The sequence below is a fragment of the Felis catus genome, chromosome A2 (genome assembly GCF_018350175.1).
Source record: "Felis catus isolate Fca126 chromosome A2, F.catus_Fca126_mat1.0, whole genome shotgun sequence".
In the NCBI taxonomy this organism is placed as follows: Eukaryota; Metazoa; Chordata; class Mammalia; order Carnivora; family Felidae; genus Felis; species Felis catus.
In genome coordinates, this window is record NC_058369.1 from 96,111,744 (window position 1) to 96,688,459 (window position 576,716).

At 38.5% G+C, this 576,716-nt stretch overlaps 4 protein-coding genes, 4 long non-coding RNA genes, 2 other non-coding genes and 1 pseudogene across 17 annotated transcripts; 5 read left to right on the plus strand and 6 right to left on the minus strand.

Moving 5' to 3' along the window:
- Nucleotides 1-4,474: 4,474 nt before the first annotated feature.
- Nucleotides 4,475-262,475, minus strand: CDK6 (cyclin dependent kinase 6). 2 transcript variants are annotated; one of them, XM_045052382.1, is made up of 8 exons: nt 262,091-262,475; nt 258,638-259,243; nt 192,309-192,444; nt 142,616-142,783; nt 80,676-80,785; nt 25,950-26,000; nt 20,365-20,500; nt 4,475-15,026 (listed from the first exon to the last, which is right to left on the minus strand). In XM_045052382.1, the coding sequence occupies exons 2-8, from the start codon at nt 258,868-258,870 to the stop codon at nt 14,880-14,882; spliced, it is 981 nt and encodes a 326-aa protein (XP_044908317.1). In that variant the 5' UTR covers nt 258,871-259,243; nt 262,091-262,475; the 3' UTR covers nt 4,475-14,879. The 2 variants fall into 2 exon arrangements, with proteins under 2 accessions (XP_044908317.1, XP_003982805.2); XM_003982756.5 differs by lacking the exon at nt 262,091-262,475 and adding an exon at nt 259,356-259,517.
- LOC123383876 lies at nt 48,935-64,698 on the plus strand. The gene is made up of 3 exons (XR_006594210.1): nt 48,935-49,068; nt 49,763-50,035; nt 63,926-64,698. It is a non-coding gene; the product is annotated as an uncharacterized LOC123383876 (long non-coding RNA).
- On the minus strand, nt 219,164-219,268 carry LOC111559620. The gene has a single exon (XR_002740749.1). It is a non-coding gene; the product is annotated as a U6 spliceosomal RNA (small nuclear RNA).
- Nucleotides 260,910-274,557, plus strand: LOC111559499. The gene is made up of 3 exons (XR_002740481.2): nt 260,910-262,176; nt 266,116-266,189; nt 274,499-274,557. It is a non-coding gene; the product is annotated as an uncharacterized LOC111559499 (long non-coding RNA).
- Nucleotides 274,558-274,637: 80 nt separating this feature from the next.
- Nucleotides 274,638-338,480, plus strand: LOC109497454. 2 transcript variants are annotated; one of them, XR_002153663.3, is made up of 5 exons: nt 274,642-274,691; nt 283,850-283,912; nt 287,154-287,211; nt 289,503-290,010; nt 338,131-338,480. It is a non-coding gene; the product is annotated as an uncharacterized LOC109497454 (long non-coding RNA). The 2 variants fall into 2 exon arrangements; XR_006594209.1 differs by lacking the exons at nt 287,154-287,211; nt 289,503-290,010 and having other exon boundaries at nt 274,638-274,691.
- Nucleotides 278,417-278,525, minus strand: LOC111559585. Its single transcript, XR_002740714.1, has one exon. It is a non-coding gene; the product is annotated as a U6 spliceosomal RNA (small nuclear RNA).
- Nucleotides 338,481-367,742: 29,262 nt separating the features above from the next.
- Nucleotides 367,743-375,320, plus strand: LOC101087307 (annotated as a pseudogene).
- Nucleotides 375,321-438,203: 62,883 nt separating this feature from the next.
- On the plus strand, nt 438,204-562,135 carry LOC123383875. The gene is made up of 8 exons (XR_006594208.1): nt 438,204-438,283; nt 439,080-439,191; nt 521,895-521,988; nt 533,437-533,520; nt 538,901-538,964; nt 542,521-542,567; nt 557,579-557,630; nt 559,667-562,135. It is a non-coding gene; the product is annotated as an uncharacterized LOC123383875 (long non-coding RNA).
- Nucleotides 457,213-460,044, minus strand: LOC101087566 (sterile alpha motif domain-containing protein 9). The gene is given in 13 exon segments (XM_023242079.2): nt 457,213-457,455; nt 457,458-457,598; nt 457,601-457,774; nt 457,777-457,925; nt 457,927-458,219; nt 458,221-458,681; nt 458,684-459,148; nt 459,151-459,376; nt 459,379-459,557; nt 459,560-459,645; nt 459,647-459,791; nt 459,794-459,908; nt 459,910-460,044. Coding segments are annotated over 13 exon segments (2,772 nt in total). The 3' UTR covers nt 457,213-457,252.
- Nucleotides 482,341-501,788, minus strand: SAMD9L (sterile alpha motif domain containing 9 like). Of its 2 annotated transcripts, XM_003982747.5 has the most exons (4): nt 501,578-501,788; nt 498,096-498,293; nt 492,600-492,704; nt 482,341-487,437 (listed from the first exon to the last, which is right to left on the minus strand). In XM_003982747.5, the coding sequence occupies exon 4, from the start codon at nt 487,415-487,417 to the stop codon at nt 482,645-482,647; it is 4,773 nt and encodes a 1,590-aa protein (XP_003982796.1). In that variant the 5' UTR covers nt 487,418-487,437; nt 492,600-492,704; nt 498,096-498,293; nt 501,578-501,788; the 3' UTR covers nt 482,341-482,644. The 2 variants fall into 2 exon arrangements, with proteins under 2 accessions (XP_003982796.1, XP_044908309.1); XM_045052374.1 differs by lacking the exon at nt 498,096-498,293.
- On the minus strand, nt 532,793-575,407 carry HEPACAM2 (HEPACAM family member 2). Of its 5 annotated transcripts, XM_045052381.1 has the most exons (11): nt 575,259-575,383; nt 574,796-574,861; nt 570,678-570,683; nt 567,489-567,842; nt 563,667-563,951; nt 552,858-553,154; nt 542,256-542,381; nt 542,142-542,166; nt 542,013-542,050; nt 540,607-540,680; nt 536,751-536,864 (listed from the first exon to the last, which is right to left on the minus strand). In XM_045052381.1, the coding sequence occupies exons 1-11, from the start codon at nt 575,335-575,337 to the stop codon at nt 536,751-536,753; spliced, it is 1,464 nt and encodes a 487-aa protein (XP_044908316.1). In that variant the 5' UTR covers nt 575,338-575,383. The 5 variants fall into 5 exon arrangements, with proteins under 5 accessions (XP_044908312.1, XP_044908314.1, XP_044908316.1 ...); XM_045052377.1 differs by lacking the exons at nt 570,678-570,683; nt 574,796-574,861 and adding an exon at nt 532,793-533,463 and having other exon boundaries at nt 536,755-536,864; nt 575,259-575,407; XM_045052379.1 differs by lacking the exons at nt 570,678-570,683; nt 574,796-574,861 and adding an exon at nt 532,793-533,463 and having other exon boundaries at nt 536,755-536,864; nt 567,489-567,839; nt 575,259-575,387.
- Between the last annotated feature and the right edge of the window lie 1,309 nt (nt 575,408-576,716).

A 576,716-nucleotide genomic window follows, 5' to 3' on the forward strand; every position in this document is an offset into this window, starting at 1 on the left:
AGCTATTTGCAGCTCTGAATTTATAGATAGCACTCACAGATGTAGAAGAGACGGATGCACAGTCTCTTGGTCCCATATCCCCTGGGATGCTATGGTTCCCCAATCTGCTCCATCCAGGAAAGGGGGGATTTGCAGAACAAGTATGATCTCCTGGGGCCCATCCTTGCTGGGAGTTCTTCCCTAGATAGCAGTAAACTAGGCTGACACTTCAAAGGGCAAAAATCAGTGGCAAAGGCCTTTGGGCTTTTTATAAAATGAAATTCTAAGTGAGCACAGTAGAGATAACTAGAGCTCAACCGAAGGATCTTTCTGTGTGCTGCTTTTGAAGAAAATGGTCCAGTCAAACCTGGTTGTTGATGCCCACAGTTTGTGGAAACATATATGAGTGACTTCTTAAACTACAAACTTTCAATTTTATAAAATTATATTTATTTATTTTTGAGAGAGAGTGAGCACAAGTGGGGATGGGGCAAAGAGAGAGAGAGAGAGACCCAGAATCCGAAGCAGGTTCCAGGCTCTTAGCTGTCAGCACAGAGCCTGACACCGGGCTCGAACCTACAAACCGTGAGATCATGACCTGAGCTGAAGTCAGACACTCAACCAACTGAGCCACCCTGGCACCCCAAACTTTCCATTTCTCAATAAAGGCCATATTCTTGACTTTCTGTATGATCCCTCCTGAATATTTCATATAAATTTTTAAAATTTAGATGCAATTCAGGACCTGTTGCACAAAATTAAGGCAAGTCCTACTGAAAGCTCCCAGGGAATTCTGGAGGACTACTTTAAAAATACCTGATATCAACCCATAACCAGTAAAGAAATCTCCCAAAAAACAAGAGTCCACGGCCAGATGGCTTTCCAGGGGAATTCTACCAAATATTTAAAGAAGAGTTAACACCTATTCTCTTGAAGCTGTTCCAAAAAGTAGAAATGGAAGGAAAACTTCTAAACTGTATGAAGCCAGCATTACCTTGATTCCAAAACCAGACAAAGACCCTACTAAAAAAGGAGAACTGTAGACCAATTTCCCTGATGAACATGGGTGCAAAAATCCTCAACAAGATAGTAGCCAACTGGATCCAACAACACATTAAAAACATTATTCACCACAACCAAGTAGGATTTACACCTGGGATGCAGGGCCCGTTCAATATCCACAAAACAGTGTAATACATCACATCAATAAAAGAAAGGACAAGAACCACGTGATCCTCTCAATAGATGCAGAGAAAGCATGTGACAAAATACATCATCCTTTCTTGATAAAAACCCTCAAGTAGGGATAGAAGGATCATACCTTGAGATCATAAAAGCCATGTATGAAAGACCCGCCACTAATATCATCCTCAATGGGGAAAAACAGAGCTTTCCCCCTAAGGTCAGGAACAAGACAGGGCTGTCCACTTTTGCCACTGTTATTCAACATAGTATGGGAAGTCTTAGCCTTTGCAGACAACACAAAGAAATAAAAGGCATCCAAATTGGCCAGGAGGAGGTCAAACTTTCACTCTTTGCAGATGACATGATACTCTATATGGAAAACTCAAAAGATTCCACCAAAAAACTGCTAGAACTGATCCATAATCAGTAAAGTTGCAGGATATAAAATCAATGCACAAAAATCAGTTACATTCCTGTACACCAATAATGAAGGAACAGAAAGAGAAATCAAGGAATCAATCCCATTTACAGTTGCACCAAAACCCATAAAATACCTAGGAATAAATCTAACCAAAGAGGTGAAAAATGTATACACTGAAAACTATAGAAAGCTTATGAAAGAAATAGAAGACACACACAAAAAGGAAAAATATCCCATGCTCCTGGATAGGAAGAACAAATGTGGTTAAAATGTCAATACTACCCAAAGCAGTCTACATATTCCATGCAATACCTATCAAAATAACACCAGCATTCTTCACAGAGCTAGAACAAACAAGCCTAAAATTTGTATGGAACCAGAAAAGACCCCGAATAGCCAAAGCAATCTTGAAAAAGAAAACCAAAGCAGGAGGCATCAACAATCCCGGACTTCAAGCTGTATTACAAAGCTGCAATCATCCAGACAGTATGGTACTGGCACAAAAACAGACACTCAGATAAATAGAACAGAATAGAGAACCCAGAAATGGACCCACAAATGTAGGGCCAACTAGTCTTTGACAAAGCAGGAAAGGATATCCAATGGAACAAAGACAGTCTCTTCAGCAAATGGTGCTGGGAAAAATGGACAGCAACATGCAGAAAAATGAACCTGGACCACTTTCTTACACCATACACAAAAATAAAGTCAAAATGGATGAAAGACCTAAACCTAAGACAGGAAGCCATCAAAATCCTTGAGGAGAAAGCAGGCAAAAACCTCTTTGACCTTGGCCGCAGCAACTTCTTACTCAACACGTCTCCAGAGGCAAGGGAAACAAAAGCAAAAATGAGCTATTGGGACCTCAGCAAAGTAAAATCTTCTGCACAGCAAAGGAAACAATCAGCAAAACTAAAAGGCAAACAACAGAGTGGGAGAAGATATTTGCAAATGACATATCGGATAAAGGGTTAGTATCCAAAATCTATAAAGAACTTATCAAACTCAACACCCAAAAAACAAATAATCCAGTGAAGAAACGGGAAAAAGACATGAATAGACACTTTTCCAAAGACATCCAGATGGCCAACCGACACATGAAAATATGCTCAACGTCACTCATCATCAGGGAAATACAAATCAAAACCACAAGGAGATACCACCTCACACCTGTCAACATGGCTAACATTAACAACTCAGGCAACAACAGATGTTGGCGAGGATGCGGAGAAAGAGGATCTCTTTTGCACTGCTGGTAAGAATGCAAACTGGTGCAGCCACTCTGGAAAACAGTATGGAGGTTCCTCAAAAAATTAAAAATAGAACTACCTTATGACCCAGCAATTACACTACTAGATATGTATCCAAGGTATACAGGTGTGCTGTTTTGAAGAGACACATGCACCCCAATGTCTATAGCAGCAGTATCAACAATAGCCAAAGTATGGAAAGAGCCCAAATGTCCATCGATGGATGGATGGATAAAGAAGATGTGGTATATATATATATATATACATACATACACACACAATGGAGTGTTACTTGGCAATCAAAAAGAATGAAATCTTGCTGTTTGCAACTATGTGGATGGAACTAGAGGATATTATGTTAAGCAAAATTAGTCAGAGAAAGACAAATATCATATGACTTCACATATATGAGGACTTTAAGATACAAAACAGATGATCAGAAGGGAAGGGAAGCAAAAATAATATAAAAACAGGGAGGGGGACAAAACATAAGAGACTCTTAAATATAGAGAGGCGTTGTGGGAAGGGGGATGGGCTAAATGGGTAAGGGGCTTAAGGAATCTATTCCTGAAATCATTGTTGCACCATGTGCTAACTAACTTGGATGCAAATTATTAAAAAAATAAATTATAGAAAAAAACCCCTGATATCATACATGAAGAGGAGAATGAATGAGAAAGCAACACTTCTGATTTGCTGTGTTAATAACTCAGTAGCTGCTTCATCTGTCACTCTGTATATAAGCAGTCGAACAAGAAGAGGCACACATTAACAGAAATTGTCTTCCTCTTTAACACCCTTTGGTGGTTCCAAATTCCTTTATATGGCATATTAAACCCTTCTCGACATCACCTCCAGATTCCTGCATATACCCATCCCCCCTTACTGTTTTCAAACTGTAAGTCGTGGCCTATTAGTGGGGTTATGGGATCAGTTTAGTGAGTTGCCACCAGTATTTTCAGAGTGGAGAATAACAAAATAGAAAAGAGAACATGTGGGGCACCCAGCATCATTTTGTGAAATGTAAGTTTCCAGTACATGTATGTGTGGATCTGTGCACATGTGTGTATAACAGATCATGCTGTGAGATTATAGGTCTTTCTGTAGGTTATGAACCAGATGTTAACAGCCACTGCCCCCAGGGTGGCCTCACCAATCTTCCTGCTCCCTCTTTCATAATTGCATGCCTTTACAAATGCAAAGTATTTCTGTTTGTATGCTTGGCAGACCTTGACTTTTGGTTTTGAGTCCACTCAAGCATCATTTCCAGTGGGAAAACTCTGCTCATCTCCAGATTATCAGCAGTTGGTCATACAAACCTTTTCACATTCCCCATCTGTAAGCTTTGGAAAGGACTGCCATGTCTTACTTTTGAGTTGTCAGAGTTTAGCATGTCAACTAGTAAGAGCTAATTAAACATTTGTTACTGAAACTTTAAGCTCAATGAGCTGCTATTTAGTTTTTAAACACATCTGAAGCCCGAAAAGGAGTCTCTTGTAACAAAAGTTGAAAACATCATGCTAAAATGTGCTATTTAATTATAACTTACTTTACTCACCGTAATTATATTCATTTTAGTTAAGTAAAAAGAAAAATAGCTAGGATAGTAATTCGTCTCCAAGAAAGCAGTCTAAGATTGTTGGGTTTTTTATTATTTTTATTTGCTACCAATATTTTTATTGTAAGAAATACAAAAGGTATGACAAATATACAAACCATTTGCTCTTTTTGCTTCAATTTCGCTTGTGCATAAGTGAGAACAATGAACTGGACAGTGACGTTTCAACACTAATTCTTATAAAACAATGAATTCCATTATCTGACAATAAATACCTAAATTTGCATTCTAGCACCCGGTAAGACATCCAGTTTCCAAAGGATCTGTGATCTGCAACCCTCTGAATTTTCTGACGTGCTACCTTGGCCACAGTAACAGCGTCAGCACTGGCAGTTCTCTCTCTCCAAATAAGTCTCAGAGTACGGCGCATGCTAGAATGGCTGCCTCTGACCTCAGGCAGTCCCGGTCATAAAGCATCTTTTACTTGAGCTACTTAAACAGATTTCTAGTGATGGGGGATTTAATGTAAGTTTTGGTAGTCCTTGGATTACATAGTTTACATGATACAAACAATCTACTTTTCTATTTTCCTCTTCAGGTAGGAATAGTCTAGATAAACTGACCTGTCTTTTCAAACTACCTAAAGGGAAAGAAGCGAGATCATTTAGCTCAGGATGCTATGAAGGGGGTATCTTAACAGATAAGCTTTCTTTCTTTCTTTCACTTTTTCTTTTCTTTCTTTCTTTCTTTCTTTCTTTCTTTCTTTCTTTCTTTCTTTCTTTCTTCTTTTTTTTTTTTTTTTTTTGTTGCCCCAGGAGAGCTTTCTGTATGGAATGGAGGGATGGTTGCTAGAGTGAGAGGGCCTTTCCCATCCTGCCCCTGTCTACACCCACCGCCATTTTTCTTTGGGGGCTAAATTATCTGGTATGTAGAAAGGTCCCTGCTTTCAGAGAGCTGCACCGCACCCACATTTGGGGAGAGCACAGGGTTTCTGTGCTCTGTGAGAAAGGATACCCAGGTGAACCTGACAGGCCAGTGTGGTAACTTTCAACCTTGTGTACAGAGAAAAGAGCAGAAGCAGTATCTAACACCAAGCCATCTGCCAACATTCTTGTAAGACTGTGTTCCAGGCAGTGAATTTCCACACTGCTTCTTTGACCTGCTCAACTCAAAGCACCAAAACAGCATTCTGTAGCAACATGAGCAAACGGAATGAGAGTAATTTTGCACCTTTAAGGAACATGCACCCTTGTAAGTCTGTACCCTGATATCAAAATAGCAGAATGAGTTTCAAGTATGAAGAAATACAGTAAAAGTATGGCCTGTAGATGGATAGAAAACAGCAGCCTGGAATGTGGTTTATAGTCTTGTTTAGTTTTTCTTTGTACCACAGCCAAAACTGAATGCTCTGTAGAGGACTTGGTTTGGAAATCAAGATGCATACAAACATGCTAGAGGGTATCTGTGATTGGTGTTGTGAGCACACTCTGTGCCCAGCCAAAGGTCAAGTAAAAGTGGTGGCCAAGCCTGGGCAGGCACACCTGTGATGTCTAAAGCATCTCTCTTGTCATGTCCCTGATGCCCAGAGAGTGGCCGAAGAGAATAAAGAGCACCATGCAGACAGGCCTGGACGGGTCAGGGGAAGGGAGCAGTGGGAGGGAGGGAGGAAGGATGCAGGGCCTGGGAGGGTATCGGTTATCCTGGGCTGGTTCACACAGCCTAGATTAGTATCGGACGTGCACATGCACACGCACAATCTCTACATCTCCAGAACCGTGACTTTAAACACAGAAACCAACAAGTCAAGTGTCCAAATTAAGATTTTTTCCCTACGTTTAACACATTTTCTGTTATAAGTCCAAAAAAAAAAAAAAAAAAAAAAAAACAAACAAACAAGCCAAAAGAAAAAAGAAAAGAAAAAGCTCACTGGGTATGACAGCTTTGCTGAAAACCTCGAATAAAAGCTTTAACTAGGCCCTATGGGAATGCAAAGACACTATGCTACTACATTTTACAGTGAAAACATGCATTTAGACATCTCTGACATGATAATCCTATAAACCCTCTAGTTCTAATTTCTACGGGAACCGATATTGTGCTTTTCTTAACACCTACTGTTCTTCTATACCAGACACTTGCCAATTAACCTTCAGATCAAAACCTAAAATACCAGAAATGCAACATGCTTCTGAGGTGCTGGGGACTGTCGGTTGTTAAAATCCATTGTTGACTACTGTACATGTAGTCCTTGCTTTTATGACCAGAGTGAATCGCTTCTGTACAAAACCAAGGTGCTTGAAGCACAGAAACTTGAACTTCTCCATCCGACACATTCTGGAAGCCTCAAGGCACAAGCTGACAGTGTACTTCTACAGAAAACTCTCACGCTGTTCTTGCAACAGTACCACCTGTTCCCACTACGGCACACGATACCAGAAGGGCACCAGATATCAGGGGGAAGCTTCTTCTCGAGGCCAGGTAAGAGGAGGCACCACCCAAGCCCCTGTCTCTGCCTGGCCTCTACTCTGATGGCCATCTGGCAGAGTCCCTAAATTAAGGCAGTATCTGATGCTTTGTATCTCAAGTTTTAATTTTTGCTGTATCTTCACACTATACTATACGCATATTTGACAAAAGAAAAGCTACAAAGTCCTCCACTTGAATTCCTTTACATAATGATAAAACACCTAGATACAAAAATACCACACCTACAAACTTAAGTTCTACTAATCATGTTAAAATGCATGCAGCTTATTTCGGGGCTTAGTCTAATTTTAATTTACTTAGCTCCATCAAGACCATGGTAATGAACATTAAATGCAAATCCTAATGCCATCTCCTTTAAGACACACTTTCACAGGACTAGTGTGATTCAGAAATAAATAACATACATGAATAATAACAGAAATAATTTACGCAAATGCAGAACAACTTCAAATAGAAATTCCCCACCTTGTTAAGTGCTGATTCTAGGTGTCGTTGCTGCTATTTATTCCATGTACTAACTAATATATTTATTACTGGTCATAGGAAAACACATGAATACAAAGTTAAGTGAGGAACTCTAATATTCACGTATACATTGTTGCAAACACAGGACCAAGATGACAAGCTATATAATGCACCTGGGGCGGAGGGTGGTTCAAGAAATGTATTACTGCTGGGATTTATTTTAATTATTCAGAGACTTCTAGGTTAAATCAAGAGTTGCTGGTGATCACAGAAATATTGCTAGCTAATACATATTATTGCATCTCAATTACTTAAGAGTAGAAAACTTCAAGTTAAGGGTACAAAGGGTATCTTCAGGACCGTAACCTAAGCATGTCAACAGAATTTGGCCAGAAACCACAGAGCGTTAGAAATTAAATGAACTGTGTGGGGCTCTATGCTTGCTCATTAGTGCTACGGTCACAGTTCTTTATAGCAATATGTACAGTTATGTGCCCCCTTTAAGGAAACCTGTATGTGACAATTCAAACTCCTCAAGTAGAGAAGGGGTTGATTATTTGCTTGACAAAACAATTCACACAAAAGTTTCCTCCAAACAGGAAAATCCCCTACACTACATGAGATAATTTGCTTACATACCTTTAACTATTCGACAAAAACAAAAGAAGAAATCAGAAACGAAAGAGTTAGGAGCTTTTGCCTAAGCAGAAAATAAACACATTTTCAAAACAAAACTCTTCCACGCATTATCTTTTGCCATCGTATATGTAGAATGATAGAAAATAAAAAAATAAAAAATCTTTCCTGTAATTATACATCTTCTCTTTAAAACAAACAAACAAAAAAAAAGCTGAGCTTAGAGCTTGAGAGATGCCTGGTAGACGCTTCATACAGACCAGCATCTCTTTATACCCGAACTTTCGAAGAATTGTGTTGTACTTACTTATGCACAGAAGACACCCGTTTGCTTCTAGGGGCATTCTATTTCCTAAGACGGCAGAACAGGTGCTTCTGAAACAGCAGCAGGGCACATGGACCTCGGACAGTAGCCCTCCGGGTCTGTACGTCGTCTCAGGCACGAACAGGTGAGCGGCGAGCGGGGCCCAGCCAGCTCCGCCCACTGCCTCTCTGCGGCCGAAGGGGCGGAGTGACGGCGCAGCGCTCCCAGAGGGTTTTCAGGTGGGCGTCAAGTGTTCACCGCGAGCAAATAGAGTTCAGACTGGCCCAACTGATAACAGACTCGAGGTTGGAATTCGGCCTTCCATTTAGGGGCTTAAATTGGAATCTACTTCGGTGGGATTCTGAGCAGAGGGACGAGGCTGGGTTCCCGAAGAGCTTTTGACAGCCCCTAGGGTGACAGCCCCATTTTGATTCAGTATGAATTAGTGACACTCGCCTGCCCGCTACTCTGCAGGAAAGTTAGGCAGGCAGGATTGAGTTTCTGCCACTCAGAAGGAATAAACTGCCTTCTGTTATGCCGTGCTAATAAGGAAACTCTGAAAAGTACTAGTTCCTTCCTCCTAAATTTCTGTGACACTTATTGAGGAAAATGATTTCTAAAATTAACTAAAATCATCTGGGGGTAATGCGTCTCTGAGCAGACCTGTGAATTAAAACATAGGAGTGTGTGTGTGTGTGTATGTGTGTGTATATATATATGTGTGTGTGTGTGTGTGTGTATACACACACACACACACACATATATGTAGTTGCCAAAGAATTTCACTAATGGAGAAATTAAAGATTTATGTAAATATATTCCTAGGTTATTATGCTCACATGCTTGGACAGGACTTTTAAAAAATTAGAATTTCTTGTGAATTTACACTTGTGATTACATAAATGTAAAAAAATTACCAGGTCTTTTAGCATTTAAGGGCTGTATTTCAGCATGGCAATTCTTTAGAAAAAAATAGTTTTGTGTACTTACATACTGATGTTACTTCTTTGCTTATCTGATCTTTAAATTAGGATTTAAAATTTTAATCAGTGTTTAAAGACCATCATGGTAGGAAATATGAGAACAGCAGACAGTGGGCATAGGTATTTTTGGCTGAGGCCACTGGAGGAGTTTTACATTCCTAACAAAACTACCCTGCTCACAGATGAGAGTTGCCTTTTAGCTAATAAGCCTGTACATCCTTGTAACTTCTGCACCTATAAAAGTAAGGTAATTAAATACCTTAAAAAAATGCTTCTTGAAAAAATGGATGATTAGGCTCTCTTGATGCACTTAAATGATCAAAATGGGTATATTATCCATTATCAAGAACAACTTCCCTGCAGATCATCATTCAGAACCTAGCTAACAACTAAAATATTTAAGTTATAGAATGTTACGAACACCGTTCATCATCCTGACAAACAAGTGCTAAGCAAGAGTAAAATATGTGCAGAAAAACAAAGTTAGAATGAAGTTTTTAGAAGTACCTCTTTAGCTTTGCTCAGATTTCCCCCTCCCTAGCCCCCACCCCCACCCCCAGCCCCAAAGTGCCACCTTGTGGAAAATACTGGAATAAAAGAAGAAAGCCCATGTCTTAGGACAGTGTGAATTTTAAAATAGAGGTTTCCAAGAAAAATCATCTCACTTTCCTACCATATAACCTTCAAACTGCTGTAACAATATTTAAATAGATGATTGAAAAAAGCCTGTATTAGTTTTCAAGAGGCTCTTGTTTTCTTCTTGACAGCCAGAGCACCAGTATCAAGGAAACATAAATACGTTGATGGAAGTTCATTCATTTATCTCAACTCCCTGGGAATGCTAAGAAACAAAACATTTTGAAGAGCTGATTCATACGTCATTAAAACAAACAAACAAACTGAGGAAAAAAAAAACATTTAAAAAATCAGACCCCTCCTCTTCCTACATTTCTGTTGTTTACAAAGGTCAGAAGATAGAAAAGGCCAAAGGAATATTGTGGCTTATTTTCTGAAAAAGTACAAGTCAGAAATGCTTGAGATATAGGTATGTAACACAACTAGGTTGAAAATTGCATTAATAAGAAATGAAAATGCTATTTTCGTATGCTTTTGAAGAGAACACCACTACTAATTACCTGGGGACTTCTATTGCGTGATAGGCTTTTGCAGTCTCAGTAAGTTTTTCTACTGTGGAAACATGTAGCTATGTTCCATATCATACATCTGAATGTATCAAGTGCATATGATCAAGGATTTGGGTTTTACCAGTTTTCAAAAAATCTTGGTGGCACAGGAAATATGTGCCTTTTTAAAATTTATTATTATTATTATTTACAGTGAACATTCTTAGGCTTGCATAACAAGCGTTAGTTTCACATGGCTGCTTCTTCCCACGAAGTAAGGAGTATGGTAGTTTGCTCAGGTCACCCTTTGAAATGGTAACTGCTTGGAAAGGCTTTTCCATAAAACATGTTTTGGAACGTTATCAACTTCCTAGTTGCCGGATGACTTTAATAGAAATTCTTACAACATATTTGCTAATAAATATTTATCCTTCAAAATATATCTAACTTTGAAACTATCCTTCTTTGAATACCTTCATTTTCTCTAGAATTTCCTCTGTCCATTGTCCATTATTTTATGCCTTTTAAAGATTTAGAAATCATGCTACCATCTTTATTTTTTAAAATAAAGACACTGTTTTTATGTGTCACAATGTAAAACATGCATTCTTTTGAATTCTGTCAATACCTAAGAACTTACAATGTCTCAACATTTACTTTCCAAGGTGAATATTCTATAGTTACTGTACTAACACAATTAAGTAATTACAGCAGCTTATTAACTTTTAATATTACTCTTTCCTAGACCTGACTATTCAACAAAAGCCTGCTTTTGGAAAATGTGAGACACTCTCTTCTGCGCTTATCATAAAAATAGCCAAGTTGTCACTTAAAAGCAATTATTTGGAAAGAAGAATTTTAATATGTTTGTGATATTAGGAAGCTTACATGATTTTAATTTCCATAATGGCATGAGGACTGCCATTACTGACCTTAAGAGGCATATAGTTAAAAGCTCAATTTAAATACATAATTTAAGATTCAAAATATTTGGTACTATTTGGTTGTTTTTTTCCCCCCCCATCAAGATGGACAGTACCGCGTTCTGGAGTCAAGTGATAAATTTCTATTGAGAGGTGTACATTTTCTTTAAGATATTAACATCCCGTGTATTCTGAAATTTTCATTTTTACTTAAAACTAAATGGCTGAGATTCTATTCTTAGGTAAATATTTTGAACTATTTTTATTTTAGTAAGACACCTTGGGCTAAATGAAAAGTATGCCATTCCTAGTGTGTGATTCCTGAGAGAAAATCATGAGAATACAGAGGGATGAAATGGCTCCGACGTCTTGTTTAAAACAGGTTCTCTGTTTCTTGGGTTCTTATCTACTTTCAAGGAGAGACAAAGTGGGAGGTGCCAATGCACTGGGTATTGTGTTTTTAAGTTTGTAAGATTAGGGCTTTATTACCTTTGCCACATGATAGCTTATGATGCTGAAATGGACAGGTTTCTCTCTTATTCTTAAATGGGATTGTTACAACTTCACCATGCACTATGGTTCCCACAATGCCTGGGCCCTAAGAGAAGAATTATCGTATAGAAACTATCAGGCACATTCTAGCACCAGCCCTCAAATGTGAATATAAATGTGATTTTGAATCTGACACCGTATTTTTATTGATATAAGCTGCTTCAGTATATCCCTGGGGCAGTATGACTTTTTTAGCTGACCACTGCTTGGCTTTTGGCAAAGACGTTTGAAACCATATGTCACAGAAGAATAAGCTGTATTCAGTAAATTCCTATGCTGCTATATGCTTCAAAGTGCCCTAATGGGAAGGGTGCTCGTGTGGCATCTGGATTTCAGAACTGGTGAGCCTGGATGTAAAAGACATAAAACGAGGGTAATTACTCAACTGCAAGAACCACACAGATGGAAGAGCTGGGGTCAGAGAGGCCAGATACCCTCTCCTTCTGCCTCTTAGGGGACAATTTGCCAAGCATCTAATGAATCTCATGCCAAAATGTTTGTGCTTTAAGTTTTCTTCATAAACACTACTGAGAAATGAACCAAAAGTATATGCTAGAAATAAAGTGGAGCTCTCTACTTGTTTAGAATTCCCAAGAATGCTGAAAAATTCCAGTTCAGAACGGCTGCATTTTTCTTGAGAGAACTTATGAAAACCTGAAAAAAGCAGAAACTCAACTTATGTTCACTCTAGCCATGGGCACTAACCAGAAAGTGCATGATGAAATCAGTACTTATATTGAATTTTAAAACTGAATTTCTAGGGCCCAGCAAAAAATGTCTTCAAAGGAAAGGCAGAAATCACTTTTCCAGGGGAGACATTGCCCCGACTGCTGTGGATTCATTATATCTCAAGCATTTACAGTGATGACAAAACATAAGCAATATTGTCAACAAGGAAGAAAGCATCAAACATTCTTGTGGCCCATCTTCTCATTCATATCTAGCTTTAGACCAATTTTCCTGCTCTTCAAGTTACTGAATTAGAAAAATGTTAAACAGTATACATATTAAAAAAAGAGTAATTTCCAACCCAAAAAGCTTTCAAGGAGAAAAGTCTTAATTTTTCCCTTGTTCATCATGGTAGTATAGAATATTAAGCTGTGAAGAATTCAGTAAGGCTAGACAATATATAAACATCAACTGGAACATTTTCTACTGAGTGAAGCAATGTTCATTCTTTGACAACCCTAACTCTAAACATAGCCTATCTGTTGCATGTACTCAAAACATGAGTCAGAGAGCAAAGACAGCTAAACTTCCAAAAGGATACTTCATCTCTGTGTCTTCGGGTTACTTGAGCTAACTGAGCACTAACCACACATAAGGCAGAGATGATGACATGAAATATAAAGAACGGTAGAGAAAATGGCGAGAGAAAAAGTAAAGCTGTTCACAATGCCCAGGTCAGGCTGGCTCTGCACGGAGAGGGAGTATGCACAGGCACTAGAAATAAGCACAGCCTGGGAGATGGAGAAAAGATCATTTTATAGGGTAAATATATACGTCTAAAAAAAAATAAAGACATTCTCTCCGATTCTACACGGACATCTAAAAAAATTGTAAAACACTAAGTAACAGTTTAAGGCAATCTATGTGCTGGTGATAGAGAAGAGCCAATCCTCCACTCACTGCCTAGGGAACAACAACAAATGCTGGGTGGGAAGATCACACTGGAGTGAGAGCCTAGGGGACCCTGTTAGGGCTGAAAAATTGGATCCATTAAGCCACAATCTGAATCTAACTATTTACAAAAGGTTCACTGAAAGAAAGCAAGCAGGAGGTGCATGGGAACGGCTTAAACAATCTGTTATTAGTTATGTAATGGTAGTAATATATACTAGAGGCCCTAGGAGATAAGATGGAAACTCTGCAAACAAGGCAGTGCATGGCAGAAAAAGTACAGTGTAATAGGGAAAACTTAAATGGTATTCCTGTCTCATCAGAGAAAGCTATTCTCTGAGCCAAAACAGGAAACAGTTTCTGACAAATTCCTAAAATCAAAAAAAAAAAAAACCACAAAATAAAGTAACAACAGAATCCAAAAAGGAAACATTTCAAATCAGGAAATAAAGACTTTCTCTAACTGTTTTTTTTTTTTTGACCATTTTACCTATTTGAGGTACACTCCCTAAATCTATAGCAAGTAAGAAAAAGCTTATAGGGTGTTTTTCAAAAGAAATAACAAAGCATATAATACAGGTTAAAATGGGCTTACAGTGAGTAATTTTCAGCTTTTATCAAGAGTAAATAGAATGTATGCTTTAAAAAACAGGTCTCTTAAAAGATACTAGCATTTTTTTTTCCTTTTGTTGTGTGTATAAAACTTCAGCTAGATAGTGAATGTTTTACTTCTAACAAATTTACTGTTTTTGGCCATAAAAGAAATTCTGAGGACATAGGTTCAACTGTGTAATTTGAGAAGCCCATTCTGGTAAATCACCTTTAGTCAATAGACACCTGTTATTTATAGGTCACTTTGAGTCTTTAAAATTCAATTATTCTTGTTGTTTACAGAAAGTAACACTTTAAGAAATCAAGAATCTCACGCACACACATACGCACGCATGCATGCACATGCACACGCGCGTGCACACTCTCACTCAAAAGTACCAAAGCAGGCTCAGGCAGCTGCAGAGAGATTACATCATAACTCAGCTGTGCCTGGATTGCTCACTCCACACTGGCAGCATTCAAGATTAGAAAAATGAAATGGCAGCACAATTGGTCAGCAGCTTCTCTTCTGGAATTTTTCCAGGTTCTTGAAACAAACAAACAAACAGACAAACAAACAAACAAACAAACGAATGAACATAAAGCTGCAATCGCTCTTGCATTGATTTCAAAACAGTAAACTAGGCGGTTTCCATGGAGAAGCAGAGCCCGTCCAGACGACGGCAACTAGAAGGTCCCCAGCCAGTGATCCTCAGTGGCTCTGCGGGGCTTACTCAGGGGGGGCCCATCAGCCCCCAGGGGTGTTCTCCCGGTGATCAGCTCAAGATGGCTGTCGGGACCTCAGGCTGTATTCATCTCTGAGCTGTTCTGGCTGGGAGGCAGACGGGAATCCAGATTCTCCTTGCACCTCTCCAGATCATGGAAGTAGGGGTGAGACAGGGCACTGTAGGCAGATATTCTTTTGGCCGGATTAAAGGTTAGGCACTTCTGTGATAAAGAAAAAAAATAATTGACATAAAACATGTCCATTTAAATAATGTGTTTACACAGTTACACATTTGTTCATTGCCATGAATTAAGTGTGTCTAGAATCAGAATGAGTATCTACTTCATGGGACACTAAATAAAATGTAGACAGTAGCCATCTTATATATGTCCTCAATGTATAAACTGCCCTTCAGGAAAAAGCAATAGCTTTTGGGTTGCCTGTGTACTTTTACCTCCCCAGGCTTTCTCTTCTACCTATCCCAGGTCCTTTAAAAGATATTATTAGTATTATCATAGTATGTATATAACTTTATTTAGGTAGTGATTTTTCTTTCTCTAAGTTTAATTATTTTTGAGATAGAGGGAGCACAAGAAGAGGAGGGGCAAACAGAGAGGGGGACAGAGGACTCGAAGCGGGCTCTGTGCTGACAGCAGAGAGCCCGATGAGGGGGCGACCTGAGCCAACGTTGGACGCTTAACTGACTGAGCCACCCAGGAACCCCTAGGTAGTGATTTTTCTAATGCTAGAAAACTTAGTGCTGTAGTCAGAGATGTCACCCTAACTTTTTACTCTTCCCCAAGGTTTGTTGATGAGTCAGGAATGGATCGGAGTTGTCTTGTTTAGGGGTAAGAGGGTAATTACTAAACTACAGTAACAATTTCTGACATATTTTTTTTTTCAACGTTTATTTATTTTTGAGAGACAGAGAGAGACAGAGCATAAGTGGGGGAGGGGCAGAGAGAGAGGGAGACACAGAATCTGAAGCAGGCCCCAGGCTTGGAGCTGTCAGCACAGAGCCCGACACGGGGCTCAAACTCACGAACTGGGAGATCATGACCTGAGCTGAAGTCGGATGCTTAACCAACTGAGCTACCCAGGCGCCCTTGTTTCTGACATATTTCTAATATCAAAAGCAAAACAAAATAACAAGAAAACAAAAAAAGGAAATACATTTTAAAGCAGGAAATAAAGGTTCTCTCTATTAAGGAGGGCAAGTAAGGGCTAAAACCTAGGCCCAACTTACCCTGACCTGCTAGCAAGTTGTGCACTCTGGCCCAGGGCTGAACCATCCAGAGGAAATGATTCCTTCCTCTGGTGCACGTCTAGGTGCCTCATGGGCAGCAGCAATGTCCATTAGGTTCAGCTCTGGTACTAAACTCTATTCCAGGCTGTCAACTCAAGTGTAGGTAGAAGGTGAAAGGGTTGGCGGTGGGGGGAGGGGGAAGGTGAACCTCTGGGGCAGCAATCTCCATTCTCAAACTGACGATTCATTATCAATTAGACAGAATGCTTCCCTAATCTTAGTTCCATTTCCACGCCAACCCCAGGTAATCCTGTTCTTCACATCCTCCTCTTGTCCTTCCACCAAAACCTCCAGAGTGACTAGCAGGTGGTAAGCACTAGTGGAGGATGAGTAAGACCCATCCATTGCCCAGGAACACACAAGTAGGAGAGAAACTCTACCAGCTTCTCCATCTTTGTGATGCAGTGCCCACTTAAGTGAGCTGGGTATCTGACACGTCTATGAATTTCAGTCCTCTATGTAATCTGAAGACTTAACATTATCATGGTTATGCTGACTTCCATTTAATCTGGGTTTTTGCCCTCAAGGACCTCAAAGTCTCCATCAGATCTTGACGATTAGGGACCCTTTAACACTCTGTTGAATGCTACTGACCTAGAAAAACACTCACAAATAGAAAACTCTATATATAATTCCAGGAAAATTTGGGTCCCCTGAAATCTTATTTATTATTTATCCTGAACTCCCCACCAGTCCATGGATGCCAGTTTCTCATAGTGTCTCCTGAAAACCAAAGAGCCAAAGGGCAAGCAGATGAGGGAGCTTGGTGGCAGAACGGTTCTACTGTCCCTAACAGCAATAAACATTGCGAGAAAAGCTTTACATGGGCTGAATTCTGTAAGGACAGAAGAGCAGGGGCAGAACTCTTAAGCCTGGGTTCTCTCTTCCCAGAGTCTAGGAAGGAGAAAATTAGGTAGCGGCATTAGAGAAAGAAGCAGCCAATGTAATCCCTAGGATATAGGAAAGAAGAAAAAAAAATGTTGTAGGAATATGTTCAAGATAGAGAGACATGTCCCTAGAGGACTGTCTCAGAGGAAGCCTGTCCCCACAGCTATCTTGATGGCTTAGAGCTGGGAAGACGGTGGAGAGAAGGAGAAATCCTTAGCCTAATGTGGAAGTGTGTGAGAATCTCCAGTTGGAAGTCTTAATCCTTTATGTTCTACAGAACATAGAAATGGTGGCTAAGTTCTATCATTGCTCTACTTCAACAGAGCAATTTGGATGACTTGAGAATTAATCCAAAATCTTACGTAAGAATATTATTTCTCTAAGAAAATCTAATTTACTTGCCAAATAACTGTCTTATAAAATGAGCTTCTGGGATTTCTATTTAGTCAAGGGTTGAATACTATGATGGACTGGATCATTTTTCAGCACGTATCCTCCTTCTTCCCACCCTTCCTTCATGGGAGGAGTGTTCTTCCCTCTATTAGAGTTGGCCTTGACCACGTAACTTGCTTTGGCCAATGGAATGTGGACAGAAGTAGCAGGGTACCTCTTCCAAGCCTAGGCCTTCAGGGGCATCATGTGTTTCTGCTTGCCCTTCTGGGAGTATCATAACATCTGTTATGAGAAAAACAGGCCTTGGGGAGCCAAAGCCCCTCTTGTTCTGGGCCCTAGAATGAGACACATGGAGAAGACCTGTACTTGACCCATAGGCTGAAGCAGAGCTGTCTATCCATCTGCAGACCCATGAGCAAGAAATAGATGTTTACTGTTGTACGCTAGTGAGATTTCTGGGGGGTTGTTGGTTATGCAGCAAAAGTAGACTAATCCAAGGACCGTCCCCTCCGCCAGCCCCCACAAATATATACCTCAGGCCCTGAAAGCAGTTAGACACAGAAACTCTAAAACTTTTTTTGGCAAGAGAATCAGTACTCGGCCTCTCCAGTTAACCATGATGGAGGGGACAAAACTTGTAAAGATGGGTAGGTTCTGGTTGTTAAAAAATAATTTTTCCTCTGAATGGTCTTATTACTATGCCCAACTTACATATGTATGTGAGAGCATTTATAAATGTCAATGCATATATCCATTCATACATGGCTGAGCATTATACAGTCAGCCTTTATTTCAGATAAAACAAAGGACAATTCTCATAGTGCTAAACTTTTAAATGTTGTATCTTAAATAAAACAACTTCCTAAAATACCCTTCCTTCACTTTCCTTCCTTACTAAATAAATTTCAATAGAGGCAACAAGTCCTGCTTGGATCTCAGCTGCCTATCTGGTACTGAACAGCCTGCTTTCTTTTGCATTATAATAGTTCTACCTTCTGTCCCTCTAGCATGAAACAGTGAGAGCTTTCAGGGGGTTCTAGGCTTTGAAGTCTTGGGCTATCCTTTCCCTGAATGCCCTCGGATTACTATGTTTTGTCCTTAAGTTGCTTCTAGTCCTGAGGTCACTGGATCTGCTTCTTATTCCCTTCCTTTGCTTTTTCTAATCTCTGTTGACACTCCTTGTCCACCCTCTTCCTTCTCTCTTTGGTAGTTTCTTTGTTCCTTTTTCTTCTTTGTTTCCTGCTACTTCTCTAGTCCAGCACTAGTGTGTGGTCTGACTTTGAAAGCCAGCACCACCAGTGGAGACACCGAATGAATGAGCATGTGGCACTGTCTGCTCGCTTTACATTTTAAGTTCCTTTTGGTGATTCCTAATGATGTTGAGAGACTCTGTGTTGTCTTTGGATGTCCCAGTAGCTGAAGAAGTGGAATACTTCACTACTAAAGTTGCTTATCATTGTGACTGACTGTCCAGAATCTTCTTCTAAGAGGAACATTTCACTCAGAGTTCTTGCTGAAAAGGAAAGCCTATGGTGGCCATATTTTATAACACATCATCCCTCCCTCCCTCCTAGCACAGCTGACTGGACCAGAAATGCAGGCCCTAGGCAGCAACCCATATCATGGGTTGGCAAAAAGGTGAGGCGTGTCAGCCACATTCTTCCTTTCAGGAATCTGATGTAGGAAATACTAACAGAGCAAATGTTAGTGGTGGGGGTTAGAGCTGAAAGGATGCATGAGTTAGCTGAAATTCTGATAGTCAGGGGCCAGCCAAAGTTAAGGGGAGCAGACAGCACAACTGAAAAGAAACAATGAAGAGGAGAAAAGGCCTGCAGGGCAGAGAAAAGCAGAGTTGCTAAGAGCAGGTGACGCTCTTAGCAGGACTGGGAGAGCATTTACACTCTGGATGGCTTTTCACTTCCAGGCCACGTGAAACATTCCATCAAACCTCCTTTTCTTAAGGTAATGCAAATACTTGTCTATTAATTGAAACCAAGAAAAAATTTTCCTAAATAGTAGGTGAGCCAGCCAAGTGTGTATATATAGTGAGCTTTTGTATAGGAGAATATTCTCCCTTCTAATAAGAATTTGTTTCAAAGGATGTGGGCCAAAGTTGTCAGTGAGTGTCTTAGAAATAAACGGTGGGGAGGGAAAATGGCTGTCCTTCTCCATAATGTGGCAGTGGAGGGAACCGTAGAGTAAGCATCAGAAAATGAGCCCCCATCAGGTGAAGATGGGACTTAGGGCTTTCCCTGGGAGAATCCGTGGCTCTGCAAACATGCCAATCAATGGCTGTGTCCACACAGAGCTAAGGTATAACATTTCTACCGAGACCTATAGACTCTTAGGTCTATATTTGAAATTTAGAATACACTGACAGAATGGGAGCACTAGCTCCTCCAGGTCTAGGAGTACTTTCTTGGCTAGCTATCATAGGTTGTTATTCAGTAGGTAAAGGAAACACTCATCAGTCACTGGGTTCTGAACACCAAGAGTAGCTCAACAGGTATACTCCTCTACCTACTTTTCTGTCCTCCACGTTAGGGAATTACATACAAGGCCAAATATTACGAGTCTGAATCTTAAGCTGAACACGAGTCCTTATTTTCAGTGAGGTATTTTATATGTGCATGGCACATTTAATACTTATTAGAAGCATATGTCTAGATGAGTTTGAGAGGCTTCAAAGGCTGCATTCAAACGAACATTTAAAGATGGCAGATTGAAAGTTTGTGGATCAGACTCTTTCTCTTTCTCTTTCTATAGGAAATGAAGACATTCCAGAATCAAAAGCCACCAGCTGCTGCAGGTGTGGAAATGAAAGCTGCAGAGAGGTTGTGGCCTTGGCCCTGTGTGGTTGTGGCACATGATGCTGAACTGATGCTGTGCCCACCACCTAGCAGACCACCCAGTGGACAGGGCAAGGCTCTCATCCACCCAGTGCAGACCAACTCTGCACCACATGAACTTACCAGGAGTAGGTCTTTGCCTTGTTCATCAATATCTGTTACGAACTTCTCAATTGGTTGAGGAGATTTTGAGTGAAAAGCCTGTCTGGGAAGGGCGACATCTCTGGGCCAGTCTTCTTCTCCTGGGAGTCCAATTACACTACAAAAGAACCACATGTGAACATAAGCATTAGATGCTATGCTGAAGCTGTTTTCCTACCAAATTCTAGATGATGGTACAGTCTAAGAGGCAAGTATGGGGGACACAGAGCCCAGGAGCCCCTCACTTATATTACTGGCGGGATTCTCATCTCTTTCTGTCCAATTGCAGTATGGTGATCACAGGATGATCTCAGGGGAGAATTGTATAATTCACTGGGAAGAGATAAAAGATTACTCTGGTAGCAGATACCAAATATATAGGATGATGCAGAAATGGAAATTATTATATTACCAGTAAGTCCTGATGTACCGACAGAGTAGAACCTATATGTTCAAAGGAGGCTCATAAGAGCATATAATATTTCCTTTACACCCGAGAATGCTTTTTGTATTCTGATCAAACACTCATACTGACATGCTTTATGATGCTCATCTAACATGATTAACACATAAATTTGGTTGCACTTTTGGTTAAAGAATAATTCTCCAAGCAGTAATTATATACACTAGAATCAGACCAAAAAGAGGCTAAAAAGTACGTTAATCTTGTGCAACTATCAGGCACATGCTATTTTATAATTTAATTTCAAATTAATTGAATTAAATTTAGCTTATATATATTTTATATTACCAAACTATTTTATGGTATTCCAGAGTAAACAATAACGAAAGACAGTATCATTTATGTTTCTGCTGAAAATCATTCTGGAATCAGAAACATGGAGAGTGGATCCAATGATATAGAAACAGCATAGATATTGTGTGTCAACTATACTCAAATGCAAAAAATAAATTAAAAAAAACAGCACAGGCTTTAGAAAAGGTAGACCTAGGTTCAAATTCTGCATCTACCACTTATTGCTAGGTAAGGACAAATTAGTTAGCTTCTTTCTCAGTGTCTTTCTTTACTGACATCGACAATTTAGGGGTGCCTGGGTGGCTCAGTTGGTTTACCGTCCGAGTCTTGATTCCGGCTCAGGTCATTATCTCCTGGTTGTGATACTGAGCCCTGCATCAGGCTTTGCACTAAGTGTGAAGCCTACTTAGGATTCTCTCTCTCCCTCTGCTCCTGCCCTGCTCAAGCACGCATGCTCTCTCTCTCTCTCTCTCTCTCTCTCTCTCTCAAAATAAACAAATAAAAGAAAAAAATGATAATTTACAGCAATAATTTACATAAAGTGCATAGCACAGTGCCTGATAAACAGTACTTGTCAATATCAATACATTACCCATTATTATTATCATGAGAAGAAAATAATGCTATTAATCTAAAATGTGTGGGCAATGCATTGCTATCACGCTAAAAATATGAACTGCTTGAGTCCTACTGATATGTGACTTGAGGTTCTTCAGAAATATTGTCAGTGGCCTTATGCAACTTATACACTATAGAGATGTTATTTAAAGTTTATGTATAGATAGTACGTAGGTTTGAACAAGGGAAGTTAAGGGACACAAGAAATTACATCTCACTTACAGACTCTGATTAACTCCGAACTAAAAGTTATAATTTAGTGGACAGAATATACAGCTTTCAAATTGACCAAACTATTTTTTTTTAAGATTTTATCTTTAAGTAATCTCTACACCCAACGTGGGTTCAAACTTACAATCCTGAGATCAAGAGGCACATGCTCTACTGACCGAGCCAGCCAGGTGCCCCATGACCAAATTACTTTAACTACAGTTAGAGATGGTGCTGGCCTGGGACTGAGGTCCTGAGATATGTTCTCCTGATTGGGTTTCCCAGGTTTTAGGAAGATGTGGTGGTGAAAATCACAGGCTCTCTGTAAGGCTTTGTTCCTCCTTCCCTTATTTCAGCAGAGCCCAGGTCACAGACCTCACCTGGGAAGAGCAAATACCCATACCATAATTGCACCTGTTACTGGGTGTCCGGGGAAAGACACTGTATGCCTGTATCTGTTGGACATGCTGGGAAAGCCATGTTGTTGAGGCAAATAAAGACAGATTCTTGGACATATTTACCAGAACAAATGAATGGAAATGACTTGGGCAACATACAAATTTGCTTAATAGCAAGATCTAGAATAAGAGCAAAGAGAAAAAAGATATCACTATTGATTATTAAAGGACATCAATGTGTGTGTTTGGATAGAATGGAATAGGCAGAGGAAGAAAAAAGAATACTTATTAAAAACTTTAGGGGCGCCTGGGTGGCGCAGTCGGTTAAGCGTCCGACTTCAGCCAGGTCACGATCTCGCGGTCCGTGAGTTCGAGCCCCGCGTCGGGCTCTGGGCTGATGGCTCGGAGCCTGGAGCCTGTTTCCAATTCTGTGTCTCCCTCTCTCTCTGCCCCTCCCCCGTTCATGCTCTGTCTCTCTCTGTCCCAAAAATAAATAAAAAACGTTGAAAAAAAAAAACTTTAAAAATTTTCTTCCTTTTATTTTCAGCTTTTTAGCCATTTGTATATCATTTTTTGCATATCATCACCAATCATCTAGAAATCAGTTATAATAATTCTTAGTAACAATTTAAAATCTTTTTATTTGCAGCTTTGAATATACTTATGTCGAAATAAATCTGGCGATATGGGCAGCTGACTGCCAAAAGCCCTTAAAGAAACAGCGTCTCTGTATGTATGTGTATATGTGGTGTATAATTACATGTATATATACATAGCTACCTATATAAATAACTTTCAAAAGTATTTTTAAATCTATCACCTCCTCTGATCTCATAACGACCTTCTGAGACATGTAGGTCAGTTATTACTTCCTTTTTATAGATGTGGAAACTAAGGACAGGAGTGAAATCAGCTGCCAAAGTCACACACAGTGAGTTCAGCTCACTCGAGTGAACCCAGTTCTCCTTATTCCAAATCCAATATTTTGTTTCCATTTAACTATGACTCTGCTCCTAAAAATGCTCTAAAATGTCACGAGCTAAAAGCATTTAGTTTCACTTTCAAAGTACTTGTTGTTCTTTGAAAGTATAAATGTCTCCAAGTGCAGAAACATTTCTGCCCTTAAGAGAATGTGAATGTGGCTTTCCTCAAAAAAAATTTTTTTTCAGTTTAATATCCAGTATGAACTTTTATGGCCCATATATGAGTGTTGTGAAATTCTGATAGGTCCATTAACAAGTGCTTGCATCAAGTTTCAGTATTTGGACAGCTGAATATAAGCCTTAAAAGTTGACATTTGTACTGGAAAGACTGACAGAGCACAAAACCTATAAATGGCAGTGGGGACAGAAATCATTTCTCAAGTACTTTAGAAATGACACTAGGGTGCAGCATTGTCCCTTTTCTTTATGCCAAAGTAACAAACGCAGAGTAAACAGAACATAATTTCAGCGAAACAACGCCAGGAACCAAGAAGTAATATCTGAAGGCACAATATATATAGAACTTTATGGCTTCTTTTTTGCTGGCAACCTAGGGTCTCAGGCCTTTGCCAAAAGTGGAACTGGCTTTCCACTGGAAGCAAGTCAAACATGGTTGTCAAAGGTTCTTTCGGGTCCATCTCAGTGGCTTCAGATACTAAGGGGCACTAATAGTGCTAACAAGTTTGCAGACCCCAGGGCTGGAGAGAACGCCCCGGTAGTGTCAGTAAGGGAAAGGTGGTGACAGGTTTCAATGTCTGGCAAGCTGGCTTCGGTCAAGATCATTTTTCCTTTAAACAGAGTCACTGGTAGGTCTGACTTTCACAGTTCCTGCTTCAAGTTCCCACTGCACTGCACACAAAATACACAGTGAGGGGGAAGAATAGATGGAGGGCTTATCACTGTATGATCAGAGAAGCTGACATTCAGAAGCAGGGAGAACATGAGTTTTGTCCTGAATCTGTCTACCTTATGGAGTGACAGTAATAGTCACTGTCTACACCGTAGTAGTGGTAGGAGGTGGCGGGGGGGGGGGGGGCGGGGGGCGGGGAGGGGACAGGGAGGAAGAGGAGGAGTGGTAGTCTTGGCAGCTTCCCTGGACCTGGGAAGCCCCCAGGCAATAAAATCAGCAAATATTTTTCAGGCCTTAAGGCCACCGGGTTCTGATTCGGCAGTGGCAATAGCACCAATGGAAGCCTACTGAAGCTTTCTAGTCACTAAAAGACAAAACTCAGGTTCCAGTTTTATTCCAACTGTTTTAAGCAGTCCTGTTTGAGTAGACAGTGTTAAAATATAATTCTTTTCTTTAGGGATACTTTTCATCACTTTTACAGATGGACTGAAAGTATCATAAAAATCTCTGGGATTCCTATAAAATATTATAGACCAATGATCAGGGCTATTTTTGGTTCTAGAATCCCCACTTTTTTCTTACTCCCCCCAATTCTTTTTTTTTTAAGTTTATTTATTTATTTTTGAGAGAGAGAGAGAGACAGAAAGAGAGAGACAGAGAGAGAGGTAGAGAGGGAAAGAGTGAATTGCAAGCAGGCTCTGTACTGTTAGAGCAGAGCCCAATACACGGCTTGAACTCAGAAACAGGGAGATCATGACCTGAGCCAAAATCAAGAGCCAGATGCTTAACTGACTGAGCCATCCAGGCGCCCTATTTCTCCCCCCACCCCCAATTCTGATGGGGCTTGGCACAAGCACATATCCCAAAAGGATGCCATACTTCATGCTTTGTGAGAAAATAAAGCTCCTTCTTAACATTCTAGAAACATGAAAGCATACATACCCCCACATGCATAAACATGTAGACATGAATGGAACTCTGCAAATCATCAACAAGCCAAGTAACAGACAATTAGAACCAAAGAATGTTAAGCACAAGAAAGAATCTTAGAATTTATATCCAAAGTTTCATTACTCAGGTGAAGAAGTTAAGGAACAAAAAGGTTAAACAATTAAGGATGAATTATAATAATAGCTACCATTTTTAAAGTATTCACTATGCACCAGGCACTGTGTAAGCACTTTATGAGGCATTTTAAATGACTTTCTCAAGATTGCATAGTTATTTAGCAACAGATGTAGGGTTAGAATCTAGGATTCTCATTTCCTATTTTGGTGCTCCCAAGAAAAATGGGTTGTGTAGCATACCATCTTTTGCCCAGGAAAACAAAACAATGCAAAACCAATCCGGATAACAAAAGGATACTCAATGGGGACAGGAAGCCCAGTGGGCAAGAATGGGTTACCAGGCTACCAAGCGCCCCACCTCTGACAGTGGACATCTGAAACGGCCCAAGCACACAACACATCTGAAAAGAACTGGAGCTCAGCCAAATGGAGAAGGAGGATTAGCGAAAAGATCCACACGAACAACATACAAGCTGCCAGAACAGAGCCCGGATAGGCTGCATGTCATGATGGGCTCTGCATAAAACAGCATGTCTGCCATGTCCCCACTCACCACACAAATAGTAACACTGTCTGAGGCCGCAGCTTGGGGTAGGAAGGACAAGAGATAAACATTTTATATGAAAGGCACTATAAATGTTTTAATGCTACAGATGCTGATGCAAAATTAGAGTTACTACTTACTCCAAGATTTTTCCAAGTTGATCAACGTCTGAACTTCCACGAAAAAGAGGCCTAGAAGAATAAAGATACACATTAAACAGGATTTTCTCAAGTTACATTTCAATCATATTGGTCATTACCATGGTTTACGCAAAGTAAAATATTCCTTAAGGGTGAGGATGAGGTAAAGAAGTGAGACCTCTTTCCTTTGCTAAATGAAGGTTTTTCTTGCATTTCACTTCATGGTGAGGATCTCTCCTAAGTATCTGGTGGTACCTGACTCCCACGTTTTCTAACCATGGGTATCCTATTTGTACTCATTCCAAAAACAGTGCCACCAGCATATACATTCCTCAGTGTCAAAATCCTACTTAACTTAGTGAAAGGGTGGAACACATCACTGTCCTAGTCTGAACCGAGGGGTCTGTGGGCTTTGAAACTGCTCTTAGTCAGATTCTTTTCTGAGCACCCTTGCCCCACCTCTCTGCTATACAGTACTTCCTCAGGGCTTTCTGTTTCCATTTGTCCTGACGCTGCAGGGAGAAAACCCCTGGACCTATTTTTCTGATTTTCACCTTCCTTTCTCACGTTATAGAAGCCAACCATCACTCTTGGCTTCAGAGGTGACTATGAACACACAGGCCTCAGTGTCTACACTGAGAATTTAACTGGCAATTAAATGAGCTCACTTGGTGACATTTCTGGCATTTTCCCAAGTAGATCAATACCCCTCAAGGGCAAGTACTTCTCTGGTTTGCCCCTAATCTTTGGCCTAATGCTGTACCTGAACAGGTGCTCAGTTAATAAATATTTCATTTAATATATTCCTATGGTACACACATAAATGTTTCTTAACCCCCTGCTCAATGCCTCACAGGTATTTTTCAACAATGTGCTTTAAAAACTATTTTTAGCCTATTACCAGAGACCATACTTTAAAAATGTTATATACAAGTTATAAATATAAGTATTATATATTATTTTATAAAGCCTTAAACCTTTTAAATATTTTTTAGGCATAATAAGTAAACTTGTTATATAGATCATATATAGAGAATCCTGCAAAGTCCTAGCATTTCAGTGGCTAGAAGATATCTTAAAATCCCTCAACCATAGTTTCTATTCAGGTTCTTATTCTTTTTAATTTTTTTCAGGTTCTTATTCTTTAAAAGGGTTATTTGCAAATGCAGCCAAAAATAATTAATTTGTGGCAATGTTTTGGGCTGAACTGTATCCCCTCCAAAATTCATGCTTAAGTCCAACCCCCAGTCAGAGGACTGACTGTATTTGGAGATAGGGTCTTAAAAGAGGTGATTAAGTTAAAATGAGGTCATTAGGGTGAGCCCTAATCCCATCTGACTAGTGTCCTTACAAAAAGAGGAAATTTGGACACACAGGGGCATCAGGGGCATGTGTGCACACAGAGGAATGATTATGTGAGGACCCAGCAGGAAGGCAAGCCAAGGAGAGAGGCCTCAGAAGACGCCAAATCTGCTGACACCTTGATTTTGGACTTCTAGCCTCCAGAATGGTGAGAAAATAAATTTATGTTGTTTAAGCCTCGCAGCCTTTAGTATTTTGTTATGCCAGCCATAGCAAACTAAGATAGGCAACTCCCACATCACTAATGCAGCCATTAGTTCTTTTCTTCGGAAAGAACCAGGGAGACGGCTTTTGAAAGCCATCCAGACAGGTCTTCAAAGAGCAAGTTTTAGAAAAGCCAAACAAGGGGCGCCTGGGTGGCGCAGTCGGTTAAGCGTCCGACTTCAGCCAGGTCACGATCTCGCGGTCCGTGAGTTCGAGCCCCGTGTCAGGCTCTGGGCTGATGGCTCAGAGCCTGGAGCCTGTTTCCGATTCTGTGTCTCCCTCTCTCTCTGCCCCACCCCCATTCGTGCTCTGTCTCTCTCTGTCCCCCCAAAAATAAATAAACGTTGAAAAAAAAAATTAAAAAAAAAAAAAAAAAAAGAAAAGCCAAACAATGGAATCTTAACAGCTGTTATTTCCAGAACACTAATGTTGAATCTGACATAGTGCCATGGGCTCCCCAAACATTATCTCATTTAATTCTCACAAAAATTTCAGGACCAAGGTAGTTATTATTATTATCATCCCTATCTGCTGTTGAGCTAATAGGATTGGAGATGTTTCATGATTTATCTAAGGACAAATAACAAAATGCAGACTTAAAATTCAAAACAGGTCTGCCCTGCCCCAAAGCCTATCTGCTTCATTATTATATTATGATCCATTTATTTTGTTTACTAATGTCCTCCGCACTCATAGACAGTACCTATCGCTGAGGCTGTGGGGTGAAACAGCACAGAGAATATGTGAAGGGCACTTTATAGAGAATGTGGTGTCTCACAAGCAGGTGTCTGCGGGATTCTGTACCCATACTACTCTGCAAGTGTCCAAGTGTCTTTAAATTCTTGCCCTGTTTTAACAAGGAACAAAGCAATCCACCAGACTGACTGAAGTTCTCTATGTTTTCCATAAACTTACTGTCTGATGGCCCTTCTAGTTTTTTTGGATTAAAATTTTAATTTTAATTCTAGTATAGTTAACATACAGTGTTAGGCCCTTCTAGATTTTTAAATTCTTCCCCCCAGTGTAGTCTTTTACAGCTGTTTTGCTCACATCTTAATTGGTACATTATTTTTTTTTTTCCTTTCCAAAGCATAGAACTTGGGTTGCACAGAAACAACACTGCTCCTTATTTTCACACTCATCTGTTTCCTTAATATTAAAGTATGAAATTACAAAACTAAGTGTAACCAGCATTACAAGGTTTGGACGAACACAAATGACCCCTCTTTGTTTAGCAGGTATCTCACATGGCTCGAGTGATGGACATGCCACGTGAGTAGGCCCAGAGGGAACAGAGAGCATGCATTTAATCTGATGAGCTGGTTAGGCAGCTTTGTAAACATGCCAAGCCCCTCACCCTTCATGGAGAAGACTGGTATCCACAGAGGCAAGGGTGAAATTGTCTTTGAGAATCATGGAACTGTTTAAAATCAACTGGCCGTGGCTACTGGGAAATAAACAAAGCAGACTAACTTAAATGGATGTTGTTCCCAGGTAAAAGGAGAAGAGCACCTTTTTCCTGAGAGGGGTACCAAGACCCAAGCCTGAAGCTCAGGGGTAGCAGTGGCTTTTGCCCTTACTGGTTTGGTTTTCAGCTCCCTTTTTTCTTTCTTGGCAATATTTTAACATCTTTGCTAGCTCCCCTGTGCAGTCAAGCAAATGCTTGCTATATTTTATCTTACATTTGCTACATGTTTCAGCAGAGGGCTTTCAAGTCATATAGTGTACCATACTGTGAGAGCCTAAAGTTTTATCTCTATTGGCTGGACTTGGCCCACAAAATGAAATGTGCTTTACATCCTTGAGTTAGAACTGGCCCATTAGTTTGACATCCTTTGATGAGTGCAACAAGCAGAAGGTCTTAATCATAACCACTTTTCTGTGACCTGCTATGGGGAATACTAGAAACTTGGAAGCAACAATTCAGTGTACAGCCCAAAATGACTTTTGCCACACAGGAAGACCTGGCATGTGACTCTGTAGTCTATTAATTTGGCTTTATAAGAGATATGGATTAGCTTGAGTTATACAGAACCACTAAATCCTGACTGCATGCAATTAACTCCTATAAGATAGGTCTCTGGATGCAAAAACAAAGTCACAAGATGATCAAAAGGAGTCACATGAAGTGGGTAACAGACCTACTTAGTTGGTACTGGTAATGATACTCTTAGTTGACCAAAAGGTTGGTCATGAATGTGATCAAACTCTTAGAACCATCCATTCAGTTTTTGACTGAAAATTCTCAAGTTTGAGCTGGTTTTATGACAGAGGATGCGAAGTTCGTCAGGAGCATGGGGAGTTAAGGTGGATTTAGAGGAAAGATGAAACCTTCCATCACGATGAATTCTTGGGGGTGCTATGGTAGAGTATGGAAATGGAAGAATAAGATCATCAAGGACATTATATGATACAATCTGTCTTTAAGGTTCCGTGGTCAAAAGTCTTGGCTGTATCAGGTCTCTGACCTGTGTGCATCAGGCCAGAAGGATTGTATTTTCACTGAGGTTACTTTGAATATTTCTTCCTTCCTCAGTTAAGCTGAATTAAATATCCTTCAATTCATATAATTTATGTCATATCTTAGGTGGACCATTATGGACATAATCTTTGACTATATTCTTTGGTTTAGCGGTGAGGGAGAGTTTAATTCTACTGCCTTGAATAATTTTTATAATTGTACGAATGATTCAGCTAAAACACACAAATACATGAGTCAAACTTGGCTAGTTCTTTATTACCATGACATAGGGCTGAGCTGGAAGGAAGGAAGTAGAGGGTTGAAGGACCAAAATGGGGGAGAGTAAGACACAGAAGACTGAAACACAGACTGAGCTAGAGATGATCAGACAGAGACAATGTGAGGAGGTCCAAAATAACTCTGAACTCTGTCTCTGCCTAGTGCCTAAAAGTCTATCTCTTGTGGAAATCCTAGGGTATATTTATATAGGTCCTTCATGAAAACTGAAGATGAAAGGGGAATATTCTATTATATATCATGAGACAAAGGCTCTTAAAAAGTCATGTTTTTTTTTTTTTTTTTGAGTCACTGTAGGGAGAGGATCCACTAAATTATCCCATAAGCCTCCCAGGTAACATACTTACTAATTCTTTTACACTAATTACTTAAAAGTAAAATTAACAGAAGAGATATTCTGCTGAAAGCAGTAAATCTGAAGTTTGGTGTTATATTTTTTAAAACATTTCTTTATATACACAGTTTTTGGAGGGGTTAACTAGTAAAATGGAAAGATTATGCCTATCAAGAACATTCCCAAATAAAAACTGTGCAATTGTTTTACTGGATTAATATATTAAAAAAATCCCTTTATTATACAGGACTTATTTATTTATTATACTGACCTTACTTAAGGTCAGTAACTTTTATGCACTTTACTATAACAAAAAACTCTGATTTATTAGTTGCTTCAGATCACTTCTCAGTAGTTTAAGCAAAGGTTTGGGTAGTGGCTTGCAAATATTATCCGTTAAAGACCTTTGTTGCATCTACATTTCATGAAACCATTTTTAATTTTATACATTTCTTTTCCCTTCACCTGGCCTATGATCTTCCCTTTTCCTCAGAAGATTTTCTCCACACTCACTTGCTAGGACTATTCACATTCTTTTGCATAAACCTCCTTCTGCCTCTCATGGCTCTCAACCTCTTTTTTATTTCAAATTCCCATCTAACCTACAGAAGACTGTACTGGAAAGCCTTACCATTTCAACCTTTGAGGCCAATTTATTTGACAAGATAAATCATATTTGGGGGGAAACATCTGAAACTGAGTATCGCTATGTTTTGATGAAAGAGAATTTTAGGTTATTTCCAAGTATTTTCTTCAAATATCTTCCTTCACTGTTATACTTGGTAATAGTTAATGCTGATAAGATAAACTCTTTCTGAAAAAAAATTTTAATTTATACATAAAAGCATTTTTTCTAACTAAAAGGGTTGTTGCCAAATATAATGGCAGATTGCATTCGTTTCAAACCACAGCAAACTCAATTTTCTTCTCATATGAGCGTAGGCACTGTCATATCAAAACAAGAATGGTTCTTGGGGTTTTCTTTAGCAAGGATTTTTCCCAAAGTTTTTTTGAATTTGTGAGTTTCAGCCTTAATGCACACCACCTTCAGTCCCCCTCCCCTGACATGTTGATTTTTCAGGACTGGAGAAAGGGCATAGACTTTGATGATGGACTATCTTGGGTGTGAATCCCCACTCAGCCATTTCTGTCTGAATGACCCTAGGAAAGTCACTTAGCCTCTTTGAATCTTATTTGCTTTATCTGTAAAATGTCCAGTTTATAGCAGACCTATAAAATAAATGGCAACTAAACACACATACCTTCTCACACTCACACATGGTAGATAGTTCTCCTGCTCCTTGGCCACTATTATACACAGATGACAAAGTATTTCACATAGTGAACCAGAAAGGAAGAGGACATTTGTCACCACCTGGTGGATGCCCAAATCATATTAAAGCCTAGTAGTTCTTCTGCTAGGGTCATACACCTTTACAACTTTTACACCTTTGTCATCAAGAAAAGAAAGAAAGAATGTCAAATTTTCGGATAAAGTTTGATTAATTTTGAATTGGCAATATAATTTCTTCCTCTGTATGTAGTTTTGGCAACACACTCACGCACCCTATCTTTTAACAATGAAGTGAATTTCCTTGGGTCAAATTACAAAGGGTACCACGTTTCAGATTACGTGCTTTTTTAAACAAACAACTAAAAGAACATATAAATGTCATTCATAAGCTCAATAAACAGTGGAAAACATTTAGAAGTAGGGTATGTTTTCTAGCAGATGAGACATGTATGCTGATAAGTCTGCTATAGAAAGGAAATGATTCACGCATAAAGGAAGATGAAAAGCTTACGTTTGGTTACAATATGTTCATTGTACTAAAAAGATGAGGAAATCATGGATCACTCTATAGAACACCTCTGTAACCTGTATTTGACCTGCAGCTATGCTTTAACTGCTATCTTTCTTGATTAGTAGAGCAATTTTCCATGTTCATAAAATGACCTTTTGAAAAATATTTCCTACTATTTTATACTTGCTCCCATGTTCAGTTTTAGATAGAGCTATTATCTGTTCACTTAAAAATGTTATCACCTTTCAATTACCACCTATTCAAATAACCACCTTAAGCAGAAAACCAATTAATTGATTTACTTTGTAAACACTAATTGAGTGATCACTCACTAAGCACACAGGGCTGCATTAGGTGCTGGGAGAGAATGCTTCCCCCTAAAAATATATTAAATATAAATATTATATAATATATGGTCTTAATGTATACTATACATATACTTAAGTTATATTACACATTTTGATATAAATACATTACAATATAAGTGTATAATATTTACAAGATATATGTATTACACATCACCATAATGATCCTTGCCTTTCTGGGAGACAAGAGATACAAATGCAGGATCATGAATTAAAGATGTTTATCTCATTTTACTGGTGGGAGACAAAAGTTCAAGGCAATCATTTAATCTTTACTAGAATGTTGGAAGGTGGTCTGATTAACTGCTTTTTACAGATGAGAACTAAAGAAACTTATCCAAGGAAACTCTATTCAGTAAGCGGCTAAGTTGGTCTATCTGACTCCAATGAGCAGGAAACAGAAGCTGTGTTTTAGAAAGATTAATATGGCAGAGATTTACTGAGTCACTCAGAGGGGACAGAGACAGAACTAGAGGCGCCAGTGGGGAGGTCAGTGTATGAAAGAGATGACAAGGACCTAAACTAGGTGGACAAGCAAATGGGAAAGGCCACAAAGACATTTAAGGGAAGGTGATCTGAATTTGGTTAAAAAAAAAAAAAAAGGCTCAACAAGACTTGGGAGAAGCAGTGTGGTTTTAAGTTTCCAGTATTAGTAAAATCAAGCTTAATGAAAAAGGTGGGGAGAGGGTGGTGTGGGGAGAAGATTGGAAGGTAATTAATTTTAAATATGTTCCTTTACAATACAAAATAATGCATAAAACAATGCTTTGAAATCTGAGAATGAAAAACATGCAAATGATAGTTTATCACACCTAGGTATATACCCGAGAATACTGGCAATGTATGTGCACACAAACACTTGTACATGAATGCACACAGCAGCATTATTCATAACAGCCCCAAAGTAGAAACAACCCAAATGTTCACCAACCGACAATGGGATAACAGAATGTCAACAGAATGCCGTGGAACCGTACAATGGAGTTTCATTCAGTCATAAAAAGGAATGAAGCACTACTACAACATGAATGACCCTTGAAAACATTATGCTAAGTAAAAGCACCCAGTCACAAAAGACCATGTTTATCATATGATTCCATTTATATAGAAGAGGCAAATCTAGAGAGTCAGAAAGTAGATTAATGGCTGTTTAAGTTTGGGGGGCTTGGGGGAAAATGAGGAGTGCCTGCTAATGGGTATAAAGTTTCTTTCTGGATTGATAAAAATGTTCTAAAATTGGCTGTGGTGATGGTTGCCCAACTCTGTGGATATACTAAACTAAAACCCACTGAATTATACAATTTATATTGGTGAATGGTATGGTATGTGAATTTTATGTCAATAAAGCAGTTTTAAAAAATAGTTAAGGAACTGTATTTCCAAGCAAACATTACAGATTCAGAAGGACAGTAAAAAAACTGATTTAGGCCTAAATATATATATAAAAAAAAAAAGGCTTAAGTACATGGTATTAGAATACAATGACAAACATTTATTTTACCATATATTCGGTCAAGTACCCATTTGAAGACACGTGCTCTGGAAGTTCTGAATAACCTACTAATAAGAATCTGGATTTCCCCAAACATTTGATTTATCAGATTAGAACTAAATAATAAGACAAAAAAAGTCTTTGTACAAAAAGGGCTTACAAAACTACTATCTTTTGCTTTCCTCTGGATGGCAAGATTATGGGTGATTTGTTTTCTGCATTTTTCTAATATTCTTCACTGAGCATTTTATGAGCCCTAATAACTTTTTAAAATCAGAAGAAAAAACCCCCAACACTGTTACTTGCAATACAGTACTAAATGAATGCAATCTGCCCACCTCACTTCTGCATTCCCATGTCTTCTGCTAACCCACTTCTATTACTCGGTTACTTGTTGGTCTCTCCAGCCAAACTGGAAGCTCTCTGCGAACAAGGCCAACCCTTACTTGCTTCTGTATCCAGGGCACATAATTTACTGCTTACTCTGTCCATGACTGGCACTCATTTAATACACAGGAGTGGTTACTGTTCCCTGCACTGAGAAGGCCTTCTCTCCCTTCTTCCCATCAACGTCAGTTCTTCTCATCTCAAAATTCATGCCCTTGGTTCATCTCTGGGAAATTCAAGTGTGAGCATGTGTATTTGCACATATATATATGAATAGATGTGTAGGCATTTAGAGCCAAAACCGATTTGATTTATATTGTTGTATCTGTTTTATGCTTTAACTGGCCTGTGTTACCGTATTACTAGACGGTATCATCCTGCAACTAATGGGTATTTAAAAATGTGAGCTGGCTGACCATTGGTCTCCTACATCTCAAATGTCACCAAAATCACCCGAGAAGCAGCAAGAGGCATGCTGGATAGGAACTTTGCCCTCAGGTGCTTTACTTCACCAGGTAGGCAGGCCAGGGATGGGCTCTTTGGAAGGCAAAGAAAGAGAAGGGATGAAAAGAAGTGTAGCAAAGGCCAAACAGAGTGAAGGATTAAAAAGGGTGTGGAGGGGAAAGAGGCTCTGGAAGGAAACCAGCCCAGAAAGGAAGGGCTGGTGGGAAAGAGCAAGTGAGAAAAAAAAAAAAAAATTAAAAGCCCAAGTAATACAAGGCAAGTACTAGGGCAAAAAGAAGAATCTGAGATGAAGTTCTGTCACTGAGACAGAGACAGATAGGAAAAAACCTCTACCAGGAAAGGGAGGTGCCCCTCACAGGAAAGGCCAGATGAACACAATTTAGAGAGTGTGCTGCCCTATCTGTCCATAGTAGGGGATTTGGAGTCTGGTCATTTCCTTACAAATAAATAGCTGAATTTACTTTTTTCCTTGTTACCAGATGTGAATAATTTATTTCTCCATAGAGGGCTCATATTTTACTGGACTATGTATGAGTAACTTCCTTGAGACAGAGAGAGAGAGAGAGAGAGAGAGAGAGAGAGAGAGAGAGTACATGAGAGAGGCAGAGAGGAAAACCCCACCACTTTTCAACTCAAAATTGAGAATTAAAACTAAACCAGACTTCACCAAACCACTTGAGACTTCTGAAACATTACGAAACTTACAAATTAATACATTTACTGACTTAGTCAATTTTATATATGACTCAAGAAGCCTAAGTGGTCATGAAGATAAAAAAAGATCATTTCTAAGCACTTCAATAAGTATTAATTATCTATTGTTTGCCAGAAATAATCATTGCTTTTAAATACCTATTTAATTACAGAATTATCTTTCTGTTCTTCCAGCACTAGCTTTTCTTGTCTCAGTCAACTTGAGATGCCGTAACAAAACACCACAGGCTGGTATTTCCCATAGTTCTGGAGGCTGTAAATCCTAGACAAAGGTGTCTGGTGAGGACTCTCTCCCCAGTTAGTGGATGGCCACTTGCTTGCTGTGTACTCACTTGCAACAAGCTCCCTTGGTCTCTCTTATAAGGGCACTAATGCCATTATGGGGGACCCACCCTCCTGACCTCATCTAACCCTGAATAATCCCAAAGGCCCTGTGTCCAAATAACATCAAAATTGGAGGTTAAGGCTTCAACATCTTAGTTTGGCGGTAGTGGTGGTAAGACACAAATGTTCAGTCCGTAACACTTCCTTCCTCATATTACTAAATACAATACCCTTCCGACTTTTAAAGTTAGAAAGCTGGACACGTTCTATTCCAATAGGAGCAACAAACATGATTTGTCTCATTCCATGTCTGGGATCCAAGTACTCATTTTACATACTTTCTGGTAAGTTTTCTTGCCAAATTACATGTTCATTACTCTCCCAGTGCCTCCCTTATCTCTTGCTCTCCCTTCATACGGCTCAGGGGAGTTCTTAAGGCAGGGAAGAAATGGCCGTACGTTGAGCATTTTCTACTGGCTGGGTTCCTAGTTGCATTATTACATTTTTGTCCTCACTCTTGCCCTGTAGTCTGACCAAATACTATGTAATACTGCATTTGAAAGAAAGTTTTAGCACAGGGAAAAGAAATCTGAGTCAAACCTAAAAGGAGGTAACTCGCAAGGTGAAGCATTTATATCAGTATTACTAATTACCAGGAAACTGGAGGCAGTCCAGAATGTGTGACCTGTGACGCCTATTAGAAGCACCTCGCGCCTCATGGGCAGTAAGCTTCATTAATAGCCAGACATCTTAGGTTCAGTGCCCTGGGGAAAGCGGTCTTCTGGTCTGTCATATAAACAAACCCAGGGCATGGATCTTTCTCCCATATGGAAACTGTAGCTGTAATACTCACTGTATTTTATGTTGGGCTTGATATTGAGAAACTTTAATGATAACGTTGTTGGAAGATCATTTGGGGCAAGGGTGATGGTGGTTATGTGGAAACACAGAAAAATGATCAGAGATTACCAGGACATCTGGCTGAATCGATGCCATAGATTAATTAGTCAGGCTTTTTATTATTAATTGGGCTAGGGCTTATCAATCACCTTCACTCTGCAGAACTGTGAACTAGAGACCTTCTTCAACCAAACTTGAAACTCATTAGACCCCATCATAAAATCATCTGTCTACAGTCCTAGCCTTTCTTTATACTGTGCCTTCCTAGGAGAGAAAGAAAAGCTGTAATAGGGAGCTAGCCGGTTCATGAATGAGAACCTTAGCACCCATGCTTCTCAGTACTTGGCCATTTGGGTAGAGCACCCCAGGAACAGGGTGACCAACTCACCCACAATGGACCTAGTGTTAGCACTGAAAATCCTGTATCCCAAGAAGCTTTTCTGTTCCAGGCAAATGGGGTGGTTGGTTACACTATCCAGGAAACCCAGAGCAAGAGGGTGTAGAAAAGGAAATTAAAAAAAGAGAGAGAGAAATCTACAAAAAATTTTTTTCATTGTTATTTCTGAGGGCTGTTTGAAAATCAGAGAAACATCTCTCAAAACAGTAAGAATGAAGGTGGCTCAGACAGGTTTCATTCTCTTTTTTTCCTAACAACTGCTATTATGTGATAAGGGACTAGATTATTGGTAAGCTCCCTCCTCCTACCATAATTCAAGATGTTATTACTCTCTTCTAGCAAATGACCTCATAAAGCTATACATAGTTGACCCTTAAGCAACACAGGTTTGAACTGCACGGGCTCACTTGTATGAGGATTTTTTTTTAAACAGTATTGTAAAATTCTCTTATGATTTTCTTAGTCACATTTTCTTTTCCCTAGGTTTCTTGGAAGGATCCAGCATAGAATACATCTAACATATAAAATAAGTGTTTATGTTCTTGGTAAGGCTTCCAGTCAACAGTAGGCTATTAATAGTTAAGTCTGAGGGGAGCCAAAAGTTATATACCTATTTTCAACTGTGCTGGGGAGGGGTTTGGTGCCTTTAACTGTACCAAATACAGTTGTTGTTTAAGGGTCAACTGTATATCTTGCCCAAGGAAAGAGCACTGCCAGTGGCTTTGTCTACAGTATGGTGACCCAGTCTGAGGGAAGTGCAGGATCTAAAGAGGTGACCACCAATACAGACTGGGGTGGAGTTACTCATCTAAGATGACAAGAAGTAATTCATCTTGTTCAACCTCATCGACTGGTAGCAATAGGCTGTGAGCTGGGCTGAGAATAATTCTGAAGTACTGCTTAGGTATGGCAGGAGAGAGGGCGGAGACTAATCAGGAACACATGGAAAATAAACTAGCCATGGGAATCAAGGTGACCCAGGCGAATCAAATTTTTTCTCTCTGATAAACTGACATCAAAGCAATACACAAGGAATAAAAGTTAGCAAATGTAAAAGATAGCCTGTCTAATAATGACATACTCCAAGAGCAAATATTACACATATTAAAGTAACAAAAATGTGGCTTTCCAATCCACTTGTTAAATTTATTCTAGGAATCCATCAGACTTTGTCTTTGACACAATATTTTCGCCGAAGAGAGTCTTACAAGCTCTGTTGTGGGTCTTTTGGTAGGCAGTTCTGACCTCCTTTATGCTCACTTACACATGCTTTCTCTTGCAAACACTGTAATATTGACATCAGCCATCTGTCAGCAAAATGACATAATCCAGGGATGAAGGTTTTTAATGTTGATTTTGGGGGAAAATAATCACTAGAAATTTTCTCAAATAGAAGTGTCTGTTGGTTGAAGTGGCTTATTAAAAAAAAAAAAAAAAGCTCTGCTCAAAAGAGAACCAAAAGTATCACTCGGAGAGTATTACAAATGATCCAAAAATATCCTTAAGTTGGATTCAGTCGTTGGTTAAAAATATTCCAAACAGTGGAAGACTGATTTTCTCATTTTTTCCTTAAAAAAAATCTGCTTAGCATACAGATATGGGTGCTGGCCCTTAAATGTTAGTGATGTCTACATATGACACTAAGATTGAGAAATTAGTGCAGTGATCGGTCAGCAAAAGTTAGCATTTATTCTCTCTGGATAAAATTTTATTGACTCAAGAGCCACCTTAATTTTTTAAAAAGCTTATTTAGGGGCACCTGGGTGGTTCAGTTGGTTCAGTGTTTGCCTCTTGATTTCAGCTCAGGTCATGATATCACAGTTTCGTGAGTTCGAGTGTTGAGTTGGGGTCTGTGCTGAAATGTGGAGCCTGCTTGAAATTCTCCCTCTCTCTGCCCCTCCCTTCCTTGCACTCTGTCTCTCTCTCAAAATAAATAAATAAACTTAAGAAAATAAAAGGCTTATATATTGTGTATATATATATATGTATGTATGTACACACACACACACACACACACACACACACACACACACACACACATTTATTTACTTTTGAGTGAGAGACAGAGCCCAAGCAGGGGATGGGCACAGAAAGGGAGACACAGAATCCAAAGCAAGCTGTCAGCACAGAGCCTGATGCAGGGCTCGAACTCAGGAACCAGGAGATCATGACCTGAGCCAGTCAGACGCCTAACCGACTGAGCCACCCAGGTGTCCCTATTGCATTTATATTTTTAACGATGGGTAGGTACTTTAAAATATATAACCAATATGGGGTGCCTGGGTGGCTCAGTCAGTTAAGCATCTGACTCTTGATCTCAGCTCATGTCTTGATCTCAGTGTTCTGAGTTCAAGCCCTGCCTTGGGTTCCACGCTGGGCAAGTTATTTTGCTGATTATAAAATATATATGCACTGAAGAAAATTTGGAAAATAGAGAAAAGTATGTGGAAGAAAAAAAATCACACAGCATCACTTCAATTATTTTTCTCTTTTTATATACAAATGGATAAGATGGTGTCTCTAAAGATGTCTTCCCTTTCAAACAAACAAAGGATGGTACCATACCCCACAGCAGAATCTGAAATCCAGCTCTGTAGTCCTTGGTTTGAACAAGAACAAAGAGACAAGAAAGTGGTTAGCAGTCATAACAAAGCTGTGACTGAATACAACTCAAGCCTCTATAAAGAGAAGAATCAAGGACATATTCAAGAAAAAAATATTTGCACACATATTTCTACCTATCCTTTTAGATAGAGTTTATATCTTATGACAAGGAGCAGCAGTCATCCTATTCTTTTTTCCTTTCTGAATGCTACAGACAACTGGTATCCTGTATGAATATAATATTCCTATCCAGTACATTTTGGGTAGAATCCAATAATGTGTGATAACTCAACAATTTAGCACAGGAAGCAAAGCCCACAACATTCCTCAGAAATTTCACAGACTATCTAGACAGAACAGACCCATTTGAATGGGATTTTTTCAGTGATATTTGAGGAATGTAATTTTTCAGGGTGTGCACACTGAGTTTGTGACGGATGCAAATTCAGATATGAAAAAAAACACAATTAAATGATTCAGACTCTTGCATTGTGCTTCCACAGACCTTATTTCTGCATGGGTCAAACAAAGGAAAGTTGATGTTTGACAACTGTGGATGACTCATCAGAGGAAGTTCTTACCATATGGATGTGCTTGTTGAAATAAAGCTGGTTAACAAAGCCAGGCTTTTTTCTCCCTGTGGGCCACTGAGGGTTTCATTTTAGGAAATGGAAGTGTCAATGTGGACAAACTGTCCTCAAGTATTTATAGCATAATGTGTAGTTTCCTTAAACTGCCTTTGAACAAAGAATATGTGAATGAAAAATAAGATCTAAATTTCTCTCATTCTCTTGTGTCATCTGAACTGTACTGTTTGCAAAACCTATTTATTAGCATTGTGACATGGGCATAATGTGATAGGAAAATGGTATAGCTACACTGAGGTATGCTATTGGTTTAAGAGTTCTTTATTCATGAAGTCTATTATGCCTTTGTCATATTCATTGCAAACATTTTTTCCAAGATTACCGTATGCTTTTTGAGGTATTTTTATTTCTTGATGAACTAAAGTTTTCAATTTTTATACAAATATTTTTGTGACTTAAAAAAAAAGTTTATTTATTTTTGAGAGAGAGCAAGCGGGGGTGGGGGGCAGAGAGAAAATCCCAAGCAAACTCCATACTTCTCAGTCCAGAGTGATGCAGGGCTCAATCTCAGATGCTTAACCAACTGAGCCACCCAGGCGTCTGTTTCTTTGTGACTTTTTAATGCTTTGAAAGTCTAATCCATTCTAAGGTTGTAAGTATTTCCTGTAGTTTCTTTATCCTTTTATGGTTTCATTTCTAATACTTAAATAAATTATTATTTGCTCCACGCTAAGGAATAGAGACTCTAATTAGATTATCATTCCCCACCCACCCTCCCTAACAAGTTGACTAGTTACCCTATCTTTTTTTTTTTTTTCAACGTTTTTTATTTATTTTTGGGACAGAGAGAGACAGAGCATGAACAGGGGAGGGGCAGAGAGAGAGGGAGACACAGAATCGGAAACAGGCTCCAGGCTCCGAGCCATCAGCCCAGAGCCTGCGCGGGGCTCGAACTCCCGGACCGCGAGATCGTGACCTGGCTGAAGTCGGACGCTTAACCGACTGCGCCACCCAGGCGCCCCTAGTTACCCTATCTTACTTGTTGAACAAGCCAGTCTGTCCTCCAGAATTTGTGAATTTTATAAGTCACATCACTTCCTAAACTGGGGTCTCTATTCAGTTCTATAAATGTCTATCATTTCTTCTGCTGGTACTAAATTGTTTTCATTATTGTAGCTGCATAATGCATTTTAGTGGTTTGCGGTGGAGAGTTTCCCTTCATATGCATGTGTGTGTGTGTGTGTGTGTGTGTGTGTGTGTGTGTGTGTGTGTGTGTATTAATTAATTCTTGGCTATTTTCACGAGTTTAACTCTTCAGATGAATTTTAGAAAATCCCCCTGGGATTCTGATTGAAGTTGCATAAACCCATGAGTTAATTTCAATATTCAATCTTCTTATTCAGGAAGATGTAGCATCTTTCTAACATTTAACTGTTCTCTACATCCATGTAGGTATTTTAGATCTCTCGATCAAGTTTATAGTTTTCTGGATATAGGTCCCACACATTTGTTCACATGAGTCTACATTAAAAAAATTTTTTTTTAATGTTTATTCATTTTTGAAAGACAGAGAGAGAACACAAGCAGGGGTCGGGCAGAGAGAGAGGGGGACACAGAATCTGAAGCAGGCTCCAGGCTCTGAGCTGTCAGCACAGAGCCCGACGTGGGGCTCGAACTCACGAACCGCGAGATCATGACCTGAGCCGAAGTTGGACGCTCAACTGACTGAGCCACCCAGGCGCCCCTGAGTCTACATTTTTAATTTTTACTGGGAATGAAATGGAGCTACCACCAACTCTGAAGACTTGTCACTCTGTTGTCTGAGGTCATAATCCTGACTGTTCTTGAGTCATGGGTTATCTTAGATTTGAAGAGTGGAGGAAGAAGGAAAAGAGGGACATTTTGGGGGGAATGGTTTATATTCATAGTATGAAGACTATAAACCTCCCAGAAAGGCTGTAAAGGTTAAAAAACATGCAACCCAAAGCACCAGGGGTTAGTAAAAAAAAGAGAAATAATGTGCTAATAAGCACTCAGATTGATGACTCACTGCATTGGATCATCCTTGGGAAACCACCTACTAAGCAGAATTAGCAGTTAAGGCGTTATTTTTGGTGCAGGATTCATTGCTACTTCCTCTTGGGGAAAAAAAAACCCCTGTTATATCCTAGCTCCCTAAAACATTTGAAAATGGTCACCCTGGCAGACCAGCCTATCAGGTAACAATGCTATTTCTAGAACAGGGCAGGGGTGTGTGCCCTGTAGAGACTTCTGTAGAACAAGATAGAAGCACTCAGCCATGTGTAATGGAAAGGAGAATAAACCAGGAGACAGAAGACCCAGCTCCTCATGCTGACTCTGTAACTGATTAACAAATCACTGAGTGCAGGCAGGCAGGCCACTTAACCTCTGCTCATCTGTTAAAGGACGGTTATCACAGCTTCTGCCCTACTCTATACCACAGACGTGCTACCAAAATAATAAACTATGTGGATGAAGCAGTTAGAGCCAGTGAGAAGTAAAATTAGCTTCTCAGTGGAAGTAATGCTATCTATCAAACAGCAAATGTAATGAACTTTCATTCCAAAGTTATTCCTTTTTGCTTAATATTGTGTTACCTCCCCCCATTCCTACCCCCTTCGTGGTTTCTTTTTCTCATTGTGTCTCAATGTGGAAAGAAAATGCAATGCTTTTGTTTTGGTCCTATCTCTGAACAAAAATCTCTGAATTTAATTTACCCATGATATTCTGCTAGGCTATTCATAAAGATCACTGACTTAGAAAATTTAAAGATGATGCAGTCAGGAAAATGACAAATATGGGGGGAAATGTGTTTCCTTATTGAGTATCCATGGCAGTAAAGCTCATTAGTTAGATCATTCCCTCTCCCTCTTCAGTACAGTAGTAAATGAAATACACTCCCTCTCTCTGAACACATTAATAAATTATTATTAGAATGTGTATTTCCCCCATTAGTAGTGAGTTTGAACATTTTAATTCTTATATTTATTTATCATTGGTAACACTTCTGTGAATTTCTATTTCTCAGTTCTAACACAGCCATATAAATTTTGCTTAATGAAATGGGGTAAGAATGATAGATAAGACATACTTTGCTAATCCTTACAAGTAACTCTGAAACGTAGTCCTTACTAGCTTTATTTTATGGATGAGGAAGCTGGGGCTCAGGAGAGTTTTGTAACTTAAACAGACACAGTCATGTATGTGGTAAGTGTAGGAGCTGGAATCAATATTGCTAATTCCGACTGCTTCTTGATACTATTTTATCATATATTAAATGCAATCTACCAAAGCACATTGAAAACGTATGTTACCAAACAAATATTAAGGTCAGTCTTTGGCCTCAGCACAGTCTTTGTTTTATTTATGAAAACAAATGAATTTACAAGAATGAGGAGGTTGAGGGCAGAGGATTCTACTTACAATCTGTTCACATTGCATATTCTCTAGGGAGGTAGGAGTCTATCTGCCACGTATTTGACTTTATAAGAGAAGGGTTATCATGGTCAAGAGGCTTTATGCCAGTCATACAAATGAAACATTTAGTTAAGACAAGTACTTTCAGGGGGCACCTGGGTGACTTAGTTGGTTAAGCGTCCAACTCTTGATTTCAGCTCAGGTCGTGATCTCACAGTTTGTAGGTTTGGGCCCCATGTCACCCTCTGGCACTGACAGTGCAGAGCCTGCTTGGGATTCTCTCTCTCCCCCTCTTTCTGCCCCACCCCCCGAAAGAAACAAATAAACATTAAAAAACAAACCCACTTTCAGGTTGTGTTGCTTTAGCATGTAACCAACACACACCTTTGATTACTTCGGGTTTTCATGCTCTGAAGTCTCAAAGACATTTAAATTTTCTTTATGTGGTAACTGAACCGCTCTCCTGTGTGCAGTATCAACTGTGCAGGTGATACTAAGAGAGGATGGTATGGTATATGATATAATTAACAGCATGTTGATTTACCAAAATATACCTTTAGGATATCTTTGATGTTATTATTTTATTAACATGAGTACCGTTCTTTAAATACACGATTTATTTCAAAAGATAAACCTGGCACCTGAGAAGTGGAAGTCTCTGATACCAGGGAAGAGTGTTCAGGCTCAGCTAGGAGTGGCTGAGTTGCATAGCCACACCGACCCCACAGCGCTGTCACAGAACAATGTCCTACTGTCTCAGGTTTCACTGATGCACTCATTTCAGGCTGAACTTTTCTGGTACCTCTTCCCACTTGTTTGGGCGTTTGGCCAATGCTCAGATAGAAGGACGCTTCAGAGAAAATGGGGTTTGCCTCACAGAGTCTTGCTTTTGCAAGGCGTGGGCTCTAACAGACAGACAGAAGGACAACACACCCTGTATGGACCCTCCAGAGCAGGCACGGACTCCAGACCTGCTCTGCCACTGACCAGCTGTGACCCAAGAGAACAACATGAACTCTGTTTCCTTAGTCTACTCCTTTAATGTCCCATCACTCACATACGAAGTTATAATGAAAATGTCCACAAATTAAATACATTTTCCCTACTAATGCTTGAAAAATGTCTTTTGACGCTCAGAGTTAACCAGCTCTTGGATACCAATGGTACAAAGAAAATTACTAACTTCTGCTCATCAAATGTAAGATGCTACCAGTCGCAAATTACATCCTGATTCTAGAAATAATCAAATATGAAAAAAAAATGAACATCTCGGAAACACTGAAATAGGGTAGAATAGCTGATAAAATAGTTATTTTCTCATAGGGAGGTAGTGAAATATTCCAGGTACTGTGTTCAGACTCTCTTCAATATTACTCTGGAACTTGTGTCTTCTGTTGCTTTAGAGATCCATTTAATTTTCCAGTTCACTGAATACAGATTTACTTATAGTTTTTTTTTTCTTTTCAAAGTATTAAAAAAAAATTGGAGCTTTGGTGAAAAAACATGGAGAGCTGCCAGTCTAAAGTTCTTAAAAACAGCAAACAGAAACCTTGATTGCTAAGCACTTCTCAGTTACAACACGCACTTCTTGATAACTGACGAGTGGTAGCAACTTTACTGAATACTTGTCATGGAAAATTCAGTAAAGAGGATTATAGGGTAAACTCTTTTGACACAATTTGGTGACCAGACCTCCAGCTTCCTTTGTGTATTAGTGGACTGAGGAGCATGTTAGGAAGCTGATAAAAATAGCTTCAGTTAAGCTCCAGTCATTCTCTTCCCTCAAGAGAAGCTTTCTTGCTCAGCAGTATTACCAGAGAGCTCGGGTTTGGTACTTAAAGTCTTCCTGTTCTCACTGGAAAATTGGAGTCAGTGCCTGAGTACCACCACCATGCTAGCTTCATGCCCAAAGATCCCATCAGACTGTGCAGGGTTAAGCTGCTTTGTACAATTTCCTTTGTCTCCCCCACCTTTTCTCTAACTTTTTGGTTGTTGTTTCGTTGTTATGGGTAGTGACAGTTTCTGGTTTCTTTCGTTTATCAACGGTTTCCTTTACCACAGCCTCTATTCCTTCTGCTGGAAGCCTGGCACAATTGGAAGCTGGAAGAAAAACCACAACTGAATAGGCTGGCACTTACTTTAACAGTCATTTCCAACCACAGATTAATACTATTACTGGATTTGACTAACGGCTCTCAATCAGCCTAACTGTCATCACTTGAGAACATGAGAGCCAGTGAAGCCAAAAGGGAAAATAGAAGCAAATCCAAATCATGGTGTAGTTCTACTGATTTCTCATCTTTTGAATCCAAAAGTACCTCTCTGGATATCCTCTACTTGGTTCTCCTTAGTGATCTGCCTAATGTGTGGATCAGGACATAATACCCTCCTGCTATAACCAGCTGGAGGCTGAAGTCAGCTGGTAAGGGCTGTCATGGCATAAGAGGGCAAAGTGCTCAGCTGCCCACAGAATGCCTTTGTATCCTTCACCTTGCACTGTCCACCTTTGGAAACTGCACTGGAGGCTGGTGTTCAAGGATGTTAAGCATCCAGCATCAAAGTCCAAGTGAAGGAGGCCCTCTTGGAGGTTCTGTGTTGATAATGGAGGTACCACTCAATGCTAGCCTATCACAGTCAGGAACCTGGTTTTTCTCGTCATCATTTACTTTGACATAGCAGACTCCAGGCCTAGTGCAGGTGATACTAAGAGAGGATGGTATGGTATATGATATAATATATGGTTGGCTCAGCAAAAATCAGAGTCTATCCCACCTTGGAGCTTTCTGCATTAACAGAATTTTCCATTAGATGAGTAAAGGGTTTGGGAAATTGTTAGTAGTCCTCATCTTTTGGTCCTGACAGAATCTATCTACATAGAGAGAGGAGGACTTGACGATTATTATTTTCTAACTGACAACTGTTACGTCCTACTCTGGGTGGTATTTCAAACACATCAATCCCAATCTTTCTCTTTAAAAATGTAGTGAAAGGCATGTGTTTAAGACACCACTGTCATAAATAAAGAATAAAAATCTTTCTGGAGGACAAATTGGTTCCATGCATCAAAGGCTTTAGGTTTGTTAATATTCTTTACCACACTATTTCACTTCCAGGAATTAGTCCCAACGAAACTGTCGTGAAAATGTGGAAAACTTTAGTATCAGAACAGATATCACAGGTATGCTTTAAAAATTCTTGCAAATTTCACTCATTCAATAAATATCTGCTACATGCTTACTATGTGCCCGCGAATGTTTATATATACATAAATGAGATCAGGATATGTATACATATATACATATATATATGTACACACACACACACACACACACACACACACGTTTTAATGTTTATTTTTGAAAGAGAGAGAGCAAGTAGGGAAGGGTCAGAGAGAGAGGGAGACACTGAATCTGAAGCAGGCTCCAGGCTCCAACCTGTTAGCACAGATGATGCGGGGCTAAAACTCACGAACCCGTGAGATCATGACCTGAGCTGAAGTGGATGCCTATCCAATTCAGCCACCCAGCTGCCCCAGGGTCAGGATGTATTTTTGCATGAGAAAAGTAGGTTACAAAAAACCATGAGCTCACTTTTATAAGAAAGTCAAAAGGTTATAGTGCATAGGAAAACAGTCAAAAGACAACTTGCTAAACCATCAGTAACAGTAATCTTTGGGTCACTGGCTTATGGTTTATTTTTCTTTATTCTTCTTTCTCCTTACCTTTGTAAAAGAGAAAGTATTTTATAGAAATCAATTTTGAAATGATGTAAATCTCCTGATCTGTATCAAATGTTCACTCAAAGTTTTAGCATCTGTTGATGATTTTCTAACACTATCATTCCTTTTGTATTTATTAGTTACCATTCTACTGTAAGAAAGAGCTTTTTCTTCTTTTTACCTATTTATGTCAGTATGGACTCATGGATTTTGTTTTATTCAATAAAATAACTCATTATTTTTAATGGGTTATAATTCATTAATATGTAATTATAGTAATATGTAATCATATTTTCATGCTCAAATTGTCTCAGATTTGTCCAGGGGTCTCCTCAAGCCAAATTCCGTGTGCTTTTGACATGTTCCCATTTTTATTATTTTCTTACTTTCTGGTACAGCAAGATGCTCTAGGCTTATCTTATATTCTTTTCTCACATATATATTTATATTTTTAATATTTATTTATTTTTGAGAGAGAGAGAGCGGGGAGGGTCAGAGAGAGAGAGAGAGAGAGAGAGACAGAGAGAGAGAGAGAGAGGAGAATCCTAAGCAGACTTCGTGCTGTCAGCACAGAGCCTGACACAGGGCTTGATCTCACGAACCATGAGATCATGACCTGAGCAGCAACCAAGAGTTGGATGCTCAACTGACTGAACCACCCAGGTACCCCTCTTTAACCATATTTTCAAAACAGTCCTAAAATACCCATGTATTACTTTTGTTAAATGAAGGAACATAATACATACTATTAAAAAAAAACCTTACATAGAATGTAAGATTATTTAAAAAGTACAGATTGCTGACACTGTATGGTTTAGAAATAATTAAACAAATGGGGCTTCTCTCTGAGTTCCAACTGAGATGGCAGAGGGGAGCATCTGCCTTACAAAGCGGTATGAAAGGCAATTATATCCAGTAAAATCATTAAATGTGTAAGTGGCTCTTTTCTTGGTTGAAACCAATAAGGCAACCATGCAACACCAGATACGAAAGGAAATGGTTAAAGTACACTCTGTCCAGTGAATTTGTCATAGCCAAACGTCTCCTTTTCCCCACCCCCTCCTTGCCCCTCCCCGGCTGCTCCCAAAAACTGCATAGAATAGTGAGACAAAATCATTTTCATCTGTGATTGAGTTTCTTCCTGCTGACTGTCTGGAGTTTCCCTATGAGCTGGTGTGAGGCACTGCTTCCTGTGGCTCAGAGAAAGACTCCATGAGGGCCGATGCACGTTGGGAACTGCACCCTCTATTCTGTAAGGCACCGAGGTAAAGAAAACTGGAGCCCCCGTTCCTCCCTTTCAAGGAGTGAGTAGACCCCTCACCAGAAGAGTGCACTGTCTGGTTTCTCTAATCTTATTAGATGGGTTTACTGAAACTCATCGTATGCTCACAGCCTCTTGCCAGATGCCAGGATCAGTTTTAGCCTTTGTGGTGACTGTGGTGGGGTGGAGGGGACACAGGGAGCCCTGCAAAGATTAGTCATTACTTCATTATTGAGTCATTTGGCCATACTGCCCAGTCAGCTGTGACTTAAGTTCATGCTCTGTGCCCTAGGCATGAGGTTCTGTCCCAAATCCTGGCACTCCAGGCCCGAGGCTTTTTGACTAAATTCTTCTAACATCCGATATTACTTGTGACAAGAATCTAGCCCTTATCCTGATCTAGAAACATGACACACCCAGGTGCTTTAACAACATAAACAATAATAACAGTGGCTCGGTTTTACGAAGCATAGGCAATGCAAAACACAGAGCTCAGTGCTTTACATGCACTGTTTCATTTAACCTCAGATCAACCCTAGGTGGGAAGTCTATAATAATACCCTCATGTTACAGTTGAGGAAACTGAGGTCAAGAGATGGTTAATAATGACTCATTACTACCCAGCTAAGAAGTGGTGGAGGCAACATCAGATGCTCCAAAGCCAGTTTGTGGCTGTTTCACTGTATGGTGTCCTTCAGACAGGCCTATGGAACCGTGTGCGGACTTGGGACTTGAGACCCTGCCTGAACAAAAATTTCCAGGTTTCAAAAAGAAAAACGAATGAATGGAAACCATCCTGGTGAGCTTGATGTTGAGACCAAGTAACGTTCTTTGGTTGAACCCAAGAAAAGAGGGGATCCCACGTAACCACGAGTCGGCGGAGAACACGGAGTGCGTTTGCCACCTAGCACTTCAGTAGCTCATTTGTTCCTTCCACGCGTTTGGGGGTCTGTGACAGACTCTTCACCATGGTGAGCGTGGGGACTACAGAAACGACAGGACTGACGTGGGTGGTCCCTGACCTTGTGGGGCTATGGTTTAGGGAGAGAGAAAGGAAAATAATCGTTAGATAAGCAGTGAGTGCTTTGAAGTAAGTAACATGCTCTGGTGGGGAACAACAGAGCAATGAGGGATGGCCACCTAAAGGGGGTGCCATTTAATCTAAAAGATGACACAGAAGAGGCAGAGCCGATGAGGTCTATTCACGTCCCTTTCGTCTGTGAAAGTAGTTGGAATTTTCAGGCACTGTTCAAGAATGCTTTCCTTGGGTTCTGTTAAGGAGGTCAACCACTACACTTCACAATCCATGTGCTTTATCACTAGTGCTTTCTCCCGGTAGTTAAAAATGTCCCAAATTAGATATAAATTGAGATTTTATGCTTCAGCCTAGGACTGTTCTAATTTTTTTTTTTAAGTTTATTTATTTATTTTGAGAGACCGAGAGAGCACGGGAGGGGCAAAGAGAGAGGGAGGGGGAGAGGATCCCAAGCAGGCTCCCTGCTGCCAGCGCAGAGCCCGATGTGGGGCTCGATCTCACAGATCTCACAAACCATGAAATCAGGACCTGAGCCGAAATCAAGAGTCAGATGCCTTAACCAACTGAACCACCCAGGCGCCCCTATTTTTTTTTTTTTAATACGGAAAATCAAATCACTTCAGAATCAGGGATAAGAGAGAAGCTCTTTGTGTTTTGCGGAGTTCATCCAAGTAAGTGTACCATTTGTTTCTTCCCTGTGGAATGGTGATAATCAGTTCTAGGAAAGATGATGAAAGAAAAGAAATGGGTCCGGAGGGTCCTAAGGAAACAAAGCCAAATGTGCTATTCACATATGAGCCCTGAGGGGGACAGGAGAAGGCAAAAGCAGTGAACTGGTTCCAATTTTTTTCCCACCAATGCAGTCTGTGTAGTGGTCAGATACGGCACTCAGAACCAAAGGCTTTTTCATAGTCAGCACTGCGGAGTCCTGACCCAGCCTCTTTGTATTTCTGAAAATGGTTATTTTATCATCTCAAGAGTAGAGATTCTGGAGAGTCGGCTGAAGGCAACAGCACAGAAGACCCAGGCTCCTTCTTTACTAGAATCTGATTGCATTTTCTCTGAGGGAAGGGAAACCCCCTAAAGATATGTGGGACTGGGACTGGAGGCCATTTACAGTTAAGAAGGCAGTATTTTTGATGTTTAGAGGATTCGAATCATGATTACTTTCTTGTGTTCAAAGCCTGTAACAAAATGGTTGTATGCTCTCTACATGGGGCAATTTGATATTCCAAGACCCTCTACTCCCTGGCTTCCAGAAGTCTATTTTTTCTCCATTGTAATACTTCCTCTATACCAAAAATTAACCCTAATGACTAATCTCATCTCAAAGAAAAAGGCTTGTGAAATCTGCTCCTGATGCACAGAGATGCACAGAGTAAGTGCAGAATTACCCATTAAGTAACGTGTACAGTCTGACAAGGCCAACGCTCCTTTCCCAAGGCCTAGTCCCCCCACAAAAAAGAGGGAGGAAAGCCTGTACTCGAATGATCAGAGCAGCCATTTTATTGTGTCACAAATATCCAGGGCCTTGGTTTCTTCCATCACACAGAAGTGACATGGAGCAGCACGTTGTCCTGCTTTGTCTGCCAGTGGAACTTCACACCAACTGACCGAAGCTGTCAGCACCTGGGGCTGCCAGTGTGGGCCTCCAGACCGTGAGGTCATAGGGTCAGATATGTGGCCTGGCGCTGCGCCGGGGCAGGGCTGTGTCTCCAAAGAGGCCAGCAGCCAGCCAGGCAGGGCCCTCTCTGTCACAGCTTGGCCACCTGTCTTCGAGGGAAGAAAATCCTATTTCATGAGGCTTGGCATAGAAAGCAAATTGTCTACCTCCATATCCAAAAGCACTTGAGTGGCAGAAGCAAAAGAGGGGAAAAGCATAGACCCCAAGTGTGGACATAAAAGGGGATCTCTTTGGAGATGAACCTTCTGGTTAATTTGATTTGGATTCCAGGGTGTTTTCACCCAGCTCTGACCAATCTTAAGCTGTGTTTCCTAGGCTTTTAAGAGAATTCTATTAATGAAGTAACACAATGCCAAAGAAATGGCATCACAGGGCTTTGCCCTTTCCTGCTTTTTAAAGGCCATCCAAACCATCATTCCCTAACATACCCATACAGGAAGAAAGAGGAGGCTTATCTTGTTTTTAAACTATTGTGTTACCAGCATTTCAATGGCACAAGAAAGATAAGTAAACGCTTGCAAAATAAGGTCTGATCCAAGCCTCACCTGATCCGCAGTTTCTATCTTGCCGAGTGCACGTGATAATAAGATTTCAAGCTCATTAGAAACTGTAGTTCAATCCAGAAGTGTGCTTCTACAACACAAGGAGGGCTGCTGATTACTTTGCAGTGAAGCCACTGTCACAAACAGGATTTCCTAACGAGGTCTTAGGGCAAGGAAGCATCATTCTAACTTCGGCTCTGCCATCTGGGCGGCCCGCTGCTCCTCCCCTACTGTAAACAGGCAGTTGGAGGGGCCTGGGGAACACTCTTTCCTATTGTTCTTCATGCCTCTCGCTTCCCTTTCATCTCTGGTAATAGCTGGACTTTGTGAGTACACTGGATGATCTTCCAAGTCTTTCCTTTAGAGTTTTTTTTTTTACTTCATGGATACTCCTTAGAAGGGCTCCATCTTTTGGCCTCTCTCATCCCACCTGTATTTGCCCACAGGTGTGGCTTCATCGCTGTGCACCGTTAAACTGACTGGAAAAGGGGTCCTAAATATCGTGTGTGCAGCTCTCACAGTCCAGCAGGGATTGTCCATAAAACACACTATTTCCCAAATTACACCTTCCACTCCAGACAGGCCATGCTTTTCCCAGAACACACTGCTATCCCTGTGGCTTGTCTAATGCAGTTCTTGTTAAAGATCCAATTGACTATCTCCAAGATCCAGCTCAGGACTAACTTCGTGAAGTCTCTATTTTTCTAGTCCAGTTCAGAATGATATGGAGCTTTTCTAAGCTCTTGTAGTATTTAAAACCGGACCACGTAGCTTAGCACTTACATGTGCACAGACTGCGGTCCACTTGCTAATCGTGACATCCTAACACATCAGGTCCATTTTTCTTATTTGTTCATGTAGGTTATAACCTCTTTGAGGTCCTGGCCACCAACCTTGGTATGTATAAGAGAGAAGTGGTCTTTTCTTTTTACTTCTTTGCTATCTTCCATAGTGCCCAGAATAATCTTAACCACCTGGTAGGTTTTTCAGAGAAAAAAACCTATAGGAATCCCTGGTTTTGGTAAAGTTTCGTTTCCTTATGATTCAAGTGGACTGAATATTTAGAAGTGTAAACATTAGAATTACCCAGAGGAAACATGTTAGAACCAGTGTCTACTTAATATGTTTATATCATTTTGATTAGTAAAAGGATATAACATTTCAATATTTAAAATAAGTGTTTTCTGGGAATATTAAGTAAAAACCAAACTTCACTGAAGAAAAATGTGGAGACTGCGTGACTGGGGAGAAATATGGCAAAACTATTTTGAGGAAGGCAAGGAATGAATGACGCACTCGGTCCACTTTATGTCCAAACTACTCAGAATAGGCTGTGAGCCATAGGCTGCATGTTGACTCATTCATGCATTCAATACTTGTTTGCTCAGGGCCTACTTTATGCCATGGGTGTTAGATGTTAGGTATATGGTGGTCAGCATGAGTAGTGAGACAGACGGGTTTTAAACCTGGAAACACTATTATAATAAACATGTATTTGCAAACTGTGGTAAGTGCTACAAAAGAAAAGAACAAGGTGCTATTCCAGTGAAAATACCACAGGATTCTGATTTTATTTTGCATTAGAGAAGACCTCTTTGAGGAAATAACATTTAAGATGAAATCTGAAGGATGAAATGGAGCAGTCAGGAGGTGAATTGGGGGGTGGGCGGGGAATAGTTCAGGCAAGGACTTCAGGAATCACTGCAAGCAGTCCCTTGGAGGCATGGATATAATTGCTGCATCTGCATGGCAAAGCCAATACACGTATGAATCTCAATAGAAAGGATTTGGGGTATTCATGGACTCATTCAACAGATATTTATGGAATGCTATGTGCAAGATACAGTTCTATGCCCTTGGGATATCCAAGTAAACAAAGCAAATGTCCCTTTCCCTGTGGAGTTTATGTTCTGTGACAAGACATAAAGCATTCACTTATGAACTTATATTCATCTAAATACTGCAGGTCTGGCAACAGATCTTGGTACGTATGTGATGAAAGCAGAGGAAAGAATCGTGATGTAAGGGATGGAGGGGACAGCTGTTATAATTCTGCATGGGAACCTTGTGTTTTTGTGCATCTTTTGAGTTAGAGGCACTGGCAGCTTTTGTCCTGGACTAGATTTTCAAGTGAACAGCCTTGGAAGATAGACAGTATCTCCCTCTAGAGCACCAGCAGGTCGGTTTACTCTTCAACATAATAATGTCTCCTGCTGGGGCAAAGGTCAGGTGGACATGCTGCCCATTAGAAGAGTCAGGTTCCCTGGAGTCTGATTGTGTAACACAACCCACTGGCCCTCTTCTCATTTCCCTAAGGGAACTGTGCATACACTGGTACTCTAGCTGCTGCTATTGCTGGTAGTAATAAACTGTCCTTGTCTCTCAGCTAGAAGTCTTGTGTCTTCTGCCAGCCTCCATGAAACTGTGGCAGGCTAATTTGTTAGCTTGCAAGGAGGGTAAAATCTCAGATGCTTCACAGCTCTTGCCATTAGTCAATGGACAGACTGAAGAATGGGGACTTTTTAGTTCAGAAAAGTAAAACCCCAGAGGTAGATAAGGCCAAAGTCTTAAAATCAACCAGAGGAAACATGGTTGTGTTCACCAAACATGAATATCAAAACAAGGGGTAAATCCCTAACATTTAGGAGAGGTAAATTTAGGACAAAAGAGGAATTTCTTCACCTTATAGAATTTACCATCTCAGTAAATGGTGCTGGCTGAAAATATAAATTGTTTTCAAAAGGCCTCACTCAGTTTATGGATAACAGACCTAGAATGCCCAATTCAATATGTATTTGATGACTCAGTCTTGGCCAAGTGCAGGATCATGTCCTTCTGCAACACAAGTCTCAGTATCTCTGTCAGAGAAGGATTATTGGGAAAAATTATTAATCCGACCTCACCAGGGCCATTTTTAATCTACAAAATAAAAATTAAACTCTTCACTGTTTTATTGAAGTCTAATTTAGATACACATACATACAGATATATATTTGAGATGGGTAACTATAAAATCTCCTTTACAGCAAAAATACAGTTCATAAAAATCTTAACCATAAATCAGAAATAATCTTGGTAAAATAACACTCATATTTTAGGGCAGTTTCCTCCCAAACTGGATGTGCAGAATACTTCCAGTAAACTTTAACAGGCATATCTTGACAACAACAACAAAAAAAAAGTTCTGTGGTTAAAGATGTTTGGGGAGCAATGCACTATATATCCTGGAAATTCTAAAATCTACATTAATATTAAGAGCTCTGATGAGTCAGTCCCAAGTAAGGAAACTTTTGTTTAAGCCAGCATTTGTCAGAAGATTGTTTTAGTATTATCCTACTACTTCACAGCATGCCTTATATCACATCTTATGAAACACTATTCTATGAAACAGCAGATAGAGAAATGTCCTTTAAAGGTGTTAAAAAGATAAAGATTTTTATGGTAAGGAATATACCATAATGCCAACATTATCTATAAAGCCTCACTAATTTGAATTGAAGTGGAAAATAACAGTGGACAGGTACAGAAAAGATTTCCTGATTTGGGTAGCTGATACAGGATGTGTAGGATCATCTTAACTTGAGGGGATCCTCAGGATCTTCTGTTTTCTTGGGTCTGAAAAGCCCCAATTTCAGGAATATTTCCATTTTTCCACAAAGCCTAACAATCATAATTATAGCCAACATTTATTGCTGCCAATCAATGTGATAGGTGCTATTTTGAGCACTTTACATTAAATTCTCACAATAAATTAGGAGACAGGTACTCTTATTATCCATTTCCACAGAAAAGGAAACTGAGGCACAGGGAGAGTAAGTAACTGGCTAAGGCTCCACAGCTGGTAAGTGAAAGAGCTGGGATTTAAACCCAGGCAGTCTGGCTCGAGAGTTATTGATCCCTACTTATACTCTACTACATTTGGAATTACAGCATGTATCAGCAAACTTCCATATTACAAGTGCAATTCAGACCACAAAGCAATTCGCCAAACCTTCCAGTTGGGTCAAGAAGCCTTATGTAAGTCGCCTGCAGAGCTCAGGGACCATAAAATTACACCCAGAACACATGCTAACACAACTTGAAAAGTCTGTCAAAGTTTTACAGTTGTGCCAGAAGAAAGAAAATACAAAAGAGACAGCATGTACCCATTGTCAAAACAATCTTCCCCTGGCATGATTTCTTTTCACTGATTTGTTACTACGTACAACATGTACAACATTAACCTTACGTAAAGAAACAAGACACTACTAATATACTCATCCTCTTTTAATCACAGTAATGCTCAAGGCCACTTTGTTGAAATGGTTCATCTCTAAAATATCTTTCTTACAAAAAAATGATATACATGTGTATGCATATTCAGGCATACACCACCGCCCCATGCCCCCCCCCCCCCCCCCCACCGCCCCATGCCCCTAATACTCAATCCTTTGTATGCTCTTAGTTGAGTGCCTACTGCTGGCTGAGTGTACCACTAGGTCCTTTTGGCCTTTGGAACTGGTGCTCCTCACTGTGTAGACATTCTCAGCCAGAAAGCAATTCAACAGCTTTTCTGAATTTAGCAATTCAACAGCTTTTCTGTACTCTGCAATGTTTATAGTTTATTCCACTGGTTTTGTTGCAGTGTTGCCATTCTTTTATATGTTGGCATATTTGTTAATTTTCTATTTGCTGCTGTAACACATCATGATAAGTGTACTGGCTTCAACAACACCCATGATCCACCTCACAGTTCTGTAGATCAAAAGTCTAGGGCTGGCTGGGCTCAGCTGGTTCTCTGCTAGAGTCTTATAAAGCTGAAATTGAAGCACTGGCTGGCTGCAATCCATTCTGGAGGTTCTGGGGTATATACTGCTTCACCTCTCATTCGGGGAGTTGGCTGAATTCAGCTCCACACAGTTGCTGTTCTGAGGTTCCTGCTTCCTTGTTGGCTGTCAAGTGAAGGCCACTTTTAGCTCCAAGGGCCTCCCTCTGGTTCTTAATGTGGCCCCTACGGCTCAGAGGCAGCAACAGTGGGCTGAATCCTTCTCACACTTAGAATCTCTCTGACTTCCCCTTCTGCCCCATCTCTTGCCTCTAGCCTGAGAAAGTTCTCTCTTTTAAAGGACCCCTGTGATTAGATTTGGCCCACCCAGATAATCCAGAATAATCTTCCTATTTTGAAATTCATAACCTTAATTACATCTCCCAAATCCCTTTTGCCATTATAACGAAACAAATTCACAGGGAGTAGGGTACAGACATATTTATGGGCCATTTTGGTACAACTTTTGATGAACGTTTCTGGCCAAGATCGCTAAACAGCAGTGAATGATAACACTAACACTACTTCAAAAACAAAAAACAAAAACAAAAATCCCAAACAAGGGCACATGAGTGGCTCAGTTGGTTAAGTATATGACTCTTGATTTGGCTCAAGTCATGATCTCACTGTTCGCGAGTTCCAGCCCCAAAATGGACTTTGCGCAGACAGCACAGAGCTTGTTTGGTATTGTCTCCCTCTCTGTTTGCCCCCTCTGCTGCTTGCTCTATATATCTCTCTCAAAACAAATAAAAATAAACTTAAAAACAAAACAAAACAAAACAAAGGGAGAATTTCACAGCTTGATGTTAAATTCCAAGTTTTACTCTGCTTCCAGAAGACTTTTTAGGTCCAAGAAATAGGGTAAAGATCAGCAGCCAGTTAGGGACTGGTAGAAGGTCTATGACATAAATTGCATAATGAATTGCCTGAGATCAACAATTGTTCAAATGGGAGCTGGAAGAAATGATGGGCAGAAGCACAGGATGATTTCCAGGAACTTCAAAGAGGGTTACTGCAAATGTATATACCTAGGAGTGCATCTCCATTGACTGAGATAATAGTGAAAAAAAAAACAACAAAAAAAAACCCCATTTTTTTTAACATGGAAGGGCAGGAGCAGGATTCTGGACCAACCCTGGCATGCCAGATGGTGACCCTTTGGGGGATGCAGCAGCATCTAGGCAGCTAGAGTGCTCCGGGCAGTGGCTTTTGTACTAATGGGTATGGAAGTATGCCAGTATTTTAACAATGGGTACGGGATGTAGTGCTATTAACAACCCTAAGATATCCAACAATGTGAATATCATGAGAGATAATTTATAACTTTTCATAAATTATATTGATACAATTATTTTATGAAGCAATTCCATTGATGTTGAACATTTTGATCAATTCCACTTTTTGTATTAATATAATCTTTAAATAGAAAAAGTCAGCGTTCAAGAAAAATGGGAAGATGCCAGAAATTATGATATCAGGAGGAACAAATCATCAACCTGAAAGTTTAACCCAATCTGTCTTTTGTATCACTTCTGCAGTTTTCTTAAGGGTCAATTCAGCTTTCTGTGCCTCCTTAAGGGACTTTAATTTAGCTACTCCATTTCCATCTTCATAACTGTTTATCCCATTTACCTCCCTTTCTATTTCATCTTTAGTGTTTCACTTTGACCTACTCTTCTGTTATTTTTAAAGGTCTTTAGAAACCATTTTTTTTCTACTTATAGGTGGGCTAAAATGAAACATAATTTTAGTCGTATTTAATTAGACTTTTAAATCTGATGGTACTCTCTGCCTGAAGCTTTTTCAGGGGAATTTCTGAAGTCCAATTATAGGGCTAGTCTCATAATAAGGACTATTAATTCATAATGGAATTATTTGCTTTTAAGCTTCATCCAGATCCTGTTGTGAAAAATATACTAACCTAACCACATTCCTATAGGGTCATTAGTATGGCCAGTACAAACAGGTGAGGTCTGCTTAAGTCCCAGTTCTCCTCAGAACGTCTGTGAAAAGTTGGGTGTTCGGTCTGTAGACAGCCAGTCCTTTCAGACTGTGGCCTCCCGTTCTTGATGTGCTAATTTTGGTATCTCTTTCAGTTAGCTCAAATTTGCTCAAATTGTATTAAACAAACAAACAGTAACTAAATCCTTGTACATAGGAACCTTTTCTGTTGCCTTCACCTATTTAAATGTTTTTTAACATTTATTTATTTTTGAGAGACAGAGAGACATAGCAAAAGCAGGAGAAGGGGAGAGAGAGAGAGGGAGACACAGAATCTGAAGCAGGTTCCAGGCTCCGAGCTGTCAGCACAAAGCCTGACACAAGGCTCGAACCCATGAACCGTGAAATCATGACCTGAGCTGAAGTAGGATGCTTAACCAACTAAGACATCCAGGTGCCCCTGCCTTCACTTATTTAAGATAACTCACCTGAGTATAAAGTTCTTTGGCACAGACTCCCCCCGACAAAGCTATCGATTTTTCTCTAATCTCTTGTGCCTTTTAAAGGTTAAATAAAAGAGAAGTTTGAAGCCAGCCCAACTTTTCTACCTTTTTGTATAACTGTCAAATAAATTAGTTTGTTCTTTGTAGGCTTTTCCCTTTCTCCATGCAGTTCAGACATTCGCCAGATGTGCTCTGTGACAGCCTGTGTGGCAGATTCCGTGGGTTGCCTCTCTAGTATCCATTTTTCCCTTTCACCTTGTAAGAGAACTTGATGTTCTTCAGACCACCATCTATCTGGTCAATAGAATCCATTCCTCTGGTCTCAGTCCTTGGTTCAAGTGCAGGCATAGACCATAAGCAGTCCTAAGGATAAATTCTGCACTTTTCTTTGGAGCCCTGGTCCAGAAGAATGTGTTCTTTGTCTGAGTGTCCTGGTGTGCAGGTGTGAAACCTGGAACCGCTATAACCACTTTGCCATGCGGGAAGACAGTCTTCTAAGATGCCAAGACATAGACAAGGGAATCTTAGAGAAATGGAGCTGCAGCCTCTGGATTAAGCCAACCCTGAAGCTCACCTATCTCTGGAATCACCATTCATGTGAACTAATAAATTCCTTATTCTTTAGTTGATCCAAATGGAATTTTCTGTACTCACAGCCCTGAGCACCCAAACTACTAGGGTCTCTTTTTCAATGTCTTCCATCCAAATATTCTGAGACCTTTTAATCCACATACCCAAGTCCTGTCTCTGTTCAGGAACACATTTCTATAATTATGTTTTTGATTACTGCATTTCAAGGTCATCAATTTTTTTTCTTTTTTTAAAATATTTATTTATTTCTGACAGAAAGAGAGAGAGAGAGAGCGAGCGAGAGAGAGAGAGCATGCGCATGTGAGCGAGCAGGAGAGGGGCAGAAAGAGAGGGAGACGCAGAATCTTTAGCAGGCTCCAGGCTCTGAGCTGTCAGCACAGAGCCCAATGCAGGGCTCGGACTCATGAGCTGTGATGTGAGATCATGACCTCAGCTGAAGTCGGATGCTTAACCAACTGAGTCACCTAAGTGCCCCAAGGCCATCAATTTCTTAAACCAGAGTTCCATTCTCTATCCTTCATATTTGTTATTTTCTTACCATTTCAAACCTTTTGTTCTTTTCCTCAGCATTCTGTGACAATGTCTCAATACTGTCCTTTAAATCAATGATTCAATTTCCTTTAGTATTAATTCTACTTCTTACTCCCTCTGACCAGATTTTAATTGTGCCACTGTACTGGGTTTCCTCACAATTCCACATCTCATCCACTTCCCTTTCCATCTTAGTTTGCTATTTTTACATTTCAGAATGTTCAATTTTTGCGGCCTTTGTTTGTTTTGGAGAGTGTGTCTTCTGGTATTCTTTCAATTAGTCTACTAATTTTTAGAAAATTTCTTCTGATTTCACTAATCTTTTCAGTTTTATATCTTTTACTTAGGCTTCTGGATAATGTTACTTCTCTTGATCAGTAGTATTTTTTCAAAAGTCATAACAATTTTATTCTTTTAGTTGGCTTGGTTTTCTCATTCTTCAAAGAGGGTCAATCAATCCAGACAAGTTGTAGGCAACAAAATGTAGACATTACTTTGAATGCATTATGTAAATACTGAGTACTCTCTGAGTAGCTCTTAGATTAATTTAAAAAATGTTTTAAAGTTACATGTTTATTTGATGAGAGAGAGAGAGAGAGAGAGAGAGAGAGAGAGAGAATGCACGAGCAGGTGAGGGTCAGAGAGACAGAATCCCAAGCAGGCTCCATGCTCTCAGCATGGAGCCCAACATGGTGCTCAATCTCGTGAGCTGTGAGATCGTAATCTGAGCCAAAATCCAAAGTCAGATGCTTAAACGACTGAGCCACCCAGGCATCCCAGCTCTTAGCTCCATTTTTAACATCTACCATGTTTCATCTAATATTGCCCTCACGTGTCTACCTCCTAAATATCCCATTCTTCTCAGCTCCCCTGTTCCCTTTTTGCATCTGTTTTTCTGGTATATACACTCATACCTGCAAAAGAAAGAGATACCATGCTGATGGCACAGGGGAGGCAACACACAGTGGAGATCTCAACAGAAACAGTGGTGGGAACAGCTGACCATTTTCTGAATTGGAGTCAACCTGTGTTTCTGAAACAAGGGAAGGAGGGAGAGGAAAAAAGGTCTATCTAACAATTTTTAGGTGCACATAACAAACCCGAGTCACCAAATGGGTATCTATCTATCTATCTATCTATCTATCTATCTATCTATCTATCTATCTATCTATCTTCCTACCTACCGTATCCAGTAGGCTCCAGCCTAGCACAGAGCCCAATGTGGGGCCTGAACTAATGACCCTGAGATCAAGACCTGAGCTGAGATCAAGAGTTGAAGGCTTAATTGACTGAGTCACCAAGGTGCCCCCAAATGGGTTTTTAAATCTAGTTCAGGCTAAATGGGAATTTTTCCAAATAATTCTGATAATTATTTCAGTGCCAGTTTTAATTCTGGTGTCAGAAACTGAGAGAGGGGTAGTAGGTATCATTTTAAACTACAAGCTCTTAACATTTTTTTAAAAAATTTTTTTTCAACGTTTTTTATTTATTTTTGGGACAGAGAGACACAGAGCATGAACGGGGGAGGGGCAGAGAGAGAGGGAGACACAGAATCGGAAACAGGTTCCAGGCTTTGAGCCATCAGCCCAGAGCCCGACGCGGGGCTCGAACTCACGGACCGCGAGATCGTGACCTGGCTGAAGTCGGACGCTTAACCGACTGCGCCACCCAGGCGCCCCCAAGCTCTTAACATTTTTAATGACTTTTGATTGAGGGCTCACAGAGGCACTACAAGAAGCTGTTAATTTGTAATCCTTAAAAAAAGGTGCCAGTTTAGAGAAAAAATGCGAAATGTCCATATATTCAATTCATTCCCATTTTTAATCAGGACTATATACGATTTAACTGTCTTCCAAATTAACTTTACTGCATGCTGATACCTGTAGAATCCAATAGGACTCTGAGCAGCCAAACACAGAGTAACTGGCTTCCAAACTACTTCTGAATATCAAAATATTAGTATGTTATGTGATTATTAAATGGTTGGGCAACATAGCACAAACACATTTGGCAGCCTCCTGATGCTTGATTCTAAGGTTTTGAATCTTCTCCCAGGTTTTGGACTGAGAATGTCCAGCAAACTAGAACTGTGCCAGCGATAAGAAAAGAACTAGCACTATCCAATTCACCTCACAGTAAAATCTAATTTCCAATGGAAACCTGCTTTTTGAATAGTCCCTTGCAATGGTTTAATTAGCAAGTAAATACAGCCCACACGTCTATAGCTGTCTCTGTGTCGCATCTGTCACATATTAAGGTTTTGTGAAATGTGTGTAAGAAAACAAGAAAGGATCTAGAAATAATAAACCAGATTCCTGGTTTTATAAAAGCACATGGGCACACATATGCACATACATGTGTACACATATGTACATGTACACACACACACACACACACACACACACACACACACACACACACCCCTAAAGCAGCTGATCACTCTTAGGCCTATCTCTGAGTAGATTCTATCATTTGAAAATGTAATTGAGCCAGCAAAACAGGAGCAATAAACCAGAAACTCAGTACTACCATGTGTCTATCAGAGAAGGATACAGGGAAGGCTGTGTTAAATGCCCTGTGTCTCCCATGGTTAAACTGGGAATGTGAGGGGAGAGAGTGACACAGGGAGAATGGAAGAAAGAAAGAGAGTGAGTCAGAAGAGGAGGACAGAAGTATGAAGGAGGTAAGAGGAGAAAAGCTGAAAGGAGAAAAATAAGAAAAACTAGGAAACCTCTTTAATTTTTATAAGAAAAATGTCCAATGCTTCTCAGTGAAGCCAAGTTCTGGGTCTTATCAGATGACTAGCTCATCTAGTCACCCTGAGAAGGCCAATGGGAGGCAGAAACTCAGTGTGAAACAATGAAGCATGGGTACCAGATAGACCAGACCACCCCACAGCACTGGGCCACATGGAGTTATGGACAGATTGTCATTACACCCTATCATTTTAGGACAAGACCAAGTAGAATCATTTGTCACATCTTACTATTTGTTCTAATTTGGTGCCTTAATACTGTTCTGTGGAAAACTATTCAGGTATATAGTAAAAGTCTCCCGAATAGAGAGAATTATTGTCTTGTCTAGTAAATATGCAAGATCATTGTAAAGCCACAAATAAAATGTTACATGAAGCTTTGAAGGAATTACCAAGGCCAGACTCGACCCAAATCAGAGGTCCAAACTCCAGCTGAAGTAATTCTGTGAAGGCCTGATACTTTTTATTTTGCAGGGCTGAGAGGCATCTCTTATTCATGGGAGCCAGGGGACAACGAAGACAAGTTTGCCATCAACTGAAGATTAGACTGTTAAGAATTGGCTCTCACTGTATAAAATAGCTACTTTCTCTGCCGCTGTTCTATAATAAGAAGTGGATGGCTTCTGGTCTCAAACCAAATGTTTTTATCCCAAACAATGGCTGAAAGAGGTGACCAGGAAGACCGGAGACTTTATGACCAAGGTAGAACAGAGACTATTAGTGCTAGCAATGCAAGGGCTTCTGAAACAATTCCAGTGAGTAGACTCAGAATGCAAAATCTGAAGTAAATATGCACAGGGTCTGGAAAATAAGAAGACTAAGAAGGAAGGCAATGTGAAGAGAGGGCCACGTTCCAAGTGTTGCCCTGAAGGAAGATCAGAAATCAATACACATTATTCTCCAAGCCTAGGCACTCTGGAGCTCTGCAGAATGACCTTCATGTTGTCTTGTCAACTGGAAAAAAAACTACTCTGCAAAACTGCTGGGGACTTTAATCTTGAGATAATTTTTTTTTTTAAACTGACAAAAGGAGGTTGATTCCTTCCCTATCGCTATACAACTGATAAAAAGGAAACCCACAGTGAATTTTACGGTTGAAGGAGGTCTCTTATGCTTCAAACCAAGCTTAACAGCAGTTTTTATAAAATTACCATATTACTTATATTTCACTCTTAATATTATCTTAAAATTTTTTTTGATGTTTATTTTTGAGAGAGACACAGACAGACAGACAGACAGAGCATGAGTGGGGGAGGGGCAGAGGGAGAGAAGGATACAGAATCTGAAGCAGGCTCCAGGCTCTGGGCTGTCAGCACAGAGCCCGATGTGGGGCTTGAACCCACAGGCTGTGAGGTCGTGACCTGAGCCACTTAGCCAAATGAGCCACCCAGGCGCCCCCCCCCAAATTTTTTTAATGTTTATTTATTTTTGAGAGAGAAAGAGACAGAGACAGAGAGAAATAGAGCACAAGTGGGGAAAAGAGAGAGGGTGACACAGAATCTGAAGCAAGCTTCAGGCTCTGAGCTGTCAGTACAGAGCCCGACATGGGGCTTGAACTAACAGACCACAAGATCATGACCTGAGCCAAAGTCAGACCCTCAACTGACTGAGCCACCCAAGTGCCTCTTAATATTACTCTAAAATGCAGGTAGAGAAGGAAGCCAGGGCTTACATGAGAGTCTGTATCTTGTTTTAGTCTTGACAACCCTTCTTAATCTTTGAGAAACTCAATCCTACCTTCCACCTTAAATTTTAACGAGTTTAATAGAAGCTTTTTGGAGGGCAATTTGGTTTAGCTGGCAGAATTTTAAATATGCATGTTATCTGACCCTGTAATTTCACTTCTGGAATTCACCATACAGAAATACTTGGACAAATGTTCCACAAAATAAGCACAAGGATTTTACTGCAAAATTGTTTGCAAGAAGACTAAAAACAACCCCTAAATGTCCATGAATGGGAAACTAAATTGTGAAATAAATGAACTGACAGTTATTCAGCAGTTTGAAAATGAGCTAGATATCTATGAACTGACATAACCCATTATAATAAAATAGTGAATAAAGCAATGAACAGAAGAGTGTGGTATATAGTGTAAGCCCATCTCTCTGACATAAATTTACAGATGTGCCTGTGTGAGTATGTATATATGCATTTATAAACATACACACTTTTGAATTTGCAATAAAGAAGATCTGGAGGTGTATCCAGGGGATTATTTTGGGGAAGCAGATTTTGGATGAGAGTACAGAAAAGATAATATTCACTTTTTATACTTCTGTACCACTTGGCATTTCTGCAACCATACTATTTTACCTTGTGGTTAAAGATTTTTTCCCTTTTTTTTTTTTAAATTTTTTAGCGCTTGTTTTTGAGAGAGAGAGACGGAGCTTGGGTGGGGGGAGGGGCAGAGAGAGAGGGAGACACAGAATCTGAAGCAGCTCTGAAGACACGGGGCTTGAACCCACTGACTGTAAGCTCATAACCTGAGCCGAAGTTGGACGCTTAACCGACTGAGCCACCCAGGTGCCCCTAAAAATTTTTATTTTCTTTTAAATAAAGCTAGCTGGCATCTACATCTCCTAATTTGTTCCTGCACTCAGCAATTCTTGTTTCTGAAAGTGGTATGTAGAGAGATCACAGAGACGGCGAGGCTCCAGGTGCAAGCAATTTTAAAAGAGGACATAGTGGGGAAGATCTGCTGGTGCTGACGAACCACGTGCAGGTTGGCATCCAAGTGCCACCAAGTCAGGGACAAAGGCCAAGCACCTGCATCAACGTCACTTCTCTTAGTTTTACATATGAGGACCCCAACTTTTACAGCCCAAACTAGAAAAGACACAGGAGACAGAAGAAAAAGGAATCTCACTGAGATTCAATGAGTTTAGGAGAGAAGGGCACTGACTCACTTTTTCTCCTCTTGCCAATAAATGACAGCCTGTTTTTTTCTTTACTTTTCCTTCTATTTGATGGTGTAGATCTGTGCTGTCTAGTATAGTCCAGGTGGCTACTGAGCACTTGACGTGTGGCTCGTCTGAAATGTGAGTGTAAAATACACACTGGAGTCTGAAGACTTATGAGAAAGAATGTAAAATACTCATTCATATTCTTAAATATTCATTACACTGAAATAATATTTTGGATACATTGATTTAAAATAAAATACACTAATAAAACTAATTTTACCTGTTTCTTTCCCCCCCTCTTAACGAGGCTCCTAAAAATTTTGACTTACGCCATGGCTCACGTTGTATTTCTATCGGACAGAGCTGCTTTAGACCTTTTTGGATGGGATATCTATATATTCAAATATTTAGGAAAAGGAAGAGCAGGGTGGAGAGGGAGGAACGAATGCATGCACACACACACTAACCGTTATAATGCTACTCTCTATTATTTGATGTCTCTCTAATATTCAGTGTTGCTTGTTACAATTCAGTGTACCTGTTATAGGTCTTCAGCTGTGAGTTCAAGTTCTGCCAATGACCAGATGTGGATCCTGGGGCTGGTCACTTGGGGAGATTAAACTGCAGAATACATGTCAAGTGCTCAGGACCACATGCAAGGGTATGTAATAAACTCTGTCAGCAAATGTTAGCTATTCCAGACATGGTCAAGGGTTCCAGAAATGACCAAGTCATGCTTTTACCCAGAAGCAAAGAATATCAGAGTTAGAATGAATCTTGGCCATTATCCACTGCTGTGTTTTAAAACTCTTGTCAATCTCAGGAGCCCAATATATAAAAAAGATGAAGTGAGGCTGCTCTGAATAAAACGGAGTGTGGGAGCAAGAAAGGACAGTAGTTCCTGAGCTAGGCAGAGGAGTTTGGATACCATGGCTATTGCGTCTTTTCGTGGCCTCTCCATTTTATTTTATTTTTATTTTTATTTATTTATTTATTTTTTTTTATGAAATTTATTGACAAATTAGTTTCCATACAACACCCAGTGCTCATCCCAAAAGGTGCCCTCCTCAATACCCATCACCCACCCTCTCCTCCCTCCCACCCCCCATCAACCCTCAGTTTGTTCTCAGTTTTTAAGAGTCTCTTATGCTTTGGCTCTCTCCCACTCTAACCTGTTTTTTCTTTTCCTTCCCCTCCCCCATGGGTTCCTGTTAATTTCTCAGGGTCCACATAAGAGTGAAACCATATGGTATCTGTCTTTCTCTGTATGGCTTATTTCACTTAGCATCACACTCTCCAGTTCCATCCACGTTGCTACAACAGTGGCCTCTCCATTTTACAGATAAAGACACTGAACTCCAGGCTGATGGCTTGCCTTTAGTCACAGAGCTGGCAGGGCAGGGCCAAAACAGGGCTAAGTATCTGGTTCCTAAGAAAGAATACGGCTCTGCATCACATCATTACTGTAGCTGTGGTGGACGACGTACGTGTGCAGGAAGAAAGTGGCTGAGAAAAGTGCCAAGAGACAGGTGCACACAGGGTGCTGAGGAGTCATGGAGGTGGGGGGAGTGAGGCAGGTCTCCTTCTGAAGAGGTAGCCTCTAGGTTTAGCTCTGGAAAATGAAAGGGGGCAGGTGAGCACCCAGGTCAAGAGAATCACATGGGTTCTAAGGAGGAAAATCATGATGTGTATTTTAGGGTCAAAAGGTAGGTTGCTTTCACTAACCTGTAAGTTACATCTTGGACAGGAATATGTGCTGAGGCCAGAATAAAGTTGGGGGCTTCTTTAGAAGGTCTTGAGAGCCAAAGATCCTACACCAGTTTTAACAGGTTTTTGTAAAGGGGTGACAATGGAAAGACCGATTTATCCTGAATCCATGAACAGGCAGGAGACAGGAAAGCAGGTTGGCAAGTTAGTGCTTTAGGCCGACTGTCAAGGCCTGAACTGAGGTGACAGAAGTCATGATACAAAGAGCCAAGATCTGATTGACCCTGTGGAGACGGGAACCACAGGGCTTGGAAATATGAGAAGGATGAGGAGGATCCCAAAGTGACTTTGAGGACCCAGCTGGGTAATTGTGAAGATGTTGGTTCCATTAACAGGAAAAGTGATGGCAAGAGGAATTGCTGGTGTGGGGGTCTGGTGAAGGCAAGGTGTCTGTGAGATGGTTGGCAGACAGACAGTCCATCAGGGAACAGGAACGTAGCTCTGGAGCCCATCTGCATCTTATCTAGACAGAAAGTCTTTGGGAACATCTAGGTTTGGAAGAGAAAGATGAAGAAGAGCCGGTAAAGGAGACAAAGGCAGAGGTACCCTGTAGTGTGCTCTTCACCAACAGCAAGGACAGGGAGGGTTAATGGGACAAGTGGTCATGGGATTCAGATGCTGAAGACACCAAGCAAGATGAGGATGGAGAGATGGTTCGTATCAACTCAGAAGGCAGCGGATGCATCGCTAGGAGGATTGTGCAGTCAGAGAAGCCTGGCTTCAGAGCATCTCCTCAGCATTTATTAGTTGTGGGATTGCTGTACTACTTTATCTTCTCAGGCCTCAGTTTTCTTACCTGTAAAGTGGGGGACAACAGTATCTGGTGAAGTTACTCTGAGATGTAAGAAATCATATATTTTAAGGCCCTTGGTATAGTGTTTAGCTCATAGCAAGTTCCTAATAAACATTATCTGTTATTTTTATCACTGGAAGGATTTAGGGAATGGCAAATGGTAAAGAGGTGGAGGCTGCAATGTAGAGACTCTGTTCTTTTTAGAAGTTTGGCCATGAAAGGAAGGAGAAAGACTGAGGGCACAGAAAGGGGCAGTGAGGTCTTTTCTAAGATGGAGCCATGAGAGCTAGTAGACAGGGAGACTCTGGAGCAGAAAATCAGAAGGGATGATGGATGGTGGGGAGAGTCCAGAAGCAGGGTAGGATCAAGAACATAAGTTGAAGGGCTTGTCTTATAAGGAAGAAGAATGCAACCTTCTTGCAAACGGGAGAGAAGAAGGAGAGAGGGCGAGGATAAGGAGAGATTTTTTGGGTTGAAAGAAGGGGCACAGAGGAGCTCACTTTGGATAGCCTCACTCATCTCAATGAAGTGGAGACATGGCTGAATGTTGGGTTGGGACTATGGGAACGGACTGGGTTTAAAGACTAGAGGGGTTCGGAGGGTAAGAAATTGTGCATGGGACCAGGTCTGAGACTATGGATCCAGAGGACAGGAGATGTGGCCACCAAAAGCTCGGATGGCAAGTGTTGGAAAGCTTGTGTGCTCTAGTTGCCCTTGATTCTGTCTGTAAGCCGGGCTTTATTTTAAATGGATGAGGTGTCACATCACTTGGATGATGACGCCTAAGGTGCAGTGCCCATGAGGAGTGAGCAAAGGACACAAGTACATCAGAAGGTCCTGAATGCTTAAGTACAGGCTGGGGGACAGGGAGACAGGGTAAGCTGAGTGATGTGAGCGAAGTCAGTCAGGACCCTCAATCTGCTGTTTCCTTCTACATTCAAAGCACTTCCATTGGAAACAGTTCTTACCTCAGCGTAGCTCTGAAAAAGCTACTATGCTTCAAAAAAGCTTTATGCTTAAAAAAAACCAAAACAAAATCACTGGTCCTGTATGTGACAGGTGATGTAATTAAGATGGGGGAGAGGGAGGAGGAGAGGATGGCAAAAAGGTGATGAGAGAATAATGGCAGAATATTGCCCTCAGGAGCAGATGCCCAAGAACATTCCAGTTCTATTCTGAGGGAAGAGAGCATGGACAGAAAATGCCCTGGAGAAGGAGACTGTGAGGAAAGTTCAGCGAAGTGGGGCAACCTGTGGCTCAGAACAGGGATTCCAAGGGACAGAGTAGAAAGGATGAGCAGAAGTTGCGAGAGCCAGAGAAGGGGGAAGCAGCTGCTTAGAACAGGGATGAGACCAGGGACACCTGGGTGGCTCAGTCGGTTAAGTATCCGACTCGATCTCAGCTCAGGTCATGGTCTCGCGGTTCATGAGTTCAAGCCCCATATGGGGCTCTGCAATGACATTGTGGAGCCTGCTTGGGATTCTCTCTCTTTCCCTCTCTCTCTGCCCCTCCTGCTCGCTCTCTCTCTCTCTCTCTCTCTCTCTCTCTCAAAATAAATAAATAAGCTTAAAAAATAAAAAAGAACAGGGATGAGACCATGGGGAGAAGTCACAGAGCAGTAATTGTCAGTAAAAGGGAAGCAATGACTCGGGCAGTTGGAGGGAAGGGCAGGATGACAGAATGGCAGAAGAATACTATAAAGATAAAATCTAGTTTGCAGAGAAGACCACAGAACAGGCAGACCCAGGGTGCCAGACTCAAGTGGCTGTGGGTTGGGATGCCCAAGTGCCGCAGAGCTGTCCCGACAGGGAAAGGCCACGGCTTAAGGCAGCATCTCGATATACATCGTGAAAACAAATGCATTTTTCAAATTCATGTTAAAGTAAAACACATATTAAGAATAAGAGAAATCAACACTGATTACATTAATGGTGCTCCTTTGTTATTAGAACTACCTTTTATGCATTATTCAACCAAGATCAGTTCTTTTCCTAAGTACCATTGTGGGTATTTCCTTACTCAAGAAAAGGCTTGTTTAAAGTTCTTCCCACTTGGTTGGTTGGTTCTTTAAAGAAAAATAAATACATAAATAAAAGGGCCTAGGAAAGGACCCAAGAAGAGATAAGAAATCTCAAGGTCCAGCTAAGTGCCCTGGTTTCCACACACGTGTTCTGACCTAACCTGAGGTAATGGGTTTCCACTTACAGGTTAGAGCTTGCCTTCTGGTGCCTTGTTATTCAGGTCAGCCCTTAATTAAGGACCACATTTTACTGATGTCACTAAGGAGAGAGCATTCAAATATGGGGAACCACCAACACAGTAACCAATGGGAAAACTGGCAAGGCACTCAGTGACATTTTAAAGACATCTGTTCACAGACCACTCAGCCACAAAAGACAGTTTCACTGTCTGTTTCTCAGCTACTGGGTATTTAATTCATAGAAATCAATGACGACAAGCCTAGAGAGGCCACCATACATGGGATAATATAACCATGAAGCCTTGTTTGTTTCCTTCCAACAGTGACTGTATTTATTATATTCTTCCTAATAGCATTTGGCATTTCTTAGCTAGGCATCAGTAGAGTTGGCAACTGAGAACTTCTAAGAATTACTATCTGCTTACCACAATCTCCATATTCAAAGAACTAGTTTTAGAATTAGTTTTTTTTTTTCAAACGTGCATTTTCTTTTTATGACTTTGCTATAACCTGGAAAACCCCATAACCTTGAAACCACAGACAATAGTTCTGATCAGGATCACAAGATAACCTGGATAGTTAGCAATTGTGAATTTAATTTGCTATGAAGTTAAACATCAATCTATCTCATCCATCCATCCTATCCCATCTCGTCCCATCCTTCAGCCTGGCTAGCTGACCAAATTCCTAACACTGTTTTTTAGTATTAGAAGGTAACTCAATGTGGAGTACAGATGGACTACCCATAGACAAAAAGCTAAAGGAGGATAAAAAAAACTTCAACTCTCAGCCATTTTGTAAAATGCTGCTGTAAGTCATTGGGGCAATTATTAAACCCAGATGATATTGATAGATAGTATTAAAACTCTCTGGCAACTCATTTTTTTTTTTATGAGAGAGAGAGAGCATGCGTGTACAAGTGGGGATGGGCAAAGGGAGAGAATCTTAAGTGGGCTCCATGCATGCTCAGCGTGGAGCCCGACACAGGGCTCGTTCTCAAGACCATGAGATCATGACCTGAGCCGAAAATCAAGTTGGTAACTTAAACGATTAAGCTACACAGGCGTCCCTCTCTGGCAACTCTTAATAATATCACAGAGAATTGGCCAACTTTTCTAAGACAGGAGAGACTGGAAATCAAAGGTATTAAATGCATGGTTTGCTTCTTGACCTTCTAAAATGTCATTGCTGCTACACTGTAATAATGCATAAAACATTCCAGATAAAAATATAACCTAACAGGTGAAACAACAGCAAGGGCAGAAACATGACAGAGTGAAAAAACAATCAAACGTTATACAGTCAGGCAGACTTGGGTTCAAATTTGGCTCTGCCATTTAAGAGCTGTGTGCCCATGGACAATTATTTACTCTCCTTGCAGGAGACTTTGGCCTGTCATCTGGAAACTGGATAATAGTCCTCAGAATGTGGGTTTAGTGAGATAATGTGTGTGAAGGGCCTGGCCCTGTGTCTGTCACATGACAGACAAATGTCACCTCCCTTTGTTTCTTATTTTTCTCCTTAGGTTTTATGGAGAATGGTGAGCCTTCCTAATACATAAATGACTATTCCTCAATAATTTTATTTATTTATTTATTTAAAAAAATTTTTTTTAACGTTTTATTTATTTTTGAGACAGGGAGAGACAGAGCATGAACAGGGGAGGGTCAGAGATAGGGAGACACAGAATCTGAAACAGGCTCCAGGTTCCGAGCTGTCAGCACAGAGCCCGACGCGGGGCTCGAACTCACGGACCGCGAGATCATGACCTGAGCCGGAGTCGGCCGCTTAACCGACTGAGCCACCCAGGCACCCCACAATAATTTTATTTAAACAACTAGGATGTGACCTCTAAATTAGGTTAATCCTGACTTCTGGCCTTCCACTAAGAAATCTCTTTCCCTCTCTGGAAACACTCTTCTCATTATACCTATTCACAGAACCCTATGCTTCTTCATAGCATTTACCTGGCTCTGGCTAATTAACTAATCATGCACGCAATGCCTCTCTTCCCCACTAGAATTTAATTTATCTCTCTAGAAAAGGGTCTTGCATATAGTAGCCACACAGTAAGTTACTTGTAGATTAAATGAAATGCTTGTTAAAAGGTTTCCAACATGTGACATAGACCACTGGTGACATGTGAGAGAGATGATTTTAGGGGTTGAACATGGACTATGTTTCTCAATAATTTTAATGGTTATATATCTATTTGAGTGTGTACTAGGCACATAAATGGTTCTTCAAATCTGTGATTTTATATATTTTTACTCAGGATGAGGCTAACAAAAGTAAATTGTCTAGAAAATATAAAAAAGAACCAACTAGGGGTGCCTGGGTGGCTCAGTTGGTTGAGTGTTTGACTCTTGATTTTGGCTCAGGACACAATCCCAGGGTCATGGGATTGAGCCCCACATTGGGCTCCATGCTGAGTATGGAGCCTGCTTGAAATTCTCCCTCTCTCTCTCTCTCTCTCTCTCTGTCTCTCTCTCTCCCGCCCCCTCCCCTCTGGCCCTCTCCCCTGCATGTGCGCTCTCTCTCTCTCTCAAAATAAAATTAAAAATTAAAAAAAAAAGAGAACCAATCAGAGCTGAAGAATACAATAACTAAAATGAAAAATACACTAGAGGGAATCAACAGCAGGTTAGAGGTTCCCAGAAGAATGGATCAGTGATCTGGAAGACAATATAAGTAGAAATCACCCAACTGAAATAGGAAAAAGGAAAAAAGAATGAAGAAAAAATTGAGGATAATTTAAGAGACCTCTGGGACACTAATATTTGATATTTCGTGGATCCTAGAAGGAGAAGAGAGACAGAAAAGTACAGAAAACCTATTTGAAAAAAAAATGGCTAAAAACTTCCCTAACCTGGTGAAAGAAAAGACATCCAAGTCCAGGAATCACATGGAATCCCAAATAAGATAAACTCAAAGAGATCCACACCAAGACACATTATAATTAAAGTGTCAACAGTTGAAGATAGAGACTCTTAAAAGCAGCAAGAGAGAAACCACTAGTTACAAACATGGGAACCCCCATAAGGCTATCATCTGATTTTTCAGCAGAAACTTTACAGGCCAGAAGGGACTGGTAGGATATATTCAAAGCATTGAAAGGGAAAAATTTATAGCCAGGAATACTCTACCTATCATGGTAATTATTCAGAATAGGAGAGATAGAGAGTTTTGCAGACAAGCAAAAGCTAAAGGAGTTTATCAGCACCAAACTAACCTTACAAGAAATCTTCAAGAGATTTCTTTAAATGGAAAAGAGGGGTGACTGGGTGGCTCAGTAGGTCGAGCATCCTACTCTTGATTTCATCTCAGGTCAGGATCCCAGGGTTGTGGGATTCAGCCCTGCAGTGGACGGCTCTGCACTGAGTGTGGAGCCTGCTTAAGATTTTCTCTTTCCCTCTGCCTCTCGCCCCTGCTTGCACACTCTCTACAAAATAAAAAAAAGGGGGTGGTGCACCTGGGTGGCTCAGTTGGTTAAGTGGCTAACTCTTGATTTCGGCAGAGGTTATGATCTCACAGTTTGTGAGATCAAGCCCCACCTCAGGCTTTGTGTTGACTATGCACAGCCCAGATGGGATTCTCTCTCTTTCTCTGCCCCTCCCATTTGCATGAGCACATCTGCATGCACTCCCTCTCTCAAAAATAAACTTAAAAAAATTTTTTTCTTAAATGGAGAAGAAAATGCCATGACTAGAAAGGAGAAAATTATGAAAGAAAAAAAAAATCTCACCGGTAAAGGTAAATTTATAGTAAAGGTAGTAGATTATCTACCACATAGCTAGTATGACGGTTAAAAGGAAAAAATAGTAGAATCATCTAGACCTATGATAATCAGTCAAGGAATACACAAAATAGTATATAATATAGTGTCAAAAACATAAAACATGGATGGAAGGGAGTAAAAATGTAGTGGTTTTAGCATGTGTGTGAAAATAGGAAACAATCCACCTAAAATAGACTGCTATATGTATATATAGAATATTATATATGAACCTCATGGTAACCACAAACCAAATACCTCTGACAGACATGCAAAAATAAAGAGAAAGAAATACAAAACATAACACTGAGGAGAGTCACCAAGTCACAAGGGAAGAGAAAAAAATTAGAAGGAACAGAGAACTATAAAAAGAACCTGAAAACAATCAATAAAACGGCAATAAGTACATATCCATCAATAAATACTCTAAAAGTAAATGGACTAAATGCTCCAATAGAAAGGCAGAGTGGCTGAATGGATTAAAAAAAAAAAAAAAACAAGACCTATCTATATGTCGACTATAAGAGACTCATTTCAGATCTAAAGACACACAGACTGAAAATGAAGGGATGTAAAAAGATATTCCAGGCAAATTGGAATGAAAAGAAAGCTAAAGTAGCAATATTCGTATCAGAAAAAAACAGGCTTTAAAACAAAGACTGTAACAAGAGACAAAGAAAAACATTATATAATCATAAAGGGATCAGTCCAATAAGAAGATATAACACATATATGTACACACCCAACATGGGGCACCTAAACATATAAAGCAAATATTAGCAAATATAAAGGGAGAAACTGACAGTTACACAGTAATAGCAGGGGACTACTTTAACACTTCACTTTACACCAATGGATAGATCATTTAGACAGAAAATCAATAAGGAAACATTAGCCTAAATGACATCTTACAGCAGATGAACTGAACAGATATTTACAGAACATAACATCCAAAAGCAACAGAATTTACATTCTTTTCAAGTGTACATGAACATTATCCAGGATAGATCACATGTTAAGACATAAAACAAGTCTTAATAAATGTAAGGATTAAAATCATATATGGTGTCTTTCAAAGCACAATGGTATGAAACTAAAAATCAGTTACAAGAAGAAAACTAGAAAAACCACAAACATATGGAGACTAAACAACATGTTACTAAACAACTTAGGTTGTTTAGGGTCAATGAAAAAATCAAAGAGGAAATCAAATGAAATGTAAAGACAACAGTCCAAAATCTATGAGACACAGCAAAAGCAGTTCCAAGACCGAATTTTACAGTGATACAGGTCTACCTCAAGAAACAGGAAAAATCTCAAATAAGCAATTTAACTTTACACCTAAAGGAATAGAAGAACAAACCTAAAGTTAGCAGAAGAAAGATAATAATAAAGAGAGGAGAAATGAATGCAATATAGGCAAATCTTGGAGATACCATGGCTTTAGTTCCGGACCACCATAATAAAATATTAGTAAAGTGATCCAAATGAATTTTTTGGTTTCCCAGTGCATAAAAAAGTTATGTTTAACATTACCCTCTTGTCTATTAAGAATGCAATAGCATTATGTCTAAAAACACAATGAATATACATGAATTAGAAATACTTTATTGCTAATAAATGTTAATCATCATCTGAGTTTTCAGTGAGTCCTAATCACAGATCATCATAACAAATATGATAATAATTAAAATGCTTGAAATATTACAAGAATTACCAAAATGTAACACAGAGACATGAAGTAAGCAAATGCTGTTGGAAAAATGGTGCTGACAGACTTGTTTGGGGCAGGACACAAACCTTAATTTGTTAAAAAAAAAAAAAGAAAAGAAAAGCATCTGCAAAGCACAATAAAATGAGGTATGCCTGGAGTTAATAATACATAACAACTTCGTATGGTGACAGAAAGGATCTAGATTTAATGTGGCGATTGATTTGTAATGTATACGAATGTTGAATCACTATGTTGTACACCTGAAACTAACATAATATTGTATGTCAATTATACTCCAATTTAAAAAAAAGGTAAATTGTTTAGGTTAAAAAATTAAGTAAGTATAGTTGTTCCGAGGATATGGCAAAAATCATGAAAGTGTTAAAAAAGATGACAAAATTTGGGAAATACTGCCATAATAACAAGTAGGAACCCAGAGTGGACACATGCCAGGATTCTCTGATTTAGAGTTAGCCTAAGGTAATGAGGGAGTCTACTTTCAGAATCTATGGCTTGTAAATTCTCAGCTGGACACTGCAATAGGTGTGTCAAGATGGACTCAGGAATCAAGACAGAATCAGGACCAGCTGGGGACTGGACCACAGAACTCATCTGACATAAGTAAGAAGCAGGCACAATCAGATTATCTTGGTATTATCATAGGAAATACCAAACAAGAACAGAGTAGGAACAAAGGTCAGATCCTACGGCCATATTCAAGGTCAAAGCCAAAGCAGGAACTACTTAGGAGACAGGGCACCCACCCTGTGAATGGTGTATACTAAGCCTGGATTCATTCTCCTTCGTCCACATGGGCCTGGATTCTGATATTGCTTCCTCCTTCAGGCAGTTAAGTCTCAATTTACTACCTCTATGCAAGGCTCCAAGAGACAGAGTACTTTCTTTTGTGCACATCTAAAAAGCCAACGGGTCTCTACTCATCATCTCACTTTCCTAGTAAACTGAAGCAGACTGTTGCTGCCATCATGAAAGCAGCGTTTCCCTAAGCCTCCAACATTGAGTCCCCCTTCCCAGACTCCATGCTGGGGTGAAGAGACGGGTATCCCTGTCATGTTGGATTGGAAGAGAGAATGAGTTTTTCCGTAGAAAAAAATGTTATAAATGGAAAATAGGTTTTGATGAATTAGTAGAAATAATGTTTCATATATATCCCAGGTTATATAGGATTCTGCAAGCTAGACTGGGAACCAATTAGCAATTATGTCACCACTTCAGTGGGAAAATGCTTTAATGCTATAAAATGAAAATTCAGGTTACAACCGTTGCATAGGTAGCAACTAGCTTAGAAATACAGCAAATTCCTTACTAGTGAATGCTTAACACTACATATCTTAAATTTTATCTTTCTTTTAACATCTTTCAGAAAAATAATGGTTTTATCATCAATAGTGGCTGGTATTCAAGTCTTGTACTATTGAAAAAAAAACCGATCAGGGGTGCCTAGCCGGCTCAGTTGGTTAAGTGTCCAACTCGTTTTTTGTTTTTGTTTTTGTTTTGTTTTTAAATCTTTATTCACTTTTGAGAGAGAGACAGAGTGTGAGCGGGGGAGGGGCAGAGAGAGAGGGAGACACAGGCTGCAGGCTCTGAGCTGTCAGCACAGACCCCGGCACAGGGCTCGACTCAAGAACGGAGAAATCATGACCTGAGCCAAAGTCGGACCCTTAACCACCTGAGCCACCCAGGTGCCCCTAAGCATCCAACTCTTGATCTCAGGTCCGGTCTTGATCTCAGGGTTGTGAGTTCAAGTCCAATACTGGGCTCCACACTGGGCACGAAGCCTACTTAAAAGCAAACAGTCCCCCCAAAACAAAAACCCTGCATGAAGCCTATTTAAAAACAAATAGTCCCTCCAAAACAAAACCCCCAAAACTGATCACTCTCCCCCTTATTACAAAAGCAGGATCAATCTTTATATCTGAGGACAATTCCGGACATATCAATGTAATTTTAACGGACATTTCTCTAATCAGCTCTTAGGTGAACGAAGTTATTTATGGGATGAACTAGAATGCCTGCTTGTCTCCCACCTTGCCATACTGACAGTAAATTATTTCCTGTTCTGACCATAATGCTTTAACCCAATGTTTTCTATACTTGTCTGATGAAAAGAATTACATGAGGTACTTTTAAAAACAAGAATGCCTGGCCCCAGCCTAGTAATGAATCAGAATCTCTAAGAGAGAGGTCTGGGAATTGCACATCTACATTGCTCATCCCTGGTGATCTTGTCATCCAACCCCGTGGTTCTTACCCTGGAGGGTGAATTAGACTCGCCAGGAGGGCTGGTGAAAACACAAGTTGCTGAGCCCCAGCCCAAGAGCCTCTGATCCAGTGGGCTGGGGTAGGGATGGGGGGAGCTGGGAATTTGCATTTCTACCAAGGTCCTTAGTGATGCTGATGCCATAGGTCCAAGGACTACACTTCCAAACCACTTATTTAGCTTGTTTGGTAAACATTGCAGCTGAATTCAATATTACTTATTTTCTTCCTTCCTTGGTAGAAAAACAACATTAGATTAAAACTCACAAGACTTCATTTGGAATAATACCCTTGCTACTTTTTAGCTGCTTGATGTTAGACAAATAAATTTATCACTGCATCTCAATTATCTTTAATTAATTAGTTTATTTATTTATTTAGAGAGCATGTGCTCAGGAGAGGGCCAGAGAGAGAGAATCCCAAGCAGGCTTTGGGCTGTCAGGGCAGGCTCTGGGCTGTCAGGGTAAAGCCCAAGGTGGGGCTCGATCTCACGAACCAAGAGATCATGACCTGAGCCAAAATCAAGAGTCAGCCGCTTAACGCACTGAGCCACCCAGGTGCCTCTCAGTTATCTTTGATAAGGAAGCATAAAAAGGTAACAGAAGGGAAGAAGTTTGGTCCTGTACTTGGCATACAGTAGGCCTGCATCAAACATCTATGTACTTTGATTTTTTTGGCATGATCCCTTCCTGTGAGCAATATACAAAAATGCTGAACTCTAAAAATAGGTCCCCAAATTTATTACATGCACTAAAACTTCATTTGGTTAAAACAGAAGAAGAGTCAAGCACTTCTCTTCCTTGTGAGCTACCATGTAGCCAACACTCTGAACATAACATGCGCAACGGGAATATACTCAGCTTCCCAACTCAGGTTTCCCAGGGACATAGGGAAATGAAAATAGAAAACAAGGAGTCATTAGATTATGATTAGGTTCTCTGCTTAATCTTGATTTGCTGAATTTTGTGCCTGGGAATGGATTATTTTCCCGGCAAATCTTTGTTGTATTGTTTGGCTACTTGTTGTGACCTGAAAATCAAATGAATCATAGACTCTCAGGATCAGAGGGCTCTGGAGGTCATCTAGCCCATCCACCCACTCCACGAATGCCACTGCAAACACTTCCAATGTGTGGTGGTCCAGTTTCTTCTTGAATACCCAGTGACGATACACCACTTTCAGTGACCCCAATCGTCTCTTCAGAGGACTGCCTAACATTAGATTTTCCCACTTCTGTGCAAAAGTCTTTATTTCTGTAATTTCTGTATCTTTGGTCCTTGTTTTGCTCTCTGTGGTGCCTGGGTATGTCTAATCTCTCCTCCATCTGACAGCATTTTCAGTATTCTGAAGCAGTGCTGACATCTTCTTTGCCTATTCCTTTTCAATCTGAACATTCTGTTTAAGCAACTATTCTCACCATCAAAATTTCCATACATTTAACAGCCTTGGTCCTTCTCCTGTGTACAAAGTCCACCGTGAGGATATTTTTACGTCCTATCATCATCAACAAAAATAAGTCAGAAGAACAGTGGCATGTTACTTTCCAAACAGAGTTTCTGAGAGCTGGAAGCTGGAGTCATACAAAAGTACACCGTAAGGACTTACACCGTTTAAGTACACCGTAGAGACAGCATCTCCAGGACAGGCTTTGACATGGTACCCGAAGCAGGTGGATCTGGACCTAGCATGAGCTTACTTGCAACAGAAATGCTATGCTGTCACTTAAATTACTGAAGACCAAAAAGCCTCTTTCTAAGGAAGACAGAGGGAAACAAAAGGCATCTCTTACTTTCTACGAAACATTTCTGCAAATATGCAGCCAACACTCCAGAGGTCCACGGGGGTGGCGTAGCTGGACTGAAGCAAGACTTCTGGAGCTCTGTACCACAGCGTGACGACCTGCAACGGCAAACAGATCTGAGCGTTACTGAGGAAGATGGCTGTTGCTTAAACTTCTCATCCTGGCTGGTTTAATGCCAAGAGCCAGTTCAGAAAGAGCTCTTAGCCATCATATGGGGACGCTGAGATAGAAGCAATAAACAACTAGGACTCATTACTGACAGGTCAGGAAATGACATCATCCCCACAACCTGGGTTCCCACCTCAGGCTTGGGTGTTTCTTACTAGGATGGTAAAATAACTGAATTTCAGAAAGCAAAGCAAAGACTTAAAAAAACACGAATCTCAAAATTGTTCTTTTTGTTAAGGGGCTTAAAAAAACAATACATGGAAAATAAGTGTAGGCAATGATTCTAGCTCAATTCCTGGGTCAGCAGTATTGGGAAATCAGAAGATGAGTCCAGTGGTTGCTGGATGTTGACCTTGAAGTATAAAGAGCACCCAGGACAAGTCAAAACTACTCGTATCATGAGACTGTGCAAAATCAAAATAAACCCCCTTCAATGCCGCTCTTTTCAGAAAACAAATAAAAAACAACTTAAGACAGAATGTGTAACTGAATTGTTTATACTATGTATAAACAATTTTTTGTTTGCTTTTTTACTATGTAAAAAAGCCATCCAGAGTACCAGATTCCTAAATAGGAAGAATCTCCTTTAATACAGAGTAGTGTACAGTAACAGGTGAAACAAACACAACTGTAACTACTTCTGCAAGGCTGGGAGGTAAGGAAACAGATGTATAGGCTTCAGCCTTATACTGTATAAATACTGTATACAGGGGGCGCCTGGGTGGCGCAGTCGGTTAAGCGTCCGACTTCAGCCAGGTCATGATCTCGCGGTCCGTGAGTTCGAGCCCCGCGTCAGGCTCTGGGCTGATGGCTCAGAGCCTGGAGCCTGTTTCGGATTCTGTGTCTCCCTCTCTCTCTGCCCCTCCCCCGTTCATGCTCTGTCTCTCTCTGTCGCAAAAATAAATAAACGTTGAAAAAAAAATACTGTATACAGTATATAGGAGTTCAAGTGCTTCTCTTTTGGGGAGAGCAGATATTCTATGAATGCCTGAAATAAAGTAATATTCTTTACCGTCAGATAAGGAATTCAAGACATAAACCTATTACATAAGCATTTTGTATTATTCAGATTCCTTTTATCCTTACTTATTGTTTTGTTTAATTGTACTTTTGTTGACATCTATCTAAACTTCCTAAAAGCCTCCTTTATGTACTTTGATGCTATAGTACTTGGTGCATGAAGAATGCAGTAGCAATTCTCCAAAACACGACAGCCATCTATTTCCTTCTTTCCTGTGGGCACATGCTGCTCCTCCTATCAAGGGATGGAGTTAAATTCACCTTCCATTGAGGAGTTGGCCTCAGTGATCTGGTCAACTCAACTAACAGAATATATCTGAGGCTACCAAAACTAGGTCAGCAGAAGCCTGGTAGTCGGGGCCTTTTTGAATGCTTACCCTTGAGACACTTCCTCTGGAGCCCAGGTGCCATGCAGTGAGAAGCCCACAAAGATGTTCCAGTGTAGAGCCCCAGCTAAGCTCTTGGCTGAAAGCCATGCGAGTGAGCCGTCTTGGACATTCCAGTTGGACTGATCCCCCAGACAACTGTGGCCCACCCCCGCCAATGTCAAAGTGAGCAGAACTGCCTAGCTGAGTCCAGTCAACTCACAGGATTAGAAGTGATAATAAAATGACTGTTGTTTTAAGTTTGGGGGGGTGGCGGATTATACAGCCATATCTTACTGGAACAAGATTCTTGATCGGTTCCTCCTCTTCCTCTCATTTAACAGGTTTTCCTTTGAATTCACACAAGAGGTCAAATTTTGTATAAGGGATATCTGGTTGATATCTAATGGAGGGATGGTGGTGATGTAATAGAAATTAAAAAAAGGAAGCAGATGGGGTGCCTCGGTGGCTCAGTTGGTTAAGTGTCTGACTTTTGATTTTAGCTTAGGTCATGATCTCGTAGTTAAGGAGATCAAGCCCTGCATTGAGGTCTGTGCTGATAGCGTGGAGCCTGCTTGGGATACTCTACCTCCCTCTCTCTCTCTTCTCCACTAATGTGTGTGCTTTCTCTGTCTCTCAAAATAAAATTAATAAACTTTAAAAAAAGGAAGCAAACAAACCTACAATACCATATAGTGTTACTCAGTTATCATTGGCTCTGCTCTATCTTTCCAGCAGTATATCCCATAGCATCTCCATAATCCTTACAGGCTGGTCACATACTAGACCACGTCACTGGGTTTCAACCCTGACTGTGCATCAGAATCATCCATGGGGATTTTAGAAAAACATAGATGTCTGGGCCTTATCTCTCTGTCACTGAATTAGGTCTCCATGGTGGGGTCCTTGGAGTTCTTCTCTCTCTCTCTCTCTCTTTTTTTTTAACAAAGTTCTTCAGGTAATACTGATCCTTGGCTAGGTCTGAGCACCACTCAATTATATAGACATTTCCTCCAGCTCCTGCCTCCATGCTTTAGTTGATACTGTTCTGGTCTGGGAAGCATTTCTTGTCTCCACATGTGGAAATTCTATTTATCTTACAAAGCCTGCCTCTGATGCCATCACCTCCCTGAACCCAGTGCCACCTGAAAATCACACCTTGTAACATAGTTCATAATACGGTTTGTTTCAGAGGGCATGGACCCGATTTTATCCATGGTTACATCTGTAAATACCCATCATAATACTGCTCGCATAACAACTGGGGTTTAACAAATACCTAATTAATGATTTAAGGCAATCATTGCTAGAAGATAATCGGGCAAAATTCAATCACCAGTCATTCCTGAGAAAGAAGGCACTTACTCCATTTGCTAAGAAGAGCATCCAATTCTGGGCTCTAGTTTTTACTTGCATAAATTATTTCTGCTTTATCAATATTTCCCTGCTTCTCTGGTACACTGCAAACAAAAGTGTGGGTGTAAATGGCCCATAAAGTTTCTTCCGCTAGTCGTTTATAAACATAGTGTACAGGCACACACCCACCTTCTCACTTCCATTTGAAATAAAGTCTAGCATCATATGGAATGAAAATTTTAATCTGAATATTGCATTATTTTAAGCTGTTCTAAAGAGGCTCTGATTTCTGACTGATTACCCATCCCAAAACTCTTTAGTAGGACTGTTTTCACTTGTAGTACTTTAATCAGTGTACCTATCGTGATCATCAAATCAATGTGTAGACAGTTAAAATAACTATACTGATATGTTTAGAAAGTTCCTTTCTATTCCTTTTAAAAATTAGTTACCACTCAAAATGGATAATGAATTTTTATGAAATATCTTTAAATGTCTATTAATAATGACCACGTGATCATTCTCCTTCATTCTATGAGTGGTATATTAATCACACTAACAGATATCCTAATATTGTACCATCCTTGCCTTTTTGGAGTAAATCGCTCCCAATCATGATATATTATTCTTTTCATAGACCCTTAGATTCTATCTGTTAATATTTATTTAGAATATTAACTTATATTCATAAGTGAGATTGATCTACAGTTTTATTTTTTGGGTTAATTTTTCATGTTTTGATATTAGAAATGTGCAAGGTTTCTATCCTCTGTATTCTGGAATATTATAAGCAACAACAGAATGATCAGTCTCTTAAAAGGACTCACTCATAAAACCATCTGGGTCAGGATCTTTGTTAGCAGTTACGTATTTAACAATCTTTTGAATTTCTTCTTAAGTCTGTTTAGATTTCAGTCTCTTTTTGAGTCAATTTTGGTAATGATAAAGGATTTCCCCATGAAAACCCTTAATCTGGATTTTAAAATGTATTGGCTTAAATCTGTACATAATATTTCTTATAATTATTGTAATGTCATTTGTTTCCTCGGTTTTCTGAGAAAGAGAAAATCGAATTTTCTTTCTTAATGTTGTGTAATTTTGTTTTTTCTTCATATCAAGTTTTCCAGGAGCTTAAGTTGTATTATTTATTAAAAACAACTGACATAGAGCTTTATTTCCCTTTTGGGGGAATAACTGTTTTATTTTATACTTTATTGACTTCCACTTTTATCTTTATAAATTTCCTCATCCTAGTTTCTTTGTTTGCCTTTATCTGTCTGTCGAAACTTGACTTATTTTCAATTCTAAATAATGATAGAAGATTTACTTATATATTTTTAAGTGGACTTTTCTCATTTTCGTTCCTTAAATAATATATAATTTAACTTTAATTTTCTCTTTAATCCAAGAATAAACTACTTTGAAGAATACATTATGTAGAAAAGTGTTTTAGGGGCGCCCGGGTGGCTCAGTTGGTTAAGTGTCCAACTCTTGGTTTTGGCTCAGATCATGATCTCAGTTTCATGAGTTTGAGTCCGAGTCAGACTCTGTGCTGCCGGTGAGAAGCCTGCTTGGGATCCCTCCTCTCTCCTTCTATCTCTGCCCCTCACCTGCTTACTCTCTCTGTCTCTCTCAAGATAAATAAATAAACTCAAAAAAATGTTTTAAAATTTCCATATGGCCAAGTTATTTATCTCTCTTTTTAAAAAATGCTTATTTTTGAGAGAGAGTACACATGCTTGAGTGAGTGGGGGAGGGGCAGAGAGAGAGAAAGACAGAAGATCTGAAGCAGGGGCTGTCAGTGCAGAGCCCACGGGGCTCGAACTCAAGAACCGCTGTGACCTCAGTTGAAGTCAGACTCTCAACCTACTGGGTGCCCCTATGGTTATTTTTTAATTGTTGGAATCTCAGGTTTACAAATCCATGGTCAGAGAATGTAACCTGTACAATTTCTACTTGAAAGAATTTATTATTGCTTTCTGAAGGACTATGTGCATACCTGGATTTTGTATCATGGGGTATCAGAAGAGCAATTCTCTTAAGTCTGAGGTTCTTTATTAATAAGACTTTGTCTCATACAGATCCTTATATTTTTCTATACTTTGTCAAACTCTGGAAGAGAATTGAGTTTTTGTTTTTTTTCCCCCAGAATCTCCTTGTATTTCTAAGGGATTCTGCCCTATACACATTGGCCTTATATTCTGGTAAATAAAATTTATGACAACAAAAATATTATTAGGATAATAATAATTTAGCTGATGGTAGACATAAGATATAAAATAAATACATAAATCTTAATAAGTCAGTTACAAAATACAATGTAAAAAGTATCCTATTCACAATAGTAACAAAAACACACTGAAGAATTAAAAAAAAAGAAAAATCTATATAAATAAAATGATATACTATTGTTGAAGAACTTAAAAACTAAATAAATGATGAGACAGACCCTGACTAGGATGGGGAAAAAGTCATACTATAAAAAAAATTGTCATTCCTATATTAACATGGAAGTTTAAGGCAATGCAATGATTTGTGGGAGGAATTTAACTTTGACAATACAGGGCCTCTGGCAGAATAATGCTTAAAAAAGAGCTAAAACTAGTTTTGAGAAATACGGGTGAGGAGAATTTGTAAATATATTCTAAGGTATGGAAATGAAAACAGTGGGTGCTAACAGGTTAAAAAAAAGAATGAAGTCCAGAAAGAGACTGATCTATTTATGGAGTTTAACACTCTTATTAGAGGTGCTGAATTTCATCTTAGTTAGAAAATATACTTCAACATTTGAAATCAAGACAACTGGCCATCCATTTGGAAGAAAGTAAGCTTGATCCCTACTTTACACCATGTATAAGGAGAAATGGTATATACATAGAACACCTAAAAAGTAGAGCTAGAAAAATGTATTAGAAGAAAACAGAAGAGAGGGGTGCCTGGGTGGCTCAGTTGGTTAAGCATCTGACTCTCGATCTCGGCTCAAGTCGTGATCTCGTGGTTTGTTGAGTTTGAGCCCCACATCAGGATCCACACTGTCAGTGCAGAGCCTGCTTGGGATTCTCTCTCACCCTCTCTCTGTCCCTCCCCTGCTTGCGTATGTTCTCTCTCTCTCAGAGCAAATAAACTTAAAAAAAAAAAGAAAGAAAACAGAAGAGGACCTTAGGATATGGAGGACTTCTTCAGCATGAAGAGAAATATAGAACCTTGAGATGAAGATTCACATATCCAGCTATTTCAAGCTGAAATTCTCGTTGTCAAACAGTATAAAATAAAGGCAAAAGGCAAATAACAACCTGGATTAAAACATCTAAAACAAATTACATAAATAAACAATACAACAGAAAAATGGATAAAGAATATAAAAAGACAATTCACAAGAAGAAACACACTATCAAAGACTACTTAATTTCATAAAAAAAAATAAGGAAGGAATAAAGAAAGCCATCACAATAAAGGGGTATTATTTTTGCCTGATTAGTGGAAATGCATTCCAGGTTGGCTGTGGTATGGGAAAACGGTTTCAAACTAAATTGGCACACCCTTTTTAGAGGACAATCTGATAGTATTTATAAAAGGAATAGTGCCCATGTTGCTGAACCAGAGTTCTACCTGCAGGAGTTTATCCAAAATATTAGTCTAGTATACAAAGAGGTATTCACAAGGATGTTTACCTCACAAAGTGTCCAATAGGGGAATATTATTCAGTTATCACGACATCAAAAAAGATGAGCTAGTTTTCATTTCCACTCATTTGTGCTACCACAGATAGATGTCCATGATATACTGTTAAGTGAATAAGTAAGTTTTGGAAGAGTGTGAAATATATTGCAATAATTTTTTTTTTTTTTTTTTTTTTGGAGAGAGAGAGAGAGAAAGAGAGCAAGTGAAGAAGAGGGGCAGAGGGAGAGAGGGAATCTCAAGCAGGTTCCATGCTTGGTGTGGAGCCTGACATGGGGCTCGATCTCATGACCTTGGGACCATGACCTGAGCCAAAATCAAGAGGTGATGCCCAACTGACTGACCACCCTCCCCCGGCTCTCCTTCTCATTTTTATTAACAGATTATATGTAGTAATACAATAATCATATACATATATAGCATGTCTGCTAGGACTCTATACATGGACACCAAGCCTTTTTTTTTTTAATTAAAAAATTTTTTTTATTTATTTTGAGAGAGAGAGAGAGAGTGCACGAGTTGGGGTGGGGGGCAGAAAGCGAGAGGGAGAGAGAGAATCCCAAGCAGTGCAGAGCCTGATGCAGGACTCAAACTCACAAACCGCCAGATCATGACCTGAGCACAAATCCAGAGTTAGACGCTTAACTGACTGAGCCACCCAGGTGCCCCTGAACAGCAAGCTTTAAATGAACAGTTGCTATGAAAATATGGCAGTCCAGGAGATGGAACGTGGAAAGGAAAAAGGGGCCGGAGGATGATTTCAGAAGTACAAAGTCAGTCAGCTGCTGTTAGTAGGCACATTTGGTAGCTAAGAAAACTGAATTTCAGAGACCCTAAGTCATTTGGCCAGAATCATGGAGCAGAGATGCTGAAGAGCTGGGATTCTCACCAGGACCATCTGCTTCCAACTCTGTGCTCCTTCCTCAATATCCAACACAGGAAACATCCATAAATCAACAGGCGAGCATACAGGTTGTAATTAAACAACCAAGAGGGAAAGATTTTAAATTCACTTTGAGATATTTCAATGTGAACTCTTAAAAGAGTTTTACAGATCTCAAAACCTCAGCTATCCTTTGGGGTTAAATGATTTCCTTAAAAATAAGGTTTAAGAAAAAGATTTCAAAATTCAGTTTTGAACAACAGTGCTGTGTATGGTATGACATCTATTTGTCAAATTCCTATTTAATAACTTCAATAAAAAAGATTAAAAAATCTCTTTGGCATTTCTAAGATTTTTGGTTGGTCTATGTGTAAATCATTGTAAGAAAATGGGAGGAGTCAGAATTATTAATTAGGTGTCTGCTTATACTCTATCAGCGTTTGTCTAAAGAGACATCTTTTCGGTTTCGTCTGTGTGGAATTCAAGAGGCTTGGATTCCAAAAGAAAGTATTAATTGACTTTTCATTTCCAGTTAATTCTCTAAAAAAAAAATAATAAACCCAACAATGCTCAAGGCCTTCATTTAAAAATAACAAATTACTACCTTTTGCAATAGGTATAAATCTAATAGTTGTTCCCTAGTTTATGTAATATTATCTCATATATCAGCAGTGTCCCAGTTTTAATTCGCTAATTTATCTGGAGAATATTCCATATTCTCTGATCCAGAGTCTCTCAGTCCTCACTTAGGTCACTGTTATCTAAAATATCTCAAATGATGATAATTTCTACAACTTCATGGGATTGAAAATATGTAAATTCAAAGTTTTTTAGAATAGACTAACAATTTTTCCTGACAGTAAAATATACATTCTATTTGCTTTGGAATTATCACACTTCTATACTTCTAAAGTTTTCTGATGGAAGACTGCCTAACTTAAAACCAATTTGTCACACGCAAGCAGATTTATTAATTTTTACCTCAAAGCTTTTTAAGGAATGGACAAAACTGAAAAAACATGTTTCAAGATTTTAGGGCATGAAGTGAGGAATGTTCTCAACAATGTAATCAATTCTACCTGAGACTTCATAATTCTAAATATTCTTAAATACAAAATATAATGGTGAGTTTAAACTTAAAAACATGTAGAGGGAATCAACGAATGCAATGTATAAAGATCAACATTTAGAAATCTATGACAAAGGTAGCCTCTAATGATAACAATGCAATTGTCTATTAAGCAAAGACAACAATACGAACTATGGGACAGAGTTTGGTGGCTGGAGCCAGCTGGAACCAAAGCAAATGCGATGTTTATTATAATCATTACATGTATTAACAGCCTCTAGAGGTGCTGAATGGATTTGGCAACAGGAGGGGGAGCGGAAGACGGCAGGGTGGGAGAGGAGTTCAAGGATATTTACTCAAGTGGATGTATCTATTTAAACTGCTTTGATCTCTACCCACAATTTTTTTGAACAAGTTCAATAACAGTGTAAGATAAAGTAGAGCCCAAGCCAATTCAGACTCAAAATACATCAGAGTAAACCACTCTTCCTTAATATTCGATTTAACAGTCTTTTTTATTCATGATCCTTTCACCAAGATCCTGAAAAAACTTTGTAGATTATCTGAACCACCCTTATTGCACGGCTACATGCACGAAGAGCAGAAAAGCACGTCATGAACACTCTGCTGGTCATCTTCCTTCTGCCTCTCAGATGGTCTCTGCCCTGGGGGGCGGGGGTGGATCTGTACCTACCACATGCCCTCCAGCTTCTTCCTGGGCTTAGCCACTGGGAAGCCTAGGCAGGAGTTCAGGGAAAGGAAGGGAGAAACCTGAGGTGAGTCTTTAACACCCTGATTGCTTCCCATTAAGGTTGTCTAGAGCTGGCTGTGCAGCCATTACAAACTCTCTCCATCCTGGGCTCTACCCATTCCGGGAACTGCTCGCCCCCTTCCCGTCAAGCTTGGGAATGGTAACAGCTTGGCTGCAACTGAGATCAAAGTTCCAGCACCATCCACTGCACTTCCTCTAAACCACCTTTGTAGATCCGGTCTCTGTAAACAAACCTTTCTTGAATTATCTTATTGTGAGTGTGCCATCTATTTCCCGGTGGGACCTTGACTAACACATTGGATTTGCAGATGAAGAAACGAACATGGCTGGCAAAGTCTTACCCAAGTTTCATTTTAATTTCTGTCAACAAGGGCATTTAGACTAAAATCATCTGTAAGATGACTTCTGTTCGGATTCTAAGAGTCCCTAAATAATGCGGCAATGTTCATGAAGCTTTAAAAAATGTAGATACTGTACAGACCCAAGAATTCTTTGGACTTCCTTGCCTGTACTTTGGTTTGGTAATTACTTAAGGAGGGTATCAGTATGGTGATATTCTCCTTCTGGGGTCCACTTCAACATCACATCTAAAATGTAAAGTTAGATAAGGATTTCTGAGGAATATGGATACGATCCTTGGAAGAACTCAATCCTTACAGTGCCAAAATGAAGGCTTTCTAAGCCATGCTCTAAGCTGTTTATTGGCTTCAAACCAATATAAAACTCTCTAGCATGTATGGTTTTTTCCTTTCACAAAACTACTATGGTTTTGCAAAGCAAAAATCAAAATTAGTGGCAATTTCACTGACTTTTCATAAAGGGTCTCAAAATTCAGTTCTTTAAAGTTACACATTTAAATAAAGAATATCATATTCAGGGATGCCTGTGTGGCTCAGTTGGTTAAGTGTCCGACTCTTGATTTTGGCTCAGATCATGATCTCATAGTTTTGGGATCGAGCCCTACATCGGGCTCCGCACTGACAGCGTAGAGCCTGCTTGTGATTCTCTCTCTCCCTCTCTGCCCCTATTCTGCTCATGTTCTCTCTCTCAAAATAAATAAATACACTTAAAAAAAATAGAGTAGCATAATCAGAATTCTAATTCTGCCAAGCCAGTTAAATGGAAGCTATTAAGAATTAAATACCAATCCTGGACTTCAAGCTACATTACCGAGCTGTAATCATCAAGACAGTATGGTACTGGCACAAGAACAGACACGCAGATCAATGGAACAGAATAGAGAACCCAGAAATGGACCCACAAACGTACGGCCAACTAATCTTTGACAAAGCAGGAAAGAATATCCAATGGAATAAAGACAGTCTCTTCAGCAAATGGTGCTGGGAAAACCAGATGGCGACATGCAGAAAAATAAACCTGGACTGCTTTCTCACACGCTACACAAAAAAACCCTCAAAATGGATGAAAGACCAAAACGTAAGACAGGAAGCCACCAAAATCCTCGAGGAGAAAACAGGCAAAAAACTCTTTGACCTTGGCTGCAACAACTTCTTACTCAACATGTCTCCAGAGGCAAGGGAAACAAAAGCAAAAATGAACTATTGGGACCTCATCAAAACAAAAAGCTTCTGTACAGTGAAGGAAACAATCAGCAAAACTAAAGGGCAACCGACAGGATGGGAGAAGATATTTGCAAACGACCTATCAGATAAAGGGTTAGTATCCAAAATCTATATAGAACTTACCAAACTCAACACCCAAAAAACAAAGAATCCAGTGAAGAAACTGGCAAAAGACATGCATAGACACTTCTCCAAAGAAGATATCCAGATGGCCAACCGACAATGAAAAAATGTTCAACATCACTCATCATCCAGGAAATACAAATCAAAACCACAATGAGATACCACCCCTCACCTGTCAGAATGGCTAACATGAACAACTCCGGCAACAACAGATGTTGACGAGGAAGCAGAGAAAGAAGATCTCTTTTGTACTGCTGGTGGGAATGCAAACTGGTGCAGCCACTCTGGAAAACAGTATGGAGGTTTCTTGGAAAATTAAAAGCAGAACTACCCTACAACCCAGCAATTGCACTACTAGGTATTTATCCAAGGGATACAGGGATGCTGTTTCTTTTTTTTTTAATTTTTTTTTCAACGTTTATTTTTGGGACAGAGAGAGACAGAGCATGAACGGGGGAGGGGCAGAGAGAGAGGGAGACACAGAATCCGAAACAGGCTCCAGGCTCTGAGCCATCAGCCCAGAGCCCGACATGGGGCTCGAACTCACGGACCGAGAGATCGTGACCTGGCTGAAGTCGGATGCTTAACCGACTGCGCCACCCAGGCGCCCCTGGGATGCTGTTTCAAAGGGACACATGCACCCGAATGTTTATAGCAGCACTATCAACAATAGGCAAAGTATGGAAAGAGCCCCAATGTCCACTGATGGATGAATGGATAAAGAAGATGTGATACACACACACACACACACACACACACACACACACACAGTGGAGTATTACTGGGAAATCAAAAAGAATGAAATCTGCCGTTAGCAACTATGTGGATGGAACTAGAGGGCATTGTACTAAGCAAAATTAGTCAGAGAAAGACAAATATCATATGACTTTACTCATGAGGAATTTAAGATAAAAAACAGATGAACACAAGGGAATGGAAACAAAAAGAATATAAAAACAGGGAGGAGGACAAAACATAAGAGACTCTTCAACATGGAGTAACAAACAGAGGGTTACTGGAGGGGTTGTGGGAGGGGGGATGGGCTAAATGGGCTAAATGGGTAAGAGGCATTAAGAAATCTACTCCTGAAATCATTGTTGCACTATATGCTAACTCACTTGGATGTAAATTTAAAAAAATAAATAAAAATTAAAAAAAAATAAATACCAATAAAAGTTAACACACAAAGTACTTTGCAACAAATCACTGAGTCATTTCAAATAGACTCAGTTATAATCTAAGGGCCAGAATAAGATGTTTTGACAGATGAGACGACAAAAAATGAGATTCTCAACACAGCACTGCGCCAACAACAAACGATCTTGGCCTCTGCTCTGACATATCCATTATCAGCAGCAAGGCTGTCTATCCTTCCTAGGACCTACAGTTGTCCTGGTTCACAAATGGAGCCACTGGCTCCATCTAGATGTGATTTCCAACCACCTGGCCATTGCTTGTGGTTCTCTTTGTGGGATATTCTTTCCGTCAGTCTCTGCAGGTCTGAATCTTCACATATCACTTCCTCCATGAAGCCTTTCCTGGTCTCCCAACTGGAAATGATTGCTCTCTCCTGAGCTTCCACCGAATTTCTACAGCACTTGAACCTTCTATTTTCCATTACGGTCATTCAATTTATTGGTCACAGTGTATACACAGGGTCATGCCTGAAAGGTGTTCAGTAATTATCTGATGACTGGATACATAAATGAAGCACAGGGAACCTTAGTAGCAGTGCTGATGGTGGATGGAGGCACTCTGCCAGACTGGAGAATATGGGGACAATAACATTTAATAAAAACTTAGTACTTTTGAATAATCATGAATCTTTAAAAAAGAAACTGGATTTTTGGAGTGAGGTGAGGCTGAACCCAATGTGATTCAGAGGATTTGTAAGGAGATTCGGAGGGTAATGACACCGGGAAACAGAACTGAGATGAGTATTCCCTCCAAGTGGAGATGGAAGGAATCTTCCCTGACTCAGTAGTCAAGGGCCTGTGTACTGTGTTCAAGGGGCGATGATAATGACCCCACTGAAGGATGAAGGGAGGTCGAGTTCAGGGATCCAGGCTTCTGACCTTTCATGATACCAGCGGCATTTACCATCTCTTTCTGAGCCGTATACCTCTCTCTCATTCTGCTAATATTTTAGCATATCAACCTAAAAAAGATAATCTCCAGACATCAGGCCTTAAAGGCCCAAGTGAACTTCAGTTCAGTTCATCACGTTAGCGCCCACTCTTAGAGAGGCACCCTGTCAGTCCTGGACAGGATGGTCACAAATTAGGAAAGCAGCAAGTCAAATGGGTTGGCTGAAAAACAATGGAGGTGGGGGGTGGGCTGTAGTGATTTAAATGCATAATGTTAAGAGTCCTGTCCTGCTGTCCCTCCTACTTGGAGGTCTCTTCCCCTACCAGTCCCTTAAGTAGTTGTTTTCTTTAAGGCTAAGATCCTCAGGCAGTTACTATTCTTATGTGATGTACACAACCTCTGGGGAACATCATATGTGGATGCCCTCTAGCGCCACCCTGTAGCAAGAACTCCATAGACCCATGTATCCGACTCTCTCCTGGACGTAACCATGCAGTACTCATACACGTATTTCAATTTCAAAACGCATGCACTGTTGTTCCTCTGAAATTTGTTTCTCCTCTTAGATTCCCTGTGTCTGCAAGCAAAATCACCAGCTACCCACATTCCTCACTCAGCTTCACTATCAGTGAGGTCACCAGATTCTGACAATTCCATTGTGAACCTGTCCTCTCCTGATGGTCCCAAACTTCCTTTGGGCTTTTTTCCTACCAGTCTGCCTCCTTCCACTCTGTCCTCTCTACTGCATCTGAAGCCATGCTTACAACACTTTTGCTTAAAATCCATCCATTCTTCAGAGCTTTTAGGAACAAGTTCAAGTCCAGTTTACCCACAGTGCCCTTATGATCTGGCTTTCACCTGCTCTCTGGTTTTATTTCCTGCTCCTCCTTGACACGAATGCTTTCCTCAAGCTGCTCAGATGCTTTATGTGTCATGCCTCATGGCCTTGCCGTATGCTGAGACCTTTCTCGGGAATGTCTTCTCACAATATCATTCTTATTTCTTGTGAACCCTGCCCTGGCTAGTCCTTCCCAATTCCATGTAACCCCAGCACTTATCACACTATATCCCGTTCACTGTGTACTTACTGCCTACTAGACCCAAAGCCAGCCCTTTGAGGGCAGACATCATTCCCATGTGGACTTTACACCCACACCACCTCAGAGTGCTGTGTATAGCAGGCACAAAACAAATGTATATTCCAAAAAATGTATGGGGAGCCAGAAGACAGCAGAATAGAGGGTTATAGAGTTAGGAGAGATAACCCAGGGCAGGATGCAGGGCTTCCGATATAGCATAAATACACAAACCACAATCATGTCCCCATCCCTATACCAGGTATTCTGAGAGTCCACCATCTTTAGTTATCACAGGACTTTTTAATAAAGTTGAAGACCGTTTTATTTTTGTAAAACAAAGTTTTAAAATGTCCAAAGGGCATGTTTTCCTTCAGGCTGTATTGTTTAAATTTCATCTTGAACTTGTGAAACTTAAAAATAGTTACCACTTGCTAAATGTCTATTACGTTTCAAGTAACAAACTTACTCTCTTTTTAGAAGTGCAGTATGGTGTAGTTTTGATTTTGACACTAAACAATCACATGCTTGATCTCTCTGCCTTCACCATAGAAACCAAGCAAATATTTGTAGACATTCCTTCAACCTTCACAGATAAGTAGAAATGAAAATTATTCTGAGCACAGGATATGGCAGGCTGCAGAACTCATCATTTCCTTTCAAAAGTTGTTCTAACTCTTAAGAAAATCTATATGCTCTGGGAGGCAATATCATCACTCAGATTTGTAAGAGTATTCAAAATGGACTTTTTATCATGAAAACAGTCAAATGTCTCTGAAGTCCATGCCTCCCTTGAAAACCTACCAAACGAGCACTGGCAAGTTACATGGTTAGTGCAAGTGACCAGGGAAATGGAAAAGCATGGTTTAAAAAAATGTTTTAATGTTTATCTTTGAGAGATGGGAGTGGGGAAGGGGCAGAAAGTAAGGGAGACAGAGAACCAAAGCAGGTTCTGTGTTGTCAGCACAGAGCCTGATGTGGGGCTCGAACTCAAGAACCACGAGATCATGACCTGAGCCGAAATCAAGAGTCGGACGCTTAACCGACTGAACCATCCAGGCACCTCTGGGAGAGCAGTTTTAAGATTAAGTTCAGCTTTAAACATTCTTCAACATCTTAAAACTCAGTGGGCACTGCCTTCCTTAAACAAGAAGGATTTGGAGATCTTCAGCTGGAAGGAGCTAAAAAAGGCACAGGTTCATTCTTCAGTACCCACTGCCCCCATAGTTTTAGCTACCCATCTCCATCCATAAAGGTTCACAAAAATGCATGCTGGAAAAGAAAACCAGCTACGGAATTTCCAACTGACCTGGGCTACCAGAAAAGAACTACCAAAGATTCTGGAGCTCCCACTATATTTTGTGCTTTTGGCTATTAAAGGCAAGAATTAAAACATGCTTCTGAAGACTAGGACGTTTCACGTAGTGCATTTAGCAAGATTACAACTGCAAACAGAAAAGAAGAAGGACATAACCGAGAGAAGCACTTAGATTGCAGCACTAGGAACAGGGTAGTTAGACAGAAGGAAGTTATTTTCTGACAAGACTGTTAAATGTCAGATGGATTATTGTGGGATTTTGTGATCTTTCCTCTAAATACTTTTTATTTGCATCCTACCTAGGGGCAAAGAAGTGGGCTAGGGAAGGAGGGAAAGATGTAAAGTACTATGCTGGATTGACTTCATCTGTTACCTTCTATAATCTTCAGTTTAATGATATGAAGGCAGTATCAATGAATCTATCTTTAAAGATAAGGAAGTTGAAACTCAAGTTAAGTAACCTGTCCAGGACCAATTAGCTAGTAAATACAAGGATTTGAAGTAGGGCTTAGCCGACTCAGGTCCATTCTCATTGAGCAGACTGAATGACCTCGGGTCTTTTTTTGTGTGTTTGTTTGCCTTAAGCCTAATTATACTTTTTAAAAGTCTGTATTTCCAAAACAATCATTTCCGTAGCAGGGTAGGTTTAACAGAAAAGCGGACAAGAACAAAAGAAACAGTTTTCCTGGCATGATGGTATCCCAAAGGATTTCATCAAGATGGCTACCACTTAAGGCATCAAGGTCATGGATGTGTAAATAAATGGCTGGGGCTTGGGTGGAGGGCAGGGAAAGTCTCCCTACCCACATGCTCTGCACAGGGATCTGGGTCTGGTGCTGTGTGCACAGGCGTGTTTCTGATGACAAATGTTTCATGGGTGTCCTCTCAGAACACTCCTTCCCTGGCGACCACAACAATGTCCTTCCTCCCAAACTTGTTCTCCTTTTGTATTCCCTATCTCGGCAAATGACAGCACCATCTAACCAGTTCCCCAAGCCAGGCTCTTCCTCAAACTTACCCCTCACCCATTTATGCCGCCCCAATGTGAAGAGGGTGCTTTCTTACCTCCAGAAAAAGCAGAAAGCACATTGGACTACAGTTGTGGAAACAGGAAAATGGAAAATACAGTTTGGAGAACCTCCATTTTAAAACGTTCCCGAGTAAGAGAAAAAAATCACCATCACTGGGCACAAGAAATTTTCAGGTTTGAAGACTCTGCAATTGTATGGATGTGATGACATCACTCTGGGTTTTACCATCTGATTTCAAAGTTATTAAAAACAGGAAAGGTCACGTGTAAATATATGTCCTCCCTCTTTATTTTCCTCTTCTTTCTTTTATAAATTTTATTCTTTTAATGTTTTGTTATTTGATTTAATTTCTCCTTTCTTTTATAAAACACCTTCCTACACTCCTAGGATTTTTGATATTTTTGTATCTTCTATGAGCAGAGGGGAAGTTTGAAAAGCACTTTACAAGAATACAGTGCTCTTCATTAAATAGGTAATTATAAAACATAAGTTCATTTGCTTGTGATGAGCTGCAATACTTGTCTTAAAACTGTCTCAGTTTCTAGGAAGAACCACACGAATACCAAGGACTTTACAGAGTACTTCTAGGTACATCCGTTATTAGGAGAAATACATGTGTGAACATAAAAACCAGCGGAAGGCTTCTCACCTAAGCTTGGGGGCTCATGCTGCACGTATGTTCGGGGCAATGTGGTTGCTGCATGCAAACGTTACTTGAAAGGAAAAGTAACCCTCCAGTTTGGGTAAAACTTAGCTTTTAGTTCAGAACGAATTCAAAGAAATACTGCTTTTCCACTTACAAACATTTCAAAGAATGTTGCTGCTTTCTAGAAACCTGTGGCAGGTAGCTTCTTTTATCCTTGAAACTGCCAGGATTTTGAAATGGTCTAAGAAGTGATCACAATGATATCAAAGAAAACCTGTAGATTATATGAAATATTTTAACTGTTCTTTAGTAATTGAAAAGTAGTCTTAAATCATCATTGCAGATGGTTAATATATGAAGGGCTCTGATTTATGGCAAAAATAAAAGCAGGGCCTAGTGATCCTTCTGGGCTTCCAGAGAGAGGTTCTGAGCTAGGGAGAGGGTCCCTGCTCTACACTTCCATAGCACACATCTCTTATAACCCCTGATGATGTGTGGTGTGACCACAAGAATCGACTTCTAGCTCTATCACCCCCACAAGATTGAATGACAGGGACTGGGATGTAATTATCTTTGGATCTCCAAATCTTGGCACAGTGCCTGGCACACATCAAGCATTCAATGACTATTTGATAACTGTATGACTAAGAAGTTCAAATTTGTTCCCAACCTACAAAATCAAAATAAAAGCAGAAGCGAAAAAAATCTGTCCATCGTTGAATTATTCCAAAGGTACAAAAGGTGTTCCAGACTTATACATCATACCTTAGAGGAAACTTCTTGTAAACAGCAAACAAGTTTTAGCTACCTGTTGGCATAGTTAGACAGACATTATCTACCTACCTACCTACCTTACTGCTTGAAGAATCATTCATTCATTTACTTATATTAAGGTGTACACGAACGTTAAAGTGTACAAAGTATTTTTACATGTGTACACACTTAAGTAATTACCACTCCGACCAAAGGTACAGAATATTTTTATCACCACAGAAGGCTCTTTTGTGCCTTTCCTACTCAATACCAGAAATCTGGAATCACTATTCTAACTTACATCACCATGGATTCATGTTGCTGGTTCTTGAACTTCATATGAAAGGAATCATGCAATATGCATCTGATTTCTTCTGCTCAACCTAATATGTAAATTATCCATGTTGTTGTGCATATCAGTAGTTTTTCCCTTTCAATGGTCTGTAGTATTCCATTGTGTCAACATGCCAGAATTTTATTTACCCATTTTTGTTTTCTGTTAATAGGTGTTTTTAGTTTTTGGGGATGGTGAATGAACATTCTGCCATAAATATTTTTGTGTGTGTCTCTTGTTGGATATAAGCACTAATTTCTCTTGGGTATATATATCTCTACAGCTACCTGTCTATCTATCTATGAGAAAAAAACAAAGGGAGTAGGCATATGTGTGGCAGATACTACAAAAGAGTTTTCCCAAGTAGTTAAGCCATTCTCTAGTCCCATTAGGAATGTAGGACACTTCCAATTTGCCACCACTTGATATTCCCAACCATTCAAGTTAGGTGTAGTGGCACCTCGTATACTTCAGACTAACCAATTTATAAGAATATATAAGGTTCTAAAACTGAAAATATAGTCTGGATTTATTAAAGCACTAATTAGGTTCTCTTTGTCATGACAGAATAAATAACGATATTTATCATTTGTGTATAGATGCGTGACTCAATAGTTTAAGATAATTTTTTAAATGTTATGTTTCTCTTTTCACTTTTGCCCCTGCTACATCTCACTTTTAGCAAATTCCCAACCCGTTAAGCATCTGTTTGTTCTTCTCCTGAGGTAGAGAAACTATATATTTACACAGAGTTCTTAGACAATCTGCACATTGAACAGGGAAACTAAGTTGGAAAGTATTTTGAAGGGTCTGTGCCAAGATTCTAAGTTAAAATATTAATAACGTAAAAGTTTTCAAAGCTGTTGGATGGTAGTTTTTACTAGATTTCCTCTATGGACAAAATTCAGACATATCAGTATAAACTATCAGACATATCAGACATATCAGTATAAACTAAATTACAGAACCGTACTGGTCAGAATATAGTCCCGTGGCTTAGTTAAGAGGCAAACCCTATGCTATTGGCCCCTGTTGCCTCGTTTCCTTCCCAACAGGTCATGCAGTCACGTTTCCATCTGTGGTGAGCCTATGTTCACATTCACCCAGGCATGCAATTAAATAACTTTTTTGATGTTTATTTATTTTTGAGAGAGACAGAGACAGAATGTGAGTGGGCTAGGGGCAGAGAGAGAGGGAGACACAGAATCCAAAGCAGGCTCCAAGCTCTGAGCTGTCAGCACAGAGCCCAACGTGGGGCTCGAACTCATGAGCTGTGAGATCATGACCTGAGCTGAAGTCAGACGCTTGACCAACTGAACCACCCAGGCGCCCCTGCCCAGGCATGAAATGTAAACATGGTGAACCACAGCAACTATTTCAGGGGCGGGGTAGTCTATAGGACAATAATTGGTGTACATGTGGCACCATTTTCCCTTGTTTAGAAACTCTGAATGACTATAGAAATTATTTTCTTCACTTAGTGGATAAACATTTGCAGACTGCTATTTGGTGGCTGGCCCTCACTGTGAATGAATGAACCATGGTTTGTGCCCTGATGGGGCTCACAGACTGACTGACTGCAGAAGTGTAGTGGGAAAAGATGGGAAGGAATACTCTGACTCAGCCCTGAAAGTTACGTTTATTGAGGTGAACAGAAGAATCTGGGAGATTCTACATTTAACTTCGAAAAGAAACAGATACAAAACAATCCATTAGTATTTTCTATTAATAAAGACATTTTCAGTAAGAGACAAATATTGCTAGTATCTTGGAGAAGATGTGGGAGGAAGCTATTTTGTTATACCATTAAGTCCTCACTGTCTACACACTTGTTTCCCAAAGGGAGTTTAGAGGATAATAATGCCCAGAGATGTTTCATGAAAACCAGTTCTAAATCTTTTGGGAATATGCTGAATTCACTTCTGAAATTCACATTTTTACCCTGACATATTAAAGGCTCTGAGAAGTTCTACAGTCGAAACAGAAACCTATTTAACATTTCCCATGTATTGTCCATGGAATGATTCCCCTCCCTTGCCCTCCCCCCATGCAACACCTATAGAGTTAGATTTCCCTGGAAAATGCTCTGAAAAGCAATAGTCTATGACAATGTCCAGGATTAAGAGCACAAATAATCCAAAATAAAATTTGGAGTGTAATGCATGCAAGCAACTTCACATTCTAAACTAACATCCTGAAAAATAAGAGCTGGTATATCTTGCTTTAAGTAAGCCACATTTATGAAAATATGGTTTTGCATTGAAAATGAAAGGATAAAATGTAAATAAGAGTTGCAAAGGTACCCCCCCCCCCAGGGCTACGGTATAACCATTATAATATCTTTTATCACTATAAAATATTATAGATGTAGATGGTGAAGGAGTCTTGCTATGTCTGTATTAACTATATTCTTTGTGTTAGTACAGATGTGCTCACATTTAGGAAGTGGCTGTTCTGAATACATACTTCATTTACTTTCAATCACCCCTTTATGGTAAAAGTAGAATGCAGGAAAAATTCTGGTTACTTAAGCTTTCTGTCTATGTGCACTTCATTTGGGAAGAAGTTTATTGTAGTGTAATGTTGAAGTTAACCAACATTTACTGGGCAACCTACCATGAAAGAGATTGAGACTATAAAGACAAATAATAGACAATGCCTGTTCTGGAGGAGTTCATAGTCTAGTGAGGCGAATATAAAAAGAAATAACTGTAACACAGTGTGGTTGGAACTATAATAAGGCACGGAGAAAGTGCCATGGAAACACAGATGACTTCATTAAAGAGAATGGGTGATTTATTGCTCCTACAATAAAGCACACACAATCTGTCTGTATACAATAAAAATATGACTGCAATCAAGAAATTAATAAATATTTATTGAGCACCTATTATATACTATAAATCTGTGTGCCAGACTTTCTCCAATGTCAAATTACTACTAGTCTCATAGAATTTCATATTGTTCTCAAAAGGAATGTAAAATATTTCTCAGATTCTCGGGCAATTTTATATCCAGAATTAGAGGGAGCCAAGCTAAAGTTTAATTTTACACTTTGGAAAAACTCTAAAGCAAAGAACATCATATGCAAGCAATTCCGGGGATGTGTAATCATTTCGCAGTTAGAGCCAGCAGAGGGAGTAAATCTCGTCGAAGAAAAGCTTCAGGTATATATGGAGATATTTAAGACTTCAGATGTAAAGAAAAAGCTTTGACATAAAAGAAAACCAGAGTGCAGAGACACATATTTCTCTGCATAGACAAATAATTTATATTTTTAAAATTCCTGAAACATAATGCAAGAGAGTAACAAGCAATTACTGAATAACTGAAGGCTGTCATCTTATTGCTCCAATGAGACCTACAGAACTAAACGTATGAATTTTCCCAGTTGAAAGTGACAGCAATCACAAATTTCCGTAAAACACAACCAGCAGCAAAATCTAACTAATTGGCATTAGTAGGAAGGAGCTTCAATCGTGCGTTCACTGATTAGCGAGAGCTGTCTGCAGAGTGCCAGTTTCACTTCAAAGATAAGCCCATATATACCATTAACAGTACATTTCTGCCTCAATTTCTAACACTGAGAAGCTGCTACCTTATGAAGAGAACGGACGCTTTCACCATGGCACTCCCAAATCATTTGCGACCGTTACAACAAATTCATTTCAAAACAGAGCTACACAGGACTAAGCCTTTCCATGGTCTTCCTCATGAGGAGTATTGTGACAAAAAAGTTTTATTAATGAAAACCAGGCATTTTTAGCCACTTTCACCCCTGGTATATCCATAATATTTTATCATCATTGCCCTTTACAGGGCACCTCTTGTACCTTTTTCTCACATTTGATTCACCCACCAAACCACAAACTTCTCCAGAGTATTCCATGTCTCCTAACACTGCATACTCCCAGTACTGAATCAGCACCTCATGCCTTGCACAGAGGTGATGTGCAGTCAGTGTTTGCCGAGAATGACTAAAAGGAGCTTTACCAAGTTCTAGCCGGAGTGCCTGTCTTGCTCAGTCCCAAACTCTTTTTTTTTGTAGGATGTATTTTCTCCATTCTCTTGCTTGCATGAGAATTAACAACATACATAGATCGGAGATACTGGTTTTTCGTACCCAGGTTAATGGAAAGGGACACACGCAAAGGGAAAAATGTGGGCACCGGGTTTGACATCTGGTGACAGGCTGGGTTCCCAGGAGGAGCCTTGATGCTCTAGGTTACTCTGATCAGCATTCCCTCCTATTCCATCTGGTCCAGTCTTGTATGTGGCCAGTTCTTTCAATTTAGCCCTGCTACCCAGCAGCAAAGTTGGCAGATATGCTCCATACTGTATTTTCTTCTTGATCAGCTTTGCAGAGAATTCATGAGGGACCAACTCTTAGGTTTATTTTCCATTGTACTCTTACTAATTCATTCTAATGAATGATTTTTTTTTAAATTGAAAACAATTTTTTTTAACATTTATTTATTCTTGAGAGACAGAGAGAGACAGAGTGTGAGCAGGGGAGGGGCACAGAAAGAGGGAGACAAAGAATCTGAAGCAGGCTCCAGGCTCTGAGCTCTCAGCACAGAGCCTGACGTGGGGCTCAAACCCACGAACTGCAAGATCATGACCTGAGCCTAAGTTGGATGCTTAACTGACTAAGCCACGCAGGCGCCCATGAATGAATTTTTCTAATTCATTCATGTTCAAAACTTTATTTGCTCTCGTCTCCTGATTTATATAGGTATTTCTCCAATTTATCATTATGTTTCTATGTTTCATAATAAGGATATATAGCATTTGTCTTTAAAAAACAATACTACTCAATAGATGCTTGTTGAAAAGAATCCCTTTTCTTTAATGATCCTTGGATTGAAGGCTTTTACCTTTATATTCAATCCTTCTTATCTAGTCATAAAAGCATTCGGTGCTCTCAGCCTTCATGCATGGCTTTGGTTATATTGTCAGCTTTGATGTAGAGTTCAATGTTAAAATGTGAAGTTACTCTCACTTCAGAACAAGTTAAATAGGCTAGAGAAGGAGAAGATTCTACAGAAATTGTGAGAAACTTATCAGTGAAATTGAGGTGTGACAAGCTGATGAGTGGAACCAAATGCCTTGGGAACAAGTAAAGACCAAGACTTCATGTTGCCGCCTGCTTAGTGTACGTAACATCTGCTCATAATCACTTATGCCAACTTCTTCCTGCTGAGATACACCCATGGTGCAAATATCAGACATTCACCAATCTCATTTTTGGTCATCAGTGAACTCGTACAATCCAGCGGGTACAAGACTGCATGGAATAAAGGAAAGAAAGAGTCCTGCACTGACATCTGGAGACCTGGGTTTTACTCTCAGATATACCACCAAATAACTTCTGTGAATTATCTTGCAAAAAAAAAAAGTAATTTTATACCATTGGGCCCCAGTTTCCCCGACTATAAAATCAAGGAGTCACATTAGATTATTTTTAAAGTCCTTTCAACCCTAGAATCCTAAAATCAAGAATAAAAAATTTCTACACACTCAGTGACACTATTTGGACAATGTACTATGTACCTATTCATCCAGGTCAATGATGCTGTTCAGAGAAACTCTACATTTAAGAAATGGAACTGTGATCAAGATGAAAATTTAAAGGGCATGAATTAGTGCCCAATAACAGTTTTTGATCCCATAAAGCAAAACTGGAATTCCAGAAGAGACTGTAAAGAACCTTAACAAGTCATTACATGGAAAGGCAAAAGGCAAAGGCATATATCTCTTATCCTGTGGTTATACGCCAGAGAGCAGTCATGTCTGTGTGTCTGTGTAATACGGTAGGGGCTGCTGTCTGTCCTGTATTCTTTTCAGAATCTGGTGTCATTATTCAAATAGGAATGTATAGTGCCTGGCTGTACTTTAGGTAGGCAAGCATCCAAACTTGTTAAAAAATATGCTCGTAATAGCCATTTCAGAAGAAAGGGGTAAGATTTTATATGTCTGCCTGTGAAGTACAGTCCCTTCTAAAAAAAAGGCCATGACGAGAAAGAACGGTATAGCGTGTAATTTTTCTGCCCCTCCCTACTACATCACATGGATTTATTAAAATGAATTCTCCATTCATTTCTTTAGAAATTACTGAAAAGTTATTGTATTAAGTGACTGAAATTACACGAAATCACTAATAGATGGAAAGATATTAACTCACACACAATATATCATTGAGTTCAGGAGGGAGAAATTTAAGCTACACATAGTATCTCTGGAAATTTCATTCTGTTTTCATGCAACTCAGTCAATGAAGGTTGACTTCTTATGATAAGTTGCATGGACAAGAGACTTCTGAAGAATCAGGTATAAATGGAAGCATAAATCTATGAAACATCTTGGTTTCTTATTTATTTATTTACTTATAAATAAGTAAATACTTATTTACTATATTATTTATTTATTTATTTATTACTTTTTTAAAAATCTTCATTTATATTTGAAAGAGAGAGAGAGAGAAGGCCAGTGGGGGCAGGAAGAGAGAGAGGGAGACACAGATCCAAAGCAAGCTCCAAGCTCCTAGCTGTCAGCTAGAGCCTGACGCGGGGTTTGAACTCATGGACTCTGAGATCATGACCCGAGCCAAAGTCGGACGCTTAACCAACTGAGCCATCCAGGCACCCCCATCTTGGTTTCTTTTAAACATTATCAGGCAATTGTGGTCCTAGGACTAAGACAACTGTATTTAAGTTTTAAAGGACTTCCACAACTTTTTGTTGGTGATTAAAGAACTCTGAGCTTAAAAAAAGAAAAAGAAGAAACAATGCTCAAGGTAATAAGCGCTTTCATGTTACCAGTTCTCATATCCAAGGGCACTGGACCAAGCTAAAGGACAAAGAGATAAGGGCAATATTGCTAGTTAGGAACAAATGGCAGATAAAAGAGCTCTTCTGGGTTCTGATTAAGTGACAGCATTCTACACATTCTTTTGACTTGAGAAAGTCAGACTAGGAGAGCAGCAGCTCAGTTACATGTGAAGCACTGCTAAATAAGCGTATCTATATGCTTCCACATTCCAGAACAGGATTCCTCCTCTTTCACGGAACAGAAACATGTTCTCTGTGCTCCACAGCAATAATGCGCCTTTGCTTCAGCTTCCATAAAAAAGCATAAATGTATATGCTATATGCTGAAAGCACAGAGAAGTTTTGTGCTGTGGGACGTGGTGGCTGGGAGCCAATGTTTACAATCCCCTGGGTGGGAAAGGCAGGGTGAAAGGCTCAGGACGGCAGGCTTTAAAAGTCTTTGCTGTTGCCGCCAGTGACCTTCGCCTCTGTTTTCAAAGCAGCTCTCAGGTTAACCCCTTGATTTCTGTGTGCGCTGGTGCTGCACAAAGGAAATACCTTTCTTTGAAGGACACCTCTCTCACGCACATCGGTTTCTGATTTCAGTCGGGGCAGCTCAGAAACACTGGATTGAGAAGCATGTATTCAATCTGCTATCGGACCCACGGGCATGTCAGGGGTATTGGATCTAGATTTCGATGTGTGCTGTGTTCTACAAAGTGAAAGTTTCCAGCTTCAGGCAATGGACTCAAGCTCAAAACCAGGGGACTGTGAAACATGAGCATATTCGGTCTCCAGGGGAGAAGGAAGCATCCAATTTATGCAGAAATGCTCTTTTCCCAGCTAGCCAATGAGAGGCCAGGCTACGAGAGGGGGGCTTCCTATAGGGATCTCCGGACTGCAAGAATGGTGCTTAAAATTAGGGACAGGCGAAATTGCTAACAGCCCAACTTAAAAAGCAGCGGAACAGAAAAAGCCAATTGTAGAAATGAAAAGGGAGTTTTCCAGCTCTTAAGTTAAAGCTGACCACATTTGCCTTATGATTATAGTTGCTGTTACTGTTTTGGTGAGGGAGAATTAATCATCTTTTATTCCTAATGCTAAGAAGTAAAGATCCTATAAAAAATCTATATATGTGCATGTTTTATTAGAGCCTTTATTAAATGACTCAAAAGATGTGATGCAGCAGTAATATTATTTAAGGCCTCAAAATGTTTTCAGGGTGTAACATTTACTTTGGGGAAAAAAACTGGTCTGATGTCAAGCACTCGTGTCTATTTTAACAAACGCTCTGGCCTATGAGAAGTTTTGTGGATTTAACAATGTTTGGGACCTATACGTTGATCACCATTAATACTGGCATCCCTTTACTGAAGGGACAGGGCATGGAGTTCTGGGTTATGGAAATGAATCATGCAGTCCTAATATTCTAAGTCTACAAAACCGTGACACAGGTTTAAGGCTAAGGGTTAAGACTTCTGGAGATGCAAATGACTAACAGCAAACACCAGTGCAACTGATACGCACCAAAGTAATTAAAATAAACCTTATGAAAATCATTTAATCAAATATGAAAGAGTAGTAAGGGAGGATTTTCTCTCAACATTTGGAGATGAAGTCACGGCCTTTGTACTACCAGGCAGCTGCCTCTAACATCATAAAGTATGCGTATCCTGTAGAGATCCATTCCCAGAAGAATGGCACTATTTGAGAAGACTATTTTTCAGTTTTCCTGAATAAGTGGGTCTTAATAAGTTATTAAAATTTCGGCTTCACCAAGAATATTTAAGAATAATCAAAACCGCTGTCCCTGTTCTCATTACAGACCAAACAACGTGTTCCTTGCCGTCACTGTAAAAGTCAATGGTGATTAAGCACACATATTCCAGGTAAATGCAGACACCGACGAGAAATAATGTTTCATGAATCTAAAAGAAATCCCAGAGCTCTACCACAGAGAAGATGTAATAATGACAGCTAAAATTTACTATGAGTTCTCCACAGTGAAATGCCTGCCATTTCAGTAAAGACTGCACAAATTTTATGTCATCTAAATCCCGTAATAACTTGTGAGTTAGGTACCACATTTTCTACCTGTATTCTAGGTCAGAAACTGATGTTCAGAACACGCTACTAACTGTATTAAAGCCCTACAGCTGGCCACGTGTTGGGGCTAGGACCAAACCCAGTGTAATTCCGGGGCTGCAGGTGTAGCTTTGAGGCCTGAGAGCCACACGCGCAGACAGATCGTGACTGCTGCAGAAGCCCCCAGCAGAAGCCCCCAGCGGACATACTACATGGCTCTGACAGCGGGATACATGTTATGATTATTATTATTGGGGACCCCAAGGCTTACCAATCTATCGAGAGGAGAGCTGTGTGCAGTTGGAGAGTTTTCATTTTATTACTGAATTAAAACAGTACCATGATCTCGCACAGAGGTCACAAAATTGTAATACTTGATTTCGGCAACAGATTTGCTAATATTTATACATTACCTTTACATTTTAAATGGAACCTAAAAGTAGCAAGTGGGATTATCCTTATCACGAATTTTCATGTTTTACAAACAGGTCGGGGAATGTTTTATTTGCAGGCTACAAAATCTCATCACTCTCATCACTCCCAGTGTGGACCTGCTAGTCCTATCCCAAGATTTTAAGACACTGTTTCCTAGTGGTCTCCATAAAAGAATATGGTCTTTAAACACACACACACACACACACACACACACACACACACACACACACAAAACCTCGTGAAATCAAAGAAAATAATTGTTGCCATCTTTTATACAGTAATGACATATCACTTAAAAAAGGTTTTCAACTTAAGACTTGGTTTTTGAAGCAGCTCCTAAATAACTAAGAGCAAAACAGTCAACCATGAACTTTAATTATTGCAATATAATTATTAGGAACAACTAGTTACAACGGAGCTTCTCCACACACTGTATAAAGTTAAAACTGTACAAATGAAGCCAAAATATGCACAGCTAAAAGGAATGTTACAGGGGGGCCTCTCTTAGTGAACAAAGCAAGCTCAGTTTGGCTCTTTTTCCCTCGCGCTACCACATCCGCACATCGTTAGTTGGAAAATTCCTGATATATGCTGTAATTTTTTGTGCTTTTTTTTCCCCCCAGTACGCTTGGGGCTTTAATGTCCAGATGCCATTTTCCCCCTTATCTGTCCCTGTTTGGTGCTCTGCCAACTATGGTCAACAATTAATACAGCCGTAGAAAAAATACAGTACACTCCCTGGCAACTGGTACAGCCTCGCAGGAAATACCAAATAAAAACTTGATTATGTATTGTTTAACCATTTTGTTTGCCTGTAGGCCACCCCGTTGTCGGTGTAATTCAGACTAGCATGCTTCATCTGGACGGTCTGTGCACTGCACCATTGTTCCCAGGGTCTGTCACGCACAATCACTGGCTTCAGCCTGTGGTCCTCTAAATGAAAGGAGCAGATTTGTGGCAGCTTTCCAACCTGCATTCCTTTTAATTAGTCAACTTGTGGCCCAATGTTATAATAGATAAGTAACCTCTTAATATTCATGTAATTAATTAATTTTTTTCTCATTCAGTTATAAGCCTTTGCGTGGGGAAAAAAAAAAAAAGCTCTTTCCTACATGGGCTCTGATTTATGGAATAAGCATGTTACTACTACAAAGAGCATTGGAGGCCATGTTTCAATGATTCTCCACAAGCAAGGACAGTTCCAGAAACCGCCATATGCCCACACCTATATTTTAAGCATATTATTCTTGCAGTTAAAATAGTAACTGAAATTCTTCTGATGTGTAAATTTGATACGCAAGATCAATAATCTTGCTAACTTTAACTGGGCTGGGAAGCATTCCTTCCATTTTAACTGATAAACTACCTTACCACGCTTATGCTTGTTTAAGGTCCCTTGCAAAGCAGGGCTGACATGTAAAGTGGCCAGTAGTTCACAAAGTGCCAGGAAATCTGTCTGCTCTAGATCTCGATTAAATCAATAATTGAGCTGCTGATGCTCCTAGCTATGAGCACATGATGAACCCTTTAAAAGATAAGTTGTGTCCTGTAAATTAATATTGTTCACTGCTAACAGAAATAAAAATGGCTTTTGTAAAAAGCTCAATATTTAAGTTCTTTCAACTATTTAAGTTTCTCAATTAAACCAAACTCTCCTTAAAGGCAATAACAACATTTTTACTTCTGTTATGTCCTCAGAAAACACGGTGGGTGAAATACACATACATCTGTACTACTCCCACATACTTTTAGTATCACTTCTCATGTTTATGCAACATTTACAACACACTTCAATGATTCATTCAGGCAGTCATTCATACACATAAGAATGTGCCTGTTATGTGGTGATGGCAGGATCCCAGTTATAAAGATGATGTGAAGATGACTGAAGATAGGGTATCTGCACTCAAAAGTTCACAGCTGAGCAGGAGATGCATACGTGTAACTACCAATTGCATAAACTCCTGTGCCTGGTAGAGATACATGATTTAAGAGGCTGGGTTCAAATCCTGGATCCTCTTTTATGAGCTGTATCACCTTGGCCAAATATCACAGCCTCTCCATGCTTCTGTTTCATCATCTGCAAAATGGAGAACCATAGTACCCACACTTCATAGGACAACTGGAGAATTATATGATGTACGGTCCATGAAGTACTTTGCAGGTGCCTGGCTCTATAAATTTTGGTTATCAGCAAATATGTATGTCAACTCCTCAGAGAAGGGCAGGGTATACACTGGTAGAGGCCTCAGAGAGGAGGTGTAAAGGCATGAATGGCAAAGGGAGAAGATTGAGCACAAAGTTGAGGAACTTGATCATATGGACCAGATGACAAAGGACCAGATGACAGAGCCTAGACTTTATCCTGAGGGGAAAGGAGGCACTGAAGAGTTTTATGCAGGAATGTATTCACATTTGCATTTTATTTACTTATTTTTAACATTCTTTAAAAAGTTTATTTATTTTGAGAGAGAGAGTATGTTGTGTATGTGCACATGAGCAGGGGAGGGACACAGAAGAAGGGAGAGAAAGAAAGAATCCCAAAGAGGTTCCGTTGTCAGCACTGAGCCCGATGTTGGACTCCAACTCATAAACCATGAGATCATGACCTGAGCCAAAACCAAGAGTTAGCCGCCTAACCGACCGAGCCACCCAGGTGCCCCTATGTTTGCATTTTAGAATGAACATTCTAGTAACTGTGTTGGATGAAGCTAGAGGTGACCCTTGAGGCAGGGAACTCAATCAAAAGGCTGTGATGGGGGCACCTGGATGGCTCAGTCAGTTAAGCATCTTACTTTGGCTCAGGTCATGATCTCACAGTTCGTGTGTTCGAGCCCCACATAGGGGTCTATGCTGACAGCTCGGAGCCTGGAGCCTGCTTTGGATTCTGTGCCTTCCCCTCTCTCTGCCCCTACCCTGCTTGCACTCCATCTCTCTCTCTCTCAAAAATAAATAAACACTGAAAAAAATTAAAAAAAAAAAGGCCGTGATGATCTAGGAGCACTGGGAAGAGGACCTACAGACCTATAGCTGTGAGAAGAGCAGAAGCAAGAGAAATAATTTTAAATGAGTCAAATGAAGCAGAAGGGGAGAGAAAAGAAACATAGGATAAGCGCCCCAGGTTTCTGGCCTGGTGACAGGGTGGATGCTGGGGTCATCAGCCTGAATGGGGGATCCAGAAGGAGAATGACAGGCAGGCTTTCTGCTTGTGATGACATACAAGTTGAATTTCTGGGTCTGGGGCTCAAGGGAGAGGGTCTTGAAGGAGAGAGAGCACACCTAGGCCAGAACCGATGGGGACAACAGAGGAGTGTTTATTTATTTTTGAGAGAGAGAGATGGAGTGCGAGCAGGGTAGGGGCAGAGAGAGGGGAAGGCAGAGGTGTTAGACAGATAGGAAGAAAAGCAGGAAACGATGGTGTCACAGAAGCCAAGGTGGATGCTTACAAGAAATGAAGAAGAGAGAAGCAGACATGTACCAGCAGATGCTAAGCCAGATGAGAACCTTAGAATATTGACAACAGTAATATGGTGGGAGCAGAAGGCTCTCTGCATGAAACTGAAGGGTTAACGGTATCTAGAGTGAAGGCCACTCCAATGCCACCTGACATAAGGGGGAGTGTGCTCGGGTAGAGGCATGTGGCGGGGGGCAGGGGGGAACGATTGCATTTAAAACAGCTTACTTCTGCAATTACAATAAAGCTCATATGCACACATTGTTGGGGCCTTTCCCGCGGCCTTGGTGTGTGTGAAGGGGCTGTAAGTGAGGGGCTCTGAACTGAAAACCCATTAGGCACAGTAAATACACTTCTGATCATAAAGAGTTCCAGCTGAACTCCGTTTAATAATGAGTAAGGGCAGATTTAAAAAAAAATTCTCTTTTTACACTGCATAAAAATTAATGATACTACTGTTCATTTCACACACGTTGCAAATCTCAGGATGGGCAAGAACATATTTCAAATGCCCTCACTAATCGTTAGGATATTTCCAGTTACGTAATTCAAGCACAAAATGAGTATTCTCAATTCACTAGATTAAAATGTCTCATTTTTATGACATGAATGTGTCATGAAAAGAATATGTAGCATTTGGGTTGCATGTATGCATGTGTGTCACAATACACAATAAAGAGAAACCTCAGAGCCTGGAGCCTGCTTCGGATTCTGTGTCTCCCTCTCTCTCTGACCCTCCCCCGTTCATGCTCTGTCTCTCTCTGTCTCAAAAAGAAATAAACGTTAAAAAAATTTTTTTAAAAGAAATAAACATTAAAAAAAAAACCCATGAATTTAAACACTTCCGGTAGGCCCCCAGGGTAGGAACCCCAACTACCTCCCTGAAACTCAGTCAGCCTTGTCCCCTGTCCCAACCACTTGCTCTGCCTCAGCCATACTGACCTTGCTTTCCTTGGATAGGTCAAACTCCCTCTTGCCTAGAATGCTCTCTCCTGGATCTTAGCATGCTTCTGCCCCTCACTTCTTTTATAAGAGACCTTCTCTGACCACTCTCCCTCTTTAAGATTCCTGGTCTGTCATATCCTATCCCATCACAGTGCCTCATAGAACGTATCACGGTCTACAGTTATATATTAGTTTGTTTACTTGTTTATCTCAATCACTTGCCCCACCAGAGTGAGGAGAGTTTCTATCCGTCTCATCAATGGACACTCTCAGTGCCTGGCCAGCTGAAACCATAGCACAGAACTTCAAGAAATCATGTTAAATAAGAGTAGAAATCTAAAGAAAAGCCCAAGGAGGTAAGTGCAAGGCTGTAATGATTTTATAGCTATTGGGGTGCTCAGATCCCTCCTGTCCCCTTTCTGTTCTTTTACATTCTGCTACTTTCCCATGCCTCCTTACCTTCCTTGCCCCCACCATGTAACCACTATGATAAATTCCATGGTTTCCATTTCCTTGCTGTAAAAAAATGTTGGTTTTATCATACAAGTATGCTTAAAATATAATATTTAGTATTGCTTGTTTCTAGAGTTTATAAATACTTCCTATACTTTGTAACTTTCTTCAATTTGCTTTTTTTTCACTCAGTACCATCTCTAAGATTCACCCATGTTATTGCCTATAGCTACAGCTCATTTTCATTTTCACTGTTGTATAATTCCACTGTGTGAATAAACCAGAGTTGATTTAATCATTCTTTCGTCCATGAACATTGGGGTTGTTTCCATTTTTTTGCTGTTAAGAACAATGCTATTATGAATATACCCGAGTGTGATTCTAGGTGCACACGTGCACAAATTTCTCTAATATATGTAACTAGGCACAGAATTGCAGGGTTTCATGCTATGAGCGTGTTAAACTACACGGTTAATAGCAAATTAGTCTCCTAAGTAGTGTAATACTTTACATTCCTGCCAGGGGAGGATCAAAGTTTTAGGTGTTTCTTGAAAAAGCATAAGTTGGTATTAGGTAAATATTTTAAAAATCCAATCTAACATTCTCTATCTTTTAACTGGTGAGTTCTGTACATTTTACACTTAATGTGATTAACAATTTATTTGGACATATTTACCAATTTATGTACTCACCATTCTTTCTTGCATCTCAGATATTCCTTTTAGGATTAGTTTCCTTCTTTCTGAAGCATGTCCGTTACAAGTTTCTTTAGGGAAAAGTTGATGGTAAACTTTCTTGGTTTTAGTTATCTGAAAATGTCTATCTCATGAGTGTATTCTGTACTTAGAATTCTACATATACATAGGAAGAATAATAAAATATCTGCAACAGTGATGATACTTCCACTACAATGTCCTACAGACACCAAGAGAAGAAGAGTGTAAGAGGTAGTTATTCATCAAGCAATCAACCATCTCCTCGGTTTCTGGTCCACCCTGATGGTGCTAGGCATGCAGGGCCCACATGAGTCATCGTTCCTGATGTCAAGGAGCTTTGAGCAGCATGGCAAAAAAAAAAAAAAAAAAAAAAAAAACAAAAGAAAGAAAGAAAAAGAAAAAAAGAAGGAAGTTACAGGAAACTTAAGCAGAGGGCGAAAGGCTTCATGTAAAGGCGAACTGGGTGGCTTAAGAAGTGCTGCAGGAGTTCAGAGCAGGAAGTGTCTAAAGAGAGCTGGATTCCAGTCAGGTCATGTTCCAGAAGCTTCTGAATTACATTTCCACATAACACTGTTTTTGTGGCCAAACCACACCTTTACCTTGAATCTAAGAAAAGCCAGAGTACATTTTCTTCAGAGACAGTATCATTATTTAATCTGAATCCTGAACTGGGCCTAGGTAAATAAGAGCAATACTAAGACAAATGTTCTTAAAAACTAGACAGTAAGCAACTGTGTAAAATGCCACACACCAAGTCCCTGAATGGCAGGTTGAAGATGCCACTGAAGCATCAGCTTAGGTACCAACTCCTTTTGTGAGTGGGGGGCATTCCTGCAAGGCTTTGTAAAACAAAACAGTTCGGTTATTCAAGGGCTGGGCTGAGAGCCTCAAGAATTTCTTTTAACTAATTTTTCTGAAAGGTTAATAGCTGAAAGAGTTCTTATGGGACACATCTGAAGCAGACTATGGAAAGGAAGTGTACGTTATTTGTGAAATTAATTCCTAATCTGTGTGTGGTTGGTACAACGAGTCACTTATTGACCAGGGAAGAATCTAACGTATTTGGGAAAGGAAACTTTCTGAATATTAACCATGGCGCAACTTAACTCCCAGGAGAAAAGTGATTAACTGGAATACAAAATGGTTTAGTCCAGAAATTAAGATTAAAAAGGCCCATTTTGACGACAGTAAGGAAATAAATTTACTTTCATAATTTAGGAATTGTTACTTTTCAGTCAACTACCTTCCTCTCTCCAGAGATTAAATACAGAACGTGTCCTTCCTGAAAAAAATTTTTTCTTATCTTTCTAGGGTTTGCCTTGTAGGTGGTAAAGAAAAGAGTACCATCATGAAGGTTTGTGCTATAAAGTCAAAACTCAGTTTCTCTTTTCTTACCCTCTATTACTGGATTGAAGCACTGTGTTTCTGGGATTCTGGCGTCCTACACTGAGAGATGGTGCCTGAAAACTGGAGAGTTTATACTGTCCATGAAGCTCATTCACAGTAACATGCTCATCCATTCTCAGTCTTATTAGTGAAAATTTTGCAACTGTTTGGATTTGCATATTCAATTTTTGATATTCAAAGACCAGGAAATGTATACTCTTGGAAAGGATATATTTATTTTTCCTAAACTTCAAAACTGTTTAAAGAATACTTACAGTGGAAAGAAGGGTTCCTCAACGTACTCATTTCAGAAATACTAGAAACAGTCTCCCTTTTGAGAAACACTTAGATAATAATGAAAAAATGAGAGAGTGGTCTTCCTGGGATGTTAGTAACCTGAATCCTAGTATGAGTGGTCCCAAGTAACTAGCCAGTACTAGGAGGGTGATTTAATTAGTTACTCTCATTTCTGTACCTGTCTTCATGTTCAGGTGCAAAGATGAACATTACTAATTACGTAATTCAATTAGAATACTGTATCGAGATCGAGCATTTATTCTTTTCATGTATTAACTATTTAAATCCTATAACAACACTGTAACACAGTTAGAATTATGTCTCCATTTTAACAACTAAAACCCCCAGAAGATAGAGAGGCTATAGAATTTACTTAAGGTCACTCACCTTGTTAAATACCAAGATATACTTCAAATAAAAGGTCTGGACAGAATCTGTCCCCTTAATCAATCTCCTGTCCTGTGTACTGTGTACAGTGCTGTCCTGTATTGCCTCTTTTTTTTTAGTTTTTTTTTTTTCAACGTTTATTTATTTATTTTTTTGGGACAGAGAGAGACAGAGCATGAACGGGGGAGGGGCAGAGAGAGAGGGAGACACAGAATTGGAAACAGGCTCCAGGCCCTGAGCCATCAGCCCAGAGCCCGACGCGGGGCTCGAACTCACGGACCGCGAGATCGTGACCTGGCTGAAGTCGGACGCTTAACCGACTGCGCCACCCAGGCGCCCCTAGTTTTTTAATGTTTATTTATTTTTGAGAGAGAGAGTGTGTGTGAGTGAGGGAAGGGCAGAGAGAGAGGGAGACACGGAATCTGAAGCAGGTTCCAGGCTCCGAGCTGTCAGCACAGAGCCTGATGCGGGGCTCGAACTCACAAACTGTGAGATCATGACCTGAGTCAAAGGTGGACGCTTAACCAACTGAGCCACCCAGGTGCCCCTGTACTGCCTCTTGAATAGAGCAAGATTTTGGGGGGAAAAATCTCTTTGCCTATAGTTGAAAATGGTAGAAGAGAGAAAGGAATATTCCAGGAGTATCTGAATCAATTTAAGACTTCAAAAACAATGTTGCCAAGAAGGAAGAGAAACAAGGCAAGAAATTCTAAAACAGAATCAATGGAGTCACTGTTTAAAGAAAAGAAAGAACTTATTCTCTTGGGAGGGTGTGAACTATTTATTCAACAATACCTGACGAGATATAAAACACACACACACACACACACACACACACACACACACCCCAATGCATTATTAGAAAGAACACCAGGCATATACAATGTTTTAAATTCTGATGTTTTTCTTCCTACACTTCTCCAACTTAACAACATCTGGACCCCCAAAAAATGACATTGAGAAATGGCCACTATCAAGTGTATGCCATTTGGGGGAGAGAGGTAGGCACATGATGCTGACAGTGAAATTAAAAAAAAAATTTTTTTTAATCCTCAAATTCAACAGACTCTTACTGGAATCCTATCCAATATCTAATTTCTAAACTTGATACTCCTTAGGAATAGTAAAGGAAGAAAGACGAAAGAAAGTAAGAAGCCCCAGGTGCAGAACAATTTAACAAAGGGTTGACAAAATATTTTATACCTTTATTTACGGACATCTTTCTTTCAAACTCCACTTTGGCTTTCTGACTTTGAAAACTGAAAAACAACTCCATGTTACCATTTTTTAAAAAAATGGACAAGCTGAACTAAGAGGATGGAGACAGGGATAAAGCAAGACCACACAAATTTGTTTATAATGAGCATGTATTACTTTGTGGACATAAACGTCTGAAAAGCACATCATCATTACCAATTACTATTTTGTGAGCACAATATACGTGATGCCCGGTTTCTTCCCTCAAGGTGCTTGTTCTCTAATGAAAAGAGTAAACTGTGGCATTTTGTGGCTGTTTACATTACCGAACCCTCATTAGGGCTTAGTCATATAATGACCACATGTGAAGTATATAATTTGCCAACTTTAGCAAAACCTGCATTATGGGAATGAAAAAGGAGAAACAGACAAGTGGTTAATTAGAACATAACCATGGTATAGGGTCTTTAGGCCTAATAAGCTAAAGTCCTGATGAAAAGACATATTTTTAGAAAACGGTTATATTTGTAAATGGAAAAAAAAGTTAATTTTACGACTGATTATCTTAACTATAATTGGGATAAACATTAAACCATTAGTAAATTTGTGATTCACACAACTACTAGTGAGATGCCTTATGCAGACTCTTTGTTATACAATCTATTTTGAATGGACACATTCATTATACTAAGAAAAATTACTATATATATTTATACAACTGCCAGTAAAAACAGTGTTGATTACATCAATAGTTACCACTATGTCCTGAGCATGTGTCTACATTACTATCACAACAGCGTAATATGAAGAGAATTATGACCACAGATACTTGCTGGATTTAGAGAAATAAACTATTTCTTGTTTTTTTATAAGGTAAATTCATATCAGACTTTGGCATGTAATGGGTTTCCCTCCTTTTCACTGTATCTACATTTAAATATGTCCAGTTTCTATCTCTTCTTTCCTGCCTGAATCCAGACCCTCATGCTATATCTCTCTCAAAACAGCCTCCACACTGCTCCTCCTGCCAGCAATTTCTTAATTTACGCCAAACCCTCCTTATCAATCCATTCATCACGTTGCATTAGAGTGATCTTTTTGGGGAAAAAAAAGTCAGAAAATAAAGAGTCTGATCATATTCTCCCAAGACACCATGCTCATCCACTCACATACTTCTGGCTTGTGAGCATGCTCTGCCATTTCCCAATTCTGTATCTAGACACCACATTTCTCCTGTGTCTGCCAGGCAGACTCTTCATTCTTGTAGACCTGGCTCAATAGTCACCTCTCCTGTGAAGCATTCCCCTACCTCTCAGGTGTAACGATGCTTGCCTCCTGACTCATTCGGTGTATTTGGCTAGATAGGAGATGTAGTAGAGGTGACTTCAGACTCATATACGCACATACGTTTTAAAAAATAGTTAGTATTACTTTAAAAACATAAATTAGGGGTGCCTGGGTGGTTCAGTCGGTTAAGCGTCCCACCTCGACTCAGGTCATGATCTCATGGTTCGTGAGTTTGAGCCCCGCTTCTGGCTCTGTGCTGATGGCTTGAAGCCTGGAGGCTGCTTCAGATTCTGTGTCTCCCTCTCTCTCTGCCCCTTCCCTGCTCACGCTCTCTCTCAAAAATAAATAAACATTAAAAAATTTTTTTAAACATAAATTAATACATTCATTGAATATAAACATTAATATATTAATATTTTTAAGAATAATATGTAAGTGAAAGTAAAATCTTTTAGAAAGTAATTAGTTCAACAAAATAATTCTTGCTGCTTCGTTGTTCTAAAAACCATCATCCTTAGCTTCTGATACACCTAACTGAATTTCATGTGAAGATATTAACCTGCAGATTATTTGTAGACTACTAATGCTCCCTAAATGTATGTGAATTACTGTTACTAAAGAATCCAAGCAATCATAGTCCTGGTGAGGATGCTAAGCATTCATTCTTTGCCTAATTAACATTCTCATAAAATTCTAAAGCTTTCTGCTTTTAACATATGTGAAACACTCAGGAAAAAGGCACTGTACTTCATAAAATATTTTATTAGAGATCACTGAATATATCTGTGTACCTCTGAAAGGAACCAACAGTACAAGTTTCTATATATACAGTGGCCCCGCTGCCTTGGGGAGTTTTCTAGATCAATGAAAGCCTGTCTTTGCTAGTTGTCTACTAACAGCCGTTCCCCCCTCTTCCTGGTGAACATAACCTGATTTTCTTTGGGTAGCTAGCAGTATGCTTCTCAGCAGTGTGACTGGTCTATGAACAGGTAGATGATCCAGTTATGGGAGATGAAACTAAGTGAGAGTCTGAAAACAGCCTTTGGAAAAGATTGTCTTCTCTGATCAAAAGGGCAGTGAATGCCTTCTGGCCCCTGCTTCTGCACTGGCTGCTTAGACTACCGTTGTAGGAGGAAGGTGACGCTTGAGGCTGCAGCAGTCATCGTGAGACCATGAAAGAAAACATAATTCACTGAGAAGGGAAGAATGGACTTTTCTTAATTTGGTTATAGGAATCAAAGTGCACTAATTGAAGAATTATTAATTGCCAGACTTCTTTAGGTAAGATTTAAAAATTATTATTCTTCAAGACACTTTTGATGGAGTATTCTGTACTTGTAACCAAATGAAATGCTGACATAAACGGATCCAGAAAAGACTCTGAGGATGCTAGCTTTGGTGGTCACTAGTCATATACGAAAGGAAAATGAAGCAGGATCCCCTGGGGCAGGGACTGACATTTTTGTCATATGATGTTTCTGTTGCTCACAGCATATCAGGTGGAGATGTAAAGTGAAGGGAAGAATTTGTCTCCCCAAAACATGTCACTTTGTCTAAATCAATCAAACACATGTTACTTTGAGCTAAAGCAATCAAAACCCAGCAGATTCAGAAAAAGCTCTTTACCTTCCCCTCAAACTGCCTGAATTTACATCGGAGAAGGAGCCTACAACAGGAAGAGAATTATTACCAGAGATACCTTTTTAAGTAAGAAACTTATCTGCATAACAAGACCACCTTTGCTTTGTAAACATCTCCTCTGCCTTCCTGTGAATGGCGTTCCTCTTTGTATCCCAGAACCCCTCCCCTCTCTTTCCTTAGTGCAGGGTAAGGATAGAAGCCTCAATTACCTGGCTGCCTTTTGGTTGTCAAATATATATTTAAATGTTTATTTATTTTGAGAGCGAGACTGGGGGGGGGAGGGAAGGAGCAGTGAGAGAGAGAGAGAGAGAGAGAGAGAGAGAGAGAGAGAGAATTCCAAGCGGACTCCACACTGTCAGTGCAGAGCCCGACAGGGGCTTGATCACATTAACTCGACTTGAGCCGAGATCAAGAGTTGGACGCTTAACCAACTGAGCCACCAGGGCCCCCCTGGTTGTCATACTTTTATGCGGCTCCTTTATGTACAAAATTTGTTTTTCTCCTGTTTATCTTTTTTTCTTAAGTTTATTTATCTATTTTGAGAGCAAGAGAGAGAGAATGTGAATGGGGAAGGGGCAGAGAGCGAGGGAGAGAATCCCAAGCAGGCTCTGTGTTGTCAGCGTGGAGTCTGACTCCAGACTCGAACCCACAAACGGCAAGATTATGACCAGAGGTGAAACCTAGAGTTGGATGCTTAACCAACTGAGCCACTCAGGAAGGCGCCCCTCTCCTGTTTATCTGTCTTATATATCAATTTAATTATGAGACCAACCAAAGAACCTAGAAGGGAAGAAGGGAAAAATTTTCAGCCCTTAGAGTTGGCAACTGTGAAGGGACCTTCACTGTCTGAACACTGCTGGCTCTGGGGCTGTTGCAGCCAAGAAACCCTCGAGACCAGCAGAAGATAAGAATTCTTTACCACGTCAGTCTCCCGGAACTCTGCCTGCAGGGTCTGATGGAGGCATGGGTGGTGAGAGCCCTTTTCTTTTTCTCAGTTTAGATTAACAAGGTAAAATATTTGAATGAACTTGTTCTTTGGATATAGCGACTCTGGCAAAAATTTGTTAGAGGAGTACCTGTTTTCCATTGATCCTTTTACTCCCAGAGATAGCCACTGTTTTTGTCTTTTATGTTTGTCGTAAGGAAGAAGACAACAGGATACAACACAGGCAGGGTCCTATAAGCCCACTGTTCAAGCAGGCCTCACATGCTGAGTTCGTGTTCTTAACAGACCAGCATCTGTTTAGACAAACTTTACTGTGATTTAATAGCACATAAGGTAAAGGCTTTCCTAATGGGAGCAACCACAGAAACTGGAGGGCACAGGTTGAGCACTTAACAGCTGATAGAACACTAGCCACCCAACTCCAAGATCCCATGTTAGGGTAAGTTTAGCTGGAGCTGGTTAGTCAGAATCACAGGTAACAACCTGGGCTTCCAACGGCATCTCTGTCCGACTATGCCAGCTCTCAGGAAAGTCTGTCGTAAGGTGTCCTTAAGGGGCCTGTGCTGTCTTAACCTTTATGGTCTCATTCTGGATCTTGGGAGGGCTTCATCTTTTGTAGTCTCCTTTGGGTTGCCTCCTGTGTCCACAATTAAGCCTTAAGGAGGCTTACTGCTTTGAGAGTTGCTATTTAGATTAACCTAAGATCTGGGGAACCTGGGTGGCTCAGTTGGTTAAGCATCAGACTTTGGTCCTGGTCATGATCTCCCGGTCCGTGAGTTCGAGCTCCACACCAGGCTCTGTGCTGACAGCTCGGAGCCTGGAGCCTGCTTCAGATTCTGTGTCTCCCTCTCTCTCTGCCCCTCCCCTGTTCATGCTCTGCCTCTCTCTGTCTCAAAAATAAATAAACATTAAAAAATTTATATTAACCTAAGATCTTACTCGTCATTGGTCAGATAATGGATCCTCTGACTTGCCTACATTTTAAAAGCATTTTTTTTTTTTTTTGGACAGCTCTCATCCTGAACAATTGATTTATTGGTACCTATAGAAAGACCACGGTGAGAAGTGAATACAAAGGAGTATTATGGGTAGTTGTAGGGACTCCCTTAATAAGATGGAAAAACAAAAATTAAAATCCACATCTAACGTAAAGTCCCCTTCTCTATCTTCTTATACAGGCCCTTATCACCAACTCCCTCTCCCTGACACTCCAGAAGATCTTTTGGGGGGGCCGCTGGGTGGCTCAGCTGGTTAAGTGTCTGACTTTAGCACAGGTCACGATCTCACGGTCTGTGGGTTCGAGCCCTGCATCGGGCTCTCTGCTGACAGCTCAGAGCCTGGAGCCTGCTTCAGATTGTGTCTTCCTCTCTGTCTTCCCCTCCTCCACTCCTACTCTGTCTCTCTCAAAAATAAACATTAAAAAAATTTAAAAAAAAAAAAGATCTTTTAGATCTCTTGGCCCTGATCTAAACACCCCCTCTCAAAATCCAGCCCCACTGCTTCAGCCAATTCCCTTGGATCCCCAAACTCCTCCAACTTCCACAGAAAATCCCTCAAACATCCAGCTACCTATTTGACTTCTTTTCTTTACAAGATTTACAGAAAACACTCCAGCCTTCTCTTTAGACCTGGGGTATACAGGTTATTCATGCAAATAAAAAAGGCAGGAAATAAATTCAGCATAAGCACCAGGGATGGGTGGTAGGGCTCAAGATTCCTCCTCCTTTCCAGAGCTCAGTAATCTGACTGTCAGCTTTGGGTCTTCCTATGCAACATCCTTTGTAAATATACCCTGTACCTTCACTTCAAATAATTCATGTCTGCTGGAAAGGAGTAGATCTTCTAAATTATGAATTCCTTTCACCTCTCCTTTCAGAAGAGCCTACCAAATTCACAGAGGAATTGGAAAGATTCCTGGCCATTCACAACCCTACTCACAGGAGCCTCAATTGACTGCTAAGGGGTGTTCTTGTCACCCACGATTACACTGTAGGTATCAGACATGCCAGATGGCCTCCTAGGGACCCCCCCCCCCCCCACTCCTCGACACCCTTCACAGAGGAAATAGATTACCAGAATTTCTCCCAGGCCCTCCTACAATGATCAGGGAAATGGATCAGCCAAGGCCAATGTTCAGGGGCTGACAGAACCAACAGTGAAGACCCTTCCCCCTAAAGTGAATTGATCCAACGTTGAACTGTGAACTTAGAAAGGTGGTCTTTGTTAAATACGTTAGATAGACTTTTTATTTTTTTAAGTTTATTTATTTATTTTGAGAGAGTGCATGTGCATGTGAGTGGGAGAGGGGCAAAGAGAGGAAGAGAGAGAATTCCAAGCAGGCTCTGCACTGTCAATGCAGAGCCCAATGTGGGTCTCAAATTTACCAACCCTGAGATCATGACCTGAGCCGAAACCAAGAGTCGGAAGCTTAATTGACTGAGCCACCCAGGCACCCTAAGTTTTTAAAGGCATACTGCATTAAACCCTGAAGTTCTAGAAATCTTTTCATTTCTTAGTTGGAAATCTTCCTCATATAAAGTTTTTTTTTTTTAATGTTTATTTGTGAAAGAGAGAGAGAGAGAGAGAGAGAGCGAGCATGAGCGGAGGAGGTGTAGAGAGAGAGGGAGACACAGAATCTGAAGCAGGCTCCAGGCTCTGAGCTGTCAGCATAGAGCCCGACGTGGAGCTCCAACTCAGGAACCATGAGATCATGACCTGAGTAGAAGTCGGACACTTAACCAACTGAGCCACCCACGCACCCCAAGAAGCAAGTTTAATTGGATGGGCTGGTCAGTCCCTTGATATTTAGGATACAACCCAGTTTTTTGAGGAATTAGAAATCTCTTGTCTTGCAAAATTTTACAAAACCAGGAATGTGACTCTAGAAACAATTCAAAGCTCACCTATCCTTAGGAATTCCCAAACTTCTTCTGTTCACTCAAAATGCTTGTGGATATTGTACAAGATCAAGACATGAAAAACAGATTGTCTTCGGGTGCCTGGGTGGCTCCGTTGAGTGTCCAAGTCTTGATTTTGGCTCAAGTCATGATCCCAGGGTTGTGGGATTGAGCCCTGCTATTGGGCTCTGCACTAAGCATGGACCCTGTGTAGGATTCTCTCTTTCTTTCTTTCTTTCTTTCTTTCTTTCTTTCTTTCTTTCTTTCTTTCTTTCTCCCTCTCTCTCTCTCCCCCCTCTCCCCTGCTAGTGCGCAGGCTCTTTCTCTTTAAAAACAAAAAAAAACCCCACAAAAAACAATAAAACAGAATTGTCTTGAACTTAAGGAAAGGAAAAATTTTAAAACTTCTGATAAAAAACAAATCTGCCCCTAGATTCCACCTTGGATAAAATTTGGACATTTTTTCTGTGCCTTTTTTTTTTTTTTCCAAAGTTTATTTATTTATTTTGAGAGAGAGACAGAAACAGCATGAGTGGGGAATGGGCAGAGAGAGAGAATCCCAAGCAGGCTCCGCACTGTCAGCACAGAGCCTGATGCAGGGCTTGAACTCATGAATGGTGAGATCAGGACCTGAGCAAAACGTTGGATACTTAACCATTTAACCAAAGGAGCCATCCAGGTGTCCCTCTGTACCTCTGTGTCTCTGTGATGTAGATTTTCTACCTCATCTCCTCTGGGACCTAATAGCCACTCTTTAAAAGGCAAATTTTATGGACATGCTTCTCATTAAAAGAAACAAAAAGGCAGGAGGAGGTCTTTGAAAATTAGGCAAATGAAAAAATCCTGTACATCCTCTCTACAAATATTTGTGAAAAGCTTTAGCCATCTAAGGTAAACGTAATTAATTCCAACTGCCAAAATAAAATTTGAATCCAACTGTTCTTTTATACACTAGTGAGTTTTGTATTGTTGTACCTGACTCATGGCTAAAATTCTAAAACAAAAGCTGTAAGTCTCTGCATCTGCCTATATGTTTATGTTGGTCTATACACACGTGTGTGTGTTATATTGTGTGCTATTTTTCTGTCTCTGAAGGGTATTGCCAAAATTAATATTGCAAAGAGCTTTATTTAACTGGCTTAAAACTAAGCACTTATAAATGAAATATTCTGTAAAGGTCTCAGGAATATAACTGAAACTAACCCAAATGTTTTTCAGGTTCATATGATCTGAAAATATTAGGTAGCAAAGCTAATTTAAGTTCATTGATTTAATTAAAATAGACATGTCTTTAGTATTATCAACACCGAATATAATATAGGTATACAACTTTTATTCTGCCTGAGTTTACTAGTCAAATAAGTTTATGTTAGATCACTCACAAAAATTTGTCAGCAAGAGAAATAGTCTGGAATGACGGCAGACTTTGTTTAATGTCTCATGAAGTTTCTGTGAGTAGTTTAAACAGAATTGTTGGGAGTAAGTGATTTAGACAGATATATGTGGAGTAAGAGTTTTTAGGTGAACTTTCTAACAATAATTACGTTTTCTGGTATGTATGCTTAAAAACAGCTTTCCAAATCTCTTTGTTAACTTGAAACTTTAAAGTTTTGCTAAGTTAAATTAAGTGGTGTGAAGTTCATGAACTGTCTAGATCATCTCCAAATAGACAAAATACTGAACACTAATTTCTGAACATAGATTTTTGGTTTCCTTATTATAGAGAAACTAAAGATAAATTTGGGTTAGTAAACAGTCTTGTTTCATACTGAAAAGACTGCACTATTAAAAAGGAGCACCTGCTTCTAGGAATCATGAAATGTATTCATAAATTTTATTCATAAATTAAAAAAAAACAGTAAGGGAAACCTCTGTATGCAAAGAAAGTAGTATGTGTTTTTGACTAACAAAATGGTATGAGGTATGGAGATTAGTTTGTAGAGGGAAGGAAAGTAAATCTGTCCTAAAATAAAACTGGTTATTTCAGAATGGCAAAGAAGAGAATAAGGGACAGAATGGTATAGAAAGTTGGCAAGAGAGAGAAAGAAAAAGAGGATTTTACCTTGTGCATTCAAGCTGGCGGAAGTTGAACTGTTATAAGAGTTTTTAAAATGAGCTTTAATATCAACAGTATACTTATGTAAAACTAAAACCTAATTTTCTTTCATCTGGACAAAGCTTTTCTGGAGTTATTGGTCTACTCCTCGTAAGAGACTGTGAAGGATTTTTCTTTAACTTTTAAGTATTCTGCCTAGAAAGCAAAGATTCTGTGTCTTATCAAAATAATTTCCTTTGCTTCATTTGTCTGAATTAGATCTTTGATTACTTAGGAAACTGAATGTTCTCAATGTCAAAAGAGCTAAGTTTTGCTAACACCTATGTAACCTTTTGTGCTTGCCTTTGTAATCTTTTATTATCATTTTGGTTAAATAACTAAGTATTGTTTCATAATGATATGTGATCCTTAGTCAAATGTCCAAAACTTTTGATATTTTTGACAAACTTCCCCAAATCAAATTCTAAATGAAGTCTTTTTGACTTTAAACTAACTTTGGAATTTTTCAGAGCAACCCTGGAACATCTCAAAAGATATGTTCTCTCTCTTTATAAAAATATAGAGAGCTATTAAACTAATTAGGTTTAGTTGATATGTTAAATTACATGGGAAGGATTGTTAAATCAAAAGCAATACAGTATATTGTTTGTATAGGTATGTAAGTATTCCAGAAATTGGGTAAAATTCCTAAAATTTTGATAGTTTTTGGGATGTTGTTTTCAGTTATATAATTCTAGTTACTAAGCAAATTTCCTTGTCAACTGCATTATAATGAACTTTCATTAGATCTCTAACCATTTGAGTTTTTTGTAATTTATAGAAAGTTATTGTTTTATTCTGATACTTTTGCAAAAGTGTTTCACATTCAAGGAGATTCATGGAAAGGATTCTGTCGAGCACAGGTTTCAGATAACTTTAAGATCACAAAAGTGAACAGGGTAAGAATTTCCAGAATTAATAAAAAATTACACTCAGGTAGAACAAAAATTAATTCTGGGACTGAATGAACTGAAGAGGGAGATTATAACTTTTATGACATTTTGTTTGAAACACTACTGGTTCTTTAAGGTTTTGTTTTTCCAGATTCGAGGGAACCTTTTCTCTTAAGCTAACTATGACTTACAGCAATTTGGTAAAGTGTACCTTTACGAACAAAGATGAAAGAATTTTTCTCCCTATCTGATCTCTCCAGAATTTGGAAACTCAGTATTCTCATTTTTCATGGCAATATTTATTATGTAGTTATTTGCATAAGTGCAATCAGAATCTGTTCTCTTTGTAACAGAACACAACTGGAAGCACTGGTAGTATCATCAAGGTTTTGACTAGAATGTCAGATTTGAGAACGGACATAGACTCAGATTTGACCAGACAGCTTTAAGGAACGAAGGCTGACTTTGTGGAGCCCCCTGGGAAAAAAATAACTTAATACCTAGGGTTCATTGTTTTTGATAGCCTAACCATATGAGTAAGGAAGGTCACTTCCTGGCAGGTACAGGAACCTCAGAATACTTAGGAATGTGAGAAGAGAGGAATTCACCCAGATCAATAGGTATTGATGGCAATACTTTGTCTGAGGGCAAGACCTTGGCTTGGCTTCCTAGCCTCAAGATGTTTTTGGAAGTTCAATCTGAGATTCCTCATGAAAAGTTCCAAAACAGCAGATTTAAAGACCCTGTATGATCAATTGCTATTCTTGATGCACTTATGTAACTCATCAGGCCGAAGTTACTGAAATGAGACTTAGTTTGCAAACAAATTAGTTTTACCATGATTATCTTTGGTAGAAATGGCAGCAATTTCAGAGAGAAAAATTATGTTTGTACCTTTATAGACATTAGATTTTAGTGCATTGTTTTTGAAGTTTGTTTTCTACCTGTAAACTGGACTGGATCCTGAATTCTTCTAGTTCTCTCCAATATCTGGCTATGCCTCTCCAAACTAATGTTTTCAATTTTCTCTCATCTTTTGAGTTGGAATCACTAAGAACTAAAACTGTCCTTTTTCCTGAAGTCCTACAAACTGAAGCTAGACAACTTAATTTAAACTTCAGAGAAACTGTCACAATAGCTCATGTTAGACAATCTTCTTTGTGCCTGTTGCTGTATGGGCTACTCAAAGTTTCCCAGGAGACCTAATGATACGATCAGAGACATTCCAACTGCAAACCAGGAATATTTATCAGACTGCCACTCCCTGCCCTCACTCCATCTTAAGATGCTTCATGTCTGACATCTAGAAATCTTCCCAACTGGAAGTTCTCAGGGTTGGGTTAATAATTTGCTCTAGCCATTAACTTTTGTTTTCTTTTTGTTTCTATAGAAATGCCTCTCATTAATTACCTGATTGCTTGCACGATGTAGGCCTAACTTTGGGAGCCCAGCTGCACCACCACCTTCTGAAATGAGATAACTGTTTAACTGAAATGACCTCTTCTCAAGACAGACTGGTTTAGTGAGATACGGAGCAATCTATCAACTTAACTTCTGGACCATGACACTTCTTACTTGACATTTCAAAGGTGGGACTGAAGGGCTGCAAAATTTGTCACCCCAAAACATGTCACTTTGGCATGAGGATCGTTTTGAGCTAAAGGCAATCAAAACCCAGTAGATTCAGGAAAAGCTCTTTGTCCTCTCCTCAAATGCCTAAATTTACACTGGAGAGGGAGCCTGAATCAGGAAGAGAGCTATCACCAAAGATACCTTTTTACCTAAGAAACTCATCTGCGTAAGAGTACTTTTTCCTTTCTAAACATCTCCTCTGCCTCCTGTCAATGGTCTTCCTCTCTTTTGTATCCCTGGACCCCTACCCCTTTTCCTTAGCTCAGGATAATTATATACGCTTCAATTCCCTGGTTGCCTTTTGGGTCTCGTATTTTTATCGGGCTTCTGTATACATGAAGTTGGTTTGTTCTTTTTCCTGTTAATCTGTCTTATATATGAATGTAATTATTAGACCAGCCAAAGAACCTAGAAAGGGAGAAGGGAAAATGTTTCCACCCCTTACAGAATGGGAAAGTGGGGCTGAGGTCTGACAGGTGGGAGGGGACATTTCTGCATAGCGATAGGAGTTAAAGCCATAACCCAAGTGAGATCTGAGGATGGACTGAGGTGTGAACGTTTAGGATGTTTTCTTAGTGGGCAGGAGGGGCAGGAAGAGCAGGAAAAGGGGATCACCAAAGACATTCCAAAAAGACAAAGCAGAGTTCAATCATATTCCATTAAGAAGAGAGAAGGAGAACTGAAATCCTTTTGAGGAACAATTTGGCACTATCAGACTCTGAAATGGGCATACCCATTAAACCAATGAAACACCACCACACACCTACCAGAAGGGCCAAGATTCAAAACACTGACACTACCAAATGCTGGTGAGGATGTGGAACAACAGGAAGTCCTGTTCACTGCTGGGGGATAGGAGGAGATGTGATGGGACAGCCACATTAAAAGACAGTTGGCAGTTTCTTATAAACATTTAAAAAGGGGGAAAACGTGCATACTCTTCATCTTTTGTCTTGGTAATGCCATTTCTTGCAACTTACCCTACAAAAAGGTTAGTATTTGGTCAAAAAGATATATGCCCAAGGACGCACACTGCAGCCACACAACAAGAAATCACCGCGAGGTTCATCCTAGGAGACTGGGTGAAAACTGTTAGGCACATTTACATAGTGAAGGTAAGAAAGAGAAAAATAAACAGCCTACAGTGTTAGATATGGAAAAATGCACAAGATACATTAAATCAACAAAAGACCCTGCAGAGACAAACAAAAATAATTGTGTATGTATTGTCTCCACACACCTATGATTGCATACAGATAGAAAAAGGTGTGAAACTTCATTCACCAAACTGTTAACAGTAGCTTTTTAGGGAAGAAACATTATTGAGGAGTTTCCTTCTTTTTTCTTTTTTTATCTATCTGGAATTTTTGAACTTTAAAATAACTGTAGCAATTAAAAAAGAATGTAGACTTAAAAAATGGATTAAGGAAGGATAAGGGTTTAGAGGAGGGTTCTGACTCATGCATACAAATGCCACAAAGACAATGCAGAGGAAATGGCAGAAAATGCCTCTGGATTTGGTGAACTATCTCTACAAATACAGTGGGCCCTCCTTATCTGTGGTTTTGCCTTCTGTGGTTTCAGTTACCTGTGGTCAACCATGGTCTGGAAGCAGACAATTTTTCTGAAGTATTGTCAGAAGGTCAACAGAAGCCTAATGCTACGTCATAGCCATTCACTTCACTTCATCTCACCACAAAGGCATTTTATCACTTCACATCGTCACAAACAAAAAGAAAAAGGGTGAATAGAGTACAATAAACTATTGAGAGAGAAACCATGTTCATGTAACTTCTGTCACAGTATATTATTGTAGTTGTTCTATTTTATTATTAGTTATTGTTAATTTCTTAGCATGCTTAATTCAGACATTTAACTTTATCATAGGTATGTATATATAGGAAAAAACATAGTAAATATGGGGTTTGGCACTATCTGCATTTTCAGACATCCACTGGGGGTCTTAGAAAATATCTTATGTGGATAAGGCAGGGATAACTGTAATGCTAATTCTCCCTCTAAAAAAATGTCTCCCGATATCAAATTTCTAAAAATAAAACTAGAGAGCAAATGGATGCTATAAATATCAGAAGTTTAAAGCAACTGATGAATATAATACTTTTATTAAATATTGGATGACTAATAATGATACTACACTCACAAACTGGGAAAATAAGAGATACAGGAGTGCTGAGTCAAAGGGGCACATGCACCCCAGTATTTACTGCAGCACTATCAAAAATAGCCAAACTATGGAAAGAGCCCAAATGTCTACCAACTGATGAATGGATAAAGAAGACATGTATATATAAACAATGGAATATTACTTGGCAATGGAGAAGAATCAAGTCTTTCCTTTCACAACAACGTGGATGAAACTGGAGGGCATTATGCTAAGTGAAATAAGTCAGTCAGAGAAAGATATATGATTTCACTCATATGTGGAATTTGAGAAACTGAATAGATGATCATAGGGGAAGGGAAGGAAAAAAAGATACAAATAGAGAGGGAGGCAAACCATAAGAGACTCTTAAATACAGAGAACAAAGGGAGGGTTGATGGGGGCAGGGGAATGGGGAAAATGGGTGATAGGCATTGAGGAGGGCACTTGTTAGGAGGAGCACTGGGTATTGTATGTAAGTGACAAATCACGGGAATCTACTCCTGAAAGCCAAGACTACCCTGTATGTTAGCTAAGTTGACAATAAATAAATGAAAAAAAAATTTTTTTGATGGAAAAAAAACTGGGAAAATTTGATGCCTTAAAAACAGGAGCACATAAACTACCAATGAGAAAGAACCTTGAGGGAAAACACAAACTGGATGACATTCTAGGCATGGTACCAGCAACATGCACTTGCATGTGGCATTTCAGACGTACGTCCTAAAATCAAGGAGTCCTTTTAGATATAAAAGTAGAATGACGGATATTCTAGACAAATACTATATTTTGGCTTGCTATAAAATTACTAAAGAAAGTACACACTTGAAGTTTTACTGGCTTCAAATGGATTGATTATTCAATCTTGTCAAAATCTTAAATGCTATGCTACATTTTTAACCTCAACTTGCTAGTAAAAGGCATGAGAGTGGCCAATTTGTGTTTGGGTAAAAGAAGAACATGTGAGTTTCTTTCTTCCTGGACTCAACACTTACACTCACAATGGATCCTTCTGGCTGTTGTTAACTACCTTTGTACATACACCCAGTAAGACACTGGGTGGCCAGACAGAATAAGAAGCTTTACAAAATATGTATAATCCTGATATGGTTGTAAAAATGCAAATGTAAAGTACTTGATTATTTATCTATTTTACACATTAGGGTTTTTTTTTTTTTTAAGTTAACACACTTTTCTTAAAGCTATGTTTTAGAACACAAGATTTGGTTATTACTGTAACTCCATTAAAACATTTTCCCCAATTTAAATTATTACTGATGAATTAGCTGTTTAACATGAAAAATGGCTAGTACTGGAAAAAGCATCATTGAGATCTAGCATACTCTGCTAACACCTAACCAACTAATTACTAGTCATGCATCTGAGGAAAAGAAATCAAGTCTTGGTTTTCCAAAATACCAGGAAAATATGAACACAAGGTTTTTAGCAATGAAAGTGGTCAATGAAACAACTTTGATTTCTGGTGCTGTAATTTCAAAACGGATACTGATACAGATGCAGAAATGTAATACCTTTCAGGGAAGCTGTTTAGGGGAAGCCTCTCTTCCCAAACTCACTCAGTACCCCCAATGCAGCCTCCCTCCACTCCTCTACTCAGAAACCTCTTATTTCATAAGACACACACACACACACACACACACACACTCTCTCTCTCTCTCTCTCTCTCTCTCTCTCTCTCTCTCTCTCTCTTTCTCTCTCCATTCACAGAGCAGTACCATGTACCTGTGTGTTGTTACCCAAGTGCTGAAATGGGCTTATATTAGAGGCAAATCAAATGTGCACAGAGAAGGAATGCCTAGCTTTATGCTACAGAGTGAAGCTGACTTCAAAAAAGGAGATGGCATTTGCATAGAGTCTTAAAGAATGAGCAGGAGTTTGTTAGGCTGAGAAGGGAAAGGCAATTTAAGCAGAGAGAATGTCTAAGGCCCAGAGGCACAAAATCTAATGGCATGTGGTCTCATGCAGGAGGAAAGAGGTCTGGAGTGGCAAGATCACGGGGGTGTGTGGATGGGTTTGGCGTGGCTGAGACAGCAGGGATGGAGAGAAAAGTTAGGAACGGACTGTTGCATTCCAGAGCTCAGAATATTCAGACTTTTTAACCTGCGGGCAATGGGGGAGTCCATGACAATTCTTACTCCTTCATCTCCCCAAGCCTGCTGGCTTCCCACAGTTGGTCCATGCTACGTAGCCACTCCCACGGCTCCTTTCTATAAGCCAGTCTTGTCTTTCCAGGAAAAAGAACATCTGCTTTTTCGGACTGTAGCCCTGATCTTTCATCCACTCCGGAGGAGTGGGATTTTATAGTCATCTAAAGAAATTTTCATGCATACATGTGAAGAGTATCATTTTTGGAATTTCATATTCTTCATAGTATCTTTTCCCATCCTTTAGAGAGTTTTAATTGTAATTTTTGTATCTGCTTTTTCTAAACTAGTAAAAGCTAGTTTTCTGGAACTAGGTTACAGACAGACTTTGGCCCATTTAACAAGGTCAGACTGTTTATTCTTGACAGAATTCTTTCCCACTGTAAAAAGGTACTTTTAAATGCCACATTCCAAGAGCGGTGCCAGTAAGCCACTGAAGCATATTTTCCCACAAGAACTGATACCATGTGCAGTCCCCACCTCACTGAAATCACCCAGCGTTACATAAGGTACAGATAGTATTCAACGTCACTGTGAAATCGATCAACTGAAGTCTCCCAGCAAGTATTTAGAGCTTCCCTACATTTCAAAGCATTGTAACCTTTAAAAAAGTAATTAACCAATATGAAAATGAGAAAGAGGGAAGGGAAGGGTAGCTTTAGAAATTAAAAAAACAAAATTTAAGGTGGAAGAAGAATAGAAACCTTGTACCCAAACCTAGAAGGAGCAGAGATTCTTCTCCTTGATTTTGGGGCTTTTATGGCTGAGTTGTTAAATTTACAGCCCCACTTTTAGATTCTGCCAACCTTCAAAATAAATATATGAGCAGCGCTAAAGTAAATTCTCCTACGCTTTCCCTTGCTTTCTTTTGGATGCTTCGCTGAGACTTGAAGGTAGATTATTCCTCCACAGCCAACTGTAAAGTTTAACATTCAAATTTATGAGGGATTTAAAAATCATCAGTATCCGTACAGATGTCAGGGGCAACGATGTCATTCAAACTCTGTGCTTCAATCCCTTAGAGGAAAGGAAAACAGAAAGCGGGAGCAGTAAGAGGGAACAGCTCAGCAACCCGAAGAGCATCATCTAGAAACTAATTTGGCATATCAGCAATAAGGTCAATGAAATATGAAAGAAAATCCATCATTATAAAGCAATCATATAAAAGTCTGAGCTTCACTTTTGGAAAGACCTGTATACAGATTAACATAAACATGGACCTAATCTCAAGAACCCAAGTAGACTAAATAAAATAACTAAAAGAAAACTACAACGCAGACATATCAACCTTTCCCCATAACGTCATGGTTCCTCCAAAGATCCCAAAAGATCTTAATTTTTAATTAAAACATAGCATGCAGAAAATGTAAGTGCACAAGGTGGGGAGGTGCATGAAAGTTTATGATGTTGAAGAAGTAGGGATGAAGGACAGTGATTATCTGAAGGTTAGCAATGACTGCCCAGACAGACATTCAAAGTGTAAGTGCAAGTGGAACTGTTTTACTTCCTCAGAGCCCAAATTGCTATCAGGGAGTGACGCAGGCAACTGGGAAGATTAGCTGAAAGTTGTGTCTAAACCAACAAAACAAAACAAAACATTTAGATGCTTCATAAACACAAACACAAAACCTTGTAACTGATGATGCAGTGACCCCAGCAGCAACATGGAAAATGCCGAGTTGGAAATTCATTCATTGATTCATTGGTTAAAGCAGGGAACTGGGAAAGAATGTTCAAAGAGTAAGTGAGAAATTTGGTGTTTTTGGATGACAGGGAATATGCGTTTATGTGTACTGGGGTGGTCTCTCAGCAGCAGGACAGAAGGGTAGGTTGGGGCTACACTACAAAAAAATATTTGCATGCCATGCTACTGAGTTGGAATTCATTCTTTAGGCACTGAAGAATCATGAGGATTCATTTCATTCCTTCATCGTGTATTTATCGAGTGCCCACCATGGGCCAGGAAGGTACTGTGGGGAACACTCAAATAGTGTAAGGTTTGGATTCAGGGAATAAAAATGGATACATTAACAGAAGTTCAATAACATATCTCAGAGTAGGCACTTATACCATGAGACCTGCCAAAGTCCAAGCAACATGAAGATACTACCACTTTTCCCTTCCTTATCTGGAAGTAAGTAGCAACATTTGTAAAACACAAGAGAGCTCACATATCCAAAGAATATGTGAAATAGGATGTAAAAATGCAAGTTATAGAAATACTGTTTTATATTCAATTCTAAGGATTTTGTCTTCTACTCCTTTGGATGAACATTAACACACCTGAGTTAGGCAAATATAGGGGAGATGAAATTATCTCATTAAATACAATTTCCTGGACAAGCCCCTAACCAACCAAAGAAGGCACATGCCCATAAAAATGTTAAACAGAACTTTTTCTATCTTCTGGATCCCTGACAAACCCTTTGTCTGCAAAAAACCTTTCTAAAAGCACTCCATCTTGCCAGGCTTAGACAATACTTGGTGTTTACACTCAGACTTGGCCTCAAGTTCTGAGATCTGAATGGCATCACACAGGGTGTCTATAGAAGGTAATATAAAAACCTAGGTGACAAGCAGATCCTGTCTTTATGGTACCTCGAAAGGACACGGTGGCCAAACAGATGTATGGAATCAAAGAACATCCTGTCCTTTCTTCGAGTAAAACACCCGCCAGGCAATAGCATTACAGTTAAACCGTTTTCGTCCAGAACTAATTGGCAACAGTGACCACTTATGAAGAAGCTAGATAGAATTAGGTGAGTCAAATGAAGGACTACCTTTTATAAATGAGGAAAGCAGTCATTCAGTTAACTTCACAAGTATACGTGGTGCAGTTAAATACCCACATGTACACACCCACAGCAGCTTTCTTTACAGTATGGAATACATTATCTTTTTACATGGGAGAAATTCTCACAGTGGTCATCAATGCTTGCCTTCACTACGGAGGCAGAGTTAACCTCTAAGATGGTAACTCAAAATGTTTTATTACCACTGAGAATGTGCAAATGAAAGATCTGGATGGGTTTTCATGTTTGTTTTGGCTCTAGCATTTTCCACGTACCCAGCCCTGGGAATCCTAAAGAAAACGTGTCCTGTTCCCAGCTCTGTGCACTGCCCCATTGTGTTCCACTTCCCTCACTGGTGAAAGTGAAAACGAAACCGGCACAAACACTCCATTGTTAACTATGAAATATGTACTGGCAACTGGAAATTTTCACAAAACAGACCTGGTTGTGTCATGGCAAGGGGATGTCGAGTGGGGAGGGAATTACAGGAGCCTTTCCGGCTTCAGAGGTTTGTCCTGCACTTTCGCTGAGGTGCTGAGGCGACAGGGCTTTGGGTTTTTTCCATTATACTCGATTCATGCTCTTCGTTTGATTTACTCAGTATGCACTGGCAGCATTTGCAGGCTTCTGTGGGAGTAACTCAGCTGCCCAAGCTGAGGCACAAACCTTGCCAGGTCTCCATAGTAAATACAACACGCACGAAGAGGAAACAAGCATAAACAATTTACTTTCTCCTGTAAAAGATGATACTGTTCTCCTATCTCTGGTCCTGCTTCACTGTGTCAGCCTGGCGGTACCCACTTGCTGCTGGAAAGTGAACTACTCCAAGCATCAACAGAGAAAACGAGTGCAGATTGTGTGATGTGCACATCCACGGGGCCTGCATCCAGGCAGGTTCCGACAGGAGACCCTCCAAGCATCTCACATTCTGGCAGGGGTGAGCAGGGAGAGCTTTCCTGACCCCAGCCTGTGAGGGCTCCTGAGACACAGGGCCTGATAGAAGCGTGTTCCTTTCCTTTAGTGCACTTTGGTTTCTAACTATACATCCCTTTGTGTGACTATGTGACGAAGATCTGTCTCCTCATTTTGATGATGGGCTCCAGGAGAGCAAAGACCGTGCCCATTTCTAGTCCCCATCATCTCTGAGGTTCATGGACAATGCTTGGCACGTGGAAAGTCATCAGTAATTATTTGTTGACTGAATGTTACAACTCCATTTCATTACTCTTCTCCCTTAGGCTTACCAAAGGTTTCTGAATCTGCAAGATTCCTTCAGTATTTACCGAATGCTACCAAACTAGGGGGAGAGTAGGGAACCATGTATTGCTGGAGGCCAAGAATGGGTTGTAAGCAATTCTAATTTTTGTAATACTTGTGGTATTAAATAGATGAATGATCATCAGTAAGTTCCACATAAAAACAAAACAAAACAAAACAAAAAAACAAAACCCAGGTGAATTCTTCCAATTTGTAGAGCTGTCAAAGAAAGGTCTTCCCATGTTTATTATTTACTTGTTGTCACTGGTGATTTCTGGAGTGGAAGATGTTTTCAGAACACAAGTGCCTCTTAATAGGACAGATGATATGGAAAAACAGACCTTTGGAGAAGGGGAATATAATTCAGCTTAGTGAGAATGTCATTAAGTCACTAAAAAGACGGAAAACTTGCTTACTCTTCCATTACAGTACAATGTGGATTTTTTTCTCCAAACTATGTGTACTACACACAGGCATTTGGGGGAAAAATGCTAATTGTACCTTTTGTCTAAGGGTTGGATAAAGGCCCTCCAAATATACTGTCCAAATGAGCTGTAAGACTGTTCACTGCAGAGCAGAAACTGGTTTATGGCAGGCCATTCCTGGACTTTATCTCAGCACGTGAAAAGTTAGAGACGGTAAAAGGAACGACCTCATTTTAAGGCGCGGCGGTCTTGTCTCTATCCATGGGCAGATTTCTCGTGACTGTCCTAGGGAGTGACTGGCTCGTTATAACTGTCTGGGTGTTCTGGCAATTACATCTGGATATAAACACATCAACACTGGCATTGCTCTGGATGGCCCTTGACATAGTCTGATGTACAGCGAGTGCAGCACGGCATGTCACTGTTGCAGCTATGCATCTGTGTGATTTTAAGGGGGCGGACACCCACAGGACCGAATCAAGAGAATGCTTGGTGCTTCCTAAGCAACGATACATTTACAAGATGTTCCAGTCTGCACAAGTGCGGCAGAAGTTTTATTCTGAGGTCTGCATAGAAAGTAAGTTAACCAGGAGGTGTTAAGTTCCCTCCCTTTATGCCTCTACCTTGTGTCTAAATGTGGCATGACCTAGTTGTTTTTTAATTACAATGTTAACAAAACTTAAAATACATTTTAGAAAACAGACTATTGGGACACTTGTGGAATCTCTGGATGCCCTTTGCAGACCCAATAATTCCACAGAAAATAGTCTGATGTCCCCTGAAGTACTGGAGCCTATGGTGTGAAGAGGAAGGGAAAGGGGATGGTAGGTAAGAGCCAGAATATAGATGTTAGAATTCCCCAAGCTATTTACAGTCTATCTGGTGAATTCAGACCTAACCTGGCCACAAACGGCCTGCGCAGTGTCAGCTTCCTTACTTCCAAAATGAGATGGTTGATAAAGAGTTCTCCAAACACTGGATCTAACAGCAATGGTGTCACCCTGCATGATGTATGATCCAATTTAGAAAAAAAAATAGTAAAGATTTTGCATCATAGAGATATGAAGACTGCTCCCTCCCTGAGCCACTGCTCACCGTGCTTCATGATTATCATAGTCATCCTCGGGCTAGTGGTGGTGTCCTAGGTTCTGCTTCTCAGACTCCCTGTCAGACCTGCCTGCACAATCACGGATGATCATTGGCTGAGTGGTTGCTCTCCATTTCTCTTTGATCTTGACAGACAAAAATGAGGTGCACCGTACAATGCATCTGACATGGGAAGTACTTAGAAATGGCAAGTTTAAAATGACTCTAAATATAATTTTAGCTAGCCTTGTAGTCATTTTACTGAATAAGCACATAGTCTCAAAACACTTCTGTCACCGAGATCATAGAACCACATGAGTCATGACTCTTGCGTGCATTACTTATGTGCAATGGAAAGAACCTTCCCTTACTCTCTTCGGTTTCCCACACAGGCAATATTTCAAGACAGGTCACAGGAGTTGATTTTCACGGTTTCAGAGAAATTGCTGCTAAAAAGAACCCATGTCAGGTGGCAAGTGTAATGGGCCCTCCCGCTGTTTGCAGACCCAGATCCTTCTTGGACCACAAGGGGTCTCAGGCACATATTTACGGACACTCCAATCCAAACGTCCACACTCTGCCCGTATGACTGCGAACCGTTGCTGTCTGACTTGGGTGAACACACAAGTGGTGCAATCTGCTCTCAGGAGGAAGGACCTGAGGCAAGTCCATGCAGTTCTCTGTCAGTCAGGGAACTCCAATGCCCTGAGCGAGGCAACAGAGGGTCAGGGGTCTCAGGCTCTAGCTGGAATATGCCTTGCACCTTGGAATCCACGCTCCATGAATGGAGGCCTGGCTGGAGAGGGGCCAGTGCAGGCTCCTCTAATGTATGAGAGGGGTGACTGAATGGCTGAGTCAGTTAAGCGTCCGGATCTTGACTTCGGCTCAGATCATGATCTCACGGTTCATGAGTTGGAGCCCCACACGGGGCTCCGCACTGACAGCACGGAGCCTGCTTGGGATTTTCTCTCTCCCTCTCTCTCTGTCTGCCCCTCTTCTGCTTGAATGCTCTTGCTTTCTCTCTCAAAATAAACAAACATAAAGTAAAAATAAAGTATGAGATCCAGGCCAGGGGCCCCTCTTGCCTGAGTCTAAGGTATCCATGGTAGCCATTCACATCTTAATTCTATAACCTTTGAATAAATAGGTATAAACACCGTTTCTCTGTATGGGTACACATGCATGTCTGATTGTATACTGAGCAGCAAGTATTCAATACTCTCTAAAGACATCTGAGTGTCATGCTGGAGGCATCCCTGTGAAGTCAGGCATCTAAAGGACACTTAACCCTCCCCTATCAGATGAAGACAAGCTTCATCATTTTTTATACACCCTAAGTTATGCACCACCTACAGCTACAACTATGGACCAGACTTACAACAATTGTCCTAAATTTCTACCTCTAAGGCTAATTCCTTCAAGGAGCTTACAGCCTGATATATCAGACTCCCAAAATAATTACAAACAAAACAGAAAGCAGTATTATGAAGGACATTAATAAGATGTTACTCTGGAAACACTGAGGGACGAAGGTGGGATTGATTTCTGTATGGAGTACCAGAAGGGGACATTTGAGTCAGGTTTGGAAGATGACTAATAGATAAGCATTTCTCATGGCTGTAAGATGTCAGTTTCGAATCAGTTAACTTGTAATTCCTTTAACATTCCACAGATTAAGTTGATTCCCAGGTCCGGTATGACATAGCCCACTAAAAAATGTGTATTTCCAGGAAGTGGAGTGCAGTCTTTTTCTCTTCAAGAAATTCTAAAAATAAATACCAGTTCAGTCTGAAAAACTGTGCTTCTAAGTCTTTATACATTGCCATTTGTACGTAAATTACATGCATCACGATACTAAGTGGATTTTCCCTAAATCGAAAAAGACAAAACAATGGGAAAAGTTTTAAATGCAGTGACCTTTAGGAATCATAAGCTTTATTACTGGCATGAAATTCCAGCTATCATTCTTGCAAAAAAAGTCAAATCTGTTCACAGTGTCTTTCCTGGTTGCTAGTATTTTTTACTTTATGTCACTATAAGAAATAGAGTATGCAGTACAAACCAGACACTGAAAAATCAGGTATTTACGACTGCCTTTCCCCTTTTCTCTATGAAATAATTTGTCTACATTTTCCTGTCTGAACATATCCACTGTCAGCAAGAATGGAATGTTAATTGATGTTACGCACAAGCTGGGCTATCATTCCTCAAATTTAATAAGCAAAAAAGAAACAAAAACAAAACAAAACCAACTGAGTTTCCTGTTTTTATTTGTGATTCTTTGTGCCCATTTGGGGGTGATCAAAATAAAGCGTCTGTCTCAGTTATGGCTCATCTTTCCCTCAATTAATGTACCTAAGATCAGTTCCTTCCATCTGCTACCTCTGATGACCACAGGGATCACAAAGCCTATTTAAGCTTTTCCTCAGGGACTGCAACTACATTCTAAGGAAGCTCGCAGCCTACCTAACCCTTCCCAGTGAGGAAACACACATACTCAGCATTTCTGCTGTGATTATGTAAGAATACAAGGGCTCCCTTGACCCAGCCCAAAGCTGAGGCGTATCCTTTAAATACCATCTTGTGCCTTGTCTTCTCAAAAGTGATGGGCAAAGAGAAAACAAGTATGATTTCTCTTTTAACAATGGTGACACACTCCAAGGAATCCTCTGTAAAACTTCTGACGGCCCTAGGTAAAGTACACAATGTTGCGAAAGTTGCCAAAGTACCTGGTCTTAAGTGTCCAGGTTGTAGTATCCATATTTTGGAGGTGAGGAAATGGAATACTTTTGTAAACTGAATGTTGTTCTAAGACAAATTATCTCTCTTAGAAAATTTCCAACTCCCCTGCTGTTTATTTCTCAGTTGAGGCATTACTGGAATTTCAGTAAACAATTCTTTGGTAGGCAGAATACCAGCCTCCTTGTGGCCACTGCCATTCCCCAAGTCATTAAGATGACCAAAGATGCTGCCATCCATTTCTCAGCTGTGCCCTCCACCCAGGGCAGTGCTGCCCCTGACTGAGAATCACTTAGAGGCTAAAGATAGACCAGGTGAAAAATAACATACTGACCCAAGAGGATTCCTTTTCTTAAGGCTTAATCTAATGCTTTGAGGGCAATTTTTATAGTGTTCACGGATCCCAAGGGATGCTCAGCATCAAACTCCTATCCCAAATAAGTGGCACAGTAAAGGGACATTCCTTGGCTTTTTGTATCTCTGCATGAATTCACTGTATGTAAAACAGGTCTTTCAAAGGGAAGAGTTACTGGTGCCTACTTCTGGGCTCTTTTTATACTCTGGGTGCAGAATTTCACAAAAATTCATCTCAGAAACAATGAACTAGAAGGAGAAATAGAAGGTAACCGAAGTCAATAGCTTATTATGGTTTTGTGTCTGAATGAGACCAAATAAACAGGATGCCGTAACTGTCATTCTCTGCCAACATAGGGCCTTGGGTTTGCTCTTTGTATTTTGGCTTGGATGAAGGCTTCCCCCAGTGTGGGATGTGGGGTGTGGGGTGTGGGGTGCTGCTTGTTCATGGGCTATCCAAGTTTACTATAAATTTAGTATCTTCACAGCAACACAGCTCCAGAAGAACGCCTTCACACACCTTTGCAGGTACCTAGCTGTTTCTCAAACCAGGTCACTACAGACAGGTCAATGTTCCTGACGCCCTTCTTCCCTAACCCTTGAGCTGTATTTCCCCAGACTTTGCATATGCAGCTCTGGAAATAGTGGTTATGGCAAAAAACATTTGGAAACCTGTAACTGAGTCTTTTCTAGCGGCTACAATGTAACAGACTATTTTTGCAACAGGTCCTATTCATGGCAAGCCCAGCCTGGATATATCTGTAGTTGTAAGCAAAACCCTTTCTTCCTAGCCCTGTTTGTTTGTTTATTTATTTTAATGTTTATTTATTTTTGAGAGAGAGACAGAGCACAGTGGGAGAGAACAGAGAGAGAGAGAGAGGGAGACACAGAATCTGAGGCAGGCTCCAGGCTCTGAGCTGTCAGCACAGAGCCTGACGTGGGGCTCAAACTCATGAACTGTGAGGTCATGACCTGAGCTGAAGTCAGACACTCAACTGACTGAGCCACCCAGGCTCCATTCTGTCCCCCAAGTGACCATGGGCAGTAATAATATTAGGGGCATGGTATGGGGAAGTTCATCATTTAAAAGAGGAAACAAACCTAATGAAAGAATAGCACTTTCTTACTCACCACTGAGGTAAGAGCCATCTGAAAACTGTAGATGCGGGCAAGGCCAAAGTCAGCCAGTTTTATTTGTCCGCTGCTGGTCACCAGAATGTTCTGCGGTTTTAGATCACGATGCACTACTCGGTGAGAATGAAGAAAGTCCAGACCTCGGAGAAGCTGAAACATCATATCCTAAATAAAACAAACAAACAAAAAAGAAAATCAATAAACTGTCACAATAAATTTAACATACTGAATCCTTTGTGTTGGAAGTACTTGACGGGTATTTGCTGAATAAATGAATTCGTCTCCCTTTCCATCTCTCCAGTCCACTATTCTCAAGGTCACTACAAAAAAATTTCACATCAGCCTGTATTTTATTAATGAAAGGAAAATTTAAAAATAGGTTCAGATGGCATAGGAGATATTCTGGAAGATAAATACCAAACTGGTGTCTGTAGTTCATGCTGGGGAGAGGAAGTAGGTGGTGGGAAGGGAGACACTTTTTACTTCATATACTTTTATATGATTTAATTTTTTATTTCAACAATTAAAATCCAGTAAATGGTAATATTAATGGTAATTCCTATTATTTAAACTTTGTTAAACATTTATTTATTATTGAGAGACACAGCATGAGCATGGGAGGGGCAGAGAGAGAGAGAGGGAGCCACAGAATCCGAAGCAGGCTCCAGGCTCCGAGCTGTCAGCACACAGCCCGATGCGGGGCTCGAACTAACCAACCATGAGATATGACCTGAGCTGAAGTCGGACGCTTAACCAACTGAGCCACCCAGGCGCCCCAGTAATTCCTATTATTTTTATAGCACCTAACACTAAGCAGTCACTACAGGTCAACCACCACTCTAAACACTTTCTGTTTAGAAACTCAGTGAACAACGAAACACTGAGGTAAATAATATCATTACCTCATTTTATAGGCCAAGAAACAGGTGTTTGTAATTAGCCCAAAGTAACACCACTATTCAAGAAATAGTGTTGATCAAACTATAGTCTAGAAAAAGTGAGTTCAAATTCAAATTCCCAGTGCACTCCTTTATTAGATCAATGATCAAATGAGCATGTAAAGCCAGGTAAGCCATTTAATCTTGCTGAGCCTCAATTCTCCTGTCTGTAAAATGAGAATGCAACAAAGCCTACTTTCTAGGATCACTGTTTGTAAAGCACTTAACGCAGTGGTAAGCATTCAATAAATGGTAGCTATTACCACTTATGGAATGGAGAATGGGGGATATTCAGAAAAAAAACTAATGTCACATCTTCTTCTAACTTTGGAACCCGTAAATTATAAGATTTAAAACTCAGAAACAGTGTCTGAAAGTAGGAATTTAAGACCCTGAGCATTTGATCCTTGAAATCTTTGACCTACCCCCCATATATCGTGCGAAACAAGGGAGGATGGAATTATTTTGTTCACATAAGGGTTAGAGAAATGGTAAGGCAGTATCATGGGCTTCACAGCTGGCAGGGGCTGCAAGGACACATTTGTTCACTAGCTGGACCATACTTGGTTATTGGGTTATGGTACTGGTTCTTCCTTCAGAGCTGGGGGTTCTGTCTTTACATCCTGGCTTGTTTAAAACCAAAACCTCAATATTCCATAAAACTAAGAGAAAACAGTGCTTACTTTTTAAAAATAATGTAATGAGATTACATGAAGTAATGTATGCAAACAGGGGCAGTGCAGTTCTGGCACATATTAAGCATTCAATGAATGACAGTCATTAAAGTGTCCCATTTCCCAGGGGGAGACAGAGTCACAAACATCCGTAAGAAAATGTGGCCAGTGCCACAAGCTCGGTGAACAAAGGACTAAGCAGTGGTGTGTAATGAATGACAGGTGTACTAGAATCCTTTCTGATGCACCTCAATGGATATTCTGAATGGGCAGGGTTTACCTTCTAAGTTTTCAAGGACAAAACCCTTGCAGAAGACTGCACTGTCGAGGGTCAGTTCTTCAAGACCTGAGAACCACTGCAGGTCACACACCTCTCAATGCACACACTTCCAGTGTGAAAACGAAGTGTGCGATGTTAACAAAAGTCTACTGGGGCAAATCCGTCACTACTGGAAACGTATGCACACGACTTGTAAGCCCTGGAGTTTAAACAGCTTGACTAACCTAAAGTAATGCCATGCTGACTTGTCGCCTATAACTTCTTACATGCTGAACATCAACCACGTAAAACTGCACAAAGAATAAATCTGTTTGGTTCATTTTTTCGTGTTCAAACAGTTTAAGCGGCCAATTAGCAGAATAAAAATTTTGAAATTTGAACTCATTAATAATAAAGCCCATCTAAATTTATAAAAAGGCTGATCCACAGAGTAAAAAAAAATAAAAACAAAAAAACCAACAACACTGAGGAGGGCACCCGTTGGGATGAGCATTGGGTGTTGTATGGAAACCAATCTGACAATAAATTATATTTAATAATAAAAAAAAGTGTGTATTGCTTTTACTTGTGTATTCACTTATATAGGACATACTACATCTTTCTTAATTATTAAACTGGTATATGTTTAATGCAGAAACTTAACAAAATTTTTTACAAATCCAGAGGAAGAATCGAAATTACTCAAAATCCTATCACTCAGAGAACAGAGAAAACTTCACTGTTAAATAATTTTTGTCTTGTCTTTCAAAATTACAGCTATTATTGTATTTGTAGGTATAAATATATATTTACATATTAAATATGTGCTAAATAATGTATAGCACATACAAATAATACTAATATATAAATATATTTATAAATAAAAATGATTATTCTGTACACATTATTTTGTGATTTTTAAAAACATTTAATAATTCATTATGAATGTTTTGCCACTTCAACAAAATTCTTCTGCAATGTATCTTTTTTTAACTCAATATGATTTTTATTTTATTTTTATTTATTTATTTATCTTGATATATGAAATTTATTGTCAAATTGGTTTCCATACAACACCCAGTGCTCATCCCAAAAGATGCCCTCTTCAATGCCCATCACCTACCCTCCCCTCTCTCCCACCCCCCATCAACCCTCAGTTTGTTCTCAGTTTTTAAGAGTCTCTTATGCTTTGGCTCTCTCCCACTCTAACCTCTTCATTTTTATTTTATTTTAAATGTTTATTTATTTATTTTGAGAGAGAGAAAGAGAGAAGAGAGGCAGAGAGAGAGGGGGCGAGAGAGAATCCCAAGCAGGCTCCATGTTGTTAGTGCAGAGCCCTATGTGGGGTTTGATCTCAAGAACTGTGAGATCACGACCTGAGCCAAAATCAAGAGTTGGATGCTTAACCAAATAAGACACCCAGGTGCCCCAATACAATATGACTTTTAATGACTACATGATTTTCCTCCCTGGGATATGCCATAGTAATTACTATTTGGTTTTAGTTGGGTTATTTATTTTTTTTTTAGTTTATTTATTTATTTTGAAAGAGAGAGAGAGAGAGAGAGAGAGAGAGCGCGCGCGCGCCTGAGTGGGGGAGGGGCAAAGAGGGAGAGAGAGAATTCCAAGTAGGCTCTGTGCTGTCAGCACAGAACCTGATGCGGGGCTCCATCTCACCAACTTGAGAGATCATGACCTGAGCTGAAATCAAGAGTCTGACACTTAACTGACTGAGCCACCCAGGTGTCCCAATAGCTGTGTTATTTTGGAACTTATACCCAGAGTTTAGTTCTCCTTCATTTAAACACTAGGGCACAGGAAAGAGACTTGCTCCATTATAACTATTACCACCAGCATAGTTTAAATAGTGCCAACCGGTATAATTACACTAACATTGATTCCATGTAAATGATGCTTACAGATATATGGTAAGTTGGTTTTACATAAGAATTAACATTCTTTAGATTTTATTAGGCTATTTAAAAAATATTTTTGTTGAGCAAACTGGGCTTTCTTTTAAACCTACAATACCCAGCTATAAGAGTTTTTTGAACTATGTGAGCTTTGAATTAAATGATCTGAAAAATTTTGCCCAAGTCTCATGATCTTCAGTAATTCAACTGTAAGGTAGGTTGATACACTTTATAGACTTGTAAGAAGTGTGATTTGGGGACCCTCCTCAACCTTTAACCATCATTCACTGGAACACCTAACCTCAAAGGGAAAATATATGCAGCTATGTTGGGGACTCCAGTCACAAAGAAGAAGATGTGGTCCCAATTCCTGAGAATTATATGAATGAATAAACTGTAACAGTAAACAAGGCAGGAAAAAACACCTTTACTTCAGAATCACAAGAAGTGCTTGGATCAAAGATATTTCAAAGGATTCTCTACTTAAGCTTATTATCTGTTCTATCTCAGTTTATAGTATCGTGAGACATACGTTTAAATTAGCTCCTCAAGATTTTAATCTCAATTAATCTGTTTTATACAAGACGCAAATATTTCACAGTAATCCTGATGATGCAATGCAGTGAGACTACGGATACTGCCAATTAAGGCTCTTTAAGTTAAACACAGGTTTAAAACCTTTTTACGTTTCAGTGCACAATTCTGGTGGAAGAGGTTTAAACATCTAGTCATACTCATGACAGATAAACAGTCACTTGGGGCCATCACTCTGTATCTTTCTGAAACACGTGCCATGGAAGCATGTTTCAACAGGACCCCATCATGGAATGAAGTCTGGCTCCCAGGGACTTTGGGTGGGGTTTTGTCCTTGGCAACCCCCCTAGGAAGATTCCAGACTTTAGTCTGAATACCACAAATCTGTAAAGCCTTGTAATCATTTCTTTTAGGTGTTCTACAAGTTTAATCCTGTTATTTCTTTACAAACAAAACAAACAAGCCAGCTGAAAAGTTACCTCAAGCTTTCCTAATGGGAAAAAGATTTTTCATTGGGTTTTTTTTTTCCCCCAACTACAAAGTATAATTAGTTCCAAAAGATAATGAAAACATCTAATTTATATCATATAGTAAATCACAGAAATGACAGCTTTCAATAGACAATTCTGGGTTTTTGGATAGATCTATGTGATGTAGTCACATCCTCAAGATTTTAGCAACAAAAATGTACATCAATAGTCTAAAAACTAAAAATAAGGGGCACATGGGTGGCTCAGTCGGTTGAGCGTATGACTCTTGATTATGGGTCAGGTCATGATCCCAGGGTGGTGGGATCGAGCCCCATGTTGAGCTCTATGCTGAGTATGGAGCCTGCTTTGGATTCTCTCTCCCTCTTTCCCTCTCAGTTAAGTGTCTGGCTTTGGCTCAGATCATGATCTCACAGTTTGTGAGCTCAAGCTCTGTATCGGGCTCTGTGCTGACAGCTCAGAGCCTGGAGCCTGCTTTGGATTCTGTGTCTCCCTCTCTCTCTTTGCCCCTCCCCTGCTCATGCTCTGTCTCTCTCTCTCTCAAAAATAAATGAATGTTAAAAAAAAAAAAAAAAGAACTAAAAAAAGACATGTACAAGCTATAGTCAATGATAATCATTTTTTTCTCCTTATAATGTGTAAACTACAGTCTTCAAATTTGTTATTCAAGTTTTGATAGAAGTACCTTCCTAATGATTTGTTGTTTCCTACAAAAGCCTCCTATCCAGTTTGTTTCCTATGAAGGATGTTACAGGAGTCTACAGTCTAAAATGGATTACATACAACAAAGGTATCTTAAATTAAACTGACAACATTCTGGTTTAAGGTAGGGGGTTAGCATTAGGAATAGAAATAAAAGATCATGACAGCCTACATAGAAAGGGTGATGGGAAAGCCACAAAGAAAGTAGAGCACTTCGGGGGCGCCTGGGTGGCTCGGTCAGTTAAGCATCCTGATCTCACAGTTCCTGAGTTCAAGTCTTGCATGGGGCTCTGTGCTGACAGTTCAGAGCCTGGAGCCTGAAGCCTAATTTGGATTCTGTGTCTCCCTCTCTCTCTGTCCCTCCCCGGCTTGTGCTCGCTCTCTCTCTCTCTCTCTCTCTCTCTCAAAAAAAATAAATAAAATAAAATAAAAATAAAATAAAATAAGATAAAATAAAATAAAATAAAATAAAAATAAATTAATTATATAAACATTAAAAAAAAAAAAGTAGGGGCGCCTGGGTGGCACAGTCGGTTAAGCGTCCGACTTCAGCCAGGTCACGATCTCGCGGTCCGTGAGTTCGAGCCCCGCATCAGGCTCTGGGCTGATGGCTCAGAGCCTGGAGCCTGTTTCTGATTCTGTGTCTCCCTCTCTCTCTGCCCCTCCCCCGTTCATGCTCTGTCTCTCTCTGTCCCAAAAATAAATAAAAACGTTGAAAAAAAAAAAAAAAGTAGAGCACTTTAATAATAATGACAACAACATGGGCTAGGCCCAGGATCCTTTTTTGTTTATGCTGATTAAGACTATGTATTTTAAAATGCTGGTTTTAAATTTTTTTTAATGTTTATTTATTTTTGAGGAGAGAGAGAGAGAACATGAGCAGGGGAGGGCAGAGAGAGAGAGGGAGACAAAGAATCTGAAATAGGTTCCAGGCTCTGAACTGTCCGCAGAAAGCCTGACGTGGGGCTTGAACTCACGAACCATGAGATCATGACCTGAGCCAAAGTCGGACGCTTAACCAACTGAGCCACCCAGGTGCCCCTATTTTAAAATTCTTAATTGTGGTAAAATACGCATAACATAAAATTTACCAACTTAACCATTTTTGAGTATATAATTCAGTACTAAGTATATTCACCTTGTTGTGCAAGGTTGTGCAATCTCCAGAACTTTTCCATCGTGCAAAACTTAAACTATACCTATTGAACAATTCCCTATTATTCTCTTCTCTCCAGGTCCTGGCAACCACTCTTATACTCTATGAATTTGACTACTGTAGATACCTCATGTAATTGGAATCATACTGTATTTGTATTTTTGTGATTTAGCATAATGTCTTCAAGATTCATCCATGTTGTAGCATATGTCAGAATGTCCTTCTTTTTTAAGGCTGAATAATATTCCATTGTATGTATATTCCACATTTTGCTTATCCATTCATGTGTTGAGGGACATATGGGTGGTTTCCACCTTCTGGTTACGGTTAATAATGCTGCTATGAACACAGGTATACATATATCTCTTTGCAACTTTGCTTTCAATTATTTGGGAGATACACACACACACACACACACACCCAGAAGTGGAATTGCTAGATGCAGTCTCAGGATCTTTTAAAATCACAGTTCTCCTACAAAGTATGGTACAATATTCTACATAAGCAACGGAGTAGTGAATGACAGAGCCATATCTGGATCATTCAGCAGGTCATACACTCACTGGCGATGTCACTCACTCTGATTTCTGTGCTCAAGGAGAATCTGCTGTTGTCACCACATCAAGCTCACTGTACAGTACACACCTTTTACTCTACTTCAAAACTTGACAGAAGCTCCTTCAAGCTTTCACTGATCAATTCACAACGATAACAATGGGCTGCAAAGACTGCTTTATAAACAGATCCCCCCCCTACTTCTTGTTTTGGTCCTCAGGAATACCCAAAGAATGCTTCACCCAAAATCACAAAGGGCAAAACAAATTTTGGAAAAGCAAGAGAGGGGGGTTAAAGCAGGTTCCTTAAAACCTCAGACCACCTGGAAGGATGTAATTGGTGAATTCAAAGCAAGCAATAAGTGGGAGGACCTGGTGGAGATGAGCTGCAAGAGTCATGAGTGAGCTTTGTTTCAGAAAAGGGCAGTCAAGCTGCCTCATATTCCCCGTCACATCACCACTGTGCCCAGTGGGTCAGGGATGGTGGGAATGGGTAACAGAGGGCAACACTGCTCCTCACCAGCTCTTCAGCAGAAACAAAGGCAAGGCCCCTAATTTCAAGTGCTGACTTTCTATTTTTACTGCTTCTAGGCAACTGGATAAAAGCATAATAAAAGTGGCTTTGTATGCCAATTTCATTAATAAAATGTGTATTCTAAAGACAGAATGAAAAGAATCCATATATTATTCATTCCTGGGAGTGATGCTAATGCTGAAGTAAGTAAAGAATCCATTTCAACCAACCAGGAAGAAGAAAATAACTAATTTTCACCAAGCCTGGAAATGTTGGTACTTGAAGGACAATGTAATGACTAAATAAGTGGACAGTTTGAAAGAAGGAATCATTACGTCACCGCAATGGCTATTTTTAACTCACAGTGGAAAGTCATCAGGAATTGAAACTACAAATAGCAATGTTAATTATAACTTTTTCAGAGCAGGATATAAAAATCAGCATTGCATAAATAAGAAAATACAAAGTACAACTGCCTAGGTTTTTGACTAATGACCCAAACGGTTTCTGTTCTATTCACGTTGTTTTGTAATCTTTTTAAAAACATTTAACCACATACTGTGGATATATCCCCATTTCAACACATATTCTTTATAATTTCTTTAAACAATATGCTCTATTGGCTGCATTTGGAAAAATACCTTCTCATCTTTCCCCATTCTCCTTCTCATTTCCCTCTTTTGAGAATTTTCCCCTCCCTTAGTACTTCCCTCCTCTCCAAATGAGGTAATGTATTACAAAAAGTTGGTTTTCTGTTCCACAGAGTGGAGCATATTATTATTTGTTTACAGTAGCAGACATTGTTGGTTGCCAGCCACGAATGATTGGTCCAAGCTAATCACATTCCCATAAATTTGTTGGAAATTGATCTAGGGATAGACATGAGACCTAGTCCTAGCCAGCGAGACGTATGGACAAATCTGCTGTAGAGTTTCAGGAAGTATTTTTCCCTTTTATAAGAGGACCACAGTAGAAAATTCTTGCTGTACTTCCTCCTCACCTCCCAGCCCCCACTCCCTATCCGTGCATCTTACACTAAATGCTGCTGCTTGAGGACCTGAACTTGCAGTTGTAGCAACCATCCTGAAGCACAAAGGGAGACATCATCTGTACGCATAAAATGCCAGAGTGTAAATGAGAGAAAAAGTCTGGGTCTTTATGACATTGCTGAATAGCTGAACAACTTTGAGGTTGCCCACCTCTGGTCTTATAGTTTTAACAGTAATGCCCTTATTTAAAGCTTTTTTTTTTTCTGTTGAGTCTTCCATAATTTGCAGTTGACAATTATTCTAACAAACCAAACTTAACTAAAATTGTATCAACTGAAACCTGTTAAGGTCACTATCTTTCATTCAGAGCCCTCTTTGCCAGTGTGCACTGCCTCTCTCCCCACACCCTGCCCCTGGCCCACCATGGGGCCTGTATCAACATTCTTTTCCTGTTGCCAATTATCACTTCCAGGGGGTTATCTTTTTCTCTCTGAGACTTATTCCTCCTTCCATTTGTTGTCACAACATTTTCTTCTTCATCGCTATCATTTGCTATCAATCCTCCATATTCCTCAGGGACTATGGCTCATCCTCTCTACCCTACACTCACCATTTTCCTGCATGACTTCAACATTATGCAGCTAGGATGCCCTAGCTAGTACCTTAATTTCAGAGACCTTTGACATCATTAACCCCATTCCATTATTTACCATTTATTTCCATGGCTAAAACTAGGAATGTGTTATTACTCAACTCTGACATAAAATATTTTTAATAAAAAAAGTTTAAGTTACTTTAATCACATTTATTTGGATATCAACATGTCACTTAAATTTACATAAGCTTATCAGACAGCATAACTAATTAAATTTGGAGAGCAACTTCTTCACACACCATGTGCTAGGTCTGCCAATTCCCTCATCTCTCTTGTTGGTCATTTTATCTTATCTTCTTTACAAAGCTTAATCCTCAGTTAGCCCAACCACTCTCTCTTTCTTGGCTGTTGTACCAGTGATTCAGACAGCTGTTATGGGGTAGGGGTAGAGCATGATCACGTATGTGTCCCTTATCGATATGAAGTCAGTCTTAAATCCTGATTACCATAGTGCCACCAGGTAGTCTCCCGTGGTCCCCAATAAGCTCTCTTGCTGTCCTTATAGGCCAGTCCGAATGTCTACTGCTGTCTCCCTAACTTACGATCTCCCTTTCTTCTCTTAGCACACTAGCCTATACTCCACTACAGAGAGAAACTCATTCCATCAAGGGGATGCTATTACCTCCCTGTGTCCACCTACAAATTTAAAAGCACTGGCATCTACCCTTCTTCTTTATCTTCTGGTAGGAAAGGTTTCCATCCTTCTACACAGTATTCATCTCCCTCCTTATGCTCTGGATCTCATTCAGTGTAGCTTATTCAAGTACCTCCCCTTGCTCTACTAGCCATTCCCCTACTACACCTGGGACTTCTTCCCTTTCTATTGTCCCTTGACCAATAAACAACCCAAGCGACCCCCTTCTTTTTTTTTAAGTTTGTTTGTTTATTTATTTATTTATTTATTTATTTATTTATTTACGAATGAGTGAGGGAAGGGCAGAGGGGGGGTGTGGGGGGAGACAATCCCAGGAGAGGCAGAGAGAGAATCTTGACACGGGGGCTCGATCCTGTGAACCATGAGATCATGACCTGAGCCGAAATCAAGAGTCAGACTGAGCTACCCAGGTGCCCCCTTTTTCTTTTAAGATTTTATTTTTAAGATCTCTACACCCAACGAGGAGATCGAACTCACAACCCTGAGATCAAGAGTCACATGTTCCATGGATTGAGCCAGCCAGGAGTCCCTCCTCTTCTTTTCTTAGACAAGGATCTTTACACAGCAATGCACATTTTCCTAATTCTCATCCACATCACATCACTACAATGAATGCAGATGCAGCAGCTCTTCCAAGATCACCAATAACCACTTGTTTGCCACAACCAATGGGACATTCCACTCCTCACTTAACCTTGCCATGGCATTTCACACTGGGTCTCGCCCTCCTATTCACTGTTCTCCAAAATAAAAAGATCTTCTATGTTTCTCATTAGAAATGTAATGCATAATTAACATAATAAACATATTTGTTCTGTTAAAAAAGCCAAAACACAAGGAAAAAAAATACCACCCACAATTCTCCCATCCAAAGACAATCATAATCAATTAACACATTGATGGTTCCTTCCATAATTTTTCTGTACATGTATTCTCATATAGAAAGTTATTTTCCTTTTATAAATGGAATACTAGTATATGTGATTTTGTAATTGCCTTTTTCACATAATGTATACTGGACTCTCATTTGCACATCAATGAATACAGGTCTACTGCTCAATTTTTTTTATATTTGTTTTTGTTTTTTTTAATATGAAATTTATTGTCAAATTGGTTTCCATACAACACCCAGTGCTCAACCCAACAGGTGCCCTCCTCAATGCCCATCATCCACTTTCCTCTCCCACCCACCCCCCCATCAACCCTCAGTTTATTCCCAGTTTTTAAGAGTTTCTTATGGTTTGCCTCCTTCCCTCTCTAACTTTTTCCCCCCTTCCCCTCCCCCATGGTCTTCTGTTAAGTTTCTCAGGATCCACATAAGAGTGAAAACATATGGTATCTGTCTTTCTCTGTATGACTTATTTCACTTAGCATAACACTCCTCAGTTCCATCCACGTTGCTACAAAAGGCCAGATTTCATTCTTTCTCATTGCCATGTAGTATTCCATTGTGTATATAAACCACAACTTCTTTATCCATTCGTCTACTGCTCAATTTTTAATGGTCATGTGGTATTCTACTTTTATTTACATACTATCTTTGGCCAGAAGTTTTAATTTATCAAATTACCCACTTTTTAAATTCTACTTTTATCATGTTCTAAATTACTTGAACTTGTTTCTGGACTTTAACTTGTTTGGCTCTGTTTAGGGTACAGGGTATCTCTCTCCTTTAATAATTAAGTATTTAGAATTTGTGTTCATATCTGGTAGGGCAAGTGTCCTCTTTCCATTCTTTATAAAATATTCCTGGATATTCTTACATGTTATTGTTCTCAAACGATTTTAAGATCATTTTGTTAAGTTCTCATATCCTTCCACAAACACCTTTCACTAATTTTTAAGAAATTATAATTTGGGGAGTCTTTTATAATTTTGAATCTTTCCTTTTTGCAACATATTGTGGCTCTCTTTTTATTCAAGTCTTCTTCTGACTCCCTCAGTAAAGTTTTGTCACTTTTTTTCACATAATTCCTACATCTGTGAGACCCCTACTATAGTAGGCTGGTGCTCATCCTTGCTTACATGTACTGTACTGTCTCCCCACTGATCTCATTCCTCAAATCTACCCTTTACTCTCTGGCTAGCTTGATCTTTTTAACATGCAGACCTGATCCCATCAGATTAGTCTTATGCTAGAATGCCCTCAGACAAAGCCCACCTGGCTCTCTGGCCTTGTCTCTTGGAACTCCTGAAGACTTTCTCCATCTTTACCCACTCGCTACCCTATGGCCCCGTCTTCTGAAAGAGGGGCCTGCTTTAGTCACTCTTCCTTCATATATATGAGGCTCCTAGGACACTATATTAACAGGTGTCCGTAAATGTTCAATAACTTTTCACTAAGAAGTGAGACCCAAACTAAACTGGAAATGACTATGCAATCTATAAAAGCCATTGGCTTAAAAAGGACTCACTGATTCTTCCCAGGAAGAAATACTTTAGCAGTGATAAAACTCTAGGGAAATCAGAAAAAGTAGGTTTGGATCATGGGATAGGGATCCAAGAGGAATCACATATAAATCAGTATCCCTACCTATTAGCCAATACAGCATCTTCATATGTGTGTTAAGACTTTTGGTTCATTATTTCATAAATATAATACCCTTATGTCTATAATGAACTTCACTGAAGAATGGAATAAAAACAGTTAAAGATGTTTTCTATCTTACCACCTCTATCCCAAATTCTTTTAGCAGCTGACCATCAAGAGACATGGACTTTAGCACACTGTTCCACAGCTAGAAGTATGGCTATAAGTAAGTCTCTTACCCTCTCTCATCCCTAAGAAAAGCACTCTATAGATCAAATAATTTTCCTTAATACATCACTTAGGTACAGAATTGGACCACGGGCTAAATCTCCCAGCACTTTAATTTCATGCCACCACATCAATGTTTCTCAAAGTGTGGTCTCTTAATCCAGTGCTACTAAATTCCATTTCATCTTGGCCACTGGCTGATTGACTCACCAAGGCCCAATTTTTCTGAACCTCAGTTTTTCATTTATAAAAATCAGGATAAATTCTTCCCTTCCTCCATCACAGAACTGCAAAGAGATATTATTATCATTTTACATTATATATTTGATTTGCTTTTTAAACTGTCAAGTGCTATTGAGCTAGACAATAAATTCCCAGAGAAACAGGAATGTGGGGCATGTTTATACTCTCCATGGAATCCAACAAAGCATCTCACACAGAGAAATCTGTTGATTTTACTTGATTTGATGAATTACTTAACAGTGTATATAGATAGACATGAAGATGAAGTATAATGACTTTTGCTCTTGGCTTTGTGCACAGCAGTTATATAAAACATCCTCACTGATTAAGCTGATTCCTGAGTCGTTAGAGAAAAGGCTACAATCCTCCATTGTGGTTTATCAGTTATTCACTAAGAATTTAAGTGTTTGCCACGTGGAAACACAAAAGAAATCTCTCTTGGAAATGTATATAACCTAAGCAAGCCACCTGCATGTGAGATTCCAAATTTCCATTTAATGATTTAAAAGAAAAAGCACTAAGTTTAGAGCAAAAAGCATTACATCTGAATTTCTAGTCTTACTAGTCATATAGCTTACTAGTCATATACTCTAAGGCAGGTCATTTGCAACCGTTGTGGGCCTTGGTCTTCACAGCTATAAAAATGGAAATAACCTTGGAGACACTTAATAAGATATTATATATTTATATATAATTACATATATTGTAATAATATATAATTACATGTAATAAGTAGAACATGAAATACTGAAGTACTTAAATGGTATAAAGTACATGCATCGTAATGCTACCATTTATACAAAAGAAATATGAAGCCCCTACTATGTGTCAGGCATCATGTAGGTGATGTTACACAGAAACACCTAAGACAGAGACTCGGGGTGCTCTTGTTTTACTGGGGAGAGAAAAGAGAAATCTACCCTACACACTTCAGGTCGGTATATGGCAAGGGCTACAGATGGCATGGGTGCTACCGGCATCGAGTGAGCACTGCGGAGGAAGCTAGCATCCACACTGACCTTGGAGGTTGGGGAATCATCTGCCTGGAAGGCCACACTAGCAGAGGCTTTAGAGAACAAGCGCTCAGGACCAGCAACCACCCCTGCAGAGGGCGCATTGCGAAAGGGGACCACACTGCAAAGGGTTTTACTGCTGGGCCTGTGTAAGGAGAGGATAGATTCTTGTCGTCAGGAAACTAGTGAAAATGTGTAAAAGAATGGTACGTTATTATTGATGCTTTTGCATACAGAATGGATGGGAGGTGCTGTGAGGAGCCTATTCCCCTACTCTGGACATAAGACAGGAGGGTCTGAACTAGAAAGGGAAAGCAAGAGGAAAGTCAATTCACAAGAGAAATGCAATATGTAAATGTCTGTTTTCACAGGTCAACTTTAACAGACCATCTTTTGAGGTTTCACACTGGGTGGCCTTGGGCCTGTTATTTAAGCTCCCCTCCCCTCGCATCAAGCCTTAGTTTCCTCATCTGTAAAACGGGGATAATACTTTCCTCTAGGATGCTTGTGGAGACTAAAACCAGTGTGTGAACCCCCCCGCTTGGGTAACTGGAACTGGAACAGGTTTGGAACTGGTGCCACTAAATCAAGAAGAGGACCCACCATTAGCCATGGCATCTGGCAGAGTTCAGATCCATCTAGTTTTCTCTTGTTAGGACGTGGACAGCCTCCCATCTTCCCAAACAGTGATTATTAAGATCAACAAACACTACTGTGTGCCTATTAGAAGGTACAATCTTTAAAATATTTATTATTTTAATTAAATCAAGTGTTATGTTGCCTGTTCTTTATTTTGCAAGTCTAAAGATGGCTAGCATTTTAGATCTAGATGTATCCTTAGAAATTACGTTATTTACTGAATGCATAATATGTCTCTTTTTGCAAATAACCTAACTTTCTAAAGCGGCTTTAAGTTGCTTTCTACCTTGTATCTAAACTGATTTTTCTATGAGGCGTCCAACTGGTAAGGTTCCCTCAAACTGTCTCATAGGTGCTTTCACGGATAATAACCGTTTACTCAAAGAATGCAATATAACTTTTTACTTAATCAACATATATATTCAGAAACTAATACGGAGGAGGGAAAAACATTACTAATGAACTTTATTACATAATCAACTTTGGTTGCTTTCTGAGCTTAACAAATAAGAACTAGAATTTGTGATATTATTTCCTTATGTTATCCATTAATGCCGAGCTGTGTGCATTCCAATACAGAGAGGGGGAGAGAGGAGCAAACGAGGACTGTGAAAAGAACACTTAGCTTCATTTGGTCAAAAAATGGTCTTTACAAAGGTTTTTATTATAGGTCATAAAACACTGCTTACCACAACGTACCTTTCCTTGAAAAAGAAAAGAAATCCCTACAGTGGCGAGAAGCCGAAAACAACTCACTGAGTGTTCATGCTTCCTTCCCATAAACACATCTGTGCATATTATCTATTTTGGGGAAAGTTGCATGCACAGCTGTTTATGGGGGCTCAACATTTTTTATTCTGTGTTGTTGCACGGACTGAATTTTTAAGCTGATCCTGTTAGGAGAGCAAATGCATCTCCAGGGGGAGAAGAACCATACGCTCCTTACTAATAACTCCTTCAATCTATGGGAAGAAGAGAGGCTCTAGGTGTTCATATCTAGTTAGGAAGAGGATGGAGGCCAAGAGAAAAGGGGATCTTTAAGCTAAATGGAACTGTCACCAAAACAAAAATGAAAATGACATTAAGAACCTAATGTGTATCTTACAAAGAATTCAGCAAGTTACCATTAAAATAGGCAATACAATAGGATTTGTCCAGGAAAAGATGGGCGGCACTATGGCTAGAGAACTTGTTATGAAGGGTATCCAAGTATAGGTACATATATACACTGAGTGCTGCTCTGATTTAAGGCTGTCCCTCCCCAAAACTTCTTGGACCGATTGTGGTCTCAAACCTGCCCTTCCTGCCTTCAAATCTTTTCCTGGCCCATCTGAAACTCCCAGTCAGCATTTCTGATCTTTCTCTTTCGAGGCGCCACAAAATCATCTTTGCATTTCTCCTTACGCTGATCCTCCAATGCCTTACCCTAGTACCTATCTGCCTATCCCTGCTCTTACAACTAAAGCTGCTGAGAGAAAATCACCACCACATCATGGTCTCCACTTTCATCTGGGCTTTCAGTATTACCTTTTCTGGCTCTCTGGTAAGCTCCCTTTTCTGTTGTCCACAATAGTTACACTATCTGTGTTCCCAAGTATGTGCTTTGAAAGTATCTTAAATTCTAAATTCTGCTTTAACTACCTCACCTTATTCGTTTATGGCTCCAACATTTGGTCATATTCTGAGGTATCCCAAGTCATAATGGCAGGTGGGACTGCTCTCTTGAGTTTCAGACATGCAAACTTCAAAGTTTCCTGTTCATGTTTTCTAGAATATTCCACAGCAACTGCAATCTCAATATGACCCCAAAACAACAGTACAGTTTTTTCAGCCCCATCAAAATCTGTTCTTCAGCCTGTTTTATTTTTTACCTTGTAAATGGTACCACTATTCACCCAAATGATCAAGCCAAAATATTACAGACATTTTAGATTCCTTCTCTTCTCCTGACCAAATAGCTAATCAGTCACCAAATCCTGGTAACTACAGTTCCTAAATTACATTTTAAATCAGCCCTTCTTTCCCATCTCCATGGTCCTTGTCAAGTTGCCAGTATCTCTTGCCTGGATGACTGTAATAGTGTTCCAACACAGATAAGCTATCTGTTTTTAGATTTAAGCATTTTTAATCTTTTTTTTCACAGTGTTGACTCAATGACATTTCTAAAATATAAACTCGAATCATACAGAAGTTCTCTACTGTTCACTATAAGACAAAGGTAGAACTTAGTTTGCTACCTGAAGCATATTATGTCTGATCCCTAACCACCTCTGGTTTTATTTCTGGCTTTTTCCATGGTCTGAAGGTGATGAACTCTATTATATCTTGCCCCTTTGTAATGCTGTTCCCTCTGCCTGGGATATTCCCTCCATTGCCTTACTGCCCAACACACACAGCTTATCTGCCTGGCTCTTTCCAATTTATCTTTCAAGACTTACTTTAAATAGACCTTGGCCAAGACCTGGGTAACTCTCTTCACACACCCAGGCTAAGCTAGGCGCCCCCTTCTGTAATCCCACAGCACTCTGAGTATAGTTCTATTACAGAATTTATCCTAATTTAGTGGAATCATGGTATCTCCCTCACTAATTTAGAGATCCTTAATGCTAAGGAAGGAACTGCAAATGGGGGTAGATGAGAAAATAAAGAAGCATCCCAGGCACTTTGCAGACATTATTTCATTTAATTCTCCCAGCAACCCCTTGAGTAAATGCACAGTCATTCATTCTAAAGTTGTGTCACAGGTACTGTGCTACACTAGAGAACAACAGTGCCTGGTCTCATGGAGTTGACAGTGGAGGAGGAGGGGCCAACTCACTTGGTGCTCAGCTGCTCATGCCCGGGGTCTCAGTGAGTAAGTATGAAGGAACTGAACAAACGATGCTTTTAAAATATGCTATGACCTAGCAATTCCACTTTTAGGAATTCATCCTACAGAAGCGACAGCATTAGTTTACAATAAGTCAGTACAAAGAGGATCGATGATATGTTGTTTGAAATAGTAAAAAAATGAAAATACCTAAAATGTCTACCGATAGGAGAAAAGTTCAGTAAATTATGAGTCTACAATGCAAGGGAGAACCTGAGTAATTAGGGAGAACCTGGGTAATTCTGTAAACTAGATAAATCAACAGCAAAAGGCATAAGTAAGCCTTAGAGTAAATACACAGAGCTTGATTCTGGTTTGGTAAAAGAAATGTGTACATGTTCATTAATGCATGTGTGGCTATGTCTGTATCAAGGTGGCTGGATAAAAAAACAGAATACTTCGTTAAATTTGAATTACAGATAAACAACAAATACTTCTCCATATAAATATCTTACATATTGCATAGGACATATTTAAACTAAAAAAGTAGTTGTTGTTTATCTGAAATTCAAATTTAACTGAGTGACTTTATTTTATCTGCTGAATCTGGCAACCCTCTCTGAACACATATAAAAATGTTTGGAAGGAAGTATAGCTACAATTAAAGGTTGTTACCACTGGAGGTGGGGGTAGGAAGGAGAAACAAAAGGAAGAGATTTCTGCTTTTTTATGTCAAGTTTTAAATTGGTAACATTGTGGATGATTTTTACTTTCTGATGTTTTTCTGAGGTTGCCAGTTAAAATTACATATATATTTATTAAAATATATTTTAATATAATCTTATATAATATGACATACAATTTAATACTTAATATAATTTAATATAATTATATATATAAATGTCCCTTTTGCCAACCACATTTTAAAACCAGTAGGCAGCAATCTTTTGAAAATCTAAAAATTAGTAAGTCTCTGATAAAATTTGTGAACCAAGAAAAATCCTACTGCTGCCTAAAAGTTCTAAGTGCAATTCACATTTTAACCTCCACTTCCTGACACAGATCCTACAGAAAAATAGGTACTCAATAAATTTTATACTTTCAATATTTAAAGTAAAAGCTACAAGTGGTTCTAAAAAGACAATAAAATGATCCATTTTACATGATACAAGTAATTATTGGGTTGTTTTTAGACTCTTAACTCAGTTAACTGCTGAAATACTTTAGAATGAAAGCTAAATCAAAAATGCCTTCCTAGAACAACCCCCAACTTTCTTTAGGCTGAGAGTCCAAAGCTGAAAAGTTTGCAGGCAAAATAACCAATGTAGAAACCTTGAAGAAGCACCCATCGCAATAAGACCTGACCTTGCTTTGGGGAGCCTGGGTGGCTCAGTTGGTTAGGCATCAGACTCCTGGTTTCAGCTCAGGTCATGATTCATGGTTCGTGAGTTCGAGCCCCACAACAGGCTCTGCACAGAGAAGAGCCTGCTTAGGATTCTCTCTCTGCCCCTTCCGCATGCTCTCTAAATAAATAAATAAACTTTAAAAAAAAAAAAAAAAAAGATGTGACCTTGCCTTATTTCCAATCCCTGCTTCTTCCCTCCTGTTTGTTGGAATCACCATACATACCCTTTCAAAATGGTTTCTGAAATGTTGTATCCGACCTCCTGGCTGAAAGCAGGCAACTGTCAGCATAGATTTTAAGGTCATTTCAAGCTCTGTCAGATATGACACTTGTTGGCTTGCCAAGAGGTACCAGGTCTGCCAGTGCTTATTGGTGTTTCCTTAATAGCTTATATTCCAATGTGATTTACTTTTATTATATACTACCATACACCTAAAAGGAATATGATATTTATACCCCCCAACACACACACACTCAAACAAACACAATGTATTTATAAAGCAGCACAGTGGGTAAGCCAAAAGAATGGTTTTCATACTTAAAGTTCATAAAACTCTTCTCTTCTGGCATTGTATTTTTGTCATTTTTTGGGCAGTGACATTACACACTGGAAACAGAAAGTTTCTAACATTTAAAAGCCCAGATATGGGATTTTACCATCTGTCACATATACTTAGTTTGTAGCTAAAAATATCTTACTAGATACTTAAAATGTCAAAATAGGCTAAAAAGGCAGTAGGGAAATGTCCTGCCTCCATGTATTTTGAAGTGCTTGGCTAGGAGAGACACAAGTGATGATAAAGTCACATCTGATGCTCTGAGTGGAAAGAGAAGGATCCCATTCAAATTTCAACACACTGGGAGAAGATTTTAGCCCTGCACATATCTGACAGAGGACTTACACGCTCAGTATGTAAAGAACTGCTACAATTCAATCAGAAAAAGACATATAACACAATCTTTAAAAATAGCGAAGATGTGAACAGGAACTTCACCAAATAGGAAATCCAAATGTTCAGGAGCTTATGGAAAGGTGCTCATTACCCTTATTAGTCATCATGGAATTGAAAAGCATAAATAGACACCATTACAATGGCTTAAGTTGACAACAACAAGTGTTGACAAAGACATGGAACAACTGAGCCTCTCATAGTACTGATGGAGAAATACAGAATAGTTTAAACCACGTGGGAAACTGTTTGGCAAAACTGTTGTACACAGAAGAACAAAAACTTCTCTCACAGATATGATGCTGAATGATAAAAGCTTTACACAAAAAAGCACATGCGTTTCTATGAAACAGCCAGTGTAGTAATTACCTCTAGGGAGAGGTTACAGACTGGGAGGGCTCACGAAGAAGTCTTCAGAAATGTTCTCTTTCTGGATCTGGGCTGTGGTTACAACAGTAAAAAACCATCAAGTGGAAGGAATGCTTGAGATGAGTGCACTTCTTTATTATATGTTTCTAATACCTCAGTTAGAAAAAAAACTCCCTGTCTTTCTAATATCCATCCAAATCTGGGAAGTTATCCAGGTCAGTCATACTATTCAGGACCTGTCTGGCAGGCACAGTGTTAGAGGCTTCATGGACGAGGCTCTCAGTTTTCCTTTGGGATCTGTTCATTCTTACTTCTCAGCAGTATAATCACTTGGCCTAATTTCCACCTGTATCCGTTTTCTTCACTGGTAGGTGGGAGGATGACACAGGATGACACATCCTGTTACAATAATCAGGTAACGTGCGTATGTAAGTGCTATGAAAAGCACTATGGGTTATATGGATGTACATATTACTGTTATTTATATGGCATTTGGAAGATTGAAGGTTTCTCCAAATAATGTTAAAGACACTATTTTTTTTAAAGATATAATATTTTTTATCACTGTCATTTCCCTGACAACTCTCAATTTCTTGAAATACAAAACACCAGAGGTTAATTATGAGTAAGATTACAAAGTGTCCAAACCTATTCCTTTCAGCCTACAGTTCACTGCAGTGCCTCAGGGGACGGGCTTATGAGGTTCTGACTGTACCTTTCCTGCTAGACATTGGGCATATCTGTGTATTTCATCGAATCTAAAACACCATCTATTTTAAGACTTACTATTATTTTAATGTATCACTAAAGAAGGAAGATAACTGCCAATGAAACTATGGCACTACTCTTTCTTATATAGAGGGTTTAGTTATACTTAGGAAAAGGGCTCCTTCGACTTCTTCAGGTTTGGGTTTTTATGATGTATCATTCTTTTTTTAAAAATTTTTTTAATGTTTATTTTTGAGAGAGAGAGAGAGAGAGAGAGAGAGAAAGTGGGGGACAGGTAGAGGGAGAAGGAGACACAGAATCCGACGCAGGCTCCAGGATCCAAGCTGTCAGCATAGAGCCCGATGTGGGGCTTGAACTCACAAACGCGAGATCACGATCTGGGCCAAAGTTGGACGCTTAACCAACTGAGCCACCCAGGCGCCCCTGAGGACAATTTCTTATGGAAACTAAGCTAACTCCTAGTGATTATCATATTTTTCTTTATATACATTTAAGCCTTATTTTATCACACAAAACCATGTGAATATATTTGTGTTATAAAAGATGCAAAACTTCAAGAGTAGAAGTTCTACTTGACTACCTATTAGGATTGTCAGATATACATCTGAAACACTTACCACCTATTCTAACCTTAGTGTCTTCCAAAGAGGTAGCCACTATTATCAGTTTGCTGTATACTCTTCCAGACTTGGTTCTGTAATTATATGAGATACATATGTGTTTCAGAAAAATGGAACCAAGTTGTCTTCACAGTTCTAAAACCATCTTTTTTTTCCCTTGACTTCACTCAACACTATGATTTAAACGTAATTCCTTACAGATTTACAACATTCTTTTTAATTGTCACATAGAATTCCATACGGTATTACAGTCAATTTGGCCCTTCCCTTACTGATGAGCCCTTAGGTTATTTCCATTTTTTCCAATATGATTAATGTTCTAGCAAACTTCCTGATTCAAAGCTCCTTTTGCACTAGTGTCAGGGTATCTCTGAAAGGTGAAAATGCTTGGTCACTGAAAATATTCATTTTTAGTTTTAACAGATATTGTCAGATTGCTTCCAAAATCCTGTATCAGTTTAGGGGCGCCTGGGTAGCTAAGCCGGTTAAGTGTCTGACTCTGGATTTCGGCTGAGGTCATGATCTCACAGTTTGTGAGTTCGAGTCCTCCATCGTGCTCTGCGCTGACAGCATGAAGCCTGCTTGGGATTCTCTGTCTCCCACTCTCTCTGCACCTCCTCTCTCTCTCAAAAATAAGTAAACATTAAAAAAAAAACCTGTATAGTTTATATTCCCACCAGCAGTACACCACTGCTACCTTTCTAGTAGAGACCCTGATTATCTCCCTCTCAAACCATTGGAGCAACTTCTCTGATTGAACTCTGGCCGTAAATGCTCCTAAATGAGCACATCACCACCAAATCAATCAATTAAAAACCCTACAATGACAAAGTCAGCCACCCACCCAAAAGCCTGCCGTTATTTCTCTGTGCCCACACGATCAAGTCTGTTTCTCTCTTGTTTAACTGGCCTCTTGTCCTTATCTCTTGGATGTGCCCAGCCTACTGTTCTCTTCCCTCAAGTGGCAAAGGGTCACTCTTGAGTTAAGACTTCCAAGTCCTTGCCTCTTCTGGTTTGTGTCATTCATGCCTTAGAGTGACATCACCAAGGTCCTACCCAAGTGCCTGTTTCTTCGCGAAGCCAGGCTTTATTTTTCCCTCCTCTTAGTTCCTGTAGCACTCATCATTTGTAACACGCACATGGCATCTGCCATATACTGATGCTTTATGTGGTATACTGTGCTTTATGTCTTTCTCTCTATATTTTATTTTTCCTTTCTAGATTTTAAACCTTGTATAAATTGTGTTTATATGATATATTCACATTATTTAGCACCATTGCTTGACATTCTGCTGTACCATGGCTCACAGAATAAATTAGATGCAAAACTGAAATGTATCTCCTTGCTAGACAGGCTTTCCTATTCTCATTTAAACCATCCAATAAAAGGTGCATTTGAGGTACATCAAAGATTATTTTAAAATTTAGCATTTTATTTTTTAAAATGTTTTATTTGTGTGTGTGTGTGTGTGTGTGTGTGTGTGTGTGTGAGAGAGAGAGAGAGAGAGAGAGAGAGAGAGAGAGACAGACACAGACACAGACACAGAAAGAGAGAGAGGACATGGATGGGGAAAGGGCACAGAGAGAGTAAGATAGAGAATCCAAAGTAGGCTCTGTGCCAAGAGGAGCAAGCCCAATGTGGGGCTTGAACTCATGAACCGTGAAATCATGCCCTGAAACAAAGGCAGATGCTTGACCAACTGAGCCACCCAGGTAACCCTAAAACTTAGCATTTTAATTTGGTCAGCTGCCATCAGGAAAACAACTAAAAATTGAGGGAAAATACACAAATGTTAAATATACTATTCTCAGGCCTTCCACCTTTCATAATGGAAAACTTTTTTTAATGTTTATTTTATTTTTGAGAGAGAGAGAGAGAGAGTGAGAGAGAGAGAGAGTGGGGAGAGGGGCAGAGAGACAGGGAGATACAAAATCCTAAGCAGGCTCCAGGCTCCGCAGCTGTCAGCACAGAGCCTGATGCAGGACTGGAACTCAGGCTATGAGATCATGGCCTGAGCTGAAGTCAGATGCTTAACTGCCTGAGCCATCCAGGCTGCCCCACACAATGGAAAACTCTTAAAATCAACTCTCTGAAATCATGATGGCACATTGTGTGCTCTATACTTAGAAATTTCAGAGATAAAGTTTGTAGGATTTAACTTTCCAGAGAATCTGAAGACCTTTTTTATAGTAATTCAGGAGGTAACTGTCATATCAACAGCAAGAAATAAGTGGAAGGAAAAACAAAAAGGCATTTTGTAATCACTGAGGGCCCAAACCAGAAGGAAAAAAGACCATTAGGGACACGAAATAGATGAAGTGATCTTTGTGGGTCATTAACGCCTCCATGCACCATTTTAGACACTTTTGGTAAGCCACTGCCATCACTGGTCAGACCTTGGGTAGTGCTGTGATCATCTGGGGTCTCTACATTTGAAAAATACATGCAGGTAACTAGAAAGTACATAAGCGAACAATCACCATCCTTTGTATGAGTAAGATGCTGGACTCTAAAAATACTGTATACATTTTTAACTAACTGGATTTGTACATTTTAATCCTCGTTTACAGATACAAAACCTAAGGCTCAGAAAATTTCAGTGACTTGCTCAGGTCACACGGCTAGTAACCAGGCCTCTTGTTGCCATGGACTCTTTCTCCATATCAAATAAATAAAATGAAATAAACAGTCTCTCCTGGGCCTTAAGACCTTCAAGTATTGTAGTACTTCCCCAAATCTAGTTGAGACGTTGCTTCCTGAGACTCCATACAAGGCAAAAATATATTACTACTTATACTCCCCTCCCCTACTTCCCCATCCACACCTGTAGAATTAATGAATGTTAATGCAAAGTTTGCAAGGTGATTTGTGCAACTTAAAGTCAACTGATTCTAGCAAGCTACTTGCAGCTGCACACAGCAGTGTTTTTCAGTGAATGGAAGTGATACAAATTCCATAATGTATGTAGTGAAGCAGTAAGAAAGATTTGAAATAAACATGTTTTTAACAAAGGTTAAAAAAAAAAAGTCAGCTGAGAAGTAAAATATATGCCAGTGTCCAAACACCAAACCAGAAATTCTTTGGGGTAGGCATGCTAAATTTTTATTCCTTTAACCACGTGTGCATTTTTGAACCTTTAAGCTTCTACTGCACTCCCTTTTCCCCCTTTACGGACCCACAGGGAACATCTGATACTTGGCAGCGCTTGCCCTGTGAGTTTTCGAAGGCATTCTGCTTTACTTATTTTAGGCATCTCTAGCCCTTTGATGGCACAGTGCTTCACATCCAGAAGATGCACAATTCAATGTATTGAACTGAAAAGCCACGTGTTTATCTGACAGATATCCTTATTTGACAAATACACAAACAGCTGTCCTTAGAAACTACCAGGGAAAGAGAAAGAAATAACTTTTGCATGAGCATTACTAAAATGAAATAAGTATACAGAAATCATTACAACTCTTCATGGACAGAAAGAAGCACATTTGGAATGAGGCTTTACTTGAAGAGAAGAGAATGTTAAGAATGAAAGTTCTAGCAAAGGAAACATTACAGATTCTGAGGTTAGGTCAGTAAAAACAAGGGCAAAGTTCAAACTAACATTGTTTTTAGAAGAATGTGCAAGTTAGTATGGTAACTCATTCAAACCAATAACAAGATGTTTCAGGTTTAGGTCTTTATTATAGCAAATAATTCTATATAAATGAGAACAAAACCACACTTATACAGCCTTTGGAAAGTCCACTGGACTACAATAATAGGACCTGGATTATCGTTCTAGCACTGGTCCTAACTACATACTTTAGGCAGCTCACCCTACTTCTTTGGGACTCATTTCCTTAAATGTACTATGTGGAAACTGGACTACATACATTCAAAGGCATTTTCCAATTTTGAAAATTTTGTATTTCATTAATTTGTGTATAAGTGATATCTTCAAGCCTCTAAAAATGCTGTCCTGAGTAGGTTTAAAATGATTCACCCAGTTTTGTGGACACTTTTAATTTCTAGATCCTACTAGATAAACCTTGTCATCTTCTCAAGATTTCAAGTTGAGTTGGTACTATATAATATTTAGAAAATTAGGGGCACCTGAGTAGCTCGGTTGGTTAAGCATCCGAGTTCAGCTCAGGTCATGATCTCATAGCTCATGAGTTTGAGCCCCCATTGGGCTCTGTGCTGACAGCTCAGAGCCTGGAGCCCAAGATTTTGTGTCTCCCTCGTTCTCTGCCCCTCCCCCACTCATATTCTCTCTCTCGTGCACCCAAAATAAATAAAAACATTTAAAAAAAAAAAAGAAAATTACAAGAAAGTTTAAGATGGGAATGGGCTGGAGGTACACCATTTGTAAAGAGTAACACAGAGTCACAATGACAAAACTGTATTGCAACAAACCATTTCTGAAGAAAAGTAAAACAAAGAAGTGGACTTATGTCACATTGTAGGTGAGCCTTTTTCAACATTCTAGTCATCTTAAGAGGACCTGATGAAACAACTAGAATGCTGACTTTGAAAATCTGTCCTGTTATATTTGCAATGTGAATTTCAAGTGTACTCTAACAGGTTTTTACAAGGTCTGCTTTGGTTCAGTGCAGGTATCACCATATAAAAATTAACGTGGCATAAATTAAGTTTTTCAAAAAAGGACTTAATGATATTTAATGACAGATTTTTTAATGGTTTATTAAAATTATTCCTAAGTTTTAGATTATCAGTAAAACAACTATAAGGCACATTTTCTATAGGGGCACTATATTTTATCCTTATAAAAGTTGCTAGTAAAAATTATAGCCTGGGAGGCCTTCCTATTTTTAACAAAGGAAGTAGACACAGATTGTAATATCTATAAGGCACTAAATAAAGAAATCCCAGGAGTGGTTTCTTCTTTGTTTTTTGTTTTTTTTTTAAGTTTATTTATTTATTTTGAGAGAGAGAGAGAGAGAGAGAGAGCGAGCGCACACGGGGCAGGAGCAGAAAGAGAGAGAGAGAGAGAGAGAGAGAGAGAGAGAGAGAGAGAGAATCCCCAACAGGCTCCACACTGCCAGTGGAGAGCTCAATGTGGGGCTCGATCCCATGAACTGTGATATCATGACCTGAGCTGAAATCAAGAGTCAGTCAGTTAAGTGGCCACCTAGGTGTCACCAGGAGTGGTTGGAAGAACAAGGTAATAATACAATTAATTCCTTTTAAATACAAAAATTCTATTTTCAGTGGTCTCTCACAGTCTTTATTTGTTCTCAAATAAAGGCATAAAATACTAAGTCACACAAGGAAAACTGTTAAGTCTTCAGGTGGTCACAGATCTTGCATTTCAGATGCCAGATTATTACTGATATTTTAAGGAGAAAAGGGATGTTCGGGATAAATTTTTGCCTTGAACTAAACTGGGCTCTAATTCACAATTGTGTTAAAGTTCGCGTGTTGTTCTCCCAGAATTAAAAATAAATAAATAAATAAATAAATAAATAAATAAATAAATAAAAAGGAAGGGGCAGAATCCTCTCATTGGAGAGAAGAGAATTTAAAGATTATCCTAGTGTGGATTCTTTGTGACAAAAAATATGGAAAAAACAACTACCAACAAGTGACAGTTTAGATTTGTGAGGAAACATCATAAAAGTAGTGATCACATAGGTAGTTCTGCTAACTTTTTACAAGATTCTTAACGCTAAAGAAGCAAGCTGTATCTCTGAAAACATGCTATGTATTCCTTAATGGTTTAAAAGTAAATCTGTAGAAATAAAAGCATATTCTCCTTAACTCTGAATCTACTTTTAGAGGTGTTAAAACACGATACATGAAATGAACAGCCAGTATCTACTAAAAAGCTTTTATTTTGGAATCCTATCACTGACACCATGGGGTTTAATAATAATAATATTAATAAAATTAAATGTATCTGTCTTCATTTTGTTTCTGAATTTACTTTATACACTTAGAGGCTTATAATAATTAAATTATGAAAATAAATTGCCTTAATGACCTGGAGGGCATAGAAATACTACAACATTTATGTAAATAGGACTTATTAAATAGCACTCACAAAGATATATAAATTATATTTAATTCTACTATGGTGACTTAGATGAAAACAGTCTAATGGATTGTGCAAGAGTCACAAAAGTAGCTCCTGGCTTTTTACTTGTGTGAACTTGGGCAAGTCATTAATTAGCTGGTTATGCCAGCTACCTCAATCTGTAAAGTGAAGACAGTGCTACTTCTCAACTATATGAGAATGTCACCGGCTCAGCTTTGAGAAGTTTCCCCCAGAATTTAACCTTTTTAAAAAGCCAAATCCAATTAAGATATAAATGTACAGGAAATATTAATTCTCCTTAAATTTGAGGGCTAGATAATGTCTTCCAGTGGCATTATTGAAGATGAACTATTCAACTGTTTGTGAAAACAGTCATGCTTACTGATTCACCAGGCTTGTGTCTACATGAGAGAGAAAGCTGAGGGTAAACAGGGGATAAGTTCTGGGGAAAAGAATGTAATGAGTCATTAGGACTGAAGTGAAATGAAATGCTATACCAAATCCTGTCAAAACTTTAGGACTTAAAATGAGAAACTACTTTTTCCCATGAGAACTCAGTAATTATAATCTTAATGAATGCTAGGAAAGATTTTCAAGTTCTTGGCTGATATGTAAGTGTAAGTGTCTTCAATGAAGTTGGCCATTTTATAAAATATAGCACTATTAATTCCAAAACCCAGAGAATTTTTATGGAATTACATATTATGGACACATGACTACCAAATGGTTCATCATGATTGATGTTATGATTCTGAATACCATGGGAGTTAGTAATCATTCAGTGACTTCCCATGAAATTCAATCCAGTGGGTGTTTGTTTTTTTTTGTTTTTTTTTTTTTGGTCAAATTGGCTCGTCATTGTCCACTAAATTGGCATTTTCTCTGCCATCTTGTTTGCAATAATCTGGTATTCCTCTAGAGTCTGCACAATCTTCAGGTATGGGCTTTAATTAAAGCCTGACATTGTATGACAGATCCTCAAATCAGGCCAAAGAAACACCTTTGAGAAAACAATGCTATTTAAACATAAATGAATATAATTTAGTTTCTGCATGTTTTCCCTTTTAACTGAAATAAAAATCTACTTTATAGTGAATAAATACACTTCTGAACACAAAAATGTGATATTTCTTAGAGTATTAAATTATATGCTTCTATATTCACCTAAGCTCAAACAGCAGTCAATTACTGATTATCCCCTAAAATCAGAGATCAACATGAATAATAGAAAAACACATATACTCTACCCATACAAGACAAGAAGAGATCCCATAGTTAGGGGCTGAACATATATTCATGTGGACTCACATTTACATATACTTTCCTTATTCTCTTTTGCAATCTAATATGTAAAAGATTATGAATACCTAAAGAGGCCAATTTCCCTAAATCTATGTATTATTTTGAAATTAACATTAAAAAATACTCTTAAGTATTACTAGATATACTTAAAACTGGACAGGGAGACCATCTTTTAAAATTGGTATCTATTGCTCCAATAGGGCCAACTTAAAATGGGTACATCAAATTTACAGCCTGACATCATGGCAGAGGTTGACTGTGACTCTTTCTGAATAAAGTCACCTCTACCCCAGATTTTTGGTTCCTTCCTACTCCCTGCTGTCAACAGGGCAGGGGCCCCTTTGTTACTGCTGAGATTGGCTAGGACTCCTGCTGTACTGAGTCAGCCTATGGAATGATAGGAACAGTTCACCTGGGAAGGAGAGACTGGAACTCTGCCTTGGCTTCATTGGAGATTTATACAAGTCCCTCACCTCTCTGGGTTTCTGTTTTTTAATCTATAAAATGAGGGTTTCAGACTAGATGATGCAATAGAATTACAACAGCTCTAACATTCATCATTGACCCTATTCCCAAGCTGTCCTTGGTGATCATGCCATCTCTTATTCCATATAAGAAGTGATGAAGTCCAGATAATATGATGCAGGGTTACTTCTACTCAATTATCCTACTGGTTGCTTCCAGCCCTCACTTAAGATTATGTTAAATGGTGCCAGAATTTTACTCAGTAATGTTAAGAACTCAGTGAAATTCGAAGTATGAGTATTCCCTGCAATATTCTGTCCTTGGTGCAAATCATATAGACAACCATTAATCTGTGTCTCCTACAGCCATCACTGCTGGTCATTTTCAGAACACCCATCTGAACACCATGCCCCCAAGCAAAATGGTACCTTTTCAAAAGAGAAATGTTCCAAGTACACAAATACGAACTCAACATAGTTGGGAGTTATGGGTTCTCTGTTTTTCTCAACCACTTTTAAAGACGAGTTCAGACAAACAAGTTTCAACAAACATAATTTTATATGGGATGACCATCTCATTCACCTATCCTTCCATATTGGAATCAGATTTGCACTAGACAAATTTACCGCAACACAAAGTATGTGCTTACAAAGGTTAGTCAGGGCTCTATCTGGAAAACAGATCAACCATTTCAATCTTTCAAAAATAAAGTAACAGTTCCCAGAAGCCTCTAATTTCTCTTAGACTTTCTTTTCTCATCTTGGATGGCCCTCCTCTAAAACCGGTTCTCATTTCCCAAAGTTCTGGTCTGTGTTGTGAAAGCCGCCATAGCTCTTGATGAAGACGGCTTGACAAAAGTCAGTCAGCAAGATCGATCTCCTTGGAAATGGAAGCTGTCTGGAGCCCACCAATTTTAACGACTTCAGTTTGAAATGAAGAGGAGTTTATTGCCCTCTAGCCCCCTTCCCTGTGGCAGTAAATTACCAACGATTAAAGGGCCAGTTTCCCCTCACCCTCCTTGCCTCCACCACTCTTCTCTGCTCCCAGCAGAAGCATAAAAAACGCTCCCCAAAGGACAAAACCTGCCACCAAGGCAGCAGTGCTGTGGTAATTTCCCAAGGCATTATGATTGATAATGATCAGCAGAGCGTGGGATAATAGCTCCCCTTAATTTACCGGTCCCTTTGAAGGGTTAAAATATGGCAGATGTTGATAGCTGACACTCCTTGCTAACAGGAAAGACACATTGCTGTGGGGCCCACTTCTAGGCTTTCCCTTCCCTGCAGCTGTCTGTGTACAGCTAATTGTATCCACTTGTTTAACCTCGGGGAACGTCTGGAGGGGACCCAGTGCCACAAGGGTACCTTTTTTTTTTTAACGGTCATTTCCTCTCTGGTGTAACTTGCATGACAGTATGTGACAAGCAGAAATTAATGGGGACACTGCTGTGCCAATTCCTCCTGAATTGCTGACACTGGCTACAGGCTGCCTGTTTGCCACCCAGCCAAGACCTCACATGAAACATGGCGAGGGGCCCACAGCTCTATTCACCAACAAGCCAGCTGGTCAGTGATGAGAGGAGCCGAAACAATGTAGGGCGCATAAACCAGGAAGAAAATGCTTTACAAACGGCTTCAAACCAAGGAGGTAGCATTTGCTGGGAGTTCATATGCTGGTTTATTTTCCTGAGTGACAAAGTACAAGACTCTAACGTGCAAAGTACTTTAGATATAAGAAGTATTCCTCGCCCAAGGCTTTCTCAGGTTTAGGGTAGGAACATCATTCGGGCAAAAAGAAGCCACATGAGATTCATCTCCAAGGAGGCTTTTCCAGCAGGCAGCTTCCAGGAAGGCCTAGGAGCCAACAGGGTATCTCTTGCCTCTAGCTAACTACCATGGTGCTGTCCGTTTTAAAAATTCTGTGCATGGGTATCTCTTTCACATGCATCTCTTTCTCACACATACAAGCACACACACAAAAGAATCTCGAGTTCAAGCCCATTATTTGCAACGTTTTACAAGGTTGGGGAATCTGCCCCAACCTTGGCAAGATCCACTTTCTCCTCTCACTATAATCAGAAATCAAACTCTGCTGGTGGTCACTTAAAACGGTGGCGCTGTTATAGATTAGGCCCTGCTGATTTTGGCTCAGACAAACAAATAAAGGCTCATAAATTAAAAACCAAAACCAAAACCAAAAAAAGGCATAGTAGAAAAGTCACCTAACCGTGATCTTGTGTATAACTCAAAAGTCGAGTTTAGGAAGAAAGACAGAAAGTTGTAATAGGAAAATTACACCGGTACGTGTTTATAACAAACTTGGGAAGCCCTAAGGTTATTTCAAAAAGGCACAACAAAGAGGCTCCTCAATTTTGTGTCTGGACAAGGCATAGAGTGAAATTTTGGTGCTCTGAAGTAGTGGATACTCTCATAAAAACAAGAATATATTCAACTCACTTTTTCTCCTATGTAAAAATTTAAAGTGTACTAGATGATGTAAAGATGTAGCTAGTTTTAATCACTGGGTTCTACTCCCAAAACCAATACTACACTTTATGTTAACTAACTTGAATTTAAATAAATAAATTTTTAAAAAAAGATATAGTTTGAGAAAATAAGGAACACTCACAGCAACCAGGGAATTCAGCAAATGAACAATGTGCAGGTTTTGGTCTAAGTTAGGCCTCTTGGTTTTTGCGGGGGGGCGGGGGGGGGGCGGGGAAGGGGGAGAATGTAATTGCACAGTGTTACCAGGTTGACCCTGTGGAATAAAGTGGACATGTGTTTCCACTTCCGAGAGGACTTCTCAAAGCCAACATTAGAGCGATGGCCTCAGGATGGTCACTCTTTGGCTACAAAGAGTTAGTTAGGTATGGGGACAGGCATTCTATCTTTCCACCAACAAATGGAAACAACAAAATTCTCCAACTCACCCTGAAAAGAAGCACAAGACCAGAGAGAGAATGAAATAGTATGCATGCCCTCCCTCCACCAAATAACAGATGGGTGGTTATTTCTGCAAATATAATCTGTGAGAGATCTACTGAATTTATTAGGAAAGGCTTAACATGTTTCTAACTCTCAATTGGACTATAGGCCTGGAAAAAACACAAAGAAAGAAATTATGGAAACAGAAATGCTAATTTCTTAAACACATTCCTGAAATATGTTATATAATATATTATATTAACACTACACTGAGTCTTTTTAAAATAGTCACTGCCAAGGGAAACCTGGGTGGCTCAGTTGATTGAGCGTTTTGACTCTTGATTTTGGCTCAGGTCATGATTCCAGGTCGTGGGATCAAGCCCCATGTTGAATTCTGTGCTGAGCCTACTTAAGAGTCACTTGCTCCCTCTCCCTTTGCCCCTCCCCCTTGCTCGTGCACATAGGCGTGGTCTCTAAAAAATTTTTTTTTAATTAAAATAAAAAAAATGGGGCATCTGGGTGGCTCTGTTGGTTAAGCATCTGACTTCGGCTCTGGTCATGATCTCACAGTTCGTGGGTTTGAGCCCCCCGTCGGCCTCTGTACTGACAGCTCAGAGCCTGAAGCCTACTTCAGATTCTGTGTCTCCCTCTCTGTGTCCCTCCCCTGCTCATGTTTTGTCTCTCAAAAATAAAAAATAAATGTTAAAAAATAAAAAATAATAAAAGTAAATAAATAAAAAAATTAAAATAAAATTGTCACTTTCAGCATAGTCTTTAAGGATCCCTGCTTTCTGATCACAAAGTAATATTTTAATGACAGTTCAAACATTCAAAATCCAAAGGATGCTGAGAACAAACTGTCTAAATAATAGGTCTGTATGGCCAAGACCAATGTGGAAACATCAATAGACAGGAATCCCACTCAACTTCAGACATTCCCTGTTATGGGACAACTGGGTGGTGCAAATTGGAATCTCTCAGAATTTATTCTGCAAATATTTCTGAAGACCCAAGCAGGCAAAATCCTGAGCCTAAAGTATGATGCCCACAGGTTTCTCAGCGGCTGTGCAACCTCCCACCAAAGGCTCTGCCAAGAGGGGTGCTATGGGGGTGCTTTTTACCTCGTTTCTCATTAACTAAAATATTATTTGCATTTATGAATTTAGCTCCAACTTACATTTCTGAGCTCCCAAGTTTTTCCAGATATAAATATCTAACTCAACAATGCCAGAAGGAGTAAAAGAATTCTACATGTGTAATTTCACCACAGAGATACATTTTAGAAATGCATATTTTTCAGTTAAATAGGAGATACCTGTACTTATTAAAATAGCCTTTCTCAGCTCAATTGCCACACCGTAGCAGTCACAAAGCTGCACAACTTATTAAAGGCTGTCTGACTGCACACAGGTTTGATTTGTGAGTTAGGGAGCTACGAATCGTACTTAAAAGGCAATCCAGCAAGCAGCTGGATATAACATTTCCAGGCTTCCCAGTCCTTCTGGATGCTTCGTTAGGCCTCTTATCAGAACAAGAAGAATAGAGATCTCTGTTATGGCTTTCCTGTGGCAAGTAAAAGACAAGGCGATGATTTTCCAGTCCATTTCCCCTGGCAACATGCTCATCAATCACCAGAGGCTAGGACTTTGTTATTTTGGCTGCAGGAAAGAAAGCTCAGTGGTTTCTGTCCGGGTGAAATGAGACTCTCTCCTATGTGATGCTTTACGTTATTATCTAGGGTGTGTTGCCTTCCATCTTAAGAGTATTTGGTTTAATGGCCTAGGGCTCACAGCGCTAAGTTGGAACACAGCAAATGTCACCTATTGTACAAATGATTCGGTCTGGAATAAAAGCTATTCTGAAGAGCTTGTTTGGTAATGCCAGTTTTCTAAATCCAACAAGGGGACTACCAAAGCTGCAGGTATTATCTTTCTGTAAACGATATATCCTTAATGATTTTTCATTTACTATCTCCCAGTGTGGTCTATTTTCATCTTCCTATGTTCAAAAGGAGCGCAGTAGGAAGGGACGACAGACTTTTAAGGAAAGCCCACCCCCCCAAAAAAGTTTAGAAAATACTAAAGAGACATCCAAATTCCATCTGGTGTCACCTTTCTCCCTTTTCCCCCTCCTTTAACTTTGAAGAAATATAGGCTGTCTTGAATAGATAGAGGAGTTATTTGTTATTTTAAGGGCAATTACATGTTGCAAAGACAACTGTTAGCACTGAGTCCCATATTCAGTATCTTACTTCAGGAAAAACTGCAAAGACATCAGATAGCCCTACATTAAACTAATTTTGCAAATAGGTTAATATCTTACCTGTTCGTGGTAATCTCCCTGTATAGGCAATCCAGAGTTTGAAAGAAGTGTTCTTTTTTTTTTTCTTTTTTTTAGCAGGTAGACAATAACACAAAGTCTGAAAAAACCTTTGCTTCACTATATAATGTAATTGTTATGAACTCATTTTAACACGACTAACAGTTGATTTTAAGTAAAAAATAGTGAAAACATTTAATGTGCATTAAAGACACACCTATGCCTTCCACTGTAGCAAATATGGCCTGTAAGTTTATTCTATAGGGTTTACTACTCACCAGTAGTTACTTCCATTTATAATCAAGTGAAATTCCTCCATAGCCCAATTACACTATTTAATGGTAAAATGACAATAAGATTAAAGGAGATAATAACAATGGTGTCAGTAAGTCTTACATTTACCATTTTATCAGTATCAGCATCAATAAGCATGTACTAAATTTTTTTTATGTAAACACTGATTATTTTATGAAATCTGTCTTACTGTGTTGCTTAACAGCAAAGGAAACGATACTATGTTGTTAATACTCATGTTGGGATATAAAGAAAAGATTCAGATGTAAGAACTTTCAACGTCTCTGTCATAGAGTGTATTCCCCATAAAAATGAATGTTAAAACATGCTTTTGTCAGATTATAAGAATATTAGAGGTTAAATCATATGAAATTCCTATTTCTGTAGGGCAAAAGCAGTCGACTGCTCACTTCAGACCATAAATGTAAACAACCCGTAATATCTCAACAGAGATACACACTATTATTAGTATTTTAGTAGATTTCCTTCTAGTTGTCTATACGTGTACTTGACATGGATTTCAAAATTAAGATCATATCATATAAACAGTTTGGAGCTTGTCTCGTTTTAGGCAATTATTCTTAAAAATATGATTTTTTAACATAAATAATTCTGTTAGATAGATGTTCATAATTTATTTAATCATAGTACATTCTGATTTTACTGTGTATTTCTCTGATTATCTGTAAGGCTGAATATTTCCCCTACCTATCGTTCAGCCATCCTGTGTATATGTATTTCTTTTGTGTGTGTGTGTGTGTGTGTGTGTGTGTGTATTTCTTTGTGACTTCTGTTCATATCTTACCCATATCTAAATTGGGTAATTTTCTTATTGGATTATAAAAGCTTTTTATATTTTAAGGACACCAAACCTATGTCATATTTTTGTAAATACTTAATTTGCCTTTTAATTTAATGTATTTATTTAAATTTAAAACTTTTATAGTCTAATCTATGAATTGTTTCCTTTGTGATAATGTCCACAGTGTTTTGCTTAGAAAACTCTACTCCTGGATCTGGTATTTGCTTATGTATTATTCTATTCATTAAAAAATTAATAGCGACTCCCTATACACACATGCCTTTTGAAACTATAAAGTGTTTAGACTTTATACAAAACCATAAAAGAGGGCACTTGCTTGGTATCTGAAGCTGAAAGTGCTGTCTTCAGCCTCCTAACCAGCACTAAATGTTACTAAATCAGGCCTGTTTCTAGCAAAATTTACAAGCAAACTCAGCTGTCTCTTTTCTAAGGAAAATTTCCTGCTGTACAAAGGGTTACCTCTGAACAGTATCTCCATTATTTCACCCATGACTCCATTCCTAATTTTCTGTTTTCTGGCAGCTGCTCTCTGACTTACAAATAATGCGTGTCTTTGTTTAGAGTTCCTTAAAAAAACTGTATATTCTAAATGTGGAAGAAAGCTCAATTTATTTTACTTTGAAACCTGAGAAATCAATAACATGAACCATATGTTAATTATGGAACTTAGTGATAAATAAAGTAAGAAGGTCCTGAGAAACCGTGGTGGTGAAAGTGACGGTAGAATTGAAACAGAAAAGGAAAGAAGTCCTTTCTCTCGGTGTGTGATGCTTTCATAAATCTCTCTGCTTGGGACGATACCAAAATGCAACTCTTTTCTTAATTCACTCTAATGTAATTTATATTTCACTTTCTTCCCAGTTCTTAAGTGTTTTCAATCAAGGCCTTACAGCAATGATGAGATGCATATCAAGGGCCATTAGTACAGTAGCCACATTTAGAACAGATGATATTAAAGATAAAACTTAACTAGTATTTTTGCCCTTCTATGTCAGTTATTGGCATTCATATAGTTTTTCACTGAAGACATGAATCAACCAATCTTTAATATCTGGATGAAGTGTTAACTTAGGTTTACAAGATAAACTGCCGTGATTGGGGTAATACTCATAATGGGGGAATAAGAGCATTTCAGATATTTATATTCAACATAATCACATGCTTTTTAAAGAGCTACCATTGGGGGTTTATCGAGGGTTATAAATTTCTCCTTTTTCCTGGGGACCTATTCAATTAATTTTTCTCTTGTTACCACCAACTTATTTCTTCCTCTTCTTGTTCCCCATCTTGCTGACAGGAATATATTTTCATAGGAGGGGGCAGAGGGAGGCAAGGCCCTTGCCTACAGCCTTTACACCAAATCAGTCTCCACAAACACTTCAGGTCTTCAGCTATGGGTGATGTGAATTCCTCAGTTCCAGATTTGAACATTAAAAAGTGACATATAAGTGAAATTAAAATGGCAACAAGGAGCACTTCAAGTGTTCGTTTCATACAAACCGTATCCAAAGAATATCTTAAACTGGGGATAACTATTTCCAGATCAATCAATATCTGATTGCTCAATGAAGACTTAATTACCCTTTAATGTCGCAGTTCCCAAACTTAAATCATAATGCAATTTCCTATGCCCTGTGGTCCCCAATTTCCTGCTTTGTTGTTTTAGCTTTCCAATCTAAAAGTGGTATGACTATACTAGAATAGAATGATAAATATTTCTTTGGTTTTGTCCAAGAAAGGAAAAATGAACAAGTATGGTTAGGGACAGCAGAGAGCAGTTGTAAATATAAAAAACAAAGCTAGTAGCTTATATTTGTTAAAAGCTTAGAGTGACAGTTGGGAGAAATTCTGAGCGCTCATTGCTTCTAATACATGGGCTTCCAAGATAGTACGTGAACACTGTGCTTCTGGCACTGGTGTCACTGTTAAAAAGTTATCATCCACCTAACTTTCACATGGCTTTGGTTCCTTGTCTATAAAACAGAGTTTGGAATTCTGTACCAGGGACGCTTGCAAGTCCAGTAATTGTTCACTAATTTAAGACCACAGAGAACTGTGAAAACATAAGTGAAATGAAACAAAAAGCATCTTTCAAGGTCAAATCATGATGTGTCATTAACATTTTTTTTTTTAAAGAGTTAAGATTTCAGGCTGGCTTAAGAGCTTCTAGTTAGAATTCTCATATATTCCTAATTGTCTTCTCTTTAATGTATATTAGTGAGTTAGCATTTGTCAATAGGACATCTTAAGGAATAAAACCTCGGTTTTGAAACAGGTGTTGTGGGGGTGTTTGGGTGGCTCAGGTGGTTAAGAGTCCAACTTCGGCTCAGGTCATGATCTCATGGTTTGTGAGTTTGAGCCCTGCGTCGGGCTCTGCACTGACAACATGGAGCCTGCTTGGGATTCCCTCTCTCTCTCTCTCTCTCTCTCTCTCTCTCTCTCTCTCTCTGCCCCTCCCCTACTTGTTCTCTCTCTCAAAATAAATAAATAAACTTAAAAAAAAATAAAACTAGTGTTGTGTGTATGGGTGACTTTAGTTAAAATGCCACACCTGACTTCACCTGGACTTAGATCTGAACCTTCTGGTGGCTGGGGTTACCCATGCACATCAAGCAAATACTCTAGAGGTTTGAGTCATCTCAGAATGTCCTCCATTCCCCATTCCAGTACTGACCTATGTCACACTGTAGGAGTGTATTTTTTAAACTGTATAGTTGTCCCTAAGCATCACCAGAGGGTACTTGTTAGAAACTCTCTCCCGAGATTAGGTTGGGGAATTGGTTAGGGCAGGACTATTGTTTTATTTATTTATTTTTAACGTTTTATGTATTTTTGAGACAGGGAGAGACAGAGCATGAACAGGGGAGGGTCAGAGAGAGGGAGACACAGAATCTGAAACAGGCTCCAGGCTCTGAGTTGTCAGCACAGAGCCCAATGCGGGGCTCAACCCACGGAGCACGAGATCATGACCTGAGCCAAAGTCAGCCGCTTAACCAACTGAGCCACCCAGGCGCCCCAGGACTATTGTTTTAAATGAGCACCCTGGGACAGTGGTTCTGTAGGTGATTCATGACCACACTTGGAGACATGGAGCATCATGCTTACCTAATGCCATTAACCCTTTATTAGATGGAACTTATATTTTTCAAAATTTGTTGGGTTTAGTGTATTTTTCAGGCATCTAAATTAGGCTTACCATTGTATGGTACTAGCCAGAGTTTTTAGATAGTAGATTTATACTTGATTATTTCTAATATTCAAGGAATTATCTTTCACTTCCTAAGATTTCAAGTGTCACAGGATCCAGATGCTTGGCATTAGGCCCTGATTTAGATAGGTAAGTCCAAATTCAGGTCAAACTCTCCTTATTTGATATTCCATTGAAGTAAATCTTTTTGGAGAATTTTGTTCTTTCAGAATGATGGGGAGGAAGAGAAAGAGCAGAATGACAGAATCATAACGATATTTCATACACTGGAGATATTTGATTCTTATGACTGCCCCTCTATATGGGGCTTTCAAGTTTTCATGACAGAAGTGCTTGTGAAAGCACTTATTCATTCAACAAATATTTACTAGAGCCAAAATGAGTTCTTTAAGTGCAGTGAGAGGACTGATTAGTCCTTTCCACCTCGCTTAGGAATGAGAAATAAAATACCACCTTAGATAACTCATGGATTCCTTTTATACAGGCCTTTCACTAATTTAAAAATAAAGCAATTGTAAATTGTTAGCAAATGCTCTAGAAGAATGGTACTTTCTTTTTTTAATTAAAAAAATTTTTTTGAACATTTATTCATTTTTTGAGAGACAGAAAGATACACAGTGCGAGCGGGGGAAAGACAAGAGAGACAGGGAGACTCAGAATCTGAAGCAGTCTCCAGGCTCTGAGCTATCAGCACAGAGCATGACATGGGGCTCAAACTCATGAACTGCGAGATCATGACCTGAGTTGAAGTCAGACGCTTAACCGACTGGGTCACCCGGGCACCCCAAAGAATGGTACTTTCTTAACTTCCAAACTCCATAATGCATATGAGTATCTGAGATTTCTGGATAAGAATGATACAAATCCAAATGAATAAGAATAGGAGAGTATTTTTAATTAGATTTTTAAAAGTAACTCTTCAAAGTTGCTACTTTTTCCAGTGGGGATGGGGAAGAACTTTTGCACACAGTGCTGAGGATATCTTTATGGAAAGCTTATCTTCAAATTAAAAAAAATGCGTAACTATTGAATTATCTTTTAGATATATATCCCTGGGAGACGAGAATAGGGTTGAGGATTCATAGCATCAATCATTGTCTTCATTTGACTTCGTTTCCCAGCTTTCACATAAAACATATTTAACAGAATCCAACATTGAAAGAGGATAATATCTGGAATTTTGTTAAGTCAGTACTATATGAACAGAGAAAATGCTTTATAGTTCTAGTGGAGATCAGTTATTGGCTTTAGACTATGTGTAAACCAAGCCGATAAAGCAAATCGTTAGTTACAATATGGATAATCCCAATGTTGCTCCCCACCATAAATAGCTGAATGTGAAAGCAAAAGTGGATGTGTGGAGATAGGACATATCACATCAGCTTATTTTTCTATACATGTGTGTATGCATATTTACTTATAAAATCTATCCTTGAGGAAGTACAATTTACGCACTTACACAGCAGGAATACTGATTCCTACATTTCAGAATTAGAGGGTTGATAAGGTAAACACCGGAGTATAGTTACCAACTTGTGTTTACTGGGTATCCCTTATATTCTAGACAGTAGAATACTGTACTAGTACTGGCGGGTACTGGGGATAAGTACAATAAACCAGAGTCCTGACTTCAAAGCTTTTACCTTCTAGTTGAGAAAGATAAACACCCATAAAAAAATGAATGACATAATTTCAGTTAAGTGTTATGAAGAAGATAAAACAGGACAATGTGGGAGGGAGAGGCGTGGAACATTCCAAACAGCATGAACAGTCAGTACATACACTGAGCTGGAAGGATGGGGGAAGAACAGAAAGAAAGCAGGTGTGGCTAAAGAACAGTGAACCAGGAGTAGGTGGAGGCAGATTGGAATTTGGCAGGTGTAGAAAGAAAGAGCCCTAGATTATGTAGGACTTTTATTCTACAGGTCATAGGAAACCACTGGACAAAAGTTTTCAGTAGGGGAGTAACACTTTGATTCATGTGCTAGTAAAGTCCCTCTGGTTCTTATACAGAAGATGGTCTATATAGTAGGCAGGATTAGAAGACAGCGTGTTGAGTTAGGAAGCTGGTTTGATGGGTTTGACTAGAGCTTTAGCAATAAAGATACTGAAAACTAGTTGGACCAGGGACATCTTTTGGGGATAAAGCCAAAAGTACGTGGATGAAGATTAGATTGGATTAAATGAAGATTGTGAAGGAAAGCAAGAAGTTAAGAATAATGCCTAGGTTTGGGGTTCAAATAATGAGGCAGATGGGGAAGGCTTCAATTGGGAAGAGAATTCTTGGGCAATCTTTTGGTGATGAGATATCAAATGGCTGACTGACTATAATGTATTTAGGGCTCGAGGGAGAGGTCAGGCTACAGGATATGTGATATCTGAAGTCTGGGCTGAGTGACATCACCTAACCAGAAAGTATAGACAGTGAAGAAAAGAGGGCTGAGGGAGAAGCCTTGAATGTTCCAACATTTAGAGGAAGAGAGCCAGAAAAAAGACTATAACCAGGGAGCTTAGGCACATACTAAATTTAGATGAGGAATATCCCTCTTCTATGCACAGCATCACTTTGCTATGTGTCACCATGGTGATACAGACTGGGTATACACTGCCTGCAACTTTTTAATGGGCTCTATAAACAGATTCAATGCCTAAGGTGAAGAAGCATTTTCTAAAGACATTCCAACTTACCTGTTATTAGTTTGATCAAAGTGTCACATGCTTACTTTAGTGAGTCAGTATTATTTATTTTACTGAGTCAGTCTTACAGTACCTTTATAAAGACACTAGCTTTTTTTTTTTAACCCCTATTTCCTGTTAGGCAAAAAAAAAAAAAAAAAAAAAAAAAAAATCCAAACCACTAAATAATTCTGTTATAGTCTGTTATTACATAGTTTTAGATAATCATGTATTTGCATAATTCTGTCCTTTTTCTTCTGATATTTTCAGCTACTACAGGGCTTGGGAAATTGCCTAAGCATTTGGTCCTGGGAGAGTCCTCAAAATCTAGATTATCTAAGTATGTTCTCTCTGAAGAAGTATTGAAAGTTACCACACACTTACAGCTCTTACACTCCACATTTCCCCCTAAATTTGGGCAAAACTCAGTGTTGACTCACTTCCTTCTGATGATCTCTCATACTGGAGTCAATGGCCAACTGTGGTGCCACTCTGCTACTCCACTTGGACTGGCTGCTTAACTCTTTCTGAGAGCAATAGTGCTGCTGTTCCTCTTAAGAATATCCCAAATTCTGTGTGTGTGTGTGTGTGTGTGTGTGTGTGTGTGTGTGTGTGTAGGGGGAGCACATACATATGTAAGGGTGTGGTTTGTGTGGAGAAAGCATTTCTTTTGAGTCAAAAGACTATATTCAAAGCTGACTTTCTACAGGAAAAAAACCCCAAAACTATAATCTAGGTTATATTTCTGATGAAAGTCCAGATGCCTGTTGTTTAAAAAAAAAAAAAAAAAAAGAAAAGAATGCCTCCATGTACCATGGTTAATATATTATGAATGATGCACTTTTTATAAGGCATAAGGGTCTAGAATGTGTTTACATTGATTAGATGAAACATGGTAATAGCCAGTCCTGTAAAATACTACATCAGTGTGGAAGGATAGTGGAACTAAAATGAAAGACTCCTAGGGCTCAGACTGGAAAGAGCCCAAAGCCAGGGACAGAAGAGGGGGTGGGGGCAGAGCTATGCAGAACCCAGGAAAGCTAAGTGTGGGAGTCAGGGTGTGGGTGACAGTGGGAGTGGTGGGGACAGTGGGTGGTGGGGGGATAGGGGCAGAGGGAAAGAGTATAGGGAACATAAGATATTGAGTACTAAGAAGAAAATTAACTGTCTGAGAAACAGCACTGGAGAGCCATGAGCCCTGAGCAATCCAACTGTACTACAGGAATGAACTATTTAAACTTAAATTGCTGTAAGTTGAGGCCCATCCTAGAGTAAAAATCAACACCAGCATGACCGGCCTTTGAGGTCCTTTGCAGAAGAACTAGTCTTACGATGACATTCTGCTTTGCTTATTAAAATTAATTTTATTAAACAGTCCTCTCAGGCATCTTTCACATATGCATTTTCTTTTAAAATTATTTCATGTTAGTACAAAAAGCAGCATTAAACACTAGGACAGATGTGTGTGTGTGCATGTGTGTTTTAAAAAACATGGTCTATTCAATTAGTCCAGCCATGATATTAGATGGAAAAAAAAATGTCCTTCCAGGATCCTTATCGTTATTGTGGAGTATGTGTTCTTTGAATTTCTTGCCTTGTTTTTGGGATCACCTTATTATGCAACATCTGCTCTGAATTTCAAATGTGATAAACAGAGTATGAGTGTCGGTGGCAGATGGCTAATGACCAGCAGCGACAGGGCATTCAAGCCTGCCTTGTTTTCTGAGAAGCGATATTTTCATGTTAATTTGCTCTGTGTCCTGCAAAGATGAGACAAATCACCTGCTCATAATTCAGGCAAAGTGGAGACCACCAGGAGCTGAGAGGGGTGATGGCTTGATTCCTTTAGGGGTGAGAGGAGAGAAGGGTCTGGGAGACTTTCCTCATCTGCAGTTGGAGGGGGACCCATCAGTCACTTTGCATTATGTCAGATGGAGAAAGATGAATTGGCCCTGGGCATCCCGTACTGACACCAGAGCCACTGTTTACTGCAAGCAGATATTATTCATGAAAACAGAGATTTCCCAGAGGCACAAAACAGGTGCTATTAAGAGTGCGTGTCAGTCTCTGAAGTCTGGGTTTTGTAAAATAAACCTAATAGTATATTTTATCTCTTAGTGAAAAGATTACAACCAACAGAAATCTGTAAGAAACATTCAATTGAAGATAAAATGAAATCTAATTCAAAGAGAAAATGACCCACACAGACACATAAACCTTGAGCTTTTTGGCCTTCTCAAGCCCTATAGAATTCATTTATCATAGAAATACATAAATAAAATGTAATTTTTTACTCCAAGATTGAGTCATACAAAGGGGCCATATGGTCTTCAGCTAAAAGAACCTCATTTTATTTTGGAGAGGCAACTGATCTTTTCTGACTAATCTTTCAGTGCCTCGAATTTATACTTGTGAAATTATATTGCCAATTTCATCAGATATGTTACATGCACAGAATGTCCAAACAATGATACTAAGTTCTTAAAGAGTTTATAAGATGTTGAGAAGCCAGGTCATACACTAGGAAATATATTGTACTATTATAGTTAAGCCTATGTACCAAGTTCAGTAAAAGAGGGCATTCCATTTTATGTGTGTGTGTGTGTGTGTGTGTGTGTGTGTGTGTGTGTGTGTGTGTATGGTTTTTGTTTTGTTTTTTGAGAGAGAGAGAGTGCTCATGAGCTGGGGAGAGAGACAAAGGGAAAGAGAAAGAGAATCTTAAGGAGGCTCCATGCTCAGCACAGAGCCCAATGTGGAGCTCAGTCTCAAGACCCTAGGATCATGACCTGAGCTGAAACCAAGAGTTGGGTACTCAACTTACTGAGCCACCCAGGCGCCCTAAGGGCATTCCATTTTAAAGGCTTCATAAAGCAGATTTTACCTGGAACAAGAGAGGGATTTTATTTACAGCTTCTTTCTGATCCCCTCTCAGAGTGGCAGATAAAGGCATAAAAAGAGGGGGAAAAAATCTGGAAGCCCTTTTTTCTCATAAAGCTCTCATAAATGAAAAGTGCTATATAAGCACAGAAACTCTAAATGTATCATGAACCCTAAAAAAAAAAAAAGGACAATCAATAAGGTATCAATTATTGACTGGTAAATTTAAGCAGCAAACCCAAGAAGACAATACCAAATCTCATATAAAAATAAAGATGGCACTAAATTCCTCCATAATAAAGTAAATCAAAAGGTAACATTCTCAAGTAGAAATAGGAAAACAAAATACGGCAATGGTTAAGTCTATGAAGCAAAATGTGATTATTTGTTGATTTCTGGGCGCAGCAGTCAGCAGGCTCCTCTATACAAATGTCATTATCAACATGAATGGATGTACCTTAGAAAATCAAGAAGAGATGATAAAGACGTCAAGATGAAGTATGCATAGGATGTATGTATGCATTTATTTATTTTTTTTAGAATAAGATACACTTTAAAATGTTGGAAAGAACCACTAATGATTTTATTTTGTTCTCATGAGCCTCTCAATGGCAACTTTCAGTTCAGGCCTGTACCCTTCACCTACTTTGCCAAAGTCTCACATGACCACCACACAATAATTGCAGGCTTATCCCAGTGAGTTCACCCAACCACCAACCTTCACAAATACTTAGGACTTCAGGGATGCTTTTCTGGCTTTTATATTTTTTAATAACAAATGGTATTTAAATGCACTTGAAAAATTATCGGGATGCCTGGGTGGCTCCATCGGTTAAGCATCTGACTCCTGATTTCGGCTCAGGTCATGATCTCACAGTTTGTGAGTTTGAACCCCATGTTGGGCTCTGTGCTGACAGCACACAGAGCCTGCTTGGGATTCTGTCTCCTTCTCTCTTCTCTGCTCCTCCCCCACCTTGTGGGCTCTCTCTCTCTCGAAATAAATAATAAAACATAAAAAAGAAAAATTAGGTGATCTAATTAAAGCAGGTCAAATAAGCCCATCATGGGTTCTTTTCTAACAAACATGTTGATAAAAATAGCACTGAACAAAAAGATTTTACCTCTATAATATCTAGTCAAAGACCATGGAGCATTCCAGTTTTAACCAAGTACTGTTTACCTACTGCAATTTATGTCCTTAGCAGGCACTAGAATATCCTGAACTTGTGAATAACAGGTAAACAGTGCCACAGAAAACAGAGTGGGGTAGTTGAGGAAAGTTCCCTTAGCCTAAACGATCTTATGTGAGGTCTTTTCTTGATTTTCTGTTTTATATCTATTTCATGTTAAGATTTTATGCATATTTATAGTTTACAATCTGGCATGTTCTGACACTTGCAAGCCAATGTCAATACTGGTATCTATGATTATTGAAGAAGATTCTAGAAAATATTTTGGTTTCATAATACACAGAATCAGCTATATACTGTGTTCATTCACAAGTGTGTGTGTGTGTGTGTGTGTGTGTGTGTGTTTACTTGAAAACATTCCCTAAACTATTGAAATAACCACAGAAAATGGGTATCACATGCTTCTGGGTGCACTTTATCTCTTCTCTTATAGTATAAGGTCCTTGAGAGTAGCTTCATGACTAATTCACTTTTGTGTTCCCCAAATGCTAGCACAAAACTGTCCATAAATATTCAATAAATATTTGTAGCAGCATATTCAGAAAAACTCTTATTTTTTTTTTTTTAAATTTTTTTTCAACGTTTATTTATTTTTGGGACAGAGAGAGACAGAGCACGAACGGGGGAGGAGCAGAGAGAGAGGGAGACACAGAATCGGAAACAGGCTCCAGGCTCTGAGCCATCAGCCCAGAGCCTGACGCGGGGCTCGAACTCACGGACCGCGAGATCGTGACCTGGCTGAAGTCGGACGCTTAACCGACTGCGCCACCCAGGCGCCCCTGGAAAAACTCTTATTACAACAAACATTCCACATAAGAATCCAACTGTGTTCCCAATAGATTTTTCAGAACAATAATATTCTCTTGATCTAGTTATCTAGTTATTGAGACTTCCTATAAATAAGCCTAGACAGTAATGAAATATTTCTATTCTCTGGCTGTGCCTTTCCAAAATTCATTTAACCAGAACCCCAACTCAGAACCTCTTACTCAGCAGATGTTTACCCTGCACACCAACTCTTAAAAAGAAGTCAATCACAAAAACAAAAGTACACATCTTTACTAAAAATAATTTTATATCATTTGTATATCTGGCCTAAAATTATACAATTGATAGTTTTATAATGCTTCTAAGTGATTACTTGTGTTTTAAATAATGGCCTTAAAAGATCACTCACACTCAAATTATTAAAAAAAAAACATTCTAATAATTGATAAGGAAGAAAAGCAGATCAGCATAGCATAGTTCAGAAAATTTTCAAAAGCTAAAGATGAAGACAAAAAGTCTTTTGACTAGCCTTTAAGTTAGCAAAAATGTTCAATTAACCATTGCCATACACATTAACCGACTGAAATATTTCATAATTTACTATGATAGCATGGATAGATCATTAACCACAAAACAGTTCAATTTGTCAAAACCTTCTGGTAACAAGCATTATTTCCCTCTCCCCTTCCTGCCTCCCATCTTCCCCCATCAACCTTGGCTCAAATACTCCCCAAACTCCTTTCCTCTCCTCTCCTCACTTTGGTGGCCACCTTTCTGCCTGTTCCTCATCTTATCCTTACCTGCCTCTGCACCCCACCCTTAAGAATTCCCTCAGGGGCGCCCTCCAGGTCAGTGGGTTAAGCATCTGACTGCAGCTCAGGTCATGATCTCACAGTTCATGAGTTCGAGCCCCAGCACTCGCTGCTGTCAGCACAGAGCCCACTTCAGATTCTCTGTCCTCCTCTCTCTCTGCCCCTCCCCCACCTGCTCTCTCTCAAAAATAAATAAACATTAAAAAAAATAATAATAATTCCCCCTAACCCACTTTGTTTCTACTCCTACCTGATCAAACCATAGTTTAGCGCATCAGTCTGGTTTATCAACCACTTTAACTACATGATACTGTAGCAAACAGTTCCACTTAGTGGAAATCCTCCTCTAATGCCAGGAGGATTTAATGTGAAGCTCAAATCACCTATGCAGGTGGTAATGTATGATATAATATATACATATATGGTTATCTTGTTTTGCTGCTTAAAAAAATTGACTCCCCCTTCAAACTAATTTTGAACTTAGAACTAACTGCATCAGAAGAAGCTGATGGTTATTTTGACAGTATAAGTTTAAGCTGTTGGAAGTCACTTAAAAATAATTTTGAAATAATCACATCTAAAGAAAGGTTGTCAATGTGTCTTATTTATTGAGTACTTATGTGTATAAATCATTGTGTAGGGACTGTCAGGATACAAAGATGAATGAATAGTTAAAATATGGATACAAATACAATTAAAAGTAGAAAATATAACAAAGAAGAGGAGATGTGTAGAACTAGTGCTGTTTGACAAATAAGGTTACATCCACCTGTGAAAGTTGGACAAACGCTATCTGGGGTGAGCCAGATACTTAAGCACATGGTTATTGATGGGGAGTAAAGAAATGGCACTGAGCAGGAGGACCACACAGGTAGGAAATGATGAACCACACTAAGAGTCTATTTTGGAAGAACATATCGTCCATGAAAAGGGGCTACGCCCTGCATGCTAAACATGGGGTTTTAGACAAACTTACAAAGGAGAGAACTGAAGCCACAAAACTGGAATAGAAGTCCAGAGGAAAGAGGGGTGCATGTATGGAGGAGAAGAGGACCAAGAACAGATAAGTAGGGACACCTGCATTTAAAGGGCCTTTAAGTCCTTGAAACTGCTCAGGAAGAAATGAGAGCACTACTGAGCATTATATTCTTTTATGAAAGGCAGATGGGAACATAAACTCTTTATCAATCTAAAACCAAAGAAATAAATCATTCAATATGTCAAAGTTCTAAATGTGTCAGTATCTGACAACACCAACTGGCTATTACTGAAACACAAGAGAAACTATTTCCAGCTATTCCCTACTATCTAAAACAATGCTGAATTCCAGAATTCATTTCTCAACAATGAATGATTAGGTAAAGAGTCTGTTTAGTGAAGTCACCTAACTCACATAAACAGAAGGGTCTTTCATGAAGACCTGCACACGATGTGCATAGATCTAAAAGATCTACTGGAAAGTTCCATTAGGCAGAACAGAAGTATGACCAACAAAACTTTCTAAGTAGGTTTTCCATTAGACTTCAAGGAAGAAAGGATGTCTGGTCAATACAGCACATGTAGCCTGCTGACCTGTAACGAGTCTTAAATCACTCCTAAATCCCAAGGGTTTAGGACAGTACTTGGCACTTAGGCTTCCTATAAACGTTTTATAAATGAGAAAGAAAAATGGAGAAAGGAGGGCCTAAAAGCCAGTATTTCAGATTTACATAGTATAAGTTACATCCTGTAGTCAGTATACAATTATAATATGCAATGTGCTCATGTGTGAAGTTTCAAATTACATTCCTCAGAGTCTGTGAATCATCAGAAAAAGACTGAGCTACATTTACAACACTATACCTTCTAAGGTTATGGCCAGATAATGTATATTTAAATATTTTTCAATAATTTTAATATGTATAAAAACTAAAACAGTTTTTTCACAGAACCCTAAAAATAATGAATTAGAATATATCTCATTATATGAACATCTTGGTTGATATATTTAACTATATATTGAGTTCCAAAAGCTCTAATTCTGGCAATTTTTTTTTAACGTTTATTTATTTTTGAGACAGAGAGAGACAGAGCATGAAGAAGGGAGGGGCAGAGAGAGATAGAATCTGAAACAGGCTCCAGGCTCTGAGCTGTCAGCACAGAGCCCCGACGTGGGGCTCGAACTCAAAGACCGTGAGATCATGACCTGAGCCGAAGTCGGACGCTTAACCGACCAAGCCACCCAGGCGCCCCTGGCATTTTTTTAAAGTAAGCTTAATGCTCAATGTGGGCTTTGAACTCACTACTCCAAGATCAAGAGTCATATTCTCTACTGACTGAGCCAGTTGGGTGCCCTCCTGGCAATTTTCATATGGAAGGAATATGACTGCTTAATAGGCTATAATAGTGTGACTATTTAATCAAACAGACAGATGATTCTTGGTACCTTTATGGTTTCAGTGGGCACTCCAGGCTCCGGGACTTTATCCAAATAAGTGGTCAGGTCTTGATCAACATGTTCAAACACTAATGTTAGTTTGGTTTCTCTGTCTGTTCGTGACACTGTGCATACATCAAACAACCTAAAAGAAAAAAGAAAGATATTAAGTAGGTAGCAATAAGCAAAGAAGTAACATATTCTGCAACTCAATCGCACAACAGGTTTAAAAAAAAAGGCGGGGAGGGGGCGGGGGGCAGCGTTTATCATTTCTTCAAATAATATGTAAGGATGCCTAATGGGATCTGATACTTTAATTGAAATATGAAATTTAGGAGAGAAACACTTCATTAAGTGATGACAAAATCCACAGCGGCAAAGAGAAAACAACATGACTAGAGCATAGGAATGTCTGCCTGGAGAGTTTCCTTAGTTAAGACCTTACGTAGTACTTGCCAATAGAGATAGTTTAAAAAACTGCAGCCTAGGAAAAATATGGTTCTTCTTAGCTCACAGTTCAAGAATTATTAAAGAGACAGATTAAGTATTCTTTGGAGATGTTGCACTCTGCGATGAAGATTTTCCTGGAATTTAAGGTGTTACAATCATGCCTGTGAAAATAAGGATGATGAAATATGGTTTATTTCTAAGAGAGCCTTCTCATCTTGGGGAATCAAATCATTTCCCTGGAAAGGGCATAAATCCTTGGTTTAAAAATTTCAAATATCACACTAATCAAAACTGAAATTTTAACTTTTGTTTTTTTTTTGGAGAGAGGAGGTATTTTAAACAGCATTAGTAAACTACATCATCATTAAATGATACAGATGAACAAACATTATAATTAAGTCTGGATGGGCAAATCTGGTATCTTCCATAAAATTCTACAACTAATTTAAAATTTAAGTTTTAAAAGCAAAGCCCTTGGTAGTCAAAAGCATTTTTAAGCCCAGGGACAAATTTTTCTTTACTTTCAACCACGCATAACACACTATCCGACACATGAGATGCTCACCACATGCTTGAATAATTAAACAAACCACCTGTAAACAAGCTGTAAATTTGACAAGAATGTAATATAAATACTAAGAAAAGGCTAACAAAATGCTATACATAGTCTTCTCACTTTTAAAGACGGAATAAACACGCCCTTCAAAGAAACTAACTATAAATGTGCATATAACCCATTACTAAAACGCCGGGTTGACTCTCAATTATCTACTTTGCATCCTACCTCTTGAATTTTTAATGCATGCCACCCTACTGCATTTCTGGGCTGAACAGGTCCTTCACAATATTTGGTACTTCTCTGTGAATCTACACTAAACTTTAAAATAAACTAAAGAACAATATAATGAAGTTGAATCTGGTGGGATGAACACAACCATCACCAACCACACTTACTTCACAGTCAGATCTGCACTACTTTTTAATTATACGCAATTTGGGATGAGTTCTATGACTCCACTAAAATCAGTTAAGATCAACTGAATTTCTTCTCACATTTATCTACTTTTAAGTATTCTGATTTCTAAGTTTTAGTCACCTACTTCACGTGATTTTTTTTGTTTTCTTGAAATTCTAGTCTTCTTAAAGTCACTGATGCGACTTATTCTAAAAAATTATTCCGATTAAGTAAAAACTCCTAATAAATTTATTAAAGATAAGGCCATTAATCATATGAGTGTCATACTATGACCAATATACTTGCTATCATGAATGAATCCGACACCTGGGAAGTTTATCAAAACAACCCTTTCCGTTTGGTAATGTGAGGCAACTACCATTTATTCATAGGTTCCTTTGAACCATCTTCTCTCCATTAATCCCACATACTTTTCCAGCTTTACTTTTTCCTTCCTTTTGAAGAAGAAAAAGAAGCTTCTTTCTATATGTTTTCTATTTTTTTTCTTTTTTAAAAAATGCTTACTTATTTATTTTGAGAGAGAGAGAGAGAGAGAGAGAGAGAGAGAGAGAGAGAGAGAGAGAACACGAGCTCCTGACCAGGGGGAGGGGAGGGAGGGGGTGGCGCAAAGACAGTCCCAAGCAGGCTCAGCCCTGTCAGTGCAGAGCCCAATTTGGGGCTCAATCTCATGAACTGTAGATCATGACTTGAGCTAAGATCGAGAGTCGGACGCTCAACTGACTGAGCCACCCAGGCACCCCTGCTTCTATTTTTGTAATACAATAAAACCACAGTGATGTACTAAATTCAAACACAAACATGGGAACTGCACCACTATAGCTGTGCTCCTTAAACATCACTTTAAAAATGCTTTCCACTATAATGAATGCATTTCCTTCATGAAAAAAAAAATACATTGTTTATCACTGCCTCAGGTCAACACTGATCTTAGTAAGTCCAGTTCTTACTGTGCTTATAATCTGTAATTGACAGGGACATAACTGGAGAATAAAACGATCATAAAACACTGCTGAACCAAAGATCACCCGCTTCCAAACCGTTGTTAGTTACCTAACAGCCGCGGCAGTATGTTATGTTGCTTCATTTTACTGAAACCATGTTTTCAAACACTCTTCGTATGACACAATTCAAGAATAACATCTAACCCACCCAACTTATTTTCCTCAATGTTGTATCACTCTCTTCAAGATATAAAGACTCACTGATGGCACCTGCAGTGATTGGGACTCCACATGTGAGAGCTAGGCAAAGGTGAAATCATGGAAGCCACTGCCAACTGCTGTAAATCATAAGCCATGGAGAAAAGGCACTAATTTTAATTGGCAATTGGTAAAATGTGGAATGTTAAAGAGACACATGTGACACTGCATAGTATTTACCATTCTTGTATAAATTTTAATGTATCTTCTTAACGTATTCTCGACTAGGTAAAGAATGGTGTTAGGTAAGAAGGCTCATGCTGGTTCAAGGAGATAAATTCTTTTTATTTCTTAAGGTGCTATTATTTTTTGGGTGGGGGCACTTTCTGAAATCAACTTTTAGAACCTTATTTTATAAGTGGAGATCGCATTTTTCATTTTGTACTAACATTTCTTCCCTAGAGTTTCTTTCTTTCTCTTTTTCTTTCTTTCTTTCTTTCTTTCTTTCTTTCTTTCTTTCTTTCTTTCTTTCTTTCTTTCTTTCTTTCTTTCTCTTTTCTTTTTCCTTCCTTCCTTCCTTCCTTCCTTCCTTCCTTCCTTCCTTCCTTCCTTCCTTCCTTCCTTCCTTCCTCCTTTCTTTCTTTTTCTCTCTCTCTCCCTCTCTTTCTTTCTTTAGAGGGCAAGGTAGAGGGGCAGAGGGAGAGAGAGAATTCCAAGTAGGCTCCAGGATCAGCACAGAGCCCAATGTGGAGCTTGATGCCACAACCCTGGGATTGTGACCTGAGCAGAACACTCAGGGGTGCCCGGGTGGCTCAGTCTGTTGTATCCCACTCTTGACTTCGGCTCAGGTCATGACTGTGAGTTTGAGCACAGGATCAGGCTCTGTGCTTATAGTGTGGAACCTGCTTGGGATTTTCTCTCTCCTCTCTCTGCACCTCTCTCTCAAAATAAATACATTTAAAATAAAAAAAGAAAAGAGTCAGAAGCATTCAACCAACTGAGCCACCTAGGCACCCCTTCTCTAGAGATACAATTCGGCCATTTGTATCTTCAAAGCAAAAAATCATCAAAATACAAGATTAGCATAGCACATTAACATCCTACTGATAATGGTTACATATGCATATTTTTTATTGGTTTCCAAACCACGGGGAATTTATGTAACCAAGGCTCTCCAAGCTTTTATTATTTGTATGCAACTTCAGAGACAACCAGTTTATCAATTTATAATGTAATGGTCATGATCAGGGTAAATGATACCTTTCCAGTGAATAAATATATGCCAGTCATTGCTGGGGAAATTTAGGTCTCTTTTATGCCCCAAATACAACTATCTAATTATCTAGAGAATCAAATTAAAATGCAGTATTCAGAAGGTAGCCCATATAATGGGTATAATCTAGATGATCTTAGCCTAAATTTATTCTTTGTGCTTCAATAAAGTACAGTGACTCCAGACACATTTTTCCACAGATGCAATTATTTCTTTTCCTTGGTCAGTGCAGAAATAGAATAATTTGTACTTCGGAAAGTACCTTTATCTGTTTACCCATGAAGAAAGCTTCCTTTTATTTGCCTTTGTCTTGTTTTGAATATATAATACACGGCTTACAAAATTTTCTAATGGCTACATTTCAGCTTATATTTCATCAGGTAACATTTGAGAGGATATTTTTATTTTGCAGGTTAGTACTATAAATTTTCACTGTTGGCCAAGTCAATGGTAGTGGATAGTTTTCTTATAGAGCATGATTCTAAATACAATGAGTAGATGCCTGCTAGCTCTAATCAACAGGTTGTACCTCCTGTCCTTTTCCCCTATATTTGAGAACCACATACTACTTACTGTCCGTGGCCTCAGGAAACAGACCACGCAGAATTACTGGAAAGAAAAGAAATATAGCATCAAATTGGTCCTTACTTCCCACCCCTCCCAAGAGGCCAAAACATTTCAGTGGCTAAGTTTTCACGTTTTTCTTAACTAGAATGAAACATGGGTTTTAGGAGAGTAACTAATTTAGTCGAAGGGAGAAAGTGACAAAAGTTACTGATTTAGTTGAAAGGAGAAAGCAACAAGTAACACAGTATCTTCAAAAAGTATAACAATTTTGTAAAGAGTATGTATTAATGTTGCATAGGCTTAAACTCAGGAAAAACACAGGTCAGTCCATTATCTACAAATTCTTCATCTTGGCGGCCAAGAGGTCTTCTGAGCTTTCACCAGAATCTCCCACAGTCACCTCAGGTACAGAATCTCCTTACTTTTCAGGAATTGTATATGCCACTGTAATTCCTTCAGGTAAGTCAGGAACTGGACCTGAAGAATTTCCTCTTCTGAAACCTCAGATACCAACTCAATACCTCACTCACTGTCTTCATGTATTGTCTCTCCCTCTTCTTGAACAACCTCCTGTTTGGGCAGTGCTGCTACCCTTTTCTTTTATCCTCCTGCTGCTTTCAGCAATTTCTTCTTTTTTAAAAATACTTTTAAAATGTATTTTATGGGGGCGCCTGGGTGGTGCAGTCGGTTGAGCGTCAGACTTCAGCCAGGTCACGATCTCGCGGTCCGTGAGTTCGAGCCCCGCGTCAGGCTCTGGGCTGATGGCTCAGAGCCTGGAGCCTGTTTCCGATTCTGTGTCTCCCTCTCTCTCTGCCCCTCCCCCGTTCATGCTCTGTCTCTCTCTGTCCCAAAAATAAATAAAAACGTTAAAAAAATTAAAAAAATGTATTTTATGTATGTATGTATGTATGTATTTATGAGAGAGACAGAGAGAGCATGAGTGAGCAAGGGGCAGAGAGAGAGAGAGTGGGAGAGAAAGAATCCCACCAGGTGCAGAGAGAGAGAGAGAGAGAGAGAGAGAGAGAGAGAGGGAGAGAGAGAGGGAGAGTGCAGAGCCTGGATTGGGGCTCCAGCTCACCTGAAGTGGGGCTTGAACTCACAAACCGTGAGATCATGACCTGAGCCAAAGTCGGATGCTTAACCGACTGAGCCAACCAGGCGCCCCGAGGATTTTCACTTTTAGGAAAAAAGGAGAAAAGTGAAAATAGCATTCAATATTTGTTTTGTAGTGAGCCTTTACAGAGACAGCATGCACCCCAAACAGTGAGAGGTGGCACCCCCAACCTCCGTCCTCACAACTATACTCAGCCTCTAGGCATCAAGCCACCATAGCTTTGAATTTTTCTGAGAGCATCTGTGCTTTTTCTCGATTTATTCTGTGCACCCATGAGCAAGATGTGTCCCATAGTATCAGAAAAGCCGAGGAGAGGTTATTTTTTGGGTCTGGGAACACTCAAAAAATTTTCCATATAAATTAATGGTAATTGCTTCTTCACTTTACACCACTTCAGCCTACAGAAGGTTTCATAGGAACAGTCTACTTCCAAATAGCAGGAAAAGCCTGTATTCATCTTAGGAATTTTAGAACATAATATTTATGATGCTTTTTGTCTACAATGACTCCCTCTGGAATTACCCCAAATCAAATAAATAATAGTCACTGTGGTGGGCAATAAAGAGAACATAGATGTTTTAATATAACAAATAAGTCTCACATAAAGCAACTGAGCTAAACAAGAACTGAAATCCCTGGTATTTGGCAGGAGGTTAACAATCTGTAATATATTTATATAAATCAATGAGGAATGTGGCCGGGCTGCCTATAACCCCTACACTTGCAAAACAAAAGAGCCAGACAGGTCTGAACATTTGAACATAAACACTGGAAAATAACGTCAACTGTATGATTTCTTGTGTTGACCAACATCTTAAGACTTTCTAGAACGTTTTTTTTTTTTTTTGCTATTCAGTAAACTGACAAAAATACCATTTCAACTATTACATGCTGTAGTTCCATAAGAGAAATATATTCACACTGTGCTGAATATGAGCAAAATATCTCAGATGACTTTTAGAGGAAATGAAAACTACCATTCAATATGTATCCATTAGAGCTGTGCTTAATGTGATCCAAGCGAATATTCAAAAAGTAGAAGTGAAAAGTGGTTCTCGGCATTTACCAAATTTTTGAATCCAGTTTAGCTATGCAAAAGGCAATCCAAAAAAGGCAGATAGGTCATTACCATTTCACAATTAAGTCAGCCAAAGCCCCTAACTATCCCATAAAGTAAGTTCTCTCCCAGTCTCTATTGTCCTGACCCCTCAGCTGCAGGGCAGAGAGCAAGCACTGCGGTCCCAGCACAGCTCTCAGCCTTCCAGCTGTCCTAGTGATGTAATTATCTCATAACAAAATATCTCCGTGAATTAACTCTGCATCCTACCCATTGTAATTCTTAATGACTGCTTCCTGTTCATGTTTTCCATTTAACTTGCTATTCTGGATCTACTGCATAGGCAAGTTGCCTTCATCTAATGGATGGGATTACATCCAATAGGTTTGGGATTTCCAAAGATTACAATTTACAAAGGTCTCCCAAACAACATGCTTTGTAAACACAAGCCCTGCCTTTCTGTTGTGGTTATAATAAAAGGGAAATCTGCATTATTTGCTGTGATTAAACTTTGACCTGTCACAGGAAGTTCTAGGAGGATTTTTTTTTCCTGTCACTTTTTTTTTTTCATACTCTTGAATGTTTGGACATCAAATAGTTCAAGAGCTGAGAGATGTCTGGCACAGCTGCCTAAGGGCCCTAAACAAAATTTTTTTGAACTACAGCCAGTCTTTGGAATTGAGAAGTATTCTTTTTTATCTCCTTTTCTCTATTGTCCATGAAGCACACTCTGTGCCTATAGCTTCTTGCATGGACCCAATTTATGTTCACGCATCCCACTTGCCCTACACTACTGGATCCTTGCCAGGGTGTTCTCCTTTTGCTCATTAAATATGGACTGTGTGTGCACTTGTTCTAAACCAACACTGAATGGTGTAACTCCAGAGGTATTTGCCACCAACAATAATCAGCATGCTTCCAGAAGGAGCTTGCCATTTCAGCAGCATCCATAAACATTTATGAGTACCTACCACGTGCAGGTGCGGTACTAAGTTTTAGAGACTACAAAACATCTAAGATGGGTACTGTCTGTAAGAGCCTTACTATCTAGCCAGGGGAGAGAAGACTGACATATAAAATCATAAATAATGACGCATGGCTGTGTATTAATTCCAAATAAATTCTATAAATATAACATGAAACTTTATATATCACATCAAAGCAAATTCTTTCTACGTGCTATTACAGTAGACATCTGTGATGTCTGCCTTTCCAACACCTATTACCTCTTCTATAAACCATATCCTCATTTTTTTGAGGAACCACTCCTACTCAGGCAATATGGTTTTGGGGGGATGAGTGCAGCATGGCATGTAAACCTACCCTGGACAAAGAGAGTGATAATGATTGATTCAGGGATGGACAGGACCGTGTGAATCAGTCCCAGGACTTTAACTGTAACTTCTGGGAGGGTAGAACTCTCTTTATCTGAGATTACCAAACCGGCAACATATAAGCCCGCAGCTGCCGATGCCTGTCATTGCCACCACTTTAGTGAGCATACCATAGGATAGAGCCAGCAGGGAAAAGAGCCAGAGCAGAGAAATGACAGGCAAGAGACTTTGGTTAAGTACTGGCCCTACCTGTGCCTGATATACCCTTGGATTTATTAGTTATGTTAGTAACATTGGGTTGGGCTTTTATTACTAGCAAAAACAAAGGAACAAAAAAACACAACAACAACAGAAAACAAAAACAGCCTTAAGACATTTATACATATCTTAGAAGGGTTAAATGATTCTGAAACATCAACATCTGACCTCAAATATGTCTTATATATTAGACAAAATGAATTAAGGTCAAGCATATAAACAATAGTAGTTTCCTCTAGGTGACTGCACCAGTCCTGACTTGCTGGGAGAAAATTTACCTTAAATGGTCCCTCCATGAGCATGTCCACTGGGCTGCACTGGGCAGCCCCAGAACAGACTAGTTCATCTCTCCCAAGGAACCATGCGACTTCCTTTCAGGATTCCCATTTGAGGCTCCTGGTCTGACTACAGAAACATTTTGTGGAGAAAAAGCAGAGAAAGGCAGAAGACACAGGGATAAGTTCATCGCAAATAGGAATATGTAACCTAGAACAGGAAAGGACTCAGTGGGGTAAGAGGAAATGAGGAGGCAAGGAGAAGTATTTAAAAATAACACAAAGTTTAATTTAAAGGCTGAATCCAATGCTCAGAGATATGTTCTCCTGGAACCCTCAATTAAGCAACCCCACCACCTATTGCTGAAAAGGGGACATGCACAGTAAAGTGGACCCTTGCACAATGCAGAGTTTTTAGGGGTGCTGACCTCCCTGCAGTCAAAAATCCATGTGTAACTTTTGATTCCCCCAAAACTTAACTTCCAATAGTCTACTGTTCACCGGAGGCCTCACTGAGAACACAAACAGCTGATTAACACATATTTTCTATGTTATATGTATTACATACTGTATTTTTAAAATAAAGTAAGCTAAAGAAAATGTAATTTAAAAAAATCATAAGGAAGAGAAGATACATTTACAGTACTATATCAGAAAAAAAAATCTGCATACAAGTGGGTGTGCGCATTCAAACCCGTGTTATTCAAGGGTCAACTGAAATGTCAAATTGTAATTCTAAAGCAGGGAAATCTCTTTGTATTCATGTTGTTAAGTTTAAAGTTACCATAACCTGACAAGTGAATGCAAAGTCAACCTCTTTTATTTATGAAATCACTTGATTCTTTACAGCATAAAATGTGTTCATAAGAAAGTTTTGTGGTTCATCATCTTCCTGTTCATCCTCAGAGTTTCTACTAATCTGGTTTCAGCGTCTATCTATATATGTGTGGCCATCTGGATCTATGAGTTAATATCTTTGCGTGCATTAATCAGAAAATGTTTTACAAGCTAAATGGGAATCCCCCAAATTGGGCAAGTTTACAAGATATGACTTGCACTACAGTAAATATTTAAAACAGAGCAAACAGTAAAACCTGTATATATGGAAACACACTACTACCATATGATAGCACAAGACAGCACAAAATTGGTATACTATTAGCTAGGCCCCAAATAAGCTTTCTGGATGTCCTAATGGGAATATGGGGTGCCTGTATACTACTGTGTTCATATTCAAGATGAATTCCTGAAATGGACATTAAACAATAGAATTTAAACTTCTTTCACAGTCAGTCCTACAGCAAGCACTTCTTACCCAACCGTTCTTTCAACTGTTAATGCATTTTGTCTCAATGAAAGGCAGAGAGAATGAGGTAGCAGCATCACTCTGTTATGCCAACTATATGCTATTATGGGAAAAAGGAAACGCTACTTTAGCGCTAAAACAAATGAGGAAATCATAAAAACATATCTGTTCTCTTAGAGGGCAGAGGATGGTAGCAGAGGCAAATATGCGATAAGTGTATTTTAAGTCACCATGCGAGTCAATCTACCCAGAATCAAGAGAGAGAAAACAGGGATAGCTAGACAATACTGAGCTGATACTTCTGCTGAGTCCAGTTCCAATACAAAATAGTTGTTTTGTAAGTTCCAAAAACCATAAAGCCAACTCCATAGAAAGAAGAAACCTGCAAATTGAGAAAATCAGGGACTACTACATATTGATTAGAATAAACCCCATTCAGCAACCCCAGCTATAGCGCAGGAATGAGATCCTACACTTTTACCTGTTGAGGTCTCCCCCAAGACTCAATTACCTCACTTTTAGCCTTTTTCTTACGTACCACCTGGCTTCAATCAGCCACCTGACATACATGGATAGATATGCTGGTCAAAATAAGGGCCTGACAAGAGAGAATGGATTAAGAGACCTCAAAAACTGTGGCATTTGGTGTGAAGGTGGGGTTCAGGGGCCCCCAAGTCTTAAACCCTACTGGGAGGTCAGAGGTTGCAGACTACAAACTAAAAACAGGCTTAAACTGTGTGCCTCTCCACACTTGTGTTTATCCTGTTCTTTTAATTCTCCACGACACCCAGAATGGTACCCAATACCTCATCTAACACACAGCAGGTGTTTAATAATGTTTACTGAATGAACTAAAGTTTTCAGAATTGTCACTCAGGGAAAAGTCAGCAGTAAAAGAAAAGGGGATCCTCAGAGACATCACTAGGAAATAAAGCATGGCACTCTGAGTAAGCCACATCTTGTAACTGGTGGTAAATGAGGACACACACTAATAAGTTGCATTTATTCCTTAACACTGTTAGTTTGCTCCCTATCTACTGTGTAATTCTACGTATTTAGAATTCTTTAGTCTTCACAACAACTCTATGAAATGGTGCTCATTTTATGAATAAAGAAACAGATGTATATAAACAAATGTTCACGGCAGCATCATCCATAATAGCTAAAGTAGAAACAACGGAAGTGTCCATCAACTAATGAATGGATAAACAGAATGTGGTATATCCATGTAATGGAATATTATTTGATAATAAAAAGGAATGAAGTAGAGATACATGGTGTGATATGGATAAATCTTGAGTAGGCAGATCCATAGGGACAGCAAGTAGATTAGTGGCTGCCTGGGGCTGGAAGTTGGTAGGGCAGGGAGAGGTGGAAAGGAATAGAAAATGACCACTGGGTTTCTTTTTAAGGTGATAAAATGGTCTAAAATTAGATCATGGTGATGGTTGCACAACTCAGTAAATACACTAAAACCCCCCGAATTGTTTATACAGATAAATTTGATGGTATGTAAAGTATATCTCAATAAAATTGCTTAAAAACAAAAGGAGAAAAGAAATAGCCAGAGAGAGGTTTAGTACTTTGCCTAAAGCACACTACAGTAAGTGGTGGAGACAGGATCCGAAGTCAGGCTATCTGCTTCCAGAGTCTGATTTCCTAACCAATCCTGCCTCTGTATGTAGGGCAGCATTTGGGTCAGAGACCTCTCCACGGCAAAGGAGACACACTGGCTGGCAGGAGCCGTGGTAATGCCAATCCACAAATGTCTCTGGTAAACTTGGATATAGCAGTATATGCTTTACATGCTGGGCTGAAAAAAAAATGTTCAGAAAATTCACAGAAAAAATAAAGCTGAAGACTACTGATCCTCCCTAGGCCCCCTTACTAGTTAGAAAAATGACACACTTCAGTTCACCCTACAGGGCTTGAAAAAGATATTCTGATCTCAAAAATATAAGAGTTAAATGATATTTTTGAAAGCAAAGTCAACAGCTCTGGCTTGAGTCAGAAAGAGTGCTGGATTCTGGAAAACTTTCAACATTCAGTTCTGTCTCCATTTCTGACCTGTAAAAGCCCTGTTCTCCAGCTTTGGGCCTCTCTTGAGGAAAAACGACGAATCAGCCAAAACTAGGCAGCTGTCTGTGCTGAAGACTGTCTGCTGGGTCTTAGAAGAAAACTAACCAAACTTTACCTACACCGTAAGCCAAAAATCTTTCATAATCACATCCTTATGAGGTGAGTAAATTTATCCCAGCACTAATTCAGGTACTTAGGATTAGGTTCTTATCTAATAAAACAACTACTGAAATTAGTTCCTTTTAAGGAAACATAAATGACTGTAAACATATGAGAAAATGTTAAACTATGGTAATAACTTAAAGAAACATAAATGAAAACATTAGCGATATACTGTTTAAGCCCCTCAAATTGGGTAACAAATTTTTATAAGATAAAATGGAATAGCATCTGTGAGTGTTTGTGAAATGGACCCACATCACTGTGGGAGTACAAATTGGTAAAACAAACAAACAAATTAAAAAAAAAAAAACCTTTCTGGAGAGACAGATACACAAATTGATAGAGGATTCAAATTCATATTTATTGAACATGGAAAGGCATTCATAATATATTATTAAAAGAAAATGCAGGTTTCAAAAGAGTATGTACAGCATGATTCCATATATATAAACAAAATGGTATAAAGATAAACCAAGAATGGCACCTGGGAGGCTCAGTCGGTTAAGCGTCTAACTCTTGATTTTGGCTCAGGTCATGATCTCCTGGTTCGTGAATTTAAGCCTCACATCTGGCTCCGTAATGACCGTGCGGAGCCTGCTTGGGATTCCCTCTCTCTCAATCTCTCAAAATAAAATAAAATAAAAAAGATGAATCAAGATGCTAACAGTGTTATCTCTTGGTGATAAGATTACAGAATTGCTTTTTCTGTTATTTGCCTACCTAGACTTTCTATAATGAGAACTTAAACAGTTTTTAATAAGAAAAAAAAAATCCCCATTTCAAAAAAAAGAATTATAAAAGCTTCTTTTCTCATTTAAGTTTTCTTCCTTCCATCACTCATATACTTTTCTTCAATCTGCTCCTGAGTTACTGAGAAAATCCCAATCCTCAATCCTGAAACCACAGTTTTAAAAATTAAGTATGTTAACAACTTACGGTCTTAAATTTGTTCTAGGAAAAAAAATGTGTATGCATTACTGCTTCACTGAAGGTATGTGATTTTAATCTTTCTCCAATATGGAGTAACTCCGTAAAGAATGTGGGAAAAATAAAATTACCTTTCTGATGCCTGGCTAATTGTCAGGTCAAAATTAACAGAATTACCATGAAATATAAGAGAAACAATGACAGCTCACGAATTCTTCAAGTTACTTTAATGTTTGCCATACAAGACAAGGTAGAATCATGGAATTTTGAAAGTATGGGGAGCTTTAAAGATTATCTGGCTTTGTACTTTTATCTTATAGATAAGGAGACACAGGTCAACAGAATGCAGAATGGCAAAACTAACTAAAGAAATAAGATACCTGGGTCTCATGAATAAGAATTCTGTGCCCTTTCTAATATAATAAAGTATAAGCAACCACAATAACGAACACATGTTTTTTAAAAGTCATTATAAAAATTAACATCTAACATCTTACCTTTTAAAATTAGATCTATTCAAGCAAAATTTCCAAGAACTACTGTGTTAAGAATTCAGAAAGGTTCTATAAATATATTTTAAGAACACCATCAGGAAACTATATTAAAAGATAAGAAAAACAGAACATAGTTGGAAAAGTTGAAAGAACTGTTATCTCTATCAACTGCCAAACTCAGGCATCTGAAATTAGGCTGTTTTGTTCACATGTAAAAATGTAGAATACTAAGTTATGATGTAGGATGCCTACATAGTTTTATTTTAGAGTTTGATCTTTGTTCTAGGAATATTTCACATAATAAGGTGAATATTTCATGGCACTGAAAGCAAGACATTCATAATATATTAATGAAAGAAAATGCAGGTTTCAAAAGAGTATATGCACTGACTGCATGCAGCCTGCTTGGGATTCTCGCTCTCTCTCTCTCTCTCTCTTTCTCCCCTCCCCACTTTCACTCTCTTTGTCTCTCTCAAAACAAATAAACTTAACAAAAAAAGCTTAAAAAAAATACGGGTGCCTGGGTGGCTCTGTCAGTTGAGCGTCAGACTTGGGCTCAGGTCATGATCTCATGGTTTGTGGGTTCCAGCCCTGCGTCGGGCTCTGTGCGGACAGCTCAGAGCCTGGAGCCTTTTTCAGATTCTGTGTCTCCCTCTCTCTCTGCCCCTCCCCTGCTCATGCTCTGTCTCTGTCTCTCAAAAAATAAATAAATGTTCAAAAAAATTAAAAAAAAAAAAACAACTAAAGGAGATAAGAATGTGGAAGTGTGGCTGCAACTACATGTCCCCCAAAGAAGAATTTTTCTTTTGCAAAGAACCGTAAGAACAACTCATACTGGGATTCTATCAGGTGACTGGGTGTTCCACATAAGTGAATATTTTCGATACCTGATTCCTACCCATCTCAAGCCCTCACACTACTTTTAAAAACTAAAGTTTTGCGGCGCCTGGGTGGCACAGTCGGTTAAGTGGTTCAGTGTCCAACTCTTGGTCTAGGCTCAGGTCATGATCTCACAGTTCTTGAGTTCAAGCCCCGCATCAGGCTCTGTGCTGATGGCATGGAGACTGCTTGGGATTCTGTCTCTCTGCTCTGCCCCTCTCCCGCGTGTGCACATACTTACTATCTCTCAAAATAAGTAAATAAACTTAAAAAAAAATTTTTTTTAATTAAAGTTTTTAATGGAATTCTCTATAGCATGCACTGAATATTTTCTTGACTTTTTAATTTTTTTTTTAACGTTTATTTATTTTTGAGACAGAGAGAGACAGAGCATGAACAGGGGAGGGGCAGAGAGAGGGGGAGACACAGAATCGGAAACAGGCTCCAGGCTCTGAGCTGTCAGCACAGAGCCCGACGCAGGGCTCGAACTCACGGACCATGAGATCATGACCTGAGCCGAAGTCAGACGCTTAACCGACCAAGCCATCCAGGCGCCCCTACTTTTTAAGCACACTATACTGATTGTGTTCTACTGATGGATAATTCATGATCATTATTGTTATTATGAAATGACAATAATTTAATTCAGCATTATTATTATGATCCTTTATTTGAGTGCTTTCTAGGCACATAAACATAAGGCAAGGCAATCCATACTGAGACAGTACAAATAGAACTTTCAAAAAGCAAAAAAGGAATCTGGAAAGCAGCAAGAGATAAGCTACTCACCACCTACAAAGGAAACTCAGTAGGATTAATAGCCCATGTCTCATCCAAAGACTGGAGGGCAGAAGGCAGTGGATGACAAATATAAAGTGCTGAAGGAAAAAACTGTTAAACGAGAATTCTATATCCAGAGAAACTATGCTTCAAAGATGAAGGTAAACTCCAGGCATGCTCAGCTAAACAAAAGCTGCAGGAGTATGTGGCCAGGAGACCTGCCCTAGAAGAAATGCTACAGGGAGTCCATCAGGTTGAAATGAAAGGGCACAAGAGAGTAACTCAAAGCCACATGAATCAAATAAGAACACTGGCAAGGGTAATTAACTACACACATAAACATAAAGAAAACCAGTAATATTGTATTTTGGTTTGGAACTTTTTTTTTTCCTAATATGATTGAAAAGACAAATGCATATGGCAACAATTATAAATCTATGATAATGGCCATACAATATATAAAGATGAAGTGCATAACAATCATAGCATGAAAGGGGATAGAGCTGTACAGGAAAAAAGCTTTCAATACTATAAAAGCTAAGTTAGTATTATTTCAAACTAGACTGTTTCAAGTTTAAGATGTTAATTGTAATTCCCAATGTCACCACTAAGAAATGCTTTGTTTTCAAACTATCTTCATGATCTGAGAAATATTTTCTTGAATCCCCTCTCTGACCTATCATTTATGAGCCCCTAGAGTAAAGCGTGGGACTTTACACATGCAAACTCACTGAATTCTTTCAATATCTCTATTAAGTGGGTACTATTATTCTCATTTTACAGACGAAGAAGCTGAGATAAACAGTAATTTTGTCCAGAGTGATAGAACTGTAAGAAACAACCAGGATTTCAATTAGAACCTTCATATGCTTTTTTTCTCCTCTTTGATCTGTACCTTCAGTATCTAGAATCTCATGATCTTGTCTCTTCCTACCCAATGTACCACCAACCACCTGTGCAACAACAAATGATAATTATCTCCTTCATGGTCAAGACTTCATATAACTCTTGGGGCGCCTGGGTGGCTCAGTCGGTTGAGCATCCGACTTCGGCTCAGGTCATGATCTCATGGTCTGTGAGTTCAAGCCCCGCGTCAGGCTCTGTGCTGACAGCTCAGAGCCTGGAGCTGCTTTGGATTCTGTGTCTCCCTCTCTCTCTGCCCCTCCCCCGCTCATGCTCTGTCTGTCTCAAAAATAAATAAACATTTTTTAAAAAATTAAAAAAAAGACTTCATGTAACTCTAAAGAAAGGCTGCAGAATCTATAATCTATCTCTCCAAAACAGTTCTCTCCCCAAACCCCATACCCAGTTACCTTTTGGACAACTTCAACCAATATTCTGAACATCTCAATTTCAAAGTGTCTAGAACAGGGCTCATCCCCCTTGGTGAATCACACCACCATCCAACCAATTTCCTAATCCCAGAAACCTTCAAGTAATTTTAGGTTCTTTCCTGACCCTTTACATCTAATCAACCAGCAACTGCACCACCTAAATACTTCTCTATCCACTGCTACTTCCTGAGTTCTAGTACTCATCACTCTTGCCTAAATGTCTATGGAGGGATCCTGTTCTCTGCCTCGTAGAGATTTCTTGTACTCAGCCCTCACTCTGGCCAATAAACCTTTCACAGTGTACATAAGATCATAATACCAAACAAATGCATGCAGCCAACAAACATTTATTCAATATTTGTTATTTTCTAGCTTTGTACTGGGTGCTAGGTATAGAAAGATCTAGGGATAAAATACATTTTTTAAAGCTGTTCAGAGTCTAGCGGGAATGCAGATATAAAAAGATGAATTATCGACTAATCTGGAAATGCTGAGGTAGAGATACATACAAGGGACTTTAAGAGCAATAAAGAGGGGCACCTAACTCAGACTTGTAGGAAAGTGTTTGTGGAGGAAGTGACAATTCAACTTAGACAGGAGTTACCCAAGAATGTGGTAAAGAAAGGGCATTCAAAACCAGGAGAAAGTGTGAACAAAGGACAGCAAGAAATCCCACTGGCGGAAAATCTTGTATGCCATAAGGAAATCTAATCCCATAGTAAATGGATATCTACTTTTGATTTTTAAGTAGCTCATTCTGATGAGCATGGAGAAGAGGGGAACAGTGGCAAGAACACCAGTCAGGAGACTGCTGCAGTTGTACAGGGAAAATAAAGAGGGCCTGTCCTAAGGAATTGGCAGCAAGGACGGAGAGGAGAGTACAGATTCCAGAAATATTTAGGAGGTTGAATTGGCAGGACTTGCTAAGTGTCTGAATGTGGCGGGGGTGGAAGGATGAGGAAGGAGGAGAAGCCAAGGATGACTCATAGGCTTTTGACTTTGGGGACTTGGTGCCACCCCATGAGATACAGCAGTGTTCCCAGACCTTTGGTTTTCAGGGAACTGTAAAATTTCCAACAAATTTTGGGCTCTGACAGAATGTTGTCAACTAAAGACCTAAATATACCCTACCATCCACTATCAACATCATTTCATTAGAAAAAGCACATTTTAACACCCAAAATGTAAACAGATTTCGCTTTCTGAAAAACTTACCACAGGGCCCTTATTTTTCTAATTTTATCACAGATGATAGAAAATTAGTACCAGGCCTCAGACCAAAGCTGGGAAGCCCTGAAATGGAGATATAGCAGAAGTCCGTTCAGCAGTAAGATGATGAGTTGAAGGCAGAGGAGAATATAGTCCCTGCCCTCACTAACTCTCTAGCCCTAAAGAGATGTCTATCTCATATATATTAAGGGTTATAAAAGAGTTCCAGAATTATGGGGGCGCCTGGGTGGTTCAGTTGGTTGAGCGTCCGACTTTGGCTCAGGTCATGATCTCATGGTTTGTGAGTTCGGGCCCCACATCGGGCTCTGTGCTGACAGCTCAGAGACTGGAGCCTGCTTCCGATTCTGTGTCTCCTCTCTCTCTGCCCCTCCCCCACATGCACTCTGTCTCTCTCTGCCTGTCAAAAATAAAGAAAACTAATAAAATAAAATTTAAAAAAAAAAGAGTTCCAGAATTATGGAAACCCTGTAGAGGAGGCACTCAAATGTGCCTAGAGGGTAAATGGCTGGGGAGCAGAATCTCTAAGGATGATCTGGAATTTGCCAGATAAACCAAGGAAGTTTGGCATGGTCCGGGCAGAAGGAACAGCATGTCCAAAGGTATGTAGGTATGCAGGAAAATTCATATTTGGGGAACTGTGGATAGTTTGGCATGACTTGATGATTATCTTGGAAAATGGCAAGAGAAGAGCTGGAAAAGTACACAGAAGTGAAATTACAGAGGGGTTGGTAATCCAGGCTAAGAAGTCTGTAAATTATCTGATGAGCACTGGGAAGAATCAAATGATGACCCAGTAGGCGAGGCTATGGCCAGATTTACCACCTGGAAATACCATTCTGACTGCAGAAGAGAGGTTGGACTGTAGGGGAATAAAACTGGAGGTGAGGAAACCAAGTTCAAAGTGTTTGCAAGAGCCTAGGTAAGAAATACAGATATATTAAAGCAAGTGGAACAGTAAAGAGAGAGACCAGTACAACCAACAGATATTTACTGAGCTCCTACACTCTTCGGGGGGTATCAATGTCAATCAGACAAGATCCCTGCTCTCTTGGAACTTATCTTCTATTTTGTTAAACCAAAAGAGAATCATAGGGGTGCCCGGGTGGCTCAGTCAGTTAAGCGTCCAACTCTTGATTTCAGCTCAGGTCATGATTTTATGGTCGTTAGATCGAGTCCCGTGTTGGGCTCTGTGCTTGGCATGGAGACTGCTTAAGATTCTCTCTCTTCCTCTCCCTCTGCCCCTCCTCTGCTCGTGCTCTCTCACTCTTAAAAAGTTAAAAATAAAAATTCCCTTTCTTTAAAAAAAAAAACAAAAAGAGGATCATAATTTACATAAATATTTTGCAATTTAAAAATTTGACAATGTATCAAATGCTTTCACAAGTCTCTATATATGTGTACATATATGAAAAAACCATTTTTAAGATGCACTAAATTTACATAATTCATTAAACCATTACCCTATTCTTATAATGTTGGCTCATTACCCTATGATAAAATCCTGTAAGTGACATTGCAAAAAATCAAAAGTTAAATATTTTCCTGAATCAAAAAATATATATTTTTAAAAAGCTCTGGATTCAAATGGTTTTACAGAAGATTGCACCAATTTATACTCCCATAGTAATATCTAGGAGTAGAATCCAAAGGATTTGTTGATCAACCAGGATGTTCAAGTTGAAAGAAGCGAAGAAGATTAGAATGATTTTCAGAGTGCTGGTTTAGGCAACATGGTAGATAGTGGTATTATTTCCAAACAGTAGAAGAAAAAAACAGAAGATATGAGGAGTAATTAATGAGTTCATTCCAGAAGAGATGAACTGGATGTTTGTGACACTCAGGTGGTAATGTCCAGTGAACAACTGTAAACACATAGTTGGAGTTCTGGACACAGGTCAAGTAATATTTTGAAAAATTATCAGCATAAAGAGGAGACAGAATCTTAGGGGCTATAACATGCAACAAGAACAGCATCCCTGAATGAATCAGATGGGCAAGAAAACAGCTGACAAAATTACATCACAAAAAACAAGGGAATTAAGGAAATAGTTCCACTTACAGTAGCATCAAAAACAACAAAATACAGGGGTGCCTGGGTGGCGCAGTCGGTTAAGCGTCCGACTTCAGCCAGGTCACGATCTCGCGGTCTGTGAGTTCGAGCCCCGCGTCAGGCTCTGGGCTGATGGCTCAGAGCCTGGAGCCTGTTTCCGATTCTGTGTCTCCCTCTCTCTCTGCCCCTCCCCCGTTCATGCTCTGTCTCTCTCTGTCCCAAAAATAAATAAACGTTGAAAAAAAAATTAAAAAAAAAAATACTTCAGAACAAACTTAAGAAAAAAAGTTCATTGTACGCTAAAAACTACAAAACAATGTTAAAAGATATCAAAGAAGATCTACAAAAATGGAAAGACATCCGTATTCATAGATGAGAGGGCCTTGAAACTGTTAAGAAGCAGTACTCCCAAAACTGATCGATAGCTTCAATGCAATCCATAGCAAAACCCCAGGCTTTTAGCAGAAATTGACAAAATCATCCCGAAATCCACACAGAAATGCAAGTGGCCCAAACAGCCAAAATAATCGTGAAAAAGAAAAAGATGGGGGACTTCTTGATTTTAAATCTTACTATACGCTTTAATACTCAAGACAGTGTGGTACCGGCATAAAGATAAATATACAGATCAACAGAATAGACTTGAAGGTCCAGAAATTAACTCTCATATTTATGCTCAACTGATTGTCAACAAGTTTGACAAGACCATTCAATGGGGAAAGGCCAGACTTTTCAATGAATGATGCCAGATAATCTGGATATTGACACACAAAACACTAAAGTTGGACCCTTACCTCACAACATAAATAAAAATTAACTCAAAATGGATCACAAATCAAACTGCAGGGCTAAAACTCTTTAAAAAAACAACATAAGAGAATATCTTCAGGACTTTGGGTTGAGCAATGATACCTTAGATATGACACCAAAAGCACAAACAATAGAAGAAAAAATAGGTAAACTGGATTCATCAAAATTAAAGCCATTTGTGCTATGAAGGACTTAATCAAGAAAATGAAAAGACAGGGGCACTGGAGTGGCTCCCTCGGTTGGGCCTCCAGCTCTTGATTTCAGCTCAGGTCATGGTCTCGAGGTTCGTGAGTCTGAGCCCCACATTGAGCTGTGTGTGGGCGGTGCGGGGCCTGGTTGGGATTCTCTCTCCCTCTCTCCCTTTCTCTCACACCCCTGCTTTTGTGTGCTCTCTCTCTCTCAAAATAAGTAAAATAAATTTTATAAAAATAAAATGAAAAACAACCCAAAGAATGGGACAAACTATCTTTAAATCATATATCTGATAAGAGACTTGCAGCCAGAATATATAAATATATATAATAATATTATTATACTAATCAGTAATCAACAATAAAATAATCAATAATAAAAAGACAACCTAATTTAAAAATGGGCAGAGGTTGTCAAATACACCTCAATAAAGCTGAAAATAAAATAAAATAAAGTAAATAAAGTAAAATAAAAACAGGCAAAGGATTTGAATAGACATTTCTCTAAAGATATAATAAGGGCCAATAAACACAGGAGATGTTCACATCATTAGTCACCAGAGAAATGTAAAGCAAAACCATGAGATACCACTTCATATACACCAAGACCGCTAACATTAAAAAGGTAATAAATAACAAATATTTGCAAAAATGCAGAAAAAGTGGAACCTTCATATATTGTTATGGTAGGGATGTAATTAGGTGTGGCCACTCTGGAAAACAGTTGGGTAGTTCCTCCAACTGTTAGGTATAGAGTTACTGTACGATCCAGCAATTCTACTTCTTGATATACACCTAAGAGAAACGAAAACATATGTCCACACATAAACTTGACCAGGAATGTTCACAGCTCCATTATTCATAATAGCCAACAAGTGGAAACAACCCAATGTCCACCAGCTGATGAACGAATAAATAAAATGTCATGTAGATACAGTAGCATATCATTCAGCCACAAAAAAAGAATGAAGGACTGATACACACTACAATGTGGATGACTCTTGAAAACATTACACTAAGTGAAAGAAGCCAGTCATAAAAGACTACATATTGAATAGATTCCATTCATATGAAATGGCTAGAATCGGCAAATCGATAAAAACAGAAAGTAGACTGGAGGTTGCTTAGGGTGAGCAGTTAAGTAGCAGGGGGTGGAGGAAAATGGGGACTGACTGCTAACGGGGGTGGAGTTTCTATAAGGGGGAATGAAAACATTCTAAAATTAGATTATGGTGATGGTTACACAACCCTGCGAATACACTAAAATCTTTTAATCACCCACTTCAAATGGGTAAACTTTACGACATGTCAATTATGTGTCAAAAAGCTATTTGAAAAAGAAAAAGCAGGGGCGCCTGAGTGGCTCAGTCAGCTGAATGTCAGACTCAGGTCACGATCTCAGGGTCATGGGATCGAGCCCCACATCGGGCTCCACACTGAACTTGGAGCATACTTGGGATTGTCTCTATCGCTTTGCCCTCGCTCTTTTTTCTCTCTCTCTCTCTGTAAAATAAAAAAATAAAAAATTAAAAAAAGAAAAGAAAAAACAAGGAAAGAGACTGTTTCAAGAAGAGAGGAGTGGTCAACGCTACACAAGGCAATAAAGTATACATATATTTTGTTTTTTAAAATACTTCCATTATTGTTTCTTGCCAACAGGACAAAGTAGCAGTACAAACACCTAATGTTTATTGAGCGCTTACCCTGTGCCAGGCATGGTACTGAGAACTTTATCTGCATCTATGTATTTAAACCTCTTAACCCTATAATGTAGGCATCATCATCTCTTTTACAGATGAAAAGAACTAAGGCTGGAAGATTCGGAGATCACCCAGTGTCACAACACTTATAAATGAAGGAGCCAGAATTTGAACTCAGATAGTCAGGCAAGAGAACCCTCACTCTTGGGGTGACTGGGTGGCTCAGCTGGTTAAGCGCCCGACTTCAGCTCAGGTCATGATCTTGCAGTTGATGAGTTCGAGCCTGGCATCGCACTGTCTGATGTCAGCACAGAGCCCGCTTTGGATTCTCTGTCCCCCTCTCTCTCTGCCCCTTCCCCATTCACACACACACACTCTCTCTGTCTCTCTCAAAAATAAATAAACATTAAAAAAAAGAGAGAGAGAACCTTCACTCTTAACCACTGTATCCTCCATTCCATGGCTTACTAGGATCCTTACAATCTCGCCCCTTATTACCAATCTGTTCTCATCTTTTAAGTAGATTCTATCCATCCTGAAACATGTGCAGTTCCTGAAATGCGCGTGGCGTTTGCTCCATGCCTCAACACACGCGGATACCTCTGTCTAGAAAGCTCTTCTCTTCTCTATCCATCCGGTGACCTCCTGCTCATCTGCAAAGACTGCTCAGCGGTGCGCATCTTCTGTGATCCTCACTGGTCTCCCTGCTGCCCCCAGAGCTAGACCCCTATACCTTACCACAACATACTTGATGCACTGGAGGCACTAGGCCTCCATCACCGAATGAAGAAATAAATGAATACAAATATTCAATTGTCCTATAAAAGAGCACACTGTATTTTTGGAAATAGCCTGAGCCAATTCTGATAAATTAAGTGGGGGATCAGGCTGAGTAATATTCTTTTGGGTCCAAAAAGAGGTGTGATAATAAAGTAAAGATGTTGATTTTAGGGTTTGGCTCATGGAACGGTTCTCAAGACAATTCCGAAAGAGTCTGAAAATGTTTTGCTCAATTAGAGGAGAGCTAGAAAACCGGACTGCATCCCGTGGGATAAGATTTATTTGGTCATATAAGTTCTAGTATGGTGCTTTTCATTTTTTTCTTTGTCTCATTATTTTCAAGTCACACAGTATAAGGCAATTGCACTTTTATTAAACATAATTCATTTCCTAAACAGCAAGCCGCTAAATGAGTTATCCCCATTTCCCCACTCATGCTTTCTTTCCTCGGTAACTATTTTGACACGTTAAAGAAATATTTTATTATCAGAGGGTGATTTTGCTTATTTCCAAAGAGGGAAATAATTTGCTACTCTTTAACTTAACTCTACCCTTAACTCCAAGGAAGGTCTTGCTCATGAAAGGAAAAACAAAGTACAGAATCTACGAATGTGTGATCCAATCGCCATCAAAGCAATTTGCATTCAGCATGTATTTGAGTTCATTTAGCTATCAGAGTAAAGCCTAAATCCCCCATGTATCTTGCCAGTACAAAAGTACACTTAGGCCAAAACTAGTCACCAAATGTTTTAACATGACAACATGTTTCACTCTTCCAACATTTTGAGAAATTTCCAAGGAACTACAAAAAGAGAGCTTCCTCGAAACAAACAACTTTACATCTTCAATCACATCCTAGATAAGCCCTACCCCAATCTGGATTCAGAGCCCCAACAAAGCAACAGAAGATAACTAAGTTGTGCTCCAGCAGACAGTTGATTTCTCTGTTTCTTCCAACCCTCAGTCTTGACACACCAATAAGCCCGTCTGTGATGGCGCCCAATTCTCTAAGCACAACTACCCGTGGTACGTTAACGTAAGTAGTTTTTCTTAATGTCAGAATTTTATACATTTTTACATTATGTGTATGCAAGGAGCAGATACAAAGGTTAGATCTCGGTATTAGCCTGATAAACACATTTCTGCTAATGTCACTGACTAGTTGCTTCCTGGCTGTTAACAGAGTATCACTTCGAATATTCCCATCTGGTTGGGTAACGAACAATAGTTTTGAAAAATAGAACCTCAGGAACGAACATACTCTTACAACCTCCAAAAAGTTATAGACATGTAGATATTTAATCACTGCCCTCTTGGCTTATACTTCTTTGTTCAAAGTAAAACCAAGAAGCAAAAGTGGCTACATATCCCCCTTTAACTAACAGAGAAATGAATAGCTAACAAGTTGTTCTAGGAGGGCACAGTTTTTACTGACTTGGTCTGACAGGCTAAAATGACAATAAACCCGATAGTTTATACTGTCTCTGGTTAGTCTTTCTAATCCCCTCACAGAGTAACTTGAGAGATAATTATACTTGACAAGTGGCTAAATGTGTAAATACGGTTTGTTTATTGTATTTCTATTGTTTCCGACCTCCTTCTTTGATATTTCACTTCTCTTTTCTTTTTCAGATATACAGTGTATTTCCCTTTCAGAATTAGAATATCAGTTTCTTAAAGAAAAACTGAATTGGTAAGAGTAGAACATTTTCCCCTCAAATCGATACATTATTCTTTAGATATTCACAAGAAAACCATCCGCGAAAATTCTAAAACATCCAAGCATACAGTTTATAGTTTAGTATTTGTTAAACACGGAGGTAAATAAAATACTAGGGAACTCTAAGATACTCCACTTATATACTAAACTTTTTTTAAATGCCACTATTAAAGGATGTGCCAAAAAGTTATCTGTAGGAGGTTAGTTTTCAGTCAGGGAGGTTAGTTCAATGAACAGACACAAAGGATGGGTAAGTAGGACATGGGACAGAAACCATTTTAGCCCCTGAACCAAAATGAAGGGAAAAAGTCTAAGACTGAAGTGGATAAAATGAAAACATAAGGGATGAGGGTGAACTGCCAACAGAAAAGGCCCAAGAGACTATGACCACCTCAAATCTAAGGGACAGGGCTGTGGTGGCAACTAACAGAGCATAGAGGAAACAACTGAATGTACTTTTTAAAAAGCCTAGATTTTATCTTTACAGAAGCAAACTCTGGAAAGACCCCATTTGGCAGTGTGGCTCAGACCCTGTCACAGGTGAGGAGGGAGTTTGTATGACAAACAGATTTCTTCCCTACAGTCAAAATGGACGCACTGAGCACAGGGTTTGAGGCCATCAGACGTTAAGATCATCAGCCCACGCCCTTCACGGGCTCCACACTCACAGTGCAAACTGTCCCACTATAATCTGGCTTTCTCACAGATAAGCATGCAGGGAAGGCAATGCCTTGGTTGGCAGATCTGAATACGCTCGAGAAGTACAGCTTTTACTGGAAAAGAGTAAATTAACATTTTGGTTCAAACTTCGGTTTCTTATGAGGTTGGCATGAGTCTGTCATCCCTGGATTCTCAATCCCTCTAGGTATACTAATAAAATTGGGCTTCCAGCCTTTAATGCCAGGCAGATCTTGGAACATGGCAACCACACCACAGAATTGGCTCCCTGTCTATGGGCAGCCAGCCATCATTCTGACAGACTCCTGAAAAGACAACAGTGGTTACCTTGACCTTGAGACATACTTTTTCTTCACACTGTAACAGAAATGTTTCTGCATTCTGACTTCTAATGCATGCAACTTATAAACTGTTAGAATAAAAACAATACCTCAGGACATATTTACAGGTTTGCTAGAACCTCTAAAGCAACCATCTCTTTGGGCAGCACATAAAGTACTTTTGAGAAGGCTAATTCTTAGCCTTAGTTTAGATTGAATTGTTTCAGTTATGAATTGCCTCATGTGGTGGGAAATGCTGGAGGATGAGGACCAAATAATATAGAATCCCCTGCAGACCTTGTCAAACACCTCTTCCTTACCCTCCACTGACAATCAGCCAATTAATCAACAGTAGGTTCTTGGACACTTCTGATGCACTAACACTGGAGATATGGCAGTTAGCAAGATTGTCCCCACATGACTGGAATCACTGTCTTGAGGAACCACTGTAACTGATGAGTCTACTTCCTTGCTTGGGCATGCTGGGGTAGGAAGAAGATTGAAAATGACTCATCCCAAGTGAGATTCGACTTTTCAAGTGAATTTTGTCAACAAGATTACAGAGAATTTTGTTCCTGGCTTTAACTATTCAAAACACAAATCTGTTCTAGTCATCTGATGTAAGACTAAACAAAAGCATTCATTAATAAAAAGCAGAGAAGACATAATGCCAAAATTTCTGTATATTTTAGCACTTAATACATTTATCTTCTGCCAGGCAAATGGCATGCAACTTGTTTCTAACTCAAAGAAAGATAATGGAAAAAACTGTTTACAGAAGAACAGTCTTCAATAATTCACAGCTTGATGATCTAATGAAATTACTTTAAAATGTCAAATGCCAAAATGCTGTATCAAATCTCCTTTTGCATTTCAACTCTAAGTTAACATTTTGATGGAAAAGGAATTCAACAAATAGTAACTGTTTTATGGAAGGCTCACCCACCTTTTACTAAGCCCAGTTAAGCATATTAATTATTTTTTAATACGGAACACTTCACGAATTCGTGTGTCATCCTTGCATGGTGGTCATGTCTATCTTCTTTGTATCATTCCAATTTTAGTGTATGCGTTACTCAAGTGAGCATAAATTTGGATGGATTGGCTATGGAAGAGCTCTTTTATAAAGAGGTTTTTAAAATATTTTTTATGTATACTTTTTAAAAAATATATCACCCTAACAAGTTTTAAGTGTCTACACATAAGTTAAATAATCTACTCTAAGTACATGCCAAAAAATTATCTGTGTGTATATACATATATATGTATATATATATATATATATGTACAGCTTTTAAAACTAGGGGTTCAGTCAGTTGTGAGATGATGATGATGATATGACTTATCCTTAAGAATCTTAGTTGTGAGATGATGATTAATATAAAAATTCTTAAGAATAAGTCACTTCATTTTTATTTCATTTACAAGAACAATTTTTTTTTAATTTTTTTAACGTTTATTTATTTTTGAGACAGAGAGAGACAGAGCATGAACGGGGGAGGGTCAAAGAGAGGGAGACACAGAATCCGAAACAGGCTCCAGGCTCTGAGCTGTCAGCCCAGAGCCCGACGCGGGGCTCGAACTCACGGACTGCGAGATCGTGACCTGCCTGAGCTGAAGTCGGACGCTTAACCGACTGAGCCACCCAGGCGCCCCAAGAACAATTTTTTTAAAGCATAAGGCTTCTTATGCATGCCTTTAGCACATTACAAAGCCTTAATTTATTGTGAATGAGGGACACTCTCTCTGTGGCTAAGGGACTCTAAGGGTATTGATCACTTTAGATTCTTCTACTTGTTCATAAACTTAAAAAAAAAAAAGAGGTGGGGAGGGCATCTGGGTGGCTCAACTAAGTGTCCAACTCTTGATCTTGGCTCAGGTCATGATCTCATGGTAAGTTCGAGCCCCGTGTAGGGCTTTGCACTGTCAGTGTGGAGCCTGCTTGGGATCGTTCTTTCCCTCTCGCTCTCTCTCTACCCTTCCCCTGCTAGTGCTCTCTCTCCCTTTCAAAATAAATAAACTTAAAAAAAAAAAAAAGATTCTTCTACTTGTTCAGGTCTCTCTTAGGACAGACAATTGCTCCACTTCCTGGTCTTCGACACGTGGCTCTTCTTCCTCCACCCTCTCTACCTAATTCTAGATACTTCCTTCAGCTTTCACCTAGGACTCCCAATTTCTCCCTGCTATCTGCATATGGTCTTTTCTTGTAACAGAAGAAAATCAAAGCCATTTGCCTCATCCATGGGTCTTCCATCCCTCGTGTTTCACAGGAAAGTATCCTTCTATCCAAGGAGAGATGTCCCCCAACAAATGTGCCCTCCACACTCTGTTAAGTCCTCACATCATCAATTATTACCCCCTATCATTCTTCTCCAATCTCTCCTTTGCATCTACGAGCACACTCCTAGTTCCTTTGTATAATGACAACAAAAATGTTAAACCACTCTTACTTCAATCTGGTTGTCATTCTACCAACAACATTCCATCCCCTCAATTTTTTTAATGATAGTCTACTCTCTGTGCTACACTTTCCCATTCCTTTGTTATGTTACCTGGCTTCCCCTCTCTCTCTCTTCCAGCAAATCTGTCTCTCAAATGGATACTGAGAATTTCCCACTACTAAATGCAGTCTCTTCAACCTCTTGACAGCACCTGGGATACCTGAATGAAATGCCTCCTTCTCCTGGAAACTCTCCCCTCCCATGGCTTCCTTGAGTTCTCCCGAATACCTCTACTTCTCTGGTCTCTGCATTCTTCTCCAACCCATTTCCCCCCATCAATTCTAAATGCAGGTAATCTCAAGGTTCCATTCACAGTCTTACTTTTTCCTTCAACATCTGGTTGCTCTTGCTCAGTCACTGACTGAACATGTGGCATCTGATTTGACAGTGACCATAAGGATCTACTACAGACGGCAACTGTTTCTGAGGCATGATTTGAACCACCTGTGCTTCTGAAAACCGGTGTGTGTGTTAACAAGTCATTTGGCTGATGACCCAAGCCCAGTTGTGTGCTCAGTTTCCACACGGGGCATTTGTGAGTCGCTCCCTGAGGTGGAACACATATTATGTGCAATATGGTACTCCAAAGTGGGACTCAAAAAGATCTATGTCTCCTTCAAGACCATCACAGGTTTTCTGGACTCCTCTCTGGAGCTCGCAATTTCCTGTACTTCAATTATAACCCTGCCTTGGCTATTGCCTGAGAGTACATATAACTCAACATGTTCAAAACAGAACTCACCAGGGTCCCATCAAACCCACCCCTTCTCCTGAAGTTCTATTTCCAACAGTAGCACCACCATCTTCTCTCGCAGGCTTACAACCCCAGTTCACCTTGCTGACTCTATGTCCCTGTTCGCCTGCACAACCAACCAGCTACCCAGACTGCCAATTCTTGCACTCAGTTCTCTCCTACTTAACCTCTCCTCTTACTACAAGGAAACTATGCCAATTTGGGTCACCATTCTTTTCTCTCCCCTGCCAAAAATGGTCCTTTCCCTGGTTTGCTTGTCTCTAGATTCTATTTCAACCTGGTTTATTCTATTATTCTGACCCCACCACTTGTGCATATCTCTACTACTTCCTTTCTTCTCTTACTGTGGTCAACTTAACACCTCAGACTCGTCTGCCATGCATCGTATTTCCTTCATCTCCACTTGTGTGATTCTGCTCATGGTTCACCTCTTCTGTGGTGTCTAACTTTCCTACTCCCACAAGTTAAACCATTTCTTCTGAAGTAGCTTAGAATTGTATCTGTGCCTCTGAATAGTCCTTATTTTATTCTTCGAATTATAGTATTTTGCATAGGCCCTTTCTCTCTTTCCTCCCACTATATCCTAAGCTCACTGAAAACAGGGACTATTTATACACATTTTGATTCCCCACTGTACATACTGCTTATAGTAAGTGCCTTGCATTCAGGAGGTGTTCAGGTAGCCTCTACTAAGTGGAAAGTCATCTAAGGCACCATTTTATGAATGTATCCCATGTCACATAGTGCTATTCCCTGCAGGCAACATCAACTCTCGGAATGAGATCCTGGATGCCCTTAGCATCTTCGAGTGTATCCAAAAAGCATCTTCAAATCAGGCAATCCTAATAACTAATCTCTAAGTTCTAGAACAGGTCCCTGGATGAACTGGGATATGCCAAAGTCAGCCTCCCAGTCTCATCAGAATAGAGACACCACAAAAGCAAGCTTCATTACTTGTGATATTATAATATCCCCAATCTTGTGAATATATGAATTGCCATGTTAGGAAAAAGGAGGAAATTTCAAAGTCCCACTTAATTTTCCATCCAGCAGATAGGAAAGCTTCATCCTTTCATTCAGAGCCCAAGAGCTTACGAAATAGTAGACTAAAAACCTTAATAAAGCTTTCAAATGTGTTTTACACCTTTACAAACAGCAAATTTCTGGAAGCATCTAGCTTAACATGAATTATGTGAAAAACTCAGCGTTATTAGTACTATTAAAATATTTTCTTTATACTTAAGTATAAACATAGAAAAGAAAATGGGCAGAATTTTCAAAATTGGCTAACAATGACATTTTAATTTCAGCTGTAAATTTTATTTGACTCTTTTTATTTTGTTTGGAGGTGGGGACAACTTTTACTTATAACAGGAATTCCTTGCTTTCTTTAAACACTGGAAGTAAGCCTGTGTAGGAAAGGATATTTCTGAAGTTTCTAAGAAACAAACTGGTATAATTTATGCCTTCAAATTTTCTCTCATAAATAACTAAATAATCTCTTTTTTTACTATTTGAAAATAAACCAAAACGTAGAATTTTAAAACCAAAAGTCATCAAGCCTTAATCTCCTTTTTGACAATGAAGAAAATGAGGTAGGTAACGGTTAAGGTGACCTGCTTAGGATCTTTCTGTGAACTGTCCTTCCCACTGGACCATTCTACCACTGATGCAGCAAAAGTACCGCCCAAAATTAATTTCGGGAGGAAAAGCATATTACTCCTATACCTTAAAAATTATCAAGTATTCTTCAGGGAAGCTTTTAAAATTTTTGAAAAAACAGAAGAATGTATGCTTTCATGTTCTAATATACTATCAAACCTTTTGGAGGAATCCCAGCTTATTAAAAACGTGACTTAATATTCGAATATATCTTTCGGGTTAGCAGATGCCTCTCATTTTCTGAAATTGTGGGATAGATGTGGTTCGCCTTAAGAGAATTCTGTTTACTGTCCTGTCCTCCCAAAGGCAAGGCCAAAGACATGAAGTGCCCGTTTATTACCTAAGCAGCTATCACACGTTTTTTAAAACTGTCCTACCGTTCTGGTTTATGTACAAGGCTGCAGTTCCCACTGTTTAGGAGTTTATAATATATAATCATTTCCTCCATATAAAAATATGCACTGCTTTTTGCTTGCTCTCCTCCCTTTAGGTGGTGAAGGATGTTGATGGTGGTGTCCACACAGCGTTATGAGTGGGGGTGTTTCAACCAGGGGAATATTCACCCTTGGGGCCAAACAACTCTTTGTTGTGGGAGGCTGCCCTGTGCATTTAGGGTGTTTAGCTGCATTTTTGGCCTCTGCCCACTAAATACCAGCAGCATCCCTCCAACTGTCAACCAAAAAAGATCTGCAGACATTGCCAAATGTCCCGAAGACAAAATCTCCCTCAGTTGAAAAACTGCTATTGAGGGAGGAGTGTTCACTCCATATATGTTCTGATACTATTTTTAAGACATACCTTTCCCATGTAACCCCATGTTAGGATGATGGGTAGTAATTAATCTTTTCAGGCTTTCTCATACCCCATAATTGTTATTACTGCCTCTGTGCATATTATTTCGATATAATATTTAAAGAAACAGAGTATCTCACACAATCCACCAAACAAGAGCATTTACTAAGCACTTGCAGTATGGTCAGCAGTATGCTAACCACTGAAGACAAATAAAAGTCGTGAGCTCTAGGGGCGCCTGGGTGGCTCAGTCGGTTGGGCGTCCGACTTCAGCTCAGGTCACGATCTCACGGTCTGTGAGTTCGAGCCCTGCGTCGGGCTCTGGGCTGATGGCTCAGGCCTGGAGCATGCCCCTCCCCCGTTCATGCTGTCTCTCTCTGTCTCAAAAATAAATAAACGTTAAAAAAAAAATTAAAAAGTCACGAGCTCTATTCACAAAGATCTTTTATTACAGCTGAGGAAAGAAGACATGACCATGTGAAATAACCACCCATACTGCAGGACAAGATAGAACACAGAGTTAAACCACGGGAACAAACTTCTCAGAGGAGAAATGATCAATGGAAGCACTCACGTTTCCAGAAATACTCTTATGGAGCTGATGAGATCAGAGCCTAACCTTTGAAGATGGGTGCATATCAAATAGGTAAAGAGAGGAGAAGGCAGGCCATACAGGGAGCCACATGGGCAAGGCTTGCTGGGGATAGCAATGAAGCTCTGTCTGAGGGCCAAGCAAGGCAGAGTTCACTCACAAGATGGTGGAGCATGAACACGTAGAACAGATCCACATTATGCAGGGCTCTGAAAGACAGGCAGAAAAATCCAGATTTGATGTGGTTGGTAGAAATTAAAGGGCATTTTGAGTACAGAGTGATATGGGAAGAGGGCAGGATATAAACTGGAAGATGCTTAACACAAGAGAGAAAAAAGTTAAACCATATAGCTCTATGTTGGCAGAACCCTAGCATAATAACAATGACAAAGAAGAGAAAAAAATGGGCACCAAGGACATTTTGAAGGAAAAGCCTGTTGGACTTGGTTAATATCAGACCACCTCAAGTAGAAGGGAAATTAACCTTCGAGGGTCAAGTCTAGAGGACTAGAAAAACAAATGAAGCCTCTGCCTATCTATGCCATCTACCATATTCATAGACTTCAGAATCACCCACTTTAATGAATCTTAAGAGTTTGTCTTGGGGCACCTGGGTGGCTCAGTCGGTAAAACGTCTGACTTCGGCTCAGCTCATGAGCTCACAGTTGGTGGGTTCGTGCCCCGCACTGGGCTCTGTGCTAATAGCTCAGAGCCTGGAGGCTGCTTCCAATTCTGTGTCTTCCTCACTCTGCCTCTCCTCCACTTGTGCTCTGTTTCTCTTTTGCTCTCTCTCTCTCAAAAATAAACATTAAAAAAAAAAAAAAGAGTTCGTCTCCACTGGTTATTTTATTTAATCCCCTCATATGGATTAAGGACAGTTTATAAACGGAGGCATTAGAAGGAAAACTGTAAAACCTAATATACCAGCCACTGTGATATATGTTAAGACAATAAAGAATAGACATGAAGCAACGCATCCATAATCTGGAAAGGGCTCTAATTGAAGGTGTCAGTTGTCTGAACTCCCTTGGGCTTTCTTCACTTGAGGATAAATATATACTCTTGGAAGAAGGGGTCACTGAGCCATCCTGCTTCCTTGGTCCTTTTTTTAAAACCCTTGATTTCCCGGTAAGGATAAAATAAAACTAATGAAAATTCAATTAGAAAAAAACGTAACAACCTTTTACCTCTTGACCTTCATCATGGGTTGCAGTCCTAAGCCACACTCTTAAGGAAATATTAAATTTTCCAGTTGACTTTAGCTCCATCTACCTCAGCCATCTCATCTTGCTCCCAATTAAACAATTAAGGAAAAAACTTATCCCTCCTCTGGGTTTTCCTCTTCTCATCCATTGATGGTAAGGGAAATACGAACATCAGAGAGCTGATGATATGAATGTTAAATGTATTTTTATTTTTAATTATTATTATTATTTTTTATTTTGGGGGGGGAGGAGACAGAGAGAATCTTTTTTTTTAAGTTTTTATTTTAATTCTAGTTAGTTAACATACAGTGTTACATTGGTTTCAAGTATACAATACAGTGATACAACAACTCCAACATCACTCAGTGCTCATCCCAACTGTACTCCTTAACCCCCGTCACTTGTTTAAGAGCCCCCCACATACCTCACCCCTCTATAATTAAGATTCTCTTTCTTGGTTTGTCTCTCCTTCTCTGAGAGAGAGAATCTTAAGGAGGCTCCACGCTCAGTGTGGAGCTCAGGGCTCAATCTCACAACCCTGGAATCACGACCTGAGCCAAAATCAAGAGGTGGACACTCAGGGGCCCCTGGGTGGTTCAGTTGGTTGGACGTCCAAATTTGGCTCAGGTCATGATCTCATGGTTCAGGAGTTTGAGCCCCGTGTCAGGTTCTGTGCTGACAGTTCAGAGCCTAAAGCCTGTTTTGGATTCTGTGCACCCCACCCCCCTCAAATAAATAAACATTAAAAAAAAAAAGAGTTGGACACTCAATGGATTGAGCCACCCAGGTGCCCTAAATGTTAAACCTATTAATGCTAGATAGTTTTGGACCTATCTATGGATCAATTTATAACACAGACTTTTACTGTTTTTTGCTTCTTACGAATTGATGTTAACAGTGCCTTTCTGTAACGCAGGCCTTCTGAACCTCAGCACTATCAACATTTTGCATTTTCTTTGCAGTAGGGAGCTGTCCTGTGCCCTGTAGGATATTCATCCATGACATTCACTTATTGGATGCCAGTAGCAACATCCTTCCCCAGCTATGACAAAGAGATTGCCAAATATCCCCTGAGAGGTAAAACCGCTACCAGTTGACGACCACTGCTATAATGTGATCTTGGAAGACAAACACTGGTCAAGCGGTGCTCGTATAAATAACTCCTGTTCAAAGACAAAACAAATGAGTAGGAATAACTGAAAGTCTATGATTTCTTTAACCTGAAAAAACATATGGCCCTTTCTCTTGACTCAAGGGTTCTTGGAGCCCCAGTGGAAGAAAACTGGTCAAATAACCAGTGCCCCCAAAGTAGGCACACACAGAGTGGCATGGCCAGACCTGTGTTGGAAGCGGATTCGTGAAGCTGCCTGCCCCACTGGCATAATGCCATGTTGCCACTTCTAGGCATTAGCTCGTGAGTTAATTATACTTAAGGTGTCTTCTACCCATCATGAAGCCAAGCAGCATTTCTGCTCAATTGGTTTAAAATAAAAATTCGTTTTCTGTAATGATGTTCCAACTTTTCAATCTGAAGAGCATGACTTTTCCACCAAAACGAGTAAGGTCCAGACATCACTGTGGCTAGGAACTGATTATGCTCATCCATGCTACCTACTCTTCATGAACATCTTCAGTGTTCTCAAGTTGAAAGTCCTCCAACTTTCTATGACTAAAAACTACTGTTAAGTGTTGGCATACAATTTTAAACCTGTTCGGGTAACACATATATATATGGCTTTGAAACACTTAAACTTCAAGATGATTTAAGAATTATCGTAAAGCTGCGTTTTCAGGACAAACATGGTTTTTGCTCCTTCAAGACTCAGACCTTAGCTAGAACAACAAAGAATCAAATGTCAATTAATTTTCTTCACCATCTGAAACCAGGGCAAAAATCCAGTCTTTCCTAGACTGGGACTTTCTTCCCCCACACCATGCCTCAGATTCTCTGAAATATGAACTAAGAACTAGTGTTTGCATGCTGGTGTGGGGCACCACACAAAAACCTCACACAGAACCAGTGCTGTGATGACCACCATGGTCCCTTGGAAATGGAGGTTATGAGGAAGCCCTGGGTGAAGACACACAGGAAGTAGTGAGGACAAACACTCAGAGGCAATTCCCTGGTGCAAGACAGACCACAGGCACTCCTTATAGGCTCCCAGAGTCCAGAACCCCTGTCCCAAGAAGCCAAATGTGTAAAGAATCTCATGAGGGCCCTGTTCATTTACAATAAAATCTCTTTCTGGAGCTAGCTTTGGTGGGCTTCTATTATTTCCATTCCTAACACTAAGCCTGCTGGCCGTATCATGAACTACTGCCTGGTTCTCATCTCCTGGTGGTAAAATGTCATTTAAAAATCTATCTTCTTGTAAGGAGGAGAGGAATAAAATTCTGGGGTTGGATAGTGGTGATGGCTCTCCAACAGTGTGGCTGTATTTAATACCACTGAATTGTGCACTTGAAAATGGTTAAAATGGTAACTTTTATGTTATATATATTTCACTAAAAAAAAAAAAAGGTTAAAAAAACACTATCTTCTTGAGAAAGGTATGATTACAATTTCCTATCTCTAGAAACTTCTAATGCTCAACATTAAGTAAAACCAGAGAGTTGGAGATTTTCTCCTTACAAAATATATATAAAACATCTTTCAAACTCCCCCTAAGTTAGCAATGTATTTTGAGAATGTATCTAGGGTGTTTAAAATGCCCCTTTGAGGCACCTAGCTGGCTCAGTCAGTGGAACACATGACTCTTAATCTCGAGGTTGTGGGTTTGAACCCCACATTGGGTGTAGATTACTTAAAAATAAAATCTTTACAAAAAATAAAATAAAACAAAATAAAATGCAATAAAATGTTCCTTTAAAAAAGTAAACAATTGTATGGCATGCCTGGATGGCTCCAACAGTTAAGTGTCCGACTCTGCTCAGGTCATGACTTCAAGGTTCATGAGTTGGAGCCCTGCACCTAGCTCTCCGCGATCACCTTTCTTTTCTTTTCATCACGAAGTCTGCTTCGGATCCTCTGTCTCCCTCTCTCTGCCCTTCCCCTGCATGCACAGGCATGCGCACTCTCTCTCAAAAATAAATAAACATTTTTTTTAATTATGTAAAAAAAGTAATGCTATTAATGAAAACCAACAGTAACTTTAAAACATGGAACTTGGGGCGCCTGGGTGGCTTGGTCGGTTAAGCATCCGACTTCAGCTCAGGTCATGATCTCGCGATTCATGAGTTCGGGCCCCACGTCAGGCTCAATGCTGACAGCTTGGAGCCTGGAGCTTGCTTCCAGATGGTGTCTCCCTCTCTCTCTGCCCCTATCCTGCTCATGCTCTGTGTCTCAAAAATAAATAAATGTTAAAAAAAAAATGTGGAACAGACCAAAAACTCTTATTTGCATGTCAAGTATAACAACTTTTTTATCTCCATTTTTCTACAATAAGACCAAAACCTGATGAGTACAAGATGAATTTACCTTATGTTTTCCACATGAAAAGAACAAACAAATCTATGTTTGTTGAGGTTTGGGGTAACAGGTCAACAATTTAAGATAAACCATACTGAAGTTATAGTTTTTACCAATTTTGGATCCAAACTCATTTTAATTCTTTCTTACTCTCTTGCAGTTTTAGGTGGGTTTTTTTTCTTCTTCTATTTTCTCCTTTAACTTCATTTTTTTCTTTCTGTCTTTTCTAGGGTTACTCTCTCAGAACCAGGAGTTCTTTGCCATACTAATTTTGACCTCATGATATTTTAAAACTTTAAAAAATAATTTCTTTAATTTGGTCTCTTCTGATTTTTTTTGGTCATTCTCTACTTTATTTACATCTATACATTCAGAACTTTCTTCTTCTTATACTGTCTTCTCAGTTTTCATTACTTTATTCTCGATCTAAACTCCCTGCCTGCCCTTCACTACTAGCATCTCAACCTCTCAACCTTTCCCTCCATAATCTCTAAATTTAAAAAGCGAAATTTTATACCTAACCAAAACATAATACAATAGATTTTGTTTCTTTAAAAGACATGACTGAAGGCCTTCTCTCCTCTAGCATGGATAGCCAAATCATATAACCAAGCTAACATTTTGTCAACTATAATTCTCTAAATAGCAGGAATAGTCAGTGTTCATCATAACTGTAGTTCAGAAGGATTACAGTAAAGTATAAATCTTGAAATATTTTCTCAATAATCACTAAAGTATTAAATTATGAGTTTTTATGTTATGAGTTTTAGTGTTAAGTGTATTTGTCATATCCGAATTCTTTGAAAATGGGTCTTAATGGTCAGAAGAGATAACTTTCTATTAACTAGGTTTCCTTATTAACTGGAGTGCTTGATTGCTCAATTATGCAAGTTAACAAAAAGACTTCCCTACAAATGTCAAACAATTACAAAAGTTAGAAATCTCATATGGTATTTTTCTTTTTCCGTGATAAGTAGAATTTCTTACCATACCTCAATATACAGAGTGCTCACTAAATCAGATGAGGAGAAATGCAGAAGGAATCAAAATGTCAGTTTTTGTATTGTTGTGGGCAGCACCAGAAACTTGGGAGTCTTAAGCATATGCTATCAATTCTCAGATTTCTATAGCAGCATCTCAGAGAACACCCAAGAAAAGAAGGGCTTTCATTTGTTTTTGCCTGTACTGGTCATAATTTTCATACTCTTTGTAATGATTTGTGATGCTTTTGAATGCTCTGTTCCCTAATGTTGAGCTGACCAAACAGTCTGGTAGAAATGTATACAGACATGTCTGAAACAAATGATCCACATTAAGTACCTTCTAGAAAGTAAATGCTCTTTAAAATAATTTACTACTGATTGGACAGGTGTTCTGTCTGGCAAACACTGGGTTTGTAAATTCTGTTTATTTTCTCCTATTATTTGCTTTTTATTTTAATCATCTATGGAGTGAAATTCCATGTTCAACTTTCCAAATGGTCTGAATCTCTCTGAAAATGTTATGCTTTGGAATGAAGCTCTTCATGTAATTTCTCAAGTATTTTGAGGTTGGGTGGTTAGATGAACAACCAGAACATAATCCATTTTCAGCTGGTAGGATAGTCAAATAAACAAAAATATGTTTCTGAATGAAAGACATTCAAAGGAATACATATTACTGCATATTTTCAGTATGATTATGTAACAAAACGCCACTTCAAAGCTAACTTTTTGTTTGGATTACATGTGCAAAAAGGTCAGGGCTATGTTTTCTGTAGGAATTTTTACTTTTGCTTACTTGGAAGCAGTGAAGTTCTTGCTATTTAGGGCCCTCTGTAAAGATAAAAACACATAAGGAAACATTTAATAATAAATATCTGTGTTTTAAAGACAGCATTATTTTTACTCTAAGTATCTCTTCACTGTAAACTACACCTTTAAGACTGTCTTTAATAAAAATATATTTCAACAGAAACTTGATGTTTGGATAATCTATACAATAACTTTAAAACTGTTTCATAAATTTTTAAATAAATCGGCTGTCGACATGGATGAACTCTCAACCATGTCCTGTAATTAATGTTATAACAGCCCAGGAAAACAGGTAAAAAAGTTCCAAGGTTTTCTAAATTTTTCTAGGCTTTCTGAAATGTTTCATCTCCAGATGTCTCAATACTTACAAGTTTTGAGTCTAACAATTTTGGCTAGTTCTAAATATAAAACTAATTAATAAATACAATTTGGTTTCATTCACACAGAACAGGCCAGGCCGCCTGTCCTGGACTATTTGTTAGGTGATGAGGGTCCCCATGAACAGATCCACGATTTCCCTCCTGCCCACCCTCACTAGGCCTCTTAGGTCGCCCTTAAGCCTTTCCTAAAATCAGAGAAGCAAATACACTGTAAGTGTAGTTTGAACTTCATTTCCTTCCACTCCTTCCCCAGCCATTAGACTGCACAGAAACAACACAAAGACCAAATGCATTATATAACAGGACTGCCATTGAGTTGAAAGGTAAGGATATATTTATTTATACTCCAGAGTAGCTTTGGATCTTCTAATCTTAAGAACAAAACGCATGTGGTCCAACACAGAACATAATGGCTGAGACCTAGTACCATTAATTAATTCGCAACAGAAAGGAAAAGAATGATTCCTGACCTCAAATTTTTGATGATGAGGAAACCAAAGGTTCCTTGAAACCCTCAGTTTGGACTAAGGTCATTGGATATTATTAGCCCTAGCAGGGCTACAAAGAGAAACCAGGAAGTGCTGAGTCATCAAGAGCATAAGTGACGTCCTCGTCAGCACTTCTGGTGCCAGGTTCAGAGGTGAGTGTACTTCCTTTGACCTGCCACTCTTCCTTTCCTCACTGGTCCAGCGTAGGCAATGGAGAACGGACTGCTACCAAGCTGAGGACCAGCATGAACCCTAACAAATAACTCTATTTCAGTCCCAATTCCATGAGCACAGTCTCTACATATGCCTATTAAAACAAATTGTTAAAATTTTTTAATTAAATTAAAAAATATATGACACTTAATATCTGCCAAATGAAGCGATTATACCACTAGTTTCTGGTAACAGAAGACAGTTTCCACCTCAAATAATCAGTATGCCTTTGCCAGCATGCAGTTTATGTGCATTTAATTCCCAAACAGGCATTATCAAAATAGTCCTATCCAAATTATCTTTGCATGACTAAAATACTTACAGTACTAGACAGAAAACCCTATGATGGGGGAAATAACACCTGGAGTCAAGGTGACCTTGAACTGGTCATTTACATTTTCTGTGTCTGTTTCATTACCTATAAAATAGGAATAACAAGTCCTCCCAGCTGTGAGAATAATTACATTAATAGCACCTAAGTAGATAACTGCCATGCAAAGAGGAATGACACATTCATTATTTAAAAACAACACAAAACCAAACTCTGGTCTCAGGCTCTAATGCACTTCATTGGACACTTTCAATAATTTCGCTGGATTTTAATGTTTATGTTGTCACCAGATTAGAGTCCACACAAGAAGAAAATCTCAGAACACTAATAGTAGTACACGGACAGTTCAACAGTATTGAGCTATGTAAAAGTGTATTTTTAAAAAGGCAATTACATATGAGAAACATCACAATACTTTATTGAAGAAAGAGAAAGTTTGAAGTGACATCAATAATTAGTACTCAGCATTTCTCTGCAGAATCCCTACAGGTCTCTAAAAACCTATTCAGATTAAATAAACTTTTCCACGGGGTGCCTGGGTGGCTCAGTTGGTTAAGCATCTGACTTCGGCTCAGGTCCTGATCCGAGTTCAAGCCCCGGCTCAGAGCCTGGAGCCTGCTTCGGATTCTGTGTCTCCTTCTCTCTCTGCCCCTCCCCCAACTTGTGCTCTGTCTCTCTCTGTCTCTCAAAACTAAATAAATGTAAAAAAAATTTTTTAAACCAACTTTTCCTCAATCACTGGCAATTAATTTTTAACATCATCTAATATTAAAATTTTGGTAACTGAAAAAAACAAAAACAGCAAGCATTACTGTTTGTAATATTTTATTTCATTGTAATAAATTATTCAGTTATGTTATGGAGCAAATAAGCATTGTGAGCTAGCCAGGGATTCAAGTACATTTACCAAGTTGTACCTACTAGAAATCTTGGGGTGCCAAATCCAGATGTAGTAGCGGCCTCTGGACAATCATCTTTTCAGTCCCTTTGCCATCCTTGTATGTTTAGATAATGCAGATGTGACTGAAGAGATTTATATTCTTCTGACTGTGTGTGAAAACAAAACAGGAAGACTGCCTCTTGGCCTTAATTCCCAAAAGGAAGAACAGACCAAGATGACTTCATTAAATCTTGAGATTAAATGTGGAGATGATTTTAGCACCCAAAGATGACATAAGATGGAAAAGAACTCAAGATGACAACATAACTCTACCAAACAGCTAACATTTGCTGAACAATTCTCATGTCCTCTGTGCTTATATCCTAACTAGTACCTGATATAATGTCTGCCTAGGGCTTATTACCCATAGGAAAACTAGGCAGACTGGATAGAGTCCTGCTGGACTTAATCATTTTGTCCAAGAGAATAAGAGCTGCACATAATATTAGAATTTCAAGGGGATTTTGTTGAGTTCAGCCACACATTCCATGAACAAAACCCTCCCTCAAAACATTACAAGTAGTTGAGTAGTGATACCAAGGAGGAGAGGAAGAGGCAGTGAGGTATCTAAATGTTTGCCAAGTGTCAAAAACATAACAGGAACCTAAATTTAGAAACATCATTTAATATGTGTGCTAATTTTACAAATGAAAAAGCTGAAGCTTAGAGGTGAGAAGTATAATGTGGTCAAGTCATACTGTCACATGGTAGAATGAGAATGTGAGCCCACATTTGACCTCAACTCTAAGGTTATCAATAACATCCAAGGGTCAATTAATAATAACATGGTTGGGTGCACTTGGGTGGCTCAGTTGGTTGAGCGATGGAGTCTTGATTTCCACTCAGGTCATAATCTCGCAGTTTCGTGGTTTCGAGCCCCACATCACAGAGCCTGCTTGGGATTCTCTCTCTCCCTCTCTCTGGGCCCTTCCCCTGCGCATGTTCTCTCTCTCAAAATAAATATAAAAAACTAAAAACAAATAACATAGTTGTATTTCCAAGACTGCATGTGTACCCTCATACTTTTTATTTAAAACTTTGCGTTCAAACTTTTTAGGATGCCAACATAGCACCTTGCCCAAGAACACCATATACCACATTGCTGAACTGTGGTTCATGCTGAATGCATCCATGGATTACCCTACGAACAAAGCCCCTGCTCAATCATTCACAGTAACATATGTATAAAGTTGATGTCAACCCACAATCAGCAGAATATATTTTCAACTGTCATACTAGCTGTGTGATTAGACCTGGTATCTCAGAAGCAAAGTAGACACATGTGACATAATTGGTAATTGTCTAGAGCTAGGGCTGCAGGCTTCCAACAATAAGCAATTTTCTTCCATGCAAGTTCCCACTAAATTCCCAACCGTCGTCAGTATACACATGCTCTAAAAACTTTTTTAGCCATTCAATAGCGGCCAGGAAAGCATGTGCAATTCATAGTCATTTATGATTTGGGGTTTTCTCTTTATATAAAAATGGAATAATTTTTTGAGGACCTCAAAGTCCTTCAAATCACATTAGGGTAATATCCTACCCCTGCCACAATCAGTTTACTGCAATTGCTGATTTAAAAAAAAAACAAACGTGAAAGGGGGGACAGAAGTGAAAATCAAGGCTGTAGAATATTTGGGAGAGAAAGAGAAAGAGAATCAATCCTATAAAACACCGCTTGCCTCAAAAAAAAAAAAAAAAAAAGTTGCACCAAAGCTTTCTCCATTCGAGCAGTTGGTTTTGTTCCCTGACTGCTCCCCCACATATCTAAGTGCAGTGAGTACATTCCCAACTCCTACTGCCAAGTTAAAATGAAAACGTTCTCAGTCTAGAAATGATTGAGGTGGTTTTCTTTAATCAAATTAGAGCAGCCAAATGTTCCTTTCAAAGGTAACTGTCTACTCTGCAGCTGTATGCAAACTACCACATCAAATGTGAAGGAAAAAATAGCGATAGAATTGTGTCCTTACAGTACAGTGCTGGCTGCAGAGATGGAGAAACAAAAGCATCAGTACAGCTAAGAATTACATTCACAGTGAGCTTCCAGAAATATGCTGACTTCACAAACTGTGAACAATGTACTGAAACTTCCAGTATATAATTAGCTATTTTGGGGAGGGGAGGACTGTGGGGGGAAATTCCCCCTTAAAAACAGCTAAGCAGCAATAGATACCTTGAGTCATTTACCCTAGAGACCAAAGCCTCAATGAGAAACATTAAAAGACTGGCTGAGACTTCATGCACAAAAAAAAAATCTCATACTTTGCTTTTTCACTTCCTGTCTCCATCAGAAACACACCACAGTGAGTAATCTTGAATATCCAACAAGCTTCAATTAAGCTTGTAATGATTCATTTACATGCAGAATTTATTCTTTTAAATCATCAGACATGGGAAATTCCTACAAAGAATTAATTTATAGTGGGCTTATCTTTTCAGTTTGTTTCTCTTAAGAAAAATCAATTGACTAACATTCCCAATAATGATGTCAAATTAGTTATTGCTTGTTATGGGTTTACACTAGCTATTGGGATGCTATATGAAAACCTAGAAATAACAATGATGGTAGATAACCAGGTGCCATTAGGAGACTGTGAAAATGTTTCCTCTACATTCATGGCTCTTTTCCAGGTGATTAGACTGTTGCTAAAATTAAGGAATGTCACAAAAATAGAAGAGAAGTCTATCTCACATGAACTCCATATGTCTCCAGAGCACGTTCTTCAACTTTGTTTGCTCCTGGTGAAATCTGCGGGCTACTTCCTTGAGTTACACTACTTTCAACACATCCAAATGTAAAGACTGCTACATTAATAAAACTTCCTGAAGGTTATAAGCAATTCTCAGGCCACTACGTTTAGCTCCATCCTTCTACTCCCACTCAGGAAAGCAAACTAAACTGTAAGAAATAATGACATTTTAATTATTTAAAAATTTATTTTCAGAAACATATCAGATGGACTTCCCGTTCAAAATGGCAGACCCATCACAAACATCTGCCTCTAGTCTTTAAGATACTACCGAAGTAAAAGAAAGAAAACCCATAAGTAAAGAAAGGTATCATCAAAAAATTGAGAGTTGAGTAGATTTTCTGGATAACCATAAATAAATAGAAGCACGTTAACGGAGGAAATTGACAGAGAAAGTCACCAAAAAGACAGTGGTCTCCAAAGTGGCAAACGTGTAATTCAGGAACCATATTAAGAAAATATCTTCTAATTATAAGAACCGTTATTTTTTAACATATGTAAATGTATATGGATATAATTTCTCTAAGTCAGTGAGTATCAGTGGCATGCTCAAATATTTTTACTGAAGGGAAGGCCACTGCCTTGGAATAAGCTATGAGGACGCTGTGGAGGAAGCAGGAGCTGGACTGAGCCAGCATGTGTGGTGGAGAAAGGGAGAAAGAAACGCAGCCCAAGCAGGGGAGTCAACTGAAGGTCTGTACCAGGTAACTGCGGTGGTCAGCATCCCCAGAACACAGATATTGGGATAAAACCTTTCTTATTATGGCATTTGGGGGATCTAATCCTGACAGCCAGTTTTCCCATTCACTCAAAAGTAAAGCCTGATAAAAGATACTCTCCCCCCAAGAGTCCCTACTCCAAATGAGCCTCCCAGAAATTCTACTCAGAAATGAGATCAAGAAAGGAGAAAAAAGTCTTATTTAACAACCATACCAGATACCCAGTTTTTATAAAAACTAATGGATATACAAGGCAGCAAGAGAGCAAGAGGGTTCAGACTTACCTGTCACAAACAGCTAGGAACTGGCCAAATATATGAAATAACTGTTCTCAGATACCGGACTACAGGTAGTACAGAACTGTGATCCCTGAGAAGAGAAGTAATGAGGGGAGCCCCAAGCTGTCCTGCTGGCTTTCTGTGTGGAGCCAGTTTCCAGACCTCCAGACAGGCACAGGGAGGAGGAACTCAATGTGAGGACTATATCACTTAGTTGAGCAGGAAGAGATCAGAGCTAAGAAGACAAGGAGAGTGAGATGACTAAAATTCGTAAGACAAAGCAAAACAAAAAGCCACCCAAAAAAAGAGCTTCAGAAATCTACAATCTATTGAATCCTACACATGTGGAACTGCAGAAGACCAGGCAAAAACTGCTTCTGAGGAAAGAACAACTACCAGAAAATTGTAAACTGAATGATTCCTAGAGCTCACAAAGGGAAGACATCTTTTTAGTTCCCACCAGCCAGAGAGGAATGAATGGTCCTACATTAGACCTAAAGTAAAGCCTATACTAGATGCCCTCCCCATTAAAAGAAAAAAACCGGGGGTGCCTGGGTGGCTCAGTTGATTAAACTTCCAACTCTTGATTTTGGCTCAGGTCATGATCTCGTGGTTTGGGGGATCGAGCCCCATGTGAGACTCTGCACTATCAGTGTTTGGGATTCTCTCTCCCCCCCCTCGGCCCCTCCTACACTCATGTGTGTATGTAGGTATGTATGCTCTTTCTCTCTTTCCCTCTCAAAAATAAATAAATAAACTTTAAAAACAAACAAACCAAAATAAAGTAAAATTAAACCTTGGAAGGATCAAATTGAACCACAAGCCCCTCAAAACAAAGTCCAACACTCTTTAAAAGAATAGAACAAAATCCAGCGGTCAACAATGTAACATTCATAATGTCTGGCATCCAATGAAAAAGTATTAAACATGCAGACATAAAGGAAATGTAGCAGATTACCAGGAGAAAATTCAGCCAATATAAACAGACCCAGAAAAGACAAAGATTATATAATAGTAAAGACATTAAGCAACTATTATAATAAATATAATAAATATGCTCAAAGACCTAAAGGAAAACATGAACATAATGAGGGAGGAAATGGAAAATTATTTTAAAAAGAATCAAATGCAAATGTACCAAGATAAACTACCTGGAGCAAAAGAAGTCTTAATAAATTTAAAAAGGATTAAAAGCATATAGAGTTGTTTTCTGATCACAACAGAATTTAATTAGACAGAAAGGTATCTGAAAAATCCTATACATTTTGGAATGTTTGAAAATTAAAGGACACAAATCTAAGTAACCCATGGCTCAAAGAAGAATCACCAAAAGGTTAAAATATTTTGAAATGAATGAAAACAGAACCACAATATACTAAAATGTGTGGGAAGTGAATAAAACAACATAAATGCTTACATTAGAAAAGAAGAAAATTCTAAAATCTATGAGCTAAGTTTCTATTTTAAGAAGCTAAAAGAGCAAATGAAACCCTAAGTAGGAAAGGCAATTAAATAAAAGTAAATATAGACTAGACAATGGATAAAGGAAGTTAATGAAACCAGTAACTGATTTTTCATCAATAAAGCTGCCAAAACTCTACCTGTATGATTAAGAAAAAAAATGGGGGTGGGGGGGACATACAAATTTCTAGTATCAAGAATGAAAAAGAGGGCATCACTACAGATTCTGCAGACAAAAATATAAGAGAATAAAGATCAAGAATGTATACTAATAAACTCAAAACCTACATGAAACACACATTCCTTGAAAAATAAACTACAAGAAGTGATTCTACCTATAGGGCCCCCCATGTTTGTTAAGGAAATAGAATTTGTAGTTTAAACCTGACCATAAAGAAAATGTTAGGCCAGATAACTTCATTGGTAAATTCTATTAAATGTATAAGAAAGAATTGATGGTAATGCTACAGGAAATATTTCAGAAAATCTTTGTGGTGCTGTAAACACTTATCAACTCATATTTTAAAGCCAGCATTACCTCAAAACCAAAATCTGAAACACTATTAAAAAAGGAAATTACAAAACAATATCCTTCATAAATATAGACGTAAAAATTCTTAGCAAAATCTCCAAAGGTAAAATTGCAAAAAATAATTTTCAAAAAGAAGAACAAAGCTGAAAAACTTACACTACCTAACTTTAAGACTTACTGTAGAACTACAGTGAATAAAACACCATGGCAGTGGCAAAAAAACAGATATATAAAGCAGTAGAACAGAATAGAGTCCAAAAATAGACCCAAATGTATATACATGGGCAAATGATTTTTTTGCAAAGTTGCCAATGTATTCAGAATAAAGAAAGCATTGACTTTTGAACAAATGGTGCTGGGACAGCTGGATATCTATATAAAGAAAAAAATGAACTTCTTTTACCTCAAGCCACACACAAAGGTTTAACTTGAATGTATTATGGACTTAACATAAAAGCAAAAACTATAAAATTCTAGAAGAAAATAAAAGAAAAAAATCTATGTGCCTCTAGGGTAAGCAAAGATTTCTTAGATGAGATATAAAAAAAGCACAAACCTTAAGAGAAAAAAAATGATAAATCAGACTTCGGAAAAATTAAAATCTTCTGTTTGAGAGAGATCATTAAAAAGAAAAAACAAAGGGAAAAGAAAAAGGCAAGCCATATACCTGGAGAAAATATCTGCAGTACATGTATCTGGTGAAAGACTATTCCAGAAAATATAAATAACTTTCATAACACAACAAGCTTTAAATACACCCAGCTTTAAATAATGGTCAAATATTTGAATAGATACTTCCCAAAGGAAATTAAGAGAATTGCCAACAAGCAAATGAAAAGATGTTCAACAACATTAGTCATGAGGTAAATGCAAATTAAAACCACAATATAATATCAGTTCACACCTAATATAGAACGGTTAAAATTAAAAACACTGACAACACCAAGAGTTGAATAGAATGCAAATCAAATGAAACCTTCACACATTGCTGGTGGAAATGTAAACTGGCACAACCAGTTTGGAAAAGTTCGGCAATTTCTTTAAAAATTAAACACAACAAGGCACATGTGGGTGGCTCAGTCGGTTGAGCATCCAACTCTTAATTTCAGCTCAGGTCATGATCTCATGGTTTGTGGGATTGAGCCCCACATTGAGCTCTGTGCTGACAGCCTGGAGCCTGCTTGGGATTCTCTCTCCCTCTCTCTCTGCCCCTCCCCTACTCCTGCACTCTCGCTCCCTCTCTCTCTCTCAAAATAAATAAATAAGCTTAAAAATTAAACACACATTTGCCATACATCCAGCAAACCACATTTAGGTATTTATGCAAATGAAATGAATGCATATGTCCTACCAACACAAAGACCTGTATATAAATGTTTATACCAGCACTATTCATAACAGCCCCAAACTAGAAGAAACACAAATAACTGTCAACATGCAAATGGATATACAAATTGTGGCAAACCCATATGCTGGAAAAGAATGAACTACTGATACAGTCAACATGAAAGAATTTCAAAATTAGCGATGAAAGCCAGATACAAAAGAACCCAATCCTGTCTGATACCATGTACACAGAACTCTAGAAAAGGACAAATATAATCTATAATGAAACAAAAAATTAGTGGTTCCCAAGGGTCCAGGTAGGGGGAGGAGATGGACTATAAAGGAGTCTGAGGGAACTTTTGGGGGTGATGAAGTATTTAAGATCTTGATTGTGATGGTGGTTATGTAGGTGTATAAATTTGTCAGAACTCACAAAAAAACACACTATTAAAAATGGATGTCTTTCGGGGTGCCTGGGTGGCTCAGTCAGTTAAGCATCCGACTTCAGCTCAGGTCATGATCTTGCGGTTCGTGAGTTCAAGCCCCACGTCAGGCTCTGTGCTGATGGCTCAGAGCCTGGAGCCTGTTTCAGATTCTGTGTCTCCCTCTCTCTCTGACCCTCCCCCGTTCATGCTCTGTCTCTCTCTGTCTCAAAAATAAATAAACGTTAAAAAAAAAATTTAAAAAAAAATGGATGTCTTTGGGGCACCTAGGTGGCTCAGTCAGTTAAGCATCTAGCTTCCTCTCAGGTCACGATCTTATGGTTCATGGGTTTGGTTCATGGGTTTCAGCCCTGTGTCAAGCTCTGTGCTGACAGCTCAGAGCCTGGAGTCTGCTTCAGATTCTGTGTCTCCCCCTCTTTCTGCCCCTTTCCCACTCACACTCTGTCTTTCTTTCTCTCAAAAATAAATAAACACGAAAAAAAAATTTTAATGGATTTTTTTCAATTACAATTAAAAACTTTAATTAAAAAAATTAAAGGGTATGTATCAACAGACAAAGAGATATATAGTTAGAAGTCTCAAACAAAGGAGCTTCTGTTCTCGTGCAGTTTGGGGCCCAACATGGTAGCACATGAGTGCGTTCTAGTTTCCCAGACCGGAAACTCTCCAAACTCCCTCCTTTGGGGTTTTTATAGAGGCTTCATTACAGAGGCATGATTGATGAAATCATTGGCCATTGGTGATGGACTCACCTCTAGTACCTCTCCCCTCCCTGGAAATCAGGGCTTGAGATGGAAAGTTCCACCCCTCTAATCCTAGTTGGTTCCCCTGGTAACCAGGCCCCATCCTTAGGTGCTTTCTGAGAGTCACCTCATTAAGAGAAACCCAATTATAGTAGAAAGGAGCTTGTTATGAATAGTAAGACACCCATTCCACCTTAACTCTCTGAAGTGATTTTGAGAACTGAGGACTAGAGAGCAAATATTGTAACAAAAGCATGTTCCCATTGCTCTTATTACTCAGGGAACTCCAAGGGCTTGGGAGCTAATGAGCCAGGAACCATGATCAAAGCCAAACATATATGAGAAATATATTTCGGTCATCTAAATGATATTGCAGGAAACTGTGAAACAACAGTATACATGAAGCACCTATCTCTGCATCTGGTCCATAGAGGCACTTAATAAAAGTCAGTCTGTGGGGAAATCAGAGATCTTGAGGATCCCATCATCTGATAGGAGAGATAAAAAATAAGCCACCTCACAACACAAGGCAACCAGAGCAATGGTTGGAACAAATGCAAAATGACGAGGAGTGGGCAGTAGTGTCCCAGAAGGGATTAACTCATGAAGGATGCATGTGAGTCTTCCAGGCATCTAGATGGGTTGAAGAAGACACCCTCATTGGAAGGAATAGGAGGGTAGGTAGAGGCTGTGTCCTGGCAAAAGAAAGCCAGCCTCATGTTGATGGTGCCGATTGCCACCTCAGGAACCATTCCTGCTCCATGCTGTGGCCTGCTGAGGACCTGGGGTCACCATGTGTTTGGCAAGCGGGGTCCAATTTCATTCTTCTGTTTGCCACCCAGACTCTGAACCCGTGCCTTGCACGTGGCAGGTACATGTTGACGCTGATGGGTTGTTTGAACCGGTTCTCTGATAGGAACCACGTGGAAGATTCCACATGGGCCAGGAGCTGTTGGCAATACCGCTAAATGACTCAGGGGGCCTGACCGCTCTTCTCTCTGACCTCCTGATCCACATTTTGCCCTGATCTTAGGAAAGGCTGACTGTTGTTTGAACTGCCGGATCCCTCATGTCTTAGGCCTAGACTATTGCTTTGTTCTGGGGTTCTCTTGGGTACCTAGGTGCCCAAGTAGTCCTGGTCATATTATCTATGGCCCCTGAGGTAGCCGGGCTGGCCCTGGACTGCCCCTGGGCTCCTTGGTCTGAGAGCTAAAAATGGATATCTTTGACCACATATGAAGTATATATGAATAAACCTGATTTTCTTAGTAAAAGCAAAGGACATGCAAACATCACCAGGCATTTAAAACATCTAGCAACAGGAAAACAGAAAAAGTTAAAAACTAAAGATTTACTAAAACAAAGATAATATGGAGAAGTTTTTAAACATTTAGAGCAATTCAAGGACATATTATACCCATAAAACAGAAAATAACGCAAAAAAAAAAAAAAAAAGCAAGCACAGAACAATAACAAAAAAGATGCTTTGAGGTTAAAATATAATTGCCAAGAGTAGATTCAATGGACAGTTTGGAAAATAATAGAGAAGATTTCTTTAGAATATAGAGCAAAACAAAAAGCAAAACCAAAGCAAATAAGAATAGTTAGAAAACAGAGGACAAGAAGGCAAGACACATACAGAGATCCAATGTGTAAAACTAAACTTTAATAGATTTCAAGGTCCCAACTGGAAGATCAAATATCTGATTAACACGAGAACCTCAGAAAGAAAGAATAGAATAAAGAAGAAATTTTTAAAAGTAAAATGAAACTAATCTGCACACAGAAAGATCTCACAGAATGCCCTGCAAATTCAATTTTTAAAAACACCACATATAGATACTTAGTTCTGAAGAACACATCCTAGCAGTTCCTAGACAAAAAATTACTGAAAACTAATTAGAAAAATCACACTGGCAGATGGTCTCTCATTGGCAACACTAAACACAGAAGAACAATGGCTTTCAAGTTCAGTGGTAAAATTTTTCATGCTAGACTTCTAAAAACAGTCAAACTATAATCAAATGTGCAGGACAATAAAAGTGTTTCCAAATTGGTCAGCAAGTTTATCTCCCACACACAATTTCTTAGGAAGTTACTTGCAAACATACACTAGCAAAACGAGGGTGTGAACCACTAGAGAGGAAAGGCCAAGATGCAGGATGAGTAGCTCTAAACTAGAGAGGCAGTGAAAAAGTCTCAGAAAGACAACTGTTCATCAGACATAGTAAATAACTAGCCCAGAGTAAACCAAAACTTCAGAGAAAACTTCAGGAAATGAGGCAATTCAATAGAAATGAGTGGTATGATAAAGTGTTTGAAAAGAAAGTTTAGGCTGTGATAAAGGCCAACAGTGCAAGAAAAAATAGAAAGGCAATTGTAAACTCCAGGAAAAACGCAAACAGTATAAAAATGTCATGGTCTAAATAAAAAATACTATACACTAAAATAGAGTACAATTTTTAAAAAGTGATGTAGAGTAAGAAAAGAGAATCCAGATGTCTGTATTTAAGAAAGAAAGATGCCTTTGACTTCATAGAGTTGTAACACTGAACCTAAAGTTGTGGTTGCAGAAGAGAATTCAAATGTTTTAACAGCTTTAACAAAGTAAATGACAAAAGTTGTAATGTTAAAAGGAATACAAAGGTTAGGGGGATAAAATACCCTTCTAAATGGGTATTACTAAATGGAGAATCAAGAGATACTGCCAAAAATGAAAGAACAAAAAATTGATGTTTAAGGATATTATCTTAAATTATTATATGAAATAAAATAGCCCTATATAACAAAAGGTAAAGAAGACAAATAGTTGCATTCAATGAGCTAAATCCTCATCTTTCAGAGAAGGAAATCAATAGGTATCCTAAGTTTAAATATCAAGAAATAGAGCACAGCATATTATCTAGATTAACAGATGGAACTACTAGAAGCACCAAAAACAGAGTTAGAAGAAGCTGTACCTGTGTACTGGGAGTAGGGATAAATGGGGCAGGAGCCTTGCTTTTTTATCATAAATCTTCTGTACTAATTGTCAAGAATTAATGTCATAATTACAAAAAAAAAAACAAAAACCAAAAACCAAAAAAACAGAGAGGTGCACAAATTCTTTAACATTCTTTCCAATAAGTGATAATACACATCCCCTCCCCTGGAATCTATAACTCTTTCAACTCACCTATAACCAACAGAATGTGGGAGAAATGACACTGCCTGTTCCTAAGGACAATGACTGGCTTTTGGAGCCATGAGCCACCATTTAAGCCCAACTACTCTGAATCCTTGATGCTAGAGGAACCCCAGACCACAGGAAATACAGGTGGGACCACAGTCCCAGTTCAGGTCCTCTCCTACGTCAGTCAGCCCACAGGAAACAACAAACTTGAGAGTGAAGACATCTCCAGGTGAATCAAACCTCTAGCTGCTACTTTATCTCCAGTTGAAGTTTCAGACATCATGAAGCAAAGATATAACCATTCTCACTGTGTTCTGTCAGAATTCCCCACCCGCTGAATCTTTGAGCATAAGAAAATGGTTGCTTTAAGCTCCTAAATTTGGGGGCAATTTACTACATGGCAATAATAACCAAAACAATTAACAGAAAACTGTAATTGCTTTAACTAAAAAACTGCAAACATTTCTCCTGGTATTCCACTTTAAATTTTTTTTAAGTTTATTCATTTTGAGAGAGACAGAGACAGCATGAGTGGGGGAGGGGCAGAGAGAGAGGGAGAGAGAGAATCCTAAGCAGGCTTCACACTGCCAGCACAGAGCCTGACACGGAGCTTGAATTCATGAAACCACGAGATCATGACCTGAGCCAAAACCAAGACTCAGACATTTAACTCACTGAGCCACGCAGGTGTCCTATGGTATTCTACTTTAGTAACAACTCCTAGCAACATACCTGATAGTCTAGTCTAGTCTAGTCTATTCTTATTCTATTCCTCCTTTTCCTTCCTTCCTTTTCTTCTCCCCTTCCTTCCTTGACTCCCTCCCTCCTCTCCCATCTCCTCCTCCCTCTTCTTCTTATCATTATTGTTTTTTCTTTATAGCCAGTTATAACTAAATAATGCCAGATTTCTTATATGATCACAATAAACTGATTTAAGCTGAAAATGAAGGTCTTATAGCATCAAACAGGAGTACTGGGGCAAGGTTCACAATGGGACTGGCCACTTGGGCTTTATTACTTCTAAGAGCAGCTATAGTCATTTATACAATGGCTTGAGAGCTTATGTCAAACTCTTTAGGAGAATGTATGTGAATCCTTTTTATAAAAATCTCATAACTCAGAGAATCTAAAACTATATCTTAAAATTTCTACCAAAACATCTAAATCAATTCTGCTATAAATGACATAACCACTTAAGATACCACTTAATATTTTCATTTAAAGTTATATTTATAACTTTAAATGAAAATATTAGTGGAAGAACTAGCTTAGAAGGGATATATCTGAGCATCCAATCTACTTGCTAGTCATTAAATTATTCAATGATTTCCTAAGTCAGAATCCAATTTACTACTATAATTATTAAAGACTATTAAGTGCAATACTAATAAGTGAATAGAAAAATAACTGCTAAATTTTGGTTTTAATTTACATTTTTACTGTCAATAAAATTACTGTAAAAAGAGTAATCTCTAGTCACAGTTTAACTATTCCCTCAGTCAGTTCCTCAACAGACATTAACTGAGTTATGTGCCAGGCACTGTTCTAGATATTAGGAATAAAACAGTAAACAAAACAAAGTTCCTGCCCATATGAAGTTTATGTTCTAATGGGAAGCATACATTGTACATTAAGTCATGCATCAATCTGAGTGCTAGGCACAAAGGACAATATGAAGAATGTTAAAATAAGGTCTCCAAGAAAAAGCAATCAGAAAATAAAGTTCCATTTCATTATTATGTAATTAAAGAATGATACTCTGAGTTTACTTTTTCAGCAAGTACTGGTTGAGGCCTTTCTAAACATACCAGTTTTCATCTACTTTCAGATCAGTGGGTTTCAGATTTCGAAGTTGAAGAAACTTCAGATTTACATAAACTATCCCAGGTTCTATCACCATATTGTAGCTTTACCTCACTGTATCTCTCATCTCTACCTTAACTTAGCTCATCTTCTGCCCCACCTTGAAAGCATATGGTCCTTTCAGATCACAAGGTACATCTCTAGACCATTCTCTATTTGCCTAATGATAAATCCACCTTTTATTTTATCAAGTAAGATGGGGAAAAAACTACCATCTTTCATAAACAATAATACTACTCTTTACTCATCGCAAAGGTCCTGTTTTTCTAGGATTTAGAATTGGTACCACTGAGTCAACCATGCTCTTATCTGGTTCTCCTTGAGATCAATCCCATTATTCTGAGTCAGCCAACATTTAAGGAATAGAGAATAATGCCTCTGAAACAGACTTTTTTTCTCTTTGCCTTACTAACTGGTTTATTAGTTGAGAACCCAACTGCCATCAACAACCCCAAGTTCCAGTCTAATGAACTAGTAATTAGCTAAATTACCACTGATTAAATCCCATGGGCTTAAAATAATCTGTAATGACTATCAGGATGTCACAACTTTTTATTTGTGTCTTAATGTGTGAAGGTGTGTTATTTCAAAGAAAGGATGCTTTTCTGGTTCTTGAAGGGGGACTTCCATCACTTAAATACACTGCATTCATGATTAGCACTGGGAGTACGTTCTAGCCCAAGCTCTCAATCTCTCCTGTTTTTTCCTGGCTCAACAAGAAAACAACCCGTTTTTACCCAAGACTACTTAATAACTTCTTCAAGTGATTCTACTTGTTGAAATGTAGATGATATCATCTAAAACTCCCAACTTGAAACTATTCAGATAGCTTCTTGGTTTCCACTAAAAAGTTTAAAAAATGTATTGACAAGAGCCAAATACCTAAAATTTAAAAGTCGTACCCTTGAAATGCAAAGATATCTTTTGTTTCTCCGGTTCTGTTGCTGTTAATGTTCCCAACTTTATACAAATAAAGCATTTTAGAAAAAAATAAATGTTTTATATTGTTAGAAATACCTAACAGAAATTATGAAATTACTCAGAAATAAAAGGAAGCAAAAAAAAAAAATCACTAGAGATTAGTGCTGCTGAAAGAGAACTGCTTCTTTTCTGTGGATGTAAGTTCTTAATGACATAAATGCAGCATACATGGAACAGAATTTCAAATGTCATAAGCCAGGCACGCCAAGAAGAGCCTCAGAAAGTGAACAAGCAAAAGTGCCAATGTGTGAGGCGCCTGAGTGGCACAGTCAGTTAGGTGTCCAACTTCGGCTCAGGTCATGATCTTGTGGTTTTTGAGTTCAAGCCCCACATCAGGTTCCGTGCTGACAGCTGGGAGCATGGAACCTGCTTCGGATTCTGTGCCTCCCTCTCTTTTTGTCCCTCCCCTGCTCATGCTCTCTCTCTCTCAAAAATAAATAAACATTTTTTTAAATGCCAATGTGTGACATAAAAAGGAATAATTCCACTTCAGATTTGAAATTTAAAAACAGAAAGAGAGAGAGAGGGTGCCTGGCAAGCTCAGTCAGAAGAGTGTGAGAGTCTTGATCTCCAGGTCATGAATTCAAGTTCCATGTTGGGTGAAGAGATTATGTAAATATAAAATCTTTAGGGGCACCTGGGTGGATCAGTAGGTTAAGAGTCTGAGCTCTGGTCATGATCTCGAATTCGAGCCCTGCATTGGTCTTTCTGCTGTCAGCACAGAGCTCACTTCAGATCCTCTGTCTCCCCTCTCTCTCCCCTGCTCTCTCTCAAAAAAAAAATTAAAAAAAAAAATAAAACAAAATCTTTAAAAGAGAGAGAGACAACAAACAAAGAATTCAACCTCTCCTTAATTTGAATAGTGAAATACAAAAGAAATCATCAAGCTCCCTTCAGTTTTGACAATGTGTTCCTAGGAGCATTCTGTCCACGGACCCTCCTGCAGTAATCCATTAATGAAAAGGATACAGCACTGGGTAAACTTGACACCAATTACCAATACCCAGATTAAAGACAGTATTTTACTATAATTACTGCAAATCCAATACATGTCCTTTCAGAAATACCTAGCTCCATTCATACTTTCACACTGTGAGGTGAAAAAAATAAAAGTACATACTACCAATCTGCAATATAGAAATCTGTGTACATGTCCATGTCCTCCACAAAATCACAAACTTGAGGGCAAGAATTCGTTTTGTTAAAAACACCTGATATTCGTGTAACTTTGATCTTCGTACACACAACTTCATTTGATCACAGAAACTCTCTAAAGTCAAAAGAGTAGTAATAATTCCTATTTTATGGTGGGGAAACCACAGTGAAGAGACATTAAGGAATTCACTCTAGGTCACTCAGCAACAGGTGGAAGAAGTCAAAAGGAAAGTACTCAGACTACTATTCCACTGACTAGGAACATTTTAAAGATTATGATGGAAAATTTCAAACATATACAAATGAAGAGAGAAGAGAACAATGAACTACCACAGTTTTAACAAGGATAAAGTTATTTTATCTTTACCTGCACCCCATTTTGAAATAAATTCCAGATCTAATACCGCTTTTTTGATAAATATTTCAAGATGTAAGTCAATCATATTTAATAAAATGTTGAATACAACAGATAACCAACAAATACCTGGTTCAATTCTATAGATCTTACATATGCTTTCAGACATTATTATCCAATTCTCACTAAAAAAAAAATCAATTCTGAATTCCTAGGTAGTACATACTGTACACACTTATTCATTCACAAATATTTATTCTGGGCTACAAGATGCCAGCTGCCATGCTAAGTGTTTAGTATACAGCAAAAGGAACAAGCAAACACAGTCCCTTCTTTCCATGATCTTGCATTCAATTATTCTGGATACATACTCATGCACACATGCGTGTGTGTACATGTGTGCACGCACAATTGCACACACACAGACACACACACACCCCAACCATGTAGGTCTTGAGGAATTGGAATTAGTTTGGCTGGAAGAGTACTTAACTAAACCTACCAGTTTGTCAAGGTGGAATCCAAATTCTCTATACACAAATTATGAAATGGAGTGGAAGACAAAGTTTTCATGAACTCAGAATCCTGATATTCTTCTAGAAAATATTAGGAAAGTTTTCCTTAATTTTCCTCTTCCTAAGAGTTTTTCCAGTAAAGAAAGCCAACAATATTAAAATTTAGTGGGGGGAAAAACAAAATAATTCAAGCAACTGAGTGGATTCAGAATACCTTCCATTGTTATATTCAAAAATGTTCAAATCATTTTCAACTTTTACTGAATGTATGCACACTTCCTAATGTTGATGTCTTCTGTACAAGCTATAAGTCCACGACTATACAGTTATCTATGGAAATTACTTAAAATTTGAAACTCACTTCAATAGTGGAGAAACGGGAACCCTCTTGCACTGTTGGTGGGAATGCAAACTGGTGCAGCCGCTATGGAAAACAGTGTGGAGGTTCCTCAAAAAATTAAAAATAGAACTACCCTATGACCCAGCAATAGCGCTGCTAGGAATTTACCCAAGGGATACAGGAGTGCTGATGCATAGGGGCACTTGTACCCCAATGTTTATAGCAGAACTTTCAACAATAGCCAAATTATGGAAAGAGCCTAAATGTCCATCAACTAATGAATGGATAAAGAAGTTGTGGTTTATATATACAATGGAATACTACCTGGCAATGAGAAAGAATGAAATGCCTTTTGTAGCAACCTGGATGGAACTGGAGAGTGTTATGCTAAGTGAAATAAGTCATACAGAAAAAGATAGTATATATTTTCACTCTTCCGTGGATCTTGAGAAACTTAACAGAAGACCATGGGGAAGGGGAAGGGGGAAAAATGTTACAGAGAGGGAAGGAGGCAAACCTTAAGAAACTCTTAAAACTGAGAATAAACTGAGGGTTGATGAGGGGTGGAAGGGAGGGGAAAGTGGGTGATGGGCATCGAGGAGGGCACCTGTTGGGATGAGCACTGAGTGTTGTATGGAAACCAATTTGACAATAAATTTCATATTAAAAAAAAAAGAAACTCACTTCAATATAAACTATATAGATTGGAGTAAAACAAAAATGAAATGTTCTCTTTTCAGTATTTTTTATTATTCCCAGGAAACCAAGTTAAGTATAATTCTATATACAGATCCCTTCTCCCTCTTTATTTGACACTCCTTAGTATTAATATTCATTTGATGGAAATAATCCAAATGGTTCCCTCCTTAATAATTGAACCTCTTTTCTATTATTTCATGCATGTGTTCATTTATTCACTTTATTTCTACTGGACGTAGAATGTAAGTGAACATGACCACGAGACACTTTCTGGGTCTTAGAGGACCATAAGAGGGTGAGTGGAGCAGAAAATTAAGATTATATCTTATATAACAGATGTAATAATTTAAAAGGGCAGACATATACTAAATGTCATAAAGGAAGTTCAAAGATGTCGAGGTTCAAAGGAAACAAATTTTATCCAAATGTAGGTATTAAGGAGTACACCACACAAAAAAAGGGTGGCAGCAGAACTTGGCTCTGAAGGATGGGTAGCATTTCAACAGGTGGAAACAGTAGTACAGGGAAGAGCACTGAGCGCACATTCCAAAATCAACCCTAATTAAAGCTGCAGAGGTGGATGGCAAGGGGCATACACGGAGTAGTCAGTCTGCCTGGAGGATACATGTAGCAAATGCACAGGAAGAACACAAGAAAATCCTACCAAAGGCCAAGCTAGTACTGAAGACAAAACATGGGTTTTGTATAATTTAAAAATGGAAAGAAGTATTTGAAGGTTCTTAGTAAACAGTCTTGGTGTGCAGATGCATCGCAGTTAATACCCAATCATCTCCCAGTGTTTAGCCGGAAATACTTGCTAATGCTGTATCCAGCTCTAAAGGATGAGAAATTCTCATCTGGGGGTTTATAATTTAATTTATTCTACTTCATTCATTCAGGAAATATATACTGGGCAACTCATGGTTGCAGACATTGTTATTTATAGATATAAAAGACATAATCCTGTACTCAAGTCAGAAAAAACGCAAAATCATTAAATTGAAAACACTTTTTACAACCCAAGGAAGTGTTTTCTTTTTAAAATTTTTATTGTTTGTAGAGAGAGAGAAGGAGAGCCACGAGTGTGGGGAGAGGGGCAGAGGCATGGGATCATGACCTGAGCTGAAATCAGGAGTAGGATGCTCAACTGACTAAGCCACCCTGGCACCCCCAATGGGAGTTTTCTGACATGCAATGACCATGAGTCCTGCAAACATTGGATATAAACCTGCGTCTGAACCTTGGACATCCTCAATTTGGATCTAAAATGCATATAACTGTGGAATAAAACAGTTGACTAAAAATAAGACAATTGTTTTACATATCTACAAAACAATTCCTACACAGACCAAAGGGGTTTGGAGTAGGTTATATCTAAGACTCCTTCCAATTCAAAAATCCATATACTGTAATTCTAATTCTACTGCATTAAAATCCTTTAGGAAAGCCAGATAATAAGAATTAAAAATTAAAATCATTGCCTAAATGACAAAGCCAACAAACAGTAGCCCAAATTTAGGTAAACTACTAAATGTTTAATAATTATCCTATCCCAAATGGACCTCCAGGCTACTACTAGGTACTCACACAGATTCTTGCCCCATGTCTTTTTTTTTAAATTTAATGTTTATTTATTTTTATTTTATTATATTTCAGAGACAGAGCATGAGCTGCAGAGGGGACAAAGCGGGGGGGGGGGGGGTTGTCATAGATTCTGAAGCAGGCTCCAGGCTCCGAACTGTCAGCACAGAGCCCAACGCGGTGCTCGAACTCATGAACCATGAGATCATGACCTGAGCCAAAGTCAGCCGCCTAACCGACTGAGCCACCCAGGTGCCCCCTTGCCACATGTCTTAAGGTACTTTTACTTCATTTCTCAACAGAGAGCTACGTGTGCAGATAGTAAAATAGAAGCAAGTATGGCAGCAAACTGGCGATATTTAAAACAACTGGCCAGTGTCTCTGATAAAACTCCTCCCTCTGACTACTGACCTACCTGCAGACTTAGCATCTATAGATCATCACAGATGGTGATGACCTTTATGTAGGCACGCTTGCTACCAACCACCAGTGCCCATTTTCAATGCTGCTTCTTGGCCACTGGACAAAGCCCAACACCATGCACACTACCTTGTCCTATTACCAAACCTCCTGCACCCAGATTTCATTTGTCATGTTCTATTACACCAAGAAACTCACACATTTCCTTCCTAGGAAGACAAGCTCACTGAACCTCATGACAAATAAAGCAATAGTGCGATCAGTTCTTCAAGAAGCATTAGTACCATATTTGCTCATAGGTCTCCAGGTTGTTATGCTGCCTAATTTTCAAGTACTATGGTGTTTATTTCATTAAATGGGTAGTAGATGCCAGAGCCACATTATGTGATAGTTCATTCATCAGACAAGCATTTAGATTTTTTCCATCGTTTTCCTTAAAATGAATTCACTATTATTACTTATTTAAGTACATTATTAACCTACATTATTGTTTAACTATAGCTGTTTATATGATCATAGTTATTACCCAAATTCCTTAATGGCAGAATTTAATAGATAATCACTTTTTACAGACAAGCTTCAGTAGGGCACACCATAGAATTCAGGAGTTTCCTGAATTGATATGTCATTTATTCCTGGCAAATCATTACCTTTGTCTACATATAGTTCTTTTTTTCCAAACTAGAAATGTACTCACTTGCTTAACTTCTTCCATCAAACAAACAAAAAGAATTTTTTAAAAATTGCTACTCAGATTTTAGAACAAGTCAACCACTTAAAAATGGCACAATAGACAAATTGCTTAACCTCTGAGCCTTAGTTTCTTGATCTATACCATAAAAGGGCTGAAAGACTTCCAAAGTCTTTCCAACTCTAATACCCATGAGTTTGCAATGACATAGCATAAGAATTAGATGTTTCAATATGAAAAAAAATTCTTAAGGAATCATTTATAGTGAGGCATTAAAAAAAAAAAAAAGGATAATTTACTTTTAACAAGGAACCTGTTTTCATAGATATTCACTTGTCCATGTCTTAAACATAGGGAAATACACCAAGAGATATTCAAGTTTATACAAGTTTCCCTCCTGTAATCCATTTCCTCCTTAATAGGGAAATTCTAATAATTCCAGGGTGGTAACAGTTGTGTAAAAAAGAATATAAGCACAAGGCCAACAATTCAGCATTACCAAATTCTTCTGCAGCAACAAGGCATGGGCAGAACATAACTGTGAAAATGCTTATTTATTAAATAACCTTGATAAATTGGAAACTTTTCAAGGAATTCTTAGAGAAGGAAGGACCAAACTTACTTCTAACATACTGAAACTTAAAAAGAAAAGTAAACTCCTGTGTTTCCTGCTTTCACTAAAACAAGCCCGAAAAAACATATTCTTTACCTGCAAGATAACACTTCTATTCAGAAGGATTCCCATGAACTAATCCACCTGAAGGGCCAGCTTTTTGCTGCATCAACATGCCAGGTTTCTTCTACCCTATTAATGATTAGGTTTTCCTAGAGAAAATAATATTTTTATTTTCTTTTTATGTTATACATTACTAAGATCTTTAAAAAGAGAAAATTAGGTGCACCTGGGTGGCTCAGTCAGTTAAGTGTCCAACTCTTGATTTCAGCTCAGGTCATGATCTCATGGTTTGGGAGATCGAGCCTTGCATCGGGCTGCATGCTGATAGTGCAGAGCCTGCTTGGGATTCTCTCTCTCCTTTCTCTCTGCCCCTCTCCCTGCTGGCATGCTCTCTCTCAAAGTAAATAAATAAGCTTAAAATAAAGAAGTATTAAAAATAAATAAATTAAAAAAATTTCTTAACATTTATTTATTTTTGAGAGACAGAGGCAGAGCATGAGCAGAGGAGCGGGAGAGAGAGAGAGAGAGAGAGAGAGAGAGAGAGAGAGAGAGAGAGATACAGAATCTGAAGCAGGCTCCAGGCTCTGAGCTGTTAGCACAAAGCCCGACAAGGGGCTCGAACTCACGAACTGCAAGACCATGACCTGAGCTGAAGTCAGATGCTCAACCGACTGAGCCACCCAGGTGCCCCTAAATAAATTTTTTAAAATAAAAAGAAAATTGGAAAATTCACCTTGAGTTTCTGAACCAGTACTTGAATTTGAATTACACTTACACTAACAAATTTAATACCTGGGGACAAGGCTGGTAGCGCTTACCAGTATCTTTGTAATGACACACTACTATCAAGTATCAGGGTTTGATGATCATCTTATTCCTTCAAACACCAGGCCGGGAATTACTTGAGAGAAGTGATTTACCCAAGCATCTTTCTCAGCACCTAACCCCCATGGTTTTTAAATAGTAGGTCCTTCTTCCTAATCCTTGTTAAATACATGGAGCCCAAATGTTCCTATCTGTTAGTTACACGTCAATATCTTCTTGTAGCAATCTATTTGTACATCTGTCCCTAAGGTGAAAGTTAATCTTTGAAAAGCATTTGATTCAGGAGCGCCTGGGTGACACAGTTGGTTAAGCGTCTGACTTCAGCTCAGGTCATGATCTCATGGTTCATGAGTTCGAGCCCCACGTCAGGCTCTGTGCTGACAGCTCAGAGCCTGGAGCCTGCTTCAGATTCTGTGTCTCCCTCTTTCTCTCTGCCCCTCCCCTGCTCACACTGTCTGTCTCTCTCTCAGAAATAAATAAACATTAAAAAAATTTATGAAAAGCATTTTATTCTGATTCGTGTTTTGGCTGTCTTATTCAATCAGCAAATTCTTGATAACTAAATCATTACAAATATTAGTTGTTTCATAAAACTAGTTAGTCTAAACATAGCACAACAAGCCAATGGAAATAAAGAGAAGTGAATTTTTGAAGAGAAAAAAGAACTACTAGCAGTGTCTGGTACATGATAGGCCATCAATAAATATTTGGTGAATCAACAGACTGCTGCTTAAACATATATATATATATATATATATATATATATATATATATATATATATATATATATTTTAACCTATATATATTTAGGTCAGAAGGTAAAACGATTCCTTTGTGGAGTATAGAAGCTCCAACATAGGTTCACACAGAAGTCTAATTTTGGCAAATGCTCTAGGATTTAGGATTACCAACTGTAAAATAAGAGTAAATTTACAGGCTAGACAGTGATTGGCTGATCAAGCCTGGGCCTGGGATACATCCAGCACAGGTAAACAAGAATTTCAAGTCATTATCCCTGTGCATACAGGCAGTATCAGTGCCAGCAATAACAAGTCAGCCTTTCTGGCAAATCCATCAAAATTAATTCTTAAATGTTTGAAAAAACTAATATGTTTATGATGCCCCTTCAAGCTTGAGGCTTAACTACCTGTGGGAAGGGCCTATAATTCTGATCAATTACTTATGACTTGAAGGTGCTTACAGAGTTATCTGTCCTTTTAAGAAACCTTTTAAGAACCAGCCCTAGCATTGTAAAGCTGACACTGTGGGGCACCAATAAGTCACAGGTTTGGGGGTCCAACTTTGACAACTCTCCCTTGGAAGGAAAAGAATTGTTGTTACCTGTCCTTGATTTCCCAACCCTGCCTGAACAAATATTAGCAACCTTCAAAATCTGGAATTCCTAGTCTACTTAAGGAAGTCATGGGGACCAAAGATTGCCCCAAGGCAGAGGCAAAGAGAAGAAACAGAAAGGAAACAAAATGGAATGGAGATATGTAGCTCATGAAGATGACATCATCAATAATTTTTTTTCAAATGCCACTGAATTTCATGGCATAGGACTGATGGGTCTTTTCTGACAAACCACAGGCTTGTTCTATCCAAGTAGTTTCTTGGTTCCAGAGCCTCTAATGTCTGGGTTTGAGTATGATTTGCTTTATAGAAAAGGTCAGGTGAACTGATATTTTACTGGGAACCTGTTTGGAGGCAACAGCCCCACTAATCAGCATGAAAACAAATAACACTTGGACACCTGAAGCATTTTTAAATTTAAACTGCTCTCATATACACCATCTCAGCTCCTACTCACAACTCTTAAGAGGTAGGTATCATCATCACCACTTAACCTGTAAAAATAATTTTAGAAAACCTTTAGATATCTTCACCTTCAATTTGAGTATAGCCTCCTGAAATTTCTCAGTACAGAATTCAAGTCACGGGTCAGTTAGAAATCTCTAAAGACATACCAATTTCAAGAGTATAAATCAAGAGAATAAGATAGATTAGCCAAAATCTACCAACACTATGTCAAAAACAACCATCCTGCTGTTAAAGGGATAGTGCTTTGTAAAAAATAGTGTTACACAGGAGTGCCTCTATAATGCCTCTATGCTGGAAGGACAGTATTTTATTTATCTACATGTAAAAAACTGGACACTCCCCATAGGCAACAGACAAAATAAAACAAGAACTTTGATCCTAAAATTCTGGGAAGAACCTAAGTGATTCTTCCAGGAAGATACCTAAGTTACAGGGGACAAAATGTACTCACCCCTTTCCCCTCCAACATCACAAAGATTCACCCAAAGAGTTTTTGTCGGTTTGCAACAAAGAAAACACGCACAAAAGGTCACCTGTTGCTGTTATGTATAATCCCAACTTCCTAAAACACTCATTCTTCTGGTCTCATTTTCCTTTGCCCCTCTCCTCAACTGGCTAAAGCAGAGGTATAATGGGGGTCCTATTTTCATAGCCATTTATTACCTTTTTTACGTATTTATGATTCTTTGCAGCCTTCTAGGCTTAGTCTGTGTTGGGAACAAAGCACCACACAAATCAAACAGCCTAGGATAAGGGGACACAAGTTAAAACCTCCCAGGAAGATTTTGTAGACACTTGGGCTCCCTGAGTCTCTAGAGGGCTTGGTATTTCAAAGGTCAGTCTTGGGTCTCTTGACTTTGATGACTAATGTTAAATTGCTGGACTTCTACAAAAATATTTAGCTGTGTTTGTTTACATAATTTCATCCACAGCGCACACAGTAGGCATGTATTTGTTGAACAGAATCCCCACATAGATGAGAAGACAGGAAGAATACCCAAGACCTCCTTTTTCCAACACACTATGGTTGAGAGTTGACAGGTAAAATCCCACCCGAATTTGTACAAGTTTCTGTGCATTCCTTTTTTACTTAAAACTACACATATCTGCTTAGAAAAGAAAAGGATGACACACCACACAATGTCAACCACACAATGGGAAAATTCCAGGATCACTAAGAAAACACCATTATCGTAGTCACACACACTTTAATTACTGGTTACCACACAGGAGAGGCTTTAAGAAATGCTGTCTCTCCATCCACTTGCCACAACCCCTCCAGAAAAAGCAAAAGCAGAACACTTGGAATCTAAAGATTCCACATCTTGGACTCAACATCACTACTTTTGAGAAGTAGTCTAAAGACTATGCTGACCCAGAGACATAAAGTAATACACACTAATAGGCAACATTTTTGGAAGAAGTTTCTTAGGCCACCCTATTTGATGCTTATTTTTCATTATATAACTTTAAAGAAAAACTGGATGTGATTGGCAAAAATATTTTTATGCTTCTATATTTTTAAACCTTATTTAAACGAAGCTCCACCAAGAAAATTCTCATCCCAATTTTCACCGCATCCTGCTACTTCTCTTATTCTCAGCCTCTCAAAAATTCCCCAATGGCTAGGGAAACTATGCGGGGGCTGGCAGGGCACGTCTCAGCTTGGCTCGTTCTGTCCCTAAAAGGCACCCAACTTCCTGGACCCTCTTTCAGGGCCAGCAGGGAGAATACGCAGAACTTGCACAGCGGCAGGGAAGCCTGCGCAGGTCACATTTCCTGACTTGTCTTTCTGCTCGCTGTCTGGCAAGGTCACCCTCTCTGGCTTGCGGCTCTGTCCACACAACTTACTCTCACTCTGTAAGGGCGACGGGTCGCGCCATGCCTCCCTGCCGCCCTCCGGCCTGGCAGCGTCCCGGCCCCGAGGATCCCTGGCCCTCCCCCGGCGCGCGCGGCCTCCGACGGCGAGGGCGCCGCTCCCCCGCTCACCTGACCACGTTGGGGTGCTCGAAGGTCTCCAGGTGCCTCAGCACCGCCACCTCGCGGATGGTGGAGAGCGGCATGCCCTCCTCGCCTGTCTGCACCCGCACGCGCTTCAGCGCCACGAACCGGCCTCCGTTCTTCAGGTCCCGGGCCTTGAACACCTTTCCATAGGCGCCCTCCCCGATCTCCGCCACGCACTCGTACTGCTGGTCCGCGCGGCTCAGGCCGTCCTTCTCCATGCCGTCTGGACGCCGCCCGGCGCGGCGCCGCTGGGACGGGCGGGGGGCGCGCTCGACTCGCTCTCGGCCGCCGCTCGCCTCCTCCCGGACTTCCCGGCCCGCTCCCTCACGCCCCGGAGCTCGGTCTCGCTCTCCCTCGCCCCCGCCGACTACCGCTCTCCCGCGCTCCGGCTCTCGCGGCTGCTGGGGCTGGATGGAGCGACCTCCCCGCGGGCGGGCGCAACCCCGGTGCCGCCGCGAAACTCCGCCTGCCGAGTCGCCAAGGAGCGAGCCGATCCCTCCTCTTCCCTCCCCGAAGCGCAGTCCTCTGCACAGACACCGAGGCGATTACATAGCCTATGCCCCAGCGCGTCTCAGTCCACAATCATTCCACCTAAAAGAAGAGACGGGAGGACAAGAAAAAGTGCAATCAGACATCCCAAGCGCCTTCCTCCGGGTCCCCGCAGACTCCCCTCCTCCTCCTTCATAAAAGCCCCCGTCGCTACCCTCTGTGCGCTCCTGCCCTCTCCCAGGCTGCTTAATCCTTCCTGGTTCCTCCGAGAAAAGCGAAGTTACTTTTCTTTCCCTGCAGAGCTGGAGCCGTCTTCGCGCGGAGAGGTTGCAGGGGCCCCTCGGGGATGAGCGAGCGGCGCGGGACGCAGTGGACGGGAGGGGGCGTGCCGATCAGCCCAGAGTGTGCCGGGAGCGCGGGGGAGGGGAGGTGCCGGGCACGTCAATGTCACGGCTTAATATTTATCCCTACATCATTGTGTTGTACTGCTACCCACCCCACCTCCCCGGGCCTGGACGTGCAGGGAGTGGGGCTCCCAGGGTGCCGTGGGCCTTTCAGGGGTCGTACCCAGGCTGCTGTGGAGAGACTGTGGGTCCATCGGTGTGGGGCTGCAGAATGTGGGTGGGGGCTCCCAGGACCCTGTAACCCGATGCTGGGAGTGTGCGAGAAGGGGTGGTCAGACATCTGCTCGGAAATTGCTTCCTTTCTTTCTACTTTCAGTTTTTCTACGAGGAGACATTTAAAAACGACTTGCACACACAAATGGTCTTTTTGGGGTAAAGGAGTCTGGATTGGAAACGGAATTCTTTCTCCGACTCGGAGGACCTCCCTGGTGGAAACCCATGGGGGTCGGGGAGGGCTGAGGCTCCCGCTACTCGAGAGTGGAGGAACGCTGGGGCCCTGGAGGGGGAGTCGCCCACGGGACCATAAGGGTGGGAGAAAAGGGTATTCGCCGCTCTTTAGCTTGTCATCTCCTTAAAGAATAACTTCGGGAAGAAGGTAGCATAACCGTGACTCGCCCTGAAAATTTCAACTAATTTCAACCTCAACAAAACTTAACCTCGTCTTAAAAAGGCTGGAAGTAGGGGGGGTGTAAATGCCAAGCCTTGGGGGTGAGAGAGAAGGGGCTGCGTCCTCGGGGCCAGGACTCCAGAACCTTTTCCCACTCCCTGGATCGTCTCTGAAGTAAGTAGCAGAGGAGGCTGCTCCATTCCTCTTTCGGCTTAAGGCCTGGTATTATCAGGGGCCAAACGCACCACCTCCCCCAGCCCTCCGCACAACAAAGTGCGGGGAGGGGGCTAGGGGAGGGGCACACTTTCCTTCCCCATTGAGTTGCAATCCAGGACCTAGGGAGCCTCCAACCCACGGCCGCCGCGGCCTCGGCGGGGCATTCACCACGCCGGCCGCGTGTCCGGAATTCCCGGGAAGCCTCGGAATTACCTGCCCCGCAACTTCTGGCCCGCTCGCCTTCTGCCAGGAATTAAAGAAACAAATGGCGCGACCCCCACGGTGTGCGGGCAGAAGGGACCTCAGCGGGGGCAGAGCCCCTCACACTCACTCCATTCGAAACTCTCCTTAGAAAGTGAAGGCGAATCCTGGAGGAGCCAAGGAACGAGACCCCACCCCCCCAGGGCCTGCACAGGGGTCTGAGCCAGGCAAAGGGCCACACAGGTAGCCGAGGAGCAGCCACCGGCAGCGCAGCCCGCCCCTCCCGCACCCCCCTCCCTGCCCTAGTCCAGCGGGAGGCTCAGCTGCTAAGGCAGCGTCGCGGACGTCCCACCCCCGCAGGGAGCTGCGCCCGCTGCCCGGGCCTGGCCCCGCACCGCCCGCCCAACCTCTCCCCCCTAGCTGCCCGGACGGTCGGCTCCGGCGGAGAGAAACGGGAGCAACAGTGCCTTTTCCCCCCCTCTCCTCCACTTTTTTTTGTTGTTGTTGTTGCTTTCCCACGCTGGCTGAATGTGACTTGACCCCATTTCAAAAAAGTTTGACATAGTGCTTCAACATTTCCGCATTCCTCCGCGACTACAAAGGCTGCAGCCGCCTCCCTCTGCTTTCTGTCTCTGCTCTCTGTCTTCACACTCAATGAAATCCTTCATGTGCCTCTCCCGAAGCCTGCCAAGCACCGCAAGGGTCGCCACCAGCGCAGCGACAAGAGGCCGCACTGGGACCACGACTCCCGCGTGTGCGCACACGCAGATGCGCCCCACGTGCACACTGTCGGGCGCAATGCAGGGCCCGGAGCTGCTTACCGCAGGGTGTGCGTTTTAACTCGGATATTTTAAATTATAAAAGTAAATTATACTTTATAAACTAAAGCAAACGTGCGTCTTTGTGGGGCTCCAAGCCTGTGCACTGGCCGCCTGCGTGCACTCCAGTAAGTGTGGATAACACCCCCGCAGGGGCTGCCAGCAAGAAGCCTGCGTTAACATTTATCTCGTGGTGAGGAAGGTGGAGGCCACACCCACACCTCCGCGAGCTGGGGAGAGAGCTTTCGTGGGGAAATGAATATGGGGCACGGAAACACATTGTCCCGCATGGAGTCCCCAGAGGCAGTGCATTTTAAACTCTAAAGTGTGGATTATTCTGTGAATGTCTGAGTGGAGTTGATATTCCGCTTTAAGAAGCTGGATGAGTGTGTGGGTGTTTGTGCGTAAGGCTATGTGGGAGTAGGCACAGGATCTTAGTGTTCGGGGTGTCCCTAGGGTAGGCTGTCCTCCTCTCGCCAGATTAGGAGGGACTCCTCTAGCTCCCCAAAATTGCTCTCCGTAATTAGCCTGCCTCGGTTCGTAAGGGGTTAACTAAAGCCGATTTCGAATACACCCCCCCCCCACCACCACCATCACAGTCACCCCCACCCACACCCTGGCTTCCGACCCTGGCCAAGCTCCCAAATCTCCCCCGGGGACCCCCCACCCAGCAGCCCACCCACACCAACGCACGGCTCCTCACCTGCGGGGCCCTGCCGCGTCAGGCCTCCGGAGGGGGCTGCGAGTGTCTGTCCGACCTCCGCACGTGTCCACAGCGGCGCCAAGCAGGTAACCCGTCAGGAGGAAGGAGTCACCAGCACTCTTTACTGCGTAGGGGTGGGCACAGCGGCGGAGGGCGGAGGGACAGCTGAGGGCGCCGCCCGCGCGGCTCGCTGGGGGCGAACCGGGGCCGCGGGGCTCCGGCCGGGGCTCGGGGCCGGAGCCGGGGAAAGAGCGCAAGGGGAGCGGGGGCGGGGCGGGGCCCCCGGAGGCTGTCTCTGCTGGAGACCCACCCGGCGGCGGGGTTAGGGGCTCGCTGCGCAGCGGCAAGCAAGTGTGCAAATTAAAGCCTTCCGGAGAGAGGGGAGGCGGCTGAGACCCGGCTGTGCTCTGAGCCTCTCAGCTCCCCAGCTCTCGGCTCCGAGTGGGGGGTGTGGGGGGGGGGAGTTAAATGAAAATTTCCGGCTTTCGCTGCAACTGGAGTGGGGGATCTTGCTACTAAAATGAGAGGCGTGAGAGGGAGGGTGGGATGTGTCGTCGGGAGTCCGCGGAGTTTCCAAACCCACGGTCGCCCAGAGTTGGGGTTTTGACAGAGTGAAGCGGGGAGATCAGTAGTCTGTGATGTGGACGGATGGAAAAAACACAAAACAACCAACCATAATTATGAGGGGCCGGTGGGGATGGTAAATACCAACACTTTCCAAGAAATTGAAAAATCAAACCAAAAAATAACTCTTCTCTATTAAAAAAAAAAAAAAATCTGGCAGGGCGCCTTGCAGAAAAGAAAATACTAATCTGTCCAAGCACTTTTCACTTTCAGCATGAGCTACATTTGTTTTGTTTTCCTTCGCTTCCTTTCGGCCTCACAAAGCCCTATCTATTCCTTTTGGACAGAGGATATGATTTGGAAATTGTCAGGCACTCTGTGGTTAACAATCTACTTGAAGGGGCTGGCGGGTTCACAATTATTAAGTGGTTAGCAATTGCTGAGGGTTCACTAAGGCATTTCTAGGGAGCTAAAAAGACTAAAATTTAATACAAATAACAGAACTGCAAGATAATAGACACACATTTACACACACAGAACACACACACAAAGAGTAGAGAACGTGATTCAGTGGGTGCTCAGTTTAAATGCATTATTGGAATTCTGAAATTTGAAACCTTGTAAGAATGTATACTTTACCTTCTAAGAAAACCTGAATACAATTATTTCAGGTGAAAATGAGATTTTGGACAAAAAAAAAAAAAGACAAAGTCTTCAAGACTTCCTACAATGGAGCAAAACCAAAAAAAAAAAAAAAAAAGAAGAAAGAAATAGCTGTTTGTTTTTTTTTTTAAAGAATTCAGGGTTCTTTACAGTCTGTATCTGTAGAATACTTAAAACCCTTTTAAATATCTTAAAGTAAAGCCAAAAAAATATTTATTTATTTCAGTGCTCTCTGGAAAAATTGAAGCCCAGCAAAACACTATTTGAATTGGAAATATTACCTCTATAAATCTTGATTTTTTTTATTAAACCATGTTGCTAATTTCAGAGTAAATCAATTTTGCCTTTATAAAATTCATCCTATACTACAGTGTGAAGTAACAGATTAGGTAAATAAAAATTGTTGCATTTCCATTAGCAAATATTTTGCAATCCCTTATAATAATTTATTCTTGAATGATAAAGTGGATATTTGTGTTTCTTTATACTTAAGATAATTCATAAAATACATTTTGTGCTTAGGAGTATATCTTCTAAAATAAAATTCAATTTCTGAACAAAATTTGTAAAGATATCTATAACCTCATATACCTTATAGACTTAAGAAACCAATTATTAGATTTTGTATTTATATGAAATATTAGATCACTACAAATGATTAGACTTTAAAACAGAGATACAAATGAGAATCTTCCATTTTTATAAGTGTTACACTTATCAATGATTTTAAAACAAAATTTACTTGTTGGTAATTAACACATTTATGTAATTTAGAAATAATTGTCAATAAATAGTCATAGAAACCAGCAAATGATTGCAAGAATTTATTTGGGTAAATAATTTGTTTGAAAGATAGTAAGCCATAAATATTTTTTAAATTAACAGAAAAATGTCTTTTCTACACTGGGTTGCATTTTTAATTACTGAATTTGACAACAACCATGGATAGATTTGAAATTCCATCATTTAGATTAATATATCACTTGTACGAGGTAAAGAAAGAAAGAAAGAAAGAGAAAGAAAGAAAAGGAAGGAAGGAAGGAAAAGAAAGAAAGAAGGAAAAAGAAAGAAATAAGGAAGGAAGGAAAGAAAGAAAGAAGGAAAGAAGGAGAGAAAGAAATTTTATTTAATTATGATTCCTGAGTGTTAGCTCTCTTTATGTCATCTGCTTTCTCTGATATTATTAATTTATCATTGTTCACTCTCTCTGGTTATGGTTCACATAAAATCCAGTTGGTTCAAGCCTCAGACCAGGAAGTTTTAAAATGGATTGTGTAAAATTAGTAAATACCAGATTGTTTTTGTTTATGGATAACTTCCTCTGTGGGTAATAGGTTATCATAACAAAATTTGTGCAAAGTTTTTACACTGTGAACCAAATTCTTACCCCTTTGTTTAGGAGTCTTTTATGAATGAATGCGGAGCATTCAAGAATTATGATTTGCATGCCATGTATCTGGTATCTGAAAGTTGTAGATCATCTTACAGGCTTTTAAAAATTAGAAGTAATGTATTTATGTTCAAATATGATGTTGTAGCTTATGCTGAAAGTTTTCTTAGTGTCACACAAGAGATGCATTCTTTGTGAACATTTTATATCAGATATCTGTAAATTTTTGTTTTCCCTAAAACAAAAATGAAATTTAAAATTGTTCTATAATTTGTAGTCTTGTTTAAGGAATGAGTAATTTATTTAAAATTAGTAACTTTATAATGTACATCTAATTTTAAATCATCTCTGATTTATATTGGCTATTTGAATTTATAAAATATATTTTCTAGAAACTCAGAAATAATGTTTTGCTATAATCCACTATACAATAATTTTAATTGGAGGTTCATGCAAATGTATACTTTTTGTCTATAAAGATCTATTTATTGTTTTGATAAAAAATTTATTTTGGTTTAATAACTTTAAGATCAGTTGCCCTCATCTTTAACTTGATTTATATGTGTATGTAAATGTTATCTTTGTTGAGTAATTACTGTGAAAAATTATAATGTTAACAGAAATAGTATAATATAATGCAGTGCATTTTAATGCATTCTTTCTTCCCCAGGCATTTTCCAAGAAGTTTTCTTAGGTTTTCCCTTAAAATACTGAAAATTTACTAAATATTCTAGGAAAACTCAATTGTACTACCAACTTTCTTCAATTGTAAAATTCTGCATTTTAAAGGATTTTTTAATTCAGTCTTCCAAATAAATTACTTCTAGTTGATTTGGAAAACACCTGTTTTTTTTTCTCTTTTTGTTGTTGCATGTGATGTGATATAATATATTGGATTTAAACAGTGAAACTTGCAAATTTTGATATTTGTCGTGAGGGAAAAAATGTATCAGGTAGTAGCTTATAAATTTAAGAAAAAACCCAGACATTATTATTTTTTGGAACTTTCCATTTTTGTGGGTTCTACTGCTCTATAATTATTCCTGTGCAACATGTCAGTACTATGTTCATGTTTGTATAATTGTCATATTTTCTTTTTTTCCCTTCTGATAGGCACTCATATCTTCTCTTTGCTTAGTGTGTATGTGTGTGTGTGTGTGTGTGTGTGTGTGTGTGTGTGTTTATGTATGTGTGTGTGAATACCTGTGTGTTCTTGGCATATTGTCGTGACATGTTCGAAACGTGTTAAGATCCTTTCATCATCTATATTAGTATCCTGAATAATCAGTAAAATAACTGTAAAAATACACTTATAAAAGATGGTGATAATCACATTGAAATATTTACATTTCCTTTTGATTTATAGTGTCCTACAGTTTTCACTGACTTCTAACATCTCTTTTCTAAGGTAATACTTGAATCTCCGCTGCACACATGGCCTAACAATTGTGTTGGCATAACTGCCTTTGGTTGAGCTGAAAGGTGCGTACATGCTTTACATAGACCATTCAGATGAGGCAGTGAGGGTACAACACAGTGGGGGTAAATCATGATAAAGTGGGATCTGGGAGGTAGAAGGAAGGGCAAAGGGAGAAGCTTCTTTTTGGGCATCTGAGAGAAACTTCTGTGAATGGCCTGACCATAGGGGCAGGTGAAGGAAGTACAAGCTGAGGTCCTGGGGCCAAGAGATGTAGCCTCAGGGCTCTGAGTATAGAGTGTCCTCGCAATCTAATTCTTTTAGGATGAGTGGCATTCTGTGTCTGTCCTGTTATGCACTGAAATCCATCTTATTAAATGAGATTGTGTAATGTATGTACCCATATTCATGTAACTCTTCTACATTGTCTCATTATGGGTTTTTCCCCAAAATAATATACAACAGCATTCTTTGCAGGGGTCTTTGAATTTCAGTAAGAAAGTATATAATAGCATAGCTCTGTGGATCAAACATTTTACCATAAATTGGAGAGTCCTATTTTTAAACTCTGTTATAAATTTGTTGTCATTCACATCATAGTGTCCTCAATGCCTAGCACAGTAACTGGCAAGTATTTTATGTCTAGTAAGTACTGGTCAATGAGAAAGTTGGCTTTATATCCTTCATCCCTCTTTTCTGGGACTACTTCTTCCTACTCCCTTCTGGGAGATACAGCATAATAATTTTTTATATAATCTCAGCAAAGTTTAAGGATAGGGATGTCAGGATTTCAGAAACAGTCTCTTCTACCTGCAGTTCCCTTCCTTTTATTCCTCTTCTCTAAATCCTATGATCATTTTAGGGCCCAGCTCTCAAAACTTGGGAGATCCCCTCAGCTGAACGACATCCCTCTCAGCTCTGACTCCTTGAGGCCATCTGCTTTCTACCTCCTTACAAGCTTGATGCTCTGCTTTCTACCACCCTGAGCTCTCCAAGCGAGTTTACCATCCTTGTTCCTCTTGGCAACTATCCAGCACCTGGTTGTGCCATTTGACCATAGTAGGTGATCAATGAAATGCAGCAATTGTTCTTGTCTCTCTCTATGAGTGTTATGGAATCAAGCAGGCACAGACAGACCAGAACAGTGTGGCATAAATAGAATAACATCTGAAAAGTTGAGGACAGTGTTCCACTTTGCTTAAATAGGAAAGAACCAGGTTGTCCTGTTACTTTCTGTGGATTTGTTATGTTTTCTCTTGCGTTGAAGATATTAGTCACTGAAAACATATTTGTCTGAAAGAAAATGTGTTCAGATAAATTTCTAAATTTGACTGAAAGACAAGTTCTAAAATCTTACCTGCAAAAAATACCGACGTAATTTTCTGCATTTCCTCCCCCTGCAAATTGCAGTTAAACAATTTTTCTTTAAAAAGAGCAAGTACTGAGTTATGAGATCAATTAGAAACTACATAGCCCAGAACTGAGAAAGATTGCTAATTTTATTGAACAATGTCTTTAATATCTATGTGAGTGTATGTGAAAGGAAAGAATCCTTGATTTCTAAGTCAAGAGCCTGTGTTTTATTCCTAGTTCTTCCTCACAGCAATGCTCACTGTACCCCCAGTTATAGTCATGTAACCTTTCTGACCTTCGGTGTCTATGTCTATTAAGTGGGTTTGCTAATCATTTAGGAAGATGGTATGAAAACAGTTTGGAGAGAGGCAACAGAGAGTTTTACCTTTGCAAGAGAAGATCTGGAAGAGTAATTGAGGTTGCTGGTCTGTGGGTCAGAAAACCTGAAATTTAACCTGAGTTGGCCATGAACTACCTGTGTGACCTTGGGCAACACACTTAAGCCCCGAGACCTTAAGGTCTTTGTCAATAAAAAAGATGATAAGACTCAACGATTCGTGTAGGTGCCGCTGCAGCTTGAAAATGCTATCGTCTGGCACCATCATTCTACATCTGTTCTTATAAATGCCCTAAACAAGAACAGTGCCAGTGGATGGGACTCTGATGTTAGCAACCCAAAGAGGGGTCTGGACTTCAAATGTGAAATATATTGGGGCTCTCTAACATAAGTCTCTGGATTTTCAAGACAATAGACATGAATACCTCGGGGAAAAAAACATTAGAAAAATTCACTAGATGGGGCGAGAGGAGCCAGGTTTTTAATTACTGGACTAAAACTAAATGTGATGGATTAAGTCAATCAACCCTCATTAATAAAATGTGATAAGTAAATTACAGTAGTACTCACAGAGCTGGGATACTAAAGATTAGAAGTCTTGGCTAATCACAGCAATTCTTTAAAGATACCATGAAGCATAACTTTGGGAGATGTGACATATCTGTAAACCATTGAAAATGTGAGTGGCAGCCAGTGTCCTGTGAGGCAGTGGGAAGTGGTGGTGGATGGGGGTGGGGGGGTCGGGAGAGTAAAAGGCAGTATGCTGTGAATCTGAGGAGTTCCAGATATATCAGAAATCCTGAGAACTGCCGATCCAAAACGTGTGCAGAGGAACAGGCTGTTGTCCCTGTGTTGTTTTCTACTACGTTGGCTCACGCGCACAGTTGGCTTGAAGGTCTTCCCTAGATGTGCAGGGACATTTATGCTGTTGGAACCAGAAGCCTGGCCACAATGTGACCTTGGAGTAGGTTACTAAACTTTCAGAACCCCAGTTTCCCTCACCCATAAAGTAGGGATACAATTATCTGCTATAATAAACCGGGGTGAGAATTAATTTTCTACTTTGTGCATTTTGCATTTAACAGACCTTTAATAAATATTAGTATGCAACCAATATCCCTTTCATGAAATCACACTTCCTATTCTATCTCTTTTTAAAGACAGCTAACCCTTTGACCAACAAGATTTTCTTTTTTAAACTGGTTTGAAACATCTACCCATTGCAGGAGGAACAACCCCAGAAATAGTACACACTAAACATCTTAGGCTTTGACAAAACCACAACGGTCTCTGGGTATGTGACAGATGGAGGAGAGAGTGGGTTGTCTCACCTGAGACGTTACCCCAGTACTGCTCAACCTTCTTCATCTATTCCCAGCCCCCCCCCCCCCCCCCCCGTCTTCCTCATCCTTTTCCTTCCATGTGGCTCTTTGTTCTTCATTCCCACTGCTCTGGTGTGACCCATACTTGCTGACATTTGTCTTAAAAGCCATGCATTCTGTTGCTTCCCTGCAAGAGTTCCTCCACTGATCACTCTTCCACAGTCCCTGGCTCCCACTTTTTTCCCTTTAAGAGCTGTTTGTCATCCTCTCAATCTCTTCTCTGTCAACCTTGCCTTCTGAGCTTAGCAGAAGCTTATTTGTCCTTAGACAACCTTGTATTTCCTATCCCATACTCTCTCCCTAGAAGCATGCAAGGGGAGATACCTCACTTCCCCTATCCTACCCTCTTTTTTTCTTTTTCTTTTTTTCAACTTCCCAGGTCTATGTCCACAGTTCAAATCACTGCTCACTAGTGTCAGACACTCCATTGTTATCCCATTTCTCTCAGAATAAAATCGCAGTCTTGCCCTGCACCACTTCTGCTCTGATTCTTCTCATCACTCTGACCCTTGCTTCCTCTGCGGCAGCCATACTGGCTTCTTTAGTGTTTCTCAGACCTACCAAGCACATTCATGCCTCTGAGGTTTGCACTTGCTGGAGTTTTGGTTGTTGTTGTTGTTTTTTGCTGAAATGCTCTTCACCCACACATAAGCATGGCTGTCTTCCTTACTTCCTTCAGGTCTCACTCAGAAGTCATCAGAGGGATGTTCTCTGACCACCCTACATGAACTGCATCTACTCCCATCTATCTTATTTCACTTTGTTTCTCTTCCTTAGCACTTATCATCCTCTAACACATTATAGGCTTATTTGTTTATTTGTTTAGTGTCAGTCTCCCCCCACCTCCAGCATATAATCTACAGAAGAGCTCAAAATTTGTTTTATGTTCTCTTGTATCACTAAAATAATTCCTTGGCACATAGTGGGCAATAAATATTTGTCAAATGAATGAATAAATGATCTCTCCTCTTACCCAAGCTCACAACTAGCCCATTGTTGGCTAGCCGACAGCTTATTAATGAAAATAACTCTCTATAATACATAACTTTAGGGCAATCCTTCTGAATTTATGTATTTTACATGCAACCAATATTCTGCTAGGGGCTTCAGCCGAAATTGTTCACAAAAATGTTACTTAAGGATAATTTGATTCAACACACCACAGATAAAGTGTTATCTAAAATTATTGCCACTATAAAGTCAGTATATTCAGTTAATTGAAATTATACTGGAATGTGTGTCTTACACTGGAATGTGTATATAACAAGTGTGAGTTTTGTTTAAAATACTTGTCTCTTCTCATATAAAGAGTAGGAAGAAGTTTGGAAGCCAGAGGTGAGCAGATTCAGGTCTCAATCCATCATGATTTTTTCCTACCATATTACAAATCTAGAGTCTTGCAAGCCCGGTAAGAGCCAGTGAGGTGTAGCTCAGTGCTTAAGAAATCGCATCACAGGAGCCAGGCTTTGGTGATTCAAACCCAGGTCCTGCCACTGAGCTGTTTGTGTCCCCTGGTAAGTTACTTAACTTCTCTGAAACTTGGTTTCTTTATCTGGGTTAAGACTCCCTGCCTTTATGGTTGTCCTGAGGATTTAATGAGTTAATCCACGTAAAGCACTTAACAGGATTGGCACATAGAAAGTACATAGTTAGTTATGATTATTACTAATATTCCTCCTGATAAAACAGCTGCCACTTCTTAAGAGTTTTACTGTCCTTTTTCCTGGGCACCTGGCCCAGGATTTACTGCACAGTACTCTGTGTTCAATCGGTAAAGCCACCACACCCTTGGATCCCTTGCTACTAGTGATATATGCAGTCTTCCCCCTTCTTACTTTTCCCCTCCCTTGCTCCCTTGCTCCCTCCTTCTTTCCTTTCTTCTCTCCTTTCTTCCTCCTTTCCTCTTCCCTCCCTCCCTCTCTCCTTCCTTCCTTCCCTCCCTCCTTCCTTCTTGCCTTCCTTTCTTCCTTCCTTCCTTCCCTCCTCCTCTTCCCTCCCTTTCTTCTCATAAATCTTGCCTTTTCTTACTTTCTCCTACACTTCCTCTCTCATACATTGCAGTCTGTTCTGCATTAGCTGTCAGTCCTCTCCTCCATTCTTCTGTTGTTTCTGCTCTCATTCACAGGAGGGAAAAGACCTGTCATGTCACCAGGAAGAATCCCCAGAAGCAAATCTTTCAGGCTCTCACTTCCTGGGTAGAATTTTGTTCTTTCAAGCAGCTTCTGCTTTAGACATCTGAGGCCCTTTATCAAAGACTGTTTGCTGCTCAAGTTGATCAGAAATGCCATCTCAGCACTTTTAACCTATGTGTGGGTTATACCAGCAGCATCCAGTGCTTTTGAAAACACTGACTTGTCTTATCAACAATCATGGGCTAACCATAAAATCGACCATAACCAATTGTATTGCTTGCTGCTCCTAGGGGGCATGGATGAAATAATGTGGTTACTTTGATGCCTAATAAAATTCAATTCCAGTGATGGTGAGAATGTAGGAAGGAATGAAAGACATGTTCAGTGCAAATGTGTATTTTTTCCTCTTTGTCCTATTAGATTAGGAACTCCTTGAGCAAAGGGACCATGTCCGCTACCTTCATTTTTAATGTTTGGGATGAGTGCTCAGCTTAGTGCCTTCCTCACAATACATGCTCAATAATGAAACTTTTGCTTTTCAAGTACTAGACAAACGTGGTAAAAATTCTGAGTACACAAAGGCTGAAAGAATAAACCCATGAGTGAGTGCAGTGCTTTATGTTGTTGTCATTCATGTAGCTTTGTGAAACATAAAATTGTAAGACTAAATTGTCAGGCCAGTAAAAAAAAAAAATTATCTCAAATCTCAATGATCCTGTAAACTTTTACAACATATCTTCTGTGGCAATAATTACAGTAGACCCCCCCTTTCGTGGTTTCACGTTCCACAGTTTCAGTTGCCTGTGGTCAAGCTTTGTCAGAAAGCAGATAATCCCCCTCTGACCTATCGTCAGAAGGCCAGTAGTAGCCTAACGCTATGTCACAATGCATATGTCATTCACCTCACTTTGCCTCCTCATGCAGGCATTTTATCATCGCACATCATTACAAAAAGAAAGGTGAGTACAATAAAATAAGATATTTTGAGAGAGAGAGAAAGCGATAGAGATCACATTCACATAGCCTTGTTATTATTGTTCTATTTTGGTAAGTTATTATTGTTAGTCTCTTACTGTGCCTACATTATAAATTAAACTTTATCATTGGTATGCATGCATAAGAAAAACCAGTATAATGGGGCTTGGTTATATCTGCAGTTTCAGACATCCACTGGGCATCTTGGAACATATCCCTGGTGGGTAAGTTGGGGCAGGAGAAGACTACTATACTGTAAATTATAGTGATATAGAGATATATCTTAATTCTCTCTCTTAATTGTTAAACTCCTCGGTGAACTAGTTTCTACTGTTGTGCTATACACATCATATGCTTTCAATACCTGTTTGCTGAATAAATTAATGAATGATTAAGTGGATGATGTTAGACTTCCACTCATTCAGAATATTCAAAGAGGTTTTCCGTAATTCAATTAAGTAAAAAAGTTACTATCTATATGATATGTATAGATTGACATTAAAATATAAAATTACAAGAGCACCTGGGTGGCTCAGTTGGTTAAGTGTCTGACTCTTGATGTCAGCTCAGGTCATGATCTCACAGTTGTGAGATGGAGCCCCATGTTGGGCTCTGTGTTGACAGTGTGGAGCCTGCTTGGGATTCTCTCTCTCCCTCTCTCTCTGCCCCTCCTCTGCTTGCTCTCTCTCTCTCTCTCAAAAGAAATAAATACACACATACATACATATATTTGCATGAGTCAAAATTATACCAAACATAATGTTATTTCTTATGATTCAAAAGGCACTTCAAGATCTTTAACTTTCAAGATTAAGAGAAGCCAACTGGTCTCCTAAAAAAGTATATTCATCTCTTGTTTTGGTCTATCAATAGTTTACTATGACTTTTAAATAAATCTGTTTTGTCAAGTTGTATGGATTCTGAATAAAAAGAAGTTTTATATTCTCATTGGAAAGAGTTTAGAAGGCTAAAGTACCTTGAGAAAGACAATATAACATTGAACCAAAGTGATGAAAATGATTGTATTTTAATTTTTTTAATACATTTGTATCTCGACATATTACATTTCTAGACCAAAATGGTTTGTACATCTCTGTTGCTTGAGCAGGAGGAAATCATTACAATGAAAAGAGTTATTGAAAATGGTCCATGTTGTGTAATTCCCAGGATAAATGGGCTGAGTAGCAAATATTTCTGTTGTGAACTGTTTTATACCAAAATGTGCATTATTAAACCCATTTGTTGAGCACATTGAAAGATCGAATATCTTCCTAACTCGACACTGGAAAATGTTTATTTGCCATTCCTCTCCTTCCTCTGCTCTGATCTTGTTAGATATTGTCTCTGGGTTTTCTGGAATCCATCCATATTTAGAGGGGGAAAAAATCATAGCTGTAGAAACCAGAAAAACAGAATTTACAATTTATAAACACATATTTTTAACAAGATCATAAGAAATTTAAAATAGCTTACATAATAGAAACAGCATGTAGGAAAATATATAGAACGATGTGGTGGGTGACTATTTTTTATACCATCATAAGGATCCTATACATTTGAAGAACACAAAAACAGTAGTCATCAGGCTATAAGAATTTGAATGTAGCAGAAGTATGATAGTGATCAGGATGGTTTTGGGGTGATGTTATGCCCCTTTGATTTTATAAATAGGTTACTTTATGCATGCTGTGTACTTAAGTAATATATATTTAATTGTTGCCCTTTAAAACACCATATGTGCAATCAAGTTGTTTTCATTTCACTTAGAGTAATCATATGTGGGCCTGGTTCCATCTTACAATTACTTTCAAAAAAAGAAAAAAAAAAAGCTCTGTTGTTGAAAAATCAATACAGCACCGAAGACTAGAGTCAAAGGTAATAGCAACAGCTGGAATGGAAGAGGCAGTAAGCAGTTTTCCTCTTTGACGATCCTTTTCTTCTCCAGTTAATGCCATTTACCTAGAGTCAAACTGGAAGTAAAACATCCAGGTATAGATTTATCTATTTATCCATTCATTCAATAAATATCTATTGAGTGCCTACCACGTGCCAGCTTAGTACTCAGCATGGGGACATGTTATAAAAGGTTTTATTTATTTTTTTATTTTTAAATTTTATTTAAATTCAAGTTAGTTAACATATATTGTAATAATGATTTCAAGTAAAACGTTTTTTTGTCTTTTATTTTTTTTAAGTTTACTTATTTTGAGAGAGAGAAAGCACAAGCAGCAGAGGGGCACAGAGGAGCAAAGACAGAATCCCAAGCAAGCTCTGCACCATCAGCACAGAGCCCGATGTGGGGCTCAAACCCATGAACCATGAGATCACCACCTGAGCCGAGATGAAGAGTTGGACAGTTAATGACTGCGCCACCCAGGAACCCCTCAGGTAAAAAGTTGTAATATGATGTTGGGCTTCTGGAGAGACCTTGAGGTGAGAATTGGAAGTCAGATAAATGGTGTTAAAAGTGCCTTTGAAGCAGATGTAAATTGAAGGAAGTTAAATGAAGAGACAGGTGTATTTTGAGATGTGGAGGGGATATGAGACCTGTTACATTCAATTGCTTCAGGAAGTCTCTGCTATGAGTGACACAGGAAGGTTATATGAGATTTTGAGGTACGTGGGAGAGAATTATGTGTGCAGAGCCGTGGAGGAGAATGTTCTCGGCACTGAATCAGGGATTGTTGTTGGCATTGTGGCACAGTGGTAGGGAGCATGAGTGTGTTACAGTGAGTCAGAGTCATCCCAGCTTTTCTCCAGCAATGCTCTTGGGCACGCACAGAACACTGGACCGCATGTGTGACATAGGTATGCCCACTGACATGGTGGGTCACAAGAATATGACAGGGACCTCAGTGGGGAGGGCAATAATAGGCTGGGAAGAGTGTTTATGGATGGATTAAACTATGAAGGATTGAGTGTTTATTAAACTCAGTGAGCAGATGGGGCGCCTGGGTGGCGCAGTCGGTTAAGCGTCCGACTTCAGCCAGGTCACGATCTCGCGGTCCGTGAGTTCGAGCCCCGCGTCAGGCTCTGGGTTGATGGCTCAGAGCCTGGAGCCTGTTTCCGATTCTGTGTCTCCCTCTCTCTCTGCCCCTCCCCCATTCATGCTCTGTCTCTCTCTGTCCCAAAAATAAATAAATGTTGAAAAAAAAAATTTAAACTCAGTGAGCAGAAAGCAGGGAGAAGGTTGGGAAGGGGAGGAGTGCAGTAGCACATATGGGGGTTGTGCATCAAAAACAAATAGTGCCTATAATGGTTAAATTCAGGGATGATCTTGCTGATGCATGGCTGAAGTAGGGTGGAGTTGGAGGACTGCAGGGAACAAGATCATGAGCCTCTACAGCTGAGGTAACTGATGGGTCCCCAGCATGAATTTTGAAGTTGTCAGAAAGTGGTGATGAGGAATGAGGATGTGGAGGAAGATCATAAACCAGGTGCTATATTCATTTAGAAAGATGGAAATGGGTCTCATGTGAGTTCAGTAAACAACAGCTGTGGTGCCTTTAAGATGATGGAACAAAGAAGTGGTGTCAATTTTAAATGAGGAGAAAAAAGAAGTGGACAGTTGAGCAGCCCCAAAATTTAAAGTCTGGCCCTGTAAATTACTGGAAGAAAAATCCCAAGAGGGCCAGAATTTATTTTGGAGACATCCATATATTATATGCAATCAGCCACATTTTTTCCTAGGTTCATTCAAATACATGTTATTTTGTTGTTGTTGATTTGATTATTCATCATTACGGATACTGTCTTGGGTAAGAAAAAGATGTTATTTTATATTCTGTCTTGATTCCTTTCTAACACTTCTTTTATAGTATTTTTTCATGGTTTCTCAGCTTTAAAAATGTCAAATACTGGGAGGATACACTTTCCCAAATATCAGATACTCGAGGCTTTTTACATATATCAAGAATAAGATCCAGTTGGCAGAACCAACTAAACTAGAGAGTATGTTATTTTTCAGAGTAATCCCCTGTATCTGAAAGGAAAACACTGTAGTAATCCTTTTTTTCTTTCTAAATACCATAATTTAGTTAATCCTACTTATATAAGCATAGTCTTGGGCTGGTTTTCAAAACCACCATTATATTAAGTATGTAAAATACAACTGATATGACCGTTGAAATGTGTACTTTTTGCATTAGAATAGAGAACACCAATTTTTATGAGTTTCCTGACACACAAATAAGTGTTCTGATAACTTTACAGACATATTAGTATAGTCATAGATATTCTGATTATTGCAAAGCCAGGTACTTTGCATGGGTAGCTACCTAATTTGTTCACAAAGCTTAGTGAATGCTATTTAAATCATAATATAATAAACCTCTTCCAAGGAAGTTATTTAGTAGGGGCAGCAGATCCTATCAGTAAAGGTTGACATTGGCAAACACCTGTCCTGTAGAGTTAAGTGCCCAGAGGCAGGTGTTCTTACATTTATTATGCTTCTATTGTGCTTTTCATCAGTACTATAACACTCAACTGAAAATGTTGATAATTTGAAAGATTTCTTAGCGCTTTATCAGTAAGAGCACACACACCCCATTCATTCATTGAGATGAATTTATTACTTTTCAGTCATTATTTAAGTAAACCAAGTCCATGAAATTCCAAAGTAAGATATTACCACTTTCCCACTTTCCTGCCTGCAGTGTTAATTCTCCTTTGGAAGACAGTCATCTTGCCTGCTGGATCCTTCTCTTAGTCTGACTCTGTTTGATATGAGATCAAAGGGCTTTCATTTTCTGTATCAATTAGGCTGGCTGTCTTGTCTCAATGAGATTAAGTAGCCTCTGGAGAGTAGTGACACCAGAACAGCCATAGATGAGCGGATGGTTAGCATACAATATGGCTGTCTTAATTCTTTCTAAATGATAGTTTGTCTAGTCTGATGTCTCTCTTTTATGGTCGTGTCTGAAGCTCATTTGTTCAGGGCAACCATGCAGCACACACCAGACCTGATAATCAGTAGTTTGAGTTTCTAAAATGGCTGGAGAGATACATCAATTCTCTCCCAGGCTTATGATGTTTCCCATACTAAGGCGAAGTCCAGGTTTGGTTGTTGTGCCTTTTTATATTTTTTATTTTTGGTAGGATACCAAGTACTAGAATATTTTACTCCAAATAAAATGTAAATCTTACACCCAAAATTTGCCTTGAAGTTGCTTAAAGGAAGCATTATCAAAAGCATTTGTGGAACCCCAAGCAAAGCTATGTAAGCCCAGTGTTAGTCCTGCTCTATGTAGATTCTTCTGTATCTAGAAGTTTGTGGTCTGAATTTCCCATAGTCATTTTTGACTACCTTTCTTGAGATAAGACTTTAATGAACTCACTGGAGAAACTGAAGCAATGTGTTTAAACGTGTTTATTAAGACAATGGTGTTTATTAACAACAAGACACTGGTGTTTATTAACATCCTCTCAGTATATTCACGCTCTTTTCACCTTCAGAGATTTCCTTGCCAGCTGCCTTGTCAAAAAAAAAAAAAAAAGAACGTCAGGGATAAACTCACTGATGTGGCCTTCCTCACCATCTTCAGACTTCTCTCGGCTTCAACATATGCTTCCTTCTTCCTTATTACCCCAGAAGAAAATCTTCCGCCACTTTCCAAGCCTTGGCTTTCACCCCGAGCCCCCAGAATCTGGCTTCCTCAGTTATCTCCCCTCCTCTCATGTACCCTTTCTCTTCTGGGTACACACATGTGCTCGAGACTCCACCAGACGTTAAAGAAATAAAAAACAGTGACAAAAACAACCACTCTTTCTTTAGCTCAACTTCCTTTTTTTCTGGGCTAATGCCTTACATTTCACCTTTTCATCATCAAATTCTCAAGAAAGAAGGCTACATGACTTCTTCTATTCATTAGGTCCTATTCTCTTTTTTTTTCTTTTTCTTTTCTTTTCTTTTTTCTTTTTTTGAATAATAAACACCTCTTTTACATGACCAAAGACAGGAGGGAGGAAGATTTATTTGCCTTTTCAGGCTTTGGTTTTCCTCAGATAAAACTCTAGCTCCTTGGGCACTTAGCCATCTACTCAGCCACACCGGCCTGGGCTTGAAGGGATGCACGCAAGAAGCTTGGCCTCCTGGAACTGCTCCTCTGGAAGACAAAAGTATGGAATGCTTCATGAATTTGTGGGTCATCCTTGCGCTGGGGCCATACTAATCTTCTCTGTTAATCATTCCAATTTTAGTATAGGTGCTGCCAAAGGGAGCATGGTCCTATTCTCTTTTTAATTCACTGCCATCGGATTTCTGCCCCCACCCTACTGCTGTCACCAAGGTGGGTAAGAACATTGAGTTACCACTCCATGGACACTATCCTACTAGCCTCTCTTCTCCATTTGCCACTAACTGTTACTATCTCCAGACGGAAAGTCTTCTTCTCTTCCGAGTTCTGCCTCACTTCCTCTCCTGGTCATCCTCATGTATCCTTCTAAGTGTTTTGCCTCTTACCTTATTTTTTTGCCCCTCGGTCCAGCCCTTAAAAGTTGGGGTTCCCTAGTGTTTCTTTCTCACTTGTTTCTTCTCCTTCCGCTAGTCCCCCTCACCCTTAGGCAATCTCATGCTTTGGCTTGATTTCTCCTCCATCAGTAGAATCTGTATCTCCAACTACTCAAAGGAATTCCCTTTGAAGCACCTAAAAATTCAACATCTGGTGAAGAATTGAAATGACACTGTCCCTACAATTTGTTCACAGAAATGTCTTCTCCCTTTCTCCCTAGCTCAGCCAAAAAAACCCTGTCATTCTCCCAGAGTGAACTGTGACCTTCCTCTAAATTCCTTACTTCCTTTCAGTTCTACCTCTTGAGAAACGTTCTCCTGCCCCTTCATTTCTCATTCCACTGCTTCAGTCTAGATCAGAGCTCATCACCTCACACCTGGAAGGTCACATCCAGGTGACCTTAGTCATATTTATACAGCTCTTCCTTAGTCATATTTATACAACTAGATCTGATCACGTCACTACCAGGATCAAAAACTTTCTTCAATTTCCATCTGCCTACAGGATATACTTTAGCCCAACCTCCTTTGTGCATCATAAGAGTCCCTTCAGAATATAGCCAAGTCTGATTTTCTAATTACTCTCTGGTCTCCCACCACCATATGCCTTTACACACTCCAGAATGTTCCTCATTTGTGCCTTCATAGTTAAGATCAAGGTGCTCCTTTTCCCTGGAATGCTCATGTCTCTTCTCTCCTCTTCTGTCTGGCAAATCTCAATTCTACTTTTATGTGGAGTTGCAGTGTCACCTCCTTTCTATTACACTCATCTTTGCTGACCGCAGCCTCCACCTCATTCCCACTGCTGTCACAAAACTAATTCTTATGTTGGGGTTCCATAGCATTTTATGTCTGCTTCCACTTAAAGTCCTTCCCTCATTGTCTTATAGCTATTTTTCTGTTACTCTCTCTCCCCTACTGGGCTACTAGCTCTTCTAAAACCATGTTCACCTTTCCTGCTATGCCAAAGATGCTCACCTTGTCCTCAAGATGAAACAGAAAGCCTTAGCTGAGTGCCTCAGGCAGCACGATTTTCTGTCCTGCCACGATTTTCTATTCATGTACTCTATTACAGCACTATTATATTGAAATTGTATGTGTACTTTCCATTTCTTCCATTAGACTGAGAGTATATCAAAGCAGGGACCTCATCTTATTCATCATTGCCATCCAAATGGTTAGCACAGTGCCCAGAACACAATAGGTACCAAATAAATGTTTGTTAAATCATCTGTCATGCCCCTAAGTCTTTATTAGTCTTTTGTTTTGAATAGCTATATAAGATACATTTTTAAATGCCTATTAATATACTATGAATATTCACCTATAATGACTACCACCTGCATAGCTCATTGAAAAATCTGGGGCGCCTGGGTGGCGCAGTCGGTTGAGCGTCCGACTTCAGCCAGGTCACGATCTCGCGGTCCGGGAGTTCGAGCCCCGCGTCGGGCTCTGGGCTGATGGCTCAGAGCCTGGAGCCTGTTTCCGATTCTGTGTCTCCCTCTCTCTCTGCCCCTCCCCCATTCATGCTCTCTCTCTCTCTGTCCCAAAAATAAATAAACGTTGAAAAAAAAAATTAAAAAAAAAAAGAAAAATCTCAGTCATAGAGACAGATCACACTAAGAGTAGAAAACAATCTTGATTTGTGGGAAGCTGAGCCTCAGAGAGTGCTGAATTAAAAGGGAAAGAGTGAGCCATGTCTTGCCAATGGCATTGGCATGCCAATAACAATGCTTACTCATGGCATTGGCATGCCAATAAATATGTAACATCCCACAGTCTGGAGTTATTATTTTTATAATAATTTATTAGCCTCATCAATTAGAAAAGAGAAAGTCAAATAGAAGGTAACTGAAGTTACTTAACAAATTTATGCTAAAAACCAACTTAAAAGCTACACTAAAAATTCCCTTAGTCCCCAGAACCATAGTGTTTCTGTAGAGTGTCTTCCTATTAGAGTTTCCCCATAATTGTCAAGTTATAGGACAAAAGAAAGCATCTTATTTTTAATCAGCTGAGGTTGGTGTGAGGGTGAACTGGAGAAACATGGGGGAGGCAAGGATCAAGGAAAACCAGGTCTTCTCTCTTCCCCTACATTGCCTACCCTTGTGGATTTGCACAGATAATGTCTATTCATTGTTTAACAATCAGTCAACATGGTTAAGCTCCTGGGCTGTAAATTGGAACAGAAATCTGAGGTGAGTCTGGCTTCAGAGCTCTCATTTTCTATGCCCTAACAAACTGAGTTATTTTGTGAATGCTCTAGTACCTAGTTAGGTGATTTAAATCATTAGTAATATAAATTGGTAGTTATGTTAATAAGATAACTCCACATTTTCTTTTAGCAAAATAGGGCTGTTTCAGCCAACCCAATATATTTTTTCCCTTTCCTTTCCCCATTCCTCCCTACTTGAATCAGGTTGTGATAAGTTATAGGTATTTCCCAATAAATTACCAACCCCTATACAAACATTTTTTACTTAGCCCATATCCTGCTTCCTACACTCTTTTTATTTATGAATCACTCAAAATTTTACTCATTCCAGAAATTACACATTTACTTGTTAGTATATAACAGCCATTCTTCCTCCTTTATTTGCAATATTTTTAACATCCATTCTAAATGAACTCACGATTGCTCATCCTGGTTTGCATAATTATAGCTGGCTCTTATATGTAATTATCAAAACTCTTTTATTCTTTCTTTTTCCCCTCCTCATCCGTTTTGCTTTTTGTAGAGGGTGAGGAGTTGGGGGGAGTTAATTCTCGCACAGGAAGAAGGCACCTGGCCGTGAGGGCACTTCACAGCTCATTAATTATCTATTGGGCATTGGCTCATTTAAAAAGTATGAAGCAGGTTGGGATTTGAGATTGGAGGAACCAGGGTGGAAAGCAATTTGTGTTAGAAAAAAATCAAGATGGAGAACCCTAGGCTCAGAGATGTCCCAGGTTTGCAAGAGGATTTTGGATTGGGGAGTTTTTAACAGCTTTTGAAAGATGAAGAAAGCATTCCTAGTATGCTAGAAATAGGAATTAATTCCTATTAATTAAGAAGAATTAATTCCACTTCACCCAATGAGATGAAATTTGGGAATTTACATAAAGAGGTAGTTTAGACTAAAATTATAAGAAGCTTCTTGGGAATGAAAACATAATTGATTATGAAGGGCAGATGGAATGCTGTCCTTTCCAATCTATAAAAAATATAAATAAATATATATGTATAATAAAGATACAATTTAATAGACCATTTTAATTGTGGCTTTAAAAGAATTCAAACAATACAAAACAATGAAAAGTAATTCCCCCTCTTTCCTTTCTTAATCACCGTCTCCCTTCCCCTCTCCTTTCCCTGTAGTTCCCTTGGCTGGACAAAACCACCATTATTGAGTTATTTATCCTTCTGGAGAAATTCTTTGCATTTACAAACATATATGTGTGTTAGTTATTCTTCATTTCACCGCATGAATGATAGCATACTATATGCACTGTCTGCACCTTACTTTTTTCTCTTGTTGAGGTGTCTTAGAGATCTTTTCCTTATGAGTCCATATAGAGTTGCCTTATGCTTTACAACCACTGCAAAATTTAATTAACCATTCCATTCTGATGGACATTGAGGTTGTTTACATTCTTCTGTTACAAAACTATACTGCATCAGAGTTGAGCAGAAAGAACATGAAAACCTCTTGATGGGAGCATCGGAGGCAAGGTAGGACAGAATGAACTGTTTTCACATGAACCAAATGTTTTTAGGTCCTGCTTCTCTGTGTGCCTCATTGCCATGCATAAATAGGAGGAAACACACAGGAGCTCTATGAAAGGGCCACTTACTGTTGTTTTCCGATTAGGTTAGGCACGTTTCCACTGTGTGGAGTTATTATGTAAAGTACCCCAAGTCTTTTATGGCAGTGGGGGTACATGTTAGGAACATACGCGAGTTATATCAGGAGAGAACAACGATGTTGTGCAAAGAGCATTGGTTTGGGTCACAAGAACTTGGTTCAAGCCTTAGCTCTGCATTTTATTGGTGTGGTCGTTGGAAGACCTTTTAGTTTCTCCAAGCCTTATTTTCTTCTTCTGTAAAATACAGATAATAGTACCAAACTCATGCTTCAAAGATTTAATGAGATAATGCTTATGAAGTGATTCTATAAACCAGTGGTTCTCAAACTTTAAACAGTTTCTGATTCAGAAGGTCTGGAGTAGATAGACCTTAAGAATTTACATTTCTGATAAATTCTCATGTAATGCTGACACTGCTGGTCTGGGACCAAAATTTTGAGAAACACTGGTATAAGCCATAACAAACTGATAGATGGTGTTACAATTTTTGTCACTATAGTTATTACCCAAGAAAGAACACTACCTTTACATGTGCCCTTAGAGAAGTGAGAGAGGTAATGGTGTTCATCTTTGAATTAAAATGAAAATTCTGCCAGTCAATCGATTACAGAAATTTCTAAAGAAATTGAAATTATTGGTGGGGGCGGGGGAGAAATACTAAACACATAATTATGCACTCTTTGAGTTTATTTAAATGTTCATGCACCTCTGAATTCACTGGTTAAGAGCACTTGACAGGAAGTGGAAGTACAAAAATAAACAAGAAAGGCTCATCTCGTGGCATTGCTGCCTTAACTGAACACAGGAAGTCCTGGAAATCTTGCAAGACCGTCTGTTCCTTCATGTTGTCTAGCCTGATTTTAAGACCTAATAGAGCATTTTATGTTTGTATTTGTCAAGGTTATCCAGAGAAACAAAACAGAACCAACTGGAGAAAAAAAAATTATACAACACACACACACACACACACACACACACACACACACACGCAAAAGAGAGTTATTATGAGTTTTAAGTTATTGTAACTATGGCATATAGTTCTGGTCTGAGTCCAAGAACCAGCAGAGCCAATGGTATAAGTTCCATCCCAAGTCTGAATCCAAAGGCAGGGGAAAACAAATGTTTTAGCTCAAAGACAGGAAGAGAGAAATAGTCCTTTCCTAACTTTTTATTCTATTTATGTCTTCAACAGATTGGACGAGGCCCACCCACAACGGGGAAGGCCATCGGCTTTATTCAGTCTACCAATTCAAATGTGAGTCTTATCCAGAGATACCCTCACAGATGCACCCAGAAAAAAATGGTTTTTTTCAAACTTTTTAATGTTTATTTATTTTTGACAGAGAGAGACAGAGACAGAGTGCAAGTGGGGGAGGGTCAGAGAGAGAGGGAGACACGGAAAGCGAAGCAGGCTCCAGGCTCCAAGCTGTCACCACAGAGCCTGATGCAGGGCTTGAACTCACGAATGGTGAGATCATGACCTGAACCAAAGTCAGACGCTTAACCAACTGAGCCACCCAGGCGCCCCAGAAATAATTTTTAACAAAATATCTGGGCACCCTGTGGGCCATTCAAGTTGACACATAAAATTAACCATCAAAATGTTGTTGATGAATGTCTAAAATGAGCTAGTTTCAGGGCACTTATTATGGTTTTCCAGTCCACAATACTGCTTCAAAACACTTGAAGTTTCAAGGAGCACAAACATCAACTGTGGCTACATGTACAGTTAGTTTCATATTCTAGTTGTTACATATCTTAACAGCAAAACGTTTCAGTGGACTTCTTATAGCTAAACCTCAAAATATTTTTTAAAAACAGAAAATTTTAGTTTGCTATCATCAACACCATCACCATGATCATATTTATTACAAGAAAGGTGATGCCAACAGGTCTATCTTCCAGTATATAAAAGCTATTCGATATTTAAATATACATTAAGAATAATTCAAAATCATTGATTTATTGTTGTCACAAATGTGTAGGAATCTAGACATTCTAGACATTCAGATTTTAGCACTGACATATTATCTTCTGAAAATTACCACAGACATTCCACTTTCCATTCCCATCTCAACTAATAAATACAACCTGTGGAACAAGAGACATACCACAGTACATTCCTGGGATCCCAAGAGACAAATATAAAAATATTTTAGAAGACAAATATTAAAATTAATGAGATAGAGCCACAAATGTTTGGAGGTAAATTCATGAGTAATGAAGCAAAATTTTCAAACCACAGCACAGTAGGGAGAAAATGTTGAGATTATGTGTGAATAATACTTTTGTGAATATGGCATCTTATTGCAGTGGGTTTCCTTGCTTTGTATCTCACTGATTCCCTTCTTGACATTGTGCAGCTATTTCCTTTGCAATACAGAAACTCCCTTACAGAATCTTTTTCCACAGCTGGCTTTCATCACTTCTTGATAGGTACCTAAATATTTCAGTTTCTTCCACTTTATTTTCCTTTAACAATAACTGCTGCCCAATCAAATCATTCATCTTTCCCCCTGTGTGAGTATTTGAGATCTTGAATGAGTGTTTATCAGGCACCATTCGGAATCCCCTATTTTCTCCTGCTTGGCGTTTTCCTATACTCTAGGTCTCAATTACACTTGGAAGTTTGAATTAAATTTGTTTAACCATTTAAAATTTTTCAAAATTTACCGTGGACTTTTTTTTGTCTTTCCATATAAAAATTTGTGTGTGCAAGTAAAAGACTAACCCTAAAACCTACGACTTATTTTGTAACTTGTATAATAGATCCTGCACATTTATAAACAATACTCAGACATGTGGCACAAAAGAATGAGCATTATGCTTTAATATGACCACAAATGATAACAATAACTAACATTTATTTTCTATTTACTATGAAGTAGCTGCATGACCAAGCTCTTTATCTCTGCATTAATTTATTTCATATTTCCATCAACCCTGGAAGTTAGGAATTTTATTAAGTGCTTTCATGCCCTTAGTGTGCATGGGGAATCTCAGGATTATTATAAGAGTTTGAGTTGAATTTCTGGTATTTGTAACCCAAAGAGTATTCATTTATGCAAACATGATACATGTTATTATGTACGCATATGTCATTATATACTCTATTTACACTCTATTTATTCTATTCAGTGTGTAAAACAGAGTTTCTCCTGAGCAAGGGGAGATCAGATTGAAAAGGCCTGTGCTCTATCTGTCCCATAACCATTTACATTGATTAAATAAAAAAATTCCTAGAGGAACCTCTGGGGAGAAGAAAAACAAAATGAAAATATAACAAGGATTGGGGCCAGAAAGCCAACTTGCAAGGATTTTTCTTACGTAGGCCCGTGGCAAGGATTTGACTTTAAGAAAAGAAAATCTGAAGGCTGAATAAACATAAATATGGTTTAAAAACCAAAGAATATTAATGATATACAGTAAAATGTCTCCCCACCATTCTTGTCATTTATCTAACCAATTCTTACCCAGTCTCTACCACTGGTAAGCACTGTCCTTAATTTCCTACATAAATTTCCACAGTTTGTTCAAGCATATACAAGCAAAATCAAATAGATTCTTATTTTTCTTCATTTGCTTCCAAAGGCAGCATATTTTACATACCATTCTGCACCTTGTTTTTTGTTTGTATGTTTATCTTGGGCTTCTTTTCCTATTGGTATAATGAAAGCTTCTTCATTCTTTTTTACAGTTGTTTAATGTTCTATGATATAGACATATTATCATTTATTTAACCAGTTACTTTTGATCAACATTTGGGTTGTTTCTAATCTTTGGCTATTACAAACAATGCTGCAGAGAATAACTTTGCACAAAAGTCATTTCTTACCTATGCATGAGTATCTGCATGATAAATTCCTCCAAAAATAATTCTGAGTCTTTAGTGCTTTTGTTAATTTCAAAGTGACCACCTAGCTATTCTCTCTGAGATGCACCCTGGTGGGAGAAAGGATGTGTTATGTGTGAAGCTAAAAAGAGCTGTAACACTTTAGGGCCCAAGGCACCCTGTGATGGAAACCCCCCAAGAGAGCCTAACCCAGGAAGAATAGCCATATGCCTGTCCACTTTCAGGGGAAGGATGAGCATAGGTCCTAAAAGTTGCTGAGGAGGTGACACTGGAGTGGAGATACCGGCCTGAGTGAAGCACAGTGAAGCACTACATTTGAATGTAGTTCAAATGGGGAGCCAGGATTGTACTGTGCGCTGCTGAAACTTGAACAGAACTGTGTGAGGGTGAGCGACTCCAGCAGCACATGTGGCCCTGGGGCAAGGGCAACTGCACAAGGGCAACTCCTTCCCATGTTCTTACATTTTTTCACATGGTAGTAACAAGCCAACAAAAAACCCTAGTACTTTGAAGCCTGGTGATATTTGGGTAATAAGTGCTTAGAAAGGGTCTTGAAGAATAAAGTGATATTAACAGAGGTTTCCTCTAGGAGTATAGGGTAAGAAGTTAACATCTCACTTTGTCCATATCTCGATGCTCATAGATGTTAATCAACTCTGTTGAGAATTGATGTGCATCGTTCCTGATTTTTCTCAATATAGGTATGTATATTTACCCACATAAATAATTTTTATTATATAAATAGGATATTTCTGCTTATACATATTATTTTGTAGTTATGTTTTTATTTTATATACATATTTTAGAGATCTTTCCAAGCAGTATATAAAGCTCTACTTCAACTTTTTAATTTAATTTAATTTAATTTTAGTTTATTTATTTTGAGAAAGAGAGGGAGTGCACAAGCAAGTACAGGGGAGGAGCAGAGAGAGAAGGGAGAGGGAGAGAATCCCAAGCAGGCTCTGTGCTGTTTGTACAGGACTTGAACTCATAAACCATGAGAGTGTGACTTGAGTGGAAATCAAGAGTCAGAAACTTAGTCGACTGAGCCACCCATGTGCCCCTCAACCTTTTTAAATGATGCAAAGAACTCTACTGTCATTTATTTGACCATTCTTGATTTTTGGCTATTACAAACAATGCTGTAGTAAATGCCTTTGTACTTGTCTCTGGTCATATACTGGATGCAGATGCTTCTCAAGGACTCTGATACTTAGACATAGAAATCCTGGATTGAAGGGTATGCACGTCTAGAATTGTGATAGATATTGCCATGTTGTTTTCTAAAAAAGGCTTCACTAGTTTACTCTTGTGCCAACAGCACAGAAGAGACAGTTTGCTCACAATCTTAATATTAGACCTTGTCAATCTTTTAGAAGTTTGCCAGTTATATTTGCAAAATTACATCACACTGTTGTTTTAGCTTATATTTACTAGGTTAGTAGTGATGAACTTTTTTTCACATGCTTCATTTGTATTACTTCTATAAATTGCTTGCTTATTTCCTTTGCATATTTTTTCTATTAGATAGTTGTCTTAATTGATTTGAAGAAATACTTTATGTGCTGTTATGTCTGTTATGTTTGTAGCAAGTGTTTCATCTGCTCTCTAGCATTTAACTTTGAACTTGGCTATATCTGTTTATAAGACTCTATTAGTTGTATCTTAGTCTGTTCAGCTGCTGTAACAAAATACCACAGACTGGGTGGCTTCTAAACAACATAAGTTTATTTCTCACAGTTCTGGAAGCTGGAAAGTCCAAGACCAAAGTTCCAGCATGGCCAGGTGAGGGTTCCTGGTTCATAGGTGGCACCTTTCAGTGTGTCCTCCCTTGCAGGAAGGGGCAAACGATCTCTCTGGAGCCTCTTTTGTAAGGATGTGAAATGCATTCATGAGGGCTTTACCTTCATGAATTAATCACTTCCCAAAGGCCCAGTCTCTTAATACTTTTATCTTTGGAGATTAGGATTTCCACATTTGAGTTTGGAGGGGACCCAAACATTCAGACTACAGCATTTCACCCCTAGGTCCCCCAAATTTATGTCCTCATATGCAGAATACATTCATTGCACCCCAGTAGCCCCAGAAGTCTTGTTCCAGCATCAACTCAAAAGCCTAAGTCCAAAGTCTCATCTAAATATCATCTGAATTAGATATGGGTGAGACACTTATGTTTTGGCAAATTGCTCTCCAGCTATGAACTTGTGAAATCAAATAAATTATGTGCTTCGAAGGAGGGACAGGCATGGGACAGACATTTCCATTCCGAAAGGGAGAAATAGGAAAGAAGATATAGGTAATAGTTTCTCAGCAAGTCCAAAATCTTAAACCCCAATGGGGCAGAGGTCCCACCTTCTCGACAAACTGGGGTGAAAGTTGGGGCCCCCGAGGCTCCAGGTGGTTTTGCTCCCACAGCTTTGCTGGGTGCAGCCCATACAGCAGCTCTCATGGATTGGGGTCCCATGCCTCTCTCGGGGGCAGGGGTCATTGCCCTAGGACTCAGATGGTCATTGCCCTAGTCAGATCTCTCTGAAGTGGCCCCTCCCCCTCCTGAGCCCACTGCTCTGGGAGACCCCATCCTTCCAAATCTAGGTGGAGATATCCATGTTCCCACTGGCTAATGGCTAGTGGCTGTGTCATGGCGTGAAATACTTTATATGTGATTCCTAGTCATAGAAGATAGAGAATAAGCTAAGTCAGAGTAAGACAAGATGGAGTCACAGTGGCCAATGTGAACTCCCATAACAGTTGTCAACGTGAGATGTAGGACTTCGAGTGTGCCTCTGTAGATAAGCTCTGTGACTGATAGATAAGTAAAACTTATTAAGAAAGGTCCACAGAGAGACTTGGGTGAGACCTAGTGGACTGAGCTGATATGGCAAAGACCATCGGGCAGAACCGTTACACCCAGCTCAGTGGACCCTTAAAAGAAGGAGCTGTCTAGCAGCGGCCAGAGGGCTGACTGACCTTCTGTGCTGTGTTATGTTCACAGGCTTTCCACACAGGAGCTGCCAGAGACTCTGGCAGGCGCAGAAGGCCACCTAACTGCAGTCCAGGCCAACACTTGTTATAGGAACAACAATGGGACCGGTGCCTCTCTGCTCACACTGTGATGCCTCCTTCTTGTATCCTCTTTGGAGTGGTTCATTAATTCCCTTCTAACTTTATTGTGTTGAGTAACTTGTGTGATAAAATTGTGCAATCAACTGAATGATTCATGAATTTAATGTTGGTGCTATGCAGCTATTTGAAACAGGTCTCAATCCTGTGATTCTTACCTGGCCTTGCCTTTCACCCTGCTCAGGCTAATGTACTCTGATCTCCGGAGGGGCTCTGCCAAGGTTTACTGCCTCTCCCCTCCATTGTGACAATTGCCTTGGCCTCCTTGCACAGCACCTGGAGGCTAAGGGGTGTGGCTCGTGCTTTTGGGGGAGCACAGCCTCACTGTGAGGCTTTGAAATAGATCTGCCCTGGGGCCCTTGAACTCTGGACCTGTGGAGGTAGGGCCAGTCTGGAACTGCCTTTGGGTGATTCTTCCATTGTCTTGAACAATAGGTCCTGGCTTCTCTTTGGAAGGCCCACCAATCTACCCATTGTCTTGATGAATAACTCTTATTTTCTGTTGAGTTGGTCAATCCAGACTAATTTCCTTATCAAATTTGGCCCCACTCCTTGTGTTCTCTCCCAAACAAGCTTTCTTATTTCTTTATACATAGATAGGCTGAGAATTCTCCAATTTAATTTTTGCGTTCTTTTTGATTAATAATTCCACCTTTAAATTGTTTCTCTCTTTTCGAATTTCACTATATACATTCAAAAGAAACCAGGCTGCTCCTTCGAAACTTTGCTTACAAATTTCTTCAGTCAAATATCTACTTTTCATTGCTTACAAATTCTACCTTCCACAAAACATGAGGACAAGAACACAATGAGTTAAGCTCTTATCCACTGTATAACAAGGATGGCCTTTCCTCAAGTTAACACAACATGTTCCTCATTTCTGTCTGAGACCTCAACAGGATGACCTCTATTATCCGTGTTTCTACCAACATGCTGCTAACAACCACTTAGGTATTCTCTAAGAAGATGGAGGCTTTCTCTACAGCTTTCCTCATCTGAGCTCTTGCCAAACTTGCTCTTTACAGTCCATTCATAGCAGTGTAGGCTTTCTCTGGCATGCACCTCAAAACTCTTTCAGCCTCTGCCCATTATCCGGTTCTAAAGCTGCTTGCACATTTTTAGGTATTCGTTAAAGCAGCAACTCCCATCTTTGGACTAATTTTCTTCTTTAGTCTGTTTGGGCTGCTATTAAAAAACCCATAGACTGAGTAGCTTATAAAAAACAAATCTATTGCTGACAGTTCTGGAGGCTGAAAGTCTGAGATCGGGTACCAGCATGGTCAGGTGAGGGCTCTCTTCTGGGTCACAAACTTCTCCTTGTATCTTCATAGGGCAGAAGGGGCTGGAAGTGAGATCTCTCTCCTATTTTTTTTTTTTTAGAACTTTCCATGCTTTTTTTTTTTCTCCAATTTTTTTTTTTAACATTTATATATTTTTGAGAGAGAGACGTTGTGTGCAAGGGGGGGAGGTGCAGAGAGAGACAAAATCTCAAGGAGGCTCTGCACTGTCAGCACAGAACCCAATGTGGGGCTCAAACTCATGAACTGTGAGATCATGACCCGAGCCGAAATCAAGAGTCAGATGCTTAACAACTGAGCCACCCAGGTGCCCCTCTTTCTTCAAATTTTTATTTCAATTCCAGTTGGTTAACGTGCAGGGTAATATTAGTGTCAGGTGTAGAATAGTGATTCATCACTTACTTTTAACATCCAGTGCTCATCATAACAAAACCCCTTCTTAATCCCCATCATCCATTTAGCTCATCCCCCCACCCCCACTTCCCCTTCAGCAACCATCAGTTTGTTCTCTATATTTAAGAGTCTGTTTCTTGGTTTGCTTCTCTTTTATTCCCCTGTTTATTTGTTTTGTTTCTTAAATTCCACATATAAGTGAAATCATATGGTATTTGTCTTTTTCTGACTTATTTTGTTTAGCATAATACATCCTAGTTCTATCCACGTTGTTGCAAATGGTAAGATTTCATTCTTTCTGATGGCTGAGTAATATTCCATTGTATATATATACCACATATTTTTTATCCATTCATCAGTTGGTACATTTGGGCTCTTTTCATAGTTTGGCTATTATTGATAATGCTGCTATAAACATTGAGGTGCATGTATCCCTTCGGATCAGTATTTTTGTATCTTTGGTGTAAATACCTCATAGTGCAATTGCTGGATCATAAGGTAGCTCTTTTTTTTCTAATGCTTATTTATTCATTTTTGAGAGAGACAGAGAGAGAGAGAGACAGAGAGAGAGAGAGAGAGAGCAAGCAGGGGAGGGGCAGAGAGAGAGGGAGACAGAGAATCCCAAGCAGGCTCTGCATTATCATGGCAGAGTCTAATGTGGGACTTGATCCTGCAAACTGTGAGATCATGACCTGGGCTGAAATCAAGATTCGGACACCACCAACTGAGCCACCCAGGTGCTTCAAGGTAGCTCTATTTTTAACTTTTTTTTAAAAAGATTTATTTATTTTTGAGACAGAGAGTGCAAGTACGGAAGGGGCAGAGAGAGGGGGACAGATCTGAGGCAGGCTCTGAACTGACTGCAGCAAGGATGCAGGGCTCAAAATCAGGAACTGTGAGATCATGTCCTGAGCTGAAGCTGGATGTTCAACAGACTGAGCCACCCAGGTACCCCTCTATTTTTTACTTTTTGAGGAACCTCCACACTGTTTTCCAGAGTGGCTGCACCAGTTCGCATTCCCACCAATAGTGCAAGAGGGTTCTCCTTTCTCTGCATCCCCATCAGCCAATACCTGTTGTTTCCTGTATTGTTAATTTTAGCCATTCTGACAGGTGTGAGGTGATATCTCATTGTAGTTTGGATTCGTATTTCCCTGATGATGAGTGATGTTGAGCATCTTTTCATGTGTCTGTTAGCCATCTGTATGTTTTCTTTGAGAAAAATGTCTTCTCATGTCTTCTGCCCGTTTTAAAGCTGTATTATTTGGTTTTTGGGTGTTGAGTTTTTATAAGTTCTTTATTTATTTTGGATACTAACCCTTTTATCAAATATGTCATTTGCAAATACGTTCTCCCATTCCTAAGGTTGCCTTTTAGTTTTATTGATTGTTTCCTTCACCGTGCAGAAGATTTTATTTTGATGAAGTCCCAATAGTTTATTTTTGCTTTTGTTTCCCTTGTCTCAGGAGACATGCCTAGTAAGAAGTTGCTACAATCGATGTCAAAGAGGTTACTGCTTGTGTCCTTCTCTAGGATTTTGATAGTTTCCTATCTCACATGGAGGTCTTTCATCCATTTTGAATTTATTTGTGTGTGTGGTGTAAGAAAGTGGTCCAGTTTCATTCTTTTGCATGTTGCTGTCCAGTTTTTCCAACACCATTAATTGAAGAGACGGTCCTTTTCCCATTGGATATTTTTCTTGCTCTGTGGGATCTCTATTGTTCCCTTTATTTATTTTTATTAATAACCTTAGATTGCACACAGTTGAAGTAAATAATAAAGAACTAGAAGGTAGATAGGTGAAAAAATCCAAAACAGAGCATGGAGTAAAAAAGAATGGAATATAAAAAATATCGGAATAAGAAATACAGGAGATAGAGTGAAAATATCTAACTTCCAGAAGGAGACTAGCAAGAGAATGGGGCAGAAGCAACCAGGAAGAAATAATGTCTGAAAATGTTCAAAACCAATGAACATTATTCAAGAAAGTATCAGACAGCAGGATAAATCCTTAGAAAACGATACCTAGGTCCATCTTAGTAAAACTTTGAAAATAAAAGGCAATTTAAAATATCTTAGCAGTCAGGGGTGCCTGGGTGGCTCAGTCAGTTTGAGCATCCAACTCTTGATTTTGGCTCAGGTCATGATCTCATGGTTCATGGGATCAAGCTCCACATCAGCACCTACTTGGGATTTTCTCTCCCTCTCTCTCTACCCTTTCCTCCCCATTGCTTGCACAGGCACGCTCCCTGTCTCTTTCCCTCTCTCTCTCAAGAAAAAGAATCTTAGCAGTCAGAGGTGGCAGAAAGTACCTACTTAAAGGAACAAAAATTATGATAGTTGAATTCTCAACAGAAACATTGAACTACAGAAAATATATGGAATGATGTCTTCAAAGTGTTGGGGAGAAAATGCCAGTCTAGAATTCTATGCCCAGTGAAAATATCCTTTAAAGTTTATTTATTTATTTATTTATTTATTTATTTATTTATTTACTCGTTCATTCATTCATTCATTCCTTCTTTGAGATAGGGAGTGTGCAAGCAGGGAGGGGCAGAGAGAGGGAGAGAGAGAATTCCAAGCAGGCTGCATGCAATCTCTGGCACAGAACCTGACTTTGGGGCTCAATCTCAGGAACTGTGAGATCGTGACCTGAGCCAAAGTCAAGAGTGGGACACTCAACCGACTGAGCCATGCAGGTGCCCCTGAAAATATCTTTTAAAAATAAAAATGAAGTAAATTAATTTTCAGACAAAAATTGAGAGAATGTGCCACCAGCTGCCTTACACTAAAGAGAGAGAGAGAGAGAGAGAGAAAAAAAGCCAAGATAATAACAGATGGAAGCAGAGATGTAGAAATGACAGTAAGAGAAATGGGAGAGTAAATAAATGGGCAAATGTAAATTAATATTGATATTAAAAACAGCAATGATAAATGGCATCTCTTTTATGAAAGTACTATTCCCATGCACACTGGCTCCACCCTTCTGACCCAATCACCTCTCAAAGACCACACTTAACTACTACTATCACCTTTGGGGGTTAGGAATTTAACATATGCATTTTAGCAGGCACACAAATATTCAGACCACAGCAAGTTGCAAATGACAGAAAAGTCAACTGAAACTGGTTTAAGTAAAAATGGAAATATATTGTTAATATATCTAAAAACTCAGGGATGGACTGGTGCCAGTTACAACTGGAATCAGGATTTCAATCATGTCATCAAGACTTAACTTCTTTCTCTCTCAGTTTATTCATTCATTTAACTGATATTTAAGTGCCTAATTTGTACAACCAATATTCTAGGAACTAAAATTTCATCACTGAGTGAACTAAACAGACAAAAATCCCTGTCTCTATGGAGTTTGCGTTCTGCCTTAAATTGTGATAGCTTTGCTCTCAGGTTTGACTTTGCATTTCCCAGCTCACATCATCCCAACACCAAGTCCAGTGGAAGAGGGAAGATCTACTTCTCCCAGAGCCAGCAATTGAATTTGGCTTTGATATTTCTGACTTGGATTTTCTGTCCATTTCTTAATCACTGCTAGGTAGCTGTGTTGCTTTTATTACTAGGAACAGATCACCTGACCACCCTGGAACCAGGGGTGGAATCAACTGCATTGGAAAAATAATAGGTAAGAGTAGGGTAAGGGTAGGTGGCCAAATAGGAATCAGCTGTTGCTTAAATGGGGGTACTTAAGCACTGGGCAGCCTAATCCAAGCTGTGTCCACTGATTGGTATATACTTTTTAATAGAGTTAAATTTTTCTATAGTTCTGTTAGTCCTTTCCTTTATTGCATCTAGAGATTATATCTCATTTAATGTTAAATTTACAAATATATTTTCCCATATTATCTGCCACATTTTGTATATATTTAAAATATTTACTTCTTGGGTGCCTGGGTGGCTCAGTGGGTTAAGTGTGCGACGCCAACTCATCATGATCTCACGGTTTGTGAGTTTGAGCCCCGTGTCAGGCTCTGTGCTGACAGCTTGGAGCCTGGAGCCTGCTTCAGATTCTTTCTCCCTCTCTCTCTGCCCCTGCCCCACTCATGCTCTGTCTCTCTCTCTCTCTCTCTCTCAAAAATAAATAAAAATTTAAAAAATTTTAAAATATTTACTTCTTAATTCCTCTTGACTTTGTTTTTGACGATTGTGTGATGTAGGGGTGAATCTTTTGAAAAGTATGTGCTTATCTGATATTCTGATTATTTACAATGAAAAGGATGGACTTGTGTGACTGAAGAGTGTTCAAAAAGATTAAGATTATAATCATTGATGTGCTAGGATGTTCATCACATCACTGTTTAGAGATGGTGTATAGAGAGGTGATTCCAAGCATAGGTACTGGTGTCAGAAGAAACAGGGATTATACTCTGCCTTTGTGGCAAACAGTCAGCTGTTTGTGTTGATCAACTGTTTGAACCTCAATTTCCTCTTCTGTAAAACAGTGATAACATCACCTCCTCATTGGATTGTTTGAATAAATAATGAGGCAACCTTTGTAAAAAGACATAAGATAGTTCTTGGCATGTAATAAACATGAACAGATAATAGCTACTGTATTTAACAGAAAAAAAAGGGAACATTGTTCAATAATAGAAAATGGTTTAAATGAATTATGAGATGGAATATTATGCAGGCACTAAAAATCATATTTTACAAGAATATTTAACAACATAGAAAAATATTCACTGCAAACTTAAAAAATAACCAGAATACAAAAGTATATAAAGTTTGATCCTAACATTGAAAATATATATATAATTTTTTATTATACACTTAGAAAAAGAAGACTAGATGGAAAGCTTCCAAAATGTTAAAGGTGGACATCTCTGGGTTCTAAGTTTATAAATTTTTACATTTATTTTCATAATTTTTTATTTAAAACATTTTCTATAACAGGAAATACTTTAATAATTAGAAAAATATTAAGGATGCAACGTAATTTGTCCTGCAAAATAGCACCTATAGATATGTGCAAAGGGAGAAGACATGAAAGTCATAAGAGGAGGCTAAAGAGGGTGGTTTTGAAGTTGAGGGAGAAGGGCCAATAAAAAAACACCTATCTACCCTATGACTTTGGCACTAATGGAGAAAGGCAAATAGAAATCAGAACCAGATATTGCTGTTAGCAAGCCTGCTTAGCTAACAGAATTGTCTAGTTTTCCAATGTCAGTAAGTGACAACCTCCACTTACAGCAAGGAGAAGGCAAGAAAGAATGTGTGGTGCTCTCATGCAAGTAGATGCTGAGGAAGCATCATATGGATTTATTATAATTTATTGAAGTCATTCCCTGTTATGGAGAAAGCAAACTCTGCTCCTTCTCCCAAACTCATCAATCAAAAAATTCACTCCTTCCCTAGGAGAGCAAAGAAAGTACTACCCTAGTGGTCTTTGCTTCACATGAAAACATAAAGCCAGAAAGAAATCAAGACACCCTCCCAACACTGGGGAGCGTTCAACCAGGTCAAATTCAATAGAAAGATTAGTGAGAAAGAGGGCCAAGATTATTTGTGTAGAATTATAAGGAAGAAATCAGATTTTAAGAATTCATTGGACATTAAATGGTCTGTATAGATTACCCTTTTAATAAGCCAGTTAAAAAATAAGAGAAAGGGTTGTTGGTTGACAGAGAATGCACAGAAGAAACAAGACTTACTTCTTGTTTTATTTCCCCCTCTCTCTTTCTCTTTCTCTCTTTTTTTAAGTAGGCTTTCTGTCCAGCATGGAGTCCCATGTGGGACTGAACTCACGACCTTGAGATCAAGACCTGAGCTGACATCAAGAGTCAGCTGCTTGACCAACTGAGCCACCCACGCACTCCTCTTCTTATGTTATATCTATGTAGTCATCTAAAAAGTTTTAGATTCAGAGAAACTTAAGTCTGTGTATAGCCTGAAGGAAGAGAACAAAGTGAGAATTTCAAGAGGGAAGAGAGAGTAACTAATAGTACAGAAGTCTGGAGTTGATTGGAGGCAATGTGGATTGTATTTTTTCTGAAGCAAGAGGTTCCATCATTACTTCAGTCTAAGAGAGAAGCCATGGAGAATAACTGGGAGCTATGTAAAGAGAATAGAAGTGTATTTGGTTAAGTGTAAGGCCCCATCAAAATTTTAATTGAACCAATTAATAGTTATTTAATTTAATTTTTCTAGGAGCACAGAAGCAGAGGAAAGAAATATTTTGATACATTTGGTCTCATGAACTGGCAAGGCAGAAATGGTTTTTTAAGGTTTGGGCAAAAACCCACAAACAAAATAAATAAATTTAACAGAAAAAGATTTTTTTTCTGTAAAGAACCTGTTCTAGAGGATAAAATTCAGAAAGAATTTGGGGAAGCATAAGGTTCATAGTTTGGGCAAGAAAAGTTTATTGTGTTGAGAAACCTCTAAATTATGCCTGATTGTTATTACCCAAGTCTAGATCCACATTCTCCCAAGATAGATCACATAGCAGGCCATGAAACAAGTCTCAATACATTTAAGAAAACTGAAATCATATCAAACATATTTTTTGACCATAATGGTATGAGACTGGAAATTAATTACAAGGAAAAAACTAAAAAATTCGCAAACACATGGAAGCTAAACAACATGCTACTAAACAACCAGTGTGTCAAGAAAGAAATCAAGGAAGAAATCCAAAAATACACGAAGACAAATGAAAATGAAAACACAATGCTCCAAAATATTTGGGATGCAGCAAAAGCGTTCTAAGAAGGAAGTTTATAGTGATACAGTTCTATCTCAAGAAACAAGAAAAATCTCAACTAAACAACCGAAGTTTACACCTAAAGGAACTAGAAAATGAAGAACAAACAAAGCTCAAAGCTAGTGGAAGAAAGGAAATAATAAAGATTAGAATGAATATACATGAAATAGAGACTAAAAAACAAGCAAACAATCAATATCATGAAACCAAGAACTGATTATTTGAAAAGATAAACAAAATTGATAAACCTTTAGCCACACTTAATAAGAAAAAAGAGAGAGATGGTGCACCTGGGTGGCTGAGGCGGCTCGGTGTCTGATTCTTGATTTTGATGCTCTCTCTCTCTCTCTCAAAAAAAAAAAAAAAAAGAAGAGACAGGACTCAAATAAATAAAATAAGAAATGAAGGCGAAGAAATAACAATCCATATTACAGAAATACAAAGGATTATTAGAGAATATTATGAAAAATTATGTGCCAACAGATTGGACAACCTAGAAGAAATGGATATATTTCCCAGAAGAATACAATCTTCCAAAACTGAATCAGGAAGAAATAGAAAGTCTGAATTTTTTTTAATGTTTATTTATTTTTGAGAGAGAGAGAGACAGAGAGAGACAGAGTGTGAGTGAGGGAGGGGCAGAGAGAGAGGGAGACACAGAATCTGAGGCAGGCTCCCAACTCTGAGCTGTAAGCACAGAGCCCAACGCAGGGCTCAAACTCACAGACTAACGGACCATGAGATAATGACCTGAGCTGAAGTTGGACCCTCAGCTGACTGAGCCACCCAGGTGCCCCTAAAAAAATATTTTTTAATGTTTTTTATTTTTGAGAGAGAGTGTGCATGCATGAGTGGGGAAGGGGCAGAGGGATAGAGGGAGACACAGAATCTAAGGCAGGCTCCAGGCTCTGAGCTGTCAGCACAGAGCCTGATGCAGGGCCTGAACTCAGGAACAGCAAGATCATGAACTGAGCCAAAGTCGGCTGCTTATTGAAAATTATTGAAAATGATTATTGAAAATTTGAACAGACTTACTACTAGTAATGAAATTGAACTGGTAATTTATTTATATTATTAAAAAAAATTTAATTCATTTTTGAGAGAGACAGAGACAGCGTGAGTGGGGTAGAGGCAGAGCAGGCTCCACACTGTCAGCACGGAGCCTGATGTGGGGCTCGAACTCATGAAACCATGAAGTCATGACCTGAGCCGAAACCAAGAGTCAGATACTTAACCAAATGAACCACCCAGGTGCCCCTAAACTGGCAATTTAAAAACTCCCAACAAACAAAAGTCCAAAACTGGACGGCTTCACAGGTGAATTCTACCAAACATTTAAAGAAGAGCTAATGTTTATTCTTCTCAAACTATTCTTAAAAATAGAAGAGGAAGGAAAACCTCCAAATTTACCCTATGAGACCAGTATTGCTCTGATACCAAAACCAGACAAAAACATGATAAAAAAAGAAAAGTGCAGGCGCCTGGGTGGCTCAGCCAGTTGAGTGTCCAACTTCAACTCAGGTCATGTTCTTGAGGCTCATGAGTTAGAGCCCCACGTCAGGCTCTGTGCTGACAGCTTGGAGCCTGGAGCGTGATTCAGATTCTGTGTCTCCCTTTCTCTTTTTCCCTCCTCTGCTTGCACTCTCTCTCTCTCTGTCTAAAAAATGAATTAAAAAACATTAAGAGAAATAAATGTTTAATAAACATTAAAAAATTTAAAAAGTGCAACCCAATATCTCTAATGAACATAGATACAGAAGTCCTCAACAAATATAAGCAAATCAAATTCAACAATACATTAAAAGGATGATTCACCACAATCATGTGGGATTTATTCCATTCCAGGGATACAAGTGTGGTTCAATATTTGCAAATCAATCTATGTGATACATCATATTAACAAGAGTAAGGATAAAAACCATATAATAATCTCAATAGATGCAGAAATGCATTTGACAAAATTCAAAATCTGTTCATGATAAAAACTGTCAACATAGTGGGTTTAGAGGGAACGTACCTCAATATAATAAAGACCATTTATGAAAAACTCAAAGCTAACATTGTACTCAGTGGTGAAAAATTTTTCCTGTAAGATTAGAACAAGAGAAGGATGTCCACTCTCACCACTTTTATTCAACATAGTACTGCAAGTTCTAGCTGAAATAATCAGATAAGAAAAAAAAAAACAGGCATCAAATTGATAAGGAGGAAATAAAACTGTCGCTATTTGCAGATGACATGATACTATATATAGAAAACCCTAAACATGCCACAAAAAACTATTAGAATTAACAAATGAATACAGTTAAGTTGCAGGATACAAAACCATTATTCAGCAATCTGTTGTGCTTCTATACACTAGTAACAAAGTAGTAGAGAAATTAAGAAAACGATCCCATTTACAATTGCACCAAAAGAAATAAATTATCTACCAATAAATGTAACCAAGCAAGTGAAAGACTTATATTCTGAAAACTATAATACACTGATGAAATAAATTGAAGACAGCACAAAGAAATGGAAAGATACACCATGCTCATGGATTGGAGGAATTAATATAGTTAAAATGTTCATACTACCCAAAGCAATCTATAGATTCAAATGCAAGCTCTATAACACTCTTCACAGAACTAGAACTAATAATCCTAAAATTTACATGGAGCCATGAAGACCTCAATAGCCAAATCAATCTTGGAAAGACAAAACTGGAGGCATCACAGTTGCAGATTTCAAGATATACTGCAAAGCTATAGTAATCAAAACAGTACGGTACTGGTACAAAAATAGAAACATGGATCAGTGGAACAGAATATCTCTACCCTGTTGCCCAGAATAAACTCCATGCCTATCTGGCCAATTAATCTATGACAAAAGAGGCAAGAATATACAATGGGGAAAAGACAATCTTTTCAATAAATGGTGTTGGGAAAACTGGACAGCTACATCCAAAAGAATGAAACTGGGTCACTTTTTTACACCATACACAATATAAACCCAAAATGGAATAAATGCCTAAATGTGAGACCTAATACCATAAAACTCCTAAAAGAAAACATAGGCAATGGACATTGCCCTTAGCAACATTTTTATGGATGTGTCTCATCAGGCAAAAGAAACAGAAGTAAAAATAAACTATTAAGACTACACAAAAATAAAAACTTTTGCACAGGAAAGGAAACCATCAACAAAACTAAAAGGCAACCTTAGTGAATGGGAGAAGATATTTTCAAACCCCTTATGTAATAAGGGGTTAACATCCAAAATACATTAAAAAAATTTACATAACACACAAAACCCCCCAACAAATCTAATTAAAAAATGGGCAGAGGAGTGCCTGGGTTGCTCAGTCAGTTGAGGATCTGACTTCGTCTCAGGTCATGATCTTGCAGTTTGTGAATTCAAGCCCTATACATCGGAATCTATGCTGACAGTGTGAAACCCTCTTGGGATTCTCTCTCTCTCCCTCTCTTTCTCCCCCTTTCCTACTCATGCTCTCTCCCTCAAGAATGAATAAACATTAAAAAAATTTTTTTTAAATGGGCAGAGAACCTGAGTAGACATTTTTTTCAAAGAGGACGTACAGATGGCCAATGGACACATGAAAAGGTGTTCAGTATCACTAATGACCAGGGAAATGCAGATCAAAACCACAGTGAGATATTATCTTACACCCGTCAGAATGGCTAGTATCAGAGAGACAAGAAATAACAAGTGCTGGTGTGGATATGGAGAAAAGGGAACCCTCATACACTTCTGGTGGGAATGGAAATCAGTGCAGCCACTGTGTAAAACAGTGTAGAGTTTCCTCAAAAAACTAAAAATAGAACTACCATAAGATCTAGTAATTCCACTACTGGGTATTTACCCAAGAAAACAGAAACACTAATTTGAAAAGATATATGCACCTTTATATTTATTGCAACATTATAGTTACTAAGATATGGAAGTAACCTAAAATGTCCATTGATAGATGGAGCCATAGAAAATATTACGGAGCCATAGAAAAGAATGAAATCTTGTCATTTGCAGCAATATGGCTGAACCTAGTGAAATAAGACAGAGAAAGACGATACATACCATGTGATTTCACTTATATGTGGAATCTAAGAAACAAAACAAATGAACAAACAATAAAACAGATGGGTGGGGGAATGGGTAAAATAGATAAAGGGGATTGAGAAGTACAAACTTCTAGTTATAAAATATATAAGTCACGAAGATGAAAAGGGCAACATAGGAAATATAGTCAATAATAATTGTAATAATGCTGTATGGTGATAAATGATGATTACCCTTATTGCAGTGAGCATTAGTAATGTATAGAATTGTAGAATCAGTATGTTGTACACCTGAAACTAACATAACGCTCTATGTTAATTATACTTCAATAATAAAAATATCTAGTTCCACTGAAAGTAAGTGTATCTAATAAAGTAAGCTAATATGTAAAATACTTTAGAAAGCTTTAAGTGATATCAGGTTTGTAAATGATCTACTGAACTGAAAATGTATGCCTGTAGCAGTACCTGATTTGGATTACATATGCAGTTTGGGACATGTTCAAGGAGACAAAGCAGGCAAACATACATAAGCATCAGTTTTATCTAGTTACTATGATCGTTAAATCCTTTGCTCTCATGGAACTTCAAAACTGGCAAAAGAACAAAGTTAGAACTTAACAGTGCTGCTATTTTTAATCAGTCATGTGTTCCAAATACATTAATTGCATTCCAACTCTTTAAAATAAGTATTCTTGGCTGAGAGACAGAACATTGTGTTTTAAAAATAAAGCCGTTTCCCAAATGTCTACTGTTCATACATGTAATCCATGTGTAGATTTTATTGCAGATTGATCATGGATGTGATACCAAGTACAATATGAAGTGAAGAAACACAATACTCAGTATTTGACCTTCTCCATGTTTGATGTTGTTTTGCACTGATAGGTTCTTTTCAATGGGAGACTATTTTATGTTTGTGGAGGGGCTTATCCCTCTCTCTTAAATCAAATAACAGAAAATAACACAAATTAAGGGTCAAATCACTAGGTTTGAATAAAATCATGGAGGGGAGAATCTAGGAAAGATGGATAGCAGAAGTAGTTGCTATGTTTAAATCAGGACTTAGAAAACAAAACAAGAGTTGCCAAGTCAAGGTCAGGACATGTAGTGATCAGTAAAGTAGGAAAAGTTAAAGGAAATATTGCAACAAAGGATAGGCAGATTGCTGGAACAGAGGTTTTATGGAGTTTAATAATTCTTGTATCTCCCAACTGACCTCACCTATCAGATAAGACCCTATATAGTCAGTCCATGTGTTTTGCTGAAGACCCATAATAGTATGGTTCATGAAAACCAATCACCTGTTGCAAATAAACAATGTTTCTGAACCATCATATGAAGGTATATTTCTTGACTGACTGTATCAGTAGTGATGATACATTTTGGAGGGATAAAGTGTCACTTGAGATAGCATTGTGAGCATCTGGTACATGGCTTGGTAAAAGAGTTGACCAGAATTAGCTATTGGTCTGAATTCAAGGTCATTGTACAGAATAAAACATCAGCTTTGACCAGTTATAGGTCAAAGTCTTTTTTTAAAAAAAATTTTTATTTTATTTTATTTGAAAGAGAGAGAGAGAGAGAGCATTGGAGATGGGGGCGGGGGGTGGGGTGGAGAGAAAGAGAGAGAGAGAATCTAAAGTAGGCTCTATGCTCAGTACGTAGCTCAACTCGGGGCTCGATCTGGGATCATGACCTGAGCCAAAATCAAGAGTCGGAAGCTCTACCAACTGAGCCACCCAGGCGCCTCAGAAAATCTTGACTTTGGTTCCAGTAACACCCTTCTCTAATCTATTGAACTGACTTGCCATAGACAGATTGTGATCAAAGTTGTACATACAGAACCAAGGGAAAGGGAATTTTCTGGGTCTTCATTTTAAAATTCAATTTTGAAATCTTATCTCAGGTTTCTCTCTTTAGTCAAGGCAAAAAAAAAAAAAAAAAAGAGGGTGGAGGGAACATCCTTTAGACTTGTGCCTGAATATTGTGTAATGAATGATAACATATCTTTGGGGGAAAAATTGAGTTTTATGTATTATAAGAGGGTATCTATTCTTGTGGGTATAAAGCAGTTCCACTTAATCTCTTTCAAGTTGACATATTTTCTAAATCTGGGGTTCTATGAAGGGTCACAGAATAAATATTTTAGTTTTTGTGGGTCATACCATCTCTGTGACAACTATGTAACTCTGCAGAGTGAATGTAGCCGCAGACAATATGTAAGTGACTGGGCGTGGCTATTTTCCAATAAAACTTTATTTACAAAAACAGGTGACAGACTGGATTTGGCTTTGTTTGCTGATCTCTACTCTAAATTCATTAGAGTTCTTGAAGGTTATTGCATTTAGGAAATCAAAAACATCAATTTGCCTTTGATAACAATAGTAATAGCTAGCACTCATTAGACACTATGTGCCAAGTACTGTTCTGAAATGTTCACTAATTCATCTAATCTCCATACCAATTTTCTTTCCATGCGTTAACTAACCTCTTTAAGATCTCATACTCAGCAGGTGGTGAAGCAGGGATTTGCACCTGTAAGTTTAATTTCAGAGTCTGAACTTTTAACTCTGAAAAGTAAATATTAGCCGGGAGACAGTTCACTCTTTTCCAGTGTCACCTTATTATTTTGCAGTGGGTAAAGACTGGCAGTTGAGCTTACCTCACAGTTTTGTATCGTCCAACTGGCTGCTTTACACCCACTTCAGGACTGGTTAGCCCTAGTTCACCAGGCTGCAGTTTCCCTATGTAGATAGCATAGGAAAAAGGATGAGGGTCAGGCCACATCCCTTTGTACTGTGCTGGCTCCATTCCTCACAACATGCCACAAGAACTTGTAGAGGTGCATTGAAATTGTCAGAAAGTCTTGGTGTGAGTAATGGGATTTCTGCCTTAACAGGGCAATATGTGGAACTGTATACTACATAGGTCTATCCCTATAGCCCCAAGAAAAAGCATTAAAAAAAGACAAACCTTTTACATGGGAGCCCATGATTAGAAACACCTTTGTTTTTCACCTAACTCTGTAATTCTGAGACTCCTCTCCTCTTCAAGGAGCTTCTTTCTTCAAAACTGCTCAGTCTGGAGGGTTGATGGGGGGTGGGAGGGAGGAGAGGGTGGGTGATGGGTATTGAGGAGGGCACCTTTTGGGATGAGCACTGGGTGTTGTATGGAAACCAATTTGTCAATAAATTTCATATAAAAAATAAATAAAAAAAATAAAAAAAGAAAAAAGAAAAAAAAGAGGTGGTATATATACATAATGGAATATTATTTGGCCATAAAAAAGAATGAAAATTGGCCATTTGCAACATGGATGGATCTAGAGAGTATAATGCTAAGCAAAATAAGTCAGAGAAAGACAAATACCATATGATTTCACTCATATTTGGAATTTAAGAAACAAAACAAATGAGCCAAGGGGGAAAAAAGAGACAAACCAAGAAACAGACCCTTAACTACAGAGAACAAACTGATGGTTACCAGAGGGGAGGTGCATGGGGAGATAGTTGAAATAGGTGATGGGGATTAAAGAAAGAGAACACTTATTGGTGCACGTGGGGGCTCAGTCAGATAAGCATCCAACTTCGACTCATGATCTCACAGTTTGTGGGTTCAAGCCCCGCATTGGGCTCTGTGCTGACAGCTCAGAGGCTGGAGCCTGCTTCAGATTCTGTGTCTCTGACTCTCTCTCTGACCTATTCCCTGCTTACACTCTGTCTCTGTCTCTGTCTCTGTCTCTGTCTCTGTCTCTATCTCTCTCTCAAAAATAAATGATAAAAAAATAAAGAGTACACTTATGAGCACTAATGTATAGAATTGTTGAATCAATGTATTGTCCACCTGAAACTAATAGTGTATGTTAATATACTGAATTAAAATAAGCAACTTAATAAAAAAAATAAAAACAAAAAAAAACAACAACAAAAAAAAAACCCAAAACTGCTCAGTCTGAATCCTCATTCATTTTTTTTTTTTTTTTTTGGTGAAATCTCACTTCCAACCCACAGAGTGTGGTGTGGAGCTTGGCTCTATCTCCTTGCTTCACACTCCAGGCAATGTGTGGAATCCAGCAACCTGTACAATTCCATCAATAGATTCTGTCTTCTGACTGACAACCACTAGGGCTCAGCCAATGGAGAGCCTGGGCAGTAAGGACAGGATGTGCATTCCTTCACTCCGTTCCTTCAAGTTAGCTGAGATGGTCAGTTTTATGTGTCAATTTAGCTTTATTTTCCAGTTATTTAATCAAACACTAATCTAGATGTTGCTGTGAAAGTAATCTTTAGATATGATTAAAGTCTATAATTGGCTCTATGTAAGGAAGATTATCCTAGGTAATCTGGACAAGCCTGATTCGGTCAGTTGAAAGCACTTAAGAGCATAACTGAGTCTTCTAAGAAGACCAAATTCTGCCTGTGGACAGGAGCTTCATCCTGTGCCTAAGAGTTCCAGCCTATTACACACATTTTGGCCTTGCCTTGCTAGTCTCTACAATTACATAAGCCAATTCCTTACACTTAATGTCTTAATGTTTATCTCCTACTAGTTCTGTTTCTCTCGTTGAATCCTGACTGATATAGTAGCCTTGAGCTGGCTTATGTCTCTTAACCAAAGGCCAAGGCTCCTGTCAAGTGACTGACTCTATATGACTTTCTTTCCTTTCTGTTCTGCAACTGCTTCTGGCCAAAGGGTGGTAACAGCCTAAGTTATTGCATAATTACTACAAGTATGTATACCCCATACTTGTATATAATCCCTTTGTAAGTCACCTGTCCCCAAATTAACCTATTTTGAGTGTGCTGTTTCCTCCTGAAACCTAAGTGATACATCCACTAATAAGAATACTTAGAAAAGAATCATCACTTTGTCTGATACGTCATTTGCAAATATCTTTTCCCATTCTGTTGGTTGCCTTTTACTTTTGTTGATTGTTTCCTTTGCAGTGCAGAAGCTTTTTATCTTCATGAGGTTCCAATAGTTCATTTTTGCTATTAATTCCCTTGCCTTTGGAGATGTGTCAAGTAAGAAATTGCTACGGCTGAGGTCAGAGAGGTTTTTTTCCTCCTTTCTCCTCTAGGATTTTGATGGTTCCTGTCTCAGATTCAGGTCCTTTATCCATTTTGAGTTTATTTTTGTGAATGGTGTAAGAAAGTGGTCTAGTTTCAACCTTCTGCATGTTGCTGTCCAGTTCTCCCAGCACCATTTGTTAAAGAGACTGTCTTTTTTCCATTGGATATTCTTTCCTGCTTTGTCAAAGATTAGTTGGCCATACTTTTGTGGGTCCAATTCTAGAGTCTCTATTCGATTCCATTGGTCTATGTGTCTGTTTTTGTGCCAATACCATGTTGTTTTGATGATTACAGCTTTGTAGTATTCTAAAGTCTGGGATTGTGATGCCTCCCATTTGGTCTTCTTCTTCAATATTACTTTGGCTATTTGGGGTCTTTTGTGATTCCATACAAATTTTAGGATTGTTTGTTCTAGCTTCGAGAAGAATTCTGGTGCAATTTTGATTGGTATTGCACTGAATATGTAAATAGCTTTGGGTAGTATTGACATTTTAACAATATTTATTCTTCCAATCCATGAGCACAGAATGTTTTTCCACTTCTTTGTATCTTCTTCAATTTCCTTCATAAGCTTTCTATAGTTTTCAGCATACAGCTCTTCTACATCTTTGGTTAGTCTTATTCTTAGGTATTTACGATTCTTGGTGCAATTGTGAATGGGATCAGTATTTTTATTTGTCTTTCTTTGCTTCATTATTAGTGTATAAGAACGCAACTGATTTCTGCACATTAATTTTGTATCAAAGGGCTAGTATACAAAATCGATAAAGAACTCACCAAACTCCACACCCGAAAAACAAATAATCCAGTGAAGAAATGGGCAGAAGACATGAATAGACACTTCTCTAAAGAAGACATCCAGATGGCCAACAGGCACATGAAAAGATGCTCAATCTCACTCCTCATCAGGGAAATACAAATCAAAACCACACTGAGATACCACCTCACACCAGAGTGGCTAAAATGAACAAATCAGGAGATTATAGATGCTGGCGAGGATGTGGAGAAATGCAAACTGGTGCAGCCACTCTGGAAAACAGTGTGGAGGTTCCTCAAAAAATTAAAAATAGATCTACCCTATGACCCAGCAATAGCGCTACTAGGAATTTACCCAAGGGATACAGGAGTACTGATGCATAGGGGCACTTGTAACCCAATGTTTATAGTAGCACTTTCAACAATAGCCAAATTATGGAAAGAGCCTAAATGTCCATCAACTGATGAATGGATAAAGAAATTGTGGTTTATATACACAATGGAATACTACTTGGCAATGAGAAAGAATGAAATATGGCCTTTTGTAGCAATGTGGATGGAACTGGAGAGTGTTATGCTAAGTGAAATAAGTCAGGCAGAGAAAGACAGATACCATATGTTTTCATTCTTATGTGGATCCTGAGAAACTTAACAGAAGACCATGGGGGAGGGGAAGGAAAAAAAAGTTAGAGAGGGAGAGAACCAAACCATAAGAGACTCTTAAAAACTGAGAACAAACTGAGGGTTGAGGGGGTGGGGGGAGGGAGGGGAAAGTGGGTGATGGGCATTGAGGAGGGCACCTGTTGGGATGAGCACTGGGTGTTGTACGGAAACCAATTTGACAATAAATTTCATATTTAAAAAATATTTTTAAAAATGAAACTAAAAAAAGATCTCTTAAGATTCTATGGAAAAAAAAAGAAAACGACCATCAAATGTACTAATTCATTTTTTTGAATTATTATTGAGTGCCTATTATGAGCTAGACAAGTGTGAAGCTCAAGAAATGTGATGATTGGGGCGCCTGGGTGGCTCAGTCGGTTGAGCGGCCGACTTCGGCTCAGGTCACGATCTCGCGGTCTGTGAGTTCGAGCCCCGCGTCGGGCTCTGTGCTGACAGCTCGGAGCCTGGAGCCTGTTTCGGATTCTGTGTCTCCCTCTCTCTGACCCTCCCCCATTCATGCTCTGTCTCTCTCTGTCTCAAAAATAAATAAATGTTAAAAAAAATAAAAAAAATATATAAAAAAAAAAAGAAATGTGATGATTAGCGGCACCTGTGTAGCTCAGTCGGTTAAGCATCTGACTTCGGCTCAGGTCATGATCTCATGGTTTGTGAGTTCAAGCCCCGGGTCTGGCTCTGTGCAGACAGCTCAGAGCCTGGAGCCTGCTTCGGATTCTGTGTCTCCCTCTCTCTCTGCCCCTCCCCTGCTTGTTTTCTGTCTCTCTCTCTCAAAAATAAATAAACATTAAAAAAGAAATTTAAAGAAAAAGAAATGTGATATGATTAATAAAAACAACATTCATTCTGCAGAGTTACATAGATCCTAAGATGAGGCCTGAAGTCAGAGGGAAAAAAATGAGCCAGGCAAAGAGAGGTGTGGGGTAAATGGTGTATGTGTATGGGGGGGCTGAGGGCCACTGGGCACAGAGGGGAGATAGCACAAGTTGCAGAAGCAAGCAGAAGCCAGACCATGAAGGACCTTGCTGTCATGTTAAAGAGTTGGATAGGGAAGCCATTGAAGGGTTTCAGACCTGGAGATGCTGTGATCACAGTTGAGTTGTAGAAAGATCACTCTGCAGAGTGAAGACAATACTGAAGGAGTGAGGCTGGGGTCCTAGTGATGCAGGCAAGAGATGATATGCCTTGCATAATGGCAGGAGATGGTCCAGAAAAAGAGAAAATGGTAGATTTCTAGAGATGCTTGGAAAGTAAATGACTGATTTCCAGGAGAAACAGGATTTGTGCTCTGGGGGATTGGGAAGGTGAAGGAAAAAGAAGAGTGAAAGTATCTCTTAGTTTTCAGCATTGTCTGGATGACTGATGGTGCAGTGTCTGAGATAGGAAACAGGTTTTGGGTGAAGAAAATGAGGTTAGTTATAAACATGCTGAATTCAAGGAACCTGTTAGGTATGTACAAGGAGAATGAGTAACAGGATATACACGTCTGAAGCTCAGAGGAGAGTTTTGGACAAGAAGTAAAAATCGGAGATTCATTAGCAAATCAGTGATAATTGATACCAATGGACTGATTGAGAAATTTAGGGAAAGAATATAAAGTGAGAAAGAGTAGGGTCTCAGACCAAAGCAAGGAATGCCATATTTGGAGGGATGGTGAAGAAAGGATCCTATGAAGGAGTCTGAGAAGCAGGAGAGAGAGAAAAATCCATGAGAAGGGGAGTACTCCTAAAATCTGAGAAGAGAGTGTTTCAAGTCGTTTTCATTTAAAAGTGGAGCAAGATGGTTTTGGAAATTGTAGTAGGGAATGAAGAAGGCATCAGCCCCTCTTTTTCACCCAGATGGAGTGGAGGAAATGTGTAACTTCTACTTGAAAGACTGTAGAAGTTGTAGTCTCCTTAAGGGAGACCTGTGTCTTAATTAAGGCAAGGTGTTATATGTTCTGAGAAAAGAGAGGGTTTTCCTTTTTTACAGAAGGGATTTCCAGAGGATATAGTTTAAGTCTGGACAAAATGCCCAGAGAAGTGTGGAGATGTGTTCATAGGGTAGTGGTATGCCTGGAGCGGTCTTGTCCATTCCTCCTATTACCACCACAGTGTTCCAAACATACCAGCAAGTTACAAGCACCATCTCTCTGCATAATAATATTATCCAGACATATATATGATAGTCATCTGCACATGCAGGACTCCATGACAGTGACCAATGGGCCAATAAATAAGAAGAAATCTTGTGCAAAATAAAATAAATCTGACATACATAGTATTAATTTCACAAGCTCCATATGCTGCTGTGTACATCAGTGATTCCCAGATGATGGATCAAGAAGAAATTTTCCCTGATTTGAGGCAAAATGACAAAAACACAAATAATGTAGTGAGTTTTCTCATATAGCTGAATTCATTCAAATTTAATAATTGTCCTTTACTGTTAAGTTATATTATTCCTTCACTTTTTCGGTTATTGAGATTGGTTCTTTTATGAAACAATGGTAATAATAAATGACAATTTATCTTAGTGATCATTTTTGCTAAGATAAAAGTGTGGCAACATATTGATTTTGCTGGTATTTGAAAACTTCAAATCTGGAAACTGCTCATTGGTTTCCACACTTGTGAATATTTTTTTCAGTCTGACATAATTTGTTCATACCAATTAGGAATTAAGAAGGCAGGACTTAAATTTATTTGATGTAATAGTTTTTTTGTCAGTTGCCAAGTAACACCTATTAGCATTCCCTTTGGGGAAGCTAGTGGATGTGTGAGAACTCTAAGAATGAAGATTTCTGTATTCGATTATACTTGGTAAGCTTTGCATACCAAATCCCTCTCGCGTGTTTCATAATGTACATATCACACGAAAGACTAAGAAGTCCTAGAGTCAAGAAATCAGTTAAATTTTGTTTATTAGATGAACAAACAAATTTGTTTGCCACAGGAAAATTTTTTTCTGACACACCTAATTAACATCTCCTGGAATAATCTCCTGTTAAAAACCAATTTAAGAAGTGTTTGAATAGTTGCTCTTGAATAATAATCAAATATGTGTCTCCATGCTACATACAGGAAATTCAATCAAAGCTGAAGTGCAATTTTTGAATTTGCACTGAATATTTAAGGGATTTTTTAAATGTATGTTTAATGTATGTTTATGATATTCAATATTGAAGTGCAGTTTCATTTATTTTTAATTATATCATACTGATTTTTAAATACCTCTGTGTTGGCCATGCTCAAAAATAATAATAACAAATATTTACGTGGCATTTACCATGTTCCAGGCACTATTCTAAGCACTTTTAGATGTGTTAACTCATTCATTCTTCAAAATTTCCTATAAGATAATACTATTATTATCCCCATTTTATGGATGAAGGTACTGAGCCACCAAGGGATTATGTGACTTGTCCAAGATCATACAGTTGGGTTCAGAGCTCAAACCTTTGATCACTCTGCTGTGCTGCTTTCTGATGGGCTCCTTATAGCTGGCATGGTCTGCCAAAGCTCAATTTACTGCTGCATGGTTGGATTGGCCACCTATAAACTTGCCTAAAGAACGAATGATGGGTTGAGGTGCTCTGAAACTATTCAGCAAGGATTCATCTGACCAGGATTGACTGTTTCTCAGGCTTAGTGCCACCATAAGACATCGTGAACTTTCCACAGACTTTGGAAATAGTAACAGCCCAGGGTGAATCCTTGTTGAAAAGAGTGGATTGACCACACATCTAAGAAACCATGGACTCAGAGGAAGAGTCTACCTCTGGTCTCCTCTGGAAGGAGTTGGCCAGGATGCACTAACTTCTTGGTCTGGATTTACTCTAGGAGAGGCTCTGGTTTCAAGGCTCTTGTCACAAGGGCTTCTAGGAAGTGGTTAGATTAGTGATGGCTAGTGTCTGAGGCTGGGGTGAGGGACAGAGCTTGTGGAATTGGGGGCAGAGGACTGTTGATTCCTAATTGGGCCTCCTCCCTAATTCTCTGTTCAATTCTTACACTGCCATATACAATTAACCTTTCATTTGAGAAGAAATAACATTCTGCTTTTGTGCTTGTTAGGAAATTGCTTACATAAAACCAGTGACTCAGTTGGCTTCTAGTGAAACTATTATTTGCCACTAGTAGAAGGTCTGTAAACCTTCAGTACTAATTTAAGTCCCTGATTGTTCTGCTCTTGTGCTTTGTGGCCAAATTATATTGGAAAAAGACTTCCAAGTACCTCTGGCTACTTTCAAAGTTCTTCCTGAGTTTCAATCACATGTTGAATCACATATTTTTTTTAAAAACATATCAAAGCCAATCCTCCTGGGGGTGGGAAGGGGAGATTGAAACATTGAATTTAAATAATTTAAAGCAAGAACTAAATCTAAAGAAAATAAGTAGAGAGGAGTTGAAATTAGAGTCCTACCTCTAAACAGCAAACATAGTTTTAACAAAACCATATAACACTGTCAGTTACACAAAATCATGGGGAACCCACAAATATAAGTAGTAAATTTATTTGGCTAATTTGGAGTGTAAACAGGCATAGGAGGCAAGAGAAGGTATTTGTCTGTTCCTGGGACATTAGCAGTATCCAAGGTTGGAAAGGAAGAAAACTCTATTCTATGAAGGGGTATTTTTTTTAAATTTATGTTTATTTACTTTGAGAGAAAGCACAGATGAGGGAGGGGCAGAAAGAAAGAGGGAGACAGAGAATCTGAAGCAGGCTCCAGGTTCCGAGAGTGCACGAGGCGCAGAGCCCAAGGCGGGGCTCAAACTTTAAGGTCATGACCTGAGCCAAAGTTGGACGCTTAACTGACTGAGCTACCCAGGACCCCCAGTGGGTAGTTTCTTACTGTTTCCTAAAATAAAACTTTACTTCCTGTTATCATATTTTTGCCCCTTTCAAAAGAAGAAATTTCTATTTTATCACAGCAGGAGATGGTCATCCTGGAAATCAAATGGTAGGGTGTCTTTGAAATTGCTTGACAAAATCATATTGAGATAAAAGCACTTTGCTCATTCAGAGACCCAGCAAAATATTTGGGGGCCAAAACTGGTTGACAGACCATTTGCTGATAAGTTTCTATGTCAGAGGAATTCAAGCTTTTGAGAAGTTCCATGCTAGTATTCTTTTGGGTTGCCAGTTTGTTTTTACTAGTAATTGCACATTGAAACTCCACTTTGTTTCACTTAACAGATGACATCTGAGACTGCAGGTGACAAAAGACAGATTATCAGGGGAAGTTGTGGAAAGTCCTTCCAAACTATTTTAAGAAAAGAAATATTTTAAGCCAGGAGTAATTAAACCCAGCCGGGCCTAAAGTCAAGGTGCACAGGCTACATAGTGCATATCCCTATAATTAAATGATTTTGTGGTTTAGCCTAGTCTTTCATTCAGAAATGAGTCTACTGTTTGATAGAGCAAAATAGAACAGAAAAATCTTAAATATTAGCAGATAAATTATAGTCTACAATAGATTATTTTCTTAATTATCTGTGTTCTTATAAAATGCAGGATAAAGAATGCCTGTAAATGTCTCAAATCACATACTCATGTCTTATTCTCTGAATAGCTTTTTGGATATTTAATTCTTCATTTTTAGATAAGAGTATATTTATATATGACATATATAAATAAATATATATATAATTACATATATATATATGTGTGTATACATATATATGTATATATATGTGTGTATGTATGTGTGTATATATATATAAACACTGGATTAATAGCATAACAAGAATCTTATATGCATAGAAAAAATGCCTAGATGGCATTGCAAGTATTTTTTTGTTCATTCTCTGAGACCCAGCTGGAAGGTCACCTTCCCAGGAAGGTTTTTCAGCTTTATTAATGCAAAGTCAGTTGCTCCCTTTTCTCTGCTCCCACAGCACTTAGTCCAGACCTCCACTATAGCATTTGTCTATTACTGTAGGGTAATTATTTGGTTCCCTTTAGGCTGGGAACTTCTCAGAAGCAGAGAACTTGGTTTACTCATTTTTATGTCTCTGTCACCTGGCAGAGTGTGTGGTATACAGTAGGCACATAATCAGAAATATTGACCAACTGTCTTTTCAATGGGAAGTGAATGTAGAACTATGCAGATACAGCTATAATCTAGAGGCTGAAACTGTTTGAGACTTATTTTTTGCCTTTTAGCTTGCCTGGTACTTCTGTCCAAAAGTCTGCCTGGCCTTGATTTCTATGTATGATCTTGTTTGATCTTCTAGTGTGCCAATTCTCCCAGAGAATGGCTCAACACACTGGTTATGCTAACTTAACTTGTGTTATACTGAACTCAATGTGAGGTTAGGGGGCTGTAGGAGAAAATTCAGAAATCTCTGGCCTTTATATAAAGATTTGAATGTAAGAATTAACACGTTTCCACCTGTCCAACAATAGTGCGCCTTTATAGTTACCTCATCCCACTCTCTGTAGGGCTTTGACTGGGCAGTCTTTCTGCCATCCAGTCTTTAACTTAATTTTATTGTGTTTTAAAAAACAGTGGCCAACTAATCTTTGACAAAGCAGGAAAAAATATCCAATGGAAAAAAGGCAGTCTCTTCAGCAAATGATGTTGGGAAAGCTGCACAGCAACATGCAGAATGAACCTGGACCACTTTCTTACACCATACACAAAAATAAATTCAAAATTGATGAAAGACCTAAACTTAAGACAGGAAACCATCAAAATCCTAGAGGAGACAATAGGCAACAACCTCTTTGATCTCAGCCACAGCAACTGCTTACTTGACATGTCTCTGGAGGCAAGGGAAACAACAACAAAAATGAACTATTGGAACCTCATCAAGATTAAAAGCTTCTGCACAGTGAAGGAAACAATCAGCAAAACTAAAAAGCAACCAAAAGAATGGCACAATATATCTGCAACTGACATATCAGATAAAGGATTAGTATCCAAAATCTATAAAGAACTTATCAAACTCAACACCCAAGAAAACAATCTAGTGAAGAAATGGGCAAAATACATGAATGGACACTTTTCCAAATCAGACATCCAGATGACCAAAAGACACATGAAGAAATGATGAATACCACTCATCATCAGGGAAATACAAATCAAAACCACAATGAGATACCATCTCACACCTGTCAGAATGGCTAAAATTAACAACTCAGGCAACAACAGATGTTGCCAAGGATGCAGAGAAAGAGCAGTATTCCCACTGCTGGTGGGAATGCAAACTGGCACATCCACTCTGGAAAACAGTACAGAGGTAAATTAAAAATGGAACTACCCTATGACCCAGCAATTGCACTACTAGATATTTATCTAAAGGATACAAAAGTGTTGATTCGAAGGGGCAGATGCACCACAACGTTTATAGCAGCACTATTGGCAATAGCCAAAGTATGGAAAGAACCCAAATGACCATCAACTGATGAATGGATAAAGAATATGTGGTATATACATACAATGGAATATTACTTGGTGATCAAAAAGAATGAAATCTTACCATTTGCAAAAATGTGGATGGAACTAGAGTGTATTATACTAGTGAAATAGTCAGAGAAAGACAAACATCATATGATTTCATTCATATATGGAATTTAAGAAACAAAATAGATGAACATAGGGGAAGAGAAGCAAAAAAAAAAAAGATAAAAACAGAGGGAAACAAACCATAAGAGACTCTTAAATACAGAGAACAAACTGAGGGTGGCTGGTGTGGTGTTGGGTGGGGGGGGGGGGGGATGCGCTAAATGGGTGATGGGCATTAAGAAGAGCACTGGGTGTTATATGTATGTGATGAATCACTAACTTCTGTTCTTGAAATCATTATTACACTATATGTTAACTAACTTTGATTTAAATAAAAATTTAAAAAAATGAGAGAATGAAAAAGTTAAAGAATAAAAACAAGTTTTATTGAGATATAATTCATATCCATATACTTTACTTATTTAAAGTGTACAATTCAATGGTTTTCAGTATATTCATAGAATTGTTTAGCCAACACTACTAATTCCAGAATACTTTCAACATCTTCCCCCAAACTCTGGACCAATTGGTAGCTATTTCCTATTTCTCACCAACCCCTACCCGCCAGTCCTAGGCAACCACTAATTTACCTTCAGTTTCAATAAATTTGCCTACATGTAAATGGAATTATACAATATCTAATCTTTTGTGTCAGTCTTCTTTCATCTAGCATGTTTCCAAAGGTCATCTCTGTTGTACATGCATCATTACTTTATTCCCTCTTATTGCTGAAGAATATTCCATCGTATGTATATATCACAGTTTATTTATCTATTCATTAGTTGATGGACACTAGGGCTATTTCTACTTGTTGGCTGTTATGAATAGTGCTTCTAGAACATTCCTGTGTAAGTTTTTGTGTGGACATATGGTTTCATTTTCTTGAATGTATAACTAGGTGTGGAATTGTTGGTTTACATGGTAACTCTACGTTTAACATTTTGAGGAACTGCTCTTCTGTTTTCCAAAATGACTGTACCATTTTACACTGACACTGGCAAGTATGAGACTTCCAGTTTTCCTACATCCTCACCAATACTTGCTGTTGTCTGTCTTTTTGATTATAGCCAACCTAGTGGTTGTAAAGTGGTAACTCATTGTATTTTGAGTTTTATTTATTATGAGCTAATGATGTTGAACATTTTTTTCATGTGCTTAATGGCCATTTGCATATATTCTAAGGAGAAAAGTCTATTCAGATATTTTGCCCATTTTAAAATTAAGTTATTATTTAATTATTGAGTTGTAAGAGTTCTTTATAAATTCTAGGTAGGAGTCCCTTAACAGATATATGATTTGCAAATATTTTCACCCATTTGTGGGTTTCCTTTTCACTTTTTTTGGTGACAACTTTTGCAACATAAAAGTTTTTCATTTTGATGTAATTCAATTTATCTATTTTTTTTTCTTTTATTGTTTGTGCTTTTGGTGTCAAGCCTAAGAAACCATGGTCTTCTCTAAGGTCATGAAAATTTAGGCCTTTTTAAAAAAAAGTTTTATAGTTTCAGCTCTTACATTTAGATTTTTCATCTATTTTGAGTTAATTTTTGTATATGGTGTGAGACAAAGGACCAATTCATTATTTTGCATGTGGCTATCCAGTTGTCCAAGAACCCTTTGTTGCAAACATTATTCTTTCCCCACTGAATGGTCTTGACAATTAATTGACTATAAATGCAAGGCTTTATTTCTGTTCTCTAAATTCTATTCTACTGTTCTACATGGCTATCTTTATGGCAATACTATCCTTACTTTATTATTGTAGCTTTGTAGTAAGTTTTAAAATTGGCATGTGTGAGTTCTCCAACTTTGTTCTTCTATTTTTTTTTTTTTAATTTTGAGAGAGAGAAAGAAAAAGTGCAAGCTCGGGAGGGGCAGAGAGAGAGAGAGAGAGAGAGAGAGAGAGAGGGAAACAGAAGATCTGAAGCAGGCTCTAAGCTGACAGCAGAGAGCCCAGTGAGGGGCTTGAACTCAAGAACTGTGAGATCATAGCCTAAGGGTAAGTCCAAAGCTTAACCGACTGAGCCACCCATGTGCCCCTGTCCTTCCGTTTCAAGATTTTTTTTTTTTGCCTTTTCTGGGTCCCTAGTATTTCTATATGAATTTTAGGATCAGTTTTGTAATATCTGTAAAGAAGCCACTTGGGATTTTGATAAAGACTGAAGTGAATCTCTAAATCAATTTGGGGGGAGTATTGCCAATGAACATGGGTGTATCCATCGTATCTAATTCATGAAAATTACATATCTTTTCACCTATTTACATTGTCTTTTCTTTATTTCACAATGTTTCATACCACAATACACATTTTGCATTTTGTGGAATTTATTTCTAAGTCTTTTTTTTCTTTTGATGCTATAGTAGATGGAACTGTTTTAATTTCATTTCAGATTGTTCATTACAAGTGTATAGAAACAATTCATTTTTGTATGTTGATTTTGTATCCTATAGCTTTGCTGAATTTATTCATTGGTTTTAATAGTTTTTCAGTGAATTCCTTAAAATTTTCTGTATACAAAATCATGTCATCTGTAAATATAGTTTTACCTCTTACTTTCAAATCTATATGCCTTTTATTTCTTTTCTTTCAAGCACTCCCCCACCTCACCATAAAATAGTTCACCTAGAACCTGTAGTACAATGTTATATAGAAGTTTTCAGAGTGGACATCTTCATTTTGTTCTTGATCTTAGGAAAAACATTCAGTTTTTCACCATTAAGTACGATAATATTAACTGGGTTTCTTCACAGATACACTTTTATCAGGTTGAGGAACTTCCCTTCTATTAGTTTTTTAGTTGTATGTGTGTGTTTTTAATTGTGAAAGGGTATTGGATTTTGTGACATGCTTTTTGTACATCTATTGAGATGCATGTGACTTTTGTCTTTTATTCTATTTGATGTATTACATTAATTGATTTTTAAAAACATTTTAAATGTAGAATTTTATTTCTTTATTTTACTTTAATTCCACTCAGCATACAGTACAATATTAGTTTCAGGTGTACAATATAGTGATTCAACACTTCCATACAACACCCAGTGCACCCCTTAATCCCCATCACATATTTAGCCCATCCCCCCGCCCCAGAAATTGCCAGTTTGTTCTCTGTAATTAAGAGTCTGTTCCTTAATTTCTCTCTTTTCTCCCCTTTGCTCATTCATTCTATTTCTTAAATTCCACATATGAGTGAATCACATAGTTTGTCTTTTCTCTGATTGACTTCTTTCACTTAGGATTATGCTCTTTAGCTCCATCCATGTCATTGCAAAGGGCAAAATTTCATTCTTTTTTTATGACTTAATACTATTCCATTATATATATTTTGGCATATATACATGCCACATCTTCTTTATACATTCATCAATCAATGGATAATTGGGCTGCTTTAATATCTTGGCTATTATAAATAATGCTGCAATAAACACAGGGGTGCATGTATCCCTTTGAATTAGTGTTTTTGTATTCTTTCAGTAAATACCTAGTAGTGCAATTGCTAGAGCATAGAGTAGATCTATTTTTAACTTTGTGAGGAAACTCCATGCTGTTTTCCACAGTGGCTGTACCAGTTTGCATTCCTACCAATAGTGCACAAGGGTTCCCTTTTCTCCACATCCTTGCCAACACCTCTTGTTTCTTGTGTTGTTGATTTTATTTATTTATTTGTTTATTTATTTATTTATTTATTTAATGTTTATTTATTTTTTCATGTTTATTTTGGGGAGAGAGGGAGAGATATTAAGCAGAGGAGGGGCAGAGAGAGAAGGGGACAGAGGATTTGAGGCAGGCTCTGTGCTGACTAATAGCAGAGAGACGAATGTGGGGATCAAACTCAAGACCTGCAAGATCATGACCTGAGCTAAAGCCAAACACTCAACCTACTGAGCCACCCAAGCTCAGTTTTTTACAGTTTGGATACTAACCCTTTATCAGATATGTCATTTGCGAATATCTTCTCCCATTCCATAGGTTGCCCTTTAGTTTTGTTGATGGTTTCTTTTGCTGTGCAGAAACTTTTTATTTTGACATAGTCTCAATAGTTTATTTTTGCTTTTGTTTCCCTTGCTTCCCTTGCTAGAAAAAAGTTGTTATGGCTGATGTCAAAGGGGTTATGGCCTGTGTGTTCTATTCTAGGATTTTTACGGTTTCCTGTCTCACATTTAAATCTTTTATCCATTTTTATTTTATTTTTGTGTATAGTATAAGAAAGTGGTCCAGTTTCATTCTTTTACATGCTGCTGTCCAGTTTTCCCAACAAGATTTGTTGAAGAGACTGTCCTTTTCCCATTGGATATTCTTTCCTGGTTTGTTGAAGATTAATTGGCCATACATTTGTGAGTTTATTTCTGAATTTTCTATTCTTTTCTATTGATCTATGTATTTTTGTACTAGTATCTTACTGTTTTAATCACTACAGTTTTGTAATATAACTTGAAGTTTGGATTTGTGTTGCCTCCAGCTTTGCTTTCCTTTTTCAAGGTTTCTTTGGCTATTTGGAGCCTTTTGTGGTTCCATACAACTTTAGAATTGTTTGTTCTAGTTCTGTGAAAAATGCTGCTGGTATTTTGATAAGGATTGCATTAAATGTGTAGATTGCTTGAGTAGTATAGACATTTTAACAATACTTGTTCTTCCAATCTGTGAGCATAGAATGTCTTTCCATTTCTTTGTATCATCTTCAATTTCTTTCATCAGTGTTTTATAGTTATCAGAGTACAGGACCCTCACCTCTTTGGTTAAGTTTATTCCGAGGTATCTTATTACTTTGGGTGCAATTGTAAACGGGATTGTTTTCTTAATTTCTCTTTCTGCTGCTTCATTATTGCTGTGTACAAGTGCAACAGATTTCTGTACATTGATTTTGAATCGTGTGGCTTTACTGAATTCATTTATCAGTTCTAGCAGTTTTCTTGGTGGAGTCTTTAGGGTTCTCTCTATATAGTATCATGTCATCTGCAAATAGTGAAAGTTTTACTTCCTTACCAATTTGGATGCCTTTTATTTCTTTCTGTTGTTTGATTGCTGCATCTAGGACTTCCAGTACTATGATGAATAAAAGTGGTAAGAGTGGACATCCTTGTCTTGTTCCTGACCTTAGAGGGAAGAACTCTGTTTTTCCCCTTTAAGGATGATATTAGCTGCGGTTTTTCATATACAGCCTTTATTATGTTAAGGTATGTTCCTTCTAAACCTACTTTGTTGAAGGTTTTTTTTTTTTTTTTTTTGTAATCATGAATGGATGTTGTACTTTGTGAAATGCTTTTTTTCTGCATCTATTGATATGATCATATGGTTCTTATCCTTGTTCTTATTGATGTGAGGTGTCTTGATTGATATGCAAATACTGAACCATCCTTGCAATCCAGGAATAAATCCTTCTTGATCATGGTGAATGATTTTTTCAATGTATTATTGAATTTGTTTCGCTAGTATTTTGTTGAAGATTTTTGTATCTATGTTCATCAGGGCTATTGGTCTGCAGTTCTCTTTTTTAGTGACATCTTTATCTGGTTTTGGGTATCAGGGTAATGCTGGCATCATAGAATAAATTTGGAAGTTTTTTTTCCCCTTCTATTTTTTGGAATAGTTTGAGAACAATAGGTATTAACTCTTCTTTACATGTTTGGTGGAATTTTTAGGCACCTGGGTGGTTCAGTTGGTTAAGTGTCTGACTCTTGATTTTGGCTCAGGTCATGATCTCACAGTTTGTGAGTTCTAGCCACATGTTGGTCTCTGTGCTGAGAGTGCAGAGCCTGCTTAGGATTCTCTGTCTCCCGCTCTCTCTGCCCCTTCCTTTCTCTCTCTCAAAAATAAATAAACATTTAAACAAAAAAAATATTTGGCAGAATTCACCTGTGAAACCATCTGGTCCTGGACTTTTGTTTTTGGGGAGTTTTTGATTACTGTTTTAATTTCTTTGCTGATTATCAGTCTGTTCAAATTTTCTATTTCTTCCTATTTCAGTTTAGGTAGTTTATATGTTTCTAGGAATTTATTCATTTCTTCTAGGGTTGTCCAATTTGTTGGCATATAGTGTTTCATAATATTCTCTTACAATTGTATTTCTGTGGTGTTGGTTGTTATTTTTTCACTTTCTTTTTATTTTATTTATTTGAGTCCTTTCTCTCTCTCTCTTTTGGAGAGAGAGAGAGTGGGTGAGGAGCAGAGGGAGATAGAGAGAGAGAATATTATGCAGGTTCCATGCCCAGCATAGAGGCTGATGAGAGTCATGGTCTCATAACCTTGAGATCATGGCCTGAGCCAAAATCAAGAGTCAGATGCTTAACTGACTGAGCCACCCAGGCGCCCTGAGTTGTTTCTCTTTTTTTCTTGATAAGTCTGGCTAGAGATATATCAATTTTTATTGATTTTGTTTCAAAGAACCAGCTCCTGGTTTCATTGATCTGTTCTATACTTTTTTTGGTTTCTATATCATTTATTTCTGTTCTAATATTTATGTTCTTCCTTTTGCTGGTTTTAGGTTTTGTTTGTTCTCCTTCCTTTAGGTGTAAGATTAGGTTGTTTATTTGAGATTTTTATTGCTTCTTGAGGTAGGCTTTTATTGGTATAAACTTTCCTTTTAGAACCACTTTTGCTGCATTGCATAGATTTTGGATTTTAGTATATGTGCTGCTGAATCAAGCACAAAAGTTTTGGATTTCAAGTTTTCATTTGTTTCTATGCACATTTTTTATTTCTTTTTTAATTTTCTGGTTGGTCCATTCATTGTTTAGTAGCATGTTATTTAACTTTCATGTATTTGTGGTCTTTCTAAAGTTTTTCTTATGGTTGTATTTGAATTTCAAAGGGTTGTGATTAGAAAAGATGCATGGTATGACTGATTATCTTGAATTTGTTAAGGCTTATTTTGTGGGCTAATATGTGATCTATTCTGGAGAATGTTCTATGTATTCTTCAAAAGAATGTGTATTCTGCTGCTTTAGGATGGAATGTTTTAAATATATGTTGAATTCATCTGTTCCGGTGTATCATTCAAAGCCACTGTTTCCTTGCTGATTTATTTTTTGTTTAGGTAATCTCTCTGTTGAAGTAAGTGGGGTGTCAAAGTTTCCTATTATTATTGTATTATTATCAGGTAGTTCCTTTATGTTTGTTGCTTACTACTTTATGTATTTGGGTGCCTCTATGTTGGGTGTATAAATATTTACAATTGTTAAATTTTGTTGGATTGCCCCTGTTATGATTATATTGTGTCTTTGTCTTTTGTTACAGTTTTTGTTTTAAAGTCTATTTTGTCCAATGTAAGTATTGCTACTCTGGCTTTCTTGTGCCATTTGCATGATAGATATTTCTCCATCCCCTCACTTTTTGAAAAAAAAATTAATGTTTATTTTTGAGAGAGAGAGAGGGAGAGAGAGAGCAAGCAGGGGAGGGACAGAGAGAGGGAGACACAGAATCCGAAGCAGGCTCCAGGCTCTGAGCCGTCAGCACAGAGCCTGATGCTGGACTTGAACCCATGAGCTGTGAGATCATGACCTGAACTGATGTCAGACACTTAACCGACTGAGCCACCCAGGCACCCCATCCATCCCCTCACTTTTAATCTGCACGTGTCTTTAGGTCTAAAGATCTTTAGGTCTCGTGTAGGCAGAATATAGATGGGCCTTGTTCTTTTAATCTTTAGGTCTCGTGTAGGCAGCATATAGATGGGCCTTGTTCTTTTAATCCATTCTGTCATTCTGTGTCTTTGATTGGAGCATTTAGTGCATTCACATTCAACGTAATTAATGGATAGATATGTATTTGCTGTCATTGTATTATTTGTTCTCTGGTTATTTCTGAAGATTTCCTCTAGTCCTTTATTGTCTTTCTCTCCTTCATGGTTTGCTGCTTTTGTTTAGTGATATATTTGGATTTCTTTCTCCTTATTCTTCACATATATGTTTGCCATTAGGTTTGTATATAACCTCTTCAACATACAGCAGTCTATATTAAGTTGATGATCATTTAGGTTTGAAGCCATTTTTTACTTTCCTACTCCCCACAATTTAGGTATATGTTTTTATATTTTACATCTTTTTATTTTGTGAGTTCCTTGACTTATTTTTTACAGAAATATTCATTTTTACTGTTTTTGTGTTTCCTACCTTTATTCCATCACTTGTGGTCTCTCCTTTCAACTCAAAGAGTCCCCTTTAATATTTCTTACAGGGCTGTTTAGTGGTCATGAACTCCTTTAGTTTTCTTTTTGTTGTTGTTTTCTGGGAAATTATCTCTCCTTCTATTCTGAATGATAGCCTTACTGGACAGAGTATTCTTGGTTGCAGATTCTTCTCATTTAAGCACTTTGAATAATCATGCCACTCCCTTCTGGGTTGGAAAGTTTCTGCTGAGAAATATCCTGCTAGCCTTATTGGTTTTCCCTTGTAAGTTATCCGCTTTTGTCTTGGTGCTTTAAATTTTTTCTTTATCACTATATTTTGCCAATTTAATTGCAATATGTCTTGGTGTGGTTCTGCATTTGCTGATTTTGATCAGAGTTCTTTGTGCCTCCAGGATCTGGATATATGCTTCCTTTCCTAGATTAGGGAAGTTTTCAGCTATTATTCTTTTTTTTTTTTTTTAATTTTTTTTAATGTTTATTTATTTTTGACAGAGACAGACTGCGAGTGGTTTAGGGCAGAGAGAGAAGGAGACACAGAAGCAGAAGCAGGCTCCAGGCTCTGAACTGTCAGCACAGAGCCCGACGTGGGACTCGAACTCACGAGCTGTGAGATCATGACCTGAGCCGAAATCGGACGCTCAACAGACTGAGCCACCCAGGCGCCCCCAGCTATTATTCTTCAAATAAATTTCCTGCCCCATTTTCTCTCTTCTTCTTCTTCTAGTTTTCTATAATACAAATGTTATTAGGTTTGATGGAGTCACTGAGATTTAGATTCCCTAAATCTATTCTTGTTTTGCATAATTCCTTTTTCTCTCTTTTGTTCAACTTGATTACTCTCCTTTACTCTGTCTTCTAGTCCATAGTTTGTTTCTCTGCTTCTTCTATCTTGCTATTCATTCTATCAAGCATTTTTTTTTCATTTTGTTTATTGAACCCTTTATCTCTGCTATGTTATTCCTTATCTCTGTGTTAAGGGTCTCACTCATGTATTCCATTCTTTTCTTAAGTCCAGTGAGTATCCTTATGATCATTATTTTAAAATTTCTACTATCAGACATGTTACTTATATCTGTTTTGCTTATATCTCTGGCCATGGCTTTGTCCTATTCTTTCATTCGGGATAAATTTCTCTGTCTTCTCATTTTGTCTAAGTCTCTGTGCCTATTTCTCTGTGCCTATTTCAGCTACTTATGTTCTTGAGGGTAATGGCTTTATGAAGAAGTCCTGTAGTGTGCTGCCATTTGATGTCCTCTGTTTTCAAGAGCCTAGTGCTTCCAGGAGTATCTTCAATGTGTGCTGTATATACTCTGCTATTTTGTCCTGGCTGCTTTATCCTTCAGGCAATTCATCTTCATAAGCTCTTTTCACCTGTTGTAGGCAGTGTTTAGTCCTTGGTCTGAATGTGGCACATTGTAACTAGGTATGCCCTGGTCTGCTTGTGAAATGAGACCTGTCACCATTGCTGCTGGAACAAAGGCCTTGCATAACTCATGGGTCAGGAGGCATAGTGTGAGCAGAGGTTTGGGTCAGTCTTCTGGGGGAGGGGGCCTGCTATGCTGGCATTGAGACAAGCATGACAGGGAGGGGTGGTCCCACTGCAGAATATGGGGCAGAGTTTAGTGTAAACAGTTAGGTAGTAAATATCTAATACTGCATTGGTTCCCACAGGTGGCCCCATGCTTATGCTGAGGGGCAGAGGAGGGAAATGGCATTGGTCAGTTCCTTTGTTTCTGGAGGGTTCTCTCTGTGAATGCTGTTTCTCTGGGAGGTACTCTAAGATGAACAAATAATCTCCCCAATATGTGCCCAGGTGCTCTTCAGATCACTGTTTCCATGCTGTACATCTGTGGGTTGTTTGCCTGCTTTCTCTTCAAGAGCAGTGCAATGACCTCTGGGTTGTATCCCAGCCATGCCTGCTGACCTTTAAAACTCCAGGCTTGCTGGTTGTAAGAACTCACAAAATTCAGCCCCTCTTGCTTTCCTCGCCAATTGCTATAGTGATTCATTTTCCCCATGAGCCATGACCTACATGCTAGTCTGTCTCTTGCCCTTCTCCATGACTGCATCTCTCTCCCTTCTGCAGCAGTCATGATCTGTTTCTCTCCCAAACTCTGTCTCCATACTTCCTACCTTGGATGTGGCCTCTTCTCTACCTGTAGTTGTGTAGTTTGTTCTGCCAGTTTTCAGGCCAATTTCTGGGATATTTAAGATGACTTGATGATTATCTGGTCATATTCATGGGATGAGGTGAGCCTAGGGTCCTCCTACCCCACCACCATCTTCCAACCTACATTAATTGATTGTTGGCTGTTGAGTCAACCTTGCATTTGTGGGCTATTGTCCATTCTCGTACCTGCTCAACTCAGACTTAAAAACACTTGACAATTGTTTTTTCTAGAGTCATAGTTTTGTCATTTTTAATATTTCTCTAAGTCTCAAATTTTATCATTCTTGGTTTGAAAGCAACCTCATTTTTTCCTGAATAGTTGCAAGGGTGATATACTTATGGTTTATGAGGCAAATTTGGCTTGTAAGTATATTTTATTTGGTCTATAGGCTTTTGAAATTTAGGCCAAGAGTGTTCTCTGTAGGCAGACACCACACTCAACATTTCTGTTATCTTCTATTCTGCATTTAAGCCAGGCCCTTAAAAGCTTTGAAGTCTGTGATGCTTGTAATAAACCATCTTGCTTTTGGCATATTTATTTATCTCAGTGGAATCATTTCCTGGTCACCCAACTTTAAAATCTTGGAGTCACTGTTGATACCTTTTGTAAAATTTTTTTTTGCCTTTAAAAACATCATTCTATTTAACCACACTGAACTGGGCTTAAAAATAGTTAAGATGATAAAAAAAAAACTCCCAAATTAAATATGAATATATTCCCATTGTATAAGATTTAGACAATCACAAAATCCCTAAAGTACAGAAGCCCTAAAAGTCCTCTTTTACTTCTCCCCACCAACCCTTCCTCATCCACAGATAATTATCGTCATTAAAGTGGGGTGTATTCTTCTGGCACACTTTGTAGACTTTTACACACAAGCACACACACATATGGGCTCCCAGTTTTTTACATAAAAAGTAGGTTAGACAAATTGTCAACCTATTGACAGTAAGTGCCTCTAGATAGGGAAGGGATGGTAAAGGAGAGTGAAGGAGAAGTTTTCAATTTTTAGTCATTACTGTCAATGCTGCATAAGCATGATTTACATACATCTTCATAGAAAGAAAGCCTACGTTAGCAAGACATGAAACTTGGATGCTATAAATGAGAAGAATGGTAGACTGGCTATGTAAAAATATTATACTGAATATCAGTCAGGATTCAACCTGAGAAGCAGAACCAATGGGGAAAATAAATAAATAAAAATATTAGGTAGATAGATGGATGGATAGATAGATAGATAGATAGATAGATAGATAGATAAGCTAGGTAAGCAAGTTTGAAATGAGCAAGGCAGGTCTTCAGGAAGGAAATATCACAGGTAGGTTGGAACTGTATCTTCTTTTAGGAGAGGCCTAAGTTCTATTTTCAAGTCTTTTCAACTGATTGAATTAGGCTCCCCCAGATTATTAAGGATAATCTCCCTTAGTAAAGTCAATTGATTATGGGCTTTAATTTCACATGCAAAATACTTTTACAGCAAAACCAAGGCATTTGATTGAATAAGTGGATACTATAGCCTAGCCAAGCTGACACATCAAAAATTAAAAATTTATGTACAGCAAAAGATACTGTGAAGAAAGAAAGACAACAGATAGGTAAAATGTACTTACAGCATAGATAATAAAATGATTAATATTCAAAATTACTGAGTTCCCTGAAATCAATGAAAAAGTCAATAAACAGCTGATAGAAAAATGGGCAAATATGAATAGGAAACTCATACACAGGGGTGCCTGGGTGGCTCAGTTGGTTAAGTGTCCAACTCTTGATTTTGATTCAGATCATGATCTCATGGTTCATGGGATTGAGCCCCGTTTTGGGCTCCATGCTGATGGCTCAGGGCCTGCTTGGGATTCTCTCTCTCTCTCTCTCTCTCTCTCTCTCTCTCTCTCCCTCTCTCTCTGCCCCTCCCCCATTTGTGCTCTTTCTCTCAAAATAAATAAATAAAAATTAAAAAAAAAAGGAAAGTCATATGCAAAATATGTCTGGTGAAAAATGTAACAAAATGCTCAAACTCATCAAGAAGTAAGAAAATAAAATTTTAAATGATTTAAAATTTTAAAGTTAAAAAGTTGAAAAATTTCCTGATAATTTTGGTCAACATTTGAAAAGATGGATAATATCTCAAGTTGACAAAAATACAGAAGAATAGGCATTCTCATTCATACACAACTTTTTGGGTTTTTTTATTTAAAAAAAATTTTTTTAACGTTTATTTATTTTTGAGACAGAGAGAGACAGAGCATGAACGGGGGAGGGGCAGAGAGAGAGGGAGACACAGAATCGGAAGCAGGCTCCAGGCTCTGAGCCATCAGCCCAGAGCCCGACGTGGGGCTCGAACTCACGGACCGCGAGATCGTGACCTGAGCTGAAGTCAGACGCTTAACCGACTGCGCCACCCAGGCGCCCCCATATACAACTTTTTGGTTGAGAGTGTATATTGATAAAGCCTTTTAAAATAGATACTTAGCAGTATATGAACATTTTAAATGAGCGTAACTTTTACTTGGTGAACTACTGCTATGAATCTATTGTCTTACTCTTAATATTGAATCAGTCTTGTGTGACTGAGGCAAACAACTGAATTCCCTGATCCTTTTCTTACTCTCTGAGTTCAACTTGCACACTACTGCTAGATAGATCTTAATTTTCTTTTTTTCTCTAACACATACATACACACTCATTCACATACATCCCACATACCACAGCGCTGTTTGTAACAGCCTCAAGCTAGAAACACCCCAAATGTCTAATAATATAGCATGGATAAATAACTTATGATGCATTCATGTAATGGAATATTTACAATAAAGAAAATGAAAGGACTGTAGATTACAAACATTAACATGGATGACTCTCAAAAATATTCTTGGACAAAAGAAGCAAAAACCAAAGAAAACAAAGTATGATTCCATTTAAACAAAGTTCAAAGCAAAGCAAAATTAAACTACGTTATTTAGAGATGCATAGCTAGGTAGTAAAACCATAAAGAAAAACAAGGAGGTAAATGATTATTCCAGATGTTAGGGTAGTGATTACCTTAGCTGGGGGAAGAAGGGAGTTGTGATTGAGGAGGTGAATTCAAGAGAACTCTAGGATGCTGTTGATCTTAGACTTTTTGACTTTGATGGGGACAACATGTTAAACTTAACACAGATGATTTATGCTTTGTCTCTATTATTGCAACTTAAAAAAATGCCACTAGGGAACTTTCTGCGGTGTTGGCAGTCTCCTATTTCCCTTTTTTCTCCAGCTTTATTGAGATATAATTAATGTGTAACATTGTGTAAGTTTAACATGTACATTGTGTTGATTCAATGCACTTATAAATTGCAAAATGATCATCACCCTAGTACTGTTGACCCTGAACAGCACAGGTATGAACTGCCTGGGTCCTCTTCTATGTGGATATTTTTCAACACAGTTTATTCCTATAAATGTATTTTCTTTTCCTCATGATTTTCTTAATTTTATTTTCTCTACCTTCCTTTATTGTAAGCATACAGTAAATAATACATATAACATAAAAAACGTGTTAATTGACTGTTATCGGTAAGGTTTCTGGTCAACAGTAGGCTGTTAGCAGTTAAAGTTTGAGGGAATCAAAAGTTATACTTGGATTTTTGACTGTGTGGGCAATCGGGGTTTGTAGGAAGGTAGTCAGCACCCATAACTCCTGCATTGCTTGAGGGTCAACTGTATTAGCTACCACCTACATCTCGTTACATGTGATGGTTGCACAGATTCTGACCGATAATTTTCTAAATTAAATTTACTTTTCTGTTCGTTGTATTTGACTTAAAAATTGTTGAAAGTAAATTATATTTTAAAAATCTATTTGAATTACTTCCTGCCTACAGGATAAAGGTCAGACTCCTCCATATTCAAATTCCTCCTTATACCTAGACCTCAGCCTTTGTCATCTGACACCTACTACTGTCTTCAGTGGAAGCCAAAAAAATCCCAAACAAAACAAAACAAAACAAAAGCCCCAACAGATACTAATTTTACTAAACTGCCTTTACCAAAAAAGAAAAAAAAAAGACCTTTCCTCTTGTTCTTTATTTGAGAGCAAATGGGGGAGAATTTTGAATTGCTTACCACACGTTCTTCTAAGATGAATCAGAGCAGAATGAAATGCCTGCTTAGACTTTGGCTATAATGAATATGTGTCTATGACACAATTTTCAGGAAGAACACATTTCTCCCAAGTCATTATCTAGTTAGCATTTGTGTTTAGATTACGAATTTTCTTTTAGTTTAAATATGTTAAAAGATGTGTCAAAGGCAAGTATATGTGATGTTAGATGTTATGTTGTGCCCACCACAACACAGTGAAACATAAGAAATGACAGGAATTGAGCCCAGAGTCTTCATGCACAGACTATCAGTTTCACACTTAGTCACAGTCAACTTCACACGCAGACAACACTGAAAGAACCAGAGCCAAATGTTCCTGGAAAATGGGACTTCTTAGCTTCATAGACATTTGCTACAAATACCTGAGCCCCATGTGCTGGGTGGAGATCTCAGCAAGAAGACTGATGGGCAGCTTCCAGGGGAAAAAATGAGGGAGGGGCAGGATGTGGTGTTGGTGATTCAGAAGTGGCCCCCCTTCTCCACCACCAATCTGAGTCAGCATGCAGCCACATGGCCCCACATGGTGCATGATGGCTCTCGATGAGCTGTCATATCAGGCGCACTCTTCTTGCCTTTATTAAAGCAGCTGGTGATTTTAGAAGCCCAATTTACATATGAGTAGTTTTATTCTGTCTTTCCAAATTAGTCAAGCAACAAATGTTGAAACTTTCTGACCTACATGATATGGTGGCATGAAGTGTTGTTGGGTGTTTTGCTTCATCTGGTTCTTAAAACGGTCCAGTAATATCAACCCATCTGGAGGCAGCCTAGCATAGTAGTTGAGACCCTGGGTGCTGGAGCCAAGCTGACTGGGTTCAAATCCCTACTTGCCATCCCTGGACTTCTGATTTTAGAAGTGTGCACATATCATTCTTTGTTGCCCTAGGACATGAATTGTGTGTTCTTACTGTGATTGTTACATCCTCGGTGCAACAGTGGCAGAGGTTACAGCAAGCTCCAGCATAGCAGCAGTGGTTCTGCTGATGGCAGCATCTGGGTTCCTGGCTGGCAGACTAGGTGGCACTTCTCAGTGCTGGTCATTAACTATCCATGACTTGATTTGGGGCATTACTCATGACCGCAGAGTCCTCAATCCACCATTCCACCATGCTGGCGATTCTATAAGTTATACAATGATCTTTTTTTTTAATTTTAAAATTTATTTTTTTTTAAATGCTTATCCATTTATTCTGAGAGAGTGCGAGAGCGAGCACATGCACAAGTAGGGGAAAGGCAGAGAGAGAAAGAGAATCCCAAGCAAGCTCTGTGATGTCACCATAAAGCCTGAGGCAGAGCTCAAACCCACGAACCTCAAGATCATGACCTGAGCAGAAATCAAGAGCCAGACATTTAACTGACTGAGCCACCCAGGCGCCCCAATAACCTAGGAATTTTTATGGCTCATGGCTTTAATTTATGGTTGGTTGATTTAGCCAACCGTGTCTTTAGTGTTACTTATTTCAGTTTAACATATGGATTGAAAGGGGCACAAATCTTAAGTTTATAGCTTGATTATCACAGAAAGCAAGATATTGTACTAACACTACAAAGGCCTACTTTGTGCTCCCATTCTCCAAAGGTAATCACTACACAGATATCTCTTGAGGAGAATTAGTTTTGCCTGCCTTTTGAACTTTAAATAAACCAGATTATATAGTATGTACTCTTTTTGTTGCTGAATGTTGTATCTTTGAGATGCAACCATGTTGTTACACATAGGAATGGTTTTCTTTGCTGCTGTATAGTATTATTACATTGTGCATATATTAATGTGTATACTTTATTTATCCATTCTATTGCTAATGAACATTTGGGTAGCTTCTAGTTTGATTCTATTAAGAATGATGTACTAAGGATATTCTTGTAATTACCTTTTTCTGCACATATGTATGCATTTCTTTTGGATTTACACTTAGGTGTTGAATTGCTGAATTATAGGGTGGGTGTATGCTTAACGTTACTGGCAACGCAATTCCTAAAGTAGTTTTGCCAATTTGCACTCCTACAGCATTGTATGAGTTTCTTATAGTCTATATCCTAGCACTTGGTATTGTCAACCTTTTAAATGTTAGCCATTCTGGGGTGTGTGTAGAGATATCTTGTTTTGTTTTCAACTTGCATTTTCCTGATAACTAATGATGTTGGGCATCTTTTCATGTTCATTGGCCATTTGGATATTCTCTTTTGTAAAAAACTTATTCATGTCTTTTACCCTTTCTTAAAAGTAATTGAGTCTATGTTTTTCCTATTGATTTATAAGAGATATTTACATGATCTAGACATATTTCTTTGTGTAATTTATATATGTAAAGTATCTTTTCCCACAATGCATCTTGCCTTTTCATTCTCTTAATGATGCCTTTTGATTAATAGGGGTTTTAAATTGTAGTAAGTCTAAATGATCAATCTTTCCTATTATGTTTAGTGCTTTTTTAAATTAAAAACATTTTTTAATGTTTATTTATTTTGGGAAGAGAGAGAGATAGAGTGTGAGTGGGGGAGGGGCAGAGAGAGAGGGAGACACAGAATCCAAAGCAGGCTCCAGGCTCTGAGCTGTCAGCACAGAGTCCAATGCAGGGCTCAAACCCACAAGCCATGAGATCATGATCTGAGCTAAAGTTGGATGCTTAACCAACTGAGCCACCCAGATGCCCCTATGTTTAATGCTTTTTAAAAAACATAGGCTTTATTTTTATTATTTTATTTTATTTTTTAAGTAATCCCTATACCCAATGTGGGGCTTAAATTTACAACCCCAAGATCAGATTTCATACTCTACTGACTGAGCCAGCAAGGAGCCCAAATAGACTTCACTTTTTATTTAAAACTTTTTAAAATTTTATTATTTTTTAAATATAATTTATTGTCAAGTTAGCGAACATACAGTGTAAACAGTGTACTCTTGGCTTCGGGAGTAGATTCCCATGATTCATTACTTACATACAACACCCAGTGCTCATCCCAACAAGTGACCTTCTTAATGCCCATCACCCGTTTTTCCTGCCCCCCCTGCCCCCTCACTCCCATCAACCCTCAGTTTGTTCTTTGTATTTAAGAGTCTCTTATGGTTTGCCTTCCTCTGTGTTTGTAACTTTTATTTTCCTTTCCTTCCCCTATGGTCTTCTGTTAAGTTTCTCAAATTCCACATATGAGTGAAAACATATGATATCTGTCTTTCTCTGACAGACTTATTTCACTTGGCATAATAGCCTCCAGTTCCACCCATGTGTTGCAAATGGCAAGATTTCATTCTTTTTCATTGCCAAGCAGTACTCCATGCACACACACACACACACACACACACACACACACACACACACACACACCACAACTTCTTTATTAGGCTTTATTTAATTTATTTATTTATTTATTTATTTATTTATTTATTTATTTATTTATTTTTTCAACGTTTATTTATTTTTGGGACAGAGAGAGACAGAGCATGAACGGGGGAGAGGCAGAGAGAGAGGGAGACACAGAATCTGAAACAGGCTCCAGGCTCTGAGCCATCAGCCCAGAGCCCGACGCGGGGCTCGAACTCATGGACCGCGAGATTGTGACCTGGCTGAAGTCGGACGCTTAACCGACTGTGCCACCCAGGTGCCCCAAGGCTTTATTTTTTAAAAAGCTGTTTTAGGTTTACAGAAAAATGAGTAGAAAGAACAGAGATTCCCATATATTTCTTCCCCCTCCCCAGTTTCCCCTATTATTAACATCCTGCATTGGTGTGGTACATTTGTTAAAACTGATGAACCAATATTAATACATTACTACTAACTAAAGTCCTAGTTTACATAAAGGTTCATCTTTGTGAAAAAGTGTGAACACTTTGTGAAGTGTTGGACACTTTTTTTTTTCATTTTGACAAATGCATAATGCTATTTATCCATCATTACAGTATCCTTTAGAATAGTTTTACTTCCCTTATATTTTCCTGTGCTCCACTTCTTCATCTCTCTCCAACTCCTGGAAACTGCTAATCTTTTTGCTGTCTCCATAGTTGTACCTTTTCAAGAATGTCATATAGGTGGAATCATATGGTGTATAGCCTTTTCAGACTTACTTCTTTCACTCAGTAATATGAGTTTAAGGTTCTTCCAAGTCTTTTAATGGCTTGATAGTTCATTTCTTTTTAGCACTCAATAACATTTCATTGACTGGGTGTACCATGGTTTATCTAACCATTCATCCTACTGAAAGACACCTTGGTGGCTTCCAAGATTTGGCAATTATGAACAAAGTTGCTATGAACATCTGTGGACAGGTTTTTGTGTAGGCATAAGTTTTCTGTTCTTTTGGGTGAAAACCAAGAAGGGGCACCTGTGTGGCTCACTTGGTCGTGATCTCACAGTTCATGAGTTCGAGCCCCGCATTGGGCTTGCTGCTGTCAGCATAGAGCCAGCTTTGGATCCTCTGTTCCCCTCTCTCTGCCCCTGCCCCATTTAGTCTCTCTCTCTCTCAAAAATAAATAAACATTAAAAAAACCCCAAGGAGTATATTGCTGGATCATATGATAAGAATATGCTTAGTCTTGTATGAAACCACCAGATTGTTTGCCAAAGTGGCTGTTCTATTTTGCCTTCCCACCAGCAATGAATGAAACCTCCTGTTGCTCCACATCTTTGCCAACAGTTGGTATTATTCATATTCTGGATTTTTACTATTTTAATTGTTCTGTGGTGGTAGCTCATTGCTATTTTAATTTGCATTTTCCTGATGACATGTGTTGTGGAGAATCATTTCATATATTCATTTTTCAGCTGTCTATATTCTTTGGTAGAGTGTCTGTTAGAGTCCTTGGCCCATTTTTAAGCTAGGTTGTTTGTTTTATTATTGTTGACTTTTAAGGGTTTTTTTTTTTTGGTATATTTTGGATAACAGTTCTTCAAAAAAATTTTAAGTTTATTTATTTTGAGAGAGAGAGAGACAGCGAACAAGTGCAAGTGGGGGAGTGGCAGGGAGAGAGGGAGAGAGAGAATCCCAAGTAGGCTCCACGCTGTCAGTGCATAGCCTGATGGCTCAAACCCATGAACTGTGAGATCATGACCTGAGCTGAAGTCAAGAGTCAGACCTTTAAACAACTGAGCCACCCAGGTGCCCCAATAGTTCTTTATCAGACATGTCTTTTGCAAATATTTTCTCTCAGTACATGGCTAGTCTTCTCATTCTCTTGACATTGTCTCTCATAGAGCAGAAGTTTTAAATTTTAATGAAGTCCACATTATCCATTATTTCTTTCATGGATAACGACTCTAAAAAGCCACTGACATACCCAAGGTGATCTAGGTTTTCTCCTATGTCATCTTCTAGGAACTTTATAATTTTTGTTTTATATTTAGCTGTCTGATTCATTTTCAGTTGATTTTTGTGAAGGATATAAGGTCTGTGTCAAGATTTGCTTTTCTTACATATGGATGTCCAGTTGTTCCAACACCATTTGTTGAAGAGACTGTCTTTTCTCTATTGTATTGCCTTTGCTCCTTTGTCAAAGATCAGTTAACTACATTTATGGAGGTTGTTTCTGGGCTCTCTATTCTGTTCCACTGACTTATTTCTTTTTTTCATCAATACCACTCTGTCCAGATTACTAAGTCATGTTTTTTTGGATGCCTAGACATCCCCAGTGTGGAAAGTCAAACTCATTACATAGAGGATGGAATTACAATCCAGTATCTATTTGGACTCATTGTTTGTAGAACCATAGCTACTTTATTGTGATCAACTTCAAATTTATTAGTCTGTCTCTTTCAGTGGCAAGTGACAGAAACCCAACTCAAACTTAAACTAAGGAAGAAATGTTTTGGCTTATGGGAACTAGGAAGAAATGAGTGGAACTGGCATCATATATATTCCAAATATCCATCTATCTCTGCCTACCTTCTCATTTAGAGGATTTTCAATAATAAGAAAAATTAAAAGCCAAAAAACCTACTTCCTACTGGCTAAAGAACAATTTCCTCATTTCCTTCAAGTGTTTGTTCAAATCTCACTTCCTCAGTGAGACTGACCAACCTTCACTTTATTCAACACCAACACCTGTCTCCAGATCCTTTTTTACCATGCTCTACTTTTACATTTTATCCACTTACTACTTCTTAACATACTATAGAATTTTCTTATTTATGGTTTTGGTTTATTATCTTTCTTGGCTAGAATGTGAGTTCTAAAAGGGCAAGGCTCTTATGTACTTTGTTCACTGAGATATCCCAAGCACCTAGAACGGGACACTAGAGCATCCCACTTGGTAGGTGCTCAACAAATATTGCTGAGGGAAGGAAACGGAATTTATTATTTCATATAAGATGAAGTCCTAAGTTGGGTGTTTGCAGGATTTTTGGTTCTATGGCTCAGAGACATAACTGAGAGCCAGGTTCTCTTCATGTTCCCTGTCTGCCTTCTCTAGAATGCCAGCTTGGTCTGTTGGGGTAGCTTTCTTCATGGTTGCAAGACGGCTATTGCAGTTCCAGGCATCCCATGTCGACAAGACACATTGGCTGCTGCAGAAGGATGGTTGCTCTTTCTCATTTATCTCTTTTTCTTTCTCTAATCAATGTAGAATCACCTATTGTTTTTTTACAAAACCACACTTGCATATATAACAATAGAAATTAAAATAAATTCATATAATTGGATTATATATATTATATATATGCATATAATTGGATTATAAATGCATATAATTGTACATATAATTGCATTAGTTTCTAAGCTAACCCTTACAGACAAGAAAACAGTCTTAATATAATTACTCAATTGCAACAATGTTAATTTTGGAAGAATTTTATTAATTTAAATTTATGAAATGTTAAGAAGGCATTTCTGGGTGCAGTTAAGTATAATAATTTGGACCTTGCTTTTGAAAAGTTTGATAGCTGGAAAAAAAATTTAACTCTATATTAATTATTTATTTTAATAAAATTCTTAGGAAAAAAAATGAGGAAATCTGCCATGAGGATGACTAAAGGAAATGGGTTCTTGACTATATTAAAGTAAAATAAAGTATTTTTAAAACTGTGACAATGTATTTAAAAAATATAAAATTTCCATAAAGCATAATATAGCCAAAAGCACATGCGGAGACAACTAACAGTTTTTTGGGGAGTTTGATCAATCGAATGTATATTTTATTTAACTTAGGTCAAATGAATTAAGAAAATCTTCTTTTGCTAAAATAAAAAAAATGAGATGGTGGTAAGGGATCTGTCGAGCCGCATTAAACATTAATGGCTTTGAAAAAATAAAGAATATTTAATGTGAAAATGTTAATTTAAAAAATGGACTGTCTCGGTTGCAATACTGCTCAACATATGTGAAAGGCTCATGCCTATAAAATCTGGAGAGAAAATAACTACAAATCACCCTGTTAATCCATTGGGCATTTCTAGCTGAATTAAGTTTGTCCTTGTTAAAGAAATTATCTTCGTTTTTCCCCCCTCAGGAATGCATGTAAAACAGTTCCTGTCTCGATGTATGCCTAAGGCAAAAAGTTCAGTGCTCAATTACCTGCTCTCTGAAGTCTCATATTTTGCAATGAGCAAGTAAAATAGAATTTAAATCAGAAGTCTTGACCCATGCTCTTCTTTTTCCCTTCACAGCCCTACAAGCTATTTGGCATATGAAGGTCCTGACCTGAGAAAACCATCTTGGATAACCACGCAAGGAGAGGGAAAAATGCAACACCTAGGAGATTTCAGTAAACAGTAGAATCATGCCAACCTAATCTGTGTTAAAATGCTTGGAATGTGGGAGCCGCCGAGGATGCCTGTTGTCTGTGTGTCTGACTGAATCCTTTCTTTTCTCAGAGCAGCAAAGCCAAGCCTGGGAACCAGGCCAAATGCCTGCCACTTACCTTAAATTGATCAGCCACTTTGAGATTAAAACCCCTGAAAGCTGCCACACCGTGAAAACAAGGCCTCCTTCACATTAAAGGCAAATTGCGACTTTGGGTTTGCTGTGATCTTTTTTCCATTTTATCCAGTTTTTCACTGTGCACACTTTTTTTTTTTCCTTTCCACTTATGCTCCAGTGTAGAAGCCAATAGTTACAGCATCTTGGCCAGGCATTCATTAAGGTTTATAAGAACAAAATTTATGGTTATTTAGGAGCTGGCACAAAGACAGACTGTTGCTGGAAAAAGAAAAAGAAATACAGGTGGGAAATATAAGTCTCAACAAAGGCTCATACTATATAGTAGTGTGCTGGGCTCTCAGCAGTGGTCTGGGAGGAAAATTATATTGTATTTAAAACCAGCCATTCCTCTACTCTGAGTCCTCCCCATTTTATGGTTCTGTAGAATTAAAACAAATATACCGGTCATTCCCAGAGATTTTTCTGTCTTGTGTAAGTGCTACCATTTATAGGAGTGGGCAGCCATAGAGATGAATAGATGTGTGTCAGTCTGGGTGATAATCTGTCAGCTTGGCTAATGGAGCACATTTAAAAATATATATAATATGGATTAGAATAAGGGCTCTGTCTGTGAAGAGACGAGTCATGTTATCCTTCTCAGTAGACCTTACATAATGGCAGGGCCTGTGTTCCCAAAAATGTAGGGTGTGGGCAAAACACACCCATAATCTTTGAATTCAGGTAATAACGTGGAATTCTGGCATAGGCTGGAAGTCCATATTCTCCCTCAGGAAATATTGTTACTGATTCTTTTTTTTTTTTTTTTAATACTCTGATTTCCTGAAGTAGTAGAATAAGAAGGCTCCTTGTCCTGTAATTTGCAATATTTATGAAGTAGGCATTTTAAGCATACATTTTAGTTTCTACTCATTGTTGTCCAAGAAGTACGTGGGAGTACTAGCATGTATTGAAAAAACATACAGCCTCAGTGTTTCATGATGCAAATTGTTCCCAAAATTCCACTTGTTTTAGCTGTGCCAGTAACTTGCTATCTGATTTAGGGAAAGTTTATGTAAGTGTCCAGCCATCTCCTATTATTCAATGGGAATATTACTGCTACGACTACTACTACTACCATATTATACCAGGTACGCTGTGATAAAGTATTTGCTTCCACTTCTATGACCTTGCACACAGTAGAATGTTTCCCTTTTCCTCTCCATGAAATTAAGTTCATCTTTTTTACACACTTTATTTTGGAAATCTTCTACATAATTCCTTTTATTCCTTTTTATCAGTATCACCTCAACATGGAAATACATACAGCACTGTGTTAACTTGGATTTGTTTACATGTTGCTCTGCAGAGGATCCATTTACTTGTGCATAGATAGGAGTACTTTACCCTAATTACACACGTTTTCAGCTCCCCAAGGGCTTGGGGTCATGATCTTCTTGATATCTCTTCACCAACAAGATGCTCATTAAATTAGAAAAGTTGAATACACACAATCTTTTGCATCACATCATAAAATGTTAAATACACCTTTGGCTGCCCAGATGTACAATGTGATCATCATTTGCAGATAATACTGATTATTTCTGAACATGAGTGAGCCTGTTTGTTAAGTAGTGATTAGAAGTCACTTCCCTTGCAGAGTGCCAGAAAACCAGAGTCATCATAGAAGGAACAGAAAACACTATGGTTTGGTCTGGCGATGATCTCTGTCTCTGCATCTTTTTAACCAGGTTGCCTTATAACTTCGTCATTTAAATTTTCTATCATGTCCAATAGACTTTTTTCTTGATTACCGATTTTGTCATAACTTCCAAAGTCTTCATACTTCATATTTCCTATTAATCGTGATTCTTCCATACTTCATCAGTCATCAAGTATTTATGGAGGGCCTGATATATGTTCAGCATTAGGCTAAGGGCAACTGAACAATTCCTATAGAACAAGAAATAACTGGTAAGAAAATACAAAGCAAGAAAACAATTGCTTTCAGTGACTTGCTTTGTATTTTGTTGCACAGGGTAACAATTTGAGGACAGTTCAGGAGAATGAACAATGGAATGATATTTCATGATGAAACAACCAGTATGGCAGTCCAAAGAGTGTGGTTTGAAGCCATAGCAGAATGTGTAAGACTTGAACAGGGCCTAGAGGAATGATGGAGAAAAGAGGGATGTGTCTCTATGAAAGGGGAATGGGATGGGCAAAGGCACAGAGGTGAGAATGTACTTGGTGACCTCACAAATCAGCCAAGACATGCTTTGGGTGGGGACGTGAGAGTATGGTCCAGAGTATATTGGGAAATAGGACTGAGAGACAAGTGCCAACTAGTGAAATTTCTTGCAAGCCAAACACAGAACTTGCAATTTTCTAGGGAGAAAAATGGAGCCCTCCTTAGAGTTGAGAATGCAAGATTTAAGATGACCATGAATTCTTTTTGAGACAAAGAGCCCTAGACTTGGAATCAGAACACCTAGGCTCTGGTCTTGGTTTCGCCATTTTTAAGACATGTGATCTTGAGCAAGTTAGTGCATTGTCTGAGCCTTAGTTCTTACATTCGTAAACAGGAATGGCTCAGCACACCACTGATGGCCACTGTAGTCACACGGATGTGATGAAATCAGCATCTGGAGTGCAGCAGTGGATGCAGAAACTGAGTGGAAGAAAGAAATCAGAAAGGCCCTGCAGAGGCTGACACTGCATCATCCAGGTGACTCTGGTCCTCTGGCCTTCAGAAAAAAATAGTGCTTCCAACTGAATTCTTTCCTTGAAACTCCATCTCCTCACCTTGGCTACTCTACAAACCCTGACATTTTCTCTCTTTCTCTCTCTCTTGCCTTGTCCCTTTTCAGAAAAAGTTATCCTGTCACTACCTATACCACCTAATAGACCCTCTCTGAGAAGTTACCAACAGGTTCCCAAAAGGCTTGTTGTCCACTGAGCTTCTCCTTTATTCACATTACATACTCCGTATGTGGCCATTTTTCCTTAGTACCATGCCTCCTTGTTTTCTGTAAATCTCCAATTTCCACTGAGTCTGACTCTAAATGATTTTTAAATTTCTTACCTAAAAGAATTCACTTTCCTCCACTTTTGCAAACCTCCCCACTGATTCCTTTCCTTCCTGCTGGTCACCTGATCTCTGTGATTACTCATTACCAACACACCTCTGAGTCCTCCTATTCTTTCATCTCATTCTTGGATCTTCTTATATGTGAAAGGATTAGGAAGCCACACTGTTAATGCCAAGTCCTGGTGAGGATGTGGGGAACAGAAAGTCATATAGTGCTGGTAGGAATGTAAATTGGCACAACCAATTGGAAATCAATTTGGTAAATTCAGTAAAGCAAAGATGCTCAGACCCTCCTCCTACCTAGGTGGTTGCCCTAATAATAATTGTCATATATTGAGTGCTTGGTTTGTGTAAGACTCTGTTTTCACTGCTGTATTCTCTTGAAGAAAGTGCTGTCATTATCCTAATTTTCCTGAAGGAGGCACAGAGAAATTAAGAAACATCCCCAAGATCACACTGTTGGGATTTTAAGATGGAGCTTGGATCTAGAGTGGGCAATTGGGCGTCAAAGCCTCAGCTGTTATCCGCCAAACTTTCTGAAGTTCACACCCCAGAAGCAATGTTTATAAATGTTCACTACGGCAATGCTTAGAAAACCAAAAGGTGTGAATGGCTTCACTGCCTCTCCAAAGCCGAATGGCTGAATCTACCCATGGACTAATATTCAGGAGCTAAAAGGAATGAACTGGACTCACAAATATCAAGATGGATGAATCTCAAGAACAGATTCCTGTATGAAAAAAAGCAAGGTACAGCAAGATATGCACAATAACACCAAGGATGTAAAATTTTAAAACACACGAAACAATAATACGTAGTTTACAGATAGCTATACATATAGTAGTTAAAAATTTTAGATGTGAATGAACTAGATTGACTGAAAGATATCTTGAGGGATGGAGGGAGAGAGAAGGAATGAGGGTGATTTTGTCTGTGTTTGTACCATTAAACACAAAGGAGAGGGTGGATAAAAATATGGCAAAATATGAATGTTTGTTTAATGCAGGTACTGGGTACACAAATATCATATTATGTTTTCATTCTTATCTATATGTTAGAAATATTTTATATACACAACTTGAAAACATTCAAAACAAATGAGAAATTAGCCAAAACTTTACACAGAGGGACCATCATTTTTGTGGCTTTGCAAATGAAAACAAAGTACTTCTCTAACACAGATTAAGTGCTCAATATTGTGAGAGAATAAAGGGAAGGAAAGGTACTTTCTAGGAGCCTAGCAATTAGTAAGGAGACAGAGCCAGACCTATACAACAATTAGGAAGTAACATAGATGCAGGCAAGGAATTGTCTGCTCCCGCTGGAGGAATCTGACCTGAGTGGTTTCAGCAGCGTGGCTGTGGGCGATGTCACAGGGGAAGGAAATTGTCCTGGGCTAGCCTTTGAGCAACGGCTAGCCCTTTGAGTATGATGCCTGGTGTGAGCGCTAGTTAAGGCTCTGTTCTTTAGGAGTAAAGGATAGGAAACGCCTTGGCTACCCATCCACATTGACAGGCTGTTACCAACAAAAAGCAGCCAAAAATGTAACTTTATTACTCTGTGGCCAGCCCTATATTTATCCATCTCATGTCCATAGATTTCATGTAATTAGAGCTTAGAGATAATACCTAAGGTATTTATCAAACATATTCATTCTGACTGTGCAATAGTTGTTATTTACTTAGCTCTCTACATGCAAACGATACTTGACAAATATGCAGAAAGACAAGTTTCCTGCCCTGGGGAGTTTATATTCCAATTCAGACAAACAGAACAGAAGGGGTAGGATCTTGGCTTGGGGAAGACTTGGCAGATAGGGAGAGGCTGCCTAGGTAGGAGAGAAGGGAAGTTGAAGTCTCTGGAAAAGTGGGGATGGGAATATGGAGGGAATAGAGGACTTTTAAAGAAATCCTTTAAAAGTAAGCATGATGTTTAGTCAGTGTAATGCCCTTGAAAAGACTTTGTGAGAGCAAAGGAAAAGGTTAAGAAAAATGAATCGGATTGTGACAACGATAAGATGAATAGTGAAGAAGTGTTAGTACTTCAGTAGCAGCCACAACGTGTTGAAGCTACCACATGCAATGTACTAGCTCCTTGTATATGTTATTTCACCAATTCCAAAAAGCCAATTTTAGTGTCATCATTTTACATATGTGGAAGCTCAGACAGGTTAGGTACCTTGCAGCTAGTAAGAGGATGAGCATGAATTCAAAGTCAGATCTGACTCCAAAGTTTATACTTTTTACTCTGCACTCCCTACAAAGCAAAGAGAACATGAAGAAATGAGAAACAGGAGAATTAAAACATAGGCTAATTGTACACCCTCAGCAACAATCCAATGCAAAGACTTCAGCATTTAAGGGAGTAAATTACCTTATGTGAGAAAAAGTGGAGTCACTGCTGGTAAGTTAAATGATTGAAGTGAATTGCATTTACCACTGGTATATAAAGAAAGAAAAGTCTGTTGAGATTTATGCTAATGTACAGGCAGAGCAACCAGACAGCAGATATATATGGTGTGACCATGGAGAAAAAGAGCAATGAGGAAAGATGAACAGGAAAAGCTTCAACCTTCCTCAAGAAGTGGACAATTAAGAGCTCTGGATTTGCAGATAAGTGTACCTTTCATTCCATTTTTAAATTATTGAAGGATAGTAGACACACACTGTTACATTAGTTTCAGTTATACAGCTCCACTATACAACATAGTGATTTGACAACTCTATACATTATGCTATGCTCAACACAAGTGTAGCTACCATCTGTCACCATATAATGCTATTACAGATGGCCAACAGATACATAAAAACTGCTCAGCATCACTCATCATCAGGGAAATGCAAATCAAAATCACAATGAGGGGTGTCTGGGTAGTTCAGTCAGGTAAGTGTCGACTCTTGATTTCAGCTCAAGTCATGATCTCTTAGTTTATGGGATCAAGCCCCATGTTGGGCTCTGTACTGACAGCTTGGAGCCTGCTTGGGATTCTCTCTCTCCCTGTCTCTCTGCTCCTCCCCAACTTGTGTGTACAGGGGCACATGTGTGCTCTCTCTTAAATAAACATTAAAAAAAAATCACAATGAGATACCACTTTACACCTGTCAGAAAGACTAGTATCTGAAAGACAAGTGGATGAGGATGTGGAGAAAGGAATCTTCATACACTGTTGGTGGAAATATAAATTCATACAACCACTGTTGGAAAGCAGTATGGAGATTCCTCAAAAAATTAAAAATGGAAATACCATACAATCCAGTAATTCCACTACTGGGTATTTACCCAAAGAAAATGGAAATGCTAATATGAAAAGATATATGCACCCCTATATTCACTGCAGCATTATTTACAATAGCCATGATATGGAAGTAACCTAAGTGTCCATCACAGGTGAATGGATAAAGAAGTTGTGGTATATACATACAATGGAACATTACTCTGCCATAAAAATGAATGAGATCTTGCCAATTGTGACAACATGGATGGACCTTTCATTCTTGAGTCTACGATCAGGATTTATTGGCTGCCTGCCTCTTTTTTTTTTTTTTTGCCCCAACTGGATAGAATTCCTTTGGCATAGAAATTTGCTTATCACCTCCTATTTCTTTTCCAAAAGGATTTCAGCAATTTTAAACAAAATATATCTACCCAAAAAGGTTAATAAAAGTTAAATAATTACAAATTTACCTACAATGCTCTTTCCTAACCTCTTGCCCCCAGTCAACCACCCATTAAACTCAACTCATACATACTTAAAGACCCAACTCAAAACTCCTCATCAATCTGACCCTTCTATCTTGTCCTACTGCTGTTCCATGCATATAATTTTATTATGGCATTTATCATATGGCCTCACAGTTAGCTGTTAAATGTAAGTTTTCTTATTAGACTATGAGATCCTTGAAGGTAGGAATCAAGCTGTGTTCATCTCTATATGCATTGTACTTTGCAAAGTGTCTGACACATATTAGGTACTCAAATAGTTACTGAATAAGTAAATTATTAAAAATCAGAATCAAAGAAAATAAGAGAAAGCAAGTTATATATATATATATGTATATATATATGTATATATGTATATATATATGTATATATGTACATATATATATAAATTTTTGTTTTGAGGCATCAGCCATCAGTTTTGGTTCTGGAAGCTAGGAAAAAAACAGAAACACAAAAAATCACATTATCATTACCATAAGGAAAAGGCAAACACATTCTTAGGGAAGTAGCAGTGTTTAGATCTAATTGTGCCTAATTAACCTTATTTGGAGACATTTAAGTCGTAGGCTATAAACTGATTTTTCCAAGCAGAAGTTTCATGTTAAATAGAGGATACATATCTGTAAAACAGTGATCAGCTTGTCAAAGAGTTATATCCGGAAATTCCCAGTACCATTGACAAATAGTCCCTACATTTATTTTAAAAATTATGACAATATTACCATGAAACTGTTTTTTGCTTTATCATTGGTGAGTTACTATGCCACCGAAGGAAATATTTTAATCACGCATCAATGTAATCCACAACGGCATTTTTTTAAACCATAAGTCAAATGCCCTCTCTTCTAGCATATTTGTTTTGAGACACCATAGTTCAGTAAAGAGAGGATGCACTTGAAATCAGGCATTCTTAGCTTCAGTTCCTAGTTTTGCCACTTTTTCTATGTGATTCTAGAAAAATTCTAGAACCTCTCTGAGCCTCAGTCCCTCATCTGTCAGAATGACAGAAACAGTATGGGAGGTAGTATATGTCAAGTATCTAATATAGTAGACTTTGTACGGTGGCTACTCAATGATGGTTATTATTAAGGGAAAAAACTCCAATTGTCCTCTGGTTGTCCTGAATTAGGACACTTCAGACCATTCCATATATTTTTAAGGCAATAAGTAAGCAGTGAGCACATTTCAGGTTGTTTCCTTGGGGCATGTTGCTTTCAACTGTTGCCCTGCTGATTATTGCCAAAACAATCACTGTCTTAGCTCTCACTCTGGGGATGTCACCATGTGTTGCACCAGGGAGCCACGACTTTTGTCTATCTGAAGCCATCTTGCTTCTAGTGGTACTACTTTCTCCTGGTATTTATCATACAAATTATGCTGGACAAGACACCAGAATTTTCTTAGATTTATGCTGTCCTTTTTAAATCTCCACAGCCCACATCTAGGTTTTTATTACCTACATTTGCTGACCTTGTTCCAGTTCTTTCCATACAAATAACCAGGAAAATCTTCCTCAAATAGTGAGTTCAGTATTTAATTACTTCTTTCAAGAATTTAAGAGATAGGGGAGCCTGGGTGGCTCAGTTGGTCAAGCATCCAACTTTGGCTCAGGTCATGATCTCACGGTTCATGAGTTTGAGACCCACATTGGGCTCTCTGCTGTCAGCACAGAGCCTGCTTCGGACCCTCTGTCTCCCTCTCTCTTTGCCCCTCCCCTGCTCCCTCTCTCTCAAAAATAAATAAACATTTAAAAAACAAGTTTTTAAAAAAGAATTGAAGAGATAAGATGTGCTAACCTGTCAGATTATGGGTCTATCCATATAAGTATTTTGTTTCTAATACTTAATACAAGGAAAATTATATGGGGAGTCTCAAAACATTATGAAAATATCTTAGTTATCTTCAACAACTTCTAATAACCTATTGCTTACATATCTAGAATTTGTTTCCTCACATTGGTTTCTTGATACAGATAGTCACATATTTTACGGTAGAGAGAGTCTCAAAGGAGAAAGGATATGGATCTTTTTTTAGTTAATCTCAAGGTTTCCAGAGAAGAGGAGACTGTCACCTAAGGCATGGAAGTTAGAGGTGCTTGAGCTGGGTGATAATTGAGATCATGTGTTCATTTCAACAAAGAAGTGGGGAGAAAAACGCTGATCGGGTGATTTCTGCTTCTCCCAGAAAATAGGACTTCAGAAGGAAAAACAAGGAGATATCTAGGCCCACATAGAATTGATAAAGCTCTACCTGTGAGGAAGGCAACTATAGAGGTATCTCAATAGTTACATTGACTTAGCAACTTCTGTTCCTAACTTTCATTCTCTTTTTAAATCCTGATTTGTGCTCATCAGAAATAAACAGGATTTAGGTGCTGAATTCTGCAGCTTCCCATTTATTTCCTGTACAGTTAAATTTAAACTACTCAGCTCTTCATCAATCACAAATATTTCATTCATTATGCCCTAGTGTGTGGTATTGGTAGGATGGAAGAAGAATGGAATGTGGTATTGGTAGGATGGAACAAGAATCTTTCTTGTATCTAGGGTGTAGACATGATGATGTAGGCTGAGATCTTTTCTCCCCTTGGTACTTTTATCCTGAAAGCTGTAATATAAAGACATAGGATTGTTTAGAAATTATTTATGGCAGGGTAGAGAGTCCAGTAGTAGTGGTATCTGTTAGGGTAGGGATGGTGTGGTCAGCAGCAGTATATTAGCCAGAAAGTTCCCATGGCCTGAACTTGACTGTCATCCTGGTTCCTGCCTGCTCTCTGGCTCTGCTTCTCCAGCCTCCCTTTGTATTTTGCCTGAGTTACTTAGAGCAAGATTTCTGTTGCTTATCAGCTAAGTCTAATTAATGAAGTCCAAATGTAGCTTTTTTCCACACATGCTGTCTCAGGGCTTCAGTCTCTCTTCATCTTGGGCTCCACTATTTGAGCCTGACTTGCAAGGTTGCTGCAGCAATAAAAGAATGTGAGAACTTAAGCTGTCTCTTAACATGCCTTGGCCCAGGAGCACACACAGCACTTCCTCTCATGACCATTAGTCAGAACCTGTCACATGGTTCCACCTGACAGTAAGGAGGCAGGAAGTGTAATCTTCCTGTGTGTCTAGGAGGGAGAGGACATTTGCATGTGGGAGACACTAGACATCTGTGCATGAAGAGTAACGATTAAGTGCTAAAAGCTCACTAAAGGTAGAAAGTGACAGAGGCTTAGAGAGGCAGAGAAAGTGTATCAGAAATGGCTAGTGCTTCCTCAGAGTTACTCTGTACCAGTGTCTCTTGGTCTCCTAGCCACTTGCTCTGCCTTGGTCTTGGTTAGAGTCTAAGTGGTTCTAGCACCTGGGGCTGACAAGTCACTGGGAGTGCTGGACTGTGGAACTTCTCTGGTGTATTCTGAACTTGGATGAAATGTGCACAGCAGGGTGTGCAATATGACTTTCCAAGAGGATGCTAAAGGGGCTGAGTGTGGCAACCTGGAAGGACTGGGAAGCTAACTGTTTGTGGGTCAAACTTTGACTAATGGAAAACAGGAGTCAGGAGTGAAATAGGCAGATACATTCCCTCTTATTCCTCCTTTCCTTGAGGGATAGTTTTTCCAGAAGGTCAGTCAGGAGACCTGCTGCATCTGGCCCATTGTAAAGCAGTGGCCAGCATAGAAATCTTTCACCTTCTATGGCTCCCCATCTTTTCCTGATTCATATTCTTTCCCCCCTACTCTTGATGGCTTGGGATTATATTCCCAAATAAAACATTGCAAGAAAAACCTAAGTTTCCTCCTCTAGTACTTTACTTTCTAGTACTACCATACTCACACTTCTGACCACCAAACATGTGGGGTTTCTCCCCACACATTAGGCACTTCTCCGATTCTTGGTGGATACCTACTGAATGTCCTGCAGTTAAGTTCAGTTCTGTCTGACACTATCTACCTTGAATTATTGTCAGATCCCATGAGTACGGGCTCGGTCCCACAAGACAGCCCCCACTTTAGAGGCCAAGTGAAAGTCCCAGGTTTTCGCCTGTACTTCTGACACACTGGCTGTAATTCTGGGTTCCCATGACCCTCTTTTCAAGTTCAGTAATTTGCTGGAATAGCTCACAGAACTCAGGAAAATGCTCACTTTTATTTACTAGTTTATCATATAATTGAGGCTGTGATAAAGGATATGGAACAGCCAGGTGAAGAGATATGTAGTACAAGGTTCATAAGGGTCCTGAGAACCGGGGCATCTGTCCCTATAGAGTTGGCATGTGTCACCCTTCTGGCACATGGATGTGTTCACCAAGCCAGAAACTTTCTGAACCCCACAGATCAGGGATTTTTATGGAGGCTTCCTTACATAGGTATGATTAATTACTCACTCAATCTCTAGTCCCTCTCCCCTCCTTGGAGGATAGGGGATTGGGCTGAAAATTCCAAATTTCTAATCATGGCTTAGTCTTTCTGGTGATCAACACCCATTCTGAAGCTATCCAGGACCCTATCAAGAGTTACCTCATTAAAACAAAAGATTCTCCTATCACCCAGGACATTTCAAGGGGTTTAAGAGCTTTGTATCAGGAACCAGGGTCAAAGACCAAATGTTAGAACAAAAGATGCCCCTAGCACCCCTATTGCTTAGGGAAGGTTTTAGGAGCTCTGGCCAGGAGCCAGGGATAAAACCTCAAATATGTATTTCTTATTATATCACAATATCACAGATATCAACATATCAGAGATTAGGCTGTGTTTTCTAGAGATCCCAGACTAAAAGAAGCCTTCATGCAAAATGATTTAATTTTCTTTTAATGCTTATTCATTTTTGACAGAGAGAGAGAGAGAGAGAGAGAGAGAGAGAGAGAGAGAGAGAGAGAGAGAAAACATGAGCAGGGGAGGGGCAGACAGAGAGGGAAACACAGAATCTGAAGCAGGCTCCAGGCTCCTAGGTGTCAGCACAGAGCCCAATGTGGGGCTTGAACTCATGAACCTCGAGATAATGACCTGAGTCAAAGTCGGATGCTTAACTGACTGAGCCACCCAGGTGGCCCACAAGATGAATTAATATTATACAAGCTTAGGTGCCTGGCTTGCTCAGTCAGTAGAACATGCAATACTTTTTATTTATTTTTTTTTACTTTTTTATTTTTTTAAGAGAGAGAGAGTAGGGGGGAAGGGCAGAGAGGGAGGAAGAGTGAATCTTAAGCAGGTTCTGTGCCCAGCACAGAACCCGATGGGGACTCGATCTCATGACCTTGAAATCATGACTGTGAGATCATGACCTGAGCTGAACTGAGGCCACCCCAGGCATTGGGTGTGGTGCTTGCTTTATATACATATATATATATATATATATATATATATATATATATATATACACAAGCTTGTATAATACAAGCTTATTTAAGGTTTAAAAATACTAGTTGTATGCAAGATTTACATTAAGAAAACTTAAAGAATATCAGTTTAGTTGCTTATAAATTAAGAGACAATTGTGCATATTCAGAAAGGATTCCTGCTTGTATTTGGCAATGTTTCACTATCAAGTTGGGAAGGATACAGAGTTTCAGGGACCTTCAAATCCTATAAAAGTTTATAACTCTCAAGTTCTACAGAACTAGAACTATATTTTGAAGGTAAATCTAGTCATTACACAAGAGTATGAGGTAGCACAGATCAGCGTAGCTATGAAAACAATAAGTAGAATTTGTAACTCAGAATATTTAATATTCAGATACAAAGCAAATAATTTAAGATATAAATCGGTAGAAATAGTCAGGTGGAATAGAGCCAAATGAGTTAACCAAGTCCAAAATCACTGGATTGTTTGAGAACAAACTTAAGCTCCTGTTAGGATTCTTGCTGAGTTATATATAAATTTGATAAGCATGCAGGCTGTTCTACAAGGTTCTGAATGGGATCTGTGCCTAAAAAAAAATAACTTCTAGAGATGTCAAGTAGATTCAGAATCTGGAAAGATACAAGAGAATATCATATTACAGGTATTTATTATATAAATCTCTCGTCAAGGAGTCAAAAATTCAATCTTCTCCACTTGATACCCTCCTATAATATCCTTACCAGTGGTCCTTCAGCCTCTGTTTGCAAAATTCTAATGATGGGGAATTTGCTTCCTCAAGAGAAAGATGATTTCTGATGTCATGTGTGTGAATGCATGTATGCGTATCTTAAAAGCAAAATCTGCCTGCTTTTAACTTTAACTGATCCTAAGTCCCTAAACCAGACAAAAATGGTCTAATTCCTCTTACACATGACAGACCTTAAAATACTTGAAGATAGTTTTCATGTTTCCCCTGGATCTCCTGGGCTCCAGGTTGAATGTCTACTACCTCATCAGTCACTCCTTCTGATTCTGTGTTTTTGTTTTGTTTGACATGACCCATCTTTAGTTTCTAAGTGAAGTGGGGCAGTCAGTAACATTCTCTGACTGAGGAATTATATTCTTCAAAATTGTGATGCCCAGACCTGAACACAGTATTTTAGGTATTGTCAGATCAGTACAGAATAGATCGGATTGTCAATTCCCTCATTAATGATTCCATACTTCCATTAATGTAGTTTAAAATTACTTTATTGCTTGTTTATTTAACTGTTGACCATAATAAAACTTACAGTCAGCCAAACATTAGTCTCCGCCCCCCCTTCTTTTGCTTCTTAGTCAGGTCTTTCCCATCTTGTCTTTGGTACTGATTTTTTGGAACCTAAATTAACTGCTTTTCATTAATTGTTATTAAACTTCATCTTATTTGACTCAGGCCATCATCAAGGCCTGTGGAGGTTTTTTTTTTTTTTCATTCAAAATCCGCTACCCTAATATATTTACTATATGTTTAGATTTTGATCACATGCCTTCAGTGATAAACAAATTGATAAGATATAACCAAGGGTGGTGCCTGTGGCAAACCAGTAAATAACACAGGTTGATCTCAACCTGATAATCAATTCTTACTATCATCATCAATCAATTAAAATGCTATATGGTTGTACCAAACTCCAAGAGACTTTATTGAAATACTACTGAAATACATGTCTGAACACAGAGAAAACATGAATATTGTCCAATCCCCAAATTACCAATCATTCCCTTCTCCCAGCAAATTTAAGTAACTGCTGCTGCTTTGGCAATTATAGCTTTATCCTCGCTCTAGCCTATCCTTTCTGTAGATAAGATTTATTATCTACAGATACCTAATCATAGAACTATCCCTGCTCTCTGATAGTATCCAATCTAGAATAAATCCCACTTTTCTAGAGCCTTCACCAAATCACTCATCCAAAGCCCCAATTCTATAATAGGTTCTTTAGAACATCCTCTTACTAAGATGCCCCATGGTTTCCCCATAGTGAATGCGATCCCTTCCTGTACCAAGTAATAAACCCAGCTAGGTCGACTACAGGTATGTTCCTATTAGCTTTTGGTTGGAGAGTGCTGACATACTGTCAGAATGAAGGAAATGGTGTTCTTCATACCTTTGTGTGTGTATACACGTACACACACACAAAGATTTACTATTTTTACTTTTGTTTTGGGGATCAGACATGAGCCGATAGTCACAGAACCCTGTTACTATTTTCTCTGCTAAGGATCCACAGTGGCCTGCTGGCTTTCTGATCAGGAGGAGATATCCCTCTCTCACCACTCTGTGGACACAGCTGTGTTCACACTTGTTCAAGCACTAGTGGTGGAATCTGAGGCAGAGTCTATATTCTTTTGGCCTCTCACAAGCCCTCTGCTTATTCTGCTGCCACTGAATCCAGTGATGCTTGAAGTGGCATAAGGAAACTACTTTGCTTGTGGGGACCGTGGTGTCTGGTTCTGGGAAAGCAAGTCTTCTCTTGAGTCATGGGCTGAGGCCAGTGGTGGGATAGAGTTAAAAGCTTTCCTCCCCTCTGCAGTACCCAGCTAGAACCAGACCCAGCATTACAAATATTGTATTCATATGTAGCTTGATATATTCATTTAGTTTCAGGGAATGTCAGTGTTTTCTTGGCATTAGATTCTATCTGCACTTGAAGCCTGTGATTAAAAAAAAATTTTTTTTTACTACCAGTTTACATACTAACTATTGCCTCTTACATTGTGACAGCTTTTCTCTTTCCATTTATTTCAACAAATGTTTATTCAGCACACACCGTGGAGCTGTGGAGAATACAAAGATGAATCAAATAGAGCTCTTATCTTAAGAAGTATATAATCTTGAAAAGAGTATGAAATGTGTGCATAAGTAACCGGGCATCACTCGGTCGGTCAACAGATATTTGTTAAGCACCTACTCATTGCCAGGCACTGTAACTGAAGTTGCATGTTGTTAACTGCCGCAAAGACTGTACTAAAAGGATGGCATTCAAAGGATAATAATCTATTTATTGATCACCTTCCGTGTGCTGGTACTGAATGAAGAACTTTTACCTGAGTATCTCCCTTAACCCTCAGAAGGACCCATTGGGGATTGATGATGTTGTCACTGTTTTGCAGATGAGAGTGCTGTGGTTGTGGTAGAACTTGCTAAGATCCCAGAGCTAGTTAGTCCTGGAGTCAGGATTCAAACCCAGACAGTCTGTGTTTGGATCTGTGCCCTTAACAGATACTTATAATTTGTGTTTTGTTGTTCTTTTGGCCTACAGTTTTCTGGGATGTTGCTGATCTCTGAGAACTTCTGCTCTGGGGAAGCTGCGGAAAATTACAATGCAACCAGACATTTTAGAAGGTGTTTGAATTGTTCCCCTGCAGTTGCTTTATAGAGGAGCACATGTGAATACATAGGCACCAAAGTGGAGCCTGGAGTCCGCGGCTATGACTGTACTCCCGTTGTTCTATGCATTCTGTACAGTCTTGGGAGGTTATTTTTAATGCAACATGCCAGAGTGGCATGTTGAAAGATCCATAGTAACCAGCTAACAGTAACAGCAGGGCCTGCCAAGTAAAAGTTCCGTAAATCAGTCATAAATGCAGTTACAAAATCCGGCCAGCGTCGTGTGCATGAGGGAGTGTCCTTGGAGGAGGTACAATTCACGCACAGTTTCATGGGATCTCCTCGAAATTCCATGGGAGTAAAGAACCTTTGTGGCAATTTTTTTTAAGCAGAAAAAAGTGAGAAAAGGCCTCCTGTAACTTTATTCTAAGGGGGAACTCTCTCCCACGTTATCAGGTAGCTCAGAAAATCTAAGGATAAGACACTCAGAGAAACGAATGTTTGAGATACCAAGTACCCTCCTTTCTCATGTTATTAATATTTTTGGAATCATTCCTTTTCCACTACCACAGCCCATAGTCAGGCCTTAGCAACTCGGCATACTGAAAAGCCTCAGTGCTTTTATCTGTCCTCCCTCAAATCTACCGAATTCACAACAGTAAAAATCACCCCAGGCGGGAATTTGGACATCCCACTTACCCTTTAAGTGAGAATTTTATAAGGAGCTCCCAAGTGCTACCAAACCAAATAAAAGCTCACACTTTGAAACACTAGGGGCTTTTTCCAGTGACAGACTTACAGCGAACTTTGTGAGGGACCAAGATGCTTTACTTGTGGGTTGAGAATTATAAGGTTTAGGAATAAGGACTTTCATATCAGGCAGTGGGTACATCCTCAACAAAGACTAACAAGTAATGTGTTACCTGTGAAAAGCCAGAGAAATCACCTTCATGTATTTGGTCTTCTGTTGTTACAAATCTGGGCATATGGAGCAGGCCATTCATTCATTACTGACAGAAAATACCGCACAAATACAGAATATACCATGAGCAGGAAACCTGAGCATTGATAACTTAATGCTCAATGAGATTTAATTTGTGCATGCAGGAGTGGACTCTTATGCCCTTTCCCAACCACCCACGACCATTCACATCACATGCACTTCTTTTACTTGATTTCACAAGTGTCTGGTTCTCTCCTTGCCTATCCATCTATTTGTTACAATCACAGCCTCTAAGAGAAGGAGACGTTGCAGAAGAGTAGGAGGGGACAGGAGGAAACCTGAAGGGAAAACTTTTCAAGCAATGCCTCCTGAAGAGCAATTTTAAGTGACATAAAACCTCTTTAACTATATAACCTAAGTTATTGGGAAAATAGGCTTCAGCTTCTTACTTTATAGAAACATCGGTCTTGGTAAAATAAGGTGTGGCTGTGTAACCAGAAAGGCCAGAGATAAGGTTAAGTGGAAAGCTCTTTCCAAAATACCTACTCAGGACGCCTACCCGGGTTGGGAATTCCCCACTGCAGGTTTTCCCCCAGAATGACATTAGAGTTGAACAGAAGGGTGCTATGAAACTGATTTTGCAGTTCTATGTACTGCAAAAGTTTTTAATTTCAGGGACTTCAATACTTTGGGCACTTTCTTTTCTTTCTTTTTTCCCCCATACTGTGATGAAATATACACAATATAAATTTTATCATTCTAACCAGTGTCTTAAAGTGTCCAATTCAAAGGCATTAAATACTTCACAATGTTGTGCAACCATTAACCACTATTCATTCCCAGAACTTTGTCATTATCCCAAAGAGAAACTCTATATCCATTTAACAATAACTCCTTCTCCTGGCCCCTGGTAACCTCTATTCTATTTTCTGTCTCTATGACTTTGCTGTTTCTAGGTACATCATATAAATGGAATTATACAATATTTTTCCTCTTGCGTTTGGCTTATGCTCTGCATAATGTCCTCAAGGTTCACCCCATGTTGTTGCATGTATTAGACTTTCATTTGAGAGAGACAGAGAGAGAGACAGTATGAGCAGGGGAGAGACAGAGAGAGAGGGGGACACAGAATCCAAAATAGCTCTAGGCTCTGAGCTGTCAGCACAAAACCCGATATGGGGCTCAAACTCAGGAACCATGAGATCATGACCTGAGCCAAAGTCGGACACTTAACCAACGGAGCCACCCAGGTACCCCTCTTTGTGTTGTTTCTACCTTTTGGCTATTGTGACTGCTACCATGACTGTATCTGTTTGAGCCCTTGTTTTCAATTCCTTTGGGCGTATACTTAGAAGTGGACTTGCTGGATCATATGATAATTCTATGTTTAACTTTTTGAGAAACTTTGGAAACTTTTAAAGAGTATAAATCACAGAGGCCAACTTGTTTTAGAATACTGAGCTTTTCAAACCTAAATGAGAAGTACCAATTGGATTCAGGAAAAAAAGAAAAAGTGATTGGTGACTCTGATGTGAGCAGGTTGGGTGAAGGGGTGGACATGGGGGCTAGATGACAGTGGGCTGGCCAGTGAATGGAAGTGAACAGGTAGAGACAGACATTTGCTCAAGTCTTTTGAGAATGTGGACTCTGAAAGATGGGAGAAAGAAAGTTGAGAAAAGTTGAGAAAAGGCTTTCTTTTTTTTTTAGCATATTTATTTATGGGGGGATGGGGGGCAGAGAGAGAGGGAGAGCGAGAATCCCAGGCAGGCTCCATTCTGCCATTGTAGAGCCTAACATGGAGCTCGAACTCACGAACCATGAGATCATGAATTGAACCAAAATTAAGAGTCGGATGCTTAACCAACTGAGCCACCCAGGCACCCTGAGACCAGGCTTTTTTTAAGATGGGAGAATCTGGAGTATGTTTAAGAGATTGTGGGAGACAGAAATGGATGTAGTGATAATCAGCAGAGGTCTCCAAGAAAGCAGGAGAGGGCAGTGGTGGGGTCACCTGGCCTGCGTTGAAGGTCTACTTCTGTGTAACGAGAAAAAGAGTTGTTCAGGTACAACTAAGTTTAATCATTCAAAGATATTTTTTGAGTTTGGCATTGTAGGGGAATACTAAGTGAAACACTACCTGGATTTTACTGTGAATGGTACAGTAGAGGAGGGAAGGCTTGAACCCCCAAAATAAAATAGGGCAGAACATGCTAAATGTCACAAGGGAAAGATACAGAGGAGGTATTATGACCTTCAGCAGAGGGAGAAAGTGATTCCAGTTGTGGAGGACCAATAATAGGAGAAACTTCACCACAGAGTCAATTATTTGGGATAGGATTTGAGATTTAGGTTGATGTTGATGACTAGCAAAAGTTATATTTTCCAAACTGTTATACAGGATACTTAGATATTCTATGAGAAATGGGTATGGTGGTCAGATTAGTTTAGCAAGCACTATATGTAGGAAAACCATGTTGTACAACATGAAGCACTTTAAAAGCTGAAGAGATACTGTTAATTACGCCAGAACAACAGGTGTCCACTGAGACTGTCCCAGGCAAACTGAGATGAGTAGTTACTCTTTTTCTATACCATAATGCCTTTTTGGAGATTTAAATGAACATTAGGATTTTAAAAGATTCTGAGAAGTACTCTAGTAAAGAAACCTGTCTTTATAGTGGTTAATCCAACATTTCCCAAATTTATTTGACCATGTAACACCCACCCTGTTTTTTGCCCCTTTGAGGAGCACATATTAGCACCTGATAAGTGCTCCAAAAGCAGAGAAGCAAAAGATATGTGGGATCTATGGAGGATTTGGTCTAGCGGAAGTAGAGCAGTGGAAGATGGGCTTAGAAAGGTAGGTTGAGACATATCGTAAAGGCCTTTGAAGGCCAGATTTAGAACTTTTTTTTTCTAACTTGATGAAAGCCATTTCTCACAGTAGCACTCAGAATATGTACTTGAAAAGAATCTCAAAGAATCATGATTTTAGGAGGTAAAATAAAATGGTATGCTTTTCCTTGTTTTCCTATTCCCATTCCTTCCTTAATCTATGAGATTAGGAAAGATGAAAAACTACAATTCAGGGACTTTCTTCGGTTCAGGAGGAATTAAGGGCTGAGTTGTAAAATGCCTGCTTGAAGTCATGTCTTATTCTCTTACTTTGGTTTCATTTCTGAGGTCTAAAGGATAAAGGGACAGGGGAATGGGAGGTTTTACAAAGAAAAGTAATTTCAATTCCACTTGCCATTGTGGGTACTGCATTCTAAGATGTGGATTTGAATACAAAGAGTTGGCCTCACTGGAGTAGCATGGTGAGAGAACAAATATCAGCCATTATCATCACTTGACCACAGTTAGACTTTTCTTAACTAGGGGGTCACATATCTGGCAACCTGATTTATAGGATAATAGAAAAGAAGCAGGAATAATTAAAAATAAACTCCTTAAGAAGCGAAAATTTATGGCACAAGTTCTATACACAGTAGCTGCCACAGACAATTCTCACAAAGACTCCCCTTACCCATTGTACACACTTCCAGTAAATTTAGTAACTTCGATTTCTAGTGCACAGCAAATTTAACAGCAAATTTAAAGGCAAGGAAAAATTAATTGTGGTCAGTACATTTAAGTGAAAAGCAAAGTGTAATACTATAAAAATTCAATGAAAGACTAACATGGTATACGTTTCTGAAGGCATTTTAGAGGCAAAATGTTGATCAAATCTTGACCGTGCCCTCTGAGAATACTATTTGGTTATACTACAGAATTACACTTGTTTATAAGGATTATGTTGATTTACCAGAGGATGTTTAAGTATGTTCTATTACTTTGTTTAAGATGGTAAGAAAGCAGGTGAGACACTGTAGAAAGATTTCAATCCAAAATGCCTGTGATTTTAAGTTTGTTCACATAGAGGCATTTGTTATCTAGGGGAGTCATTGTATAAATCTTCTATTTCATCCAGGTGTTGTTTCCTTTAGAAAGAAGTTCATTGTCAATTTTTTTTCCAACTGTATTTCAACATCAATTATTAATCCTGTAGGTTAAGAGAGGATCAGCATGGCAACAAAGTGTTTTGAGAACAGCCTCTTGTGATTTGAAGATCAAATAAATCATTAAATTAAATTACTCTACAATCAAATGTTTATGACTGTTTAAAGTTAGGCAGCCAGTGGCACTCTGTAAAGAAACACCGACTGAATTATGTCATAAAATACAGCAGTGAAACTCTATCTTATCACCTTCAAAGCCACTTGTGCTTCTTATATGGAGATGCTGGCTGTTCAGGTTGGCTGGGGACAATGCTAGGTGTCAAGCAGCTGTGGGCCTTGTATCAGCTGCCTTCCAGAAAGCAGAGGGCCAGTGGGGCAGTCCACAGAAAGCTATTCTTTTTTCTTAAAATTTATTTTGGAGTGTTTTGGCCTACTTTAAAAACCCTTGGCGATTTTAACTTCATCAGAAAGTGGGGGGAAAAAGCTGCCCTTAAGGTAAACATGAACAGAGTTCAGAAGTTCTGAAAAATTAACACTACTTAATGCTAAGTCTGCCAATATTGAAAATAACAAAGCATAGTTTATAACATATGGCCATCGTCCTTATTTCTTGGCAAGCAATAGCATTTCCACTTCCCATTCCAAATTGAGCTAGACAGCTGAAGAGTGAATCATATTAGAAAAGTACATTTCCTCTTGGATAGTCTGAACATGCTAAGATTTATCAGACTCTTGTCTCACAATTTAATGAAGTTTGCTTGTATTCATCCTCTCTCCATCAGAAATATAGGTGAGTTTCTAAACAACAACAACAACAACAACAACACCCCAGAAGACCTGTCTCTAGTATATAAGCAAACTCTGGGAATTAATAAAAAACAATAGCTATAAAAGTCTATTTTAAAAGATGTAGGACATTCTACTGACTGGTACCTTGAATAGGAAAAAACAAAGAAACAAACCTTGTTGTATGGTTTAGGGGCATTATGGCTGCCATTCTGTGAGAGAGGTTGTGAAGGACACAAAATTTGTCCAGTCTATGGAGTATGATTTTTAAAAAGTAATAGACATTTAGGGTTTGAAGGGATCTCAGTATGTGATCATGGACAAACAGCACTGGCATTGACTGGGAGCCTGATAGAACTGTAAATTCACGAATCTAACCATCTCAGGACACCTAAATCAGTATCTCTGGAGGTGGAGCATGGCAATCTGTGTTTGATAAAGCTCTCCCAGGTGATTCTGATACACACTGAAGTTTGAGATCCTTCTGACATCACTGTTGAATGTCACTGAACCTACATTAAATGTATAGAGGGGCATTCATTATCTTCCAAGGCAATCCATCCCACAGTTGGACAGCTTTGATTTTTCTGAGATGAATCTTCCCAGTGTTGAGCTGATATTTGTGTCCCTGAATCTCTCTTCTGTGTTCTTAATTATACTCATGAGAAGTCACACAACAAGCCCAGTCCCTTTTCCTTTGTTGGGATGTGAGATAGCCCTATGAGATGGTTAACAGCTCAGAAAGGTTCCAGGCTTGAATGTTGGCTTTATCACTGATGCATGTGTGACTTTGGGCAGATTATCCAAACTCTCTGAGCTTCAGTTTCCTCATCTGTAAAAAGAGGATAATATTAATATACCTTCCTAGATACCCCATAGGTTTGTGGTGAGGATTGTATGTACTCAGTATATGGTGAACACTCAATAAATGGTAGCTGTTTACAATTATTATTATAAGTGTGGACCCTTTCAAAATTTTAAGACAGCTATAATGTTGTCTCTGAGTCTGTTTCTTTCTAAACTAGATGTCCTCAATTCTCACCACCATCTGTATTATGATGTGATTTTGGATTCTTTCACCATTCTGATTGCTTTTCTGTTAATAACTTTCAGTCTCTATGTCAATGTCCTTATCAAAATGAGGTTCTACATGCCAGATCACATCTTATCTCTGCATTGTTGAATACTACAATGGCCTCCTTATTTTACATACTATTTTTCTGTTAACGTAGCCAAACTTAGGTTTTTTGACACTTGTTTCAGCCTATGGACTCATACTGACCTTGCTTTCAACTAAAATACTAAAGTCTCTTAAAATAAATATTATTTTTAGTTACACAAATGACACACATCTGATAAGAAAAAAGAAAAATAATGCTTCCAATATTCACTGTAAAGAAAAAAGAAAAATAATGCTTCCAATATTCACTGTAGAGACAACTATGGTAAAAATTTTGGTATGTACCTTTCTAGACTGTAAAAAAAAAAATCATGTAGTAAGTTTTTTGGAAGATAGTCACTGGATTCTGAAATACTGGCTAGCTGGTTAACATTTGAAAAATTGTGTAATCTCTCCTAACAGCATTCCTCACTGGGAAAGTGAAATAATAACATTTACCTTATTAGTTGTGAGATTTAAATGAGATACTGTTTATAAACCACAAAACATGACTTCAGAAAATGGTACTCTATTATCATCATCATAATTATATGAATTTCATGTATATTTTACAAAAAAAGAATTAAACCTTCTGATTTATTGCTTTTTTTCAAAGATACATTGTGAACAGCTTTCTTTTTTATTTTTTTATTATTTTTAAAATTTTTTAAGTTTATTTATTATTTTTGAGAGAGAGAGAGACAGAGAAACAGCACAAGCAGGGGAGGGACAGAGAAAAGGAAAGACAGAATCCCAAGCAGTCTCCATGCCAGCAGCCCAGAGCTCAATGTGGGGTTCGAACTCATGAACTGTAAGATCATGACCTAAGCCGAAACCAAGAGTTGGATGCTCAACTGACTGTGTCACCCAGGTGCTCCAGCTTTCTTTTTTAAAAAGTTTTTTTTTCTATTTTTTATTTTGGAATTATTATAGACTCACAAGAAGTTGTAAAAATATTATAGAGAGGTCCTGTATACCCTTTAGTTTACTTCTCCCAATGGTAACATCTTACCTAACAATAATACATTATTCAAATCAGAAAATCGATATTTGGGGTGCCTGGGTGGCGCAGTCGGTTAAGCGTCCGACTTCAGCCAGGTCATGATCTCGTGGTCCGTGAGTTCGAGCCCCGCGTCAGGCTCTGGGCTGATGGCTCGGAGCCTGGAGCCTGTTTCCGATTCTGTGTCTCCCTCTCTCTCTGCCCCTCCCCCGTTCATGCTCTGTCTCTCTCTGCCCCAAAAATAAATAAACGTTGAAAAAAAAATTAAAAAAAAAAAAAAAGAAAATCGATATTAGTATACCACTAACTAGATTATAGATCTTTTTTGCATTTCACCAATTTCAATATACTTATTTCTACAAATCCGTTTGAAATTGCTGCATATGTAAAAAACCACAATGTGTATATTCATTGCTAACTTGGGACATTTATGTGTGTACAAGTGTATATGTGTCTGCTATGTGTTGCCACTATTAACAATGTTGTGATAGTCTCTTCAATAAATGATGCTAGGAAGCTGGATATTCCCAAGCAAAAGAATGGAATTGGACCTCTATATTACATACTTACAAAAATTAACTGGACATGGATTAAAGACTTAAATATAAGACCTGAAACTGTAAAATTCCTAGAGGAAAACATAGGGGAAAACCTCCTTGACATTGATCTTTGCTATAAATTTTTGAAAATGACACCAAATGTTAAAGCAACAAAAGCAAAAATTAAAAAAAAAAAGTGGTACTATATCAAACTAAAAAGCTTCTGCACAGCAAAAGAAATAATCAATAAAATGACAAGGCAACCTATGGAATGAGAGAAGATATTTGCAAGCCATCTATCTGATAAAGAATTAACATCTAAAATACGTAAGGAACTCAGGCAATTCAATAACAGAAGAACTCAAATAATCCTATTAAAGATGGGCAGAGGATATGAATAGATATTTTCCAAAGAAGATATCCAATGGCCAACAGGTACAGGCTTGACATCACTAACCATCAGAGAGATGCAAATCAATACCACAATGAAATATCACCTCATATCTGTTAGGATATATATTATTAAAAAGATGAGCTAAGTGTTGGTGAGGATGTGGAGAAAATGAAACACTTGTGCACTGCTGGTGGAATGTAAATTGGTGCAGCTACTATGGAAAACAGTATGGAGATGCCTCAAAAATTAAAAATACATATACCATATGATCCAGTGTATATACAGTCTCCCTTCTGGGTATATATACAAGGACATGAAAACAGGATCTTGAAGAGGAATATGTACGCTCATGTTCACTGCAGCGTTATTCACAATAGCAAAGATATGGAAACAACCTGTGGCCACCAATAAGTAAATGGATAAAGAAAATGTGGTGTATATACATATACACATACATATACATATACATAGGAATATTATTCGGCCATAAAAAGAAAGAAATCCTGCCTTTTGTGACAACATGGATAGATGTTGAAGACATTATGCTAAAAATAAGTCAGAGAAAGACAAATACTGTATGTTTACATACAGTATGTATATATTTAGATTATGTGGAATCTAAAAAGGCCAAACTTACAGAAATATAGAGTAGAATGGTGGTTGCCAAGGGCTAGGGGTTGGGAGAAATGGGGAAATGTTGGTCAAGGGATACAAACTTCCAGTTTTTAATTTATTTTTAATTGCATCTATTTATTTATTTATTTATTTATTTGAGAGAGAGAGAGAGAGAGAGAGAGAGAGAGAGAGAGAGAGAGAATGAGCATGAGTGGGGAAGGGGCAGAGAGAGAGAGAGAGAGGGAGAGAGAGAGAATCTTAAGCAGGTTTTACACCCAGTATGGAGCCAGAGGTGGTGCTTGATCTCAACACGTGAGCTCATGACCTGAGCCTTAATCAAGAGTCAGGCACTTAGCTGACTGAGCCACCCAGGAACTCCCCAACTCCCAGTTTTAAGATGAATATGTTCTGGGGATCTTATGTACATCATGGTGACTGTAGTTAACGATACTCTATTATATACTTGAAAGTTGTTAAGAGAGTAAATCTTAAATGTTATCACTAAAAAAATAAAGGCAATTATATGAGGTGAGGATGTGTTAACTAATCTTATTGAGGTAATCATTTCACAATGTATATAACACATATGTGTATCTATATATGTGTGTGTTGCATATATTAAACTTACATGTTATATGTCAATAATATGTCAATAAAGCTGGAAAAAATAAATACTATGATTAGGAGCTCCTGGTGGCTCAGTCAGTTAAATGTCTGACTTTGGCTCACGTCATGATCTCATGGCTCATGGGTTTGGGCCCAGCTCAGAGCCTGGAGCCTGCAGCCTACTTCAGATTCTGTCTTCCTCTCTCTCTGTACCTCTCCCCACTCACTCTCTGTCTCTCCTTCAAAAATAAATATTAAAAAAAAATACTGTGATTAATATTCTAGTAGCTAATCACCAGTGTATCCTTAATTATTTAAGAAAATTCCTGGAACTGTAATTATTAGGATAAAAGGTTTGCACAGTATTATGATTTTAGATATATATTGCCAAATTGTTGCAGAAGGACTTATCAGGTCATACTCTGACATGAAGTATATGAGAATGTCTACTTTTTCAAATCTTTTTCAGCAGTGAGGACTATCATTCTTTCTTTGTCGTCTTTACTCATTTGGTAGATTGAGGGATTACTGTTTTAATTTTAATTTCTTTGATTAATAATGAGGATAAACATTTTTGTTTATTTATTAATCATTTGTACGTCTTCTTTGTATGGTTGTCAGTTCAAGCCAGTTTGTCTGACTCTTTAACACGCACACACACACACACACACCCCACTGTTCCATGCCTCTCCCATCCTGTATTTGTGCACAGTGGTTTTTGTTTTTTGTTTTTTTTTAATGGGTCAGAGTGCAGGAACTTAGATTTTCCCCTTTGTAATCATCTTGTTACATTCAGCCAAATGTTTCAGCTGTTTGGCTCCTGAGTCTCATCCTGTGTTTGCTGTCCTTTCTGTTTTGTTTTAACTGCAAATCTGATAAATTTGCAAAATATCTTTTTATTTTCAGTTTTCAAAAAAGTGGTAGCAGGACAGGGCTCTGCGCAGAGCCTGTGGCACTCCCTCAGGAACTGGCCCTGTCTTGACATCAGTCCATTAATTAGATGGGTTGACAGGGTTACTTTCTAGTAGACAGAGCTGTCACCACCACTGTGGATGATGTTGGAATCCGGAATCTCTCAGCCTCAGGGTTAATCACTGTGACTGTATGTTCAGGTCCACTGAAGCAACAGGATTACAAAGTTTCGATTTCTCTTTTGGCCATAAACTTCTAAGAAGTTGGTGATAGTATCTCACTCATTTCTTTATGTCTCTCTTTATCCCTCCCCCAGGTTCCTCCATAGCAGTCATTCAATTTTAAGGGTAAAAAATGGAATATAAACTTTCCCCACTGCTTTGCACATAGGGACAAATGACTCACCTCCTTTCCCTCCCTCCCCTCCACCGCAGTTAGGCCTATCAATCCTACATCAAAGTGGCCATATATGCACAATAAAACTGAAATTAACTGGACTCCAACGTGAGAAATCTCATGTTATACACTCCACTGGTTAAAAAAAAAAAAAGGAAGTTGCATAAAAAAAACCCTTATACCCTGTAATTTTTCAAAGACTAATTTCTTTCTTGTTTTCTTTAATTATGGATCTATAAGTATGAATTTATTATTGAAAGATAAAACTGAGGCACTGGCAGTTTCTAGGTCAAAAAATAAAGGTGAAAGTATCTTCTATAATGAGAAAAGTATCCCAATAACACCTTAACAGATATTTTCAAGGAGGCTTGAAACTGAAAAATAAATGTCTGGTTATTCAAAACATCAGCCTCCAACAGTCTAGTTAATTGAGACTATATTCTGCTTTCTCTGAAGTCTATAGCTTTGTCATGGTTTCAGACTAAGAGCATTTTGGTCATGAGTTATTGGCCTGAGTCTAAAATCTGCATTTCTTGCCTGAGCACTTTATAAACTGCCTCATCAAATCCTTACAACAAGTGCACTCTGAAATGCACAGAACTTTTTTAGAGGAAAATAATTTACAGGGACTTCTAATGCTGAGGTCAACTATTATTTTTTTTTAATTTAAAAAAGTGTTTATTTCTTTATTTTTGAAGAGGGGAGAGGCTAAGAGAGAGGGAGACAGAGAATCCCAAGCAGGCTCTGTGCTGTCAGCACAGAGCCTGACTCAGCATTCGAATTCATGAACCATGAGATCATGACCTAAGCTGAAACTAAGAGTCAGATGCTTAAGTGACTGAGCCACCCAGGCACCCCTAACTTGATTCTTTTGATTTTGAGCACTGTGACCAAAGTTTGAATCATTATCATTACCGGTATCATTAATTTTCCTCTTAATGATCTTGTTTTTAAGACTGACCCAATCATTTGAATGCACCCCCAAACAATATTGAAAACTCTACTAGAGTTGTTTTATAACAAATCCTTCGCAGTAGGTTTGCTATTACTTCCACTGCTAATACCATACAAGATGGTAAATGTGGTCCTGGCTGCTGTGGGTGGGTTCTTAGAGTCTGGTTTCCCTTTATTACCATACATTGCGTGATGGCTGGGTTTTCCCACCACTTTTCTGTACTTAAATGACTCTGAACCTCTAATTTGTGCTATCTGCCTTGAGGCCTTTTGGCTTTTCATGTGGTGAGAATGAGATTGTAAACTAGAGTATGGGCACTAATGTTACTTGGTGGTGGCGATAGGCTGGTCATCCAGATAATCCCAACAAATGTTTATATTACACTTAAGCATTTTTTTCAATGAAGTGGAAATTCCAAATTAAAAATTTCTAAGACACTTTAGAGGGGTTGACCTTTTAGAAACATTTTTAAACAGCTTTATTAGGATATAATTCATATATCATAAAAGTTATGAATTTAAAATGTAAAATTCAATGGTATAATATATTCACAGACATATGCAACCATCACCACAGTCAATTTTAGAACATGTTTATCACCTCAAAAAGGAACCTTGTACTCCTTAGTTATTATCTCTCTATTCCTTTATCTTCTCCTTCCCTCCTCCACTTACCCTAAGCAAACACTAATTTACTTTCTGTCTCTCTTCTCTATTCTAGACTTTCATAGAACAGAATCATATAATATGTGGTCTTTTGTGACTAGGTTTTTTCATGTAGTATAATGTTTTCAAATGTACCCATGTTGTGGCATGCATGAATACTTCATTCCCTTTTATGGTCAAATAATATTCCATTGTATGGATGTATGTTCTACATTTTAATTATCCATGCATCAACTCTTGAACATTTGGAGTGTTTCCACTTTGTAGCTACTATGAATAATGTTGCTATAAACATTCATGTACAATTTCTGTGTGGACATATGTTTTCACTTCTCTTGGGTATATACCTAGGAGTACAATTACTGGGTCAAATGATAACTCTATGTTCTATTGTTTGAGGAAGTGCATACTATTTTCTGAAGAGTTGCACCACTTTATATTACCACCAGCAGTATATGAGGGCTCCACTTTCTCCATGTCATTGGCAATACTTGTTATTATCTGACTCTTAAAATTTTTGTCATTCTAGTTGGGATAAAGAGGGATCTCACTGAAGTTCTTAAACTGTGTTCAGTACTAATTTTGTTTGTCTATTTTTGTTTCACCATTTCTTGCTCTTTTTAAAGTGAAAATAATTCCCCCTTTCTTTTAGCTGAACAGTATAAATTTATTTAAAGTCTGCATCAGACTATTTCATAAATTATTTTCATCTGGGGTAAATTAATGTTCTAATTATTTTGTGTTTCTTAATATTATATTTCCTCAGATATTTTGTAATTTCAGTGTGTAGGCTCATTTTCAGTTGGAGGTATGTGATTAAGACCTTTCCTATACTGTGCTCACATCTCCCTGTTCAACATTTGGTGGTGGCTTCATTTTGTTCACCATGTACCTCTATCAAGAACCAGAATTTATAATGGCATTTGGAGGACTTGCCCTAAAAGATGATGCTGGAGATATGACAGATCCAGTTAGTGAGCCAGCAGGAGACTTCATCAAGAAGCTGTATATGGTCTGTAGACTTTCACCTTGTTAAGAGCATAGTCCTAGTCATTGGTCACTAATAGTTTTTCCCAGTTTTCTGTCACAGGTCACAGATCATATGGTCAGAGGGACTGATAATATAGAGGATTGAGAATGGAAGTGGGGAGAGGGCCCAACTTGCTCTTTAACTTTACATACTAAAACTGTCATATGTCCATTAACTCTAGCACTGCTCAGAGCTTTGTGTTTTAAATCCTTTTCGATTTTATCTTTCTTTAAGTTGTTGGAGCAGAAGGGCTGTGTGAAAGAATGGACTCCCTGCATCATCTTGACAAGAAGTCTTCATTTTACTTAAGGAAGGAAAGCTGGGGGGTGGGGTAATCTTGCAGCAGAAGCTAGAGAGAGCTAACAGTTCTCCAGGTAAGTAAGGACAGTGGATATTTTGTTTTTGCCTTCCCAGCATTCTTTCTCACATTAGGTGACCACAGATTTCCTTTGGGAACCTTCTCTCCCCTCTGACGTCAGTCAGTATGATTTGGAGTTTGGTTCATCCTACTCCTATAGCATCAATATGTGTCTCAAGGCCTGGCCACAATAATTGGTTCAGGGATGAGCAAATAATCCAAGTTGTCCAATGAGATCCCTCCCTGTTATTTTTCTATCAGTAAAAAGATCTCTGGTTTATGTATCTCTGGGTCCCAGAATCCTCACTTATGATTCACCTATAAAATGAAGATGAATAATAGTATTTGTTTCATAGAGAATCAGGAGCTAAGAGTAAATAAGATAAGGCAGGTAGAGCATTTAGCACAGATTCCAGCTGGGACCACCATCATTGTTATTATGATTCCATGTAAAATGTATTTATTTATGTATTTATTTTAATGTTTATTTATATTGAGAGACAGACAGAGCATGAGCATGGGAAGGCAGAGCGAGGGAGACACAGAATCTGAAGCAGGTTCCAGGCTCTGAGCTGTCAGCACAGAGCCCAATGCGGGACCCAAACCCACAAACCGCAAGATCATGACCTGAGCCGAAGTCAGACACTTAACTGACTGAGCCACCCAGGCGCCTGAGATTCCATGTAAAACTTAGAGGAGAGAGACATCACCTTGCATTGGTCTTACATACGGTAAGATTTTAAGTGGATCTTAGGTGTTTGATAGAGAACAGAGTAAAAGTATTATACTAAGGTAGAAGAGAGCAATGTGGCAGTAGGCTATGGGAACTGTAAAGAGGAGGGTAAGGTGAAAACTGAGGGTGTGTGTGCAGTGGACTACATACGGGAAGCTCACTGACACCTGAACCAAAAAAAAAAAAAATGGGACTTTGTTTCAAAGGTACTGAGCAGATCTTGGATTGGAAATTAACATTAGTGACATGGGATGACTTATAATGAATAATTCTTCTATAGGCAGAGGAGAAGTAAGCAATCACCCCAGGTGCTCCTTTACTGTAACCTCTTGATGACTTAAACTCAAAACACACATAGGAGATGGCCCAGGAGCCCAAAGGAAGAAAGTGAGCCGGAGAACATCTTCCTTCTCCACATTGGACTCAGAGCCCATGTTTCAGTTTTTGTTATTTTAAGCAAGTCAGCTTTCCTTTATCTCTAGGCCATGTACCTGTGTGTGTGTGTGTGTGTGTGTGTGTGTGTGTGTGTGTGTGTGACACACACACACACATATGTACATATGTACTTTTAGCAGTGTGTTAAGTTTATACAAAAATACATTTTTTATACACATTTGTGATTTGTACAAAATTACACAGCAATTCTAATGATTTATGAATTTGTTATAGTTGGTTGTATCCCCATGCTTTTACTATTCTTTTCTTAAATTAATAGATCATTGTAGGGACTCCAGCAAGATGCAGACAAGCAAAACTTAGCCTCTTTTGCAATAGGTGAAGACATGGCATCAAATATCTACACTGGAACAGTGACTGCTCCCTTTTGAGAATAAATGTGTTCCATACTTGGCTACAGTTGTCATCATTACTTCTTGCTATTCTCTGACCCTGAGCCTGTGTGTCAATGATGTTTATTATCACACTAGCGCTATTGTTTTGCTTCTAGTCAGTTCCATATATTGATTTTCATTCCTTACTTGGCCCTGTAGACATTTTAGCTTATGACTCGTGGATAAAACCAATTTCTATTTTTCCTATCTGAATTTGGATTTTTATAGGTATTTCTTCTAAGTATTCTAAGACAAGCTAAAAAGCAGCATTAATTATCCTAAGTTCTGAAAACCTAAGGTCAGGCCAACTCTTGGTTATAACACATGTATACCACCTTTCTTGGCCTGGCTGATTTTGTGTATTCATTGAGACAGGGTATCTGCCAGGAGTTGTTTTCGATCTGATGGCAAGCCAACAGATGATGTCAAATCATGCCAACATGTGCCAAGTTGTCACCTCTGCATCCCTGTTTATCAGGGATTTCATTGTACAAGTCCCCTGTCTACTATTATGTCATATTTTCTTGCTCAGATAAAAGTCTATGCCCAGATGAAAAAATTTTTAAGAAGTTGCTATTTTTACCCAATTCCCTAAACCACATATGAGTGACAAATATTTCCATAGGATTAATGAATAGGTGTTTCAGCCTCCTCCGCCCTTATTAAATACTAGCTTTTTCTTTCATACTTGGAACTATGTTGAATTTGTGGATGAGAAACATTTTCCATATGTAATGAATCCAAGGACTTTTTAACCTATTAGATTTCGTTGCATATATTGGTCACTCTTTTAAGGAATTGTTTCTAACCAGCCAAGAATGAAATAACCTGAGAATCTGGTACGCCTTCATTTAGAATATTTTCATATTTTTGAGTAATAAACATAGGGAATATTTCTTGATAAGATCAAGAATTGACCAAGGGAATCATGTAGCTTTAGCCATCCTTATTTTTATCATTTGCCAAAAAATTTCCTTAGCTTCATAGAAACCACATAGAAACCAAATGACTTGGTTTTCTTTCCACTTCTCTAGGCAACAAACCAATTTTTTAGTTTCCATGGACACCCAGTTGAGCAACAGTAGTTAGATCTGTAAAAACTGCTATCTGAATTGGAGTCTGATGGTGACCTACCCAACAGCACTGGGATGGCAATTCAGGCTTGACCCTCTAAGGGACCAATATGTATGAGGTTGCACGTGAGCATCTGGGACAGTGCCAATATTTTCCCTAGTTATTTTCCAGTTTCTTAATTTGTGGAGGTTCACAAATTATTATAGACCTTGTCGTGATATCTAGGTAGTTAGGGAGCTCCAAAATAAGGCAATGGGAATAGTGATAAAACAGGTCTGCTTGAAAGAGATTTACTTTATACTTGGTTAAGCAAGAGGCCTCACATACTGATGGCTATGTTAACTCAGTTGAGAAATAATACATATTTGGAAACCCTTGTGGAAAGCCCAAAATACACTTGAAATGAGAGAAGTCATAGACTCATGTTTTAGTGCATACGAAGGATAGCTTTGAATCTAAGCAGTCACCACAAAGTCTGACTATTTGGGCTCAGCAGAAATATAAGAAACAATTGAATTAAATTGTCTTGTATCATGTACTAATTCTCCAAGGTTCTGCTCCCTCCCAGCCTGGTATAGAATGAGTGATTATTTGAAAAGATTAATCTGGTTTCCTGTTTTGAATATTCTGTTCTTTACTTTCACTTGCATTGTGTAAAATTCTCCATTTCTCAGTTGCTCCAAAATGAACAATTTAACAACTGACTCTTGCAGACCATTAATCAGTATTGGAAATGTTGGAAAAGAAAGGCATTGAAAAATAGTGAAAATGATATTTTAATTCGCATTGTGGGACACAACTCTGCCATAAATATGTCAGACCTTTATAGGTATGCTATTTCTCTCTTCTCAGTCTCTGTCTCTTCATCCATAGAGGGAGGGAGATGGTTGCTAAAATTCCTTGTAGCACTAATGTTCTACTACTTAGTGAAAAATCAATTTTAATTCCACATACAACAGAGACCATGTCATGATCTTGAGACATCTAGCTCCTCACAGGAATAAAATCTTCAGGCTCATGGTCACAGGGAATTGAATGAAAGAATTTATTTTGTATTTTCCGAAAAGCCTCTAATCACTTCTATTTCTCTTGTGCTATAGAAGCTTTCCATGAATACCATAGCAAATGGATTCCTGGGGTGGGGGGGAGTGGGTATTTATCAGACTTTTATTTTTGGTTTGCTGGTAGGAATTTGAGATGGACAAATAGAAATGGAATGTAAAAACAATTTTTAAAAAGAAGAGATAGTAATGAATGGTACTTAGCTAGAAATCAGCCAGAATTTTGTGGATGTGTAATGAATTGATGATTGAGGTGATACATTTTGTAAATCAGGCATAGGAGAAAGATTTAGGAGAAATGTTGCAGAGGAACTTTTGGCTTTACAAACCCAAGGACACATTTACATGCCTTAGTTCTTTGACAGGACTTTGACAGTTCCTTAATTGTGTGCAGTTTCCCATCTCACTAAAGTAACCTGGGCAAATAGGGAGGGAAATGCCTCCCAGGTGGAAGTAACACCATGAACAGAGTTTGAAAAGTATGAGACAGTATGGTGTGTAAGGCAGTGCAAAGAGTTTGGTTAGTCCTCTTGGAGGATAAAGTATAGAAGGAGGCTGGATCATTCAGAGTTCAGGTGCAGATAACAGAAACCCCTTCAGCAATTTTAGCAATTTCCTATTTGTTGAATATTAAATGAATTCTGTAGTGCTAAATAAAAAAAGCAAGATACAAAAAAATGCATATATAATTTAACATGATCCCAGTTGTGGTAACTCTCTTTCTCGTCTCTCAAGCTGAAAGGAAATACCTTAAAATGTTAACATTAGTTGTCTCTGGGAGGTGGAATAGCATATGATTTTTATTTTCCTTATGCTTCTGGGGCTTTTCTAAAGTTGAGCTTCCATTACTTTCACAAGCAGACTAAAACCTAATAAATCCTCTTTTAAAGGATTCTTTTCCACACAGGGAACTCATTGGTACAAACATTTTTAGAAAATATCACTCTGAGGCATATAGCATCTTCTCTTGCACTTCTGGCAGAGAAACATGATGCTAAATGCTGAAGGGTTTTAGTTGGGATGGTGGATGTGCTGGAAAGAAAGGTGGTTATAGCAGCTTCAGCCAGCAGCTAGCCTATGATACACAGCCTAGAAATGCCTCCTTATAATGAAGCAGCAGAAGGGGAAATTAAGGAATCAATCCCATTTACAACTGCACCAAAAACCATAAGATACCTAGGAATAAACCCAACCAAGGAGGTGAAAGATCTGTACTCTGAAAACTGTAAAATATCATTCAAAGAAATTGAAGATGACACAAAGAAATGGAAAGACATTCCATGTTCATGGATTGAAAGAACATTGTTAAAATGTCTATACTACCTAAAGCAATCTACACATTTAATGCAATCCCTATCAAAATACCAACAGCATTTTTCACAGAGTTAGTACAAATTTGTATGGAACCACAAAAGACCCTGAATAGCCAAAGCAACTTTGAAAAAGCAAAGCAAAGCTGAGGCATCACAGTTCAAGTTATATTACAAGTTATATGACTTCAAGTTATATTATAAAGCTGTAATGATCAAGACAGTATGGTACTGGCACAAAAATAGACACATAGATCTATGGAACGGAATAGAAAACCCAGAAATGAATCCACAACTTTATGGTCAATTAATCTTCAATAAAGCAGGAAAGAACTTCCTTATAAATACGTTTTATGAAGCCTCAGGAGTTCGCTTACCTTTATCATTTGACCACTAGCAGTCTCGTGATAAAACAAGGTCAAAGACAAGAAAGATAAATTCCCCAGGCAGCTCCCAGCACTGCTGTGTCAGGAAATGATCACCAAAGATGCCCTGATGAGAAAAGGAAAGCAGTCATATGTGAGTGTTCTTGTCAAATGTAGGTAATTCCTCAGTCACTGGTGAGCCTTAAATACATTTGACTTCTTTCCTCCTTGAATCAGAAAGAAAACCAGGGTAGAGGTGGGCCTTCAGAGTGAGGGCAGAGAAAGGAAGGCCTGTGAAAATGAGGGTCAAGGTGTCTGAAGAATTGGGAGAGCTCTCTGGACAAAGATGTGACTTTATTACTGTCCCCAAAATATGAGGGGCATTTGTCCTGAGAGCCCTCCATTCTGCTTTTCTGCCTTTGTGGAGAAAGGCAGTGACTGGATGTTGTGTGCAGTGATGTGTGATGTGGCAGGAGGAGTAGGGCTGAGGCCAGAGGAGAAATGGGGAGACCCAAGGTAGCCCTTATAGCTCACTTTGCCAGGACATTAGGATTGCATCTTACAGCCTAAAACATGAAAATTAAAAATAAAATGTCCACGGGTGCCTGGGTAGCTCAATCAGTTAAGTGTCAGACTCTTGGTTTCAGCTCAGGTCATGATCTCCCAGTTCATGAGTTCAGGCCCCATGATGGGCTCTGCCTTGGCAGCATTGAGCCTACTTGAAATTCTCTCTCTCCCTCTTTCTTTCTGCCCCTCCCCTGCTTGTGCACTCTCCCTCTCAAGATAAATAAATAAACATTAAAAAAATAAAGTGTCCAGTAACATGAAAATTAAAAATAAAAAATGGAACTTGAGCTTCAATGGGTTGGAGAAGTGAAACATCTGGGGACATCTTGGAGAAGGTGGATAATAGCTTTCCAGGTTTGTAATAAAAAACGCTCTCTGAGAGGAGCGCCTGGGTGGCTCAGTTGGTTGAGCATCCAACTTTGGATCAGGTCATGATCTCACTGTTTGTGGGTTCGAGCCCTGCGTCAGGCTCTGTGCTGACAGCTCAGAGCCAGGAGCCTGCTTCGGATTCTGTGTCTTCCTCTCTCTCTGCCCCTCCCCCACTTGCACTCTGTCTCTCTCGCTCAAAAATAAATAAACATTAAAAAAAAAAAAAAAGGCCTCTGACAAAACTACATTGCAAAGGAAAGAACCTGAATGGAAAGGGTAAAAAAGTCAGAGGCAGAGCCTAAAGAATTTGTGGTGGAAAGAGCACATGACTGATGCATAGTGACTGGGAAAGCAGAGGAGTACTTCCTGAAGTGGAAGGTAATACACATGCTGACAATATTGGCAACCTGAAGAAAAATTATGTTGTCTGGAGTTAAAGGAATATTTCTTAATTCTCAAAGAGCTGGTAAAGAAAAAGATGGTACAAAAAGGAAATCTTTATCTGTCAGTGAATCTGATAGCAAATCAAAGGAAAGAGCTACTGCTGGCAAACCAAGAGGTTTTGCCAGAGGTCTAGATCTCACATGAATAATCGGTGCTGCAGACAGTAGTGGAGAATTAATACTTCTCAAGAAATGGAAAGATTCAGATGGGGCAGACTTGGTACTGGAAAAAGAGGCAAAAATATGAAGTGTTGTCAGATTGCAATCCCTTTTTATGAAAGGGGACTAATTTGGCATTCTTGTACAGAAAATGAAGCTCAATAATTGTTTGCAACTATATATGCAATTATATTATAGAATTATATATATACATACATATGCACACATATATATAAAATCTGTGTCTTGGTTTTTGATTTATTAGTGTGAAGAAATAACCACATTCTAATGAGAATCAAATTTGATATGTTTGTTTTGAAGTAGTATTGAGGAAGTTGGGGTTTTATCTACAGCACTGGTAGCTTTGAACAAATAAATAAGGCTTTCTTAGTTGCTTCCTTTATCAGGAAAGAACATTTGATATCATGGTATACTATTTCCTTTGCATTAGAGAACAGCTTTTCTAAAAGTTGGGGGAAGATCTCCATAGTCATTACTCAATCAGAATTTCTGGTTAACTCATAAATGTCTAATGACCAGTCTGCGATTTTTTTGTTTGTTTTCTCGTGTGCATACACATAAAATACCTACACAAATGGTTTTCTTTTTTTAACTTTCACCAAAAGAAAAACAAAAACACCATTTCACAACCATGGATAAACCTGTGTTTCTGGAAGGCCATCATTCTCAGCAACCCATGAAATAAACCACTTAATATTTTAAATTAAATATTTTAATTTAATTAAAATATTTTAATATTTTAAACTATATTTTAATAGTTTAGATTAATATTTTAATATTAAATTATTTAAAATTTACATTATATTAAATTATTTAAATTAAATTAGAATTAATTTAAATTAATATTTTAATTTAACATTTTAAATTAAATAGATGATTCTGTCATTAATTGAACAATTTAAATGTATTGTAAATAACTTAGACAATTCCAATTGGACAATTTCAAAACAGCCATATCAGAATCCATATGTATATCTATTGTCATTTAATGCCATTTGCAAAACTCCTAACAGGAAAATTTTTATCAGTATCAACCATCTCCCCACCTAGATGAGAAAACTAGACAAATCCTGGTGTGTATGCATTAGCCAAGCAGGACTTAGTTAAATGGACATCTAAAGGTTTCCTCTAGCAAAGCTTTCCTTTACAGGCAGTTGGAAAAATGTGTACTCTATTGACTAAAAGGTTAATGTGTAAGACTTTGTTCATGGAAATCTAATCAGATGGTTAGAGATGTTGGCAATTTAGGACCTGCTGGAGTAAATGGGTAAACAGACTTTGGTAATCTAAACTATCAATTTGCATGTTTTTCTTTACACACAACTCATTCTTTACATGTAAGGCTCAATCTTTTCAGTGTTTGGGTGACTGGTTCAAAGGAAGCCTGGAAAAACATAACTTTGTCGTGACTAAAATGTTATCCAACTATATATTGTTTATTGTAAATAGTGGTGAACAGTGGTTAATAATTTTATATTTTAAAAAATGAATATGTGGGTTGCTGATGGGGAGGTGGATGGGAGACGGGCTAGATGAGTGATGGACCTTAGGGAGGAGCACTGGGTGTTAAATGTAAGTGATGAATCACTGAATTTTAATCCTGAAGCCAACACTATATGTTACAATATATGTTAACTAACTTGAATTTAAATAAAATCTTGGAAGAAAAAAATTAAAACGAAAAGAAAGCTGAAAAATAACACCTGAAACATATTCTCTTACAAATTTTGAAAAAATAAAGAATAACTTTCACCATCTTAAAAAAAAATATTTGAACTTCTACATCTGAAAATCAGCAGTATGTTATAAAATTTTTGCTTTTAATGTCTTCCTTTGTTAATTAAAGAGTTATAACCAAACACTTGAAAATGTATTTCTTCAAATGTTCCTGGGACCCACTGTAATTCTTTTGCTATGTGAATAATTTCACCCTTTAATTTATCAGCTTGCAAATTTATCTTTAGGTAGTTAAGTGTTCTGTGTGTGTCCCCCACCCAAACCTCCCTAGAATTTTTAGGAAGACTTCTGGTCACTCCATCATAGCTCTTCAGCCTCGAGGAGTTTACCCTTAGCCTCTATATCTCCTCACCTGGACCATCAGATCACAGAGGCTACCATCATTGGGTAAAACTATGGGAATGCAGTCCTTATTGCCTGCTTTGGGTCAGGGGTAGCAAGTGTAACAGGGAATAAGGAAGGTCTTCTATCTATGAACAAAGTTTTAGTCATTGCAGACAAAACTTATATACGCTTTTTTCCTTGGAAACGTCATACATGTAATTAAGTTCTAGAATGCTATGGTGATGATGTTTAACCACTGTTTGTGGTTAAGTGAGTTTTAGTGGCTCACCTGGGCACTGAACTTTGAAAGTTGTTATATACATGTGCATGTATATGTTATATATGTATTATGTATCTAGTTATATGCTATATTTTTGTATAAAATTTTTGTTGAACCAACCATTTAACCTGAACATTTGATTAAGAACAATGTATTGCCAATTACCCTGGATAATAGGATTTGCCACATTTAAAATTGAATGAATGAAATGATGTAGGAGTTATATGTTCATAGATACAATGTTTTTAAAAATCATGTCTCTAAGAGTATAAAATGTGATCATTGGTCTGAATTCTCTCATTTTATAAATTGTCCTTAACATTTAGTTGAACAATAACTCATAGTTACTGAATCATTCGATTTTGTGTGGGCAAAAGTGGCCTCATAAATAATTTAAGTCTTTCAGTAGTTTTAAAAACTGTTTTTTGTAACCCAAGGGAATTCCACATATTTGTGAATAATTAGTGAAATTCTAAATGGACTGTTGGTTAAAATATGTTTTTAAGACATTCTTGAAAATTTTAAGCATCTTGATTTATATCAGTATTCAAAGGTGAGATGTCCATAATTATTTTGAGGAGATTTTTCTAAAGTCTGAAATAAAAGAATTTAGGAACTTTGAAATAAAACCTGGGCAATTTAGTTCTTGGAAATGAATTTTAGAATATATTTAAAATGACATTTTCAACACTTAAACACTATGATTTATTTCCAACAACAGTTTATTAAGGTATGTTTGTCAATAGATCATTGTTCTTTCTTTTTTTTAAGATTTTTTTTTCAATGTTTATTTATTTTTGGGACAGAGAGAGAGCATGAACGGAGGAGGGGCAGAGAGAGAGGGAGACACAGAATCGGAAACAGGCTCCAGGCTCTGAGCCATCAGCCCAGAGCCTGACGCGGGGCTCGAACTCACGGACCGCGAGATCGTGACCTGGCTGAAGCCGGACGCTTAACCGACTGCGCCACCCAGGCGCCCCTCATTGTTCTTTCTGTAAAATTTATTTTAGAGAGAGTGTGTGCACAAGTGGGGGAGAGGGACAGGGGGGAAGAGAGAGAGAGAGAGAGAGAGAGAGAGAGAGAGAGAGAGAATCTTAAGCAGACTCCACACCCAGCATGAAGCCCAACATGGGGCTCAATCCCATGACCCTGGAATCATGACGTGAACCAAAATCAAGAGTTGGACACTCAACTGACTAAGCCACCCAGGCACCCCAATCATTGTTCTTTTTAAACATAGTTTTAACCCAGATGAGAAGTTGATTGTTGCATTAGTTTTTGAGTTCTGAGGATTATAGACAGGTACCATTTATACTCTTTTCCACACACAGAGAGAAAAAAAGTCATTTTGAAACAGAAAACTGCTTCATTCCATAAGCATGCCATTAATGCATGATCCAAGATGTCATTGTTTGGATGAGATAATCAAATTCCTACATGAATCAACTGAAAGCAGCTGCTTAGTTTAGGAATGATTTGAAGATATGTAAATTGAAGACAGTTGATTGAAAGAGAGGAAGAAAATGAGTAAGTGTAAGGCTATTACTGAAAATGCAAAATGATTAAAAACCATCATTATGACTACTGGACCAATTAAAATATTTTATGCTCATTTGTTTTTCAAGGAACTGCCTCCAAGTGAAAGCACAGCTCTAGGTCTTCTATTAACAAGTACATGTTTGATATTGACAGATGTACATGCCGTCATTTTTGAGACTATGAGTTTAAAACCTTTGGGAATTGTCAAAGAATGAATGAACTAACATTCTTTAAAAATACCAGGGCAAGAAAGTTTGTTCACAATAATAATTCATGTTTATAAGGTGCCTTTCATTCAACTCTTAAGACTCTGTGTATAGATGTGTTTAAATATGCATGGTCATATATCACTGTCTTCATACATCATAGCCCAAATGTTTCAATTCCTTGGACATAAAGCAACTCTTTATTTCGTATGTGAAAACACAATCTCTACCCTTGCCACACAAACTCTCTACAAATAGCACCTTCTTATTTATGCTCCTATATTGCTTGTGCTGAAGGATTGTTAATGCAATCTTTTCTTACAGCAATTTTTAAAAACTTCTTTAAAAACAAAACACCTGTGTTTTCTGGCAGGACAACAATGTATCAGCAAAAATAGCTTTATTTAATGACTGACTGTGGTTAGCTAGCGCCCCATAATTCATTTCATAATTGGAAAAAAATGTAACATTTGCTGACATCATCTGAGTGCTGATCTGGACCCATTGAACAGGGAGTATTCCAACAAAAATGATTTAATTTTCCACTTCACAATTCAGGAAGAATTTAGGATTAGGGCATTCATGGAGTCTAGAAATGGTTTTTGTTTGCAGGATTTTAGCTCAAAATTGGACAGGAAGGAAGACTAGAACATAGTTTAATTTCCAAAGCAAAATTTCATCTGTAAAATTTCACTTCCTCTTATGCATACCAATATCAGTCTGAGATCAAACATATTAACCTCTGAGGGAAAAAATAGTGTTAGAAATGAAAAATCTAATGGGTTAGGAGAGATAGAATTACCCTAAGTTCTATTCTGAAAGACTTTCTTAAACAAACATGTACTCACTTGACTCTTGTCTACATGGATCTCCAGTTTATTAGGAAGTTTACGGTACAAAATACACATGAATTGCATCAATGATTATTTAAAAGCAATGCACTACCAGTTGTAGTGTCATTATTTGATACTGATATAGCAGTGGGTTCGAAATTTTATTTTATTTTTTATTTTTAATTTTTTAATATGAAATTTATTGTCAAATTGGTTTCCACACAACACGCAGCGCTCATCCCAACAGGTGCCCTCCTCAATGCCCATCACCCACTTTCCCCTCCCCCGACCCTTATCAACCCTCAGTTTATTCTCAGTATTTAAGAGTCTCTTATGGTTTGCCTCCTTCCTTCTCTGTAACTTTTTTTTCCCCCTTCTCCTCCCCACTGGTCTTCTTTGGGTTTCTCAGGATCCACATATGAATGAAAAGGGTTTGAAATTTTATATACTGCACTGCAAACATGGGTAAAGAATATCTAGCCTAATCTTTCTTAAGGAAGCTCATCTTCATATCAGAGAGGAGGCAAGGACTTTATTTCTAAAGTTGTCATCATCAATATTATTTGTCTCATCTCACCTAAACATTGTCTTATAAATACCCTTAATTTTCTGTATTCTCTTGGCAGGACTTGCCTCCAAAGTCATGACCTGGGTTAAACCCATCTGTCTACTGACACTGTGCCGGCATCTGAGCAGCTGAAATGTCTTGGGAAAAAAAAAAAAAAACCACAAAAAACCACAACTGTGTGTCTGGTCTCTCTTTAAGTTCCATAGCCACAAATCTCAGCTGGGCACTCTTCATGTCCAGAATCTTACTCAACTTTAATAATATTTTCACCATCTTACATTCTGGCTCAGGCTGCCATAAAAAAATAACATAGACTGGGTGGCTTAAACAACAGAAATTTATTTCTCACAGTTTCGGAGGCAGGAAGTCTAAGATCAATGCTGGCTTATTCCAGTTTCTGGTGAGGGCATTCTTCCTGGATTGCAGATGGCCGTTTTCTTGCTATGTCCTCACATGGCAGAGATTTTCTCCCTCTTTCTCACTCTCTCTCTCCTTCCCCCACTTCTTACAAAACCATAGTCTGATCACGTCAGGGCCTCACCTTTATGGCCTCATTTAACCTTAATTAGCTCCTAAAGATACTATCTCCAAATGCAATCACATTGATGGTTAGGGCTGCATCATAAAAATTTGGAGGGCGGTGGTGGGGTGCCTGGGTGGCTCAGTTGGTTGAGGATCTGACTCTTGATTTCTGCTCAGGTCATGATCCCAGGGTTGTGGGATCAAGCTCTGTGTTGGGCCCTGTGCTGAGTGTGGAACCTGCTTAAAATTCTCTCTCTCTCCTCTTCTGCCCCTCTCCCTGCTCATGCTGTCTGTCTCTCCCTCTCTCTAATATAAAAAAAAAATGGGTGGAGACACAATTCAGTCTGTTGTAATTCCCAAGTGATAATTTCACTCCTTCTCTTTGACACTCTTATATTACTTGGTCTCTCCACTATAAGCTTCACTATAAGCTTATATTTACCAGGAAAGCAGAAACATTTAGACAGGAAATTCTTCATTTTCTCCCATGAAAACTTGCCTCATGACTCCTCTTCAACTTCCTTCTCTGTACTGTGGATGATGTGGCTTGGCCCAGGTCAAAAGACAACCTGGTAAAGACTTTCATGGTGTTCCAGATCCTTGCCAGTGACTTAGTTTCTGTAATTATTTGCTCTCAGATCCTATCCTTTGAATTTCTGTTCCATTTCTCTATGCCTCTTCATTAAAATATTCCTCAGATTTATCTATAATTGCTGCCCTTACTTTTTCAACTCACATTCTCTCTTAACCAACCTCAATAGGACATCTGTCCCTATAACTTCATTGACTTCATGATTGTCAAGATTATTAATAATCACTGTATTTCAAACATTAATGGCCATTCTATCATTCCTTTTTTGCTTGCCCCTTCAGCAGTATTCAACAAAGTTGATCACTACTTCTTTCTTATTTTCTAAAAAAGATTTATTTGTTAAGAAAATTTACTGTGGTAAGAACACTTAACACTAGATCTACTCTCTTAACAGATTTTGAAAGTATATGATAGGGTATTGTTATTTATATTATATAAATATTGTTATTTATAGGGTATTGTGCCTACATATAGACACAATGTTGTACAGCAGATCCCTAGAAATTATTCATCTTCGTTCTTGAGACAGTTATTTTTCTTGGAGTCCATGACAACATAATCTCCTGGTTTTCCTCTATCTCACTGGCTGCTTTCCTTAGTCTCCTTTCTGAGCTCTGTCTTCTCTGTCTCAATGCTATAGGTATGAGCAATTCAGGGCTCTATCTTGGTCTCCCTTCTTTGCTCTATTTAAATAGTTTTTAAAATAAACCTCATTTAATCCCATGGCTTTAAATACCACTTGTATGCTGATGAATTCCAAATCTTTATGTTCAGCTCCAACTTCTCTTCTGAGCTCCCAAGTATATACCCAAGTCCTATCAGACATCTCCACATTAATTTTAAACAGTCCTCTCCAATTTAATGTATGCCAAATAAAACTTTTATCTTTCTTTCCCAAATCTAACCCCACTGGATCTTTTTCTTTTCTTTTCTTTTTTTAATGTTTATTTTTTAGAGAGAAAGAGACAGAATGTGAATGGGGGAAGGGCAGAGAAAGAGACACAGAATCTGAAGCAGGCTCCAGGCTCCGAGCTGCCAGCACAGAGCCTGACATGGGTCTCAAACTCACAAACTGCGATACCATGACCTGAGCTGAAGTTGGATGTTTAACGGACTGAGCCACCCAGGTGTCCCTGGATCTTCTTTTCAGTATATGGCATCACCATATACCCAGTGGCTGAAGCCAAAAATCTAGGAGTCAACATTGATTCTCCTTTTCTCATTCATCTTCATATCTGAACACTTAGCAAATCCCACTGACTTACTTTACCTCTAAAAGTATTCTGAAAACTTCCACTTTTCTCTGTTTCCACCACTACACTTTCCTCCAAGTCACCAGAATCTCTCTTCTGGACTACTTACATAATCTGCTAACCATACCAAGGCTCCTTCCTATTCTCTACTCCCAGTACAAATGGAATCTAAGTGGAATAGATATGTGGTAACAACAGTACTTTTTAAAAATAAAAATCAAATCATAACCTTCTTTTGCTTGAAATTCCTCTGATGACTTCTCATCAAAATCAGAATAAAATCTGAAATATGGACGTAGAAAACTCCAGGACTTGTAGCATTTTCAATGTATTGTATGAGGGAGTTAAGGTCTGCAGAAATGATTTCACCACTAAGTATGATATTAGCTGTGGATTTTTCACAGATGCTCTTTATCAGGTTGGGGAAGCTGCCTTTTATTTCTAATTTTTTGAGTTTTTTTTTTTTTAATCCTTAAAGAGTGTTGAACGCTGCCAAATACTTTTTTATCATTTGAGATAATTATGTGGTTTTGTCCTTTCTTCTATTAGTATGATGCATTGTGTTGATTGATTTTTATATGCTGAGCCAATCTTGCATCACTGGGATCCATTTTACTTGGTTATGGTGTATAATCCTTACATGTTGCTGGATGCAGTTTGCTGGTATTTTTGTTGCAGAATTTTTTGTTTCCTCCTGAAGTTTTCTCTGGTTTTCGTAGCAGAGTAATGTTGACCTCGTAGAATTAATTTGGAAAACTTCTTATTTTTTAAAAGAATTTGTGAAATATTGGTGATAATTCTTCTTCAGGTTTGGCAGAACTCACCAGTGAAACTATCTGGGCATGGGCTTTTCTTTGTGAGATATTTTTTGAGTTCTAATTCAATCTCTACTTGTTATAGATCTATTCATACTTTCTATTTCTTCTTGAGTCAGTTTTTGTAGTTTGTACCCTTTGAGGTATTTGTTCATCTCAACTGGATTATCTAATTTGTTGACATACAATAATTCACAGTATTCCCTTATAATTCTTCCTATTTCTATAGATCAGAAACTAATCACTATTTTAAATCTTATTTTAGTTATCAGTCTTTTTTTTTAGTAGTTTGACTAAAGGTTTTCCAATTTTTGTGATGCTTCCAAGAACAAACTTTCACTGATTTTATTTATTGTATTTATTTTCTTTATTTCATTTATTCTTGCTCTAATCATTTTTTTTTCCTTCTGTTTTCACTTAGTTTGTTTTGAGTTTCTTGAAGTGGAAAGTTAGGTTACTGATTTGATAATTTCTTCTTTTTAAAAAATGTTTATTTATTTTGAGAGAGAGAGAGAGAGAGAGAGAGAGAGAGAGAGAGAGAGAGAGAGAGAGGGAACATGAGCAGGTAAGGGAGAGAGAGAGAGGAAGAGAGAGCATCTCAAGGCTCCATTTGTCAGTGAGGAGCCTGACACAGGACTTGATCTTATGAACTGTGAGATCTGACTTGAGCTGAAATCAAGAGCCAGATGATCAACTGACTGAGCCACCCAACGCCCTATTCTTTTCTTCTCTTTAAACCAATGTTTATTGCTATAAATTGCTTTTATTTTTAAAGTTTTTAAACATTTATTTATTTTTGAGAGACAGAGACAGAGCATGAATGAAGGAGGGGCAGAGAGAGAGAGAGACAGAGAGACAGAGAGAGACAGAGAGACAGGGAGAGAGAGAGAATCCTAAGCAGGCTCCAGGCTCTGAACTGTCAGCACAGAGCCCGATGTGGGGCTCAGACTCATGAACTGTGAGATCATGACCTGAGCTGAAGTTGTATGCTTAACCGACTGAGCCACCCAGGAGCCCTCATTGCTATAAATTTCTTAGCATTGCTTGAGCTGCAGTTCATAAATTTTGGTATGTTCTGTTTTCATTTTCATTCACTTCAAAGTATTTTAATTTTTCTTTTGGTTTAGTCTTTTACCTATTGATTATTTAGCAGTGTGTTATTTAATTTCCACATATTTGTGAATTTCCCAGATTTTCTTCTGTTACTAATTTCTAATTTCAATTTATTGTGGTTGGAGATCATACTTTGGATTATTTCAATCCTTTGAAATTATTTAGATTTATTTTGTGGCCTAACATATGGTCTATACTGGAGAATATCATGTGTACTTGAGAATAATGTGTATTCTATTGTTGTATAGATTGTTCTGGAGATTATGTTAGTTCTATTTGGTGTACAGCATTAAGTCTTCTCTTTCCTTGTTGATCTTTTATCTATTTGTTTTATTTATTATTTACGTGGGTATTACAATCTCCAATTATTACTGTTAAACTGTGTTTTTCTCTCTTCATTTCTATCTGTTTTTGCTTCATGTATTTGGGAACTTTGTTATTGGGTACATTTGGTGGGGATGTATTTTAAATTTTTTTTTTAATGTTTATTTATTTTGGGGACAGAGAGAGACAGAGCATGAATGGGGCAGGGGCAGAGAGAGAGGGAGACACAGAATCGGAAGCAGGCTCCAGGCTCTGAGCCATCAGCCCAGAGCCCGACGCGGGGCTCGAACTCATGGACCGCGAGATCGTGACCTGAGCTGAAGTCGGACACTTAACCGACTGAGCCACCCAGGCGCCCCGGTGGGGATGTATTTTAAACACAATTATACCTGTATTGTGCCATTTCATTTTAAATGCACTTTTCTTATTTTAAAAACTCTATAAAAACCACAATACAGTCTTGGGGCACCTGGCTGGCTCAATTGTAGGAGCATACAACTCTTGATCTCTAGATCATGAGTTTGAGCACCACGTTGGTGTAGAGATTACTTAAATAAGTAAATAAACTTAAAAAAATATTTATGAAGAACCCACAGTACACTCATTCTTATACTGTATATCTGACCACCATAGTTTCCTATGCCTAATTTAATAAACCCTTAGAAAATAGTCATTAATGGGTCATGTAGCTTAAGTCTTTTACATTTCCATCTGAATTTTTAAACTTTGAGTTATGTCTCCATTTTGTTCCTTTGATTGCTGTCATTATAGGTTGTGTTTTTTTTTTTTCCTCAAAACAAACAAAAATTGCCTGAATGTGTGAATCTAAAGGAAATCATCTAGGTATTTATTCTCATTTTCATATTTTCTCTCTGTGTATCAATCTCTCTGCTTTCCTTTTTCCATTTATTCCATCTCACTGTTAGCTTCTTTTTCAGGTAGCTACATTTTCCTAAACCCAAAGGAAAGAAAGCTCCTCTTTCCAATGGTTTCAACATCCCAGGATTCGGTTTCACACCAATCTTTGAACCAATCAGTGTGACCAGAGATAATGATTGATTACAATGATTGAACAGGCCTGGGACCAAGGCCCACTATGGAGCTGGTGGTGGAATCAGCCCCAACCACCCACATGAGCAGAGAGCTGGGGAGGAGTGCTTTCTAAAAGGAAAATTGAGGTGTTTTTATCAGAAGAAAGAAGAGATGTCAGGCATGTAGAAAAAACAGATGATCAATGTCCCTGATGTGGCAGATCATAAGAATCACCAGAACAGGTGTTGAAAACAGGGATTCCTAAATCCGACATCATTCTTACTGAATCAGAATCACTTAGAGGAGTTGTCTAGGAATTGTTTTGTTTGTTTTTGTTTTTTGTTTTTGTTTTTTGAGAATGAGAGAGAGCTGGGGAGGGTCAGGGGAAGAGGGAGAGAGAGAATTTTAGCAGGTTCCATTCCCAGCAGAGAGCCCAATGCAAGGTTCAATCTCATGACCATGAGATCATGACCTTGAGCTGAAACCAAGAGTCAGATGCTTAACCAACTGAGCCACCCAGGTGTCCCTAGAAATTGGTGTTTTTAGTATTATTCCTGACTGTTTCCTTTTTGTCATTGCATCTACTAAAGTATAAACAAGTACTTGGAACATTCTCTTTTTCCATCTATCTTAAAGATATACTTCTCAGGCTACACACACAAGCTCAAGAGGAGTAAACAATTATTGACTGCATTTAAGTTGAATAGATGTGCACTTGAAATTGGTATGGGGATGATCTTAAATAGATATTGATATTTCTCTAACCCATCAGGGAATTATTCACTCCTTTGTTGGACTTCTGCAGTGTAGAACTAATGACATGTTTTATTTTAAAAAGAGGAAAAATGAAAACAAAACAGAAAACTCTTTTAATTCATTTCTTATTTTCTTCCAAAAAGCAAAAATAGAGAAATGACTGCACTCTGGATTTTTTAGGAGAGGAGACCATATTTTTCATGTCTATAATTATACCCACACCCTTCATTACTAAACATCTGTTTAAGCTTCATCACTAGAAGACATCCTCAGCAGATTGAAAAGTCACAGTGAGCACCAATGAGTTACTTGCTGGTCAGCTGTGTTAATTGATTTAAGTGTGTGATGTGTGAAGTGGCGCTGAGAGTAGAGGTTTACTGCCTCTTTTGTGCTTTCATGAAGGTGTGTTGGCTTCTCTGGATTCTATATATTTTGTGTATCTGAGTTTTAAAGCCAATATGTACCAATGCCAAAGGAACTTAAGCTGTAACACATACGTGCAGTGAGCATCATGGAATTTGTGCTTTAAAATGTCCAACAGCAATAACAATAATAACAACAGCAATACCAACAGCATTAAATTGAAATTAAAATAACATTTGTTGAGCATTTTTTATTACTCGCCATTGCATTATACACATAACATGAATAATCTATTAAATCATTACAACAACTGTATGAGGTAGCTGCTATTATTATTCCTATTTTATAGTGAGGAAATAGAAGCTTGAAGAAATCTACATAAGTTCACACAACTATGAAATGGCTGAGAAAAGTTTAGTACAGTCTGCCTCCAACCATATCTACCTACCCTCTCCTCTTAGTGAGTAATGGATTTATAATGCCAGTGGGAATAGATATGTTTGGTAATAATGTGTTTATTTGATGCCTAGGAGGACAAGATTTGCAGAGTCATCGTATATATATCTGAATCAATGACCCTGCCTTCATTAACTCAGTATTTCACATAGCTAAAGGAGCTTAGCACAGATTTGGGTGTTTTGGAACACTTAGAAGTCATTAAAGTCTTGCCTCTATGTTGAAGGCTCCTGGGCTGAGGAGGAACAGACTTCAAGAGTCCCTTCTGTCTGTTGATGTGGGATAGACAGATTAGATTCACAGAATAAAAGCAAATGAACAGGGAAGTAGAAACGTGCACCCTTTGAGTTCAATGAAAGCAAAAAAACTGAACTCATTCATTTGTGGCCACCATCAAAAGTCCTCATTTATTCAACCTGTGTCTCCAAGGAAAATTTTTCATGTTTCTCATAAAAAGTTTATTTCCATATTGATTTTATTTCTTTAAAAATAATCATAGATTTTTCAAAAACTTCTTGGTCTTTTTATTAGCTTCTTGGAAAGTTAGAGGTAACCCTGTTATCTCCAAAACTGGTTTGAATCAGGTACACAATTAGGAGTCCAATAAGTTGGAGAAAAATTTGAACTTTCCAACACCAGTTCATCATCCTTTTTATAGAACAGGAATCAACAAAAGAAAAAGGGAAAGCTTGCCTCAACAATCCTATGCAAAGAACCTCCCAGTTTGTTTTTTCTTTAATTATTGTCAGTCCTTGAGAAATGTACATATCTGTTGCAATAAGCAGGAGTTGTGGCATGCTCTGTGAAGATGGGCCAAACCTCCTGCAGGACCGTGTGAATGGAATTCAGTATACATTGGAGCCTAAAAATATTGTAAGAGCATTCCATTCTTCTCATGAGACTTTTCTTCCTTTCTTATTCAGCTGCATTCAGATCTCTGTGGGGAGCAAGTGGGAGTCTGTGGATTTAATGAAATGTAAAAGCAGAGGAGATTTCCAGGGAGCCCTCTTTCTACCCCTAAAGGTCTTCATTTGTCTACAATGCTTAATAGATCAGTTTAGTCCAGAATTCACTGATACAGGAGAGATATTGACTTGCCCTATTGTGTAAACATAGAAAGCTCCAAACCAAAACCCCCGTCAGTGACCCTAAGCCCTAAGCTTTAGGAACTATGGGATTGAGACAAGAAATTGTGAGAGTCAACAATGGCACTGACAACCATACGTTATTGACTCAGACTGATTAGAAATTAAAGCACCAACCCTAGAGGAAAATTTGCAAAGAAATCAGGGAGTGCTCGGGTGTTCTATATTCTTGAGCTCTTATTCTTTCTTGACTGGATCATTATTAGCAAAGGCAAATAGAAAAACTGCAAAATACTTTTGTAACTTCTTTTCCCTTTAAAATAGTTGTCATTGACTAAGGTCCCGTGTGAAAAGTTAGAATGGGACTTGGATGATTTATACTAATTTTGCCTCTACTTCTGAATTGATGTGACTATAGACAATTTATATCACCTCTGGATGCCTCTGGTTTTTAAATTTACAGAGAGTGATGTAATCATATCTTCCTCCTTTCTTATCCGCCAAGACAGTTGTCAGTCAGGCTATGGACAATGACATATTAAATTCTGAGCAAAGAAGACTGACGAAATTCATGGGAATACTTTTTCCCCTTACTGTTGTATTTTCCCTTCATTAAGAATCAGTGTTGTTTCTCTGCATCCAACAGACAACAGAGAAGTACAGATATGTCCTGTCTTGTTGCTGGTATCTTCCTTCTCTCCAAAACATTATCAGTGACTTCACCAATAGGAAAGCAGAGTTTGGGAGACTGGATTCGTCAGATAACTTGTACTCCCTCTGCTGGCTGAGTGGCTCATATTTCTATTTCCATGACTCCCAGGCTCTAAGATTGATTGATTGATTGATTGATTAATTAATGGATTTATGTATTTACTTTGGTAAAGTTGAAAATTATGTATATTTTTTAGAGAGTAAAGTGATCGGCTTAGAGTGAATTTGTAATATTTTTTGTTTTCCAGTATTTGGGTGTGTTGTTGTTTTATTTAGCACAAATGTAATAGACAGGTTCCTAAAACTAGGTTTTAGCAAAGTGGTGTTTTCAGGGATTAGAAAATCTACCCAACTCCAACTTTCTGATGGTACATACAAATAAAGGTGTAAGAAATCGATACTTATGTAGAATTTGGTATCAATCATTGCCTTTAAAACACTGGAGGGTAGCTTGGTACACATGGGGAGCAATCTGATAAAAACAGCTGAACCATCAAATATATTTAAATTCATGAGTTCATAGTGATATGAACAAAGCCTCTAATCAGTCACCTTTAAATGATGATAAAGAAGCAATTAATTATTTTGAACACTGGTAAATAAGATGAAAGAATCAAGCAATTATCCTGTCTTTTCTGTATGAATTATACTGAGTAATCTAAAGTAGATAAAAGCAGTATCTCTTTATATAAGTATTTCAGCCATGTAAATGTGAAAGAAATGATAAAATTAGAAGAATATCACCATCTTTCAATCCCTAATCAATTAATGTATCTAGGCATCAAGCATCAAAGGTTACTAACATCACATAAAGAGCTAGATCATGTGCCTCCCGCTGAAAGAATACATCACTACCTATGGACTTGCCAAAGGTATGGAACCGGAGACTGACCAAGCCTCTGGATCCAGCTGCCAATTTGCAGGAAATACAAGGGGACGGAGGAAATGCTGAATTACAGCATGAGCGTGCAATCAGCAAAACTCAGACCGTGGGAATATTTACAGGTCAAATGTCCTGGGCTCTTCAGCAGATAAACTGCAAAGAAAAGACATGGTAGAGAGGAAATCTCTAGAATAAAAATGACTTAAAAGAGATACCATTTTTTTAAAAAGAGCAAGTCTTAACTAGAGTGTTGGAGGTACATTCTTGGGTAATAAAAAAATGAAGAAACAGAGGAACGGTTATGATGCTAGTCAGGTTGGTGCTTACATCTGGGAAGAGAGAGGCGCTGAGAGACTGGAATGGAATAGAGGGAGGTCCTTCAAGGATGTTAGCAAAGTTCTCTTTCTTGACCTGGGTGGTGGTTACAGGGTGCTCACCTTATAATAATTCACTAACCTATGAATTTGTGTGAGTTTTTCTTTCTGTGTTTTATTTTACCATAACAAAATTTTAAAAATAGGCATCCAGAATGAGAAGGGTACCTATTAGCTGCTTCAGTCAGTTCCTTCTCCCTGTTTCCTAATTTTCTCTCCCTCTCTTCTCTTTCTCTGTCTGTCTGGTCATCATGATTACTCTTTCCAGTTCCAGGCTTTCAGCCACCTGTGGGCACCTCCCTCATGTGGCTTTTTTAGATGCAAGTTGAAGCTCCTGTCTGCTTGTTGGTTTTGGGGACTGCTTGTGCCTAGTCTAATATCACAGACCAGTGGGATAGCTGGGAAGAGAAGAGAGAGTCAGAAATTCACCTTTTTTTGCTGTTTTTTTTTTTAAGTTTATTTATTTATTTTGAGAGAGAGAGCGAGAGCACACATGCCTGAGCCAGGGAGGGAGAGAAAGAGAATCCCAAGCAGGCTCCATGCTGACAGTGAAGAGCCCGACATGGTGCTCGAACCCATGAACCATGAGATCATGACCGGAGCTGAAACCAAGAGTCAAATGCTTAACCGATTGAGCCACCCAGGCACCCCATCTTTTTGCTGATTTTCAAGCTCTGCCACATAAACTCAATTTCATCATAGCTCATGTTATACTGTGAACATATATATAAATCAAAATATATATATTGATTTATATATCAAATATATATTTTATTTTTTTAAAAATATGAACTCATGTAAATGTACAAAATATACACTTGCATGATTTCATATTTTTTTTTATTTAAAAAATTTTTTTTCCAACGTTTATTTATTTTTGGGACAGAGAGAGACAGAGCACGAACGGGGAAGGGGCAGAGAGAGAGGGAGACACAGAATCGGAAACAGGCTCCAGGCTCTGAGCCATCAGCCCAGAGCCCGACGCGGGGCTTGAACTCATGGACCGCGAGATCGTGACCTGGCTGAAGTCGGACGCTTAACCGACTGCACCACCCATGCACCCCAAATTTCATATTTTTTTAAAAAATGGTTTATCTGGTCAGTTACTCATAAGTTTAACTTAGATTTAAATGGTAGACTCAGGATAAATATTTTAGACAAAGGTTGTTTAAGAAACAACTAACTAGTGGGGCACCTGGGTGGCTCAGTCAGTTGAGCATCCGACTTCAGCTCAGGTCATGATCTCATTGTTTGTGGGTTTGAGCCCCATGTTGGGCTCTTCACTGTCAGCATGGAGACCGCTTTCGATCCTCTGCCCCTCTCCCACTTGTGCACACACATATGCACACACTCTCTCTCTTATAAATAAACCCTGAAAAAAAGAAACAGCTAATTAGTTTTGTTGAGTACCTTCTATAAGCCATTCACCAGGTTAGTTTTCTTTAAAGAAGTTATAAAAAATAGTAGCTACCATTTATTGAGTATCAGTTATGTGCTGGGCAGTTTCCTAATCCTGAAACAGATGTACTATCTCTACAAAGTGGGCACCATGTCTGTATTTTACAGATAAGGCATGTGAAGTTCTGAAGGATAAAATGATTTGTTCAAAGTCATACAGATAGTTACTTATGAAAACAAAATTGAACCTGTGTCTTTCTGGCTCCAGGGTTTGCTTTTTCACCATAGGATGGTGACTGAATATTGCAACATGGAAGTTTTCATTATATAGTTAAAGTGCCATTTTCTAAATTAACATCATGGTAAGGTACGACCCTGGACTTGAGTTTTAGTATGAGCTACAAGATCTACTGTGGAAGATCATGTGTGGGGGGTGGCTGCCCTTCATGTCATGAGTGTAAAGCACAACTCTCATGGCAAATAGATAAAAATCACCCTTGAGTACAAATTAAAGCTAATGTTAGAGAGGACTTCCCACTACCCTGACAACTGTCACCTTTCCTTTTTTGTCTCTGGCACTGCCTCACCTCATTCATGATTTCCTTTTTTTCTCTTATTACTGTGTAATGGAAACTTGGTGTGTTGATTATACACTGCTGATTTCTTGGTAAATCAATGGAAAATATTCTTTCTTCTAGACTCCTAAAAAAGAATTGACATACTCATTTTATTGTAAGAAATTGTTCTTCATGTGACCTATTCCTCACTTAGCAAAAAGCCACTTGATGCTGGGAGATTTCTATTCTGGGGATTTGCACAATCTGGTTTATTTATTGCATGGAAATACATATGCACAGACAAGGGAATAAGAACTTGACTGAGTTTCTTATTTAATAGTAGCCTTACAAGGAAAAATACCCTTTTATTTCATTAAAATTTTGCCTTAAATTTTTTTCTCTTATAGCTTTTCAAATGGAATTTGAAAAGGATTATGATTTTGGTGGGGAAAAGAACCATTTTCTGTTTTGCGTAAGTATTAACATATTGGCAGGGTTTATTAATCTGCCACAAATGTAGCAAAAGCAGCATTAACGCACATTGTATTTGTATGACTCTTACTTTCATAAGACTATATATTTTTTCATGTTTATAAAAGTGTGGATGTTGCTGATATGGCTTTTTTTTCTTTTAGAGAAAATCTAAATCACACACACACACACACACACACACACACACACACACACACATTTATGCAAAGCAAACTAAAATCCGTGTTTTTCTTACTGCATTTCCTTAAGAGAAGAAGCTCTCTAATATCTGGGAATGAGTCTTTGGCCACTTTTGTTTTTTTTTTTTTTTAATATAACTAATGATAGATTTTTAAGGTGCTAAACATGGCCTTGAGAACTATTTATATGTTAACACCTGGACTTACTGAATATTTCCAAAACAATCAAGTTATAGATCTTTCTTTTGAAGAACCTGGCTACCACTAGAGAAACTTAGAACATTCCATAGACACAGTAATGACATGTATACCTAAAGATCACTTGAAAAACACAATCTCAAGTTTCTGACCCTACCATACAAAACAAGTTATTTGGCCAAGTGAGAAGATTAAGTTGGTGGGCTACAATAAAGAAAATCCCTTAAGAATGAAAACACTGAGTTCTAAAAATCAGAATTCCTCAATAGTCAGTGGTTCTTAGCCCAGCTATCTATTAGAATTAGTGGGAGGGTATGTGTGAATGCTTCCATTAAATACTGATGCTCAGTCCTTCCCAGGTCTCTAGGTGTGGAACATAGGCAACAATATTTTTTAAAACTCTCCAGATAATCTCTCTGTGTGGCCAGTGTTAAGCATCACAGATCTGCATGATAATTTCTAAATATATTACAAATTCTGAGGAAATGTGGAATGACTTATTGCTTGATCAGAAGTCCTGATTTAAATATGGGAGGCAATCAGCAAGATTTGCTCACTGGCAATTCCTTTATTTCATTAAAAAGGCATTGCTGCATGGGGGTTATGTGAAGGCTCCATGGATATTTTGCCAGACATTTATGCCACCAAAAAGTATGAAAACTTTTAAAAATGCTATGCTTCCAGACAACAGAAGATTTGTCCACTCAGGAAAATATGAAACAAGTGCTTCTGGGGGTCTGGGAAAGCTTTTTACATAAGAGCACTTAGAGAGAATGAGCTAGAAAAGGTTCCTCTTCTCCCTTTCTTTTTTATTTTCTGAAATATGTCAGTGGTACGTAAACTGATCAAGGTATAATGAAAGTCGCATGAATGACCTGGAATGATGCTTCCCCTAACGAAGGGCAGTTTGGTAGAAACCCAAAGATCAAACTTTACATCAAAATCCCGACCTACCTGTTCTCCAAAGCCATCCCTCCCACTGTGAACATCTTCCAATTTCTTTTGATACAGTGGGTATTTTGCCATGTTAAGAGGCATTTTCTTTGCTCAGTTCATCTGATCTGAAACAGCGGTGGTGTGTGGGGTAGATTTGCTTTCTGGACACTGTGGCATTTTAGCAAAAAAAGACCAGGCTGTGTGGTTCATTCTAATTTATCAAAAGCTGCCAGGCTTGGCTACACTGCAGATCTAGCAATCTACTTCAATGTAAACATTTTAATTACTATTTCTAACATTTGGCTTTCATTAAAAGTTAGAGAAAACTTAAAAAAAATGTTTTCATAAAGTAAATACTGGAAAACTCCTTTAAAAAGCCCCCCCCCCCACACACACGGTTTTGATTTACAGACAAAAAGAAGAACAAGAAAAAGAGTGGGAGAGAGAGAGGGAAAGAAGGAGGGAAAAAGGAAGGAAGGATTGTATAAAAGGAGGATAATAGAAAAGTATGTACCCCTATCTTAACACCACTCATAAAAATTAACTTGAAACAGATTAAAGACTTATGTGTAAGAAATATCTAGTATGTAAATCTCCTAGAAGAAAACAGAGGGAAGAACCTCCTTGACATTGGTTTTGGCAATAAGCTTTTGGATATGATATCAAAAGCACAAGGAATCTAAACAAAAATCAACAAGTGGGATTTTACATTAAGCTAAAAAGCTTCTGTACAGAAAAAATTTAGTAAAATTAAAAGGCAACCTATAGAACCAGAGAAAATATTTGCAAACTACATACTGGGTAAAGGGTTAATGCCCAAAATATATAAAGAAGTCATACAATAACACACAACAAAACAAATATCTAATTAAAATTAGGCAGAGGACTTAGCAGATATTTTTCCAAAGAAGACATTCACATCCAAATAGTAAGCATCTACGTGAAAGAATGTTTAATATTACTAATTACTAGGGAAATGCAAATCAAAACCACAATTAAAATGGCACCTATTAAAATGGCTATCAGCAAAAAGAGGACGTAACAAGTGTTGGTGAGGATGTGGAGAAAAGAAAATCTTTGTGCACTGCTGTTGGGAATCCAAATTGATTAAGTCACTATGGAGAATGTTATTCAGGTTTCTCAAAAAATTAAAAATACAACTACCATAGGATCCAGCAATCCCATTCCTGGGTATATGTTCAAAGGAAATCAAAATAGGATATTGAAAAGAAATCTGCATTCCTGTGTTTATTGCAACGTTATTCACAATGGCCAAGATATGGAAACAACCTAAATGTCTGTCAGTGGATGAATGGATAAAGAAGATGTGGTATATATACAATGAAACATTATTCAGCCATGAGAAAAAAGAAAATCTCGCCATTAACAAAAACATGGATGGAACTTTAGGGCATTATGTTTAGTGGGATAAGCCTGCCAAAGAAAGACAAATATTGTATGGTATCATTTATATGTGGAACTTATAGAAAAGTCAAACTTGCAGAAACAGAGTAGAATGGTGGTTAACAGGGCTGGGGGAACTGGGAGGATGTTGAAAGGATCAAACTTGCAATGATAAGATGAATATATTTTTAAGATCTAACACATAACATACTGATTATAGACAATACTGTATTACATACTTCAAAATCTCTAAACATTTTACAAGTGCCCACCACAAAAAAGAAATGGCGTGTGTGTGTGTGTGTGTGTGTGTGTGTGTGTGTGTGTATAAAGTAGTAGATGACACTGTCCCTTTCCTCCAAAAAAGCCGTAGTACAATTTTGTGAGTTCTTCCCTTCTAGGTCTGAAGGTCCCTGTTAAGTTTGATTTGGCAGGATGTACGTTATTGGATAATACAAGATAGAACTTTATTTATCCTCCTATACTAGGAGTGTTAGTTTCAGTTGACATGTGTTTCTTGTTCTGATATGCAACTGTATGCTATATGGTTAGTCTTAGTTGAAAAACTAACTTTATATTCTAGAAACTGGTAACATATCAAGATTGCATTAGTTCTTCATAAAGCAGAGAGGGAGTAAAATAGGTTCAAGAGATAGTGGGCGTCAAAGTAGGCTGTGGACATTGGACATTAACTTGGGTGACATGGAAAACCACAAGAGGGTTCAGAGTAGAGGAGTGGTATAACCTGACTTATATTTTATTTTTAATGTTTATTTATTTTTGAGAGAGAGAGTGTGTGTGTATGACCAAGGGAGGGACAGAGAGAGAGAGAGAGAGGGTGAGACACAGAATCTGAAGCAGGCTCCAGGCTCCTAGCTGTCAGCACAGAGTCCAATGCGGGGCCTGAGCCCACGAAGCATGAGATCATGACCTGACCCAAAGTCAGATGCTTAACTGACTGAGCCACCCAGGCACCCTACTTGGCTTATATTTGAAAGCAATCACCTTGATTATTGGGTTAAGAATAGACTATAGTAGGCAAGGGCAGAAGCAAGAATATCAGTTAAGAGTAGACTGCAATGTTCAACAAAGATGAAGTAACTTGGACCAGGATGATAATGGTGGAGGAAGAGAGAGGTATGGGCATACTTTAAACATAGGTATATAGGATTTGGTGGTGGATTGGATGTTAGAGAGAAAGAGGATAAGGAGTCAAGAGTATAAGGTTTTGTTTTATGGAACCCTGAAAATGACAGTAGCTGTTAACTGAGATATAGGAGATAACTGGAGGAACAACTGTTAGGATGCAGATTTCGGGTGTAGCAAGTTTGAGAAACCTATGAAGCTCCCAAGTGGAGAAGGCAGCATTTGGTGGAGTACAGACTCGATTCCTCAGGAAGTCTGGAGTTTAGGGGAGAGGCTGGGGCTGGATAAGAATTTGGGTTAGATCCACACAGTGTGGCATGCCATGTTGTTGTATATCATTGGTGAAGGCACTTCTTATAAAAAGGTGACTCTTAGGACTAATATATTATGGGGGTGCCTGGGTAGCTCAGTCAGTTGAGGGTTCAACTCTTGATTTCAGCTCAGGTTATGATCCCTGGGTGGTGGGATTCAGCCCTGTGTTGGACTCTGTGCTAAGCATGGAGGCTGCTTGGGATTCTCTCTCTCTCCCTCTGTCCCTCTCCCCTGCTTGCACGCGTGCTCCCTCTCTCAAAACAAACAAAAACCCGATTATATTACAACCTTTTGAGTTACCTTTTTAACGTTAGACTCTTAAGCTATTATACTTTAAAAGTTTTAGCTTTTTTATTTTCATCTTTTAATCTTTTATACTTATTTACTATGACTTATTACAAGTATCTATGCTCTATGTATCTCCAGATCTACTCTATCCCCAGAGAAGTGCTCAATACCTATCTGGTGATTACATGAATATTATGTTTTTGTGTCATCTTTAAGATGGGCTCCAAAATGTTTTCTATACTGTTTGGTATAATTTGTGAATATCTTTAATGTTAAATTTCTCCCAGAAAAGCTTGTGTCTCACATTATATGAAAGGTATTGGGGAAACACAATTCAGGACCTTAAGCAATATATCACATGAGAAAAACTGAGACCAGAGACCACTATTGAACCTTCTTTCCTCCCCAGTCTGGACACCAGTCACCACCTAATGCAGGACTAATGTTCTGGTAGTGTTTGGGATGGAAATGGCCCTAAAAATTCTGGCTGAGTTAGCCCAAAATTAACTATGTAAATGTTCAAGAAGCCAGACTATCACAGTAGGTCTGGAGGCAGGTACTGGTAATTGATGCTTTAGGAGTTCTGGACTAAGTGTAATAAAAAGAACAAGTAAAATGTCTATACAATTTGACTGACCCGTCCACGTAAAATTAAAATAGTCCTTCCCTGTGTTCTTCCAGAATGGAGAAAACTTAAGGTTTGGTTGGTTTTCTTAGGTCTCTTCCAGATGGGACAGTCATCTTCTGAGAGAGAGACTAAGAACTGGAGGTAAAATGGTATTTGCCTAGATACCTTTTCTGTATCTTGTATTTGATACCTCTGAAGCCATTAAAGTCAGAAGAAAGATGAGACTTAAAAATAGAAAGGTTGTAACTTCACTGCTTGGATTCTGGTTTTCTGTGCATTAATCCACTCAGCAATTGTTTACTGAACACCTACTCTGTGTTGGGGGCTTTGACTTATAAACTGGGTTTTGTTATTGTTCTTGTTAGGTACAATGTATCAATTTTTTAAAAATCAGAAAATAATTTCTTTATTATTGTTATAATCAATAATTCAAAACAGCTAACACCAGCAATAGAACTTTGATATAATTTAAGTATAGGCAAATTCTTCACAGTGAAATAAAACCATTCACTAAAATAGGATATTAAAAGACAATCAGTAAGATGGAAGAAGTTTCATCCTTCATACATGACAAACAAATGGATCCTCTTTATAGAGAAATATATGCACTGCTTTTAAAAAATACTATAAAAATAGAAGAATAGATAAAAGTTAAGAATTAAGTTATTCAAATTAATGTAAGTGGCTGATAAACATGGAAAAGCTTGAATGTTATTAGTATTAAGAAATTTTGCAACTACAAATAGCAATGAAATACTATTTTTCCCACTAACTTCTTATGAATTGGGTTTTGAAGGTTGCATTAGAGTTTTATCGATCCATCTAGCAGATGAGTTGAATGTGAACTAATCAAGTGGATAAGAGGGTGAGGATCCAAGAAAAGGGCACTCTAGAAGTTTGAAGTAGTACTTTGTATTCAGAGATACAAGAAAAGTTCAACACTGCTCGAGTTTAATATGCCAGAGGGAGAAGAAGAATGTAGAGTGAGGCAAGATAAGTATGAAGGGTTAAGATTATGGAGGACTTTAGGGAGGTTAATGGTAAAGACCTTCAACTGTATCCTGAGGGTGATTGGGAGTGAGTGAAGAACTTTCTATAGGGGAAATTCCAGTTGAATTATAGTTTTTAGGATGAGCGCTTTGACCCTGCAGGCAAGGTGAGGCTGAAGACAGGATGACTACTTAAGCACTACAGGTGGTCTGGATGAGATGGGGGAACTTGAATCTAGCCAAGAAAGAGGGACTGGAGAGGAGATCAACTACAGCAAGAAGTAGCTTCTGCAGCATGTCTTCTTGAGTTTACAGGGTTTAACTTGTGGTATACACTTATATTCAAAGGAAAACACCACCAATGACACACTTAGCCTCTTCTCAATATTAACATAGGGTCACCTTTGAAGTTGAGATGCTCTTCCTTTTGTTTCCCCTAGAATAACCATGTGATAGCTGGAAGGAGGCTGTTACTCCAAAGCTGGGTGTAGCCTGTGGTCAGTAAAATTTGTGGCTGCTTTTTGCATGTCACTGTGGTTAGCTGGTCCTCACCCCGGCTGGAGGTATCTGATAATGCAAGGATTTGAAATAAAATTGTAGGTACCTCCTGTCTTAAGGCTCCTGCCCAGACCCTAGGGGAGTTTCCTTGAACACTGAGCTCTATTGCTATACTCAGCTCTTCTCCAAATGGCAAACAGGGAGAAACTTGGGCTCTGAGGAGAAAAGAACCCTTGACGTCTCAAGAATGACTGAGAGGGTCTTCAAATTCACATTTAGAATTTACTGTTTGCCTTTCCATGAACATAATGTATCTGGTTATTGGCCTCCTAATTCATCCTGCATAGAATGAGGGTAAAAAACCTAGTTTATAGCTAACCCTCTTCCATCACTCCACTTAAAAAAAAAAATTTAATGTTTATCTTTGAGAGGGATGGAGAGAAAGAGTGAGAGAGAGAGAGAGAGAGAGAGAGAGAGAGAGAGAGACAAAGTGAGTGGGGGAGGGGTAGAGAGAGAGGGAGACACAGAATTCAAAGTAGGCTCCAGGCTCTGAGCTGTCAGCACAGAGCCCGCCCAATGTGGGGCTCAGACTCACAGACGGTGAGATCATGACCTGAGCTGAAGCTGGACACATAACCAACTAAGCCACCCAGGTGCCCCACCACTTCTTTTGTTTAAGAAAAAATGTTGCTGATAATTTCACAAGTTGATCAAGAAATATACAATTTCAATTTTAAATTACGAATTCTACTTTTAAATTTAGATCACTAACATTTTATTTATTTAAAAAACTTTTATGGCTAAATTTTTAAATTACAGAGAATAGTTAATAGGTGTAACTATAGGTTAGTGAATAATATCGAATATTCAGAAAAATTTATGAGGTGCTTTATGTTAAGTTTAAGCTGAGCCACTTGGAGCTAGCAAAAGAGTATATGAGTAGAAATTTGGCAAAAATTAAGAGTCAAATACTGGGGGCGCCTGGGTGGCGCAGTCGGTTAAGCGTCCGACTTCAGCCAGGTCACGATCTCGCAGTCCCTGAGTTCGAGCCCCGCGTCAGGCTCTGGGCTGATGGCTCAGAGCCTGGAGCCTGTTTCCGATTCTGTGTCTCCCTCTTTCTCTGCCCCTCCCCCGTTCATGCTCTGTCTCTCTCTGTCTCCCAAAAAATAAATAAACGTTGAAAAAAAAATTTAAAAAAAAAAGAGTCAAATACTGAAATAAGGTAAAAGCAGTTCTCTGTTGGGTGACTGGAAATGAATGGTAAAACCCATAAATGTGAGGATGGGTGTTTCAGAGTTGAGAATGTACAGAGCACAAACCTGAAGGGGAGTATGTATTTCCTAGGTATTTTATAAATAAGGAATTTGAAAGCCAAAGCAGTTAACTGTCTTGACAAGGTCACATAGTTAGGGGCAGAGCCTGGATGAAAACTTAACTCTCTTGACCCAAAGTCTATCACTTTTTCCAGTATCCTACATTATCCTGTGATTAGGTATGGAGTTGGAGATTTCAATGTCTATGGAGTCATACAGGTGAAGACACCAGAATAAAAAGAGTGGTAAGATTATATAAAGACAGAGCTGTGAAAGTAAAATAATAAGTCTGATTAATTTTTCCAGGTTATAGGAAGTAACAGTTGTCTCTCCAAGCATGGAGAAAGGAGGAGGGGGAATTATTGACAAAAGGGTGCTTTGGGTCCTTATCTGGTATTTAGCCCAGGAAACTGTGTAAGAATCCAACTTTAAGAAAAATCTTCAGGTGATATTTTTCACACACACACACACACACACACACACACACACACACACACACACACACAGCAAAGGATGTAAAGGTCCAATTAAGGAGCTTATCTGATAGAAGACTCTAGCACTTTGTTTAGTAATTATATTGCCCTTCTCATTGCCAGGGAAGGGGGTGGAGAGCTGTTAAACAGTACAATAGACAAGGCATTACAAGGAGTCCAGATAACAGCCAACAGAACTGGTTATAAAAAGATTAGAAGCTCTTGAAGTTGACCAAACAGAAGGAGCAGATAACACCCATCTACAGGTTCTAAAGGCATGAGCAAGGAAATGGGTAAACCTTAAGACTACAGCCTACATGATGTCAAATGGAAGGCTGAGTAAGAATAGGACTCACTCAGGTGCCAACTGTCTAAGATATTTTGGCAGAACACTTTTCTAGACAAAGTTGGTCTATGTGACTGGTCCTCAATTTTGGACAGTCTTCTGAAACTTAGTCACAAGATTTTTATGATAGGTGTGAGAAAGAGCACTCCAGGGACTTAGGAGTCATAAAACTTAAGGGTAGTGCTCTAATGAACTCAAAAATAAAAATATAGGTATTGAGCATCTCCTATAACAGGTAATCTCTAGAGTCTTAATTCTAAGACCTTACCCTGGTATTATCCCTATTGTACAGACCTCAGAAAGGGTTGACTGATTTGGATGAGGCCATTCTGCTAATCAATAAGTGATGGGGTAGGAATTATTTCTGATTGTGTCTGATGCCTGTTTATTTCTCATACACCACAAAGTAGATCAATGGGAAGAATTATAACTTCTAATTTTCTTCTCTGTCAAGATTGGAGCAGAGGGAGGAGAAGATGCTTAGAGGAGGCAGGTCAGTTCATCCTATGTTGGTTAATGTGTGCTTGACCCTATAGGAAATCATATGCTACAACATTTTCTAGGTAGTTTTTAAGGGATCTGAGAAAGAGGTTCCTGGACTCAGGACCCCAAACACTGTGCAGATAGCAATGGCTCCCCAATAACTATAGAATAAAAGTTAGCATCCAAACTCTACATTTTAGCATTCAAGATCCTCACCAGTCTGCCTCCAATCTAGCAATTTTGCTTGAATAATTTTTATTGTGAACTATGCCAAATACATATAAAATATATAACATATGTATGTACAGCTTAATAAATGGTAATTATAAAAGTAGCTATTATATTCTAAGCACAGCGATCACAGTGCCTTCTTCCTATTATCATATTGGATCTTCACAAAATCTTACAGTATCCTTATTTTGAAGACTCCAAGGGTAGGAGGGTTGTGGGGGGGGGGGGAGTTTAAGTAACTTGCTCAAAATCATATAGCCACACAGCTAGTAAGAGAGTGAGGGATTTGAATTTTGGTCTGTCTGACTAGAATTATGTTTGGCATAACATATCCACCCCCCACCCCCCTGCCATGCTACTCAGGCACATCATTGACTTTTTTCTCCTTTTCCTACAGGAAGTGAAAGGAAATAAAAATTTGGTTAACATATATTGAGTGCCTGGTATTGTACAAGATACTTCAATTATCTTTATTTAATTCCCAAAATAATTTAAAGCAGCAAATTGTATTATTCTTATAATCGGCACATGACTATACCATAGTGGTAACCTTCATTTTCCTCTACTCCCATGTTGAAGAAGGACTAAGTGCTTAATGGGTTAAATTGAGAAATGGGTTAAAGTGTATAACACATTAACTAGAAATGGATAGTTCACTAAAGATTTGGTGGGTGAGAAGTACCACTACCATACCAGATCTTTCTATTCTAAATTGTGAAGTTCCAATCTGGTACCAGCTACCATCTTTCTTCTCAATTCTCAAGTTTCTTTCTTCCAAAATCTTATCAATCATATTGTCCCCAGTTGTCTTCTTCAATGGAATTTGATTCAGAAATGTGGTAGAATTCGGGGCATTTTCTTTTCTTCTTCTTTTTTAAATGTTTATTTATTTGAGAGAGAGAGCGCGCGTGCAAGCAAGTGGGGGAGGCGCAATGCACTGTCAGTGCAGAGCCAGGACATTTAATTTTAAGTACTGAATATCTGATGGTAAAAATTTTTATCTTACTTTCAAGAGAAGCTCTTTAACTTCCATTGATAAGCAATTCAGTTAAGAAGGAAAAAACTGTACGTTTAACCAAACAGAAAATGCACACAAGGGGTGTCTGAGTGGCTCAGCCGGTTGAGCTGGCTCTTGAGTTTGGCTCAGGTCATGATCCCAGGATTGTGGGATCAAGCCCCAAGTCAGCCTCCACCCTGAGCATGGAGCCTGCTTAAGATTCTCTCTCTCTCTCTCTCTCTCTTTCTCTCTCTCTCTCTCTCTCCCTCTGCCCCTTTCCCCTGCTTGTGCGCTCTCTCTCTCTAACATTAACACTTAAAAAAAGAAAGAAAATGCACACAAAACCTTACAATCTGCAATATGCCTCTGTGTTATGTGGCAATTTTAATTATGTTTAAGAGGCTAATGCATGAAATCATACAGTGGGAAGCCTTTAAATCTGCCTTTTACTCAGCTCAAAGCTCTTGAGACTCACACCATTGTGCATATCAGTAGTATATTTTTTATTACAGAGTATTTTTTATTACAGAGTAATCGTATGGATGTACCAAAATTTATTTATCCATTCACCAGTTGCTGAGCACTTAGGCTGTTTCCAGCTTTTGGTGGGTATGAATAAACCTGTTACAGACATTTATACACAGATCTTTGTGTGGAGGTATGTTATTTCTCTTGGGTAAATTCCTAGAAATGGAATGGCTACGCTACATGTTCAGTTTATGTTGAAATTTAATGTTTAACTGCTAAACTCATTCAAACATGGCTGTGTCATTTTACATTCCCATCAGCACCGTATAAGAATTTCATTTATTCCATGTTGGGGTGCCTGGGTGGCTCAATCGGTTAGGCGTCTGACTTCAGCTCAGGTCATGATTTCACAGTTTGTGAGTTTGAGCCCTGCATCAGGCTCTGTGCTGACAGCTCAGAGCCTGGAGCCTGCTTTGGATTCTGTGTCTCCCTCTTTCTCTCTGCCCCTCATCTGCTCACACTCTCTCTCTCTCAAAAATAAACATTAAAAAATAAAAAAAAAAAAGAATTTCAGTTATTCCACATCCTCAACACTTACTATTTTAAAGTTTTAGCCACTCTGATGATTGTATAATAGTATCACATCATGGTTTCATTTGTATTTCTGCAACAAGCATCTCTTCATATGCTTATTTGTCATATTTATATTTCTTTAGTGAACTGTCTATTCAAATCTTTTGCCTATTTTTTAACTGGGTGGCTTGCTTTCTTATAAGGTTTTTTTGTTTTTGTTTTGTTTTGTTTTGTTTTGTTTTGAGAGAGAGAGCACAAGCGGGGAGGGCAAGACGGAGAGGGAGAGGGAGAACCTTAAGTAGGTGCCATGCCCAGCGTGGAGCCTGATGCAGAGCCTGATGTGGGGGCTGACAAAGAGCTCAGTCTCACAACTGTGACATCATGACCTGAGCCAAAATCAAGAGTCAGACGCTTAACTGATTGAACCACTCAGGCACCCTATGCTTTCTTATATAAGTTTTGAGTGATCTTTTATATATCCTGATATAATTCCTTTATCCGATATGTAATTTATAAATATTTTTCCCAATCTGTTTCTTGTTTTTTAATTTTTTTAACATTGTGTTCCAAAGGGGAGGTATTTTTTTAAAAAAATTAATGTTTATTTATTTTTGAGAGAGAGACAGAGAGACACAGAGTGTGAGTGGGGGAATGGGCAGATAGAGAGGGAGACACAGAATCCGAAGGAGGCTCCAGGCTCCAAGCTGTCAGCACAGAGCCTGACACCGGGCCCAAACCCACAAACCATGAGATCACAACCTGAGCTGATGTTGGGCGCTTAACCGACTGAACCACCCAGGTGCCCCTAAGAGGAGGCATTTTTAATGAAGTGACTTAATGAAGTACAATTTACCAACTTATTCCTTGATTTCTGTGTCCTAAGAAAGATGATAAAGATTTTCACCTATTCTTTTTTTCCTATAAGTTTTATAATATTAGCACCTATACCTAATTCTCTGAGCCATTTTGAGTTAGTTTTTGGTATGGTGGCAAAGACCATCGTTCATAACCATTTATTGAAAAAACTGTTTTCCCCCATTGAATAGCCTCTCTCAAAAATTAATCAGCTATATATGTGTCGATCTATTTCTGACTCTCTTCTGTTTATCCTTATGCAAATACCACATTGCTTTAATTATAATAGCTTTACCCTAAATCTTGAAATCAGATGGTGGACAACCTCCAGCTTTCACTACATTCTTTATAGAGTTGTCAAATTTGGAAAAACCAAGAGGGGAACTTTCTCTCACATAAGTACTCTGAACACTTGTACATATTTTGGAAGCATCCCTTTGCTTCTTATAATAATTTACATCAGTTGCTATTAAGCCTTATGTATCCTAAGAATTCATTATAAGTTCTTGCTTTCATGTTCCCTTGCAAATGAACCCCCTAAATGAATCCCTTCATGTCCATGATGTGTGTAATTTGTCATGGAGGTCATAAATACCAGGTCTCCAGCACCATGGGAGGCAAGTGGGCGGCATTGCTGAACAGCTCTACTTTTCAGACTGTCAAGTTATCCTGCTCTCCCATGGTTTCCTGATGCATGGGAGCCTGGCACCTCACTTCAGAGGCTTTGAAAACAGGTTGCGCAGGTTGCATTTGAAATGGCAAAGAGCTCACTTTTAAGTCTTGGGAATTCCAGGGAAAGTAGAATCACTTTCACCAATTCAGTCCATGGAAATAAGGAATCAAAAACATTAGTCATGCAAACTATTATGTCACAAATCAAGGGGATTTATGCTGAAGACAGAGCCCTAGCCTTGTTTTTCGAATGCAGGAACCTCTCCGCTGTCACCAAAGGGATTTTTTTGGACAGACACTTCTTTTGCTAGAGTATTTTCACAGTGGAAAAAGTGTATATAACATCACACTTACCATTCTATAATTATTTTCCTATCTGTAATTTTCTCTCTCCAAACTAGTGACAGACAAAACTTGATAAATAGGAGTTTCACAGTGAGTGACAAATGTCTTTGCATAATAGCAGTTCATTTGTTTAGCAATATTATTGAAGAAATGTAACAAAGTACCAGCTTAAAAACAAAACATTTTTTCTTAAATGAATTGTACACTTCCTTGTGCTCATAATGGAGTCTGCTGAACAAATTTAATCTCCCCTGGTAACTCAGGCACTATTGGAGGCGTAGTGTTGTTTGCGCCCGTACGAAATGATTGTACTTTTTACTTCCTGCGTTCATTTAATAGCTTCCCTCCTGTCCTGTTGGTATTGGCCTTTTATTTGCAAACTGCTGTATTAGGAATGAGATAATGGATCTTGCTGGAACTGTGAGAGAAGTAGGAGCACATGGGTTCTGTGTGGGGGCCAGAGGCTTCTCTTATGAGTTCATAATTTCTTTTCATTAAACTTTGTGACATGTTTTCCCTCCCCAAGTGACTCAGAGGTTCTTGGCTTTGTCATAGATAGCTAAATCTCCGGAAATAACCGTGTGTGTGTGTGTGTGTGTGTGTGTGTGTGTGTATGTGTGTGTGTGTGCGCGCGCACACGCAGGAAGGTCTGGTGTGTGTCTATGGGTTAAATATGTGAGAGGTATAAACACATAGATATATACATATAATATGTATTTTAAGTTCCTCAAGAGTATCTTTACATATCTGTAGATCTCTACATACCTCTAATCCCTGAATAAATCTTAGTTGAGTTAATGAAAAAACAAAAACAAAAATAAAAACATAGACTTTGCATGTATTGATAGGTAGTGACCATAGAAACTTTGGCAATTTTATAATTCTTTCTGCAATGTGGGAAATGTGTTATATCACCCTGGAATGATGCTCCAATTCCTTGTGGAAGAGATGGTTATTCTCTTTGTTATGACCACTGGCCACACTAGCTTTGGGGGCCAAACTTCCAGGCAACTAGCTTTGTGTAGAAGGCTGTTAAGTGTTCCATCTGTGCCCACCCAGCTCAAATCCCCTCTCCGGGGACTAGGGGCACCATCAGTCTAATTTTCCTCAAAAAATAAAAAGCTTATTTGCCACTTTCTAGTAAATAAAATGCTATTTAGAATATTTATATCAAAGGCAGTTGCAGCATCAAGATTTTCCTACTGCTGTTAGGTTGAATGGGAGTGGATTAACTGCTAATGCTACTGAGTAAAGAAATGAAAGTAGAATGTCATGATTTAGAAGCAGGGACACCTGGGTGGCTCAGCTGGTTAAGCATCTGACCAGCTCAGGTCATGATCTCGGGGTTCACAAGTTCGAGCCCTGCATCAGATTCTCTGCTGTCAGCACAGAGTCTGCTTTGGATCCTCTGTCTCTCTCTCTCTGCCCCTCCCCTGCCCATGCATTCTCTCTCAAAAATAAACATTAAAAAAATTAAATGTTTTTTTTTTCTTAAAGAAGGCCCCAATATTATGCAAGCTCTGGTCCACAAGACCTGGCTTTACCCAGAGGTTATTAATGGGGTTTCTACCTGTGGCAGGTGTTACAGAAATGGCAGATTTGTGAGCCTCAGTCTTCTCCACACCACACACATCTAAACATTACCATTTTTTTCCCACCATTTGTCTGGCTTGATTTTGTTTCTGACACTACTGTTGCCTCACAGTTCATATCATGTGTCCATCCAAAGAGGATCTCCCTTGAATTTCCCTGTGTCAGACCTGTCTGTCTCTTATATTTCTCTCCAGAAGCAGGCAACAATGCAGGCATTCTGGTTATATCTGGTCTGGTACAGATGGGTTATAGCCTTGTTTGGGATTTGGTGGACGGCTGTTAAACATGAGAGACTTGTGCATATCTGCAAATCCCAAGTGCTTCTCATCGTTGGAGCTGTGTGTACTTGTTGCATAGAATTCACAATTATTTTTCTTTGGGTCAGCTGTCCCTCCCAATATTACCAGTGTTTTGTGTGTTTCAGTGTCACTGAACATCTAATACTACAGGATATCTGGGGTTACACTGGGAAGGCAAAAATTTGAAAATTAAGGCCAATTATTTTGTTCTTACAGAAAGTCAGGATTTTTTTTTTTTTAAACAACAGTGAACACATTCTTTCTGGACTTGCAGACCCAGCTTTCTTTGCTGATTGGGAGACACTGATAGCTGTGCAAATATTTGAAAATTGTATCGTCTTGTCAGAATTGAGGGAATTTTAATACTGTTGAAGTGGGTGCTGGTAAGATGCATTCATAATCGTGGTGGTGCTGTGATGTTGCCTGCGGTTTACAAACTTAACTTCCCTATCTACCTGAATACCAGTGTCTGATAGAGGCAAGGATTCTTGTCCACATTGCTTGGGCTCAGCACTCCGACAGCTGGCTTTTCAAGTGCAGCTGAATGGAACACAGTGTGAGAAAACCACTATTCCATGCTGATTTTCAGAGCCACTGGAAACGGACAGACTGCCTCTCCCTGCTCTGCAGGCTGGACAACAGCTTTCTTCCACTAAGGCGATCAGTAAGGCCAACCTCTTTGAAACACAGCCCTCTGGCTACAAGCTATAGGACATTTCTGGAAAGTTCCGAATATGCTCTCCATTCAGAGTCTGACACTGTTGTCCCTTCTTAGATGTAATGTCCCTTGACTTCAGTGGGTGTTCTGGGATTTGCTTTTAAAGAGTTTAATGTTTTAAATTGTTAAGTCTGGGAACTATCCACACATCCATTGGATGTCTCCTTTTCTTCCCAGACTCCTATGGAAATTAGATGTCTATTATGAGCTAAGTATGGGGTGATTGGAATTATTAAAATACACAATTTTATACAAGGACGAGTGACTTTTTCCCCTCTGTGCCCATTGATTTAAAACTCTTTCTGAGCCTATGTGACACATCCCGGTTCTCTTCTCTAAGAAAGATTAAGGATTAAGTGCCCTACCCATCCCATCTGTTTCTTCTTCTTAAAAAAGTTCTCAGTCTTTCTTCCCACCACTATTCCTGGGATCATGACAGAGATACACACGTGAAGACTGATTTCAGAATAAGCATGTCAGTGCAGAGAAGTGAATAAGGAAAAAAGAATGGTGTCCTGAAAGCATGCAGAGGTTTACAGAAATGAGGTACCTCCTGTAAAAATCTCAACTGCTCTGAGAGTCTCGGTTTTATGGAATGCCTCTTTGGAATGATTTTCTTTTTCAGTGGCTGCAATACATAAAGGCCACTGAAACTTGCTATTACCCTCCCCCTGCTTTTCATAAACTCCTCAAGTTCGGGTCAGCTTTCATGCATCTAAGCCTGGGTGGCAACTCTGGTTTAAATGCCATTTCATGCCTGATAAAATTTCATTAGGCATTTTAACTTTTAATTTCTTTTATTGACTTATCGTGCAGATGGAGAGAAATGTTTAGAAAGGGAAAAAATTTAAACAGGGATTTACTGAAGTCATGTTTCAGTAAGGAAGGAAATACCATTGACTTTATTACAGCTGCCTAATGTTTTCCACAAACTGTAGAAATAATGCGTTGTATCTCGGTGACCTACAATAGCAGCTGACTGCTTGCACATGATGGAAATGCAATTTTGGGTTTGCTAAAAATTAACTGTTTAATGCCCTGATGTCTGTGTCTCACTGTATCTTGTGTCTGGTTTGTTCTATATGCTCTTTTCAAGTTGTGGTCATGTGCTGCAGGTTTGAATGTGGGTGTGCAGGCTGCTGAGAGGCAACTGGGGTTGGGGAGAGGCCATACTCACATGTCTGTCTGCTGTCCCTACGTGGTCCTAAGAGCTGATGTGAAGATTTCCTCTGCTTTCTTCCTGTGCTCCCTTCACCTGCCCCTCCCCAAACCCCCCAGCCCAAACCAACCAGATTCTTCCCTCTCTCCCTCTCTCCCTCCCTTAGCTGAGCCTTATCTGGTATGTTCAGTGATGCGATAAAACAAAAAGGGAAGTTTTTGATTGCCCAAACACACCCTTTGGAAAGATTCCAGCCAGAGAAGAGTCCGTTAAGGAAAGCGAGAGCAGTGTGGGGAGGCCTAGGTGCCAGGATTGAGGAAAATGCAAACTTAGGAGGAAAAATAATAACATGCTAGAATGGCAGTGGTGGTTTTGAGAGGTTGGGAGGGTGGAGGGAGTTGAAAAAGGAACTTGCCTAATGAGGCCTCTCTGAAGATTTACTGCTGTGGCTGCTGCGGGGAAGAGGGTCCGGAGAAAGATGTTCTGCCCTGACTAGCTTCACAGGAAATCAGACAGGGCTTGCATTCTCTGGCAGGCAGAGAAGAGACACTGCTCAGCCAGACGCATCTACAGACTTCCAGTTTAATTGTTTTTAAAGAGCCCCTTCCACACAGCATTTGTGACCCTTACACATGCTGTTCTCAAGGCAGAAAACCAAATAGAGAAACCATACTGGATGAAAGACATTCCCAATTTGTCCTAAGGATGACCACATCATTCCTGGGGGTACCATTTCCTCCCCTGACTGCACCTCTCAGGTAGCTCAGAGCTCATCCTGCAGCCATTAGCTTCCTGGCTGAGAAGACACAATAGACCATCCATGGAGGTCAGAACACTCTCTGTCATTTGCCCGGTGGATTAGGGGTTGACCTCTCCCCTGTTTCCCCAGAAGGACCCAAAGCCCCTCTTACTTCCAAGGACTGGAAGTGAAGTTCTACAGTGCAAATTCCACAGCACTGGGGCCTGCACTCAAATAGGATGCTCTCTTCACACTAAAGGAGCTACAAAGATGAAACCACTGGTGGAAAATACTACCTTTCAGGTGAGAAAGTTCCATTTCTCCACCTTTGGAGCAGATATGATCACTGCCATTTTACTGACAGTGAACAGAAGTGATTTGCTCAAGGACACAGAAATATTTGTCCTTAGAACACCCCTATTCCATCCGACCACTGGAGGATATGCACACCCTGCTCCCATGGACTGGCTGATGTCATCTTGAGAACTCATTCTGGGTAATAAATCAGAGTCTTTTAAGGGGAAAAAAGATAAATGGGGTTCTGGGTGTTTTCTCACAAAAGACAGGAAAGCAGCCCATCTGGTCCACCATGTAAATCACAGTAAGTGAGGCAGAATATGGAGAGAGATCCAGAGTTCGGGATTCCAATCCGTCCTAAAAAGAGGCTGAACTGGGTTTGAATAAAGTGAACTCAACTCATCATGAAGCTCAGATAGATTCAAAGAAAGGCTGAGGTGCAGCCATGGTATGGGGAGAAAAGCAAAGGAATACTCCAATGGCAGAGACAGGTTCTTTGCTCATTTGTCTCCAAGACAGGGAAACAGAGTAACAGGAAGAGGGGAGTCACCCCTTCTTCACTCAGTGCTGTGTGGCAGCAGGTAGAATGAGGTGTGAGGGAGGTGTGCTTGCGACAGGTGAATACGGATGCTGGGTTCTGCCAGTGGTTCTTTAATCAGCTTCAGAAGCCTAGTCGGTGCTGTGAATGTATGTGTGTGTGTATATGTGGGTGTGAGCATGCACATGCTTGTGAGAGACACCAAGAGGCGGAAAGACAGAAGGAATGCGAGAGATTCACAAACATGTAGAACAGTGTATTTTCTAGACATGCTTCTGCCTCCTTGAATGAATAGGTGCTACAAAGAACTTCTTCCTGAGGAAACCTAAGCAGAAAATAAGCACTTCATTAACATCTGTTCTCAGGAAAGATAAAGGAGGTTTCTAGTTGCCTACTGAACATGTTTTCCCCTTCCTCCTTAGTAACAAAAACCTGATTTTGGGAGGTGTGGGAGAAGCAAATTGCCAATGAAGCTTTTATTTCTCATTTCTCCCTTGTTGCTAAGTTCTGGCCAATACGATATAAAGTAAATGTATCTGGTGGAACATCTAGGAAAGTTCCTAAAAAGAAAAACAGACAGATGGCAGCTCTCTTGTCATTGTAAAGTACAAAGCTAGGTCCTGACGATATCAGAGCAGGAAGGTAGAAGTAGCCCATGTCACTAATAGCGTCTCAGTGGCTGCATAAAGACTGTGGGTTTCCCTTCCCAGATTTCTTCTACAAGAAAGAATAAATCCCTAATTTGTTAAAGCCACTGTGACAGGATCTGTGTTACTAGCAGGCAAAGCCAATTCCTGACTGATACAGAAGGCGAGCTGCTTACTCTTTTCTCAGTACATGGGTAGTACACAGGACACAAAGAAGTGAAGGCTCCTGCTATAAAGTAAGTCCATAAACATAAGGAATGGGTTCTAACTCAGGGCTATTACAAACCTTTAAGATGTGAATGTCATAACCGTTAATGTCACAGACCTTTCTGAAAAAATGTAGGACTCTGTAGACAATCTCCTTAGGGAAATGCATACGCACATTTACATAGAAAATCTTCACACACAATCTTAAGCATTTTATGCAATCAGTGAAGCCCATCCATGAAGCCCTTGTTAAGGATTTCTGCATTAGGTTACAATTACTTCAAAAGGCAGAAAAGAAGGGACTAGATCTGGTTGGGCTAATGGTTAGTACATTTAGAGTCTTTTTCTCAGGAAAGCTCAGGGGTAAACTGGGTCACCTGGGTAGTCATAGTCTTTCCAGGAGCTTTCTACAAGAGCAACCTAAATCTTCTGGATTTGGAATTATATGGTGAGATCATTTGGTGCAGGAGAAATCAGATGTTATTCAGGCCTGGTAGGCCCCCTAGGACCAAGGCACTGGCTCGACCATTACAGGGAGCTTCAAGAGCTTTTGAGACTAGCTGTAGTCCTAGGTGAAATGAATGAATGAATGAATAAATGAATGAATGAATAAATAAATAAATAAATAACTGAGCTAATTCATTCTGTAAACCTGAGCAAAGGATATTGGGATGGGCTTTGTGACTCAATGTGAACATCTTTGGAGAAGTATACATTCTTTTTTTTTTTTTCCCCCCTCTATGACTTTTTTTTTCCAACATATGAAATTTATTGTCAAATTGGTTTCCATACAACACCCAGTGCTCATCCCAAAAGGTGCCCTCCTCAATACCCATCACCCACCCTCCCCTCCTTCCCAGCCCCCATCAACGCTCAGTTTGTTCTCAGTTTTTAAGAGTCTCTTATGCTTTGGCTCTCTACCACTCTAACCTCTTTTTTTTTTTTTTCCTTCCCCTCCCCCATGGGTTTCTGTTAAGTTTCTCAGGATCCCATAAGAGTGAAAACATATGGTATCTGTCTTTCTCTGTATGGCTTATTTCACTTAGCATCACACTCTCCAGTTCCATCCACATTGCTACAAAGGGCCATATTTCATTCTTTCTCATTGCCACGTAGTACTCCACTGTGTATATAAACCACAATTTCTTTATCCATTCATCAGTTGATGGACATTTAGGCTCTTTCCATAATTTGGCTATTGTTGAGAGTGCTGCTATAAAGTGCCCCTTTACATCAGTACTCCTGTATCCTTTGGGTAAAATCCTAGCAGTGTTACTGCTGGGTCATAGGGTAGGTCTATTTTTAATTTTCTGAGGAACCTCCACACTGTTTTCCAGAGCGGCTGCACCAATTTGCATTCCCACCAACAGTGCAAGAGGGTTCCCGTTTCTCCACATCCTCTCCAGCATCTATAGTCTCCTGATTTGTTCATTTTGGCCACTCTGACTGGCGTGAGGTGATATCTGAGTGTGGTTTTGATTTGTATTTCCCTGATGAGGAGTGACATTGAGCATCTTTTCATGTGCCTGTTGGCCAACCCGATGTCTTCTTTACAGAAGTGTCTATTCATGTTTTCTGCCCATTTCTTCGCTGGGTTATTTGCTTTTCGGGTGTGGAGTTTGGTGAACTCTTTATAGATTTTGGATACTAGCCCTTTGTCCAATATGTCATTTGCAAATATCTTTTCCCATTCCGTTGGTTGCCTTTTAGTTTTGTTGGTTGTTTCCTTTGCTGTGCAGAAGCTTTTTATCTTCGTGAGGTCCCAGTAGTTCATTTTTGCTTTTAATTCCCTTGTCTTTGGGGATGTGTCAAGTAAGAAATTGCTACGGCTGAGGTCAGAGAGGTCTTTTCCTGCTTTCTCCTCTAGGGTTTTGATGGTTTCCTGTCTCACATTCAGGTCCTTTATCCATTTTGAGTTTATTTTTGTGAATGGTGTGAGACAGTGGTCTAGTTTCAACCTTCTGCATGTTGCCGTCCAGTTCTCCCAGCACCATTTGTTAAAGAGACTGTCTTTTTTCCATTGGATGTTCTTTCCTGCTTTGTCAAAGATTAGTTGGCCATACATTTGTGGGCCTAGTTCTGGGGTTTCTATTCTATTCCGTTGGTGTATGTGTCTGTTTTTGTGCCAATACCATGCTGTCTTGATGATTACAGCTTTGTAGTAGAGGCTAAAGTCTGGGATTGTGATGCCTCCTGCTTTGGTCTTCTTTGGAGAAATATACATTCTTGTTCTTGGGTTTTAGTAGATTTTGAATAGTCTTATGAGACTTCATATGTTTGTGAGACCCACTGGCAAGATATTCTGAATAGTAGGTTAGTTAATGAAAATGTAACAAGATATTTTACTTATAGAGCAGCTGTTCCAATGTTTGGGCATTCCACGTCAAGTTGCTATGAGCTGATCTAGTCCAAAGAGGCTTTACTGAAAGTATGTTGTAATAAACAGTGTCCACTGGGTGAATTTGCCTAAATAGTTTTTTGTGCATTATGTCTGTGGGAAAAGACATATGATATTTTGAAAGCTGTTTTGCTTTGATTCACTGGGAGTGAAGTAATTCTTCTTTCACAAATTCTAATTGTATGACACCATAGAATAGGCTTAATCCAGGCTGTAAAAATGTGTAAGTCCTACTGTATTAATTCCCCTTTGGAGGACATATATAATTCATTTCTGTAGATCTTTATCATACATGCTTTCTTGTTCAACTATTTGCATATCTTTCACTCCTTAAAAACAACAGAAATAACAACAAAAAAACAAAACAAAAAACCCCCAAAACCCCCTCACAAACAAAATAGGTATCCTGATTCTATTCATTTCAACCTCTAAGAGTATATGAAGAACATAGTGTTTGTGGAGCATTTTCTCATATTTTTGTAGCAAACTAGGATATGCTGGGGGCATTTGTTCTCAAATTTCGCAAAAAAATACCTGTGGAGTATGTTAAAATGCAGATTCCAAGGCCTCTCGAGGCTCTCATTCAGAGGGCCCATAATAGAGTTGGTAGCTGTTGTGCTTTAAGACAGCCATAGTTTATATCATAGAGCCAAAGCCCTTTTAGATGGAAGGGTGAAATTATTTGCTTCCTTTATTCGATTCTTTCCACTGGAAGACCTTGGAATGCTGTGCAAAAGTTTTGAAATAATCTTGTGCCAGACAATAATGGAAATAATGCGATCAGGGAAAAACTAGGAGGGAAAAAGTTTGGTTCTCATAACTGCATTGCCTGGGTATGTAACAGGGTTACATTTGATAACACGTGGTATGAGGTGTATGCCAGGAACACAGTTGATACTCAATCACTGGGGTGAATTCTGATGTACTCCATCATTTACATGGTGCTTCCTAAATACTATGTCACCTTAAAATTTGAAAACATCCTTCTCAGACTATTCAAGTTATGACTGAATTGATGACAATATCAGGAAGAGAAACTTAAGCCCTTCTCAGATACTGTTCCATCTGCTTCATGCCATAAAACCACAGATGGTCTCTTCTCTCTTTAGGGGACTTTAACATTCTTGTTTTACAATGCTAGGAATTATAATATATACAATATGCTTCTCTGAAAGTGTCATTTATGTTTATAATATACTGTCCTTTAACCTAGAAACATGTATCATGTAAACTACAGATGTCTGTTTTTTTGCATTTATGTGGAGGGTCTCAAGTACTTGCTGTCTGTTTTCACTAAACCTTAGTGTGGAAAGAGTTTTTCTCTATGTTTGACTCCACTTGTGAGAGGCAGGCAAAGCTAGGCAGAGGAATGGGGCTGCTCTTGACAGGGGCCAACACTGGGGAGGGGTAATCTATAGTCAACAAGTCAACAGTGTTCAAGAAAGAGAAAGGTCAAATTAGGAGAAGCCCAGCGTATTCATCATCAGGGAAGAGCAGCATGTGGATAGCACAGGACAAGAAGAAAGGCTGGGATGACAGAAGGGGGCAGGAGTTGATAAGAAGAGCAAGGAAGTAAAAGGGTCCAGGCCATTTTTACAAGAGTGGGTCTGGGATTCTCAAAACTTATTTTTAGTAGCATAAAATTCCATTCTCAGGATAATACAAACCTTTGTGGGTCACATTTTAAGTAATCATTTAAGGCATCTAGTTCTTTTAACTACCTTCAAACACAGAATCTTCAGCAAACATTGGAATTTATTCACAGAAGGCTGTGGGGGGGTATCTAAAGGGAATTCACATCCGATATCTTCATGTGATATTTCTATAGCTTCTCTGTTGGTTTCAGCCACCTTTGAAGGCATTGGATGGTGCCACCATTCCATGGCCACTGCCCACCTGTGGGCACTGATGCCTTTGTCTGGGATAGAGGTCCTTCAGAGCTTTTCAAGCTGCCAATCCTTAACATGCCCAGGGCAGGATGCAGCACCCAGAGCTCTCTGAAAGAGAATGCTGCTGTGGCTAACCCCAATATGGAGAGAACAGTTCTTCCTACCTGGCTGTCCTACTTGGTCACCAGGTCCCAGGCATTATGGGACCTGCCTCCAGCCTCACAGAGCTTCTCAGGAAAATTCTTCCATCAGGTTTTGCCTCCTCGGGTCTCAAACATGAGTCTATGGGGGCTGATGTCAGGAGCTAGAATCAATGACACACATCACATTATTCTCTGCATTCTCCCTCTAAAAGCCCACTCTCTCTGGTTCTTCAGACACAAACCCTCTCACAAGCGAATTCCTGAGACCAGCTCTACTGGTTCATTAGACATGGCTAATACATCTATATCCCACTGTGTGGAAAGTCAGACGTCTCTGCCTCTGGGGTTTACTATCATATGCAGGCATTTACTGGCCTGATTTGAAGTCCCATAATCTGTGTAGACAGCATGAGACACCTTGTACTCACTTCCGTCATATATGTAGCTTTCTAGCATTTGCCACTGCTTTCTCAGAAGACTGGGAAACAGCTGAGGTAAGCAGTTGAGTTAACTTCAGACGTAGAGAACCTAAGATTCTCACATTATGGCTGATGCATACTTGCTAAAGTAGATCTATATCTTGGGATCTCTGGTATTTCCTGCACACATTCCAGGGTTCAGCTATAAGCCTCTAAGAGTGGGAATGTTGTCTAGGATCCAGTGTTGTCCCAAGGGACTTTTAGTAAGAAAGAGTAAAATTGGATAATGAAACTCTATGAGTATTAGTTACCTTTCCTCCTGAACAAAGCCTACTCTAAACAACATTATGATATAGATGAGGCTGGTCTGGTGGCACCACCAGCTCACATTTCCCCTTGCTTCTACCCCCACCTCACCCTGTCCCAAGAACCTGCCTGTGGAAGAAAAGGCCAGAAGCACTGTGACCAGAAACAAGGCTCTGGGGTAAGAAAACGGTTTCAAAGCTTAGCCTTGCTGCATGACCTTGGGGAAGTTCCTTAACACCTATAAGCCTCAATTTTTTTATCTGTCAAATGGAAATAATCTCATAGTGTTGGCATAAAGGTTGAATGAGATAATGTCTGCTCTACAGTTAGAACGCAGTAAATGAAAGCCATTATTATTATTGGCTTTCCCTTATAGAATTCTCCCTTCCAAGATGCCCTGTGTCCTAGATACATCCTTTCTCTTCCCCCAGATAAAACCTGATCTCAGAAAAGCAATTTCTTATCAGAGCTGCTAAGTGTATTGTGCCTAAGGTACTAGCATAGTTGTGGCACACAGTGGACATCTCAACACTTTGAGTCCGTTAAGGTTCTAGTGATGGATTTGCAGACTATGTTACTACTGAAGGTATTTGCATTATAAAATCATGGTAACAAACTTAAAAAAGTGTTTCATTAATTCAACGAACTCATTTTGGACACCTACTTTATGTCAGGTACTGTGTTAAGTACTCACTATATGTATAGTAGCATTAGAAGCTGATAAAAATCTCTGTACTTGTGGAACTTTGAATCTAACAAACCAAAAAACAATAATGGGATTTCAAATACTGGTGACTGTGTAGTATGGGAAATAGAGAACAGAGTTTTAGGGGGATTAGGAAGAAAGATAGTGAAAAATGGATTAAAAGGGAAAGATTAAATGAACAACTTAAATTCTAAGTAAAAGACCATTCCAACAGGATGAGAATAATCACACATAAGCAGCCCTAATTTCAAATGCTCCCTTGATTGGAATTCAAGATTGCACACCAGCTCCCCAAAGTAGTTGGGTCTAAAATTCAGTAAACCATGCCTTTATGATCTGACTCAGGACTAGAGTCATTCCATAAAAATGTATATTCTGGAAAATGAAAATTGGCTCTTAAGAACTTAATTAGAAAAATTCTCTTCTCCTTCAGTAATCAAATGCATGTACTTCCTTTTCCCTCTATTATTAAATTAGGATCTACAAAAACCTAATGAAATTATATAAATATTCACAAAATTACTTATGAACAAACTTTTACCAGTTACTTTGTATAAAAGCATATTTCACTTAAGATGGGATTTTTATAAGCAAATAATTTTTTACTATAAGTTAAAATCTTGGAGGTTTGGAAGGGCTAATAATTTTGTGCAATATGTGTTTTTTTATTTTCGATATATTTTTTCAAAGGATTTAGATTTCGTTAACACTAATAACTCCTCCTACAGTGGACCAGGCACTGTGGTAGGCACGTTTATAGAGCTTTTTCTCTTTTAATCTCATTTAATCATTGACATCACCCAGTGAGGTAGATTTTATGCTTGTTTTACTGATAGGAAACTGATGCTTAGAGAGGTTGAGAGAGTGGGTCAAAGTCATCTGCCTAGTAGACGGAAGAAGCAGCATCTGTACCTCCAGCCTAGAGTTTTGTTCACTAGGCCAGGTGGCAGTACAAAGACTCTATGGCTAATAATCTTGGCAGTTTAGGAGCGCCTGGGTGGCTCAGTTGGTTAGGCGGCCGATTTCGGCTCAGGTCAGTCATGATCTCGCGGTCCGTGAGTTCTAGCCCCGCATCGGGCTCTGTGCTGACAGCTCAGAGCCTGGAGCCTGCTTCATATTCTGTGTCTCCCTCTCTCTGACCCTCCCCTGTTCATGCTCTGTCTCTCCCTGTCTCAAAAATAAATAAACGTTAAAAAAAAAATTAAAAAAATAAAATAAAATAAATTAAATTAAATTAAAAAAAATCTTGGCAGTTTAGATTTTGACTTTTATCTGAAAATGGCTTATAGTTCATTCTCTGATGATTTACAGTCTGCAAATGATGTGGATGAAGTTATTCCACGGAAGCAATTGATCTGGTTGTGAAGGGAGTTTGAATCACCTTTGTATGACAAAACCACCAAATCCCTTAATGATCGGAATCTTGGGTTGCAAGGAAAAAAAAAAAAAAAAGGAGAAAGGTGGGCAAAGACCAACAAATAAAGAGAATAACAAACTTTTGGTGTAGCAGCAAGGAGCAAGATACTCTGATTACCATGAGAAATTCCCATATGAATGAGAGAGACCATGCTCAGGACCCGGTTACCTGCATGTTGTAGGCTCCTGAAGGCCCTATAAACATTTATACTGGAAATGCTGCTAAAGTTGGTATCAGAACTCTTCACTGGGAAAAGAGTGGGCATTAAAGTTCACATACTTCTTATAGCAGGAGGCTCACTGAAACTTAAAACTTTGTATTCATACCCATACCCAAACTAACACTGCTAAGCACTGTAAGATTGTGGATGATTCCTGGAAATACATGACACTTGGTTTCAAGAATGTGCAAACAATAACCAGTTAATTTCCATTTCTTTCCAGTGCAGAAACTAATGTGATGGCCCGATTTCATCTTAGATGTATGTTCCAGGCCTGTATTACATTTTGATAATGCCAGACACTACACAAACCAGAAATGATGAGAAGCTAAAGCCTACTGAAGAGGTGTTTAAAATCCAAAATCAGTATTTATAGTATAGAAATGATCTAGGCTCCTGCATGACAGGTGATGGACAGTTAGTTGGATTTTAAAGATACTGCCTATCTGGAGCATGTATACTTTCAAAAATAGGAAAGTATGGAATATAAATTTGAATTTGCTATGTTTAAGTTCTTATTAAAATTTTAAATACAATCTGTTTTTTACTATCCCTTTATTTCTATAAATTATTTGTAAATGACTTAAAAATATTAAAAAATGAATTAATAAAAAGGGCTCATTGGCCCAGATGGTGAATGGTGATTACTTTTTCCTGCTGTACTGGAGATTGTTGAGCTCTCCTGTATCCTGATGTATATCAATAATTGAATGAATAAAGGATGACTCTAGATCCAGTTAATTAAGGCGTGAGGGGTTTTCAAAAAGAATATACAATAAAAGAAGGTAGACTAGAGAGGATATCAAACTGCAGGAAAAATAAATTGTAATTTTCAAATTCAGGCATTGAATAATGGAGACAAATACAGCTATAGGTTGTATTGTAGCAAACACTGGTCTTTTCAGCTGCAGGGAATCCTATGCCTATTCCTGTCCTTCTCATTATCTCAAAGTTATAGGGTAGAGCCAATTCCACACCTCCTTTAGTTGTAAAGTTGGAGACAGCTCTGCATGCCTACAGATATATTCTCTTATGAAGACATTGTGAGAACAGTCTCTTGACTATGAAAAATAATACATTTATACCTAAATGCAACTTTTAATATTTATTTATTTTGGGGACACAGAGAGACAGAGTGCAAGCAGGGGAGGGGCCGAGAGAGAGAGAGAGAGAGAGAGAGAGAGAGAGAGAGAGAGAGATACAGAATCTGAAGCAGGCTCTGGGCTCCAGGCTATCAGCACGGAGCCTGACGCAAGGCTCGAACTATGAAGCACAGATCATGGCCTGGGCTGAAGTCGAATGCTTAACTGATTGAGTTACCCAGGTGTCCCCCTAAATACAACTTTTAATGAGTCTACTGTTTCTATAAGCCAGTAGCAACTCACTGCTTTGCAGCTTGCAGATTTATACTTTATGCAACACCCATATTTCACTCCTGCCTGCTCAATCGACAAATTTGCACAGTGCAGCTGCATCCAAATATGGCATGCTTAAAATTGATGATATATATGCAAGAACAGTTACCATAGCATTTTTGTATTACTGAAAAAAACTGGGATAACTGATATAACCATAAGTTTAAGAAGGACTAAATAAATCACAATTCATTGATATTCTGGAATATTATAGACCCACATAAAAATGTATATATTGGCATGAAAACTTGTCCCTGATATACATTTTTGAGTGAAAAGAAGAACAATATATTTAACAAGATCCTTTGAAAGAGAATAGATCCCTTCTATGTATGTATATTAAATATCTATTTCCTTTTACATGCGTATGTAACACACGTACACATTATAGATACATACATATTATGTGCATGTATGGAATTACTGTAAGGATACTCATAGCCTTGTAAGTGATAATTTCTGGGGAGAAGGTATGAGGGTAATGTACACTTTTTATTCTAAACATTTCTGGATTGTATTCTTGTTTTACAAGAAGGTAATACATTTATAATTTAATTTTTTGTTTTTGAAGTTAGAGCATATCTGCTGTCAAGATTGTATGTTTTAAGTGGAGGGCCACTGTTACATGCCTTCTCAAAAAATGAAGTATGTGTAAAACTGGGTCTGCAGTGCCTGACTTTTTATCTCAGGCTCAGATGTTTCCTAGCGTTGTGGATCTGCCATTGGCATTTTCTCTTTCTAGAACAGAAAAGGCAAAAAGTGGTAAAATGATTTTTTTTATCATCATCCAAGCTCTTGGTGGTGGAAGGTCTCAAACTTTTATATTCCAAAGGGCTACACCAGCAGGCAGGAGAAGCTTTGGACCAACTTGCCAGTGAATGACATGATACCAAATTTTATTATGTATAAAGAATTAGAACTTCATGTGTGAAACAAACACAAATTACAGACTGCCTGCAGGACTTCACAGTCACTTCTGAGAGGCGCAGAACTAAGACTGATGGGTTTTTCCAGTCCCAGTCTCATCCCCCAGCTACTGGGAACACAATTACTGAGAAAAATGCAAAGCTGAATTTCAAATGATATCACAGGGATAATTTTTCTTTCTTTTTTTCTCTCCCCCTTCCAACTTAATCAAGGAGTGCTTTCTTGTTTGCTGGTTGCTTGACCATAAGATATCTTATGTAAATTCCTCAATAATGGAATGATGGATAGATATGTTATAAAAACTCATATGGGCCTGCTGCACTTTCCCAGATATTTGCTTCTTCAGATATGTATCAGTTCTTCCATCCTGTTTTTAAGAATTCATTCATTCATAGGAATAAAAGGTACAGCACAGGGAATATAGTTGATGACACTGTAGTAGTGTTGCATGGTGATGGACGGTGACAACATTTGTGATGAGCACAACATAGTATATAGGATTGTTGAGGGGCTCCTGGGTGGTTCAGTTGGTTGAGTGTCTGACTTCAGCTCAGGTCATGATCTCACCATTTGTGAGTTTGAGCCCTGCGTCAGGCTCTGTGCTGACAGCTCAGAGCCTGGAGCCTGCTTTGGATTCTGTGTCTCCCTCTCTCTCTCTGCCCCTTCCTTGCTCATGTTCTGTCTCTCTCTCTCTCTCTCTCAAAAATAAATAAGCATTAAAAAATTCGAGATTAGAGTTGTTGAATCACAGTGTTGTACACCTGAAGCTGATGTAACATTATGTGTCAACTATATTTTTAAACAATTCATTCATTCATCGATTCATTCATCCCTGCAAACAGTGAGCCCCTTTATGTATGAACATGAGCTCACATACCTGTATGTGTGTGCAGGTGTACGTGCACCTGCACGCGTGTGTGCACGCACACACACACGCACACACACACACACACACACACTCCTGGTACTGGGATGGTATAGCAGGCCCATGCAGTAAGTCAGTTACTAGAGAAATCTAGGCAAAAGAGAGCTGTGGTCCTATAGCCCTATAAAGGAGCTCAGTGTGTACCCCCTGCCCAGAATTTATGTAGGCAGACAGTTCCTTTAAGGGTGAAAGGCTCATCTGTAAACTGATTTCACATCAGAGCTGCCTGCTGCCACAGCCTAGCACTGGAACCGGCAAGGCCAGGGAAGTGCCTTCCCCGGAGGCCAGCCTGGCAGAGGCTCAGGAACATAAAACACATTCCAGTGGTTGCCATCTGGGTGCACAGCTGCCAGGAGCAGCCAGTGTGTGGCCTTGAGGCCTTGGGGTGAGCCAGGGGAGGGCAGGTCTGATGCCAAGGCCTGCAGAAAGCGGCCCACAGCCCATTTGGCTCTATAGACTCTACTTGTTATTGAGAACAATACTTTTATCTAGAAAGTGTGTTGTGGGAGGTTGGAATCCCCCACGTGGGGCACGGGAGTAACTTTGGCACTCCTGAGGCTATGGAGCTGGGGAGTACTCCATGTACCTTTGTGCTCTTGACTCAGGCCACAGGGAAACCCCAGAATTACCACAAAGTCATCCCAATTCTGGCTTGGCATCACCAATCAGCTAAAAGCAATTTTCGGAAGATGCTTTCATCTAGCACTTAGTGCATGCTTGCGTCCAAGTATGTGTGTTTACTGTAGGTCTATTTTTAAGAATGAACACTCTTGATTTTCACTTTTGCAAATAGATGGGAGGGGGGGTGCCCTAATGCCTGTTAGAACTTCAAGGGATTGGTTTTCACATGAGAGAGCTTCAGAAAGGAGAAATGGTTGAAATTATCTGGCAGCAGCTTTCGAGGGACACTTACCATGTATTTACTTTTAAAATTTCAGTTCATTTGAAAGCTAGTATAGTTAAATTAACCAAAATCTAAATTAAAAAAAAGTCCTCAATTCTTCCAGGCCTACTTCACATCATCAAACTAGGCCCCGCTGGAGGCCCCATTAAAATGGCAGCTCCCACTGAGAGAGAGACAAAAGCCCCCTCTCTGAATGGGGATGCTGAAACAGTGATGGGCTCTCAGAACTGCTTTTTTTTTTTTTAATCCATTAAAAAAAAAGTTACCTCTGCATTGACTGTGAGAGAGTATTTATTTAGCTCTCCACACTGTGGGAAACAGAGGCGTTCTCCCTTATAAGGACACCCAGACCTTCTTGGGAGAGGAGAGAAATATGAATCCATAACATGGCTGAACAAATTCCTCCTCGCAACTGAATTCATGGAATGTTTTGGATGTGAACAGCTTAATTTTGGTGTGGTCTGGGACAAATTAATATGACTTAAATCCCACCTCACAGAGGAAGCTTCTCTTCATGACGTGGGTGGGGTTAGCACATTCACTTCCCTCAGAGTTCTAACAGTGCTCTCCATTACATTTAAATGTGGCTCCCCCTCTGTCCCAGCAAGAAAAACTTCAGGAATAAAGAAATCAAAAAAGGAACAGAGAAATCAAGAACAAACTAAAAATGTATCTAAAAAACCTAATTGTGTCAAGTGTCCAGTATATGACTGTGATATTTCTTGCTACATGAATGTTATGAGAGTCTTCATGCAACAGAATAAATGCTCCTATAGGGTCTTTGTATTCGGGGAGTAAATATATTAAACACAATGATTGCTCTTCCAGTATTTCTCATGAAGCCCTGGGAATGGCTATTCCAACCACAAAGAGACTAACAAGGAAGTATCACTCTCTTCTTTCAGAAGATGAAAAGGCTTTCACCATAATCCTTAATCAGACACTTCTGTTCTGTCACAGAGAGCTCAGTCTCTTCTTTTTTATTAAAAAAAAAATTTAAATTTACATCCAAGTTAGTTAGCATATAGTGCAACAGTGATTTCAGGAGTAGATTCCTTAATTCCCCTAACGCATTTAGCCCATCCCCCCTCCCATAACTCCTCCAGTAACCCTTTGTTTGCTCTTCATACTTAAATGTCTCTTATGTTTTGTCTCCCTCCCTGTTTTTATATTATTTTTGCTTCCCTTTCCTTATGTTCATCTGTTTTATATCTTAAAGTCCTCATATGAGTGAAGTCATATTATATTTGTCTTTCTCTGACTAATTTCGCTTAGCATAATACCCTCTAGTTCCATCCACACAGTTGCAAATGGCAAGATTTCATTCTTCTTGATTGCCAAGTAATAGAGAATTCAGTCTCTTTAGCAGAGACTTAAAATGAGCTTTGATGTCATCCTTTCCAGAACTAAATTTCTTTATTTTTGCATACTGGAAATATAAAGAATTACCACCTCATATGGGAGTAGGTTCTTGAGTCAAAGCTACTGTGAATATCAGCTATGTGCTTTGGATTTAGGAACCCGCTTGCAGATTGTTCACACACTTTACCTCTTTAGTTACCTTGTATTTGTAGAAGGGGGTAGTAAGAAAGATTACTCCTTGATGATCAATAATAGAATCGCTTGTATTTGGCTTTAAAATGCATCATATGCTTGTTCTTTCTGCAGACATATGCACATGATTATGTTTGGGTTCAGTTGATGTTAAAATTAGATCACTTTCCCTGAATAACTGATCATTGAGAGAAGTTCTCCAAGAATCAAGATGGGTTGTTAGGCACTTAGGGGTGGAATCCCAGGCAAGATGCCATTTTTGAGATGCCCCTAGGCTAAGGTAACCAGATGAGAGTGGTTACATGCACTTAGAGACCATGAAATGTGGAGAACCAGCTGACAACACCACTCTATGAGAACTGTCTCTGTAGTGGGAACGGGTGTAAGAGCAATCTAACACAGGGCTCCTGTTCCAGACTAGGCTCCTCAGAACACGTGTCTCTCCCTATACGCATTGATAGTACAGCATTTTTCTATCAGAATAGTATTTTGGCCAAGAATAGTAGAGCTGTGTAATTTATTACCACCGATAGAAGCCTCTGAAAATTAATCAATAAAAGGTACAAATGTTTGCATTCCTTTTTCACTACAGGAATTATAGGCCTTTGGAAGTACAAAGAACATCCCTGAGAATGGGTTTTCAAATGTTTTTTTCCCCTAGTAGTGGATTCCCTTAAAAAATAAAATAAAAATAAATACAGGCCTACCTGGAATTCTAATATGTAAAATAACACTAGGGCATCTTACTGAATGAGGAAAATTTTAAGGGCACCGGGGTGACTAAGTTAAGCGTCTGACTCGATTTCAACTCAGGACATGATCTCACCAGTACATGAGTTCGAGCCCCACATCAGGCTCTGCGCTGACAGCACGGAGTCTGCTTGGGATTCTTTCTCTCCGTCTCTACTCCTCCCCGGCTTGAGCACTCTCGCTCTCTTTCTCAAAAGAAATAAACATTAAAAAAATACATAAAAAATAAAATGAAGATAAATATAGGCCTATGTGGAATTCTAATATGTAAAATAACAGTAGGGCCTCTTGTTGAATGAGGAAAAATTTAGGGTTCCAGAAGCTTGTTTTGAAACTCACTGTGTTAGGGGCGCCTGGGTGGCACAGTTGGTTAAGTGTCCGACTTCAGCCAGGTCACGATCTCGCGGTCCGTGAGTTCGAGCCTCGCGTCAGGCTCTGGGCTGATGGCTCGGAGCCTGGAGCCTGTTTCCGATTCTGTGTCTCCCTCTCTCTCTGCCCCTCCCCCGTTCATGCTCTGTCTCTCTCTGTCCCAAAAATAAATAAAAAACGTTGAAAAAAAAATTAAAAAAGAAAAAAGAAACTCACTGTGTTAATATGATTTTTAAACTTCCTGAACAAGAAGTTGTATAAGTCATCTGAGAATGCAACAGGACAGTAACAAACAGATGTCCTAAAATATTAGGGAAATTGGATCATTTTACTATAAGAACACGCACTAAATACAAAGAATGAGGGTTTTCAGTAAGTGACCAAAGGTTATACTACTTTGTGACAAACTCAGGACCCAAATTCATTTTTTCCCCCACTTGCAAGCTACCGTATGATGCTGTCTTTGGAGTCTGGAATGCCTTTGAAATCAGGCTGTATGACACTCTAATCAATTTTAATGATCTACAGCTTTTCGAAGTTGGTAAAAAAATTTTATAGCAATGAACAACTTTCTACCTTTTTTTATGCTACCACAAAACTGATCATGATTCTCAGAGATATTTTTATGTTAATAAAAATCATTTATATTTCTTTGGCCTGGTATGCATGGTTTAAATACTGTCACTTGCATTCTGGAGCTGGACATAGGACATGACATCCCTGACCAGTAAATCCCTTGAATGAGTGCATTTTCCCCCTCTGTGCATGTCTCCTTCTCGTCCATTGTCTGTCTTCTTTTCATGTCTGTCAGGCGGTGGCCATGACTGTGCACTTATAAAGGTCAGTGACCCAGCAGAGAGGGCAGGCCCTGCAGAAGGCCTGTTGATGAAGCATTTCAATGCACACTGAATTTGTTAGCTCTCTGGCTTACTCCCAGGGGCAGGGTACAATTGTTTCCTGTGTGGCATGGCACCCACCCGGAACTCTTATGGTATGGGCCATTCCAACCAGGAATCTTGAAACCACATCCTACAAAGTAAACACCCAATATTTCCCAGCTTACTACATTCTTTTATCTGGCTCTCCTTCCCTTGATTTGTCTACATACTCAATAAAATTAAAACAAAGATTTCCCTTACTTACATGAATGGTCAGTCACAGAGATGTTTTCAAAGGATTATTTGTAAAATGGAGAGGCCACATGGACAGTAAACTCGCATATTTCAGCTGAAGAGTTTAGAAGGTGATGGTCCTAAGCTGCTTCCTAATACACATACTAAATTAAGCAAAAGCAGACTTGATACTTCTCTTGAGATTGTCTCAAGAAAGGCAACCATTTGTTTCTCTGTTTGGAGCATCTACCTTTTGGTAAAGCAATGATGATCTAGAAGTGGAAACCACTGATTGAAAAATGAAAGGCTCATCTCAAATTTCAAACTGCTACAATCTTTGCTGCAAGTAAAGAAAGGCAGCTCTTAGGTGAAATCAGATGCAAAAGTTTTAGTTATATGTTGTGGTTCTGGCCATAATGGAGTACCAAGTATCAGATTACCCTTCCTATAGAAAGCAATTATAAGCTCTAGACAAAATATTAAAGGACAGCTATTTAAACATATTGGACAGAGACCAAAGCAGGCAGAAACCAGAGGAAATTTGATCCTTGAAATAAGGAACCATTCTGGATAAGATCAATATGTTTATGGGTTTCCCCAAGGATGCTCTAGAGTCTACCTGGGACAAGACAACTTCACTTCAAACAGAAAGTCATAGTCTTATTGACCTGAGGGTTCAGAGGATGAAGTTTGGGAGCTATCATAGTGACTGGAAATTAAGGGGTAAAAATCCCATAAAGAGGGACCAGCAGGGAATAGGCCTCAAAACTACTTATATCATCCTTTCAAATCCTTGCCTGACCTCTGAACTATGCATGTGCAGTTCAGAGATTCCAAATTGCCCTGTGGAAAACTACAGCCAGGACACTGAAAGAATAGAACAGAGATTCCAGCTTCTGCCCACTGCATAGAGACAGACTTTAGAATCGGAGTCCTGCCAAGTTTGAGGAGCTTGGTGATTTCTCAAGATTTTTACTTAAACTTTAGAAAAGCCGTGCCTTAGACATAGAGACTAGATATCATATTTAAGAGATTTGCCCTGGGACTAATGACAAAACTGAAATGGACTCCATCAAAGCATCAAACCTAGTCTCTACAAGTTCAGGGTGCAGGGTGATCAGCCAATAATGTAACTACCAACTAGAACAAAATTCATTACTATTCAGAGGAAAATAACAAAAACCAGAGTCTATAAGGAACCCTCTACAATGTCTAGTATACATTAAACAATTACTAGACATATGAAGAAACAGAAAACGTGACCAAATAGTAAATGACACAAGATGACTCAGATGTATGAAAGACTTTAATGCAGCTATTATATATTTGTAAAAGGACTTGAAGGATAAGATAATCATAATGAGCAGACATGTAGGGAATTAGAGCAAAGATATGGAAATTATAGAACTGAAAAGTATAATATTTAAAACCAAATTCAACAGATAGGCTTAAGAGTAGTAAAAAGATTCAGGAAATTTGAAGACATCAGTGGAGACTATCCAATCTGAAGAACAGACAGAAAAAAATGTTTTACAAGTATGTGAAAAGAACTTCAGGGTCCTGTGTGGAAAATGTCAGTCTAAAAATCATTTAATTGGGTTCTCAGAAGAAGAGGAGAGAGAAAATGAAAGAGAAAAATAAATTAGTAAATAGATGAAAATCTCCCAAATTTGGTAGAAAACGTCATTATAGAGCCAAGCAGCTCAGCAAATCCATGTAAGGTAAGTACAAAAAAACCCCCAAATACACAAACAAACAAACAAACAAACCCCACAACAACAAACCACATCTAGGCAAAATTAAGCCAAGTTTCTGAAAACCAGTTGAAAAGTTGTCAAAGGAAAAAGACATCACATAAAGGAAGAGTGATTATCACTGACTTTTCAACAGAAACAATTGAACATCTTTAAAGTGTTGAAAGATAAATTCAGTGCATTTAGAATTCTATATCCAGCAAAAATATCCTTCAGAAATGAAGGTAAAGTCTGACTTCCTAAAGATATGTCAAAGAAAAATTTTTAGGCTAAATGGAAATGATAGCAGGTACAAACTCAGATCAACAGAAGCAATAAATAGCACCAGAAATTGTTACACAAAAGTGGATATGTGTAAAATATTTTTTTTCCAATTAAAAAAAAGAGCTCACTGTTTAAAGCAAAGTTTATAACACTGTATTTTACTATTTACAATACATGCATATATATGTGACTGGGCATTAATAGAATTTTACTGTTGCTAGATTTTTACATTTTACATGCAGGAGTAAAATATTCACTCTACTAGGTAGGCCACAGTAAGTTAAGAATGCATTGTATAATACCTAGAAAATACCTTAAAAAATCCAAAAAGGTAGAGTTTAAATCCACAGAGAAATTAAAATGAATATTCTAAATATGTGATTAACCCAAATAGCATAAGGAAGGAAAAACAAAGGAAAAAAGATGGAACAAATAGAAAACAAATAGAAAAATGGTAAACCTAAGTTCAACTATATCAATATTAAATGTAAATAAACTAAACACCAATTAAAATTATGGCAAATAGCATAAAAAAGCAAGATTCAAGAATATGCAATCTATAAGAGCTACAAGGAGACTAATAGATTAAAAATAAAAGTGAGGAGATACTCATGCAAACCCTAAGCAAAAGAAATACGGTGTGGCTATATTAACCCAACACAAATGTGGGCTTTGAGCAAAGGGAATGACTAGAACTTAAAGGCATTCCATAATGATAAAATGTTCATTTCAATAGGAAACATAATAATCATAAATGTTTATGCAGTTAACAACAGCTTCAAAATACATGAAGCAAAAACTGACAGAACCAAGGAAAGAAATAAATCCACAATCACAGTTAGAGACTTGAACATCATGGTTTCAGTAACTGATAGAAAAACTAGATGAAAAATCAAGACTCTAGCAGATTTGAACATCATCAACCAGTCTGACCTAATGGACTTTTATAAAATGCTATACCCCCAAACTTCAGGACACATGTTCTTTTCAAGCACACATAGAATATTCATCAGGATAGGCTGTATGTTGGGCCATAAAATAAGTCTCAAATTTCAAAGGATTGAAATTTTACAAAGTTATTTCCTTACACAGTGGAGTTATAGTAGAACTTAACAACACTAAAAACCTTGAAGACTGCAAAAGGAACTGTGGCTCAAAGGAAAAATAAAAAAGGAAAATTAGAAACCATTTAAACATTTTTTTAATGTTTATCTTTTTTTTAATATTTTTTTTAACGTTTATGTATTTTTGAGATAGAGAGAGACAGAGCATGAATGGGGGGAAGGCCAGAGAGAGGGGGAGAAACAGAATCGGAAGCAGGCTCCAGGCTCCGAGCTGTCAGCACAGAGCCCGACGCAGGGCTTGAACTCGTGAACCATGAGATCATGACCTGAGCCAAAGTCGGACACTTAACCGACTGAGCCACCCAGGCGCCCCTAATGTTTATTTTTTGAGAGAGACAGAGAACATGAGTGGGGGAGGGGCAGAGAGACAAGGGGACAGAGGATCCAAAGTGGGCCCAATGCTGACAGCAGAGAGCCTGATGCAGGGCTCAAACCCGCTAACCACGACATCATGACCCAATCTGAAGGCAGACGCGTAACCGACTGAGCCACCCAGGCATCTCAGAAACCATTTAAAAGTAAGTGATCATGAACATATAACATATCAAAATTTGCAGAATGCAGTTAAATCGGTGTTTAGAGGGAATAAACTTTAAACGATATTTTAGTATATGTGCTGCCAAAGTGGGCACATTAAATGATATTTTGATATCATTTAAAACCAATGATATAAAACCAATGATGTAAGATTTCACTTAATTTGCTCTAAAAGAAGAAATTAGGCCATATATATAATTTCCGTATATAAAACCATTTTTTTAAAGAGCAGAAATTGATAAAATACAAAACAATAGAAGAAATTAATAAAAGCCAAAAGACGTTTCTTTGAAAAGATTAAATAAAATTAACAAACTCCTAGCCAGGCTGATCAAGAAGAAAAGAGAAGCACGAATTACCAATATCAGGAATGAAATAGAGAATAATACCATGGGTCCTATAAACATTAAAATGATAATAAAAAATAAGGGAGTAATGCCTTTATGCTAATGGATAGTATAGGAACAATTGGATAAACCTTTTGAAACATATGAACCATAGCTCCCACCTCACACCACGCACAGGTATTAATTGAGATGTTTTTAGATCCGAACCTAGAATCTAAAACTAGTAAGTTTCTAGAAGAGAGCATAGGAGAATATAATATCTTTGAGACCATGGGTTGGCAAATATTTATTAGGAGACAAAAACATTAAACATAAAAGGGATATTTATAAATTGGACTATCAAAATTTTAAGACTTCTGTTTATCTAAAAGACCCATTAATTAAATAAAACAATAAGGCGCAGACTGTGAGAAAATATAATGCATATGTATATCTGAGAAAAGAGCTATGTAGGGAATACATAAATAACTACAAATCAACAAGCAAAACTCAAACAAGAATTTAAAAATGGACAAAACACTACTACAACATATACTTCACAAAAGAAATGTACAAGAATAAATGCTCAAACATCATTCACTGTCGAGATTTGCAAACTAAAACCATAGCAATATATCATTTCATACCAAATCTTGGTGAGACCGTAGAATACCTAAAACTATCATACTATGTTAGTTGGAATATAAAATGGTACCATCTATATTATAATGTCTTATGAAGTTAAATATACAACTACCCTATCACTCAGTAATTATACTCCTAGGTTCTTATTCAAAGGAACTGAAAATATGTCCACAAAAAAAATGTATATGAGAATATTATAGAGGTTGGGATTTACTGAAAGTGGGTGAAACAGAACTTTCTAAGGTGATACAAATATTCTCTATTACATTTATCAAAAGTCACTGAATTGTACACTTCAGATATGTGCGCTTCACTGTATATGAATTTTACTTCAAAAAATTTTTTTAAAAAACCCACAACATTATCAGTTCTCCCCAAATTTGATTTAGAGATTCAGTGCAATCCCAGTCAAGGTTCCAGTAAGTTATTTTGTGGACACTGACAAACTGATTACAAAGTTTTTATGGAGATGCATAAAACCCAGAATAGACAATACAACATCGAAGAACAAATTGGAGGATGGACACTACCTGGCTTTAAAACTTAGCATAAAAACTAGAGTAGTCAAGACAGTGTGCTGTTAGTGAAAAAACAGATCAGGGGAACAGAATGGAGAGGCCAGATGTAGACCCACATAAACAGAGTCAACTGATTTTTGACACAGGAGCAAAGGCAATACAATGGAGAAAAGGCAGTCTCTTCAACCAATGGTATTGGAACAAATGGACATCCACATGCAAAAAAAAAAAAAAAAAAAAGAATCTAGATAAATCTTACACCCTTCACAAAAATTAACTCAAAATGGGTCAAAACCTAAATGTAAAATGTGAAATGATAAAACCAAAGATAAACATAGGAGAAAACCTGGATGACCCTGGGTATGGTGACGATTTTTTGGATACAACACCAAAAGCATGATCCATGAAAGAAATAATGGATAAGCTTAACTTCCTTAAAATTAAGCACTTATGCTCTGCGAAATATAACGTCAAGAGAATAAGAAGACAAGCCAGAGACTGGGAGGAAATACTTGCAAAAGACACATTTGATAAAGAACTGTATCCAAAATATACAAAGAACCCTTAAAACTCAAGAAGAAGAAAATAAACAATCTGATTAAAAGGTGGGATAAGAAAAATCTTATCAGATACCTCATGGAAGAAGACATGCAGATGGCAAATATGCACCTGAAAAGGTGTTCCATATCACATATGTCATTAGAGAACTGCAAATTAAAACAACAATGAGCTATCACTACATACCTATTAGAATGGCTAATATCCACAACACGGACAATACCAAATGGCAAGGAAGAGGTGGAACAACAGAAACTCTCATTGATTGCTGATGGGAATGAAAAATGGTACAGTCACTAGGAAAGATAGTTGGTGATTTCTTACAAAACTAAACAAGTCTTCACATATGATCCAGCAGTTGGACTCCTTGGTATTTACCCAGAGGAACTGAAAACTTATGCTCACACAAAAACCTGTACAAAGGTGATTATAGCAGCTTTATTCATAAGTGCCCAAACCTAGAAGCATCCACAATGTCTTTCAGTAGGTGAATGGATAAATAAACTATGGTACATCCAGAAACTAGAATATTAATTAACACTAAAACTAAATGGGCTCTCAAGGCACAAAAAGACATGGGAGAACCTTGAGTGCATATTACTAAGTGAAAGAAGCAGTCTGAAATCAGCTACACAGTGTATGATTCTAACTATATAATATTCTGGGAAAGACAAAACTCTGCAGATAATAAAAAGTAATGGTTGCCAGGGATTGGGGAGGAGGGAAGGGTACTTTATAATGATGGATATTTATCATTTGTTCAAACCCATAGAAAATACATCACCAAGAGTGAACCCTAATGTCAACTATGACTTTGGGTAATTATAATGTGTCAATGTAGGTTTATCAGTTGTAACAAATGTAACACTCTGGTTGGGGCTATTGACAATGGGAGAGTCTACTGGGCAGGGAGTATATGGGAAATCTATGTACCTTCCCCTTAATTTTGCTATGAATCTGAAATTACTCTGAAGAAAATGTCTTAAAAAAAAAAGCCAAGAAAAAAACCCAACTTCATGCTTGCTACTTTTTCTCTATGAGATAAAATCACAATTTCATAAAAAATTGAAAGAAGGATGTAAAAGTATCCTTAAATGATAATCCTTAAGCCTTTGTATATGCTCTATTCATTACTTCTTTGTTTTTCAAATGTTTCTTTATTTTTGAGAGAAAGAGAGAGAGAGAGAGAGACAGAGAGAGAGCAAGTGGAGAGATGCAGAGAGAGAGGGAGACAGAGAACCCTAAGCAGGCTCCATGCCGTCAGCACAAAGCCTGATGTGGGACTTGAACTCACGAACCATGAAATCATGACCTGAGCCCAAATCAAGAATCAGAGGTGTAACTGACTGAGCCATCCAGGTGCCCCTATTCATTACTTCTATTTGCTTGTTTTGTGGAAGTAAGAATTGTTTCTAATACATATAAAGAATTAGAAAAAAAAAAAACCCTAAACTAATAACTGGTAGACATGTAACTTCTTAGAGACTTGGAAAGACACTTTGACAGGACCTATCAAAACAGAAATTGCTATAACTTTGACCCAGCTCTCCCCCTTGTCCCTAGAAATATTCACATAAAGTGCCAACAGATATGTGGGCAATGATCTCACTGTAGCATGGCTTGGAATAAGAACAAATTGGAGACAATTTAAATGTCTATCAACAGGGCCATGGTTAACAAATTATGGCCATCTGGGTTAATAAATACTGTGCAGCTGTTAAAAGAAAGCATAAATATTAGATGTGTATGAGATACTTTTGTGTGAAAGAACTAGGCTACTGAAGAACATGAATAATAATATCTCGTTTTTAAAAAAAATTATTTATTTTGAGAGAGAGAGAGAACATATGCAAGCGTGCAAGCAGGGGAGGGGTAGAGACAGAGACAGAGAGAGAGAGAGAGAGAGAGAGAGAGAGAGAGAGAATCCCAAGCAGGCTCCACCCTGCCAAGACAGAGTCTGACACAGGGCTTGATCTCACAAACTGTGATATCATGACCTGAGCTGAAATCAAGGGTCAGATGCTTAACCTACTGAGCCACCCAGGTGCCCTGATATTATCTCATTTCTGTAAAAATAACTCCTTTACTCCTCTCTTTGCTTCTTTCCTTCCTTTTTCTTTGTAAATGAATTGAGAATGCCCTAAGGATACACATCAAACTATTAGCAGTGGTTACCACCTGGAGAAAGGGAATGGAAAGATGGCAAGTGAGAACTTTAATCTTTTTTTAAAATTTCTTAAATTTTTTTTTAACATTTTATTATTTTTTTTACAGACAGAGAGAGATAGAGCCTGAGTGGGGGGGGGGGGGGGAGGCACAGAGAGAGAGAGGGAGACACAGAATCTGAAGTAGGCTCCAGGCTCTGAGCTGTCAGCACAGAGCCTGTGCTCGAACCCATGAACCAACCGTGAGATCATGACTGAGCCAAAGTCGACACTTAACCAACTAACTGAGCCACCCCAGAGCCCCCCCCCCTTTTTTTTTTACTTTCTGTATGCCTATTATACTTTAATTTTTCTTCTCAATGAATGTATGGTTGTTTTGTAATTAACATTTTTTCCCTAATTTTCTTGAGATGCAATTGACATATAACATTGTATAAGTTTAAGGTGTACAATGTAATGATTTGATATACGCATGTATTGCAAAATGACTACCATGTAAGCTTAGTTAACATCTGTCAGCTCACATAGTTACAAACTTTTTTTTCCTTGTGATGAGAACTTTTAAGATCTATTTTTTTTAGCCACTCATAGTTACCACACTGTACATTACATCCAAGAACTTAATTTATCTTATAGGTGGAAGTTTATGCCTTTTGATCACCTTCATTCATTTCCCTATCACCCCCTCTCCCTGGCCCCACCTCACCTCTGGTTGTTTCAAAAAGAAAGGAGGACAAGGAGAGGAAGGAAGGAAGGAAGGAAGGAAGGAAGGAAGGAAGGAAGGAGGGAAGGAGACAACAGTTATCTGTACTGCAGAGCCAAAGGACCACCTAATCATCAGCGTTCATGATTGATCAGGACTTGGAAGAATGACTTCAGGTAGGACCAGATTCGACCCCAAACAATTGCGAATATTTCTTATTTTCAAAGACAGAATAGTAGACACCACCACTTCCCTTGGTAACCATTTTCATTTGTAATGATCTTGACAAGGAGATATTACTTTCTTCCATCTGAGTATCTCTGTCCCGAGTGTAGAAACAGAACAGCTGATCATCATATATTAACACACAGCGTTAACTTTCAATTACCCATGATAAGGTTAGGGGAGGCTCAGTGACTTTGATAAGGAAACCCACCCCCCACTTCCCATTGTTATGTTTCCCTTTTTAGAGCCCATCACTATGAAGCTGGAATAACTTGCAGAACGGAGGTACACGGTACAGGCACAGCCTGGGAGTCAGCTGTGTACCTGTAGGCAAAGTAGTTAAGCTTTCTAAACCTCAGTTTCCTCATTTGGAAATGATTACAATCATAACGGTAATGATGATAATTCCTCCTACCTTGCGGGCCAGTTGTAAGAATTAGGGGTGCCTAGGTGGCTCAGTCGGTTAAGCTCCCGACTTTAACTCAGGTCACAACCTTCCGGTTGGTTAGTGAGTTCCAGCCCTGCGTCAGGTTCTGTGCTGACAGCTCAGAGCCTGGAGCCTGCTTCGGATTCTGTCTCTGTCTCTGCCCCTCCCCCGCTCACGCTCTCTCTCAAAAATAAATAAACATTAAAATAAAAAAGAGTTATTAGGATTAATTAAAACACGTTGCTCAGAGTAAGTCCTCAATCATGATTATATTTAATCCAACCCTCTAAGGTAACCCAGAGTGCTAGTGGAGTAGAGCGGAGATAAGAACTCACATCTCTTTACTTCAAGGACCCTACATTACAGGGCTTCTGTTAGTCTCTGTGACAACGGTAACTTTTGGGTTGTTATTACCTTACCTGACGGTTGCTCGTTCGCTGCTCGCCTTGTTGAGATCCACTTGATAGTTCAAGAGAGCCTCACATTCAGTATTCCCCGCTTATCCGCCGATCCGCTTTCTGCGGCTTCCGTTTCCCACCGGCACCCATGGTCCGGAAGTAGATGGTCGGCGTTCTGAGGCGCTCTGTCGCAACGCCTACGTCATTCACCACGCTTCATCTCATCTCCGCAGGCAGTTTATCATCTCGTGTCATCACGAGGAGGGTGAGTACAGTACAATAAGATATTTTGAGAGCAAAAGAGACCACCTTCACATAACTTTTATTATAGTATATTGTTGTAATTGTTCCATTTTATTATTAGTTATTACTGTTAATCTCTTACCTTGCCTAATTTATAAATTAAACTTTATCATAGGAATCTATGTACAGGAAAAAAACATATATAGGGTTCAGTGGTACCAGCAGTTTCAGCCATCCACCAGGGATCTTGGAACGTATCCCCCACAGTTAAGGGGTGGGTAGAGTATAACGTACACGTATTCTAGAATGTAAAGGGTTATTCTTTACGTGAGGATCATGGGCAGTATATTCGTTCATCCTCACCAGAAAGGTTCACACTAGAGGAAATGGGATTATACTTCACCAGGAGGGATTTAGATTAGACAGGAAGAAGAACTTCCTGACCGATGATTTCCTTCCCAGCAGGCCTTAAAAATAGAATACTCACCCGTTTATCAGTTTTTAAGACACGGCCAGTTAGAATAGATGGTTTTTCAAGATCTCTTTTAATACTAGGATTACTTTTATCAGAAGCTGTTTCTAAGAGGAACTCATCTTATGCCCATCTATGAATTAAAGAATTTACAGGGATTTTTTCGTTCCCAAAGCAATGGGAAATACTTTTTGTCTTGCCTTGTCTCTTTAAAGGCCTATAAAACTGCTTTAGCAAGCTAAAAAATATGGGAAGTACACAGAAAGAGATTTAGGAAAATATTGTGTGATAAAAATTTACATTTGTATAGCACATTAAAATTATTTACTACAAATATTATTTATAGATATTTGAGTGAACTCTAAGGGGCTTAGGACCGCGTCTGAAATCTAATTCTTTGGACTGGTCGGTCTGTGTAATTGGACTCCACCATGCAGACAACTGAGAATAAATATAAGGTAACACTGACATCTAGTGGATTCTACATGTTATTGCCATTGTTTGGGGTGGACCTTAACAAATTTAACATCAACTCAAAGTTAACATCAGTTATTTTAGACACTGGACTGATAGGACCTGAGAGTCCCTTCCCCTTATTTTAAGAGTACATTAAAAAAAAGTTTTCAAGGATATGTTAGTACTTAAAAATTGTTATTTTATTGTTGTTTTCTAATTTGATTTTATTTTGCGAACTGAATGTGATCTGTGTGATGGTGAGTGACTTGGAATTTGTTGAAACTTCTTTTAAAAGCCAGCCCATGCTAGCTTTTTGTCATTGTTCTATGTGCACACAGAAACAAAATATACTTTGGTTTGGTTTTGTTTTGTTTTTTGCAGAGTTCTTATATATAAGTGTGAATTTGGTTGTCCCAAGTTTTCTATATCTTAAGGATTTGAGGCGTGAGGGAGTTACTCACTTTATTATATTGTGATACAAATAAGGTAAAAATCTTCCTCTATGATTGTGGTTTGTCACCATCTCATTATACTTCTGTCAGGTTTTTTGCTTTCTGTATATACACTGTTAAATGCACATAAATTCATGGCTTTTCAATCTTCTTAGTGAAATGGTCTTTTAGATTATGTAGTGTCTCTCTTTGTCCTCATTATTGCCTTTTGCCTTAAGTTCCATTTTATATGTCATTAGTATTGCCACAATAGCTTCCCTTGGGAAATTACTTGCTGGGTATTTCTTAAATCCTTTTATAGTTATTGACCTTTTTGTGTCCTTTTATCTAAGTTGTTTCCCTTGTAAGCCTTACATGGCTGGCTTAAAAAAGTCTGGGGCGCCTGGGTGGCTCAGAGCCTGGAGACTGCTTCAGATTCTGTGTCTCCCTTTTTCTGCCCCTCCCCTGCTTGCACTCTGTCACTCTCTGTCTCTCAAAAAATAAAATACAATGTTAAAAAAATTTTTTTTTTAATTTTTTTTAACGTTTATTTATTTTTGAGACAGAGAGAGACAGAACATGAACGGGGGAGGGGCAGAGAGAGAGGGAGACACAGAATCGGAAGCAGGCTGCAGGCTCTGAGCCATCAGCCCAGAGCCCGACGCGGGGCTCGAACTCAGGGACCGTGAGATCCTGACCTGAGCCGAAGTCAGAGGCTTAACCGACTGAGCCACCCAGGTGCCCCAATGTGAAAAATTTTTTAAAAATATTGAGGATCTCTGTCTTTCAATAGTGAGTTTATTCTCTTTACAAATACTGTGATTATTGATATATTTAAACTTACTTCCACAATCTCATTTTGTGTTTTTTTAAATTTACTGTATTTTCTCTGTATTTTCTTTCTTTTTATTATGATCTATTGTATATGTATATGTATGTATATATATACATATATATATATACACAATATATATGTATATATTCCTCTCTCCACTATTTTAGGATACATTGTACTATCATTTTCTTTTAGCTTTTTTTTATCATGAAATTGTTCAACTGTGCAAGTATGTGTATGACCACTCATGTGCCCTTCTCCCAGCTTTAAGAAGTTTTAACCCTAGAATTTGGCTGTAACTGCCTCAGGTTTATTAAATAAGAAAAAAACAAAAAGGACAGATTCAGTTGAAGTCTTTGTGTATCCCTCCTCAATCTCAGTTTTCCTTCTCTCTCTCTCAAGGATTCACCTCTGTTATGAATTAGATGTTTATTAATTCCATATTTGCTTTAACATTTTTTCTGTATTTTCTAGTTTTAAATGTTTTGCTATTTTAAACATCTATATGAATAATATATCTTTCTTATCAACATTATGGTTTTGACACCCATTCGTGTTAGTTGACACGCATCTGGTTCACCACTTTAATTCCTGTACAGTAGTATTCCATTTGCATATATACATTTTTGTCCTACCTATTCTCCTGTTGATGGATATTTAGTTTCTCCTTAAGTTTTTCTTATTTCAAACAATGTTAGAATGATGTTCTTTCGATTTCTCCATGTGCACAGGTGTAAGAATTTCTTTAAAGCAACTCTTTTGTTGATGTACCCCCTAAAATAATCTTGACAAACTATGTAATTTCTTGCACTCTTTAGTGATAGTATTTAAATGTTTTCATTTAAAATTTGAATTGTAGCAAATGATGTGATGTTTGGTTTATTGTAAATATTGATATTTTAAAATATGACTGTTCAGAAAATACAAATATCAAAGGAGGTTGATAGGCACCAATATCATCAGTATAAAGTTACATGAGAAGTTCTATTATATAGTAGTCGGAAATTTTACATTGTTCCCTTTCCAGCTTCAATGCGGGTTTCCAATACACTCTACAGAGTTTTATCCTAATGCATTGTTTGATATTTGAAAATATTTTCTCTATTGCCCTATCATATTTCCTTACAACAAAATATACATCAAAATGTAGACATTTTTTCTCTGTGGCCAAAAGACTCTGTGTGGTAAAACATTTCATTCTGAATTGAGCTATTTGTACCATTATAAGCAGTACAAAATTGGTCAAAGCAGCATAATTATTTTGGTGAATGGTTATTAAGCATAAATATTAAATTTTTACCAAAACCATATTTGGTAAAATATGTTTGAGTGTTTTTCAATTAGTTTATGTATCTATGGAAAAATAATTATTATTGCTAGAAAACTATGAGTGCAGCACCAATCCTATTCCTGCTTTTTATTTTTATAGCTGAAGCTGCTGAGAATATTGTTCATATAAAAAAATGGATGAGAATGGAGTATTTTGCTAGAACCATGTCAATTATTTGAACTTATAATGAGTCATACTGTAAAAAATTATGTAATTATCTATCATAAATGTTAATAACCTGTCAGCTGACAACTCAATTAGATCTGCTTTTAGTTTTGTTGAAAGCAAAGATTTGGAAACAATCTGATTTACAAAATGTTCTGTCATACAGATATTATAGTCATTCACTTTCTCAGATTCTGGGAAATACACCAAAAAGTCTTTAGCAGTCCTATGGAAAAATTATACTTGTTGCTGTTTTACTTAGAGGTGTCTTGTAAAACCAATATAACTAGAAAGTTTGGGGAAAATAAATATATTGTTAATTTCAAAACAGCTTTGCTAATATGATAATTTTTGATAAACATCCATAATCTCATGTTTTAAAGATATTTTCATCAAAATCTTAGAACTATAGATTTATATAATTCAGTCCACTTAGAATGGCAGACTAAAACTTAATTTGCAAAGCTATCAGCCAAATTAAAGCTTCTGATAGAAAAAGTGTGACTTCATTTTTTAAAATTCAAACATGTGTTAATACACATTTCAAGGTATATTATGAAAGACAATGAAAAATAAAAGTGCATCTTTTTCTATTGAAAAAGAGGAAGTTACTGTGATATATATAGCTCTAATATAAAATATTCTTTTTTGTAAGTAGTAAGTAGTACTGTTTTTCATTATTTAATTTGAAGTACACAATATGTAGCCAAAATAGCATGATATATGTGAAAAGCAGTAAGCAAAGACATGGGATTTCTTTTGGTAAGAAAGTGTGTGTGTGTTTGCTTATTGAACTCTCTTTTTTATCTTTTGGAAATCATGTAAAAAACTTAAAATAATTTTAATGCTTTCAAAGACATCATCTTATCTGTCTTTAAAACAATAAAGGTATATTTGCTGTAAATATATTGAACCACAATTTAATAGGAACCATAAACATTTTATAAGGTGACATCAGATCATCTTACATAAACTTACATAATTATTACTACATAATTATATAAGTGGTATAAATAATACATAATACAATTTGATAAATATGCTTTCACCATCTCATGGAATATTTCTTTACTAATTTATTGGTTGTTTAATAAAAATAGTGTTTATTCTGTTCCAAGTATTCTGCAAATGTTAACTGATCTATTTCTCATAACAATCCTGTGAGATACCTCCTGTAATTTATCCCCATTGTTTTTAAGATTATTTATTTTTTAGAGAGGGAGTGCAAGCAGGGAAGGGGCAGAGAGAGAGAGAGAGGGGACAGAAGATCCAAAACGGGCTCCATGCCTACAGCAGCGAGCCTGATGTGGGGCTCGAACCCATGAACCACGAGATCAAGACCTGAGCCGAAGTCAGACGCTCAACCAACTGAGCCGAAGTCAGACGCTCAACCAACAGGTGCCCCAGTTTATCCCCATTTTATTTTATTTTATATATTTTTTTCAACGTTTATTTATTTTTGGGACAGAGAGAGACAGAGCATGAACGGGCGAGGGGCAGAGAGAGAGGGAGACACAGAATCGGAAACAGGCTCCAGGCTCTGAGCCATCAGCCCAGAGCCCGACGCGGGGCTCGAACTCACGGACCGCGAGATCGTGACCTGGCTGAAGTCGAACGCTTAACCGACTGTGCCACCCAGGCGCCCTGATCCCCATTTTATAGCCAAGGAGACCAAGGCACAGAGAAGCACCTTGAACACTTACACAGGTAGTAAGAGGCACAGTGAGTTTATATCAAACAACATACATATTGAACCTGAAAGATAGCCATTCAGTTGTCATTCCTAATTCCATGCCATAAATTTTGAAACATGAAGTAGTTCTGAACATCTTTCCAGTTTCTTGTAAATGAAGCAGCATCACTTCCTTGCTCTGCTTCAGCTTTCAGTTTAAAGACTCCTTTCTTTTCAAATGAAGGCACCTCCGAGGATTTTGAGACTAGTTGCTAAGAGTAAATTACACATAAATATGTGGGAAGACCCCTTTTGGCATTCATTATTTCTTACTAATGTTCTCCTTGCATGACTCTTATGGGACTTTCTTCAGGAAGGATTGTGTGGTAACAGGAGACCAAAGGGATGAAATCATTAAAATGAATGTCATTTCTCCCATCTTCCTATACCACTATGTAAGTTCATGACATTCTAGCATGGGCCAAAATATCCTGTTCTTAACACTCTGCTTCTCTATCTTAAAACAAATATGCATAAGGCACAAAAAGACCTTTGGATTACAGTACATTAGTCAATCATTAAAGAAGAAACCAATAACTCAAACTGCTTCTTTATGTGGTGCCCCTGAGGTTTTTACATTTGGGCTGGACCCCATAATAAAATTTAGAATGGGAAGAGCCATGTCTCTGTATCAGCCAGGATAGGCAATTTATGTTGTAGTAACAAACAACCCCCACATTTCAGTGGCTTCAAACAACAAAGTTTCATTATCTTTCAACCTGCATTCTTGGATTAGCTGGGCTCTGCTGTACATTATCTTCACTTTGGGCCCCAGGCTGAAAGAGCTGCTTCTATCTGGGGTGTTACCAGTTATTGTAGCAAAGGAAAACAGGGCTCTGGAGTGGTTTGCTCTGGTAAGCCAATACTCTGAGCATTGTAGAGTGGGAAGGATGTTTGTAAAAAGGGTTGGATGAACAGAACAAATTATATGAGTCTTAGAGTGAATGGAGCAGGCATTGTTTTTATGTAGATCACTTTAGGAAAGAATAGATATGAAAATTAAAAGTCTAAAACTCATTTATTTTCCCATGCCCTGGTATGCATTGAAAGGCTTCCATCTACCCCACAAAAACACAGGTACTCTGGTTTGAAGATCCATGGTTGAAGGGAATATAATTAGAAGTGGAATTGCTGGATTAGAACATGCACATCTTCAACTTGTAGTGTATTGATAAATGATTGCACTAGTGCTTGCTCCAATTTTCATTTCCATTGGCAGTGGACCAGTGTTCCCTTTGTTCTACGTCTTTGCCAACACGTACTACTGACAATCTTTCAAAAATTTTGCCGATCTGATAGGTGTGATTCATTATCTCTTTGTTATATTGAGATTCACATTTTTCTTTCTGCTACTGACTTTGAGCATCTGTTCATATGTTTGTTGAACATTCCGATTTCTCCTTCTGTAAATTATTGTTTCATTCATCCCTTTTTCTACTGGATTTTTTTGGAGGGGGGGTCTTGTTCTTGTCAATGTGTAAAATATTCCTGTATCATACTTTTACATATATACAAACATTTATATATATAGGGCTCATTTATCCCTCTGCTTACTCAGCATCTTCACTTGGATGTCTCTGCTTTTATATGCATCTTAGACCTGCTATGGCCAAGATGAAATTCCTGATCTTCCCTCAATATCACCTCTATTTGCAGTCTTTCCCATTTCAGTTATTGCAAACTCCATCTTGGGGTGCCTGGGTGGCTCAGTTGGTTAAGCATCTGCCTCTTGATTTCGTCTCATGTCATGATCTCATGGTTCATGAGTTTGAGACCCTAGCAGGGCTCTGCACTGACAGTGTGGAACCTGCTTGGGGTTCTCTCTCTCTCTCTCTCTCTCTCTCTCTGCCCTAACCCACTCGTGTGCTCTCTCTCTTTCAAAATAAATACCTGGAAACTCCATCTTTCCAATTAGGATAAAACTCTTAGAATCATCATCTACTGTTCTCATTCTCTCCCAACCAGCATTGAATCTGGCAGTAAATTCGGTCGACTACACTTTAGGAATACACCAGAATCTGACTACTTTTTGTCACCATCTTCTCTGGCTTGGATAATCACAATGGCCCGTGGCCCATAGCTTGTCTCCCTATCTCCCTCCTTGTTCCTGCCCACCCTCTCCTGTACCCCTAGTCTACTCTCAAAGTCTTGAGAAAATAAAAAAGATTGCTACTTTCAACAAAGCTTTGCTAATGTGATAATTTTTGATAAAAGCAAGCAGAGGGACTCAATGGTTTCTATCTTACCCAGAGGAAAATCCAGTGTCCTATCATGGCTTATGCAAACTCATCAGGTCTGGCCTCCATCTACCATCCAACTTCATGCCCTTCATTTTCCCACTTGCTTATTCTGCTCCAGTTACACTGGCTTCCTTTTTGTTCTTCAGATATTTCCAGCCTGTTCCTGCTCCATGGTCTTTGTGCTTACTGTCTTTTCTGCTTGGTGGATTCTACATGACCTGCTCCCTTATCTCCTTCAAAGCTAGGGTTCAGTTTACTTTAATCACCTTTTCAGTGACACCTTTCCTGAACCTACTGTTTTAAATTGTAATGAACTTTTCATCCATACTCTCCGGCCTGCCATTCCTTATATCCTTTCTCTGCTTTATTTTTCTCTTAGGCTTACACTAGGGATATACTAAATAATAAGCTTATTTGTTTATTTTCTGACTCCCTCTAGTAAAATCCAAGCTCTGAGAGGGCAGATAATTTTGTGTTTTGTTCACTGTTACATTTCTACCGTCTAGAACTAATGCAGAATAGGAATTCAACAGTCTTGGAATGAGTAAAGACCTATTTTGCTTTTACATAGACAGATGTATGCATATTTTCTTTTATAGCTTCTAATATCCTGTCTTAGGATTTTCTCCCACTTAGACTGTACTTTTACTTTCATAGACTTTTAAAAAAATTTTTTATTATTTTGAAATTCATTTTTCTTTTTTTTATGTTTATTTATTTTGAGACAGAGAGACTGTGCAGGGGAGGGGCAGAGAGAGAGGGAGAGAGAGATTCCCAAGCAGACTCTGCACTGTCAGCATGGAGCCCAATGTAGAGCTCGAACCCATGAACCATGAGATCATGACCTGAACCAAAGCCAAGAGTCAGACACTTAACTGACTGAGCCACCCAGGTGCCCCTGAAATTCATTTTTCTAAATATTCATCTGCCACCAGAGCAGCTAAATATATTAAACAAATACTAATAGATCTGAAGGGAAAAATAACAATACAATGATAGTAAGGGACTTCAATATACCACTTTCAAAAATAGACATATCGTATAGACCAAAAATTGATAGGGAAACATTGGACTTGAAATATATTTTAGATCAAATGGACCTTACAGGAATATACAGAACATTTCATCCAACAGCTGCAAAACACACATTCTTCTCAAGTTTACATTTAACATTCTTGAGGATAGAGCATATGTTAAGTTACAAAACAAGTCTTAGCAAATTTAAAGATTGAAATCATACTGAGTATCTTTTCTGACCAAAATGGTATTAAACTAGAAATCAATAACAGGAGGAAACTGGAAAATTCACAAGTAAGTGGAAATTAAACAACACACTCCTGAACAACCAAGGGGTAAAAGAAGAAATAAAAAAGGGAATAAAAAATATCCCCAGACAAGTGAAATTGTAAACACAACATACAAAAATCCAAAAAGTCAACATGCAAATTTGAAAATTCAACATGCAAAAATTTAAAACTCATGATATGCAGCAAAAAGCAGTGGGAAGTTATAACAATAAATGTTTGACTTAAGAAAAAAGAAAGATCTCAAAAAAATAACTGAACTTTACACCTCAGAGGATTAGAAAATGAAGAGCAAACGAACCCCAACATTAGCAGAAGAAAGGAAATAATAACAACAAAAAATCAGAGTAGCAATAAATGAAATAGAGACCAGAAAAACAATAAAACTGAGAGCTTTATTTATTTTGAAAGATAAAATTGACAAACCTTCAGCTAGACTAAGAAAAGAAGAGGAAGACTCAAAAAAAAAAAAAATCAGAAACGAAAGAGGAGACATTACAAATGGTACTACAGAATACAAAGGATCATAAGTGACTACTTCAAACAGTTATAAGCCAACAAATTGGATAATGTAGAAGAGATAAAGTCCTAGAAACACACAACCTATGAAAACTGAATCATGAAGAAATAAATAAGCTTAACAGACCAATAATGAGTAAGGAGTTGAGTAAAAAATCAGAAAGCCCCCAATAAAATCCAGGCCCAGGTGGCTTCACTGGTGAATTCTACTGAACATGTATAGAAAAATTAATGTCAATTCTTCTCAAACTCTTCCAAAAAGTTGAAGCAGAGGTAACACTCCCAAATTCATTTTACAAAGCCAGCATTATCCTGATACCAAAGCCAGATAATGACACTACAAGAACACTACAGGGCAATATTCCTGATGAACATAGGTGTAAAAATTCTCAACAAAATATTAGAAACCAAATTCAACAGCACATTAAAAGAATTATACGTCATTATCAAGTGGAGTTATCCTTGGGATGAAAGGATGGTTCAACATACACAAATCAAAAATAAAATATACCACAATATTAGAATGAAAGATAAAAACCATATAAACATATTAATAGATATAGAAAAAGATACATTTGACAAAATTTGACATTCTTTCATGATAAATACTGTCAACAAATTAGGTATAGAAGGAATGTACCTCAACAGATACAAGGTACTTACAAATTGTTAAGATAATAAATTTTAATGCTATTACTACCAAAAAAATGGAGTTCAAGTTCAGTATGGGTCAGGAATTCAAACACTACAAGACTACGAGAGACTGAAAAATTGTTTTCTGCTCTTTACTCTATTTCCCAGTCCCACTTACTCAGCAAAAATTACCATGGGGAAGGATTCACAGGTTAAACGATTTATTATTTTTTTTGCTTTTGGAGGTCTTCCAGATTCTAATCTGCCATGTTCCTCCACATTGTCATTGAAAATGGGATTCGTTTCTCCCTGTCCTTGGAAAGTTTGCTCCTCTGACTGTACCTGGCCTAATCACTTCCCCCCAGGTGTAGAAGTGACTGCTATTCTTTGCTCACATATGAGGAGCTTACTCCTCTGAAGAATGTACTTCATTCAGAGTAAAAGCATCCATTGCTGTTTATAATTTTAATGAAAAGAATACTTTAAAATTTATCTGGTGTTTTCCTGCTAGCATGCATAGGATGGTCTATCCTACATCTAAACCAGAAGTGGAACTCCCTTGCACTTTCCCCCCCTTAACTTCAGGGTTAAGTGACACACACTTAATTGTATACATTTAAAGTATAAAATTTGATATGTTTTGGCTGTTTATATTTTTTAAGTTTATTTTGAGAGAGAGAAGAGAGAGAGCAAGTGCACAGGCATGTGGGCCGGGGAGGGGCAGAGAAAGTGGGAGAGAGAATCCCAAGCAGGCAGAGCCCCACAGGACAGGGCTCAAACTCATGAGCCATGAGATCATGACCTGAGCTGAAATCAAGAGTCAGTCACTTAACTGACTGAGCCACCCAGGCACCCAGGTTGTTTACATTTTTGACTATTCATTTTCTCTCCTGTGTTTTTTGATATCATTCCTACTTGCATTTAAGTGTTTTTGTGATTGTAAGTCATATTGCTCACTGGAATATAATTTCCATAAGGGACATGTCTTCATCAGCACTTTATCCTCAGGGCTTGGAATAATGTCTGACACATAAGGAGTAAATGGATGAGGAAAATATAAAGATTTAGATCTGGAGTTAATCTCTGCTAAGCCACTTACTAATTGTGTGACCTTTGCAAAATACTTAGCTTCTCTGAGTGCAGTTTTCCCCACCTGAATACTAGGATGAGTGTGTCTACGTTGTGAGATTTGAATTTAGATATCAATATAGGACAGGATTTACCTGGCTTTGTAAGGATTCACGTGAAAAAAAATGTGAGTGTTGTAGTTGATTCAATATCAGTCAGGATCATGGTGTCTACTGACTGGTAAAAAGAAGACAGGTATAGTCTTGGTGACATTAGGCAGTTTAACGTTTATATAGCACAGTAGCCTATGGGTTCAACTGGTTAGAACATGTCTCCTGGATTGTTCTACCCTGAGCATGAATTTTAAGAATGAAGTGAGGGGCGCCTGGGTGGCGCAGTCGGTTAAGCGTCCGACTTCAGCCAGGTCACGATCTCGCGGTCCATGAGTTCGAGCCCCGCGTTGGGCTCTGGGCTGATGGCTCAGAGCCTGGAGCCTGTTTCCTATTCTGTGTCTCCCTCTCTCTCTGCCCCTTCCCCGTTCATGCTCTGTCTCTGTCCCAAAAATAAATAAACGTTAAAAAAAAAAAAAGAATGAAGTGAAAACTGGAGCACAGCCAGGAACGACCTACAAGCATAGTGATGGGTCTGGAAACGATCACATGTCCTCATAATTTTAGATCTGGTGATGATGGGTGATTTTGTGGATTATTTTAAGTGAAGACATGATTACTGTTGGCTAATATTTAAACTGTCTTGTAAATAGTGAGGGGACCTATTCTTTGTTCTGGAAGGAATGCTTGGCACTAACTGGTGTCATGCACAGGGACATGCATTTTGAAATTAATACAGGGAAAACTCTCTCACACGTAGAGTGCCTGGCAAAATAGGGCCTTACCTGTTACCTGGTAAGCATTCAGGTGGCTGAGTGACCACCTGAATTGTCAGGGAAATTAGAGCAGGGCTAAGTGACACTGACAAACCCCTTCCAACTCCGTTTCTGTGATTCTGTCACTCACAAATTGAAAGCCACTAAATTATACCAGATATCATATGCTGAAGGCTGATTACCACATAGCCTGGGTAGGTTTCCTAGAGGAAGATCAAAATAAATGGATAAAAATTGACTCAGTTGGAGGTTGGGATTTGTAAATAAGCAAGGAGGCCTCCCTGTCGACAAAGAAATGAATCATCAGGGGTTTTGAGTGGCTGTTCCTAGTAACTTGATACAACATGAAGTACATTGGACTGGAATAACCTGGTTCTAAATCTCCACAGTGTTACCAGTTCTACCTGAAGTTCTGTTATTACCTGAAGTTCTACCATTAAGAGTTTTCTTTTTGAAACTTAAAGTGTTTTGATTTGTTAGTGGTTACCTATTTAAGTGAATTAAACCATTGGTTAAATTTTGTTTAATCGGTGGAATGAAAATTTTTTTCAAATAAAAATTTATGGGACAAGAGCATATACATTTGTAAACAAAATGAAAAGTGTTCTGGATAAAAATGGAAAGCTGTACCTACTGAGATTGTCTTCATTTTCACTGTACTTTCTTCCTCAAAGACCCTCCACTAAAATTTTGGGTTCTTCAGGGCAAGGATTAGAAAACATTCCATAAAATTACTGTCAGCAGTCAGTAAAGGGAGGGTGATACAGAATTTCTGACCTGAGGAGTGGGAAAGAAGAAAAGAGGCAGATACAAATTTTTCCCATTTTCTCATTTTTGGAGAGCCTGAGACTCTAGGCTTCATAGTACCAAAAATGAGACGTTTCCTTAAGGTTTGCATCTCTTTTGGAACTGGCTGACCTCATTCCAAGTTAATCACATCCAGCTCCTAAGGAGATGCAAGGCCAAGAGCATACATAAATCAGTAAGATCCCAGCAGGAAATAGATGGCACATGCAAACTAGTATAATTTGGGGAAGATAATTTAAGGGAATATACCCAGAAGTGTTAGTGCAGGAAACCATAAGCACTGTCCTGAGCTTAATGGCAGTGGAGCTGTTCCCCGTGAGGCCTACAGAAATGAATACACGGAGAGGTTTTAGAATCCAAAAGGAGAGAGAGTCTTGTCAAGTAGTCTCACTAGAAAGAAGTAGTTACCTACCTGCTTCCGATTCTCTGTTTCCCTCTCCCTCTGCCCCTCCCCCACTCATGCTCTGTCTCTCTCTGTCTCAGAAATAAATAAATATTTAAAAAAATTAAAAAAAAGGGGGGGGGGCGCCTGGGTGGCTCAGTCGGTTGAGCGACCGACTTTGGCTCAGGTCATGATCTCAGGGTTTGTGAGTTCAAGCCCCGCTTCGGGCTATGTGCTGACAGCTCAGAGCCTGGAGCCTGCTTCTGATTCTGTGTCTCCCTCCCTCTCTGCCCCTCCCCCACTCATGCTCTGTCTCTCTTTCTGTCTCAGAAATAAATAAACATTAAAAAAAAATTTAGGAAGAAGTAGTTACCTTTAGTCAGGAGCACAACCAGAAAGATGTGCAAAGAGGTGAAAGGTGACTTTGCAAAGAGGAAGCAGGGTAATAAATATCTTACTCTTCCCCTTCCCTTTAGTTTCTTACTGAGGCCTCCTAAACAGCCAACCCCAACTGGAAGCCAGAGAGTGAGTATGCCTTTGATGTGGTCCACACAGGTGAGCATCTTGGGCAGAAAGGAGTGAAGAAGGTGGAGAGCAGAACCATGGACAAATGGAAGTTACTAGAACCATAAAAAACCTTTGGAGAATAAAATCTACCAAGTAACAAACATGTTTTGGATACTGGCTAATGCAAAATAATGAACTAAACATAGAGTAGAGGAGGAAATTATTCTTCATTTTTCTAAAACCTTCACCAATGGTTCAGATTAGAGAACTGCTGAGCCTCGGGGTGTTAGACAGTGAACTCTAGCTTCTACGACCCTGCAGTGACCTGAGCATGTCATTCTCTTCATTCCATCAGTAGAGCCTAGCAAGCACTGACTAATTCCATGAGCTTTATAGTTACTGTTTTCCCTCTAAGTCGTAAATGCCAGAAGTATGAAACAGGGAAGTACACCTCTTTTCACTGTATCCCACCCAAATTTACCACAGAGGAAAGGAACTGCAGTGCTATAACATTCCAGGGGCTATTAAGAGTTATTTTAAGTCATATATGTTATTTATACATGTATTTCATATGTATTATATGTATGTTATACACATACATATGTGGATATACATATATATGTATACATTAATTCATTTACTCAAGGTTACCTAAATTATAGAAAACTTACAAAATTGACTAAAAAAGTAAGTTTGAAAAGTCTTATCACTATTAAAGAAACTGAGGGGTACCTGGGTGGCTCAGTAGGCTCAGAGCATCTGACTCTTCCTTTTGGCTCAGGTCATGATGTTGTGTTTTGTGAGTTTGAGCCCTGTGTTGGGCTCTGTTGTTGCCAGCCTGGAGTCTGCTTGTAATTGAGTCTGCTTGTAATTCTCTCTGTCTCCTTCTCTCTGCCCTTCCCCTGCTCTCTCTCTCTCTTTCTCTCTCTCTCTCTCAATAAATAAATAAATAAATAAATAAATAAATAAATAAAAATAAGAAGAAACTGAAATCATGGTTTTAAGCCTTTCTACTAAGACAACTGATAAGCCAAACAGGCTTACATACAATTTCAGGAAACTTAATTATATATATGTATATAAACATATATATGTGAATAAATTTGTAAATATAAATTTATATATATAAACTTACTGTTTGTTTTCAAAGTTGGTGTGAATTATTGATAATATTCTCTTAACTTTTTTAAATTAAAAAACTTTGGAGGGGAATATTAGAGATTCACATGTAGCTGTTAAGAAATAATACAGAAATCCAGTGATATAGTCAAGATACAGATAATTTTATCTCTACAAGGATCACTTCTATTACCCTTTTATAATCACACCCATTTTTCTTTCTACTTCCCCAGACTGGGGCTTAACTCCCAACAACCAATAACCTGTTCTCCAATTCTATAATTTTATAACTTCAAGAATGTTACATGAATTGAACCACTCAGTATATAAGCTTTTGGGATCAGGTTTTTTTAATATTCTGCCAATTCTCCAATTTGTTAAGTGTGTAAATAGTTTGTTTCATTTTATTGCTGAGTAATATTTCATCATATGGAGGGTTCTCTAGTTTAGCTATTTACCTGTTGACGGACATCTGGGTTGTTCCCAGTTTGGGAATATTATGAATAAAGCTGTTTTAAACATTTATGTGCAGGTTTTGGGATGAACATAAGTTTTCATTTCTCTGGGATAAATTCCCAGGAGTGCAATTGTTGGGTTGCATACTAGTTGCACAGTTATATTTTTAAGAAACTGCCCAACTGTCTTCTAGGGTAGCTATATTATTTTATATGCCATCTGTGATGCATGAGTTTCTCTGCATTCTGCCAGGATTTAGTATTGGCACTATTTTTTTTTTTTTTTTAATGCTAGACATTCTGATAGGTATGTAGTGATAACACATTGTGGTTTTAGTCCACATTCCCCTAGTGGCTAATGATGTGGAGCATGTTTTCATGTGCGTATTTGCCATCTATAGTCCTCTTTGAATGAAGTGTCTCGATGTCTTTTCATGTCCCTCACCCATTTCTAATTGGAATGGGTGTTTTGTTTTGTTTTGTTTTGTTTTGTTTTGTTTTGTTTTTAACAGTTGAGATTCGAGCATTCTTTATATATTCTGGGTATTAGTCCTTTGTCAGATAATGTAGTTTGCAAATATTTATTCTCTATCCTGTCTTTTCACCTTCATATAGGATGTTTCATACTAAGTTTTTTATTTTGATTAAGTCCAGTTTATCAATTTTTCTTTTCATGGATGGTGCTTTTGATGTCAAGATTAAGAAGGCTTTGCCTGTATACCAAAGATTTTCTCCTGTCTTTTTTCCCTTAAAGTTTATAATTTTGTAAAGTTAAAATATTTATTATTAAACCTAAACCTTTGGTTAATTTTGAGTTAATTTTTGCATAAGGTATGAGGTTTAAATTGAAGTTCATTTTTTTAACCTATGGATGTCCAATCACTCTAGCACCATTTGTCAAAAAGGCTATCCTTCCTCCATTGAATTACTTTCACGACTTTGTCAAAAATCTGTAGAGCCTATTTACGTGAGTCTATGTGTAAATTCTCTATTGTGTACCATTGATCGGTGTATCTATCTCTCTGCCAACACTACATGGCTTTGATCACTAAGTCTTGAAGTCAAATATATTCTTCCCACTTTATTCTTCTTTTTAAAAATTGTTTTTAGCTATGCTACTTCCTTTGCCTTTCTGTATAAATTTTACAACAATTTTGTCTATATCTACAAAGAATTTTGTGAGGATTTTTATAGGAATTGCATTGAAACTATATATCAACTTGGGAAAAATAGATAGATACCTTTACTATATTGAGTCTTCTAATTCATGAAAATAGCGTGTATTTCCATTTATTTACAACTCTGATTTCTTTCATTAGCATTTTGTAATTTTCAATATAAGAGTTATGCACATGTTTTGTTAGACTTACACTTAAGCATTTCAGGTTTTTTTGAGTGATTACAAAAGGTATTGATATTTTATTTTGATGTCCATGTGTTCATGGCTCATCTATAGAAAGACAATTTTTTTAATAACGATTTTTTATTTGGGCACAGTTGACCACAGTGTTATTTTATTTTCAGGTGTACAACGTAGTTGTTCAACATCTCTATGTTATGCTATCTATGCTCACTTCAAGTGTAGCTACCATCTATCACCATACAATGCTATTCCAATACCATTGACTATATTTTCTACACTGTGGCTTTTATTCCTGTGATTTATTCATTACATAACTAGAAGCCTGTATCTTCCACTCCCCTTTGCCCATTTTGCCCATCTCCTCTCCCCCTTCTCTCTAGCAATTATTAGTTTGTTCACTGTATTTATAGGTCTGATCTGCTATTTGTTTGTTTGTTTATTCATTTTTTTTTAACGTTTATTTATTTTTGAGACAGAGCATGAACGGCGGAGGGTCAGAGAGAGGGAGACACAGAATCTGAAACAGGCTCCAGGCTCTGAGCTGTCAGCACAGAGCCCGACGTGGGGCTCGAACTCATGGACTGTGAGATCATGACCTGAGCCGAAGTCGGCTGCTTAACTGACTGAGCCACCCAGGCGGCCCTCATTTTGTTTTTTTAATTACACACATTTTATTTGAGTTTATTGTCTATTTTCTAACTTTTGAAGTTTATACCTGTTTACTTTTCACTCTTATTTGGAATAAGCGATTAAGATCATACATTTCTTTTTTTCTAATTTTTTTTTAAGTTTATTTATTTATTTTGAGAGAGGGCATGAGAGCAAGTGGGGGAGGGGCAGAGAAAGAGAAGGGGGGAGAGAGAGAGAGAGAGAGAGAGAGAGAGAGAGAGAGAGAGAGAGAGAATCCCAAGCAGGCTCTGCGCTGTCAGCACAGAGCCCGACATGGGGCTTGAACTCATGTACTGTGAGATCATGACTGAGCCAAAGTCGGATGCTTAACTGACTGAGCCACCCAGGTGCCTGAGGCCATACATTTCTTACCATCCAACACTTTCACTGCATCTCACGAGTTTTGAAATGTAATGTTTGAATTTTTATTCAACTATAACCACTTTGAAATTTCTTTTTTTGGTTTTCTCTTTAGCTCATGAGTTTGTTTTTTTAACTTCTAAATATATAACTTCTAAATATATAGAGGTGGTTCTATTTGGTTATTTTCATTAGCCATTTCAAACTTGCATTACAGTCAGAGAATGTGAATCTCTATAAGTTTATTACTCGAAGCTGGTAAGACCTCATCTCTAGACAATAAATTACCACAATCTCAAATAAATACCAGCCCTAGTTGCAGTTTCCTTGATGGTTATGGAATCTTTTAGAGAAGATCAAAATGACCTCAGATATGAGGACATTGTTTTAGCCAATGCTTATTTTCTAAAAAAAGGATCAGGGGCGCCTGGGTGGCGCAGTCGGTTAAGCGTCCGACTTCAGCCAGGTCACGATCTCGCGGTCCGTGAGTTCGAGCCCCGCGTCGGGCTCTGGGCTGATGGCTCAGAGCCTGGAGCCTGTTTCCGATCCTGTGTCTCCCTCTCTCTCTGCCCCTCCCCCATTCATGCTCTGTCTCTCTCTGTCCCCAAAATAAATAAAAACGTTGAAAAAAAAAATTAAAAAAATAAATAAATAAAAAAAAAATAAAAAAAGGATCAGAAATGGACAACAGTAGGAGAAATTAAGATGGCAGAGCAGCATGGAGTCCCTGAGCTTGTCTCATCCCTGAAAGGCAGCTAGATCAGCACGGAACCATTTTGAACACCTAGAAAATTGAGCTGAGGATTAACACAACAATCCGCATAACTTGAGCTACAGAACTCAGCAGATAGGCTGTGCAGAGAGGTGAACTGGGAGAGATAGTTTATCTTCAGTTCTTCCAGTGAGCAAATGGCATACAAAGGATGAATAATATGTACTCCACAGTACTTCCCACATTCCACCACCTCTGTTTTTATCTGAATTGTAGAGTTGGTGCTTTTTTTAAAAATTTTTTTTTCATTTTTATTTTTTATTTTTTAAAATTTACATCCAAATTAGTTAGCATATAGTGAAACAATGATTTCAGGAGTACGTTCCTTAATGCCCCTTACCCATTTACCCGTTCCCCCCCCACAACCCCTCCAGTAACCCTCAGTTTGTTCTCCATATTTATGAGTCTCTTCTATTTTGTCCCCCTCCCTGTTTTTAAAAATTTATTTTTATTTTTATTTTTTACTTTTAAAAATTTACATCCAAATTAGTTAGCATATAGTGAAACAATGATTTCAGGAGTAGATTCCTTAATGCCTAGAGTTGGTGCTATCTTGCCTTCAAGTTTTTCTGTTCCCCAGAAAACCTTTTTTATGATTCTTAAGAATTTTTCACACTATGATAGTAAAATGGTTGTATCAGGCATATATGAATTAGGAAGAGTCAAGAAAGAAAAGAGCTTTGTTTCCCAGTAGAAGTATTTTGTCTTTTCAGGATATTCCTAGCCACATTTTCTGTGTACTTTCTATTATAATTGCTTTTCACGATCATGAAGAAACAAAAATCTTTAAAGTTTTTATGCTACACTTCAATTTTTTTCAATTTAAGCTCTGTTCTTTGACAGATAGTTGTTGTATTAGAGCATTACCATCTGAGATCTTTGTACCTTTTACAGGATTCTGTGATTTCATGCAAGTTAGGATCACTGGAGGTTTCTCATGTCAAATGTACTATTAGCTGCTGCTAATAGAAGCCTGGAGAAAATAGACATAATTTTGTTCTTTAAATCATCAATAAGGAGCAGTTCAAGTAAGTTTTCCTGATGGTTGGTTGCCCCAAAGGTGTTTAAATTAATCACTTATTCTCCAGTTTCAGAAAAATCCCCTGTCTTGTTTTTCAACATAGCACATCTGAATTTCTTCCTTAGTTCCCAAAGAATACAGAGTCAAGGTAGTCTCACCACAACCTGGATGATGCTATGAATGAATATTATTGGCACATATTGGTTTAGAAGAATTTGCCCAGTTTTGAACCACTGCTTCAAGTTTTTCATATTTATCCTTTTTGATGGAAAAAAAGTTGAAGTTCCACTATGATACTTTCCCACCTCGATAGAAGTCTTCCTCTTCTGATGCCTAGAATTCAAATACTTTGTTTCTGTCCTCTAAGACTGTGCCTTCATATTCACTTTAACAAGGAATTTCCAGAACAGTCATGACAACTTCTTCCTTTTTTTAGAAGGACAGTTAGATGAACCAATAGATGGCAAAAAGATTGAGTGACAGATTTTAGTTGAACAATAGTACCATTTATTTCTTCAAGACTTAAGTCAGAAACACATTAGCTTGATAGCTCATTTTGCTGGTTTATTAATCTTGTTTCGAGTAGGCCTTTCTATCCTTGACACATATGTGAGTATACACAAATACAAATATTTTTCATTCCTTTGAGATCTTGGCAGAAAGCACAGAAGGTCTCAAGGAGGAGGTCTCTTAGGTCATCCATGGAAGAGAGTAATAGAATAATAAAGAGAAATAGTTTTTCTCTTTGCAAGGAACTTGGATCTAAGTGTTTATATTTTTCACTGTTAAGGTCTAACCTGCCATTGCTGAAAATCCAGCTGGGCTGTTGATAAAGATTCAGACTAGAAATCTTCTCATTTTGTATTTTTTCCCCCTACACATACAGATTTGGCTTTCTTTGTAAGCTTTGACTACCCCCCTTCTCACAGATTTAGGATTAAACTCCAACACAGCAAGTCATTAAATTTCCTTTAGGGAATCTAAGTGTTTTATTTGATTCAGATGGCATTTATTTGTCACAAGAATGTGTACCAGTCGTGGTTTGAATGAATTATCAAACAAATACTGATTTCCTGTCAATAATTTAGCAAGTGTTGGTCCCTTACTCTCTTTTTTATTTGTTTTTACTTTGCATGTTTCTTCTGCCTCTTTTCTAGACTCTGACAGTGCTTTCAAATCTAATTTAAATGCTCTGAAATCTGCATTATTTTTCATGATGTCTTTAGAGCTGGCCCCATCTCACATGAAGACTGAATATTTTGGACTTAGTTTCCATGTTCTGTTGTTGTGATTTTGCATTTTAGTATGGAAATAATCTTGTTCATATTCAGAGTACTTTGTAATGACCTTTGCTTCAATACAAATCTGTCAGGATACCTACGGTTTAGCAGTAAAACGTCTACAAATCTTGGCTCTCAAATGTACTTCTTTGCTTTTTGGACCTGATGGTCTTCAAAATACTGGTGGATCATCAATTTAAAATGGTCAATGAGGGCTTCCTTGGTGAAATTGGTGACTTTCATGTAAAGAATTTTTCCATAGGGTTTGCCTTTAACTCCAAAATGAATGGTGCCATTAGTAGGTGAATTTTCATACAACCCGAAGCAAATTGGAAAACTTCATTGCTAAATTTCACCTTAACATCTCTTCTGCAGCTGTTTCTCTATTTTCACAAATAGGTTTTGAATTAATTTGTTGGATCAGTGAGATTGAGTGGTGGTCCTATTTCAGGTTGTAGACTAAAATTTGATTTGTAGTGATATGGGTTACAAATTCATCAAAAAAGTATGATACACATGTCAGTTCTCTGGATGGCTGCCTTTCCTTTGTGTCATCTATTTCATCTTCCATGAACTCAGTTTTTAGTGACTGTACCCACTGTAGAGACATTAGCCATAACTGATTTCTCTGTATCATTTTGCTTTTGCTTTGAAGTTTCTCCATTTTCTTCTTACATCAAATGTTGTATTTTAGGAACATTTTTACTACCTTTTCCCTCTTTCATGTCTGACTAAGATCTTCAGAGGATGTTTTCTGCAATTATTTGAATAGCTGTTCTATATGGATAGCTCATCCATGAGTTATGCCCATATCAACAAGGTGATTTTTAGTTAACCACTTCCAAGATTACTCTATGCATATCTTTTGCAGTCAAGATTTCCCTGTGCTTTTGATTAATTCTATGACTTTCCAAACATCAATTTATATCTTCTGTTCAGTCATCTGTATTTTCTGGTAGGTTCAGTGGCATTGCCATTCTGATAGCTGTATATAGAAAAAGAAAAATTATTTAGTATTTTTATAAGTAAAATTTCAACTAATTTTTAAAAGTTTATATAAAAATATATATAATTATAAAAATTTCTTATAAAATTTAGAATGTTTAAAAAGATACACATGCCATCTAATTATCCTCCTGAGAGGAAATTACCATTACCAGTTTCTTCCATATCCTATCAGAAAAATACTTCCACGCAAATACATAAGCACTTTTTTTTCACACAAAGGGCAACATAATATACACAATTTCCTTCACTTGCTTTATTCACTAACTGTATCTTCGGGATAGTGCTGGTCAATATATAGAGAGATGTTTCATCCTCATTAATGGCTGTTTGCTATAATGTGTGTTAACTGTATTATTTAAAAATACTCAATTCAGGAGCACCTGGGTGGCTCAGTGGGCTGAACGTCCAACTCAATTTCGGCACAGGTCATAGTCTTATGGTTTGTGAGATTGAACTCCATGTTGGGCTCTGTGCCCAACAGTGCAGAGCCTGCTTGGGATTCTCTCTTTCCCTCTCTCTTTGCCCCTCCTCCACTCACACACTGTCTCTCTCTCTCTCTCTCTCTCTCTCTCTCTCTCTCTCTCTCAAAATAAATAAATAAACTTTAAAAAATATTCATTTCAGCTGTGGAAAATAAGAGAAACAAAGGATGTGTGAAACTAAATAGAGAAGGTTGAATGAAGTAAGGAGGACATAGAAACTAAGTATAGAAGCAAATGGTTTGTGAATTATATTATGATAGATGTAGATAAAGTAAATAGAGCATATGAGTGTTAAACATAGGAAGGAATAGAAAGACTAAATAGATATCAAATATTCATAACACACATGAAGCATTTGATACTTTGAGGTCATAATTGGGTCACTCAGTGGTGATACCCATTCTGATCCCTTGTATCCTCTACTCAAGGAACATAAGCAAGATCCACAGCTGCTTGTCAGGCTAATTGATGAGCTATAGCTGTGGTCAGGCATATGTGCCCCTCCGCATCTCTCTGATTAGAGCAAATGTATGTATCAACCCAGGGTGTCTCCCCGCTGTGGAACTGCCTTGGACAGACCTCAACTCTGGTTCTCAAAATTACACAATCAGTGGAGAATGCTGATACAGCAGAGAGAGGGAGAGAGGATATATGAACTTGCATAACTCAGGTAATAAGGTCTTTCTACCCATCTTGTGCCTTATCCAAAGCATGTTACCCATCTCCTCCCCTCTACTTTTTGTTGTGTATTTTAATTGATTTAATAAGGTATTTGCCTTAAGCATCTTAATTTGATCTGTGAGTCATTTTGTTCCATGACTTCTGAGATAGCTTCCTGGGTAGTGATCTTGGAGGCTACTATTATATCAGAGTGATTTTTCACATAATAATAGATAACGACTGATTTCTGGTTAATAATTGCTGTTTGTTCTACAAGTTGGAAATCTCATATCTGGAAAATTAGTGGCAATCTGAGTTATGGAAACATACTAATGGTTAGAAAAAATAAATTCCAAATAATGATAGTCAGCTCTAAGTATGATCCAAAAATGGCTCCAAAAAAAATGTGAACCATTCCAGTGAAACCATCATGGAATAAATCATATAAACAGAGAAGAAAAGTCTGGGGAATTATGGCAAGCAGATAATATATGCCCACTTCCATGATATAATACACAGGAATATTGCCGCAGAGTGGTAGACACAAATTCAGATTTGGATTTACCTTCCTTTCCAGACATAAAGGTGACACAGCAATGGTCCAAAGTTAAGCCTATTATTTTTTTGGTTAATAACTCCTGTATGCATAGAGAGTGAATAAAATATACTTTACATCTATATTAATGCCAAATAGGCAAAGATATGCAAAATTGGCAGAAATTTCACTTCTTTACAACACTATGACAACCAGAAACCTAGAAGATGTAATGCCTTCTAAAAAAAGTGAGTTAGGTGAAATTTCTTTCAATAATTTAGCCTATACAGATTGAGAAGCTCACATTTAAAAAAAATTGGGAAGCAGAACCTGGGTGGCTCAGTCAGTTAAGCGTCTGACTTTGGCTCTGGTCATGATCTCACCATTAGCGAGGTCGAGGCCCGCCTCAGACTCTGTGCTGACAGCTCAGACCTTGGAGCCTGCTTCAAATTCTGTGTCTCCCTCTCTCTCTGCCACTTCCCAGCTTGTGCTCTATCTCTGTCTCAAAAGTAAACATTAAAAAAAATAAAATAAATTGGGAAGAGAAAAAGAGAGTGGAAGGGGAAAATTGCTTTAGATTTGAAGTAGGACTTTAAAAGTAGCCTTTTGTAGGACTACATTAAATTCAAACACTGTGCAGCAAAAAACACAATTAACAGAATGAAAAGACAAGCTATGGGATAAGAGAAAATATTTGCAAAATAATTTGCAAATATATTTGATAAGGGTTAATATCCAGAATATATATAAAAAAAACTTCCTACAATTCAACAACACAAATAACCCAATTAAAAAATAGTCAAGGACTTGAATAAACATTTCTCCAAAGATGATAAACAAATGCCAGACAAGTATATGGAAATGAGCAACATCACTAATCATTAGAGAAATGCAAACCTAAATCACAGTGATGTATCATTTCACATCCATTATGATGACTGCTATTAAAAAACAGTAAATGATGAGTCTTGGTTACGATATTGAGAAACTGGAGGGACCCCTTATGCACTGTTGATAAGAATGTTAAATGGTATAATCTACACAACTTACCTTAGAAGAATGGTTAAAGGAATCTCTCCAAATGGAAAGGAAATGATAAGAGAAGGAACCTTGAAACATTAGGAAGGAAAAAAGAACACACTAAGTAAAAATGTTAGTAAATATAATAAGCTCTCTCTTGTTTGGTTTTCTAAATTATGTTTGATTATTGAAGCACTGTCTGATATGGTTCTAAATGTATGTAGTGGCCATATTTGAGATAACGATATATGTGGATAATTATAAGTGGGATAGGGTAAGGGGGTGAAAAGGGAAGTAAGATTTTTTCCACTTCATTCAAGCTGGTAAGATAACACCATTAGATTGTTGAAAGTTATGTATGTATAATGTAGCATCTAGAGCAACTATTAGAAAAAGCTATATGAAATTATACACTCAAAAACACTGTAGATAAAAGTGGAATTGTAAAAAAAATTTCAAGTTACCATAGGAGGTCAGGAAAATAAGACAGAGAAATGAAAACCAGAGAGAGCAAACAGAAAAAAAAATGGTAGATATAAGTCCCAACATATCAATAATTATATTGAATATAAATTGCCTACATATAGAAATTAAAAGGCAGAATTAGTAGAGTGAATTAAAAATATGACCCAACTATATCCTTTTTGTAAGATACTCACTCGAAACATAATATAGACAGGTTGAAAGTAAAAATATGGATAAAGATATGTAATGAACACAAGAATGGCTATATTAATATCAGATAAAGACTGTAGACTACAGAGAAAAAAATAACCAGAGTCAGAGGAATATTACATAATGATAAGCCAATCTAACAAGATGACATAGCAATCCTAAAAGTGTGTGCATCAAAGAAGGAAGTTGAAGGAAACAGTGATAGAACTTACTATCTTAGACAAACCCACAATTATAGTTGGATATTTCAGTACCTTTCTCTTAACAATTGATAGAACAACTAGACAGAATGTAACTGAGGATATGGAAGAATTTAACACCATCAACCAATACCTTCCAAACCACAGTTATAGGATAGTTCATCCAACAACAGCCGAATATCATTCTTTTCAAGTGCCCAAGATAAATGATAAAACAAATTTCAACAATTTAAAGAACTGAAATCATACAGAATATGTTTGCCAATCATGATAGAATCTTATTAGTAATTTAGTAACAGAAAATTAAGAGGAAAATTGCTGAACACTAAAACAACACATTCCTAAATAATTCATGGATCAAAGAAAAGTCTCAAGTGAAATTAAAAAATACATTGCAACGAATGCAAATGAAAATACAACATAATAAAATTTGTGGGGCACAGTTAAAGCAGTGTTGAAAGGAAAATTTCTAGTGATAAATGTGTATATTAGAAAAGAAAAGTTGAAGAAAAATCATGTAAGCTCTTGCTTCAAAAATCTAGAAGAGCTTGAAAAAGAAGAGAAAAATAAACCCAAAGCAAGCAGAAGGAAGGAAATAATAAAGAGCAGAAACTAACTAAATTGAAAATAGAAAAATAATGGAGAAAATCAATGAAACAAATATTTGCTTTCTTAAAAAAGATCATTAAAATTGACAAACCTCTACCAAAACTGACAAAGAATGAAAAAGAGCAGACACAATTTACCAACACTTGAAATGAAACGGTATTATTTAAAACCCTGTAGACATCAAAAGGTCAATATGGGAGTACTATGAACAGCTTCAAACACATAAATTGGACAACTCAATTAAAATGGACCAATTTCTCAAAAACCACAAACTTCCACAACTCACTCAATATGAAATTGATCCTTTGCATAGTCCCATAACTTTATAGAAGATTCGATTTTTAATTAAAAAAAAAAAAAACACTCCCCCCAAAGAAAAATCTCCAGGCCTAGATAGGTTCACTGGAGAATTCTATTGGACATTTAAATAATTAACACTGATTCTACACAATCTCTTCTAGAAAGCAGTAAAAGAGGGAATATTTCCCAGTTCATTTTATAATGTAGTATTAATCCTAATAGCAAAGTCCCTGCAGACCCAGGTGGGCTTCCACATACCCAGGCTCCTGCCTCATTCCAGTACCGGGCCAGATCCTGTGGGCTTAGACTCTCAACTTGCCCCAGTGTGGGCCAGGTCCCATAAGACCCAAACTCTAGATTGGCTTCCATGGACCCAGGCATACGGCCTGCCCCAGCACCATGGTAGGAAAAAAAAGAAAAAAAAGAAATAAGACAATAGATAACAAGTGTTGGTGAAGTGGTGGAGAAAAGGGAATCCTCATGCACTGTTGCTGGGAATGTAAATTGGTCCAATCACTATGAAAAAAAGTATGGAGCTTCCTCAAAAAATAAAAAATAGAACTACCATATGATCCACCTATCCCACATGTAGGTATATATCCAAAGGAAATGAAATCAAGATCTTGAAGAGACATCTATACCCCCACGCTCATTGCAATAGTCAATATATGGAAGCAACTTTAGTGTCCATCAGTGGATAAATGGATAAAGAAGATGTGCTATATCTTACTCAGCCATGAGAAAGAAGGAAATCCTGCCATTGTGACAACAAGGATGAACCTGGAGGACATTAGGCTCAGTGAAATAAGCCAGAAAGAGTAACATAAATACTGTCTTATCTCACCTTTATGTGGAATCTAAAAACAAAACAAAACAAGGTAAAAGCACATAGAATGATGGATACCAGGGGCTGGAGGGGGAAGAGATGGGCAGATACAGGTCGAAGGGTACAAATTTGCAGTTCTCTAGGATGTATAAGCTAGAGATCTAATGTACAAGCATGAAAACTGTACCTAATAATGCCGTATTGAACACTGAAATCTAAGAAATAGATTTCAAGTACACTTATCACACACAATCAATGGTAACTGTGAAGAGATGGATGATTTTTAATTAGCTTGACTGTCATAATCATTTCACTACGTATATGCATATTAACTCATCATGCTGTACACTTTAAATATATACAATTTTTATTTAAAATGCTGCATTTGGGGGCACCTAGGTGGCTCAGTCAATTGAATGTCCAACTCCTGATTTTGGCTTGGGTCATGATCCCAGGGTCGTGGGATTGAGCCCTGTGTCAGGCTCTGAACTGAGCGTGGAGCTGCTTAAGATTCTCTCTTAGGGCACCTGGGTGGCTCAGTTGGTTAAGCATCCAACTCTTAACTTTCTCAGGTTGTGATCTCACAATTCATGAGTTTGATCCCTGCTTTGGGTTCCATGCTGACAGTGTGGAGCCTGCTTAGGATTCTCTCCTCTCTCTGCCCCCAACTCTCTCTCAAAATAAATAAATAAATTTTTTAAAAAAGTTAATAAAAAAGATTTTCTCTCTCTCCCTGCCCCTCTCCCCTCCTCGCATGCACACTCTCTTTCTAAAAGAAAGAAAGAGAAAAAGCAAGCAAGCAAGCAAGCTGCATTTGAAAACTTGAAAGATAGTGTCAACAATACTTGGAGAGGTATTTAGGGCCTACATGCTTTTATAAAATTAGAAGAAGGACTGAAAATCTTTCAATTGAATGAACTAAATATCAATCGAATAAATTCAGAGAAGAATAGAATAAACTTGAAGGAAGTAGAGGAAGGAGAAAATAAAGATGAGAACAGAAATCTATGAAATAGAAACAAAAATTACAATAGAATCAAAGAAACCCAAAAGTTGTCCTTCATAAAGAGTAATAAAATTGGGGCGTCTGGGTGTCTCAGTCTGTTAAGCGTCTGACTTCAGCTCAGGTCGTGATCTCACAGTTGGTGAGTTCGAGCCCCAAGTCAAGCTCTGTGCTGACAGTTCAGAGCCTGGGGCCTGCTTTGGATTCTGTGTCTTCCTCTCTCTCTGCCCCTCTCCCTCTTGCGTTATGTTTTTCTCTCTCAAAAATAAATAAAAACATTTAAAAAAATTTTTAAAAAGAATAATAAAATTGACACACCTGTGAAGAGTAACCAAGAACTAAAAATGATGAAAAAACTAACCAATATCACATGCTATAAAAATTCTAAGGATTAGAGGAAATTGCAGACAACTTTGAATAAATATGAAGACTGAAATAAATTGAAAAAATTCCTTGAAAAATATAACTTACCAAAAATGTCCCAAGAAGAAATGGAAAAGGTCCCACTTCCCCGTGTGATATCATAGATCACAGCAGGCTACCAACACTCCCACTGCAACAAATAGAAAAAATCATAAAAATCATAAAAAATTATAAAAGTTATTTTTGAAGTTATTATACAGTTGTAGCTAGACTTGATGATAAGGACTGGATGAGCTAAAATGCCAGAGAGGGAAGATCCCTCGCTAGGGAAGCATTTGCTGATTCTGGGCTGGAGTTGAGGATCAGAGTTGGCCTACTGGGAGGAAGAGAAACCAGTGGGGCTTTTGACAGTCACATGAGTGGATATGATGGATTGGAATCTAGAAGTGCTCCCAAATCTTTAATCATTATGGGAATGCAAAATAAAACTACAATGAGGTAATACTATTCAGAAGAATGGCTGAAATTATAGACTGACAATACCAAATGTTGGTGACAATGTGGAGTCAGTAGAACTCTCACACATTGTTAGTAGGAATATAAATTGTTTCAGCCTGGCACAAAAACAGACACATAGACCAATGGAATAGAATAGAAACCCCAGAACTAGACCCACAAACGTATGGCCAACTAATCTTTGACAAAGCAGGAAAGAACATCCAATGGAAAAAAGACAGCCTCTTTAACAAATGGTGCTGGGAGAACTGGACAGCAACATGCAGAAGGTTGAAACTAGACCACTTTCTCACACCGTTCACAAAAATAAACTCAAAATGGATAAAGGACCTAAATGTGAGACAGGAAACCATCAAAACCTTAGAGGAGAAAGCAGGAAAAGACCTCTCTGACCTCAGCCGTAGCAATCTCTTACTCGACACATCCCCAAAGGCAAGGGCATTAAAAGCAAAAGTGAATTACTGGGACCTTATGAAGATAAAAAGCTTCTGCACAGCAAAGGAAACAACCAACAAAACTAAAAGGCAACCAACGGAATGGGAAAAGATATTCGCAAACGACATATCGGACAAAGGGCTAGTATCCAAAATCTATAAAGAGCTCACCCAACTCCACACCCGAAAAACAAATAACCCAGTGAAGAAATGGGCAGAAAACATGAGTAGACACTTCTCTAAAGAAGACATCCGGATGGCCAACAGGCACATGAAAAGATGTTCAGCGTCGCTCCTTATCAGGGAAATACAAATCAAAACCACACTCAGGTATCACCTCACGCCAGTCAGAGTGGCCAAAATGAACAAATCAGGAGACTATAGATGCTGGAGAGGATGTGGAGAAACGGGAACCCTCTTGCACTGTTGGTGGGAATGCAAATTGGTGCAGCCGCTCTGGAAAGCAGTGTGGAGGTTCCTCAGAAAATTAAAAATAGACCTACCCTATGACCCAGCAATAGCACTGCTAGGAATTTATCCAAGGGATACAGGAGTACTGATGCATAGGGCCACTTGTACCCCAATGTTCATAGCAGCACTCTCAACAATAGCCAAATTATGGAAAGAGCCTAAATGTCCATCAACTGATGAATGGATAAAGAAATTGTGGTTTAGGGGTGCCTGGGTGGCGCAGTCGGTTAAGTGTCCGACTTCAGCCAGGTCACGATCTCGCGGTCCGTGAGTTCGAGCCCCGCGTCGGGCTCTGGGCTGATGGCTCGGAGCCTGGAGCCTGTTTCCGATTCTGTGTCTCCCTCTCTCTCTGCCCCTCCCCCGTTCATGCTCTGTCTCTCTCTGTCCCAAAAATAAATAAACGTTGAAAAAAAAATTAAAAAAATAAAATAAAAAAATAAAAAAAGAAATTGTGGTTTATATACACAATGGAATATTACGTGGCAATGAGAAAAAAATGAAATATGGCCTTTTGTAGCAACGTGGAGGGAACTGGAGAGTGTGATGCTAAGTGAAATAAGCCATACAGAGAAAGACAGATACCATATGGTTTCACTCTTATGTGGACCCTGAGAAACTTAACAGGAACCCATGGGGGAGGGGAAGGAAAGAAAAAAAACAGGTTAGAGTGGGAGAGAGCCAAAGCATAAGAGACTCTTAAAAACTGAGAACAAACTGAGGGTTGATGGGGGGTGGGAGGGAGGAGAGGGTGGGTGATGGGTATTGAGGAGGGCACCTTTTGGGATGAGCACTGGGTGTTGTATGGAAACCAATTTGTCAATAAATTTCATAAAAAAAAAAAAAGTTAAATCTGGCCATAGGAAAAAAAAATAAATAAATAAACTGTGTATGCAAACAAAAAAATAAAAATAAAATAAAATAAAATAAAAAAATAAAAAAATAAATTGTTTCAGCCAATTTTGGAAACAGTTCGGTTTCAATAAAGTTAAATGTACACTGATCCTATGACTCAGCAATTATAAAGAAACAGATTAGAGTGTTACAGGCAACAACATGAATGAATCTCACATGTCTGATGTTGAGTGAAAGAAGCCAGTAACAATAGAAAACATTGTAGGACTTCATTTATAGGAAGTTCAAGAACAGGCAAAATTAATTTATTGCAGCAGAAGTCAGAGTAGTGGTTACCTTTGGGAGGAAGATACTTTCTGGGAAGGGACACAAGGAAAACTGATAGGATAAAAATATTTATGTCTATGTGTGGATCTTGTTACTGGTTATGCTGATGAATACACATAAAAATTTCATAGAGCTGTACCCTTATGATTTGTTCCTTTCATAAACATTATACTTCATTTGAAAGGAAATGATGCCTCAAGATACATGATAAACAGATGAATAAAAGAGGTACTTGCATTAAAAAAAATGAAGGTGGGGGCGCCTGGGTGGCGCAGTCGGTTAAGCGTCCGACTTCAGCCAGGTCACGATCTCGCGGTCCGTGAGTTCGAGCCCCGCGTCGGGCTCTGGGCTGATGGCTCGGAGCCTGGAGCCTGTTTCTGATTCTGTGTCTCCCTCTCTCTCTGCCCCTCCCCCGTTCATGCTCTGTCTCTCTCTGTCCCAAAAATAAATAAACGTTGAAAAAAAAAATAAAAAAAAAAAAAAATGAAGGTGTATTAGCAATCAAGGATAGTGATGAATTCAATTCTGGGGATGTGAAGTCTAAAAGTTTCATTGGAGAATTACAACTGCAGCCTCAGATTATGGGAAAACTTTTGGTTTCACATGTCACTGTTGATTCAATGTCTTTTTACCCGACTCTCCTCCAGTTACTCTACTGTCTAAGTCATTTTCATGTATCCATGAGATCCACTACGTGCCATCTACTCCACCCTGTAAAAGTGCAGCTCACTTTGGTTGCACCCACACCAATGTAACACCTAAATCAGGAGTTCTTGATCACTCTGATGCCAGCTATGCTCAGGCTCCTGAATTCGCCATGCCCAATCTCTTGCCCCATCCTGGCAGTATACTTCTCTTGGGGTCTCTCTGACTTTCTGTCACAGTTATACAAGCTCAGCCCTTATGCACAAGCTGCACACCATACACATGTACAAATGAAAAGCCAGGTTCTCATATAAGAGTTGGGAGGTGGGAAGCTAGTCCTGAATGGTCGGGAATGTGAACAAGTGAAAAAAGAATGACTTTCGATGATTTTCTCTACCAGATTATGGATCTTTACATTGTAATCAAAAAGCTTTCACTTTCACATGGCTTATCCTATAGCCTTTGTCAGAGTCTTGATAGGAGTATGTTTCAATAACTTAATTTTTCAAAAAATTGTTGAAAATGCCACCCTGGGCGAATATATACTGGAAGAATGACTGCTGTCTAACATCTGGGTTTTCTCCATTTATGCCACCATTCGTTATTTCACATAGTCATGATTTCTTTATACCATCCCTTGTCCCAGAAATGGTTTATTGCATAGTTTAGAAAGTGATATGGGATCACACATGTACGAAAGCCCTCGGGTAACAAAATCGGGGAAGGCTAATGGCAGAAAAGTAAGAGGGGAAAGAAAGGTGAAAGTATGGAGTAAAGTTAGTGTCTAAAATAATTGTTTTTGGGGCGGCTGGGTGGCTTGGTTGGTTAAGTGTCTGACTTCGGCTCAGGTCATGATCTCACGGCCCGTGAGTTCGAGCCCCGCGTCGGGCTCTGTGCTGACCGCTCATAGCCTGCAGCCTGTTTCAGATTCTGTGTCTCCCTCTCTCTCTGCCCCTCCCCTGTTCATGCTCTGTCTCTCTCAGTCTCAAAAATAAATAAATGTTGAAAAAAATTAAAAAAAAATAATTGTTTTCAATTATATATGCTTTACTATAATGACCTGAAATTTTAGTTCTGAGCTCAGCAGAACTAAGCTGAGTTTATTTATAAATAAACTAAGTTTATTTATTTATTTTTGAGAGAAACAGAGACAGTGTGAGTGAGGGAAGGGAGGAGAGAGAGGAAGAGAGAGAGAGAATCCCAAGCAGGCTCTGCACTGTCAGCGCAGAGCCCGATGTGGGGCTCAAACCCACCAACCATGAGATCATGACCTGAGCGGAAACCATGAGTCAGATGCTTAATCAACTGAGTGACACAGGGCCACCCCCTCCGCCCCTCCCACACACACACATATATTTATTAATTGTAGTGTTAATTGTAGGGTTTGCTAGCTTTTTAAAGACAGTTGAAAATCAGGCCTTTATTGAGAAATGTAATCCCCCTCCCTATACTCTCTTGCACCTTGTTCCTTTGGGGGAAGTTAGACATAAACCTAGGATTTTTACCAGGAACAGAAAGCTGCCATAATTTCAAGGACTTCCTGTGGTAGTCTGTCTGTCTCTGTCTCTGTCTGCCTCTGCCTCTGCCTCTGTCTGTCACTCTCTATATATCATCTGACACTAACATCTGAGTTTTATGTTATGGCAGATGCCTACTCCTTAGAGTAGATGGTGGAAGATATGTTTGATTAATGTAAAGTACATTTTTAAATTTTCATCATATGTTATTTCTGAAGATACTGCTAATGCCTTAGGGGATTTCATCAATAAAAATGCCTCTTGTTTTCAATGACATCTTTTCTGGAATGTTATGACTCATTTTTCAACTAATACAAAGCAGACTCCTGTCACAGCAATGAATAGAATTTCTAGGCTCAAAATATTGTTTTTCTTTTGGGGTATATTTCAATCCTCTAACAGAAAAGTAGATTCCTCCCTATTCAACGAAATGCTGTAATAGTAACAATAATATTAATAGGAGATATTATACTTAACCCAGATTGTCTTGCAAATTTCTTCTACATATATGAGGGGAAAACCATGTATTTCAGTGCAGAGAACATCTAATATCTTGTGTTTCCTTCCTCCTTCAATGTTAGAGAAAAATATTTTCTTCATTCTAGCTTTTATGAAAGTTTATTTATCCTCTGCTTCTATCTCACTTGGCTCGGAAACTCCAGGGTGTGTCTCAGAAATTAGCGTGTTGAAAACTGGCAGGTGGGGGAAGGAAGCTGATTTCAGTTTTGTTTTCCTAGATCTGAGTTTACAGAAGTGCCTTTTCTCTCTGAAATGCTTTTTTGGTAAGTCATTGCTCCACCACATTCTGGTCTGTTTGGTCAAAAATCCAAAGTTTAAAATCTCTTCTTTACTTGAGAGTTTTGAGGACTGCAGAGAGCCCTATTGTCTTGGTTACAGACAAACTCCCAGATACTCTGAGTATCTGGAATACTTTGGAATAATGAGTTTTATTGCTCTTGAAAGCTTGTGGAGCTCCGGGTAGAGAAGAGCTTATGTTGGTATTTCATTGGCCTTCCACGGTGGACTCATCATCCATCTCTGTTTTCAAGTGTGAAGGAATGGCTTACAGGGACTCTTTGAGCTCCCTATAAATGCTAAAGATATGTGGGTTAGTTCTGTAGGGCAGACCAGGGTTAGATGGCCACATGGCAGGGATTTATCTTTTTTTTTTAATTTAATTTATTTTTTTAAATTTACATCCAAGTTAGTTAGCATATAGTACAACAATGATTTCAGGAGTAGATTCCTTAGTGTCCCTTACCCAGTTAGCCCATCCCCCCTTCCACAACCCCAGTAATCCTCTGTTTGTTCTCCATATTTAAGAGTCTCTTATGTTTTGTTCCCCTTCCTGTTTTTATGCTACTTTTGCTCCCTTTCCCTTATGTTCATCTGTTTTGTATCTTTTTTTTTTTTTAATTTTTTTTTCAACGTTTTTTATTTATTTCTGGGACAGAGAGAGACAGAGCATGAACGGGGAGGGGCAGAGAGAGAGGGAGACACAGAATCGGAAACAGACTCCAGGCTCCAAGCCATCAGCCCAGAGCCTGACGCGGGGCTCGAACTCACGGACCGCGAGATCGTGACCTGGCTGAAGTTGGATGCTTAACCGACTGCGCCACCCAGGCGCCCCTGTTTTGTATCTTAAAGCCCTCATATGAGTGAAGTCATATGATATTTGTCTTTCTCTGACTAATTTTGCTTAGCCTAATACCCTCTAGTTCCATCCACATAATTGCAAATGGCAAGATTTCATTCTTTTTGATTGCCAAGTAATACTCCCTTGTATATATATACCACATTTTCTTTATCCATTCATCCGTCGATGGACATTTGTGCTCTTTCCAGAGATTTATCTTTTTAAGGTCAGTATCCAGGTTAGGTAGAGAATTACCTGAGTGAGAGTGACAAAAATAGTCACCATTTAAAAAATTAACACCAAGTGCTACTTTATTTATTTATTGTGTGTGCTCAATTAGCTTTTTGTTTCCACATTCCACTGTTGATTCACATTGGTTTTATATGGTTTTTAAACATTTATCATGCACTTACTGTTCACAACAATCCTCTGAGGTAGATGCTATTATCATCTCCATTTTATAGCAGAAGAAGCTGAAGCACAGAGACCTTAAATAATGTGACTCTCTCTCTCTCTCTCTCTCTCTCTCTCTCTCTCTCTTTCTGTGTGTGTGTGTGTGTGTGTGTGTGTGTGTGTGTGTGTTTAAATGTTTATGTATTGGGGCACCTGGGTGGCTCAGTTGGTTAAGCACCTGACTTTGGCTGAGATCATGATCACAGCACTTGAATTCGAGGCCCAGATCAGGCTCTGTGTTGACAGCTTGGAGCCTGGAGCCTGCTTTGGATTCTGTGTCTCCCTCTCTGCCCCTCCCCTGCTTGTGCTCTGTCTCAATCTGTCTCTCCATCTCAAAAATAAATAAACGTTAAAAAAATTTTTAATGTTTACATCTTTATATATTATGTGTGTATGTATATATGTATATACATATATCTATCTATATACACATCTATCTATCTATCTATCTATCTATCTATCTATCTATCTATCCATCCATCCTATGGGTTCTGTTTCTCTGTAGAACCCTGAGTAATACAATCAAGTTATAAAAATTAACTTCTGCTCTGCTCTCCATACTGAGTTTTATGCCAGTACCTTATCTATAGTTGCTCAGACTCCCTGTGACGCCAGGTCTTAGGCCTTCAGCATGAACTAGCCCTCTCTTCTATCCTGTGTCTTTTTCCTCATGCTGCCTCTCTAACCACCAGGCCAGTTATTAATTTTTTAAAAATCTCATTATTGCCCACTTAAGGAACAACCTAGTTGTTCTCCTACCCCCTTGAAAATTTAATACTACAGATATACTATATATCTGTGATTTGTACATAAAAAGGACAACATTATGTGTTGCACCACAGAATTGCAAATTTAAACAACAAGATACCACTACACATCTATTCAAATGGCCAAAATCCAGAGCACTGATAACACCAAATGGTGACAAGGATGTACAGCAACAGGAACTCACATTCATTGCTGGTGGGAATGCAAAATGGTACAGACACTTTGGAAGACAGCTTGTTGGTTTCTTGCGAAAGTAAACCTACTCTTACTATTACAACCCAGTAATTGCAATTCTTGGTATTTAGCCGGAGGAATTGAAAACTTACGTCCACACAAAACCTGCACACTGATGTTTGTAGCAGGTTTATTCATAAGTGCCAGACCTGGAAGCAAACGTCAGTAGATGAATGACTTAATAAACTGTGGTACATCCAGACAATGGAACATTATTCAATACTAAAAAGAATTAATCTGTAAAGCCATGAAAAGCCATGGAAGAATATTAAATGCAAATTATTAAGTGAAAGAAACCAATCTGAAAAGGTTGCTTACTGTATGATTCCAATTATATGACATTCTGGAAAAGGCAAAACCATGAAGGCAGCAAAAGGATCAATGGCTGCCAGGAGTTAGTGGGGAAAGGAAGAATGAATTGGTGGAGCACAGAGGATTTTTAAGATAATGAAATTATTCTGAATGATACTATAATGGTGGATTCATGCCTATACACACACACACACATATGTGTATGTATATATATGATATATATTTGTCAAAACCCATAGAATATACAACACCAAGAGTGAACCCTAATGTAAAATATGGATGTTGGGTAATAATGATGAGTCAGTGTATATTCATCATTTGTAACAAGTGTGCTGTTCTGGTGCTGGATATTGATAGTGGAGGAGGTTGTATGTGTGTGGGAGGCAGGCAGACAGTATATGAAATCTCTGTACCTGCCTTTCAATTTTGCTGTGAACCTAAAACTGCTCTTAAAAATAGTCTATCCTTTTTTATGACCGAGTAATATCCTCGGTGTGTGTGTGTGTGTGTGTGTGTGTGTGTGTGTGTGTGTGTGTTTATTAAATCTTCTTTATCCATTTGTCTGTTGATGGACACTCAGGCTGCTTCCACATCCTGGCTGTTGCATATAATGCTTCAATAAAAATAGGGGTGCATGCATATATCTTTTTGAATTTGTGTTTCTGTTTATTTGGGTAAATACCCAGTAGTAGAATTATTGGATCATATTGTATTTCTATTTTTAATTTTTTGAGGAAATTTTATACTGTTTTCCTCAGTGGCTATGCTAATTTATATTTCTACCAACAATGCATGGGGGTTCCTTTTTTCCCACATCCTCGCCAGTACTTGTTTCTTGTGTTTTTGATACTAGCCATTCTGACAGGTGTAAGGTGATATCTCATTGGGTTTTGATTTGCATTTCCCTGATGATTAGAAATGTTGAGTATCTTTTCATGTGTCTGTTGGCCATTTGTATGTTTTGTTTTTTTTTTTTTTTTTTGGAAAAATGTCTACTCAGATCCTCTGCCCATGTTTTTAATAAACAAAAAGCAGAATCAGTCCTATAATTACAGAGGACAAACTGATGGTTGCCAGAGGGGAGGAGTATGGGGGAATGGGCAAAATGGGTGAAGGGGAGTGGGAGGTACAGACTTCCAATTATGGAATGAATGTGTCACAGGAATAAAAAGCATAGCATAAAGAATATAGTCAATGCTAGGAGCACCTGGGTGGTTCAATTGGTTAAGTGTCCAACTCTTGATTTTGGCTCAGGTCATGATAGCATGGTTTGTGAGGTGGAGCTCCAAGTTGGGCTCCATGCTGACAGCGCAGAACCTGCTTGGGATTCTCTCTCCCTCTCTGTCCCTGCCACTCCCCTGCACTCTCTCTCTCTCTCTTTCTCAAAAATAAATATTAAAAAAAATTTTTTTAATGTATATTTTTGAGAGAGAGAGGGAGCATGCACACGTGCGAGTGGAGGAGGGGAAAGAGAGAGGGAGACACAGAACCTGAAGCAGGCTCCAGGCTCTGAGCTGTCAGCACAGAGCCTGACGTGGGGCTCGAACTCACTAACTGTGAGATCATGACCTGAGCCAAAGTCGGAAGCTCAGCTGACTGAGCTGCCCAGGACCCCCCCCCCCCCCATAAATATTTTTTTTAAAAAAAAAATTATTTTCATAATCCAGACAGTGAGGACCCCTTTCTTAAAAGAAGATTACTTAAAGTTAAGCTCCCTGGATAGCATCTTTTCAATGTTTTTCTCTTAATTCACTTGTGGTCTTTGTGGGGATGGTGTGAGGAGGTGTTTTCCCTATTTCTTGATAAAATTATTATAAAACAGCAAGCACAGAAAAAATCTTCATGACCAAGAAAGACTTTGTAGAATATCTCTTGCTATTATTACTTTCTCTTGTTTTTATATGAAATTTATCTTAGGAACCGAACCACCAAAGGTTTTACATTTTATCATGTTCCTCTTTCTCTTTGATGAAGGAAGTATTGCCAAATTACAATACCAAGAATCCTCTTAGCCTATGAGGCAGGTTTTATCCAAGGGTCCTGGTCACTCTTTTCCCCTCTTTTCTTATTGTTTGAGAGTATCTAGGAACAATACTTTTAATTTTTTTCCATTGCTGTTCTTGTTTTTTTTTATTTTTTATTTTTTAAAATTTACATCCGAATTAGTTAGCATATAGTGCAACAGTGATTTCAGGAGTAGATTCCTTAGTGTCCCTTACCCAATTAGCCCATCCCCTTCCCACACCCCCTCCTGTAACCCTCAGTTTGTTCTCCATATTTACGAGTCTCTTCTGTTTTGTCCCCCTCCCTGTTTTTATATTATTTTTGTTTACCTTCCCTTATGTTCATCTGTTTTGTATCTTAAAGTCCTCATATGAGTGAAGTCATATGATATTTGTCTTTCTCTGACTGACTAATTTCACTTAGCATAATACCCTCCAGTTCCATTCACGTAGTTGCAAATGGCAAGATTTCATTCTCTTTGATTGCCGAGTAATACTCCATTGTATATATATACATTTTCTTTATCCATTCATCCATCGATGGACATTTGGGCTCTTTCCATACTTTGGCTATTGTTGATAGTGCTGCTATAAACATGGGGGTGCATGTGTCCCTTTGAAACAGCACACCTGTATCCCGTGGATAAATGCCTAGTAGTGCAATGGCTGGGTCATAGGGTAGTTCTATTTTTAGTTTTTTGAAGAACCTCAATACTGTTTTCCAGAGTGGCTACACCAGATTGCATTCCCATCTTGGTTATTTTTTTTTAATGTAACATTTACTGTGTATTTTTCTTTCTTTTTTTTTTAAATTTTATTTATTTATTTTGTGTGTGTGTGTGAGAGAGAGAGAGAGAATGAGCTAGCGAGAGGCAGAGAGAGTAGAGGACAGGATCAAAAGCTGGCTCTTTGCCTACAGCAGAGAGCCCAATGCAGGGCTCAAACTTACGAACTATGAGATCATGACCTGAGCTGAGGTCGGACGCTTAACCGACTGAGCACTCAGGTACCCCTATGTCGTATTTTTTTTTAATTGAAAAACTAATATGTGTTCAATTAAAAAAAATCAGAAACAACTAGAAAGAAAGAAAAACATAAGACACCTGGATCTTATACCCCCATTCAAAGTTGTTAACACTTTTGTATAAAATCTCCCAGTGTTTTATGGGTAGGCAAATATTTGTCCAACAGTAGAAGCATGGGTCATTCAATATTGTGTTTTTCTACTCAGCAAAATATAGCTTCTTTCTTACATCACTAAATAGACTTTTAGCATAATTTTGAAACCTTTTTCTTTGGAAAATTTCAAATAAAAACCAAGTAAACAAAATAGCATAATGAACACCTTTGTATATATCACCCAGCTTCAAAGCTATTAACATTCTGCTATTCTCTCTCTCTTTTTCACTTCTCCTACTCTTATTTTAGCTATAGCTTCCCTGAGATAGAATTGGAGTGCATGTTTATTAAATGTAAAGTTTTGGCAAATGGCTTGACAAACTGTAGCATCCCCCCACCCCAATGTAGACATAGAACATTTCTGTAATAGCATGTCCCTCCCTGGTTACTCCTAACCCCCTGAAGAGGAAAACACTCTTCTGTTTTGTTTTTTGGGTTTTTTTTTGTTTGTTTGGTTTTTTACCATAGATTAGTTTCCAAATGTTCATATACAAGGAATCATATAGTATGAACTCTTTTGTGACTGGCTTCTTTTAAATTCAATGTAATGTCATTGTGATTGGTCCTAGTGTTGCATGTATCATTAGTTTGCTCCTTTTTATTGCTGAATAGTATTCTGTTTTTGTCAATATTTCCCAATTTGTTTATCCAATTTCCTTTAAATAGACGTTTGAGTTATTTCCGTTTTTGGCAGTCATGCTTAAAACTGCTGTGACTATTTTTGTACAAGTCTTTTTATGGACATATGTCTTCATTTTATTATGTAAATACCTTGGCATGGGATTACTGGATGTAATAGGCACACCTTTTACTTTATAAGAAACTGTCAAGCCTTTGTCTAAATTTGACTTTGACTTTGTGTCCGTCTTTTGTATAAGTCAAAATGAAACAAGGAACTGATGTCATTTCACCTGGAAAGTTTAGAAATAAAGAAAAAATGATACTTGGCACATCAATATGAAGAGTCATAGGCTGCCAAGCATCACAGTTTTACTCTACCACATCTGTGAGTAACTGATGTTTTAGTTTAATTAGTACCCATAGTTCCTGGCCTGATGTTAGAATTAGCTAATATGTTCTTACCATCTTAACGGGATTAAGCTGTAGCACCCACTGGCAAATGTTTATATTTTTACAGTATCTGTAATGAATATCATTTCAAAACTCCCAAGATGAGCCAGTAAAATGAATGTGTTTTAAGCATATTGGGTAGGTAGTTAGAAACTTAATACAATTGGCTGAAAGAACAAGGTAAAGTGACATTATGAGGGTTACATGTGGATGTTGTATCCTACCAAGCAGATATTGTTTCTTAGCACATAGTTGGTACTTTTTAAGTAAGAGCAGACCACATGGATATTGCCTATTAATTCTCTACCTTTTACTAATTATCCTTTCTAGATGAGCCTATAAATTGTATGCCATGATTCATTTGTAATGCTACTTTCCACTTTTCTAAGATGGTAAGAACAATTTGGATCTTCCTGTGCCTATTTATGGCCAACACACATCTCTAGTCTTTAAGACACATGAGGCTTCTTGAAGATCTGACTCCCTTTAGGAACTGGCTTGTGCCCTGTGAGGGTCAGATACAACGTTGCCAACTGTCCACCCTGGAAGGCTCAGCTTTCACAGAGGGACAAGTCATGTTTGGACAATAGAGTCTCTATTCCACAGAATGTTTAAAAAAAAAGAAAAAGAAAAAGATTGGTTAGACCTAGAGCATATAGATATGCTTTATTTACCCAAGGGTTATTCAGCTTTAAGCAGAAAACTTTGACCTTTGACTTCTCTTTAAAAATTTCTTCCTTCTTGGGGCGCCTGGGTGGCTCAGTTGATTAGGCATCTGACTTTTGATCTCAGTTCAGGTGTTGATCTCAGTGTAATGAGTTCAAGCCCTGTGTTGGGCTCCACGATGGGTGTAGTACTTACTTAATTTTTTTTTTTTCTTCTTGCTTGTTGCTTTGTTAAGAGTCTGTTTGGTAACTTTAAGTATAATTCACATGATTATAAATCCCACATTGTTTGTGTAATTCATATCATGAGTATTTCCAAACTAATATACCGGTAATCCCTTTATAGTGATACCAAGCTTAATGTAAATTTTTCTCTAATCCAGTCTCTTTGTTTATGTAGTCATGTATTTTGAGAAAATATGGAAAGTATTGCTAATACTGGAAAATAGAATGATTGTTCCTCAAGGGATTTGGTGATCCAAAGTGTCAGCATTTATCCACCCCTCATGAGATAATGGAATGTGGCTTCACAGTGCTCAGTGCAAGTCAACCATGTTTGAAGACATTCTGCCTCTCAGGTCACTCACACATATTTCAGACTCAGAAATAATATTTTCTCTCAAATAAGAATGACAAAATAAAACATTTTAAGTTATCTGAAAAAAACATCTTGGGTTATAATTTTTTTCAGCTCATATTTAACAGGGTTATGAGTAATGAACTATAGTTTTTTGGTTTTTGGTTTCATTTTCATCTAACTGTTCAGTTCCTTGTTCTCAATGTGATAGTTTTTCAAGTATTGGGGAAATACTGGTTTTATTTAAAATCATATAAACTGATGTACTGCAGCATACCTACTTGTGAAGATGAGTATTGGAAAAGAGGTAAACAATACAGTGTGAGAACACTAATGTTGTATGATTAGGGGACAGGGCTTGAATTAGAGTATCACTGAGTTAGTAAATTCCTTTAACCAAAGACTGACAAGGAGTGACAAAGATAGCTAATATTTAAATTAAAGAAGGCCTGGGGCACTTGGGTGGCTCAGTTGGTTAAGCATCTGACTCTCAATCTCAGCTCAGGTCTTGATATCAGGGTTGTGAGTTCAAGCCTCTACTTAAAAAAAAAAAAAAAATTCAAAAAGGCCTAAGAAAACTTGGTAAAACATACCCATCTTAGATCAATAAAACATTATTCATTTGGTGATTCATAAAAATAAATAGCCTTTTGTGATTGGATAAATAAAAGCAGGTTGAGAAAAGAGAAGATCCCTAAAAAACCTTGTAGAGGAGCTGGGCCTGTGGATAATAGGCCTGTGGATAATAGGAATATTTAACAATTTTTCTTCCTTCTATCAGAACTTTTTTCTCTTATGTCAACCCATTAGTTAAGTGTTGCTAAATGTTGTAGCCCAGTCTTAGCTGAGCTATGAAGGTTTAGGGTCCAGCCTATGTCCAGGGGTGTGTGGACACTTGGAAGCCCACCAAATGGACAGGTGGGCTGCAGAAAAGGGAGGCAGCAGTCTGGAGCAAGATCAGCAGCAGATGTGGCTTCTAGCAACAGGGACATGTTTGTGGACCATGTGAGCATTCCTCAGAGATTCACAGAAATACTGGTGAAAAGAACCCTGATAGGGAATAGATCTCTAGATGACAAGAGGAATAGGTTTTGCAATCTGGACTATCTAAGTTACTAAGGAGATAGGAAGTAGATAAATAAACATGTATTTGTTAAGTATTTAATTTAATCTATATTAGCATGTGTTTTACTTTATAGGCAATGGCTATCTCTTAAAATCCAAGCTCTAGAATGCTGTTTGAGGCTGTTCTGCTTGGTTTAAGTCTAGGGCCAAGCTTCTAGGATTGCATTCTGGAAAGTTGGGAACACATATTGCCATGAGGAAGTTACGGCAGGGGCTCTAGGGTCAGGGAAGACTTTCTGGTGGAGTTGATTCAAACTGAGTTGTGATGGACAAATCAGAATAGTCATATGGAAAATGTTGGATGAAAATAAGGGAATATTTGATAGAGAAAATAGCATGTATATAGCACAGGTTGAGAAGTCAAAAGAGAAAAGAGGGCAGTGAATGGAAAAAAGAAGCCAAGGGAGATGGGCTCTAAAGAACAGGTGGAGATAAGACTATGTTGACAGGAAGCAAGAATGGCTGTAGAAACAGATTTATCTGTAAATGGGAGCAAGGGGGCAAAGGGAGTTCAAGCTTGTGACTACTTTGTTTTCTGTTTCCCCCTCCTGAAGCAAGAAGTTGGGAGAAGGGCAAGGGGTACAAGGAAGTGTGTATTTATATAGATAGGTAGAGGGGTAGGTAGGAAAGAGAACAAAATATTTACCTTCTATACATTTTTATTGATACCAAGATGAGGTAGGTGGCACTCTGGTGTGGATCTCTGGGTCTGATTTCCAAACACAGGAGGGGCTTTTCCTTTCATATTCATCTTATTTAAGTCTCTGCTTTCACAGTGAATAAATAATTCACAATTCAGAATATTCATAAGAGTGATAGAATTAAAACAGATTTTATTGATCTATAGCCAGCTCTAATGTGACCAGTGAATACCAACAGAATATAAGTCTGAAAATGCATATTTAAAACAATGAACAGTCAACTCTGCTGTGTACCAAACTCTGTGTAGACACACTTCATGCCCTCAAAAATTATAATTCATTCAGGGAGACAAACGCAGAATCTGTGATTGCAGATAAGCCAATAATGTTATTAAAATGCCATGGGATTAGAGAGAGGGAATAAAATCACAGAGAGAGATGAATAAACATATTTGAGTTAATATGTCTTCTTAAATTACTTCTATGTCATATGCTAGAGGGCCTTCCATGGAAAATCCTAGGTAGAAGGACACTCTTTCTATGTTTCCACCGCTTCTGAGTGGACCTGAATAAACAGGTGTTACTGGTATTTTAATTTTTTTCTCTGTTCCATATTCCATAGAGATTAGCTTGCCTTCAGCCTGACCAGTTAGACGACACAGGAGGTCTTTGACTTCTTTTTTTTTCCAAACGTCACCACTCTGCCCGAGAGAATTTATATTTTGTACTTTATTGAAGTATTGCTCTAGCTCAGCCTTGTGAACAAGACTGTGGAGACCCTTCTTCTTCCCCAGATAAAAGAGTGTGCTTGCCTGCTTGGACCTGCACATGCTCCTGTACTGTCTCTTGAAGGTTCTGTTTAAGGATGAAACATACTTTTCCATTAGTTTGGAATCTTCATCTAGGTCTTGATTTTCTGGCCAGAACAGAAGGCAGGCCAAGAAATAAGGGTCTGGATATTGATGACTTAGTCCTATGACTTGCAACACTTCTCGGAGCTGTTTTTTCAGTGTGGTAAGTGGTTGAATGGATTTGGAGTGGGGTTTTAGACAATTAAGAATAATGTTGGCTAAAATGAAATTTAGTTTCTCCTTTGCCAGGTGTTTAGTTGGGTTTTGCTTCAATAGGAAAAAATATTTGTTCACTATATTTTCCATATTGGTTGCAGCGTCTTTGTGATTTGGATTAAGATATTCCAGGAGTCCAGAAAACCTATCTGCTCTCAAAGCTTCTAAACCTTTCCTGCATTTCTCTTCTTGGAGAAACTCACTCTCTTTGCCCTGTAATGGACCGAAATCCGAATGGCAGAAAAGTTCCATGTATTTCCTGAAACAACGAGCGATTTTTTTCCTTAATGAGATTTCTACTATTTCTTTTTGGGTGTTCTTCATTTTCAAAAGAACAATATAATCATCAAGGAAGTCAAAACACCTTTTCAAATCTGATTGTAAATCTTGTAAGTAGGGTGTGAACTTGCTAAGAGCCAAATAATATTCACATTTTGGATTTATGGGAGTAAGTCCCTTTCCTGATAAAAATTCTACCAGAGCTTTTTTAGATAATTCATTTTCTTTGAGGAAATAGGGAGTGAGCTGGAGAATCTGAATAGTGTAAAGACCAACTTCGATTTCACCCAAGAAACCGGCTGTATTGTATGTGTCATATTTTCTTTGCAACTTCTGTGGTGCCCAGGCCTCTGTTTCATAGCCTTTCCTCTCAGTTTGCTCTTGGGATTTTTTGAAGGCTCTTGAGGCATTTTCAGCAGCTTCCAGGAGATATGTTAGATCATTAACAGTAATCAGATCATTAACAGTAATATCCTTGGAGTTCTTCCTTTCATCCCACCACCATTTGATTTGACTTTTGTAGACTTGACCAAGTGTATCTGAGATATAGGAATTTTTAGATGCTCTCTTCTTGGCCTGATTTGCCCAATCCAGAGCAATATTAAAATTCTTTTCTTTAATGTAGAAATATCTTGCTAAGGCCTGACAAATGAATGCATTTTGTGGGAATCGAACACTCCCTGCCACCAAGACCTTTTCAATTTCTTCATTCTTTAAAGCTTCGATTAACGGGGCAAACAAAGTGTCTGTTTCATCTCCATACTCCTTGCGCTGTCTTGTAAGCAGAAGAGTTTGCACATCATGTTGAAATTTTTCTCTTCCTATTCCAGAAACATAGAATAAATTTTCATTTAAGATCTTCAATGCAATTTGACATTTAGTCAAGTTATAGCTTTCTTCTAGTTCTTTCAGACAGAAAATGGCAATCAAAGGATGAATGATGCGCACACCTGTGTATCTCCCAAAATCTGCAACTTCTGTGTTTATTAGAAGTGTAGAATAGGCTCCCATCTTATCCTCTAGGCTTTCAGGTTCCCAGGGTATACTAGTGTATATGATTCCCAAAAATATTTCACACTGTGACACTGAAATTGTAGAATCAGTAACATAAGAGTTGAGTAAAGCCAGGAAGGAGATGAGTTGTGCTTCCTTGCTGTCAACATTCTGTCCTTTTAGGATATTCTTGACTACCTTTTCTATGTACATTTCATTAAAATTGCTCTTCATGATCATGAAGGAATAAAAGTTTTCACAGTTCTTGTGTTGCTTTTCAATTTCTTCCAGTTTAGCCTCAAAAGCTCTTTGTTCCTTAGGAGAAAGTTGGTAGGTTAGTGCAACACTGTCTGCTAATTTTGCAGTCTCATCAGGATTCTGGGATCTCATGCAGTTGAGGATAATTACCAGTGTTTTTTCATATCTCAAGCCCTTCTCTGCTAAAATGGAATCGATGGCATTCTGCAGGACATAAACATTTTCCTGGTCTTCAAAATCATCCACAAGGAGAAGTACAGGAAAGTAGTCTTCATGGCTGGTTGCCTTATAGGTAATCAGTTTGGTCACTTGTTCTACAATTTCTGCAAAATCAGTTGTTTTGTTTTTTAACACAGCACATCTAAAGTTTTTCTTTAGGTCCCAGAGGACATTCATAGCTAACGTAGTACCCCCACAGCCTGGATGATGATAAAGATTGATAATTTTTGCAAATACTGGTTTAGGAGAGTCTGCCCAGCACTGTATCAGATCTTTAAGCTTTTCATAACTATCTCTTTTGACAAAAGCTGAAGAATAGTTTTCAGAAGAAAAATAGAAGTTCCACCAGGATACTTTGCCACCTCGATAAAAGTGTTCCTCTTTTGATGTCTTAAATTCTTGGAATTTAGATTTATCTTTCTCTATGTCTGTGTCTTTACACTCATTTTCACAGAGGATTTCCAGTGCAGTCAAGATATCCTCTTCCTTTTTCTCTAAGATAACGGAAGAAAATCCATGGGAAGGCAAAAATCTTCTTGATGACTGAGTCACTGGTTTTAGTTTAAGAATAGTACTGTTTATCAGTTCTAAATTTAAAGTGGAAATACTGTGGTTTGTTAATTCATCTGCCATTGTCAGTCTTGTTTGTAGCAGATCTTTCCATCGTTGATAAATCTGTGAGTTTACACAGATACACAATATATTTTCCATTCCTCTGAGAGCTTGATAGAAAGCACAGAAAGTTTCAATGAGGGGATCTCCTGGGCTTTCCACTGGAGAGAGTAATAGAAACACTACCAAAAATTTCCCTCTTGTCATTATATTTTCATCTGTGAGAAATAAAATCAACTTTCTGACTTCAGAAGCTCTTTCTCTATGCCATAAGTGTGGTTCTAGAGGCTTATGGCTCTCATTTTTCAAGTCTGATCTGCCATTGCAGAAGATCCAGCTGGGCTGCTGGTAAAGATTTAAACTAGAAATTTTCTCCCTTATGTTATTTGTCTTTTCTTCAAACTGATTTGGAAAGTGAAGATTTGCTACTCGGCTTTTTTTGTAAACTTTGGCCACCCCCTTGCTCACAGATTCAGGATCAAACTCCAACACAGCAAACCACTTCATTTCCTTTAGAAAATCTAAGTTATTTGTTTGGTTTGGATGGCATTTATTTGTTACAAGAATGTACCAGCTGTAATATGAATTATCCAGTGAGTCTCGGTTGCCTATGAGAAGTTTGATAAGCTTTTGTCCTTCACTCTCCTTCTTATTTGCCTTCACCTCATATTCTTCTTCAGCCTCTTTTCTAGATGCTGCTAGTGACTTTAAATTTTGTAAAAATGCTTTGTAAGCTATATCCCGTTGCTTAACATTGGCCAGGATATCCTTAGAGCTGGCCCCATCTCTCACAAACAGTGAAAGATCTTGGTTTGGTTTCCATGTTTCATTTTTACAGTTTTGCATCCTAATTAAGAAATACTTTTCTTCACACACAGAGTGTTTTGGAATAACATCTACTTCTATGACAAATCTGTCAGATGGTGTATTGTTCTGCAGTAGAACTTCCACAAACCTTGGTTCCCGAATGCACTTCTTGGCTTCATTGACCTCATCTTCAAAGTATTGTCTGATCGTTATATTGAAGTGGTCAATGAAGGCATCTTTACTGGTGACTTTCACACCAACAATTTGTCCATGGGGTTTGTTCTTAACTCCAAAATGGATGGTGCCATTGGTGCGTGAATTAATACAAGCTGCTGCAAATCGGAAGACTTCATTGCTAAATTTCATCTTAATGTCCTTTTCTGTGGCTGCTTCTGTATTTGTGAGGGCTTTGAACTCATGTATTGGGTCTATGAGATTGAGTGGGCCAGTTTCAGGTTGTAGAATACTATGTTCTATGTAACGTTGGCTGTTATGGAACTGATCAAAAGGATATGGCATACAAGTCAACTGTTCAGTTTCTAGCTTATCCTGATTTTGGTCTTCAGTGGTTCTTCCTCCATTTAATGTATCTTCTTTTGAAAGAATTGATTTTTGTTTTTTGGTATCTCTGATCTCTCTGAGATCATGATTAAAATTGGGTAACTCTGATTTTTCATCTTCCTTTTTTGTCTGTTGTGGCTTTTTTGGGTGTTCTTGTAGGGATGGTTTTGTGTGATCTAATTGTCCAGAATCCTGATTGTTACTTTCGGGGTACCTATTATTCAATCTGTTATATGTACGTTTTATCAAAAGTGCTGGACCCCGTGGTAGCCCCATTTCTCTAAGGTCCATCTCAGTTAATTCCTGCAGGACTAATCCAGTTACTTCTTCATCGATCAGAATCTGCCCATATTTCTCATCAATCTTAAGGTCTTTGGTTACCCATTGTTTCACATGCTCTTTGGTCCAGTTGTTGGTCACTTCGGGTAGCTCTACTTTTTCACTCATTTCGAGCTTGCAGTTTTTTCCTTGGAAAAAGTAATACAATAAGCATTTTAGTATTATGCTTAACGATTGAAATTACATAGTCAATTATGTACATAATTTTACACAAACAACATATATAAAATATTGTTCAAGAATGACTCTTAAAACTAGTCGATACTGGGGCGCCTGGGTGGCTCAGTCAGTTCAGTGTCTGACTTCAGCTCAGGTCATGATCTCACAGTCTGTGGGTTTGAGCCCCGCGTCAGGCTCTGTGCTGACAGCTTAGAGCCTGGAGTCTGCTTCCGATCCTGTGCCTCCCTCTCTCTCTGCCCCTCCCCCACTCTCACTTTGTCTCACTCTGTCTCTCAAAAGTAAATAAATGTAAAAAAAAAAATTAAAAAAAAAACTAGTTGATACTAATGTTTTGTAGTCCCAATTAGTGCCCTTGTTTCCTAGGTGATTATAATTATTATCATTAAATGAGCAGTTGCTTCCAACTAGGGTCACATACACCTTTATCCATATAGTAATTATCCCTTTTAGGTTTAATTTGGTGAAAGTTGGGTTTTTGTAACTGTTTTTTGAAATTTTTTTTAAATTTATATTTGACAGAGACAGAGTGTGAGTGGGTGAGGGGTGGAGAGAGGGAAAGGAAGTCACAGAATCTGAAGCAGGCTCCAGGCTTGGAGCTATCAGCACAGAGCCTGACGGGGGGCCAGAACCCATGAACCACAAGATCATGACCTGAGCTTAAGTTGGAAGCTCACCTGACAGCCACCTAGGTACAACAAGGGTTTTTGTAATTTAAAACCAGAATTTTAAGTAACAAGACATTGATTCCCATAGCTGAATATTGCAAATAAACTTTAAATACAAAACCAGATAAGTGGAGGTGGGTTGGGGAACAGAAATCTCCTTTCTCAACTAGGAAGATGGCCATCTTTGTTACATAGCAATGAAGCAATCAGCTACCTCATCACCTACTGTCTTTTGGAACTCAAGCTATTAGGCCACCAAGACAAAAAGAGATGTGGTAGCAAAATGTTAGGGAAATCAATTTGCTTGGCCAATTCTTGTGGCTCTCAGAGATACCAAAAGAATTAGCTGTATTTCACACTGGCCTGGCCTGACTGAAATTAGATAAGAAAAATAGTGTGAGTTTTTAACTTTGTTAAAACGATTTCAGCCTATGAAGCAACATTTTTCCAGATATATCTCCTGAGACAAGGGAAACAAAAGCAAAAATAAACTGTTGGGACCCCATCAAAATAAAAAGCTTCTGTACAACAAAGGAAACAATCAATAAAACTAAAAAACAACCTACTGAATGGGAGGAGATATTTGCAAATTACATACCTGATAATGGGTTCATATCCAAAATATAAAGAACTTATATGGGTCATTATAAACAACAACAACAAATAATCCAATTAAAAATGGAGAGAAGACATGAATAGACATTTTGCCAAAGAAGACATACAGATGGCCAACAGACATATAAAAAGATGCTCATCATCACTTATCATCAGGGAACTACAAATAAAAACTGCAATAAGAAAGGAGAGGAAGATGGCAGCGGAGTAGGAGGACCCTAGACTCATTATGACTCATGAACACAAGTAGTTAACTATCAAATCATCCTAAATATCCCAGAAGTTGACCCCAAACAGCAGAATATACATTCTTTCAAGTGCTCACAGAACATCCTCTAGAATAGGTCACATATTAGGTCACAAAATAGGCCTCAACAAATACAAAAAGATTGAACTCATACTACATACTTTTTCTGACCATGACACTATGAAACTAGAAGTCAACCACAAGATAAAAATTGGAAAGATCACAAATACATGGCAGTTAAACAACATGCTAGTAAACAATGAATGGGTCAACCAGGAAATCAAAAAAGGAATTAAAAAATACATGGAAACAAATGAAAATGAAATCTCAAACAGTCTTTGGGATGCAGCAAAAGTGGTCCTAAGAGGGAAGTATATACAATACAGGCTTACCTCAAAAGCAAGAAAAATCTCAAATAAACAGCCTAACCTTACACCTAAAGCAGCTAGAAATAGAACAACAACAACAACAAAAAGCCTAAAGCTGGCAGAAGGAAGGAAATAATAAAGATTAGAGCAGAAATAAATGATATATAAACTTAAAAAACAATAGAACAGATCAATGAAAGCAGGAGCTGGTTCTTTGAAAAAAAAAATAATAAAATTAATAAAATAAACCTCTAGCCAGACTTATCAAAAAGAGAAAGGACCCAAATTATTCACCATGATCAAATCGGATTTATTCCTGGGTTGCCAAGTGGTTCAATATTTGCAAATCAATCAATGTGATATGCCACCTTAATAAAATAATGGATAAGAACCATATTATCATTTCAATATATGCAAAAAAAGAGTTGACAAGCTACAACATCCATTTATGATAAAAACCTCAACAAAGTAGGTCTAGTAGGTCTGAACATACTTCAACACAATAAAGACCATATATGAAAAACCCACAGCTAATATCATCCTCAATGGGGAAAAATTGAGAGCCTTTCCTCTACAGTCAGGAACAAGTTGGGGATATCCACTATCACTACTGTTATTTAACATATTACTGGAAGTCCTAGCAACAGGACTTAGACAACACAAAGAAATAAAAGGCATCCAAATCTGTAAGAAAGAAGTAAGACTTTCACTATTTGCATATGACATGATACTCTATTCATAAAACCTGAAAGACTTCACCAAAAAAAAATGCTAGAACTGATAAATGAATTCAGTAGAGTTGCAGAATACAAAATCAATGTACAAAAATATGTTGCATTTCTATACAGCAATAATGAAGCCACAAGAAGAGAAAATCAATCCCATTTTTAATTGCACCAAAAACAATAAGATACCTGAGAATAAACCTAACCAAACAGGTGAAAAAAACCTGTACTCTGAAGAATTTAAAGCACTAATGATAGAAATTGAAGGTGATGCAAAAAAAAAAAAAAAAAAAAAAAAAAAAGGAAAGACATTCCATGCTCATGGACTGGAAGAACAAATATTGTTAAAATGTCCATGTAACCCAAAGCAATCTACACATTTAATACAATCCCTATCAAAATACCAACAACATTTTTTCACAGAATTAGAACAAATAATCCTAAAATTTGTATGGAACTGGGGTGCCTGGTGCTTAGTTGGAAAATCTGAAATTTTCAATCTCAGTTGAAAATCCAACTCTTGATATTGGCTCAGGTCATGATCCCTAGGTTGTGGGATTGAGCCCCATGTTGGGCTCCGTGCTGAGCATGGAGCCTGCTTGAGATTCATTCTCTCTCTCTGCCCCACTCCCCCAGTTGCATGCTCTTTCTCTCTAAAATTAGAAAAAAATTTTTTTGTGTGTGGAACCACAAAAGACCTGGAATAGCCAAAGCAACCTTGAAAAAGAAAAAGCAAAGCTGGAGGCATAACAATTCTGGACTTCAAGTTATATTAGAAAGCTGTAGTAATCAAAACAGTGTGGTACTGGCACAAAAATAGATATGTAGATCAGTGGAACGGAATAGAAAACCCAGAAATAAACCCATAATTATATGGTCAATGAATCTTCAAAAAAACCCAGTAAAGAATATCCAATGGGAAAAAGTCTCTTCAACAAATGGTGTTGGTAAAACTGGACAGCCACATGGAAGAGAATGAAACTGGACCTCTTTTTGCACCAAGCAAAAATAAATTCAAAATGGATTAAAGACCTAAAGGTGAAACCTGAAACCATAAAAATCCTGGAGGAAAACACATGCAGTAACTTCTTTGACATCGGCCATAGCAACTTCTTTCTATATATGCCTCCTGAGGCAAGGGAAACAAAAGCAAATATAAACTATTGGGACTTCATCAAAATAAAAAGCTTCTGTATGGCAAAGGAAACGATCAACAAAACTAAAAGGCAACATATGGAATGGGAGAAGATATTTGCAAGTGACATCTTATAAAAGGTTAGTATCCAAAATCTATAAAGAGCTATATAGACTCAACACCACAAAAATGAATAATCTAATTAAAATGGGCAGAAGACATGAATAGACATTTTTCCAAAGAAGACGTTCCAGATGGCCAACAGACATTTGAAAAGATGCTCAACATCATTGATAATCAGGAGATACAAATCAAAACTGCAATGAGATTTCCCCTCACACCTGTCAGAATGGCTAAAATTAACAACACAAGAAACAATAGGTATTGGTGAGCATGTGGAGACACAGGAACCATCTTGCACTATTGGTGGGAATGCAAATTGGTGCAGCCACTCTGGATTACAGTATGGATGTTTCTCAAAAAGTTAAAAATAGAATTACTCTACAATCCAGCAATTGCACTACTAGGTATTTACTCAAAGAATACAAAAATACTAATTCAAAGGAATATATGTACCTCAATATTTATAGCAGCTTTATCTACAATAGCCAAACTATGGAAACAGCTCAAGTATGTATCAAATGATGAATGGATAAAGAAGTGGTAAATATGCAATGAAATATTACTCAGCCATAAAAAAATGAAATCTTTCCATTTGTAACAATGTGGATGGAGCTAGGGAGTATTATGCTAAGCTAAATAAGTCAGTCAGAGAAAGACAAATACCATATGATTTCACTTTGCCTTCAGTCTGCAGGACATACCTAGTCCTGAGCCAATTAGCAGAACTATGAGCTACTGGCACAATGAACATTATAAACATATTTCATATGATCGATTCCATTCACTTTACAGCGTAGATCCAAGAGGTCTTTGAGGTTCCATAAGAATTAGTGCACATATCGCAACCAGAAATAAGTATCATTTGTTTATTCACTCGACAAATTTTTATTGAGCACCTGTTAGGCATCATGCTCAAGAAAAATAGTGGTAACCAAAACAGATGTGAAGTTTTTTCATAGTACTTATAATCCAATGGAGCAAATTTAAAAAAGAAAAAAAAAGCCACACACATACACTCAAAACAGTTTATAATAATAAATTGTGATCGTGCTTTGTGTAAGACTCAATAACGGGCAAAGGACTGGGATCTGTGAGGAGGGGAGGAATGTCACTATGAGGAAAGTGGGGACATTGGACAGGTGAAGTTAAAGTGGGGCTTCTGGAGTAGGGTGGGAGGCAGGTAGAGGGAACAAGTCTGGGGGGCAGAGTGAAGGGAGTAAGGCATAGTCTACCTGGTAGGACTTCCAAAGTCCTATCTACAGGGTCCAAGGAGATGGGTGTGGTGGTGCTCCACAGTGGGCTGTCTGTGCTCCTGCTCCCAGATCCAGGTACTGGTTCTGCCAAAGAGAATTCGAGAGCAAAGGGAATTACTGACCAGGAGATGACTCCACACACCCCAGAGCCTGGATCCTCCTGCTTCCTCTGCAGAGGTCCTAAGTGTCATTTCAGATAAGCTGAAGGGAGGGGTCCTGCCTTACCTGTTTACAAGCACTATATGCGGAATAGTAGAAGCAGTTATTAGTAAACATAATCCTAATGAAAGATTTTTTGAGGTCACTTTGGAGAAAAGTTTGAATAAGAAATGACTACTGTATTATTTTTAAATTTTTAAACTTTTATTTTTGAGAGGTGGGGGAGGGAGGGGCAGAGAGAGAGGGAGACAGAGGATCTAAAGCGGGCTCTGTGCTGTCAGCAGACAACCTTATGAGGGGCCCAAACTAATGCACCACGAGATCATGACCTGAGCTGAAGTCGACGTTTAACCAAACTTGCTTTTTTATATATTTTAATATATTTTGACCTCCTTTTGTAGGTAGCTGAAGGGAAGAGGCACTCATGCCCTCAGACACTTCCTGTCACAATTTTTGGTGGCTCAAATGATCCTTCAATACACTTTCTCCCTCTTGACTGCCTCTTGTCTAATGATCTTGACCTCCCCCCAACTCCAGTTTTAACAGTCACATCATTGACCTTATGATAACTGTTATGGGTTGAATTATGACCACCTCCCTCAAAAAACCTATGTGTTTGTGATAGGTGAAAGGAAAGGGCGTCACTTATGTCAAGAGGTTTTAAAATGGAGCCATTAAGGAGATGGGCCATATACATGCCCTCACTGGAGGAACCATGAACTTTTTTTTTTTTTAATTTTTTTTCAATGTTTTTATTTATTTTTGGGACAGAGAGAGACAGAGCATGAACAGGGGAGAGGCAGAGAGAGAGGAAGACACAGAATCGGAAACAGGCTCCAGGCTCCGAGCCATCAGCCCAGAGCCTGACGCGGGGCTCGAACTCACGGACCGCGAGATCGTGACCTGGCTGAAGTCGGACGCTTAACCGACTGCGCCACCCAGGCGCCCCGGAACCATGAACTTTTAAACCTGGCCCAATCAAAAGTATTGCAAGGACTTAGCCCAAATTTTCTACTTGCTAGGAAGAGGTTTTACTTAGTGATAGCCTTAGCAATCAGTTATATTCAGTCAAGATTAGCTTTCTGCCACCAAAAACAATCAAAAATTCTTTTTTAACATTAAAAAATTTTTTTGTAATGTTTATTTTTGAGAGAGAGAGAGAGAGAGAAACAGTGTGATTGGGGAGAGGCAGAGAGAGAGGGAGACACAGAATCCGAAGAAGGCTCCAGTCTCTGAGCTGTCAGCACAGAGCCAAACGTGGGGCTTGAACTCAAGAACTACAAGATCATGACCTGGGCCGCAGTTGGACGCTTAACCGACTGAGCCACTCAGGTGCCCCTTTAAAATTTTTTTTAATGTTTATTTGTTTTTGAGAGACAGAGAGAGACAGAGCATGAGTAGGGGAGGGACAAAGAGAGTGGGAGACACAGAATCTGAAGCAGGTACCAGGCTCCAAGCTGTCAGCACAGAGTCTAACGCAGGGCTCGAACCCAGAAACTGTAGATCATGATCTGAGCTGAACTCAGACACTTAACCGACTGAGATCCCCAGTCAAAAATCCTTAGTAAGCAACATTATGAATATGAGCATTCCCTTTTTGCCTTAAAACCCCCTGACTTTTGCTTAGTGGGACACTATGTGGGTTGCTACCTAAATCTGTGTATCCCAAAGTACATATTCTTTGGTCCCAAATAGACACTCTTGCTTAATTATTACCTCCTGACAAGTTTAGGTTGATGTGACAAAGTCCTAGCCCCACTACCTTGGAATGCAGCCCTTTTGGACATAGGGTCATTGCCGATGTTTACAGGAAGCCATTAGAGTGGGCCCTAATTCAGTATAACTGGTATCTTTATAGGAAGGGGAAATTCAGACACAGAGGCACACACACACATGGAGAACACCACGTGCAGAAGAAGGCAGGGATAGGGGTGATCTGTGAGCCAAGGAATGCCAGAGATTGCCAGCAAACCACCAGAAGCTAGAAGAAGAGCAAGGAACATATTCCAGTTTACAGCCCTCTGTGGGAAACAATCTCACCAACATCTTGATCTTGAAGACTTCCAGCCTCCAGAACTGTGAGATAATACATTTCTGTGGTTTAAGCCACTCACTTTGTGGTACTTTGTTACAGCAACCCTAGCCAACTAATAGAATCACTAATGGCTACAAGCCTTCCAGCATCTCAGATTCAAATACCTCCCTCCTGCATCTCCTCACTGCTTCTCCCTTGTAACTAGCTTGATTTTCTTTGTTCATTCATTGTAATCACTTGCTCTGTCCTCCCTCCTCTTGTACTCTGTCTGTGTCAACTCGGTGGAACATGGCTGGACATGACCCTCCATAACCTGCCTGGTCTCACATTACAGTCATGACCACTGTCCTCCAGCAGACTGTTAAATGCTCTGAGCTACCATCCTGTTTCCCTGCTATATTCACTCTCTCACTGTCTTAAATGGCTATTTCACACATTCACACAAATCTCCAACACCTCCTCACCATTGTCACTTTCTGCTATAACCCTGCTTCCTATTGCAACTAGGAAACTGAAACAATCAGAAGAGAGCTTCCTTGAGCTCCTAAAACCACATCTACCACTGTACTGCTTCTTGACTTCTCTTCTGTTACTAAGTCCATACATTCTATTTTAGTTTCTGTTCTTTGAACAGACTGTCTATAACTCCCTGCTCTAGAGAGGAGACCCACGCATCTCTGGGCATCTCTTCTGGAGATGCTCTTGTCATTCTCCACAGATGTGCTCTGTCCAGGTCTGTGGCAATATCTTCTTTTAGTCAGAGTCCTTTCTCACCTTCTCCTCTGGGTACCCCAGATATTACAAGGAAAAGCTCTAGATTTTCTCTTCTGATATAGCCAGTGAGTATACCAATCCCACTAGACTCCAGCACTCTACAAGGAGGGTGTGTCTGTGTATAATGTGGGGACGTGGAAGGGCTGGTCTTTGGGCCACCTGCCAGGGAGACATTTTCTCCTTTATTGTTTGAATTCTGCTGGAAATTACAGGGAGATGGGAGCACTCTCCTCAAATTGGAAGTGCATCTGTCCTCCCCAAATCTGTTTTTAATCTGTATTTTATCTCACAGGTTCCCCACTGTTCAAAGATGAAGACCCTTTATAACAGTAAAAACTTTCTCAGCTGCCCACTACTATGATAAGAGCTGAGACGATTCATAATGACTTGAAGTTACTATATATTTGGTAATGCTTTCACATAAATTTTGCACTCTGTCAATTATACAAGCATCTTATATAGTCTATGATCCATATTTGGATCATTTATTTAATTCAAGATGGCCATGATTTGGGCAAAATGCTTTAATAATGCTTTGGTATAACTCTTTGGCTCAGTGTATTTATTATTCAACCTTGTTTTGGGTGATGATTCCTTAACATTTATGTAGAACTTTGACATATTTCACTGTTCTGAGGCTGACAAAGTCATTTCATGAACATTATCTGATTAGATTCATGTCCTGGAGTGTTGGCATATTTTTTAAATATGAGGGACCTTTGTGTATAACAAGAAGTTACATAGTATAAATAAAGGGGAGGGGTTGTGATCAAGAAAACAATGTCATGATTAATTATGTCTCCTCTCAGCCAACCTGTTTTCATTGTATAGGAGCATGGGACAGAACCAGTGCTGTCTTGGTTGTTGTTTGCTTTTGTTCTGCTTCTTCAAAAGAAAAGCATGTAAAACCTTAAGGTCTGAAATGGATAAAGGTGTTGTTCTGCTTGGAACTGGGGAGAAGACCTCTACCTTATCTCCTTTATTATGTTATGGGAAATTTTTGAACCCCAGAGTTCTCCTTATGAGTACTCAATTCAGGACCCCTTCCTTCCTTCCTTCTTTCCTTTCTTTTCTTTTCTTTCTTTCTTTCTTTCTTTCTTTCTTTCTTTCTTTCTTTCTTTCTTTCTTTCTTTCTTTCTTTCTTTCTTTCTTTCTTTCTTTCTTTCTTTCTTTCTTTCTTTCTTCTAGAGAGAGGGAGAGAGAGAAAGGAAGGAGAGAATCCCAAGCAGGCTCTGCACCATCAGCAGAGAGCCTGACACGGGGCTTGATCTCACAAACTGTGAGACATGACCTGAACTGAATGAAATCAAGAGTTAGACACTTAACCAACTGAGCCAACCAGGCGCCCTCAGGATCCATTTCTTAAGGACTTTTATTTTCTCGCTTTGGGGTTGATCAGGAAGGATCAAACCAAACAGCTTTTAGGGCAAGCAGTGGTGCCCACCCCTGCCTCCAGGAAGCTGGGTCTCAGCAGCCCACAAGTATCTTTGCCTCTTGTAAAGAATGCTCACAATTGGAGATCAGCAAGCCTACTGTTCTTCAAAATGAAACTGATGGAGGGAAATTTGGTTGGTTATATTTTCTGGAAGTGCACGTTAAAATGATGTATTTCCAAGTTGGTTATATTTTCTGGAAGTGCACGTTAAAATGATGTATTTCCTCCCATAGTCTTTGTACAAGCTAGTTGTAAAGGAAAGTCTTAAATAAAATGATTAGAGGTGCCTGGCTGGTTCAGTCAGAAGAACATACAACTCTCGATCTTGGGTTTGTGAGTTCAAGCCCCATTTTGGGTGTAGAGATTACGTAAATAAATAAATGTTTTAAAAAATAAAATAATTAGACTTCGGTGGGTCTAATCTTTAACTTTGATATCATCTTGAGTTATACAGGACAGGGTTTGACATAGCTGCACATGGCTATAATTTTCTACACAGGTTGCTATGCTTCAATTCCTGATCCTCTGATCAACATTTTACTTAGGTCTTTCTAGACTCATCTCTGGAGACTTCCACTTTCAGAAACACTCTGCATCATGGTGGTTGGAAGGTTTCTTTCTTAAAGAATTCTTCAGGGGCACCTGGGTGGCTCAGTCGGTTAAGTGTCCGACTTCGGCTCAGGTCATGATCTCACAGTTTGTGAGTTTGAGCCTCGCGTTGCGCTCTGTGCTGACAGCTCAGAGCCCGGAGCCTGCTTCAGATTCTGTGTCTCCCTCTCTCTTTGTCTCTCCGCTGCTCATGCTCTGTCTCTCTCTGTCTCTCAAAAATAAATAAGTGTTAAAATTTTTTTAAAGAATTCTGCAGCCAGTGCAAGTTACATCTAGCGACACATACATGTTACAAACAGGAATATTTCTCATTCCTTTAAAATTGTTTCATTAGAAATAGCTCATGTGCACTTGAAAATATATTCATTTTCAAAGTTCTACTCTATGTTTTAGACTTAGTTTTTAAAGACAGCTTTTTAAAGAAATTTGATGAAACAGGTATCTTTAATGATTCGAAACTCACCGAGACTTTTCTGAAAACTTTCTTTTTATATCAGCAACTTGAAATAACTCTTTGTGAGGTTCTTTGATCTCAAGCTATTAGATTAGTTGTCTTTTCTTGAAAATTTGCAAGAGTCATGTCCTGGAAAGCATCTGTGAGGAAATACAGATGTAGGCAGAACAGATCTGGTCCTTTTCCAGTTTGCCTTTTGTTGAGAATCTGTTACATCAAAAAACAAAATGATATCACAGAAAATTAAAATGGAATTGATTGGATTGTTGCTTAGGAACTCTATGAGACAGATTTCCCCCTAACTTCCTATTGTGAAAAGTCAAACATGTACAAGATTTGAAAGAATAATGAAAAGAACATCCTCCACCAAGATGGCATCACCCCTGTATTTAAATACTTTTAATAAATTAAACAAACATCCAAAAATTTGTTGCAGGCATTCTCTTCCCCTTCTGCCACATTCCACATTCAATGTGGTGCAAATCCTGTAGGTTGTCTCTCTAAAACACATCTGGCATCTCCACCACTACCAACCCGTCCAAGCCCCCACCTCTCTCCTGGATGTCAGGAGCAGCTCCCTCACTTGTTTCACCCTTGCTCTTATTGATCCTGCTGGAGACTTCTCAAAATAGCAGCCAGAGTGACCCTGTTCAAATGTAAATCACATGCTAATATTCTGTTCAGTCCCTCCAGTGGCTTACCATTTGACTCAGAGTGAAAGCTGAGCCCTTTATTATAATCTATAAGGCCTCACATGACCTGGCACCCTGTTACCCTTCTGATATTAAATCTTATTTTCATTTCCCTTTCTAAAGCTGGTCCAGCCCCTTCTTGTTTCTTGCCGGAAGAACCTACTTCTGCTTCTGGCATTGTCCTTGCTTCCTCTCTGTGGGATGCCCTCAGATACCTGCAGGGCTCACTCCTTCCCTTTGCTTAGTCTTTCATCACATGTCACCTTCTTACTGAGGCATGGGTGGCCAGCCTGCTGAAAACTTTATTCCATCTCCAGTATTTCCTGTTCTTCTCTGTTACTTTTTTCCCTTAAATATATATACTTAGGATTTATCACAATAAAGTATTCCACATACTCCTACCTATTTATCTTGTTTCTTTTTCTGTCCCACCCATTATTTCTGTGTACTTCATGAGGATCAGGAGTTTTTACATGTATTTACTATTTTACAGTGCTTAGCACAGAGTAGCTTTTAACAAAAAATTTGTTGAATGAGCAACATTTTCTCAGAGTAGTTTAAAGTAATAAATTTTTGACAACTCTTGAATTAGCTATGTGGGTCAAAGGACCAAACGACTGCTCATTTCACTGGGGCAGTTCTTTCACTCGGCTTGAATCTCACACAGAAATCTAGACATTCTTACTGGGCTGTTCGTTAGGGCCAGAACTAGTTCTAACTTCAATCACCTGGTCACAAAGAAGGAAAAGGAAATTTTGTCAAAAGGAAAGGAAAGTTAGTAAGTATGTTTTCTCCTTCAGTCCTTCTAGGTACCCTAGTTTCATAATATCCTGTATCATTTCTGCTGTGTCACTCACAGTTTCCAAATAAGGTCATTTCTCATACTGGACTAGGTCTCTCTCTCTCTCTCTCTCTCTCTCTCTCTCTCTCTCTCTCTCTCTTCCGGGTCCTCAGTGTCAGAGCCTCAGCACCTCTGCTGTTCTCATCTGCTGCCTCTGCTCTGGAAAGCTGATCTCCTCGTGAGGGACTTACCCCCTTCCCACAGACACACCCTGCTCGGATCTGCTGCAAAACTTCTCTTAGCCAGAGTTCTCTTTCAGTAATTTAACCGTCCACCCTGTCTCTGGATATCCCAAAGACTGAGAGGACAGACTCAAGGTTTCTCTTTTGTTTTAGCCAGTGATTATAGCAATTCCACCAAGGCCCAACATTCTAAAGTTTGTTATTTTTTAAATTTTTCGTAATCTCTGCACGCAATGTGGGGCTTGAACTCACGACCCCAAGATCAAGAGTCACATGTTCTTCTGTGAGCCAGCCAGGCACCCCTTTTAATTTTTTTAACTTTATTTAAACAATATTTTTTAAGGCCCAACATTTTAGGAATGAGGCAGCACATCAGAAATTTCCCTCTGCAGTATATCCCTTCTTCTTACAGCTTTTATGCTTCTATACAGCCAGCAACTCACTGTGTGCTGTGTCCAGTGCTGCAAGGGTAACTTTGTGCCACCTAAGAGGTGGGAGCTTTCTCTTCCTTCAGATTCTGCCAGTAGATACCAGGGAGATAGAAACACTGTTCTCAGATAAGGTCACAGACATTTATTCCCCAAATCTGGAGTCTTTCCTTTTGTTATATGGAAAAATCGGCAATACCTTGTCTTAATATGATACACTAAACTTTACTAATATCTTGGACCTATTATAATGTCAAAAGGTTCTCAACCTCCCTCTCCTCTCATGACAGCAGTTGTGAACGTATAATGATTTGAACTTACTATATTCAATAATGCTTTTAAAATAGTTTGTACCTTATCAGTTATAAGAGCATCTGCATATATATTGTTGGAGCTAAGCAAAGATCAAAATGACTGGTGTGGACAAATTTTGAGATTGACTTGACATAACTCTGGCTTCCTTGGGGCCCTCATCTTCCTGTTTTGAAACAATTGTGAACACAAATCTTATCAGTAATACCACTAATTATTAGCAAAGGAGCTACAGGATGCCATCCTCCGGCAACTGCTCCAGTTTTCTCTCTTTAGGTGTTGAACAAGAAATGCCAAATCATCAGAGTGCATTGGGTCAAGCACTGGTGCCCACCCACCCTCATCTCAGGGGCGTCCTCAGAGCATCCCAGATATCTATGCCCCAAGCAGTCCTGTTCCGTAGGACTCAGAGCTGATCATCAGGGAGAGGCTCTGCAGGATTCTGATGCTAGTCTGGGAGGGCTACACATCTCCCCCTGCTGGTCTGAAGAAACGAAACCATACACAACACAAGTTAAGTTTCATTTCCTGGTTAAGTTTCCATTTTCAGTTTTTAACTAGATTGCTGTAAAAAAAAATGAATGTGAAGGGACTTCTTACAAATAAAAATAGTCTTTGGAGAGTGTTATCTTTGATTAAATGTAAAGCTTCTAATAACATCTTAAGTTACGGAAGACAGAATTTTACACAGTTTCACATGACCACAGGTTCCTTTACAATCTTTAACGTTTACATTCCTGAACTTTGCATTGTTTTTCTGTTGTCTTTCCTACTGCCCTGTGGGACTATAAGGTTCTCACCACTACAAGTACACTTAACAGTACATTTCTTTCTAGAAGAGCATTCACAAAGTTAGCCTCAGTTAAATATGTTGCTACATATTTAATCTATTGATATTTCTAATTACTTTCAACATTTTTACAAGCAATCATTTATGTATAAACACAAGTATTTATATAAAAAGTACAGCTGGGATTTTAAAAAATAGCCACACCATCGGCAGAAAATTTAAAGGTTTACTGATTCTGTAACTTACCAGGATTTTCCTGAAAACTTCTTTTTATATTGAAAAGTTGAAGCTGTTGATTTCAACCTTTGTTTTCTTAATCCTTTCCTAGTGGGCAGGAGAAATAAGATTGTAAGATCCTTTTAGAAATCCAAACAATGAACTTGTGGAGTTCTCTGGTCTCCCAATAAGCCGACTCCTCTGACCGTGTGTGAGATCAGCAGTGAAGAAGCAGAATGAGGAAGTTAGAAATTCAGTCAGTTTCAGTTTTGCTCAGGAATGGTTTATTTGGACTTGGAAGGATGTAAAATATCAAAGTTAACACCTCATAAAATTATCAAAAAAAAAATTGAACCATTGCTTAGAAACTATTCATCAGACAGTATTTTAAGTCATAAGAGTTCAGAAATTGTGGTGGTGGGGACCCTATGGAAAAAACATATAAATACAGAAGAAAACATTAAAATCTCAATGTGATTTAAGTGCCTGTTATGGGATGAAGTGTGTTCCTCCAAAATTCATATGTTGAAGTCCTAACCCTCAGTACCTCAGAACGTGACTGTATTTGGAGATAAGGTCTTTAAAAAAGTTTATTTATTTATTTTGAGAAATAGAGCAAGACAGTGCAAGCAGGGAAAGGGCAGAGAGAGAGGGAGAGAGAGAATCCCAAGCAGGCTCTATGCCCAGCACATATCCTGACACAGGACCTGGTCCCATGACCCTGAGATCATGACCTGAGCCAAAACCAAGAGTCAGATACCTAACTGACTGAGCCACCCAGGTGCCCTGAGATAGAGTCTTTAAAGAGATATTTAAGTTAAAAAGAGGGCACTAGGGTGGGCTCTTATCTAACATGACTGGTGTCCTTGTAAGAAGAGATTAGGATATACACACACACACACACACACACACACACACACACACACACACAGAAAAGACTACATGAAGGTGCAGGGAGAAGACAGGCATCTATAAGCCATAGTGTTTCCCAAAGTTGTCACACCAGTTTACACTCCTATTAGTAGTGTTAGTAAGAGTTCTCCTTATTCTACATCCTTGCTAACTCTTGGTATTATGAGACTTTAATGTTTATTTATTTTTGAGAGAGAGAGACAGAGTGCGAGTGGGGGAAGGGCAGAGACAGAGGGAGACACAGAATCCAAAGCAGGCTCCAGACTCTGAGCTGTCAGCACAGAGCTTGACACCGTGCTTGAACTCACGAACTGTGAGATCATGACCTGAGCCAAAGTCAGATACTTAACCAACTGAGCCACCTAGGTGCCCCTAGAGACTTTCTAATTTTTGTCATTCAAGACCATGTGAAATCCTATCTTGCTGTGGTTGTAATTTCCATTCCCTTACTATTAGTGAGGTTGAACATTTTTACGATGGTGCAAAAGTGATACGCATTCAGTAGAAGCCATACTTCAAATTTTGAAATATTTTTCATAGGTTTAGGGCTATTTATGCTTCCTCTTCTGTGAAATTCCTGTTCACGTTTTTTGTACATTTTTCTATCAAATTAGTCGTGTTTTTCTTATTTGTTTTAGGATGCTTTACTGTATCAATTCATACTAGAAAGTTTCCAGTTAAAGAAAATACTAGAAAATACTAGAAAATTTCCTGCTAAGACTCTTTTGTGAAAAATTTCAAAACACTTGGTACCAAGATGTTTATACAAAGATATTTGCTGAAGCATGTTGATAATATCAAAGAAAAATTGGCAGTACCCTAACTGACTATAAATAGGAATTGGTAATATAGTCATATAAATGAAATACAGCCATTAAAATTTTTTTAAAACAGAATGATTTCCAGAATCCAAGGGAAATAATTCAGGAGTAGGATAGGGTATATTGTACACTCCTGTTTGTTTAAAAAATTTTTTTAAGTATGTAACAGTATATAAACAGACTCTGCATACACACATGTACATATAAGCTGGTATAGGCATAAAAACTTTTGAAAGTTAGCAGGAAATTATATCATTACATCTGAGAAAAGAGACTGGGGCTTAGGGATAAGAAGAAATTTACTTTTAACTATATTTCTTTCTGTTCTTTTTTTCCATGTCATCTATTACTTTTATTTATATTTTATTTATTTATGAAAAATTTGGACTTGTTAGAATGTATGATATAGATATACACGTGTAGGAAGAGTGAGAAGTCTTGGGTCATTCCGAAATTTTTAAATTTGAGAAACAGGTCGAACGGTGGCCCAACAAATCAAGGATGGGAATACAGGAAAAACATGTTGAGGGGTCAGGATTATGAGTTAAGATTATTTTAAACTTGTGTCAATTGTCCTGTCTGTTGCTTCTTTTATATGTAATATTCTCCAGTGAAAAATTTATCATTGAGCTCATCTTTTCATAGCAGCAAAAACAGAATGGCAACTAGGGCCTGTTGTTTGTTTAAGAGATCACAGTGTGTTCTGGGAAGAAGATGAATGGGCAACCCAAAACTATGATAACTATGACAAGTATAACCAGGCTTACATAATCCAAAAGATTAACAGCTGGAGAGCAGATGTCAGTTACCATTTAGATAATTATGTTCCTATAGCCAGTTTTGAGGTCTAAGCCAACTTGCTCTTCATAAAGTCCCTGCAGTGCTATAACAAATAAATATGAGAAATATTTCCTCAGTTCTTCCCCACAGGGACATGCACTCATTTACTTGAATGTACAGTGAAGAAAGAGGATTACCTAGACCTCTTGAGGATTGTTGGATATAAGTTCTGAGATGACACTAATGCCAAGGATCCAAAATGCCACTGTGGTCCTCTGGTTAGAGTGGGGGCTCATGGAGGAAACAAATAATAGAGTCATGGCACAAGTCCATCTTACAGGTAGTTCCAATGCATTTGCAAACTCACACTGGTTACTTCTCCAGTCCAAGAGTACACAACTGTGACAAAGATTCTTATCAGCTCACAAAACTCTTACATTGGTTTCATGACCTATCAAACAAGTGTCATTACAGTAGAGTGGACCAAATAGAAGCTCTGAAAGTTGCCCATACATCCTCCTGCCAAGGCAGTGAATAAGGAAGCAACATGTTATCCTGAGGAGAGTTGCAAAGATTAGCACTCCTATCAAAAACATAGCAAAAGAGTGAGTAGTGGGCCTCATTTCTCCATTCAAATCTTTTATATGACCCTTGCAAAAGTAGATAAATCAAGCATATGGTGGTGGACTATCATAAGCTCAACTAAATGGTAGTCCCAACCCTAGCTGCTCTGCCAGATTTGGTATCTCTACTGCAACTGATCAACACAAACTATGGGACTTGATATGCAGCTATTGATCTGGTTAATGTATTACTTTCAATCTCTGTCAGTAATTGCAGTCAAAAACAACTTGCATTTAAACTGGAAGGAGAACAATACATATCCATGCAGTTGCTCTGGATTACAGTAAGTCTCTTAATGTAGTTTTAATATGGTCTGCAAGAATCTGGATCATGTGGCTATTTCATAAAACATATTTGTCCACTATGTTGGTAATATCACGCAGATTAGACTTTCTGTATGGGAAATAGCAAATACTCTGGATTCCTTAGTAAGACAAATACATGCCAGAAGGTGAAAGATGCACCACACAAATTCAGGCCTTGTTATATCAACAAAGTTCTTAGGGATTATATGGTCTACAGAGGGTAGAGGAAGAAGAAGTTCTGTAGAAGATCCAGAGTGTGGTGTAAGCTGCTCTGCTATTCAGGCATGTGGCCCAACAGATTCCATGATGTTAGAGCTATCCATTGTGGATAAAAATCCTTCGTAGAGTCCCTAGAAAGGCCTAATATGAGAGACACATTGCAGATTCTCCAGGGTTGTGGGCTAGTAGCAGGACTTTTGTAGCAGAGAACTACTTGATGTTTGAAAAAGATCTGTGGAAGAGACTGAGTGCCTGACCACTGGACATTGAATGATTATGTGACCAGAGTTTCACAACACAAGATAAATACTATCAGATCCAATGAGTTATGCAGTCAAGCTCGTAAAATAGCATTCTGTCAAATGATAGAATAGTACATTTAGATCATATCTGAGGAGGTTCAGAGGTCAAGAGTAATTACAGAAACAGGTGTATTAATATCTGAGACAGGCCCAGAATTCAACTCATCTATCTCAATTTCACTGTTGCCTCTTCCTCAAATTATCTATATGACATCATGGGTGATTCTTCATGACAACTTAGAGAAAAGGTAGAAAACGAGGCTCAGTTCACAAATGAGTCAGCTCAGCATATTGGTGCTAATCAAAAATGGACTGTTACTAACCTACAGCTACACTCAACAGTAACCTTGACAAAAAATAATAAAGAAATCCTTTCAGTGGAAGGGATATAAGCAGTGCAGTTGGTCATTCATTTGTATAGAGGGGGAAATGATCTGAAGTATGGATAAACATGGACCTCACCCCCTACCCCGAGCAGTCACATGGCTTAGGTGGCTGTTCAGGGGCTTCAAAGAGCAAAATGGAATCTTGGAAACAAGGGAGTTTGAGGAAGAGGCATATGAATGGATCTTTGGGAGTGATCACAAACTCTGTGGATCCTTTTGCCTAATGTTATGCCCACCAGAGAGCATCCACTGAAGAGAAGGCACTAAAAAACCAATCTGTCTTACCAGACAGAGCAACTCATGTCAGCGCTTCTGTTCCCAGTCACTTCACTGCTTATATAATAAGCCCTTGAATGCAGTGGCCATCATGGCAGGTTTGAAGGCTATTCATGTTCCCAATAGCATGAACTCTTCTTAGGACGCTGGTTCTAGCTACTACCCCTGCTTGTTGACCTACCTGCCCACAGCATAGATCAGTTCTGAGCCCTCAATATGATACTGTCCTTTGAAGATCCGAGCCAGGCACTTAGTGTTAGGTTGGTTATATCAGACCCTTTCTACCCTGGACTAATTTATCCTTACTGAAATTGACACCTCTTTGCATATGTGTTTGTCTTCCTGAGTAGGGTGCCTCTGGAGTGCATATTACCAGAGTGATTATAGGATGTATGATTCACTGACATGAGATTCCACACAAAAATACATCAGACTCAAGAGATCTATTTGAAGACAAAAGAAGATTTATTGTTCTGGAAAGACCTGGAAAGTTCTGACTCAGCAATATGCTAGTCTTGTGATCTTGGCCAAGTTATTTAATCTCTATTTGTCTCAGTTTTTCCATCTATTAAGATGAGGATGATAGGGCTCCTTTTAAGATCATCTGAGATGAAGCAATGTGTAAAAAAGCCCTGAAGATACCATTAAGTATAATGATAGGAATGCATTCTGAATGTGCAGCTGTGGTCTATACGAGTAGGTTGTGAGGGAAGTGGTATTACGTATTACAGGATTTGCCATCTGGTGAGGGAAAGAAATGTGCTTGCAGCAGTTCCTATGGCCCTGAGATTGGGGTTTCTTCTACCATTTAGAAGCAGATTCCAGGTAGAGGCAGCTTTTTGCTTTGTTTTCTCAGGCAACTTTCATGTATAGTAATCATTCCAAGTTAGTGTACTCCTTTTGTTTTCTCCAACTACTTGGACTCTGTCCAGTTTCCTGCAAAAGAACTATGTTTCTGTTATAAGTATAAACTTTCCCAGGGATTCAAGAATTTTGGAGTTTGAAGTTGATTATCTAAGTCATGAGCCCTTGAGAATCAGTGTTCTTAGCTGAAGTTCTGCCTCATTCAGTTTGTACAGCAAGTGGTACTTCTGGAGGATCTGACCCAGGTCTTCCAAAGGACAGAGTCTCTGTGTACCAGAGGTTCCTAATGACCACCCCTCTCAGTTTTGCAGCTCTTTCAATAGTAATACATGTGTGTTTCTTCCTGAAATACCCTTGAACATACTGAGCAGAAAAGTGTTTGGTTAGATATGTATTAAACTTTTCATGTAAGCTTCTGTGTAGAGTTTATTTAAATGGCAGACCAAAGCTATGCAAAAACAAATAACTAAAAAAATAAAATGATCTGTTGTATTTTATTCCTTGCATCATCCCAGGCAAATTATTATCCGTGGAGAAAAGAGGATCCATCATCGCTGTTTTCTGTGGGCATATGTTTATGGCGTAGTGGTTAGTAGAACCCAGCAATTAGTAGGTACTACTACTCACTTTAGCTTCAATATTCAAAAAAGTTCAATTTTTCTGTGTCATACCTTGAAGGACAGTGCAGACCATTGAGAATTTGAACAAGAGGGATCAGGTAATTAAAAAATTACCGTGCCTTAGGATCCAGGATCCTAGGGTGCCTAGGAGTTATCTGGGAGAAAGTAGTGAAGAGGATAGAGGAAAGAGCCTGAGTTACTCTCAGTAGTGTGAGTAAAGGGCAGTGGAAAGCTCTCTCCTACTCACTAGGACAATAGGGTTGGGGCACAAGGCATGAGATTGATAGCTAGGCAGGAATAGCAGGGGATGCAGGCTCCAGTCCCCCAAAGATCATAATTTCAAGAGTTGTGAAGTAAGCTGGAAAAGGGTCCCACTGTGTCAGCACCAAGAGGTCACTTGGTAAATTAAGGAATGGTACTGGGGATGAGCTCAAAACTGCCTGCTGAGGGAGAGGGAGGAATTTCTGTAATGCTTCTGAATAACTCTCACCACGGAGCCATGAAGAAATCCCATGGGCCATTCTCTACCCAACACTGAGAACGATTCATGCAGCAAGAACAGGCCACAAGGTTAATCTTTGGACGGCCACTGCACATTAGGGAGGGATGTGGTCACTGTTTCTGTGAAGCTAGGTCTATTCAGGGAGTTGGGAGAAAACAGACATTGTCTCACAACCAGGAATGAAGCAGAAACTGAACCAACACAACAACTGTCTGAGGACTCCAGCAGTGACAACTTCAATATTACTACAATGAGAGTCTTGAATGCCACGTGGAGGCAATTGCAAGTCTGCCAAACTGAGACTGATAAACTGGTGAAGAGAGAAAAGAGATTGGGAACGAGAGAGTGAGAGAGACAAGGAATGAGTCCACTTGAAATGAGTTCACAAACCCAAATTCCAAAATGCACAAACCAACTAATGTCAAAAAGATAGACAACAAAAATAACTATGAATTCATTCCAAAAAAAGTAACTCAATTTTTGATAAGCATGTTTAGGATTGTTACAGAGATAATTGAAGAGATACTAGCCATAAATATAATTAGAAATTATGCCAAAGGTAGAAATTAAATTAAAAAAAGAGAGAGAGGAAATAGTTAATTAAAAATCTTGGAAGAGGCACCTGGGTAGCTCAGTTGGTTAAGCATCTGACTTTGGCTCACATCATAATCTCACGGTTCATGAGTTCAAGCCCTGCATCAGGCTCCATGCTGACAGCTCAGAGCCTGGAGCCTGCTTCAGATTCCGTGTCTCCCTCTCTCTCTGCCCTTCCCCTGCTCGCACTCTGTCTGTCTGTCTCTCTCTCTCTCAAAAATAAATAAACGTTTAAAAATTAAAAAAAAAAGAAAATCTTGGAAATTCTACACATACATATACACATATATAAAAATATATATTATATAAATATATAAATATTATACATATATCAATTTTGTTGTATGTGTGTATTATATTTATATATGATATATGCATATGTTACGTATGCATGTTATGTATATGTGTATGTTTATATGTTATGTAAATATGTAGATATATTTAATACATATATGTTTATCTTCAAAAAACACGATCAATTCTGATTATAGCAAAAAAGAAAATTTGTGCATTGAAAGATACTTTTGAGAAATTTCTCCAAATGAAGCACAGAGAAAAACAGTAAATAAAAGTATATGAAAGAACCATTAAAATACATTGTGAATAGCTGGAGAGACTTCAACATACGTCTAATTACTCTAGAAAAAGTGAAGAAAATAATGGCATTGCAATTATTACCGAGATAATGGTAGATAATTTTCAAGATTGAGGAAAGACATGATATCTTTGTTTGAAAATAAAGATAACAAAAGCAGATGAAATAAAAATAAATCCATAGCTAGACATAGCATAGTGAAACTTAAATATAAATCTAAAAGATTTAAACTCCCAAAGGAAAAGTTCCAAATAATCTACAAAAGACTGGGAGCAAACTCTCATCATAAACATCTGATGAGGGCACCTGGGTGGCTCAGTCAGTTGAGTGACCAACTCTTGATATCTGCTCAGGTCATGATTTCAGGTTCATGGGACTGAAGTCCATGTTGGGCACCATGCTGAGCACGGAACCTGGTTAGGATACTCTCTCTCCCTCCGCCCCTCTCCCCCCCTTCCCTGCTCATGCACTCTCTCTTTATCTAAAAAAAGAAAGATAGCAAGAAAGAAGATGAAGAAAGGGACATATCTGATGAGAAAAGACAGTGGAGTAATATATTGAATATTTTGAGAGAAAGTATGCATCAGTCTGGAAACTTACATTTAGGTAAACCATAATTCAAAGGTGAAAACTAAATTAAGACATTTTCAGACATAAAATATCTAGAGGATTTGTCACTAATTGATTCTTATTGAAAAAATGATTGCATGGTGAATGGTAATTGGAAGAGAAGTGAACCTAGAGGGAACACACATGACTTAAAAAATTGGAAACATGGGGTGCCTGGGGGGCTCAGTTGGCTAAGCATCCGACTCTTGATTTTGGCTCAGGTCATGATCTCCTGGTCATGGGTTTCAGCCTTGCATTGGACTCTATGCTGACAGCACAGCTTCCACTTCGGATCCTCTGTCTCTGTCTCTCTCTGTCAATCCCTGCTTGGGATTGTCTCTCTCCCTGTCTCTCTGCCCCTCCCCTGCCTGCACTCTTTCTCTCTTTCTCAAAATAAATTAAAAAAAAACCCTTAAAAACATTTTATAGACACATAGGACATTGAGAAAAATATGGAGGCACACAAATTCATAAAATATGCTGAAAGTTTTATTCTCTAACCAGAACTCTAGCCAGCAGTAATAAGGTGTGTGTGTGTGTGTGTGTGTGTGTGTGTGTGTGTGTTCTGATGAAGTAATATTAAAGTATGTATTTTTCAGGGATAGTGATAGAGATATGGATTAATTTCATATATTTTTTAAAAAAGTGATTTTAAGAATATAGGGTACCACTAAGGGAAGAGAAATACATTTCACAGCTTCCATGAAAGTAGGGGATGTAAGAAATGTAGAACATTTTACCAATTGAACAGGAGATAGGAAAACAGAAAAAAAAAGAAACAAAGAGAAAGGATGATAAACAGAAAACATGAAACATGAAGGGAAAATGCAAATATATACTGATCACAGTGAATGTAAATGCATAAACTCACTTACTGATATTCAGTCTGTTATGTTGACTATACATAGCTTACAAAAAACCCAGATAAAATAAAAATAAAATATTTAATGGGCTGCTGGGTGGTTCAGTTGGCTAAGCATCCAGCTTCATCATCCAACATGATCTCGTGGTTTGGGAGTTGGAGCCCCACATTGGGCTCTCTGCTGTCAGCACAGAGCCCACTTCGGATCCTCTGTCTCTGTCTCTGTCTCTGTCTCTGTCTCTCTCTCAAAAATAAATAAACATTTCAAAAATTAAAAAAAGTATTTAAAAATACACCAGGCAAATAACCAAAGGATATATCAATGTTAATATGACATAAAATAAAATAGAATGTAAGACAACAGACTTTTATAGGAATGAACATTCTACCAAGAAAATATAATGATGAATTTGTGGGCCTCTAAAAACATTACCTTGAAAGGAAACATTTGCTTTGAATGACACACTGGACCAGATGGACTTAACAGATATATTCAGAATATTGCATCCTAAAGCAGTAGAATACACATTCTTCTCGAGTGGCCATGGGACATTCTCCAGAATAGATCACATACTGGGATACAAATCAGCCCTCAACAAGTACAAAAAAGATTGAGATCATACTGTTTATGTATTTTCAGACCACAATGCTATGAAATTCGAAACCAACCACAAGAAAAAATTTGGAAAGACAACAAATACTTGGAGACTAAAGAACATCCTACTAAAGAATGAGTGGGCTAACCAAGAAGTTAAAAAGGAAATTAAAAAGTACATGGAAGCCAATGAAAATGATAACACCACAACCCCAAATCTCTGGAATGTAGCAAAGGTGGTCATAAGAGGGAAGCATACAGCAATCCAGGCCTTCCTAAAGAAGGAAGAAAGGTTTCAGATACACAACCTAACCTTACACCTTAAACAGCTGGAAAAAGAACAGCAAATAAAACCCAAAACCAGCAGAAGATGGGAAATAATAAAGATTAGCGCGTAAGTCACTGCTATTGAAACCAAAAAACAAAACCAAAACAAAAACAGTAGAAGAGATCAATGAAACCAGGAGCTGGTTCTTTGAAAGAATTAACAAAATTGGTAAACCCCTAGACAGTTTGATCAAAAAGAAAAAGGAAAGGACCCAAATAAATAAAATCAAGAATGAAAGAGGAGAGATCACAACCAACACTGCAGAAATACAAACAATAATAATACACTATTATGAGCAATTATATGCCAATAAAATGGGGAATCTGGAAGAAATGGACAAATTCCTAGAAACATAAACTACCAAAACTGAAACAGGAAGAAATAGAAAATTTGAACAGACCCATAACCAGGAAAGAAATTGAATCAGTAATCAAAAATCTCCCAAAAAACTAGAGTCCAGGGCCAGATGGCTTTCCAGGGGAATTCTACCAAACACTTAAAGAAGAGTTAACACCTATTCTCTTTAAGCAGTTCCAAAAAATAGAAATGGAAGGAAAACTTCCAAACTCATTCTATGAAGTCAGCATTACCTTGATCCCAAAACCAGACAAAAAAACCACTAAAGAGGGGAACTACAGACCAATTTCCCTGATGAACATGGATGCAAAAATCCTCAACAAGATACTAGCCAACCAGATCCAACAATACACTAAAAACATTATTCACCACGACCAAGCGGGATTCATACCTGGGATACAGGGCTGGTTCAATATCCGCAAAACAATCAATGTGATACATCACATCAATAAAAGAAAGGACAAGAGCCACGTGATCCTCTTAATAGATGCAGAGAAAGAATTTGACAAAATATAGCATCTTTTTTGATAAAAACCCTCAAGAAACTAGGGATAGAAGGATGATAACCTCAAGATCATAAAATACCAATATGAAAGACCCATCACTAACATATCCTCGATGGGGAAAAACTGAGAGCTTTCCCCCTAAGATCAGGAACATGATAGGGATATACACTTTCACCACTGTTATGCAACATAGTGTTGGAAGTCCTAGGCTCAGCAATCAGACAACACAAAGGAAGAAATGGTATCCACATTGACAAGGAGGAAGTCAAACTTTCACTCTTCGCAGATGACATGATACTCTATATGGAAAACCCAAAAGATTCCACAAAAAAACTGCTAGAATTGATCCATGAATTCAGCAAAGTTGCAGGATAGAAAAACAATGCACAAAAATCAGTTGCATCCCTATACATCAATAATGAAACAACAGAAAGAGAATTAAGGAATTGATTCCATTTATAATTGCACCAAAAACCATAAAATATCTAGAAATAAACCTAACCAAAGTGGTGAAAAATCTCTACACTGAAAACTATAGAAAGCTTATGAAAGAAATTGAAGAAGACACACAAAAAATGGAAAAGTATTCAATGCTCATGGATTGGAAGAACAAATATTGAAATGTCAATACTACCCAAAGTAATCTGCATATTCAATGCAATCCCTATCAAAATAACATCAGCATTCTTCACAGGGCTAGAACAAACAATCCTAAAATTGTATGGAATCAGAAAAGACCCTGAATAGCCAAAGCAATCTTGAAAAAGAAAATGAAATCTGGAGGCATCACAATCCCAGATGTCAAGCTGTATTACAAAGCTGTATTCATCAAGACAGTATGATACTGGCACAAAAACAGACACTCAGATCAATGGAACACAATATGGAACCCAGAAATGGACCCACAGATGTATGGCCAAGTAATCTTTGACAAAGCAGGAGAGAATACCCAATGGAATAAAGACAGTCTCTTCAGCAAATGGTGTTGGGAAAACTGGACAGCAACATGCAGAAGCTGGACCACTTTCTCACACCATACACAAAAAGAAACTCAAAATGGATAAGATACCTAAATGTAGGAAGCCATCAAAATCCTTGAGGAGAAAGCAGGCAAAAACCTCTTTGACCTTGCCCGCAGCAACTTCTTATTCAGCACGTCTCTGGAGGCAAGGGAAACCAAAGCAAAAATGAACTATTGGAATCTCATCAAAATAAAAAGATTCTGCATGGCGAAGGCCACAATCAGCAAAACTAAAAGGCAACCAATGGAATGGGAGAAGATGTTTGCAAATGTAATATCATATAAAGGGTAAGTATCCAAAATCTATAAAGAACTTACCAAACTCAACATCCAAAAAATAAATAATCCAGTGAAGAAGTGGGCAGAAGACATGAATAGACACTTCTCCAAGGAAGACATCCAGATGGCTAACAAACACATGAAAAAATGCTCACCATCACTCATCATCAGGGAAATACAAATTAAATCACAGTGAGATACCAGCTCACACCAGTCAGAATAGCTAAAATTAACAACTCAGGCAACAATAGATGTCGGCGAGGATTCCTAGAAAGAGGATCTCTTTTGCATTGCTGGGGAGAATGCAAATTGGTGCAGCCACTCAGTATAGAGGTTCCTCAAAAAATAAAAAATAGAACGACCCTATGACCCAGCTATTGCACTATTAGGTATTTATCCAGGGGTATAGGTATGCTGTTTCAAAGGGGCACATGCACCCCAATGTTTACAGCAGCACTGTTGACAATAACCAAAATATGGAAAGAACCCAAATTTCCATAGACAGATGAATGGATAAAGAAGATGTGGAGTGTATACACACACACACACACACACACACACACACACACTGGAGTATTACTCGGCAATCAAAAAGAATGAAATCTTGCCATTTGCAACTACATGGATGGAACTAGAGTGTATTGTGCTAAGTGAAATTAGTCAGAGAAAAGACAAATATCATATGACTTCAGTCATATGAGGAATTTAAGATACAAAACAGATGAACATAATGGAAGGGAAGCAAAAATAATATAAAATCAAGAAGGGGGACAAAACAGACCCTTAAATATAGACAACAAACTGAGGGTTGCTGGAGGGGTTGTAGGTGAGGGGATGGGCTAAATGTGTAAGGGGCATTAAGGAAGACACTTGTTGGGATGAGCACTGGGTGTTATACATAGGGGATGAATCACTGGAATCTACTCCTGAAATCATTATTGCACTATATGGTAACTAACTTGGATGTAAATTTAAAAAATAAATAAATAAATAAATAAATAAATAAATAAATAAATAAAAGCATAACCTTGAAACATATGAAGCAAAAACTAAATTATGTGACGAAATTGACAAAACACAATCTAGTTGAATTAAAAACCTAAATATGAAATGAAAGGATTTCAGAAAAAATATATGCATATTTATTTATTTTCTTTTTATTTTTAGAGAGAGAGCACATGAGTAGAGGCCAGGGACAGAGGGAGAGAAAGAGAGAATCTCAAGCAGGCTCCGTGCTCAGCATGTAGCCCGACATGGGGCTCAATTCCACAACCCTGGGATCATGACCTGAGCCAAAACCAAAAGTCAGATGCTCAACTGACTGAGCCACCCAGGCACCCCCAGAAAAATATTTAAAACCTGAGACTTGAAAAAGGATTTTTGCCATAAGGCACAAACCATAAAGGAAAATATTACATTTTTTAACATTAAAAAATTCTTTTGTAACAAGATACAACGGAACTCAAGGGTTTCACCTCTTGGGGTGCATCAAGTTGAACACAACCCATGGAAATATTGAAAGCAAAGAAATTTTTTTAGTTCTTCTTACAAGTAAGGAGACAGGGAGATAGCTCTCAAAGCACTGTCTCCCATGGGGTTAGTATCAGAAGCTTTTATTCAATGGAAAATTAGTATTAGGAGGTGGATGTAGGGAGTATTAGTATTAGGAGGTGGGTGTAGGGAGTTTACATAAGCACTTTGGTTTAATTGTGTATGTCAACATGCTAGTGCATACATCATGTGTTCAAAAAATGGCAGTGAATTCTGCCCACAGGAGCTCTTAGGATTATAATAAGCTAAAGGTAACTTCAGGACAACTCAGGGAGACTTCTGCACAGGTCCTCAGCTCCAGTTCAGCTCAAAGTGGCTTGTGTAAGGGGCTGTCAGGCAAGACACATCTAGCAAGGAGTGATTAGGTGAAACACCTAGTTGAGGTCTCCTTGGCTGGAATTGTTGGTTCTGCAAAACAAAACACATTTGTCCCTTCATCTTTCTCCCTTCTGTTTATAGCTTTCAGTCCTCTTATTTGCGTAACATCCCACTGCATCCTAACTAACAAAGATATTTTATAGGAGAGAAAACACAAGTCACATAATCAAGATAGGATTATAAAATCAACAAAGGATTAATATCCAGTATGCAAAGAGCTTCTACAAATCAATAAAAATGACAACTTATTAGAAAAAATGGACACAAGATGTAAAGAATTAATTTATAGAGGAGAGAATCTGAATGGACAGTAAACATAAGAAAAGATTTCATCTTCAGTAGTAATCAGGGAAATATATATCAAACCTATATAATAAGGTACTATTTTACATCCATTATTTTGGAAAAATATAAAGAGTTGGTGCAACAAAATGCTCATAAGTTCCTGGTGGGAATATAAGTTGTTAAGGAGAGAAATTAGTCAGCATTAGAGAAGCTAAAGATTTCCATGACCCTAACCTGGATTTTCAGTTTCTAGGTTTATACCATGAAGAATCTCTCACATAAGTTCATGAAATAAGTGAATGAGAATATTTGTTGTTCTAGCAAAGAACAAAAAAAAATTCAAATGTCCAACAGTCAGAGGAAAGATAAATACATTGTGAGATATTCATAAAATTTAATATTACACAACAATTAAGATGGATGAATTAGGCCTACATGCATCAACATGAATTAATCTACACAATTTATTAATGCATGATAAAAGTGAGTTGGAAGGTATTTACAATATGGCCCCATTCATTTAAAATTTAAAAACTTGAAAATAATACTGTAAAAGGCTTATGATTACTGTTAAATAACAAAAATTCAACTGAGTAAATTTTAAAGGTCTAACTGGCTTTATTAGTAGATTCATGAATCAGGCAGCATTCCATCTAGCAAGTAAAAGGTGAAGGGGAGTGGGTCTTATCATCAGATTACCTCATCTTCCTTTGGAGAATAAAGAGGTCCATGCAGCAAACTCATTAGCATCCACTGGAAAATTTCTGACTGACTGGTTAAGACTAGATTTTGAGGGGAGCTTGAAACTAAAATCAGATTATATATTAAGCCCCAGTTTAGGGATTCGGCCTAATAGACACTATTTTTGACCTGTGGTTTTCTTTTTAACATTATAAAGAATCTTAAATGAATGTAAAATATATTTTAGGCATTATATTGTGCTTAAAAAATATTTCGGGGGTCACCTGGGTGTCTAAATCGGTTAAGCATCCAACTCTTGATTTCGGCTCAGGTCATGATTTCAGTTTGTGAGATCGAGCCCTGCGTCAGGTTCTGTGCTGACAGCGAGGAGCCTGCTCGGGATTCTCTCCTGCACTCTCTCCTCCCCCCCGCCCCCCCCCCCCCCCCCGGCTGCAGCTCTTGCACTCTTTCTCTCTCTCTCAAAATAAATAAATAAACTTCAAAAAAAGGAAAGAATATCCACAATTATCTGAAAAATAATAATAATTCTGACTTCTGGTTTCAGCTTTGACATGTATAAGGCTCTGAAATAGTTGTTCCCAACCTTACAATAAGAGAAATGTTGAATGAAATAAAAATCAGTGACTTTTCTTGGACCCGTCAAAGAACTGAGGTCACAGGGAAAACTGCAAACTAAAATCTGGACGCATAGGCAAACACAAAGAATCATAGCTGAGATTTACTTACCTGGAGCAGAAGCCAATGAAGCCATAAAATGGTGAGGACACCAAAATGGTAATTTTGATAAATTGCTGGAGGCTGAGTGTGGACTAACACAAGAAGAGAAACTCTTAGTCCTAAGAGAGACCCACATTTTCATGGGCTTTACCTCCAGGTGAAGAGCCGAGAAAATTCTGCCTCCTAGCTCTGGCGGGGGGAGAAGAAAAGTAACCATTTTGAACTGCACCCAGATTATACTTCATAACAAAGGCCTACTCTTAGTGGAAAAGACTTTCCCAGAGTCTTACCCCATCTATGAGGAAGGGCCTTTACCCAAATCCAACTCACTTTTGCCTTCCTTTCTTAAGAAGTTAAGAAATAGTTGTGAAAGTTACAGCCAAGGAATGCAAGCCCACTAAAAGACAAATTTAATTATAGGATTATAGAATGCTTTCTCTCCCCCACACCTTAACACCACATCAACAGGGCTCCAATATAATCATAGTGGATTATAGCTAAAAGAACTCCAAAATACAGACATTATTTAAGGAGGATGCAAAACCAAGGACACTAGAGGAATTTAAAGCGTTTGAAACCTATAGCTCATGCATTTTCCAGGGCCCAGAGTTTTAATTTGTTGGGCTAGTGAAACAAATTACAACAAACTGGGTGGCTTATAAACAACAGAAATTTATTATCTCACCGTTGTGGAGGTTAGATGTCCAAGATGGAGGCACTGGTAGGCTTGGTTTCTTCTGAGGCCTGCGAGGGAGAATCTGTGCCATGCTTCTTGCCTAACTTCTGGTGGCCTCAGGAATCCCTTGTCTTGTACGTGGTGTTCTCCTTGTGTCTTCACATAGTCTTCCCTGTATGTGTCTCTGTTTCCTCACAGGTCACCAATCATATTGGATTAGAGGCCCACCCTACTCCAGTATGACCTCATCTTAACAAATTATATCTGCAATGACCTTATTTACAAAAGGTCACATTCCTAGGTACTAGGGATTATGACTTAAACATGCGAATTTTGGGGGTATGCAATTCAACCCATTACACAGACTAACAAAACAATAAAAAAAGAAAACATAAATTGATGATATCAGAAATGAAAGAAAGTTCATCACACTGTTAACTAACTGGGATTAAAATAAAAACTTAAAATGAAAGAAAAGAAAGAAAGAAAGAAAGAAAGAAAGAAAGAGAAAGAAAGAAAGAAAAAAAAGAAAACAAAGGAAAGAAAGTAAGAAAGAACAGTGAACAACAACAATAAAAAAGAGAGAGGTCATCACTACTTATCCCACTGACATTACAAAGTTAATAGAATACCACAAACAACTCTTTTGTTACAAATTTGGGATCTTTGATGAAATGGACCTATTTCTTACAAGACACAAACTATCAAAATTCACACAAGGAGAAATAGATAATCTGAACAGGCCTATATTTTTTAAGGCATCAAATCAATAATGATCTTCCAAAAAAGAAAGCACTAGACCTAGATAGTTTTATTGGTGATTTCTACCAGACATTTAAAAAGAAACAAAGGGGAGCCTGGGTGGCGCAGTCGGTTAAGCATCTGACTTCAGCCAGGTCACGATCTCGCGGTCCGTGAGTTCGAGCCCCGCGTCAGGCTCTGGGCTGACAGCTCAGAGCCTGGAGCCTGTTTCCGATTCTGTGTCTCCCTCTCTCTCTGCCCCCCCCCCCCCGTTCATGCTCTGTCTCTCTCTGTCCCAAAAATAAATAAACGTTGAAAAAAAAATTAAAAAAAAATAAATAAAAATAAAAAGAAACAAATACTGGTGGCATGCAATCTTTTCCAGAAACTAGAGGCTGAGGGAACACATCCTAACTCATTTTACAAGTCTAGAATTGCTCTAATGCCAAAACCTGACAAAGACATCATTAGAAAGAAAAGCTATAAACCTCTATCTTTCATGAACATGCATGCAAAAATCCTCAACAAGGTATTTGCAAATCAAATCCACCAGTGTTTAAAAAAGAATTATACATCTGAACCAAGTGGGATTATTCCAGGTATGAAAGTATGGAAGGCTGTTTTGACATTTGAAAATTAATTAATGTGACCCACCTCATCAATGAGCTAAAGGAGAAAAATCATACAATCGTATCAATTGATACAGCAAAAGCATTTGACAAAATCCAACACCCATTCATAATAAAAATTCTCAGCAAACTAGGCATAGAGGAGAAATTTCTCTGCTTGAGGAAGAACATCTACAAAAACCTACAACTAAAATCATACTTTGCTGTGAGAAGCTAGATGCTTTTCCCCTGAGATCAAGACGGAAATGTCCTCCTCTCTCACCACTCCTACCCAACATTATACTAGAAGCCCTAAAAAGTGCGTGTAGACATACATACATACATACATACATACATATAACTAATATGTCTATTGCAGTAATGCAGACAAGAAATAATGGTGACCTGGATCTATATGGTGGTAGAGTTGGAGAGAAGATAGGTTTAAGAGGTAGGAAATAGAAGCGACAGGGCTTGAACGTAGATTACATATGCATGGTGAAGGAGGTGGAAGCATCAAGGGTGACTTTTAGGATTTGGTTTGCATAACTAGATTGGTGGTGGAGCCATTTATAGAACTTAAAGAAGAAATTTAGAAGGAAAAATCGTAATTAGATTTTGGTCAAATAGATACTAAGATACCTTGGAGACCTCTAAGAAGTGAAAAAAAATGTATGTATTTTTATATGTGTTCCTGGAGCTCAGAGGGAAACACTGGACTAGAAATTAGCACTTGTGACTCATTTGTGTATCCATGGTAATCAACCATAGCTAAGAAGAAATTGCCTAGAAGAGATACAGAGTGGAAAGAGGGCCAAAGACTGAGCCATGATATTTAGTGACCAATAGGAAGAGAAGCAGCAAAGGAGATAGAGGAGTGGCTAGAAAAGAGGGGAAAATTGAGAATAGTGAGTATTTCAACACATAGGTCAGGAGTGTTGACTATGCTGAGATACTGCAATGAATACTGAAAAAAGCCATAAATTTAGCAATATTGAGGCCATTAGTGGCTTAACAGGTGTTTTAATGGGGTAGTGGGGCCATATACCAAACTGGAGTTAGTTTAGGATTGAGCAGAAGTTGCAAACATTGTGATAACTTATATAGAAAATTAAGAACACTGTGAAGCGAGAGAGAGAAGACTATATTTTGCTAGAAGTCGGGATATGGAGGACATGAGTTTGAGTAAGGAATTATTATTATTTAATGTTTATTATTTTAAATAACAGACATCTGAGTATATTTTAAAGCTGGTGGAAAACATTTAATTGAAAGGTTGGCTATACTGATGAGAAGAAAAGGGATAATGGATAGTGTAAAGTAGGAGAGTAGGAGAGGGGGAAGAACTCCAAGCAGAGGTGGAGAGATTAGGTCCCTCTATGATAATTGGAGAGATGCAGACCAGGACAGATACACAAAGGAGGTACGCGTGCTTCATTTTAGAAAGATGGAGAAGTTTCCATCTGATGACTTCGTTTTCTCTGCAAAATATGGACTTTATCACATGTATCTTTACTGATGGGTATGAAAAATAAAAATAATTTCTTCCAGCCTATTTATAAATTTGATTTTTTAGGTACATAGTTGTTTAGTTTTGTTATGGATTATATTATTTTTGGTATGCTATTTCACACTCTTTAGGTTTTTAACACTTTATAAAAGACCTAAACTCTTTCTTTTTAAAAAAAAAGTTTATTTTGAGAGAGGGAGAGAGAGTGAGTGGGTGAGGGGCAGAGAGAGAGAGAGAGAGAGAGAGAGAGAGAGAGAGAGAGAGAATCCCAAGCAGGCTCCGCACTGTCAGCACAGAGCCTGATGTGGGGCTCAAACTCACAAATGACAAAATGGTGACCTGAGCAGAAACCAAGAGCCAAACACTTAACCGACTGAGCCACCCAGGTGCCCCAAGACCTAAACTTTCTATAAGGAAAAAAATTATAGAAATTACAACTAAAGGTGATTTTCTTTTTTTTTTTTTTAATATTTTTAAATGGCTTCATCATGTTCCATCTTATTTATGTATTACAATCATTTGAACATTAGTTTCTTTTAAATAATATCATAATATATGTTCTCATACATGTGTCTTTGCCTCTTATCATTTCCTAAACATGAAATTACTGGGCTGAAGAGTCTAAACATTTTAAAATCTCATACTGCATATTGTCAAATTGCCCTCCAGAAAGATATTCAGTTTATTTATTCAAACCCAAAAGGCAAAATGTAATTGAGTGATAAGTATGCTAATTTAAAGCCAGGATAGTGTTTACAGTTTCTAGAATTTATTTTTAATGATGCTAGTTTTAAACGAACACTTTCTAATTTGGAACCATAGGTGGCACTAAAGCATAAAGGAAAGGAACCACTCCCAGACTCCTAGGTTGGCAGGGATTGTGAATGGACATTTCAGCCACCCTCTTTTGTGGCAGGTAAGCTACATTTCTAGAAAAATAATAGTTTCTGTTTTTAACATTATCTAAAAGCCCCATTCTAAACTTATACTTTTAGTCCTAATTGACGTACATGAGACTCTGTAACAATGTAAGCCTATTTGCATTTTTCTTGTGCTCTAGGCTGTGGGGTACACTATTTGCAAGCTATTTCTTAAAATACCAACAGTCTTATGCAAAACTTTTCATTCTTCTGCTTCTATAGCTTTTGTGTGTCTTTTTTTTTCCCAAGAAGAAAACATAGGTCATGGGTCAGAAAGTCAAAGAAAGATCATGTAAGCATGATCTGGTCATAAAGATTAGCACTATACCACTCTGAATGTGAGTTCATGTGACATACTTAATTTGCTAAATTGTATAGTAACCTAGTTTTGCGGTATGAAAATTGTGGTTTAAGCAAAACATATAAATGCCAAATTGACGTGTCCTGGCAGAAATGGTTTTGCATGTTCCCACTGTCCATTGCATACACAGAGGCAGTGGGAATTGGTCAGCTATTCTTGGCATCCAAGTGAATTCTTACCTAACACTTCTAGACTTCAAAAGGTCAGTGACTGAGAAGCAAACAAGCTTGAAGAGCACCTGCTTTTCTTAGAAGACCAAAGGGCTCCTACTGATACAGACAGAACATACATCAAATAGCGCTTGCCCTGACTTAGTTTGAAATGAAAATCTGATAGTTGGCTTTCCCTCTGTAACTTCCTTCAGCAATGACAGTAGAAAATGGTTTTATCACCCCACTTTATGGTGGGAAGATAGGAAGGGAAGAAAAGCAATAGGAGGCATTTGTGTTTGTGCCTTTCCAAAGGTATGTCACGAAATGCTAATCCTTACTACCTTGCCACTTATGATGAAAATGCACTAGATGCAGAGGACATGGGAATCGAGTCTACCCATTGAAACTACTTCACACTTTTTTTTTAATTTATTTATTTTTTCAACGTTTATTTATTTTTGGGACAGAGAGAGACAGAGCATGAACGGGGAGGGGCAGAGAGAGAGGGAGACACAGAATCGGAAACAGGCTCCAGGCTCTGAGCCATCAGCCCAGAGCCCGACGCGGGGCTCGAACTCATGGACCGCGAGATCGTGACCCGGCTGAAGTCGGACGCTTAACCGACTGCACCACCCAGGTGCCCCTACACTAGTTTAAACAAGTACCCACTGCTTCAGAGATCTTTCAGAGTCACATTACACACACACACACACACACACACACACACACACACACACGCATACACACACACACATCCTTCAGCTGGGCCTTCTTGTTTCTATATAAATAAAGATCTCACTGACAACCTTCTGGGACCAGCTTGGTATCAGAAATATGAGTTAAAATTCTGGGTACCCAATTCCAGAACTTTCAAGAACACTGCCTTATCTTTTTCTCTCTGCAGATAAAGTAGTTTACATACAGGTTGGCTTCATACAATGGAAATATTGGCTGAATATGTACAAATATGTATATAGATGTTTACATATAGAAATACATGTATTTGTACGTATATATGTGTATATATTATGTACATAGCAAGACAGACATACTCCTTTTGATTATAGTTTGTTGATTCTGCTCAAAAAATTCTCTACTTTTTCTAGTTACCATCTGAAAAGTGAAAACCACCTGAGCACTAAACAAATTAAACAGTTGATTAAACAGTTCCATGACTGTTTAATTCCAGAGAGCTTAGAGGCTTTAGCTGGGGACATTGTAAATAAACACATGGCTTCATGAAGCCTCTCATAAAATTTCACAAAAAAAATCTTTGCTGGATTGGCTGGGAGAGAGCTGAGAGAGAGACACAGATATTTATTCATCACTTAATGACTTTGAATGGGTGACCTAACTTCTCTGAAACTCAGTTTGTTCATCTATAAAGTAGGGATAATGCTTTATAAAGTTATTCTTACGATTAAGGAAGAATATACATATACACACATATATGTATATATGTACATATACATACACACATACAGGTATATATATTTGAAGACTATATATATTTAAAATATATATATTTGCCTTTTTAAAATTGAAGTATAGTTGACACTCAAAGTTATATTAGCTTCTTTCAGGTCTACAACTTAGTGATTTGACAACTCTGTAGATTATGTTATGTTCAGCGCAAGTGTAGCTACCATCTGTTACCATACAATGCCACTGCAGTATCACCAACTATATTCCTTATGCTGTGCCTTTATTCTTGTCACTTGTTCTTTCCATAACTGGATACCTGCACCTCCCATTCCCCTTCACTTCTTTTTGCCCATCCCCCCCAAAGTTTCTGCTTTATTTGTTCATTTGTGTTGGTTTTTAGATTCCACATATAAGCGAAATCACATGGTATCTGTCTTTCTTTCTTTGAGTTATTTCACTTAGCATAATGCCCTCTAGGTCCATCTATTTTATTGCAAATGGCAAGATCTTGTTCTTTTTTTATGACTGAATAATATTCCATCACACACACACACGCACACACCTACACACACATCCCACATCTTCTTTATCCACTCATCTATGGATGGACACTTGGGCTGCTTCCAATCTTTGCTATTGTAAATATAATGCTGGAATAAACATTGGGGTACATGTATCTTTTTGAATTAGTGTTTTAGTTTTCTTTGGGCACATACCCAGGAGTGGAATTATTGGATTGTATCGTATTTCTATTTTTATTTTTGAGGAATATCCTACTGATTTCCACAGTGCTTGCATAAATTTACATTCCTACCAAAGTGTACGAGGGTTCCTTTTACTCTACATCTTCTCCAACATTTGTTATTTCTTGTCTTTCTGACATTCTGACAGGTGTAAGATGATGTCTTATGGTTTTGATTTGAATTTTGGGGGAGAATATATTTTAAGTACCTAGCAGAAGTGGGCATCTATTGCAACAATAAATTAATTAAATATATCTATGAAAGCCCTCTTCTTCAATTAGTCTTGTGGGTTCCAATTTAATGTGTTTTAATTCAACTTCAATTCAATTCAGTTCAATGACATAAACTTTTAGCCATAAGAAGCAAGACCCCAGTTATTTTATATCTTTGACTAACCCTTCTGACTAACCTTGCAGTTGCCATGATAGCCAATACCCCATCCTTTCTTGGTGACAGAGGCTTCTTTACTCCAGGTTTCACCCTTCCTCCTCCTTCCATAGTCCAGTAGGAGAAATGGCCAGGCCATTTAAGCCAAATATCTATACATTCTGCTGAAGAAAAAAAATTCTGGGTTTCAGCAATAAAATTTTGTTTTAAATATCTTGATATTTATCTCTGGATCTTGATGTCCTTCTGTCTTGGCCACGGTTCCTCTCACGTGGCCAGAACCACATGGTTAGTTCAGAATCCTCCTTTCAGGAAGTCCTGGGCCATGCCCAGAGCCACCAGCTGATACGAATGTTCCCTGTTCACATTCTCTGATTTCTACCTTCCAGGATCCAGTTTGGGAGCGGGAAGAAAGAAATTAAAGACAGGAATTAAAACAAGGAGAAATGAAATTGGGGGGGGGAGGGGAGGAAGGAAAATCAGAGGAAAGGCACCAGTAAAATGGAGAAAAAGAAAAGAAAGTAATTGAAAAGGACAGAACAATGTTGAACAAATGGAATTTCAGTCAAATAAATGATTTATACTGTTAGGCTCTCCTTATATAAATTTTTTCTTTTATGTTATTGTTTAAACATATATAGCAAGAAGTGCAAATTTATGTAAAGTAAAAAACAAAAAAAATTAAGCCTCTCCACCCACTACTCCTTTCTTCTTTCCAGTAGTTGTTACCATTGATAATTTAGTATGTTTTCTACTGAATATTTTCTTTGCATAAAGAAATAATGTTTCTATTCACATAAAGAATCATACCATAAAAACTGACCTGTGATGTACTGCTTTTCAGCTAATAATATGTATAGAACTTTCCCCCATGTATTACATATAGATTTATATCTTTGCTTTTTAAGAGTCACAGAGTGACCTAATTCTATTTGACCAGTATTTACCTGGTCACCCATTGATAAGTGTTTAGGCTGGCTTCCTGTTCTCTTCCTTTAAACAGATAATTTAAAAAAGAAAAAAAAATCCAAAAATGTTCTAGAAAATTTTTGAATATTTTACTGACATAATAAGTTTTTGGCAATGCTATAGTATGTATAATTACTAATCGGTGCTTACACTACATAGTGCTGCATAAAAATGATAAGGGTACATGTGAGGTGACATGCTGAGTTCTTAAATGAGAAAACAAACCTTTTATGTCTAGTTCCTTGTTCAGTTATTTAAGCAAAGGCAGCAGCTTGGTTAAGATTTCGATCTGACATTATCTGCCTGCTAAGAAGAAAGAGATATTTTTAGTAAGTTAATAAAATCATAGGCTATGGAATTTTAAAAAATTAAAGAGCTTGTTTGGTCATGTCCTCTCATATACAGATTAAACAATGGTGGCTGGGCACAAGAAAACAGTGTTTGGTTTTGCATGGACATGTACACTCACATTTTGCTAATATCAATTCTAGGTTTGTAACCTAGTAACTAAATATTATTTCATTTATTTAAAATTATTTCACCCATTGTCTTGTATGGGTAAGTGGACATGACCAGGGCTCCTACAGAGTTTTGTGAGTAGCACCATGAGCCTGTGTAAGAGACTTGGACATTATCAAGGCAGCTGCCCAGCAGGGGTGATACTGGCACTGATAATCTTGAAGAGTAAACAAGAATTTTCCAGAAGACAAAGAGGCAGATCATGGAGGTTTTTCCATGTATAGTATGATATTTTTATTGTTCAAATTGGGACTTTTTGAGAGTAGATGGCTTAAAACAAATGCAATTTTAAGTATGTATGTTGGAAAAGTGGGGAGGTGATGAACAATTTCCTTCATGATATGGGAAACTAAATCAAGGATGGATATGGAATCAAGCAAATGTCTTTGTCTATCAACATCCAATTATGACTATAGACAGGTTAGCCTCTACTACTGAGGGCTTTATTTTTTTTAAATTTTTTAATGTTTATTTATTTTTGAGAGACAGAGAGAGACAGAACATGAATGGGGGAGGAGCCAAGAGAGAGGGAGACACAGTATCAGAAGCAGGCTCCAGGCTCTGAGCTGTTAGCACAGAGCCCAACGCATGGCTCGAACTCATGAACCATAAGATCATAACCTGAGCCGAAGTCAGATGCTTAACCAACTGAGCTACCCAGGCGTTTACCACTGAGGGCTTTAAACTAAGAATCAGAACTTGCAGTTGGTAAATTTTTTAATATGAAAAATCATAAAGTTAAAAAAGTGAATTTAATTTAAAAATATATTAAGTTATATGTTAATTAGACTAATGAAATTTCTCTAAAATAGAATTGTCTGAGACTATGTGGTTTTAGATGGTGGTCATTGTAAACACAGGAACCTCCTTCACCAGAGACAAAAATATATAGGACCACCCTCTTTCTTAGATATTTATGGATACACAAGGATAAAATTCATATTTAATTTTTCTCTCACATTGTCTTTTTAAAGTATGCCCAGAGTATCATTAAAATCTCTTTCCAGGTTCTCTTGATTCTTAACCTTCCTTCGCTTCTCTTTGATCTCCTGAAGTTGGTATTTCCAAGGGTGTTTCCATCTGTTTGCTCTTGATCTCATCCTCTTGCGTTCATTTCCACTTGTTCCTCATTTCCCTAACAACTTCAATTCTATTCAGATGTCCACTGTTCTCACACCCAGGCATGTGCTTCTGGGAGTATTGACTTCATCTTCATGTCCAGGGGAGTAAATTCTGAGTACTGTATCAATCAAGATAATCTCATACTTCTTGCCAGTAGTCCCTTTAGGAAAGGACATGTGGTATAGCCAAGGAAACACTACTGGAATTCTGGTGGAGACTGCTGGGAAAGGTTTCTTTATACTAAAAAAACAAAGCAAAACAAACAAACAAACAAAACCTAGGAAAAGGTGGCTTTTTCCATGTTCTGGAGTTTGTGGTGTCTGGATGTAATTTCTGCAATTGCTGCAGCCATCTGTAACCATGAGAGCAGAGTGGAGAAATGGAGGAGAACTTGGGTTCTTGATGATGAGAAGGAAATCTAGGAAGAGCAGATAAAAAAGGGGGCCAGCCAGATGTCTGAGACTGGATACTCCCCTTACATACTTTTGGCTTCTGGAATCTTGCTTGCCTCCTTTGTCCACTGACTGCCCACGTAGCACAACCGATAGGTTCCCCCCATTTTATTTCTCTTTGAGTCCCTTTAATCCCACCCATAAAAGGAGGCCAGCACCAGGTCAGCCTTTGGAGGTGACTCTGCTGGGCCAGCACTGGTGCGAAATAAACAGTCTTTTCTGATTCCCCGAGTGCGTGTGGCTTGTCTCTTCCTGGGCACTAACTGTTTGCTGTAACAATGATACTCTTGAGTCGTTAAATTAACCATTCCTGGAGTCTACTTTGCATCTCAACTTCCTGTCATTTGAGATGATAAATTATTCTAAGTCAGTTTTAGTCAGAGTTTTCTGTTATTCACTGCCAAAGGCATTGTAAGATTCAAATTTATTTCTTAAATCTAGACCTCTTCTCAAAGTTCTCATCCTGGATATGCAACTGTTTATCAGACATTTCTATTTGGAAACCTTAACTAGTCCTGACAAGTGACCTGTGGGTCATACACTAGTTATTTTATAAGTAATAAGGATAAAATTTTGTAGATACAGTTGTACTTTCACAACTTGTCTTCCTGAAGAACAAAACAGTTTAAGGTCTCAGTGAACTGTAGGAAAAATAACTCCCAAAGTTATCAAGTGCCCCTGAGAATCAGTCTCAGAGAAACTTGGTTATTGGAAACATAATAATTTATTTGCTTTCTATGAATGTGGTCTTCATTAAATATGCAGAGGGCAGGTAATCTAATTCAGTACAACTCAAAAAACATTTATTGTCTGTATTCTAAAGCACATATGTCGGGATGGATGCCATATGGGACACTCAAAAGAATATGTGATCCTGAGAGTCTCTGAAGTGTCAACCTCCTGGGACAACTGCTTTATGTAGAATTTAAGGAGCTGACAGCTCCAAAGCTTCAGAAATCTTGTCATTAACCTAAAGTGGAATTTTGCTGTAGGGAGGAAGCAATCTGCCAGTTTATGTCCTATTGTATGGCGAGCAGTTGAGTTGTCATCTTCCCTAGGAGTATATTCAAGTGAGAAAGTTCTGACCCGAAAATGAAATAAACTGTTTGCTGGGGAGCCAATAGTATTTGAAACTAACGAAGTTCCTAAAGTAGGACTGACAGAAGAAAAGTTGGCGTGCCCTCTACTCCAGCATGCTCTGTCCAGAGAAATAATGTGGTACGTTGGAATTGACCCTGGACTTTGGAGCCAGAAGTGCGGTGTAGGGATCAGCTCTGCCACTCACTGGTTTGGTGATTTTCACAGTCTTTTAACTTCCTGAGTCTCTGTTCTTCATCTGTAAAATGGGCATGCTTATGATAGCCCACAAAGTTTATCTTGTGAAGATCAAGGTCAGTAATGGGTATGAAAGTGTTTATAAACCTCAAGGTTAACATGGTAATCCCAATAAACATTGTATCTCAGAGATGAGAAGGACAGAAAGTAACAGTGTTAAATCCAAGTGCTATGTCTGATTTCCATGTCTGCTTGCGAGAAAGAAAGCTTTGCTTTTTTTACAGCTTCATGAAACTAAAACATATACATTCATGTATATTTGAACGTGAGCTTTAGAGGAACATATAAGAATCACATAGGAATCCACAGGCATACACAGTAATATAGAAACAGAAAATAAAAACTTCCTAAAAACAAATTAAATCTTTAATAATATATATAAATACTACCCATATGCCATGTACTGTGTTATCACTCAGTTTTATTATTTTAACAAAACCTCATAAGGTGCTATGATCTTGTAAAACTGATCACATGGACTATCTTTGAGTGTACGTGTGCAGTTTGTTTTAACTGAAATTGTCTTATTAACATGGAAACACAGAAATGGTCAGAAAAACAAGGGAAACTATGTTTTATTCATAAGTATTTTATTTTTCTTTGTTTAAAAGTCTATCTGTAGGATATACTCTTTAATGAATACCAGGAATATAATTCTATTCCAAGTGAGAAGCAGTAATGTAAAGGTAAACATTTTAACAAGAGCTCAGCTAAGATTATGTTTAGTAATAAGGAAAGAACTTCAGGCTGGTTTTTAAAGATTAATTTGTTAATTAGGTAAACACCTGGGTTTGGTTCATCACTTCCCTTGGAAACTTGATTAATTTATGAGATTTTCATTCCCATTTACTAACAAAAGCAGTGAGTCATCCAGTGTCACACACCAATGACAGCAAAAGTTAATTGGATTCTAGATCCTTGTGCATTTCTCCCTTCAGCAATTCCTTGTTGCTTTGAGTGGAACCATGCTCTCAGAGAGTCTGTGTGTTTGTGCAGGGGAGAGAGAGCAATACAGAAATGAGAGGCATTACAAGTGGTTGGAAAGTGAGTTGGAAAAAACAAAAATATGTGTTTGTGTCTCCTTTGGTTTGTGGTAAGATACTCTGGAGGGATACACAAAGGTAACCAAACCAAAAACACAAATCAAGAAAAGGAATGCAAACACCTGCCTTGGTGCATATGCTTTTTATAGGACTTTGGTGTGAATCATGGGAGTGTATGATTAACTATTGTAGAAAAGGCTGTATAAGATGGTCTGTGGTTTAAAGTGTTCCAGGGCTGGGTCTTGGGAGGGGAACACAGAGGTACAGCTGCAGCTCATTGTAGTCAATCTGGTCTCCAAGAAAGAGATGCTTGGGCATGTGGGGGTGGGGTGGGGGAAGGGGATTCGAGATGGAGAAAGGAGGGGAGAGGCAGATGGACCTGTGAGGAGTGGTGGCTGGGAAAGCTACTGTCTCCCAGCCCTGCGATGGGGCTGCAACCTTTCTTTGGCTCTGACAGTTACATCTTGCATTCAGTTTAGAAGTACCTCCTCAGACATCTACCTGTATATGCCGTGTGATCTTGGCAGTATAAAACAATACTAAGAGATGAAGGGGAATTCATCATGCTGGTTATTAACACCATTTCTGCTTTCAGCTTGCCTTTGTAAACTCACATTGTTCCTTCATCCTGTTTTCTGTATCAACTTTATTTTTTTGGAGTATTTTCTTGTTACATCATGCATTTATATGAGCTGAATCATATAAACCATAAATCCTTCCCAGAGCTGGAAGGTGTATGAACGAATACATGCATAACTAATCTAGGAAAATGTTAATAGGCTATTTCTGAGAGAGAATACAAGTGATTTTATATTATTTTTCTAGACTTATTGAGATATAATTGACATATAACATGGTATATGTTTAAGGTGTGATGATTGGTACATGCATATGTTGTGAAATAATTTACCACAATAAGGTTAGTTAACACAACCATCACCTCACATGACTGCAATTCTTTTTTTGCTGTTCTTGTGAGAACGTTTAAGATCTACTCTCTATGGGTGATTTTAGGTATCTTATGGTTAGCCTTCTGCATTTCCATGTATGTACATATACTATATGTATATTTACGATGGGCATTACTTCTTTTTCTAATTAGATAAAAACAGTTTTTACCAAATGCAAAAGAAAATATTTGTGGTGGGAGTGGTGGACTTTTCCAGCAGAAAAAATGCATAAGGTGGCAGAGAAAGAAGGCCAGAAAGGGGCTGTGGGCTGTCTTAATTTTCCTTTTAGCATCCGCTTCTGTGAAAACCCGGAAAGTACAGTGTAAAAATAGTGGTTCAGTTGAAACACTTTGAAAAAGAAGTGTATAAAATAATAGTGTACAATAATAATAGTTTCAAGTCAGTAAATACAGGCGTATATCTTCTTTTTTAATAGTTACAGTGTGAACCACTGCATGGATCTAATGTCATTTAAAACCCCCCGATTGTTGAATATTTGGGTTGTTGCTACCTTTATTTGGCCAAAATGAAATCTTAAAGTGTGGCACTGCCAGGTCAGAGTGTTTGTAGCCAATGTCATTACACACAAATATCCATCTTTCGTCTTCCAGATCCACCACACTCAGATGACCTTACTGTCCCCACTCCCTGGGCCTCTTGCATCCTGCCCAGCTGCCTTGTGCTACTTTGTGTACTTACTTCTCTCTAGGCCTCAGACCACCTTCCCTTCACAGTTTCTGCAACCTGATGCTTGGTCATCTGGTAGTTTTATATGGTACCATTTATCTAGCAGTCTTGCCTCATGACAATTGGTATCTGAATCAGTTATTTCACTTGGAGGTTGTAAATTGGTGTTTTCTGATTCTACCACTTGGTCTCTAACTGATTTTTAAAAAATGCTTATTTATTGAGAGAGAGAGAGAGAGAGAGAGAGCGAGAGAGAGAGAGAGCACAAGCAGGGAAGGGGCAAAGAGAGAGGGAGAGAGACAATCCCAAGCAGGCTCTGTACCATCAGTGCAGAGTCCAATGTGGGGCTTGATCATGACCTGAGCGGAAATCAAGAGCCAGCTACTTAGCTGAATGAGCCACCCAGACACCCCTCTGATTTTTTTAATACAGCAATATACAAGTAGGGAGATCTTTCCCATAATCAGCAATTCAATAAAGTAAAAATTTCAAGCCTGAAAAAAAAAAAAGCAATGAAAGAGCAAGATTCTTATTTTAGTAGCTCTCTACCATCTATACTTTATTGCACATTGAGAAACAAGGATAAAAAATCTAATTGTACAATCTGACTTTTATGTAAAAATTTTGCCCTACCAGACAAAGAATCAAGGCCATATAAAAGCAAAACCAGAATAATTTATTTGAATTCATCTTTCCTTGAACAAAAATAAAAATGTCATTTCCTTCAGTGTTTTCTTTCTTTTCGAAAAAGCCATTGGTAATTGACAACCTAGGAGAAGGCAAGTCTTGCTGTTGTGATGGTCACCCTTATTCTGTGGTACAAATAGCAAGAAGGAAGTTTGGGAATAATATTTTTTAAAATTAGTATAGTAGTTTGGCATGAATGAGAATTTAATAAAACAAAGCCTGCTGGAAATTTTACAAACATGAAGTTTCCACATTTGTCACTCAAATAGGATACTCAATGTTGTTGAAAGTGGAAGTATAGATTAGAACTAATTGAGCTTTTTAGAGAAATTTGATATGAAAAGAGTGATTGGAAAGTCCCATCTTTTTCTTCCTCTCAGTCAGCATGATAAAGACTGTCCACTGAGAACTATTTTCCCACCATGTTCCTCTGTAGCACAATGCATTGTGTGTATGCTGGGAAACCTTCAGTCCAGTTTTATAAATGACTATATTTTGCATTGAAAAGGAGTAATGAGTAAGAGGTATTGGGCTTGATTTCTTCACTGATTCCGGGTGAATATACATTTCCACTTTTTTTCCTCAAAATGTTCCTTCATTATTTCACTCCAGTGCACAGCTTTACTCAAGAATGCTCACCTGGCAAAGAGATGTTACAAGATGCATAAAATATTCTACAGATTTCCAGTTCCCCAGGTAGAGGAACCTTAAACTCTTTTATTCCTTTCAATAGCTGCAAATAACGAGTGTTTTAAACTAGTTCAAGAAAATTACATTTATAAGCCAGTAAGTGTAAAGAGTAAGCAATCACTGAATTCTGTAGATAATTTCCTTTTGAAAGTAAAGGTTTAGTAAAAGGTTTACTTACTCAAATGACTCAACAGCCAAGTCATGTGTTTATAATTTTTTTTAAATGTTTATTTATTTCTGAAGGGGAGAGAGACAGGGCGTGAGTGGAGGAGGGGCAGAGAGAGAGAGAGAGAGAGAGAGAGAGAGAGAGAGAGCATGAATGGGGGAAGGGCAGAGAGAGAGACAGACAGAATCTGAAGCAGACTCCAGGCTCTGAGCTGTCAGCACAGAGCCCAACACGGGGCTCGAACTGACAAACTGCAAGATCATGACCTGAGCAGAAGTCAGACACTCAACCCACTGAGCCACCCAGGTGCCCCGGCAGTCATGGGTTTAAAACAAACTGTGCCTGGAGCATTCCATGAGGTCAACAGATAGCATTTAAATAAATGTACCCATCAGTTCAATAAACAAATAACAGCTGAGTACTAAGATACAAAAACAGGTCAACTTACCAATTTGTTAAACACCAGTCCAATTAGGTAACAGACACATGCAGTAATGAAAACAACACTGCTAGAATAATCTAAGAGCCAAAGAAAGAATTTTTTGGCTGTCTTTTCTATTACAGAAGCAACTGTCAAACAGAGGTACAAAAAAGCAGTAAGTTATTTTTCTTTACCCAGAGTTGGCACCTTCACTTTGGGAATGGGGGAATGAGAGAGATTCACTAACCACCTGTAATACTACATTATTCACAAAATTGATCGTTAAGTTTAACTGGACTTAAAGAATAAAGTGATAGGCAGTCAGGAGAGAAAAATAGCCTCTGTATGTTTAGGGAATACTTGCTTTATTGAGGAATATTTATTCTACTAAGGACCATGAGTCTTTAGATAAAATAAACAAACAAGAGTCCACTAAACTATGGAATCCTTAAGAGACTGAGCCTTACTTAATCTCTATCCTTAGCAGATAGTTAATAGTCTGGAAATGTTTATAGATTGGCTGTATATAAAATAAGTGTATAACAGTTTCCAATGAAAGAAAAGAAAGCACTGTACTTGTTCATTGTTAAAATTTAGAATAGGTAAAATAAGTCTGTATTCAAGGAAAATGAAACTTTAAAAAATGTTGGCTCCCCTTTAGTATGAGTTGGAAGAAAGGGAAAAGAAGGAAATTTTAAAAGAGATTTTAGAGAGAAGGGAGACAGTTTTTCCAGAGAGAGAAGAAAAAAGAAGGAAAGATTCAGAGAGGCAGACGTCCAAGGATGGAGGTGAAGGAAAAGAGAGTCTTTGGAAGACAAAGACACACAAAGGGAAGCCAAGAAAGACTAGGAAGACAGGAAAGGAGGTGAAAAGAGGCCATGGAGATGGGGAGGGGGACAGGGGGTGTGAACTTGGGTTCTGGGGTTGCTGCCCCTTGAGGGAGCATGTCCTCAATAGCAGTTTCGAATAGTCCTTTATGTGCTAGAAAAAAAAGCATTTCTGCTTTATTTTCAACCTTCCAAGTTTATTTCTGAAATAAAGTTTTATATTCCCAAGAAACCCTAAAGATATTGCTCATGTCTGAAAGCAGTCTAGTTTCAGAGGGTGATTTTCTTTTTTAACTTAGAGATAGTGTTTTTCCCCCCCCCACACAAACCAACCCAATCATTTTATTTTGTGTTCTGAAACTGTAGCTGCCATATTCTACAGTTTTGTAAATAAATCAGCATTTATTTTATATTTGGGAGCTTTAAAAGATAAACCTAAAGTTTTCATTTGTTTTGTTTGCCTTCTAATTGGAGAAAATAGATAATGCAGAGTGAAAGACATATAGAAAAACACATGAATTTAAATAGGATAACATTTTTAATTGGATATAATCTCAAAATTGGGAAGCAGATATACTCTGAAAACTCTTTCTGTTCCTTATATGTAACAAAGAAAAATATCCCTTATTTTCTATTCCAGAAGTAAAGAGAGTCAGGTATCATTTTTGAGAGGTAGGGTTTTGTTTTTTTTTTTTAACTGTCATGGAATAATAGTCCAACTCTTGTGTTCTACTAGATTAATAATATAATTCTTTAAAACATTTTCTTTTCTTTTCAAACCGTAAGTTCCTAGCTCTGTCAGGGTCTGCTTCTAAATTACCTGACTCCCTTTACTCCAGGCACCCTGGGTCAAGAAGGAGTACATGGATGGGTCTTCTGAGATGTCTCACCACTTAGCCCTTAAATGACTACAGAGTCCCCCCCTGCCACCCCCAGGACTGGTCTCCTCCTGCTAAGATGATTTCCCATGCATTCATCCACTGCTAGCTGTTATTTTTGGTATTTATCCAGAGGTGTGCCTGAATTACTTTGCTAGCACTGTTTCTTTTGCCAGAGGGGAAGTTCCTGCCGTGTGGTTATTGATGTTCTTTTCAAAGTCAATAAATGACAAATAAAGAAACGATGGAAGATGATTTGTGGCAGTTATGCCTGTGGGCAACTACAGCACAAAAAAGGGAAGTTCATTTCATTATTTCAAAAAGCTGTAGGCTTAGTTTCTCCCTGGCTGGGAAGGGAGGGCAACTCCTTAGTGTCAGCCCTGAGGTTAACTAGATAAGTAGTTTCCTGGCTTTGGCCTCAGCTCAGGTTTTATCCTCCCTGGGCGTGAGGCCAGTCCTTGCTGTGATTCTGTTCACTTGAGAGTAGACTACTTTGAATCTGTAAGAGGTTGGGCATTTGATGATGACAGAGCTGTGCATATTTTGTAGGTTTTTTTTTTTTTTTTCCTGGTCCTATTTGTAGTAACAGATCATTGGCTCCAAAACCACCACAGTCATTGGAAAATCATCAAGATAACCAAAAATGGCTTGCAAACCTGCCTGAAAATCTCTTTCATACCCAGATGTAGATTCACTGGGGGAAACACGGGATTCCAGAGCTCTGCGCCTAGTCCACTGGCCCAAGTGCACAATCCTAGGAGATACTTGTGTTTATCTATTTTTTCCCTAAAATTATTTTCCAGTGGGGAAATTTCTTCAAATGTACAGAATCTGTAATTTCCTGTTTTAATTTATTTCTTCTGAGTTTTTCAATAAATTCTGGGGAAAGCAGGAACTGAATGCTGAGCCTCTCCAAAGTAGCATCACCAAATGCAAGTTCATACTTACTCTGGACAGTCGTGCTGTTGGGCAGGGATGTGCTGAATGACTTCGTAAATTGTACTGTTCAAATCTTGTCCTGATACACCGTCAGAGGCTGGAACAGACCTGCTTGGCATCTAGAAAATGTGGCACATTAAAAAAAAATTAGCAGACCAGTAAATAGCGTGTCTACTCTACTGCATGGTTGAAAACAATTGGAAGTAGTGATGATTAGAGAACTAGATCTGGTTATCTTCCCTACGATGTTCATTTCTCCTTGCTACAGTTTCCTGCACTTACCCTATGGTAGTTTGTGTGGCAGCATAGCTATGAAGTCAGAAGAGGAAGAGCTTGACAAAAGCTATCGCTTTTTTTTTCTTCATTTAAGAAAAAGAGCTGGCAGTACTGTAAAGGAAATATAATAGAAAGAAAAAATAGCAAAAGAGAAGATATCAGGATAGCTTAGAACCAGAGAGCATATATGATTATCTTTTATATTACATCTCAGTTAGCTTTTTGACACTACTTGCCAATTATACACGCAAGGATGGTTGAATAGAAAAAATAATGCACAACCAAAAGCCCTGATCACACTGCAAGTTAGTAAAGACAAGTACCAAGAAATATAGAACACAAAAGGAGATGTTTTGGTTTGAATGCAGTAGTGGGTTCTAAAAACTGCAGGCTTGGAAGAATGTGGAAAGTATTGTAGTATATTTCTGCCTGGTAAAAGCCAACATGCATTTTTATTAAAACGGGCATTCATGTTTTATTAACTCCCCTTTCTTGTATCCGATAATGTTCTTTTTCCCTGTAAACATTGCATTCCAATTAGTTAGGTAAAGTCTGGTTCCCCTCCTCATCCCGAGCTATTCCGATTTTCATCACATTTCCTATTTTCAGGCCTCCCTGTTTATACAGCTCCACCTAGAGGACTCTTGCCCTTGATAAATCATCTGACAACTCATTCCAGTTTAGCCTGCTATGTTACATTGGAACATCTTAGCTTTGTGTTTTCTTTGGAAACTGTTTCCATTCCACTTGCTAAAGTTCTCAAAGCACAGCCCTAGGATATGTGATTCATCCTCTCATTTATGTGCCAAGGAGATTTTGGTTTACAGTTTGTACAGATGACCCTTGCACAAATCAGCTTTGAACTGTGCAGGTCCACTTATACATGGATATTTTTCAATAAATACAGGACAATACTATAAATATATTTTTTCTTCCTTATGATTTTCTTAACATTTCTTCTTCTTTTTTTATGTTTATTTTTTTTTTTTATTTTTGAGAGAGTGAGAGAGAGAGAGAGAGAGAGAGCAAGTGGGGGAGGGGCAGAGTGAGAGGGGGACAGAGGGTCCGAAGCAGGCTCTGTGCTGACAGCAGACAGCCTGATGCAGGGCTTGAACTCACAAACCGCGAGATCATGACCTGATCTGAAGTCAGACACTTAACTGACTGGAACCACCCAACATTTTCTTTTCTCTAGTTTATTTTATTGTAAGAATACAGTATATAAGACAACTATGCATTAACCGACTGTTGATGTTATTGGTAAGACTGTTGGTCAACAGTAGGCTATTAGTAGTTAAGTTTGGGGGGAGTCAAAAGTTACAGGCAGATTTTTGACTGGGTAGGGTTGGCACCCCTAACCCCCATGATGTTCAAGGGTCAAGTGTACTTGAGATCAACTCTTGATTTTCTTTGGTATGGGGGTGTCCAGGACCTATGATAAAAGCAATCTATAGATAATAACTAACTTACTTACCTAAGTTAATATTAGAGCTGGCAACAAGTAATAAATTTGTTCCTTTCATACCCTTGCTTTCTGTCCAATTCCTCAAAGAGGTGCTAAACGGACAGCAAAATTCCAGCAAGCAGAGAGAGGAGGAGGAGTCCATGTGTACGTGTGCCACAACAAGCCAAGAGATTATTCTCATTTTTAAAAACCCCAAAAGTTAGTAATTGAGTTTATTTCCCTTCTTAACTTCAATTTTGATATCTTGGTTTTAATATTATTTTTCCCTTTCTTCTCAAAGCCATTGCATTTGGCTGCTAATCTTTACACAGAACCACCATGCCAGCTTCTTCCCACATAGGTTCTCCTACACGTGTCCTGCTGCTCATGCTTTTCTTTCTGTTGTCGGTGTTGATTTCTCACTTTTTCCCAAAGCACCTGGCACCAGCAGTTGAAGAACCTTCACTGATTCCTCAGGAATTTTCGGCTTTGAAGATTGGTATGGCTCCAAATTACATTATTGTACTTATGACAGAAATAAGTGGGGCTTTTGATATGTACTCAAAGTGTTCATTTCTCTGCCCCATGTTCTTAGGGATTATAGTATTTTGGGCAAGTAGAGGTCCTCTGAAATAACATCTTGAAACCGAGTACTGATTAATCACAGGCTAAATTTTAAGTTTTTTACATAGATTTCACTCCTTTCTAATGAATTCCTAGGAATAAAAACTGCATTGTTTTATTAATTAAAATTTTTTTAATGTTTTATTTATTTTTGAGGAGAGAGAGAGAGAGAGAGAGAGAGAGAGAGAGTGCAAGTGAGGGAGGGGCAGAGAGTGAGGGAGACACAATCTGAAGCAGACTCCAGGTTCTGAGCTGTCAGCACAGAGCGCAATGCGGGGTGGAACTCACCAGTGATCATGACCCGAACCGAATTTGGCCGCTTAACCGACAGCCATTCAGGCACCCCCAAACTGCATTATTTTAAATAAAGAAACTCCCAGCTTCAAAAATTCAATTCTAAGCCTTATTAGCTCTTCAGTTTCCTGCTTTCCTACTTAAAAGCCACACCTGAGAGGGGTGCTTTCTGCTGTGGTGAGAAGCTGTTTGAAATAATTGATCTACAAATATTTATTTTTGTCTTTTTGGTTGTAGAAGTGAAAGGTGAGTCAATGCTGTCTGAGACTGAATAGGGCAGTGCAAAGCTTTGTGATGATGTGGGAGCTGGTGCTGCCGACTTGCCCTCAGAAGGATGAAATCCAATCAGTCTCCCTCTATTACTCACATGGCATTTGTGAAATAAAGTCGGTGGCTAGGAAAATTACTGGATGAACCTTACACATTGATAGAATTCACTGAACAGGTGGGGTAACTAATCCCTAATGACAAATAGGTCTTTAAGAAGAAAAAAAAAAGGAAAATGCCCAAAGCAAGTAGTCTGTTTATGGTCCCTTCCCTAAGTGAACTATTATAGGGGAACTCAGAAGCAGAGGCCCTACAAAAGTCTATAAAAATGTTAATGAGCTGATTAGTTTAGAGAACATTCTTTATGTCTGTTAAACAAAACTGATTGTTTTAAAAGATCTTGTCTTTGCACACTGAAAAACAAAATGTTTCAACAGTGTAAAAGCTCCCCTTCTTGCATCGCAGGCAACTTTAGGATAAAAGTAAAGATGTGCACTTGCATAATTTGGGTTTACATAGTACCTTTCTTCTGAACAGCATAAGGGTATGATCAATTGTCTCCGCAAAACATGAGGGGAAGTGAAGAAAAAACTGAGGTATAGACAGAGAGTTCAGTGAAGTGACAGGCTGTAGCCATGAAGGTGATGCAAAATGATTTAAATCAGGGTCCCTGATTCCCTATTTGTTCGGTTCTCTTGAACTTCAACCTAGCTGGTTTTCTCTTCACTGAGCTTACCAGGTAAAGAATGTTTACGAATTAGTGTAACTTCCTAATTCGTGTTAGCCTTATTTATAAAGGCCACAAAAGATGCTTTAGCTCCTCAGATCCAACAACATCTTTCTTTACGGAGCGAGCAAACTCTGCTGAAGGTAGTGCAACCACTTGACCACACTGCCCAAGCACTTAAGTGAGTGCTGCTTACACCTCTGGTTAATCAGCCATTAGGAAAACCAACCCTGAGAACACCAGCAGCATCTGGAAAAGCAACAAATTCATATATTCCGAAGTCTTCCAGAGCATCTTCATGGCCTGAAATGTAAAACAAATACTACTTACAAATCAAATACCTCCATCTGCTATTGTAGTTTTTTTTTTAAGACTTTGTAAGACTTACCGTTATTGTTTGTTTCAAGTGATATGTGTATAAAACCAATTTAACATTTCCTAATTCCCTGTGGTCATATTGTCAACTAAGCAGTGTTGGAAGTCACTCATTCTGAAGCTGAGAACTGGAATTGAATTGGGACAATTATTCTTAAAGCCTGATGTGGGAATGGTGTATTATATAGTCAAATAAACACACGTGGGCAGTTTTGTCCTTTGTAACTAACTCAGAGAGTTAGCACACCAAGGCTTCAGCCTGGGAATCACAGCATCTCTTAGTCTACACATAGTATTTATTACACCCTGTCAGATCTAAAATAGAGACCACCAGAACTACTAATATCAATGTATATTATTCATTTTAAATTATTATATATAATGTACTATTGTAGCTGCCCATACGTACAAAATATAATGCAGTATAATATCAAAATCACCCAAACTATCATCTGTAAAATGATGGGAGTGGGGTGGTTGGGAGGAACCAGATGGTCTCTGGGGCTTGATAAGAGGATGCAGACCCACATTCACTAAGCATCCTGGTATATTAGGCACTCCACCTACATCATTGTATTTAATTCTCCTCGTGGCCCTGGTGGAGGGAGGGGGCAGTAATTACCTCCATTATATAGATGAGGAAAGTTGAGGTCAGCAAAAATTAGTTAATTTTCCCAAGGTGACATTGGGAAAAAGTGGCATACAGGGCACTGAAACCCAGCATCATGTGACTCCAAGGCCTGGAGGGTAGCCCCATTCTTAATTTACAACAACTCAGTAGGGAATCAATAGTGAAGGGCAATAAGGGGGCCAGCTGGGGACAAAGAAGCAGCAAACCTGCCAAACCTCCCTGCCCACTGCTCCTGGGGAGGGAGCTGCCAGCATTGTCCCTGCTTTAGGAATGAATGAAGTGAGAGGGTCTTGGGCATTTTCAAAATAATAAAAGGATCAATAAATTACGATTCAGAAGAACTCAGTGATGGTGGGCAAGTGACTTAATCTCTGAGCCTTGGTTCTCTAGCTTATAAAATGGAGTTCAGTGCCTTTCAGGTTTATTTTACAGATTTGTATGACTTACAGTAAAACCAATTCAAGGGATAGCACTTTGTAAAATGAGTTAAGGGATTGTTTGCATTATAGCAGTTCATACCTTGTATGAATTCTAGTACATCAATAGTACATTATATATAGTAATTAAAATGAGCAATATTAATTAATATACATTAACATTACATTAGTCCCTTTCAGCATAGCCATTACCTGAAAATGTTTGAGCTTTCCTGTATTCTGTTTCTGGTCTGAAAAGACAAAGAGGCATTTCTGTTACTGATAATAACTGAGGAAAAGGCATTCAAGAAAAAATTATATTTGTAGAAATGTATGTATTACCTGCCTTCTAGCTTCTGTTTTATAACTAAAACCAAGAGGAAAAAAAACACAGTAAGGTAATTTTTAGCACATATATAAAACCATTTGTAAATTTTCTTTCTAATTTTAACCTACCTTTATAGGGTTGATATTTTTTCCATAGGAAGAGAAGACACATGGATATAATTAAAAAGAGTGATATTCCGGTTATGCTTGCTAAAGGGGACAATGATTTCCCCTTTTGTGCAAGCTTCTCGAGTCCTAAATAAAAAGACATATTTTAAATATTTTTATTAAAGATCAATAATAAATTACTATATGGTTTGACTTTTTTATGCTTTACCTGGGGACATTACTGCATCTGTATATTATATATTACTTATTTTATGTTTATATGTAGAGAGAAAGAGAGAGAGAGAGAGAACATGAGAGAGCGGGAGTGAGCAGGTGAGTGAGAATGAGAAAGACCAAACAGAAGGAATGCACTTATTTTAGGACACACAGCGATTTGATCACAATGGCCTAAATTTGCTAAGGATATTTGTGATTGGAAATGTGGTAAGCTGCCCAGGATACAACTGATGTGTTGAAATAGATGTCGTATATAGCTTATGTCATACTTTCCAATAGTGTTCACCACCATTTAACCATTTAACTTTGATCTCATTGTATCAAATATCCCCAGATGCTGAGTGGTTCTCTCTCTTTCCTTTTGTCTCACTCTTATATAAACCAGGTACATGGATTTCCTAGGCAGGTGGTATGTGATTTTTGATTCTAGATCTAGACTAGAACACCAAAAACTTATTAGAAAGATTATTTTTCCTTATTTTCTCTCTTAAGAATTTATATTCTCCCACTGTTGGAAAGCTGGCCTTTTTAGTTTGGAACTACTTTAGCATTTGGGTGGTCTCTTTGTGAGGTCTGAGCCTTTCTTCAGTTACTCTGCTCCTACCTCACAGGTTTGTTGTTTCTAAAGAGCTGGGCAACTTCGGGTGAGCCACTTGACTGATGGCCTTGATTCTCACACTAGTGAAATGAGGTTAGAGTGAGAGGCCTTTAAGTTTTGTTGTTTCTCTAATATTCTAGAATTTGGAGCAGCCAGAGAGTCTTATATGAAGTGTATTATGTAAATAGGACACTATCCAGTGGCCTACCAGTCATTGAGTCTCAAAAAAATGTATTCACATATATACATACAAAAATTACAAATTTTAATGGTATAAAGGAAGTGTAGCACATAACTTAGAAATAATTATAAAATATGCAATACTCTTTACTGTTAATTACACATAGCTGATTCTCAGGAAATGCATTTGTTGCTTTTTGCTAAACTTATATTTTCCATCTATGGGTTAAATTCAACCATATTTGAAAAAATTAGACTTTAAATAACTACTATGATTGCTATGTAATTGAACAAAGAAATAGGTTACATCATAAATGAACAAGTTTAGTTTTAATATGAATGTTGGTTGATATTTAGTGTGATGAAAAGGAAATGACAGCCTACATTGGAACTTCATTCATTCATCAATCATGTGAATAACTGCTGGACTGAATAATAGTTTTTGATGCTGGAAGAATATTTCCTCAATTTTTTGTGCCATAGATAATGTGATGGCTATGGACATAATATACTCTTAAATTTATTTGGCATTGTTATTTTCTCCATCACTTTCTCTTTTTTTGTCTTTTTTTATTTCAGAGAAAGAGAGAGAGTACATGTGGGAGAAAGAGGGAGAGGGAGAATGTTAAGCAGGTTCCATGCCTGACTCAGGGCTCGATCTCATGACCATGAAATCATGACCTGAGCTGAAATCAAGAGTCGGACACTCAACTGAGTGAGCCACACTGGCACCCCTCTCCATCACTTTCTTAAGTGTAGACAATCTTACTATAGAACAACACATCCAGTGAGTTTTTTATAAGTAGTATTTTCATGATTAAGAAATTATTATATTATAAAATTATAATATTTTATAATTTTCATTGAGATTTCTTAAAAAAAATTTTTTTTAATGTTTATTTATTTCTGAGATAGAGAGAGACAGAGTGTGATCGAGAGAGGGAGACAGAGAATCTGAAGCAGGCTCCAGGCTCTCAGCTGTCAGCACAGAGCCCGACACGGGGCTCGAGCTCACAAACCACGAGATCATGACCTGAGCTGAAGTCGGCTGCTCAACCAACTGAGCCACCCAGGCACCCCTTCACTGAGATTTCTTATTTGACCTATGGGCTATTTAGAAAACATGTTGCTTTATTTATTTAAGTTGGGAATTTTTCTAGTTTTGTTTTCTGTTATTGATTTTTAGTTGAAGTCTACTCTAGAGGACAGACCCTGTTTGATTTCAATCTTTTGAATACCAAGATTTTAGAAAGATGACCATATACATGGTCATATGAAAAGAGGGTATATTCTACAGTTGTTGTATGTTATATTCTATATTAATTCAATTAGGTCAGATTATTTTTCTCTATTCCTACTAAGTTTTTGCCTGTTTGTTCTATTAGTTACCAAGAGATGTACGCTAAAATCTCCTACTCTGATTATGGATTTTTCTACTTTGTTAATTTTTGCTATTTATTAGATACACTTTGAAGCACTGCTAGTAGATGCATACAAGTTCAGAATGCTTACATCCTCCTGCTGGAGAGACCACTTTACTCTTTTTTTTTTTATTAAAAAATTTTTTTAATGATTTTATTTATTTTTGAAGGAGAGAAAGAGACAGCATGAGCGGGGGAGGAGCAGAGAGGGAGGGAGACACAGAATCCGAAGCAGGCTCCAGGCTCTGAGCCATCAGCACAGAGCCCAATGTGGGGCTCAAACCCACAAACTGTGAGATCATGACCTGAACCGAAGTCGGACGCTCAACTGACAGCCACCCAGGTGCCTCGAGAGACCACTTTATTCTTATGAAATGTCCACTTTTTTAATCTAAAGTATTACTTCTTGTCTCAAAAAATTTATCCAATTCTTACATAATTTGTCTGATAATAGTAGTGGTATATCAGCTTTCTTTTGGCTATTTGTATGGTTTATTTGTTCATCCTTTTCCTCTCAATCTTTCAGTATCCTTATGTATATGATGTGTATCTTATAATCATCAAATAGTAATTTTTGCATTGAATAGTATTTTTTAAGTTTATTTATTTATTTATTGAGAGAGTATGAGTGGGGGATGGGAAGAGAGAGAGAGGGAGAGAGAGAATCCCAAGTAGGCTCCACACTGTCAGCACAGAGCTGGATGTGGGGCTCAATCTCACAAATCAGGAGACTGTGACCTGAGCTGAAATCAGGCGTTTAACCTACTGAGCCACCCAGGTGCTCCTGAATAGTATTTTGTAATCCAGTTTGACAATTTTTGTCTTTTAGTTGGAATATTTAGTACCTTAATATTTAATGAAATTATTAATATATTTTGTTTTAGATCTACAATCTTATTATTTTTTCTATATTTCCTCCATTTTTGTCTCTCTTATCTTCATTTGGATTAATCAGGACTTCATTTTATTTCTCTTTTCCTCTCTAGTTGCTTGTTGGTTATACATTTTTTCTTTGTGTCTTAGACTTTGAAGATGAAAAAAAACTAACTAAAATTAATACTTTTACTGCTTACCACTTCCACTGGCCTCCAAAGTACAAGAATAAGTTCCATATAAAAGATGGGACAGCTAACACTCAGGATACACAAAGTTGAACTCAATAATGTCTGACTATAGTTCTATGCTCTTTCCATCACTTCTACCTGAATGTTATATGAGAAACAGCAATCCTTCCACCATTAAGCTCAAATCTCTTCAGTTCTACCAACGAAATTATAACTAATAAGTCAAATCCTTTTTCTGCATGATTTTTCTGTCACATCTCCCCTAATCAAAATCCCTGAATGGTTTTATTGTTCTTTGTGTGATTGATTTCCACATTCTCTATTATCCTAGAGGTAGAATTTTAGAAACTCAACAAAAGCTAATCTGTTTTACTTCCAAAATATAAATTTGGAAGAACCCATACTCTTGTGTCATTGTCAGTAAGATAAAGGCAAATAGAATACTCTCTTGAAAAACCAGCAGGGATAGAAAAGCAAAGTAATAAGGGTGAAATACTAAATATAGAATATGATTTGGGCACCACTTTTAGCAAGTGAATTCTCTATTTCTTTGTTTAATTTAATTAATTTTTTTTTTGAGAGAGAGAGTTGAGAGGGGAAGACGGGTGGGGAGAGAGAGAGAGAGAGAGAGAGAGAGAGAGAGAGAGAGAGAGAGAATCTTAAGCAGGCTCCCTGCTCAGCATGGAGCCGGACACAGGACTCGATTTCCCGACCCTGGGGGATTTTGACCTGAGCCGAAATCTGGAGTCGGATGCTCAACCAACTGAGCCACCCAGGTTCCCTTCTATTTCTTCATTCTAGATCATATATTAAAATCAAAACTAGCCAATTTTCAGATATGCACAATTAAATGTATAATCATCATATGTAATTAAAACCAAATGTACATTTGTTTCCCATTTATTTGGTAGAGATGTATCATATCACTAAAATGTAAATAATTTTAAAAATTAAAGTACCATTTATAGGTACAGATAAAGAAATAGTCTCCAAGAAACTAAAATATTTGGTACAGTAAGTCATAACTAAGACTGGAACATAGGTTTTTTTCTGACTGCAAGTTCATTTTTTTCCTATTAATCTATAGTCAAAGAGTGGTTTTGTAATGGCAGGTAGGCTCCTATATAATCACTTTTACCTTCCACCTTTTCTAACACCAGACTTGATGTGTTTCAGCTGTTTCACTTCTTGATAGATTGTCTTCACCAAAATTCCACTAACCCCTCAAAAAAGTATTGAATGCTGATTTATTCTTCTCAAGCTTCTGTTACATGCTTTATACCATGAGAAAAACCGCAGGAAAATATTTTAGTATAGTCTTTGCTGTTTTTACCCCCTTAATCTTGAAAATATGCTAATAATTATTATTTCCAAGTACTTCTCATTCTAATGGTGACGTTACACTCTTGAATACATAAGCTCTTTGCCAGGCACTTCCATGATTCTGAAGCCTGGCAGTTAGTTTAACATACAATGATTAGATGTCTTACATTTGGATAAGACATCTCCTTTCGTCTCCTTCATTTTTAACTTTTTGTCCTTTTTGATTTGTGTTTCCTAAAATGATCGAATTTGCACATTCTGTCCTTCAGAGGATCCCACTTAGTCCCTTTACCATTACTTCCTTATCTCTTTAGATTCCTTCCTTATTGTCCTCTTGCCTCTTTTCCCTTTAGCTCTGTTAGCCCTACATCAGAGAACCACCCTATAGTGGCCAATGTCTGTCACCCCAAAACCTTGGCTATGGCAAATCCTTTCCCTGGAAAAAGAGGAATAACATAGTCCCTTTTCTCAGAACAAATGATATTCCCTGTTAGGCCTCCTTCTCCTCTAGAGCATCCTGACTATCTCTTGACACTGATTCTCCATCCCAGAACTTGAAATTTACTTCCTTTCACAAAATAAAAAATGCCAAATATGTCAAGGATCAAATCAAGGGGCGTAGTTGCTGTAGTCTCAGTTCTAGGCAAGTGTGTCTTGGAGAGATGTACTTCTGAAACCCCCACTTGAAAGTAAGGCAGCAGATAAATTCTGATCCTATTGCTACAGAGAATGTATAGGAATTCTGAATGTAGTTCTAGACACTTGCAGGAGCCCCATTCTTTCTTTTAGAGAGCTTCCTACCGTTTAGCTCATAGCATGCCATTCTCTTCATTATTTAAATATGATTGACTCATTTACCAAAGCCCTACTGCAAATGCTATTTGCCCCCTCCTTAGGCAAACAAATAAAATGAAATAACATAATTAAGTGCAAATATGGGCAAGAGGTGTGGTTTCCATGGCATCACAGCCCTGCTGTTTGAGAGACTGCACCCAGAATAGGGCAGCCATATGCCACCAGTCTGCTCGTCCATTCCGAGATCAGAATGGAGTTCTGAGATCTCTCCCAGACAGTCTGCTTGCTGATTATGAGAGCTGATTCCTGTCCCTATAGAGATGAAAGCCCCATATTGGGGAGGGTGCTGTTTCTATACTCTTCCATGGCTCCACCTGACTGACACAGTTATTCTGTGCTAAAAGCTCATGGGGATGTCTAAGTTCTTAGGGTCTGGATGTCAGGGCTGTAGTTCTATCTTAGCTGTTTTCTCCAGTGGCCCAAAGTGAAATATGTCTCCTTAAGATCTTAACATGAGAGAAGTTTCTAGGTAGAAGAAATTAGTCAATTCATTTTCCTACTTTGGATCGTTTTCCTATTCTCTTCTGTATGAAATGATGTACAATAGAAATAAATATAAAAAAAATGATAGGGACACTTGGGTGACTCAGTTAAGCGTCAGACTTTGCTTCAGGTCATGATCTCATGGTTTATGAGTTCAAGCCCCACATTGAGCTCCATGCTGGTGGTACAGAGCCTGCTTGGGATTCTCTCTCTCTCCTCCCTCTCTGCCCCTCCCCCACGTGTGCGCACGTGCGTTCTCTTTCTCTCTCAAAGTGATAGATTTCTCAGGATCACATACAAATTCAAGACATTTCTATTATATCTAAATTCTGAATTATAGCCATGTGGTTCTTGGGAATTCTAATAATTTATATATTTGAATATCTTCATTAAGTGTGAACACTTGAATTCTCATCATAAACTTTCATTTTATATATATTGCATGTCACAATAGTAGTTTAGACCCCATTAAAATTGTAAATCATGGACATCTGCATTCAAGGAAGTCCTTAATCAAAGAAATAAAATCATTTATTTTTCAAATACAAATGCTAATGTATTATTTTAATTGCTATTGTTTCCTTGAAACTTATATTCTAGATATTATTTTTAGTTACAGGTATTTCATAATTTCTCATTAATATGAAAGCATATACATGTCATGGACAAACCAGAGTATCTCTTTGTATATAGCACAAAGTTAGTTAAGGTGATGAGAAAATATACACTATCCTGGATATGTGGTATGCGTTCTAGAAAGACCATAGTCTTACTGATACTCTCAGTCAAGAATGTCAAGGGAGGCAGTTTATATAATGATTAAAACAAGGGCTTTGAATTCAGATATTATTTTATGACTTACTAGCTGTGTGACCTTGCCCATTGTCCCTGTTTTCTGTAGTATATCTCCACTGAGACAGAAAGGTCAATTAATGTCTCAAATTAGATGTGAATCATAGCCCCGAGGTAGAAGGCACCATCTGGAGTCAAACATCACTTTCTCTGGCCTTCCTCTCCCCAACTGAAAGTCTCCAATAAAACTTTTGATTCTTTCCTGACCTTGTTATTTTCTTTCCTTATTTGTGATCTTGGAGTCATCTTTGACTCCTTTGTCCATTGCCCTCCACAGCTTTTTGCTGAAACTTTTTGGTTGGCCACCATGTTATGTGCCTCACTAAAAACAAAAACGTTCATCTCTTTCTTAGTACCAGACTCTGGTTACACCAAACACAACTTGGCTCTGAAAATATCTCAGAGGCAGGTATCTTAGCCCTCAAAATTCTCTACAGATCTTAACATGGATTGCTTCTCAGAGTGTATGATCAGTAAGTGCTCAAATGGTAGTTACAAGTGATGTTCATTTTTTCACTGTAGGTTAGTGTATATTTAATCTCCATTGCGGAGATTCATTAATTTGGAAAACTTAAAAAAAAATCAAATACTTAAAACACATCAATACTACTCATTTTCTTTGGCATTTGTTGCTGTTTGAGTTAAAGTTCTGTGGACATATAGGAGTTGAAAAATAGCTCTAAAAACCACAAAAAGGTCACTAATGTTGACAACTCTGAATCCCTCTGAAAAATAAGCACCTGCTCTTCTTATTTACTATAATAACAAATACCTGGTCTTTGTACAGGTCAAACAGGTTTTTTATATTTTGCAAAAGACAATTATTTGATATAAAGACTGTAGCTGTCTTTGGGCATCAGTAATAAGATCTTAATCAAATATTGGGGGCTTCTGATATTATGAAAATACCTTAGCCAAATATTAATGGAGAAAGTTCAGGCAGTGTGAAAGTTGTCAATGTGGTATACAACTACATATTGGAGCTATGTTTTCATTTGCAATGAGCATAAGGAACAAGTCTAAGATGACACCCAGATTGCTAGTCAACTACTTTATATGCTTAATTATGGCTTGCTTTAAAATTATGTTTTGGTCAGCCACTGAGGTTAAGAGCTGGTTAATCCTAATAAATTTTAATAAAATAGAAAGCAAACGATGCACCTTAGCTGTTCATATGCCTGCTGTGTATATTAAGCTGTGGTCATTTTGTTAGCAGGATTTTTTTTAGTTGGCATTCTCAATGCCTACCCCAGTATTTGGCCAATATTAGGTGCTAAATAATGAATAAATGAGCGTCAGATTTAGAGCACCCTAAACACAGATACGCTTTGGGGAGCTATAAAGGAAATATATTATTATCTACTTCCCAAATGACACATAACTCAGGTAAAAATTCTAGAGCTGCATTGCCCAATATGGTAGCCACCAGATACACGTGGCTATTTAATTTATTTATAATTTAAAATAAAATTTAAATATCTAATAAATAACATAAATTCAGTTCCTCAGTTGCAGAGCTAAATTTAAATGCTCAAAAGCCACTGAAGCCTGCTTCTGATTCTGTGTCTCCCTCTCTCCCTGCCACTGTCCCACTCATGCTCTGTCTTTCCTTCTCTCAAAAATAAAAGTAAACATTAAAAAAAATTAAATGCTCAAAAACCAAATGAAGGTAGTGGCTACCATCCTGGCTAGTGCAGATCAAATATTTCCTTCACTGCAAAAATTTCTATTGGATAATACTTTTCTAGACAGTGTGGCATTTTCTTCACATAAAAAAATAAAACTTCACCATGACAGTTATACAAATTCCAATATATTCAGGTGATTTCACAAATATGAATACATTCAACTTTAAGGAATCATGGAGGGATTCTATCCACTATGCATTTCTTTATCAATTTGTAGTTTGTTATAGTCTTAGAATTCTTGGTGGCTTTTTAATAAGCTCAAAAGACTATAGGGGAAAAAGAAACACCTTAAACACATAATTGCCACACTTGTGCTTGTTTAATATTCAGATTCCTAGATCCTACCTTCAAGGTCCTGACCCAATAGGTCTGAGGTGTCTTAATGAAAATACATCATTAGACCTCCCCAGGTGATTTTGATGCGCATGGCCCAATAGCTACATACTAAAACATTTAGCCTAAGAATTATAAGGATTATATTCTTGCTTCATTTATTCAACAAAATGTATTAACTCTTTCTATATCATGGGCCCTAATGTAGACACAAGGGCTGTAAAGACAGAGAAAGAGAAGATATCAATTGAGAAACTATTGTTTGGTGTTACCTTTTGCTCACTTGTTCCTACACCACTAATAGGCACCCTAGCCACCCATCCCTGCCCAAGCCTGCTGTCAGGTGTTCCCCAGGTGGATACTGACTTGTCTTTATGTGCAAAGCTGAGTCCAGGAAGGACTTGATAGTAGCAGTAGAAGTAGTAGAGGAAGAAGCAAAAGGAGAAAAAGGTGGGGGATGAGGACAAGGTGGAAGAGGGGGATGAGGAGGAGGAAAGGGAGAGGGAGAGGAGAAGAAATTCAGGAAAGAAGGAGAAGGAATAAGGAGAGAATAAAATGGGTTTAAGAGGTAGGTAGGAAGGAGAATGGACAAACTTGGTGATGGGATGCTGGGCACAGCAATAAGCAAGAGAAAGGGGTCTGGAGTGACATTTAGCTTTCTGGTTTAGGTTGGTAGACAGCAGGGCCATTCACTTAAACAGGGAATACAGAAATAATAGTTATTTGGGGGAAAGAAGATGGTTCAGTTTTGGTATGTTGGACTTATACACTGCCTCTGGTATTTCAAATTGGAGATAATCAGAAGGTAACTGAGTATACAGTTTTAGAGCTTTAAAGATATAGATTTTGGATGTACCAGTGTTATATGAAACCATGGGAGTGAAGGAAATCATATAGGAAAATAAAATTATATTACAGAGAAGAGAAGCCTTAAAAGGATGGGAATTTGACAAGCATACATTTTTGGGCAGTGATATTTAACTTTTTGTGGATCAATAAGCTTTCTGAAAAATCAGATTTTTCTGAAGAATTTAGAATTAATTCTAAAGAATGTCAAATTTCACAGACCTACAAAATTTGTAGTTTCCAAGGTGTTGAGACCCTTGTTGAGAACTTCCACAGATTGCAGGTGTTTAAGTGATAAAAGAGGAAGGGAGGCCCATGAAAGACAATGAGAAGAGGAGTCAAATTAGATAGTAGGAAAACCGGATTTCCAACTCACTGAGATTTATTCACCTGAGCTAATGCAATAGCAGATATAAACCCAGTTTAAATGAGTAAACTGCTTCTCTTATGTTCCTGTTTGTAAAATCAAGAGCATAAATGCATATTTAGAGTCATTTATTGAATTCCCTTTTTCTTCATAGTCCTTGAGAGTTAACAATTGAATTCCCCCTCCATTATGTTTTGGGTTTTCTTTCTTTGACTCATAGAAGCCATGGATTAGTTTACTCAGGAAAGAGAGTTTCTTAGCGTTTATCAACAATCCACAATGGCTTTCTCTTCCACACAGGTACAAAATTGGACTATTAGAAGGCAAGCATGCATTTGTGTTTCCTTGGGATCCTTGCCTTTTATGTCACACTTACCTACAGAAGTGATGATGACTGTGAAATGAGCTTCATCTCGCCGTCCAGTTACATTGTTGTAAGCACAGCACACATAATCAGTTGGCTTCTGGGCTACTTTCTCAGATGTAACTTCCAAGCGAGGTCCATGCTTGATGACATATGTTGTATTGTCAGTCCTCCGGATCCAGGAGTAGGTGTTGGGGGGGTAAGAATCAGCAGAACAGTAAAACAAGATGGCTTCTCCAGTGTCAACAGTAAACACTTCCCCTACTTTTAGCCCTTTGTCAGAATTAACTTGAAGTCCATAAGGTCCATCTGCATTAATTGAAAAAGGAAATAAAGGGGTGGCATAAATAATCACAATATAGTTATAGAATTTTGGAGAGCTTAGCAGCATTTTACTTTCTATGAAAGTCTTCATGTTCAACTTGGCAGATAGATCCTCATTTAGATTCCCAATAAATCATGAGGACCTAAAAATGTGTTATTCTGATATCCACAAAAATGGAAATTATTTGAGGTGTGATTGAACTTATCTGATATAGTGAAAGGCTTGAAACTTAGTGTGTAATTTCAGAGACACTGCCATCATAACTGTCATGCTAAGTTTTGAGTATTGGTACGTCTACAATCATGTTAGACAAGTTCCATCTTTCTTAAAACAGAGTTGCACTTGAAAGCACTTTGAAAAACAGATTATGGCCATTATTTTCTCATTGACAGCCATATTTTGAGTATTATCTGTTTTTATTCTCAATTCTAGGATAAGCCATGCAAATATTTATAAAATACATAGTTTCATATGGAGCACAAATTTGTGCAAATAGATACAGAAGTGTCCCATTAGCAGTTAAAGAATTTTAAATACTCCTCCCTGCAAACTAAGCTTAGAATTCTATTTGGAAAAATAATCTCTTTATTATTATTAACAAATATTCATTGAGCATCAGTAAACTATTTAGTCATGGATATCCCATGGTGTTTGTCCTTACTGCAATATTCTTGTAGCATTTTGCTATTTCTATGGCACCAGAATGGCTGCAGATAAAGACACATTTCCCATTGCTTTCTTCCAAAAATAAAGACAGATTTAAAAATTTTCCCAACTAGATAAGTTTTTCTTGTTCAGTCTAAATCCTGGCTTCTATTCTAAAAACTTCAAGGTTTAGGTATGATTATGTTCATTTTTCAGCTGGTCATAACCAATATTTATTGGCTACTTTCCATATAAAGGCACTTTAAGTACTTAGACTACCACATTTAATCTTTAAAGCGACTACATGAGGTAGATGTTATTCCCATTATAAGATGAAGGAAGAAACATTTAAAAAATTAATTTTCCCATGGTCACATAGCTATTATATAGCAGAGCTGGGATTCTGTAATATATGTATTTGATCATTCACATTACCTCCCCAAAAATGTATGTGGCATAATTTTCTGTATCAGAACAATTTCTTATTGTATAACTATATTATTAGTTCTATAATAAGTAATTATCTAATTACATATTAATTCTGTACTCATTTAATCAAGTAATAAATCAAAAAGTCCTGTTTGAGAGATATTGTTAGATGGTATATTTAATATATGAGAGAAAAAAAATGTGTAAGACACAGTTCTTACACTCAAGGAATTGGTAAACTAGAAAAGGCTGTGGGTGGTTTGCTCAGTAATAACCTAGTCTCAGAGTTCTGACTTTTTTTTCAATATTTATTTATTTAGATAGAGAGAGAGAGAAAGTGCAAGCAGGGGAGAAGCAGAGGTAGAGGGAGATAGAATCCCAAGCAGGCTCCATGATGCCAGTACAGAGCCTGATGCTGGGCTCAATCTCACCAATAGTGACCTGCACCGAAACCAAGAGTCAGTCGCTCAACCGAAGAGTCAGCCAGGTGCCCCAAGGTTCTGATTTTTTTTAAAAAATGTACTGACTATTCATCTCTCATTGTATGGAATAATATGATGTAATGATTATACAGTAGTCATTATCAGTTATCACTATATTTAATCCCGATTTTGTCAATTGTTAGTTACATGTTCTTCAGAAGTCATTTAAACTTTTAGATCTCACTTTTTTCACCTTTACTATGAAACACTGACTGGATGAATGGTTGACAAAGTTCTTTCTACCTTTGAAATACCTTTGAGTGATTAATGATATGCTAAAGCTATTTTGGATACTGACAAGCCAACCTCAAATTTGCGGATTCCCAGAGTGGTTCTCTATTATGTCAGCATTTTCTGACCAATCTATCATTGGAGAAACACATTTCCTAAGATAAAACAGGAACTGAAGATGCAAAACAATAAATTATATTTAGCTAGGAAACATGCACTTTACACATACTTGCTTCCTAAAGACACAGACATCTGAAGGAAACTTACAGGTTTATATATATATATATATATATATATATATATATATATACACACACTATATGAGATGATCCTGATTTCAGGAAGCGAACATAGAAGTATCTTCAAATTTGAAGTAATCATGAACAGGAGATGAATAATTAAAGTGAAGAGAAATGAATACCCTTTCCTGTAACTGTACTAGCTGTACTAGAACCCTGTCATTTCAGGCTATGATACAGTCTCAGGGGGGAAACCACTCTTTCAGAAGTGTGTGCTAAATGGAACCCTTTTATTCTGAATTCCGCTAAATGTAGGTTGTATAACGGAAATGAAAAGTTGTTTTCACTCACTCGACCAAAATCAATATTGAGATGTTACTGTGTGCCTAATATTGTTCTAGGCATTGATATGTTACTGTGTGCATAATATTGTTGTAGGCATTGCGGGGGCAATCTGAGGTGTGATAGCCCTGTGGCTATTCTCCCGGGCTCAGTGCAGCAACAGCATCCCCTTACATTGTCAGCATTGATAGAACATTAAAGAAGCAAAGACCACCAACTGGTGGGTATTGGTTATGCTTCATATTGTAGGAAACCAAGGGAAGGAAACAACTAAGGTTGGAACAGCAAGAGACCCAAGTCTGTGCACAAAAACTAAAGTCTGAAGAGCTTTTCTGTGAGCTGTGATAAAGAAGAGAAGTGTGGTCATAAAAATACAGCCATTCAGTTTAAGTCTCTGTTTTCACTGGCTTTCAGAGTTTATAGAATGTGACTATAAAAACAAATTGCTTGATAATTTGACACACATAAAAATGAGTGATAATCTTTTCAGTGTGCTGATGTTACTCGAAACTTTTTGAGAACTCCTCAATTGGAATTGCCTTAGGATCCTGCCACATAATGGAGTATTCTCAAAAATAGTAATTCTTGGGGCGCCTGGGTGGCTCAGTCAGTTAAGCATCCGACTTCGGCTCAGGTCATGATCTCACAGTCTGTGGGTTCAAGCCCCGCATCGGGCTGTGTGCTGACAGCTCAGAGCCTGGAGCCTGCTTCCGATTCTGTGTCTCCCTCTCTCTCTGCCCCTCCCCTGCTCATGCTCTGTCTCTCTCTGTCACAAAAATAAATAAAAACATTATAAAAAATTAAAAAAAAATAGTAATTCTTTCATTTTGTAGAGTGGACTCAATATGTAAAGGAAGTCCACTGTCAGAGCCAAGTGGTGAATAAGGTTGATTACCTAATTTAATAATATTGCTCTACTTTCAAATAAAATATGCTTATAAAGAAAGGAATCTTAGCATATCTTTCCTGTATGCATGTATATTTTGATTTTGCTACTTCCTCATTTGTTGGGTTTCATGATTGGCATAAACTTTTCTCCTCTGCCTTAATTAAATGCTATATCTGACTCTTCAGAGTTAGCCTCAAAATCCCTCAAACTCTTTCAGCCCCCATACAAACATTTCTTCCAGTTCCTGGAATCTAATACCTTGAACCATTTAAATTCCTTTCTTCTGATATGATTTATTAAAATGTAACATATTTTATCTGATTATACAAGAAATATATGTTCATTGCATAAAACCCTAAAATTCAGAGAATCATGAAGATGGAAAGAAAACTTATTTGTAATTTTACCATTCAAAGAATGAATATCCATATTTCAGTGTATGATTTTTAAATCTTCTTTTTTTAATTTTTTAAAGTTTATTTATTTATTTTGAGGGGGGGGGCAGAGACAGAATCCCAAGCAGGTTCCATGCTGTCTGTGTGCAGAGCTGGGGGTTCAAACTCATGAACCCATGAGATCATGACCTGAGCTGAGATTAAGAGTCAGACGCTTAAGTGACTGAGCCACCCAAAGCACCCCGATCTTTAAATCCTCTATACTTCTCTCTCTCTCTCTCTCTCTCTCTCTCTCTCACACACACACACACACACACACACACACACACACACACACACAGATTGCCTTTCTTTCTTTCTTTCTTTCTTTCTTTCTTTCTTTCTTTCTTTCTTTCTCTTGCACTCTGCACTCTTCACTCTTAGAATGTTTTTTCTTACTACACTATGATGTTATTTCCTTTTGAGCACTTCAGTCTGTCCATCTTTTACTGTGAGGTGTAGCCTAATACATTATTCATCAGAATGGGCAATCCAATTGAAGACATTTGGAGTGATTCAACCAGTGTGGCCTCTGACATTGAAAATGAAAGAAGGATAATTCTATTTTGACTTTGGATTATGGTTTAGTTTCTTGCCTGTGGCAGAGAACTCCCAGTAGAATTAAACCCTTTGCCTCAGAAATGGCTGTTTACTAAGTGACTTATAAAATCACATATCATCTGTTCTTTTTCACAATTTATGACTGGGCGGGAACAGTACCTAAATTTCCATCATGATGCTGCTTGCCACCCTGCTTGGGGAGCAGATGGTAAGTATTTACAGTGAATGACCTTTTTTTTTTTCCCTTTAATTTTTATCACTTAGAGTACTTCCCTGCAGCCGTGCCATATGTTGCACACAAAATACAGTGGTTACTGGGTTATTATTCACAACAGAGCTGGAGGGCATAGACATTTCATGAACTACAAGTAGGTATTTGTCTGAATTACTGACTTGACGTTATATTCCACCAAATCCAATACCAGGTTATGACATCATGACCTCATACATACATGGCCAATCTTGACAGGTTCTGTTATACTTTTTCTGCTAAAATAAAAAAATAACTCCTGCTTTCATGAAGGAAGCTGTCATAGAAACAGTGCCTTAAGAAAACAGAGTAGTAGATTCATACTGAAATTCTAAGTTATGATGTAGACCTCCATGGGAGAATTTTGCAATATGACATTTTTATTGAGGAACTTTTCTAAAGATCAGAAACAAACACACAAAAAAACAACAACAACAAAAAAAACAAAATGAAAGGCCAAAGCACTATAATTGAGAAGCTGTTATCTTATTATGGGAATTTAGCCTTATTACAGCATCCTCAAGTAACCCTGTAATTTGAAAGGGATATGAGGAAAGCTGTTCCATTTTAGTCAAGTTCAAGAAACTCGTATTGAGTTGGTTAATCTTAATCTGTGTCAGGGAGTATTGAGATGAATAACGCAGAGCTCCTACTTGGGATTGGGGTGCTTATGAGCAGAAAGACTCCAGTGCAGTGAGTGCCAGGAAAGATGGTGCTACAGGAGTACAGCAAACCTCTTTGCGACTCTGAAGAGGTGAGACAAGGCAAGGGCAGATGAGCCTTTCTGGGGAAGATGATACTGTGAAGGAAGAGGAGGGTGCAACCAAGTGAAGAAAGGGAAGTGGGAACATCAACCAAGGCACACATTCCCAGTTTTCATAAAATGATATAGACTGCAAAAATAAGGGTGCCACATCAACAGAAAGGATAAATGACCAATATTTCCATTATATATTTTATTTAATTACTGTAACCCCAAATCAAACCAATACAAACAAAAACAAACAATAAAATGGGCTAAAATAGCAACAGAAAGAAAAATTTAAAAATTAATGAGTCTGGGTTGTGTTTCTATATGTTATGTAATAAGTAATCATTATTTAGCACAAACTAGACCATGATGTTTGATTTTTGAATCAAACACATTATGAGTGATTGAGTGAATAAAAGAATGAATGAAGGTCAGTAAGATGAGATGTTGACTGAGTGAAGAGTTTTGCATTTGAATGAAGAAAGAAAGAAAATAATACTATATTCACAATTACCTCTTAATAAGACTAGTAATTGTTCTTAAATAATTTACATAATTCATCTTTATAATGTGTGAGTGGAACATACATATGTACATTTTCTAAATGTTCTTCTTTCTACTATCTGCCATTAGTCTTTAATCATGACTGACATTTCTCTGTGAGATTTCCATATACTATATCTAAAAGAATGTAAAGAAGGAAGTTCAGTCTATAATAGAAGACATGTTCTGCGAAATCTGAATTTATTCAGATGGGGATAGTTTAATTCTTTAAAATAACACAGGATAAGAAAGAAGATTCAAGAGTTTAAAGCATATAATATTTAATATTTATAGAAAGGATTATGATTTTTCCCTCATTTTTATTCTTTACACATGGTATATCACCATATTCTATGATAATAATGAGATTGGGGCATGAACTTGTACATGTCAAAAGAAAAATCTTGTTCTTACTTTGCCAGATTAAAGTAAATGATATAGCCAAACAAAAGTGTATTTAAAGATGCAAAAGATACTTTCATGTATCTGTGATTGTTTATGCAATTTCCCCCAGGAATTTTTCATTTAAATCTATGGCTAGAGTTTAAAGGTAGGCAAATAGATGAAGAGATAGATATAAGAAAGAATTGATGTAAAGAAACTATTTTCATGTAAACAAAATAACGTATGTTAACCAATGGTAATGTTTGGGAAAGACAAATGTTCTTCTCAAGGTATTCTTTCCATTTTCTCTTTGCAGGCATCTTCTAAATTACCCAAGCTCTCCATAACTTCTTGCTGCCATGTTTCCAATTATGTCAGAATAGTTTTGGCACAAGGGAAAAAAACAAGAAATAAAAAAGGAAGAAAAAAAAAGCTAAGATCATTGAGTTCTTCCTATGTGCTGCTCACTGGCTTCTTTATTCATAAAATCTCACCTAATCCTCCCTATCCCTCTTGAGACAGGTATTAGACTTACACTGAGAACTGTAGATAAGGAGATGAGGACATGGGATCACTTACACATCCTGCCAATGGCAGAACCAAGGCTTTAACTGAGGCAGTCTGAATTTTCAGCTCAGGCTCATCACTACTGTGCTCTCCACTGCTCTCCCAAATGACATGATATTAACTAAAATTTAATGTGATTGAAACAACAGATCATCAGTTAATAAGGAATGTTCCACCATAAGCTCACTTCCTACTGCCTCTCATCTCACTGAATAATGGGAAGTTCCTTGGGATTGATATTCAGTAGATGATATCTGGATGGTTTAATATCTGGTTTTGCATTTTGTACCTTGTATGTGAAGGTAAACCATTTAGACCAAGCAATAAACAATGTAAAGATTTATCTACATAATCCTAGATTTGATATACTTGGCCTGCTCATATTTTTTTCACTGTGTTTAAATAACTTCAGTACTTAGGTCTGTGCTACTTGCAGTTGAATGGAAGTGTTAATTCATGTCAGAAAAACTTCAGTCAGGAATATGACTACACTTATTAACAGACCACACGAAATCTGAATTTTTCACTCCAATGCAATGGTCGTCATGCAGATAGGCACAGTTTATACTTTCTTTGTGAATCTATTTCTCAGCCTACACTTTAAGACAGACAGAACATTTTCACAATGTTATCTGAATATAAAATTATATAAAACTGTAAACGTTCAGCCATGAAAATAATGCCATTGTCAAACACAATATAATTAATGACCGTAACAAATCTTAAGTAAGTTGCTTGGAGTGTGTGGCATTTTGGTATTTCTTGGTAAAAAACTATAATTTCCTTCTTCTTCAGCACTTTTGAATATAATTTGGGGAATGGTTAATCTTTGAGACAATGCATTCTGGACTAGGGTGGACTAGGAGTTAATCCTCTTAGGTTCCCCTACACCAAAAATGAATTATACAATGTATGAAGTTTGTTTTCTATTTCTATGTGAATAATACTTTTCAGAAAAAAAATTTCAAATTGCTCTTAGATATGTGTAGTCACTCTTTATAGTTCAAAACTGATGACTTTTTCTCTCTGTATTGTAGGTCAATATGTCCTAACTCCCCTTTTTTTTCTTTCCTATATATACCATTTCTATAATTGTATGATGTTTGTGATCTAACTTGAAAACGTGCTCTTTTGGCAAACATTTTTTGATTTAGCCTAGAATATGTATGTCTAAGTATTAGCTTATAGACCATTCTCTAGTCTTTTTATATTTGGACCTTTGTTTAAAAAATAATTTTTCCTCATTGTTTATCAAATAATACCCAGTGTTCAAAGCTCTCAATGATTTAACTCAAACATATCTATCTGACCATCTAGCCTACCATGCCCCTTGCTGTATCCTACACTCTAAACTGGACCATTTGCCTAACCTTTGACCTCTGCTTTGTGTTTGGTTTCCTGTAGTCCCCATTGCTTGAATGGTTTTTGCAGACGTTGCCGTTGCCCCAATCATACCCATACCCAAAGGTCCATCTCAAATTTCACCTTCTCTCTAGCCAGAAGTAATGTTTTCCTTCTCTGAATGAAATTCATCTATAGTCTCATAATATTGTAGTGCTAGTAATGGCTAACAGAGTACTTACTATGAGCCAGTCACTGTTCTAAGCAATTTACATGTAGTAACAGATTTAATCCTCACAGTAACTCTATGAAATAGGTACTACTATTATTACCATTATTTGGATGAGGAAACTGAGGAACAGAGGGGTAAGGTAGTAGATCCAGGATTTGAACCTAGGGCCCTGGCTCCCGAGTTCATGTTCCTAGCTACTGTGGTCCTTTGTATACTTCCCTATGGTATCTACGACATTCTATTTTATACACTTTATTGTGCACATTTTCTCACTTCTGCTGTAACTATGGAATAGCTTCCAGTTCCAAGATTCAATGATTCTGTTTTTATCGGCTTAATTTTGCTGCTTCAAGCAAACGTAACTGTAAACCTGAATCATACCACTGCACTCCTCTCCTTGCAGTCGCTTTTCCTGCTCCATTGCTGGAGCTCAGTTTTATCTAGTTGGAAAAACCTACATTTGGTACATATGGTGCTTTTCTCCAAAAAGTTAGTAACACACTTCCTCAAGAGGGCTCTATCAATTTTCTATTGAAGAAAATAGAACTGACAACATAAACAGCCTCTGTTTACTGAATGCTTGCTTTGTGTCAGTATTTGGCTATTTTTCAGACAGTACCTAATTGAACCACAGCCATATGGTGAGGCGGTTTTAACTATCTCAGAAAGGTCAAGGAATTTTTTTTTTTAATTTTCAAAATATATTTATTTATTTTTGAGAGAGACAGAATGTGAGGGGCAGAGAGAGAGGGAGACACAGATTCCAAAGCAGGCTCCAGGCTCTGAGCTGTGAGCACAGAGCCCAATGCAGGGCCTGAACCCATGAACCATGAGATCATGACCTGAGCCAAAGTCAGATGCCCAACCGACTGACCCACCCAGGCACCCCAAGGTCAAGGAATTTCTGTAATGACAGAATCAGTTTACCACTTAGGTCTGTTTACTTAAACACTAGGCTTTAGGCCTCTCCTAGTATTATTATACAGATATACTTGAAGATTAAGTAGATACACTTACCACGCTTAATTCTGCCCTATGGTTCACCTAGCTGAAACCTCCACCCTCCTGCCACAGGGGTGAGTGTTCCTTTGCCATGCCTCACTCTTTTTGTTACACTGTTGTGGCTAATGCTCTAAGCTACATAGTGATTGATATGAAGGCTTCCCAATATGATAGGTCATTGGTTCTCAACTAGGGGAGATTTTTGTACCCCTCCCCACACAGGGGACATATAGCAATGTCCAGCAACATTTTTAGTTACCATAATTGCAGGGGGTGGGGGGGGGGAGGCCAGGGATGCTGTTAAACATCCTATAATACATAGGACATCCCCCACAACAAAGAGTTGTCCAGCCCAAGATGTCACTAGTGTGGATTTTGAGAAACTCTGTGTGAAGCTGAAATTAGAATGCCATATTAAACATATTAGAGGTGGTGCCATGGAATAGAGGGGACTGGGAAAAATAATACAATAAAGAAAGAGGGATCTTGGTTGGGTTAGGATAATAATATGACATAAACTGAAGAGTTTGATGAACTTACCTCTGTATATGAGATTAAACAATAACAGCAACAATGACAGAAGAAAAGAACCAAAGAAATTGAAATCTGAAGTAATTACTGATCCTCTGAGAACCTTAATACCTACTTTCAGAATAATTCAGGTTTTTCTGACTATGATCCTTCCCGCACCCAGCCTCTAAGAACGGAGATGAGAAAATGGGCAGAGAGAACAGCCATAACCTGGGATACAATACCCATGCATAATCTGGGAACATTCTTTCTGTGGTCAGCAACAGAACACACCCTCTCCCACTTTATAATCACCAGTTCTTTGTCCTTGGGTTGGATAAATTAGTCCTTCAGCATGGTTCTGGGTTTTTGAAATCAAGGTTCCTACTTGCCACTGGAAGTAAGGTCACACAATGGACTAAGTCAGAAAATGTAGCCTAAAAGGCCCATGGCCGGTATCTCAACCTGAACTTCAAGAAACAGGGTTGTGCTATGAGCTGTATTTCCTGACAAGGCAGTGTATAGGAAATGTAATTACAACTAGTACTGTATTACAGTAGCTTAAAAAACAAATGACAGCTGGTATTGATATTCTCTGTGACGACAACCCTTGTGTAAACTACCCAGAAGAAAACGCATGAGTACATATTTTTAAAAAACTTACAATATATGGTAGGCATAGTGATGTCACTTTCCATCTCACTGACAGGATTCTTCACCAGGCAAGTGTAATTCCCGATGTCTTCTTTGGTCACTGGAGCAATATGAAGCGTGTTGTTTTGGAGAGAAAAGGAGGTGGTAGAGCTGGTACGGACAGGTCTTTTGTTTTTTAGCCACTGGTAAGCCACCCGGGTGCCCTCTTCCACGAGGCATGTCAGGGTCATGTTCCCCACATACTCCACAGCCCCAGAGGAAGGCTGAATCTGTACCACTGGCTTTGTGACAGGATCTGCAATATCAAAAGAGACAAAAGTGATTTTTGCCACCACAGAATTATAATACAAATCTGTGTGGTCTTTCAAATACCAAATCCTGGGGAAATGAATCTAAAATTTTACATTTTGTAGATGTGGACAGTTCAGAAGATAAAGAAGAATAAAAAACTAATGGAAAAATGTAAAGTGATAAAATACAAAAATATCATTTATACCAGAAATAACCAAATTCTAGAATGTACTTTTCAAGGATTTTCTAACGAAAACCTTTACTTTATAGATAATGCAGTTAGTGTAGAGAACACCAGCTTCCTTATTTCCTGTGCATTGTACTGTCTCCAACACCATAAAGGTATATATACTCTCACAGGCAAATTTTAACAAGACATTTCCCTCTTTTTGGTTTGTTCTAATATCTCAAGAGCAGCTGGTTGGGATAGATGAACCTAAATCTTTATCCACTATCTGAAAATATAAAGCTCAGATACATTATACTTGTGAAATATTGAGGGAAAGTTTTAGAGAATCACATATTCACCACTTACTTTTCTTCCTTTGTGAGTGAACTAATTATGTTTTAACTGCTGTGGAATTGCAACATTATGTTAGCCACTTTACCAAAACCAAAGCCTACATTTCAACACTGACTCAGTTTGAAAATAGGATAAAATGTGTTATTGCAATTACATCCCATTAGAGACATAAAAGACAAATTCAATAGTGATTCCTGTTGGAACTTCAAGTCATAGGAAAATAGTTTCATGTCATGAATCTGGTACATAGTACTATTTGTCAAATGAACACATTTCCAAGAATGAGCAAATGTTTCCTCCCTTGGTTTTCACTCTAGAATTGTTGGGTAAAGGTTGGAATTATATAAGTATCCACAAATACTTTCAGTAAATTTCACTAATCTTTGAGGTTGTTGGTTCTGTTTGATAAAGGACAGTGACTTGCCCAGTTACACAGCAGTCAGTGACAACATGAAGAGAGCTGCATATCTGGTTGTGTTTCTCTTCTGCATTTTGGAGAGATATGCATTTCATAATCTTCCATGCATCATCACAGGACACAGAGAGAATGAGATGGTATATAAGTGAGAAATGATTGACTCTAATGTTTAGATTTCAATTTGCTATCAAGCTTTAAATTGGGGTTGATGCATCTCTGCAGGTAAATTTCTCTTGACTCATGCTCACATTTTTCTATACAGAGAAATGTGCAGTAGAAAACAGACAGACCCAATCCTTCAGCCTAGAGAATATAGGAGAAAATGAAAAATAAGGAGAAAGGTGGTTGAAACAGTTTGCAGGGGACCCGAGTAGCTCTGAAGCCTCTAGCCTTTCTTAAGATGAGGACAACCGAATTTGTCCATTCAATTTAAACTTTTTATTATTTTTGCTTTTATTTTAGAGAGCAAGTGAGCAAGGGAGAGGGGCAGAGGGAAAGAGGCAGAGAATCCTAATCAGGTTCCACACCCAGTGCACAGCCCAATTTGGGGCTCAATCCTATGACCCTGGGATCATGACTTGCACTGAAATCAAGAGTCAGATGCTCAACCAAGTGAGCCACCCAGGTGCCCCCAGTTTAATCTTTTATAGTTCCTGGTAAGAACAAAGGATGTGGATGGAATAGCTTTTCTTTACATTATTATGATTAAAAAAGAAAAATGAGTTGTGTATATCTATTACTTAGGAAAAGCTTATCTCTCTGTGTGGAAATAGATGTGGTATGGCATAAGTCAAATAAGTAATGTCAAGGTCTTATATGGGGAGAACCAATCAGAATAGACTGTGATCATAACACCTGCCTTAAAGAGTGTGACTCAGATGTGGAAGTTTCCTGGGAAGATTTTTTTACATAGATAGACCCTAAACCCCTGATATGATTTTTTTAGTTGCATTTCCCTAAACAGATCTAATTTACTATATATTAAAAAGTAATGGATATTCCATTAAGTTTTAGGGAGAGATAGGATACTACTCAGGAGAATTTCATGAACATTGTCTCCCTTTTCTCTTTTCATAGTTGCTCTGTAGGCATCTGCTTTCACATCCTGTGCCTTTGCTTCCTTGCAGTCTCTCTGGTCTCCACTCATTTACCCCATGCACACTTACTGAGTGCCTACTAATGGCCAGTATCAGTTTTTTGGTACTGAGGACAAAGCTGTAAACAATAAAAGGTCCCTGTTCCCATGGACCTCATGTTCTAGGGGAAGGAGAGAAATAATAATCAAATAAAATCTAGGTGGAAATAAGTGCTATGAAAAGAATAAAGCAGAACTCAAGATAGATAGTCTCTCTCTCTCTCTCTCTCTCTCTCTCTCTCTCTTATACTTTCTATAAGGTGGTCAGGAAAACCTTCACAGATAAAGTGACATTTTGGCTGGGACCTAAAGGAAATAGAGGAGGGAACCATGCTATTATCTAAGAGAAAAGCAATCTAAGTAGATCAAATAGCAAGTACTAAGGCCCTGACATCTACAAAATGTTTGTCCTGTGATAGGAAGAGCTCTGAGGCCAGTGTGGTCAGAACAGAGTGAGTGAGGGGGAAGGGAGGTAGGAAATGGAATCAGAGATGTTGGGTATGCTGCGGGGGCGGGGGGTGGGTAGTCATGTGGGCCCTGTAGGACGTTGTTAGTACTTTGGCTCTTATTCTAATTGAGACAGAAAACCATGGGAGGATTTTAAGTGTCAGGAGGCTGGAGTGTAGGCAGAGAGATCAGGTACCAGGCTATTAGGGATAGTCCAGGTCAGAGCTGGTGGTGCGGTTGAAAGGGGTGGGAGAGGGGGTGATAAGAAGTAACTGAACTCTACATTTTGAAGGTAAAGCCTACAGAGTTATTAACTTCTTGCCTAGATGTGGGATACGAGAGAAAGAGGGGGTCAATGGTGATGCAAAGTTTTGTCCTGAGCAACTGACAGAATGGAGTTAGTACTTACTAAAATGGAGGGCATTTTAAATACTAACCTGTTAAACAATCAGGTTTAAGGAGAGACATCAGAAGCCGTGATTTGGACACCGTATATTTGAGGTACTCTACTTATATACCTCATTAAGGAAAATAAATGTGTGAAATTTAGCTGATTCTACATTCCCTCAGAGGATTATTTCCAGCAATTTCTATTGTTCCTTAAGTATGGTCCGTGAGCAAGTCTCATCCTCCCGCAAACTGTGTGCCAAAATAGAATGTTCATGTGACAAAGAGGGCTCTTCCTAGAGCGTGTTCTGATACTGAGAAAATAAAATTTCCTCCATATTATTATATCAGTGACTTTATCCTTGATAGTTTCCAGGCAAACAAATAATAAGTTCTACTCATTCCTTGATTACCTTTAGTTGGGCACTGTGTATATATTTCACATGCGTATACTTTACATGTGCCTCATGAGACAGATAATGTAATTTGTACCTGAAACACTGAGGCCTTGGGGGTTAATTAATTGCCCAAAGTTACAGAGCCAGGACCTAAAGCCCACATGGTCTAATCTCCTGAGCTGTTACTAACTGCCATGCTACCCAGCTGCCCACATCACTGATAGTGGACTCACCATCAACGGTGACTTGTATCTTCTGACTGGCTGAGAGAGTTCCATTTCCCTGAATGTTGACCTTCACGATGTAATTGCCTTCATCAGTGAACTGCAGTGGGTTGATGAGCAGAGATGCATTGGGTGGCATCATGGTGAACTTGTGTTGGTATTCCAAGTCGGGAACCACAGACTCATTCACAGAGCCCAGTAAATATTTGGGCATTGTGTGGGGTCTCTCAAACAGCCATATGATCTGGATGTCTGATGCCGGAGTGTGGAATCCATAGTGCACGGGGAGGTAGAGGGCCTGACCCCTGATGCCATGAACGGTGCGTGATGGCACTGTCACTTTCAGCCCCAAGCAAGCGCCTGCTGTGAAGGAAAGGAAAGTTGTAATGATCCTGAGCCACATTTCACAATCTAAGGGGCAATACAGAGAAAACCTGATTAGGTGATAATGCTTACAAAGGAGAGAGGCTTCTAGGTACTGACCATTCTAGTACCTGTTACCTGGAGAGGTAAATATTTGTCTCTCAAACCTTCTGCAATTTTAAAAACCCCACCCAAAGACTATGTTGATTGAGTGATTGAGTGTTGATTGAGTTGATTGAAGGAAAAGCAGAAGTTATTATCTTTGACTGAGAAAAGGAGAACTGGGAAAGATTATTAGTTCTAAAGTCCAATGACACCTCTAGAATTATGAAACTGTGTTTGATTCATATTATATCATAATGAAACTATGTGATTCAAGAAACATTGAGGGGCTACTTCCTCCTCAGAATCTCCCTCCAAAGTCTTCTGAAATGGCTTCTAGTCTATTATTGGAAGTTTTAGCCTTTAGCCAAAGCCTTGTCACATGGAAATATCCCAAGAAGAGTGGCATGAAGCCATTACCAGTTATGATCAATAATTCTTGCCCAGAAACAGGAACCTGGTGTGTGTTTGAGGAACAGCAAGAGGCAGGAGCAGAGGGAACAGAGTGGAGGAGGAGTGTGGTAGGACATGAGGTCAGCAAGGTGGTTGGGGCCAGATCAGGTGGTGTCTCATGGTCACAGCAAGCACTTTGGCACTTTTTCCGAGTGAGAGGGATTAAACTGGAGTTTTGTGAGCAGACAGGGATATGATATTTCTCCTTCTTCTTGACTTCCTCCTTCTCCTCTTCCTGCTCCTCCCTCTTCCTCCTTCTCCTTCTCCTCCTTCTCCTTCTTCTACATATACTCTAGCAGCTGTGAGAAAAGACTGAGATAGGGGCAAGAGCAGGAGCAGGGAGACCACTTAGGAGGTGACTGCAATAAAGTAGGCAAGAGATATTTGTACTGTAGACCAGTATGGTAGTAAAAGGTATTGTGAGAAAGGCTGGTGATGCTAACAGGATTTGATGGCACATTGGGGTGAAATACAAGAAACAAAGAAGAGTCAAGAATGAGTCCAAGGTTGTTGATATGATCAACTGGAAGAATGGATGTCATTTGTTTTTTTTTTTTTTTTCAACGTTTATTTATTTTTGGGACAGAGAGAGACAGAGCATGAATGGGGGAGGGGCAGAGAGAGAGGGAGACACAGAATCTGAAACAGGCTCCAGGCTCTGAGCTGTCAGCACAGAGCCCGACGCGGGGCTCGAGCTCACGGACCGCGAGGTCGTGACCTGGCTGAAGTCGGACGCTTAACCGACTGCGCCACCCAGGCGCCCCTGGATGTCATTTGTTAATGGGCAACTAATAAATTAACCATGGGGAAGACTGAGGAGAATAGACTTTTGGTGGGGGGGTGCAAATTGGGAGTCAGTTTTGGATATGTTCATTTTAGAAGCCCATTTGACATACAAGAGGCAATACTGAAAGGATATACTGGGAATGAAAGCTTGATTAATGTGGGTTTAAGAGAGAATGAGGGCCTGGAGGACTTGGGGGGATGGAGTTCTGCTAATGCGAGGCCCTGGCTCCCAGCATCCTGCCTGCCTGAGTTGTTTGGGCCCATGCACTCACTGCTACATCTGCAGGTTTCTTCCTATTTTCTGGCACCTGGAAATTTCCACGCCTTTACCTTGAGCCATGATATACATTTTTAAATGTTATGTAGCACTTCTGTGTGTTTGCAATTGAGAAGAGACTCCTTAGTTCAGACTACCATGTTGCTAGAATCCTAATTAAAAGCTCTTTGCTTCAACATCCTCATTTTATTTTTTAAATATATTTTTTTATTTTAGAGAGAGAGAGAGAACAGGGGAGAGGGGCAGAGGGAGAGAGAGAGAATCTCAAGTAGGCTTCATGCTCAGCAGAGAGCCCAAGGAAGGGCTTGATCCCAGTACCCTGGGATTAAGACCTGAGCCAAAATCAAAAGTCGGACACTTAGCTGACTGAGCCACCCAGGCACCCCACAACATCCTCATTTTTTCCTGAATGTTTATTTTTGAGGGAGAGAGAGAAAAAAAGAGAGAGAGAGAGCGAGCAGGGGAGGGGCAGAGAGAGAGGATGGTACAGAATACAAAGCAGGCTCCAGGCTCTGAGCTGTCAGCACAGAGCCCAAGGCAGGACCTGATCTTGTGAACCATGAGATCATGACCCAAGCTGAAGTCGGATGCTTGACCCACTGAGCCATCCAGGCACACCCTTTCTTTCTTTTCAACATCCTTTTTTTAAAAGGGAGTAGTATACTACCAACATCATATGAACATTTGAAATAGTGGGGGAGAGAATGGGTGGAATTGAAATGTGAAATATTTTGAACAGTGAGGGGAAAAAAGAATGGAAACTGCAGACAGTGAGTATAGACAATATTTCTGGGGAGTTTTGCTGTGAAGGGGAGCAGAAAAGTGTTCTGTTCCTTCTTCTGTTTCTTTGAATGGGTGCTGAACACTATGTCTGTAGCTACTGGAATGATCCACTACAAAGAGAAAACTCGATGAAGCCAAATATAGATGAGTAAAGGTGGAATAAAATCCTAGGTGAGGAAAGATAAAAATTTGGGCACAAATAGATCTTACAATTTCAATTTTCTCGTATAAAAATAGTTCTTTTCTTTTCTTGCTTTCCTTTTTCACCCCTACTTGAGAGACGACCTTTAAGCTTTCTCTAAGTTGTGTTATAAAAAGGCCACCAGTATTAGGAAGGGAAAGGTAGAAAGGTCTGTTTGTGCAATGATTTCTTTGGAGAAATGGAAAGATGTAGGCCTGTTACTATAAGGAATCAAATTTTACCAACAGTGAACCTCTCCCTTTGCTTCCCAGGATAGAGGTGAGTGCAAAGGTTTCCATCATTTTGATCTTTGGCTAGCTGTTGGTAGAGAGTGAGACCGGGGTCCAGCAGGAAAGTTAGAGAACTCAGCAGAAAACATAAAGAGGAAGATTACAGAATGTTAGGGGGAGAAGGAACTCCTAGGTGCTCACCAGAAACTGACTGTATGGACTGAGACTTAGGTGACTATCTGGGCAAAAGAATTATGTGTCCTATAGTCTCCTTAGTTTCTGTATTTGTGATGGACTTTGCAATTTTTTTTTTTTTCTCCTGAGAAAGGGCTGTGCCTGCACATTCATTTTAGTGATTTGGTTTGTAACAAAGGAGTTACAAAGGTATAGGATTTGCTTCTGTATTCTTTTCTGGCAAGTGCAAGAATGTTTAATTTGTAGTTGTTCCTCATCTGAATCATTAGAAAAAGAAGGAACTGGTGCTAGGAATTCTAAAGAGGAAATAAAGTGGATTGCAGAAAAGGAGTGGTGGTTTCTGCAAGGAAATCATAAGAGAGAGAAAAAAGAAGAGAAAGTGAATCTAGGACTTAAACCTCATAATGATTGTGGTATGTGAAGCAGGGGTCAACAGAAGAAAGTGAGGTTCTTCAAGTCACAGATTCAGAAAGACATTGGGCATTTGGATGAGGGACCAGTAAAGGAAAAGATTCTTCTTAGCATCTGTGTTATCTGCACAAAACAACATGCATCTACATGCTTTTCATTGAAAGTGGGGATAAGAAGCTCTGGACACATTCCCGGTAAGCAAGAAATAAAAATTTTTTGTATTTGACACTTTGTATTTGACTACCTTACACTTGAAGGTGAAGGGCCCATATTTAATTGAAAGGGCCCAAAGAAATTTGAAGTATTGAGTCTCAGGTTTTAGTCTGCTTATTAAGTCACAAACCCTGGATATCTTTTAATAAGGCAGAAACTCTGTGTTTTTTGCCAAGGAACCATGGGGGATGGTGGGAATCCACATCATTGTCTTGAGAATGCCCTGGAAAAAGCTGTGTGGCTGCTGACTTACAACTCAGGAATTGCCTTTGACAGTGAGCTCTAGGTTTAGATGGCGTTCTTGTTTGGGGAAGTCAGCAGTCCCTGTGTAGGTTTTTTTTTTTTTTCCTTTTGTATTTTGGAAAAGGGAAGAAATGTTTTTTATCTACCTTTTTTTTTTTTTGGTAGTTGTAGTTGTAGTTGTAGTTTAAAGAGTAACTGAGATTGTAATAGTCTGAAAATGCTTGGGAGGCACTTTACAAATATGGAGTGCTAGCATGACTGGAATAGAAATGTTGGTGACTTTTGTATCTTGAATCAGAATGTTGAATAGTAAGTACAAAAAAGACTGATTGGAGAGTCTATAACTGGAGTTGTGGAAAGCAAATGTTATTTAATAAAAGATTAAATACAATACAAATGTTGCAGCCCAGGAATAATAAAACTACTTTAGAAGAAAATAACATTTTATACAGCATTTATAATAATTGTTTAAGGAGGGTTAACTAGTTTTTTGAGCTATTTGGAAAACTGTGTCATGTAATAATGCCTTAAATAATATATTGCTACCAATACCTCTGAATGTATTCAATGTTTATAATATCAAATGATATGAAATCATATCGTTTAAATTGTTTTCAAATATGTGTGATTTTTCAAATATACATATGACAGTGAGAGATAGCACAGCTATTATAATAGCTTTTTCCTTAGACCGTCTACACCATTTTTATCAGATAAATTATAGGTAGCACATTATAAGAATATCAGCAAAGAATGTAATTCACTTCATACAGTAACTTATCTCAGCTACTAAAATCTTTTCATTTTGCAGGAAAGAACCTATTGATATGATGTAATCCTTACATGTAGTAAACTTTAGTGAATAAACAGATAATTGGATAATTCCTCTACACTTTCAGAACACACACTTTTTGCCATTGCTGTGTGTCACACACAGATGTGATGAATCTGTGCTGTCAAAACTGTAGTTTATTAACTTAAAAAAAATTAGCTTCATTTTGAAAATTTCTCAAGCTCTCTTTTCTAGTTTTATGAGAAAACCTAAAGAATTAAAACTACTGATTTTAGAAAGTTAACCTCTGTATGAACAAATAAACTTTAAGAAAATAAATGTAAAAAAATTGATGAAATTTTAATTTCCTTTGATATTCCAAATAATTGGACTTAAATAAAAATTAAATTTTATTATTAGAGTCACTAACACCAACTTCCTAAATATAAAAAAGGAAAACTCTTAGACTTTTTGCATATAAGGCATTATACTAACTTGGAGAAACATTAATAATCTGAGGTACAATATTATAGCAATAATTTCACTTTTAGAGACTCCCTTAAGCTGTATAACAACAGCACTATAAAAGACTGATCCAGTGGTAAGGAACACTTGAAGTCATATTGTGAAACTTATCTATATTCCAGCAACAAATATTCCGTAGACTAATTGCACTGTATTGGATATAAACATCAGACTTCAAAAAGTGACCTCTAGCTGTACCTCAAAATAGTTGGCATTTACTTCCCCTTTATCATGTATAATATTAGCAAGCATAACACAACTATTGTTGACTGAAAATAAACTCCTGTATCTTTAGAGAAAATAGAAATTATGGAGTTGTACTTTGAGTAGACTTTACAAACTACATTTTGGGCTTCAAATTAAAAAAACATTTTTTTTAATATTTATTTATTTTTGAGAGACAGAGAGAGACAGAGCATGAGCAGGGGAGGGATAGAGAGAGAGGGAGATAAATCTGAATCAGGCTCCAGGCTCTGAGCTGTCAGCACAGAGCCCGAAGTGAGTCTTGAACCCACGAACCATAAGATCATGACCTGAGGCAAAGTTGGAAGCTTAACTGACTGAGCCACCCAGGCACCCCTTGGGCTTCAAATTTTTAAGATTTTTTTCAAAAAGAAAAAAACAATCAGGGGGGCACCTGGGTGGCTCAGCCAGTTAAGTGTTTGACTCTTGATTTTGGCTCAGGTCATCAACTCACTATTGGTGAGTCCCACATCAGGCTCTATGCTGACAGTGTGGAGACTGCTTGGGATTCTCTCTCTCTCCCATCCTACTACCCTCATGCACTCTCTGTCTCTCAAAATCAATAAATAAACTTAAAAAAAAAGAAAAAACAATCAGATATCCAATATTCTGAAAGCAAAAAGATTTCCACATTACATATAGTCTTTACAACACACTATCAATGGAGAAAAGTGAATTTACATATGAATAACTTAAGGGATAACCGCTTTAACTACTTATGAACATGCTATTTCTCTAAAGTACATTTTAATTTTATTTTAGTCAAAATCTTCAAATAAATTGTCTATAAGTTCTTCTTAAAGCCAATTACAAAAATATCACTTAAGGAAATGGCAGCATTCCTATTGTTATACAGTTAAAAATAAGTGGGGGCACTGACACGTAGGATACTTTCAGAACCCAGAAAAATGCACAAAGGCAAGAAGTCTGTTATGGTAATTGTTTATTTTTTCTAAGAATTTCAAAAACTAATAACTACATAGGCTTGAGTTTGACAACATAAACACTGGAACAATCACAACTATGGGAAATTCAAACACTTCTTAGAAAAATTTACAACTGAACATTTCAAATATGTGGGATATTACAACGTTAGGTATAAATTTGAATAATAATCACATTTATAGTGAAAACTGTAACAAAAGATACCAGTGAAAGCAAGGCTTGAAACTACTGAAAAAGGCTAACACTTAAATTATTTAGCTAATCTGTTCTTATAATTTAAAGAATAAAGTCTTTTTTAAGTCCCTATCTATTGACTATAGATAAAACAAGAAATGAACTTGACTTTTAAACCTGATAAGTAGGAAGAATGAAAAACAGAACACCTAGTGAAAAAAATTGACATAAAATAGTAGGAATGTTGAAGGAAGACTCAAACTCTAAGACTAAAGGGAGAATGAGGGGAAAACAGTAAAGTCAAGAAAAAAAAATAGGACTAGCCATTGGGCAAAGAGAAAGGCTAAAGGTATTTGGAGAAATTATACTTAACACATTTTTCCCTATTGTGTATAAAATATTTTTTGTAACTTTGAAAACACACCTTTTCTGCATTTTGTGATAGGTAACTCAAAATGAAGTAGAGCTGACAGTTTACTACAATGTCTTTAATTAAAATCATTTTCATAAACTGTTTCAAGTTGCACTAAAATCAGTCACAAATTTATGGCCTATGTGAATACTTGCCAAAATAGAATGCATTAAAGACTATTAAATCTGTATGTAAACTGTAAAAAGAAGAAATTCATTCAGTTTTTAGGTCTTTAATGAATGCTGTTGACAATAAATGTTGTTCTAAGAAAACCACAATCATCTACTTATTGAGCCTCATTTCTCCTAAAATGTTCTGCTTCTTTTCTGGAACAAAGTGTGTTATTGTTTAAAAGGTTCTGAGCTGTTTTTCAATTATCTGAGTGTATCTGCAGCTTAAAGCAAATATTTACCTTATGCCCACAATTAAGACCCAAACAACAGCTGAAACACAATTCATGCAGTGCCTTACCTAAGAGAAGGAGGTATATTTTGCACTGAAAGATCCCAACCGTGCTGCTGAAGGACTCCATGAAAGCATCCTGTCCCATGCATACAGTGCCCTGTTCCTGGTGGCAACTTGGTTCATGGACCAGCAGCTGGTGGTTTATTTGCTAGGGAAATTAGCAGTGAGGTAACAGACCCTATCCTGTCTCTTGCTTCTGTGATTTGAATACAGAATGAATGTGTATACAAAGGACACAGGGAGTGGGAACACCTGTTATGTGCTCTGCAAGAATACCGGCTTATGACTTTAGAACAGCTTTTTAGCGATTATCAGACTATCAGTAATTGTCAGTGTATTTCATGAATCATTCTTAGTTATTAATAATCACATGAAGGAGAACATCCTTTTGGGTGACTTTACTGAAGAATAGTATGCTTTCATAATGAGAGCATATTGTGAAATTTCCTGAAAAATGTAAGTGGGTTTCCTATCAGGCAAAAACTATGCCATAATTTTGAAATTAAAGTTCTTTTTCTATGAAAATTGAAGTATTTCATGCGTCTGCTAAATAGTTATAAATCATCAAGTCACTAAGTAACATGTAAAAATTATACTAAAGAATCAAAACAGAGCACTGAATATCTTTAAAACTGATTTTTTCTATGTAATATTTTCTATTACAAATGTCTGGCATGGTTTTATTCAATCTATGGATTCATGTTATTTTTAAAAGCGAACCACAGGTGTGTTTCCAAGTGACAGTGAATCATGGACCATGCATAATTATAATGAAAACAGATAATATCTGAAGCTACATTTTCACAGCTGAAGCATAGAGGAAGTAAACCAATGGCCCAGAGAAGCTCTTATAGTCTCTGCTGTGGTGTCAGGGCTATAGCTTTTCAGCCTGGCCTCTTTATTGCCATGGGAGCAAGCAGCCTTAGCACTTCCTCTTAATTTACTAAGTTATAAGTTAACTCCCATTTAATTTCATTTATTGCAAGAAGGCTCTAGTCCAAGACTTCCACTACATAAAGTATGTAACAAAAGCATGTAACATAAAGCATATAACAAAGTATGGGAGAAAAATCTCACCAAATCCAGCAAAATTTCCTAGCATAAATCATTTTTAACCATAAAGGCTCACTGAAGGAGTTAAATGATAAGAGGAAAGAGATTCCCAAGCGTAATTAAAGGTTAAAAAAAAAAAAGGAATGATAGTTATTTTGGAATCCAAGTTTTGAAACACTTTTTGCATTAAGGCTCCCAACACTTCCAGAAATGCTTCTATAGGCAAAGAGAGAGAGAGTAAGTGACTTTTGGAAAACCTGAGGCCTCTCCAGAGGTCATTTTATGATCTCTCCATGATTCGGAAAAACAGCCAGAGCTTCCTCCCAGGTAATTACTATAGCACAGTTTTCTCTGTGGTGCCTCTAAATCTTGGACATACATCTACGGCAGCACTTATCTCACTAATCTCAA

What these genes read in the sequence shown, in the direction of transcription:
- CDK6 (XM_045052382.1), bottom strand. Translation starts at nt 258,870, where the DNA reads ATGGAGAAGGACGGCCTGAGCCGCGCGGACCAGCAGTACGAGTGCGTG. An exon ending in CAACTTGGAAAAATCTTGGA is followed by an intron (nt 20,501 to 25,949) that starts GTAAGTAGTAAC and finishes GTTCTTTTGTAG; the next exon opens with TGTAATTGGACTCCCAGGAG. An exon ending in AAGGCAAAGACCTACTCCTG is followed by an intron (nt 15,027 to 20,364) that starts GTAAGTTCATGT and finishes TCTTTATCACAG; the next exon opens with AAGTGCCTAACCTTTAATCC.
- SAMD9L (XM_045052374.1), bottom strand. Translation starts at nt 487,417, where the DNA reads ATGAGTGAAAAAGTAGAGCTACCCGAAGTGACCAACAACTGGACCAAA.
- HEPACAM2 (XM_045052381.1), bottom strand. Translation starts at nt 575,337, where the DNA reads ATGGGACAGGATGCTTTCATGGAGTCCTTCAGCAGCACGGTTGGGATC. An exon ending in GATACAAGTCACCGTTGATG is followed by an intron (nt 563,952 to 567,488) that starts GTGAGTCCACTA and finishes TTGATATTGCAG; the next exon opens with ATCCTGTCACAAAGCCAGTG. An exon ending in GAAAGCTCAAACATTTTCAG is followed by an intron (nt 540,681 to 542,012) that starts GTAATGGCTATG and finishes TTTACATTTCAG; the next exon opens with GCCATGAAGATGCTCTGGAA.